Source organism: Bos indicus, chromosome 3 (genome assembly GCF_029378745.1).
Source record: "Bos indicus isolate NIAB-ARS_2022 breed Sahiwal x Tharparkar chromosome 3, NIAB-ARS_B.indTharparkar_mat_pri_1.0, whole genome shotgun sequence".
Classification (NCBI taxonomy): Eukaryota; Metazoa; Chordata; class Mammalia; order Artiodactyla; family Bovidae; genus Bos; species Bos indicus.
The window spans coordinates 74,235,441-74,812,156 of NC_091762.1; the positions used below are offsets into that span (position 1 = coordinate 74,235,441).

Genomic DNA, 576,716 nt, shown 5'->3' on the forward strand with positions numbered 1-576,716 from the left:
ATGTCTCAATAAATTATTTTGCCTCACTAGCGTAATTTTTTTTTTCTTTCAAACAACAATAGTAACACTTACCTAGTGGACACGTGAGGCAGTCTTCTGAAAGTTTACACTGTTTATACAGTTTACTACTTGGGCTTAGAATCCACAGTCCCCTCTCTCTCGCCATTCCCTCTACTCTGACAGGGGCTGGTGTTCCGGGTGATAGATCGTTTGGCCTGTCTAGATGTTTTAGTATAGTACTCAGCTAATTTATTCACCTATTTTCCCCTTTTGGCTATTGGACCTGACTAAATCAAACTACTGCTGACTCTTCTTCCCAAATAGTTTAGACTTTGGCTAAGCACCATTTCAAAAAATAGAAATACATGAGCCATACAAAATCAAGAACTTAAACCACTGAAGAGTTAAAAAGATGAAACACTATAAAAGAAAAGCTATTCTAATTTAGAAATATATCCCCAATGAAATATGCTGTATTCTTTCAGGAATCTTAAATCAGTCTTCATGCAGAGTTTACAGAAGACATATTCTCCCGACAGTCCTGATGTGGGAAAAGCTTTTATTTTGAGGCTAAAAAAGATGAATTTTCTAAATTGTCATAGGCTGTGGTTGAGCAGCTGCATTCTGCATGGTCCCTACGCAGCTTATTCTTCTAATTATGCTGTGACAGCTTCCCCAGTGGATTAAAATCCCATACAGAGTTCTCTTATCTTTAACCTTTCATCCCCATGACTCCTTACTCCTCAGACGCCTCTCCTAATGTCTAGTTCTAAGTCTAGGGACTTCTTAAATGGAGACTTCCACAATAAAAGAAAAAGATGATTGTAGTCTTTCTCTGATCTTCAATGTCTAATTTTTACATACATATTACACACAGAAAAAAGGAAAAGGTAATCTGTTTTATAATACAAATGTTATCTGGTCCTCCATTCAGCTTTTAGAAAGTGATAAACCTTTGATGAATCTACGTGGGGCAACTTATTTTTAAAAAAGAAAAGAAAAAAAAGCAGGCTTTGCTATGCAGTAAACCTCATTTGAATGGCATAAAAGAAGGCCAGATTAGCCTAATGTAGATAATTAGTCACACAGCTGAGACTTACTTCTTAATAAGTCAAATCATTAACCATTTTTTGGGTTCAAAATCTTAAAGGAGTTATATGCCCACCTTAACCAGAAGGTGCCAGAAACTATTTAATAGTCCTTTATTCAAAATAAACATTCACAACATCCAGACCATTGGGGAATACAGTTTGGTTCATTTTGGCACTTCAAAATGATGTTTAATGTTTCTTCACTCAATCCAGGCTTGCCTGTAAGGATATGTGTATTTTTGTCTTGTTCCCATTTTCCTCATCCCCCTACAATGCTCCCAGTTTTGATAACTTGCTGAGGGTATGGAAATTAGATATACAAGCCCATTAAGAATTCTATAATAAATGTTGGGGGGATGGGCACCTGTGCACACTTAGTCGTGTCTGAATCTTTGCAATCCTATGGGTTGTGGCCCACCATGCTCCTCTGACCATGGAATTTTCCAGGCAAGTTCTGGAGTGGGTTTGCCATTTCCTACTCCAGAGGGTCTTCCAACCTGGGATTGAACCCGTGTCTCTTGTGTCTCCTGGCAAGTAGATTTTTTACTACTCTGCCCCTTGAGAAGCCCAATAAATATAGCCAGGGGTCAAGAATAACATTTCTTGATTTTTCAGCAACTACTTAAGAATTAGTCTTTTGTCCAGTCATAGGCATTGTTGGGAAGAGTTACATTCATCAATATTATGGTAGGGTTTTCTAGCGCCTAATATGATGTTTGGATGTATGCTTTTAAAGTAAATCAGGTCCCCTGGATTTAGGATGACGAATTGGAAAGCTGGAAGGTTCCCCTGAAGAGAATGAAGTGAGAGATATTAAGAAAATTCTCTGCATTCATCTAAAGGATAAATTATTTTCTCTCAGGGGAAAAAAAAAATGGGCAGAAAAGAGATGGATTCCAAGAAGTCCATAGCATAGGAAGGAAGAAGCATTAGAGAGAATGAAGGCCCTGTGCTGAGGCTGAAGTCTCTTTTCTGACCTCTACCAGGTTTCAGGGGACCTTTAAAAGGTCAGAGTAGGGAAATGAGGGAGGAGAAAGAGAACTGAAAGACTCCTGGACCCCAGGGGAAAAAGACACGGATCTACTGACATCTCAATTAAGTACCAATGTATCATGCCATGGGTACCAGTCCTAGGACTATTACTATCTGAGCCATTCTTTGACCTTTTTCTAGTCTCTCTGGATGTTATGGAAGTTGTGTCCAACAGGCTAATGGATTTCTTAGGCTGGCTTCCATGTCTAGTGGCTTCTGGCTTAGTTCAACTGATGGGAGAAAAAGGGTGGGGACTGAGGGTGGGACTTGGGAGAAGTAGAACGTTTCTCTTCTGTTTCAGAGCATCAGTGTTAGTGTGTCCCCATGAAGATGTACTGGCTACAGTTCAGTTCTGGCTTGCCAAGACCAACATGGTCCTTGAGTTGTAGTAATGCTGTCCCCTCTCCCTGTGCCCTCAGTAGAGGAGTGGAATTTGCTTCCTGATGCTATTAATACTAATCACCAAGTTGCCTAACCACTCCTTGCTTGGCTTTTCAGCTATTCCATAACATTTGTATCACGTTCTCTGTATTTCAGTTCACTATATAATACATTTGTGGTGTTTATACACTAGATGATAGGTTCATTTTTCCAGTCAGAATTTAATGAAACCAAAGACATTTTACATTCTATTTAGTCCTTACAAGTTCCCTGGAAGGTAGTAATCATTACTTCCATTTTACAGATGAGAAAAAGCAAAAGTCTATGAATTTAAGGTCTTTACTCAAAGTCACAACACTGGTACATGTTCTAGCCATGATTCCAATCCAGTTCTGAACTTAGCCTTAAATTGCTCTTCCTACAGAGGGAAATGTCAACAGCAGAGGGGAAAAAAAGCAAAACAAACAAAAAAAAAACCAGGCCTAAAAACAGCCATATAACTGCAGCATAGTTGTCCCAGGCCAGAACAGTGCATTATAGGGAGCTCCACCCACACTGAGTGCTGAGAGCCTGAGGGGAGACCTGTCCCTGCTTCAGAGCAAAGTGCCCTGCTCCAAAGAAGCAATGCCTTCTCCAGCCTTGGACACCTGCGAAGACAGCAGATCAGAGCTGCTATTAGACAAGATGTATGTCTAAGCTTAACTCTCCTGACAACCTAATTTTTACTTTTGCCATTTAAAAATAGTTCCTATCTTTTGTCATGCTGTCTCAGACTTACAGACATATTTATGAAAGGGACATTAAATTATCTTAATGGTAATAATTAACCCCTTGTATTCACTCTTTATACTGCCTATAAAACATTACATCAGAGACAGTCCTGTTTAGTTATTGGCTTCTAAGTGCTGATTTTTCACAAAATGACATGTTAGGACAGTAAAAGAGAGCTGAAAAATCTGTTAAGGGATACCTTCGTAATACCTTTCACACCACTAGAGATATTCTGAGACCTCATTATTCCAATATAGCATAAATAAGAGAAGGTTTGGTTGTTGTGAAACAAACAGTTGCTCATAACAATTCAGACTGGTTGGTTTCCATTCTATTATTAATCCTTGACTTTCTAAATGCCAATAAACTTTCTATCTAATAAATGCTCCATGTAGATTGTTACCATAAACTCAATTACAAGGATAAATGTATGTGTACACCCAGCACTGAAATTCTTCATGAGTGCACAGACTAGAAGGGACACTAGTTCTTTCAAAACAAATAAAACAAAACACCAGCACATATCCTTGGTCCAGTTTTCTACCCAATAAAACAAGAAAGATTATGCAAAAAAAAAAAAAAAATAGACATAATTTTAAAGATTTAAAAGTCCTCTGGGTTTTTTTGTGTGTGTTCTGTTCCCTACCCCCCATCCCCCCCACCCTCATCCCCATTTCTCTGAACAAAACAGCCTCTGTTGCTCTGCCAGTCTCTTCTTTTATGTGCTGCAGAACACCTGGTGGCCAATTGCTAGGTAGAGGATAATTAGCCCCTCAATTATCACCAGTTTATTTTCACCTGTTCCACAGGCAGTTCCCTAGAACTTGAAGCTTGTCTAATTAGTCTTTTCTGACCCATTCCCCACCATCAGACTCAAGAAATAGCCCTTCCACTAATTAATTAACCCGTGGTAGGCCAATCCTCCAGCTTTGGTTTCCACTCCTGTTGGAATCATTAGAATCAAATGAACAAAGAAACATCATGGGATAGGGTAATAAGAAACTAAAAAGTTCTGCCTGCCTTCTCTCTCTGCCAACCTTCAAATCCAAATTATAGAAACCTTAAGCATAGTGACATTTAGTCAGACACATATGTGCTTGCTGTTGAATGTCTTGAAAGAGCAAAATAGCACTGCCAGAATTATCAAGTTCAGTTCTCCGAAATGCCGAAGGAAATATGGTGTTTATTTTATACCCAAAAGGTGAAAGAGATCAAAAAGAATCCAAATTTTAAAATAGAGGCCAAAATCTCAACTTGTAAAGATCTTTTCATGATATTGTAATTGAATCTAACAAATTCTTCTTTAATTTGGTAGCAAATGAATACTTTTTTCCAAACTATTTTATACATATGTATAGAAATTCTTATTTTGCTCTATCACACAAGTCAATAGAGAAGTCCTGCAATGATTTCTGTAAGGTTAAGGGATGGCTCATGTTTACTCACTCATTCAAAAAGTATTATTGAATATCTACTTTATATAAGGCACACTGTTAAGCCACAAGGACACAAAAACAACAGATGGTCCTTGTATTTATAAAGCTGAAAGTCTAATATACCTCAAAATATAATCTATTTTTAAAGAATGTATTGAATCCATACACATGCTTAAAATTTGACAGAAAACATTCCTCTATGTGCTAGACATTTGTTATATTTTAGCCTGCCATTTTCTCTTCTTTCTTCCCAATAGTATTCCAAATTCCCTTGAAGAACAACTTCTCTTATGCCACATAGCTTGGTTCAGAGCTGGGCACATGATCCAGATTTAAACCAGTGAGAGCCAGGCTTAAGACATTTGTTCCACTGGTAGCTCTCTCTCCCTGTTAAAATTAGAGTATGTGAGGTCTTGAGTTAATGCTGCCATCTTTTAACCATAAGAGAATAAAGCTAAAGCTACAGTAAAGAGTATAGCTATAAAATAAGGGGAAGGAACCCTGGTAACATCCTTTAAATCCTGTTTAAGCCATTTCAAGCTTCAAAACCATTTGGATTTGGGCTTAGGTCAACTTATCCAAAAGTGTTCTAATTGATAGAAATGTATCTTTAATATCACAAACAAAAGTTTAAGAATTAAGGTAGTTATATTTTCTCTTAAGCAATTAAAGAGGACCTGCGTCTTATCTATGTGTGAACTTTTAAGCATTCAGATAGGAAGATATTTATGATCTATTCATAAGTATTTTTATACTTGTTTTTCACCTGTAAACATGCCAGTTCATTTCTAGACTGTGCACTTGCTTGTGTGAATCTGGTAAATCATATCATTCTATAAAGTGTGTTGCCAAAATGCTGTATCCTTTGTTCTTATGCCATAAAATGGACCTATAAATGGTTTTTAACACAGCAGCTATTATTCTGTCAAATCGAATAATGTTAGATGTACCTCCATGACTTCCATTCATTCCACAACTACTTACTGAACAATATAAATGTAATGGTATTGGTGATCCAAAGTTAAACGAGAAGGGTTGCTATTTTCAAGGAGCTTTTCTAGGCTCTTTAAGAGAGCATAAAGTGATATAAAGGGATGACTAAATACTGTGTGACAACTGCTATGTAGGTTTAAATCTCTCAAGTGCTACATCTAATAAGGTGCTACTCTTTTCATCACTTCTCACATCCAACCTATCAGCAAGTCCTTTCAGTATAGCCCTCCAAATCTCTCCCAGATTGGACCATTTCTCCTAGCACCATCTTGAAAACCCTAATCGAAGTCATCATTATTTCTTACCTCTACTACTGCTCAATCCCTGGGTTGGGAAGATCCCCTGGAGAAGGGAAAGACTACCCACTCGAGTATTCTGGCCTGGAGAATTCCATGTATAGTCCATGGGGTCACAAAGAGTCAGACACAAACTGAGGAGCTTTCACTTCGCTTCACTACTGCAACAATGTCCTAACTAGTCTCCTTGTCTCAACTCTTGTAACCTCACAATTCCCAGGCTATTCTCCATACAATAGCTCAAATGATCTTTCAGAGATCAGATCAGTCGCTCAGTCATGTCCGACTCTTTGCGACCCCATGAATTGCAGCACGCCAGGCCTCCCTGTCCATCACCAACCCCCAGAGTTCACTCAGACTCAGGTCCATCAAGTCAGTGATGCCATCCAGCCATCTCATCCTCTGTCGTCCCCTTCTCCTCCTGCCTCCAATCCCTCCCAGCATCAGAGTCTTTTCCAATGAGTCAACTCTTCGCATCAGGTGGCCAAAGTACTGGAGTTTCAGCTTTAGCATCACTCCTTCCAAAGAAATCCCAGGGCTGATCTCCTTCAGAATGGACTGGTTGGATCTCCTTGCAGTCCAAGGGACTCTCAAGAGTCTTCTCCAACACCACAGTTCAAAAGCATCAATTCTTTGGTGCTCAACCTTCTTCACAGTCCAACTCTAACATCCATAAATGATCTTTACACAAGCATAAATCAGGTCATACACTCTGCTGTTTAAAACACTTGAATGTCTTTTCACTGCCTATAGAGGAAAAAAAATCTAAATACCTTTCCACTCCCAACCAGGCCTTGCATGACCTGACCCTTACCTACCTTTTCAACATCAGTTCCTACCTTGTTCTCCCTGTCCACCTCATCCAGCCACACTTTCACTTTATACCTCAGAAGCACCCAAACCATTCTCATCTCAGGGTCTTTTAACTTGCTTTTCTGCCTGTAATATTCTTCTTTTATCATTAATTTGGTCTCACCTCCTCTGACAAGTCTTTCCTGACCATCTTAGCTGAAGTAACTGCCCCTGTACCACCACTCCACCAACTTCCTACACCATTGCCACATTTTATTTTCTCCACAGTGCTCATCATTATGTCAAATCAGATTCTTCATTTAATTCCTTACACAATGATTATTGGCCTTTCTCTGCCCTCCACAGGATATAACTTTCCTCTTTGCTTTTAGTCAGTGCCAAGAATGCCTGACTCAAGGTAGCATTCGGTATACATTTACTGAATGAATACAAGATTACAAATGAGACTGAGCTCAAACTTGAAAATTCAGGAAATAGGTTAGAAAGTTAGGGAAGATAAAGTTTTGGATAAATGAAACTACTAACTGAATAGAATATAGAATATATGAGTTAGAGGGGAAATTTGAAGAAAGTACAATAACTTGAGGGATTAGTTAAATATGTTTCCTGCAATATCATTCTTCAAAGCAAACTGACCACTAGACCACAGAGTAAAGTAACAATGAATAGGAATAAATTAGACTGTAGGAATGTTCTAACTAGTGACGTTGTGAGATTCTTATTTAACACTATTATCAGTTGGAAAAGAAAATAGGTATCACATTAAGGAATTGTGCACGCATGCCCAGTTGCTAAGTCATGTCCAACTCTGAGATCCCATGGACTACAGCCTGCCAGGCTCCTCTGTCCATGGGATTTCCCAGGCAAGAATATTGGAATGGGTTGCCATGTCCTTCTTCAAGGGATCTTCCTGATCCAGGGATCGAACCTCTATCTCCTGCATTGCAGGCAAATTCTTTACCCTGAAAGGCTCAGGGGAACTGTAGATAATGCTAAATTGAGTTTTGCCTTAAATATCAGTAAGGATCCAATTAGCAGGTAATAGCAATTACATCAAAAACCTAAGTTGACTAAAACTTGAGAACTGATTTGAATTCTTTTTAAAATATAAATATTAGCATAGAATTCACCTGAATTCTCATCAAGAATCACTCATCAAGCAGGAGAAAGCTAAGGAGTTAAAAGAACCAGTGGTAGATACTGGGCATAAAATTAGATACCATTTGATAATCCAAAAGAATATATATATTTTTAAATTTTCTGAATACATGAGACATTTATTGAGTGTCTACTATATGTAAGGAACTATGAAAGTGAAAGTGAAGTCGCTCAGTCATGTCCGACTCTTTGCGACCCCATGGACTGTAGCCCACCAGGCTCCTCTGTCCATGGGATTCTCCAGGCAAGAATACTGGAGTGGGTTGCCATTTCCTTCTCCAGGGGATCTTCCCAACCCAGGGATTGAACTCAGGTCTCCTGCATTGCAGAGAGAGGCTTTAACCTCTGAGCCACCAGGGAAGTAAGGAACTACATGTATGTTTATTTTAAGTCTAACTCCTCAAAGGTTCATCTCCATTTCACATATAAGAAAACTGGTGGAACTGAGATTCAACTCTTCATCAACTTATTCCCAAAGTTCTTTTTCATCATTAACATTTTCCTATTGCAAGCTCTAGCATATACAGCATTGTACAGGGATAATCAGAAAATACCATTTCAGTTCACTTAAGACGGGGACACATTCAGTAGTAAATAACAGAACTTCAAAAAGGATTTCTGAATGAAAAACAAAACAAACAAAAATAAGTGAACATTTTTTCTAGGTCACAGCTAAGAAAGCTGGAGAAGGCAGTGGCACCCCACTCCAATACTCTTGCCTGGAAAATCCTGTGGATGGAGGAGCCTGGTAGGCTACAGTCCATGGGGTCGCTAAGAGTCGGACACGACTGAGAGACTTCACTTTCACTTTTTACTTTCATGCATTGGAGAAGGCAATGGCAACCCACTCAAGTGTTCTTGCCTGGAGAATCCCAGGGACGGGGGAGCCTGATGGGCTGCCATCTATGGGGTCGCACAGAGTCAGACATGACTGAAGTGACTTAGCAGCAGCAGCTAAGAAAGCAATAGTATGAAAAAATCAAAAAATATTGACCTACAACAAGAAGGAAATATTGATAAACTAAAATTAATATCAGATTAATTTATACCAGAGAGCAAAGAAAAACACTACCTGCCAACAAACTTGTAAAAAGTAGCTTCCCTTTACTGTGACATTTAGAAGCAGATTGATGAATGAATGAGTGATTGGATAAATGAATGAACAAAGATACTTTAGCCTGTATTGTTGAAAATATCTTGAAGTGGCAGAATAAGGGCTAGAAGGAAAAAGAGATGAATTTAGAATCATTACTTTTTTCTTCCTCTGCCAAGAATTTTATGTTTCTCAAGTGATTCTGTGTTACCTTTTCAACAAAGTAAATGAGGTTTTAATTGGTTCCTTTCCTTGAACTAGAAGATAGGCTCAGGTATCACTATCACTGGGAACTTCTTCACCGGTATTTTAATATGAACTTGGACGCTATGTCTATAGTATTTTCAGCCTTCACATTTTTAATTTTTGTCAGGCAATACTGTAACAAGATCCCCTAAGTCAATGTGTTACCTGAAGGGAAAAAAAAAAAAAAAAAAAACTGAAATAAAAGAAGCATCCATATAAAGTAAACAAGTTAGAAAGGCTCATTTTTCATGTGTTAACTAGCCTCCACACAACTGTTGGCTGTGACAACAAATGATTTAATGAGTCCAATTTAAAATGGCCTTGTCTGTGTGAGATAGATGTCTTGGAAAATACTTTTTAAAAATCTCACAGCTACAGCAAAGGGTGCTTCGATATGCCCTGAGAAAATATCTGCACAGCAGTTCTACTTTTTTTCCCCTAAATTTTGTATAGGCCAGATATCAAACCAGTAACAAGAAGAAGCATAATATTTCCATTGTATATGTGAACATTTCCTAATAGCAACTATTAATATGATGTTTCAGGAATATCCACTCAAGAAACCATAAAGATTTAACAACTGTGTAGAAAAGTGATTAGTCAACAAGAGTCTTTCTGAACTACATGTTCATCTTCTCTTCAATCATTTAAACAGCCCATCAGAGTGATGCTTTGTTAGAAAAGAAGGGTAATAACGCATGTGATGAGTATACTGGGCAATGACAGGAAAGAGACTCATCCCCAGGGGTGGGCACTATCTATACGATGGCATTTGATTTTAGAAAGCTTGCAAATGTATTTGATTGAAGAGATGAAACCTTCCCAAATCTGTTTCCTGAGTTCAGAAATACATATCTTCCTCCTCATGTACATTTCTTAAGTATTTTAAGATTTATGAGCAGGTTAAAAGTGTTATCTCTGAATTCACATGATGCTTCCTTTCATATAAAAAAATACCTCAGCTTTGGCAATAGATAAAACACATTATACAGCACATGAGAGGGTCAGGTAAATTCAACTTTGTTGAATGACCTGCCTCAGCTCAAACCTCAGTGTCTTATTTTGTTCTTGGAACAGGAATAAATCTAAATTTGATTAGTTTAAATGTGTACCTTTATATTTTAAATGTCTGGATAGGGTGTTATCTAGAATTAAGCATCAAAAATAATATTGATTAGGACTTCCCCGGTAGTCCAGAGGTTAAGACTCTGCACTTCCACTGCAGGGGGCGCAGATTTGATCCCTGGTCCGAGAAGTTCCACATGCCCCATGGTTTGGTCAAAAGAAAAAAAAGAAATTATAAAGATAATAGTAATATTGACTAAAGTTTACTTAAAATGTTTTAAGAGTCCAGGAATAAGAGACATGAACATCAATACTGAAAGATTTATATGCTGAGAGCAGATGTGATTCAGAGACAGTCACATGATAAAATTATTCAAGAAGTCAAAGAAAGAAGAAGCAGTGTCAAAATATTTTCACATGAAAAAAGTAATTAACATATGCTGCATAAATTAAAGCAATATAGACAAACAGATGTAGCCATAATACAAATACCTTTTCAAACCAAGTTTTAGTTTAAATAAATACAGTTTATGCAAGGAGAAAATTTTAAACTACCCATTTACCAAAGCTATACATATGTGTCTTTCCTGACTTCTGTAACAACCACTAGGAAACCAACAGGAAAGCGAAAGGTGGAACAAATTCTACCAGGAAGACTAAGCAAATGGCCAACGGTCTAGTCTGTACAGGGCATTAACTTCACCATGCTGAGCTCTTGTGGTCCAAATCTCAGACCAGCATTGCAGCAGGCTATTCTTTGCATGGAATTGGTAGAAAACAAATTTCAAAATGTCAAATGCTGCATGCTATTTTTTCACTCCATATTTGTCTCTTCAGACTGGAATATTTTTTGTTTGTTTAAGAAAAAGAAATTTAATCTACAGGAAAAAAACAAATGTTTTTGTTTGGATAACTATGAAAATATCCTCAATTCTCAATAATATCCTCAATACTATCCTCAATAATATATATGATGCATAAGCCGCAAAATAGTTTTGTCATATTTGAAATGGAAATAGAATTCTAACCCTCAATTATGTGTATTCATTTATCATGATAAAATAAATCATTAATAACTGATATTTTCTAAGTTTTAGTCCAGCATCTTTGACAGTATCAAATAATATATGTTGACCCATCCTTTGTTCTCTTTAGCATGCAACCTGCCCCTTCTACTTTCATTCTCTCTTCTGTCATCTTCTCTGATTTCTCATTTTAATAATATTACATAAATTGCCTCATAGCATGAATCTCTTGTAGAGAATCTCATTTTTTCCTTGAGTTTTTGTTTCATCTAAGTTTTGTTTTGTCTTATGCATTGTACATTTTTTTAAAAAAGGTTTTTTTAAGTTGCTTAGATAGCAGTGCCAAGCCACTTCTTTCATCTGTTCATCTTCAGTGGTTTTATTCCAATTCTCTAATTTATCTTTTCTCTTCTATACTAAGTGAATTTTTGATTGATTCTTTTAATATCAGAAATCAGTTTGTCTCTTCTAAACTACCTATAGTTTGAAGTGTTACGGTTTTATGTTCCATGTGCATTTTCTATTACCTAAGGACACGATAGTATGGATGAGGTGAAAAGATCAAAGTTGGCATGAACTAAGCTGCAGTCTCTTCTGTAATCCCTCACTTCTCCTCTTCCAGAATTTGTTAAGTGTACTGTACTGGAGCTAAATTACTCTAATTGTAGAAAACTTGCCATTCCCCTAGAGAATAGTCTCAGACTTCCTGTTCATCTTTAAAATCAATATTAGAATTGCTTTTATCCAATATCCATTCTCTTTTAATAGTAATAAAACTCCTGATATTAAGGTGTGCTCTTGCTGATCAGAATAAAAATTACATTTCTGTACCTGTCTTGCTGTTGAGTGTAGTTACTAATCTCTGGCTGATGGGATGCAAGGAAAGTATATGAAAGCTTTCAAGAACCTTCCTTCAGAGACAGCTTGTTCTTTCCTCCATCCCACTGCTTAGAATGAGAATGTCATCTTCTCTTATAAGAAGTCAAGCCAGCAAACAGTGGTGCATCAAGAGGAAAGAAGCCTCAGTTCACCCATACACAATGGCATAACCAGGGCTACCTACTGCAATATTTAAGTGTGAAAGTAATACAAAAACACCTGAAATAGCTATTAGTTCACATTTTCTGTCATTTACATCCTTTGACCTTAACAATACAACTTCTTTCAGGGGGGAAAAAAAAGAAATCAACACTTGTTCATTTCCATGGTTTCATATAGTGAATCAACCAGTTTGAGAAAGGAAGACATAAGTATATGCTACTAAGTTTTACTTTCTCAAGATGTGAAAGAAAGAATTAATGGGAATTCTCAGGACTTTGTTAACATTCTCAAATGTATTCTCAGTACTAAAGACAGGACTGCTCCACTCTAGAATCTTCTGGATTCTATGGAAATCTTCATTTCCATGGCTGCTGCCTTTCTGAAATGTCTATTACTGTACTATTTCCATTTTTTCTTCATGGTAGTTAATGACTAGAATTTTTGGTTGAGTTTTTGTTCATGTTTTTCTTTTTCCCTTTCTATTTTTGGTTTGTAATATTAGAGATCCTGTGATATAGCTCAATTCTACATCTCCCCAAAGCCCAAGGTTCCATTTTTGTAGCTTTTGGGGAACTTGCTTACCTTTTATCTAGGCCTAGAGGTATGCAATGGCAGCCCACTCTAGGACTCTTGCCTGGAAAATCCCATGGACAGAGCAGCCTGGTGGGCTGCAGTCCATGGGGTCGCTGAGGGTCAGACACGACTGAGCGACTTCACTTTCACACATTGGAGAAGGAAATGGCAACCCACTCCAGTGTTATTGCCTGGAGACTCCCAGGGACAGGGGAGCCTGGTGGGCTGCCATCTATGGGGTCGCACAGAGTCGGACACAACTGAAGTGACTTAGCAGCAGAGGTATGTAGTAGGGAAACACAATTTTTGAGAATGGGAATCAGGGCATGTGACCTCTTGGATGGTTCACTTTAGGTATCAGTGTAACTGGACCACCTGGGGGTGCCCAGATTTGGGTATGTCTGAGAGGGCACTTCTGAGTGGTATAAACATTTGTAGACTGGGTTAAGTAGATTTCCCTCCCTAATGTGGGTGGGCTTCATCCAATAAGTTGAAGGCCTGACTAAAATGAAAAGACTGACTCTCCTTTGAATGGGAAGGAACTCTTCCTGACTGACTGCTTTCAAGGTGGGACATCAGTTTCTTCCTAAATTCAAACTGAAACATTTGCTTTTCCTGTGTCCTGAGGTTGCTGACATTTGGTCTGGAACTATACCATTGGTTCCCCTGGGTCCCCAGCTTACTAACTTCGGATCTTGGGAGTTCTCAGGCTCCATATTGCAAGATTCAATTCCTTATAATAAATACATATATTTGGAATATATATATATATACACACACACACACATATATATATATATATATATTCCCTATTGATTTTGTTTCTCTGGAAAACCCTAATACAGTTTCAGCACTTCTCTTCACTCTTAACAAAACAGTAATTCCAATGAATAAGTGAGTATAACCTCCAAGGAAAGCCTGGCTATGGACAGACATATCGTGGGACCTAGAAACAAAACCTATTACAGTATTTTACATGATGAAGCCACAGCCAGGCCAGGGCTTAGAGTCATACATATGGAGTTAGATGACATCCTACACATTATTTGTTTCACTGATTTACATGGGGGTTGATTCACAACATGATGAGAGGAATTCAGATTTACAGACATAGACAGTTTTTCTGGACTAGATTGGAAACGGAGAAAGTAAGATTGCCAGATGGCACAGAAAGCTGGCAAAGATCTTGAGAAAGAATTCATACCAAGAGAAGAAGGAATTTGGAATGGCAATTTCACAACAGGGTTTGAGGATCAGATGACAGCAAAGATATAGTGAGGCAGCTGATAAAGAAATCTCATCCCAATCTGGCTACCTTTTTGTCAATATACACTCCACACAGACAAAGGATCAGGATCATGAGTTTGAGAATAGAAAGTGAATCTCTCCCTAAGTAGCTTAACATTTCAGGATTCAAACCACCCCCAAACTACCCAACTGAGCATTAGGTATGCTCAGCCACTCAGTCGTGTCCAAACCTTTACAACCTCCTGGACAGTAGCCCGCCAGGCTCCTCTGTCCATGGGATTTCCAGCAATTTCTAGTATTCCAACAAGAATACTAGAGTGGGTTGTCATTCCCCCCTCCAGGGGATCTTCCCAACCCAGGGACTGAGCCTGTGTCTCCTCCATTAGTAGAAGGATTCTTTACCACTGAGCTACCTGGGGAGCTTCAACTGAGTATGCTATATGTGTTTTTTTGCTCTCACACTGCTGCTGCTAAGTCGCTTCAGTCGTGTCCGACTCTGTTCGACCCCGTGGACGGCAGCCCATCAGGCTCCCCCGTCCCTGGGATTCTCCAGGCAGGAACACTGGAGTGGGTTGCCATTTCCTTCTCCAATGCGTGAAAGTGAAAAGTGAAAGAGAAGTCAGTCAGTCGTGTCTGACTCTTCGCGACCCCATGGACTGCAGCCTCCCAGGCTCCTCCATCCATGGGATTTTCCAGGCAAGAGTACTGGAGTGGGGTGCCATCACCTCCTCCGTTGCTCTCACAGGAGACTGCCAAATTTTACAGCACCATGAAGATTAAAAGCATCAGAACTGAGGTGAATCAGCAGGGGCCTGAGTGAATGCAGAAGTACAAATGAAATGACATGATAGAAGCCTGTATTAATTCATGAACTTATGTAAGAAACTCTTCTGGATTTCCAAAGGTAGTTTCAGAATGGTGGGACGGTGAAAGTATTGGAACTCTTGAATGAGATTTAGAAGTGAAAATCTTCAGTTCAGTCACTCAGTTGTGCCCAACTCCTTGCGACCCCATGGACTAAAGCATGCCAGGCTTTCCTGTCCATCACCAAACTCCTGGACCTTACTCAAACTCATATCCATAGAGTTGGTGATGCCATCCAACTATCTCATCCTCTGTCATCCCCTTCTCCTCCTACCTTCAATCTTTCCCATCATCAGGGTCTTTTCAAATCAGTAAGTTCCTTCTCATCAGGTGGCCAAAGTATTGGAGTTTCAGCTTCAGCATCAGTCCTTCCAATGAATATTCAGGACTGATTTCCTTGAGGATTGACTAGTTGGATCTCCTTGCAGTCCAAGGAACTCTCAAGAGTCTTCTCCAACACCACAGTTCAAAAGCATCAGTTCTTCAGTGCTCAGCTTTCTTTATAGTCCAACTCTCACATCCATACATGACTACAGGAAAAACCATAGCTTTGATTATATGGACCTTTGTTGGCAAAGTAATGTCTCTGTTTTTTAATATGCTCTCTAGGTTGTCATAACTTTTCTTCCAAGGAGTAAGCATCTTTTAATCTTACGGCTGCAGGCACCATCTGCTGTGATTTTGGAGCCCCCCAAAATAAAGTCTGTCACTATTGCCATTGTTTCCCCATCTATTTGCCATGAAGTGATGGGACCAGATGCCATGATCTTAGTTTTCTGAATGTTGAGCTTTAAGCCAACTTTTTCACTCTCCTCTTTCACTTTCATCAAGAGGCTCTTGAGTTGTTCTTCACTTTCTGCCATAAGGGTGGTGTCATCTGCATATTTGAGGTTATTGATATTTCTCCCAGCAATCTTGATTCCAGCTTGTGCTTCTTCAAGCCCAGCATTTCTCATGATGTACTCTGCATATAAAAGTTAAATAAGCAGGATGACAATATACAGGGTGAAAATCTTGGGTACTGCTAAATTGACTGCATTCATACCCAAAGATTAGTGAGATTTTGGAATGTTTGGGGGATAATATGTGTCTTCTGGACCTCCCACAGTACTGTCTTAGACACTAAAATCAACCTGCATTGTTCTACTTTCTCTTTCAGAGAAGAGTGTGGGGATCTAAGAGTCAAAAGAATTTCATATACTTCATATCTTATTCTACTTGATACTTTTATGATTAACATTCTAATTAAGATGGAGACTTTTTTAAGATTCAGGGAGTGTTTTCTCAGATTTAACTTCTGCCACGCGTAGTTCTATCCCAAGCCTTTAAAGAAACTTGATGGGCATTATAGTAAGATTTTGAGAAAATTTTTCTCTCCTTTTTCTCATCTCAGTCTACCACCTTCCGCTTGCCATTGGAAATGTCCTTGTCGATCTTGCTTTCTTGCATTTTGGCACACGATAGTAGACAATGATGGAGAAGGCAATGGCACCCCACTCCAGTATTCTTGCCTGGAAAACCCCATGGACGGAGGAGCCTGGTGGGCTGTAGTCCATGGGGTCGAGAAGAGTCGGACACGACTGAGCGACTTCAGTTTCACTTTTCACTTTCACGCATTGGAGAAGGAAATGGCAACCCACTCCAGTGTTCTTGCCTGGAGAATCCCAAGGATGAGGGAGCTGGTGGGTTGCTGTCCATGGGGTCGCACAGAGTCGGACACAACTGAAGAGACTTAGCAGCAGTGGACAATGAAGGAGATTTTAGGTTCTCAAAGGAAAGATGCACAGTGGTGTTAAACCCCTTTCCTCCTTCAGCATTTAAAGCCAGAAGTGCCTAATTTGTTTCAGTTTTGCTTGTTGAAACTGATCAATCAATAAATGTCTTTTAGACACCAATGTGACTAGCACTGGGCTTCTGGGAACTTAGTGGTAAACTAGGCAGACCCAGTCCCTTCTCTTGTGGAGCTTGCAAACTGGTAAAGGATAAACACACAGAAGTACAGGTTCACAGAAATCTATAATACAATATGCAAAAGAAATAATAAAAATACTATATTTACAGTGTAGTATAGTGTAGTAATATATAATATAGGAGTTAAAAGCATGAGCCCTAGAGTCAGACTGCTTTTGCTTCAAACTTTAACTTTGCTACTCGTATATTATCTTTTTAATCTGTCATGTGAATAAAATATAAGCATAAGAACATACACTAGGTGCTAAATAATTCTTGGCTACCATCATTAGCTCTACATTTTCTCTGGAGTTGTCTGTTTTTATATTGCTATTATGTGTGTACTGTCTCTCCCATGTATTGTTCTAATTGTTATTATTCTTATTGTTTATTTAAATGATCACTATCACCTGAAATCTCTTCTTCTAGCAGCATGCATTAATTTTTCTGGGATTTTATTTCAATCTTCTTTTTAAAGTCCTAGGGCAGAGATTCCCTGAACATGTTACTCACCAGCAATCTATTGCCTGATAATCTGAAGAGGTAAAGTGTTGTTGTTGATCTTGTTCCTTCTAAAAGTGAGTCCATTGCAATCATTATCCATTCACCCAGGCCCAGTGCCTCCCTTCCCTGTTTTCCTATCAGAGTCCTGTTATGCCCTCAGAAAGACTCATGGCAGACTCTCTGCTACTTTTAGCAAGTTCAGTGATAGTATCACCAGAAGGGCAACTGTCATTAGTGTCTCAAACTTGATGGGCATTACTTGATCTTTGAACTTGTGCGTCTACAGAATCAACAAACTGAAAGTACTTATCGATGACTCACCAGATCCATTCCTAACAGTAATATATTTTCTACATAACACGAAGACCTTGTTTGTGTATTTCCTTGTTTTAAAATAAAATTAATGTTCTTATTGAAACCCCTGTTAATGCATATCCCTGATGTGGGAAATCAACCAACGAGAAAAAATGATCTTATCTCTCTCTTACTGTTTGGCAGTTTTAACATGCCCAAACAGAAATCCTGGTGGGAAAAGAAACTGTCTTGCTGTATCTATAATTTATCAACATGGAAACATTATGGTTCTAGTCATAAAATTTGAGAGGTCAGTCTTATCTCCACAACTGTGCTCTCAAGATTTTCTAATAGAAGGAGATGTATTTCATAAGAGTAAATCTAATTACCAAAAGTTGGTAAGAGGAGAGGAGATGCAGATACAGAACATTTTGTGAAGATGCAAGTATAAACTTTAAATTGGGGAGAGTGATTACAGGGCATAGGCAGAGGAAGTAATAAAGACAGAAGTGGCAGCCTCAAAATGTTTACATGAGAGAATGAGGAGCAGCAAACAGGTTAGAAGAGGGGGGGTAGAGGTCTGGTTCTGAAGCTACAAGGATGCTCCTTCATTTAGAATAGATTTAATTTGGGGTCAAAGAGACCTTGGGAAGGGCTGCACCTTACAAATACCTCTTTGATTTATGTACTAGGGAGGAGAGAAAAAGGTCATGAAAGCATAAATATGATCTGCACCAAGATATGTATTATGACAGAGCAGATCATAAAGTTACCAAACATAACACAGCCCTTCCCTATACTGGAATACCCTGTCTGGGAAAGTATATTATTACTACTGAAGGTAACAAAATGTTCAATCATTTACAAGGATTGGCATGGGCTCCAGCCTCCATTCTCATCCTGTGCTCATTCTTAGGCCATTTTTAAAGACCATTCAAATGACAACCAACAATTCAGCAAATATTTCATAAGCATATCTACATTTTCCCAGATTACAAAAGCCCAATTCATGCAGCACTATTACTATAATTGGCTTGTTACACACCTATATCTTCCTCTCTAGACTGAACTGTACAAAATTGGAGAGACTTTCTTGGTATCACTAGGAATGATAATAATAGCTAACATTAATTTATCACCTACTTTTTGCCAGACACTGTACATTTAACATTCTTAACAACCTGTAGAGTATTTGTTCTTTCACTTATGCATACGGTTCTATTTTGGGAGTACCTGATTGGGTTGAGTACTGTGCCAGACTTTGTAACTAGATTAGCAAATAGCACACAAGCAGGCTCAAACTTGATGACGCTTACCTTCTGGTAGGGGAAATAGGCGATCAATAAGAAACAATCAGACCCCCAAAAAAGTGAAAAAGATATTGGCAAAGAATATCTATTAAGGTAAATGAGGTCAGAGAGTAACTGGATGATGAGGGAGATGGTAAGCAGAGGGCTACTTTAGATAAAGTGGTTCATAAAGTCTTCTGAGAGAAAGTGTTGTTGAGGTCAACAAGGAAATGAGACTATCATGTGACAGTGTGAAAGACTAATATGGAAAGTTACTCATCTTGCTTGAAAGACAGAAAATAGTCCCCTCAAAGCAAGCAACTAAGTGGTCAGAATGTTATGGATGGGTAGGGAGGAGTCAGATCTTGTAGGTCTTGGCTTTAGGCCATTGTAGGTAAACTGAATTTCATTCTATGAGCAATAGAAAACACCAGCACATTTATCTCCATTTAATCAATTTATAGTTGAAGTTTGATGTCAAAGACATTAGTTCTTGATCTTGATTCCGGCCCAGTACACAGAACATTAGCCATCATCATCCCCACCCCCTCAATAATCATATTGTCACCATTATTTTACAGATAAGGAACTCAAGGTCTTTAAATTCTGAGAAACTTGCCCAATGTCACAGCCAGTGAGTAGAAGGGATAGCATTTGAATTCAGGTTCTCTAACTCCAGAACTAAGGTGCTTTACCTCAGCACCTATAGTTTCTAGCAGGTGGTAGACATTTAACAATTATTTCCTGAAAAATAAATAGAACAATAAGTATACGACATTGTATTCGACTCTGAAGCAAACTGATAAATGAGTAAAATAGAGACCCAACTGTTAAAATGCTTAAAATGGAGATAAAGTAGGGATTACAGATTAATCAAATGTACAGATAACCATACTACAAGGCAGATTTTTGTTTCTTATTTTTAGCAAATATTTTTTGGACTCCTGATATCTGTCTCTATGTCAAGCTCAAAACCAAGAGAAGAGAATATTGTCAACAGTATTAACATAACTGCAACTGAAGGCCACACACCGCAACTAGGAAGTAGCCCCCACTCTCTGCAACTGGAGAAGGCTCGTATGGAGCAATGAAGACTTAGTGCAGCCATAAATAAATAAATATAGATAAATCTTTTTAAAAAAAGGCTTCATGGAAGGACCTTGAAAGACCCTGAAAGATGAAGACAATTTTGGGGGGAGACTGCACCAACTGCCAGGTAGAACTTCCCTGACCAGGGATCAAATCTGTATCCCCTATAGTTAATGCATGGAGACTTAACCCTTGGACCTCCAGGGAAGTCTGAGGAAGACAATTTTGACACATGAAACTGTGAGGACAGTGGGGAGCATTCTAGACAATGACAGTGTAAAGGGAGGCACAGAAGTAAAAGAATTTAAGACCTATTCACCAAAGAGTCAATGGTTCAATTTAATCTGAAAAGAAAATGCATGTGTCAAGAAACAGGAGAAAATCTTGAAAAGGAAGTTTGTGGCTATATTTTGAAAAAAATTATATAGTAGACAGGTCTGTTCTCCATAGAACATTCCCTAATAAACTTCAAATGCACTTCAGACAAGGAGTTAAAGAATAGAGGATTCAGGTAACTGATAAGTTCTACGTACTTAAAAGACTTGTCTTGGTACAAAGAAAGGAAGAGTATGAAATGGTCAATATCCATTCTTAATATCCCTTCTGTTGTTTATATTAGTTCCCTGAGAGAAGGTGAGATATTGTCTTGTTCACTGCATCGCAAGATAGCACCTAAACACTTTCCACAGGTAGGTGCTCAGTAAGAATTTGTTGAGTGAGTATGAGGATGACTAGTACAGTGTTTTGATGACTTTCTGCCACAAAACTTACATTTGTTAGGAATTAGGAATGATATTTTAAGTCCCTCATCTAGTGACTTGCAATAGGGCAATATCACCCATAAAAGGTGTTTTAAAAAATATGAAGGTGTTTCTGGTAATAATAAGGAATAGGAGACATCAATGATATTTAATATGTGAAGGCCAAAAATGCATAGGAATATTTTACATAACATAGCATTGTTCTTGCAGGTATAGCACTTGGGCTTCCCTGATGGCTCTGATGGTAAAAATCTGCCTGCAATGTAGGAGATCCAGGTTTGAGCCCTAGGTCAAGAAGATACCCTGGAGAAGGGAATGACAACCCATTCCAGTATTCTTGCCTGGAAAATTCCATGGACAGAGGAGCCTGGAGGGTTATAGTCCATGGAATTGCAAAGAGTCAGACACACAAGAGCTACTAACCCTTATAATCATCCGAGTTTTATACCTAATCCCATTTTACATGTAAATACAAGTAAGTTGTATACAGTTTTATGGGAGCTTGGAAACAGATACTTCAGTTGAGCATCTGATAAGAACTTAGCCCTTGTTGAAACCTTGATTACAGCCTTAAGAGACACCCTAACCAGAGTATCCAACTATGGTATGCCCTGATGCCTGACCCACAAAAGTGTTAGTCACTCAGTCGTGTCTGACCCTTTGCAACCCCATGGACTGTAGTTTACCAGACTCCTCTGTCCATGAAATTCCCCGGCGAGAACACTGGAGTGGGTTTCCATTTGCTTCTCCAGAGGAACTTCCCGACCCAGGAACTGAAACCAGGACTCCTGCATTACAGGCACATTCTTTACTGTCTGAGCCACCAGGGAAGCCCACAAAAGTTAAGTGATATTATATAAGTTGTTTGAAGCCACTGAGTTTGTGGTAATTTGTTATGAAACAATAGAAAACTAATACAGATAGGATAAAAAAAATTTGCCCTAATTTGTATAACTAGTAGGTGATGAATGTTTAAAAAAAAAAAAAAAATCAAGCACAGCTCTGTGTCCAGTGCCAGTGCTTTTTTCAATTATCAGAAACTTTAAGACTGAGGGGAGAAGGGAGGTTAAGATATTTCATGCCAAATACTTTCAAGATACTAATTAAAGTGAGAAGAGGCAATACACCAAGAGTGGGATGTAACATACTGTTAGGATGCCCAGGAAAGTGGTCTAGACTGAAGATACAGATTTGAGAGTCATCATATTATAAATAGTATGTAGCCAAGAACATGAATGAAAACATCCAGAGAGTGGTAAAGTTGTGAAGAACTAGAATGAATATTTAAGGGATGAACAGGCATGAACTTAGAGAAGAAAGAGGAAAACTCAAGAGTTGAGTAGGAAACTAGAAAAATGATACCTTAGAAGTTGAAGATACATTTTCTAAAAACAGAAGTCAGTGCCACATGCCAGCGAGGCAGCAGATACAAGAAGGCTGAAAAAGACTTGTGAGGTTTAACTATGAGGAAGCACAGGGGTCAACAAATTGGGCTTGGAAATCTTCACACATCTTTGATCAGCATACTGAACAGGACAAGGTTTAGAATGACACAAGGTACACTACTTTGGCACTCTGTATAGATGAACACAGATCGGTTCACTTCAATTTAGCTCCACAACCATCACTGAACATCTATAAGTCAAATAAACTACCTCAGTACAATTGGGCAGATTCATTCAACTATACCTCATTCCACTCACACTTTTCCAGCTTAGTGAAAATAATATCAAAACTTTATCAAACTTTTGCTGAATTTAAGACAAGATATATGTACATATTTCTCCTGATCAATAGCTCTGCAGCCAGTCTCCCATGTGGATTCTAAGAGTCTGCAGAAGTCCTCTCATATGAAATTCTAATTACTTTTTATACCTACGGGAAATAGATGGGGAAACAGTGGAAACAGTGTCAAACTTTATTTTTCTGGGCTCCAAAATCACTGCAGATGATGACTGCAGCCATGAAATTAAAAGACACTTACTCCTTGGAAGGAAAGTTATGACCAACATAGATAGCATATTCAAAAGCAGAGACATTACTTTGCCAACAAAGGTCGGTCTAGTCAAGGCTATGCTTTTTCCTGTGGTCATGTATGGACGTGAGAGTTGAACTGTGAAGAAGGCTGAGAGCCGAAGAATTGATGCTTTTGAACTGTGGTGTTGGAGAAGACTCTTGAGAGTCCCTTGGACTGCAAGGAGATCCAACCAGTCCATTCTGAAGGAGATCAGCCCTGGGATTTCTTTGGAAGGAATGATGCTAAAGCTGAAACTCCAGTACTTTGGCCACCTGATGCGAAGAGTTGACTCATTGGAAAAGACTCTGATGCTGGGAGGGATTGGGGGCAGGAGGAGAAGGGGACGACAGAGGATGAGATGGCTGGATGGCATCACTGACTCAATGGACGTGAGTCTCAGTGAACTCCAGGAGTTGGTGGTGGACAGGGAGGCCTGGCGTGCTGCGATTCATGGGGTCACCAAGAGTCAGACACAACTGAGCGACTGAACTGAACTGACAGCTGCAATACAAGGAATTTAGCAAGATTATCTTAACTGCAAAATTATGCCCATCTTATTAATTTCACTGTAGCCCCCAATTTTTTCCTTCCTTTTAGATATATGTTCTGGTTTCTCAAAATCAGAATAAAACTTTTAACAGTAATATGAATTTACAATTAACCATAACCATGTTATGCCTGCTTATATATATATTTTCAATCCAATTAAGAAAATTGCTATTTTCCAGACATTTCTGGTATCAGCCTGGAGCAATGTACAAACCAACAGGGTTGTTTTTGTTTGTTTTTTAAGTTTTGCCTGAAGGCTGAGAATCCACTAACCTAAAAGTGATGGCCACTGATATGGAGCAGGGAATGAGATAAAATAAAATATCCAGAATAATTGAATGCTTTCAAGTAGCATTAATTGATCATTAAGTAGAACAAATCTCCAGTGGTTCTGGAGAATGACATATCTGTGTAACGTGATTATGAAATTTAAAAATGTAAAGCATATCCATGCCTAAAAGCTAATCTCTTATACAGAAAAATTAGTGATGACTATGACTACATTAAATGTAGATCATACATTCAGATTAGAAATGTTATGTATGGTTTAATATGAAGGTAGTAAGAATGTGAATGTGGAAAATTACAAATTTGGCAAAGATTTAAAATTAACAACAAATCTACAAAAAAAAAAAAAAAAAAACCTTAGAAAGCAACTACCAAATGTACCCCAGTCAAAATTCCATTTTCAATGTTCTGTTTCATTTGTTAATATGCTATGAACACCTAGAACACCATCCGGCATATAATAAGTGTTCAAAAATGGTGCTGGCAGAAGTGGAAGTTTTGAGAGGAACACACACTGCTGGGGAGAACAATTCCAAAATGATCAATTCAGGAAGGCATCAAAATCAACTTTCCTCCTCCATGACAGAGACGGCCACCTCAAGGAAGACATAGTATGTGTGGGTTGACATGACACATCTAAACAGTTAACCTTGGAACTGGCACATGATTGTCTCAATCATATTGGTTGTCACTTTTATTGTGGGTTTTTTTTTTTTTTTTTGGTGGAATTGTCTTAAATACAGGTCATTTCTTGACAGAGGCTGCTCTCCTCTCCAAGCAAAAGAGCTATAAAAAGCTTAATATATACCCTGGCTACAAAAATGGCCCAAGTTCAAGCTGCTATAATATCATACTTTAGAGAGAATGGCTTAAACAATATGGATCCTAAAGGAAATCAATCCTGAATATTCATTGGAAGGACTGATACTGAAGCTCCCAATAATTTGGCCACCTGATGCAAAGAGCCAACTCATTGGAAAAGACCCTGATGCTGAGAAAGATTGAGGGCAGGAAGAAAAGGGGTCAACAGAGGATGAGACGGTTGGATGGCATCATCAACACAATGGACATGAGTCTGAGCAAACTCTGGGAGACAGTGAAGGACAGGGAAGCCTGGTGTGCTATAGTCCATGGAGTCACAAAGAGTCAAACAATTAGCAACTGAACAACAACAATTTGGCTTAGAATGACTGATTGCATTGTTTTAGTGTTGGAAAAAATTATTTCAGCTTTACACATTAAAGACTTCTCTAGATTATCAATAAAATCATTTGTGTTATATACGTTTCTAGGATTACTGTAAAATTTGGATATACTCTATTCAGTTTCTTTTCTATGTGGGCTGTAGATTTCAAAGCATTTCCACTTTTCCTTGAATCAACAGTATTATTTCCCAGTTTTCTATCCATATAAAGAATTGTGATTGCTGTGTTATCTTCATGTAAGCAAATATTTATTCTTAAACATCTTTCAAATTATGTTCCCAGAGTTCACGTCTTCATTAAGTAGATTATAAAAAGAACCTGTGTGCATGCTCTGTCACGTCAGTTGTGTCCGACTCTCTGTGACCCCATGGACCATGGACCACCAGGCTCCTCTGTCCATGGGATTCTCCAGGCAAGAATACTGGAGGGGGTTGCCATTTCCTTCACAAATCAAAGAACCTATTCAGTACTTTTACTTGAACTTTATCTCTTTCTCTTAATGAATTTTTGTATCTCCTGAAAAACTTCTGCTGTTATTTGCTTCTCACCATCAGAATAAATTTTTACTAACATCACTAAACTCTGTCATTTTCAAATCAGATTCTATTAACTTTTATTTGAATTTTCTCCCAATTCATAAAGAAAATACCAACACAATACTGTAAAGCAATTATTCTTCAGTAAAAAGATGATAAAATATGGTTTTTATATTCTTCCAAATAGAAAGGCTGCAATTTCCCACTTGTTTTAGTGAAACATTCCAAATGTTTTCAGAAGACAATTAATGGCACACTCAAGCTTCAATTATTTCAATAAACTTTTTGCATATTATAACTCTTGGAAAAAAATATAAGTTGCACGTGTTTAAAATACTCTTATGAGGTGAATCTGGAAAGAAAACATAGCTGTTGAAAAATAGTAAAGTAGTCAAAAAATTTCATTTACTGTCACAGTAGCTTTTTCTCTGACAAGACTAAGGAAATGAGCTGGCATGGCACATCTTCTGCTTACTTATTAAAGTTTTTAAAGAGTGTTTGCAGCCCTTTGTCCTCACCTTTCATAACAGCTGCCTAGACAGAAAATGTATTGCTAATATTTTTCAGCAGCTGGTTTTTGCATTCCAGAACTTGTTTCATTTTTTAAAATTCAAAGTCAAACATCAAGATGGCTTCCAATGGACAAAAAAATATTAAAAACTATTCATTGGGTCTTTGTTGTTGTTAATTACTAATCAATGTTTCATATTCAGTTTAGAATATTTAAAAAGAATATTTGGTGTCTTTTCCCCTTAATATTGTTTATCTTCTCATTTTGTACACATTTTCCCATTATTAAAGTTAATTCTCCTTAAACTGTTTCAGATATGTCACATTTACTTTTTTCATTTTGACATTTCCCAACTACTTATGTAAAAATGGTCAAGTTTAACAATTTAGAGAAAGACAGTCTTTATTGTGAAAGCTGAAGGGCAAATGTCCTTCACTTAAAAATTTAATAATCCTAATTAATTTTGTTAAGCTCTTCAAAATAATACTTAATGTTCTTTCTTATCTTTTATTCAAGACATTAGTGTAGTGGCATTTGTAATTGATTTAATTTTTGGTAATCCAAGTAAATATAGATTTCCTGTGCTCTGTGGAGTCTTCATGACTTTCAAGGGTTCTCATTATATACATCTGGTCTGGAAACTCATCTGTTGTAAGTAATGACTGTCTTGTTAAAAACAGCTTAAACAAGAGACATAAGCTTTTAGTCTTGCTATATACAAGCCAGGATCTACAGTAGTTTAATCATTTACTTTTCATAATATCTCCTTGAGTTTTTTTTTTTATGATTTTATGTTCTATTTACTTCTCTGTGAAGTTATTAATTTTAAGCAAATAATCTTTTTTACTAAACAATGTTGAGTGGAATTATTTCTTAATAAAGAAGATTACAATGTTTAAAGATCATAATTACTGAACGCAGTGACTTCATCAGTATATAAAGCTGTTCCTGACCTTTGTGTTCCTAAAACTCAGTTCTCAGTCTTGTTCCCTATCCTCAGATTTACGCCTGTCTCCTAAATCACCCACTTCCTTTCTAAGGTAACCTGTGTAAGTATCCCCCCAGACTGTGTAAGTATTGTGTAAGTATCCCACCAAATGGGAAAAAGTATCACCATTTTCCCACAGAATCTATAGAGGAGGAACCAAGAAGGAGGCTTTGGCCTACACAACTCACAAAACACTACAGGGCATGGGCCAACTCTCCAAGAAATACAATTTTCTTTGCAATCTTACTACTAAAGGCAGAAGGAATGACTTTTGTAACCAAACTACTCACAATCCAAGGAAAAATATTCATTCGTGATGGCAGTATAGTCTGAATTCTTAAAGAAGCCTGCCTATCTTCCCTTGAATTATGCAAATTGCATCATTATGTAGAGTCGAGCACATTCCTCTTAATGGCTTTCTCTTTTAGTTCAGAAAAAAAAAAAAAAAAAAAAAACCTTTGTGATCACAGTTCTAATAAGGACCTTATGAAATCTTTAGCTGCTGCTGCTGCTGCTAAGTCACTTCAGTTGTGTCCGACTCTATGCGACCCCATAGACGCCCTCCTACCAGGCTCCTCTGTCCCTGGGATTCTCCAGGCAAGAACACTGGAGTGGGTTGCCATTTCCTTCTCCAATGCATGAAAGTGAAAAGTGAAAGGGAAATCGCTCAGTCATGTCCGACTCTTAGCGACCACATGGACTGCACCCTACCAGGCTCCTCCATCCATGGGATTTTCCAGGCAAGAGTACTGGAATGGAGTGCCATTGCCTTCTCCGAATCTTTAGCTATAGGTCTCTTACTCTCCAGAGGAGGGGAAGTCCCATTTTATTTAATCCTGACAATAGCTAATTGAGTGCTTCCCTGGTAGCTCAGATGGTAAAGAATCTGCCTGCAATGTAGGAGATCCAGCTTCTATCCCTGGGTTGGAAAAACCCCCTGGAGAAGGGAATAGCTACCTATTCCAGTATTCTTGCCTGGAGAATTGCATGGAGTGAGGAGCCTGGAGGGCTACAGTCGATGGGTCACAAAGAGTTGGACACTATTGAGTGACTAACACACATACACAGCTAATCAAAGTAGATATAACTTTTACCCTTACCTTTTGTCTCACTGTATCTTACTGTTCACACTGTTTGTTGAACCCATGGTAGGCAAGGCGTGAGCAGGAAAGCTGGAAGAAAACTCCAAGGAGTGGTAGGAACTGCAGACACATTTATACTCTCCTGACTGGCACAGCAGCCATAGCAGCAGACACGCTGTAGTCTCTCCTCTCGTGGCTGACCCAGCAGACACAGCCATAAGGCAGCCATAACGCAGCCTCAAAGGTTTTTCAGGTGGAGCTTATATATGTTTATAGGACAAAAGGGCCCTGTGGCCAATCAGGTACATTGTGACCACTTGTGCAGTGCTATAAGTAATCTCAGCTGTCACATAACCATGTATTTACAAAACGTGGGGCGAGAATGAGAGGCCGTGGGGCAAGAGCCTGATCACTGCCATCCTGGCTAATTTGCTCTTTCCTACACCTTGAAAACTAAAACTTTAAAAAGAAATATAAACTTCACATGGCCAGTTTTTAAATGACAGAGCAAGGAATGAAATTCAGAACTATGTAATGATAAACTTCACGCTCTTATCTGTGTTGTATGGGAGACACCTTGTACTAGCTTAGGAAGTCAATTGTTAAATATTCAAACTTTTTTGAGTTGGTTGTTAAACAAAACCATTAGTGAAAATCAAATTACTCAGGGGTTAATAGCTGCCTGTCACTCTGGCTAAGCCATGAGAAGAACACCATGGGAAAAGAATAAAAGTGAAATACAGCAACTAAGTATAATCTAAACAAAAAGTACATCAGGCTGATTAGTTAGGATTGTCATGCCTTGCTGAGCTCAGGAGGAACATAGCATGAACCGTGGAACACCAGGTCGTGCAAATTCAGAATGCTGCTTGAGCACGCTCTGATTGTTCTTTCGATGGTCATGTGAGGACTGCTGCCCCTGGCTGTGTAATACCCTTGGTACTAGGAGATAACATAAAAGTACAAAGAACATCAATTCTGGGATGTGACTGGGGCATGGGAACCTTATGTTATCTAAAAACCAGATACTTTCTGCATACCAAGAGCTCAATAAAAGTGATGTGTCAGCGGGGCTCTTGATCCTAGAGGTCTTAAGTCCCCCAATCCCATCTTGAAAACTTTAATTCTGTCTCTAGTTTCCTGCTTCCAAACTGTGCGTCGACCATTTTCGATCCCTACAAGCTGCGCTGGGCGCAGCAAAATTATACAAGCTAATTAATTACAAAGGTAATAAGTAGCCAAAAATACATTGCTTCCTCACTAATTAACTACACTACTATCGCTGTTCCTGAATTTATGTTTTTTTTTAATATCTTTAAGGTAGAACAGCCTATAAAATGGTGGGCTACTGCACATCTGTTCCCAACTCAAGTTCAATGATTTCAAGTTTATAACTTGAAAGGGGCCAGGATGGCATTATTTATATCATAGGAATTAGCAGTACTCCGCTTCCCTACCAGAGGTGATTATTAAATATTTATCATTACACTATTTCTCTCAATGATTACACTATCCAACCCTTGAAGAGTGATTATTTCTCTCTATGAAAATGCTTCACTACAACCAAATGTATCAGAGAATTGATCTTATCACTGCCATGTAAGAGAGTTCCAGAAAAACATCTATTTCTGCTTTATTGACTATGCCAAAGCCTTTGACTGTGTGGATCACAATAAACTGTGGAAAATTCTGAAAGAGATGGGAATACCAGGCCACCTGACCTGCCTCTTGAGAAACCTATATGCAGGTCAGGAAGCAACAATTAGAACTGGACATGGAACAACAAACTGGTTCCAAATAGGAAAAGGAATCCGTCAAGGCTGTATATTGTCACCTTGCTTATTTAACTTATATGCAGAGTACATCATGAGAAACACTGGGCTGAAAGAAGCACAAGCTGGAATCAAGATTGCCAGGAGAAATATCAATAACCTCAGATATGCAGATGACACCACCCTTATGGCAGAAAGTGAAGAGGAACTAAAGAGCCTCTTGATGAAAGTGAAAGAGGAGAGTGAAAAAATTGGCTTAAAGCTCAACATTCAGAAAACGAAGATCATGGCATCTGGTCCCATCACTTCATGGGAAATAGATGGGGAAACAGTGGAAACAGTGTCAGACTTTATTTTTGGGGGCTCCAAAATCACTGCAGATGGTGATTGCAGCCATGAAATTAAAAGACACTTACTCCTTGGAAGAAAAGTTATGACCAACCTAGATAGCATGTTCAAAAGCAGAGATATTACTTTGCCAACAAAGGTCCATCTAGTCAAGGCTATGGTTTTTCCAGTGGTCATGTATGGATGTGAGAGTTGGACTGTAAAGAAAGCTGAGCACCAAAGAATTGATGCTTTTGAACTGTGGTGCTGGAGAACACTCTTGAGAGTCCCTTGAACTGCAAGGAGATCCAACCAGTCCATCCTAAAGAAGATCAGTCCTGGGTGTTCATTGGAAGGACTGATGCTGAAGCTGAAACTCCAATACTTTGGCCACCTCATGAGAAGAGTTGACTCATTGGAAAAGACTCTGATGCTGGGAGGGATTGGGGGCAGGAGGAGAAGGGGACGACAGAGGATGAGATGGCTGGATGGCATCACCGACTTGATGGACGTGAGTTTGAGTGAACTGCGGGAGTTGGTGATGGACAGGGAGGCCTGGCATGCTACGATTCATGAAGTGGCAAAGAGTTGGACACGACTTAGCAACTGAACTGAACTAAACTACCATGTAATCTGGCACCCCTGTGGTCTAAAGAGTTAACAGAATCTTAGATATTTCACATACTGTGGACTAGGGTAGGTAAATAAATGTTCTACTTTCTATAGTAATAGAAAAGAACAAAATCCATTCTCCTCAAACTGACAGATGCCCATGACAGTAAATGTATTACTTACATGACAAGTATCAGTGAAGTGATATATTGCTGTCCCTCTTAAATGACCTTTCTGAGCAAAGGAGTAATTTAATATCTAGAAAATGAAATGAAAAATACAAAATATAAAACTTGTTTAGACTACAGACAGTAAAAGAAACATACTGAAAGATCTTAAATCAACTCTCTGTGTGCAGAAAATTCATATATTAAGGAAGAAGTAACTGGCGGAATTTTTGCCCAAAGAGCCTCTGATCCCCTAACACACACCTCCATTGATTACCCACCTTATTTCAAATCTAGTCACAAAAGTCAGAAGAGCCAAAATCTTTATCCTCAATTCCCACTTGAACTTAACAATTTATTTTGCATAAAGTCATGTGCTGACATATGCCCTGTGAAATCAAAATGAATTATTCTTCTCTATTAATACTACACAGTACTGTTGTTCAAAGATATTTATGAAATTGTTATATATTTTCAGAACTTGATATATATGAAGCACTGCAACAGCCAAGTGTTTAGTAATATGTTCTAAATTTTCCTCTAAGCCATGTTTCTAGCAAACCATAGGTAAATATGAAAAGCAGAAGATAACATGAAATTAGAAAATTGCTTCATTAAGACTAATTCTGTGCCACAGTTCCTTACTTTCCAATAAAGAGCAGCTACAAAGCACAGAATAACAACTCCGAAAATTAAAGTTTAGCAAAGGCTGTTTTTTAATTGAACTTATTGGATGACAGGTTCAATTCTGAAAATTTCGTAGAACCAAAAATTAGGAATATTGTCAGGAAAAGTCATTTAGTTTACCTTATTAGGCAGGAATACATCTATACCAGTATTTTCCAAAGTTCCACAAAATGATAACAGATGTTACATGAGAAAAAAGATTAGTCAAATAAGCTTGAAAAAGACTGGATTTCTTTTTTTTTAATAATCCCTCCTTTCTAGGTTTTGGGAGCCACTCTGTCTCCTTGACCCATCAGCCCCTACAAAGATAAAGCCCTACTGTAACTAGCCATAGGGTTTAGTACTATGTTTGTTGGTGCTCCTAAATCTGTCCAAACCTTTATAATTAAACTCTTCTTAAAATATCTAATTAAGTGTCTCAACTATTTCCTGCCAGGTTCCTGACTGATAGACACATCTCAACCATTTCCTCACCTGGTGTATAGAACAACACCACTTTTTGAGTAAAAAATATGGTAGGCCACGAAAGTGAGGCCATTCACATTGTCTACGTCATTTAAAGTCTAAAAAAGATCAAGGATTCAGCCTTGCTGGAAGACAAGCAAGCACCCTGATGACAGCTGTCAATGGGTGATCCTCATCAATGGGGACAAAAGGAAATCCTAATAGCTGTTCAGTCTAAGCAACGCATGCCACTCATTGGAATGGAGACTAGATGATGTGCAGAAGTAACACAAGTCTGGGCATCTCCCAAGAAATAGTCACAGAGATGTCTGGCATGGACAGAGCTTGGTGATCTCTTGAGGCTAACATCATACCAGTCCACATAGCTCCTCTAATCTTCTCTTTCCCATTGCATGGAGTCCTACCCAATCTACGGACAAGAAAATAATATATTTGCCCAAATGTTTTTTGTTTTCCACTATGGATTTTTGAACTTAAAATGAAGAATTGCTTCTTGGAGTCTTATTTTCATTATTCCAGGACTGATGGGAAGTCTCCCAAAATATAGGAGGAGAACTGTAATAAAACATGAAGTGGAAGGAAACCTATCAGTATATCCCCCAGTGCATTTTCTTGCCACATAAATTTTGAAAGGTTCTAGTTCAAAATGATGGAGCCTATACATATGTTTACTTCTCCTCTCCTCCCCAAAGTCCTCTTGAAATAACACTATAAATCTATAAATGGAATAAATTTATAAAGGCACTGAATGTATAATGACAGGTAAAGATTTTAACAGATACCTGAAAAACCAAAGGCATTAAAACTAAATCAACAAAGAAATAATAATTGAGGAGGCCAGAACTTAGATTATGCATAGGAGAAAATTGGAATAGAGATAGAAACTCTTTTCATAACAAATCAAAAGCTCTTCCTGAATTTATAGGTAGAGAAACCAAGAGTAAGAGAAGAAAAGCTACCAGAAAGAATAGCAAAGTGGCTATTGCAGGAATATGCTTCAGGCAGGCCTGAAGCCTAAAACCTGCCAATGGGGGTGGCAAGCCTAGAATTTACCTTTAATCTCTCCATTCCTACAATAGCACTGAGGGATGCTTTGGGAGTGCTAACAATTACAATATTTTCAAATGCTGAGCAGAGAGGCACATAGCACAAATCTCTAGAGAAAGCAGTCATAAGGGACCAACTATATATAAAACAAGTATAAGGTTGTCAAGACGAGTGTCCTGAAGAGTCATCACCCAGACTAAGTAGTAGTATTAGTAGGCAGCCAATTTCATGGGCATTTGAGAGTGAGAGGGTCTTACTCATCCAGCTGAAGTGCTGCTGTGTACAGCCAATTTGTGAGCAGTAGCTTTGCCCTTTACATGCTTAAGGAAACTTGTATAGTCTGTCCTATGTTTAAACAGTGTTCTGCCAATCACATAACCATCCTATTTTGACTAATTGCAGACTGGTGTCAAGAGAAGGATTCACACACACATACACATGCATACCACCCCCCAAAACAACCACATGAGACAGATCAGATTCTCAGGCCATATAGTATAGTGGTTATAAGTATAGTCTCTAGTCCATAACTGCCTTTAGTTTTCTTCAAAATGAGGATGATACTTTAACTCTCAATACATTTAAGCTTTATCTGAGACTGCAATGAGTTAATACACACAAAATTTCCTGTACCCGTCACATAGAAAACATTATCTATGTGATTTATGATTAAAAAAATCATTTTATTACAGCTACTTGAAGGCTTATAGATTTTTCTATAAAAGGCCAGAGAGTAAATATTTTAGGTTTTGTAGGCCAAATATGATCCTTGTTGCATAGTATTGTGTGTGTGTGTATGCGTGTATTTACAAGTCTAAATATGTAAAAACCATGCTTAACTCACAGGCCATACAAAAGCAGCCTGCAGGCAAAATTTGGCCTACGGTCTGCAATTTGCCAACCCCTGTTTTAAAACATCATTTCACTTTCTATTGTAGGGATAAACATCCAACCATTTTCATTAAGAAGTGGCAATCTCACACTGAGACTCTAAATCACCTATTAAGAACATGTATGAAAAGATAAAGGAAAATTATTGCCCAAGATTTGTAGACTTAGAGAAAACAAGTACATTGTCAGTACCCTCCTTATCTCACTTGGGCCTGTCCAAGAGAATCATCTCTTCTAAATAAAATTATGCCCATGAGAATAAATTGCTTATCCTCTTTAGATGAATTATTTTGACAACATTACAATTCAGTACTCTTCGGAGACATGTATCATCCTGGAAATGAACTTACAGATGTCAATTTCTCAGACATATCTATCTAAACATTTTTCTATTTAGACTGAATAGGAGGGGTTATCAAATGGATAATAGTTAGCAGAGATAAAACATATTACACAAGGCAGTTAAAAATGAGTTATAGTTAATAAAACATCAGGAATTCTAGCATCAGGAATATAGAAAAGGAAGGAGTAGGGGGAACAGTTATATGCTGAAAACTGGTACAAAAGAACATAGCAAGTTGCCCCAGAAGACTGAAAATAAGGCCAGCAGTCTTTCGTGGACGTGACATATGAATGAACCTGGACATATCCATGCAGGACCTCACAAGGCCCTGAAATGGCAGCATCTCTCCTAAACAAGTTCTGATGCTAACTGGACATGCAAAACAAGAGATTATAATTTTACAAGGTCAACCTGAAAGCATTTAATTTCTTGGGAATCTCTTTGGTGCTGAAGCATTTAAAATAAACCACAAGGGATGGTACGGGGAGGGAGGAAGGAGGAGGGTTCAGGATGGGAAACACGTGTATACCTGTGGCGGATTCATGTTGATATATGGCAAAACCAATACAATATTGTAAAGTTAAAAAATAAAATAAACCACAAAATCTTAAGAACAAATTTCTGATCGTGGCCAAAAACAGAAAGCTCAATGCCTGGTCAACCTCATCAAGATTTTGGCAAAACTATATTCTACATTTGTGTATCTTTTTGAGCTAAATTTACTAAGTCTCAAGCATAAGGTAATTGGAGCTTTATATTGGGAGAATCATTCAATTAATACAAATTAACAATTTGGGAGTATAGGCATACTATGCATTGATATATGATATATACGTAAATACACACAAATAATATATTCCTTTTATATATTCATATTCTGTATATAAAAGAACAGATATTTGAATTGAAATTTCCTGTTGCTAAAAAATGATGACCTCTCTGCTTTAATCTTATGTGAAGATGAAAACTATTAGAAATGGGCCAAACATTTCTGCAATTATTAGTAAAGGAATTACAGAATATTTAAATAAAATTTTAAACATAATATTAAATATGTTGTAATGCAATGTGCTCTTGTCTATTTCAGTTGAGTCTTGTGGAACTAGGGAGTGTTACTTGCATAAATTGTTCCACTTGAAACTCTCGGGTTTGAAAACATTCTGATGATTCTTGGCATTTACTGAGATGTACTATCTGACATTCTCTAACTGAAATCTTAGACTGATACAATAACATTGAGCTAATAATTATTTGTATATATCATTTGTAACTCAAAAGCAAAACTATCTGACACAAAAGATGTGTACTGACTGAAGTTTCCATAGAAATAAAAAGTTAAAAGTTACTTTTAGGCAAAATCTCAAAGACATCCTTTATTGTGGGTGTCTTCTGTTTACAATTCCACTTAAATTAGATGTCATCTGCCTTTGTTGTTGTTCAGTTGCTCAGTTGTGTCTGACTTTGTGACCCCATGGACTGTAGCACACCAGGCTCTTCTGTCCTCCACTGTTGCCTGGAGTTTGCTCAAATTCATGTCCATTAGGTCAGTGATGCTATCTAACCCTCTCATCCTCTGCCACCTCCTTATCCTTTTACCTTCAATCTTTCCCAGCATTAGGATCTGCCTATATCTTCTTTACATCATGAGAAACGCTGGGCTGGAAGAAGCACAAGCTGGAATCAAGATTGCCAGGAGAAATACCAATAACCTCAGGTATGCAGGTGACACCGCCCTTATGGCAGAAAGTGAAGAGGGACTAAAAAGCCTCTTGATGAAAGTGAAAGAGGAGAGTGAAAAAGTTGGCTTAAAGCTCAACATTCAGGAAACAAAGATCATGGCATCCAGTCCCATCACTTCATGGGAAATAGATGGGGAAACAGTGGAAACAGTGTCAAACTTTATTTTTCTGGGCTCCAAAATCACTGCAGTTGGTGACTGCAGCCATGAAATTAAAAGACGCTTACTCCTTGGAAGAAAAGTTATGACCAACCTAGACAGCCTATTGAAAAGCAGAGACATGACTTTGCCAACAAAGGTCCGTCTAGTCAAGGCTATGGTTTTTCCAGTAGTCGTGTATGGATGTGAGAGTTGGACTGTGAAGAAAGCTGAGCACCGAAGAATTGATGCTTTTGAACTGTGGTGTTGGAGAAGACTCTTGAGAGTCCCTTGGACTGCAAGGAGATCCAACCAGTCCATCCTAAAGGAGATCAGCCCTGGGATTTCTTTGGAAAGAATGATGCTAAAGCTGAAACTCCAGTACTTTGGCCACCTGATGTGAAGAGTTGACACATTGGAAAAGACTCTGATGCTGGGAGGGATTGGGGACAGGAGGAGAAGGGGACGACAGAGGATGAGATGGGTGGATGGCATCACCGATTTGATGGACGTGAGTTTGAGTGAACTCCGGGAGTTGGTGATGGACAGGGAGGCCTGGCGTGCTGCAATTCATGGGGTCGCAAAGAGTCGGACACGACTGAGCGACTTAACTGAACTGAACTGATACCTTCTTTATAATTTCTTAGGAGAAAAGGTAGAATATTTTTTACTTCTCATAGAGTCCGTCCTCTAAAATGCTAACGAGGGGAATGGTTTAGGGTAATACATTCTAAGGTACTTGAGGAAGGGAATAAAAATAGAATAAGAAAGGACTTATAAAAATAAGACAAAATGTTGCTTGGTATGACAATATGCTACATCAAAACTGCTAGAAAAAGAAGAAATTATATTTTTAAAATCTCATATTAGGGCTTATATAGAAACTTTGTTTAAAAATATCATAAAATTATCTTATCTTTAAAAAGAAAAAATATATATATTTTCTGCTCTGTACCTCAGGTGGCTTCATTGACATGCTGTATCCCCAACTCTTATACAAAATACTAAAATTTCTATGTTGAGCCCCTGATTTGATCTTTATTGTTATTTCTGAACAAAAACAACTAAAGTCTTGTGGAGAGTGTGGCACATTAAAAGTAGATATGGTGATAGAGTCAATAGTCTCAGGATGAGCCTGAAACATCCCACTGAAGTTAGAAAACAAGGACTCTTATTTTTGTTTTTGTGCCTTCCTGTACCATTTACATGATTATTACTGTGCCTGCATACCGTGCAAGTGTATAGATATAAATAAGTAAATAAAACATAGTGAAAGAAAGTGTTAATTGCTCAGTTGTGTCTGACTGTTTGTGACCCCATGGACTGTAGCCTGCCAGGCTCCTCTGTCCATGGGATTTTCCAGGTAAGAATACTGGAGTAGATAGACATTCCCTTCTCCAGGGTATCTCCTGACCAGGAATCAAAGCCAGGTATCCTGCACTGCAGGCAGATTCTTTACTGTCTGAGCTAATGTAGATACTATTATATAAGTCAAGTCCACATTATAAAATAATAGGGTGAAAACACTGCTACCTTTATATACCATGCCTTCTCACAGAATGGCAGTATGAAATTTATTTAACAGAAAACACCATGGAAAATGTTATCAATGGCTAACATAAGGATTGAAAATTTCTCCTTCCCCAAATGACTATTATCCACTTATCTAATGGTCTTTGGCTTATTCCTGATGATCAAAAAATATGGTGGGTGGGCTACATGGGCTTCATCAGTATGTCCTCCTTCTATATTCTTTTCAGGTCTATAAGTTTCCTGCTACTCTGGTACCCATGGATAGTTCTGCAGTTTCTGGTATATCCTCAACTATCATATTGCCTCCTTTAAACGTTCACATACAGAATACTCATAATTTTGCCCACTAGGAAAGTGAAAGAATCTTGGAGTTGTCATTTATACTGGTAGGCTGGTAGAGAAATTCACTGTTTTTTGTTTAAGTTGTGATTTGTAGCATTTGCTTCTTGCTATGATGTAAATATCAATAACCTCAGATATGCAGATGACACCACTCTTATGGCAGAAAGTGAAGAAGAACTAAAGAGCCTCTTGATGAAGGTGAAAGAGGAGAGTGAAAAAGTTGGCTTAAAGCTCAACATTCAGAAAATGAAGATCATGGCATCCGGTCCCATCACTTCATGGGAAATAGATGGGGAAACAGTGGAAACAGTGGCAGACTTTATTTTGGGGGGCTCCAAAATCACTGCAGATGGTGATGGCAGCCATGAAAAGACGCTTACTCTTTGGAAGGAAAATTATGACCAACCTAGACATTATATTAAAAAGCAGAGACATTACTTTGTCAACAAAGGTCCATCTAGCCAAGGCTATGGTTTTTCTAGTAGTTATGTGTAGATGTGAGAGTTGGACTATAAAGAAAGCTGAGCACCAAAGAATTGATGCTTTTGAACTGTGGTGTTGGAGAAGACTCTTGAGAGTCCCTGGGACTGCAAGGAGATCCAACCAGTCCATCCTAAAGGAGATCAGTCCTGGGTGTTCATTGGAAGGACTGATGCTTAAGCTGAAACTCCAGTACTTTGGCCACCTCATGGGAAGAGTTGACTCATTGGAAAAGACCCTGATGCTTGGAAAGATTGAGGGCAGGAAAAGAAGGGGATGACAGAGTATGAGATGGTTGGATGTCATCACCGACTCGATGGACATGGGTTTGAGTGGACTCCAGGAGTTGGTGATGGACAGGGAGGCCTGGCATGCTGCAGTTCATGGGGTCACAAAGAGTAGGACATGACTGAGCGACTGAACTGAACTGATGATGTAAATACTTCCATCATGGCTAATTTCAAGCTACCAACAGTTTAACAACTGTCTCACAAAATTCCTAAGTAACTGACAAGTGTATTTCATAAATGTGAAGAATCACCAACACACCACTGGCACTGCTTTCTTTAATTTTCCTTATCTCAGCCTTTTTCAGTGGCTTTTTACATGCAAAAAAAGTTACATCTGGCTGTCTTGGCAAATATTGCTGTTGTTTAGTTGCTAAGTTGTGTCTGACTCTGTGTGACACCATGGACTGCAGCATCTCAGACTTCCCTGTCCTTTACCATCTCCTGGAGTTTGCTCAAATTTATGGGAAACACTACTCCCCATAAATTCACAGATCCCACTTTCTTTGCCCTAAATTTTTTCCTCAGTGTCCACACCCAGTGTTGGCAGCAGAGGCTGACATTGTCAACCTAGTATTTCCTACTTGTTTATAAAACTTTTACACATTACATATGCAAGTATTGATTTTTAAAAAGAAAATGAAAGTAAAGGGAAGAGAAGGGAAAAGAGGAGAACAGAGTAAAGGAAGTATTGTTGTCCCCTGTCTTTTTCAAACTTATTACTTGCCTTGTGTCACAATCATTCTTGCACATGTACTATCACTTTCTGAAGTTAATTTATGTGTCTCCAAAGCCTAGCCCACAGTGAAACCTTCAATAAATATTGAAAAAATGGAATGAATGATAATTCACAAACAAAAATGAATCTTGTTTCAATACCAAAGCACAAAATAAGTAGCCAACATTCTGATTTCCAAATTTCACTTTGTTTGCCATCAGTTCTCCACCCAAGCTGGTATTGCCAGCCCAAAATCAAGATCCTCTTACAGTAGACCTATTGCCTTTGCATTTTCTTCCTAAAATGGGAAACACATACTGTACCTGCCTTACTCTATTTAAGGTAATACGTGCTTCACTGAGATAATCACTCTTTGCTGAAAATAGATCAACTCTGTTGTTTGGTGCTCAGTGTTACTTTTTTCCTTCCAGATAAAGAGGGATGCCCCCACAGACAAGTGCAGCACAATGTGACTATCAGAATAGGTGAGATTTTGGTTTTATTTCTTAGTCTTAATTGTCAAGGTACCATTAAGAGCTGTCTGCTGCTGATGAGATCAGTTAGTTCAGTAGATAGTTAATGCTGAGCTCTTTGAAATACCTTGCACATTTCACTCAGAACTTTTAAAATTTTTAAATAAAAATGAACCATCCCCTCACAATAGGAAGAAAAGACTAACGTAGCTTTTGTTGTTGTTATTGTTGTTCATTTGCTTCATGCAGCAAGTATGAATCTTAATCAGATAAATTAGTAAAACCACAGTCCATTATTGTTTGTAAATCATCTAATTTCTATTCTGAGAAGCAAGTCACACTGAGTTTGTGAGAAATTCAACTTCAGGTAATTCCAGACTTTCTCCCACCCCCAGGTTTGTATTGAGGTTCTAATGTCTTACTCCAGGTCTGGGCTTTAGAACACTGATCATAAGGTATCTGTTCACATTTGTTAACAGCTACATTCTGCTGCAGCCACACGATCCCATCAAGTCCACCAGTGTGTCATTTCCATGCCACGTGTAGAGCAGGGGCTCTTTAACAAAGCTGGGACCCTAAGCTTGGCATCTAACCCACCTGATTTATTGCCTGGAGATTTCCCCTGAAGCCCTGCTACAGCCTTGGGTACTTCCAGGGTGGACATAAGCATCCCCTCTGTTCAAGAATCAGCAGACTTGTTTCATCCCTGAGACCTGGAGAAAGCTCTTTTCCCTTTGGCAAACCTTCTGTCTCTCTTGGTTTCACATAGAGATACCAATTTCCTCTCTCTTCAAGTTTTATTATCCTCAGTGGGCAAACAGAAGCCAGGAAACCCTGCCAAAGACTTTTCATGTATCAAGGATACATGAAATGTGTTGTCTGCTTGAATGGAGGACAGAAAAGACAAAATTTCAAGGAGAAAAAAATGAACACCTCAACTTTCAATTAATAACTCAAAAAAAAAAAAAAAAAAAAGAATCCATGTTAGCAAAATATCTACCAATCATCTTCCTTCTGCTTGCTGCTAAGTCACTTCAGTCTTGTCCGACTCTGTGCGACCCCATAGACGGCAGCCCATCAGGCTCCCCCGTCCCTGGGATTCTCCAGGCAGGAACACTGGAGTGGGTTGCTATTTCCTTCTCCAATGCATGAAAGTGAAAAGTGAAAGGGAAATCGCTCAGTCATGTCCGACTCTTAGCAACCCCCTGGACTGCAGCCTACCAGGCTCCTCTGTCCATGGGATTTTCCAGGCAAGAGTACTGGAGTGGGGTGCCATCGCCTTCTCCGTCCTTCTGCTTAGGAATATCTATATTTAGGGATTTCAGAGAGGTTTCAACAGAGGTGACCTAGCTTTTCTACGCTCCATCCTTCTCCCTCAAAACACCAGCTGAGGTACGTTTCTGTCCTTTCTATCTTATTCTTTGCCCAATTAAAGAAACATTCTGCTATAAAGTAGGAAAATGCCTAAACAGTATAATGTAAGGGATGGGAGGAAGGTATATCCCTACTCAATGATACTTGTTTCTGTTCCTGATGACTTCAGCACTATCACAATGTCTCAGTTAACTCAAACAGGGGCTCTGTATAAACCTAGAGGAGTGGGATGGGGAGGGAGGTTCAAGAGGGAGGATGCATATGTACACCTATGGCTGATTCTTGTTGATGTTTGACAGAGAAACAACAAAATTCTCAATTTTCTCAAAATTTTCGAAAAAGGAATTATCCTTAAATTAAAAAATAATAAATTTTTAAAAATGCTTTGAATTAAGGCATAGCTACGGGGTACTTGAGGCTTTCCTGGTGCCTCAGTGATGAAGAATCCACCTGCCAATGCAGGATACATGAGAGATGTGGGTTCTATCACTGGGTGAGGAAGATCCCCTGGAGGAGGAGATGGCAACCCACTCCAGTATTCTTGTCTGGGAAATCCCACAGACAGAAGAGCCTGGTGGGCTACAGTCCATGAGATTGCAAAAGAGTGGACACAACTTAATGACTAAACAACAGCTACACCAGGGTACTTAAAAATAACCCAAGGATTCAACTATTCATTCAACGAATATTTACTGATGATTTATATATGTCAGACACTCTGCTGGCACAAGATATACTACAATAAATAAGCAAGCACGGTTCCCTTTGCATGGAGTCTACAGTCTACTCATGAAGAAAGACATGGTAAAACATTTCTAAAATAATTATGTGATTACAATCATAAGGGGTATGAAAGGAAAATGGAGAAAGCTGTGAGACTGTACAATAGGGGGCTTTTGTAATAGGGACTCTCTGATGAAGCAGCTTTTAGACCAGAACTTAAAAAGTAAATGAGAAGAGGAGGGTTTTAAAGCATTGCACACAGCAAGTCTGGAGGCTTGAAATAAATAGAATGTCATTTAGAATTTTAAAAAATAAAAACCTCTAGTAGTTGAATCCTAAGGGTGAGAGAGCATGCCTCAAATTGAGACCAGAAGTTGAACAAGGGCTAGGAGTAGTCAAGAGTCAGACACAACTGAGCGACTGAACTGAACTGAACTGAGAAGTCAGGGCTGTGTAAACCATAAGAAAGACCTTGGTGTTTATCCAAAAAGGCACTGAAGTGTGTTTTAAGTAGAGCAATGAATGATCAGGTTTGTTTAAGAATTCCAGCTGCTGTGCAGAAAATGAATTGGAGAGAGGCAAAGACTGAATATGTAAAACATTATGCCATTATCAGCTATTAGCATCCTAGTCTCTCAAATTCTTTCTAAGTAGCTGTTGATACACAAGTATGACAATTAAGGCCCTCAGACTGAGAGTCCTCACAATTCCATATCCTCACTGAACTGCTCCTCTCTATGTATATCTCTCTTCTTTTTCTCACATCCCTTTTCTTATAATAATGTCTGGAAAAACATAAATACAGTATACTAACGCATATATATGGAATTTAGAAAGATGGTAACAATAACCTGGTGTACGAGACAGCAAAAGAGACACTGATGTATAGAACAGTCTTATGGACTCTGTGGGAGAGGGAGAGGGTGGGAAGATTTGGTAGAATGGCATTGAAACATGTAAAATATCATGTAAGAAACGAGTTGCCAGTCCAGGTTCGATGCACGATACTGGATGCTTGGGGCTAGTGCACTGGGACGACCCAGAGGGATGGTATGGGGAGGGAGGAGGGAGGAGGGTTCAGGATGGGGAACACATGTATACCTGTGGTGGATTCATTTTGATATTTGGCAAAACTAATACAATTATGTAAAGTTTAAAAATAAAATAAAATTAGAAAAAAAAATAAAAATAATGTCTCTTCTTGGCATAACAGGTCCATTGCCAGGACCCCTGTCTTAATCAGGGAGGTCCACAAACCCTTGCCAATTAAGCCTCGTCTCACTTTTACCACTGGTGCCCTATGACCATGGACTGGAGTCCTGCCCCTGAACTCTAGTCTAGGACATAATGCTTTGTTATTTGCCAAGAGTTCAGCTGATAATGCCTCTTCTAAGACTTCATGTAACTATGCTTCATGTTTTGAGACACTCCCTACACTCTACTAACACCTCCTGCTGCTGCTGCTAAGTCGCTTCAGTCATGTCCGACCCCATAGACAGCAACCCACCAGGCTCCCCCGTCCCTGGGATTCTCCAGGCAAGAACACTGGAGTGGGTTGCCATTTACTTCTCCAATGCATGAAAGTGAAAAGTGAAAGTGAAGACGTTCAGTTCAAGGTAATATCGTTTCTCGCCTCAGTTATCCAAACTGTCTACTGACGCATCTTCCTTTATCAAGTCTTACTTCCCTCCAATGCTTTGACTCACACTGACACAAAAATCTCTAAACCAAAAATTTTGCTGTGTCAACCTGCTTCAATGGTTTCACATTTCTTATATACAAAATGCAAACTCCTCACATGACATACGGGGCTCTTTATAACAGGACCCCACTTACCTTTTCAGTCTTGTCTCACACTCTCCTTTACACTCGTGTTTCAGTCATCCTTAACTTATTTAAGAATTTAAGTAGTGTTTGTTGCTCAGTCATGTTTGACTCTTTGCAACCCCATGGACTGTAGCCTGCCAGACTCCTCTGTCCATGGAATTCTCCAGACAAGAAAACTGGAGTGGATTGCCATTTCCACTTCCAGAGGATCTTCCTGACCCAGGGCTCAAACCCAGGTCTCCTGCATTGCACACAGATTCTTTACAATCTGAGCCACCAAGAGTTTAAGTTGAGGCTGGACCTACTGGGGTACTCACCTCACTGGAGTACCATGAAATACTGGTTTGCTAACTTGGGTCTTTAACTCTTTGTTTATGTTGGTGTTGCTCCTATAAAGAGTGAGCTCCCACAAATGTAAATAAAAATATTCTCCTTGTTCCCCAGATACACTAAGTTAATAAGTATTTCTGCAAAACATATTTCTGCAAAATAACTAGAAGTCGGCAGTAAGTTGAATTTCCAAAACCAAATAATATGTGGCATAGTGCTGTTTATCTGGGATGAGTAGCTTATTTTATTATCTAAATTTTGCATTTTTAACACACCTCCCAAGAAACTCTGTGATTCAAAACACACACAAACTGAAGAGAGAGATGAAAATGGGGAACATTTCACTGAATAATTCCACAATATCGACTCTGCTTTGACCCTGCTGAAGTGAATTACTAAGTGAATGTGTTTTGCATATAATTTTTTGTAATAGAAAAATCAATTTCTCCCTGGCCCCAAGAAATAAATATTGAGTGAATAGTTTTTAAATATCCATTTTAAGGGGTGACAAAATGCTAGCCTGCCTAACAGGCCCTGATTCTCAGCACACTCTTGCAAGCCCCCTGTGCTTTTTCATGCCTATTTTCTCTCCCCAAAACAAACTTCGTTGCCTCATGCTATTGCCTATTCAGCTTAACTAATATTCCCTTTAAGGGCACCTGCATGACCCCCAGACTAAGGCAGATCCCTCTGAATACTCATCTATCTTCTTATACTTTGCTTAGGATTTCACTGTGTCCCCATTCTCCCAGACCTTAAGCAAGATGTTCTATCTTCATTTTGTTGACTTATATATCCCAAGGGCCTTCCTGGTGGCTCAAGTGGTAAAAAACAAAAATCCACCTGCAATACAGGAGTTGCAGGAGACTCGGGTTTGACTTAGGTTTGATCCCTGAGTAGGGAAGATCCCCTGGAGGAAGGCATGGCAATCCACTGCAGTATTTTTTCTGGAGAATTACACAGACAGAGGAGCCTGGTGGGCTATAGTTCATGAAGTCATAAAGAGTTGGACATGACTGATGTGACTGAGCATGCGTGCATGCATACTCCAAGGACTTAGACCAGTGCCCAGAAGTTCCTCAGTGATTATTGGATGAATAAATAAATACATGAATAAAAGATTACTCCATGTTAGACCTCCTGATTCTTTGGCTGAACTGCCCCTGTCATTTATCTGTATAACTTACAGTTACCAGCTTCTGCTTAAAGCTGTGTCTATGAACTGAATGAATGAAAATTTAGAATTAACTGTACCTGCACCCAGGCACATGGACATTTTCAACCATGAACACAGAACAAGTAAACGAGAAGACACTACACAGCATGAATTGTCTCTTGCATAATCTTATTTATGGCTAAACCTGCACACATTTCTGCCCAGTTTTCATAGGGAACCCCAACTCCAGGTGTTGGGAAAACAGTTGAAGTCCCAACCCTGTAACTTCCAAAGAACTATAGCTAATGTGGCTCCAATGAATTCAAAGCTACAGAGAATGGCAAGGCAAAACAATTGCCTAGGAAATTATTGATGAACTAAGAAATAAGCAGTTTTCTTCTAGCTGATGCAATCACTCCAAGGTTGCAGTAAGTGCTTACTATATTCCAGGGCATTGCGCTATCTTTTGCAAACATTATTTGATTTAAAAAAACATAAAAACCTTACAAGGTAGGTTGCACTCATGTTATACCCATTCTATATATGAGAAAACTGAGGCCCAGGGAAGTTAAATTGTTTAAGATCACCTAGTTAGGGAATGGGTGGGCTTCCCAGGTGGCACTAGTGGTTAAAAAAAAAAAAAAAAAAAAACAACCAAAAAAAAACCCTTCTGCCAATGCAGGAGACATAAGAGATGTGAGTTCGATCCCTTGGTCAGAAATATCTCCCAGAGGAGGGCATGGCAACCCACGCCAGTATTCTTGCCTGGAGAATCCCATGGACAGAAGAGCCTGGTGGGCTACAGTCCATGGGGTCGCAAAGAGTTGGACACGACTGAAGCAACTTAGCATGCACACAGAGCCAAAATTCCAAATGGATCTGACTCCAGTATTCAGACACCCTTAACAGAGCTTAGTCCTTCTACCTCCCACCCTCCAATTAACTGCAAGAGAAAATGCAAACTAGTTTCAAGAACCAAAACAAGTTAATGAAAAAAAAATTTAATCTTTCTGTTTATAATGTCATAATTCTTCCTTTTGGGTTCTTTTCAACCAGCTGTTGCATGCACTACTTTTGTGGTAAATAACATTTCTTTTAACAGAAAAGATTCCTCACTGTTTACATCTAAAATTAATTAAGAATGATTAGGAAGCATACAGGAAAAAATACCTAACCAAATTATTTTGAATGCACTCTATAAAGTACATGAAACAGAACCATTGAAAGATCTTGCCATTATTTCAAAAAGAAATACATTAAAATTGCTTATTATTAATCATCAGATCAGATCAGATCAGATAATAGGGTTTTTAATAAATTTGTAATACTATTAAGTGTAAACAACCCATTAATTGTGGAATATTTATGGAGAGAGAGGTTAGTGTATTGATTAAAGGGAAAAATATATTTAGAAAATGCTAAAAATAATACTATCAAAAAGAAGTATTACACTGGGGAGTGGGAGGGGGAGATAGTAACCCTGAAGATATTGAAGCAGGGCCACCCTTTCTCCTTGAGACCTTGGAGAAGGATGTGTGGGCCTGTGTGTATGTTTAGAGGGGACTGACTCAATGGACGTGAGTCTGAGTGAACTCCGGGAGTTGGTGATGGACAGGGAGGCCTGGACTGCTGTGATTCATGGGGTTGCAAAGAGTCAGACACGTCTGAGCAACTGAACTGAACTGAACTGAACTGAAGCAGGAAACACATTCTATGTTGACATAAACTGAGCCATTGGAAACAAAGCCTGTGAAGGTGACTATGATAAAGCTAAACATATGCCAGGGTCTGTACTAGGCTCTTTACATGGATCTTCACAGATTTTCAACAGAGAGAGTTCAAAATCAATGAAAGACACAGCTTTGGGAGATCAAAGATGCTTTCATTTGAATTAAAGATTTAAAAAAAAAAAACAATTGTTAAAAATCATTTAGACCTTGGCAAGCAATAAATAAGAAAATTTGTTTGAACTTACTATATTTCTAACGTTTCATTAGAAGTCGTGACAAGTTTTTTCAAAAGTATGTTCTGATATCAGAGGGTCATATAATCTATGAAGGAGTTAAATCTAACAAGTGAAGTTAAAATACAGTAACAGTTCAGAAAAAGGAAATTTATATGAGGTCAAATGAGGCAGGCAGCATTGGATCTGTGCCTTAAGAGAAGTACAGGAATTAGATAAATGAGGGCAGAAGAGAGAGACTGCTATAGACCAAAGGAATTACATGAGCAAAGCAACACAGAAGAAATTCAATGTGCCTTATTAAAGGCTATAAGGTTTGACTGGTTGGAACTAAGAACAGGTTCTGGGGAGAAATGAGAAAGAGTTAGACCTATAAATTGGAATGAGATTATGGCAAGCCTTAATTAATTAAAATATGAAGTACCTGAATTCTAATTGGTCTTTGCAGTTTCTTCATCACTCCATCCATCTCACTGAAATCTAAGTGAGTAACATCCAGACACCAACTGAGTAGCTTCCATCTATATTCATTGCTAATTCAATAGCCTCGTGTCCAATTGCTGTTCAGTAACTTCAACTAGGGGACTTCCCTGGTGGTCCAGTGGTTAAGAAGGTTGCCAATGCAGGGGATATGCTGCCACTGCAGGGAATATGATTTGATCCCTTGTCCAGAAACTAGGATCCCACGTGCCATGCACCACAACTACTGAAGCCCATGTGCCCTAAAACCCATGCTCTGTAAGAGAAGCCATCGCAGTGATAAGTCCAGGCACCACTGGAGAGAAGCCCACACTCATGGCAACTAGAGAAAGCCCATATGCCCCACCAGAAAGAACTAGTGCAGCCAAAAAAACAAAACAAAACTCCAACTAGGATTTGAAACAGGTTTAGAGGTCGTACCATATCCCTTATGTGGAATAAGAAGTTGATGCCCAAGGAAGGTTTCCCTTCCTAATACCAGCATCCTCTGCATGGTATCAAGCCTCTCAGTGCATTGCAGCAGCTTCCCTGGCCCTCAGTGCCTGCCTCCTGGAGGAAAGCATGGGTATCACTGTGCAGAGAGTCCAGACGTGTTAACACGAAACATGGGATTCATCAGCCTAAGATGCCACCTGGTAAGCACAGCTCACCCATAAATCCAGCCCACGCCTGTCATGATCTCCTCAGAGTCTCTGAAAATAGAATGTTCTACACAGCAAAGCAGTTTTCTTTCTCACATTTGGTGGGGAGTGGAAGGCACGTTTTCCAAAGACAGAATAATGTGAGTGTGAAAGCTGGACTCCTGTATAACTCAGCACCCTTTCTGCCATCGTAGCAAGCCACCTCTGTCAAATGTGCTGAGTCTCATGTCAACAGTAGTAACTATGTGGGAAAAGGTGCTCCTTGTAGCCACTGCAGGCTGTCGTAGTGAAAAATACTGAAAACGCGAGCACTGTTACATGGTGAACTTGTCACTCTAAGTAGGATAATGCCTAATGTGGTAAAGAAAATGACGCAAACACCTGACAGTAAATCTCTTTTATGATATTTTCCTAGAAATTGAAGAAACACCTACATAATCCCTAACCTTAGGAAGGAATATGAAAAGAAATATAGTCCTTAGTGACATGGACTTCATGCTGGATGGGATGTTCAAGATCATTAATAACAGCTCTTTTGCCAGTGGAAGAAATTGAGACCTAGAAAAGGAAAAAGATTTGACCCAAATCCATATCACTTTTATAGGCAGAGCACAACTATTTGGCTAAATGTCTTGCTTTTTCTAATGATGCCATGCTAGTAACAAACATTTGCAGTCCATAACAATAGGGCATGTATTATTATAGTTGATTTTTACTGCAACTTTGTGAGGTTTATTATCGTCCCCTTCACACAGATCCAAAACCCAAGGCTCAGAAAAATCAATTGACATGTCAAACAGCTCATGGAAAAGGTAGGGCTCACACGTGCCTCTTCAGCCCAACATTCTGAGTCAGTTCGCAGTACCATGTTTTCCAGTGTCTTGCAGACAGAACTCAATAGAAACTGCTCCACTTCCCCAGTGTACCTATACAGGTGACTGTAGCTATTAAAAGGAGGCAGCTGTTCATCAACCACTTCATTCAGGAAGTGGTGCTCTGGTATGAGCACCTACTGCATACCAGAAAATTATCTAGGTCATGGTGATAGAGCAGTAAGAACCATAGATGCAGTCACTGGTCTCATGGAGACAGACAATAAACAAAAATATAACATATTTAAGTACAAGCAGAAATGAGTGCGAGAGATGGTTAGACAGCATCACTGACTCAATGGACACGAATCTGAGTAAACTCCAGGAGACAGTGAAGGACAGAGGAGCTTTAAGTGCTGCAGTCCATGGGGTCACGAAGAGTTGGACACAACTTAGTGACTGAACAACAACAAATATAGTTAGCTCAGATTATAGAGATGGTGAGGGACAGGGAAGCCTGGCGTGTTGTAGTCCCTAGAGTCACAAAGAGCTGGACAGGACTGCATGATGAACAACAGCAACAAGAGTTTAAAGAGTGTTGGGAATAGCAATTCCTACTCACAAGGGCTCTGTCTCAACCTGAGCAAATCAGCATGCATAGATCTTATATACAATGACTGTAAACAAAAGTAACAAACTCAAGTTCACTGATCTTTCAATTCAGTTCAGTTGCTCAATCATGTCTGACTCTTTGCAACCCCATGAATCACAGCACATCAGGCCTCCCTGTCCATCACCAACTCCCGGAGTCCACCCAAACCCATGTCCATTGTGTCAGTGATGCCATCCAACCATCTCATCCTCTGTCATCCCCTTCTTCTCCTGTCCTCAATCTTTTGCAGCATCAGGGTCTTTTCAAATGAGTCAGCTCTTTGCATCGGGTGGCCAAAGTATTGGAGTTTCAGCTTCAACATCAGTCCCTCCAATGAACACCCAGGACTGATCTCCTTTAGGATGGACTGGTTGGATCTCCTTGCAGTCCAAGGGACTCTCAAGAGTCTTCTCCAACACCACAGTTCAAAAGCATCAATTCTTTGGCGCTCAGCTTTCTTTATAGTCCAACTCTCATATCCATACATGACCACTGGAAAAACTATAGCCTTGACTAGATGGAACTTTGTTGAAAAAGTAATGTCTCTGCTTTTGAACATGCTATCTAGGTTGGTCATAACTTTCCTTCCAAGGAGCAAGCATCTTTTAATTTCATGGCTGCAATCACCATCTGCAGTGATTTTGGAGCCCAAAAAAATAAAGTCTGCCACTGTTTCTACTGTTTCCCCATCTATTTGTCATGAAGTGATGGATCAGATGGATGATCTTAGTTTTCTGAATGTTGAGCTTTAAGCCAACTTTTTCAATCTCCTCTTTCACTTTCATCAAGAGGCTCTTTAGTTCCTCTTCACTTTCTGCCATAAGGGTGGTGTCATCTGCGTATCTAAGGTATTGATATTTCTCCCACAATCTTGATTCCAGCTTGTGCTTCCTCCAGCCCAGCGTTTCTCATGAGATACTCTGCATATAAGTTAAATAAGCAGGGTGACAATATATAGCCTTGACATACTCCTTTTCCTATTTGGAACCAGTCTGTTGCTCCATGTCCAGTTCTAACTGTTGCTTCCTGACCTGCATACAAATTTCTCAAGAGGCAGGTCAGGTGGTCTGGTATTCCCATCTCTTTCAGAATTTTCCAGTTTATTGTGATCCACACACTCAAAGGCTTTGGCATAGTCAATAAAGCAGAAATAGTTCTTCTGTAACTCTCTTGCTTTTTCAATGATCCAGCAGATGTTGCCAATTTGATCTCTGGTTCCTCTGCCTTTTCTAAAGCCAGTTTGAACATCTGGAAGTTCACGGTTCACATATTGCTAAAACCTGGCTTGGAGAATTTTGAGCATTACTTTTCTAGCATGTGAGATAAGTGCAATTGTGTGTAGTTTGAGCATTCTTTGGCATTACATTTCTTTGGGATTAGATGAAAACTGACCTTTTCCAGTCATGTGGCCACTGCTGAGTTTTCTAAATTTGCTGACTTATTGAGTGCAACACTTACACAGCATCATCTTTTACAATTTGAAATAGCTCAACTGGAATTCCATCACCTCCACTAGCTTTGTTCGTAGTGATGCTTCCTAAGGCCCACATGACTTCACATTCCAGGATGTCCGACTCTAGGTGAGTGGGAGTGATCACACCTTCATGATTATCTGGGTCATGAAGATCTTTTTTGTATAGTTCTTCTGTGTATTCTTGCCACTTCTTCTTAATATCTTCTGCTTCTTTTAGGTCCATACCATTTCTGTCCTTTATTGTGCCCATCTTTGCATGAAATGTTCCCTTGGTATCTCTAAATTTCTTGAAGAGATCTCATCTTTCCCATTCTATTGTTTTCCTCTATTTCTTTGCATTGATCACTGAGGAAGGCTTTCTTATCTCTCCTTGTTATTCTTTGTAACTCTGCATTCAAATGGGTGTATCTTTCCTTTTCTCCTTTGCTTTTTGCTTGTCTTCCTTTCACAGCTATTTGTAAGGCTTCCTCAGACAGCCATTTTGCTGTTTTGCATTTCTTTTTCTTGGGGATGGTCTTGCTCCCTGTTTCCTGTACAGTGTCACGAACCTCCGTCCATAGTTCATCAGGCACTCTATCAGATTTAGTCCATTAAATCTATTTCTCACCTCCACTGTATAGTCATAAGGGATTTGATTTTAGGTCATACCTGAATGGTCTAGTGGTTTTCCCTACTTTCTTCAATTTAAATCTGAATCTGACATTAATCTTTAGGGATCCACAAACTACAGTCAGTGTTTCCAATAGATAAATAAATGGACAAACAAACAGTGATAGCATAAGTTGAATATATTTTAAGAGAAAACTCTAGAAGTTACTTTTAACTTTTAAGATAGATTCTGTCAACTTTGCAAAAGCACAGACTATCTAGACTTCATAAAAATTCCTGAGTAACAGATATCCATGTCATAAAAAATGGAACCACAGTCATTATTTAATAAATGCAATTTGCATAGAATCATTCCAAAAATTAGGGATTCTACAAAGTAGTCCTTGCCTACAATAAGGTTGTAATTCACCAACTGTCCTAGATCAAAATAGAAAGAATTCCTGCCCTGGTATCTCTTGCTGATAACTCTACCCTTTCACAGTCAGGCAGACTACTCTGAAAAGAACCTAGGTATGCTCTTTCAAGAAATATCAATAACCTCAGATATGCAGATGACACCACCCTAATGGCAGAAAGTGAAGAGAAACCAGAGACTCTTGATGAAGGTGAAAGAGGAGAATGGTTTAAAAAAAAACTAGCTTAAAATTCAACATTCCAAAGCTAAGATCATGGCATTTGGCATCATTTCATGGCAAATAGATGGGGAAAAAAATGGAAACAGTGACAGACTTTAATTTCTTGGGCTCCGAAATCACTGTGGGCAGTGACTGCAGCCATAAAATTAAAAGACACTTGCTCCTTGGAATAAAAGCTATGACAAACCTAGATAGTATTAAAAAGCAGAGATATCACTTTGCCAACAAAGGTCCATCTAGTCAAAGCCATGGTTTTTCCAGGAGTCATGTATGGATGTGAGAGTTGGGCCATAAAGAAGGCTGAGTGCCAAAGAATTGATGCTTTCGAACTGTGGTGTTGGAGAAGACTCTTCAGAGTTCCTTGGACAGAAAGGAGATCAAATCAGTCAATCCTAAAGGAAATAAACCCTGAATATTCATTAGAAGAACTGATGCTAAAGCTGAAACTCCAATACTCTGGCCACGTGATGAGAAGAGCCAACTCATTGTAAAAAACCCTGATGTTGGGAAAGACTGAGGGCAGGAGGAGAAGGGGACAACAGAGCATAAGATGGTTGAATGGCATCACTGACTCAATGGACATGAGTTTGAGCAAACTCCAGGAGACAGTGAAGGACAGGGAGGCCTGGTGTGCTGCAGTGCATAGGGTCACAAAGAGTCAGATGCTACTGAGTGACTGAACAACAATTGCTCTTATTGCAGCTGGCAATGCAGGCCCCAGGCAAACCTGAATAATCAATAAAATAGATATCCTTTACCATCTAGAGCTGTCCTTATTCATATGAGTACTTATTGTTCCTATACCAATATTTCCTTAGGAGCCAAAGTACATTGTGTGGTATTGATATCTACCACCTGCAATCATTTTAAGGCTAATCGCTCCATCCTCAAGACATTGCTGAGAGAAAAATACAATTATTAACCACCACAGTAGGTGCTTTATACACATTGCATGTTATTTGCTCCTCAAAACAACCTGACAGAGTATACATGCCATTTTCATTTTGCAGATGGAGAAATTGATTTTTATGGAGATTAGGTATCATGTATGTGGTCACATGTATAGTCTTTTTCTCTTTCCAATGTAACATGCTAAATGATCATCTAGTTAATCTACTAAATAAATGGGTAAGATCTACATTTTTTGTAATATTTCAATATATTTAATATAGTAACAGAATGTATGTATAAGCATTACTAAGAATTTCATCATTTACAGATTCCTCACACATTCAAAATCACAGTGACATGTCAACAAGGGAAAGAAAATATGAGTCCTTACCGTTCTTAGCAAATAAATGTAGGTTCCTGTGCAGATGTATATTCTTTAAAAGCTTAGAGTTTATATTTTTAACTTTCATTAACATGAATTCTAAAGGAAATAGCAGTTTGTGTATTTGGGATTCTTTTCCTGACAGTGTTGTTAGATTTATCCTTCCCCTTAAATTAGAAGTGGGCTTCCCTGGTGGCTCAGAGAGTAAAGCATCTGCCTGCAATGTGGGAGACCTGGGTTCAAACCCTGGGTGGGGAAGATTCCCTTGGAGAAGGAAATGGCAACCCACTCCAGTATTCTTGCCTGGAAAACCCCATGGATGGAGAAGCCTGGTGGGCTACAGTCCATGGAGTCGCAAAGACTCGGACACGATGGAGCAACTTCACTTTCACTTTTAAATTAGAAGCTAGGTTAAGATAGATATATTTTTGGTTAAATGGTGAAAAAGTAAAGTTAGTATGTAGAATACAAAATAGGTTAGAGATAACTAAAATCTAGTCAAGATGATCTGACTAGGGAAATGTGCTGATTTCTAGTATTGTCAAGTTTTCTCTCCCTAAATAGGTTGATAATAGCTCAGCTAATGTAATTTTAGATATTATTTAATCCTCACAACAAGATGAGAAATGTGATCCTCATTTTACAAATGAGGAAACTTGGGCTCAGAGAAGTAAAATAAATGCCCAGGTGACAGAGTCATCGTTTGGGCTTTGGTATATCTTTCCCCAAGGTTTGTGCTCTTAAACACTCTAATGTATTTTATGTAACTCACTACCATAGCCCAGGCTTCCCTGTTGGCTCATCTGGTAAAGAATCTGCCTGCAATGTGGGAGACCTGGGTTCGATCCCTGGGTTGGGAAGATCCCCTGGAGAAGGGAACAGTTACCCACTCCAGTATTTCAGCCTGGAGAATTCCACAGACAGTCCATGGGGTCACAAGAGTCAGACAACACTGAGTGACTTTCATTCACACCACACCCCAAGCCTTACACAAGATCTGACGTTATACATCTCCAAGCAGTGCCCAGGAGATCTCTAAAGCTAGACACATATCCGTGTCTGTTACAAATTAACAATAACATTGGAATTCAACAAAGGGCACTTTCAGAAGAGATACATACGCCATCACTCTGACAATCCAAAAACATTTTTAAGTGTTAAGTGCATTTTGCCAATCATAAAATGAAGATGAATCATATTCTTGACTTCATATTAAAAGTAAGTATCCTTTTTTGCATGATTTTTTCTAAAATTATTAATAATATGCTGATGATTCACAACCCCTTGTAATATCACCTTTGGCCTACCATTTATCATCACTGTATTATGATAAAAACTGTCTCTGAGTTAAAGCATGTTCATCTGGAGGAATGTTATTATGGTCTGCAAAAATAGCATTCAGTTATTTTTTAAGAATTATTTTCTCCATCTGTTCAAATCTACTCTATATTTGTTATCCTGAAACAGGTTAACATTACCTTACCAGAATTCCTGGCTTTAAGGGACTTAGTCCCTTCCTTGATCCTTTATTAAATGACCTGGATCTGTTTTACTTCTTTAACAAGTTTTGCCTGGCTGTTGTTTTAGTCACGCAGAAAATGATAACCCAAGAGTTTTAAAAATACTATACAGATTGCACACGGGGAGGCTGGCAGTCTTTCCCGCAGTGTTCATTCTCGGCAGCACAAATCGTCACCACAATAGAGAGCCTAAAACAAAAGCCAAATGCCGCATAAGGAGTACTTTTGCTACTAAAAAATTCCAACATTGGGGAGCATACTTTCCTCTGGATGCACACGCATAATTTCCATTATTGTTAATGGGAGCTATACATGCATAACACCCATTACCGCTAATGGGAGCTAAGTGCACACACAGGGGTAGAATACAGTGAAATCTGTCTTAGAAAATCACCCAAGAGACTAGCAAAAATCAGTTGCCTGGTAGAGAATGGTTTTAAATTAAAAGCAGAACAGAACTGAACTTGAAACCACCGGGGAACTATTTAAACTTCAGGGAGCAGTGGGAATTGGCTTCTTTCTTTCTTGCTCTATTCTGAAATCTTGTTTTCCTCATCCATGTTCTTGATGAGAGCCAATGACCTTGTGATCTCCTAAAGAGATGATCTGGAAATGAATTTTACACCTCCACTGATTCAAATAGTCAGCTTGGGGATCCTTTGGTGAGGGAAGGAATACAACCTCTGGATGATTACATCACAGCATATGTAAGATATGTCACATGGTATCTTTAATAACAGTTAATGAACCAGGAATGAAAACAGTACAGCAATGTTATTATGGCAATTTATATCAATCATTCACTAAACATCAAAAACATCTGTTCTATTATAATGTTATTGTAAAAGTCAATGAAAGATAAACCAGAAAGTGATTTCCATCTAGCCAGTGGCCTCTAGATTTTCCCTGGGCATCTCAGGGCTTTGGAAACACAGACTATTCCTAAAATATCTTAAAATCATAGAATTTTGTCCTAATTCAGTTTCTTCATTTTGCAGACAAGGAAACTACAGAGAAATCAAGTGTTTTTTCCCCAAAGTCACAGAGTACCAAAGGCAGATCTTGGACCCAGAATCCAGAATTTTCCTGACTCCAGATCCAGTGGTTCTAATCTTCAAAAGCCCAAAACTCTGAAAGACTTTCCTTTTTGGCTTTGATTGGTCTCTGAGGACCAAATGCACAGATGGGTGGTTGAATTTCAGACTCCAAAAGGGACAAATCTGGAGCTCTAGAGAAATGGGGACTTACTGTTCTGCATGTTACTCAAGTGACTGCATGCTCCAGTTATTTCCAAAAATAGTTTCAAATAAAATTTCAACAAGTACTTTAAAGAAACAGAAACAAAATATACAGGGGAAATGGAAAGTTCATTACCTCATGCTTAGAAATGAAGAATGGAAATGTTGTGCTTGGAATGATTTTTCTGTTTAGTATCCCATTTCCTAGGAAATCTTTCTAAGACTGATTACAGAACACAAGCCATAAAGTTATTCTTGGTCACCTGTGTCACACATATGTGACATTAGTTTGGTTATGATTAGTACACAGATGTCCCTAGTCAGCCTTGTTTTGACCTGGCTCTCCCAGAAATGGACAGGAGCAGACAGAAGACAACATTGGGAACTGTTTTGCAAGAACTGTCAGTTTACAAAAACCCATGTGAGTTCTTTCTTGCTCTTCTCCTGTGGAAGGTGTCTTAGCTGTCACCCTCTTTCCCTCAAAGGCAAAAAATATACCTACAGGAGAACAGCAGCTCAGTGAAACAGTCAGAAATGACTGACGTTCCATTCCAACCCAGATATTCTACATATACTGGGTTATGATTTTACAATAATGATAATCCTTTCTATATACTTATTTGGAATCGACGGCCCTGCTGATTCAAATCACCAAAGTGGGGCAGTTTGATGAAAGAAGTCTGCCCTCAGCTAGCTACTGTCAGTCTAGTTATAAATTTCAAGCCTAAGAATAAAAAGGATGGCAGGAGTGGGAGGGAGAGGAATGAAAAAAAAGAAAGACAATGAGAAATAAAGACTGGAATGACAAAAGAAGCAGCAGGAAAAAGAGGATACAGATGAAGGGAGTAGAAAAGATAGAGGAAAGCAGAGAACAGGGCACGATAATATTTTGGGTGCCACAGCATGAAACAGATATATTGGATTGCAAAGAATAAAGACTTTTGGAGCCTAAGTAGCTAGGTTTTACTCTCATTTTGGTTTATTCTATATGTGGTGTTGGACAAACTAAGTAAATCTGCTGTTCTCTCAGCCTCACATTCTGTCATAGAAGGATAAAATCTACCCATCTTATATCACAGGGATGTCGTATGATGAGTAATGCATTCAGTTCAGTTCAGTTCAGTCACTCAGTCTTTGCGAACCCATGGACTGCAGCACACCAAGCCTACCTGTTCATCACCAGCTCTCAGACCTTACTCAAACGCATGTCCATCGAGTCGGTGATGCCATCCAACCATCTCATCCTCGGTCATTCCCTTCTCCTCCCACCTTCAACCTTTCCCAGTATCAGGGTCTTTTCAAAGGAGTCATCTCTTCACATCAGGTGGCCAAAGTATTGGAGTTTCAGCTTCAACATCAGTCATTCCAATGAATACTGAGGACTGATTTCCTTTAGGATGGACTGATTTGGTCTCTTTGCAGTCCAAGGGACTCTCAAGAGTCTTCTCCAACACCACAGTTCAAAAGCATCAGTTCTTCAGCACTCAGCTTTCTTTATAGTCCAACTCTCACATCCATACATGACTACTGGAAAAATCACAGCCTTGACTAGACAGACCTTTCTTGGCAAAGTAATGTCTCTGCTTTTTAATATGCTGTCCAGGTTGGTCATAACTTTTCTTCCAAGGAGCAAGTGTCTTTTAATTTCATGGCTGCAGTCACAACCTGCAGTGATTTTGGAGCCCCAAAACATAGTCTGCCACTGTTTCCACTGTTTCCCCATCTATTTGCCATGATGTGATGGGACTGGGTGCCATAATCTTAGTTTTTTGAGTGTTGAGCTTTAAGCCAACTTTTTCACTCTCCTTTTTCACTTTCATCAAGAGGCTCTTTAGTTCCTCTTCACTTTCTGCCATAAGAGTGGTGTCATCTGAATATCTGAGGTGATTGATATTTCTCCTGGCATTCTTGATTCTAGCCTGTGCTTCCTCCAACCCAGCATTTCTCATGATGTATTCTGCATATAAGTTAAATAAGCAGGGTGACAATATGCAGCTTGTCATACTCCTTTTCCTATTTGGAACCAGTCTGTTGTTCCATGTCCAGTTCTAACTGTTGCTTCCTGACCTACATACAGATTTCTCAAGAGTAATGCATTAAGACACTTCATAAACTATAAACAGCTGTGATACAGAGTCCTAGGATTTTGACTATTTAACAAAGCAGATGATCAGAGAAAGAGTCACACTGATGAGATAATCATTGCCCAGGTATCAGAAGACATCTTGATAGCCTCTGACTATCAGTCTAACTTTCTAGGTGTACCTTTACCCCTACTCTATTCTATGAGAAAAGCAAACCAATGGAGACCCAAAATTTGGTGCCAGTCAATCAATTAGTCTATTCTACTGTGTCCACACCAGGGGACAAGTCTCTGGATGAAGGGCAAAGACCTTGGATTGAAGACATTTCTGCTGACTCTACAAAACACCAACTGCAACTTCACCAAGACACAACTACAGGCAGGGAGAGATCCAAAGGGCCATAGCTCAGCCCAGTGGTGATCCAGAGAGTCAAAAAACCTGTTCTGAAGGTGCGTAAGTCTCACCGACTTTCCCAGTCTTTGGAAAAAAGCAAGCAGGGTCCTAATTCATTCTCTAGAATCTGGAAATAATGGATTGTTATTTTTGTGACCTATAATACACACTAGCTTTTGTTGAGCCTCTTTTATACATTACATGATATGTTTTCATTATTAATTTTTTTCCTCTATCAAACAGAAACCACTTTGAGTGCAATATCACTGTGTCTTCCTGCTGCTGTTAATCTCTATGGCCTAGCACAGTACAGAGCCTATAGAAGGAGCTCAGTAAATATTTATTTGATTTATTTACATATATATTTATTCACCTGTCTTCCAATAGATAAAAGATCATATAGACATAAGCCATCTTATATAGGCATAGACCAGCACATATTTATATTTTAAAATAGTTATATTTGATCATCTGCATAGTAAATTAACCTATCTGAATATAAACAAGTGTCCACAAAGCCAACTAGAAAGAATAACTTGTTCTATAATAAGCATGAATTCCTGCCAAACAGTGCTAGAACATATAATAATCATGCTCCTAAACCCTTCTTGTAGCTCTTAAAAAAGACAAAGGAATAATGATTTGATTTTCAACACAAATTCATGTATAAATATCTTCTATGAGGAAATATTGAGATTCTTGTTTTGTTTCTAAGAAAGAGTATTTCTTGCAATTCTGTTTAATGGTTTATTTGCTTTGATTTGGAGCTGACACTTTTCCTTTCATTAATATTAGCTTTGCATAAACTATGCAACTGCTATTTATTCATCTGTTTTAGAGACTTTAAGAACACTGCTAAGGAATTCCTTGACAGTCCAGTGGTTTGGACTCTGTGCTTCCACTCCCAGGGCCCAGGTTCGATCCCTGGTGGGGGAACTTACATCTCGCAAGCCATGAGGCATGGCAAAAAAAAAAAAGGCTATATTTAAAACAGATAGCCAATATTGTATAGCACAGGGAATGCTGCTCATTCTGTAATAACCTAAATGGGAAAAGAATATGAAAAAGAATAGATACATTTATATGTATAACTGGTTCATTTTTCCTGTACACCTGAGACTAATACAACATTGTAAATCAACTATGCTCTCCAATATAAAATTTAAAAAATTTTTAATGTTTCCTTTGTACAGGAAGATAGCACTATTCCTTCCCTCTTATTTTATTACATAGTGAAAGAAATACACTCCCATATCGAAAGATGTGGGTGTGTATTCCAGCTTTAATGTTCTGTCAACATGTGACTTGGCAAGTTGCTAATTTTGCTAATCTTGCTGACCCTCCACTTCTTATCTTAATTTTTTTCTTCCAAAAATTGAATGAGAGAACATCTGATGTAAATGTTGTCTGTGCCCTACAAAGGACCATAAAAAGATTCATTAGTAATAGTTATTATAGATACCTTTTGTTTAATATCTACTGGAAATTAGAAATGGAGCATCCAATGTTTCTAACTCATTAAATTATGCAACAGGGGTATTATTATCTCCATTTAATAGATGAGAAAATGAGGTTTAGGAAGTTTAATTAAGTAACATGTCCAGAATCAAGAAGTGATTAAGAGGGAGGAGCCAGAATTTTAAACCCAAATTGACTGATTCAAACGTCAAAAGAAAAATATTCCACTGGAATTCGGATGAACTATTCACAATTTGTAGTCAAATTGCTTGCACTGTGTTCTCTTTTTTTTTTAATTTTCTTTTCCTTTATCAATATGATTTCCAATATCCTTTATTTTTCTAACTTTGGATCTGGGGATAATCTGCAATACATTTTGTCACCTTTTAAGGTTTATTTTACTCTCCTTCCATTTGATATATAGGATTCATGTAATGTTAATGTTCATGTGATCAACTTTAGTTTTAGTGAACATTGGAAAGAACACATACAGATACAAGCAATATCTTATGTGACCAGAGATTAAGAATGGTCAGATCCATGAGGGAAATTTTCCAGGTGTTTTTGAGTAGACACTGCATGCCATAAAATGGCAAAAGGTCACAATATGATGACAAGGTTACTGAATGGTACTTCTAAGGACAAATTTCTGAGATGAGAATGAATGTTAAATTCACAAGTTGACTTTCCCCAGATCTTTTGAATGTCCTCATTGTTTGTCATGAGATGTGGGTTAATATGGTTTAGGGAAATAAGCTAAAGTATAAGCTAAGTAAAAGCCTTTACAATGAAGAAATCTGGTGGATATTAACATGATCAATGGGATAAAGTAACATAATATAGTTCCCTAAATAATATATGATAAAGGATATTATATCATACTATCTATGTAATATTAACTAATTATGAAGAAACATTCAGGCAAATTGAAGGTCACTCTACAGAACTGGCCTGAACTCTTCAAAAATAGTAATGCTATAAATTATCCAAAAAAAGAAAAAAAAAAAAGGCAGAGGAAATAATTTAAAAACAAAATAAAAGAGACACACAGCCAAATTCAGTGCATAATTTCTGGTTGGATCCTGGATCAAAAAAAAAGAACATTTTGAGACAACTAGGAAAATCTGAAGATGGATAATATATTTGAAATATGGTAACAATGTTAAATATTTACAGTATGATAATTATATTGTGCTTTGTTGCTATTAAATGAAAATTCTTGTGCTTAAAATTACATCCTGAAGTATTTATGGGAGAACTATCTTGAGGTCTACAACCAGATTTCAAACAACTGAGTTTTAAAAATGTGTATTTTTATAAATATGATCATATATATTTATACAATGAAAGAGAGGAGATAAAATATGGCAAACTACAATTGATTAATCTAGATAAAGTATATTCTCACACTTTTTGTGAAGGGTTGAAATTTTTTAATTTGAAAATTTTCAAATTAAAGAGTAGGGGGTCATAAAGGCTGTATGTATTATGAAACTGTTTATATACTGACATGAAGAAAACCATGATTTAGTCAAAAAACATAAAAACAAATGGTTGTATATTAAAAATGAGTACATATGCATACATATATAATGATCAAATTTTATAAAAATCATATACACATATATTTTCATATTAAAAAACAAACACTGTGGACACTGACTGCAGCCATGAACTTAAAAGATGCTTTCTCCTTGGAAGAAAAGCAATGACAAACCTAGACAGTGTATTAAAAAGCAGAGACATTACTTTGCCTACAAAGGCCCATATAGTCAAAGCTATGGTTTTTCCAGTAGTCATGTATGAATCTGAGAGCTGGACAATAAAAAAAGCTGAGCACCAAAGAATTTATGCCTTTGAACTGTGATGCTGGAGAAGACTCTTGAGAGTCCCTTGTACAGAAAGGAGATCAAAACAGTCAATCCTAAAGGAAATCAACACTGAATATCCATTGGAAGGACTAATGTTGAAACTGAAGCTCCAATATTTTGGCCATCTGATGTGAAGAGCTGACTCATTGGAAAAGACCCTGATGCTGAGAAAGATTGAAAGCAGGAGGAAAAGGGGTCAAAAGAGGATGAGATGGTTGGATGGCATCACCTACTCAATGGACATGAGTTTGAGCAAACTCCAGGAGATAGTAAAGGACAGGAAGCCCAGCGTACTACAGTCCATGGGATTGCAAAGAGTCAGACACGACTGAGTGACTGAACAACAACAACATATGCTTTGGTGGGGAGAAAAAAATCCAACCATTCTCATTTTTGCTTTTTTTGACCACAATTGAAAAAGGGCTAGTCAAATTGTGGATAATGGCAAGCCTTCTCTTTCATGTTTTGTTCAGTGAATACCAACCATCTTTTATGGGATCAAATTCATAGTTTGGGGTTTATTATCATTGGGCCTTGAGAAGTAGAACTAACCAGCCCAAGAGAATAATTTGGGAGATGTCATTAATTGAAGGGTGTGAAGCAAAAGCATGTCCAAACATAAGTTAATGTATTACATCCCTGGGCAGAAATCGAAATATGTGTTTTTTCAGATGTAACATTTTAATTGGGCTACCTGATGGAAGGTTAAATAAAATGTACACTAAACCTCATTACTACTCAGTTGTCAAATACCCTCCCTGAAACATGACTCAAAGTAACAGTAAGGAGTGCAACCCAGAATTATGAGACTTAAAGGTTCTCTTTTGCAACACTATTTGCAACATAGAATTTTAAGTGGTTCCATTAGAACAACTACACTCTTACTATAATCCAAGAGTTTTAAGTACATAGCTGGGTTTTAAAAATTCTTTTTCCATAGAATAATCCATTTCAAATGACCTTCTGGAAATTATCTGTGACAATACATTTCTGATAAAATGCCACTATTGAATGAAGCCTAACCACGTGGCACAAAAACAAATTCTATATCTTAGCATGAGGTTTGAAATTTTTCTGGCATGAAATGGTTCCTAAAGTGAAGATTACTTTCCCCTACCCATCCTCCAACCTTCTCCCAAATCCCTGTAAAAGATCACTTTGCTGATAACAAAGATACATGCATAAAGATGAATGCCATGGAATACCAGAAGCCACTAAAACTCTCCAAAATAAAGATGATACTTAAATGAAGATCAATTAAAATTTGCCATGACTATATCTTCCATCCTTCAGTGAATGAGCTGCCCACACTTTCTTTTTTTCTGCAAGTCAGCTACCTGGTTACTGGTGGTTCTAATCATCTATGCTACTCTACAACCAGTAAAGAGAAATACAATGGCACATATCACTATGATGCTGGAATTCCTTCCATCAGCAAATGTTGATAGAGCCTCTACTTTGTGCCAGGTCCATGGGGGATTAACCTAGTGAAAAAGACAAACCCTGTATTTCAGGTATTTATTGTCTAGTATGGAAGAGCACAGAAAAAGAAACAATTGCAATATAGTGTGATAAGGATGAAAAATGGTAAAAATACAATGTGCAATGGAAAAACTGAAGAGAGATATCTGGGCTTCCCAGGTGACGCTAGTAGTAAAGAACCTGCCTGTCAATGAAGGAGACACAAGAGACATGGGTTTGATTCCTGGGTTGGCAACATCCCTAGAGAAGGAAATGGCAACCCATTCCAGTATTTTTGGCTGGAAAATTGCATGGACAGAGGAGGCTGGTGGGCTACAGTCCATGAGGTAGCAAAGAGTCAGGCATGACTGAGCTCACATACACACACACACATATACACACAAAGGATATCTAACTCAGTCTTGCAGGATGAGTCAAGTTAAAAATCTATAAAGGAAATACTAAATTGAGACCTCAAGTGGGATAAAGAATAGCATTAAAGAAAAACAAAACTACCCCAAGGGCAATGCCCATGGGGTAAGACCAAGAGTGTCAAATTTGTAGAAATTCCGCTGATTCACAGTTTAGTTTTCAAGATGAGGTGGGAGGCCTTAGTGAGAAATAAAACAAGACATGTATATTTACAAGGTAATAGAAGACTTGCAAACTGCCTTACAGACTTTGAACTTTATTTTAAAGGCATGTGGAGCACAGAAAGATTTTAAGCTGGTAAGTCACAGGATCATGTTGGCATTTGGAAAATCACTCTGGCTGAGATACGAAGAACAGATTGGACTGAGATACAATGGGACGCCAAATGGCTGGTTATAAAAAGGCTACTGCAGCAACTCAGAAGCAATAGAATGAAGAAAAGGAGATGAATTTGAAAAATATTTAGGAAGTAATTTTGACAGGTGTTAGTGATTGCCCAATGTGAAAAATGAGGACCAAAGAAGAGTCAAAGAGTAGAATCAAGTCTCTGGCATAAGAAATTGAATATGTTGGATAAGCAAACAAGGATGAAAGAGAAGGGGTATGGAATCATGGAGGACTATCTTTAAAATAAGATTCATAGTTCCAATTTCACTGAGAGATGTGAAAACAAGGAACAAATGGTTTAATGCAATAAGTTTGTAGGTGAGTTGGCAGAACTTTGAAGTAGTTCTAATATAAAGAGTTATTTTTATTAAGTCAGAAACAAAGTCATCTACTGAGAGGAAGAGAGACAGAAAGTATGAATGTTTGAATGGAGTGGATAAAAAGTGATGCAGGATCCGTAGAAGGAATTTTAGATTGATTGATCCATTTGAGGTTTAGAGGTCATGAAATTAATTGGCATTAATACCAATCAAATGGCATTGAAACAATATGGATGGACCTAGAGATTCTCGTACTGAGTGAAGTATGTCAGAGAATGACAAATACAATATGATATTTCTCACATATGGAATCTAAAAAAAAGGCTATAAATGAACTTATCTACAAAACAGAAACAGAGTTATAGATGTAAAAAATAAACTATGGTTACCAGGTGGTAAGGGGGAGAGGCATAAATTGGAAGATTGGGATTAACACATACATGTGACTATATATTTGCTATTGCTAAGTCACTTCAGTCGTGTCCAACTCTGTGCGACCCCATAGACGGCAGCCCACCAGGCTCCCCTGTCCCTGGGATCCTCCAGGCAAGAACACTGGAGTGGGTTGCCGTTTCCTTCTCCAATGCATGCAAGTGAAAAGTGAAAGTGAAGTCACTCAGTTGTGTCTGACTCTTTGCAACCCCATGGACTGTAGCCTACCAGGCTCCTCCATCCATGGGATTTTCTAGGCAAGAGTACTGGAGTGGGGTGCCATTGCCTTCTCCGGACTATATATAGAATAGGTAACTAATAAAGACCTACTGCATAGCACAGGGAGCTCTACTCAGTACTCTGTAATGGCCTATATGGGAAAAGAAGCTAAAAAAAGAGTGGATATGTGTATAACAATTCACTTCGCTGTACACCTGAAACTAACATTGTAACCAACTATACCTCAATAAAATTTTTTAAAAAATAATAATCAAATGGCATTAATTTTTAAGTTTTGTGTTTTTTTTTTTTCTTTAAGTAATGTTCAGCATTCTGGATAAAGAGAATAATCAAAAACACAATAGACTGATCTAAAGTTGGGGCTTTTCCATGTGGGTGAGACTTAAGAAAATAGGACAAGAGATCTGAAAATAAGAGCAAACAAAAATTCTTTGAAGTGACAAACAAGTGTTTAGGCTGCATAAAGAAGTGACAATGAGAGGGAGCTGACAGAGGAATAATAAAGGTTCAGGGGATTAGAGGTCCTAAGCACTCAAAGGACAGATCTAGTGAAACTATAAGAGGAAGATGCTAAAAGAAGTAAAGAAAAGTTAGGAAGATGTGGTCAAAGATTAGGATGTTTTAAATTAATATTTTCAGAATTGAGCCAGTGTCAGATGACAACATGTTCTAGGGAGTAAGTTAACAAAGGTAAAGATCCCTGAACCTGAGGAGGTAAAAGAGAGACTGGAAAAGGTGTACTATCCTTGTGAATACTGAAGTTACTCAGGAGAGAAATAGGGTGAAGAAAACGATTATAAAGCCAGGCCAAATTTTTCAAGGAATGAGGGGAAGTATTTGGGGTGGAGGATAGAGTGAGCCTTAATGAACCAAGATTTTGTATGGATGTGAAAGAGTAATGATCTGGAATTAAAACTAAGGATATTCAGCATTAAACTACCAATACACCACTAACTCAGGAGGCATGCTGGGGACAGGATGTAGAGGATAGTGGTCTTTTCTTCTGTGAATATATCTTAATCCCCTTCTCAGCAGTTCTGAAGAAGACTGCTCTGTGGGTTTATTCAAATTTAATCACCATTTTGAATTAGACTTACTGTATCTATATTCATAGATAATAAATCCTTTTCTCTCTCTCTTTTCAAAACTAGCTAGATTTTCATGGCATAAATATCAGGGATTCCACACTACAGCTGCCGCACATCAATCTTACATGAACCCTAACAAAAAAAATGTGTGTGCTAGCAGAAGGTAAGGACCACACTGGGTTTTCCCACCCAGGGATGGTCACCCTGATGTGTAATCAATCAACAGGAAAGGTGTGCCTTTTGCAAAGAACCTCCAAGAGGTCACTTTCCTAGGTGTGATCAATCTCCCCCATGCTGATCATGTTACAGCGATTACCACTCTACTCTAACAGCTTCTTCTCCAGGGAGAAACAAAACTGTGTCTGTGAATGTTTAGTATGGTGTGTCTTGTCAGGTTAAATTACCTTGTAACATAACTCACTGTAAATTCACCTCATAAGTAAAAAGCAATTGGAGATTTTAAAACACCATCAGAAAACATTCTATTTGGGGGTGGAATGATATTGTGCAATTACAAATGAACCATGCCAGTGACCCTCATCATTAGTAAGAGAATCAGCATTTCTTTAGTTCAGCACATAAAAGAAAAAAAAAGTTCACATATGCTTTATGACTTGAAATGTTCTTGCTGGGCCAAACAAAAAAAAAAAAATGTTCTTATGGTCTTTGAAGAAGATGGAAAGAAAATTAGCATTTAATGAGCATCTAATGTATGTTAGGCAAATACTTTATACATATTCTCTTACACAAGGTTCATAAGCACCACCTCCTTTGGGAAGCTTTTCTTAACAACCTCTCAAATCAGGGTATGATGGTTAACTTCTGTGAGTCAATTTGACTAGTCTAATGGGTACTTGGTTAAGCATTATTTTAGGTGTGTCTGTGAGGGTGTTTCCAGATGAGATTAATTTTGAATCATACTGATTGAGGCAGATTGCCACCTCCCAGTGTGGGTGGACCTCATCTGAACTGTTAAAGGCATGGATAGAACAAAAGGGCTGAATAAGGGAGAATTTAGTCACTCCACCTATCTTTGAGCTGGAATGTCAGTTTTCTCCTGTCTTCTGACTCAGACTGAAACTTAGACTATTTGCTCTCCTGCTTCTCAGGCCTTTGGACTCCACATTGAAAGTAAATTATCACTTCTCCTGTGTTCACAGTTTATTAACTGCAGATCTCGGACTCGTCAGCCTCCGTAATCATGGAGTCAGTTCCTTGTAGTACATGTGTACATGCGTGCTAAGTTACTTCAGCTGTGTCCAACTCTGTGACACTACGGGCCATAGCCCGCCTGGTTCCTCTTTCCATGGAATTCTCCAGGCAAGAATACTGGAATGGGTTGCGATGCCCTCCTGAAGGGTATCTTCCTGACCCAGGGATCAAACCTGAGTCTCCTGCATCTCCAGCATTGGCAGGCAGGTTCTTTATCACTAGTGCCCCCTGGGAAGCCCCCATGTGGTACATCTTATAATAAATTATACAATACATATCCTATTGGTTCTGTTTTTCTGGACAACCCTCACTAATATGCAGGGTTAGTACCCCATTGTCTCTACTCCTCACCTGCTCTATGCCACACAATTATTCCTCCTTTATGTTGCTGTGCACTGATTTTGCTTCTAGATTACAGCTGAGCTGTCTGAGTGAACCTTACTCATTGCAATATTGTCAGTGCCTAGAACAGGATCTAGCACATAAGAGGGCTCAGTGAATGGTAATGAATATTCGTATTACAGCCAATAACTATTACCATTCTTCTAAGGAAACTAAAATTCAGAGTCATCAGATAATTTACACAAACCAACATAGCTAGTAAGCAGAGTTAATAACTGAACCTAGGAAAATTTGACTTCAAAATCCTTGCAGATTTTTCTATACCATCCTGCCATTTTTCTTGCATTTTTAAAACATAATTCCTGAAAATTTAAATTTACTTTGAATATTAATTCCATTAGACTATTAGAGGCAGGATAGGGAATTAAAGTACTTTGGCTGTAGAGACAGCCTCCTGAGTTAGAATCCTAAATCCTCTGCTTACTGAACAACTCTAAGCTAATTACCAGCCTCTCTGTGCCTCAATTTCCTCGTCCACAAAATAGAAATAACAGGCAATCTTACCTATACATACCCGTGGCTCACTGCCACAATAATGCTGTCTAACAAACCACTCTTCAACTTATCAGCATTCAGTTCAGTTCAGTCGCTCAGTCACGTCCAACTCTTTGTGACCCCATGGACTGCAGCACGCCAGGCTTCCCTGTCCATCACCAACAATCATTGTTGTAGATCTGCAAAAAGGCTGGGGTCCAGCTGATCTATACTGGGCTTGGCTTCAGGTGGGAGTGGTTCTCTGCCTCTGGTGGCAGCAGCCAGGGTAGCTTTACTTCTTACTGCAGGTCTGTGGTCAACTGAGGCAGCTCGGTGTGGAGCACCCTTCCTCCTTACCAGGCTGGTTTCACTTAGGACAACAGCACAGTGCAGGAGGAAGAGTAAAAGTACACAAGGCCATTAAGGCCTATGCTTTGGGCTGGCATGCTGGCCCATATATAAGTGAGCCCACGTGTAAACAGGTCACCTAACCAAGTCAAAGGGTAGAGAAATAAAGTCCTCCCACAGTGAGGCTATGGGAAGGATGTGGTGAAGAACCAGACAGGAAGGAGTTAAGAATCAGGCCAAAGTTAGCTACCACCTTACCTCTGAGGCCTGTTGTGTGGATGTAACATAGCAATACATGTGTCACACATGGATCAGAGCCTGGCACACATTAAGAGCTGAAGAAATGATCTTAATGTTCTGTTTGTATGTTAAAAACGAAGTGGTCTCATAGAATGGCCGTGGTTCTGTCACTAACCAGCTATAAGATTATGATAAGTCACAGGGCTTCCCTGTTTTTTTCTGTTTTTTCTTTTTTGCTTTTATCTACCACTTGAGTTTATAATAGCTGCCTCACTTTATTCATTGTGTTGCTAAAAGGAACAAATAACATATGGTGGCTGATTGCATTTCAAAAAGAATAAAATATCCTAGGAATGCAAAGCATAGTACATGGCTAATTCTAGACAACTATTTAGTTAAGGTCAGTAAATCCCTCCAATTTTAAGTGATAGGAAGCAATAGTTCTTATTTTATAGATGTGGTAAATGCTTCAAGGAACTAAAGTACTTCTTTTCTGGCCATAAATTCAAATGTTGGCTGAGAAGGGATGGAATTAATGTTTCCTATCTTCTGGATGGCAGCTCGGTCAGAAACTGCCACTAAGGTTGAGGTCTTCAGCATGAAGTGGTTCCCATTCAAATTCCCAAGGTTCAGGGTAGTAAGGAAATCTGCAAGCAACTACCTAGTCTCATCCATGTATTCAGCTAACAAACCCCTAGGAACCAGGAATACTAAGATGAAATGCCCACTGACTGTCCTCATGGACTCACAGCTATGGAGTTAGAGGCTGTGAAAGCCACATGTATCTCTGAGCACAGATTAATGATTATAGCTTCACTGGATTCTAGGTGCCCATGTGCCATCTTCTACCTACTATCTAGCCCCACTGATAAGACAGAAATAGAGAAGAAAATAAAAATGAGACTTAGGAAAACCATGTCTGGGGAGAATGAGGTGGGTTGAAGGTGGCAGGAACAGGAGTTTCTAAGCAAGGAAAGGGGGCAATTTCTGAGACTGCATAAACACTACACACTAAACCTAAGACCAAGGCTCTGTGGTTTGGGGAGCATGCTCTCCTCCATGCAAACTATTGTAACACACAGCTAACTGATTGTTCAGGTACTTTCTAGGTAGTTCTGTTTAAATAAGCCTTGGAGACAAAGGAAAATCTGCAGAAATGATGGAGACCACTGAGGCAGGGATAGAAAATCTCCCATCAACAGCCTAGAGGGTGAAAAGGCACCAAACACAGTGTTGCAACACAACATAGTAAGTGGTGGGCAGTGTGAACACAGGAAGAAGAGACCCCTAACCAGAGTCTTCAGAGAGGACACAGCATGTCTGCTGAGATTCAAAGGTGAGTAGAAGTTGGCCAAGCAGACTAACAGATCTAAGGCATCTCAAGTAAAGATAGCAGGTACAAAGGCATAGTACATGAGAAAACAGAATTTGTTGCAGAAAGGACTGTCATAGCATGTTCATGAGTGATGTTTATATACAATCTAGAAAGCAATGGAAGGCTCCTGTTGTCTCTCTCCCTGCAGCCTAGGATCTGGAGCAGTTATCTTAAAACCTAAACATAAGCCTACAAAAAACAATGACAATACAATGTGATACATGTTAAAATGGAAATATATACATAAGGTGGGCGCATAAAGAAAAGATGTCTTGAGGTACACTGGGGAATGAGGAATGGCTCTGAGTATTGTCTCATGCTCTCCCATAACTGCTGCTCTTTTCCTCACTCAGCACTCTTGCCTGAATCTGGCCCATCATGCCACCTTCCTTCTCAGTCATGGAGACTCTTCTCTCCACCACCCTGCATCTAGCTTCCACTAGGCTTTCCCTCTTCCTGGAATCCAACCCTCTTAAATATCTCTGAACCCCATTTCCTATGCATGGGTTTCAGTCTTTCACATGGGTCTCCTAGAACTTGGAACTCAGAGGATCTAGCTAGATACTAGGAAGGAAATCACCTTAAAACATCCACCATTCATTCTTCCAATTTTTATTTATTAATCACATGCTATGTGTCAGGCATTGTTCTAAGGATTGAAGATGCAACAGGAGGCAGAACCAACTTCTCAGCCTCTATGCAGTACACATTCCAATATCTCTGTACCTGTCATATTCTTTAATCCAACTAGGAGCTCAGATAAAAGTGGTATAATAGAAACCCAGGGTGAGGAACAGTGGGAGTTACTCGGAGGTTAGGGGACAAGACTCCACCTCCTGGAGAAGCAGGATTTATTTCTAAAGAATAGTGCCAACGAGGTGTTATCATGTGGATCAGTGTATTTGCATTTTTCTCTCCTCATTTTTTGTGTTTCTATCTTTCAACTCAAGATTTGCTTTTCCCTGATTTCTGTTCAAAAAAAAAGCAAGATTTGGATTAAAATCTGCAATTTCTCCCACATTTCACTGTAACGCAACATTGTTTTCTCCTACTGTTTTATCTTGGAGAATCTGCAGTTTGCCTTTTAGCAGATAATTCTTTATATCTGTTTAGTTCCTGAACTTACCATATCGCTCATTTTAAATGTTTTAATTGATTTTTAGAAAAGGTAGCTGTATTCCATTCCATTTCCCAAGCATACCACACTCCCCAATTATACCCAAAGAGTGGACCCATTTATGATTCCATTAAGTCTGGTCTTTATATATAAATGAAGTCACATCATAAGCATATTTAAGTTGCACTTAATTAACTTAAATCCCAAGGCCAGAGAGAGAGAGAAGTTAAACAGTGCAAGTAATTCCACTCACCATCCCACTCAAGGAGCAGATGCTGTAAATTAATTGTGAACAAGAGTTATATTTTCTCAGTATCAGGTCTCATGTGCCTCTCAAAGAATGAATATGATTTTGATATTTAAGATAGTATTTTTTGTGCAACATTGTCTCCAAATGTAAGTCAACCACCTCATCTACTCAACTGCAGAAACAATGCTCTGTTGCAATGCTTACCATAAACTTAAAAGTTGTATCTATTAAGAAACTGTATGCCAATGTCCAAATGACATCACCCTAATGTATTTCCAAAGGTAATTTTGCATTTTGTAACATTTGTTTTAACCTCAACCTAAAATATTACTTTATTCTACTTCTAGAGTGACGATGGCCTAAGATCTTTGCACTTTGTATCTCTGACCTAATATAGCAGATGCTGTCAGTGTCTTCCCACATGCTCTCTGCATTCGCTATTTCCGCACACACCCTTCAAACAGCAACTGCCAGCATCTGCAACTACCTGAAGGCTTTCTCTGGCTACCAAGGCCTGCTCTGTATATGCATGGGACAGGCCAGGAGTGTAAGGAAGTTAATGAACCCTAGAAGCAGTCCAAAACCAATGACCAACAAGAGATGGCAAGGGAGAGCTAACTCTGAGTGCATATTTCAGTGTCCCCCCAAAACCCCCAACTGGATTAAGGCAGAGCTTAATCAGAGTGGCAACTTACTTAATGGAGCCATTTACCTGGCTTTTCCTTCCTTCTCTGTCCCTCTTTCCTACTCTCCTACAAGTATTTCCTAGAATCCCTCCTTAGAAACTAATTGCCCTTGAATCCTTCCCTCAGGGTCTACTTCTAAAAGAACCCAAACCATGACACTGAGAATTCTTAACCACAGCATTAGACTCTAAAAAGTCATCCAAATGAACACTGGGAGAGATGTGTTCACCCCCTCAAGATACACTTCATGCCATCTCATGCAAGCAGCTTGAGTTGGGCTTTGTTCCACTGAATGTTGACTTCCAAGTTTCCAGGGTGTGGATCTTATCTCTAAACATCCTCAACCATCAACTCTTTGAGAATAAGCCCCTGATGTTATATAATCTTTGCAACATTTCCCAATCCCTATGCCTAGAAAAATTCTAATCGAGGCAGTGGTAAAATGTTTGACATGAAGCAAATGAAACCAATTCTAATTCGATACCTGATCCCATTTATCCATAAAAAGGAAAAAGTCTAGAACTTATTTGATTATGTTTTCTATGCTAAGGGAGATATTTGAACCTTTAAGCAAGAGTGTTGCTATCTATCCCATGCCCTCAGATAGGAGTTCACATTTCAAGTGGGTTGGTCCTTGGGTACTGAGTTGAGTAACTGCTGATAAAATTCACTTATGTGAACTAAATTCTTTTTAAATTTTATACTTAGTGCTTTCCTTGGAGTTAGGAACCTTTAAATGTGGTGCATATACTCAACATAAACAAGATAGATAAATTAGTAAAACCATATTAAATGAGAAAATTTTTCTGTTATTCCTAGCTAGGAGAAATGCTGCTGCTGCTGCTAAGTCAGTTCACTCATGTCCGACTCTGTGCGACCCCATAGACGGCAGCCCACCAGGCTCTGCTGTCCCTGGGATTCTTCAGGCAAGAACACTTGAGTGGGTTGCCATTTCCTTCTCCAATGCATGAAAGTGAAAAGGGAAAGTGAAGTTGAGAAATGCAGGATTCCATAAAACTTCACTCTCAAAAAGACAGGTATGTTCAGAGTTTTCTTCCTAGAATAAAGCTTCAGGCTAAAAGGTTGAGCAAAAATACACAGGAAATACATTATGTTTTTAGGGCAAACAAAAATATAATACTCTACTATAATGTTGTTAAATGTGTCTGAGTGACTGTGGATTTTTATTGCAAAGGAAAATGATGCAGAAGTGTATTTCTCAATAGTGCTTTTGGCCATGCTCCTTCTTAAGTGATATTTTGAGGTAAATTTTCCTGTGGAAGTTTAAGATTTTTAGGATGTGTAGATTTTTACCTCAAAGGGTTATAATAATGATTTGATGTGAAGCAGGATTAGTTACCTCTCATTGTGCTTCTTAACAAATATCTCATTAGCTGGACACCCCAGTTCTAGTCTCTAAAATCCGTACATTGTATTTTAATAAGAGCCATCTCCTTTTGTTCCCAGTGGGGTATGAGTGTTCTTTCCTTATCCCTCCTCTGTGCTGAAATGTTCTGTACGCCAACTGACATGGAGCGTTCTTGGCAGCCTCAGGACCCCAAATGACTGATCTGGAATATATTGTATTTTTCCAGCAGTGACATTTGGGCCTCTGGCTTGTTCCCTGACTGGGGTCTGAGAGCAATCCACACCCAGGACTGCCTGAGGCTTGAAGCAGAGTCGGCCTGTTGAGTTTCTACCTCTAGATATTATTTATCACTGATCTGATTCCCTTTGGATGACCAACAACTTTTAATTTTCTATTTAAAAAATAAAACAAAATCTGTGTATTTCAGGAGAATTTTAAAAAAGCACAGAATCTAATCACATTATTTTATGTAGACTCTAAAATCTTTTTTTAGGGAATAATTATTTCGTGTTCCAATTAATACGATGCAAAAATAGCAATATTCGTACTCAGGGGAGACAATCTGTCTCAAATTACAGAAAATAATTTCTAAATCACTGTAAACCACAAAAATATATGCATAGAAGACACTGAAAAAGCCTTTTTCTTTTCTCTAATGTTTCACTCATGCAGGACTGTGTCTCATTTCTTTGAGAACAACCCTTTGGTGCTTATTACTGTGCTGTCTTTGAGAGCCAAATCTCCTGACTTCTGTTATAATGAGCCCTAAAGAAAGAGAGACACACACACAAAAGGATTTTAATGGGAGGCTATCTTGTTGTTTGAACCAATAAAACTAAAGCAGTTCTAGAATGACAAATTATTTTAAGTTTCATCATTTTCATAGCAACATTTGAAGGATATGCTAAGATCTTAAAATGCTGATCTTCCTGCTTATAATCCCAAGCAGAAGTTTCAGATATCATGAAAGCACATTCACATTTCATTACCACAGCTTAGGCAGCTGTATAGAAATCTATCAGTTGTTGATGTTTTTGAAGCACTGACATGCAGTCTGCCGGGAAAATCAAGTAAAAAAGCTAACCCTGAATTAAAAGGTATGCAGATCACTCTCATGATTATGATGAGTAAAATTCAAATAAAACACACACACATTTATTAGCTAATATTAGCAAGAGTACACCAAAATCCTCTGCGACTGAAAAAATTAGACTGACCCTAGAGATTACACAACAGCAGAAGGGCACCAAGATTTTGTTTCTCTGAATGGGAAATTGTCAACTGAACCTTAAATCTGCATTCACCTCATGAATTATGGTCTATTAGAAATAATCATTTTAATCAACTTCATAATCAATATCCATCAGTGAGATGGCATTTCTGTACAGTGATCAAAGTCTAGTGACTAAAACCAAAATACATGGCCTCAAGTGAGAAAGATTAGATGTCTAGGATATTCATGGGAAAGAAATATTCCTCCAATATCTCATCACATTTCTTGGGTTTCCAACCCAAAAGAAAATGTCCTACTTCCATGGCAGAAAGGAGTGTGGACAAATGGCAACTAATTGATTAAACAAGCTAAAGGATCAAGACTAATGAAATGAGATTTATGAACATACCAAAATAGTTCATCTTGGAAAGGGATAAATGAAAGTCTTGATAAAGAAAATCCATGCTTTAAATGTTTAAAAACCATGAATTCAGTCTGAAAAAAACTAATCTACTTAAGATGCAAACTGGATTTTTATCTCTAAAAACCATTATACAAACAAGGAGTAACAACTACTATGCCCAACCTCTGAAGAACTACACCTCCATAGCCATCTCCATATCTCTTACCACTCCATTCTCTTTTTTCCTCTGCATATGGAAATGAGGAGTATTAAATATACACCAATGGTAATATTTGGAATGTTTTTTTCTTAATCCAAATGAAAAACTACTTGAGTATTAAGTCACATTCTCCCCCCAATGGTGTGAATAAGCCCAGCTCACAAAAATCCAGGGGAATGCATAATAATTTTTGTCATTATGACACCAAGTAATCTATGAATTGAGAAATTGGGTAACTGTATTCCCTGGAAGCTGTCCATATTTCTTGAGCTACACTTGTTATATGCAGAGGACTATCACCCCCAATGATTTGGATTAAGTGTGTGATAGACTTTTATGTTATGGTGCACAGAACTGAAATATGATCTTCCATCTCACACAGAGCAATTGCATATGGCAGATTAATGTCAAAGAGGCTTTGAACAGGCTAGGTTCATCATCAGAATTTTCCTCTAGGACTGAGTTATAACCTAATGTATTTCTCTGATGTATCCCAAAGAGAGGAAAAAAGATGGTTGGAAATATTATATAGTGCTCATAAAAGAGGTATTCTTTCCCATCATTCAGAAAAAAAGCAAGGAAGAGATTTGCTAAACCATCATTTCCAGACAGCAGTCCATTGTGTGACCATTGAAACTCACTGAAATTATTTTGAAGTAGATCATACTTTGAATGTCATTTTAACATATTGCTATGATTAGATACATACATTATCAAAGCCTCAAACTACATGCTCACTTTGGATATTGTCATCACACATAGCAACCTAAGATTTTTTTTGAGTGACTATAGAGGATAAATGAGGCCTCAGTTATGGTTTTGATTTCTGTATAAGCCATCTAACTTGGTTCTGTTATATGACCACAAATTATACTCCTTATAGTGGTAAATTTCATGCTACTGGTCTGAAAATGAACGAATGTGAGTAGCTCAGTGTAAGCTAGATCAGTGGTACCTTCACTTTGCTGTGCCTCAAAATTGTTGTTATTTTTGTTTTTGTTTTTCTGATCTTTAAGTCACCAATCTTCTGAATCCTAATCTCTGAGATGATTCTAATGCAGGCATTTATGAGCACTTGGGAAATATTGGGCTAGGCTGATCCTCAATTGAAGGGAAAAACCCCAAACGCCAAAAAGTAGAGGGTCAGTCAAACCATTTTCAGACAGCATGTACTACCCTATCATTTAATGATGTGCTCTGTTCCTAGTTTGCTAACACAGATCCTTGAAGAGTTTTCAAGCAAAGAGTAACTCATTATCTAGAAATCATGAAGACCCTCCCTAACTAAGCAAAGTGGACCTCATCTGCACCTTAAAAGCATAATTGACATTCAAGTTGCTAAAATGTATTTTGATGTTCTACTCATGTTTCTGATCTTTCAATTATCTTATCTTCCAAAATCCTTGAGAGTAAGCACAAGTTTTAATTCCTCTTGGAATCTACTATAGAATTTTGCACATATCCTCAATATGTTTTTTTGTTCTGAAATGAACTAGACTATAGAAAGAAGACTCAGGCTCACACAGTATCTCTTACATCTCAACCAAGACCTCTTTGGTCTTCAATTTCCTCATGAAGGTGCTATACTAAATGATTTCTCTAGCTTTTTCCAGCTTTCATCTCTCAGCTACTATATTCACATATCATGAACTCACAAAGGCAGGATGAATAAGACTCCACTCTTAAGAAAACAATCTTAAATCAATCTTCCTAAATCAATTTCTCTTTGAAACAAATCCTGATCTGTTTAACAGCCACAGAGCTGAGCAATTTCTGAGGAAACTTGTGTTCTTTATAGCAAGAATCTAAACTATTCATGTCAACTTTAGAATCTTGCAGAGACATGAATTATACATATTATCTTCCACTTAACGTTGATCAGCCATCCATTTGACTTCTTTGGGGTGCATATTACCAGAAGTGGTTTTAATGTGCTCCAAAAAGAGCTGGAATCTTAATATTGAAGAGAAAAGAGAGTAACTCAAAAACCACTTTGCCAAAACTTTATGGTTGAAATTATATCCTAATGAGATTTTTATAAAACCCTTCAGTGTCCCTCTCTGATTTTAAGCAGATGCAACCTAAAATTACTCAAATATTTACATTTATGTCAATGACTTTAATCCATTTTGTCACTTAATTGTATAAAGCTATCTTCTACAAAATAGTATACTGGTATTTTGGAATAAATTGATTTTTTTTAATGGACATGGATAAAAAAGCTACAGATGGGGTTTTATATACAGTGTTTGCTTGGTAGATGGAATATTGAATCCCTCACCCATTAAATGTATCCTCACCACAGATTTGCTGCACCTGCTATTTTACATTTCAGTATATTTCATACTGAATATTTATGGTCCTTTCAAACTAATATGGAGACGGACTAAATGGTCAGAAACGGCCCAATGCTGACATCTACTGGATACACAAATGGATGCATTTGACTATCAAAAGACTCATAGTCCACTTAAAAGCATAAAGATATAAATAAGAAACATTAAATAAAACTTATCTTGCTTTACTTAATAAATATATATACTTGTTCTCTATAAATTCATGATCATCCCTAAACAAAGAATATCATTATATTCCAAAATGCCTAGTGTTCGGAAGTTAGATACTATAAGACTCAGAAACCTAAGAGGCAGCAGGAAGAAATCACAATGTTCTCAATGGGGATGAGCTCAAGAATAATGCATTTCATCCACTGATAATGTCCTTCAACTACTAATCCAAACTCTTTAGTAATTGGTGCTTTCCATGTTTATAAATAAGAAGGGTTGCTCCAACCCGATCCTCTTTGTGTCTTGGGAAATTATGTGAATTCTGCTCTAACTGTTCTTCTTCCACACCAACATGGTTTCTTTGGCAGATTTTGGGGGCCTTCTATGAGCCCATTATGAATTATATCTTTCTTTTGTCAAGGCATATTCAATTTATAGGAAAAAAGTTGTTACACTGGAAAGTCAGCCAGCCAAGGGTTCAATTTCTGGTTCAGTCTCTTATATACGTATCTGAATGAATTAGGGAATTCTTTAAATTAAAATGCAAATAAACTGCATTTTACTTCACTGTTATCAAAATTAATGGCAATATATGTGAAATAGATAACATGTCTAAAACGTAGGTGCTAACTAAATGCTGGTTATTGTTATTATAATCACCATCATTATTTTCAACTAATCCTATGGAATACCTAAAACTCAAGATTCCACGACTGGGTGAAGTCCTCAAAGACAGGTTGTTGTTATTCACTTGCTAAGTCCTGTCCAACTCTTTGTGACCCCATGGACTGCAGCACGCCAGGTTTCAAAGAGAGAGGCCATGGCTTATTTGTGTTTGTCATCATAGAGCCTGATGTGGTTACCAGACTCAAATGGGTGGTCCATAAATATTAATAGAATCTTATTTCTGAAGTGAGTATCAGGAATTCACTTGGCATTTTACAGAGATTACACAATGATAAAACATATGGCTACATGTGGGTGCGTGCTCAGTCGTGTCCGACTCTTTGGGACCCCATGGACTACAGCCCACCAGGCTCATCTGTCCATGAAATTTTCCAGGCAAGAATACTGGAGTGAGTTGTCATTTCCTCCTCCAGGGGATCTTCCTAACCCAGGGATGAACCTGTGTCCCCTGTGTCTGCTGCATTAGCAGGTTTTACCACTGAGCCACCTGGGAAGCCCAGACCATATAACTATATTCTTGGTTAAAAATATCACAAACAGAGAACAGTAATAAAAGGGCTAAGAAGATGACCAGCTTACTACTGCCAATTTTCAAAGCTAATACTGTGAAAATACACTCTCCTTATTACACCTCAGGAGGGCTTGAACTCATAATATTCTGATGTATCATTTCCCTGGGCAATAGCATAGCAGAAAAGTGGTGCAGGGAAAGAAGATTCTACGGTTCTGGAACAGAGAAACTGACCCAGATACAGAACTGCTCCCTAGCTCACATAGCACATTTACAGTTCTATTAATATGATCTTTGCCCTCCATCAGTTCTTATTCAAGGTTGTTCCTGCCACTAACCACAGACTCCCTCTTATTTCAGATCTAATACATGTTCAAGCTGGTAAAGGTAACAACTGACAAAAATTGTAAAACTGAGCTTTACAAATACAGTTGAGAACCACATAATCAGGGATATTTCCTCAGATCACATAACTGAAACCTATATATCAAGACCCAAGGATACACTGTGGAATTCGATGGAGGGGGGATCTTTAAGAGGCATTTGGTTACATGTCATGTATTACATGTTCTCTGTTTAACTGCCATTGTAGGAGTGAATAATTTAACATATTACAAACACAGTTGCATGAAAAATATGGGCTCTTTATTTTCTATCTCTGAGCTTATCATACTCCCAAATCCCCTATTTTATAGAGTAGTGGGAAAATTTAAGCTTACCAAGTCAAGTAACTCAGTCATGTTTACTTTATAGTGATATTAACACAGTATCTTCTGGTACTTGCAGAGTCTGTCAATGTTTATGCCACATCCCCTTCTCTAAGACAACATAGCCCCTGGATATAAATATTATCTTAAGTGTGCTCATGGCAGAAGGAAGACAGATTCCTAAATCAAAGAGTTGTCCTTTGTTCTTTCCTCCAGAAACTTCTTGGCTTCCTTAAAAATATTCCTTGCTCTTTATGAGTATTCACTTCCCTGTAGTATATGCTATTGAAATTTGTGACTGGTAAAACTTGGTTGTTTTCTTATCATGACTGGTAATCTCCATGCCCGCTCTGATGACTTGGCTCATTCTGGCATCATTCATACCATAAATTATTTAAAATCTTAGCTACGTTCTCCATATGGCCCCTGCCCAAAGCAGGCTTTCTGGCTTTCTACTCTTAGCTATCTCTGCGTCATCTCCTCTAATTATACAAGGACATTCTGCATCCTTTCTATAGCACAAAGGAGCCAAAGGAGATGTCTGGTACCAAGACTTCTCTCAACATAAATGTACCATACTATCACTGTCCTCAGCTCAGCACCCATACACACAACAAAGGTGTTGCTGCTGACTCTATTACGTAATACCTTCCCAGAAGCCCAAAGAAAAAAATTGGGACGCAAATTCTTCTTACTTTAACTTCCACCATAAAGTGTACATTTTCCATTTACATATTTTGTTCCCACCTTTCAAGGATGACCAGGGTGGGACTGGGCAGGGCACACAGATAGAAATGATTAACATCTTATCTTTATGAATATTGTATAGGCAACAAAATAAAAAACAGACAAATAGGATGGCATCAAACTAAAAAGCTTCTACACTGCAAAGGAAAGCATCAACAAAGTGAAGAGACAGCCTATGGAACAGGAGAAAATACTTGTAAATGATATATCAGATAAGGGGTTCATGTCCAAAATATATAAGGAACTCTAACATATCAATGAACCTGAACATGAAAGTCGCTTAGTCGTATCCGACTCTTTGCGAACCCATGGACTATACAGTCCATGGAATTCTCCAGGCCAGAATACTGCAGTGGGTAGCCTTTCCCTTTTCCAGGGGATCTTCCCAACCCAGGGATCAAACCCAGGTCTCCCATATTGCAGGTGGATTCTTTACCAGCTGAGCCACAAATAGCAAGAAACAAATAAACCAATTTAAAAATTGCAAAAGACTTGAATAGACACTTCTCAAAAGAATACATACAAATGGTCAACAAATATATAAAAATATACTCAACATCATTAAGCATTAGGGAAATGAAAAATTAAAACCACATGAGATAACAGAATGGCTATTAACAAAAAAACAAGACAGAGAAGTGTTGATGATGATATGGAAAAAAGAGAATCCTTGTACACTGTTGGTGGGAACGTAAAGTATAGCCACTCTGGAAAAGAGTATGGAGGTTTCTCAAAAAACTAAAAATAGACCTACTATATGACCCAACGAACCTCATTCCATATTTCATCAGGCACTCTATCTATCAGATCTAGGCCCTTAAATCTACTTCTCACTTCCACTGTATAATCATAAGGGATTTGATTTAGGTCATACCTAAATGGTCTAGTGGTTTTCCCTACTTTCTTCAATTTAAGTCTGAATTTGGCAAGAAGGAGTTCATGGTCTGAGCCACAGTCAGCTCCTGGTCTTCTTTTTGATGACTGTATAGAGCTTCTCCATCTTTGGCTGCAAAGAATATAATCAATCTGATTTCAGTGTTGACCATCTGGTGATGTCCATGTGTAGAGTCTTCTCTTGTGTTGTTGGAAGAGGGTGTTTGTTATGACCAGTACATTTTCTTGGCAAAACTCTATCAGTCTTTGCCCTGCTTCATTCCGTATTCCAAGGCCAAATTTGCCTGTTACTTCAGGTGTTTCTTGACTTCCTACTTTTGCATTCCAGTCCCCTATAATGAAAAGGACATATTTTTGGGGTGTTAGTTCTAAAAGGTCTTGTGGGTCTTCATAGAACTGTTCAACTTCAGCTTCTTCAGCATTACTGGTTGGGGCATAGACTTGGATTACTGTGGTATTGAATGGTTTGCCTTGGAAACGAACAGAGATCATTCTGTCGTTTTTGAGATTGCATCCAAGTACTGCATTTCGGGCTCTTTTGTTGACCATGATGGCTACTCCATTTCTTCTGAGGGATTCCTGCCCGCAGTAGTAGATATAATGGTCATCTGAGTTAAATTCACCCATTCCAGTCCATTTCAGTTTGCTGATTCCTAGAATGTCGACATTCACTCTTGCCATCTCTTATTTGACCACTTCCAATTTGCCTTGCTTCATGGACCTGACATTCCAGGTTCCTATGCAATATTGCTCTTTACAGCATCGGACCTTGCTTCTATCACCAGTCACATCCACAGCTAGGTATTCTTTTTGCTTTGGCTCCATCCCTTCATTCTTTCTGGAGTTATTTCTCCACTGATCTCCAGTAGCATATCGGGCACCTACTGACCTGGGGAGTTTCTCTTTCAGTATCCTATCATTTTGCCTTTTCATGCTGTTCATGGGGTTCTCAAGGCAAGAATACTGAAGTGGTTTGCCATTCCCTTCTCCAGTGGACCACATTCTGTCAGATCTCTCCACCATGACCCGCCCATCTTGGGTTGCCCCACGGGCATGGCTTAGTTTCATTAAGTTAGACAAGGCTGTGGTCTTAGTGTGATTAGATTGACTAGTTTTCTGTGAGTATGGTTTCAGTGTGTTTGCCCTCTGATGCCCTCTTGCAACACCTACCGTCTTACTTGGGTTTCTCTTACCTTGGGCGTGGGGTATCTCTTCACGGCTGCTTCAGCAAAGCACAGCCATTGCTCCTTACCTTGGACAAAGGGTATCTCCTCACCGCCGCCCTTCCTGACCTTCAACGTGGGATAGCTCCTCTAGGCCCTTCTGCACCCGCGCAGCCAGGGCTCCTTGGATGTGGGGTTGGTCCTCCCGGCCACCTCCCCTGGCCTCAGGCGTGGGGCTGCTCCTCCCGGCCGCCGCCCTTGGCCTCGGGCTTGGGGCGTGGGGTATCTCCTCCCGACTGCCGCCCCTGACCTCGTCGCGGGGTGACTCCTCTCCTCGCCGCCCCTGACCTCAGACACTGGGTATCTCCTCTCGGCCATCCCGCCCTGACCTCGGACGCGGGGTAACTCTTCTCCGCCGTTCCTGCGCGGTCGCACTCTGGTACTCTCCGCTGCTGCCCCTGACCTCGGACTTGAGGTAACTCCTCTTGGCTGCCGCCCTTTGGGCATGGGGTCCTCCCGGCTTCTGCCCCTGACCTCAGACGTGGGATGGCTCCTCTCGGCCACGCTGCGCTTTAGCGCGCCGGTTGCAGCCGCCTGCGCTTTAGCGCGCCCCTGGCGCCTGCGCTTAGATCTGATAGAGTGCCTGATGAGCTATGGAATGAGGTTCGTGACACTGTACAGGAGACAGGGATCAAGCCCATCCCCATGGAAAAGAAATGCAAAAAAGCAAAATGGCTGTCTGGGGAGGCCTTACAAATAGCTGTGAAAAGAAGAGAAGCGAAAAGCAAAGGAAAAAAGGAAAGATATAAACATCTGAATGCAGAGTTCCAAAGAATAACAAGAAGAGATAAGAAAGCCTTCTTCAGCGATCAATGCAAAGAAATAGAGGAAAACAACAGAATGGGAAAGACTAGAGATCTCTTCAAGAAAATCAGAGATACCAAAGGAACATGTCATGCAAAGATGGGCTCGATAAAGGACAGAAATGGTATGGACCTAACAGAAGCAGAAAATATTAAGAAGAGATGGCAAGAATACACAGAAAATTGTACAAAAAAGATCTTCACGACCCAGATAATCATGATGGTGTGATCACTGACCTAGAGCCAGACATCCTGGAATGTGAAGTCAAGTGGGCCTTAGAAAGCATCACTACAAACAAAGCTAGTGGAGGTGATGGAATTCCAGTTGAGCTATTCCAAATCCTGAAAGATGATGCTGTAAAAGTGCTGCACTCAATATGCCAGCAAATTTGGAAAATTTAGCAGTGGCCACAGGACTGGAAAAGGTCAGTTTTCATTCCAATCCCAAAAAAAGGCAATGCCAAAGAACGCTCAAACTACCGCACAATTGCACTCATCTCACACGCTGTAAAGTAATGCTCAAAATTCCCCAAGCCAGGCTTCAGCAATATGTGAACCGTGAACTTCCTGATGTTCAAGCTGGTTTTAGAAAAGGCAGAGGAACCAGAGATCAAATTGCCAACGTCCGCTGGATCATGGAAAAAGCAAGAGAGTTCCAGAAAAGCATATATTTCTGCTTTATTGACTATGCCAAAGCCTTTGACTGTGTGGATCACAATAAACTGTGGAAAATTCTGAAAGAGATGGGAATACCAGACCACCTGATCTGCCTCTTGAGAAAATTGTATGCAGGTCAGGAAGCAACAGTTAGAACTGGACATGGAACAACAGACTGGTTCCAAATAGGAAAAAGAGTTCGTCAAGGCTGTATATTGTCACCCTGTTTATTTAACTTATATGCAGAATACATCATGAGAAACGCTGGACTGGAAGAAACACAAGCTGGAATCAAGATTGCCGGGAGAAATATCAATCACCTCATATATGCAGATGACACCACCCTTATGGCAGAAAGTGAAGAGGAACTAAAAAGCCTCTTGATGAAAGTGAAAGTAGAGAGTGAAAAAGTTGGCTTAAAGCTCAACATTCAGAAAATGAAGATGATGGCATCCAGTCCCACCACTTCATGGGAAATAGATGGGGAAACAGTGGAAACAGTGTCAGACTTTATTTTTCTGGGCTCCAAAATCACTACAGATGGTGACTGCAGCCATGAAATTAAAAGACGCTTACTCCTTGGAAGGAAAGTTATGACCAACCTAGATAGCATGTTCAAAAGCAGAGACATTACTTTGCCAACAAAAGTTCGTCTAGTCAAGGCTATGGTTTTTCCTGTGGTCATGTATGGATGTGAGAGTTGGACTGTGAAGAAGGCTGAGCACTGAAGAATTGATGCTTTTGAACTGTGGTGTTGGAGAAGACTCTTGAGAGTCCCTTGGACTGCAAGGAGATCCAACCAGTCCATTCTGAAGGAGATCAGCCCTGGGATTTCTTTGGAAGGAATGATGCTAAAGCTGAAACTCTAGTACTTTGGCCACCTCATGCGAAGAGTTGACTCACTGGAAAAGACTCTGATGCTGGGAGGGATTGGGGGCAAGAGGAGAAGGGGACGACAGAGAATGAGATGGCTGGATGGCATCACTGACTCGATGGACGTGAGTATGGGTGAACTCTGGGAGTTGGTGATGGACAGGGAGGCCTGGCGTGCTGCAATTCATGAGGTCGCAAAGAGTCGGACACGACTGAGCGACTGATCTGATCTGATATGACCCAACAGTTTCATTCTTGGTATATAACTTAAAAAAATAAAAACACTAATTTAAAAAGATACATTCATCCCAATGTTCAGGGCAGCATTATTTACAATTGCCAAGATATAGAAGTAACCTAAACATCCATCAAGAGATGATTGGATAAAGAAGATGTAGTGCATACACACACACACACAGTGAAATACTACCTAGTCATAAAAGGGACAAAATTTTGCCATTTGCAGCAACATGCATAGACTTAGAGGACATTATGCTAAGAGAAATAAGTAAGACAGAGAAAGACAAATGCTGTATATCACTTATATGTGGAATCTAACAAATACAAAAAACTAGTAAGTATAACAAAAAAGCAGCAGAATCTGAGGAGAGGGGAAGGACAATAAGGGAGGGCAGAGGTACAAATTACTGAGTATAAGACAAACTATAAGGATGCATTGTACAGCATGGCAAACATCAATATTTGGTAATAACTGTAAATGGATTGCAATCTTTAAAACTGTTTAAAATTTTTAAAAAATACATGAAGTAAGAAGTGCTGACAAGAATGTAGAAAAAAGAGAATCCTTGTACACCATTGATGGAAATGCAAATTGGTGATAACATTATAAAAAACAATAGGGAGCTTCCTCAAAAAGTTAAAAATAGAGATAACCCACATTCTTACTTTTGGATATATATCTAAATGAAATGAAATTACTGACTCGAAAAGATAGCACTTCTACCTTCATAGCAGCATTATTCATCACAGCCAAAAGATGGGAATAAAGTAAGTGTATGTCATGGTATATATATATATACAGAGAGAGAGAGAGAAAGAGAGAGAGAGTGAGAGAGAGAACCTCTTGATGAAAGTAAGAGAGGAGAGTGAAAAAGCTAGTCTAAAACTAAACATTCAAAAAACTAAGGTCATGGCATCTGGTCCCATCACTTCATGGCAAATAGATGGGGAAACAATGGAAAAATGATAGACTTTATTTTCTTGGGCTTCAAAATCACTGCAGATGGTGACTGCAGCCACAGAATTAAAAGACAGTTGTTCTTTGGAAGAAAAGGTATGACCAACATAGACAGCATATTAGAAAGCAGAGTTATCACTTTGCCAACAAAGGTCTGTCTAGTCAAAGCCATGGTTTTTCCAGTAGTCATGTATGGATGTGAGAGTTCGACTATAAAGAGAGCTGAGCCCCAAAGAATTGATGCTTTTGAGCTGTGGTATTAGAGAAGATTCTTGAGAGTTCTTGGACTGTAAGGAGATCAAACCAGTCAATTCTAAAGGAAATCAACTCTGAGTATTCATTAGAAGGACTGATGCTGAAGCTGAAGCTCCAATACTTTGGCCACTTGATGCAAAGAGCCAACTCATTAGAAAAGACCCAGATGCTGGGAAAGATTGAGGGCAGGAAGACAAGGGGCTAACAGAGGATGAGATGGTTGGATGGAATCACTGACTCAATGGACATGAGTTTGAGCAAGCTCCAGGAGATAGTGAAGGACAGGGAAGCCTGACATGCTGCAATTTATGGGGTCACAAAAAGTCAGACACAACTGAGCAACTGAACAACAACAACAAATTATATATATATATATATATATATATATATATATATGTGTGTGTGTGTGTGTGTGTGTGTGTGTGAATATACATATACATATATATATAGATGTTGTGTGTGTGTGTGAAAGTCACTCAGTCATTGGGTTGGGAAGATCCCCTGGAGATGGGAAAGGCTACCCACTCCAGTATTTTGGCCTGGAGAATTCCATGGACTCTATAGTCCATGGGGTAGCAAAGGGTCGGACACGACTGAGACCCCAGTTCAATTCCTGAGTCGGGGAATCAATTATACATATATCAATGGAATATTATTCAGCCATGAGACAGAAGGAAATCCTGTCATTTGTGACAATATGGATGAAACTTGAGGACATTATGCTAAGTGAAATGCATCAGAAAGAGACAAATATTGTGTGACCTCACTTATATGTGGAATCTAAAATAAAATCAAACTCGTATAAGTAGAGTAAAACAGGTTCCTGGGAACTGGAGAGGTTGGGGCTGGGGTGGCAGGGGAGGATGGTGGAATAGGGAGAGGTTGTTCAAAGGATACAAAGTTGCAGTTGTACAGGATGAATCAATTAGAGATCTAAGTAACAAACAGGCATGGTGACTGTACTTAATAAAACTGTATAACACTGGAAATACCCTAAAAATATATAGCTTTCAGAATCACTTACCACATCACACCAAAAAGAAAACAAAAGGTAGCTCTCCAAAAGAAAAGTTAATTAGCTTGACTGTAATCATCATTTTATTATGTATATGCATATCAAATTATCACATTGTATGCTTTAAATATATTTTTATTAAATTATGTAAGTTTTTTAAAATTTAATATATAAATTTTAAGAATTTTGTTAAAAAGAGCATGAGATGGAATGCATACAAGAAGGATGTGTCTTTATTCAATGGAACACTATAGAACAATACCAATAACAATTTTAAACCACATGAAATAATATGGAAGAACCTCAAAAACAAAATGTTGAAGAAGCTAGACACAAAAGAGACTATAGCTTAGCATATCTCTCTAAACAGAGAAAGAAAAAGAGCAGGCAAGGCTTTTGTACTAGAATAAGTTAGTGGTTATCCTTGGTGGAGAGAGGGATAACCACTAGAAAGGAGACAAGGGGGCTTCTGAGGTACTAATACTTAAAGTTTTTTGGTTGAGGTACATCTGATTATATTATGGTGTAGTTTGTGAAAATTCATTGAGCTGTGCACTTAATGATACATGCACTTCTATGTATATATTGTATGTCAGTAAATGTTTAAAATAATTCTTCTACTCCTAGAAGGGGGCCTTTAAGCAAGCTGCATTCTCTTTTTAAGAAAAATTTCTCAATGCAAAAATAGGTGTACTAATGTCTACACTCAAAATTTCTTGTGAGGATAAAATGAAATTAAATTATACAAATTGCCAAATACCTAGCAAGTGTACAATAGAACCCTCCCTATAATTTTGAAAAATAAATATCTCTAGGAATGGTGATTCTTAAAGCTATTATCGTAACCTGGGACATTAATTAACATCTTAATCCAAATAAATTGACAACCATTCACTCAGTATAGTGAGCACTGGTAAAAACCAAAAGCTATGGCCAGATATGGTTAAAATACAGTTCTTACCTTCAAGAAACGTTCAGCATACTCATCAGCTTAAACCTACTATGTGGGAAAGTGACATGTGAGCAAGAAAAAAATGGTAGTATAAAAGAAGAAAGTGCTGTTTGGGAAGATTTCAATCACAAATAGATGAAAACAACTTAAAATAATAATAAATTATGTAATAAATCCCTGTGTTAACTCAGCAGCTTAATGACTTCTTTGGGGACCCACCAAAGTCCTTTTTTATATTTTAGTGTACAATTATCCATGTGTCTGTTTTGTTTTTGAGCCAGTCCTCTGCATTGCTATAAGAAAGCTGACATGGTTCAAGGTATTGCATCTAGGCATGGTAAAGTCCAGGATATCTTCCAAGAAGGAATAAGAAAGAAATATGACTATTGGGTAGCAACCAGTCATCTTAGCTATAGGGTTCTACAATGCTGAGGGCAAGGAGGAAAGTCACAATTAAAATTTATCCCTTTCAATCATTGGAATAATTAGTAATGTTGTTCTTGTGAGGTGCTTCTAGTTGTAGGGTAACTTATCCTGAAAAAAAGTCGTTATTAAAAAGACTGGCCTGTTACTGCCATCACTACCTGTTGCTTAGGAAAGGTTAGAGAAAGCCTAAGTCAAGTTTACTGGTCAGTTTTGTCTTTATAGCCCTGGTCTATGAAGGTAGATATGCTTCAGATTGTTGGTCACTTCTCACAACCTGAGTCCATACACATAGTAATAAATAGCAAGAAACCATCTTTGAATATAGTCAAACAGAGAGATGAAATTTCAGCCAAATACAACACTACAAAATATGCCTATGCTGCCTCAAGGCAAAGCTAAGCAATGGGATTTCCTTATTAACATTAGGCCTACAAAGTGATTTATTAAAATTACTGAATCAAGTTAAGAACTAGGAGGCAGAAACATAGTTAAATGGATGCCAAGTACATCTCAAATACTCATGCCAGTCAGTCACTCAAACTTCCTGCCTCCTTCACCTCATCTTAGCTGCCAACAATATCTCCAACAGCCATATGCATATACACCCAGTCATACTGCACAATACGAAGGGATTCCTTTTTGTTAGTAGTGGTTTTTTGTTGTGTTCTCTGACTCCCTCACTTAAACTTAGGAAAAATAATTTGGAATCACCAGGTCTGAATTTCTGGATTTCTTCACCTCCACAACTGCATTAATCATATGGATGTAAATTTCTTTTGCCCAGCCCACCTTCCAAGGGAGAAGAGAATGGGTTAGAAGCCACAACTCAGTTAGGAAACAAAAAATAAATATATAATAATGTATAAATTCTGTACTTAGTTGAAAATCTTATTCAAAATCAAGACAATGCCATTAGTGAATGGATGCTTTTGAACTGTGGTGTTGAAGACTCCTGAGAGTCCCTTGGATTTCAAGGAGATCAAACCAGTTAATCCTAAAGGAAATCGGTCCTGAACATTCATTGGAAGGACTGATGCTAAAGCTGAAACTCCAATACTTTGGCCACCTAACGCAAAGAACTGACTCCTTGGAAAAGACCCTAATGCTGGGAAAGATTGAAGGCAAGAGGAGAAGAGGCTGACAGAGGATGAGATGGTTCAATAGCATCACTGACTTGATGGACACGAGTTTGAGCAAGATCTGGGAGTTGGTAATGGACAGGGAAGCCTAGTGTGCTGCAGTCCATAAGGTTGCAGAGTCAGACGTTACTGAGCAACTAAACTGAAAGGCAAATTCTGTTGATTTCTTTCCCTCTTTCTGGAGAAAGTTAGCAGCAGGCAGAGAAAATAGAAGATGGGGAAAATAAGAAGCTATCTCTTATATGTAGAAACACTGGGGTACTTTCCTAGTGGCTCAGTGGTAAAGAATTCATCTGTTATTCGCCTGCGGAAGTTGCAGGTTCAATCCCTGATGGGGGAGATCCCTTGGAGAAGGGAATGGTTACCTACTCTAGTATTCTTGCCTGAAGAATCCAATGGACAGAGAAGCCTGGCGGGCTACAGTCCATGGGGTTGCAAAGAGTCAGACATGACTTAATAGACTGGGCATGTACACATACACAGGAACACTGGGACACCTGGATCTAAAGCCATATTTCTATGTTGCTCACATTGTTCTTTGAATAAGTGTTTCCATCTATTCTAACCAGATCATCTCCTACCTTACTTAACATTTTCTACCAAGCTCTTGTGTCTGTGATAAATGTGGGGAAGCCAATTTTTCATGGTACATATTAGGCTATTTCAGGGGAGGAATATTCTAGGTAGATCAGTCATTGCCTGTGAAATCCAAATCTTCTTCTAAGTTAAACTATTCCACAACTAGATCATACTCTTTAGACATTCATGTTTTGAACTACAGAACTTTTTTCCAGTTATGGATGACTGACCTATTGGTAGAAAAAAAATGACCCTAAGACAGCCAGTATAAAACTGGCCACTGACATTTATGGCCCAACTGGAAAAGATGGACAAATCAGACAAATTATTTTTTCAGTAACTTAAACAGAGCCAATAGAATCTGCTGGTTGAAATAGAAAGGAAAAAACATATGAGGTGTAACTAGTCACATTAACGTAAAAATACTAGAGTAAAGCTACATGAGCTGTTCTTACTGAAGTCCTTAAAACTACACAAATAGAGAATCACCCTCCTGCTCCATTCTGTATGTGGCATGACTTTCTTTCCTAGTTCATTCATTCATGCAAAAAGCATATTTTGACAACTGCTAGTACTAAGTATAATGGTAAGCTCTGAAGATGTAATACTGACCATGACAAATGTGATCACTGCTCTTACAGAACTTGCAATGCAGTGGTGAAAATACACACTGAATAGGAAGATGAACAGGAAGCTGTGAGTATTTAACAGGGACATTTAACCTAGCTTTTTTAATAGTGAGGGATCATCTATCCCCATGTTTCAAAATTCTTCGCATCATTCAAGCCTTCACTGATAACCCAGTTAGAAATAAACACACTCTTCTGAACCTATTGATCCTACTTCTATCATAGCACTTGCTTCGTCCCATCCTAGCTTTTACTGTATTGTTTTCAGGTCTCATCCTTTACTGATCTCTAAACTCTTTGAGGAAAGTAACAATGTGTCATTCATCTTTGTATTCCTCCAGCACCTAGAACAGTACTTTATATTCAGCAGGTTTTCAGAAATGAAGTTCAGAAAGCCCTCCAGTGTAATGGTCTCTAAAGAAGTCATGAAACAAGGTAAATTTCTCTAATGATAAAATTTTTTCATTATTATAGTGTATCTTTCTGTGGGAGTCATTTCCAAATCCATAGGCATTCAAGTAAAAAACAAACTGTTTGCCTTGAGTCCCAAGAGATAAATCAGTGATGCTTCAAACTATTGCTAGTTGAAACAAGGAGATCAAACCAGTCAATCCTAAAGGAAATCAACCCCAAATATTCTTTGGAAGGACTGTTGCTAAAGCTGAAGCTAAAATACTCTGGCCACCTGATGCGAAGAACTGACTCATTAGAAAAGATCCTGATGCTAGGAAAGATGGAAGACAAAAGGAGAAGGGGGCAGCAGAGGATGACATTGTTAGATAGCATCACTGACTCAATGGACATGAACAAACTGGTAAATAGTGAAGGACAGGGAAACCTGGCCTGCTGCAGTACATGCTTCAAAGAGTCAGACGAAACTTAAGTGACCGAACAGTAACAACAATTGAAAGAGTAAGGAAGAGTTATGTTTCTAAATACATGAAGTCCGGAAGGAAAAGCTGATCCACAAAAGAAGGGCCTCTGGTGGAAAAATGAATTGATTAGTATTATTGTGGTTGCAAGTAACAGAAACTAACTAAAACTGATCTGTAAATTTATTGTAAATAAGCTTGGAAATACTGCTGGTGCTCAGTATGGGCTCAAGGGAAACTGGAATCAAAAATTCAAATGCTATTAGGATTTATTCTCTGGCTTCTCTCAGCATACCAGTATCATTCTTTCTTATAAACTTGCCTTTGCTCCTCAGACCCCATTTTAACTTGGGTTACATCTGCAAAGACCCTATTTCCAAATAAAGTCACATCCCCAGGGTTATCAGGGATATCTGGGATTGGGAAGGGGTTAGGACTTGAACATATATTTGAGGAAGGCACAATTCAATCCAGTACATGTATTCATGGAGATACAGGTTCATGTCTCAGTCTTAAGTCCAAATTCTATTGAAATAAACTCACTGATTGTGGTATAGATGCTTACCACTTAGTCAACCACATTTTAAGGGAATATGGCCACACTTAATCAAAATAGTAATTCCTGCTACAGTCAGGTGGACAGTGGTTAGGAAAATCCCTAGAGATAGAAAAACAGGTAATAAATTCCATAGATATCCACTTTCCAGAAGAAAGAACAATCAAAGTACAAATCTATGTTAGAAAGTTTTATGGGAATACGGATCCAATATCTCAGCCAAAGAGCCCCTCTCAAAATATTTGCTGGACCAGTTTCCTGTTTCTCATGAAAGTCTCACAAAATTGATCAGGTTCCTAACTTTTTTTTTTTAATCTCTGATATCCTTGGGTAAAAAATAGTAAGTAGCTCTAGCTAGACTTTTGAGAACAAACTATGGTAAAGGAGAAACAAAAAAGGAAAATAGTTTATCTTATTGAAATAATCAAGACAAGAAATAACCAGAATGGTAATGGTAGACTTAATGAGAAGTTATCAAACTCTGTATAATTTTAAAAGCAGAGATGACAAGATTTGCTAAAGTGAAATGTGAAAGAGAATAAAGGATGAGTCCAAGGTTTTTGACCTATGCAACTGGAAGTTTGGCATTGCCATTTATTAAGATGAGTCAGTGGAGAAGGCAATGGCAACCCACTCCAGTACTCTTGCCTGGAAACTCCCATGGACAGAGGAGCCTGGTAGGCTGCAGTCCATGGGGTTGCTAAGAGTCAGACACGACTGAGCGACTTCACTTTCACTTTTCACTTTCATGCATTGGAGAAGGAAAGGGCAACCCACTCCAGTGTTCTTCCCTGGAGAATCCCAGGGATGGTGGAGCCTGGTGGGCTGCCGTCTATGGGGTTGCACAGATTCGGACACAATTGAAGTGACTTAGCAGCAGCAGCAGCAAGATGAGTCAGATTACTGTTGAAACTGATTTTGGAAACTGATTAGGGAGTGATGTTTTAGGCATGTTATATTTGAGAAGTTAATCATATATTCAAGTAAAAATATGCTTAAAGCAGTTAGTCACAGATGGTCCAGGTTAAAGAAAGAGGGCAAGTTAGTTGGAAAGTTATCAGCTTAAAATCTCATCAAGTCATCAGACCAAATGAGATCACAGAATGATCAAACGTAACGAGAACAAAGACGTGAGCCCCAAGGCACTAACAATAGCCTTATTAATTGATTATTATTCCCATTTTATTCATAAGGAAACAAAGGGTCAAACATGGTAAATAACTCAACAAGATCACACAGTTAGTAAGCTAAAGAGCCAAATATCAAACAAGGACTGCCTAAGGCCATTATACCACATTCTATATGGTGGCAAAACAGCTCTTAAATCTGGCAGTGAGAGTAGTAATCTTAGTTATACATTCCCAAAGACTCTCTAGGTCACTACAACCCAACTACTTTTCCTCTAGGTCACTACAACCCAACTACTTTTCCGACACCAAGTGATCCCTGGGGAGTTTGTAAAAATAATCATTTGAGGCCCCACTCCCTAAGTTTCTGATGTGGTAAACCTGGAGAGGGGTTCATGAAAGTTTTTCTTTTCTTTTTTTTTTTTTTTTTTTTTACTGTCAACAAGAAGGATCTCATAGCCAAGTTTGGGACAACTCATTTGAAAGACATCAGAAAAAAATGTGTGAATCAAATGGGCAAACGAAATATGCACACTTTCTTGAAGCTTGGTGCAGAGACACCATCAACTCTCCACTGAACAAGTAGACAGAACTGACGGGGAGGGAGGACCACTCTAGACATCACACCAGTCCAAGAGAAAGGATGCAGTTTCTCAAGAAATACTTAACTTGCAGATCATCCACATAGAGAACTATTCTTCTGCTGATGCTACCTAAAATTAAATGACCTTTATGATCATCACAGGGGCCTCCTATTCTGTGGATTGTCAGTAGTTCCCAGCCTTGCACACACCTAGGTATAATCAGAGTTCTTTTATAAAATACACATTTCTAAGCTCTACCCAAATCCAATGATTTGAAATCTCAAAGATCCAGGAATCTGTCTTTTGCAAGCTTCCTAGAAGATTCTTATGAACTCAGTCCAGAATCAGTTTATGAACCCATATATTAGAACCATTGCTATTGAGAATTAAAGCCCCTATGTCTTTTTTGTCTGTCCTCCTATTAAGCTAGGAATCCCTCATTGACTGGTGCACAAATGCTTTAAGTCTTTTTGGACATAGATGCAGACTAATCTTACATTGTTAAAGATGGTAACCACTAGCCACATGTGGCCACTAGGCACTTGAAATGTGGCTAGTCCAGATTTAAATGTGCTGTGTGACTGTATGTCACATTGAATTTCAAAGACTTAGTAAAAAAAAAAAAAAAAAAAAGAGTTAAAAAAAGGATGTAAACTTATCTCATTAACAACTTTATGTCTACTATATGTTGAAATAGTACTTTGGATTAAATAAAATATGTGATTAAAGTTAATATCTGTTTCATTTTACTCTTTTCAATGTATTGATACTTCCTAAAATGTGTTATTTTAATTATTGCTTACATGTACCCTTCTTGATTTTCTCATTTTTAATCACAGCCCTATATTCTGAATGCCCATAGTCCATTGCCCATAACCCTATGAAAGACTTGTCATAAGATATTCCGATTATCTTTCTACATGTCGGTCTCCACCACCAGACTGTGAGCAGCTGGAGGACATGGCACCAGCCTTATTTACCTGTCTCCTTTGGACCTAGCACAATGCATGGCGCCCGACAGATGTTCATGAACAGCTAATTTCTTTGCCTGCCTTGCCCAGAGCCTCACAGATTGTTAATTGCAGAGTGCAGCCTCTAACTCAGGTTGCTTGACTTCTGCTCTAATATGCTATCTACGACATCCCACTGCCTTACACCCTTTCTCTAAAGATTTGCACAAGAAGCAAATTGAAGTAAAACTCAAATCAGTCTAATTTACTACTCATTAGCAGTTTTTATGAAGACTGGTTATAGAAGAGATTGAAACCCAAAGCTAATGTGACATTTTGAATTATCTCAAGTTGTCACTTTTCCATGCTGTGCTTCACTCTCATTAGGAAAAGTAATCAAGATCTGGGCCTATTATTATACTGTGTCCCTCCCTGTTATTAAAGCTTAGCACTCAGAGGTGTCTAATGCTCATGTTGATGCTATACTTTTCTTACTGGCACAAAAAGTTGTCTATTTATTTTTCCCCTGATTAATGTTTTGGAATTTACCCCTTTTGCAGACTACTTCCTCAGCTTGCCAATTAGAACACATTAATTTTCTCCTGCTTGATAACATGCTTCATAACATGATAGATACATTCAGATTCTTTATAGTGGAGAAACAGGCAAGAGCAGGTAAATGAGCATACATACACAGTGCAATGTCAAGGGTCAAAGTTCAGTTATCTGTAGCCAGAAACCTGCATTCATCCTATGTCCTATGTAAGTGAGAATCATCCAAAATTGCATATGATCCTGCAAAAGAAGGACCATGCTAGTCAGTAGGAATAATCATTTCACCATGCCACCCCAGTGGTACTGCCAGCCCTGGCCAGCGCCAACCATGTGAGAGAGAAAATTAAATGTTTCAAGGGACACACCTAAAGAAGGAGGGTGTCCCTGAGGGACTTAGATGGCACTGGCTACAACAGACTGAATTTAGGGATAAAGGATTTTAACATGTCCCTCAAGCATAGACTAGAGAGGAAATAATATTCTTAAGGAAAACTATAACACAGTAGAAAGGAACTGCACAGCCCATTCCAGGTGATGGCACTTGTGTAGCTGTGTCCTAACTTAACACCTTGTGGGTGCATTTTAGGCGATGTTTCTTTCAATATTCAGATAAACATGACTCTGAACCCAACTTTCCATCAGAAGGATGTCCTAAAAGGCTCCCTGGGTTATCCCTCCAGGGTTTACTTATGTATTTCAGGTTTGGTCCCTCTTGTTTTACCTGTGTAATAAATATACTGGCATACCTACTTGAGTGCTGAAAGCTGGTTTGGAGACTTATAAGGTTTTTTCTCCTAAAAAACACTTTAGGCCCTCATGAAATTTGAACACTCCCACTCCAGTGACCTCCAGAGTCCTAAAGGTAGGGCTGTCCTTATCAAATAAAAAATACACCTTATTTTACATTATATTCCATTATTATTCCATATACTCAACTTGATTAAAGTACATGTGTATGTTAATTCGGAGAAGGCAATGGCACCCCACTCCAGTACTCTTGCCTGGAAAATCCTATGGGCAGAGGAGCCTGGTGGGCTGCAGTCCATGGGGTTGCTAAGAGTAGGACACGACTGAGTGACTTCACTTTCACTTTTCACTTTTCACTTTCATGCATTGGAGAAGGAAATGGCAACCCACTCCAGTGTTCTTGCCTGGAGAAGCCCAGGGACGGGGGAGCCTGGTGGGCTGCCGTCTCTGGGGTCGCACAGAGTCGGACACGACTGAAGCGACTTAGTAGCAGCAGCAGTAGCAGTATGTTTATTGCTCAGTCATGTCTAGCTCTTTGCAATCCCATGGGCTGTAGCCTGCCAGGCTCCTCTATCCATGGAATTGTCCAGACAAAAATACTGGAGTGGGTTACCATTTCCTTCTCCAACGATCTCCTCAACCCAGGGATCAAACCTGGGTCTCCTGCATAGCAGGCAGATTCTTTACCATCTGAAAGTACACAGCATTAGGCAAGTATTAATAACACAGAGTAATGGTGCCTAAGTTTGTCTGTATCACCATTTTTTTCACTTTTAGTGATACGGTATAGCACAAAAAGCATGAATTTTGAGCCTTTTAGAACAGGGCTCAAACCCTGCCTTCATGATTTATTAACTGGGAAACATTAGTAAGTTATTTCATCTCTTGGGTTTTAGATTTTCTTTTCTGTAAAATAGGGTTAATAACATCTGCCTAGTAGGATAATTGTGAAGGCTAACTAGGATGATGTATGTGAAAGTGAAAGTGAAGTAGCTCAGTAGTGTCCGACTCTTTTCAAACCCGTGGACTATAGCCTACCAGGCTCCTCCCTCCATGGGATTCTCCAGGCAAGAATACTGGAGTGGGTTGCCATTTCCTTCCATGTGAGGTCCTTGCCAAATAACAGGCAGCAGTATTCATTAGTAAACTGCCCTCCTACTTTCCTCATTCAGTGGCTTCTGGGCCTCTGATCCTAGTACAGGGTGCTTCTGATTAATGTGGTGTCCTGGCTCCAGAAAAGTCCATGCTCACATTTCCAAATTCATAGTCTTCCTTTCCCAAGGAATTTAAAGCTTTACAATTCCAAAAGAATTCTCTGTTAATGGCAATGGCAGGAATAAAAGGTTAATTCAGAGAATAACCAGATTCTAACCTAGACTAGGAGCAAGGTCTGGCTTCACCACTAACAGGTAGACAGGCAGGCATAGAAAAAAGGCACCACATTCTACAATCACCACATCCTGCTTTAACACAGCTTTCTCTACTGTCTTTGCGTCATAGTCTTACGCATAAGTGAAAGTGAAAGTATTAGTTGCTCAGTCGTGTTTGACTCTTTCGGACCCCATGGACTGTAGCCCACCAGGCTCCTCTGTCCATGGAATTCTCCAGGCAAAAATATTTCCTTCTCCAGGGGATCTTTCTGACCCAGGGATCAAACCAAGGTCTCCCGCATTGCAGGTAGATTCTTTACCATCTGAGTCACCAAGAAGTCTTATACATAAAGCTATCTCAAAAATAGTGTCAAGCTTTTTCTGAAAGTTTACAGAGTAAACATTCCTATTCAATGGGAAATTGTTGCTATACTTTAAAAATATAGACACTGACCTGCCAATATTGGCTAAATCTTACTGCAGATTGACACTGTGTGTATATAATCAAATATTTTAACCAGAACTAAGACTTTGTGCATATAGCTTGGTTCACTTAGAGAATTTCAAGATAAATAAACATCTCCGTGGTTAAAAAAAAAAAAAAGTCAAAAAGATAATAAATACAGTGTTTGCATATAGAAATAACTTCAAAAAGAAAGCTAAGGTTTTGAAATGTAATTCTTTCCTCTAAACTGGGTAAATATTTAATATCTTAATTTGCTTGTCATTGGCTAAACACCTGTGTGATTGTGTATCTGTATATGTGTGTAACCTCTAATTAAAAGCAGGCCTTTAGTCTGTATAAGAGTTCTAAACAAAATTAATCATCATGGAAGATGATGAAACAAAGAATTTTAGGTTTCTTTCCAAATATATCAATTCTCCTTATAATCTTGCATTTCTCATTTCCACAGCATGTATTCATTCATTAATTCAATAAATATTGTGCACTTACTATCTCAGAAACTTAAACAGTTCTCATGATGTTTACACCTTATGAGGAGGGAGAGTTTTTTTTTTAAGATGTCTAATATGATGTCAAGTAGTAAAATGTGTTAGAAAAAAAAAATGAACTATATAAAGTAAGGGTATAAAGAGGTCATGGAAGGTCTATTTTAGATAGGGTAACAAGGGAAGATCTTCCTGAGGATGGGACATCTAACCAGACTTGAGACAAGTGAGAGAGTTCAGTTGGTTATTTGGAGGAAGCCATTACAGTATGCAGGCCAAGAAGCAACAGTTAGAACCAGACATGAAACAATAGACTGGTTCAAAATTGGGAAAGGGGTACGTGAAAGCTGTACATTGTCACCCCACTTATTTAACTTATTTACAAAGTATATCATGTGAAATGCCAGGCTGGATGAATCATAAACTGGAATCAAGATTGCCAGGAGAAATATCAACAACCTCAGATATGCAGATGATACCACTCTAATGGCAGAATGGGAAGAGGAATTAAAGAGCCTTTGAGGAGTGTGAAGGAAGAGAGTGAAAAAGCTGGCTTAAAACTCAATGTTCAAAAAACTAAGTCCATGGCTTCCAGTCCCATCACTTAATGGCAAATAGATGGGGAAAAAGTAGAAGCAGTGACAGATTTTATTTTCTTGGGCTCCAAAAACACTATGGATGGTGACTGCAGCCATGAAATGAAAAGATGCTTACTCCTTGAAAGGAAAGCTATGATAAACCTAGACAGCATATTAAAAAGCAGAGACATCACTTTGCTGACAAAGGTCCATCTAGCCAAAGGTATAGTTTTTCCAGTAGTCACATATGGATGTGAGAGTTGGACCACAAAGAAGGCTGAGCACCAAAGAATTTGATGCTTTCTAATTGTGGTGAAGGAGATGATTCTTGAGAGTACCTTGAACTGCAAGGAAATCAAATCAGTCAATCCTAGAAGAAATCAGTCCTGAATATTCACTGGAAGGACTGAGGCTGAAGCTGAAAACTCCAATACTTTGGCCACCTGATGCAAAGAGCTGACTCATTTGAAAAGACCCTGACACTGGTAAAGACTGAGGTCAGAAGGAGAACAGGACCACAGAGGATGAGACGGTTATATGGCATCACTGACTAAATGGACGAGTTTGAGCAAACTGAAGAATATAGTGAAGGACAGGGAAGCCTGGAGTACTGCCATCCAAAGGGTCGCAAAGAGTGGGATACTACTTAGCAACTGAATGGCAACAAATCATCCTCAGAGGTAACTGAAGTCCTGAAGCTGGAGCATGGTGCTGAGGATCATTCAGGAGCTGTCATTGTTAAGGATGAAACAAGGATATCCTAGCTATCAGCCCCTCCTAGACTCTAGTGGTAAGGAGTCCTCAGCTCTTTCAGAAGGAGTCACCATGGCTTTTGATGCAGAAGAGACCCATACTCCAGGAGGCACAGAGGTATATGTAAAGGAAGGAAGGTAAAAGGTCATCCTGTGGACAGTGGATACTAGAAGGAGGGGACATACACTTAGGAAGTTTTTTAGCTGAGGTCAAATTTTATTAAACTTAAAATTTTTACTGGAAGGCAGTCCTGAACATACAAATTATTTTTTAGCTTTTTAATATATTTCCTAATATAGACATCTTTTCATTCCCAATATATCTCTAGGAATTAAAAAAGCCCCTAAATTACTATTCAAGGTTTTAAGTGAAAAAGATGAAAATACCATAAATGTATAAGCTGGAGAGAGTACTATGCCAATTTTTGCATGAAATTTATTTGCAAAAAGCAAATGTCAACTTTAAGATCTCAAAATGGAATATAAGATGATACTACTGTATTTAATTCATAATGGCATTTAAGAATGCTACAATGACACACATTACAAAATTGCAAATAATTTCAGGCTCTGTACATATGGATGGATCTTCCTAAGGTGTGTAAGTGCTGAGAGTCAATAGGTTAAAACAAATACACTCTACATGACATTAATTCAAGTTAAAAGTTTTAAAACGGAAAGTGCTCTTCCACTAAATGTAATGTTGTTCCCTAACAAACTGCCAAATCATGCCCTTGTCAGGAAAAATAAGCAGAATAACAAAAGATGTGCCCCCAAGTGCCTGAGAGCAAAGTGTAGCGTATTAACTAAATCACATCTTTCAAACTGCACTGTTCCTCCCTCCTGCTAGGCAGAATATGTGAGCAGCATCGCTCCACGCCATTTCTGTAGTCACACAACTCAGCAAAGGTACGATGCTACAGTAGGAGGGCTCAGAAACCTGCACACATGCATAACAAGAGGTCATGCCATCTCTGCTCCTCTGAAGGCACCAGAGATGCCTTCTAAATCTTACAAGATACAACCTGATCTAAGGCCCTAAACTCCTGAGAGTGAGAATTGATGGGATTAAGAAAGAATACAGTGCTAAGACTTCTTGTTCACTCTAATGTCAATCATTCAAAAGCATTGTCCTTACATCAAAAGCTCCTGGAGTACATTTCTTCCATTGTCATCATAGGATAGTTCCCTTACTATTTGGTCTTCTTTTTGATTCAAGCTACAAACACACACCTTCCCTAAAGACCCACTACTTCCCCTCCAGTGTGGCAAGACCTCTTCCCCTCCCCCCATAGAAGGCAGATAAAAATGATATCAAAACTGATGCTTGATCTTATTACAGGCATGTTTCCAATGGAAGTTTCAAACTGCAGAGAGTTTCTCTAAGGAGGAGAGAAAGGAGTTGATTAATATTCATATTTAAGAAGGAAGCCCAGGAAAGAACATTCTGGGTTTTATTTCCAGTAGTGACAAAGCCTTTAGAATGACTTTAGTCCCTTCTAACAGGTCTACAGGAAGATTCGTTTTTCTGGTGGCTGAGATCAGCATAAGCATGACCTTCCCTTGAGCCCCAAGCATAGAGAAACAGCTATGAGACCTGGTGAGGAGGGAGGCAGGCATGGGTAATGTGGAAGAATTTATATTAAGTCAGAACACCTATACTCTGGTTCTATGCTGTGCTTAGTCACTCAGTCATGTCTGACTCTTTGAGACCTCATAGATTGTAGCCTGCCAGGCTCCTCCGTCCATAGGGATTCTCCAGGCAAGAATACTAAAGTGGGTCACTATGCCCTCCTCTAGGTGATCTTCCCAACCCAGGGGTTGAACCCAGCTCTCCCATATTGCAGGCAGATTCTTTACCAACTGAGCCACCAGGGAAGCCCAAGAATACTGGAGTGGGTAGCCTATCCCTTCTTCAGGGGATCTTCCCAACCCAGGGACTGAACCAGGGTCTCCTGCATTGCAGGTGGATTCTTTACCAGCTGAGCTACGAGGGAAGCCCCACTCTGGTTCTACTATTAATCAACTATCTTCATTTGCTTTAATTATTTAATATCTGTTAGTCTTATTTACATTACCGGTAAGGCTAGGATGATAATGCCCAGTTTACAAAGGTGTTATATTGTTATTATTTCCACTCAACAGTTAGTGTCTCTGTTTTAAGTATAAGAATTAAAAAAAAAAAAAAAAAAAGACAGGGAACTAGCACTGTAAAGCTTGTACTGTAGCCATAGCAAACATGGAAACAGATAATGGAGTAGCAAGATAATATATCACTTTGATAGATTCTGACAACTGAGTCCAGCTGGACACCATCCTTTATTATCCTATTAAAAAAAAAAATCACCTCCAGCATGACTACTCAACCAGAACTCATGAAGAAAAGAGATCTGATAAAAATTCTGAGTTTGTTGAGATGAAATCTGAAATGATGAAGTTTATTCATAATTCATTTAGATAATTTTTTCTGTAATCAAACAAAATGGATTTAAAAGGGAGATTAAGTGGAGTCTTAAGTCAAGATTCCCAGGAGTCAATTGTGAGGCAGGGAGTCCTGTGTGAGTGAATTACTGGGGAAATATTCCGAAGAGAAACCAATGAGGGAAAAGGGGAAGCAGAGTGTAGAGGAGAAAGAAGTCGAGTAACAGTTTAGACAAAGTCCCACAGAAAGGGCTACAGCCTACACCTCAGGGTAGAGAGTCCTCTTGTCCCTTGACTGGGACTCCCTCACCATCCAATCACTGGCTAATAGTCACCCTGGAGGGAAGTAATTCCTAGGCACCTCCAGTTCTCTGAGCTTTTCTGGGAGAAGCAGTCCAAGCAGTCTGAAGGTAGTCCTCTGCAGAATTACAGGTGCAGGCTGAGGAAAATGAAGGCACATTGATGTGTGGGAAAGGCCAAACAGAAGTGATAAAGGGATATGAGGGTCTCTGGGAGCAACAAGGACAGGGTCCAATAGAAGTTTCAACAGAAGTGGATTACTTTTCACACCTGAGTATATGGTCTGAAGTATTACAGTAGTTGTAACTTCAAAGGGACTTCCCAAGTAGTGCTAGTGGTAAAGAATCCACCTGCCAATGTAGGAGACAAAAGGGACTCAGGTTCAATCCCTGGGTTGGGAAGATCCCCTGGAGGAGGACATGGCAACCCACTCCAGTATTCTTGCCTGGAGAATCCCATGGACAGAGGAGCCGAACCTGGGGCTACAGTCCATGGGGTTGTAAAGAATTGAACACAACTGAAGTGACTTTACATGAATACACATATAACTGCAATACATAAATATTATAATAGAGGTGTGATTAGAGGATGACCCTGGAAGTTCCAAGTGATTAATTCTGTCTGAGAAGAATGGAAAGATTTTTAACAGACTGCATGATATCTGTGAGAGGTCATCGGATTTATAGGAGTTTCCTGAAAGCTGACTGAGTCTGAGGGTCAAGGTTTCATCTTGTGGGATAGTTGCTTCAGATGGGGAAAAAAAGTCAGAAGCAAAATCATATCTAAAAATTAATGAGAATCAAGTCATAGAATCTAAATGAAATTTTATAAACAAAAGAGTGGATCTAAGACAACTATAAGAAGTGTTGGTAGCCAGGAGCCAAATGAAAATCAGACACAAGAGTCCTAGCCTAGCCTGGCTGTTGTGGATAACATGATGGGTAAGTGGTTAGAGAAGCTTGGTAAGAGCATCCGGAGGTCATGTCAGGGTCAGCTCTTGATGGATATGAAAAGAGCAAATGGCATTAGAGAAAGGGGAAAAGCTTGTGCAAAGTCATAAAGGCCAGAAGTTGCTGTGACTTGAATTTAGAGGACGTGGCTGGAAAGAGAGATGAGGCTGGAGATGTCATATCCAACTAACTTGTAAAAGATCCAAAAGCCATTCTGAAAAAATTTTCACTTTATTCAGGGACCAATTAATTTTTTTTTTTTCATTTTAGAAAGATTATTATATATAGGATGAGATGGTTAGATGGCATCACTAACATGATGGACATGAGTTTGAGTAGGCTCCGGGAGTTGGTGACAGAGAGGGAAGCCTGACATGCTGCAGTCCATGGGGTCACAAAGAGTTGGACACGACTGAGTGACTGAACTGAACTAATTATATAGAGAATAAATTAGAGTGAACACAGAGATAAACAAATTTGAAAGTTGTTGCAAAAGTCTAGGTGAGATAATATCTTGTAATTAATATCATCCCCAAAGAGATTTTGTAAATCAGGGAAGGAGCCCAAAAGAAGCATGCCAGGTGTTTCTTAAAATATTTTTATCTCTTTGCATTCTATTTGTGCATTAGTAACTGCTAAGGGAGAAAGCAGAAAAGCTCATCTTTTTTTTTCAAGACTCTGAAAAAGGCTTGACCCTAAAAGTATCTTTTTCCTGAAGGAGAACATTACTAAGACAAACTAGGAACTGGGTTCTTTCTTAGCAAATACAAGGCAGGAATCTAGCTCAAGAACAGGCTCAGGCTGGGGATATTAGAGGAATAACAGTACTGAAATAATTAAAACATCTCAAGCTGCACAGAATGCTAGCATGAGCTAATTGTACAATATTCAATAAATAACTTTTAGCAACTGCAAATTATTAGTGAGCTTAAAGAGAGTAGAAAATTAACACCTACCTACAGTTGCTAAACTAATGCAATAATAGTGAGATTAGAAATTGGGGCAAGAGTAGAGCACTCTGTAAGGCTAAAATCAAGAGAATTTGGTGCCAGATTGTACATGTGAAATGAGGGAGGCTGTAGAGTCCACCAATAGGTGTAGATATTGGAACTGAAGAACAATTTGGGGAAATTGAGGCAAATGCAAAGTTCAAGATTGTTCAAAGTTCAAGTTCAAATGCAAAGTTCAGCTTCCAAGTTGGAGGTGACTTGTTGGTGGTTGAAACACGCATACAACTTGGGGGAAAGGTGTCTCTGGAGGTACAGATGTAACATCCACCTCATTTTTAGATTTATGCAAAGGTCCGTCTAGTCAAGGCTATGGTTTTTCCAGTAGTCATGTATGGATGTGAGAGTTGGACTGTGAAGAAGGCTGAGTGCCAAAGAATTGATGCTTTTGAACTGTGGTGTTGGAACACTCTTGGGAGTCCCTTGGACTGCAAGGAGGACCAACCAGTCCATCCTAAAGGAGATCAGTCCTGGGTGTGCATTGGAAGGACTGATGCTGAAGCTGAAACTCCAATACTTTGGCCACCTCATGTGAAGAGTTGACTCATTGGAAAATACCCTGATGCTGGGAGGGATTGGGGGCAGGAGGAGAAGGAGATGACAGAGGATGAGATGGCTGGATGGCATCACCGACTCGATGGATGTGAGTCTGAGTGAACTCTGGGAGTTGGTGATGGACAGGGAGGCCTGGCGTGCTGCGATTCATGGTGTCACAAAGAGTCGAACAATACTGAGTGACTGAACTGAACTGAACTGAATAGATGAGCTCTGGGAATGAGTAAAAGAGAGTTCCAAGGGATAACACCAACATTACAAGAATAGAATGCTGGGAAACTTCAGGGTACCATCCCAATGAAAGAGGAAGATCTAATAAAGGAAATTAAAAAGTGTCCAGAAAGATAGGAAATGAGTAGTATGCTTTAAACCAAAAGAGGAAAGAATGCCCAGAATGAAAATCCAACCATGACTACCTAGGCCTGATGATGGCTCCATTGCTTACTCACTATGTGATGGGCGAGTAATTTAATCTCTTTGTACCTCAGTTTCCTCGTCCTTCAAGGGGATAAGAGCGTCTACTTTATAAAGCTGAGGGGAGGACTAAATGATTTAATATAAGAAAAGTGCAGAGCAGGGCCAAGGACAAAACAAATGTTTTAAATATATAAATGTTAATAAAAAGAACAAAGTGCTACAGAGAAACTACTTTAGATAGTTGATGAATGCCAGAAGAGAGTTAACTGGATTCAACTATTGGAAAGTCAGTTATTGGTAGAAAGTGCTGTTTAAGAAAACACAGTACGTGGTGACCATGATTTTAACAATATTTTCCTACTTGCTCAGAGTTTGTGAACACAAAAGAGAAAATGATGGTAATGACTTTATAAAGAAAAAATAAAAATACCAAAAACTAGATGAAGGGTGAATTTAGCACAGTAAACTAAAGTATGGAATTAACACCCCCATAAATGAAAAAGACACATGGAGCTTTTATTATTAACAATATTAGGTGTCTGAAATCTCACTGGAGTTATTTTAGAAACTCAGATGATCAGATAAATTTATGCTGTGTGTGAATACTAAGTGACAGAAATTGAAGTGGCGATAAGTCATCTTGAACTTACACATATTTCTTTCTGATTATACATGATGAAGAATACAGCTCCAAAGAATACAAATATTTATTTATGAGCACTAATATGTATAAGTATCATATTGTACAATTTTATGGCCAGGAATTATTCTGTTCATTTCAGTTGCTCAGTCGTGTTCAACTCTTTGTAACCTCATGGACTGTAGCACTCCAGGCCTCCCTGTCCATCACCAAATCCCAGAGATTAGTCAAACTCAAGTCCATTGAGTCAGTGATGCCATCCAACCATTTCATCCGCTGTCATCCCCTTCTCCTCCCACATTCAATCTTTTCCAGCAACAGGGTCTTTTCAAATGAGTCAGTTTTGGGCATCAAGTGGCAAATCTATTGGAGTTTCAGCTTAAGCATCAGTCCTTCCAATGAATATTCAGGACTAATTTCCTTTAGGATGGACTGGTTGGATCTCCTTGCAGCCCAAGGGATTCTCGAGAGTCTTCTCCAACACCACAGTTCAAAAGCATCAATTCTTTGGCACTCAGCTTTCTTTATAGTCCAACTCTCACATCCATACATGACTATTGGAAAAACCATAGCTTCGACTACACGGATTTTTGTAGGCAAAGTAATGCCTCTGCTTTTTAATATACTGTCTAGGTTGGTCATAAATTTTCTTCCAAGGAGCAAGCGTCTTTTAATTTCATGGCTGCAGTTAACCATCTGCAGTGATTTTGGACCCCCAAAAATTGTCTGTCACTGTTTCCATTGCTTCCCCTTCTATTTGCCATGAACTGATAGGACCAAATGCCATGATAGTAGTTTTCTGAATGTTGAGTTTTAAGCCAATTTTTTCACTCTCATCTTTCACTTTCATCAAGAGGCTGTTTAGTTTCGCTTTCTGCCATAAGCGTGGTGTCATCTGCATATCTGAGGTTATTGATATTTCTCCTGGCAATCTTGATTCCAGTTTGTGCTTCATACAGCCTGGCATTTCTCATAATGTACTCTGCATTTAAGTTAAATAAACAGGGTGACAATATACAACCTTGACCTATTCCTTTCCCGATTTGGAACCAGTCTATTGTTCCATGTGCAGTTCTACCGTTGCTTCCTGACCTGCATGAAGATTTCTCAGGAGGGAGGTCAGGTGGTCCAGTATTCCCATCTCTTTAAGAATTTTCCACTCTTTGTTGTGATCCACACAGTCAAAGGCTTTGGCATAGTCAATAAAGCAGAAGCAGATATTTTTCTGGAACTCTCTTGCTTTTTCCATGATCCAACAGATGTTGGCAATTTGATATCTGGTTCCTCTGCCTTTTCTAAATCCAGCTTGAACATCTGGAAGTTCATGGTTCACATAATGCTGAAGCCTTGCTTGGAGAATTTTGAGCATTTCTTTACTAGCATGTGAAATGACTGCAATTGTGTGGTAGTTAGAACATTCTTTGGCATTGCCTTTCTTTGGGATTGGAATGAAAACTGGCCTTTTCCAGTCCTGTGGCCACTGCTGAGTTTTCCAAATTTGCTGGCATATTGAGTGCAGCACTTTAACAGCATCATCTTTCAGGATTTGAAATAGCTCAACTGGAATTCCATCACCTCCACTAGCTTTGTTCGTAGTGATGCTTTCTAAGGCCCACTTGACTTCACATTCCAGGATGTCTGGCTCTAGGTCAGTGATCACACCATCATGATTATCTTGGTCGTGAAGATCTTTTTTGTATAGTTTTTCTGTGTATTCTTGCCACCTCTTCTTAATATCTTCTGCTTCTGTTAGGTCCATACAATTTCTGTCCTTTGTTGTGCCCATCTTTGCATGAAATGCTCCCTTGGTATCTCTAATTTTCTTGAAGAGATCTGTAGTTTTTCCCATTCTATTGTTTTCCTCTATTTCTTTGCATTCATCACTGAGGAAGGCTTTCTTATCTCTCCTTGCTGGGAATTATTGCTGTCTTTTATATGGGCTTCGCAGATGGCTCAGTGGTCAATATTTTATAATTATTGAGTGTTTATTACATGCCAGACACTACTAAATACAATACATGTATTCATCCATTTAAACTTCACAGAAATCCAATGAGGTTATTATTAAAACCTCCATTTCACATGCAAGAGAGCATGATACAGAGAAATCAAGCAATTTATTTCCAGTTACACATCCAGTAAGTGGCACAGCAAAGACTGAACTTAAGCAGGCTGGCTACAGAGCTCATGCTTTTAATCACTTCTCAAATAAGAAGAAGTAAATAAATAATATGGAAAGGAAAAGCCTATGCTGCCTTTTGGAAAACTGTAACATTTTACTCTAGATTGAGTTGTATTCCCTGCAATAACATGTTGTTGTTCAGTCGCTAAGTCGTGTCCGATCCTTTGTGACTCCATGAACTGCAGCACCCTAGGCTTCGCTGTCTTTCACTACCTCCCTGAGTTTGCTCAAACCCATGTCCATTCAGTCAGAAATGCTATCTAAACATCTCATCCTCTGTCGCCCCTTCTCCTCTTACCTTCAGTCTTTCCCAGCATCAGGGTCTCTTCTAATGAGTCAGTCCCTTGCATCAGGTAGCCAAAGTATTGGAGTTTCAGCTTCAGCATCAGTCCTTCCAATGGATATTCAGGGTTGATTTCCTTTGGGATTGCCTGGTTTGATCTCCTTGCTGTCCAAGGGACTCTCAAGAGTCTTATCCAGCACCACAGTTTGAAAGCACCTAATTCTTAGATGCTCAGCCTTGGTCCCTCTCTCACATCTGTGCATGACTACTGGAAAAACCATAGTTATTACTATATGGACCTTTGTCAGCAAAGTGATGTCTCTGCTTTTTAAAAAAATACGCTGTCTAGGTTTGTGACAGTTTTTCTTCCAAGGAGCAAGTGTTTTTTAATTTCATGGTTGCAGTCATCATCTGCAATGATTTTGGAATCCAATAAAATAAAATATGTCACTGCTTCCACTTTTTCCCCATCTATTTGCCATGAACTGATGGGGCCAGATGCTACGATCTTAGATTTTTGAATGTTGAGTTTCAAGCCAGTTTTTCACTCTCCTCTTTCACCTTCATGAAAGGGTCTTTAGTTCCTCTTGACTTTCTGCCATTAAAGTGGTATCATCTGCATATCTGAGGTTGGTATTTCTCCTGGCAATCTTGATTCCAGCCTGTGATTCATCCAGCCCAGCATTTCACATGATGTACTCTCCATGGAGTTGCAAGAGTTGAATACAACTGAGTAAAACTCAGTATGTTTTAAGAATACTCCTACTTCCATATCTTATGAAATTAAATATATATATGCATATTATTTTACAGTGTGTTTGTCATACTCTGAAAATGCTGCAGGTATGAACTACAGATATGATATTAGCACATAGGGTAGACTTCCACCAACTAAGAAGGAAATGATGTCAGTACCTTATTGATGGCAGAGCATATCCGTGCACAGAGCATGGGCTTGCCTGAGAATCAAGACTTGCACTGTATCTCAGCCAGGCTATTGGTTCATAGTGACCTTGAGCAAGTCAGTTAGCCTCAGTCCCAAGTTTCTCACCTGTAGCACTGAGATAAGGATATTCTCAAATCATAGGAATGTGTCAGAATTAATGGTTTCTTATGATGGGAAATAGTAGAATAAGGAATTGGCCAGAAAGAAGCCGACAATGAACCGCCCCCAAAGTTTGCCTGTCTTCTGATTTAATCTTTCAGGAGAACCCAGTTTTAAGTATTACAGTGGAATCTAATCAATATATTTGCCATAGAAACTCTAATACTACAAGAAACCTAAGGCCATTAGAATTACTTAGAGATTGAGCAACATTAAGTTGAATAAAACTACTATTGTAAGAGACAAAATAACTTTATGAGTCTTAATAGCTTTCAGAAGGGAAGGTCAGAAGAGAACATAGAGAAAGAGATATATAGATGCATAATTTGGGGGTCTAGGTTCTAACAGAGAAGACTTTCAAAGTGAGAAACTGATTATGATTGGGCAACTTAATTAATAAGAATACATGACTGATAGACACAGAAAGACAAGAGTTCTGAAGCAAGTCTTCCTAAGTAGGCTCTTGCATAAGCAAGCCCTTTGCCCAGGTGAGACAACAGTTTTTCTGATGAAGTTAGAAATTTCCTGAACCAAACAGAAAAGTTACTTACTAGTTTATGAGCCATATAATCCTTAAGAACTTTGGCCACCTGATGCAAAGAACTGGCTCCTTGGAAAAGACCCTAATGCTGGGAAATATTGAAGGCAGGAGGAGAAGGGGACAACAGAGTATGAGATGGTTGGATGGCATCACTGACTCGATGGACATGAGTTTGAGCAAGCTCCGGGAGTTGGTGATGGACAGGGAAGCCTGGCGTGCTATAGTTCATGATGTCGCAAAGAGTCAGACATGCCTGAGTGACTGAACTGAATTGAGCACAAATAGATAAGTAAAGACAGGCATTTTCAAGTCTTGGTCTTGATGGTTAAGCTGTGTGGTTACAGAGGGCAGTAATTGCCACAGAAATTGGCACTAAAAAGTGGGAGTTCTACTGTAGCCAATACCTAAAAATGTGGAGGTGGCTTTGGAACTGCATTAAGGGCAGAGGCTGGATGAGTTTTGAGGTATATACTACAAAAACCCTACATTACATGAATGGATCATTAATAGCGATTATTGTGTGAACTCAGAAAGAAAAGAGGAGAGCTATAGAGAAAGCCTTAATCTTAGTGAGTTCCTAAGTCACCATGAACAAACTGTTCATAGAAATGTGAACAGTAAAGGCCATTCTGAAATCAGAGAGAAATGAAGCATATGTTATTGGACCATGGAGGTAAGGTGATCCGTGTTATAAAGTATCAAAAGAACTTGGCTGAATTGTGTTCAGGTTCTAGGGTTTTATGGAAGGTACAACTTAAGAGCAATAAAATTGGGTATTTAACTGAAAAAATTTCGAAACAAAGTGTTGAAGATGTGGCTTTGTTCCTTCTGACTGCTTACACTAAAATGTGAAAAGAGAGAAATGATTTGAAGATGAACTTATTAACCAAAAAGGAGCTAGAAATTAAAGATTTGGAAAATTCGCAGGCTTTTTCTATTGCAAAAAATGAGAGACCATGTTGGGAAGAGAATACTAAGTGTGTGGCCAAGTAACCATAGATATTTTAATAAGGCAATTGGTACTGGTGTGAACCACAAACTTAATAAGCCACCCCAGTTGGAAAACCACCAATTTAAACTGAAGGAGAATGAGACAAGAAGGAATAAAGGAGGGCATCGGACTTAGATTTTGTAAGGCAAGACCATGGAGCTATTCCGTTGCGAACATGAACTATTCTTAAAGATATGGGACGAATGACCCTGAAGGTGATTCAGAGATCATCAAGGCTGCCTCCTTGGTTCCAAAAGGAAGAACCATCACCCTCCTTTTAACAGGGCGGATAGCACCCTGCCAGGCAAAGCTGTGGGGATAGGACCCTCTCTCTTCCCTCCCTTCACAGTGGGTCTAGGAGATGAGACATGGAGCCCTGGAGGGCAGTGCACTGAGCCAAAGAGGGTTATTCTCAAGCCCTAAGATCTTGTGGAGTTCGTCTTACAGCCTGGATTATTTGGGGCCAGTTACCCCTTTCTTCTTTTATATCTTTGCTTTTAAAATAAAAAGGTCTATTCTATGCAAGTCGCACCACTGTATTTTTTAAAATTATTATTTACTTTTTGGCGGTGCTGGGTCCTCGTTGCTGCGCAGGTTTTTCTCTAGTTGTGGTGAGTGGGGCTTACTCTCTAGTTGCAACGTGTGGGCTTCTCATTGCAGTGGCTTCTCTTATTGTGGAGCATAGACTCTAGGCACATGGACTGATTTCAGTAGTTGTAGCACATGGGCTCAGTAGTTGCAGTTCCTGGGCTCTAGAGCACAGGCTCAAAAGCTATGGCACACTAGCTTAGTTGCCTGGCAGTATGTGGGATATTCCTGGGCCAGGGATTGAACCCAAGTCTCCCTGTTGACAGAAGGATTCTTTTACCACCGAGCCACCAGGAAAGCCTCCATCATTGTATTTTGAAAGTATGTTACAGGTTTACAGCTCAGAATATGCTCTACCCTGAGTTTCATCTGCATCTATCTTAGATGATATTTAGAAGAAACTTTGAATTTTAGATTTTGGTGATGGTTGGTGGTTTAGTTGCTAAATCATGTCCAACTCTTATGACCACACAGAATGTAGCCTCAGATGGGATATAATAATTAGTAGTTTTTATGTGAGAAAAACATGAATTTTGGGACGTCAAGGGCAGAATGCTACAGACTGCATGTTTTTATCCCCCCAAATATGCTGAACCTTAATCCCCAAAGTTTTGGTATTTGGAGATGAGGCTTTGGGAAGTGATTTGGACATGAGAGCAGAGCTGTTATGAATGGAGTTAGTCTCCTTATAAAAGAGACCACAGAGAGCTCCCTTGGCCCTTCCATCAAACTGAGAACACAGTGAGAAATAGTCATCTATGACTTAGAAAGTGGGCCCTCACCAGACATTGAATCTGTCAGAACTTGATCTTAGATAGACTTCCCAGCCTACAGAAATGTGAGGAATAAGTTTCTGTTGTTTACAAACCACCCAGACTATGGGATTCTGTTATAGCAGCCCCAACATACTAAGACAATCATGTTAAGATGGGCATTCTCAAATCTTGAAACACAGTTAAGCTATGTGGCCACATAGGATCTTAATTGTCACAGTAGAACATATTCTGTTACCTCAATAGGAGTCTCTATGGGAAAAAAAAATGAACACAACTGCTGAAAAAGGAGAGACACTACAGAAAGAAAGAAAGGGAAAAGTAGTACTCTGTTTTCCAGTAACAAACCTGGATGGGTCAGGAGCAAAATACAACTGGCCTTTGTCAAAGAAGTATATAATTATTCCCAAGATTGTTATAACATAGATTACAATATGATTTGCAACCATACTGAGAAACATTTAAAACTGAAAGGAACTAAAATAAGTTACAGGCTTTAACTTATTTATAACTAATATAGGTTGAAAGTCATTCCCATCCATGCAAGAAAAAAAAGGTGAACAAATTTAAAATCAACAACTTTTCTTGGATGTTTTATAAAAGAACTGAGGTCTCAGGGAAAGCCACCACTGTGAAACTGAGGGAAGTTGAAAACCCGCAGTTTCGTGGATTTTTTCCCACACTGTTTAGAACACAAATTACTAATATCAGAAATGAAATGAGACATGTAGTGGGATTAAAAAGATAATAATAGAATACCATGAACAACTCTATGCCCACAAATATGATAACTTAGATGAATTGGACTAATTCCTTGATGGACACAAACTATCAAAACTCAGATGAGAAGAATTAGATAATCTGAATAGATGGATCTATATCCATTTAAGGAAACTGAGTGAGTAATTAATCCTTCCAAAAATGAAATTACTAGGACTAGATGGTTTCACTGGTGAATCTACCAAACATTTAATGAAAAAATAATATCAATTCTTTTCAATCCCTTCCAAAAAAACCAGAATCAAATGGAATATCTCTACCCTTCTACAAATCCACCACTAAATACTAAAATCAAATAAGGACATTACAAGAGAAGAAAATTATAGATCAGTATCTTTCAGAGATGCAAAAATTCTGGACAAAATACTAGGAAATCCAATCCAACAATAAATTTCAAAAATTATAAATCATAATCAAGTGAAATTTTTCCAAGTATGCAAAGGTTGGGTCAGCATATGAAAACCAGTTTATGTAACCCATTACATCAATCAGCTACAGAAGAAAGAAAAATATGATCATGTTAATTAATGCAGAAAAAGTATTTGACACAATACAACACAAATTTATTTTAAAAATTCTCAGCATAGTAGGAATAAGGGAGAATTTCCTGAACTTGATGAAGAATACGTGTAAAAAAGCGATAGCTAACACCGCATTTAATGCTGAGAAACTAGACGTTTCCCTCCCTAAGACTGGAACAAAGACAAGTATGCCCCTTCTTACCATTCATATCAACAATGTTCTTGAAGACCCAGACAGTACAGTAAGACGAGAAGAAGGAATAAAAGATGTACAGACTGGGAAAGAAGAAATAAAATTGTCTTTGTTCACAAATGACATGATTGTCTATATTTAAAAAGTTACAAAAGATTAACAACAACAAAAAAAGCCTCCTGGAACTAATTCAAGGTGGTCATAGCAAGGTTGCAGGATATAAGCTTAATACACAAAAACCAGTTGCTCTCCTACAGACCAGTAACAATTGGAATTTGAAATTAAAACACAATACATTTACAATACCTCCAAAAATGATAAACTTAAGTAAAAATCCAACTATAAAACTAGAATGAAAGAAATTAAAGATCTACCTATTATATTTGAATTATTCTCCTCCATTAGCAAAGATGAATACAGTAATGGAAGGGGGAAAGAACTATTAGGTTGAACATCTATTATATGCCAGATATATAAAGCACTCTTTAGATTATTACTTTTCACAATTATAAAAATCCTATGACATGGATATGACAATTACTGTCATATAGAACAACAATATTCTCTGAGGCCCAGAGAATAGCTTCAGGGGATGGAAAAACCTTATGATAAAGCATCATGCAGCTTTAACAATCATGTTTCTGAAAAATATTTAATGATATAGTCATGTTATAATGCTAAGTAAAAAGAAATTCAAAGATTAGTACTCAAGCCTCTGTATATAATATGAGACGAATTTATTAAAATCACAAATTCTTAAAATAAACAGGAGATTTTGCTCTGTAAAACTGTGAAAAATACATCAAAACAATATGTGGATTAACTGGTATGTTCATACACTGCTGGTGAGAGTTTAGTCACTTGGTAAACTATTTTTAAAGATCTACTAAATTTATCCATATGCATATTCTAAAGCACCAGCAATCCCATTCTATTTTTTTTTAACTTTACAATATTGTATTGGTTTTGCCGTATATCAACATGAATCCACCACAGGTATACACGTGTTCCCCATTCTGAACCCTCCTTCCTCCTCCCTCCCCATATCATCCCTCTGGGTCATCCCAGTGCACCAACCCCAAGCATCCAGTATCATGCATCGAACCTGGACTGGTGACTCGTTTCATATATGATATTATACATGTTTTAATGCCATTCTCCCAAATCATCCCACCCTCTCCCTCTCCCACAGAGTCCAAAAGACTGTTCTATACATCAGTGTCTCTTCTGCTGTCTCGTATACAGGGTTATTGTTACCATCTTTCTAAATTCCATATATATGCGTTAGTATACTCTATTGGTGTTTTTCTTTCTGGCTTACTTCACTCTGTATAATAGGCTCCAGTTTCATCCACCTCATTAGAACTGATGCAAATGTATTCTTTTTAATGGCTGAGTAATACTCCATTGTGTATATGTACCACTGCTTTCTTATCCATTCATATGCTGATGGACATCTAGGTTGCTTCCATGTCCTGGCTATTATAAACAGTGCTGTGATGAACACTGGGGTACACGTGTCTCTTTCCCTTCTGGTTTCCTCAGTGTGTATGCCCAGCAGTGGGATTGCTGGATCATAAGGCAGTTCTATTTCCAGTTTTTTAAGGAATCTCCACACTGTTCTCCATAGTGTACTAGTTTGCATTCCCACCAACAGTGTAAGAGGGTTCCCTTTTCTCCACACCCTCTCCAGCATTTATTGCTTGTAGACTTTTGTTTCACAGCCATTCTGACTGGCGTGAAATGGTATCTCATTGTGGTTTTGATTTGCATTTCTCTGATAATGAGTGATGTTGAGCATCTTTTCATGTGTTTGTTAGCCATCTGTATGTCTTCTTTGGAGAAATGTCTATTTAGTTCTTTGGTCCATTTTTTGATTGGGTCATTTATTTTTCTGGAATTGAGCTGTAGGAGTTGCTTGTATATTTTTGAGATTAGTTGTTTGTCAGTTGCTTCATTTGCTATTATTTTCTCCCATTCTGAAGGCTGTCTTTTCACCTTGCTTATAGTTTCCTTTGTTGTGCAGAAGCTTTTAAGTTTAATTAGGTCCCATTTGTTTATTTTTGCTTTTATTTCCAATATTCTGGGAGGTGGGTCATAGAGGATCCTGCTGTGATGTATGTCGGAGAGTGTTTTGCCTGTGTTCTCCTCTAGGAGTTTTATAGTTTCTGGTGTTACATTTATATCTTTAATCCATTTTTAGTTTATTTTTGTGTATGGTGTTAGAAAGTGTTCTAGTTTCATTCTTTTACAAGTGGTTGACCAGTTTTCCAAGCACCACTTGTTAAAGAGATTGTCTTTTCTCCACTGTATATTCTTGCCTCCTTTGTCAAAGATAAGGTGTCCATATGTGCATGGATTTATCTCTGGGCTTTCTATTTTGTTCCATTGATCTATTTTTCTGTCTTTGTGCCAGTACCGTACTGTCTTGATGACTGTGGCTTTGTAGTAGAGCCTGAAGTCAGGCAGGTTAATTCCTCCAGTTCCATTCTTCTTTCTCAAGATCAACAATCCCATTCTTAGGTATTCAGTGTATACCCTACAGATATACATTCTGTTCATCAAATAATACATATAAGAATTTTAATAGCAACCTTATCGCTAATAACTCAATTCTGGAAATAATTCAACAATAATATACAGTATAATGGATAAATAAATTATGGCATTTCGTATAATTTAAAACTATAAAATAATAGCAATGAGTGAACAACAGCTATGTGAAACATGGATGAATTTTGCAAAGACATTTTTGAGCTAAAGGAACTAGATATAATGTAAATAACTCCATACACATAAATTTCAAAAATAGACAATTTAAGCTGTGGTGTTACTCAGTAGAGGGGTTACTACTCAGGGGAGAGCAAGAGACATATTTCTGGAGTGCTAACTAATGTTCTCTTTCATTATCTCAGTCATAGTTACATGGGTATATTCACTTTGTGGAAATTCACTGAGTTGTACAACCATGATTCTGCATTTTCTGCAATATTCAATTATTCAAGTAAAAGTTTACTAAAATATTAATTGCAGCTATATTACATAATGAGAAATACATTTTTCATGTGTTTTTATGGCTTTCTGTATTTTCCAAATTATTTATGATAAGTATTTTCTGAACAGTTTTATTGAAGCATAACTTACATGGATAGAATCAACTTAGTACAGTTCAATGAAGTTTGGCAAACGTATAAATATATATAACCACCACCAAACTGAAGATATAGAACACCTTCATCTCCTGAAAAGGTCTCTAATATCTTTTTGAAATAAATCCCCTTACCATCCTAGCCTGGTCTGCTTTCTATTGCTATTGTTTTGCCTTTTCTAAAAATTGCATATAAATGAGATCATACAGTATGAAATTTTTTGTGTCTGGCTTTTTCACTTTATGTGATATTTTCAAGATGGTTCCATGTTATTGTATATATCAGCAGTTCTTTCTCTACTGAGTAGGATTCCATTGTATGGACATAGCACAATTTATTTATCTATCCAGCAGCTAAAGGACACTTGGGTTGTTTTCTTTTTTGCTATTATGGAATCAAGTGACTAAGAGCATTCGAATATATTTCTCTTTCTCTTGGATACCTAACTAGGAACAGAATTTCTCAGCTTTATATGTTTCATTTTATAAGAAATTGCCAAACTGTTTTCCAAAACAGCTGTACCACTCTGTATGTCCACCAGCAACATAAGAGAGCTCAAGCTGTTCCACCTCCTCACTAACACTTAGTATTACTGCCTATTGTCGTTTTATGCGGTAGCATCTCATCATGACTTTAATTTGCATTATCCTTATGACTAGCGATGCCATTTGTATATATTTCAGTGAAGGTATCTGATTGAATATTTTGCTCATTTTTAACTGTATTGTTTGTCCTATTGAGATGTAACACCTCTTTATGTATTCTGGATATGAGTCTTTTGTCAGATACATGTCATTTGTGTTTTCATCTCCCTAATGATGTCTTTCAATGAGCAAAAGGTTTTCATTTTTATAAAGTTCAATTTATCAATTTTTTAATGGTCTGTGCTCTTTGGGCAATGTTTGCATTATAGAGAAAAACATGTCTTTTTAAAAAGAGCTGACAATGACTAAAAGGTTAAAGAGACAGAATTGATCAATCTAACTTGCGGTGATTCAAATCCAAACATTAAAACTATTTGCTTGAACAAAATGGACAGTTTGGAGAAAGAATGGTGTAAATACAAAAAAGGTTGAACAACACTGCTCATAAGGTTGTTAATTATAATGCTCACAATCAAATACTAAAAAGGTATTTGATTTAAGGTACAGGGAAAAGATTATGGCATCTGGTCCCATCACTTCATAGCAAACAGATGGAGAAAAAGTGGAAACAGTGACAAATTTTATTTTCTTGGGCTTCAAAATCACTACAGACAGTGACTGGAGCCATGAAATTACATCCATACACCTATGGCTGATTCATGTTGATGTCTGACAGAAAACAACAAAATTCTGTAAAGCAATTATCATTCAATTAAAAAATACATAAATTTTTAAAAAGTGCTTGCTCCTCAGAAGAAAAGCCATGATGAACCTAGACAGCATATTAAAAAAAGCAGACATCACTGTGGCAACAAAAGTCTATACAGTCAAAGCTATTACGGTTTTTCCATTAGTCATGTATGGATGTGAGAGCTGGACTATAAAGAAGCCTGAGCACTGAAGAATTGGTGCTTTCGAAATGTGGTGCTAGAGAAGACTCTTGAGAGTCCCTTGGACAGCAAGGAGATCAAACCAGTCAATCCTAAAGGAAATCAACCCTGCATATTCATTGGAAGGGAAGGACTGACACTGAAGCTGAAACTCCAATATTTTGGCCACCTAATGTGAAGAGCTGACTCATTGGAAAAGACCCTGAGGCTGGGAAAGATTGAGGGCAGGAGCAGTAGCGGGTAACAGAGGATGAAATACTTGGATGGCATCATCGACTCAATGGACATGAGTCTGAGCAGTCTGGGAGATAGTGAAGGACAGGGAAGCCTGGCATGCTGCAATCCACGGGGTCACAAAGAGTTGGACACGACTTGGCAACTGAGCAACTAGGGGAAAAAATGGATCAATTTTATAGTAGAAGTTACTATTTTAAGAGAGCTTAGTCTCAGAAATGAAGTGAAATGAAAACAAATATGGTTATCTCTTTTCAAATACTCCTTCAAAACAGAGTGAAATTAAAGAGAGAACCAGCTCTTAATGAATTAAGAATAGTAAAGGGAGAAAAACTCTTTTTCTTAAAGAAAACAGTAGGAAATATAATACAAAAGAGAATCTGGGGAATGGTGTAGCTGAATCATTAAGCCATATTCTGGATAGGAAAGATAGAAAAAGACACGCTTTTAAAATGAAAACACATATTTAATTCTATTATATAATTAGTTTGGACTATATGTGCTAAGTCGCTTCAGTCGTGTCCGACTCTGTGTGACCCCATAGACGGCAGCCCACCAGGCTCCCCCGTCCCTGGGTTTCTCCAGGCAAGAACACTGGTGTGGGTTGCCATTTCCTTCTCCAATGCAGGAAAGTGAAAAAGTGAAAGTTAAGTCACTTAGTCGTGTCTGACTCTTTGCGACCCCATGGACTGCAGCCTACCAGGCTCCTCTGTCCATGGGAGTTTCCAGGCAAGAGTACTGGAGTGGGGTGCCATTGCCTTCTCCATTGGACTATATGTGAAATAAGCAAAAGTAACTAATTACTATTAGAGGAACATATTTTTTGAGACAAATATGAATCCTGCCCCATAGAGATTTTATTTTTTATTTTTTTATCAAATTTTTATTGAAGTATAGTTGATATGCTCTTATGTTAATTTCTGCTGTACAGCAAAGTGATTCCATTATACATATACACATATTCTTTTTATATATATATTTTCTCCATTATGGTTTGTCATAGGATATTGAATATAGTTCTTTGTGTAGTATAGTAGGACCTTGTTGTTTATCCATTCTATATATAAAAGCTTATATCTGCTAACCTCAACCTCCTATTCCATCCTTCCCACCACCTCCTACCCGCTTGGCAACCACCAATCTGTTCTCTGTGTCTGTGATTCCGCTTGTTTCATAGATAGATTCATTTGTGTCATATTTTAGATTCCATAGACAAGTGATATCATATGGTTTTGGTCTTTCTCCTTCTGAGTTACTTCATTTAGTATGATGATCTCTAGTCGCATCCGTGTTGCTGCAAATGGTATTATTTCATTATTTTTTATAACTGAGTAGTATTCCATAGTACATATATACCACATCTCATTTATCCATTCATCCGTTGATGGATATTTAAGTTGTTTCCATGTCTTGGCTATTGTGACTAGTGCTGCAATGAACACAGGGGTGCATGTATCTTTTTGAGTCATAGTTATGCCTAGGAGTAGGATTTCTGGATCATATGGTAATTCTATTTTTTTGTTTTCTGAGGAATCTTCATATTGTTTTCCACAGAGGCTGCACCAATTTATTAATACATTCTTACCAACACTCTAGGAAAGTTCCCTTTGCTCCACAATCTCTCCAGCATTTGTTATTTGTAGACTTTTTAATGATGGTCATTCTGACCATCATTACGAAGTGGTAATTCATTGTAGTTTTGATTTGCATTTCTCTAATAACTAGCAATGTCAAGCATCTTTTCATTTGAAGAATGAAGTTTAGTTCTTTTGCCTATTTTTTGACTGGGTTATTTTTTGTTGTTGTTGTTGAGTCAGTCACATCAGCTGTATGTATATTTTGGAAATTAAGTCCTTGTTGGTTTGCAAATATTTCCTTCCATTCTATAAGTTTCTTATTTATTTTTTTTCAATATATTTTCTTTATGGTTTCCTTTGCTGTGCAAAAGTAAATTTGATTAGGTCTATTTGTTTATTTTTGTTTTTATTTCTATTTCCTTGAAGACTGATCTAAGAAAACATTGATACAATTTATGTCAGAGAATGTTTTTCCTATGATCTCTTCTAGGAGTTTTATGGTGTTTAAGTTTTTAAGCCATTTTGAGTTTTTTTGTGTGTATGGTGAGAGGGTGTGTTCTGACTTCATTGATTTATATGCAGCTGCAGAACACACCTTTTGTTAATGGGTTTCTCTAATTATACATTGTATTTTTAACATTTATCAGTCAATAAGTTAACATTCCATGTCCTCCAAGACATGTGTAGACAAAGTCACTGGGCCCATCATGACTTTTAATTCCTGTTATAAAATCCAAGAAAATATAATTTTTAAAACCTCTGAAGAAAAAAAAAATTAAAAAATAAAAATAAAACCTCTGAAGATTGATAGGCTTTACAGCTAAATTAAAAACAAAATAAGAGGTTGATCTCTTTCCCTAGTATTTCTAGTGTTTTCAGAAGCACTATATTTAATCACAAGCACTAAACTAATTCTCAAAGTTAAAAGATAGACAAGATTTAAAATGAGCTCTCCATTGAAATTGTAACTTCAATATAAAATTAAGGTTGAGGAGGTTTCCCCCCTTCTCAACCAGGCAACTTCATGGGGATAATTTATTCATCTCTAGGAGAAAAATAGATTAATAAGCTTAATGCATATTGCAATGTTACTACTATAGAATGAGTAAATGATAAAAGAAAATGTTTACAAGCTCAATATTTGGTATTTTCAACATAACTGTGATTCAGATAGGGAATGCATTTTTAATGTTGCCTTTTCAATGTACTGAGGTGTTTTTTTTTTTAAGATAGAAAAGCTTTCCTAAATTAGATTTTCTTTTAATTCTCCAGAATACTAAGGAAACAGGAGAACAACTTGCTTTTGATAAGATCTGTCTTTTAAATGTGACAGAGACCCAATTTGCCCAGCTAACTGGATTAGAGTAATCCTAAATAATTTAGCCTCCATTTACAGTTTGGGCAAGTTCATTATATGTGAACTCCCAGAAACTCCTCTCCTTAAACTCCTTTTGATCAATTAAAGTGCACTTTTAAGTAGGAAATGTACAAAATCTCCATAGACTGTGGCTCCAACTATTTTTCCTCATATTTTTATTCATGTCTTCATGCTAAGAAAGGGAACTAAAATGTGCTGAGTTCTAAAATATACACTCTTCAGAAGTAAGTCAGTTTCTTACTAGAAATAAGCATCTCACTAAGATAGAACTGTCTTAAAGGAATTTTGTGAATTTTGTCTTACTCACCACTATATCCCCAGTTCCTGGAACAGAACCTGGGACACAGGCAAGCTCAATAAAAATGTATCTCTATCTGCCTAGTATATATCAGAAAATTATTAAATACTTTAAAATATTATTTAATATCCATAAAATGTAAAAAAAAAGCTCTAGACCAGGTAAATGAAATATATATATGTATATATATATACATATATATGTATGTAAAGAAGCTGATACTGCACCTGATGCCAGGTTTTCACCACCTTCAAAATAACAACTTGGTTTACTACATTTAAAAAAAAAAAAATTGGTTTTTTACAATAAGCCAATCACAAGTCATTCTTTTATACAAGTAAATTATTCTCTTCAGCAGGAAATTACTATCATCATTTCAATCAGATGAAAAACTGCTTCTCAAAGAAAGAAAAGGTAACTTTCCCAAAATCTCTTCAACTGTTAAGCAATGTTAACTTATTCAAACCAAGGCCTTATAAGCTCCCCAGAACAGAACTGACATCTGGGTCATATAAACCAAATGTGAATTCAACTGGATCTCAAAGACACCTTTCACTGATCCTTCTCTTCATGCCCATTTTTGACTCCCTACTCTTTGATTGCCTCTTCATGAGACAATAAATCTCTAATATCATTTTATAAAGGGAGAACGGAATGGTAATTCAGCACAGTAGAGTTAATTTTTTAATTATTAATAGTTTAGTCATTTATTTTAGTTACAGCTTAGTATTGTTCTATAAATGTACAAATTTTTTGTCAAACTGGGAAATGCTATACGGTGGAGCACAAAAAAAGTGACCGTTAATTCTCGGCACCAATACCCACAATGAGATGGTGTCTATTTTCCCACTCCTTGAACCTAGGCTGGACTGTGACTTTTTTTATTAAGCTCAACGACTTCACATGGTAATGTTAACTGTATCACTCTCTAAAAACGTATTGGTACATCTCCAGTCAATAACGTTTGGGTAATAAAAGTCATACATCTCCAGTCAATAATTCTCTGAGTTATGAGCCCAGTCCTCAAGAGACCTTGCTTATGCTCACTCTGTAAATGTGAACATATCTTGGTGCTTTATAGAGGATGCAATGTCTTGCAGGGAGAAGAAAAAGCATTGGCCACACAGGTGAGATCTTGGACTTACGTTCACTCCCAGAAAACACCATAAATAGTAAGATGAGCCATCTTAGAAAGGCCCAAGCTAAGGTGCCAACCACAGAACAAATATCTTTGTTTTAAGGCAAAAAGTTTTGGGAGGTTTGTTATACAATATTAAATAATTTATTCACTCTCTTCTAAAGTTTCTTTTGTCTATGGTTACTGCAGATATAATCAGTATTTGTACAACCATTACAGATTTGCCCTACAGAAGTTCTCTTTCACACAATTTCCAACAGAAGAAAATCAAAATACATCTGATTAATTTATATACAGTATTGTTAACTATATTTCTGACAGTTGAGAATACTGATAGAAACCAAATCCCCCAATTACAGTTTTACAGATCTGATGATTAGAAAAATTTTCTATAGACTGGCTTCTGGCTGCCTATATCTTAAACCTTGTTTTGTTCCACTGCACACATACTTTAGATGCTGGGCACCTTAAGCATATTCATTTCACTTTGGCCACACACCTATGAATCGTAGCATCAATCAAGTTGGCAGAGTGGGCAACAGGAGTATTTCTAGAAGCTATTCTTATGCCAGAGTGAGGAAACAGTAACTTAAATATATGGGAAGTAATGATGTGGATCACATAAATATATTTCATTACATGAAAACAAAACATATTCTCCACTCATATTTCCTTAGGCCTCAAACAATGTCTAGGGTCATTCCAAAACCACTCAAAAGAAGGAGAAATGTAACGGAAGAGAAGTCAGAGTAGAAAAAGGCAGCAGACTTAATTGATTGCTGTTACATGTCTTGCACAAATTTTACAAAAGTATACAGCTGTTGGGATGAATTGCATTCACTGGAATGATCTTCATCATGGAAGTGACACTAAAGATTAAGTTTCCTTAGCTTTCTGCTCGATCCACCTCTGATCTTCTCCCTCTTCCTAGCTTCCTTCCTCTGCTCAGTCTCAGAAGCAGCAGTAAATCTTCCTCCCTATGTTTAAGCCCCTTTGCAGTATCAGTTTTCTAACCTAAGCACTTCCAATTTATGGTCACATTCATATTTTTTCCTTCTATTTGCTTCACACCCCAGAACTTGCATTTCATGGCAGTGTAAGCCACCAGAAAAGATAATTGCTTGAGTGTGATAATGGTGACTGACAATTTCATCTCCAAACTATTTATCAGTTCACACTCCATGTATCAGGATTCAAGGGAACATGACACCTCTTGTCAAGAAAACAAAAGGATCTTGTGACAGCATTTCAATTGAATTTCTCACCTGGCACTCACCACATTAGCACTCAGTTAAAATAACTCTATTTATTATTCCAAAAAACAGACAAAAATGGATGCTCCAGACAAGGTAAATGAAATTATATACATATACAAAAAAGGTAATACTGCACCTGATCCCAGGTTTTCACCACCTTCAAAATAACCTGTCATGTTTATTATAACTTTTTTTATTTGTTTCTGACAATAAGCCAATCACAGGTCATTCTTTTATACAAGTAAATCATTCTTTTCAGCAGAAAATGACTATCGTGCAGAATGGTAAGCAAAACATGTCAATCTCAAAATTCAAACTAAAGTGTCTCTTAGTTACTTGTAAACCTCAGTGAAAGTGTCAGTGCAAAATTCTAAGTAAACCTTCAATTATCTTGACTCTTAGTCTTCAGGAGACAGTGGAGCATAGTTGTCAAGGTCATGGGCCAGACTAGGGTATGTTTTCCTCAAAGTTCTGCTATGACTAGTGGTAAGATTTAACCAAATTGCTCAAAGTTTCTAAGCCTCAGTTTTCCAGTTTATTAATTACAGACAATAACACTACTTTTTTTATAGAGTAGTTCGTGTGGATTAAACGAGCTGATATACATAACTTAGCACATTACATAACTTAGCTCACAAGAAAGAATGATCACTTCTCATTATTTTTCCCATTTATATTTTCTCATTAGAATCATCCTTTTGATCTGAGGAAGAGCACTGGGGAAGGGAACAACAAAAATGAAAAAACAACTCAACCTGTCCTTCTAGGACTGATTCCAGCTTCCTATTTCAACAACCTGCCTAAGTCACTCCAAAGCAAGAGTTTTCTATTGTTCTTCCCTTGGGTGCCACTTTAGTTCTAAAGACATGGCTTCTGTCTCTGCAGTTCCTCACATATATCTTCTGCCAAATATATTTTCTTCATATATATGTTCTTCTAAAAGAATAAGTGCAAAGGCAAAAAATAAATTTAGTCTATCAAGCTGTATTGAAAATGCTAAATCAATTTTTGGGAAAGGGAAATACTGAGAAAAAGTACCAAAATAGAGATTTGAAAATAGCTTTCATTTTTTAAAAAGTGCTGGTAAAGCCCTAACGAAATCTGAATAACGTCCTCCAAACACTAGGCAACTTCATCATCACCAAACATTTACTTTGTGCCTACACAATTCCAAACACTTTGCTGGGACTTCCCTGGTGGTCCAGTGATTAAGACTCCATGCTTCTGCCGTGGAGAGCACAGGTTTGATCCCTGGTTGGGTAACAAAGATCCTGTATGCCATGTGGAGTGGCAAAAAAAAATTAAAAAAAAAAGAAAAGAAAAGAAAACCCTGCTGTGTTGGATACAAAGAGATAAATGACAAGGCACCTGCCCCAAGTAAGCACATTATCCAGTTGAGAACGTGGAGCCAAATCTGAAAAGACACACTATAAAGACTAGAATGAACTTTATATTTTCAACAAAAAAGAATGAATAAGACAGACATAAAGTGTTTCAACTGATGAGAAGATAAAGCAATTCCAGGGCCATCAGTAAAATTTTCACCCAGCAGGTTTGATAAAGGCTTGCTCTTCACTAAAGCATGAGGACCTGAGACCTTGAACTTCTGAATCATCCACAGTGGCCATTTCAAAGGCTGGCATCAGCAAAATGGTCTTGTTGGGCTCTCTGGGGAATTCTAGGCCTTGTTCACTTCTCCTGTACCCCAAAGCCCACTAAACCCATTGTTGATCAGGATGATCAGGCTCTGGTCTCTAAACTGGATCACAGAAGACTGTTCCTCTGTGATCTGGACTGACCTCAACACTTGACCTTAGAGGTCAAGGTTCCACACTGTGTGAAGTCTTACCCTGCCAGTTCTCTTCCTCCTAAGATGTTATGATGGTAATAAAGGAAGAAAACGATGGCTAACTCTTCCTTCCATTTTTGCCTTTCTGCACTCTCTTACTTGATGAAGTAAGGCTAAGCTTAGGACCTGTTCTCTTCAAGGAAAGCCTGCTCCTCTCTTTCTCTTTTCTCCCTGCTCTTTCTTTTTCTCCTCATTTGCTCTTTCTGTTCCACAAAGCAACTGAATCAGTAGGCTTATTGACAACCCAAGAGGGCCCAGGGAGGGCACATTAAGACACTGGGACAGACTCTGTCTTCAGCTGTCCTTATGTCTTGCGCCTTGGCACACTTGGATCTTACTATCTTACCACATGAGAAAGTAATATCCAAAGGTAAACTGGACATTGTTATAGAAACGGTCAGAACGAGACTTTCAACCTTCTCTACTTCCATGCTACTGAAGCCATTTCAGTATATATAGATGAAGGAACTATTATGGAGTTCTGGTTAGTTCTCACTTGCTTGGCTTTGAGTTTGGGAGTGAAGTTACAGAAGTTGTTGCAAATTGACGTCACTGTGCTCTGCTGGTCAATATATCCTGTACACACACTTTCTCTGAGGATTTTTCAGGGAAGAATGACCAAGACTGAGAAGGATTTAGACACTCATGACTCCTCTTGCCAAATGCCATCCAAGTATTATATTGACATCAACTGTTAATAGCATTCATTCCTTTATTCTGAATAGCTCTGCCTACAAGGCATAAGAACAAGCAAATATTGTATTCTATGATGATTATGTCCTCCACTTGACTTTTCAAAACATGAGTGAATATTTGGAGAGCAGAATTGAACTCCTCATATCTCTGACAAGAGGACCACAGGAACCTGAGAGACAGACATCCTTCTATTTTCCACAATTACATGTTGACAAGTTGAATGGAAGTTTCTTCATCTTCAATTTCAGCAACAAAAATAGCCAGATCCACCTGAAAGATCATATTCACTTTACTAGACAAGCTAAAGCCAGGGTTGGGAAGCAGGGAATAGCTAGTTGTTTTTTCTAGTCAGGTGCATCAGAAGTAGAAGAAAAGTGGGAGGAAAGGCATAGTCTGGTGGAAATAGTCCTGCTCTGCCTTAGCTGGCCCTGGGAATCATTTCTGAACTTAATTTTGGCTGTTTTTGCAGCAGTCTTTAGACTATGAGGAATTTAACATCTCTTGTTCTCAGTTTTTGGCCTTAACTGAAAATCTGAGACAACAGGAAAAATCTCACTTAACAACCTATTAAATTTGTATATGAGCTCCAAATTCTTTAAAATGTCAGCGAAAATAGCAATATACAAGATAAACTCTGAAAATGCCAAAATAATCAATGAAATATCATAATCATTAAAGTTTTCTTCACAGTTGGAAAATTATCAAATCTCTTTGCTACAAGCAGTTCTGATTGTATTCTCAAAGGCCCCTATTAAAAATATGTATATACAATATATTTATAGATGTATATCACACTGAGAGGATGTGCCAGATAGATATGCCTACTCAGAGAAATGATAATATTCACAAGTCAGTTACTGAGTTTCCCTTTAAGCCCTTTGGGCTGGCTATTCATCATTTGGCTCTCAGCATTATTTCTAGGCTTCTAGAATCTCCTCTATCACAGGATGGCTGGGAGCCTTTATGCTATATCTCACAGACTTCCTTGCCAGATGCTTTCCAGTGAGATTCTGCCAATGAAAGGCACTGTTGGGGGACTGAAAGGCAAAAGGGAGAGAAAAATCTGTTTTGTTTTTTTTTTCCCCTGCATTAGCGAGTAGGGCAGGGTATGTGCAGGCCCTGGGATCCTGCTTAGGCAGTAGATTTCCACAGCAGTGGCAGAGGTGGTGCCCCATCAACCTCAGCAGTATGATGCTTCTAGCTCCAGTTCCAGCAACTGCAGCCTCTGAAGCAGGAGGCTGTGGCTCCCAGATTCCTGAAACATCAGTGGGGTATGGGCTCCTTGTTGAGTTCAGTCACTAAGTTGTATCCGACTCTGTGACCCCATGGACACTATGCATGCCAGGCTTCTGTGTCCTTCACTCAGTTCAGTTCGGTTCAGTCACTCATTCTTGTCTGATTCTTTGCAACCCCATGGACTGCAGCACGCCAGGACTCCCTGTCCATCACCAACTTCTGGAGTTTACTCAAACTCATGTCCATTGAGTTGGTGATGCCATCCAGCCATCTCATCCTCTGTCATCCCCTTCTCCTTCCACCTTCAATCTTTCCCAGCATCACAGTCTTCACATCAGATGGTTAAAATATTGGAGCTTCAGCTTCAGTCATTCCAGTGAATATTCAGGGTTGATTTCCTTTAGGATTGACTGATTTGATCTTCCTGCTGTGCAAGGGACTCTCAAGAGTCTTCTCCAGCATCACAAATTTGAAAGCATCAATACTTTGGCACTCAGTCTTCTTTATAGACTCCTACTGCTGCTACTGCTAAGTCACTTCAGTCATGTCCGACTCTGTGTGACCCCATAGATGGCAGCCCACCAGGCTCCCCCATCCCTGGGATTCTCCAGGGCAAGAACACTGCAGTGGGTTGCCATTTCCTTCTCCAATCCATGAAAGTGAAAAGTGAAAGTCTAGCTGCCTGCAAAGGTTGGTGATAGTTATGGCTGCAGCAAAGCAACAGTAGAACCTCAACAGTCTCCTCAGCATGAAAATCTTGGGCTCTGGGTAACCCCATTTCCTCTGCTATCCCTCCAGCAGGTAAGTGATAGGTTGGTAACCTCACTTTCCCCTCTTTACTCCTTCAGTCTTTCCAATTTCATTGCCAGTTCCTTACATATTTCCCTAGTTTTCCCAGATAAACACTTAATCTCTTTTAGCACTAATGACTCAAGGGAAAACAGCAAAGATATGTACACAGACACACACACACAAACACACACATGCACACATATATGCATGCATGCTAAGTCACTTCAGTCATCCACCTCTTTGAGGCCAAACAGACTACAGACCACCAGACTTCTCTGTTCATGGGATTCTCTGGCAAGAATACTGGAGTGGATTGCCATGCCCTCCTCAAGGGGATCTTTCCGAACCAGGGATCGAACCCACATCTCTTTCACCTCCCACATTGGCAGGCAGGTTCTTTTACCACTAGCACCTGGAATTCCCATATGTACATATGCATACAGTTAATTTTCATATGTAGGTATATGCATATTTGATAAATGATGTAAAATTGTACAATTTAAAAATAACTTACAGAGGGCAAAATTAGTAAATCTCTGAAGTGAAAATGTTAATAATTACAGAATTAAGGTTAAACTTGATGGATTAAATATATACATTCAATCCCAAAATACCACTAGAATAAGAGTAAATTAAAAAACCAATGTATAAAATCACAAGAACAAATAATATTGAAGAGGGAATGAGACAGGAGGGACAGTAGACAAGACAACTTTGTCTACTAAATTTTGTCTACAATTTTGTCTACAAAAATACAATTTTGTAAGATGGAAAGGCTAGAGAAATCTGATTAGCAGAACTCAAAAAGGTGAAGCAAAAGATTTAAACAGCAAATCATCTAAAAGGGTCAGGAATGTATTTTTAAAAATCAGAAATCCAAGTAGCTTCAGACTTAAAAATTATAACAAATCAATAGAAATCAACAAAGCAATGTTTTCTAAAATTTTTAGGGAAAGTTATCTGTAACCTAAACCTCTATCCTCAGCTATACTTCAATCAAATGCAAAGATAGCATTAAAATATTCTTGGCATGCAATATCTTTAAAACTTTATCTTATATGCAGTCTTAGTTTTAAAAAAATCCAAAAAATGTGCTTCGTCAAGACTAAGAAATAGAGAACAAGATGGCAGAGGAGTAGGTGGACGTGGAGTACATCTCTTTGCACGGATACATTAGGAATATACCTTCAGACACAGAAGTGCATGCAGAACATCAGCTGAGAGCAGACAGAAGTACCTGACCAGTGGAAAATAATATATAGAACCATGCAAAACTCAGGAGGATGAAGGAACTAGGGGGAAAAAACAGGAGTGTTAATAGGACTGGATCTTCTCTTGGTGGGTTTGGGAACTGAAGCATGGCTCCGATGCCCACATCGCAGCAAGTATCTGAGTCAGAGAAGAAACATTTAAGGCTTAGAGTGAAACAGTTGATCTGTGGCGGCCTAAATAGAATGAGAATCAGACAGTTTGCCACAGACATACATACCCCAGACAGGAATGCTGGTCCCCTGGAAGGTGCAGCAGCTGGAAGCTGGAGTTTAGGGATTGTGGAGTAATCCCAGGGTGAGGGCTGCTGTTGACATTGGAGGGACGGATTGAGGGGATGTGAGGGTGGGGATCGTGGTGGGAAATGCTGGTAAAGGAAAGCCAGGCAGCCATGGAAGCAAGGCAATACTGCTGACTGAAGGAAAAATCTACAATCATGATTACTGTACCTAGCAAAGATCTCATTCAAAATTGATGGAGAAGTTAAAAGCTTTTCAGACAAGCAAAAGTTAAGAGAATTCAGTACCACCAAACTAGCTTTACAACAAATGTTAATGGGACTTATAGAGTTAAGAAATACAAGAGAAGAAAAAAGATCTACAAAATCAACCCCAAACAATTAAGAAAATGGCAATAGGAACATACATGTCAGTAATTACTTTAAATGTAAATAGATTAAATGCTCCAACCAAAAGACACAGACAGGCAGAATGGATACAAAAACAAGACCCATATATATGCTGTCTACAAGAAACCACTGCAGACCTAAAGACACATATAGACTGAAAGTGAGAGGATGGAAAAAATATATTCCATGCAAATGAGAATCAAAATAAAACCTGGAGTAGCCATCCTCATATCAGACAAAATAGACCTTAAAATAAAGAATATTACAAGAGATAAGGAAGGACACTACATAATGATCAAGGGATCAATCCAAGAGGAAGACATAACAATTGTAAATATCTATACACCCAACACAGGAGCACCTCAATACATAAGACAAACACTGACAGACATAAAAGGAGAAATTGACAATAACACAATAATAGGAGACTTTAACACCCCACTCACACCAATGTACAGATCATCAAAACAGAAAATTAATAAGGAAACACAAGTCTTAAATGATACATTAACTGAGATGGATCTAATTGATATCTTCAGGAGATTCCATCCAAATGCAGAAGAATACACCTTTTTTTCAGGTGTACATGGAACATTCTCCAGGATAGACCATGTCTTGGGTCACAAATCAAACCACAGTAAATTTAATAAAATTGAAATCATATCAAGCATCTTCTCTGACCACAATGCTATGAGACTAGATATCAGTTACAAGAAAAAAACTATAAGAAAAACAAAGGCATGGAGATTAAACAACACATTTCTAAATAACCAACAGGTTACTGAAGAAATAAAAAGGGAAATCAAAAAATTTCTAAAAACAAATGACAATGAAAACATGACAACTCGAAACTTAGGGGATACAGCAAAAGCAGTTCTAAGAGGAAAGTTTATAGCAATACAATCCTGCCTCATAAAACAAGAAAAACATCAAACAGACAACATAACTTTAAACCTAAAACAACTGGAAAAAGAAGAACAAAAAAACCCCCAAAATTACTGGAAGGAAAAATATCATAAAGATCCAAGCAGAAATAAATGACAAAAGATGTGAAAGAAACAATAGTAAAGATTAATAAAACTAAAGGCTGGTTCTTTGAGAGATAAAATTGACAAACCTTTAGCCAGACTCATCAATCAATAAAATTAGAAATGAAAAAGAGGAAGTTACAATAGACAATGTCAAAATACAAAGGATTATAAGAGACTATTATGAAAGACTAGGTGGCAAAAATACACAGAACTGTACAAAAAAGACCTTAAGACCAAGATAATCACAATACTGTGATCACTCACTTAGAGCCTGACACCCTGGAATATGAAGTCAAGTGGGCCTTAGGAAGCATCACTACGAACAAAGCTAGTGGAGGTGATGGAATTCCAGTTAAGCTATTTCAAATCCTGAAAGATGATGCTGTGAAAGCGCTGCTCTCAATATGTCAGCAAATTTGGAAAACTCAGCAGTGGCCACAGGACTGGAAAAGGTCACTTTTGATTCTGATCCCAAAGAAAGGCAATGCCAAAGAATGCTCAAACTACTGCACAATTGCACTCATCTCACATGCTAGTAAAGTAATGCTCAAAATTCTGCAAGCCAGGCTTCAGCAGCACGTGAACCTTGAACTTCTAGATGTTCAAGCTGGATTTAGAAAAGGCAGAGGAACCAGAGATCAAATTGCCAACATCCGCTGGATCATCAAAAAAGCAAGAGAGTTCCAGAAACACATCTATTTCTGCTTTATTGACTATGCCAAAGCCTTTGACTGTGTGGATCACAATAAACTGCAAAAATTCTGAAAGAGATGGGACTACCAGACCACCTGATCTGCCTCTTGAGAAGCCTACATGCAGGTCAGGAAGCAACAGTTAGAACTGGACATGGAACAACAGACTGGTTCCAAATAGGAAAAGGAACACACCAAGGCTGTATATTGTCACCCTGCTTATTTAACTTATATGCAGAGCACATCATGAGAAATGCTGGACTGGAAGAAACACAAGCTGGAATCAAGATTGCTGGGAGAAACATCAGTAACCTCATATATGCAGATGACACCACCCTTACGGCAGGAAGTGAAGAGGAACTAAACAGCCTCTTGATGGAAGTGAAAGAGGAGAGTGAAAAAGTTGGCTTAAAGCTCAACATTCAGAAAACTAAAATCATGGCATCTGGTCCCATCACTTCATGACAAATAGATGGGAAAAAGAGTGGAAATGGTGTCAGACTTTATTTTTTTGGGCTCCAAAATCACTGCAGATGGTAATTGCAGCCATGAAATTAAGACGCTTACTCCTTGGAAGGAAAGTTATGACCAACTAGACAGCATATTAAAAAGCAGAGACATTACTTTGCCAACAAAGGTCTGTCTAGTCAACGCTATGGTTTTTCCAGTGGTCATGTATGAATGTGAGAGTTGGACTATTAAGAAAGCTGAGCATTGAAGAATTGATGCTTTTGAACTGTGGTGTTGGAGAAGACTCTTGAGAGTCCCCTGGACTGCAAGGAGATCCAACCAGTCCATCCTAAAGGAGATCAGTCCTGGGTGTTCATTGGAAGGACTGATGCTGAAGCTGACACTCCAATACTTTGGCCACCTCATTCTAAGAGTTGACTCATTGGAAGGGACCCTGATGCTGGGAGGGATTGGGGGCAGGAGGAGAAGGGGATGACAGAGGATGAGATGGCTGGATGGCATCACTGACTGGATGGACATGAGTTTGGGTAGACTCCGGGAGTTGGTGATGGACAGGGAGGCCTGGCGTGCTGCAATTCATGGGGTCGCAAAGAGTTGGACATGATTGAGCGACTGAACTGAACTGACTGATATGACAATAAAATAGATAACCTGGAAGAAATGGACAGATTCTTAGAAAAGTTCAATCTTCCAAGACTGAACCAGGAAGAAATAGAAATTATGAACAACCCAATTACAAGCACTGAAATTGAAGTTGTGATCAAAAATCTCCCCAAAAATAAAAGCCCAGGCCAGATGACTTCACAGGAGAATTCTATCAAACATTTAGAGAAGAGCTAATGCCTATCCTTCTAAAACTCTTACAAAAAGTTTCAGAGGAAGGAACACTTCCAAACTCATTCTATGAAGCCACCATCACCCTGATACCAAAATCAGACAAAGACAACACAAGAAAAGAAAACTACACACCAATATCACTGATGAACATAGATGCAAAAATCCTCAGCAAAATTCTAAAGAACAGAATTCAGCAACACATCAAAAGCTCATACACCATGATCAAGTTGGGTTTATCCCAGGGGTGCAAGGATTCTTCAATATATGCAGAGTGATCAATGTGGTATACATTATTAACAAATTGAAAGATAAAACCATAGGATCATCTCAATAGATGCAGAAAAAGCCTTTGACAAAATTCAGCACCCATTTATGATTAAAACTCTTCAAAAATTGGCATAGAAGGAACCTACCTCAACAGAGTAAGGGCCATATATGAGAAGCCTACAGCAAACATTATTCTCAAAGGTGTAAAACTGAAAGCATTCCCTCTAAGATCAGGAACAAGACAAGGGTGTCCACATTTGCCACTGTTATTCAACATAGTTCTGCAAGTCCTAGCTACAGCAATCAGAAAAGAAAAGAAATAAAAGGAATCCAGATGGGAAAGAAGAAGTAAACATCTCACTGTTTGCAGATGACATGACACTGTACATAGAAAACCCTGAAGATAGTATCAGAAAATTACTAGGGCTAATCAGTGAATTTAGCAAAGTTTCAGGATACAAAATCAATACACAGAAATCACTTGCGTTTCTATATACTAACAATGAAAAATCAGAAAGAGAAATTAGGGGATCAATCCCATTCACCATTGTAACAAAAAAGAATAAAATATCTAGAAATAAACTTACCTAAGGAGACAAGAGAATTGTACACAGAAAATTATAAGGCACTGATGAAAGAAATCAAAGACAACATAAACAGATGGAGAGATAGTCCATGTTCCTGGGTAGGAAGAATCAATATTGTGAAAATGACTATACTACCAAACATAATCTACGGATTCAATGTAATCCCTATCAAATTACCAAAGGCATTTTTCACAGAACTAGAATAAAAAATTTCACAATTCATATGGAAACAATAAAAGACCCCAAATAGCCAAAGCAGTCTTAAGAAAGAAGAATGGAGCTGGAGGAATCAACCTTCCTGACTTCAGATTATACTACAAAGCTACAGTTATCAAGACAGTATGGTACTGGCCCAAAACCAGAAATACAGACCAACAGAACAAGACAGAAAGCCCATAATAAACCCATGCACCTAGGGTACCTTATTTTTTTACAAAGAAGGCAAAAATATACAATGGGGCAAAGACAGCCTCTTCAATAAATGGTGCTGGGAAAGCTGGATAGCTACATGTAAAAGAATGAAATTAGAACACTTCCTAATACCATACACAAAGATAAACTCAAAATGGACTAAAGACCTAACTGTAAGACCAGAAACTATAAAACCCTTAAGAGGAAAACACAGGCAGAACACTCAATAACATAAATCAAAGCAAGATCCTCTATGACCTACCTCCTAGAGTAATGGAAATAAAAACAAGTTAAAAAGTGGGACCTGATTAAACTTAAAAGCTTTTGCACAGCAAAGGAAACTATAAGCAAGGTGAAAAGACAAACCTCAGAATGGTAGAAAATAATAGCTAATGAAACAACTGACAAAGGATTAATTTCCAAAATATACAAGCAGCTCATACAACTCAATACCAGGAAAACAAATAACCCAATCAAAAAGTGGGAAAAAGACCTAAACAGACATTTCTTCAAAGACATACAGATTGCTAACAAATACAGGAAAAGATGTTCAACATCGCTTACTATTAGAGAAATGCAAATCAAAAATACAATGAGATATCACCTCACACCAGTCAGAATAGCCATCATCAAAAAGTCTACAAACAATAAGTGCTGGAAAGGGTGTAGAGAAAAGGGAACGCTCTTGCACTGTTGGTGGGAATGTAAATTGATGAAGTAACTATGGAAGATAATATTGAGATTCCTTAAAAAACTAGGAATAAAACCATCATATGACCCAGCAATCCCACTCCTTGGCATATAACCTGAGGAAACCAAAATTGAAAGAGACACATGTATCTCATTGTTCATTGCAGTACTATTTACAATAGCTAGAACATGGAAGCACCCTAGATGCCCATCACCAGATGAGTGGATAAAGAAGTTGTGGTATATATTCACAATGGAATATTACTCAGCCATAAAACGGAACACATTTGAGTCAGTTCTGATGAGGTGGGTGAATCTAGAACCTATTATACAGAGTGAAGTGAGTCAGAAAGAGAAAGATAAATGTTGTATTCTAACACATATATATGGAATCTAGAAAAATGGTTCTGAAGAATTTATTTACAGGGCAGCAATGGAGAAACAGACATGGAGAATAGACTTACAGACATGGGGAGAGGGGAGGAGAGGCTGAGATGTATGGAAAGAGTAACATGGAAACTTATATTACCATATGTAAAATAGATAGCCAATGGGAATTTGCTGTAAGGCTCAGGAAACTCAGAGGCTCTGTATCAACCTAGAGGGGTGGGATGGGGAGGGAGATGTGAGGGAGGTTCAAAAGGGAGGGGTATATGTATTAGTTCAGTTCAGTTCAATTGCTCAGTCGTGTCCGACTCTTTGCAACCCATTAACTGCAGCATGCCAGGCCTCCCTGTCTATCACCAACTCCCGGAGTTTACCCAAACTCATGCCCATTGAGTTGGTGATGCCATCCAACCATCTTATCCCCTGTCGTCCCCTTCTCCTCCTGCCCTCAATCTTTCCCAGCATCAGGGTCTTTTCAAATGAGTCAGCTCTTCGCATCAGGTGGCCAAAGTATTGGAATTTCTGCTTCAACATCAGTCCATCCAACGAACACCCAGGACTGATCTTCTTTAGAATGGACTGGTTGGATCTCCTTGCAGTCCAACAGACTCTCAAGAGTCTTCTCCAACACCACAGTTCAAAAGCATCAATTCTTCAGCACTCAGCTTTCTTTATAGTCCAAATCTCACATCCATACATGACCTCTGGAAAAACCATAGCCTTGACTAGACGGACCTTTGATGGCAAAGTAATGTCTCTGCTTTCTAATATGCTGTCTAGTTGGTCATAACTTTCCTTCCAAGGAGTAATGTCTTTTAATTTCATGGCTGCAAGCACCAACTGCAGTGATTTCAGAGCCCAAAGAAAATAAAGTCAGCCACTGTTTCCACTGGTTCCCCATCTATTTGCCATGAAGTAATGGGACTGGACGCCATGATCTTTGTTTTCTGAATGTTGAGCTTTAAGCCAAATTTTTCACTGTCCTCTTTCACTTTAATCAAGAGGCTCTTTAGTTCTTCACTTTCTGCCATAAGGGTGGTGTCATCTGCGTATCTGAGGTTATTGATATATGTATACCTATGGCTGATTCATGTTGAGGTTTGACAGAAAACAACTAAATTCTGTAAAGCAATTATCCTTCAATAAAAAATAAATTAATTAAAAGATAAAAAAGACAGAAATATACCAAGTAACCAGAAGATACAAAACTCAAGAAACAAGGAATTCAATTTAGGGGAAAGAAAAATGAAAGAAAAGAAAGAAAATTCCCAGGAGTGATAGCCTAGAATGTCAGTTAAGATGTCTGGCCTAGAGAGCAATGAATCCAGATTTGTATAGGAGGGTAGTGGGCTCCAGGAAGAGGGGGCAAGGCATGAGCTTCACTAAAAGCTGTTTTATAGTTCTGTGAGAAAGTTTGGGTCTAACGTAGTCATAGTGATCTAGGTAACAGACCAAATGACATTAAAAAAAAAAACTTGTGAAAAGGCAAGAAGAAATGTAATCATAATATAACACAAATTTAAACTGTAAGTATGAATGTATCAGAAAACCATGAAATAACTATAGTGGGAGAATAGGAGGAAAATAGGTACATGCATCAAAATTAGGGTTGAAGAAGCAGTGTAAAAGATATAATGCTAAACTTTTATAGAAGGAAGCTAACAGATACTGTCAAAAATTTAAAACAAAAATACACAGAACTAGCAATAAAGTACAGAATAAGAAATTGAGAGGTAAATACCAGATCAAACAGCCAAAAGAAATTGAAAGTGTCTGCTTGAAGAAAATGAGAAGGGGTTTGCTTATATTTATTTGTTTGCTTTTAGACTTGTAGTACTATTTGGCTTTTAAATGTAAGGGTAAGTATTACTTTGAGAATAATAATTAAATTTCTAAAGAGTAAATAAAATAAACTATAAAGATTTGGGGTAATTTCATATATATGCAGTACTCTAATCAATAATAAATTGGAACACATGAAAATCAAGCTATATTTCCTTTAATGAAATTAAACATTACCCATTTAATATATTCCTTGCAATCTTTATGCACTACTAATGTACTTTATGATTTTCATAACATGCAAAGATATTAGCCCAAATCAAGTAAAAGTAAACATTCTGATTTGAGTGGATGTCAATTTATTTTAGTTACTAAGGTATTCTGTTAGGTCTTGTTCTGATTTTTATTACTACATAATTAATTTTCTTAACACACAGAGACTTAAAGCAATAATTTTAAGATTCTCTCTCTGAGTTCTGGGGTTCCTGCTCAGTGTCTCTCCTGCAGTCACATGCAGGTGACTAGGGTGGCTGAAGCTAGAATAATTCAAAGGCTTCCTCACAAAACACAGTGGCAGCTGATTCTGGCCATTGTCTGGGACCTCAAATGAGGCTGTCAGCTGAAACACCTATTCACAGCCGTTCCATGTGTTCTGGCCTCCCCACAACATAAAAGTAGGGTATTAAGAGTTAGCATCCTGAGTGGACAGGCAGAAGCATTATCACCTTTTATGACCCAGCCTCAGAAATCACATAGCATTATTCCCCCATAGTCACAATTCTCCTAAAATCCAGAAGAAGAGAAAATAGATCGCCACTTTTCAAAGGCAGGGGTGTCAATGTCACAACGTAAGAAGAACATGAGCGACAGGGGATCTTTTTGTAGCTATTCTGGAATACACAATCCAGCCAAGGTCTCTTTGATCCAGCATAGACAAATCTACATTCACATCATGTTAAATAACCAGCAACTGTCTTTAAAAGGAGACATGCTTAGACCAGCAGATTTCAAATTGGGATATGTGTGCTTTCGGGAAAATAATTTTAAGGAAATAATTTCTAGATCCTATGCTTCACATGTACTCTTTCCAAAATTCGATTGCCTGAGAATATTCATGCCAGTTGTTTCAAAAAAGAGAGGCTGAAGCTATCGTTCATTTTACCATCTTACAATGGTACCTCGATCCTGAGTGCAAAAATCTCCAGATTTCAAAACAATAGGACAATTCAAAATATTAGTGTTAGTGTTCAAAAAATAAATGACTAATAACTGAATCATAAAATCTGAAACTGGTTTTAAATCTTTGCCTTTAAAAAAACTGAAGGGAGACCTAATTAAAATGACATCTGGAGGATCATTAAAGATAATTTTTGATGATAGATAACTATATGATTTTGGCATATAACTTGGAGTTCAAACGTTTGAGTGACATTGCTAAAACAAAATTCCACTCTTACCTACTTATTCATGGGTATATGATTTCTCAGATCTTATACCCTTAAAAAAACAAAAATAAAGGAGATAGATACTGAGCTTTGTCTCATCCTAACATAATTTGAATTCACTCACATATATTTATTTAGAACAAAAAATAACCCTTCCATCTGAATAATGGACACACTTCTAATAAACTTCATTTTTATGTTTATTACCTAAAGGAACATTTATTTATGCTGTTTAGGTTAATTTTATATTAAAAAGTGTGATGAAAATCCAATTCAGAAGAAATTTTAACATGGTCACATGGTTACAAATTTTTAATTACTTTTCAAGAAAAAAATGATCACTAAAAGACATTCATATGGAAAGAATTTATGAAAATAGGATTGTGATACGGAAATAGAATTTCAAAGAAAAATAAATGAAGAATTTCTAACTGTTAAAATTAGTTTGTTCAAGTATCTTTATATGGATTGTAGTGGGAATCAAAATCAAAATGGATACATTTCAAAGAATGATGAAATTTTTACATCAATGTTCACACTTTTTGGTAAGCTATATATTTTACAACTATTTATACTTATGATGAGAAATTTTAGAGGTCAGGAGAAGTTTCTGAGAAGGGATATAAGTTTTCAAAATTTACTTAAGACTGCGAATTTAGAATCATCCAAAATAATATGAAATCTGGTCCTAATTTAAAAGCAAGTATTTTACATAAGAGTTATTTTTGTTTTTAGCTAAAAGAAGGAGCTTCTGAACATTTTCATATCCTGTTTAACTACAGTTGTTTTTAATTGTACATTGTGTACGTAACTGTGAGGTACTTCAGTAGGACAGTAAAAAAGGAAAATCTTGTTTCATAAAACCTGGCAAAAAGTGGATAAGATTTAATTTTATTTTTATGTCTAAGACTAATTATTTAGAGTTGAGATTTCTGGTTTTACTTAGATTTTTGTACCTACATGAAGGAACATATCTAGAATTAAAAATCTACAGTTACATGTTCAAGGAATATGAATCAGGTAGAAATACAGAAAAAAATGCTGTCCATTTCTTTTGAAGATTATTGGTGATACATACTGCACATAGGATTTAGAAATTCAGATATTCTCCTGGCTCCCTTTACAGTGCCTCAGTGCCCACAAACAGTAAGTTTCATGTAATCTTAATGATATTATATCTCCCAATGCTCATCATGATACCTGATACAGTACATTGCTCAGTGTCTGTTTGTTGAATTATTGAAAGAATTAAAAAAAAAAACTGGGATTCATACACTTAGTGAGTTGGTCAGAAAGCCTTTTCCACTTTCAGAAATTTCCTATTAAAATGAAAATATATGCTAACTGACATGTTAGACATTGAAATAGAAATATCCTATGATGTCACTTATATGTGGAATCTAAAAAAAAATACAAATGAGCATATTTTAAAAAAGAAACAGACTCACAGATTTAGAAAACAAACTTACGGTTACATGGGGGGAAGGGGGAGGAACAGTTAGGGAGCATGGGATTGACGTGTTAGTTCAGATAGTTCAGTTGCTCAGTCGTGTCCAACTCTTGGCGACACAATAAATTGCTGCACACAGGCCTGTCCATCACCAACTCCAGGAGTTCACTCAAACCCATGTCCACAGAGGCGGTGATGCCATCCAGCCATCTCATACTCTGTCATCTCCTTCTCCTCCTGCCCCAATCCCTCCCAGCATCAGGGTCCCTTCCAGTGAGTCAACTCATTGCATGGGGTGGCCAAAGTATTGGAGTGTCAGCTTCAGCATCAGTCCTTCCAATGAACACCCAGGACTGATTTCCTTCAGAATGGACTGGTTGGATCTCCTTACAGTCCAAGGGACTCTCAAGAGTCTTCTCCAACACCACAGTTCAAAAGCATCTATTCTTCGGCGCTCAGCTTTCTTCACAGTCCAACTCTCACATTCATACATGACCACTGGAAAAACAATAGCCTTGACTAGATGGACCTTTGTTGGCAAAGTAATATCTCTGCTTTTCAATATGTTATCTAGGTTGGTCATAACTTTCCTTCCAAGGAGTAAGTGTCTTAATTTCATGGCTGCAATCACCATCTGCAGTGATTCTGGAGCCCCCCAAAATAAAGTCTGACACTGTTTCCACTGTTTCCCCGTCTATTTGCCATGAAGTAATGGGACCAGATGCCATGATCTTAGTTTTCTGAATGTTGAGCTTTAACTTTTTCACTCTCCTCTTTCACTTTCATCAACACACTTTTTACTTTCTCTTCTGCCATAAGGGTGGTGTCATCTGCATATCTGAGGTTATTGATATTTCTCCCGGCAATCTTGATTCCAGCTTGTGCTTCTTCCAGCCCAATGTTTCTCATGATGTACTCTGCATATAAGTTAAATAAGCAGGGTGACAATATACAACCTTGACGTACTCCTTTTCCTATTTGGAACCAGTCTGTTGTTCCGTGTCCAGTTGTAACTGTTGCTTCCTGATCTGCATATAGGTTTCTCAAGGGGCAGGTCAGGTGGTCTGGTAGTCCCATCTCATGAAGAATTTTCCACAGTTTATTGTGGTCCACACAGTCAAAGGCTTTGGCATAGTCAATAAAGCAGAAATAGATGTTTTTCTGGAACTCTCTTGCTTTTTCGATGATCCAGTGGATGTTGGCAATTTGATCTCTGGTTCCTCTGCCTTTTCTAAAACCAGTTCAAACATCTGGAAGTTCACAGTTCATGTACTGCTAAAGCCTGGCTTGCAGAATTTTGAGCATTACTTTACTAGTGTGAGATGAGTGCATTGTGCGGTAGTTTAAGCATTCTTTGGCATTGTCTTTCATTGGGATTGGAATGGAAACTGACCTTTTCCAGTCCTGTGGCCACTGCTGGTTTTCCAAATTTGCTGGCATATTTGCTGGGATTGACGTGTACACACTGCTATATTTGAAATGGACAAGCAACAAAGAGAGCAACAGTGAGAGATTTTATTTTGGGGGGAGCTCCAAAATCACTGCAGATGGTGACTGCAGCCATGAAATTAAGACGCTTGCTCCTTGGAAGAAAAGCTATAACCAACCTAGATAGCATATTAAAAAGCAGACATTACTTTGCCGACAAAGGTCCATCTAGTCAAAGCTATGGTTTTTCCAGTGGTCATGTATGGATGTGAGAGTTGGACTATAAAGAAAGCTTAGCACTGAAGAATTGATGCTTTTGAACTATGTTGTTGGAGAAGACTCTTGAGAGTTCCTTGGACTGCAAAGAGATCAAACCAGTCCATTCTAAAGGAAATCAGTCCTGAATACTCATTGGAAGGACTAATGCTGAAGCTGAAACTCCAATACTTTGGCCACCTAATGCAAAGAGCTGACTCATTGGAAAAGACTCTGATGCTGGGAGGGATTGGGGGCAGGAGGAGAAGGGGATGACAGAGGATGAGATGGTTGGATGGCATCACTGACTCAATGGACATGGGTTTGGGTGGACTCTGGTAGTTGGTGATGGACAAAGAGACCTGGCGTGCTGCGGTTCATGGGGTCGCAAAGAGTTGGACACCACTGAACGACTGAACTGAACTGAACTGTCAACAGAGCATCAGAGTAGAGTGTCATTCAACCTGCACACTACAGAAAGGATCTCCGTATGAAGAGCAGTGAAATAACCTTGATATTTTTTTCCTCTCATTCTGAGTCTGTAACTTTGTATTACTAACTGAATTTCAAAATTCTCTAGTTATGTTTTTTGTTTGTTTGTTACTGGGGTATTGTTTCACAATATTGTGCTAGCTTCTGAGGTACAATGAAGTTCAGTTTTTGAAAATTAGACAAACATTGTTTAGAATCCTTTGGAAAATCTAGACAATTGACAACATTTGTAACGTTTTTGCTGTTACATATTTTAAATCGTGGCTAAAACAGAATACTTGGTAAAGTCCATTGTAAGGAGAAATAATCTATAATAATCTGTTCAGCTCTGTGTCCTTTTAGCTAGCTTGACCCTTTTCACTCATCATGTATCCACTGTTCCATAAAGAAAAGCCTCAGTCATCTTATCTCCTAGCAAGGCCAAATGAGGAAATTGTCAAGGAACCACCTGTTCACTCTGAGAGAGTTAACTTGGGCAGGTTGATAAGGAGTCCAAGCCTAAGGCCCCTTTGAGGAGGATGTGAACATTCTCTTTTTCACATTCTTTTGCTTTAGACACATAGGCCTCATAGGCAGCAGTATCTCCTGTTCAAGGACATGCTTCTTTTGAGCTCAGAATGTATGTTATGATAGAAGGTCTGGGTAAAACTTCCCACAGCCTTGAGCTCTGGGTTAACCTGTTCCTTCTGGATAATCTTGTGCTGATGTCATCCCAGGATGTATGTTATGGAAAGCATCTGGGAAAAATCTTCACAGCTTTGAATAATTTTTTCTATTCTCAACAGCTAGCAGAAAAGAATATAATGCCCTACTTAAAACTAGCAAGGTAGGTAGTCATTCTATCCCTTTCTGATGTCTATGTCAGAAGTTTTTTTCTGTCACTCTCACTTTAATAAAATCTCTATTACACAAAGCTCTGAGTGACTGAGACTATCTTTGGTCCCGGAGTTAAATCTTCTCCTTCAGAGACCACAGATCTGGTGGAACACTATAAGTTTTCATCTATCAATCCTCAAATGGCTTTTGTTCTTATCCTATATGATTTTTTTAGCTAAAAATTTTTTGGCTCTGCAAATCAAAAGTCCTTTCTTTCCTCTGACTTCTACAGAATTAAAGTTCATATTTGCCAATCCCTTTGGCTCAGAGCATTCTCATAGTCCTGAGTAAGTATTGACCACTCTTTGTCATCCTGGAACCTGGTTAATAAATCCCTTTCTTGAACTTTGTTCATGTTTTCTGGGTCATTCTCTAATCCCCATATAGGCTGGGAAGTTTAGCTATGTTCATAAATCTGCTTGGATATGGAGATACTCACTGATTAGCATCCAAATAATTAAATAACTGTATACCCCCATCATTTTTCAGGAATTTAAATGTATATGTGTTGAGCTTTTCTAACTCATGTCATTATTCTTTCAGTGATAGAATGGACATGGTACACTGCTCTGTGAAGAATACCTCATTGCCTTTCACAGTTCTCTGAGTTTCATAGTGTTGACTAAAAATACCTTTTCACTAGAAGAGCCTAGAAGAACAGCACTCAAGAGAGTTGTGTTTTCCGTCACATTGATTTCAGTCAGTAGACTCCACTGCATGGTCGAGTTGCATGCTGCTAATAAATCAACAAACATTACATCTGTTTTCACCTGCATTCAGTCTTTTATCTGTGCCCAGTGATGTTTCACGTTAAATTTTAGAAGAGTTGCCTTTTCTTTCTTTGCTTTGTTTTGGATTATTTTATTTAATACATTTACCAATGACCAATCTCTTGAAAATCTACTGATTTTCTGATGATCTATGTAACATATACTGATGATCTATGTAACATATATAGGAAAATAATTTTATTTCTTGCAAGAAAAGTATTATATTTGCATTGACTCCATTCTTAGACTGTGAAAACCAACTTTTTAACAATATGATCAGGCTGAAGTTCATAGCTTTCACTAGTGCCACAAAGAAGTCAAATGTAAAACACTCCTATTATAAAAGTTCACTGGCTGGTCACTGAATTCTGTTCACCCAGGCTGGTGATAGTGCTTAAACCAAACAAACAAAATAAGTAAATAAAAGTAAATCTTATGCCATAACATTAACTCCTGAATATAGGTTGGCTCCAAGTATTAAATTAACCTGGTAATTATGAGAATTGCTGATGGTGTCTAATGCTAAAGCACATGTTACAGGCAGTTCTCACTTGGCAAGAATATAGTTCCAGATTAACAGTTGAGGAATAACAGGAAATTTTATAGCTAGATGCAAAAAGTGATAAGAGCAGAGGCAATGCATAAAGGATATTGTACTAGTCAGGGCTTTCCAACCAAAGCAATAGTCTACTGAAAAAAAAAAAATAGTCGACTGAAAAAAAGTACACAGTGTGAGAGTTGTGAGTTGAGTTTTATTTGGGGCAAAATGAGGAATAAAGTCTAGGAGAGAGTGTTTCAGATAGCTCGGAGGAACTAATCCAAAGAAGTAGGGGGGAAAGGTCAGTATGTACATGATTTTGGTGAAGGGGAATATATGCAATCAAGCACACATTTTTGCAGAAAGTTGTTGCTAGTCTTGGGAAGGTTTAGTGCTTTTCTAGATGTGAAGAGATACAAGAATTTGGGCTCATAAAATCTGCTGAAAATATCTAACTATCTGTCAGCACCCAGAGAACAGAGTGCCTCATTCCTTATTTCCACCCTAAACTCCATTCAGGATGTGTTGAAAGTCAGCAGCTGCTGCAGCTAATGATTTAATTCTTGTAGAGGAAGATGGCAGGTGCCAATTTTTAGTTGGCACAGTAAAACAGTGAGATAAGGAATAGGCTCATGTGATTAGAGAGGTTGAAAAGTCATACCATTTGCAGTTCACACACTGGGGACCCAAGAAGTCTATTGGTATAAATTCCAACCTGAGTCTAAAGGCCTATGAACCAGGAGTGATGATGATCTAAGTTTCAGAGGGCAGGAGAAGATTGATGGCTCAGCTTTAACAGTCAGGCAGAGAGACAGAATTTGCCATTGCTCCATTTTCTTCTACTCAGACCCTTGATGGGTTGCATAATGTCCACCCACATTAAGGGAGGGCACTCTGTTTTATTCAGTCCTTCAGTTTAAATGCTAATCTCTTCCAGAAACACTCTCACAGACACAGCCAAAAACAATGTTTAACCAGATATCTGGCCATCCTGTGGTTCAGTCAAGTTGACACATAAAATTAACCATCACAGGCGCCGAATCTAGCTTTAGAAGATCTGATTTGAAGTCCTGACTGTATCACTACTTATGTCCTTAAGCTTACATTGCTTCATCTGAAAAATGAAAGTAATAACTAGCCACTCACTGGGTGATAAAGTAAGTGGTTAGAAATACATGCAAACGTGCCTTGTAAATTTTCAAACACTCTAGAAATATAAGGTACTGTTACTTCTGTTTTTTATTAGTGCTATCCAGGAAGCTATCAAGGCCAGAAAAGTATAAATTTAAGACAAAGTTTAAATTTGTCTTAAATTTATAATTTGTCAGGAATTCCCTGGCAGTTCAGTGGTAAGAACTCCTTGCTTTCACTGCTGAGGGCCTGGGTTCAGTGCCTGGTCACAGAACTAAGATCCTAGAAACCAAATGGTGTGGCCAAAAAAAAAAAAAAAACAAAAGGCAAAACCTTTGTCAAAGTGATTTCACTGCAGGGAACAACATAAACAAGCTTAAAGAGCTATCTATGCTTTTGGATATATTTCTAGATAAAATATTACCAAAAAATATTAAAAGAAAGCCTGTACTAAAGAGGTTATGCAAAACAGGATCCATTCAATAAGGATTCATACAGATAGGCAAACCCAGCAATGCCTGAACTGTTATCCAAGCAAACTGTCTCAAAAATTAAAATAAGCAGTTGGAGTTACTACCTCAATACCAGGACAAGTAAATGTCGTAGGAGTACTAATCCTGGAGCACCTATATGTTCTTTTTTTTTTTTTTAATTTTATTTTATTTTTAAACTTTACAATATTGTATTGGTTTTGCCAAATATCAAAATGAATCCGCCACAGATATACATGTGTTCCCCATCCTGAACCCTCCTCCCTCCTCTCTCCCCATACCATCCCTGTGGGTCGTCCCAGTGCACCAGCCCCAAGCATCCAGTGTCGTGCACCGAATCTGGACTAGTGACTCCTTTCATATATGATATTATACGTATTTCAATGCCATTCTCCCAAATCAACCCACCCTCTCCCTCTCCCACAGAGTCCAAAAGACTGTTCTATACATCAGTGTCTCTTTTGCTATCTCGTATACAGGGTTATTGTTACCATCTTTCTAAATTCCATATATATGTGTTAGTATACTGTATTGGTGTTTTTCTTTCTGGCTTACTTCACTCTGTCTAATAGGCTCCAGTTTCATCCACCTCATTAGAACTGATTCAAATGTATTCTTTTTAATGGCTGAGTAATACTCCATTGTGTATATGTACCACAGCTTTCTTATCCATTCATCTGCTGATGGACATCTAGGTTGCTTCCATGTCCTGGCTATTATAAACAGTGCTGCGATGAACATTGGGATACACGTGTCTCTTTCAATTCTGGTTTCCTCAGTGTGTATGCCCAGCAGTGGGATTGCTGGATCATAAGGCAGTTCTATTTCCAGTTCTTTGCTATATACCTGTGAATACTCAGTTAAACAAATAATTTATTGAGAAAATGGAATAAGCCATTGCTTATGTCAGTGACAGAAAAGACATCCACAGAAAAAGAAAGAATAGTGATGGAAATGAGCACACAGAATAGTTCCTCCTTTAAAAGCTGTGTGGACTTAGGCTTCCCAAATCCCAGACCTGTCATTCTCCTAGCTACTATCATTCCTTACACCAAAGCTGTCAGGTTTCTGAAGAACAGAAAATCTTCCATTGTGCTCTCTGGATACTGAGTGCACTGAGAGAGACACAACTTAACTATTCTACCTGAGTCTTGATTCTTTCTTCCCTAACAGAGCTAGCTTCTACTGGGAATGCTCTTACACAGCAATGATGAGAAAGGAGAGTTGGAGAAAAAGATTATCACAAATTTGAACTAAGGGTAAAATAGTGAAAATAAATAACAAAATCTAGGTTAGAAACAATTTCCCTGGGTGAGAATTTTTTCTCCCAAATCTTAAGTTGGTTAAGACTCTACCAGTTTATCAGTCATTTAGGCTCAAGAATATGATCATCTTTGATCATCTTTGCTTCCTTTATCCCCAAAAGTTACTAACTGCCAAATCTTATTATTTATAAGCACCTCTTTTCTCTTTCTTTTTAGCCCCTCTTTTAACATTCTAGTTTGTTTCCAAATTATTTTTATGAAATCATTACAATAGCATCCCAGCTGAGCTAGGCCCCCATATCAAAGCTTTCTCATACTCTAATTTGTGCAGCACTAGATCCAACCAGTCCATCTTAAAGGAGATCAGTCCTGGGTGTTCATTGGAAGGACTAATGTTGAAGCTGAAACTCCAATACTTTGGCCACCTGATGCAAAGAGCTGACTCATTTGAAAAGCCCCTGCTGCTGGGAAAGATTGAGGGCAGGAGAAGGGGACGACAGAGGATGAGATGGTTGGATGGCATCACTGACTCAATGGACATGGATTTGGGTGGACTCTGGGAGTTGGTGATGGACAGGGAGCCCTGGTGTGCTGTGGTTCATGGGGTTGCAAAGAGTCGGACACAACTGAGCAACTGAAGTGAGTGAGTGAGTGACCCAATGTATCTCCCCTGTTCACATCACTTTCCAAAGCAAAATCCTTCAGTGGCTCAACAACACATACAAAATCAAGTCCAAACTTCCTAGGTTAAAAATTAAAAGTCTGAAAATTCCAAGTGTTTGAGAGTTGTGATGCAATAGGAATACACAGATACTGCTGGTGGAAGTAAATAGGTAGGCTCTTTTAGAAAGCTGATTCTCAGAATCTAGTAAAATAGTATATGCACATGCTGTAACCCCCAAATTCTACACAAACAACAGTCATTATGATAAATAAATTGTGGTGTGAATATCCATATACTGGAATACTTATTTAAAAAAACACAAACTACAAATACATTCAACTGTGTGTATAATCTCATCAATAATACTGAATAAAAGGACTTAGACACAAAATAATATATACTATCAAATGACATTTCTATAGAATTCAAAAGCATGTAGCATTAGCCTGTGGTGTTAGAAGTCAGTAATGTCTCCTTTAGGGAGAAAGAAAGGCACAGCATTTGAGAAGGGGCATAAATGGGTCTTTTCGTGTGTTGATAATGTTCTATTTTTGAGATCTGGTTTCTCTGGTGTGTTAACTTTGTAATAATCCACTAAGATGTATATTTATGTTTTATTCATTCCTCTGTACTTTTTAAAAAAAATATACATTCCTAGCTTTGCTCTCAAGGTTGGCCACAATCTTCTCCCCATCTGTTTCTCTAATCTCACTGTGTCTCAAACTGCCTCGCTAAATGGTATGCTTCAAATATATCTTAGTCATTTCAGGCCACTATATAAATTATCATAGACTGGATGGCTTAAATAACATTTATTTCTCACAGTATGGAGGCTGGAAAGTACCTGCAGTTTTGATGTCTGGTAAGGGCTCGCTTCCCGGTTTGCAGATGGCCGTCTTTTTACTGTGTCTTCACATGATGGAAAGCAAAGAAAGGAGGAAACCACTTTTATATCTCTTTTTTAAAAGAACACTAATCCCTTAAAAAGACTTCACCCAAGGAGGGGACATATGTACACCTATGGCTGATTCATGTTGATGTTTGACAGAAAACAACAAAATTCTGTAGAACAATTATTCTTCAATTAAAAAATAAATAAATTTTCTAAAAAATACTTTACCCACATAATATAACTACGTCCCAAAGGTCCCATCTCTTGATGCGCTCTCATTAAGGATCAGGGTTTCAACATATAATTTTAAGATAAGGCCAGTAAAAAAAAAAATCTAATCCATAACAAACTACACAAATGTATTCACTCATCCCAGAAGAGGTTCTATTATTATTCTTTTTTTTTTTGAATTTAAATTTATTTATTTTAATTGGAGGCTAATTACTTTACAATACTGTATTGGTTTTGCCATACATCAACATGAATCCGCCACGGGTGTACACGTGCTCCCCATCCTGATCCCCCCTCCCACCTCCTTCCCTGTACCATCCCTCTGGGTCATCCCAGTGCACCAGCCCCAAGCATCCTGTATCCTGCTTCTAACCTGGACTGGAGATTCGTTTCTTATATGATATTACACATGTTTCAATGCCATTCTCCCAAAGCATCCCACCTTCTCCCTCTCCCACAGAGTCCAAAAGACTGTTCTATACATCTGGGTCTCTTTTGATGTCTCGCATACAGGGTTATCGTTACTATCTTTCTAAATTCCTTGTTATTTTGCCAATGCTGTTTCTCACCAGGAATTATCTTTTATATCTCTTCATATCAAAATCCTATCTGCATTGGCATAAAAACAGATGTGCACGCATGCTCAGTCATGTCCAATTCTTTGCTACCCCTTGGACCGTAGCCCTACAGTCTCTGCTGTCCATGGAATTTTCCAGGCAAGAATTCTGGAATGGGTTGCCATTTCCTACTTCAGGGTAAAAACAGACACACAGACCAGATGGAAAAGAATAGAAACCCAGAAATAAACCCACACTTATACAGTCAATTTATAACGAAGGAGCCAAGAATATACAATGGGAAAAGGACAGTCTCTTCAATAAATAGTGTTGGGGAAACTTCATAGCCATATTCAAAAGAATGAGACTATACCACTATTTTACACCATACATAAAAATCAATTCAAAATATATTATCAACTTGAGACCATAAAATTTTACTTACTTACTTTAAAACTTCAGCTTCTTTCAGTAGGACTTCAAACCATAAAACACCTAGAACATAGGGGACATGATTTTTGCACCGGTCTTGGCAAAGATTTTTTTTAAATTTAGTATCAAAAGAAAAGGCAACAAAAGCAAAAATAAGTGGGACTACATTAAGCTAAAAGGCTTCTGCACAGCAAAGGAAACCATAAACAAAATTTAAAGACTATATATGAAGTAGAAAAAAATAACTGCAAATCATTATGTTTGATAAGAGGTTAACATTCTAAATATACGAAGAATAAATATACCTCAACAGCAATAAAACCAAACCATCTGATTAGAAGAACTAAACAGACATTTTTCCAAAGATGATATACAACCGGCCAACGGGTATATGAAAAGGTGCTCAACGTTACTAATCATCAGGGAAACACAGATCAAAGCCACAGTGAGGCATCACCTTATACCTGTTAGAATGGCTACTTTCAAAACATCAAGGGATGACAAATCACAGACGTGGAGAAAAGGAAATCCTTGTATACTGTTGGTGAAAATGTAAAGTGGTGCAGCCCCTATAGAAAAAAGTATAGAGATACCTTGAAAATCAAAAATAGAACTATCTTATAAACCAGCAATTCCACTTATATGTCTGAAGGGAAAAAAAATCACTATCTTAGAAATCGCAAAACAGTGGAATATTATTCAGCCATGAAAAGAAGGAAATTCTTCCATTTGCAACATGAATGGACATTCAGGGCGTTATGCTAAGTGAAATAAGTCAGAGAAAGACTGAATGATCTAACTTATATGTGGAATCTAATATATGGGGGTTTTGCTCAGACTCCAAGCAATTCTCAGACGCAGGCTAGGTGTTTTATAATTTAACTTAATTCTGACACTTTCTACCCAAATATAATTTTAGATTCCACGAGTTAAGGGATCAATCCCAGAAGACTGTCCTCCACTCCAGGAGCCAATCACAAATCCAGGTTTGTACCTATGCTTCTGATTAACTGGCTATAAATCAGAGGTTTCCATAGTCCCCTCTTTGGGTTCTATTAATTTGCTAAAACAGATCACAGAACTCAGGGAACTAGTTTACTTGCTAGATTGTAGTTTATTACAAAAGATATTAAAGGATATAAATCATAGCCTCACGAAGGGACACGTAGGGTGAAGCCCTTAAAATTTCTATTGGGGTTTGAAGCCTGAAATGATGGTATGTAGAAGCATTTTGGTTCACTAACTGGAAGTTCTCCAAATGTCCTCCTTTGGGGTTTAAAAGAGGCTTCATTATATAGGCATGGTTAATTGAATCATTGGCCACTGGTGATTGATTCAACCTCCAGCCCTTCCTCAGAAATCAGGGGATGGGATTGAAAGTTCCAATCCTTCATTTAGGTTGGTACCCCTAGTAACTATCCCCATCCACATTTTTAGGAGACTTCCAAAAGTCACCTCATTAACACAAACTCAGCTATGGTTGAAAAAGACTTGTTATGGATAATAAGACACTCATTTCCCCTTTATGGCTCTTAAGTGTTTTCAGGAACTGAGGATAAGACACCAGATATTATAACAAGAGATGTTCCCGTTGCTCTTACCACTGAAGAAATTCCAAGGGTTTTGAGAACTGTTAGCCAGGATCATAGACAAAAGCCAAATATGTATGAGAAATACATCTGAATGACCAGTTTTGTATTTCCTACAAATCACCTCCAACTCCAAAAGAGGACCTAAAATAATCTAGATAGTCTATCCATTTGACCACAGTGCTTGGTACAGAGAAAGACAAGAATTAATAGAGCTGATGGAATAATAACAATTATTAAAATAACAAATATTACCCCATTTAACCCCCAAACACCCCCACTGGGACATCTGCTCTCAAAACGAAGCAGCAGCTTTGAGAGAAAAGAGAAGCTTTGATTGGATTCAGTATGTAAAAATCCGATAACTGTAACTGCCCTATCCATTAGGCTCACAAAGTCAGCCTGAGGATCGAAGCAACCCAGAGGGGGCTCTTGATAATGTAACATGAACTCTGAATCAAGTTACACATGAAGCCAGGCTTACTTGTGAACTTTTCAGTTGCATGAAAACTCACCTGGGGACTTTTCCCTGTTTTGACTTAAGCCAGTTTGAGTTATTGTCACTTGGAACAACAAAATTTATAACTGATGTAGAAATTGATACCAAAAGTAGGGTGTTGTCAGAGACAAACACTAGAATGTGGAAGAGACTGAATCCACATTAAGTACTTGGTAGGAAACAGATCCTTAGTGGACTACGTAAATAGGATCAGAGAAGTGCATGCAATGCAAGTCTAGCTTTTGACATGTTAGGAAATATTAGCTGGGGCTTCTGGGAAAAAGGAGCATTGATGCTTCACATATATTTGATGGTATTGAAATATGTAAGCCACACTATTACCTATAATACAGTCAGAATTTTTCAGTATTTCAAATCTGTCTAGTCCTTCTAGAATTCTTTAGTGGCAACAAAACATGACCAACAAGGTATGATTTACGTTCAGTATGAAAAAAGGAAATCTAAGTAAGTAACCATATGGTCATAGATTATTTAAGTAAAACAACAACTGGTTTTGGTGCTTTCATTCAAAAAAAAAAAAAAAAGTAAACAGACATTCCAGGGAGAAGAATTAAGGAAGCAAAAATTTTACTCAATACTTTTAGTGATTAAAATAATTATTTTAAGGAGTAGACTCCAGGGAATTTATAAAAGTCCTTAATTAAACAACACTTCCCCTTTGAAAAGTTGGATTTCAAAATTTAGGCATGGACTTCCCTGGTGGTATGGTGGATAAGAATCTGCCTGCCAATGTAGAATACACCAGTTTGATCCCTGGTCCAGGAAGATTCCACATGCCACGGAGCAACTAAACCTATGTGCCACAACTACTGAGCTGTCGCACCTTGAGCCTAAGCTCTGCGATAAGACAAACCACTCCAATGAAAAGCCTGCACACTGCAACCAAGAGTCCTCCCACTTGCTACAACTAGAGAAAGCCAGTGTACAGTAGTGAAGACACAGAACAGCTAAAAAAATAAAATTAATTAATTTTAAAAATAAAATAAAATTCAGGCACACACACATATATATATGTGTGTGTATATACATACACATGTATGTGTGTATGGGTGTTCACCCATACATATGTATGTGTGTGTGTGTGCGTATATATATGTATATGTATATATGTGTGTGTATATATGTACATATATATACACACACATATATGTGTGTGTGTATATATATATATAGCAAGCAACAGTGATTTTTCCTAAACTCCTCAGTAGTCCTGTATGTATAGTGATAAAGCTGGTCATTTTTATTTGGTGATAAGTGTTTCTTAGTCCTAGGGCATTATAATCACATGCATACATGCTGTCACTTCAGTTGTGTCCAACTCTTTGTGATGCTATGTACTGTAACCCTCCAGACTCCTCTGTCCATAGGATTCTCCAGGCAAGAATACTGGAGTGGGTTACCATGCCCTCCTCCAGGGGATCTTCCTGATCCAGGAATCAAACCTGTGTTTCCTGTGCCTCCTGCATTGCAGGCGGATTCTTTTACCCCTGAGCCACCAGGGAAGCCCACTTAAAATCACAAACTTTATTATTAAAAAGTTTCAGCTCACCTCAAATACTTTCTGTGCTATTTGGGGAAATTGTCTAGGGGAAAATTCACATAAGAGTAAACCCAATTTAACAGAAAACACGACGAATTGTTGATGAAGTGCTTTATAAGTGCATGCGTTTGGCCCAGAGGAAGCATCGGACTGACTCTGGGAGTGGGAGGCAGAGAGAAAGATGCAGTATCTCCTTCTCTGCCTGCTTGTGTTGGATAAATGGATCATTTTATTGTCAGGTTGGCTGAGACTGAATGTCAACATTACACAGGAAGGTCCCAAAGGTATGCAGTACAGGGGAGTCTATTCCAGCTTCCTTCACTTGATGCTATTAAATGAGCTCACAGTCTCTGAGATAAAAGTTAGATAAACTGAAGGCCAATAAGTGCCTAGTTTTATAGCAGTAGTTTAAGTTCAAACTCTTAATTTTTTTAAGAGTTTATATATACTTCTACGGAAAAACCTTATCTAAAACAACACTCTAACAGATGAAATTTACCAGAGAAAATAAACAATATTTACTTGTGAATTTCTGGATTGATTGGTAAAGTTCTTTTCCCTTTCAATAAGGATAGCAACAAGTCACTTAGAATGTATGAAAAGTCTAAGCCCTAATAACAAATGGCAATTTAATTTGAAATATCAGAAATACATTCTGTGTTCATTTAGAAAATTTTGACTAGGGTTACATATAAAGAACATTCATCTACTCACTCCACAAAAATTTATTATCTATATTATATGCTAGAAAACCATGGTTCCTGCCTCTGCAAAAATCTGTTTAGCATAGGAGAAATTTTTGTTGCTCTAAATACCTGTGATTATCATGTGTTCAATAGGTACCACACTTTAAGAAGAACATGATTAAATAATAAACATTCTTATTTAGTAATATTTAGTAATATAATATAATTTTGGGCTTCCCTGGTGGCTCAGAGGTTAAAGCGTCTGCCTCCAATGCGGGAGACCCAGGTTCGATCCCTGGGTCGGGAAGACCCCCTGGAGAAGGAAATGGTAACCCACTCCAGTATTCTTGCCTGGAGAATCCCATGGATGGAGAAGCCTGGTAGGCTACAGTCCACAGGGTCGCAAAGAGTCAGACACAACTGAGTGACTTCACCTTCACCTTCAATATAATTTCAAAAAAGTTCATATATGTAATCAATGATCGTATCCAGTATGTTTACCGACTGGTACAGCGAGGTCCCAACAAACCAAAATGTAGGTAGAACAGGATTGATTTTGGAAGAAATCTGTGGTATACACAATCCTAGCCATTATGTTCACTTGTATGTGTGGTTTGCAAGTTTCCACAGAACCAGGGGCAAGATCTTAAAATGCAATGATTCCTCCTACCATAACAAAGATGAGGATGAGGGCTAAAAAGAAATCATAATATTGGCAAATATAAGTTTATCATTAATTCATATTTACTACACATGTACCATGTGTCAGAAAGTGTGATTGGCACTTGATCAAGAAGTTGCAGGCTGCTAAGGAGTAAATATGAAATAAAGAAGATTAAGTGGCAACACTGATTGTGGTAAAAGAAAAACTGAAGAAAATGTTTACATGATAGAGAATTTTTTTCATACTTTAGACTGAGCAGAAAGTTGTGGAAAGAGACTGAAAAAAGCAATTAAGAAAGGGCTTAATTATTAGAGCAAAAACTTACAAGAGATAGAAGGCATGAGATCACGAGCTTAGGTGAAAGAAAGGAGGAAGAATAACTGAAAGGATGGATGAGAAGTACAAATTAATTTGAAGATGTAGAAGAAGCTAAATATGTCCTAGGATGATGGCAGGAATTGGAAGGAAAGGAACAGGATGATCCAGAAGAAAAAGAATAAATGAACTTCAAGGAGATGTGAAGAAATTTTTCACAGCTATCATAGCTATTTCCTCTGTGAAGTATTCAAAGAAATCTACTAACAGAAAATAGTGCAGCATTAAGCATAAATGTTATTAACAGTAATAAAAATTACCAGCATAGGGACTGGGTAAGGATATGTCACAATTTGCTAGATAATATTGAAAATCAGTATTTGGAAGTCATAAATGTATAAGGCTGTTGATTTTTTTCCTTATGGTTATATATTTTGATTCAGTATTATTCAATGTCTGTTTCCAGGATCAGAACAAATAGATGGTTAGATTATTCTAGAATTGAGGATTAGAATAATGGAATAACAAGGTCATAAGAGTGTTGATAATTGAGAGTACTGGTGACAGAGTGATTCAGCTGAAGCACTATGGGTGTATCAGTTGGATTGAATAAGGAAATGAAGCCAAAGGAGCTTATTGATCAACAATATATGAAGCCAACATAGTTGAAGAACCAGTGAGAAGGAAAAGCAGCTGCTTCCCTGCATAAAACCTGCAGATGGGCATTCTTCAGCCTGGAACATAGAGTTTAATTTACTGCCTATAACAAGGCTTTCTATAATCATGCCTGCCTAGTCAGTTCGTTTCTCATTCCTTCCCCAAATACTCCAAGGAATCCATGTGTCCTGGCCTACCCAATGATTATGGTGCTTTCTGTTTTCAAGTCACTGCCATCCTTCTTGAAGAGCTCCTCTTCTTCTCTTAAATCCTCACTCACCTGATGAACTGCCCAGACTTCGAGACTCATCTCGACAATCTTTTCCTTTTTAAAGTTTCCTGTGTTAATCTGTCCCAGAGAAGGCAATGGCACCCCACTCCAGTACTCTTGCCTGGAAAATCCCATGGATGGAGGCGCCTGGTAGGCTGTAGTCCATGGAGTCGATAAGAGTCGGACACGACTGAGCGACTTCACTTTCACTTTTCACTTTCCTGCATTGGATAAGGAAATGGCAACCCACCCAGTGTTCTTGCCTGGAGAATCCCAGGGACGGGGGAGCCTGGTGGGCTGCTGTCTATGGGATCGCACAGAGTCGGACACGACTGAAGTGACTTAGCAGTATTAATCTGTGTGCAAAAGATAGGTACCAATTATCATCCCATCCCAGTATACTCATGCTATTGCTCCAACAAAAAGCCCTTGATTATGAGCAGGCCAATAGAATGCTAAGGAATTGGCACTGTGTCAGTTCTAGCTTGGGCTTCCCAGGTGACACTAGAAGTAAAGAACCCACCTGCCAGTTCGGGAGACACAAGGGATGGGGATTCAATCCCTGGATCGGGAAGATCCGCTGGAGGAGGGCATGGCAGCCCACTCCAGTATTCTTGCCTGGAGAATCCCATGGACAGAGGAGCCTTGTGGGCTACAGTCCACAGGGTCACAAAGAGTCGGACACAACTGAAGGACTCAGCATGCACACACAGTTCCAGCTTAACCCAACTACCATACTATAAATGTCAGGCTCTCCTACATGAAGTATAAGATACCATGCAGAGAAAAAGGCCAATGGAGGAGAGTTGGCATATAGCAACTATACCCCCAGACATGTAAATAATACATTCCTGACCCTTCCTGCCCATTCTAGCAACCAGTTGAATGTAGGTGGAGCCCAGTCAACCCACAGAATTGTGAAAAATAAATCAGTGCTATTTTAAGCCACTAAATTTGAGGGTTTGATTATGAAATTATAGACTAATTATACATCTTCCATTTTCAAGTTAAGTGCAACTGCTCAAACTTGCCACTGTATCATACTATGGTACCTAAAATATACCCCTATTATTTTACTTATCACACTAGGATTGCAAGAAATGTTTTCATATCCACTCCCTTCCTATTCTGTGAAATGTGCCAGTGCAAGTGTGTATATAACACACAACATATAACAGATACTCAATAAATGATGTGAACTATATTGAACCTAAATTGAGTTAGTGGGAGGGAGCGAGGGAGAAATGAAAACGCTATGCTTAATGCTGACAAGTTGGTGCTTTTGAACTGTGGTGTTGGAGAAGACTCTCGAGAATCTCTTGGACTGCAAGGAAATCCAGCCAGTCCATCCTAAAGGAAATCAGTCCTGAGTATTCATTGGAAGGACTGATGTTGAAGCTGAAACTCCAATACTTTGGCCACCTGATGAGAAGAGCTGACTAACTGGAAAAGACCTTGGTGCTGAGAGAAATAGAGGGCAGAAGGAAAGGGGGACGACAGAGGATGAGATGGTTGGATGGCATCACTGACTCAATGTAGATGAGTTTGAGCAAACTCCAGGAGTTGGTGATGGACAGGGAGGCCTGGCAAGCTGTGATCCATGGGATCACGAAGAGCTGGACATGACTGAGCGACTGAACTGAACTAGTCATTGGAATTTTATGGTTAAACATTTCACAAGTGGACCTGTTTCTGGAAAAATATGGAAACATGTTGGAAGTGAAGTTGGCTCAAATACAATCTAGGAATTGAGGAGAGAGTGGGTGCATCATTGAGGATGTGGACTTGTGACCTAGGATGATGATGGAATTTGTGTGGTGCAAAAGATGGTGATCCTGAATGGGGAGAGATTGTCAATCTCAGAAAAAACAAAATCTGTGAGTGACAGTTTTTCACTACTATAACAATATTCTTAAAGCTGATGGACAATTAATATGATGAGGGGCCAATCTTCTGCCCAACGTACACTCAAAGGAGAAAAAGTAAATCTCTACTTCGTAGACTTATATATATTATTCTGGTTTTCCAATAATCTATTTGAGTGTGCCTTCTCAGTCTCCTCCCTCTGAATCCTTTTGCTCCATAGCCACTGAAAGTTTTCTGCTCAATTCTCTCCCCCACACCTATTCTCTTGGCCATCTGAGTCATTCTTATGACTTCAACCATCACTAAATCTGAACTTTTTCACCCCAAATCTTTCATGAGCTTCAGCATGGGTATTTCAAATTCTCTCTTGAATATCTCCACTTTCTGGCCTTTTTGATGTATCAAAGTCAAGACGTTAAATGGCAAAACTGATTACCTTCTATATTCAAGCCATGATTTTCCTCCTGTATTTCCCAGTCCTGTAAAGGGTTTCACTGCCCATTTGGCCAGTATAGAAAGAAATAGCACAATGTTTAAGAGCTTGGGTTCTGGGATTAACTTGAATCTGTCCTTCATAAATTTACTACCCACACAACTTTGGCAAATTACTTATCTTTTCAAAGCTTCAGTTTCTGTCATCTGTTATAATCCTCAAAAGCTTGTGAAAAGGATTAAATAAATACCTATCCAAACCCTCAAAACTAATTATGCAAACTAGACTCCTGAAGTCATCCTTAACTTTTTCCTTTCCCCTAGCACCTGACTCTCCCAAGCAACTGACCACAAAGCCCTATTAATTCCACTTCTAAAATGTATCTTAATATATGCCTCTGTCCACTGTCACTGCCACTGCCCAAGCATACTAAAGCATACTCCAAATGCTCATGACCGATCTAAACTGTCTTTCAGACCAGTGTTAGAGACAGCATTTCAAGAATACAAAGCAGATCACATTATTGCCTTCACTTCAAAATTTATTTGTCCACTTCCTACAAAAGTAGGAAGAAAAAAAAAAACTAATTACAAACACTTTAGAATCTGATGTTTGCCTTCTTTCCCTGAATTACTTTTACGGTCTAACTGTACATCATTTTTCACCATTCCTAGATTCTACACTATCATTCTCCAAACATATTCTTCTGCCTTCCCAACATACTCTATTTCCTTCCCAACATCCTCAGTCCCCACCTCTCCTCTGAGGATTCTTGCTCCAACTCAAATGTGATTTCCTCTGTGTTGTCCTCTCAGAACCCCCAAGGACAGAGGTCACTCCCTCATCTGTTTTTCCATAAGACTGCAGACAAACCTGTCACAGCCTTGACTGCACTGCTGCTGCTGCTGCTGCTAAGTCACTTCAGTCGTGTCCAACTCTATGCGACCCCATAGACGGCAGCCCACCAGGCTCCCCCGACCCTGGGATTCTCCAGGCAAGAACACTGGACTGGGTTGCCATTTCCTTCTCCAGTGCATGAAAGTGAAAAGTGAAAGTGAAGTCGCTCAGTCGTGTCCGACTCTTAGCGACCCCATGGACTGCAGCCTACCAGGCTCCTTCGCCCATGGGATTTTCCAGGCAAGAGTACCGGAGTGGGGTGCCATTGCCTTCTCCGTTGACTGCACCACAATATAGCTATTAATTTATTTGTCTGCCTAGCTATACTCTGAGTTCCTCCTCAGAGACAGGAATAGTGAAATATTTATTCTTACATTACCAATGTCTAACATAATTCCTGGAATATACCAGTACATGTGAAATGCTTGATAAATTGTTGAGAATGAATGAGTGAACAAAGAAACTATGTAGCCTGAATGGTGCTGGATATACATTATTTAAATATGAATTAAATCCAAATAGTTCTGATATACAAAAAGAGAAAATCCTCAAATGTAGGCACTAATTTGAAATACATGCTATGTATTTTTCCCAAATCCAAAATTCTATGATATTAACTGTGAACTGAACTAAGCTTTTCTCAGGCATTTAGGATTAGAATTTTTCTGGGACACACAAGTTTGTAGAATGAGATCTAATGAGTTGTTTAGAATGTGTTTCTAATTAATTCTATCATATTACCTTTAACAATTTATATTTTGTGAAGTTTATACTTTGCAATTAAGCAAAATTGAATTATGTGCAATAGCTGATCTTTAAAAATGAGAACACAGTGAAGAAAGTGTTTTTTTTCCTAAAATCTTGTCAGTTTGAGTGACATGTGAGTACCCAGCACCAAGCAGCTGTTAGGGAAATCTTATTACTCTGTGTCTGTCACTAGAAAATTGGAATAAACGTTGCAAGACCTACACACTTAAAATGTTATGATGTGTTTTTAAAACTGCTTTCCACAGAAGGTCCTTTATTTTATTAGAAAATTATAAGCAAACAAGTCTTGTTTAATGGCTTTCAAAGTATAAGCACATTTCATGTCAAAATTGTATCACTCTCGACTGCTTACTTGTGTGAGAAATCTGTCAAGCACTGGTGCCCAAGAAAATAGGGTACCATGGCAGAAGACTCTTTGCTGAAGGAAATAAGGTATGCTCAATTAAACCAATACAGCATGTGTAATGGTCTGATTCCATCTTAGGAAGAACTGTCAGCTTTCTGTTCTGGGATCAGAATTTTCCTAATGCCTGAACTTGTTGGTGAATTCTGTGTAACTGGAGGAGGGCATGGCAACCTACTCCAGTATTCTCGCCTGGAGAATCTCCATAGACAGAGAAGCATGGCAGGCTACAGGCCATGGGGTCCCAAAGAGTCAGACACGACTGAGCGACTAAGCACGACACAGCGCCTTAACGAGATACAATCTTGAGCTTGTATCTCAGGGAAAGGTGAGCTCTTATTTTTTTTTCTCCTTTTAATACTCAAGTAGTCTTGGGAATTTTGTCTTTTCTTCCTGATATCCTCTCTGTCTCTACTCCCTTTCCACACTGCTCTTAACTTGTTAAATATTTTAACAATTCAACATGCATGAAGTCATGCTAAGTCATTGCTAAAATTATAGCCACTTTTTCAGGGGAATCAAAGGTTGGTTGTGGTATTATTTGAGAGTCATTCTGGTGTGCTTCAGTTTCAAATATCAAAAAATGTGTGCATCAAAATGAACTGGATGCAAATAAAATATGGTGAAACATCCCTGGTGTACTCCAATGTCCCCTTTACAGTCTACTCTATTTGACAAGTTTATACTAATCTGTTTCTATAAGCAGAGATCACAAACAGAACTTTCCCCCAAAAAAAGATGACAATAAATACTAATATATAACCCTTAAGGATATTTTTCTAGATAGTCTTTAACAAAGATGACTCCTAAACATAAAATAATATTGTATGTTACTAAACTGCCATCTACTGTGCTTGTTCACCCAGTACACAATATCATCTTTTACAGGCTTGCCTTTTTCAATGATTATGTGAATTTATCCCCCAGCTGTTTCTTGACATTCTTTTTTTCCCCTTGTTCTAGCCATGTGTACTTCTTAAAGACCAGGGAAAAAAAATTCAACTAATTATAGTCCTACCAAAGCCTTTCACATCATTTAAAACTTAGATTGATTACTCACACTACCAGGAAGACATGTCAGTTTGAGACAAGAAGAGGTTTAGAGAGGTTTACACTTTGCAGAGTGCCACCTGTCTCCAAAGGGCACAGTCATTAAAAAGCTCCAGGTGCAAGTTGTGGGAGCAAAACAGCATAATGAAGTCCTTTGCCTCCTTGTGCACCTTTTGATTAATAACATTCTCCCCCAGTTCCAGCAGATTGTGCACCAATGCTCGCTGCAAGAAACCTGAGATACCAGTCCACTGTTCTCTCCTTCTCTGAATAGAATAAATTGCCATTTATCTGTGACATAAATCAAAAGAATATACAAAATTAAGTATTTCTGATACAATCTACCTTTATAAGAAAAGACCAATAAGCAAACAGAATGATATTGATTCAATAAACAGCATTAAATAAGTGTCACTAATCAAATTCTACCTAATCCTTTCTGTCCTATAACCACACACACAGAAATCTAAATGATATTTATACTGATAACCTGAACGCATTGTAAAATTCCAAGTTGTTTCATGAAAGTGGGAAAGAAAACTGGCATTTATCAAATACCTACTATTTACCAGGCATTTTCACTAGCACTATCACATATTATCCATATAACAGCCTGGTCAGGTAAACATTGTTATCGTCATTTTCACACTGAGTAGGACTGAGGCTCAGAGAGACAATAAGAACCAACATTTACTTGCAGCTTACGATCTTCCTGGCATTGTGTTTATTAATTTAGAGGTATTGCCTCAATTAATCCTCAGAACCACATTGTGGAGTAGGTGGTATCATTATTCTCCTTTTATTAAGGATGACTCAGTGAAGTTAAAATAACTTGCCCAAGATCACACAAATAATATGTAGTAACACCAACATCTGAACCTCGGCAAACTGTTTCCCATGCTTGTACTGTCAATCCCAACATTAACCTACTTACGAGTGTGGGACTATATTAATACTTTAATGTTAAGTGAGTTATATTATTGTTTTGTTTTTGAAAATTAGGAATTATGTTTGGTACACATGGTAACTTTCAAGTAATCAAACTCACCTACTAATAGCTATCAATACGTATTCCTTATTATGCATTTACCATCGAGTACTTTACATGCATCACCTTATTTGAAATTCATGTACATACGTAATATCATTCCCATTTGGCTCTGATAAAACAGATTTGGAGAATAACAATAATGAGAATAATCACAGCAAACATGTGGCATTACTATATGCTAGACACTCTTCTCTCAAAGAGTTTAGAATATAGTACTTATTTAACACTCACAACAACAAAATGATGTATTATTATTCCTATTATACAAATGAGGAAAATAAGCAGCAGCATTTTGACCTTTTCTGGGAAAGTGAAGAATTGGTCCCCCTGTGTTTGTTTTTAAACTACCTTTCCCTTGTCCATCCTGGGGCCCTATCAGGTGAAGGAGGAGCAGTCACTGCACCCATCAGTGCAGGGCCTAGTTGTGTCAGCAGAGCAGGAATTCCAATTCCAAAAGCCCATGATTTTAACTACTAACTACTCTAAATGGTGGAACAATTTAAAGTAGTCATTCCTTGTTTATTGCAGCAAATGTTAGAAACATGCCTTAACTATAATAGCATTCATCATAATCAAACATTTTGTTGCATACCATGTAATATAATTCTGCACATTTGGTAGGGAGTGGGAGGGAATCAAGCCTGTACAATTTCACACTGATCAGCCTTGCACATAATTTCAAAGACGGCAGAAGTAAAATTGTGTTCTACAAATACTGAGCACTAACTATGTCCCAGGTGCTGACATTAAGGAAATAAATAAGATTTAGTCACTATCTGTAGGGAATTTGGGAGAAATAAGATTACAACATAAAGGGAAAATTGCTAAAATAAAGTTTTGCCTTCTAAGCAAAAGCCAAAGCTACAAACCACTGTATGTGACCTTGTCACACAGGCCAAAAGAAATTATACACAGGGTTCATCTGGCGAAAGAGCATCCTCCATACTGCATAGGGTAAGATGGTTAAAATATTATTATAACATTGCAATCTTATTTAAAATTTCAATAATATGTATGTATAAACTAGAGGTAGAAATTTGAAATAACTTTATGATATGTATTTTCCTTGTTTCTCATCTGATTTTCACCTCTGAGAACTATTTTCCTAGCAGACTTGTTTGTTCTGGAGCTCCCAGTCCTCCTCCCAATCTAGCCCATACCAAATTCTAGCTATAATACTAGTCAGAATTCCTGTGTTGCAAGTGACAGAGACCCAGTGTAATTTAGCTTAAGCAAAAAGAGAATGTGTTGACTTGGCTTGTGTAACTGGGAAGTCAAGGAAATAGACATGGCTTTAGACAGAACAAAATTCATGGACTCAAATACTTAATCCACAGGTCACCTTCTCTCTCCATCCTTTACCCCTCCTACCCCCATCCTGACTCCTCATCCTCTACCCCTGCTTTAATTCTCTACATCTATCACTTCTCATCGTTTCTCCTTGACTTGTTTTTATGAGTGTGTTCTCTCTATATATTGGCTGTCACACTCCCATTACCAGCTTGGGAACTCAAATGGAGAGAGAATTTCTATCTATCTCCCAATATTCCTAATCAAATCCTAGGTAATAGTTCTGACTGGTCTATACTGATTCATATATTCATTCTTGAACCAATCATCATGATCAGGCCAGCTAACTCAGGACTGGATTATCAAATCAGCCTCACACAGATCAGAGATTTTACCTAGCATCAAGCTTTACTAAAAATTCCAAGAGTACAGGCAATCAAGAGACAAAGACAAAGCAGAGAAAGGTCTGGGACATCCTTGCCAGGTCCTTTCTATCCACCAGCCCAGAATAACAGACAGGACCTGTGTGAATATTTGCAGATTTTTATTTCACAGAATGAAGCATGTAATTTCTAAGATATCTCCATTTTATACCTCAAAGGTACATATAACCAAAGCTATGGTTTTTTCCCAGTAGTCATCTATGGATGTGAGTGCTGAAGAATTTTTGAATTGTGGTGCTGGAGGACTCTTGAGAGTCCCTTGGACAGCAAGGAGATCAAACCAATCAATCCTAAAAGAAATCAGTCCTGCAAACTCATTGGAAGGACTGATGCTGAAGCTCCACCTGATGCCCACCTGATGCGAAGAGCCAACTCATTGGAAAAGACCCTGATGCTGGGAGAGATTAAAGGCGGGAGGAGAAGGGGATGACAGAGGATAAGATGGTTGGATGGCATCACTGACTCAATGGACATGAGTCTGAGCAAGCTCCGGGAGTTGGTGATGGACCAGGAGGCCTGGTGTGCTGCAGTCCAAGGGGGTGCAAAGAGTCAGACACAACTGAGTAACTGAACTGAATTCCCCTTCAGGGGACTGGGCGTCCATCCTGATTGGATGGCCTGGGATGAGAATCCCAAACTATGCTTGGGGTTAAGGGGAGCACCATGATAGACCTTCCCCAAAGAAGCACCTAGAGTATAAGATCACAAAAGGAAAGCACATTAAGCAGATATAAACTGTGACTGCTTTGGTCCACTCTACTATTTGTCCAGATAAGAGACTTTTAAGATTTCTAGCGATGCTACTAACTTTCCTGTTCCTAAACTTTACTTTTCTCTAGTTTCTAGCTGTGAAAAATTCCCCAGTTTTATATTATGGCTCACTGAATAAAGACAAAAGAACAAGCAGTGACAGTGAAGAATGGGAACAAGAAAAGCCAATCTCATGGTCTGCGGGAAAGTCAAAGAAATGTCTAATAAGGCCTCATAGGAATCTCACAAAGATTATCTCAGGTAGGTATTTTCCATCCAATTCTCTTAATATCTTCACATCTATTTGCCTACAGAAATTCTAACATAACAATTGAATTTCTTTAACCTTAGGCAAGGGAAACAAATGCCTGTCCTACTGACCTAATACTCCAGCAAGCATTTTTGTTTGGCTAAAACAGTATTGAATGTCTTTGACTAGTTTGTCACAATCTCTTTCCATTACCTAATGTCTTACCCTGGCCTGCTCTATTCATTTATGCTACTGCCTGGTCTCTGTAAACATTTGAGTTTTTTGAGTCATAGTTTAAGGTCTTGACTTCTACTAAACTGAAAATTCCTTTTAAAAGAATGTCAACATAATTGTTTTCAGTTATTTATGTCAGTGTAAATGAGTTTCTCGACTGTTTTTATCAAGGAAAAAGAAAAAAACTAGGAGAATAGGGTTGTGACCAAAGTTAAGACTGAAGGAATAAGGACTGGGCCAGGACTAGGGTTACCCAGACAACTAGTGCACAAAATTTAAGGAGGCACTCTCAGGTGACACATCTAGGCTCAGCACCTAAGAAAGAGGGTCTCCTTAAATTTCATGTACCATGTGACATGCTTGCCTCATTCTTGACCCAGTCCTGAAGGGAGGCCCTTTAACCATTTTTGGTTTCTGTTACTTATATTGAAATAACCTTGATGCATTTCCCTTTTTCACCTATGAACTCAAAGAGTTGTTCCACCTAGGAACACTCTTGTATTAGTCACTTAGTAGTGTCTGACTCTTTGCAACCCCATGGACTGTCGCCCACCAGGCTCCTCTGTCCATGAAATTATCCAGGCAAGAATACTGGAGTGGGTTGCCATTCCCTTCTCCAGGGGATCTTCCCCTCCCAGGGATAGAAACTTGGTCTCTTGCACTGCAGGCAGATTCTTTACCATCTGAGCTACCAGGGAAGCCCCTAGGAACACTCTTGCTGCTGCTACTGCTGCTAAGTCGCCTCAGTCATGTCCGACTCTGTGAAACCCCATAGACGGCAGCCTACCAGGCTTCCTCGTCCCTGGGATTCTCCAAGCAAGAACACTGGAGTGGGTTGCCATTTCCTTCTCGAAGAATACTCTTAATACCCTCTAATTATCCCTATATTACACTTACAATACTATTTTCTATCTCTTATACATCTGTATTCACCAGCATTCTCCTTAAAGAAAGAAGCTGTCATATTGTCTTCTTTGCAGCAAAAATAGCTTGCCTTGCTAAATGAGTGTATAAGTGAATGAATGAATATGTTGTTAACATCAAGCATCCCATTCCTCCGGTGACATAGAACACCCATAAAGTCCTGTGTCAGCTAAAATATCTTATTTTTGTCATAGACCTATGACAGATTTTAACAAATTTTTTATTCTAATTATGATATGATTGTCCCATAAATTTGCCTGTAATCTCAGTATTATCCACTATTTTTTTTTCAAAACATGTGGTCTACAAAGTACTGCATTAAATTTGCAACTGACACCTTATACTTGCTTTGCCTTTCAGCCTCAAGCAGGGTTAGCCTCCTTGACCTAATTAGACTTCTCCACTCCCACATGGCTAGTAAATACTATAATTAATTTATAAAGGACTCTGAAACACCAGCTGGCAATAACTTCCTATTAATGGTTTGTAAAGAACAAAAAGAGCATTTAAGTTGCAGGATATTTGTGAAGTGTTTAGAGATGGATACTCACATCTTTTAATCCACTAAATTTTCTAGGAATGTCAATTTGTAAAGTGTACTCAGTAAACAATGTTTAATAACTTCTTGTCATTTCAGCACATTATATTATAGAAAGAAATCTGTGTGACAAAAAATTCTTAGACATGCACACTTGGGGTATGTGAAACTTGAATGTCTATGAATAGTCTTACATCTCAAGCACTATAGTAAACTATATTGTTCTTCAAAGACTATGAAAGAGAAAAAGGTGGACAGTCAGTTTAAGGATTTCTCAATGCCTTGAGGTAGTGAGTAGTGTAAGTATCATCTGTGGGAATATTTACCTATTCAAGAGCCCAGAATGAGACCAAGGCAGAATTTTTAAGATGGCCCCCAAGATTCTTGCCCTCTGGTACACATACATGACCTATGTTATACCCTCCCCTTGAGTCTGGGCAGGACCTGTTAACATGATGAGATGTCACTCCTTCAATTAGTTTATACTATAGAACATAACCTTCCCAGGTGGCACTAGTGGAAAAGAACCCGCCTGCCAATGCAGGAGACATAAAAGGCATGGGTTTGATCCCTCGGTTGGGAAGATCCCATGGAGGAGGGCATGACAACCCACCACAATATTCTTGTCTGAAGAATCCCATGAACAGAGGATGTGAGCTACAGTCCATGCGGTCACAGAGTCAGACAGGACTGAAGCGACTTGCTGCTGCCAAGTCGCTTCAGTCATGTCTGATTCTGTGCGACCAAGCAGACGGCAGCCCACCAGGCTCCTCTGTCCATGGGATTCTCCAGGCAAGAATACTGGAGTGGGTTGCCATTTCCTCCTCCAATGCATGAAAGTGAAAAGTGAAAGTGAAGTCACTCAGTCATGTCCAACTCTTAGCGACCCCATGGACTGCAGCCTACCAGGCTCCTTGGTCCATGGGATTTTCCAGGCAAGAGTACTGGAGTGGGGTGCCATTGCCTTCTCCAAGCGACTTAGTACATATAAAGCAAAGGTGATTGGATCATTTCTGCTATGATTACTTTGTTAGGTAACACTGCAGTTATAGTGGTGGTGTTGGTAATAGTAATACTAGCAGCAGCAGGAAGGAATTGTAGAGAAATTCTCTGCAGGTTTTGGAGAAGTAATGTTCCACATTGCTGGAGGGCTGTGTGATTAGGACCTGAGGGCAGTCTCTGAGGGAAAACCTGCAGCTGATATCTGGCAAGAAGATAGGGGCCCCAGCCCTCTAGCTTCAAGGAACTGAATTTTATCAACAACTTTTTTTCTTGTATTTATTTTTTTTTAATTTTATTTTATTTTTAAACTTTACAATATTGTATTGGTTTTGCCAAATCAACAACTTGAATGACTACGGAAGATGACCCTGAGCCTCAGATGAAACTACACTCCTAGTCAATACTTTGATTGTGATCGGTGAGATCCTAAGCAAAGAATAATCCATTCCCAGACTTCCTATCTACAGAAACTGACATAATAAAATGTTGCTATAAGCTGCTAAATTTGTAGTAATTTGTTACACAGCATTAGAAAACTAATAGAAGAGCCAAGAGCCACCAACCAAGTGCAAGACCTAGAGCTCCTCAGGGACCTAGCAAACCCCATGCACAGTGAGGGGGGTATTGCAGGGACCTAGAAGACCCCATGCACGGTGAGGGGGGTATTGTTGAGAGACTACTAAAAAGAACCAGGGACTGAGGCTAATAAAGTGCTGGTACAGATTTAGGGTGTCCTGCCCAGAAAGGCCTGCTAACCTGGCCAGTCTCCAGCAGACAACAGAACATTTCAGGGCTTTCATTTCCAGGACCCACGCAGGACTGGGTTCTGTCTCTCAGACTCTGCCCAATGGTCCCAGACACCACAGAGGACTTGGAACATTTGGAGGCTCTCCAAAGTGTCTCACACACCTGTCCCCCATTGGAGCAGGGCTGGATTAAAAGTCCTTATTGCTCAGGTCTAATGATAGTAACTGCTTCTGTCTGTCCTGTGAACTAAATAGCAGGGGAAAGAGGTTTGCAAGAGGTAAGCAGAGTCAGCAGCAAGAGAGGAGAAAGCATGCTGCTTAGATGTGAGGTGACTTTCTTTAGTTTCTTTCTGAATCTGTGCTGTATTCTTGCCTTCCTATCCCATCAAATACCTTCTCTTTATCACATTAACTCCCTCCCTTTTTTTATTTAAGCCATTTTATTTTTATTTTTGTTACTTGCAAGCATACAGAGCTCTAATTCAAAGCCAGATTTTTAGTTTTGTAGGTTTGGAGGCTCAAGTTTATCATTTCTTCCAGAACAAATTAGGGCTTCCCTTGTGGCTCAGCTGGTAAAGAATCCACCTGCAATGTGGAAGACCTGGGTTCGATCCTTGGGTTGAGAAGATCCCCTGGAGAAGGGAGAGACTACCCACTCCAGTATTCTGGCCTGGAGAATTCTATGGACTATATACTCCTTGGGGTCACAAAGAGCTGGACACGACTGAGTGACTTTCACTTACTTAGACCAAATCAATCTTTCAGGGATCAACATGTTAAGACGACTCATAAGAAATTAATATGCCCCTCAGAATGTCAATTTATCAATATATAAAAAGCTAAATCTAGAAAGAAGAACTTGTATGGACAACTCACTCTGGGTATTTCACCACGGTAGGTTAAATGCACTCATGAGAGGAAATTACCAATTAGAGGGTTGTTTGATGAGCATATACAGATGTTCCTTGGTTTCCTTGGGGTATTGGTTTCTGAACTCTATGCAGATACTAAAATTAGTGGATGCTAAGGTTCAACAGTTGGCCTTCCCAATCTGCAGTTACACATTCGCAGGTTCAGTCAACCTGGGTTACGTATTATTGTGTATATTTATTGAAAAAAAGTACGTATATAAGTAGATCCCTGCAGTCCAAACCCTTGTTCAAGGGTCTATGACAATTAGAGGAAAGAGAATAGGTCCTATCGATGGACTTTTCTTTCAAAATAGGATAATGGAAATTGCTTCTCTATTCTAGGAATGTTTCTCTTTGAAAAATTAGTTACAGTCCTTGAACTAATGAACCTGGTCATTGCCAGATTTATCCTTATATTTTGTGTACTGTTATCCTAGACTTATCTCAAGCCATCTTTCTGTTGACATGTGATTCTCCCAGAAAAATTTTACTAACTACAGTTGGTTAATTTTTTGGTACCTTAACTACATGTTATTCACCACCCCTAGCATCCATTACCTGAAACGGGAAGGTGTTAGTCTCTTAGTCATGTCCTACTCTTTGCAGCCCTATGGACCATTGCCCACCAGGATCTTCTGTCCATGGAATTCTCCAGGCAAAAATACTGGCGAGGAAATGGGTAGTCATTCCCTTCTCCAGAGGATCTTCCTAACCCAGGGATCTATCTGCATTGCAAGTAGATTCTTTAGCATCTATTACCTATGAGCCTTTAATTGAACAATAATAACCATTGGCGCCTAAAGTGAGCTTTCTCACTTAATCCTTTTAGCAATTCTAAAATACTATTAGCTTCATCTCTAGATAAAGAAACAAAATACAGCTAGTTTAAGTGATTTGCCTAATGAGTAGTAGAGCTGAGATCTGAACCCAAGAAATCTGACTCCAGAGTCACCATATATTACATTTCAAAACCTTTCACAAGGTCCTTATACTTTCTAAATCTTGATTTCTCATCTGTAAACAAAGCTAATAATATCTTTCCTAAAGACTGTTGGGAGTCTAAATGTGATAATTAATGTAAAGCTCTTAGCTCTACATATACCAAATATATAGTAAATAGCTATTATTAAAATAATTCCCTCAGGAATGTAGATTAGATTTGTGTTCACCTTAAATCATAAACACAAACCAGGTTTTAGAGTGAGTTAATTCTATTTCCAGGTGGCTGATATAACAATCACATGCTAATATTTCTAACCTCAAATCCAAATGATGATATTTTATTACTCAATTTCCAATTATGAGTGCCTTTTTGGAGGTTACAACTACCCACCACTCCATCTTGAAGACTACACAAAACTCAGCCACAACTTTGCCTAGGGTCACTGCTGCTTCCTGTGACCAAAGAAGTGGCTTCCACTTTTCACACATCCCCAGATTAAAATTATGGAATTATTTAGATATGAGTATTAAGTTCATAGATTTACTCATTTGTTTAATAAAATCCTTATTCTTCTAAGGAAGACCTACTTGTTTCAAGAGCAAACATTCTATGGCAGCTTGTTAAGTTATAATTCCAGGTATTTTATAACACAGGGATTTATATATTATAAATTTTTAAAATTTTGGTCAGTTGAAAAAAAAACATTGTTTTAATATATTTCAACTGTGACTCATGCAGGGAATTTTAAGATTTGAAACTTCAAAAAGTTATTTTTCATTGTCTCTGAATAGCAATTTTTTTTCCCTGCATGTATCTGAACATGTATGAACAAAATCTGCTTGATTTATCTATATTTTAAGAAAATTCTGAGTTTAAAAATGTAAATATCAGAAGTTAACTACTACCACTTCAAACTCTCAGTTAACTGTAGAACTGAGAATATATCTTAACAGCTTTGTAATACTACTTGATATGACTTACTGCAGATTCAACATCTCAACTGTAAGAAACTTTAATTACCATTAAGGCCAAAAGGCATCCACGTACCAGTCATATTCAGAAACTCACAAGGGGGTCTGTGATCATCCCCTTTGTCTCTAAAGCTAGTATAATATTTTGCAAGGATCTACTGAATGTGAGATAGGTGTGATGAAATGGGTAAATTTAAGTATTTATTTTTTTATACTTCATTGAAGTTTAAAAACAAAATGCCTAAATCATAAGGGCACACAGCTTTATAAAAACTTTTGAGTTTTTATAAAATGAAGATACTTGTATAACCAGAACCCAACCATGACAAAGAATATGATCAGGACTAACAAAAAGCTCATGTCCCCTTCCAGACACTATCTTCTCCCCAATCCCTAGGGTAACCATAATCCTAGATTAGTTTGGCCTGATTTGAAGTCCATGTAAATGGAATTATATAGCATGTGCTAGTTTGTATCTGGCTTTTCCAATTCAATACTGTATTTGTGAGTGACAGTTATACTCTTCAAAGTAATGGCAATTTGTTTATTGTCACTGTGGTGTATAGAATTCCACAGTGTAAACCTGTAACAATTTATTACCCAGGCTACCATTCACAAGCAAATGGGAACTTCTGGTCTGGGGCTATTACAGTACAGCGATGAACACTATTATATACCTCTTTAGTGAACATACGGGCATTTCTATTGGAAATATACTTGGGAGTGGAATCTTAAGGTCATAGGGTATGAATATGCTAAGATTTAATAGACTCTAACAAACACTTTTCAAAGTAAATGTATCCATAAACACTTTCCAAAGTAAATGTATCCATTGACACTTCCACTAGCAGTGTATAAGAATTCCAGTTGTTTTTCAACACCTTCTCCAACACTTGATATTGTCTAAATTTTTCATTGTAATAATTCTAATGGAAGTGTAGTGGTAATTTCTATTTCCTTGACTTGCAGTGCCAGCCAAAATGGAGTAAGATCATGACAGCCTATCTTTCCTACTAATCACAACTAAAAGTTCAAGGCAAAATACAAAAAGCAACTACCTGAGGACTCTAAAAAAAAGTAAGCAAAAACAGGCAGATTGGGGAGGAAAGTCAAAACTTGGGAAAAATGCCTTCTGTGTTTGTTTTTCCTACTTTCTCTTACAGATTTGACTGGAGGTCTGACACCCAGTGATACCTTGGTGGTAGCACAGGAAACAAAAACAGAGAGAAATCCCATATTTCTAGCTAGATGAATGGGGAAAGAGGGCTTCCATGAGTTAAAGTTTGTGGGGGATTATTTGGCTTTTTTTTTTTTTCCTTTTTTCCCTCTGGTCTTGACTGAGAGTTAGGGCCAGGCTTGGGCAGTTAGGACACCAAGAAAAAACTCGTCTTTCTAGACAAGGAAATTGGGAAAGGGCACCTCTGGGAGGGAATTCATCTTTTGTTTTGCTTTTTTCTCTCACCTCTTTGCTCCAGTGTGTGCCCTAGTCAGATGCTGTAGCTGTGGCACCAAGCTAAAACTCCAAGAGAAACCTTATATTTCTAGCAAGAAAATGAAACTCTGCAAAACAGAGGAGAGGAACATCAAAACCAGGAAGAGCTGGAGAAGCAAACTCCCTAATTCTTTGTATGAATCTGACTAAGTTCTCTGCTCACACCTTGAACTAAGCACCTGCAGAATAGAAAAAAGCTGCATAGCAAAAGATATGTGAACTACAACTTAAATTACTTGCCAAGTTCCAAAATAATTCCTGAGTGTTTTATGTATAGAACAGATTCAATGTAACACAATAAAGCCTCTGAAAACCAAACTGACATGGAACCAGCACCCACAGGTGAGACTCAACTTAAGATATGAACCAAACTGGATTGATGGCCTCCTAAAAGAAAACAAACAAACAAAAAATCAACATTCCCCAAAGGCTTTAATCAGAACCCAGAGTCTATGCAACAAAATATTCAAAATGTCTTGGATAAAAATCACAATTACTCAATAAACAAAGAACTGGAAAAATAGGACCAGTTATTAAGGAAAAATAAACAGCTGCCAATAAAGCAATAATTAGAATGTAGCTGAAAATGTTCTCTGAGATACAAGCTGTACTCTAGAAAAATTCTTGCATTTTTGTATCCAAATTTATGACAAAAGTTGAGAAACAGAGGGATAAACTGTCACACGAAGCAACATTACCAATAAAGAACAGCAAAATTAAACAAATACAAATACACGCAACAATCTAGGACTTTTTAAAAGCATATTGTTGACGAAAAGAAAGCTGCAGACGATTATATAACAATAAACTATCCTTGTAAAGTTCAACCGTTTATTAGCCATAAACTACATTTTTAAAAGCAAAGGAATAAACCCCAAATACAAGTGAGTATTGGAGAAGGCAATGGCACCCCACTCCAGTACTCTTGCCTGGAAAATCCCATGGACTGAGGAGCCTGGCTGCAGTCCATGGGGTCGCTAAGAGTCGGACACGACTGAGCGACTTCACTTTCACTTTTCACTTTCATGCATTGGAGAAGGAAATGGCAACCCAGTCCAGTGTTCCTGCCTGGAGAATCCCAGGACGGGGGAGCCTGGTGGGCTGCCGTCTATAGGGTCGCACAGAGTCGGACACGACTGAAGCGACTTAGCAGCAGCAGCAGCAGTAGCGGCAGCAACAAGTGAGTATAACCTCTGGAGGAAACCAAGGGAATGGAATGGGGAAAAGACAGGTCTTTTAACCATTGTGGCAACCTCCTAGTTCCAAAATAACTGCTCACTTCCCAAGTGTATATTACTTATCTGTTACATCTATTTACGTACCCCAAAACAATATGTTTTAAACGATATCCTATGTGCATGGTGAAAGAACAGAGTTCTCGAGACTTTATTAAAAATCACTTTTCCAAAAACAGGAGAAGTCCACTTCACCCCTACCGATTAGCGAAATTCGCCTTTGCCAGCCCCGGAGGGTCATAGTCACTTCCGCCCCACCTCCCTAGTCCCGCCCATCTGAGCGGAAGTACTTTCCTTTCAGGTCCTCCTGCCTGTAGGGGGCTCTCCGAGCCATCTAGTGCCACGAATGCCTCCCGCCTGGGCTGTCCTGGCGGCGCCTGTTAGTTTAGTCCTAGAGAATATATTTTCATTGTAACTCTTTCGGCCAGAAAAAAAAATCTCACAGGCATATTTTTCTGGACAATAACGTTCAAACCCAATATAGGCCGAGTGTTCGCACTATCAAACCCTGTCGCAGTGTTGGAAAGGAGTCAGGCGGTGTGAGGACAGCCCCGGAGCGCCAAAAGTCCCCGGCCCGCTCCCTCCTGTGAAGACGTAGCTGCGGGTGGTTGTGGTGGCGGCGTCAAGATGTCGACCAAGAATTTCAGAGTCAGTGACGGTGACTGGATTTGCCCAGACAAAAAGTGAGTTCGTGAAGGATCCCGAGTTTGAAGCGGGGTTTGTCGTTGGAGGCTTTCTCGAGTCGATTGAGCATTTTCCGTTTTTACGGTCGCTGATGCCGTCAGCCGAGTGGTGGAGGAGAACTGCCGGATCCCGGGCGGGAAGGAGGCTCTTAGTCTCCTCACGATGGGGTCTTTCAAGAACCTTTCTTTTGATTAAGTCTTCAGCGTCTCCTCGATTATCTCTCTCCGAGGCAGCCAGCTGTTTGGGGAGGGAGATGGCCGCCCGTTTTCCTCACTCCCCACCCCACCCCCGGCCAGGTTTCTGCGATAAGGAAACCTCCCCGGTGGAGGCCAGCTCGGTGTCGGATCTCCCCCACGTGACTTTTCCCTGCAGAACCTGACTCTTGTTCCGAAAACGTTGCTGTCTTGAACTCATTTGTTTGCTTCACCTAGTTCATTTTGCTGTTTGTTTTTTGTTTAATTTAATTCAAACTTTCTTTCCGTATTGTTTTTACTTTTTCCTGCCGAACGCTAACCTCCTTTGGTTGCAGGAATTCTGGCTTTTTTTTTTTTTTTTTCTTTATTGGTCTTTAATTTCCCCACAAGAATTGAGCCTTTCGCCTCCTTAGAACCGAAACATACGAGGTCTGTGTTTTTGCCTGCTCAGCCCTGGAGAATGCCTGCTTCAAAGAAGCACGTGTTTTAGTGGCTCTGCTGAAACCAGTGTCCTTTATTAAATTGTTTAGGAAGATTTTTTATTGGCGGGTGTTTAAGTAGGTGTATTTATTTGGAGATATACAAAAATTATTATGGAAAGTAATTGTCAAAGAATCCGCATCTCGTGTTCCAATAAAAACTTTTGAATACTTGTCTCTAAGCAAGCCACAGATGGCATATGGAGTGTCTGGTAGTAAAGAGTGAAAACTTTGAAAATTAATTCCAATCCTATTGCTTATGTAACTTTACCTAGGCTATTTTACTTTGCTTAAAAAAACAGAAGATCTCCCTTAAAATGGTACAGCATAGATTGTGTAGAGCAATAAGATGTAGCAAATACTCATCAATCAATAACTATAAATATTAGTTTTAGAATCAAATGTCAAAGAAGATTAAGGGCTTATTTCCGCAGCATATGTCTTCCATTCATATTTTGAGCAATTTAAATGAAGCCTGGCGGGCTGCAGTCCGTGGGGTCACAAAGAGACAGGATTGAGCAACTGAACTGAAATGAAGCATCGTGCTTCTTTACATAAAAAGTTGATGTTTCTCGATTACATAAAGATTAAGATTACTTGAAGGGTATCAAGTCAATTTTGAGTAGAACAAACAACTGACTTTTTGTGTTGTTGGTCACTTGTTAGAATAATTTGCTTTTGACAGTGTCATTAATGACAGTGTACTCAGATATTTGAAGGTTTTTCTAAGAGTTTCAATTTATTTATTGCATTTCAATTTAGAAATGCAATTCTAAGCATTTCAGTTCAGTTACAAATATATGAACAGACTAACTTCTACAATGTATATAAATCCAGAAGACATTTTCAGAATGTATTTCCAATGCTTATTGGAGTCCTAAAGGATATTCTTTATTTTGGGGGGGGGGGTGTGAGGGGAATGACCTAGTTAGTGGTGTGCTTCAGTTGGGTGTCTCTTCCATACGTCGCATCTTTATTCCATTCTAGTATAATACCTAAAAAAAAAAAAGAAAAGAAAGAAATCAACTTTGTGAAGTTTAAGCTTTACATGATATTTAGAGCATTTAGCATGCTTTTATGATTTGCAGATGCAGTATAAAAACCATGTTCATGAACCCATATTTTTGGTTGTTTAGTATCAGCATAAAGTTACAATATGTTACTTGATGTGTTGACATTATTGGTTGTAGTTTTCCAACTAGGTTTCAGAGGTTTAATAGATACCCCCAAAACTGAGTTTTCTTTTAGTTATTGAACCTATTTCTATTCTGTCATAATTTTCCTTTGTCTTTTTACCATCCCACCTTCTGTTTCTAACAAGAGGATAGTATTAAGATCCATGAAGCCATTTCTGACTTACCCATTTTCTCCCCCTTGGTTCACCTTTAGGATTTTGTATTATAATTCTTAACAAAATTTTGTATAATCTTATTTTCTATATGAGAGTTACTTTAAATCTTTTTGAACTCCCTGGTGCTTCATCAGTAATTGTTCAAGTGGACTCACATCTCACTTAAACTTTGTAAGGGTATCTTGTTGTACTTAATGATGTGTGCCAATATGAGGACACTGAGGCATAGAGATCCTTAAGTGACTTACCAGAATCACATAATTGGTAACTGAGAGATTGAAGTTTCTTATCCATGACTCGTAACTTCAAATCTTGTATTTTTTCCACCTAAATTGTGAGGGTTTTTTTTGTTTGTTCTTTTGTAGTTAACATTGACGTTAACATAAAAAGAGAAGTAGAAGTTCTGGACCCAGGTATATAGGGAGGACACATTAAAAAAAACTGTGTAATAGAATCTTTAAAATTACGTAAGTTTAATACGTGTCTCTCTAAGTATTTTTTACTTTATTTTCAGATGTGGAAATGTAAACTTTGCTAGAAGAACTAGCTGTAATAGATGTGGTCGAGGTAAGCACTTAAGGAACCTTCTGTTAAGACTGTTTATACAGACCATTTATTTATTTCCCCAGATTCATACTGCATTTTTCTATTTTCAGAGAAAACAACTGAGGCTAAGATGATGAAAGCAGGGGGCACTGAAATAGGAAAGACACTCGCAGAAAAGAGCCGAGGCTTATTTAGTGCTAATGACTGGCAGTGTAAAACGTATGTGTTTTAAATGATCATCCTGACTTTTTTCCCATAATGTATGTAGCCACTACTTGTTAATACTACCTACTCTTTTTAGTCACATTGGCAAGCCACAGTAGACTTTAAATCAAAGATCTGTTGATTGTTATTCATTCTGTATCTGATATTTAAGTATAAAGAACTTTAAAATTTTATTTTTAATGGTAATGTTAGTTGTTAGTAAGATGAATTATGTATACCAGTAAATCGATGCTCAAGATGAGCTAACATTCAAAAAGAGAAGGGTATTTAAAAGAACTAAAAACCTATTTTGTCCTATTTTTGAAAAATCTCAAAAACTTTTAGCCTGTATCATTAGTGTGAAATATATCATGAAATCTCTTTTGTCTGTTTGCACAGTAATTTTAGAATCATAAGTTGCATCCTGTAGATAATTATTCCTAATTAGGTTTCTTAATATTTCTGATTTTCACGTGCTATATTGATTTTTCCAATATCCATCTTTTCTCTTAAGCAGATGAATCAAATATGCATGAAAGGACTGAATCAGAAGAGGGTCTTACACAAATTTCTGATCTTAAAAATACTAAATTAGTATTGAATAATTTTCCAGCAACAGATTAAGTCACTGAATTTGGGATCCAGTGCATGAACTGATTCTGCAGGAGAAAAAAAATTTTTTTTGACTTTTATTTGCAGAGTATAACCTTACTCTTTGAGGTGAATTTGGAGACTGGGAAATTAATAGAACATTTCATTTAAAGTGGTATTGCCCCCCTTCCCCCTGCAAGACAGCAAAATCTCTGTAAATATAATTTCTCATTGATTTATCATAAAAAGACAGAAGCATTCTTCATACTATATACAGCTTTTGCTTCTCTGCTTAAGTAGTTCAGTCTGTTCTAACCATACTCTCTCCTCAGAAAAGTTACATTGGTACATTTCCTTTGTAGCATCCTTTTAGTAAACATTTCTTTATGGTAGTGAGTTCACTCTACTTTTTAGTTTAAAATTCTTAAATATTTTGAAATTTACTATTTGTCTTATGTTATAATCTACTAATTTGACATTTTTCACTTTTAAAGTTGCAGTAATGTGAATTGGGCCAGAAGATCAGAGTGTAACATGTGTAATACTCCAAAGTATGCTAAACTGGAAGAAAGAACAGGTAAGAGTCAAACTGATTCCAATTAAATGGTTTTAAAACCACTAAACATTGAAGCTGATAATTATATCACTTCATAAGAACACAGTAAATTAGGATTGTTTATTCTGCTCTTATATTTTTTATCTTGATTTTTTTTTTTCTTTCATCCACAGAGTCATCTTTTGTATGGTAATTTCACAGTTTACAAAGTACAGCATGAGGAGACTGTATCCTAACAATTACTCGACATTAGGATAGTTTTAGAAATGCTTTATTCCTCTCTGTCCTTTGATAGTCTAAATGTTTGTTATTAATAATGGTAGGATAATCCCATTTTTTTCATTCATTTGATTTCCTAGTATGACAAAAACAAACATGGGGCACCTTTTAAAGTATTTGTCTAAAGTTTAGGCAATAATTCTAAAAGTTAGCCATGCATTAGAATCATTTGAGAAACTGAAAATCCAGATTCCTAAACAGCTGATAAAGCTCCTTGGTGGTGGGTCCCAAAAATTTGCAGGTGTTTTAGATGGTATTTGGTCACCATTGGTCTAAATAATAACTCATCATTGACTCTGTGGGTTGTCAGTTATTGCATTGTCAGCATTATTAGTCTCAGTCATGTCCAACTCTTTGCGACCCCATGGACTATAGCTGGCCAGGCTCCTCTGTCCATGGAATCCTCCAGGCAAGAATTCTGCAGTGGATTGCCGTTCCTTTCTCCAATGGGTCTTTCTCATCTAGGGACTAAACCCAGGTCTCTTGGATTGCAGGCAGATTCTTTACTGTCTGAGCCACCAGGGAAGCCTCTGTGTGTTGTCAGTAGTTGGGTGAAAATACTTACCTGATAGAATGTAGTTTCCCATTATCATCAGTTAGAGCAAACACATTATCAGTATACTTCACATCTGATTTTGTCATTCAACAACTTGTACAGTCAAAGGCTTCCTTCTGTTGATACGTTAGTCACCTTATCAGACCTAGACTTAATAAACTACTTCCCTGTTTCCTTCTCCTCCCTGACTTTAGACAGTTGCACTGTCTGTAGATTAAGGCCTTTTAATAAGACCTTTTTTTCCTTCTCTTACCTCTTTAACGTTTATATTCCCCCCCCCCTTTTTCCCCCCCCTTTTTTTTCCCCCCCTTTTTTTTCCCCCCTTTTTTTAAATTAACACACATACACTCCTCTAGTTGGTTATTCTGTTTCCTTTTTCATTGTATTTTCATGGTCACAGAATGTTGGGTTTCTTCTAGGTCCAATTCCTAAGCTCTCTCTTATGCTCTGTTTTCTGGGCATTTTCTTGAAGACCTAAGTTTAAGTAAGCATTGGCACACCATGATAACCAAATTTATGTCTCTAGCTCAGACTTCTTTGACCTGTATATTCAGCTGCCTATTCATCATCACTATGTAAATGTCAAACTCATTATATCTAAACTGAATTCGCGATTTTCCCCGAGGACCTGGCCCTCTTCTAGCGATCTCTTTCTCATGATTGGTACCACCCGCCGTATGCTTGTTACATAAACCAGAAACTTAGACATCCTTCTTAATAACTCCTTCATCTCTCTTGTTTCCCCACAAGTCTTCTCCATCATTTCCCTAGGCAGAGATGCAACTTTATCTTGTTTCTTGGGAAAAAAACAGCCACCTTGTTGTTGTACATATATCCCACACAGCCAGGAGTTCTTTGTTCTAAACTAAAACTCCATTTGTTTAAAACATTTTGTTTTGATTGCTTTTAGGAAAAAGTCCAGAATCTTAACAGTTATAAGAATTGTAATCCCTGGAAGCCTTTTATTTATTCACATTCTCTTTGACCTGTTTTGTGATTCCTCCTTTAAAAGTTTCACTAATGCAAGAGCTAAAATCTTAACAACTGAAGTTGTTGAAGTTTAATAACCTCACTTTCCTTTACCCATTATCTTTTTTGTGTCCTGACCCTTTACCATTTCCCTTGATACAAGTAGTTGTCTTACAAGCCTGTCATTGTTGAAGATGTGAACTAATAATACTGTTACTGTCTAGTTTGTCTTTATTATTTGTTCTCTGCTGATTAATCAAAATATAGATTCTCAGAATTTTCAAAGTAGTGTCTCAGTTCTTCCTTTGAAGCACATGTTACATTCATCCCCTTTTCTCTCTTCACTTCCATTGTCACAACCCTAATTCAGGCCTATTTTAAATGTTTGATCCTTTACTGATCTTTGCTCACATTTTACATTTTTTGAGACAAATCTTAAGATATTATTTTTATTTTAACACTTGATAAAAATCTATAGAGGTTGCTTGTTTCATATAAACTGTATCATAAATGATGCCAGGACTGTGCTGTTTCTTATACTCAAATATTGAGTATAGAATTGAGGAAATATTTATTGGCCATTGGCCACGATGCAGGGGAATACTTGGTTAAGCAAACTAGAAGTGTAAAGGCAAAAATTAATGAAGTCTTCAAGAGAGCAATGTTTAGGCTAAGAAGTGAAAGTTAGTAGCAAGTTGAGAGATCATTCCAAGCAAAAGCAAACAGCTTATATGAATCAGGCCCTGACACTTGAAAGAATTTAGCATATGGGTGAATTCCTAGCAGCTCCAGAAGACACTTCAGAAATAGGCAAAGGCCATGTAAATCATAGTAAGAAGTTTTATTTCATTCTAAATATAATGGGAAATAACAATTTTTAACAAGGGATTGACATTTCTAATTTTTAAACATTACTGGTTTATAGAAAAATAATTAGGGGGTGGGAGTGGCAAGCATCGAAGCAAGAAGACCAATTTTACAACATTCCCTGAAAGTGTCAAACCAGTAGAGTGAGGGAAACACACATAAATAAGCCAGTTATTCCTCTCCCTTGTTATTCAGTGGAGATGATGCTGAAGGCTTTCTTTTTTTTTTTTTTTTATGCTGTAGCTACTGATTTCCCACATAAAAGACTTCATGAGGTGTATTTGTTGTATGAACTCATACAACATACCTTAATAATATATTGCTAGCAGATTATTTAGGTTCTTCTATGACTGTGTGAGAGAACATGAGAATAGCTTTGTGTTTGCTATCACGCTTCCTATGCAAAACTGCCTACCTGTTTGCTTCTTAAATCTTGGTATAATTAATTCTTTGGCTCCCCATGTTTGCCTTACCATTATTTTACTTTCAGATTACTGATTGGACAAAGAACTCTACTGAAAGCCTATTGATTTTAAATAGCAGTGCTTTAATATGTTTACATTTCCACATATAAGTAGTCAAGTTTTTCTGTACTGTTGGCTTACAGTCATCCTATTATATAATTTTTTTTCCTCTTTTCTTATGTGAATCATTTTGCATTAATTTTTTATCTACTTCAAAGTATTGTGAGGTTTAAGTCTTTACATCTCTTACGTCTCGGGACATACTGCCATGATATTAAATATATATCTAGAGTCAAGAAACTATATAGTTGAATTACAATTTTCTACAGCGTATATCTCTCAAATTATCATTGAATATGAGCCTTTTTCTTTTTTTAAATTACTAGTCTTAGTCGCAGCATACAGGATCTTTGATCTTCATTTCAGCATGTGGGATGCTTTTTAGCTTTTAGTTGCATGGAGGCTTTTAGTTGCAGCATGTAGGATCTAGTTCCCCGACCAGGGACTGAATCTGGGCCCCTGCTTTGGGAACATGGAATCTTAGTCACTAGACCACCAAGAAAATCCCTGAGGTATTTTCTTGAGGTGAGCATATACCTAATTTTACTTGATTTTTTTTTCTTTTAATATTTGATACTCTGAAAAACCAGAGCCAGGATTTTACTAAGGAAAAGTTATTGATAATTTAAAACACTTCACTGTTTTGTCATATGCATAGAAATGAGGAAATTCTTGTATATTACAGTTGGAGTCTATTTTGTCTCTGGAACAAGGTAGGAAGAGGAAAAAAGGGATGATATCAAATATTCTGAGGATAGACACTGATATATTGTGGTTTTCACCGGTACAGAGTATAGTGAGGAAAAGAAAGGACACTGCATTAATGTGGGATTTTTTTTTTAAGTGAGTTAATTTTATTGCCTTATTTTACTGGAACACTTACATCCTTTCTATTGTTAGTTTGTGGCTCTTATAAAATGATGAGAGAGTAAGTGATGAGTTTTTTAATGCCTGTGACTGACAGATTTAAAGTTGCAAATCTTAAATTTTTAAAAAATGCTTTTTTTGTCTGTAAATTTAACATTTTGCTGATTCATTAAATCCTTAAAACTGGGAAGTACTCTTTGTGTGCTCGTACTGTTCTGAAATATGTGAGATCGTTAGGTTATGTTACTCTTAACCACTTCTTTATTTTTTTCAGTGGGAGATATTTTTCAGAAGTTCTCATCTCATTTTCTCTAAAACTCACTCACTTTCTTCTTCCTATCTTTGTTAAGCCTGTCAGAGATCTGTAAGTCTAAATTGTAGATAGTAACTGTGGCAGTAAATAATAATGGTGTATTGATCATGATTGGTCTTTATTAGAATATTTTCAGTTGAAAAGTTTACTGGCTTTCTCAGAAAAACTGAGTGACTTTTAACTGTGTATTTAAAACCGATTTTTATGTTTTTTGTTGTGTCATTATATTTGCCTATATATTTTCCAAGCTCTAACTGTATTTTAGCCCAGCAAAATTTCAGTATATCAAAAGATTTCAAGCTATTTTTAACTAGTAAACAGTGAAATTTGATTTTTAGTTCTTACTGAGCCCACTTCTCCCAAAAGAATTACGATTAAAACCAGAGGAAAGTCGTTTTAAAACTTGGTTATAGCAGACATTTAAGGAGATGTTTTCCATCCATATATTCCATGTATTAACTGAAATCATACAGGCAGGACATTTTAAAATTGAGAAGAGCTAAAATTGTAGCCATGAGACTTTTCCAGCTATATCCAACTTTGAGGCTGTTCTCTGTAATGATACTTTTTTTTTTTTTTTTTTGAGACCAGTAATTTATTAAAGGGATAAACAGATGTCTTTGATAAGATTTCATTTTTTTTCCTGTTACTTGTAGGTGATTTTGGTGAATTATCATAACAATTTCTGCTCCCCCTTCCTTAGGATATGGTGGTGGTTTTAATGAAAGAGAAAATGTTGAATACATAGAAAGAGAAGAATCTGATGGTGAATATGATGAGGTAAGATATACATTAGTGTGTAGGTTGAATGCAACTTAGAGAAACATGCTAGAAAATATAAGTGAAAAAAAATACTAAATGTATCTCATTTTTGTAAGTACACATTAAGTCTTTTACAGGAGCTTATCATTTTGTTGGAAATCATAATTGACTTAAAAATACATATTGACGCCTAAATATATAAAAGTAATTTCTTGGGAAAAAATATTTTAATACTTTAGCTAACAGAAATATTTTGAAACTTTTTCTCTAGTTTGGACGTAAGAAAAAAAAATACAGAGGGAAGGCAGTTGGTCCTGCATCTATTTTAAAGGAAGTTGAAGATAAAGAATCTGAGGGAGAAGAAGAGGATGAGGATGAAGATCTTTCTAAATATAAATTAGATGAGGTAACTTATTTCCTTACCATATTTCCCCTTTGTCTTGTTTAAGCTATGGCATATGAATGTCTTTGATAACCTTTGGCTTATGGTGAAGATGTGTTCTACAGTGTCATCATTTGTTTCCACAAAAATTTTGATCTGTTTTACCAAGCATTATTCTGACTTGAGATATACAGTAGTGACCGAGACAGAACATGCTTCTCTTAACTTAAATTGCACAGAGGAAAAGACATAAACAATATAATTTAAATAGCAATAATATTATGAAGATGCATGATGTGATAGCAGATCATTAGAAGAACTACTTTGGTTTCAGTGAATGGGGGATTTCTGAGACCATGAAATTTGTGTTGAGACTTGAGTGATAAGAGTGATACGAAGGAGCCCGCGGTAAGGGCTGGGATCAGAGCATTTTTAGGACAGTGAGAACAGCAAATAAAGTTTCCCATAGTAGGAAACAAGCCAGCAACATCCAAAAAATCATATATGGGGTAGTGTGGTCAGAGCAGAGGGGAGAAGGTAATATGGGGGTCAACAAACGCATCACGTCTGGTGATGTTTATTCTGTGGGGCCTGTGTGTAAAATTTTATGGATGAGTAGATACAGATTAAGGGTGCTTTGAGGTCTGAGCACAGGAGGCCCTCAAATGCACATAAAACAATATGGAACAAGTTTGAAAAATAAATGAGATAAAACAATATGAAAGAAGTTTGAAAAAGAAACTAATGAGATATATTTATCTGATCTGTGTTTTAGAGATTACTGTCAACATACTGAGATATTGGGGAGGCAGAATGAATTCCCACAGTTAGACTTCCTAAAAGGGTGTCCTAGAGAAAGGAATGAAGTTCTGAACTAAGTCTTAAAGGAGATGCATTTAAGAACTTTTAAGGGAATAAAACTGAAAATTCTTGACAGTTTATATGGTAATACATTGTGTGAAAAAGAAAATGAGTATGACTTCTACATTTACATCTTTGAAATGTCTGAGACAGTCATTCAGTCTCTTTAGCTGAGATCAGGAATGTAGTAGTCAGATTTCAGGATTGAGAGTGAATTTGTTGAGATGATAGTGATAAAATGTGTTCATATGAAGATGTCCATTACATAGAACTATTCATCATTCCTAGTAGACAGCATTGATATCTCAAGGTCTAAATATAATTAATTGTGGATTTTTGTTAGGATGAGGATGAAGATGATGCTGATCTCTCAAAATATAATCTTGATGCCAGTGAAGAAGAAGATAGTAGTAAAAAGAAATCTAACAGACGAAGTCGCTCAAAGTCTCGGTCTTCACATTCACGATCTTCATCACGCTCATCCTCCCCCTCCAGTTCAAGGTCTAGGTCCAGGTAAACGGGTACAGGTCAAGGGTAACACCAGTCAAAATGTCAGTATCTAACTTCTTTACTTATAAATTTTGTTTTTCTTAACTAAACTTTCCTTTTATTTTAGAGTTTTCATTCAAGTTATCATTTAAAAGATCATTTTTTTCTATCTTAGTGCCGTGAAGTTATTGTCGAATATTTCAGAAATACAAAATTTTAATATGAAACTTCCTTAGTCCAGTTTAGCACCATGCCTTTTATTAAAATAGACTCTAAAAATTCAATTAAATCATTATTTATAGATACTTAGTTATCAAAAGAGATAGTTTTACATTCAGAAAACTCAAAGTAAATAAAGTGAAGATTTATATTTCCACTGATGATTTTAAACACTAGTACAGAAATTTTCTAGGCATTAATTGAACTGCTGCTCTTTACAGTGTTTTATTTGGCATAGGTATTCTGAATACAGGAGAAATTTGGCTGTATTCTGTTATCCTAATGCTCATACTTTAGAGCTGTCCAGGAATAAATTAGAGGATTTAATTTGTGTTATACTTGCATATTATTTTGTTAGTAATGTAAAGTTTTAATAAAAAGTCACTGATTGTGTAGTCAACAATAAAAATGAAGTTTTAGTTGAGAAAAAGCAACACTTTATGTAAGCAGATTTCCCTTGAAGAACTCCTATTTAGTTAAGTGAAACTGTGTGCAATGAATTTCAGCTGTATTTAGGAATAAAATATTAGCTAAGTACTTATGTAATTTTTGAGTTACTGTAAAGCCTGAAAACTTAAAACAGTGATTATAAAGATACTTTTAAGATAAAAATTAACGTTTTTCTGCAAATTGTTATTTTCAGGAACAAATTAAGTATAAATTAAATTACTAAATGAAATTTGTTTAATTTGTTGACTTTTTAAATGCAAGTGGACCGTATTTCCTGTCATTTTCAATAATTTCCTAAAACAGTGACAGGATTATAAGTGTAGTTTCCCTTTAATTCTCACATCTTTGAGTAGACAGAAAACATACAGGTTAAAAATATACCCATGTCAGTATTAAAGCTTTATGCTAACTAATGACGAAGAAAATAGAAACATTTCAAGTTAAATATAAACTGCTATATTCCTGAATATGTCAGTCCCTCTCAGGTTACTTTTAAGTATTTGTGAACAAAAAGTATTCAATATTAATAAAGTGATAATGCTGGGCATTTTTATCTGTACAATCTTAAAAGCGTTTTTAAAGAAATCTTGTCAGACTTGGAAAGTTGTTCAGTCTCGCTAAGTCGTGTCCAACTCTTTGCAGCCCCATGAACTTGAAAAGTAGTTGATTGTTTTCAAAAATTATTAATTTAAGTTTTGGCATAATTGTTAATACAGAATAAAAGTTTTAAATGAACCTTAAAATACTGTGTTTTGAAAATATCCCAAATAATTATTAAATGAAAATGAATCCTAATGCATAGTTTTCTTTCAGTGTTCATATCACAAAGCTTAATTAAATGGTCCTGGAAAAAAATATCCTTCCATGTTGTTCCAGGTCGCGTTCAAGAAGTTCTTCCAGTTCGCAGTCAAGATCTCGTTCCAGTTCCAGAGAACGTTCGAGATCTCGTGGGTCGAAATCAAGGTGAATGAGGTAGCATCTCTCTGTAAAGCAGAGAGAGAAAATATTTAAAGGCTGCAGAAGGCGTTGCTTTTTTTCCCTTATTTTGCTTCTATTTGTCAATTTTATTTTAGCATTAGAAAACTAATGCACTTGCCTCAGCTTAATTTTCTCACCATGAGATGTCTCCATTGCCAGCAGTGTGCCAAGACATTCCCATGATTGAATTAAGGTGGTTATTTTGCATTGTGCAAGGTTTGCTATTTTTATGCTAAAATGTGATGAAATGGGAAGATGCAGCCAAGCTTTATCACCAAATGCCTACTCATTAAAGTTATTTTGCAGTAGTAGTTATAGTAAGTATGCAGATGAAAAAGCTTAATTCATGTTTAAAAGGAAGAAAAATAACTGCCTCAACACAGTTTTGCAAGGCAATTATTTCAGTATTTACAGAAATAATTCTGTAATTTACATCAGATAAGTGGGTTTTATTTTCACTTCTCTGTAATATAACACAGAATATTATACACAGTGTGTGTAGTATGTAAGAAGTATAGATACTTCTTAAATTCCACAAACTAAGAAGTTGGTTGGTGGTTTAGGTAGGATGTGATCTTGAAGCATTTTTGTTAACTTCAGGTTAACTTCAGGTTGCATTTAGTTAGCACTGCAGAGGGAAAAATAATTTGTAAAGAACCAAGTGAGAAACTAGCTTTTAGTCTCTTAAAGTTTTTTCTAGACTTCGTCAAAATATGCTGCCATTCTTTTTAATCTAATTTGTTGATCTATTAAAGACATCTAACAAGAATAAGAAAACAACTAAAATTCCACTTAAGTGGAATTACACTGAAGTGTAGTGTTAGCTAGTTGATAAAAATAATTGCTTAATAGCTTATTTTAGAGCCAAATCTGTAGCATTAGAGGGCAACTACAATTTGATAACATTAAGAAGAAAAGAATGATATACACACTTGTATTAAGTTAATATGATAGAGAGCAAGTTAGATTATTGTTATTATGTATTATCAATGTTTCAGTTGTTTTATTTGAGTGCTTCTTAGGTGAAGATCCTTAGGTCCTAGTTCCTTTGGGAAGCACTTTAAGGTTTACAGAACAGCCTTCATATTCTTTTCAAACATTTTTTCATTGCTTATAACTTTCCAAAGAATTCTCCTTTTGGGCTTTCTGATTTTATTTTAAGCCCAAAGGTGAATTTTTTGGGAAGTTTGAGCTAAATTACTTCAACCAAAATATGTAAATGAAGAAATACTGTATTTAAACATTTGCACATTTACCTCTACCTGAAACATGTGAATGTCAACACTTCATACTTCATGGATAGTAGTCCTTCATAAAAACAAATATTGTTAATCAAGTTTTAAAGTTACTTTATTTTTCTTTGAATGTTTAATGATTTAATAGCTACTGTTTTATGTCATTTTGTCCTCGTATCCTGCTTTTACTAAAGCAACTTAACTAATAAGTTGCTTAATTCCACAACAAACTGTTATTATTTTCTTCAGGAAGTTGTATGATACATATTTTTTCCCCAAATGGAAGGATGTAGTTTCTAGACATTAAGTTAGTTATACAAATGCTTACCTGTTAGTTTTGCTACTTATACTTTAAAATGAAAGCCTTTAAATTTTAGAAAACGAATTTAAGATTCTACTTTAATGCATTAGACTAGTTTTTAATTAAAGTAGTGAGCACTTATCTAGTGGTGAAGTTAAATTAAATAGAATTGATTTCATGGTTGAACCAGAAGTCTTCTGTTGAGTAAGCAGTAAGTATTCTTTCTTATAAAATTTTTATAGCTATAAATTGTTTATTTTTGGAGCTAGAAACTAAACCATCTGCCTCATTTCTTCTTTTAATGAAATGTTTGATTTGTTTCTCAATCAATGAAGATCCAGCTCCAGGTCCCACAGGGGTTCTTCTTCCCCACGAAAAAGATCTTACTCAAGTTCATCATCATCTCCTGAGAGGAACAGAAAGAGAAGTCGTTCTAGATCTTCTTCATCTGGTGATCGAAAAAAAAGACGAACAAGATCACGGTCACCTGAAAGGTTTGGGTTTCTGTAGAAATAAGAATGGGTGTTCTTAAGTGTGTTTAGTAGATTAACTGAACTTCTTAGTCAAGGATTAGATTTTCATTATCTCCTTTGTTACCCACTTTAAAATCTTCAACTGTGAACTTCAAAAAACAGATTAATTACTTTGTTTACTCTGTGTTTTAATCAGGTTGTTTAGAAAAGTGGATCAAACTACTCTCTTTCACTCTCTGATTATTGTTTAAATTTTTATTTTCATATATAATTATTATAGCCAACTCTCGGTTATTTCTGTCTCTTAAGTTTCTAATTCAGAAGCTGTGTGTTGATGTAATTTAGAGATTGATTTGTATAAGTATTAATTTATGTTATCTATTTTACATTAAATATTAGAAACTGTAGGATTCTAGGGCATCTAATAAGAAAATTAACTATTATAGATAATTGGAAGTCTGTCCTTATTTAAATATGTATAAATACATTTCCACAACAAATTGTTGTTTTTGTTCCCTTTATAAAGAAATTGTTCTTATAGCTAATATATTTTTTTATCTTTCAGTCCGAATTTCTTTTTTGTAGAAAGAGATCTTGACTAGATTACTTTACCTGTGTTGATATTTTTAAAATTTGGAGAGTGTGTCATCTGTCAGCCTTTCCTGCAGCAGACTAGTTAATTATTCAGTTTCATTATTTTTCTCTTTTTTTCCTCAGTGTCTAATTATATAGTCATTTTAATGGCTTCCTTAATAATCTTTGCAAATTTTTATATCCCTTCAGCTTGTGAAAAGTAAGGATTAGATAAAATCTGATTTTTGCTATGTTCAGTGCCAGAGTTACCTCTTCTTGTACATAATGATTGGTTTTGCGTCTTCCCATTTTGAAGTGTAGATATTAAGGTTACACACAGCTAGTTTCATTTCTGCGCATTTATTCCTTTGTTAAAAAAAAAAAATTACTCCGTACTTTATGAAATTCATTCTGTTGCTTTTTTACCACTTCTTCAAATTTTTATCTTAGCCACATATAATCCCCCTAGTTTGTTGTCATCTAAACTTAATGAACATGTTCTCTATTCCATAAGCCAGGTGATTGGTGAAAATACTAAACAACCCTGAGCCCAGGGCCAACCCCTCGGAACACCACTACTTTACCCAGGTTGATATATTGACTTATTCATACTAGCTGCATGAATATAATCCTGTAACTTAATTGTACAGTCATCTTGTGCGACCTAGATTTCCAAAACATAATTATTTATGGATATATATTTGCATACACAGTCAGAAGCCTTGCTATATCTGTTTTACGTATAGCCTTACCACACAATGTACAGTATATCAGAAAGAACGATTTAGTCACACTGCCATTACCCAGTTTATATGCCTTTGTTGTATTAATCTGTAGTTGTATACAACTTTGCAAGGCTTTCCTTCATTGCCTTAAATAATTGAGAGGTGGCTATATCTTAAAGAGATTTTTAAATTATGGTTGCACTGCTACTGGGCTCATATCCAAAGTTAAATACTAGTTAATTTTATGTGTATAAGTTTATATCTTAGATTTTAATTATTCCTTTTACCAGTTTAATGAGGTTTAATTTTTCGTATTCTCAAAGTCATACAAAGGAAGTTGATATTCAGCTCCAGCTTACCAGATTACCTGTTTTCCCCATTATGTCTTACAGGCACCACAGGTCACCTTCTGGATCATCCCATTCTGGTTCCCGTTCAAGTTCAAAAAAGAAATAATGTATTAAAATTTACATCTTAAAAAAAAAGTCCAATATAATGCATGAAGCATATTTTTTAAGAAGTTGGTGTCTTACTTGGTCAGAAGTGCTAAATCTGCTAGTAGAGGTGCATGCCTTTCATTGCTTTTCAGAAAAATACAGCTGTGTTTATTTGTGATATTAAAAGTAAATAGTATTTTAAGCCATGATGTCCCAAAATAGATGCTTTGTTTGTCATTCATTATTTACATCCATTTGCTTTTTTAAGCTATAACATCTCAGCTATAACAAAGTACTTTGTTTTCTAATTTAAACTCTTGTTTTTCTCATCTCCAAATATGAGCATTATCTAGGCTTATCTGGACTTTGGGCATGGAGGCAAGACTGTGGTAAAGTAGTTGGAAACAATCTGTTTATATTAATCTGGGGAAAGGACTCAGCCTGTTTGTTAACCTGTGTCAAAGTGATTCTTACTAGAAAAAGTTTAACAGATTGTTAAACTTCTTTATTTTGAAATTCCCTATGTTAAGGGTGCCTTAGAATCATTGTCTCTATCTAGTTTTACTTTTTGCACCACCAAGTTTAATACAGAAAAGTTTTGTGAATTGCAGAGAAGAAAGGTGTTAGTTTCTGCCTTTTTGACACAGTGATTTTGAACAAGAATGCCTAGCAGTTCATCTCTACTAATGTGGTTGATGAGAAAAACATACGAAAGTGTTTAATATTTTTAGAAGCTTTGTGTGATACCTTTTACAAATTCAGTTATCACACAATAGGGTAGACAGAATTAAATCCTAGTTAACGAATAAATTGAAGAAAGCTTTTGAAATATATTTCTCTTTGGGTATAAGACCAACAGAGACAAGACATTGTGAATTTAATTGAGCATTTGCTTTGAGGTGTTTAAACACTGCATAAAATTTTCTTCTGAGTAACAAATGCTTATTTCCTCATGACATAAGCAGAAATAATTGCTTCTATTCACTTGAAATTATTTATGGCTTAAAATACTTTCAAGATTTGTTTTATTTCTCAAAACCTGGTCATTTGAGCTCTATTTTGTCTTCTGGTTTTTAAAAAAAGGTTTCTCTTAACAGTATCTTCAGTGACAATGCAAGGTAAGTATTTTAAGGGAAATTGACAGATGTGCTTGGGAACTTTTTGTGCATGGGAATCAATACCCACATTTTTTGGTTTTGTTTTTTGTTTGTTTTTCCTTAACATTAATGTCTACTGCAACTGAAAATTAAATGTTTTAAGGTACTTAGTAGACAGATAAAATTTTCATTTGTTCTTTGTTTTAAAATGAGTGATTTTTCTCTTCAGTTTATCTAAAGATGAAAGCAAAATAGCTTATGTAGAAATATTTTGGTAATATTTTTACAGTGAACTTCCCCTGCTTTTTTTATGTCTTAATTTTTTTTTGCTACATTTACTGTAGGTTGCACAAGAACTTTTACTCTCTTGTAATTGTGCCTCAGACTTCTTGAAAGTCCACCTTCTAAATTGCCCAGATGATCTTCTAGATTCTACATGCTATTGTTGGTTTATTCTTGTGCTTTCTGTATTTAAAACTTTGACTGTACTAATAAGCAAATGCAAGGTTATAAATTTAGCTAATAGTAGTTTACAGACAATTCGAATGATTATGATTTTATTTGGTTTAAGCTGTACTAGTATATTTCGTAAGGAAATGATGCTGTAGACAAATGTAAATAAAGCTTGTGAGTCAAGCATCAAGTGATGTTTGTTAGAAATAAATTAGAATTTTTAAGCTCTGATTTAATGTTCATTTTTAAACTATTTGCAGTCTGGTTTATTACTTTTGATTGTGCATTTTAGACTTCCTCTGTTCACTTACCTTTTATGTAAAGTCACCTTATTTTTATATATGAATGTTTGGTTTAAAACATACCAAAGCCATGATCACTATAACCTTTGTCACTCAGCAATTTTTGAATTTTTTTAAACAGAGAGTACCCAAACTAGTTGAACATTGCACCAGAACGTAGCTTATTCCATGTGGCAAATAACATGTCATTGTGCTTCTTAGCACTTAACAAGGATCTTTTTTAACTGCCAAGTGTTCTTAAATTTGTATTTAGAATCCTTTTATCTAAACAATATTGAATAGTTGGTATTGGCAACAGATTCCAAGTCCAGAGCAAGCTATAAGCATAAGACTGTCTAGGCACATGTACCAAGGTAAAACTGATTTTTTTTCCTCACATCTCCTCGATATTTGGCTTCCACAGCCAGTGCTGTTTCAATAGATGCTGGTAAGATGGTATGAAATTTCTCTTTTCTTCCCTAACAATTTTGACATAATTGTTAGATGTTTTGTTTTTTAATAGAAATAACTTGATAGCTTTCCTAAACTGGAAATAATTTTATTTCTGGAAAACAATGGAGTTTTGTTTAAAGGCAGTTGAAGGTATGTAATACTGATTTCCTGGCTAATTCTTCCTGTCATCTTTACATACTATTGTATATAATCCCATGTTTTACAAACCGAAAGATTACAGTTTAAGAAAATTAAAATTTGCCCAAGGGAATCACAGAGGAGTGGCTTAATGGGTATTCATCCCCAAGTCTCATGGCAGATAATCAGTATTACCTCTAGTAACAACCAAATAACCTGTTTGAGGAGATAAATGTTAAGTCAAAATAGATTTTTTTTAACATCTGATTTAGTAAGAAGGTGTTAATTTTAGTCTTTTATAAGTAGGTGGATAAGTAGACATACTATTTTGAAATAACTTAAAATTTACAGAAAAGTTGCAAAGGCTGAACAGAACGTTCCCACGTACTCCCACCCAGTCTCTACCATCATTAGCATATCACCCTGTGATTTTGTCAAAACTAAGAAACCAACATTGATATGTTACTGTTACTTACAGTCCAGGTTTTGCTTGAATTTCAGTATTTTTCCATTAATCCAGGGTGCTACGTTACACTTCCACTTGTTTCTCATAAATCTCCAGTCTCCTCTGGTCTGACAGGTTGTCATTCTTGCCTTGCCTTTGATGACTTAAGAGGAGTACTGACTGGGTATCCTTTAAAATGTCCCTCTAAAGTTTGTCTGGTTTTTCTTGTGATTAGACTGAGTATGAGTTTCAGAGCAAATACCACAGAAGAAAAGTGCCCTTTTCACAGAAATTGCCTGAAATCACCATTGTAGTTCAGTTTTTTTCCCCTTAATCTACTCCATTCTTTGTCAGCAAGTCACTAAGTGTAGCTCACCTTCAGAGTTGGGACGGGGAGAGTTAAATTCCAGCACCCTGTGGGAAAAGGCTGTCTACACAGATTTGAATTCACTTGTAGATTTATCTCCTATTTATTTACACTTGTATGGACTTCTGCATATTTATTCTTTAAGTCATAGTTGAATGCTATGTTATTTTCTGCTCAAACTTCCAACTTTGGCCATTGAGCGTCCTTTTCAGATTGACTCTTAACCTTTGACTTGCCTCCATTCTCTGGTAGATGATGGAGAAAGGAAAGGAAGGAAGAATTGTTGGAGGTTTATCATCAGGTAGGTGAGGGAATAAAATCTAGACCTTGGTGATGGTGATAGCTTTGACTTTAAATAGGAGCCTAGACAGTTAAATATAATATCAGTAAGAATTAATTCAGGTGGCATTAGAGCCAACACAGTTTTGTTTTTTCCCAGCCACATTGAAGCACACGGATGCTTACGAGAGGGTGTTGTAGCATTGCACATGGTTAAAAGATGAACATGTGATACTAATAGTTTGCAAATGCCTGTATTTAGCAAAGTAAACATACTAGCATAAGAAAATAACGATAATTGGTAACTTATACATAAATGAATAATTAAAATATACATAAGAAGAAGAAAGCTATATACATTATTCAGTTGAATAAGACCTGGATTTGAAGGCAAAATGTATGTAGGACAGCCCCTTTCACATAATCTCAATCTAGTGGGGAAATGGTCTTATTTATAGAAGCAATAAAGTCTCTGCTAAAGTGGGAAGAAAATCAGTCTTGTATGAGTGAAGAGGCAAACTCTAAGGAATTGACTTGAGCAGTCTTGAAGGACAGGTTTACTGATGAATAAGGTGAGCTAGTTTGTGAAGCCTCGAGATTTGGTTGTGTTTTAGGAGATCCAAAACACTCTCGTGGTTTAAAACCTTAGAAAAAGAAGGAACCAAGTAATAATGCTGTCAGAAATAAACTGCACCACATTGAAAAGTGCTTGAAAACAGTGATAATTAAAGACCTTAATCGGGCAGTCAGAACAAAGAGTTTTGTACCTACCCACAAACTGAAACATCTGTGACCTGCCTGTTCTCTGTGGCATTATCAGAGACTGAGTACCTCCAGCCTGAATGTAATATGAAGTGAATGGGTATGATCCCAGTGGTGGATTTGGCAATGATACTTCATTTCTATCTGTACTCTTCTCCTGGAGTCAGAGCCAGATTTGAATTTTTACTTCATGGAACCTGTATGACATTGGACATTTTTATGACTAGCGTATGAGTATACAGCAAATAACTGAATATTACTCCCTATTCGTGGCCTCAGATATTTCGTATGGTAATACTAAAGTATTCCTACTCACCCCTTTCTATAGCACCAGATCCATTAAACTGCCTACTGTGTGTCTTCTTTTTAAATGTCAAACTGTTTGAACATATCTAAATTCTACCCATGCAATCTGTCCATCAAAACTAGTATGTTTCACATTGATAAACAACATTATCAGTGATGTAGGATGGAGGGTCCTCTTAGATTTCTCTTTTGCCTTCCCACCTCAAATAAATCTGACTTAACTTTGAATCAGAGAAGGCAATGGCAGCCCACTCCAGAACTCTTTACTGGAAAATCCCATGGACGGAGAAGCCTGGTAAGCTGCAGTCCATGGGGTCACTAAGCGTCAGACACGAGTCAGCGACTTCACTTTGATTTTTCACTTTCATGCATTGGAGAAGGAAATGGCAACCCACTCCAGTGTTCTTGTCTGGAGAATCCCAGGGACGGCGGAGCCTGGTGGGCTGCTGTCTATAGGGTCACACAGAGTTGGACAACTACAGCGACTTAGCAGCAGCAGCAGCAACCTTAAATCAAGGGTTCTCAAGCCCACAGTGCTCCACTACTGCTACCAGTGTCTTGGTTTATGGACTAAGATATTAAAGTTGGCTCTTAATGATTATTGGGCCTCCAGGCTGGCATATGGCATATGCAGATGGTAAAGAATCCACCTGCAGTGCAGGAGACCTGGGTTCGATCCCTGGGTCAGTTGCTTGGAGAATCCCATGGACAGAGGAGCCTAGCAGGCTACAGCCCTTGGGGTTGCAAAGAGTTGGATACAACTGAGTGACCAACACTCACTCACTCCCCCTCTGACATTTAGTAGAGGTCTTCCACAGTGTTTGCTAAATGATACTTAACCAAGTAGTTATTCTTTCAGTACTCAGTTATTCTTTCAGTACTCATATAAGCTGTTTATGTTCATGTAATTTCCTTGTTTAAAAATTTTCCTATGGTTTTCAGGATTAAACTAAAATCTTTTCTGACTACCACACCTTCCCTTCCCCCTGCCAGTTCCAGCAGACTTGAGCACAAAGCCTATATAGCTATCCCCGTGAGCCATGCTGACTGCTTGTGATAAATTTCCATCTGTGCAAGTTTCCTGTGCCCTGTACACATCTCATTACCATCCCTTTTTCACTTGATCTTCATGACTTGATTCAAAACACTCAGATGCACACCCTGATTCCTGAGTTTCCATAGTTCAGGTGAATTTCTTGAAAGTCTTTTACCCAGTATTTCTAGCTCTTTCAGCATTCTATAGCTAGCACCATGTTTGACAAAGGAATAAATATAAATATGTTTCTTAGAGTTTAGTCAGTTTTTTCCTCCAATACTAATAAATGCTTATTCTTTACTGGAAAACATTTGGTTGCAGGAGTTTTCTTTCTGAAGTTATGATAGCCAGTTAGCAAACTGGACACTTTTGATTTTTTTTTCCAGTTGAATAGTTCCATTTCATCACAAGCTAATAAGGTTTGCATTTACTCATCCAGCTATGCTTCAGTGTAGTATAGAATCTGTAGAAATTGCATGTAAACACTGTTTATTGCCCTTGATGTATGCCAACATAAAAGGGTTAAGTCACTCAGACACCTCCAACTCTTTGCGACCCCATGGATTGTAGCCTGCCAGGCTCCTTTGTCCTTGAAATTCTCCAGGCAAGAATACTGGAGTGGGTTGCTTTTTCTTTCTCCAGAGGAACTTCCGAACCCAGGGTTTGAACCCAGGTCTCCTGCATTACAGGCAGATTCTTTACATCTGAGCCAGCAGGGAAGCCCGGTAAAACACCAACTTAGGTTTATGCAAACAGCTAAGAGAAGATTTCCATGGGGTCACAAAGAGTTGGACACGACTGAGCAACTGAACTGAACTGAAGATTGGAAATCAAGCCTTACTGGTATATGTTTTGAAATTTGTTTAGTTTCTTTTTATATTCCCGAAGATGGAAGCACAGAATTATTCTGATCCCAGGGATGGGGGAGCCTGGTGGGCTGCTGTCTATGGTGTCGCAGAGTCGGACATGACTGAAGCGACTTAGCAGCAGCAGCAAGAGAATTTTAGTAAGCTATTGGTTTATACCTAACGTCTGCAAAAATACCAACCTAAGCAAGTTTGCTTATGAATTGGTAAATTGAATTCCTTTAGAATGTATAACTCTTGGAACTAAGTTAAAAATTAGCCTTTGCATTCTTGTGTAGGAACACAGGTCAAAATGGTTTTGTGTTTATTAAAATATTGTCATATGTTTACTTAAAATTTAGAACAGTAAACATAGACTAGTTACAATCGTATTTAATAGGTTTTGAGGCCCTAAAAGCTTTTAATAGAAAATAGCATAAAATACTATCGATTGATAACTACACCAGTGAAGTTCATTTTATTGGCAAAGATGATTTGGACATTTATTATAAGAAATGTAAATTAGGAGTTATTTGCTCTTTAGTGAACTAAAGACCTGAAAAAACATGAAAGTGATGTGGATGACACAAATCTGATGAATTAGTAATTACATTAATCCTCTTAATGACATTATTACCTCTAATTATTCAAATCTGCTGAAAATGTTGCCTTTTCAGTGTTTAAATACTTCAAATCAGAATTCTGAGCAGAAAAGATAAATCATCTTATTGTAATTTGGATTATGTGGCTATTAGAGCTTAAGAATTTTAATGTGATACTAGTGACCATGATCAGAGAAGGTTAAATATTTGCACCTTTGTAAATGGTGTGGTTGGAATTAGAGAATTGCATTGCTGTGTATCACACTGTTCTTAATACATAAGAAGCATCGAAAAGGAAAGGTCGCAAAGTGTTCTCGTTAATTCTCTACCAGAAATGAAGACCATGTAAGTACTTCTCAGGCTGCATAACCCGGTGCTGCGGCACCTGCATTACTAAAACCCTGCAATAGAAAAAATGCCAAGAGGATATTGGGACAATTCACTTGTAATATTTTCCCCAAATTATGGAAATGAATCTAAAACAGTTGATGTAAAATCCTTGAGCTTAAATGCTGCTCACAAAGCATTCCATATCAAGGTCTAAGCCTAGACATGGAAATTTAAGCAGATCTATTCATAATCAAGTTGTTGAAAGCCTGTGACGAAGATGAAAAGCAGCCAGAGAAAAAGTCGTTTATATAGAAATAATAAGGATGACAGCCAGTACTGTCGAAACAGTGAAAAACAAGATCATGCAGTATCTTTAAAGGTATTTTAAAAAATCAGCCTATTCTATATATACCCGTTCAAATGTATAAACTTTGTAACTTCTCCAAAGCTGAATCTCTAATACAAAAATTAGATTTTTTTTTTTTTGGCAAAAGAAAATTGATATCAGATGGAAATTAGATCTATACAGTAATAGCACAGGAAGTGTTATGTGGTTAAATACAGGTTTGTTTTTTAAGTCACTAAAAGATAATTGTTTAAAGCAAATAGACTGTGAGACTTAGGTGCAAGTAAACAGCAGAAGTTGCTCAGGTCAAAATGGGGGAAATGGAAGTGAGCTATTTGTAGGGTTATAAACAAAGTTGTACATATCTTGAAGGTACTTTGAGAATATGTATGCTATAAAGGCAGCCACCGAACATAACCAGGAGTTACACATAATACACTTGAAAAAAATGGAATCACAAATAATGCAAAAGGAGGCAGAAAAAAGAAACGTGATGGAAAATAGTAGGTTTGAGCCCAACCACTTTTCAAACACTCCCCATAATAAAAGAGACTGTCAAACTAGATAAATGGAGCAAGACCCATATGCTCTTAAAAGAAATCTATTGTGAACATAAAGATACAAATAGGTTAGAAGTGAAAGGGTGGAAATAATGTAGTAAAAACTGATGAAAGAATAGGAATAAATCATGTATGTCAAAAGCATAATCAATCATAAGCATTTATGTGTGTAATAGTTGAAAACATGAAACAAAACTTGATAGAACTGTATGGCAAAAATGGGGAGATAAGTCAACTTGACCTAATTGACACAGAACTCACTAGCAACAAAAAACACTCTTTCAAATACACTTGGGAAGTTGATGTGTGCTCTATTTGATTCTGTTTACATGAAGCTTAGTTCAGTTTGGTCACTCAGTCGTGTCCGACTCCTTGCAACCCCATGGACTGCAGCACTCCAGGCTTCGATGTCCATCACAAACTCCCTGAGCTTGCTCAAAATTCTCTGTCAAGTCCGTGATGCCATTCAACCATATCTTTCGTTGTCCCTTCTGCTTTCAGTCTTGCCCAGCATCAGGGTCTTTTCCCAATGAGTCAGTTCTTTGCATCAGGTGGCCAAAGTACTGGAGTTTCAGCCTCAGTCTTTCCAATGAATATTCAGGACTGATTTCCACTAGGATTGACTGGTTTGATCTTGCAGTCCAAGGGACTCGCAAGAGTCTTCAACACCACAGTTCAAGAGCATCAGTTCTTCAGCACTCAGCTTTATAGTCCAACTCACATCCATACATTACTACTGGAAAAACCATAGCTTTGGCAGGCCTTTGTTTGCCAAATAATGTCTCTGCTTTTTAATATGCTGTTTAGATTTGTCATATTTTTCTTCCAAGGAGCAAGCATCTTTAAATGGCTGCAGTCACCATCTGTAGTGATTTTGGAGCCCAAGAAAAGAAAGTCTGTCACAGTTTCCATTGTTTCCCCTCCTATTTGCCATGAACTGATGGAACCAGATGCCATGATCTTTTTTGACTGTTGAGTTTTAAGCCAGCTTTTTCACTCTCACTTTCATCAAAAGGCTCTTTAGTCCCTCTTTTTCTGCCATAAGGGTGGTGTCTGCATATCTGAGGTTATTGATAGTTCTGGCAATCTTGATTCCAGCTTGTGCTTCATCTAGCCTGGCATTCACATGATGTACTTTGCATATAAGTTAAATAAGCAAGGTGACTATACAGCCTTAATGTACTCTTTTCCCAATTTGAAACCAGTCTGTTTTTCCATGTCTGGTTCTTACTTGCTTTTTGACCTGCATACAAATTTCTCAGAAGGCAGGTAAGGTGGTCTGGTATTCCCATCTCATCAGAATTTTCCACAGTTTGTTGTGATCCACACAGTCAAAGGCTTTGGAGTAGTCAGTAAAGCATAAGTAGAAATTTTTTTGGAACTCTTGCTTTTTCTATGATCCAACAGATCTTGGCAATTTGATCTCTAGTTCCTCTGCCTTTTCTAAATCCAGCTTGAAAATCCAACAGTTTTCGGTTCACGTATTGCTGAAGGCTAGCTTAGAGAATTTTGAGCATTAGTTTGCTAGCATGTGGGATGAGTGCAATTGTGGGGCAGTTTGAACATTCTTTGGGATTGGAATGAAAACTGACCTTTTCCAGTCCGGTGGCCACTGCTGAGTTTTCCAAATTTGCTGCCATATTGAATGCAGCATTTTCACACCATCATCTTAGGATTTGAAATAGCTCAACTGGAATTCCATCACCTCCACTGGTTTTGTTCATGGTGATGCTTCCTACGGCCCACTTGACTTCACATTCCAGGATGTCTGGCTCTAGGTGAGTGATCATCTTGGTTGTGAAGCTCTTTTTTGTACAGTTCTATGTATTCTTGCCACCTCTTTTTAATATCTTCTGCTTCTGTTAGATCCACACCATTTCTGTCATCTACTGTGCCCATCTTTGCGTGAAATGTTTCCTTGGTATGTCTAATTTTCTTGAAGAGATCTCTAGTCTTTCCCAATCTATTGGTTTCCTCTATTTCTTTGCACTGATTGCTGAGGAAGGCTTTCTTATCTCTCCTTGCTATTTGGAACTCTGCATTTAGATGGGTAGATCTTTCCTTTTCTCCTTTGCCTTTACTTCTCTTTTCTCAGCTATTTGTAAGGCCTCTTCACGCAACCATTTTGCCTTTTTGCATTTCTTTTTCTTGGGGATTGTTTTGATCACGGCCTCCTATACAGTGTTACAAACCCCATCCATAGTTCTTCAGGCACTCTGTCAGATCTAATCCCTTCACTTCCACTGTATAATCATAATGGATTTGATTCAGGTCGTTTAATGGTTTAATGGTTTTCCCTACTTTCTTCAATTTAAGTCTGAATTTTGCAATAAGGAGTTAGTGATCTGAGCCAGTCAAAACTATTCACCTAGAAATATAAGTAACTTAGTGGAATAAAGTAAGAGATTACAGAAAAGAATACACCCTTAATATCTTTGGGGGGAATAATTTTATATATATAGAAAACTTGCCAAGATAATAAGAGTTCCTATACCCTTAATATTTGGCATAATTTGCAAGAATACAAGAAACCAATATTCACACATTACTGTTAACTCCAGATTTCCTTTAATTTCTACCAGTTTACCAGGTATTCTACAGAATACCTGACCACCAGAGTACTTTTCCAGTATTCTGTAGCTGCTAAGTCGCTTCAGTTGTGTCCGACTCTGTGCGACCCCATAGACGGCAGCTCACCAGGCTCCCCTGTCCCTCGGATTCTCCAGGCAAGAACACTGGAGTGGGTTGCCATTTCCTTCTCCAATGCAGGAAAGTGAAAAGTGAAAGTGAAGTCACTCAGTCGTGTCTGACTCTTAGCGACCCCATGGACTGCAGCCTAGCAGGCTCCTCCATCCATGGGATTTTCCAGGCAAGAGTACTGGAGTGGGGTGCCATTGCCTTCTCCGGGTATCCTGTAGAATGACCTTCATTTGGGGTTTATCTGTTACTTTCTTTTCATGATTAGACTGGGGTTATGGGTTTTAGAAAGGTTACTGTAGGAATGAAGTGCCTTCCTCATCACATATCAAGAGATATATCCACATGACATTACTGGAAATGTTAACCATCACTTTGTTAAGACAGGGTTTGCCAGATTTCTCCATTATAAAGGTACTACTATTTTCTTTTTAATACTATATTCTTTGGAAGCACAGGCATACGTTGGAGATACTGCTGGTTCAGTTCCAGACCACCACAGTAAACCAGGTATCACAGTAAAGCGACTCACATAAACCTACTGGCTTGCTAGTGCATATAAATTATGTTTACCCTATACCAAAGTCTGTTAAGTGTGTGATATTATGTCTAAAAGGACAATATACATACCTTAAGTCTAAAATACTCTTATTTTTAAAAATACCATTTTCTGATGGTGCAGGATTGCCACCAATCATCTATCTAAAAATGCAGTATCTGAAACTCAAAGCACAATAAATGCCTGAAAGTCATGAAGTCAAGCATACTCTCAATAAGGGGGACTATGTTTCAGTTCCTGGAGAGGGGAGTATCTACATATATTAAGCAGGCTTGCCTCTTTTTTACTCATTTATTTACTCATTTATATCAGTATGGGCCTGTGTATATTTACATTTGAATTATATTCAGGATTCCATTATTTTATTGGTCCGATTGTTCCAATTAGCCATTGGGAACTGTTTTACGTTGACTCCTGTGTTTTTGACATATCACCATCCTTTTGTCTTTTGAGCAGTCTAATTTTTGATAATACAGATGTTGTAGGCTCATATCTTCCCTGTCTCAGCCATCAATCAGTCATTTCTCCAAGGAGTTCTGGTGGTTCTTATTGAAGAATGATATTTAGAAAGTAAGATCTAGATTCTAGGCTATATAGAAATTTAGTATATGATAAATGGTATTTAAGAGAAGAATTATGATTTACTTAATAAATAGTGCTAGTTAGCTTAATAAGGTGGAAGTTTAACTTTTTTAATAAAAATTAAATCTATTTGATTAAACATTATTAAAGCAGTATTTTCCAAAATGTAATGAGTATAGAAATTAAGGAGAAACACTAACTTTCTTAAGCAATAATCCTAAAATCATAAAGGGAAAGATGAACATTTTACTGAACAAATTTTCTACATATGGTAGTAAACATGACACACAAAAAAGAAAAATGATAGGGTAGGAAAATAAGAAACAGGTGATGGGTATCTAAATATCCAAAGAGCTCCTGCGAATTAATAGTATAATGATAATCCAATGGGCAGTGCACAAAAATCAACGAGGAAGTTAATAGACATGTGAAAATGGATTTAACTTTACTAGTTAGGGAGATCCAAACTAACAGTAAAATATATTTTACTCAGATTGTAATTCAGAGCCTGCAAACAAAGCAGCAGGAATCCATGTATTGTAAGTGAATGTATCTTTGTATGAGCATAAAGAAAAATCTGAAGTCATACACCACAACCTGTTCATATTGGTTAGTTTGGAAGTAAAATTAAGGACAGGTGTAGAAAATATCACTAACTTTTAAAAATATATGGGCTTCCCTGGTGGCCCAATGGTAACGAATCCGCCAATGCAGGAGACAGGTTCAATCTGTGATCCAGGAAGATCCCACATGCCTCGGGGCAGCTAAGCCCGTGTACCACAACTACTGTGCCTGTGCTCTAGAGCCTGGGGCCCATGCACTGCAACTCCCGAAGCTCGCATGCTCTAGAGCCTGAACACCGCAACAAGAGAAGCCACCACAGGGAGAAGCCTGCACACGGCAAGACTCAGCACAGCCATAGCAATTTTTTAAAATAAAATCTACATGCTATTTAAGCTTTGCTTAGCTTATTTTGTCACAATAAAATTTAAAATGATAAAACCAAGACAATTAAAAACAGTAGCAGTAGATTAGGTAAATGATGGCAGTGACCTGAACCAAGATAGTAGCTGTGGAGATGGAGACAGTGAATGTGTATTTTGGAAATAGAATTAATATTACTGGATAATGGATTGGAAAAGAGAAACAATGGAAAATGAAGAGTCAAGGATGGCCATTTGATTTCTGGCTTGAGTTTGTGGATGGCATTATTATACATTGCAATGGGGAAGACTCAGGTATAACCAGGAGTGGGGAAGAAAATTTGAAGTTCCATTTGAACATACTGTGGTGTTACTGGGTTATCCAAGTGGGATGACAGTCACTTGGATAAATGAGGCTAGAATTCCAGGGGAAGTATAGGCTGTGGATACAAATTTGGGATCTATCAATCCTCTCCTAAGGATTTATCATGATAAAAATAAGCCCCACAAATGTACATACCAATAAATATAAAAATGTTATTGTAATTGCTGCTAATAACAAAAAATTATAACCTAAACATTCAGAAAAATTATGCCCCAAACATTCAAGAAAAAAAAGATTGTTCCTGGTATTTAAGACTATAAAGAATTTCTATATATAATGACCAAAAGTAATAATCACATTTGTTAAATGATCAAAAGACAAGAAAAAGCTGTAGGAGTACTTCTAGTAACAATGAGAGGGTAAAGAAATCAGAATTTTTCTCCTATTTTAATTTAGAAGGTTTATAGTCTTAAGATTAAATAAATTTGTTTAATGTATGAAACTCTGTGTGTGGTGTGAGATAAGGATTGTGTTCATTTTTATTTGCATATAGGTATCCAGTTTTCCCAGCACCATTTGTGAAGACTTTACTGAATTACCTTAACACTTTGTTGAAAATTAACTGAATTTGCATTTATGTATGTATGTGTGTATACATATCTTTATATTTCTGTGTATGTATATATACACACACACACACACACACACACACACACATATATATATATATATATATATATATATATATATATATATATACACACACACATACATATCTATATAAAGTGGGCTTCCCAGGTGGAACTAGTGGTAAAGAATCCACCTACCAGTGCAGGAGACACAAGAGCCGAGGGTTCCATCCCTGGGTTGGGAAGATTCCCTGGAAAAGGAAATAGCAACCCGTTCTAGTGTTCTTGCCTAGAAAATTCCATGGACAGAGGAGCCTGGTGAGTTATCATGGGGTTGCACAGAGTCAGACATGACTGAGCACACACACACACATCTATATAAAGTTCAATGGAATAACATAAGCATATTATTCCATTGAACTGCATGTATATCATTATGCCAATATCACTGTCCTGCAAATAACAATTATAAAGTCTGGTTAAAAGATTTAAAACAACAACTATTTAAATTTATTGGAAAGCATTCAAAAGCACACAGAGCTAGGAGAAAAAAATAATCTCAAAAAAACTGCAACTGACAGGAGTAAGAATTAAGACTTCTGGTCTTTTGGACTGAGGTGATATCCAATCCTCATGACTATCTCATAGGAAATAGTAGTAGAGAAACTGCCCTCATTGGCAAAAAGTGCAAGAGATGGGAGTTCACGTTTAGAAAAACCACTGAGATTTAAATAGGAAATTCAAATAATGAGAACCACAGAAAGTGAACTAGAACTTCTGCCCAAATCTACATTTGACAGCCAAACTATATGTGAATGACAGAATCGCCCTGGAACCTAATTTTAAAAAGCAAGCTGAAGCTTCACAGGCTTGAAATACCAGGGCACAGCCCCAAACTGACAAAACAGCTAGAAATCAGAAGACACCCCCGCTATAAGCAAATAAACCAGACAGAATGATCCCCATCACTGAACAATCAACAAATCATATAGGTATGTTGTTGTTCAGTTGGTAAATCATGTCTAACTCTTTGTGACTCCATGGATTGTAGCATGCTAGGCTCCTCTGTCCTTTGCTGTCTCCCAAAGTTTGCTCAATTCATGTCCATTGAGGCAGTGATGCCATCTAACCATCTCATCCTCTGCTACCCCCTTTTTCTTTTGCCTTCAGTCTTTCCCAGCATCAGGGTCTTTTCCAATGAGTTGGCTCTTTGCATTAGATAGGATAGATCAATTCACAAGAAACCAGGCTTAAAGAGCAGTCATGTGTGCGTGGATTTATCTCTGGGCTTTCTATTTTATTCCATTGATCAATATTTCTGTCTTTGTGCCAGTACCATACTGTCTTGATAACTGTGGCTTTGTAGTAGAGCCTGAAGTCAGGTAGGTTGATTCCTCCAGTTCCATTTTTCTTTCTCAAGATCGCTTTGGCTATTCGAGGTTTTTTGTATTTCCATACAAATTGTGAAATTATTTGTTCTAGCTCTGTGAAGAATACTGTTGGTAGCTTGATAGGGATTGCGTTGAATCTATAAATTGCTTTGGGTAGTATACTCATTTTCACTATATTGATTCTTCCAATCCATGAACATGGTATATTTCTCCATCTATTAGTGTCCTCTTTGATTTCTTTCACCAGTGTTTTATAGTTTTCTATATATAGGTCTTTAGTTTCTTTAGGTAGATATATTCCTAAGTATTTTATTCTTTCTGTTGCAATGGTGAATGGAATTGTTTCCTTAATTTCTCTTTCTGTTTTCTCATTATTAGTGTATAGGAATGCAAGGGATTTCTGTGTGTTGATTTTATATCCTGCAACTTTACTGTAGTCATTGATTATTTCTAGTAATTTTCTGGTGGACTCTTTAGGGTTTTCTATGTAGAGGATCATGTCATCTGCAAATAGTGAGAGTTTTACTTCTTCTTTTCCAATTTGGATTCCTTTGATTTCTTTTTCTGCTCTGATTGCTGTGGCCAAAACTTCCAAAACTATGTTGAATAGTAATGGTGAAAGTGGGCACCCTTGTCTTGTTCCTGACTTTAGAGGAAATGCTTTCAATTTTTCACCATTGAGGATAATGTTTGCAGTGGGTTTGTCATATATAGCTTTTATTATGTTGAGGTATGTTCCTTCTATTCCTGCTTTCTGGAGAGTTTTTATCATAAATGGATGTTGAATTTTGTCAAAGGCTTTCTCTGCATCTATTGAGATAATCATATGGTTTTTATTTTTCAATTTGTTAATGTGGTGTATTACATTGACTGATTTGCGGATATTGAAGAATCCTTGCATCCCTGGGATAAAGCCCACTTGATCATGGTGTATGATCTTTTTAATGTGTTGTTGGATTCTGATTGCTAGAATTTTGTTAAGGATTTTTGCATCTATGTTCATCAGTGATATTGGCCTGTAGTTTTCTTTTTTTGTGGGATCTTTTTCAGGTTTTGGTATTAGGGTGATGGTGGCCTCATAGAATGAGTTTGGAAGTTTACCTTCCTCTGCAATTTTCTGGAAGAGTTTGAGCAGGATAGGTGTTAGCTCTTCTCTAAATTTTTGGTAGAATTCAGCTGTGAAGCCGTCTGGACCGGGGCTTTTGTTTGCTGGAAGATTTTTGATTACAGTTTCAATTTCCATGCTTGTGATGGGTCTGTTAAGATTTTCTATTTCTTCCTGGTCCAGTTTTGGAAAGTTGTACTTTTCTAAGAATTTGTCCATTTCTTCCACGTTGTCCATTTTATTGGCATATAATTGTTGATAGTAGTCTCTTATGATCCTTTGTATTTCTGTGTTGTCTGTTGTGATCTCTCCATTTTCGTTTCTAATTTTGTTGATTTGATTTTTCTCCCTTTGTTTCTTGATGAGTCTGGCTAATGGTTTGTCAATTTTATTTATCCTTTCAAAGAACCAGCTTTTGGTTTTGTTGATTTTTGCTATGGTCTCTTTTGTTTCTTTTGCATTTATTTCTGCTCTAATTTTTAAGATTTCTTTCCTTCTACTAACCCTGGGGTTCTTCATTTAAACTCCTAGAGGAGAACATAGGCAAAACACTCTCCGACATACATCACAGCAGGATCCTCTATGACCCACCTCCCAGAATATTGGAAATAAAAACAAAAATAAACAAATGGGACCTAATTAACCTTAAAAGCTTCTGCACATCAAAGGAAACTATTAGCAAGGTGAAAAGACAGCCTTCAGAATGGGAGAAAATAATAGCAAATGAAGCAACCGACAAACAACTAATCTCAAAAATATACAAGCAACTCCTACAGCTCAACTACAGAAAAATAAACGACCCAATCAAAAAATGGGCCAAAGAACTAAATAGACATTTCTCCAAAAAAGACATACAGATGGCTAACAAACACATGAAAAGATGCTCAACATCACTCATTATCAGAGAAATGCAAATCAAAACCACTATGAGGTACCATTTCACACCAGTCAGAATGGCTGCGATCCAAAAGTCTACAAATAATAAATGCTGGAGAGGGTGTGGAGAAAAGGGAACCCTCTTACACTGTTGGTGGGAATGCAAACTAGGACAGCCACTATGGAGAACAGTGTGGAGATTCCTTAAAAAACTGGAAATAGAACTGCCTTATGATCCAGCAATCCCACTGCTGGGCATACACACTGAGGAAACCAGAAGGGAAAGAGACACGTGTACCCCAATGTTCATCGCAGCACTGTTTATAATAGCCAAGACATGGAAGCAACCTAGATGTCCATCAGCAGATGAATGGATAAGAAAGCTGTGGTACATATACACAATGGAGTATTACTCAGCCATTAAAAAGAATACATTTGAATCAGTTCTAATGAGGTGGATGAAACTGGAGCCTATTATACAGAGTGAAGTAAGCCAGAAGGAAAAACATAACTACAGTATTCTAACGCATATATATGGAATTTAGAAAGATGGTAACAATAACCCTGTGTATGAGACAGCAAAAGAGACACTGATGTATAGAACAGTCTTATGGACTCTGTGGGAGAGGGAGAGGGTGGGAAGATTTGGGAGAATGACATTGTAACATGTAAAATATCATGTAAGAAACGAGTTGCCAGTCCAGGTTCGATCCACGATACTGGATGCTTGGGGCTAGTGCACTGGGACGACCCAGAGGGATGGTATGGGGAGGGAGGAGGGAGGAGGGTTCAGGATGGGGAACACATGTATACCTGGGGTGGATTCATTTTGATATTTGTCAAAACTAATACAATTATGTAAAGTTTAAAAATAAAATAAAATTTAAAAAAAAAAAAAAAAGAGCAGTCATGAAGAGACGAGATAACAGTAGCTGCCTATCAGTGGAGAGAAAATGTTAGCGTTTTGAATCCAGGCACATTAACTGCCAAAAGGACCACCCCATCACCACCAAATCAGTAATCTTCAGAAGAAATGAAATCCACAGTCACTACAGTATATGAATGGTAATGTCCAGTTTTCAGTTAAAAATTACTAGGCATATAATGAAACAAAAGTTTGGAAAAGAGGCAGTCAATAAAAAGGACTTAGGGTATCAAGATAATTGATTTAGAAAAGACTTAAAGTGTCTATTTTGTTGAACTCTTAATTATATTGATTAATGTTTGAGAGCTACATCTACCTTGTGTTCCTGAGATAAATCTTACTTGATCCTGAATACTATATACATTTTTCTACTTTTTCTTCAAAACTGTACATTGTTTCTAAAATTGGGTTTCTTGATTTGCATGACATCACAAAAGCCACTGAGTTTAGCATTCTTTCTTCTGTTATTTTGGGTAAAATATCAAGAGTTTCCATTAAAATACAAACTCCATAAATGTAGAAACTTTTGTTTTTCTTGTGTCCTTGACGACTGTATGGTGTCTGACATAGTGTGGGTGCTCACTATTTATTTATTTTTGGCTGCACCATGCAGCATGTGGGATCTTAGTTCCCCCACCAAAAATTGAACCTGCATCCCCTGCATTGGAAGCAAGGAGTCTTAACTACTAGACTGGTAGACAAGTCTCAATACTTATTGAATAAATGACTTGAAAACATTCTGAAATTAGTAGTTGGCTCTATAGAGTAAGAACTGCAGATATTTTCAGATAATCAAGGGCTTGATTGTGTGAAACTATTAATTTTTCCAGTTCAGTTAGTCATGTCTGACTCTTTGCTATCCCATGGACTGCAGCACACCAGGCTTCCTTGTCCATCACCAACTCCCAGAGTTTGCTCAAACTCATGCCCATTGAGTTGGTGATGCCATCCAACCATCTCATCCTCTGTTGTTCCCTTTTCCTCCTGCCTTCAATCTTTCCCAGCATCAGGGTCTTTTCCAATGAGTCAGTTCTTGCATCAGATGGACAAAGTATTGGAGCTTCAGCTTCAGCATCAGTCCTTCCAGTGACTATTCAGGACTGATTTTTTTTTTTTTTTAATTTATGTCTATTTTAAGATTTCCTGATAGAAGTTCAGTAGAAGTATATACAATAAATTCATCAGCACTTGCTAAGTACTGACATATGTCAGAAATTTTAAGATGTAAGATACAATAGGGGATTTAAATTTATGGACTAAAATCACTTCTAGGCATAATATCAGTTAAAAATACATAACGGGTGAATGCATGCTTTAATATCTTTTCAAAAGTTTTTGAATATGTGGTCTTTCAGTTACCTTACTCTATAATTTTAATCCTCACTGAAATATTGGTTAGACAGACATTCAAAGAAAGACAGAATGACAATAGTTATGTTAGGCCCCTATGAAAAGTATCAGAGGTCCTTAAGCAAAGCATGTATTGTTCAGAAATTATATAGCATGTTATTAACCTTTGGGTCACTAGAGGGCGGTGATGTTCCAGACCAACACAATTCAGACTATTGCTGTTCTGACACCAAGAAGCGTGGATCCGGGGACATTCTGTGCCAGCATTCTATAGTGACACCTCAGATCCTCCAAATTACTTGTTTTCAAGGTGAATAACTACAAAACAAACAACTGAGGATAAGATGAAGCAATCAATACACAGAAAGGAGGAAAGTGTTATACAAAAATTCTGAAATGTAGTACATTTAAGGCATTGGTGGAGGTGAGTTAAGAGAGGGTAACATTAATTGATACTATATGCCCTTATACTTTTAACTCTTATGTAGTCTAACTGGTGTGTACTGCAGTGAGGGTAAGAAAAGTTTCAAAGAGGTCAAACATTCATAAATAAAACAATAACTTTTGATGTCACTGTATATTGGCTTTGGGGTTTTTTTTTTTTTTGATGTATAAATCATGAAAAGGTCTTAAATTTTAAAATAAATATACAGTTACACTAAAGTTTTATTGCTATAACATTAAATTTTGATATCTACAGTTACACTAGAGTTTTATTGCTATAACATTAAATTTTGATATGTACTTTCAATCCAATGCTTTGGATAAAACTTGTATCAGAATACCATCAAATATTATTTTACTTTTAAAATGACACTTCAGAAAAACATTTTCACAAATATGAGTTTGAGACTAATTAAAACTAATAAAAGCTTGGGGGAAGATTTTAAAAATGAACCAGTTCTCTATTTCTTCTTAGTTGTTCTCATTAGACACATGGCATTACAAATAAATTTCAAAAAAGTAAAAGAAAAAAGCTAAAACACGAAATTAGTGATGTGATTAATGCATGTTGTGAAAATAGAGTTTACGTTTTCTTTTTGCTTTTTCTCCTTTAAAAACTATATAGGCCTATAATGATTTTTTTTTTCAGACTCTCATACAGAGACAAAACAACAGCATAGAAAGAATGCAAGGGAATATATTCCATTCTCATATCCTACCACTATTTTACATCCAATAAGGAGATCAACTAAGCTGGAAAAGACAAACAACTGAACTGACCCAGTCTTGCTCTGAAAGTCTGAGTAATGGTCTTCATAGGGCTGAGTAAATGGGCTTCCCAACTGGCTCAGTGGGAAAGAATCCGCCTGTGATACAGAAAACGTAGGAGATGCCGCGGAGTCCATCCCTGGAACAGGAAGCTCCCCTGGAGGAGGGCATGGCAACCTGCTACAGTATTCGTGCCTGGAGAATCCCATGGATAGAGGAGCCTCACAGGTTACAGCCCATAGGGTCGCACAGAGTCGGACATGGGAAACGACTGAGTTGAATGATTAGATCTAATTTCTTAAATATGAGGAAAAATGAAGTTCGAAAATAATTTTTAAAATCTTTCCATTCCCCGACAAGATGAAAAGGCAGAAAAACTAGTCTCTCCCTAGATTTGAGAACTGCTGGTCTTATCACCTGTTTAGAGTGGTTACGGTATCTATGTAAAGAATACTGTGCTTCAGATAAGAAGTTGGAGACTGGAGAATTGCTGAAAGACTTGGGCACATCCTTTAACTTCGGGAGCCTCAGTTACCTCACCTTAAAGGGGGAGTAATAACAATACTTGGAGGATGTCTGGGGAAAAAATAGGGAAATGGTTGTGAAACATAAAATATTGGCTTAGTAAAAGATGTTACTAGGCGATTATGCCCATTTTCACTAAATGTGAAGACCTTCATAACATCTAAATGCAATTTCTAGTCCTAATTGCATAAGAATGGTCCAAGGTGGAGAAAGATGGCTTTGTAAGAGTTTGCCTTGTTTCTCTGCCCCACCTCCCCTCACTCAAACAGGCTAGCAGCCTTTGATTTCAATATTTCAGATGTGCTGAGACAATGAAATAGTGAATGCCAGCCACCTGCCTCTAGCCCCTTTTGCCCTAACTTTTTAAATATTTTTAATTAATTAATATATATATGTATATTTAATGTTAAGGAAGGAGAATTTAGGCGGGTGATGGAAGGGGTTGGTAGTTGGGATTTCTTTATTTTTGAATCTGACAGTCTGATTTTGTCTTCCTGTACCCTATTCCCTTAAATCTTATGGCACTATTGGTTTTTCAGTTTCAGTGCGCCCCTGGGGACAGAGCAACCTGGCCTGCTTAAGATCATGCGAGAGTCCCAAAGCAGAAAGGGAAAAATGTTCACGCTCATCTACGTATCAGGAGTGTGGTTTGCCTAGATTGCTCAGGGTCAGGTAGGTAAGATAACACTTGCCAGGGTTACAAAAGAGCGTCGGGAGGAAGATCCGGTCCTTGAGCGAGCCTCTGTGGATGGAGAAGGAGGAAGGCAAACACCTTGGCAACTTGCCTGAGGTGGGGTAGCCGAGGGAGACCTTTTATCCCCAGCCTCTCCACGAACTCTCCTCTGGCAGAGAACCTGAAGAGGCGCGGGGCCGCGCGGGGCAGCCTAGCTGGGCTGCCACTCCCGGCAGGAGCTGGGCCATTTCTAGAGGAGTCCTCCCGGGGCGGAAGGATGTTCGGAGCCCAGGCAGCCAAAGCAGTGATCAAGCCGCAGCGAGAAAGAGAGAGGGGGAGAGAGAGAAAGAGAGAGAGAGGGAGAGAGAGAGAGAGAGGGAGAGAGAGAGAGAGAGAGAGAGGGAGAGAGAGAGAGGAGAGAGAGAGGAGAGAGAGAGAGAGAGAGGGAGGGAGGGAGGGAGGGAGGCTCTCTGCTGCCTCTGCATCCTCCTCCCACTGCACTTTGGCCCACGCCCACGGGCGCCCCGCCCCCCTCGGGCTTATAGCAGGCGCCCGGGCACCTCCGGACGCCTGGGAGCCGACGGCACGGCTGCCTGCTTGGCCTGGGAGCCCGGGCGCCGCCGCCTTAGTGGCGAAGTGAGGCGGCGGCTGCGCCCCGCATCATGGAGGGCAGCCTAGCTGCGACCCCAGCCCCAGCCCCGGTCACCACCGACAGCCGCCGCCTCCTGCGCCGGGTCTGCCGGCTCTCGTCGCAGTTCTCAAGGTGCCGTCCCTTCCTCACCTCCAAGGCAATATGAAGGCGACCCGAGACCACGCGAGCGCTCCTTTCTGTACGCGCTTCAACCACTCCGACCCGGGCATCTGGGCGGCCGAGCGCGCCGTTGAGGCGCCAAACAACCTCACGCTGCCCCCGGAACCCAGCGAGGACTGCGGCTCGGTGTCCGTAGCCTTTTCGATGACCATGATGATCACCGGGTTCGTGGGCAACGCGCTGGCCATAACGCTCGTGTCGAAGAGCTACAGGCGCCGGGAGGGCAAGCGCAAGAAGTCGTTCCTGCTGTGCATCGGCTGGCTGGCGCTCACCGACATGGTCGGGCAGCTGCTCACCAGCCCGGTGGTCATCGTCCTCTACCTGTCCCACCAGCGCTGGGAGCAGCTCGACCCGTCGGGGAGGTTATGCACCTTCTTCGGCCTGACCATGACTGTCTTTGGGCTCTCCTCGCTCTTCATTGCCAGCGCCATGGCCGTCGAGCGGGCTCTGGCCACCCGGGCGCCGCACTGGTACTCAAGCCACATGAAGACCAGCGTCACCCGCGCCGTGCTGCTAGGCGTATGGCTGGCCGTGCTCGCCTTCGCCCTGTTGCCGGTGCTGGGCGTAGGTCAGTATACTATCCAGTGGCCCGGGACTTGGTGCTTCATTAGCACCGGGCCTGGGGGCAACGGGACTAACTCCCGGCAAAACTGGGGCAACGTTTTCTTCGCTTCTGCCTTTGCCATACTGGGGCTCTCGGCGCTGGTGGTCACCTTCGCCTGCAACTTGGCCACCATTAAGGCCCTAGTGTCCCGCTGCAGGGCCAAGGCCACGGCGTCGCAGTCCAGCGCCCAGTGGGGCCGAATCACGACAGAGACGGCCATCCAGCTCATGGGGATCATGTGCGTGCTCTCGGTCTGCTGGTCGCCGTTGCTGGTAGGTAGTTCCAGGGCTTGGGGAGTTCGGGGTGGGCGCGTGCGCGCCGGCGGGCAGTGAAGACTTTGAGAAGTGACAGCACCTGCAGGGGCGTGTCTGCAAGCAGAGAACTTTGGAGAGGGCTCTACCTGCGCTGTCTTGGTCTCGGCTTCAGACAGAGCGTAGCTCCTCATTTACTTGCTGAGCACCTTCCAAGGGCAAGGCATCGCATTAGGCTCTGGCTGTGCACGCCTGGAGACCCCAGGGGTGCTCACATTCTAATCTGAGAGAGTAAGAAGATACCCACGTGTTCACTGCTGGTGCAGAAACTGGTTTCTCCCGGGAGTACTAGGAGCAGAATAGAATGGCGATGACAACTCTAGCCCGGTACTCTGGGTTTTCTCCTTATTTCAAATACCTCTCGCAAGTTGAGTCGATTTTCACTCTGCAGAAGTACTTTACCGGCGGCCCCCTACCCCGCAGACAGGCACAGCCTCTGAGCTAGTGCGCGTCCTCCCGCAGCAGCCGCCGCTCGCTTTGCTAGCAGGCAGACGCGAGGCAGGAGAGTGAAGGGGCTTCTCGCCCTCGGCCAGCCTCCGTCCTTTGAAATTGCGCTGCGCCCTCTAGGAAGTGCTAGAACCCACGGTCATCCCGTGGGCCCCGAGGCCTACTAACTCCCTCGTACCAGCTTTTGCTTGTCCTTGTGATCACTGCACGGGGCTGATGGCAAGGCTCTTTCTGGGATAGGACGTAGAGGTTTCTGCACTTACCAGCTCCTCACGGGGCCCACAGCCCGGGAGCAAGTGACGTTTCCACATTCTCCTTGTCTAACACCCGTTCTTACATCTTAGTTTCCAGGTTTTCTTCCGCAGTCCGTTTAGCTCGACATTTGGTGTAAGTGCTATTTACTAATTCCTGATGAATGGTTGCTTTTTTAGGCCCCCAGCAACCTGGCTCAGTAAATATTCCTGCAAGAGCGATCTGGTCATTGTGACAAGGTTACAACAGATGACATATCAGACCTAGAAACTTATTAGACAGTTGTGAAAACTCCTTGAATCTATGGCACAGTTTTCAGAAACCACCCACGTGTAGGGTTTTTGTTTTGTTTTGTTTTGTTTTTTCCTTTTTTCTTGTTTTCGTTTTTATCTGTATCTTGCAGCTTACGGAATCTTAGTTCCCCCACTAGGGATCCAACCGGTGTCTCCTGCATTGGAATTTTCATGGCAGGACCATAGAAGTCCGGAGCTTTTCTTTTTTTAATTGTGATAGAATACACATGAAAATTCCTATTAGTTTACATTAACATTGTCGTACACCATGTACAATTTTAAAATCTTTGTACTTTTTAACAAAACTGTAGTTCCTTTTCTCCTCTCACCCAACCCCACCCCACCCCCACCACTCCTGCATTTGACAACACCGATATTCCAGAATACTCTTGTTTAATTGTGTAGTAAATATATTTAGAGCAGGAGTCTTGGCTTAGAATCGATCATAGGTGGTGACAAGGAGAGTTATGTTGGGACCTCATAGCCCACAAATCTCTGTAAGGTTTCAGTTCTGCATTCCAGAAGCTAGAAGTCAGGCTGATGTCATCACCGTGGCTTATCAAAGCCAGCACCAATTTTAGACATATTTACTTCTACTGTGTGTAGGTAGCCAAATAGAAGAAAAAAAGAATTCTAAATAATAAGCACTTTACGATAATTGATAGTTAATGTAGCTTTAAAGGCAAATAGAGTATTTGAATTTTTCACAACAGTCATTTGAGTCCCACATATTTGAGTTCTATCACACTTTTTATATGTGTGCTCTATGTATCCAAGGAAAAAGGTAAATCATATGAATAAAATGCTTACTCATACAGTTAACCAGACTTATAGTTGTTGCTTTCTTTTTAAGTAGAAGAGAAAATAAGCAGTGTGTTTTTTATTTCAAAACTGTGCTTCTAATATGATGGGCACAGTGGCCTTATGAAGACTTTAGATCAGTTCTGAAAACTGAAACCTGGGATGACCAAACTCACTCTTAAGAAACCCTGTATTTGGAATTCATCTTAATTTCAATTAATATTTGCATATAAACTTCATTGGTTTGCAGCATTTTATCAAAGTTTATTGGGTCAGTTCTCATAAAAACATTAAACAAATTCAACATGTGATCATATCAAAGACAAGAAATTCGTGGTTTTCAAAATAGGTATTTTTTTAACTAAAGGAATTATTCTGTCTTCTGTTTTGTGTACCACTGAAGTTAAATCTCCAAATATCTTCAGAAAGATCTGCAATACAAAGTTGGAATTATTTCAAAGGAAATAAAATGGCAAAACTGCTCTCTTAAAAGCTTAGGGAATTGTAAGAATGAAAACACTAGAATTTAGTGAACTGAATTTTTAGTGTATTAATGCTGAAATGAGAGGGTTTTTTAAAAAATATGTTTTTCCTAATTATAAAATATAGATTCTCTGTTAGCTTTAAAAAAAAAAAATGGGCAAAGGGTACTAATCTAATTATTCAAAATTCTTACTTAAAAGGATTCGGAGTGTATCTTATCTTGGAGGACTAACGTGATGATAATAATGTTCAGTTGTCACTGCTGAAAACCTTAGCAGAGAATAGATACCATAATAAGAAAACATCCCAACTGCTGCAAATTCCTGCTGTGTAAATAGGAGCTGTTGCTCAGTTTATCTGGTTTAAATAGAGGTTTATCTATGGTGCAAACAAAAGCTTTTAAACTTTTTCCTCCAGAAGCTATACAATAGAAAATCTGAAATTAAGTGAGAATACAGTGGGAAGTGATGTCACCATTGATAGATGACCTACACTTCTTAGTCAATATAAAGCATCAAATTCTGTTGAAATCAGTCAATTGGCTCAGCAGTGCAATCTGTTTGACTTATTATCATTAGATGTTTTTATGAACTACGATCACCAAATAGTCCAGTTTTTTGACATGATAGCCAGGTTTCCAGAAGCAGGAATAACCCAAGGCTGTTGTTCAGAGGAAGCCATGACGACAGTTTGTACTTTTGTACACCTGGTGCTCCTCAAACAGGTACAACAGCTACAATACTAATACTGTAAGGGACTAATACTGTAGCCATCTTAAAAATAGTAGACGAAAAGCTATCTACACTATGAAAAGAGATAATGAGGAACAGAGTTTCTCATCCACAACTTGGGAACTGTATAAAAGCAGCCTTAGGCACTTTGCCTTTAATCTTGAACCAGCAAATTCCCTGCTCAATAGCCACAGATGTGGGCAGAGATGCTTTAACTCAAGGAGATATTTTTGCAACATAGATGTAGTGTTTTTTAAGGTTAAGGAATCACTGACATTTTTTGACATAGAAAATTTGCCTTAAATGCACTACATGTGATAAATAGATGCAATAGGTTATTTTACAGAAGTAATGGTGTTTTATAGTGTTATAAAAATAACAATATTAGAATATTGTTAAGAATATTAGAACCAGATTTCTAATTCAAGATATTTGACTCTAAGTTTATTTTTAATCTTTTTTCTGTTGTATTGATTTGTTTGTTTGACTTAGCTAAAAGCCAGCAATTCTAGTGCTAATCATAGTACTGGGGAAATTATATATCCTTTTAAAATGCAAAAGTAGAGCTAATAGTTATCTAAGGTCTTTTTCCATGTGTTATGCTCAGTTTCTCTTATTTGGGAGAATCATGGTTTAAAGACACAGAATGAAAAATTTGAGAAGGAGACTTCTTGGTCAATTGTACTTTTGTAAGAATGGGGTTTCCAGTAGTCATGAATGGATGTGAGAGTTGGACTGTAAAGAAAGGGGGCAGTGCCAAAGAATTGATGCTTTTGAACTGTGGTGTTGGAGAAGACTCTTGAGAGTCCCTTGGACTGCAAGGAGATCCAACCAGTCAATCCTAAAGGAAATCAGTCCTGAATATTCATTGGAAGGACTGAGGCTGAAGCTGAAACTCCAGTACTTTGGCTACCTGATGAGAACTGACTCATTGGAAAAGACCCTGATGCTGGGAAAGATTGAAGGCAGGAAGAGAAGGGGATGATAGAGGATGAGATGGGTGGCATCACCGACTCGATGGACATGAGTTTGAACTAGCTCCAGGAGTTGGTGAAGGACAGGGAAGCCTGGTGTGCTGCAGTCCATGGGGTCACTAAAAATCAGACATGACTGAGTAACTGATCTGAACTAAAGAGTGGGGGCTTCTGAGTGACTTGGGCTTTTGGACACTTATACGTAAGGAGATAGCAGATTATCTAAGTGATATATCCAGAAGCAAATATAACTTGAAGATTAATGAGATAAATCAGGGCTTAAAATGTAGGTTTTTGTACCTTGAGTTTATTAAAGAGAGCCAAGAATTAAACAAATTCTTAAGCCATCTTATTTGAAGACATTCAGATGGTCTAGAGTTGTAGCATACATGTGACTCATTGGACTTTCTCCTTTGAAAAATCTGTAAAGGTCAATAACTCAATTATGAAAGTTTCCATAGGATCATTTTTCTGGGAATTACACTCAGGAATATCCACTATAGGCATTTGTAACAGAGGATGATTGATGATTTGTCTAGGGGAGCTGAGAGGTGGTAGTGAGAGGTACTGGGTGTCATGTTCAATTTTCAGTCCTTGCCTTGCAGAGCTAGAAAGCAGGGAGAGAAGTTCTCCTTCAAACTCCTCACATATGGGTAGCACTTTTATAGTCCACCAGTGTGGCAATGGCACCCCACTCCAGTACTCTTGCCTGGAAAATCCCATGGACAGAGGAGCCTGGTGGGCTGCAGTCCATGGGGTCGCTGAGAGTCGGACATGACTGAGCGGCTTCACTTTCGCTTTCCACTTTCATGCATTGGAGAAGGAAATGGCAACCCACTCCAGTGTTCTTGCCTGGAGAATCCCAGGGATGGGGGAGCCTGGTGGGCTGCCGTCTATGGGGTCGCACAGAGTCGGACACGACTGAAGCGACTTAGCAGCAGCAGCAGCAGTGTTCTACATGCATCTCTTTCACACTTGGAAACTCTTGGAATCTACAACTGTAGCATGTCATATTCTGAATCCCTCTTTTCCCTCAATTCCTTATCATAGAAGTAAATAAGTGGTTTGTATTTCAATTCCTGCCTTGCTTCTTGAGAATGATTAGATGGCCTCTTAAGTCCTTCTTTTCCCTAGAAAAATTCTAATTTTCAGAGATTAATGAGGGTAACCCAAGAAGGGACCTTATTTTTCTTGGGGTTCCTCTTATATCTTGTCTCCTTGTTTATTTTATGGTAAACATAGTAATTCATCCTTACACAGAAATGACAATTGGACAGTGTGTGACTTTTTTAAATGAGAGGGATGCACACTCACGCATGTGTGCACACATATGCACACATATACACACATGCGGAAATAACACTGTGGAGTAGTGACTCTGCTCCCTTTATTCGGAACACTTTGGTCTCCATTTTCCAACTTTACACCTCACCCCTCAGCCATTCAGGACAGCTGCCAAGCAGTCACTGTCTTGGATTGGCTAAGGTCCCAAGTTAGCAGTGACTTTGTTAGAGGAACCTTCCTTGAGCCTCTTTAGGCTTGGTTGGGTGCTCTAGCTGTTTGGTCCCACAACACTTACCTTGCAGATCCGGTGTCTTGATCTGAGTCACACTTTACTGAACATTCTGGTTAACTGACCTCCTGAGGGCAGATATAGTAACTACCAGTAAATTGTTCTTTTCCTAGGAACTATCATGATGACCAGCCATACACAATATGTCCAGTACAAGCCTATTGAGTGAATATCTGAGCACATAAATTAGAAGACAGGTTCTTGTCCCAGTGACATAACACAATCCTCTGTGTGACCTTAAACGGCTTGCTTGATATCTTTGTGAACACTTTTCTTTTTTTCCTGTAAAATAGGAATAAAAACACCAACTCAACTTATTTCACAAGATTGTAATAAAAAGCAAAATAAATGTATGTGAAAATAGTTGAGACTATTTCTTCCATATTAAGAATACTACTGTGATGTTTTATAGATGACAATGTTGACTTCTTGTCTTCAGATAGACCTTTCTCCCAGGAAACTGGAGAAAAGAGAGACGTGATGTTTCACAGCTTGATTAGTTATAATTAATTGGTGGGGAAATGTGGTGGAGAATGTAACTTTTCAGAAAAAAATTAAGAAAACGGGCAAATAAATATTGTAAGATAAATATTTGTAAATCTTTGCAAGGTATAGTAATTCATCCCTGCTCCCTGCCTCCGTCACCATCACCATTCTCTCAGCTCTGGGATGCTTTCCCCCTCACAACTGCCAGTTAACTCTCTAAACCTAAAACATGCTGGATTCCACCTCCCCTTCCTTTGAACTTGGAGGAGTACCCACCACCTCATGCTCTGAAGACCTCTGTCTAGAATATGTCCCTTATCTTTCCAGTCAGGGACTCCATGTGCTCAGACCTGTCCTCATGTAAATGAGTTGAATTAACTGTGCATTTAGTTGCTATCCTAGGTCAAATCATTCTGCAGACCTCTTAAGGCTAGAGCCTGTGCCTTGGTTGTCCTCATCTCTTCACAGGTGATCCAGTGTTGGGGCTGCACAGATTCTCCACCACTGACCCATAGTCCAGAACTGAGTTTACATGAGCCTTAAATCAGACCAAAGCATGAGAAACACACAGTTGTAAACTGCCTCACAGTTAGTCTAGGTCCTGACAAGGCATTAATATTATTTGTAGTCTGCAAATAACACAAAGTGTAATTTTCCCATCCAGTAACCCTCCTAGAATTCTCTTGGGCATCATTTATAAGGAGAACATTTCAGCATCTGGTCTAGTCACCTATTCAAAATCAGTATTTTATTTTACCCTTGCTGATTTTTATGATAGGTGTTTGAGGACTATAAACCTAAACATGAAAGATGGTGGCAGAGATAGAAGAGGAAGCTTGATTTTTCTCACTTTAATTCTGTTGAAAAGAAATTAGGTACTAATTTAGGTAAGAGTCATATCATATAGTGAAGTGAAAGTCGCTCAGTCATGTCCAACTCTTTGTGACCCCATGGACTATACAGTCCATAGAATTCTCTAGGCCAGAATACTGTAGTGGGTAGTCTTTCCCTTCTCCAGGGGATGTTCTCAACCCAGGGATCAAACCCAGGTCTCATGCACTGCAGGCAGATTCTTTACCAGCTGAGCCACAAGGGAACCCCAAGAGTCATATCATGTAAGTACAGGATAAATTTTACACCGAACAAGATTTTTACAAATATTGGTAATACAAAGACAGAAGGTCAAGTTGGAGCTGGAAGTATACTTATTTTAAGCAACTTTTTTAGTTAAAAAAAAAAAAAAATATATATATATATATATATATATATATATATTTGACTGTGGTAGATCTTAGTTGTGGCATGTGGGATCTAGTTCCCTAAACAGGAATGGAACCTGGACCCCCTGGATAGGGAGCACAGAGTCTTAGCCACAGGGTCACCAGGGAAGTTTCCTATTTTAAGCAATTATTGATCTAATAAAAATCAAATATAATTTTAAGAACGTACTTTTCACTAATCCTTTATTTCCTTTAAGTAGATTTGATCTTTTTGTTCCTCTTTCTGAATATTCAGTATGTTATTTTCTGTGCTTGAGAACATGCTGCTGTTGGTATGACTCATGAGCATTTGGAAAAAGAAGTATGCTGTTAATGCTGAAAATACTGAAAGAGAGATTCTAAAAAATACGGTGTGTTTTGAAGAATTCACCAGTCCAATAAAATGGAGCTTTCATTGTGGTCTTGATATACGAAATTTCCCTGATAACGTTCTACCACTTTGGGTCAAGTAGAGCACACACATCCACATTTCCCTAATTAATCCAGTGCCTTGGCAGTCAATGGCACAAACAGCAGTCAGTGATTAAGTGACCTCTGCCTCTGTTTCATAAGAACAAGAGAAAGCTATTGAAAAGCAGATGGAAGGTAGAGAGAGCAAAAGGCACAGAGCCCGCGGTTCTCGTCTTGGCTTTTCTACCAAAGGATAAAAGTCATCCTATCTTTCTGGTTTTCCCTTTCCTCGTGAGTAAAATAAAAACACTTATCACTCTAACCTTGTTTTCCGTTCTGACTTCCTGTGGCTCAAAATAGATAAAATCATCCCTTTTAGACATACCATATTAGGTATGTGGGGGGAAATACCCAAAAACGTCTTAAGAATCATAGAAATGTATACAAATGAACAGAATAGATCATGCATTCTGTTATATAATTATTCTGTAAACATGTATTGAGTGCTTGCTTCATGTCTGCCTCTCTGGTGATACAGTGATGATAGGGTAAGGTTGAAGATATTGAGCAGTTACCTGGCTCTAAGGGGCAGTCTTCATGTCATGTTCCACGTGAAGGACAGTCCTTGTGGAGCCGGGTGCCATCTGTGCTGTACTTGGTAGCCCTGAGTGTAAGCCAAACAGACATGCTAGCTTCTTCCATGAAACTTTCAATCTACTAAGGTAGACCCACAGAGAATAAACCATTGATCCAGTAAACAGATGTAACCAGTCTGGTGGGTCATCACCCTGGTTGCCTTTCTGCCACATGGTGCAGCTGCTGCAGGTTGATCTTGTCTGGGCTGAAGGGCAGTGCTGGTCCACTGGCACCGTGAAGCCCTCATGGAGCATGTCCCTGCCCAGGCTGCAGTGGGTCTGTGCTTGGGCGCCATTGTTAGGAATCACATTCATTCACACCCTCTAACTTCAGCCATGAAGCTCAGCAGCAATTTTCTGAAGCACAACCACTGTACTAGAATTAAGGACACAGAGAGCGGCTGGCCCCTGGCCACATACTGCCTGGAACCTCCTTCTGGGGTCCTTAGAGTCTGGGTTGTACTCAGATGACTTTCTCACAAGTTTGTCTTTCTCTTCCAGTAAATTTTCTTTTAAGACATTCCATGTCTTCTCCCTCTACTGAATGCAGCCAAAGTTGCTCTCTACTAAGTTTCTTGGCTTCAGATAGTGGGAGAGGAGGTTAGATTTCTCTGCTTTTTTTTTTTTCTCCCAGAAAATATGATAAATATGATGGTCTACTTCTTCCCAGGTAACCAGCAATTTATACCGGGGGTGTTGTATGGATTTCCTTTGTTGTACCACACAACTCTCTGCTATGAAAACCAACTCAGTCAACATTTACCAAAGTGAATGTTTCTTATTTCTGTAATACCTGCTCCAATGTGACTTGCTCTGCCCACCTGAACAGGGAAGAGCAGGGCAGCTTCTGGCATCCCCCTACATACATCATGAAAACAATGCATGTGTGTATGGAGTCACTTCAGTTGTGTCTAGCTCTTTGCGACTCTGTGGACTATAGTCCTCTAGGCTCTTCTGCCCGTGGAATTTTCTAGGCAAGAATACTGGAGTAGGTTGCCATTTCCTTCTCCAGGGAATCTTCCCAAACCAGGGATCAAACTGGTATCTCTTCTGTCACCTGCATTTGCAGGCAGGTTCTTCACCACTGCGCCACCTGGGAAGCCCACATTAAAACAATGGACGTGTTATAAAGGCAAGAAAAAGGTGCTTTGGCAAAGTGTCAAGGAGGACCTTCTTTTGATGCATTGGTGAATGTGTGGGTGGTTAAAGAGGATCTCCCTAAGAAGACATCATTTATGGGGAATCTTGAAAGTTGGTACATTGAGGAAGAAAGAGCAACTTGTGAAACTCTCAGTGTAGCAAAGAGCTGGAAGCATTTGAGGAACTTAAAGAGTGCCAGAGTGGTACATTAGCATGAATAAAAGGAACAGTAGCTTTAAGGTAAAGCTAGGAAGGGAGGCAGGGCCAGACCATGCAGAACCTTGTCATTTTTGTTTGGGAGTTTATAGATTTTTTCTTAAGTATCTTGGAAAACAACTAGCTTTGAGTGAGGGAGTGATTTGATCTGCTTTGTGTATTAAGAAGATTCAGGCTGCCTTATGAATTAGAAAAGATATCAGAGCCCTTGAGTTCTGAGCTCAGATGGAGATGTAGAGACATTAATTTAAAAAAAATTTTTTTCCTTAAGTGTTGCTTTAAAAGGAGAGACAAAGCTTGGCATAGAATTGACAGTGGGAGTGGAAGTCTGTGCAGAAGCACAGGGAAAAATTGAGCCAGGTGTGCTAGGATTGGTAAGCAAATATGTTTTGGTTGAAGTGTTTGAGAATGTCAAGAAATATTATGAGTCAAGTAAGGACTGAGGAGTAAAGAAGGAAGGAGTGCATTGGTAGATTGCCTTGAAGATTAGAAATAGGAATTTGCATTTCATCTTGGGCAAGTTGTATTGCTTGTCTGTACTTCTGTTCCATATTTGTAAAAGAAGAGGGTTGACCTTATAAAATTTCTTGATTTATAAAGGGTCATTTAGTAAAATAACTCATCTAATGTTTGATCTATTTCTAGAATATTCTTGGTGAAATTTCTGTTTTGTTTGAATACCTTTACTTATTGGAAATTTATTGCTTTTTAAGGGGCACAAAGAATTTTCTTAGAGTTTCTTTCTCTCTCTCTCTTTCTCTCCCTTCCTGCCTCCTTCCCTCTCTTTCTTCCTTTCTCTTTTATGGTCAAACATAGTACTAATAATATATGTAAAACACTTAAACACCATATCACACTTAATAAGCACTTAATAACTGGGCTTCCCCAGTAGCTTAACAGTAAAAGAATCTGCCTGTGATGTAGGAGCTGCAGGACACACAGGTTCATTCCCTGGGTGGGGAAGATCCCCTGGAGGAGGGCATGGCAAACCACTCCAGTATGCTTGCCTGGAGAATCCCATGGACATAGAAGCCTGGCAGGCTATAGCATATAGGGTTGCCAAGAGTCAAATACGACTGAAGCAACAAAACATGTGTGTACACATGCATATTGGTTGAACTTAAGTGTTGCTAATTCTAGTTCTTGGTTTATGTGGAACAATACTAAATTTAATTAGAGATATCTTTTATGTTTCATGGAGAAGGAAATGTTAACCCACTCCAGTATCCTTGCCTGGAAAACCCCATGGACAGAAGAGCCTGGCAGGCTACAGTCCATGGGGTCACAAAGAGTCAGATACAGCTGAGCAACTTCACTTTCACTTTCGCTTCACTTTATTTTTAAAGTTATATGACACTATACTTCTCAATTAAGTATCAAGGAGTTCTACTAAATCACTGTAAATAAACAGTAAAATAACGTGAAATTATCTTGACAACGTCAGGGACAGGAGCCATGATGTATTAATTCATTTAAGTGACACTTACTATCAGTTGTGTGCAAGACACTGTACTATGACCTGATAGAGCAATGGCACAGTCCTTGTCCTTAAGGAATATGTTGTTTACTGAATGATTTCCTGGAGAAACTTGAGGTTGTGACTCAAAGAAGCAATATTATTTTTCTTTATCAATTATGAATATAGGAAAAAAAGTTGGGACCATTCAGAATTTATTTACCTATTCATGTGTTCAGTGATTGTTTACTGAGTACCTACTATGTGTCAGACACAGTTCTAGGTGCTGGAAATATAGCAATGAAATAAGCAGACTAGCTTCCTGCTCTCAGCAAACATGCATTCTAGGGGAAGGAGAAAGTCAATAAATTAGATGAGAAGTCAGATTGTGGTAAATACTGTTAAGAAAATAAAGCATGTGATGTGATAGAGGAAGACTGGGAAACTTTTGTAGATGGAAACATCAGAGAAAGGTGCCTCTTAAATGAGAGGTAATATTTAAGCTGATATCTGAGGGAAAGGAAAGAACCAGGTACGAGTGATCTCCAGGAAGAATATTCTAGGTCGAGGAAACAGCAAAGGCCCTCACTTGGTAAGCTCAAGGGGTAGAAAGAAGTCCTGTGTGGCTGAAGTGAGATGGGTGTGGAGAAAGTAAGAGTCGGTGAATTGAGGTAGAGACAGTGTTGAGGGCCAGATTGTGTGAGGCCCTGTGGATGAGTTTTGATACTATTTTAAGAAAACGCTAGAAGATTTGAAGCAAGGGGAGTGACATTATTGGATTTATGTCTTTAAAAGATTCTTCTTGAAGCTGTGTGAAGACTGAGTTGCAGAAGGGCCAGAGTGGGCGTAGGGAGACCAAGTAGAAGGTATTGAAACTGTCCTGATGGGGAACGATGACAGCTGAGGTTGGAGTGGAGAAGTGAATATATTCATACAGAGTGTTTTGGAGATAGACTTTACAAGACTTTCTGCAATTTCTCTAATCCTTGTTCTGTGTCTCTGACAGGAAATAAGGTCCCATCTTCCTCTCTGGGCCTCTGATAAGGAAATGGCTATCTGTCTACAAATGACTTTCCATCTAGTTCCTTAAGGTGGAAGTGACTACTCCAAGCTAGTAATGGGCAGATTTAGAATTAAGTTCTATCTAATGGGAGCTATTTTTTTATTCTGAGATGCAAATTGGAATAGTCAGAGAGAAAGGGAAATAAGCAAAGTTTGCTTGTGAAATAGTAGGATGTTATAAGACTCATCATCCCTGAAGAAGATCCAGACCAAGCTAAAGCAAGCTAGTTTAAGGGGGAAAAAGGGAAGGGGGAGGTGGATTTCTTGGTTCATATAAATTGCTGGTGGTGCCAAGAGTGGAGGTGACCCTGTGGAAGACAAAGCCAGGACTCTCTGTATCTTTCACTTTGACTTCTTGCCTGTGTCAGAATCTCCAATTCAGGCTCTGTTTCTAAGGAACTAACCTTGGACATACTCTTGCAGCTCACTGGCCAGGTTCCATGTACTTTTGGTACATAGGTTTATATTTACAGTCTGCATGAAAGGGTTTGATTTTGCTATTTAAAATAATTTTTAAATTAGCTTTATTTCTGGTTGTCCTGGGTCTGTGTAGTTGCACGGGCTTTTCTCTAGTTGTGGTGAGCAGAGACTGCTCTCTAGTTGCCGTGCGCAGGCCTCTCATTGTGATGGCTTCTCTTGTTGCAGAACACAGGCTCTGGGGCACATGGGCTCAGAAGTTGCAGCTCTCGGGCTGTAGAGCTCAGACTTAATAGTTGTGGCGCACAGGCTTAGCCACTCCACGTCATGTGGGATCTTCTCTTCCCTGATCAGGCATTGAACCCATGTCTCCCGCATTGGCAGGTTGTTTCTCCACCACTGAGCCACCAGGGAAGCCTTAATTTTGCTTTTATAGCAATACAGTATTTCAGTGACTATGAAGCACTGTTTCAACAAAATTTTTCCTCCCTCCCTCCTTTTTCTTTGCTATTTATTTATTTAGCAAATATAAGAAAGAGTTATATGCCACATAAAGTTTCAGGACTCCACTTCATCTTCAAAGACATTGTGAGTTTTGTTAAATTACAATTAAGGATTTAGACTTAGAGAATTGTCCAGAAGTGAGTTGGGTATAGCTTGAGGTTTCCAGTGGGACAGAAGTAGGTATATAAGTTTCTGAAAGCTCACAAGTACGCCATCAACACTACAGAGAGGCAACAAGAAAAGGAAAAAAGAAATTTTTCTTGATTTTCCCATAAAGGATGAATTGCAGTCTGGGTTTGATGCTAACCTGTCAACTTTCGGTATAAACTATTGGATATACTAATGACCAACATTCTGGGTGGCATATTTTTGAATTCATTTAATGGTAATAATTTTCTCAAGTATAGATTAAGGATTTTCCTGGATCCACAAGATAAATTTCTTAACTTCTTCAATTTTGTTCTATAAAAAATATTAGGGGATGTCTTGATTTTTTTTCCTCTTGCATCTATTTCTTATTAAATCGTGTTGTAGGTCAATTTCAGGAAGCATGAGAATACCCTCTGACTTCAGAGCTCTAGTCTTCTCCTTCAACTTAATATTTGGTCACAAACAATAGAGTCTAACACTAAACACAAAGGGCATATGTGAAAAAGGATACTGGGGGCTCACAGTGTCCATAGAAAGCTGGCAGCTTTGGAAGATAGGCAGGACACAGGCTGTTCTAAATGCTGAGCCATCAGGCCAAGATCCTACTGCAAAACAGTTTCTGTTGCTCTTTGTGTCCTGGGAGCAAACCTGACTGCTTTAGCTTGGGTTTTTTGCCTCCTGGCCAAATAAAGATGTTACTAGAAGAAGGATCAGGCAACTGCAGCAACTTGTTTTGAAGTAGGACCTGTTAGTGAGAGGTAAGTGCTAGGATTTCTCTCCCACCTAGAATACATCGGAGAAGGCAATGGCAACCCACTCCAGTACTCTTGCCTGGAAAGTCCCATGGATGGAGGAGCCTGGTGGGCTGCAGTCCATGGGGTCTCGAAGAGTCGGACATGACTGAACGACTTTGCTTTCACTTTTCTCTTTCATGCATTGGAGAAGGAAATGGCAACCCACTCCAGTGTTCTTGCCTGGAGAATCCCAGGGATGGGGGAGCCTGGTGGGCTGCCATCTATGGGGTCGCACAGAGTCAGACACGACTGAAACCACTTAGCAGCAGAATACATAGAAAAAGTTTTTCAAAATTGGGGTATTCATAACAAAAATGAGGGTTCGTTTTAACATCTAAATCATCCTTAGAAACATTTTGATAGTAAAGTTGTATTTTTTAAGTCCTGTGTGTGTGTGTTCATGTCACTTATTGAGGAGTTAGAATGGCAGTGAAACTAATGGAGAGGAAGTTGAAAAGATCCACAAAACAAAGGACATACTTATTGAAAGCCTACTACATGCAAGCACCTGCTGCTGCTGCTGCTGCATCGCTTCAGTCGTGTCTGACTCTGTGCGACCACATAGACGGTAGCCCACCAGGCTCCCCCGTCCCTGGGATTCTCCAGGCAAGAAGACTGGAGTGGGTTGCCATTTCCTTCTCCAATGCATGAAAGTGAAAAGTGAAAGTGAAGTCGTGTCCAACTCCTAGCGACCCCATGGACTGCAGCCCACTAGGCTCCTCCATCCATGGGATTTTCCAGGCAAGAGTACTGGAGTGGGGTGCCATTGCCTTCTCCTGCAAGCACTTGAGAATTACTTTATTATCTAATTTAATTTGCACAAGTTTATCAGTTTGGTATTTTTTTATCCCCATCTTTCAGTTGTACAAACTATACTTTAAACAATCAGAAACCTTTCCCCAGTCCTACCCCTAGAAATTAGTAGAAGTTAAATTTTTTTATGCTGTTATAATCTCTTTCACATTCATTGTCTCTTCTTATTAGCCTACTGGTGGCTCAAATGGTAAAGAATCTGCCTGCAGTGGAGCAGACCTGTATTCAGTCCCTGGGTCAGAAAGATCTCCTAGAGAAGGAAATGGCTACCCACTCCAGTAGTCTTGCCTGGAAATTTCCATGGACAGAGGAGCCTGTCAGGGTACAGTCCATGGGATCGCAAAGAGTCAGACACGACAGGACTGAACAACTAACACACAAAATATTTTCAGGTTACTTCACTGAAAATGTCACACACAAAAAGAACAGATTGATTGAGAATGGTCAATGATCATGGAAACTGTCTGGGTCACATAATTATAGTGATTAAAGGTTTCCTGCAATATCTTTGTTGATTCATTAATTGATTGCCCTTCTTAAGAGCTTGGGTTTCTAGAGAACATACTGTGAAAATCCCCGTGGAAGTGACAAGAATTTTGATCTATAGCAAACTGTTAAAGGATTCCATTCAACACAGCGCCTACAATTTAGGAGGCTTTTTCTGTAAAGGGGCAGCATCAATTTCATCTGGTTCCTTCTGTCTCTTCAGATTTAGAAAACTCACATACATTGGTAAAGTTTTACTAGGCAAACATTTTTCAGCTAGTACAATTCACAAATATTATTCTTTTTACTAAACTATTTATAAAACAAATAAAACTGTTTATTGAGTTCTCTTTGCTTAGCGGGAAAGTGTTTGACTACAGTCAAAATTAGAAAATTTGTTTTGACAGTTTCAAAACTTCTAGCATAATACAATGCAATTGGGATTCTTGCAAACCTGCTTTTATCTGTTCCCTGCCTCCCCCCCCTTATAATTATAGAGAAGAAAAAGAGGCCTACTGAACCTCAGTGTGTTCACAGTGATTCTATAATATGGAATTCAGGCATTTTTCCATCTAGCACTCTCTCACCCAGATTCAAAGGCTTCAGATTCCTTAGTTTAATCCTAAAAATCTTGGATTTGGCCATGTTTACCACGCATTTTCCATTCCTCCCCCAGCGTCCCTACTGTTAGTTGTAGAAATCAATCTGTAGTTCCTAGAATAACTCGCAGAATTACACATTTAGAAGTGTGACCTCCATATTGCAAACCTCTCCAGAAACTTCTGCTATTTTGGGGGAAAGTGAAAGTGAAAGTCACTCAGTCGTGTCCAATTCTTTGTGACACCATGGACTATATACACTCCATGAAATTCTCCAGGCCAGAATACTGGAGTAGGTAGCCTTTCCCTCTCCAGAGGATCTTCCCAACCCAGGTCTCCTGCATTGGTGGGGGGATTCTTTACCAGCTGAGCCACAAGGGAAACCCCTATTTTAGAGGAGGTGTGTGCTAAGTCACTTCAGTCATGTCAGACTCTTTTTGACCCCATGGACTGTAGCCTGCCAGGCTCCTCTGTCCATGGGGTTCTCCAGGCAAGAATACTGAAGTGGGTTGCCATGCCCTTCTCCAGGGGATCTTCCCAACCTAGGGATGGAACCCTTGTCTCATGTCTCCTGCACTGACAGGCAGTTTTTGTTTTTGTTTTTCCATCACATCCTAGATTTATTACAACTGGCCTGCAGGCAAGAGGAGAGAACTATTACATTGACACTTAAGTTCTATGGATACATCTTAAATAGAGGGAGAATTCAACCAAGAATACAGGATAAGCTATTCCCAAGCTCCAGGAAGCAGTCATGTGACTGAGCTGCATTTTTTACAGACAAATAAGGCAGTAGCCCTTCACATCAATTTTCGGACAGTTTTTATACAATATGCTTCTGTGGTACAGGAGAGAAATAATCAGAGCTCACAATGTAGTTTTTACACTATTGTCACAGTGTGTGAACACTGTACACCCTTTTGTTTTCAAAAGATACATTGTAATAAACTTCTTGCCCTTGAGTTTATAGTTTGTAATAATCTATGATTAATACACTATAATTGCCTTTTTTATGTGGTCCTCCACATGAGAGAATGGTCAGATCAGCTCCTGGACAGTCAGCACTGTGTTCCTCTCCATCTGCATATGGCAAAGTGACCCCACGAGGAGCCAGACAGAAGGGTGACTGTGGAGATCCGGAGCCCTCCTGCGTCCCCGGGAGCCGTGGGGGCCTGGGTGAGTGGGGGTGGGAGGGTGATAGCTTGGCTGGTCGGGGCTTCCCCTCCAAGGCTGGGAAGTCTGGGGTTTCGATACCACCGGGGAGAAAACAGGAAGACCAGGTGAGTGGACCAACGCGAGAAACCACTGGTGAATTCTGAAATTGACGGGATGTAACTGTGAACAGCACCATTCTCCCTTAACAGTGTCTGTGACTGTCACCTGGGAGGAGACACAGCGACACTCACCGCTGATGGTTCGTCGCGGCATCTGCTGCGTCTCAGACCTCACCCGCTTTATGGTCGGGTGGGCATGAGCCGCTCACGGTGCTGCTGGACACACTTGACCGTCACACGGTCGCTGAACTCCAGGGTGGCCAGTGGGAGACCATGGAGACCCAGCTCACAGGGAAGGGAGGAAGAATACTAAAGTGGGTTGCCATGCCCTTCTCCAGGCAATCTTCCTGACCTAGGGATCAAACCCTTGTCTCATGTCTCCAGCACAGACAGGCAGGTTTATTTTTTACCACTGTGCCACCTGGGAAGCCCATTTTAGAAGACAGAGCTTTTCTGATCCTTGAGACTGGTTCTATACTCCATATGCCCTGCTTCTATACTCCATAGGCATGCACATACCCTTTTCATTTAATTCTGTACAGTTATGTTTACAGTTGTCATAATATTTATTATGACAATAAGGATGATTGCCCACAGTAGACAAATGCTTACTTCACAATAGGCACTGAGCTAAGCATTTTGTAGACATAATCTCATTTTCTTCTGTCAACAACTCTACAAGGGTATAGTGTTATCTCTTTTTTCAGATGTTATCTCTTTTTTGAGATGTGAAGTAACTTTACTAGGGTCACAAAGTTAATGAACAGTGGAGATGACCCTCAAATCCAGATTTGTCTAGCTTTATAGCCTGTGTAATGAACTGCTAAATTAAATGGCCTCCCTCTTGTTAATATCCATGTATTTGTCTGATTCACTGTAAACTGCTAAAGAGCAAAGACCTTACCATATTTGTCTATGAATCTTCCTGGCCCGTAACAGCCACTCAATGAATGATTGTGGAATGAGTGAATGAAGAAACGAAATTGTAGTAAACTGGAGGGGACATGAGATTTAGGATCAGAAAATTAATTTAGAATCAGAAAATCATAAGTTTAGCCCTAAGTTTTACATATATTACATGGTTTATAAAGTTCACATAAACTGTTCAAGGCAGGAGACATTTATCTTTTTATTTTTTTTCTTTGCTGGGTAAGCAACTTGCTTTAAGATCCACAGTTGGTAAATGGTATTGAGCAAATCAAGCCCAAATGTTTTTTATTCCAAAACCACCAAGGAGCTTTGGAATGCAGCTTGAGTCTAATGAATGATGGTACTAATTTAAACAGTAAAACTGTGAGCATTATATTAAAAAAAAATTACGCCTTTCCCTTTATTTTTAGCTTTTATTGTTTCTACGTTGTTGTTAATAATAAAAATTCTTATAAAGACTGAAAACAGTAAGAATGGGAGACACAGCATTGTTTGTGTAAAACAAGAGAGAAATTAATTAGAAGCTGTGGGTATATGCAGTGGAAAACAGCTGCTCTAATGCCTAGTATCCAAAGAAGAGAAAAACAAAAAGGATGTTTCGGAAGGTGCCCTGCGGATAACAATTAAACAGTGAGGAATTTTAGCAACAATAGGGAAACAGTAAAACTAACAAAGGCAGGGAGAAACAATGCTTCAAAAGATGCCAAAAAATTTCAGTCCATCAGTGTTGCCCTCAGTTGTTATTAGAGATGGTATAAGGTGGTATTATTAGAGATGATATAATATTCTTCAGAATAAAGAACGTAATTACAAATCTAGGGTTGGGACAGCCTTCAGAGTTGATTAATCCAGAAGCTCAGCACTGTAATCAAGAGAGCTTGCCTCTTCTTACACAGTCTACAGTTTTGGCCTCATCCTGTGTGTGGCTTGTTCCCCTCGGGTAGTAGGCTGGTTGCTAGTACATGCTTCTTTGTTCATCTCTTGCAGGACAAAGAAGCTTTGTTTTGCTATGGCTCTCTCCTAAAAATGAAGAAACTTTTCCTGGGATGTCCCTGGGGAGCTTCTTCTTAGAACTTATTGCCTAGTATGGGGTCATACCATCATCTTTGATCCAGACATTTCCAGCAGCTAGGGATGAGTCAGCCTTGAAGCACTTAGGCGCCAATGAAAATAGGTGTTCTGGTGAGAAGGGGAGATGGGAGAATGGAGAAAGGCAAAAATGGACACTGTGGTGATGATATTTCTGCCATTTAATTGAGAGAATACAGGTGGAAGCCCATCAAAATGTATAAGGCACTGGACCTGCACTGTCCAATATGGTAGCACTAGCCACTTGGTTATTAGACAGTTGAAATGTGATCACTCCAAATTGAGATACAATGAAAATGGAAAGCAGAATCTTTTCATTATTTTGAAAAATAAAACATCATTTACAATATAAATATCACATGATACTTGATGGTGTTCATCTGCCATCTGTACAGTGCCTGAAAGGAAAGAATGATTGTTAAGATGTATTTCAAAGCTGCTACATAAACCTTATTGGATTATGGGATTAAAAAGGGACTTGTGCCTCTACTGGATATAGCAAGTTACCATTCTGTTGTGTGTGACAGCCACATTCTTCCTCACTGGAATTTATGTACTAGTTAGGAGGTGACAGTGAAGGGCTCTTTTATGCTTCATTGTATTGTTCTTAACATCAAAATAAGAATAATACCCAAAACAATAACAACAAATACTTACATAGTACTTATTATAAGCCAGATTACAATACTGTCTATCTCTATGTCTGTTAACTCAACAACCTGGAAGGTGAGTGGGTTGTAGAAACCAATGTCTTCAGTTCTGCTACTTTGAAACCCAAAAGGATAGTCAGTCACCAGAAATATTTTGGTTGCCACTTTTCCCCTTCACAAAAGCCAAGCAGTAAAAGTGCAAGTTAAACCCAGTTAACACAGTTCTCTTTTAAAAGGTTGAGGCATTGGCAGCCAAACTTCTTGTCATAATGAGGAATCATAGAAAGTTCTCCTTAATATCAAGGAAAAAACGATGCTGCTATATGATACTTTACTCCCCTCAAGCTGTGGATCTGGCACTGCACTATTGCTTAGCCCCTATTTATAGTCAACAGAACAAGAGTTAACTGTAAAGAAAGCTGGCAAATTTTCAGAGGGAGTGTTTTGTGTTGGGGAAAAGAAAATAATATAGTGTCAGGAAGTTCCTATACTAACATAACTAGAAACCTAACATTGGCAGGAAAGTTTGCAAGTAAATTATAAACTGTTATTGATGCATTATCTGTTAGACTCTGAGGGGCATTTTACATATTTATTATAATATAGGCATAAGATATGGCTTCTCAGGTGGCACTAGTGGTAAAAAACCTGCCTGCCAATGTAGGAGAAGTGTGAGACGCGAGTTCAATCCCTAGGTTGGGAAGATTCCCCTGGAGGAGGGTATGGCAACCCACTCCAGTATTGCTGCCTGGAGAATCCCATGGACAGAGGAGCCTGGGGCTACAGTCTATGGGGTTGTAAAGAGTCTGACACAACTGAAGCGATTTGGCCTGCATACATATTCTTTTGTGTGTGTATACATATACCACATTTTCTTTATCTATTCATCTGTTGACAGACATAGGTTGCTTTTATGTCTTGGCTATTAAAAATAGTGCTGCAGTGAGTAGGGGCATTCATGTATCTTTTTGAATTGTACTTTTCTCCAGATAAATGCTCAGGAGTAGACTGCAGAATCATATGATAACTCTGTTTTTAATTTTTCTAAGGAAAATCCGTACTGTTCTCCATAGTGGCTATCCTAATTTACATTCCCACCAGCAGTGTAGGAGGGGTCCTTTTTATCCACAACCTGTCTAGCATTTATTATTTGTAGGTTGAAAAAAAAATATTTTCTTATTGAAATATAGTTGACATATAATATTATGTTCAATATTATGTTAGTTTTAGATGTACTAAAAAATGATTCGACATTTGCATACATCAGTACCATCTGTCCCACACAAAGTTATTACAATATTATTGACCATATTCCTTGTGCTGTATTTTACATCTGCATTACTATTTATTATATAAGTGGAGGTTTGTAACTCTTAATCTCTTTGAAGTGTTCTGTGCTCCCACCTCCCTCTCTTCTGGCAACTAATTGTTCTCTGTATCTATTAATCTGTTTTCTATTGTTTTTTAGTCTCTATTTCATTTATTTCTGCTCTAATCTTTATTATTTCTTCCCTTCTAATAACTTTGGGTTTTGTTTGTTCTTCTTTTTTAGTTCCTTTAAGTGTAAGGTTAGATTGTTTATTTTAGATTTTTTGTTTGTTTGCTTCCAAAGATAGATTTACATCAGTATAAACCTCCTTCCTAGAATTATTGTTATTGTGTCCCACAGCTTTTAGATTATTATTTTTCCATTTTCATTTGTCTCCGGGTATTTAATTTCCTGTTTTATGCTTCAGTCACTCATTGGCTTTTTAGTAGCATTGTTTAGCCTCCATATGTTTGTGGGTTTTTGCAACTTTTTCCTGTTAGTTGATTTCTAGTCTCATTCTGTGGTCAGCAAAGGTGCTTGATATGATTTCAATTTTCCTAAATTTATTGAGACTTGTTTTTTGGCCAGCATGGAATCTATCTTGGAAAATTTTCTGAATGCACTTGAAAAAAAAAGATGTATTTTGCTACTTTTCTCTTGTTACTTTTAAGATTCTCTCCTTATCTTGATTTTTTTTTTTTTTTTTACCATTTAATTATAATGTTTCTTGATGTGGATCTCTTTGGATTCATCTTGTTTGGGACTGTCTGTGCATCTTGGACCTGAATATCTGTTTCTTTACCCCATTTAGAAATGCTTTCAGCTATTATTTCTTTAAATAAGTTCTCTTTATTTTTCTCTCTCACATCCTTTTTGGACCTTTATAATGTGAACACTCCTCTGACCATGGAATTCGCCAGGCAAGAATACTGGGGTGAGTTGCCATTCCCTTCTCCAGGGGATCTTCCCAACCCAGGGATAGAACCCAGATCTCCTGTACTGCAGGCAGATTCTTTACCATCTGAGCCACCAGGGAAGTCCAGTGTGAACAATCAGATGCTTGAGTTGTCCCATAGATCTCTTTAATTATTCTCATTTTTAAAATTCTTTTTTATGTTCAGCTTGAGTGATTTCCACTTCTCTGCTTTCCAGTCCACTGATCTGTTCCTCTGTATCATCTAATCTGCTACCGATGCTTTCTAGTATATTTTTTTTTAATTTCAGTTATTATATTCTTCAGCTCTATTTGATTTTTCTCTGTATTTTCTAACTCTTTGTTAAAATTCTCACTGTGTTTATCCATTCTTCTCCTGAGTTGTGTTGAACATCTTTATGATCATTACTTCAAACTCTTTATTGGGTAGCTTGCTTATCTTTACTTCATTCTTTTGTTTATTTTCCTGAGGTTTTGTCTTGTTCCTTTATTTGAAATATATTCCCCCATCTCCTCATTTGGACAGTTCTCTGTGTTTGCTTGTAAGTATTGAGCAGGTCAGTTACATTCCCTGATCTTGGAGAAGTGGCCTTATGTAGGAGACGTCTTAGAGCATCGCAGCACACACCCCTCTGCTCACCAGAGCCATATGCTCTAGGGGCACCCTCTCTGTGGGCTCTGTAGGCTCTTCTGTTGTGCTAGGGTTCACTGCCATGGGTGCACTGGTAAGCAGGTCTGGCTCTGACCCAGGTGGCTACTAGTCTGCTGGTGGCAGGACCAGGTCCTGGGGCAGCTGGCTGCACGGGTCTGAGGTTTGTGGGGAGGGGGTCAGTCGGGGCTAGTGCCAACCCACTGGTGGGGTCAGGTAAGCCCCTGGATTCCAAAATGGCACTTTCAATACCTGTTTCCTTGAGGTAGAATGAGCTCCTCAGAATGACTGTCACCAGAATCTGTCTCCCCAAAAGGTGTCCCAGTTGACTATTCCCTTCTCCAGGAAGCTCTCCAAGATCAGCAAGTGGGCCTGACCCAGGCTTCTTTCAAATTCCTGCCTCTGAGCTGGGTCTTGGGGAGTATGAGATTTTGCTTGCAGTCTTTAAGAGTAGAGTCTCTGTTTTCTACGGCCCCATAGTTCTCCCATATGCAAGCCCTGCTGGCCTTCAAAGCCAAACATCTGGATGCTCATCTTCCCATTGCAGGACTGATGGGCTGAAGAGCCCTTTGTGGAGCTTGGACCCCTGAATCCTTGGGGAGAACATCTGCCATTGTCATCCTTCTGTTTATGGATAACCTACTTAGAGGTATGGGTCTTGACTATCCTGCATCTCCATCCCTCCAACTCATCTTGTTGTGGTTCCTTCTTTATATCTTCAGTTGTGAAAAATCTTTTCTGCTAGTCTTCAGGTAGTTCTCATAGACAGTGTCTCTGCAAAAGCTGTAATTTTGGTGTGCCTATTGGAGGATTTAAGCTCAGAATCTTTCTGCTCCACCATCTTGGTCACACCTCTGTTTTATTATGAATATTTACTTCTCCTGTTGATTTTATAGCCCAGATTTCTAGCCTTTTCCAGGTTACTGCTGTAACTATGAATATTCTACTTAAAATCATGAATGATAAGATGTTCTTGTGAAGTGAAAGTTGCTCAGTCGTGTCCAACTCTTTGCGACCCCATGGACTACATAGTCCATGGAATTCTCTAGGCCAGAATACTGGAGTGGGTAGCCTTCCTCTGGGGGATCTTCCCAACCCAGGGGTCAAACCTAGGCCTCCCTCATTGCAGGCAGATTCTTTACCAGTTGAACCACAAGGAAAGATGTGCTTAAAGTCCATTAATAGCTAAATTGAAGCTGTCATCTTGGTTAATCATAACAGAAAGAAAAAAAGACCAGAGTCTTGAATAAAGAATAAATATTAATGAATTTGTGCCTTAGGTGAAAATTCTAGAATCTCTTACCCACGGATGGGTAGGATGAACTCTACTATTATTATTTATTCATTTGCTAATTCAAAACTATTTATAAATCTACAGTGTAATATATTCTGGTCTAGGCTTGTCCTGAGATATACCTAAAAATATAGGAATGAGTCCTACTCTTGTAACAATTTTCATCTACTAGGAGAGGCTGACCGTTAAGAAATAATTTAAAACGTGCAGGACAGATAAAGGTAGTCAAGAATTTGGGGAGTCCATATTATGAATTATCTACCAGGCTTTTCAACAGTACATGAACCGTGAACTTCCAGATGTTCAAGCTGGATTTAGAAAAGGCAGAGGAACTAGAGATCAAATTGCCAACATCTATTGGATCATCAAAAAAGCAAGAGAATTCCAGAAAAACATCTACTTCTGCTTTATTGGCTATGCCAAAACCTTTGACTTTGTGGATCACAACAAACTGTGGAAAATTCTAAAAGAGATGGGAATACCAGACCACCTGACCATGCAGGTCAAGAAGCAATAGTTAGAACTGGACATGGAACAGACTTGTTCCAAATAGGGAAAGGAGTATGTCAAGGTTGTATATTGTCACTGTACTTATTTAACTTATATGTAGAGTACATCATGCGAAATGCTGGGCTGGATGAAGCACAAGCTGGAATCAAGATTGCTGGGAGAAATATCAATAACCTCAGATATGCAGATGACAACACACTTATGGCAGAAAGTGAAGAAGAATTAAAGAGCCTTTTAATGAAAGTGAAAGAGGAGAGTGAAAAAGCTGGCTTAAAACTCAACATTCAGAAAACCAAGATCATGGCATCTGGTCCCATCACTTCATGGGAAATAGATGGGGAAACAGTGGAAACAGTGTCAGACTTTATTTTTGGGGGCTCCAAAATCACTGCAGATGGTGATTGCAGCCATGAAATTAAAAGATGCTGACTCATTTGAAAAGACCCTGATGCTGGGAAAGATTGAAGGCAGGAGGAAAAGAGGACAACAGAGGATGAGATGGTTGGATGGCATCACCAACTCAAAGGACATGAGTTTGAGTAAGTGCCAAGAGTTAGTGATGGACAGAGAAGCCTGGGGTGTTGCAGCCCATGGGGTTACAAAGAGTCAGACACAACTGAGTGACTGAATTAAACTGACCGGGCTTTTGGCAGAGGAAATAGCAGATAAACTGACGTTTCAAATATATACAAAAAATAAGTTGAAATTAGTTAAGAGAGGGGAGTGAGAGTTATAAGACCCAGGATCTGCAGTTATAAAAGTTTAGAAGAAAGAAAACTGGCACTTTTGAAGAACTCAAAGAAGTTCAAAGTAATTGAAATATAGATGTGGGAGTAAAAATGGTGAGCATTTAGTCTACAGGGTCCAAGTGATGATGAGCCTTCAATGTCTACCTTAAAAGGTTTAGACTTTATACTCAGGGCAATGAAAAGCCATTGAAAAGCTTTTTAAAGTGGAATAACAGTCAAATTTTTATTTCAGGAGCAACCTTGTAAACAGCACAAAGGGGCCCAGAATGGAGTCTAACAAATCATATAATAGACAACTGTAGTAGGTTAGACAGATATGATGGTTGTCTGACTTTAGGGTCAATGGGAATGAAAATGAAATAAGTGATAGATTAAAAAATATTAGTTACTTATTGGACAATTTGTGATTGAGTGTGAATAATATTACTAATGAGGTGGAATGGGAGAGAAACAGCTAGAGATGAGAAACATAGACAGAGCAGTAAATCAAGATGAACAAAGAATAATTCTTGAGTTTCTGTCTTAGGGAACTGGGTTTACTGAGATAGGGAAGATTGGTGGAGAAGCAGCTTTGAAGAAGATAATGATTTCAGTTTGAACTTGCTGAATTTAACATAAGACATCTAGGCAGAATTGTGCTTTAGGCACCTAAATCAATCAATCTGGAGATTAGAGAAGAGGTACAGCCTATAGTTCATAGATGTGTTTTGAAGTCTTTGGGGTAGAAAAGTTTTCCCATTGAGTTTGTACATAGAGGCTCCTTCCCATATATACGAGATAGAACTAAAAAAATGCTAACATTTTCAGGATTGATAAAGAAATAGGGGCCATAAAGGAGACTGCAAATGAGCATTCAGAGAGATAAAATTAGGAAGAAAATCAGAACAAATGGCAGTTGGAATGTTTGAAAAATAGAATCCTAAATGTTAGGCAACCTGAATTTTAGAGAAGAATGTTTCAAGAAAGGCTGGTGAGTGTCCAGGGCATTTCAAAACCTTGCTGGCTGGCTTGGAAACAGCCTTTCCTGAGGATTTATGGGCACTGAGGTCACATTATAGCAGGTTTAGGAATAAACTTGAAGATGAACAGGATAGACAACTTTTTGGAGAATTCAGCTGTAACTTCTGGAACAGTATTTGTAAAGAGATGAGAATTCCACAGAAGGTAAAATGATAATGGGGAAAAGCCAAAAGTTAAAGATAAAAGAGGAAGGAGGTAACTGAGAAAATAAGACCTCTGACATTCATGAAGGATAGGATCCAAGGCACAAATAGAGGGTTAGTCTTAGCTAGGAGATAGAAACTTTTCTGTTTGAGCAAGAGGAAAGGAGGAATGGATAGCTGCTGATGCTGATCTTGGTCCTAAGAAGGTGAAAGGCACCGAAAGAGCTTATTTTTTCTGTGATGTGAATTAGGATAGAAGAAGACGTGTAGAAAAGTGAGAGACAGAGAGAGGGAGAAAAAGAAAGAGAGAGAGAAATGAGTTAACTAGGGAATGAGATAAGGAGATTGGGGACCAAAAATTCAAAAAGAGAGCCCAATGTGCCCGTATTTACCCAGTGCCCATCCCAAGTACATGATTGTCTATTTGAATCCCTCTGTGAGATAATGTTGTCTCACAGCATAGGTCTTAAAAAAGAGTGACATTTTGACATGAAACAAAGGAAGAAGTTGTCAGGTTAGAATCTCAGTCATTAGCTTGTGTTGTATACTTAACTATGCACAGGAAAGAACTCTTGTATGCCATGGCTGTACTATCCATGAGTCACAGAGGCCAGTAATGTACAGCCAGACATCATATTCTCTTTAACAAACCAAAATACATTTGTCTATTAAATGTTTTGACCCATTATAGAGTCTCAGACTGTACCTATTAGTTGTTAAATTATTCTCACATCAACTACCTAAGAATTCAAGCTAAAATGACCACATGATGGTTCTAGGTTCTAAAATTTTGCCAGCAAATTATATAATAGGCCATTGTTTATACCTAAGCTTTCAACTTTTTGAATATGAATGCTTATTTTCTAAGTATGAAAATAATACATATGTTGTGGAGAATCTGGAAAACAGAGAAAAATATAGAGAAGAAAATAGAAATGACCCTAATTTCCTACTCCAAGTTAACTATTTCTAATATTTTTCTATATATACACACAGAGTAGTTTTGTCCTTTTGGATTATGTTATGTAATAAACATTTGTTTCACTTTTAAATCTTGAACATTTCTTTGTATTATTAATTATTCTTCAAAAACATGATTTTAAATGTTAGCATTGAGATGCACACTGATATATATTATGCACACTGATAGATGTTCCATAATTTGAACAATGTCTTTTTATTGGTCACTTGTTTTTAATTTTCTGTTATATTTATACTGAGGAAAATATCCCTGCCCACAAAACCTAGCCCACACCTCTGATTCCTTCCTTAACCACTTAGCTGCTCTTGTCACTAACACTGTGGTTTTCTGAGTGTAAGACAGTATTAAGATAGAGTATTTGGGGTTTAAAGGAAACTATACTTTGGCACAAAAAAAACCCTGTCTTAACTCTAAATATTTTTAGATTAATGTTCCTTACACTTTGACAAAGACATATTGTCTAGACTTTCTCTTGACACCTGGGATACATAAGTTTGAAATACAATAAAGTACCCTTCTGACATGTATTACAAAGCTAATCCATCATCTATAATCCAAGGAATGAATATTTTTATAGAGTAGATTTTTGCCTTCCTCTTTTTAGCCAGAGTTTGTATTCTTGATACTGACATTTTTGGACTATTCTAATAGAAAGATAAAAATTTATCTAGACATAACACATGTACCCAGTTATACTGAGCCACACTGATTTTACAATTCATACTAGCTGAGAGGAGAGAGTAATTCCTCGGTACCAAATAATGTGGTGGCAGACTTCAAGCTTCTTTATAATTTTGAGGTCCCTCCTGTGTATTGATTGAATAATAATTATGCATTTTCAAATATTTTTAAGGTGCAAATTTGGAAGTTTGGGGGGTTTTTTTTGAAATGGCTGTATTAGGTAGAATTTTAAGGAAAGCAGACCTATAGATCATGCATTCATTTCCTTGCACTTTTCCCCATAAGCATTCCTGTTCTTTCTCTGAACATCAAAGCATTCTGTTCTAGAAGCCTATGCAATAGTACAATAGCCTAGGGCTGGGGAGAGGTATGCTGTGTAGATTGAAAGTATCAATTATCCTTATCTCATTTTAATTTTCACAACTGCACTACTAGGTGAGAAGATGCTCAGTAAGCATGGATGAATGATGTTTTAGAGAAGAGGAGAAATCAAGATCCAAAGTTAGGTAACTGGACCCCAAACTAGAAACAGATTTGAGTCAGATTCATGGCAAGTCTTTATCTCTGATCTGTGTGTTTGCATAAGTCTGCAACTTCTGTAATATCTCCCCTTAGAGCTTCATAAATCTTGTCTCTTGTCTTCTTATACTGTCTACTTTCTAACTTTGTATTTTTCCTCTCTCCTCCATTTCCCAAAAATCACATGTGAAGTTTTTCTACAGAAAAGTTTTGTCTTTTGTTCTACACCTTTTACCTTTTGGTTGCTTTTTCTTTTTTTTTTTCCTCCAAATTAAACCCTTATTCATTTTCCAGCTTTGCCCCAGAATTCATCAGAAAAAATATAGCCATAGAAGAGTATATGAGAGACCATCCAGTCCAGCCCCAGGGTTTAATATTAAATTTAATAAAGCACAGAGAGTAAGTGACTTGCCTAAAGTCATAAATGCTGGCAGAGCCAGGGTAAGATTTGCTTTTTCTGATTCTTGTCCCGTTGTTGTTTTGAAACATTTAATAAAACTGTATAATAGTGAAGATGAAATAATGCCATTCTAGTAACTTTTCTTAATGCGTGTGAACTGTTTATTTCCAAAGTTTTCAGATTAGATAAGGCTTCTGAAACAGAGTCTAGAATGCTGAGATGATTTGGCAACCTGAGAACAGAGTTGTAATCAGACCAGAAAGACTACAGTTATTTCTTAAATCTACAGTGAAGCTTCCTTCCATGAAAGTCCTTCAAATTATGTAATTAAGTGGTTCAAAGGGCCCAGGCTGGTTTGAGTGTGTTATAACAGCACATTTATCACACTGTACAGGGAGTTTCCAGTAAAGCAGGTTTATTCTTCTGTAGCCTGACAACAGAGAATTACAGAAAACAAAGCAGCATAGATAAAACTGGCTGTAAGGAAAGTTCTTTTACGCACTTATGTTAGGAATAATCTGGAAATCATAAAAACCACATAATAGAGCATAAGGGAAAAATAAAAGTTTTATTCCCTCCCCACAAGTTAATTGTTCTGTATTTTCTTATGTATCATCTTCAGTAGATACATGTAGTCTGTAACCCAAGGCATTTTTGAACCAGGAAATAAAGTACTGAAGGTTTTTAAATGTGTGTTTAAAAATCCTACCAATACAATATTGTAAAGTAATTAACCTCCAATTAAAATAAATAAATTTATATTAAAAAAAATCCTACTGCAGTAAAATAAAATCCAAAAGAATATTAAAAACGGTCTTCCAAAGGACCCTCTGGAGGTTCAGTGGTTAGGATTCTGTGCTTTCCCTGCTGGGGCTGGTTCAATCTCTGGTGGGGAGCTAAGATACTACAAACCATGCGGTGTGATAAAAATAAACCAAAAAACCCAAAGAACAGTTTTTCTTTTAGTGTTGGTGTTTGGTACATTTTGAAGATCATTCTTATTGGGGAAGGGACAAATATTGTTTTTTTCTTTAGGATGAAGAAGAGTAATTGCCTTTGACACTAAGCAGGGATGGAGAATTTAGGGGTTACTGATGTGGTTGTGTTCATTCTTATCATGATACAAAAAGAACTCTCTCTTCCTGCTGATAACCAGAGGAGAGGCAAGAGGCCTGCCTGGGAGAGTCATATGAAGCCTGGGGAAGATTCAGGCAGAAAAGTAACTGCTCTCTTCAACCAGAGTTGGTCTCACAGCTCTCTTGATCAGATTGTTATATGAGGCCATTTTGAAGGTGCGATTGTGCGGTGTGTTTCTTAAAAAAATAGCTTCTGTGGTGGCCAAGCATGCTGTTTTTGGTTTGTCCCTTGCCCCTGGTAGAATGGGACTAATAGGAATCATTAATCTACCAGAAATCTACATATTGATGTCAGAGTTTTTCTCCTGAAGTCTGATCATCTAAAAAATATTTGCAAAAATTGTAATCTCTGTTTAGCTCCCTAAATAGAAGGAAGTCTAATATAGGACACTTATAGGACACCAAGGTGTTGACAGGGCTGGATTCCCTGATGGAAGCTCTGAAGGAGCATCGAAGACTCATTTCCTTGCTATTTTCATGGATGCTAACTTGCATTTGGGCTTCCCTGGTAGCTCAGTGGTAAAGAAGCCACCTGCCAGTGCAGGAGATGTGGGTTCGATCCCTGGGTCGGGAAGATCCCATGGAGAAGGAAATAGCAACCCACTCCAGTATTCTTGCCTGGGAAATCCAATGGACAGAGGAGCCTGGAGAGCTATAGTCCATGGGGTCACAAAGAATCAGACACAACTGAGTGACTAAATAACAACTTGCATTTATGTTCACAATTACACAAGAAATTAGTTCTATTTTCCATCCCTGCTGCCATTTGGAAATGGTAATATCACACTCACTGCCTCTAATTCCAATTATCTTCATTCTGCACATGTCATGAATTCTGGGAAAAGCTCGAGTGTCTCTCCCCATGTGCCAGCTATTGCTTCCAGGGCTTGGTTTCATAATTTTATAATCGCTGCATTGTCAATAGGAAATTACAGTAGATCAACCAATGTTAGGCATATGAAACCTGTATTAGCCTAATGAAATAATTTTAAATTATTAGCTTCATAAAAATTAATTTTAGAATAATCAAGGAAGACTATAAAATGACTGAAATTCCATCTTAATAAGTAATTTTGTGAATTTTCCTGATTATACAAAGTGGGAGAAATTCAATATTTTATTTTGTAAAAGAAAATGAAGATGTAACTTATGTGAATTCTTAAATCATTTTAGATGAGGTTCAGAATACTTCCTGAAAAGTGGTAAATGGCCAAACACATTTTATTATTAGATCCATCTCCCTCTGACCACAGCTGGAAAGGTTCTCAGATTTTAAGGACCCATGTGGTTACATTGAACCTACCCAGATAATTCAGGATAATCTCCCCATCTTGAGGTCCTAAACATTAATCATATGTGGGAGGTAGTATTCAGTTCACAGGGCTATGAGCCAGCATCAGAAGATACTAATTAGAGTATTCAATTTTAAATAAATTTGGTTATAATAATTCATATTTATTAATGAAGAGAATAATCCATTTCCTTTAAACAAAAGACTTTCCTAAATTGTTTGAAATGTTTTTATGCACATAAAAATTTTTAAATAATTGAATAATTATTTAATAGTAATAATTCCATTGCCTTCCACAAATCAAAATACATATTTTACATTTAATTGTAATAATAATATAACTTATATACATGATACTATCTTACATTCTGTTCTTTTCATTTAATTCATATGCATGTATATAATTATGCAACCACCTGTATTTCATTAAGCTTTATTCCTGATACTAGATATTTATATGTTTGCAGTTTCTTACTAGATTATTCTTCATTGGCCATTCACTTATTTGTCCAATTGATTTTTCCTTTTTTGAATAAATCCCTTGGGAAAAGTTTCTTTGAAAGAAATGACAGACTATATGTCTACATATTTTTCTCTTCTTTTTGTTTATAGAGCCATAATTTTGTTCAGATAGTAGGTATAAATTGGTCAAGGACTGAAGTAACCACAGAGAATGGTTTTGTCTTATAAGCTAGTGGACCCCAGCCTTTTTGGCACCAGGGGCCAGTTTTGTGGAAGACAGTTTTTCCACAGCTGGGGGCGGGGGTAAGGAGCGTGGCGTGGGGCGGTAAGAGACGTGGTGGGGGGGTTGGGGAAATGAAATGGTGCAGATGATAATGAGAGTGTGGGGAACTGTGAGTGTGGAGAGCCCAGGGGAGCGGCTGGTGAAGCTTGGCTCCCTTATCCACCGCCCACCTCCTGCTATGCAGGGTTCCTAAAAGGCCATGGACTGGTACCCGTCTATGGTCTGGGGGTTGAAAAGTGAAAGTTAGTCGCACAGTCATGTCCAACTCTTTGTGATCTCATGGACTATAGCCTGCCAGGCTCCTCTGTCCATGGAATTCTCCAGGCAAGAGTACTGGAGTGGGTTGCCAGTTAGGGACCCATAATATAAGCAAAACCTGGACATTTCCATTCCCTTTGCCAGTGATTGTTTTAAGAATTAAGCTGTGACTCAACTCTGTCCCTGGTAGGACTTCCCTGGTAGCTCAGATGATAAAGAATCTGCCTGCAATGCAGGAGACCTGGGTTCAATCCCTGGGTCAGGAAGATCCCCTGGAGAAGGGAATGGTTACCTATGCCAGTATTCTTGCCTGGAGAATTCCACAGAGGAGCCTGGCGGGCTACAGTCTTTGGGATCGCCAAGAGTCAGACACGACTGAGCGACTACCACGCACACAACTCTGTCCAGTAAGACCAAGTTGACATTTGTATAGCTGATGAGGATTTGATCAGAGCTGGGATTTAGGGTGCCGAATTTGTGTCATGCTGACATCTGTTTGCTCTATCGGGGTGTCTGTTATTACTATAAATCAGATGAGAGGAAGTGCTAAACTAAGATGAGACTGGAAAAAGAGCAAACTGCATTGCAGAGGATGAGGTAAAAGAAGGTTTCACAGGTGACCCTGATGTGTTGAGTCAGGGTGACTGTAAGAAAGTAAGTGCTGTTGCTGTGGATAGTAGGTTTGTGGGTGTTTAGGATGCTCAGGGATGTTTCGAACCCTTCAGTTTGGGATATACGACCTAAGGACAGACCATCCAAATAAATGTGGGTCTTAAGCGATACTTTGAGTTCAGTCGAAATATAATGTGAACGACAAATGCATGCCACATATATAATTTTAAATTTTCTACTAGTGTAATATTTTACAAAATGGTTTTAAAAAGTAACAAGAAACAAATGATGCCAAGTTTAATTATGTATTTTAACACTATATAAAAATATTATCATTTCATTATATAATCATTACATATCCCAACGTCCCAATTTTCTTCAGTCACATTTGAAGTGCTTAATACCTGTGCATGTCTAGAAAGACCAATTTAGGAGCTGGTAATAAAGTCAGCACCTTTCTTTGCTTGCAAGTGTGAACCTGTTTTGGGGTTGTTCCTGCTTTTTTATTGCTGTTATGAACAATGCTGTAATGAACAGTCATACACACAACCTCAGGTGCAGGAATTCAAGGCAGTGCATTCTTGGGAGTGGGACTTCTGCAAGGTAACAAGTGAGACAGTTTGATTGTTTTCTGAGGTGGCTGCTCCAGCTCATAGTCCTGGTAGTACTGTGTGCAAGAGTCTATATTGCTGCCCATCCTCGCTAACATTTGGAAAAGTCATGCTTCATTTTTCTCAAACTAGTGAATATAAAATGGTTTCTTTGTCATAACATTCATTTCTCTGATAGACTAATGAGCTTGAATATCTTTTTCTGATGTGTATGAATCTTCACTTTTTTTCTCTCCTGTGGAAATCACAAATATTTATTCATTCAAATACATTATGTATATTATAGATGTCATATATTAATATATTCATATATGTGTCACATCTTCATTCACAGGTGTTTATTGAACACAACCTGCTAATTATTAGTCTAGGTACTGGGAATGAACTAGTGGGGAAAAAGGTATTGGCCCAGATCCTACCTTCATGGAATTTACATTCTGGTGTATGTGCAGTGACTGGGTAGAGACCCAGAAGGGTAAAATGCTATCTGTAATATGTTAGTGAACCTGGGTTTAAGTCTGACTCAGCTATTTTATGTCATTAAAGCTTGGTTTCCGCAATTATAAAAATGAGATGGCAGTAGTATTTATCTTCTATTATTTATTAAAAGCATATGAAGAACTTGACACAGTGTCAGGCAAATTGTAAGGATTCAGAAAATGCTACTGGCCATAATGATAATACTAATAATATGTAACTGCTGTTTTCCCCTTTCTTGCATCTATCTTTTCTTTTCTTTTTTTTTTTTAATTTTATTTTATTTTTAAACTTTACATAATTGTATTAGTTTTGCCAAATATCGAAATGAATCCACCACAGGTATACATGTGTTCCCCATCCTGAACCCTCCTCCCTCCTCCCTCCCCATACCATCCCTCTGGGTCGTCCCAGTGCACTAGCCCCAAGCATCCAGTATCGTGCATCGAACCTGGACTGGCAACTCGTTTCTTACATGATATTTTACATGTTTCAATGTCATTCTCCCAAATCTTCCCACCCTCTCTCTCTCCCACAGAGTCCATAAGACTGTTCTATACATCAGTGTCTCTTTTGCTGTCTCGTATACAGGGTTATTGTTACCATCTTTCTAAATTCCATATATATGCGTTAGTATACTGTATTTATGTTTTTCCTTCTGGCTTACTTCACTCTGTATAATAGGTACCATTTCACACCAGTCAGAATGGCTGCGATCCAAAAGTCTACAAATAATAAATGCTGGAGAGGGTGTGGAGAAAAGGGAACCCTCTTACACTGTTGGTGGGAATGCAAACTAGTACAGCCACTATGGAGAACAGTGTGGAGATTCCTTAAAAAACTGGAAATAGAACTGCCTTATGATCCAGCAATCCCACTGCTGGGCATACACACTGAGGAAACCAGAAGGGAAAGAGACACGTGTACCCCAATGTTCATCGCAGCACTGTTTATAATAGCCAGGACATGGAAGCAACCTAGATGTCCATCAGCAGATGAATGGATAAGAAAGCTGTGGTACATCTATCTTTTCTTAAGTAGTCTTTTTTTTTTAGTTACAACTGCCAAAGTTTAAGATTACATATGTTTTGCCTGACAAGGACCAAGAGCCAGAGAATATGTGTTTTTAAAAAATCTGCCTCATGTTGAATAGGCAAAAATGTGGGAAAATCCAGAGGAATATCTTATATAATTCAGGGCTGTGTTCTGTGAGTATAAATGTTGCTTGAATTATTCATTTTAATCCAACAACCAACTTATTGTAAACTAACCATGTGCAAAGAACCATGTGGGGAGATGCATATGACTTTATTAATCTTTGGAATAATAATATGTCCCTTTTTCTTAGATAATGATGTTGAAAATGATCTTCAATCACACGTCAGTTGAGCACTGCAAGACATACACAGAAAATCAGGATGAGTGCAACTTCTTCTTAATAGCTGTTCGCCTGGCTTCACTGAACCAGATCTTGGATCCCTGGGTTTATCTGCTGCTAAGAAAGATCCTTCTTCAAAAGTTTTGCCAGGTAGCAAATGCTGTCTCCAGCTACTTTAATGATGGACCTAAAGTGCCGACTATCTCACTATCCAATGAAATAACACAGACAGGAGCATGAAAGAGAACACTTAATCAACTTGCATGTTCACAGCTTTTGGCAAAAAATAGCCCTAAATCTTACTGTGAATTTAGGCATCTCTGGCATGCCGCTATTTATGCATTGAAGTAGAATTTTTGATATAAGGCCTAAATGGTCTCAGAAGCATAAATATTAATAATCCCCTATGTGCCAAAAGTATTGAAACACAAACAAAGGAAAATAGATTAATAACAGTCTAGTGTTTTGGGGTCTGTCCCATATGTAGCTGAATGTGTGATTATTTATTAGGTGAAAGCACTTCTTTGTTTTTATAAATGATCTTGGTCTGTGGTGGGGGCCGTGTAGGGATAGTCAATATTCTAATATACTGAGTACGTGGGGAATTCAACACACAGATATTTGAAGACAAGGCAACAGTTTGTTTTTGCTCAAAGGCCTTGGTCTTCTGCTTTCTCTTTTACTCTCTCTTTCTCTCTGTGTCACTTTTATTCCCCTTAAATTTTTTTAAAATGTTGATTTAGGATGAAAAAATACATAACATATTCACAGTATTCATTAATACTGATGTTACTTAAATGTCATTCAATATGCAAATTAGCTGCTAACCTTACAGAGTCTGTTTTGGTTGGGTTGGTAATTAGGTTTATTCATTATCTGAATGAGTCAGTTAATTCCATTTATTTCAAACATGACAATTTGTGAACATCCAAATTGTTCAATGTTCTTCCTTTAGATTACAGTTTTAATTCCTACAAGCCTGGAGAAGATTCATGAAACTGTACTTGGGAGTCAGTGAAGTGATTTTTTTTCAAAATTCTATTTAAGGACTGATTTGAGCCCTAAATATAGGTACTTTGGCTAATTATTTTCCCTGATTTTTCCATCCAAAGTATTCTCTTCAGTCTTTTGTGTATTTAAATACTAACTCCTATTCTAAGACCAGTAAATATTTTAAAGCTTCCATAAAGACTTTCCATAGTTTAGCCTATTTATAGGATAAGGAAATTATAATATTGATACCTCACAGCACTTTCTCTGCCCTCTCTTCAAAGTTTCTATCTAAATATTTATTATTAAAATGTATCTCTTATTATGTGCACAAACCTTGACAGCTAAGCTTGATATCTTTTTGGCACAAGTAGGTCACTACATTAAATTTTGAGAATTACACTTAAAAAAATAAAAACAACTCCCCAACAAACACAACAATCTTTCAAATCAGACCTACATAAAATGTTCTTTGTTCTTTAGAGCATTTGTTTTGCAAACTTACTGTTTCTCATTCAGAGTTTAACTTGCTTTTTCCTTTATTGTTTTCCCAGTTTTAAGAAACTTGAAATTTATTTATACTCCTTTATAGTAACTACCTTTTTTTGTGTGTATTCAGTAGGCATCTGGGGAAGAATTAATTTAAAAGGTGCAAAATATCTATTAGATTAATATGTTTACTAGGCTAAGTCAATTAGGAGGAATCAATTTAAATGCTCATGTCAAATTGAGTGAGAAGGCAAAATCTGCTGAGAATGCTTATGTAACTCATGGTGGTTCCACTAGTCTAGGTTTTGGGGAAAAAATGATGACAAATAACCTATACTAAAAGGACATTTAAAAATTTCTCTATACCATAGAATTGAATAATTCCACAAGTCACCTCATGGAGGATGAGACAAAACTATATACTTAAAAAAAAAAGTGTACTTAAATGACCTTATAATTAAGAGGCTTTAGGTCCTAGGTTTAGACACATACACAGCATAGATTCGAGTAGTGCGAGCTTGAATGGGTTATTTCTTCCAGCACCTTCCACTTGGGATATAGAAAGTGTTTAGTGACTATTTGTTCAGTGAATGAATGAATAATTATCTGCCAAAATCAAATGCACATCAGTGGAGTCCCACTATATGGTTGAAGTGCTTCGTGACTACAGACCATCGAGCTGATAAAGTGAATGAACTCTGCTTGTTTAATTACAGAAATACAAATTTATCTTCAAATGTTCAGCATCATATTGCTTCATAACAAAGTACATCATTTGTATTAATAATTTGAGAAACTACTACTCCCAAGTGGTAATTGAGATTACAGTCAAAGAAACATCACTTTTCATCCAACCACAGAAATTCATAAAGACAAAACAACCTAAAACTCATGCTTAACTATGGAATAGTTTCCTGCCCAAGGATATGTGGTAGCTGTGATTGATGGCAGTTTTTGAACAAGCTTGAAAAGGAAGTGGAAAGAAAGAATTACATAAACAGCATATGACGTGTTAGTACATGAAAAACCTGGTAAGAAATGTTAGTCCTAAATGATATTGGCCTTTGGATGATAGTTGAGGTTAGATTTCAGGCTGTTCAGAAGCCCTAAATGTGGTAAGGAAGAAAACATCTAAAGTCACTGCAGAAGAGTATATCAGTTTCCAAGTTTAAGTTCCTTAGTCTTTAAGTTCACTTGAGTATACTTAGTCTTGAGCAGGAAAAAAATGCATGCATAAATTATGACAATCCCCAAACTTCTCAATGCTGGTTTAAAAAAACGGAGGCCTAGGAAACCAAATAAAAAGACGTGAATGCAATGTAAAATTAGATGTAATATCGACTATTGTAGATTTTACAAAGCTATTCTGATTTTCCATACAGTGAATTTATTCAGCTATGTTGTATCACAGAAGAGAATGATGACATGTCAACCAATAAGAACAGTTTACTTTTCAAATGAAATAAGTATGGTAGATATCTTTAAAATATTTTAAATTGAAGAAATTAAATATGTTATCCCAGGATTTAGCAAATCTGCCTAAGCTATATACCAAGTCATTTTAAGTAAACATAAGCATTTAATCATGCCAGATTCAAATGATTGACAATTTAAAGCCACACATATATACTGAACACTTATTTATTATATAAAAGACCTCTTGACCATGTTATGGAATAAAATTTTAGAAACTTATGTAAAAGTCAACTGTAAAAGACCCTGAGAACACACTGGCATTGAGTAATAGACAAACTAAAAACTCTGACCAAACAGTATATTAATAAGGTGGACAGTCTGTGGCAGTATTCTTAGATTTTCAAGAATTAGGCCTTTTATTTAATACTTTGTATGTTTTTGTTGGTTTTGACCCCAGATTAGTGATCTGTTTTCAGTCTTCCCCATGTCGGTAATCATAGCCCTTTTGTACTGGGATTAAGTCAGCTAAGAAAATAGAAAAATCGTATTCTTTGAAATGTTAAACACATATATTGCCCATTTATTTTCATACTTTATTCCCAAAGCTTCTTTTGAAATATGCAGATTACTAGAAAGTGAGTGTGGAGAAGGCAGTGGCACCCCACTCCAGTACTCTTGCCTGGAAAATCCCACGGATGGAGGAGCCTGGTAGGTTGCAGTCCATGGGGTCGCTAAGAGTCAGACACGACTGAGCGATCTCACTTTCACTTTTCACTTTCATGCATTGGAGAAAGAAATGGCAACCCACTCCAGTATTCTTGCCTGGAGAATCCCAGGGACGGGCGAGCCTGGTGAGCTGACGTCTATGGGGTCGCACAGAGTCGGGCACGACTGAAGCGACTTAGCAGCAGCAGCAGAAAGTGAGTGACACAGAGAGACTGTAGAGTATTTATTACCACAAACATATTAAAAGTTTATTGTGGAATAACTGAAGTTTCCATGATTTACCTCTGTAAAAAGTTTAGGTCATCAAGCATACCATATCTTCACAGCTGCTTGTTTATTTCTGTCATTGTGATTGTGTATGTCTCAAATCTACTAAAGCTGAGGTCTAAATAAGTGAACAGAATTGTTCAATGAATAAGATTATATCATTTTTTAAATAAAGAGTATTTAATACTGTGGATATATTGATAGAACTGTTTTCTGAGTTGCAATACAATGTTAATAAGAGGTGACATACATCTATGATGTTTCATAATGGAGGTTATGATATAGTCTATTTACAAAATTTGAAAATCAAACTAAAACTCACATGCACATTTGTTAAGAATGTGCTATCAGTTCAAAACTCTAAGACAACTAACAGGTAGTGATTACATATGAATCTTGAAACAGAGAATTATAGCAAATTTAAAAATTAGAACTTCATTATACTGGTATCATGTATATGGATACAAATTTACATGTGAAAGTTCATTACCCCTGGATTACTCTCACCCAAAAGGTTTCAATTTTATAATGATTCGTGTTGTAGCCATTAAGTAAAATCTTTCACATGCCTTCCCTGAATGCCTTTTTTGGACTGAGTCCACCTTGAATAAAACTAAAGAAAGTAAAAAGAGCAGTACAGGGTGACTTTGTTCTCACAGTGACAGATGGAAAACTGAAACTATGCACATCTATAAAAGACTTCAGCACTTCTAGAAGTAAGGTGTTTTTTTCCCCCAAAGGAGGTCAACAATTAGTTTTTAAATCAAATGGAATTATATCTTCAAAACATGCTGCTTTACATTTTCTTTCTCACTCTTCCCACTCTCTACTCTTTTAAATAATGAAAGAGCACAGAATTTTAATTTTATGGAGTCTCTATTTTATAAATCTTAAGTGAGGATTCTACCTAAAGGCTTGCCATTTATACAAGTTGGGTTGTAAACCATTACATTATGATACCACAAGCCTACTACGTTTTGATTCTCTAGAAATGCAGTTCAATCAGGTATATACCATATTTGCTCATATATAGATTACACATTTTTTATTGAGAATGAAAATTATTCTATTTTCAGAAATTTTACATCAATTTGTTTTAAATCGTAAACAACTCATATCTACTGAAATGTTAATTTCTTCATTAGAAAGAAGACTGTTTCCCTGGCTCCCTTGCCTCCAGCCTGTTTATCCATTTTCTCATGGAGAGAAAGTAACAAATATTTACTATTGGTGAAGCTGGGATTGTTTTTAAGAGAGAGAATGGTTTCACATTTCTAATGTGCTAATGGACTAATCTATGAAACAGATCTGAGTCTGTTTTTTAATATCTGCTTTAATGAAATAATTTTATTATGGGAGTAAAGATAAGAGGGAAAGAGATTAACATCAGGTATAATTAGGTTTTCAGGCTTATCAAGCATTTAGATGCTTATCAAGCATTAGAGATGATAGCACTTCTAAAATTTTTTGATCAGCTCTTAAATTCCTTTGTCAGTTGCTTTACTTTTTTTTTTCTTCTTTTTTTTTTTTTTTTTGGCCTCACCCCGCAGCATGTGGGATCCTAGTTCCCCGACCAGGGATCGAACCCGGGTCCCCTGCATTGGAAGCACGGAGTCTTAACTACTGGACCACCAGGGAAGTCCCTGTCAGTTGCTTTAGAATTAGAATAGTTTGGCCTTTTAATTAAAGTGAATCAGATATCTAGCCAAAAGCTTGCCAATCACCAGAATTTAATATGAAAATAGTTTCTTTCTATGGTTTTCAATTTCTGTAGAAACCAAAGCTGAAATGTTTAGCAGGAGAAAATGCGTATGACTTACTGATGGACTTCAACGTTCTTTCAGCTTTTGAAAGGACACTCCTATGGACTAGACATGGAGGGTGGGACAGAGAACAAAGACAAAGAGATGAAGGAAAACCTATATATTTCCAACTTGTCAAGATTCTTCATCCTTTTAGGCCATTTCACAGAAGCAAGGAGAGGAAGGGGCCACATTTATCTTCATACACTTGAGCATCAGTAGGACAAAGTGAGGAGTGGCCAGTGTTCTTTTCTGTAAAAGCAAATGTTTAATTCACTCAAGTCATCATTGACTGCCAAACTCTTTTTCTTCCCAAGCCTCCTGTATATAGATAGAATATCTTACTTTCTCCATCTTCTTTAAGAAAACAATCTTTTACAGATAGCATAAAGTTGAACATTTCTGTAAGCAAGCAAATTAAAAATAGGCACTGATTATCTTAATCTGTTTACAACAAATGAATATATTATTTTCAATATGTATCTAAGTGAGAATTGAAATCATTGACACTGTAATAAATGATGTAAAGCTCAGTATAGAAATTGTATGTTCCTCCACCTTTCCTACTTAGCATTCCATTCCAGTGGGTTAAATGGGAAGGTATACTTTTGTCATCTTTATGTAAAATGTTTCTAGGAGTTATGTTCAGTATATCTAAACATATCTTCCACTATGTTTGAAAGGATAGTCTTCAATATTGTGGAGACAAAGAATAAAAGACTGAAAAGTACATCAGAATTTTGATGGCATTCAAGTCATAGCTAGTCTGTGTATTTAACAAATAAATGTATGTTATTTATGTTGTGTTTGTCAATGGAAAATAAAGTTGAATGTTCTGAAATGGCCCTGTCTTTCTTTCCTGATGCCAACTCATGTCAGGAATGTTTTACTGATAATTGCACTAAGTATTTTGCTGAAATCTTATTAGATTTGCTTTATCAAAATAATAGCACAATATAATGCAATCAGTTCAGTTCAGTCACTCAGTCGTATCCAACTCTTTGCAATCCCAGGACTGCAGCACATCAGGCTTCCCTGTCCATCACTAACTCCTGGAGTTTACTCAAACTCATGTCCATTGAGTCTGTGATGCCATCCAAACCTCTCATCCTCTGTCGTCCTCTACTCTTCCTGCCTTCAATCTTTCCCAGCATCAGGGTCTTTTCAAATGAGTAAATTCTTCGCATCAGGTGGCCAAAGGATTGGAGTTTCAGCTTCAACATCAGTCCTTCCAGTGAATATTCAGGACTGATCTCCTTTAGGACGGACTGGTTGGATCTCCTTGCAGTCCAAGGGACTCTCAAGAGTCTTCTCCAACACCACAGTTCAAAAGCATCATTTCTTTGGCACTCAGCTTTCTTAGAGTCTAACTCTTACATGCATACATGACTGCTGGAAAAACCATAGGTTTGACTAGATGGACCTTTGTCAGCAAAGTAATGTCTCTGCTTTTTATGTGCTATCTAGGTTGGTCATAGCTTTTCTTCCAAGGAGCAAGCATCTTTTAATTTCATGGCTTCAGTCATCATCTGCAGTGATTTTGGAGCCCAAGAAAAGAAAGTCTGTCACTGTTTCCATTGTTTCCCCATCTATTTGCCATGAAGAGATGGGACCGGATGCCATGATCTTAGTTTTCTGAATGTTGAATTTTTAAGACAGGTTTTTCACTCTCCTCTTTCGCTTTCATCAAGAGGCTGTTTAGTTCTTCTTCACTTTCTGCCATAAGGGTGGTGTCATCTGCATATCTGAGGTTATTGATATTTCTCCCGGCATTCTTGATTCCCGCTTGTGCTTCATCCAGCCTGGCATTTCACATGATGTACTCTGCATATAAGTTAAATAAGCAGGGTGACAATATACAGCCTTGACATACTCCTTTTCCTATTTGGAACCAGTCTGTTTTTCCATGTCTGGTTCTAACTATTGCTTCTTGACCTGGATACAGATTTCTCAGGAGGCAGGTCAGGTGGTCTGGTATTTCCATCTCTTGAAGAATTTTCCACAGTTTGTTGTGATCCACACAGTCAAAGGCTCTGGAGTAGACAATAAAGTAGAAGTAGATGTTTTTCTGGAAGTCTCTTGCTTTTTCTATGACCCAACAGTTGTTGGAAATTTGATCTCTGCTTCCTCTGCCTTTTCTGAATCCAGCTTGAACATATGGAAGTTCTCGGTTCACATACTATTTAAGCCTTGCTTGGAGAATTTGGAGCAATACTTTACTAGCATGTGAGATGAATGCAATTGTGTGGTAGTTTGAACATTCTTTGGCATTGCCTTTCTTTGGGATTGGAATGAAAACTGACCTTTTCCAGTCCTGTGGTCAGCTTTCCAAATTTGTTGACATATTGAGTGCAGCACTTTCACAGCATCATCTTTTAGGATTTGAAAGAGCTCAACTGGAATTCCATCACCTCCAATAGGTTTGTTTGTAGTGATGCTTCCTAAGGCCAACTTGACTTCACAATTCAGGATGTCTGGCTCTAGATGAGTGGTCACACCATCGCAGTTATGTGGGTCATGAAGATCTTTTTTGTATAGTTCTGTGTATTCTTGCCACCTCTTCTTAATATCTTCTGTTTCTTTTAGCTCCATACTGTTTCTGTCCTTTATTGTGCCCACCTTTGCATCAAATGTTCCCTTGGTATCTCTAATTTGATGCCTATTCATGTTGTAATCCAATTTTTTTGCTTTTAGTACAAAAGCACATTTATAAATTATCCTAAATTTAATTCTCCCACTGTACATTTGCATATAATCTATAGGCAGCCAACAAAAGAACTGTCTTTGTTAGTAGTCAGCTCCTTTAGTAGATTTGTGCATGGGTATTGGTGTGAGCTGACTACTAGTTGAGATGAGTGTTGGACTACCTCACTACCCTGTTCATGTGTTCATTAAGTTCACTCTACTTTTTCCTCCTTTGGTGAAGGAAGAAGTTCTGTAGAACACAGGCTGCAAAGCCAGGCTTATTAAAAGTAACATGTCAACCTTGCTCTCTTTCCTCTAAGAAAAGGCATTTAGGGAGAGCTCTGACGTAACCCCCCAACTAGATCTTATGATCTCTACAGTCTTTGTCTTGTGGCATTTCAGGTAAACATCATGATGGCTATCTTCTGGTAGGCCAAGAATTTCCACTAAAATGCTGATGATCTTACGTGCCAGAAATAAGACGTTGCTCAGTTTCATGTCCTTGGAGGACAGGCAGTCAGACATCCTTAGGTATTTGGCTGCACTGGGTCTATAGTTGCAGCATGCAAAATCTTTAGCTGTGGCACGTAAGCTCTTAGTTGTGGATGTGAGATCTAGTTTCCCAACCAGGGATTGAACCCAGGGTCCATGCATTGGGACTGGAGAGTCTTAGTCACTGGATCATGAGGGCAGTTCCCTAAAACAGTCTTGAGTAAACCTATTTTGGAGGTAGGTACTCAGAATCCAAGCCAGTCCTCCAGCCTTGTTCTTTTCTTTCACATATATTTGCTGTGTACCTATAATGTGCTAAGCATTCTAGTAAGTGCAAAGACAGACACAAGGATTTTAAAATAAACAAACACTGCTTTCAGTGAATTTATACTCTAGTAGGGGAACGGGAAGTAATTTGAACAGAGCTGCTATTGGGGTAGACCTATAAGTACTATGTGGGGAAGGTGATGATGAAATAGGAAATAGTTTTGTGTAGGAGGTGACATTTAATTTGCATTTGGGTTCCTGTGTAGATTAGTCGGTAAAGCATCTGCCTGCAATGCAAGAGACTGGGTTCAATTCTTGGGGTCAGGAAGTTCCCTTGGAGAAGGAAATGGCAACCCACTCCAGTATTCTTGCCTGGAGAATCCCATGGACAGAGGAGCCTGGCATGCTACAGTTCAAGTGGTCGCAAGAGTCAGACAGAACTTAGTGCTATGTTTTTTTTTTTTGAGAAAGGAGTTGGTGTTAACCAGGAAGGCGGAGGCACATTTTAGAATATTTTTTCATTCCACTCTGCCCAAAGCAGTACAATTTGCAAGGCATTCAAACTGATTAAATTCTAGTGGCCCACTAAAAAATGTGGTTCTGAATAGTGCATGCCTCTGTAATCTTGCAGAGTAGGGAAGAGGTCTTGGGATAGGATTTCTGAATCTTGGAACTATTGGCCCACTGGGGCAGAGAATTCTTTGTTGGGGGTACAGTATCCTGTACACTGTAAGCTATTTAGCAGCTACTTATTGGATGCCAGTAATATTGCCCTAGTTGTGGCAATCAAAAATGTCCCCAGATATGGCCAAATGCACCATAGAGGACATATTGGCTCATAGTTTAGAGTCTCTGCCTTAGGGCAAGGGCCATGGTCACCAAGAGGAGGCTATGTGTGTGAGGGTTTGCAGGACAAGGTCATCTGTGGGATCTTGGTCCAGACAGGCACCATTCTGGCTTTTCCCAAGGAAGCAAGCACTAGAATGTCAGTTTGTGTATGAATGCACAAAAATGTGGTGCTACCAGTACAGCAATGCCTGGATCACCATGGGCCCTGATCCACTTCCGTAATCACATAAACCTATTCACAAAGGAAGAGGTACAATTTCTTAGAAAGTATCATTTTTCCATTGATGCTCCAATCCTTATTTTGTTCTTGATAAGAGGGCCTAGGGTAATATGTCTCTCAAAGTGATATCTAAAGACAGTCCATTTCTCCCAGGACCTTAAAAAATATGTTAAGATTCCTCTTAATTCAGTTTACATTTCTAGGTAAGGTACCTTAGCAAGAGAGACTAATTTACCAAATTTTGTCTTTAATGGAATTTTTTCATGTCTGGTCTATCTTACAGAGTTGTAAGAGCTTTATTTAATCTGAGATATAATTTTTTATTAAAGAGCAATCAAATTTGGGGCAAATGTCTCCTTACCAGCCTATGCCTTTCTGAGTTTGTGCCAGTCTGCAATATTTGTATGAAGCTATTACCATACATTTTGCTGACAGAGTTCAAGTCCTGTGCTCTATATCTAAAATTTAAGCTCTCAGTTCAGTTCAGTCGCTCAGTCATGTCTGACTCTTTGTGACCCCATGAACCACAGCACACCAGGCCTCCCTGTCCCTCCTCAATTCCCAGAGTTCACCCAAACTCATGTGCATTGAGTCAGTGATGCCATCCAACCCTCTCATCCTCTGTCGTCCCCTTCTCCTCCTGCCCTCAATCCCTCCCAGCATCAGGGCCTTTTCCAATGAGTCAGCTCTTCGCATCAGGTGGCCAAGGTATTGGAGTTTCAGCTTCAACATCACTCCTTCCAATGAACACCCAGAACTGATCTCCTTTAGGATGGACTGGTTGGATCTCCTTGCAGTCCAAGGGACTCTCAAGAATCTTTTCCAACACCACAGTTCAAAAGGATCAATTCTTTGTTGTTCAGCTTTCTTTATAGTCCAACTCTCACATCCATACATGACTACTGGAAAAACCATAGCCTGACTAGGCATACCTTTGTTGACAAAGTAATGTCTTTGCTTTTTAATATACTGTCTAGGTTGGCCATAACTTTACTTCCAAGGGGTGTCTTTTAATTTCACAGCTATAGTCACCATCTGCAGTGATCGTGAAGCCCCCCAGAATAAAGTCAGCCACTGTTCCCCCATCTATTTGGCATGATATGATGGGACCAGATGCCATGATCTTAGTTTTCTGAATGTTGTGCTTTAAGCCAACTTTTTCACTCTCCTCTTTCACTTTCATCAAGAGGCTCTTTAGTTCTTCTTCACTTTCTGCCATAAGGGTGGTATCATCTGCATATCTGAGGTTATTGATATTTGTCCCAGCAATCTTGATTCCAGCTTGTGCTTCTTCCAGTCCAGCGTTTCTCATGATGTACTCTGCATATAAGTTAAATAAGCAGGGTGACAATATATAGCCTTGACGTACTCCTTTTCCTATTTGAAACCAGTCTGTTGTTCCATGTCCAGTTCTAACTGTTGCTTCCTGACCTTCATACAAATTTCTCAGGAGGCAGGTCAGGTGGTCTGGTATTCCCATCTCTTTCAGAATTTTCCACAGTTTATTGTGATCCACACAGTCAAAGGCTTTGGCATAGTCAATAAAGCAGAAATAGGTGTTTTTCTGGAACTCTCTTGCTTTTTCCATGATCCAGAGAATGTTGGCAATTTGATCTCTGGTTCCTCTGTCTTTTCTAAAACCAGCTTGAACATCTGGAAGTTCACAGTTCACGTATTGCTGAAGCCTGGCTTGAGAACTTGAGCATTACTTTACTAGTGTGTGAGATGAATTCTATTGTGTGGTAGCTTGAGCATTCTTTGGCATTGCCTTTCTTTGGGATTGGAATGAAAACTGTCCTTTTCCAGTCCTGTGGCCACTGCTGAGTTTTCCAAATTTGTTGACATATTGAGTGCAGCACTTTCATAGCATCATCTTTTAGGATTTGAAATAGCTCAACTGGAATTCCATCACCTCCACTAGCTTTATTCATAGTGATGCTTCCTAAGGCCCCCTTGACGTCAAATTCCAGGATGTCTGGCTTTAGGTGAGTGATCACACCATCATGGTTATCTGAGTCATGAAGATCTTTTTTGTACAGTTCTTCTGTGTATTCTTGCCACCTCTTCTTAATATCTTCTGCTTCTGTTAAGTCCATACCATTTCTGTCGTTTATTGAGCCTATCTTTGCCTGAAATGTTCCCTTGGTAGCTCTAAGTTTCTTGAAGAGATCACTAGTCTTTCCCATTCTATTGTTTTCCTCTATTTCTTTACATTGTTCTCTGAGGAAGGCTTTCTTATCTCTCCTTGCTATTCTTTGGAACTCTGCATTCAGATGCTTATATCTTTTCTTGTCTCCTTTACTTTTCACTTCTCTTCTTTTCACAGCTATTTGTAAGGCCTCTTCAGACAGCCATCTTGCCTTTTTGCATTTCTTTTTCTTGGGGATGGTCTTGATCCCTGTCTCCTGTACAATGTCACTATCCTCGTCCATAGTTCATCAGGCACTCTATTCAGATCTAGTCCCTTAAATCTATTTCTCACTTCCACTGTATGATCATAAGGGATTTGATTTGGGTCATTCCTGGATGGTCTAGTGGTTTTCCCCAGTTTCTTCAATTTAAGTCTGAATTTGGCAATAAGCAGTTCATGATCTGAGGCACAGTCAGCTCCTGGTCTTGTTTTTGCTGACTGTATAGAACATCTCCATCTTTGGCTGCAAAGAATATAATCAGTCTGATTTTGGTATCGACTATCTGGTGATGTCCCTGTGTAGAGTCTTCTCTTATGTTGTTGGAAGAGGGTGTTTGCTATGACCAGTGTGTTTTCTTGGCAAAACTCTATTAGCCTTTGCTCTGCTTCATTCTGTACTCCAGGGCCAAATTTGCCTGTTACTCCAGGTGTTTCTTGACTTCCTACTTTTGTATTCCAGTCCCCTATAATGAAAAGGACATCTTTTTTGGGTATTAGTTCTAAAAGGTCTTGTAGGTCTTCATAGAACCGTTCAACTTCAGCTTCTTCCATGTTACTAGTTGGGGCATAGACTTGGATTACCGTGATATTGAATGGTTTGCCTTGGAAATGAACAGAGATCCTTCTGTCGTTCTTGAGATTGCATCCAAATACTGCTTTTTGGACTCTTTTGTTGACTATGATGGCTATTCCATTTCTTCTAAGGGATTCCTGCCCACAGTAGTAGATATGAGGGTCATCTGAGTTAAATTCACCCATAGGTTGCATGAAATAAAAAGTTGAAAAACTTAAACCCTAACTCTGGTCAAAATTAAAATTAACATGAAGGTACTCATTAATCTACTGTAAATTTCTGAGGTAAATTAAGAAAGGACTATGGATAATCAGTGCTTATGCCTAAGATTCTTATGCAATCTTTTTTAAAGAAGGCTTTGAATATTACATATCAGGTTGTTGGAATTCGATTTTGAAAAGAGCATTGGAAGAAAATAATTCTGAAACCATTACCACCACTGAGGCCTTGTAAAATTAGATTTAACTAGAAGTACCCAGTAGAACAGGATTCCCAGGGACACTAGTGATAAAGCACCCACCTGCCAATGCAGAGGTAGTAACTGAGACGTGGGTTCAATCCCTGGGTTGGAAACATCCCATGGAGGAGATCATGGCAACCCACTGTAGTCTTCTTGCCTGGAGAATCCCATGGACAGAGGAACCTGGCAGACTACAGTCCACAGGGTCGCACAGAGTTGGACATTACTGAAGTGACTTAGCATAGCATGCACGCCAAATAGAACACTAGTTCTTAAACACTGTGGGTCAGAGACACCTCTAAGAGTCTGGTGAAAGGTTTGGATCTCTTTCTCACAGAAAGTACACAGAATTTCTTTTTTTTTATCATGTCAGAGATTATGCAGTCCTCCTAAATTCTGTCTACAGATGTCCTGGAAATTTATAGACACAGGTTAAGAATTCTTGCTGTGAGAGAATTTTTGTGATTTAAGGAACCTCACAAGTTTCCATGTTTGGTTAGAAAGCTAAAATCCAAAACTGGAGCTAGATCAACATAATTACTTCCCTGTGAATGCCAAAATTCCTTGACATCTCATTGTATGCCCATAACAGTAAATCAACATAATGGGGGGGGGGGGGGTAGAATTATTAAAAAGAATTGCAATCATTTTAAAAAATTGGCATCATGTGGGGCAAAAAAAATAATAATAAAATAACATAATCCTAACCAGAAGAGGAACATTATAGGTTATTTGCCAAAAACAGGTTGAAAAATGAAAGAACCATTATTTAAATAAAGAATTACATCTCTTCCAATGACACATTTGCCTTCCACAGAGCTTATTTTCATTCTGCCTTGTGTTGATCCCACAAGAGAGATTTAAAACCAAGCTATTTTAAAAAAATCAATTAAAAAAATAACATCCCACCTGAAAAATGAAACCTTGAAAATGGTTAGAATATAATTTCTTATTATTTTCTGTTATATAACTTTATGTTATGATACCTATATGAATAAAAATATATTTACACTTATGCAAGTACTACATTTTTGTGTTGCTATTTAGAATGAAAGCAACAAGGAGGACTTATCGATTGAACCTTTCAGTAAAATGTAAGGTATATACTTTCAGACCTTTTTACAAATGTAAAATTAATGATGCTTTAAGCCAATGCTTGAAGCTATTAGTGGAATGCGGTATTGATGTTTATAGTTTGTATTTCACTAAAGGGAAATGTCTGGAACAATTAATGACATTTATCTTTGCATTTTTCTTGCCTTAGTGAGGAAAAAGAAAATGCCACCTTTCGGCACTGAAATATTTATATTTTGGAAACAGCAATTTGATACCAGTGCATCCTACATTCTGGATGTGGTTCCATGAATTGGACAGCTGTAGATAGTGTGCATGAAACTGTAAGCTGATTTTCAAAAGTCAGTGGTTTGGAGTCTTAGAAGATCCATGAAAAGCCATTTCAAGAGGCAAAGCAATTGTGCTTTGTTACTTACTTTCAACATTCCTTGACTGTTATTTATTTATTCTTTTGCCTAGCGTCTTTAAGAATTGCAGTGACAGAATTTACTGTACTTGAAAAATTTTGAAGAAATAATATTGATTTCTTGCCAAGTTCTAAAGGGGAGCTACTGCCTCAAAAGTTTTGCAATCATAGTTAGATGTGCATGATTCCTCTCCTTATCATAGACTTTCTCCCACCATGGCCATTTTGAATATTCTTGTTACTATCCCTTCAGCAGAATTATCATTGAAACCTGAAATAATTCAGTTACTAATTTAATTAATATTTGATCACTACTAGGAGATTGTGTGTTTAAAATACTTTAAAGCAGTTTTAGTGGTAAAGAATCTGCCTGCCAATGCAGGAGACAGTAAGAGTTGTGGGTTCTACCCCTGGGTCAGAAAGATCCCCTGGAGGAGGAAATGTCAACCCACTCCAGCATTCTTGCCTAGAGAATCCCATGGACAGAGGTGCTGGATGGGTTATAGTCCATGGGGTTGCAAAAGAGTTGGATACAACTGAGTGACTGAACACACACACACTTCATCCAGACTACTAGATCCTGTATCAGTTATTAGATGATATATCTCATTTACTTCTTTGAGTGGTTACCAAACCAATGGTTACCAGCAGGAAGAGGGAAAGGGGGAGGAGGGAAAGGGCAATATAGGAATAGGGAATAAATAAAAGGATTGTGATTATATGAAACAACATACATGAAACTTTTGAAAATTATAAAGTACTATAGAATTTAAAGGGTTTCCTAGGTGTTGCAGTGGTAAATGGTCCGCCTGTCAATGCATGAGATGCAGGAGGTGTGAGTTCTATTCCTGGGTCAGGAAGATGCCCTGAAGCAGGAAATGGCAACCCACTCCAGTATTCGTGCCTGGAAAATCCCATGGACAGAGGAGCCTGGTGGGCCACAGTCCATGGGGTTGCAAAGAGTTGGACATGACTGAGCAGACAAGCATAGAATTTAAAGAATCTTTCACTCAATAAAAAAGTTTATTATAATACCCACACTCCTTATTCTAACCCTCTCCCCCCCACCCTGCTCTCCAAACAACTCCAATACTTTCTGCTTTTTTTCAACATTTCTTCTGGCATATACTATTATATTTTTAAATAATGTATTTATGTTGCTGTGTCCTGATTCACCAACTTTGGACCTTATAGGTTGATTTTTCTATTTTACTGGATTTAACTCTCTCCTCACTAATTGTCCCATTATGGTTATAATGCAATTTTATTAACACATTTCAGTGTTTTCATTTTTATGGCAATGTAAATAACCTTAACTGCAGAATCAGTAGAACCATCATCATGTTTCCTCTCTTGGACATGTTTTTTATTTTCTAGAGTTAAGAACTTACCAAGTTAAATTTGCCTAACTTTCTTTGTGCTAATAACCAAATCTTAACAGCTTTCCAGGTGTTCAAACCTATCAGATAATCTTTACCTCTTTTAGAGTAAAATTTTTTAAAAGTTGCTCCTCAGTTCAGCATATTGCCTCTTTTTTATGAGGTACCCCATTTCCTGGGGGCTTCCCTTGTGGCTCAGCTGGTAAAGAATTCACCTGCAATGCAGGAGACCTGGGTTTGATCCCTGGGTTGGGATGGTTCCCTGGAAATGGGAAAGGCTACCCACTCCTGTATTCTGGCCTGGGGAATTCCATGGACTGTTTAGTCCATTGGGTCACAAAGAGTTGAATATGCCTGAGCAACTTTCACTTTATTTCCTAGGCACTTCCAAGGTGGCACCAGTGGTAAAGAATCTGCCTGCCGATGCAGGAGATCCAGGTTTGATCCCTGGGTTGGGAAGATCCTGGAGGGGGTCATGGCAACCCACTCCAGTATTCTTGCCTGGAGAATCCCATGGACTGAGGAACCTGGCAGGCTACAGTCCACAGGGTCACACAGAGTTGGACATGATTGAAGCAACCTGGCATGCACACAAGCTGTTTTATAGATCTCATGTCTTGGTATTTCTGAAAAATTCACTCATGTGATCACATGTGCTTTTCAAAGGGCTTTTTAATAGAAAAAAAAAAATATATATATATATAAGGAACCAAACTCCTAGAAAAGAAAATGGTCATAAATAAACATGAACACTAATAATAATAATAGTGATAATAATAGTAGTGATAATAATAGTAGAGGCAGATATCATTTTATGAGCACATATATTGTACATGTGGCTTCCCTGGTGGCTCAGCGGTAAAAGAATCCACCTGCAATGCAGGAGATGTAGGTTAGATCCGTGGGTTGGGAAGATCTCCTGGAGGAGGGTATGGGAACCCACTACAGTATTCTTGCCTGGATAATCCAATGGATGGAGGAGCCTGGTGGGCTACAGTCTATAGGGTTGCAGAGTCAGACACAACTGAAGTGACATGTTATCAAATGCTCAAGCCAATGCCACAAAGTAGGTGCTATTATCACCACCTTCCAGATGAGAAGTCTGAGGCTCTGGGAGGGTAAATCACAAGGCCAAGTCCACAGAGTTAATGAAAAGTGTGGCTAGGATTCTTATCTTATTTCAGGTTAGAATACAATTGCCAAAAATTCCCTTTGTGAAAAATTTCTACTATAGTTATTTTCTGAAGCATGAAGTTTATCATGGAGAGATGCTCTAAGGCCCCATGAAAGAAAGGCTTTCACTCTGTTTCAAGGCCTGGGCATTTTCAAGCTGCCAGAAACAATCATGCAAGGTGTTTTTTTTCAACAGGACAGATTAGATACAGCAAACAAGATTTTCAGCAAAAATATAGTCTTTATGTCAAATCTGGGCATGTGCACACTGCTGCAAACACTCACACCCTTCCTGGTTAGATGCGGGCTGCTTCTTTAGTAGATGGTTGCAGAAAAAGAGGGCACTTCCTCCTGCTGCCTTTTTAGCTTTCCCTTTTGCTAAAAGCTAAGGGAAATTATTGATGCTTTTGAACTGTGGTGTTGGACAAGACTCTTGAGAGTCGCTTGGACTGTGAAGTGATCAAACCAGTCAATTCTGAAGGAAATCAGTCCTGAATATTCATTGGAAGGACTGATGCTGAAGATGAAGCTCCAATACTTTGGCCACCTGATGAGAAGAACTGACTCATTGGAAAAGACCCTGATGCTGGGAAAGATTGAAGGCAGGAGGAGAAGGGGACAACAGAGGATGAGATGGTTGGATGGCATCACTGTATTTATGGACATGAATTTGAGCAAGCTCTGGGAGTTGGTGATGGACAGGGAAGCCTGGCGTCCTGCAGTCCATGGGGTCACAAAGAGTCAGACATAATTGAGCGACTGAACTGAACTGAAGAGATTATAATGATCTGGGCTATTAAGTATACATCTCTTTCAGTCCTTTTGTTTTTCATTTCTTGTTTGTTTGTTTTTCCTTTCACACTTCCTCTCCTACTTGTAAGGTAACTTAAGATCAGGCTTATTGAAAAGTGTTTTACTTCCTAATGACAGGATCTCCTTTGAGAATTTGTAAAACTCAGGACAGGCAAGAGGGAGAGCAGACCATTGTCAGCAGTGAAATGATTCCGTTTATCACCTGTTTAATTTTGAAATTTGCTCTACCTTCTTTCTGCAAAATCCAATGCTCTTTCAGAATGGAGCATATTTTAGAAAGAGAAATGCTGTCCCCAGTTTCTGAGTCTTTCTTCCCTTGCTGCTGGCAAGCCAAATCTATTTGGTGTATCTGACATTTTATTCCTTCGCCAGTTTTCTGTTCAACTGGCTGCTCTGTTTTCCACAGAACTAGTTAGGCTGATTAAAACAGTGCAGAACATTTTGCTCAAGGGAATAATATCTCGGCAAGATCTTCAAAACTCGAATTCTATGTTAACAAGTGAATTCAAATGGTAACCCATCAATAGCAGTTTAACTTGGGACAACGAAAAAAGATCATTGTATCTTGGAATTTATCTTTGGTCTAGTTTTGCAACAATAGTCAAAAATTCTCAGGCATCTCAGGGGTCAATTAACAATTATTCAGGACAGACTGACATGTCAACCCAATGACATGTATATCTTTATTTAATTTTTTTTAAAATTTTTACTAACCCAGGAGTTAACTAAACCAGATCAAATGAGTCACTGCTTAGGGCAAATATTTGAAGGATAAATTCCCTTCTGGCTGCCAACTTTTATGTAATTTGCTTGAGAAATAGAGCCTGAAGATCTTCTTAATAGTTTGTGGTTAATAATAACATAACTTTTAAAATAATGTAGTAATTTATGAACCTCATTTCAGAAAAGTAAGTTTTCTTAAGAGAATGGGTTCGGGGGGAAAAAATGTAATAACAATGAAATAATAATGATGACATTACTTGAAATTTCTTAATGGGAAACACCATTTTCCATTTCATTGGACAGAGAATGATCTACTCCAACTTAGAGTATTTTTCTCAGTTGTGAGAGACAACCATCTGGAAGGGAGAGTGATATCCTTGGAGAAAGTCAAGAGGCAACTAGGATGCCAAATAAATGAGTAGGAACTTCATTTGGATGAGAAGTGTCATGGTCAGATTACCTTCAGAGGTATGAAAGGATAGGTTTTGGAGTCAGACCTGGATCAAACATTGGGTTAATAGCTATGGAACCTGAAAGTGATTCCTTAAACTCTGTAAGATTTTTGAATCCTATTATGAAGACTGGGATTTTTTGCACTTACTTTATAAGATAGCTGTAAAGATTAAATTTGTAAATATTCCAGACGTGTGGTGGGTATGATAAATATCCATAAATATGCAGGGGTCATTGTTATTGATGTTTTATTAATAGTGGCAATAGTGTTGTAAGAAGGGGGACCCCTTCCAGGGCCCGAAACTGGGCTCTTGTCTAACACTCGGAAATGAATTGTCTGAGGAGACACATGTGCTGACAAAGCAAGAGATTTTATTGGGAAAGGGCACCCGGGTGGAGAGCAGTAAGGTAAGGGAACCCAGGAGAACTGCTCTGCCTTGTGGCTCGCAGTCTCGGGTTTTATGGTAATGGGATTAGTTTCTGGGTGGTCTTTGGCCAATCCTTCTAATTCAGAGTCTTTCCTGGTGGCGCACACATCGCTCAGCCAAGGTGGATGCTAGCGAGAGGGATTCTGGGAAGTGGACGGACACGCGGTGTCTCCTTTAGACCTTTCCTGAACTCTTCTGGTTGGTGGTGGCTTATTAGTTCTGTATTCCTTATCAGGATCTCCTGTTATAAAACAACTCATGCAAATGGTTACTACGGTGCCTGGCCAGGGTGGGCGGTTTCAATCAGTGTGCTTCCCCTAACAATAATAGCCACAGTAACAATATTAATTGCTTGAGGAATTCATAAACCATATTGGGAATGTAGAGAAAGACATCTCAACCTCTGTAGTAATTCCTTAATATTACTGTGGGAGACTTAAACATATAGCATTGTGTTTGAAAGGATGGGCACTGATATTAGACTAAATATGGTGCCACATCCTAGTTCTGTTAATTTCTTAGGCTGACTTTAATCAAGCTAATTAACCTAATCTTTCTAAACCTCAGTTTCTTTTAACTATAAATGAGGATAATAATTTTATTTAAAATTTAACAGATTTATTGCAAACATTCAATGAAACAGTGCATGCAAGTGTTTACCTACTGCCTGGCATATAATAAACACTCAATAAATGGTTATTATTATGCTACTATAAATTATCATCACCAATATTAAAATCAAGCTCAGAAGACTTTAAGTTGGCTCAGTTTCCATCTTAGGCTGAACGTCTTCACAGGAATACACATTTTACTCAAACTTCTTAAGACTTGGGGTAAAAAAAAAAAAGAATGTGGATCAACTCTATGGGAAGTAGGACTAAAAAGAAAAATAAAGAAATTTAACTAAGTTTTCTTTGTGACTTCTAAGTGTATATCTTTGCGAGATAAGGAAATGATTCCAGGGGCACAGAAGAGGTATTTTGTTTGTTTATTTATTTATCTTCCAGTTTTATCGAGATATAATTGACATAGAGCATTGTATTAGTTTGTGCTGTACAATATAATGATTTGATACATGAATATATTGTAAAAGGATGACCACAAATAGTCTGGTTAATATTTATCACTTCAAACCATTATAATTTTTTTCTTGTGATAAAAATTTTCAAGATTTACTCCCAGGAACTTTCAAATATAAACATAGTACTGTATAGTCACCAGGCTGTACATTATATCCTCAGAATTTATTTTCTTATAACTAGAGATTTTTACTTTTTGACCAACTTCATGTACTTCCCCAACTCCCCACCCCTACCTCTGGTGGCCATCCATCTGTTTTCTGTTTTCTAAGTTTGGTTTTTTAGATTCTGAATATAATTGAGGTCCTAGAGTATTAGTCTTTCTCCATCTGGTTTTCCTTACTTAGCATAATTCCCTCAAGGTCCATCTGTGTTGTTGTAAACGGCAAGATTTCCTTTTTTATTAGAGTTGAGTGATGTATATATATATGTGTGTGTGTGTGTGCACGTGTGTATGTGTATGTATGTATGTATATATGTATGTATGTATATATATGTGTATATACATACACATATATAGAAGAAAGTTAATATACTCATCTCTTAATAGACAGATTGTTTCCATTCCTTCAGTTCAGTTCAGTCACTCAGTTGTGCCTGACTCTTGTGACTCCATGGACTGCAACACGCTAGGCTTCCCTGCCCATCACCAACTCCTGGAGCTTACTCAAACTCATGTCCATCAATTCAGTGATGCCATCCAACCATCTCATACTCTGTTGACCACTTCTCCTCCAACCTTCAATCTTTCCCAGTATTAAGGTCTTTTCCAATAAGTCAGTTCTTCACATCAGGTGGCCAAAGGATTGGAGTTTCAGGTTTAGCATCATTCCTTCCAAAGAAATCCCAGGGCTGATCTCCTTCAGAATGGACTGGTTGGATCTCCTTGCAGTCCAAGGGACTCTCAAGAGTCTTCTCCAACACCACAGTTCAAAAGCATCAATTCTTTGGTGCTCAGCTTTCTTTATAGTCCAACTCTCACATCCATACGTGACTACTGGAAAAACCATAGCTTTGACTAGATGGACCTTTGTTGGCAAAGTAATGTCTCTGCTTTTTAATATGCTGTCTAGGTTGGTCATAGCTTTTCTTCCAAAGAGCAAGCATCTTTTAATTTCATGGCTGCAGTCATCATCTGCAGTGATTTTGGAGCCCAAGAAAAGAAAGTCTGTCACTGTTTCCATTGTTTCCCCATCTATTTGCTATGAACTGATGGAACCAGATGCCATGATCTTAGTTTTCTGAATGTTGAGCTTTAAGCCAACTTTTTCTGTCTCCTCTTTCACTTTCATCAAGAGGCTCTTTTGTTCTTCTTCACTTTCTGCCATAAGGGTGGTGTCATCTGCATATCTGAGGTTACTGATATTTCTCCCGGTAATCTTGATTCCAGTTTGTGCTTCTTCCAGTCCAGCATTTCGCATGATGTACTCTGCATATAAGTTAAATAAGTAGCCTTAATGTACTCCTTTCTCAATTTGGAACCAGTCTGTTGTTCCATGTCCAGTTCTAACTGTTGCTTCTTGACCTGGATACAGATTTATCAAGAGGCAGGGCAGGTGGTCTGATATTCCCATCTCTTTTAGAATTTTCCAGTTTGTTGTGATCAACATAGTCAAAGGCTTTGGTGTAGCCAATAAAGCAGAAGTAGATGTTTTTCTGGAACTCTCTTGCTTTTTCTAGGATCCAATGGATATTGGCAATTGGATCTTTGGTTCCTCTACCTTTTCTAAATCCAGCCTGAACATCTGGAGGTTCATGGTTCATGTACTGTTGAAGCCTGGCTTGGAGGATTTTGAGCATTACTTTGCTAGTGTGTGAGATGAGTGTAATTGTGTAGTATTTTGAACATTCTTTGGCATTGCCTTTCTTTGGGATTGGAATGAAAACTGACTTTTTCCAGTCCTGTGGCCACTGCTGAGTTTTCCAAATTTGTTGACATATTGAGTGCAGCACTTTCACAGCATCATCTTTCAGGATTTGAAATAGCTCAGCTGAAATTCATTCACCTCCACTAGCTTTATTCATAGTGATACTTCCTAAGGCCCACTTGACCTCAAATTCCAGGATGTCTGGCTCTAGGTGAGTGATCACACCATCATGGTTACCTGAATCGTGAAGATGTTTTTTGTACAGTTCTTATGTGTATTCTTGCCACCTCTTCTTAATATCTTCTGCTTCTGTTAGGTCCATACTATTTCTGTCCTTTATTGTGGCCATCTTTGCATGAAAAGTTCCCTTGGTAGCTCTAATTTTCTAGAAGAGATCTCTAGTCTTTCCCATTCTATTGTTTTCCTCTATTTCTTTGCATTGTTCACTGAGAAAGGCTTTCTTATCTCTCCTTGCTATTCTTTGGAGCTCTGCATTCAAATGGGTATATCTTTCCTTTTCTTCTTGCCTTCAGCTTCCATGCCTTAGGTTTTGTAAATAATGCTGCCATGAACATGGGAGTGCAGATATCTCTTTGGGATATTGATTTTGTTTCCCTCAGATATATATCTAAAAGTGGAATTACTAGATCACACGGCAATTCTAGCTTTAATTTTTGAGGGATACAAGAAAGTTAATCTGAAAAGTCTTTGTAACAATTGCAAGTGGAACCCAGGAAAAAATAACAAGGCATATAGGCAGAGAGGTTTGTCTCAGGATAGCAACTTTTGTCTAAAAAACAACAAATAGGGTCTGGTGGAATTGTTAATGTTGTCTTGCCACTATCTAATATAGACAAGTATAATACATACCTCTCTCCTCAACTTTCTAATCTGTGAAAGACAATGGGGACAATAATTTCTAGTTTATAGGCTGACTGTAAATCCTAGAAGAGATAATGCACGCAAACTACCTGGTATACATGTCAGATTAAATCATTATCAACATCACACTCATCATTTCATGTGCAAAATCCTCATAGATTCACCACAACCAAGTAGAACAATATTTTTGGGTGACTTAAGATCATTTATTTTTCTTCACTTGTAAATTTTTGGACTGTGATGCATTTGGAATAAAATGCAAATAAAAGAGATTAAATTATTTTAAATTAGAGTAAAATTAATCTTTTTCCTTTTAGTACTTGGAATGAAGGAATAACAAATTGGTCCTTAGTGCAACTGTTACTTCCCTGCAATGAATACATCTACAAAGAAAGAAATGAGAAGATGACTATTTGTGTTGGACTTTGATAGATTTTCCCTGGAAAACGAAATGGCAACCCACTCCAGTACTCTTGCCTGAAAAATTCCATGAATGGAGGAGCCTGGTGGGATACAGTTCATGGGGTCACAAAGAGTCGGACACGACTGAGCGACTTCACTTCACTTGATAGATTTTGATCATTGATTAACTGAATGATTGCTTGGTTTATTTAACATTCACACATCTTCGTGTGCTGTGTGTGTTTAGTTGCTTAGTCATGGCCGACTCTTTGTGACCCCATGGACTGTAGCCCTCCAGGTTCCTCTGTCCATGGGGATTCTCCAGGCAATAGTACTGGAGTGGGTTGCCATGACGTCCTCCAAGGGATCTTCCCAACCGAGGGATCAAACCCAGGTCTCCCTCATTGCAGGCAGACTCTTTACCATGTGATCCATCAGGAAAGGCCATACATCTTTACTGAGACACTATATGGGTCAGTGTCTTGGAAGACTAAGGCTTGTCATTTGGACATATCACATTTAAATTCTCTGTTTATTCGAAGTGAAGTACCAGTTTTCATCCATTACACTTAAGACTTAAAAATGTTTTCTCAAAGTGTAAATAGGTTTACTTTTTCTTTTCATTCTAATTAGAATATATATTCATATAGGATTCAAGCAATGAAGAAGAACAAAGACGAAGGACAAATGTCCAATACTACTTCAGCACTCAAAGTAAACCACTGTAAATGTGTGTGTGTGTGTGTTAATCAGTATCCTTTCAAATACTTGTCTTTACAAGTTTCTTCTCAAATCTGGCTGCCCCTAAGAACAGTGGTGAGATTCTCTCACATGTTTGAAGGAGTGTGACACAAAATAGAGTCTTATTTAATATTCCCTGTAGGTTGGACTGATATTTACAGAAAGAAACTATAGAAAAAGATTTCGACCTAATCTAAAGAGATGCCAAAGCCATGTGTTCAAAGGTGGAAAGGTCTACCTTAGTAAGTAGTGAGTTTCTATTGCTGGAAATCTTCAAGCAAATACCAGGAAACACTAATGACTTCACTGTAGAAAGAGAGGATATGAAAAGTTTAAGTCTGCTTCCAACTCAGGAGTCTATAATTTTATGCATGAAACCGTCACAAAATGACCAAAATGTTTGAAAAGATGAGAAAGAAATTTGTCTGAATTTAGCTGTTGAGCCTGGTGCCCTGCTTCTAAGCCCATTTGCATGTACTTTATATCCTGCCTCATTCAACACCAAGTGACGCTTTTGTGACACTAACTGAGTCCCACTGAGACCCAATCTCAGAGCCAGCCTTTCAAGGTCTCTGTATTCACTTATAAGTTTACAACACTTTTTGAAAACAAGAATGTTACATTAAAAACCAAGAAAATGAGAATGTTATATTAAAAACAAGAATGTTATATTAAAAAAAGAACAACAGCAATTATTTTCCAATTAAATCAGAATATCTGGTGGCCTTATTATTAATGACTTTATTACCTGGAGTATCTCATTATCCTCATTAAATATGAAAACTGCCAAGATTATGAATTTGGTAAAAGTCAGCTTGTTATCTGATAATTTACTACATGTAATATACATATTTTAGGAGAATAATCTGAGCATGAATAATATTCATCAAATTTCTGGACATTATCAATACTATTTAGTGGGTTTTCTTTTAAGATTAATGATGAAGAAAAAAGAAATATACTTTAAAATTATTCAGTTGGTGTTAAAGAATCTTTTAAAATTTAAACTAACTATAAGAAATCAATACAATTACATATTGAGTTTTGTTTTGTTTCTTAAATCAGAGGAATTATTTCTAAAGAAAACATTTCATTTTCAGAGGGTGGGACAGAATAAGTCATGTTTCTAGTTAAGCCTAAAAGAAACACATTATTTATTTATTTATCATAATTCTTAACAAAGTTAGAAATCATTACAACTTTCTGGAAACACAGAATCAGACACTGCCATTCTGGCTGAAAGTGTTGAAATTGCTGGCATCATTAATTGCTCCCTGAAGACATCAGGCAGGTTTGTAACATCATCAATGGGAAAGTAGTGGAGAGTCTATGGAAAGAATTTGGGGATTCAAAGATATTAGGTTTGCTCCCTGGTTCTTGACTTATTGGCTACGTGACTGGACAAATTTTTTTTTTTTATCTCGTGCCTGAACAATTTTTTTTGTCTTTTTGCCTCTGTTTACTTAAATGTAAATTGGAGATAATGACTCACAGCATGGTGAAAGGAAATAGATAATACATCTACAAAGCAGAGTAGAACTCAATCACTTATAGCCAGTATTAACAATAACACTACTTGCATTTGCAAAAATGCATTTATGCTGCCTTCAGGAATAATATTAGTTGTAACTGTGATAACAATATGATACTACTAAATATTAATACTTACAGAATTCTTCTGTAATTTCTAAAACATTTAGCATATGTATTGGAGTTGACAAAAAAGTTTGTTAGGGTTTTTCATAAGCTGTTATGGAAAAACCTGAATGAACTTTTTGACCAACCCAAATAATTTTATTTGATCAAACTACTAGGTAGATAAAGAAATATTATTATTATTAATACTTTACAGGTAAAAACTAAGACTAGATGGATATAAGCTTGGGGAAGATCCCCTGGAGGAGGAAATGGCACCCCATTCCAGTACTCTTGCCTGGAAAAATCCCATTAGCAGAGGAGTCTGGGGGTTACAGTTCATAGGGTTGCAAAAAGTCAGACATGACTGAGCGTGCATGCATGCATAAAGTAAATAAGTCATGGGCAGGTAATGTACAGCTTGTTGGCTTTCATTAATAATATGGAATTGTAAATTTGAAAGTTTGCTAAGAGAATATATCTTAAAAGTTATCATTGGAACTTCCCTGGCAGTCCAGTGTTTAAGACTCTGTGCTTCCAGTGCAGAGGATGCGAGTTCAATCCCTAGTTGGAGTAACTAAGATCCCACATGCCGTGGGGCAACTGAGGCCACACACCACATCTAGAGAAAGCCTAAGTGCTGCAACAAAAGAAGAAAAGCTCTCATCACAAGAAAAAAAAATCGCTTAACTACATGTGGTGGTGGATGCTAAGTAGACTTATTGTAGTGATTATTTTACAGTATATACAAATATCAAATAATGTTGTACACCTGAAACTAATGTGATCCATTATATCCTAAAAAGAAAGAAGAAAAAAACAGGTGTAGTGTTTAAAGACTTTGGAGTTAAGCTTTAGTTCAACTGTCATCTCCACACTTGCCTCAGATTGAGTTTCTTGCTCTTTCTAAGCCTCAGGTTTCTTATTTGGAGGGGGAAATAGTAGCAATGCCCTCAGAAATCTTTAATGTTTTCCCAGTATCCACTGTACAAAGTATGACTGTTTTCACTTATTCAAAGCTCTCACTAAGCTAGTCCCAGTTCACCTTTCTGGGTTTATCTGGCAACACAGATCCCAGCCTTCTAGGGAATCCTTTCCTCAAATACACTATGCACTTAGACACGATTCTGTTCCTACTATTTTCTTTGCTTGACTGTTATTCTTCTTAAGGGAAAAATTTCTACTCATTCATTAGGGTCCAGCTTAAATGACACCCATTCTAAGAATTCTTTCCCAATGCCTGATTTGAAATCACCAGCTCTTCCTTTGCAGAATCATACCTTGTTTGGGCTTCCCTGGTTGTTCAGGGGTAAAGAATCTGCCTGCCAGTGCAGGAGACATGAGTTCAATCCCTGGGGCAGGAAGATTCCCCGGAGAAGGAAATGGCAACTAACTCCAGTATTCTTGCCTGGAAAGCCCATCACAGAGGAGTCTGGCAGGCTACAGTCCATGGAGTTGCCAAACAGTCAGACCCAACTTAGCAACTAGACAACAGCAATAATACCTTGTTTATGCCTCTATGATCATTTCTCTCTGCTTGGCTTGTATTATAGTCAGCTGTGCATGTTTGTAGCTCCCTGACTGGACTGTTAGGTCCTTGAACAAGAGACTACATTTTTTTTAATCTTAGTGTCTCAGGCCTTTCCATTTCCTTTCCTCACTATCACCCCACCCTCCAAGCCAGTGAAGGCTTTGAAGTGTAGACACATAGTAGACATAGAAATATCTTTTAGATCAATTTTAATGACCAAAGTGGAAATAGTACAAATCAGAAATGCAAGGATGTTCAAGGAAGGGATTGAAAGTTCTTACCACAGTGCTAGATATACAGTACACGGTAGTGGCTATACCGGGTATTCATTGCGGCATGCAGGATCTTTAGCTTTGGACTACCAACTCATAGCTGTGGCATGTGGGTTCTAGTTTTCTGAACAGGGATCAAACCCCAGTCCACTGCGTTGGGAGTATGGAATCTTAGCCAGGGAATTTTCTACAGTACATGTTTCAGCAAATATTTGTTAACTACATTAGGGACTGAAATTGGAAATGATAGTGTTCAAAATTTTGGCATACATGTACTCAGAATGTCCCATACTCCTTCCCAGTAAAAAGTCCCCTGATGCCATTACTGGACACAATATTAAATTGGAGGGGCTATTAGCTTCAGTGGGTACAATACTTCTACTTGTGATAAGTTTGTAAGGTGGCATGAAGGCTTCCCTGCTGGCTCAGATGGTAAAGAATCTGCCTGCAGTGCAGGAGACCTAGGTTCCATCTCTGAGTTGGGACAATCCCTTGGAGAGGAGAATGGGTACTCACTCCAGTATTCTTGCCTGGACAATTCCATGGATAGAGGAGCCTGGTGGGCTACAGCCCATGGGGTCACAAAGAGTCAGACACAACTGAGTGACTAACACTTTCAATTTCAAGAAGGAAAAACCTTGCCTGTGTTGATTCATTTGTAGAATAACCTTAGCTAGGGATTGGGCTGGCTAAGATGCAATCATCCAGGCTGGCAGAGAGAAGACACCTGTGGTTAACAGGATAGTGTGAGGAACAGAGCAGCCTTTGGCTGCATGGTCTGATTCCTAGCTCTTTCAGTAATACAGCTGTGGAGTCAGAGGCTGATAAAGATGGAAAAAAAAACACTTCCTTTCCAAGAACGGGTAGCTTTTTCAAGAGAAACAAGTTCTGACCACCTCCTTTTGACTTGCAAGGAAGCTGAACTAGGAGTTATCAGCCCAGCTTCAAGGCATTAAGGCTTGGAAATGCTTTTCTACTTCCTCTCAGGAACACATATCACTAAGACCACAGTTTCCCCATCAATTCTATTTCTCACTCACTCCATCTTTCATTCACCCACTCACCTCTCCTGTCTGCCTGTTATTATGCTGGGCCGCACAGGGATACCGATTGACCTCAAGGAGTGATGCATGCATGTCTCACACCTCAAAGGCTGAAAAACCCCAAAGCACACCTGAGCAGCCTCCCTAGGTCATTCCTGAAAATCTGCCCTGAGCCTTTCAGACAGAGTACAGATCTTCCACTAACGCGCCTCAACCGTACTTAGGCTTATTAAAGCACTGCCGCAAAAGGAGAGTTGTGTTGGACGTTTTAGCCTAACTATGCAAAATGTAGTTTGCTGCCTAAGACTGGCTCATTTGGCAATACATAGTGAACTTTGGGGGCTTCCCTGGTGGCTCAGATGGTAAAGGACCTGCCTGCAGTGCAGAGACCTGGATTCAATCCCTGGGTCGGGAAGATACTCTGGAGAAGGGAATGGCAACCCACTCCAGTATTCTTGCTTGGAAAACTCCATGGACAGAGTAGCCTGACAGGCTACAGTTCATGGTGTTGCAAAGAGACAGATATGACTGAGCGACTATTACTTGTAGACTACTTGCAGTGAATTTCTGAGAAAGTCAGGAGTCTTCTCGCTCACCAGAGGTGTGTTCACCAGTGTCCCACGTGTAAGCAGGCACTTGACAAAGCAAACAAAAAACTGAGGGATCTTTTTTGGTCTCTAGAAGAACTTTCCTTTTAAAAGAGACATCATCTGTTATATCTTCTGCTATTTTCAGAAAGAATGCATACCCAAGGTAGGATAATGATACTGAAAAGTAAATTATTTAAAGACAAATGTGTTCCACTGTGTAGAGAGGAAGGATGAGGTTCTTAAGAGACTACCTGAATATCCAGCTCTCAAATCTATGTTTGGAGTTAAAAGAGGAAGAAGTTCAACACTGAGTGGCTAAATATGTTCTTATATTGAAGTAAGAGGAAAAATAAGGTCAATGAAATTGATTTTCAAGTATCTAATGGAATTAATCACAAAGAGTTCTGCCCAGTGATGTTGGAGCCATTTATGTTGTGAGTCTTGGATATATTTTGCTATAATATTCAATTCAGTTAAAATGATCATTCATCAAGCACAAGCACAAGATGCCAGTCACTGTGCTAAGTTCTAAGTGCTTAGAAACTGCGTTTCTCATTCCTGTTTCCCTGAGAGAAATTTATAGCATATGGTGAGGCTTTAAATTAATATTTCTTTATTTGCTTGAGCCCTAAAGGAAATCAAATGAAATGATGAAATGCTTACTTGCCCTCTTTTCTAACTTGTGTTGTTTCCACTTGAGAACACTGTAGAGAGGAGAGCATGTTTTAAGATTTTACTACTAGATGTGTCTACACAATTGTACATAGAATCCAACAACTGGAAGAGGCAGAAGAGATCAGGGAGTCAAGAGGATTTCAACTGGGTTCAACAGAGCCCTATCTACAGGAATGACTGTGTGTGTGTGTGTGTGTGTGAGTGTGTGTGTGTAAGACAGAATTAGGAGCAAGGGGTAGTGAGCTGGGTTTTAAACAGTACAAGACCAGCTACTAGTACAGCCTGAGCTCAAGATCTCTCTTTTGTCTGTCATGCCTATTAGGCTTCTAATTGGAATTTCATTAAAAAATTGTTCTGCTTCTTTAAAAAAAAAAACAATAAACTGCTTCTTCTACACTCTCAAAAGTTATGACACCAAATATGAGGATTTTTCGCCCCACTAATTTTTCAATACCAGCTGGGTGTCCTACAATTCAATGACTCTAAAGATTTTATTTTATTTATTTAAATTTTATTTTATTTTTAAACTTTACAATATTGTATTAGTTTTGCCAAATATCGAAATGAATCCACCACAGGTATACCTGTGTTCCCCATCCTGAACCCTCCTCCCTCCTCCCTCCCCATACCCTCCCTTTGGGTCATCCCAGTGCACCAGCCCCAAGCATCCAGTATCGTGCATCGAACCTGGACTGGCGACTTGTTTCATACATGATATTATACATGTTTCAATGCCATTCTCCAAAATCTCCCCACCCTCTCCCTCTCCCACAGAGTCCATAAGACTGATCTATATATCAGTGTCTCTTTTGCTGTCTCGTACACAGGGTTATTGTTACCATCTTTCTAAATTCCATATATATGCGTTAGTATACTGTATTGGTGTTTTTCTTTCTGGCTTACTTCACTCTGTATAATAGGTTCCAGTTTCATCCATCTCATTAGAACTGATTCAAATGTATTCTTTTTAATGGCTGAGTAATACTCCATTGTGTATATGTACCACAGCTTTCTTATCCATTCATCTGCTGATGGGCATCTAGGTTGCTTCCATGTCCTGGCTATTATAAACAGTGCTGAGATGAACATTGGGGTACACGTGTCTCTTTCCCTTCTGGTTTCCTCAGTGTGTATGCCCAGCAGTGGGATTGCTGGATCATAAGGCTCTAAAGATTTTAAAAAGCTCTCATAATCCTAAAGGACCCATACAGGATCTAAAATACCAGAATTATTATCTGGGTGCAGAATTATTTCTCTTCACTACTTCAGATTTTCTCTTGACATTTTTATTGGCTGATGGGAGGGGTTTGTCATTATGTTAGATTTTGATTGGCTGCAAAGAAAAATCTAAAATAACAGTGGTTTAAAAAAATCATAAGTATTTCTCTTCTACTCATATAAACTCTGTATGTAGTCAGTCCAGGCATCCTGATCTGGCCACTTCTTGATCATCAGTGATTGATGCTATTTTTAGCTGTCATTCTTGGCATACTAAATTCATGGCTCAATATGGTTGCTTGAGTTCTAGCCACTGATGTGCATGCCCTTTCCTGCTTTCATATAATTGGCCAGAGTTGAGTCTCACATGGCCACACCTAACTGGACAGAGCTGGAAATGCAGTATTCAAATTTTCTCAGCTAATCATCAGGATTCTATTATAAAGAAGAGGAGAGTAGAAATTAGAAAACAACTGGCAATCTCTGCCACAAAGAATGGTTCCTTATTTTATCTACCTTTAAAATTATTTTTTAATTTAATTTAATTTTTTGATATAAAATTATTTTAAAATTTGATATTTACTGAAACTTATTTGACATGTAACAAGGTAAAATTTAAGGTGTACATGTTAATTTGCTCCATTTATATATAATGATATGAGTGCCATTGAAGCACTCATTAACACCTCTATCACATTACATAACTATCAAATTTTTTTAGTGGTTGTAATAACTCAGTTCTAGTATCCTGGCAAGTTTGATGATTATGATACAATATGGTTGTCTATATTCACTATACTGTGTATTAGATCTCTAGAGCTTATTTACTACCTGTTGCAAGTTTGTATCCTTAGACATCTCTCCCTCCTCCCCACCATCCCTTGGTAAACCACCATTTTACTCTCTGTTTCCATGAGTTTATCTACTTTAGATTTCACATATAAGTGGTATCATACCATATCTTTCTCTGTCTTATATCTCATTTAACACAATGTCCATAGGGTCTATCCAAGTTGCAACAAATGGCAGGATGTCTTTCTTTCTCGTGGCTATACTACATAATTTTCTAACTGTCTTTTATATGTATTGATTATTTTATATCAAAGAATCTATCAAGTGTCGACCTGAGTATCATACTTATTATATTATTTCACTATATACTGTATTATTATTACATTACTAAGAATAAGAGAAGATGGATATTAAATGATTAACTATATTATGTTGTACTTAAAATTAAGTACCTTGCTTTTAAACTACTTTTATATAAGACCCAGATTCCAAATGGCCAAATTGTGACTAATGGGACTTTAGCCATTTTTCTTTGCTGTCATCACTTAGAGAAATAGGAATGTGTTGAGAATTTAGACTTATCATAGCTATTAAATATGTATAACTTATACCACATAATGAATACTGTTTAATTATATACAGCCTATAACATTTTTATTGATGAGTCAAGATTTCCCTTTAATGCCTCTTAGAGTGTCTTACATGTATATGATACATAATCAAAGAGTGCTGAATTGAATTCACTTTCACTGCTCTGTGGAATTTATTTGCCTGATAAAGACTCAACTTATGTTGGTGTCCAATTAGTCTCAAGACATTGTTACTCTCAGATCAGATCAGTCGTTCAGTCGTGTCCGACTCTTTGTGACCCCATGAATCGCAGCACGCCAGGCCTCCCTGTCCCTCACCAACTCCCGGAGTTCACTCAGACTCACGTCCATCGAGTCAGTGATGCCATCCAGCCATCTCATCCTCTGTCGTCCCCTTCTCCTCCTGCCCCCAATCCCTCCCAGCATCAGAGTCTTTTCCAATGAGTCAACCCTTCGCATGAGGTGGCCAAAGTACTAGAGTTTCAGCTTTAGCATCATTCCTTCCAAAGAAATCGCAGGGCTGATCTCCTTCAGAATGGATTGGTTGGATCTCCTTGCAGTCCAAGGGACTCTCAAGAGTCTTCTCCAACACCACAGTTCAAAAGCATCAATTCTTCGGTGCTCAGCCTTCTTCACAGTCCAACTCTCACATCCATACATGACCACAGGAAAAACCATAGCCTTGACTAGATGGACATTTGTTGGCAAAGTAATGTCTCTGCTTTTGAATATTGTTACTCTAGCTCTTATTTAATTTGATTGTATTGGATGGTTGTGGTTGCTGTGATGCATAGAAGGTACTGAAGGGAATCGGGTAAATTCCTAAATATGCAAGTGTTTTGCCTCAGACAGTGGCCATACCTGCACCTTCAGGGACTGGGAAATCCTCCATAATATGCCAGTGCATAGAGATCATGCAAATTACCTCTAAAGTGGATGATAAGAATTAATTTATCATGAAATCCATTCAGTTCAGTTCAGTTCAGTTCAGTCGCTCAGTCGTGTCCGACTCTTTGCCACCCCATGGATTGCAGGACACCAGGCCTCCCTGTCCATGACCAACTCCTGGAGTTCACTCAAACTCATGTCCATCAAGTCAGTGATGCCATCTAGCCATCTTATACTCTGTCATCCCCTTCTCCTCCTGCCCCCAATCCCTCCCAGCATCAGAGTCTTTTCCAATGAGTCAACTCTTTGCATGAGGTGGCCAAAGTACTGGAGTTTCAGCTTTAGCATCATTCCTTCCAAAGAACACCCAGGACTGATCTCTTTTAGAATGGACTGGTTGGATCTCCTTGCAGTCCAAGGGACTCTCAAGAGTCTTCTCCAACACCACAGTGAAAAAGCATCGGTGAAAAAATGCTTCGGTGAAAAGCATCAGTGAAAAAATTCTTTGGTGCTCAGCTTTCTTCACAGTCCAACTCTCACATCCATACATGACCACTGGAAAAACCATAGCCTTGACTAGACGGACCTTTGTTGGCAAAGTAATGTCTCTACTTTTTAATATACCATCTAGGCTGGTCATAACTTTCCTTCCAAGGAGTAAGTGTCTTTTAATTTAATGGCTGCAATCACCATCTGCAGTGATTTTGGAGCCCCCAAAAAATAAAGTCGGACACTGTTTCCACTGTTTCCCCATCTATTTGCCATGAAGTGATGGGACCAGATGCCATGATCTTCGTTTTCTGAATGTTGAGCTTTAAGCCAACTTTTTCACTCTCCACTTTCACTTTCATCAAGAGGCTTTTCAGTTCCTCTTCACTTTCTGCCATAAGGGTGGTGTCATCTGCATATCTGAGGTGATTGATATTTCTCCCCGCAATCTTGATTCCAGCTTGTGCTTCTTCCAGCCCAGCGTTTCTCATTATGTACTCCACATAGAAGTTAAATAAGCAGGTGACAATATACAGCCTTGACATACTCCTTTTCCTATTTGGAACCAGTCTGTTGTTCCATGTCCAGTTCTAACTGTTGCTTCCTGACCTACATACAGGTTTCTCAAGAGGCAGGTCAGGTCGTCTGGTATTTCCATCTCTTTCAGAATTTTCCACAGTTTATTGTGATCCACACAGTCAAAGGCTTTGGCATAGTCAATAAAGCAGAAATAGATGTTTTTTCTGGAACTCTCTTGCTTTTTCCATGATCCAGCAGATGTTGGCAATTTGATTTCTGGTTCCTCTGCCTTTTCTAAAACCAGCTTGAACATCTGGAAGTTCATGGTTCACGTATTGCTGAAGCCTGCCTTGGAGAATTTTGAGCATTAGTAGTGTGTGAGATAAGTGCAATTGTGCAGTAGTTTGAGCATTCTTTGGCATTGCCTTTCTTTGGGATTGGAATGAAAACTGACCTTTTCCAGTCCTGTGGCCACTGCTGAGTTTTCCAAATTTGCTGGCATATTGAGTGCAGCACTTTCATAGCATCATCTTTCAGGATTTGAAACAGCTCAACTGGAATTCCATCACCTCCACTAGCTTTGTTCGTAGTGATGCTTTCTAAGGCCCACTTGACTTCACATTCCAGGATGTCTGGCTCTAGGTGAGTGATCACACCATCGTGATTATCTTGGTCATGAAGATATTTTTTGTACAGTTCTTCTGTGTATTCTTGCCACCTCTTCTTAATATCTTCTGCTTCTGTTAGGTCCCAACCATTTCTGTCCTTTATTGAGCCCATCTTTGCATGAAATTTTCCCTTGATATCTCTAATTTTCTTGAGGTCCATTACTCAGTGCAATTACCATATTTATGATAGTTTTTAATGTTATTTAATCCTTCCCAGCTGTCATTATGATAATATATGATAAGAATGTGTTTGACTATTTTCTTATTATCTGAGCTGTTGCTTAGCTTTGCTGTTATTTACCTTTTAAAAACTGGACATAAAATTGCAATGAGACTCTCCACTGACTATGTGTGATTAGAAGTAATACTACAGAACAACACTTACAATCAATATTAGATTTAATTTGGCTTTTAGATGTATATTCTTAGATGTATATTCTTGACTTGTTCTGGATTATGATGGGCTTCTTTTATGAGTCAGCTTGGGCACTGTTTCAGCTTCCTCTTGATCTTTGCAATGCATTAAACTGGAAAACACTGTATTTATTTAATGCTATCAGCATGTGTTTGGCTCTTAGTCTCTACTTTTATTAAAGGCTAGGGTGATAATTAAACAGGCTACAACTTAGGTATTTATTTTAGAACCAGGACCTGTGTGTGAACAAGCTGCCTCTTTTTATGACCTCATGACCATGAGGGAAAATAAGCTTTCTCCTTCACACAGATGCCATGTCAGCTAAGGGAAGAAGGAGCTGGGAGAAGCCAGTAACTGAGCTATCAGGGAAGCCAATAGGTATTTTTTTAATGTCTTAAAAAATATTCTATACAGAACAGAACTTCCTCACAAGTCAACATTCTCTGCTGGCTGGGGCTGGGAGGTGGGACAGTAGAGAATGGGTTCTTAAACTTACAGTTGAAGGTATGCTGTCCGTCTGCTTTCTCAGTTGGCATTAAATCTCAGTCTCTTTGAGAGACATGTTCTTTCTTCATGGCTTCTCCCATCTCCTTCTTCCATTAGCTGACATGGCATCTGTGTGAAGGAGAAAGCTTATATTCCCTCATGGTCATGAGGGCAGAAAAGAGGCAGCTTGTTCACACACAGGTCGTGGTTCTGTCCACTGGGTCCTCTCTACCCTCCTTAGAGTTGACTTTGGTCTTTCCAGTTGCTGAATAGTTGTTGGCATCCCCCATTGATTCAGGGCTGGTGAAGTCTGTGAACTGTTTCCTCAGCACACTTGAACCCTGTGGTCCTACTTTGCTGACTTGGCCCTATTGTTGTCTCACTGTCACAGCAGACCTTCAAGACTCTGCCACATCCTTCCTCCAGAAACTGTTCAATCCAAAGAACTGCTGTGATGCCAGGGAGTCACTCTGACCCTAAATGTAGCAGCTCCCTGGCAGCCACCTCTGGAGTTCAGCTTTCCTCTCCCTTCCGTGCACCTCAGAGAGATTCTGGGGAGACTTCTTTATCATGTGGGGGCTGAGGGACACTCAGAGAATCATCATGACCTCTTTCTGCCATTCCCTTTCTCCAGAAGTGTCCCTACATGTGTGCCAAGACACGCTCTGAGGCTGTGTCCTCAAAGATTTGTAACCATCCCTTCTTTCTATTTGAGGCTTCTACTCTTTGGTCGGGCTTCCCTGGTGGCTCAGTGGTAAAGAACTTGCCTGCCAGTGCAGGAGACGTGTGTTCAATCCCTGGGTTGGCAAGATCCCCTGGAGAAGGAAATGGCAACCCACTCCAGTATTCTTGCTTGGGAAATCCCATGGACAGAGGAGCTTGGCAGGCTATAGTCAATGGGGTCCCAAAAGAGTCAGACATGACTTAGTGACTAAAACAACACCACAACTCTTCGGTCACCCTCCCAGTTCTCGGGGTTGATGGTGAGACAGTTGCGGTAGAAAAGTAAAGATATCTCTCTTCCTTCTTTTCTGTATCATCCCCTCTTCTTAGCACTGAAAGGACTTTTGTCTTCCTCTAAGCCATTTTCTCCTTCTTAAATTGGTCCCATTTGCCTGGAGCTATGATGATGGCTTCCCCATTGATGCTGTAGGTAAGGAATCTACCTGCCAATACAGGAGACACAACAGACATGGGTTAAATCCCTTGGTTGGGAAGATCCCCTGGAGAAGGAAATGGCAACTCACTCCAGTATTCTTGACCAGAGAATTCCAAGGACAGGGAAGCCTGGTGGCCTCAGTCCATGGGGTCACAAGGAGTGGGACACCACTGAGTGTGCACACACACATGAATGATGGAATGTTTTCCGTGGCTGTGGGGAGGAGATGGGAAGCAGTACTTTCACTGAGCAAAAAAGAAAAATTAAGAGGTATTTGACACTTCAAAGAATATTGTTGTTTCATCAAAATACCTTCCCTATTTTTCTGAACTTCACAGCTTCATTTTTTCCCATCCTTGAAATAGCAAGTTTAAAAAATATTTTCCCTTTAAACTGATGAGTAGGTTGTGAGTTTCTAGGCTACCTTTATTCTTTTCTTAGTAATTTTGAATAGTTAAAATAATTTTGTTATTTTGATCAATCTAAATAGTGTTATTATTTAAATGAATTAGCAACATAACAGATAGCTACAATAGCTAAGCCATACAGTAGTGTATATCCAGCAACAACAAGTTTTCATTATTCAACCCAACAATTATGTGCATTAATAGGCCTCTGGCCAGTTCATGGTCTCCATGACAATAAAACCCAGAAGCCCAGAAATTTTTAGGAACCAGGCTCAGATTTAAGTCTGTGTCCATCCAGACTTTATGTCTATGTGTACATCCTCCTAGTTCTGAGACCCAGGAAACTCCAGATGTGGAATGAACCAACCAAATTCAATAAATTAGAAAGCAGCAAGGAAGGTATAGAGAAGGGTTAGTGTACTGTCTTGCTTATGCCCATCAGTTGTTCTTCATTTTTCACAGTTTACCTTAACAGACCTGGGGAGTATATACAAGATAAGGCAGGATGTGAATTTGACCAGGTGTGCTTGGTTATCACGAAGCTTAAAGAAAAAAATCTCCCTATCTATGATACATAGTGCATCATAAATCAGCCAGCAAATGATAACTAGTGTCACTCTGTGCCATACATCATTATGGGCTCTTTGGCATTAATATTTAGAGCATAGTCCCTGTTTTAAAGAGCCATGGTCTTTTTGAAAAAACCATGCATTCATTCATTCATTCAGCAAATATTTATTGAGTTCATCCTTTGTGCCAAGCACTGTGATATCTAGGCCTGAGGCAGAAACAAAATAGATATGAACCCTGCTTCCACAGAGCTTATAACCAGATGATATTGACACTTCTAAGTGAATTTGACTATGTTCAAATATCCCTGTGTATGTGTGTATGAGTTAGTCACTCAGTCACGTCTGACTCTTTGCGAACCCATGGACTGTAGCCTGCCAGGCTCCTCTGTTCATAGGGTTCTCTAAGCAAGAATACGGGAGTGGGCTGTCATGCCCTCCTCCAGGGGATCTTCCTGATTCAAGGACGGAACTTGTGTCTCCTGCATTGCAGGCAGATTCTTTACTCTTTGTGCTATTGGGAAGCCCCCAAATATCCCTAATTCTAGCCAAAAGGAAGACTCTTGCAGTCCAGTCACAAATGATGTTCTCAAAGTGGGAGGCAAGGTGTAAGACTGTAATAATTTTTCTAGCAAGTCTGTATGATTATACACATTGCCGTAAATGTACCTGGTAGAATAACTTGATGGAGGGAAAGTTTCTCCTAAGTTCGCACCAGAGACAGATGTATAGTTAAGCTAGTGAAGCTCAGGCCTCAAAACCTTTCAAATCACAGGTCTTTTCCTAGGTCCTGGGCCTAGTTTTACATGTATTTAACTAAAGAAAGCTGTATGTTCTTCAGATTCTGCAAGCCTGGATCTAGTTCTATCTGGTGTGGGTCCCAGGTATTCATGAAGAAAGTGGGGTTTGACATAGTTCTTGAAAGAAAATTAAGCTGTGCATATGCACCAAAAGAATGGGAGTCCATTCAGAGTGAGGAGAACTGTAGGGAAAGTGTATAGGGTGAACTGGAGGGCAGTGAGTTGATTAATTAATGGGCAGTATAATTGCTAAATATAGGGATCCGATTACCAAGTCAACTAAGGTGTCTTCAGGGACCAATGCTGTCCTTTAGTTTCTTTGGGATGTAAGCAATGGAGTGCCACTCAGGTTAACTCAAGCAACGGGAGGTTTATTTTAATGGGATATCATGGCCTGGAGTAAGTAGGCTGAAGTTGGAGGGTGGATCACTATCCAGAGAATCAACTGTTGAAATAAATGAAAGCCTTGCTAGTCTTCTACCATCTCTGGATCTAGCTATTTTCTACCTGTTTGATTGTGTTTCCATTTCCAACTGCCGAGTCTTTCTCTCTCCTGTCAATATAACTTCTTAACTTTATAATTTTTGCTTACTTACCATATCTGCTTCCTCCTGGTGCTGGTCTTGCTGCTAACTTCCTTATTTTCTCAACATTTCCAAATTCAGATTCTCAAGAGAATTCTCAAGAGAGCAAATATCTGCTCTGTCAATTCATTGTTCCTTGACTGGCAAGGCAATGTCTTAGGTTTTATGCCTTGTCCAACTGAGTATGCCTGGGATAAATATAATCCCTGTACAAAATATGGTGTCCTGTGGATGCCCCTTCCATGGTATTGTGTGCTGAAGAACTTCCCTTACAAGGGTCTGTAGGTGCAGCTGGTATAAAGAATCACATGTCTAATGTAGCTGAAATATTGGGTTGGCCAAAAAGTTTGTTCAGGCTTTTCCATAACATCTTATGGAAGAAGCCAATAGATTTTTTGGTTGATCCAATAGTAATAGCTAATACTACCTGAGAGCTTACCTTGTGTCATTGTGTTAGGCTCTGTTCTAAGGACTTCCCATACATTCTCCCTTTTAATCCTACTGATAATATTATGGGCTAGAACTACTAATGTTCCCATTTAACTGAGGAAACTCAGTTCAGTTCAGTTCAGTTCATTTGCTTAGTCGGGTCCAGCTATTTGTGACCCCATGAATCGCAGCACGCCAGGCCTCCCTGTCCATCACCATCTCCCGGAGTTTACCCAAACTCATGTCCATCGAGTCAGTGATGCCATCCAGCCACCTCATCCTCTGTTGTCCCCTTCTTCTCCCGCCCCCAATCCCTCCCAGCATCAGGGTCTTTAACAATAAGTCAACTCTTAGCATGAGGTGGCCAAAGTATTGGAGTTTCAGCTTCAGCATCAGTCCTTTCAACTGAGGAAACTAATGCCCTGCAAATTCAAGTAATTTGCTCAAGATCACACAGCTGATAACTAGTGGAACCAGGATTCTAACCAGGTATATATATATTTTTTTCGATAATGAATTTTTTTTTTATTGAGGTGTAGTTGATTTACAATGTTGTGCCAATCTCTGCTGTACAGCAAAGTGACTCAGCTATTTTAAAGCTTTTTTAAGCTATTTTTTCCATTGTGGAAAGCTATTTTTTCCATTATGGTTTATTACAGGATATTGAATAAATCCTCTGTGCTATATATATTAAGACCTTGTCGTTTAACCGTTCTAAATGTAATAGCTTGCATCTACCAACCCCAAACTCCCTGTCCACCCCTCTACCTCTCTCTCTCTCTACTTTGGCAACCACAAGTCTGTTTTCTATGTCTATGAGTCTGTTTCTGTTTTAGAATTCACTTTTTTTCTATACCATAGGCTGAATGTGGGATTTTATGAGGGTCGAGTTATAGCAGAGACTAGAGACACGGAAATCAGTTAGGAGATGAAAGAAGGTTACAGTGACCCTGTGGGTAGGTAAGTGAAGAGGAGCTAAGAAAGATGCAGTATGGTTAGGGAAGAAAGGATTTCTCAAATACATTAAAAATAAAAAACAAAAATCACTTACATTTGGTGATAAGTTTGAATTGGAATTTTGAAATAAGAATTTGAGTAAAATGTCCTCCTAGTGAAAAACAACTATTTATTTTTGTTTGTTTTGTTTGGAAAAGAGATTTAAATTTTCCTAGCAGTGGAAAACTGACTAATTGGCTATTTGAAAGTATAGTATCCAAAGATTTTATCAACTGCTATGGGAGAAACTATTACACTCTTCTCACAGAGAAGTAGTATGCAGTTAAAATTTCTCTGCCCTGAAATATTCCCCATAAAAGGCTCGCCAGGCTTTTAGGGTATTGAGAAATTCCTGTAATTCATTTATATAATGCAGGCCAGATTTCTGAAGGGACAACTTTCCCCCTTAATTTTTCCCTTTGTTGGTAGCATGAAGTAAAATTTCTGGGATGAGGTACAACTTCAGTGTATTTCAACTTCTCAGAGTCTCCTGAGGGGCCAGCTGTGAAAGCAGATGAGCCAGGCACTGTAACAGGAGTGGGAGGGAGTAGATAGTATTCCAAGAGCCAGAGACTGGAGCAACTATTGCTAGGTGTAGTCTGGAATGCTCCTCTCAGAAGGGATTTTTAACATTTAGCCTTCCTTCCTATACGAGGTTTTTGACTACCAATTATCAGTTTGTAACCCCCCCAAATTGTGGCAAGGTCTTAGACTTCTTTGAGGTGGGTAGCTGTTCTGTCTCTCCCACTGCTGCTCAGCTCTAACTCAATCTTAGTCCCCAGACAAAATACCCATAATTGCAAACTGTACTTGTGCTTTTCTGCTTCTTGTACAGAAAGCCTCTTTTTTCAAGCTTTTCTCCTCCTCCTCTACCAGTTCTTCTTTTTACACCCTATACCTCTTAATGAAACCTCAGTCTCTCCTCCCAAAAAATCACTTTTAATTCTCCCCCCTCTGAATTCTTCCATGGTGGCTCAGCTGGTAAAGAATGTTCCTGCAATGTGGGAGATCTGGGTTCAATCCCTGGGTTGGGAAGATTCTCTGGAGAAGGGAATGGGCATCTACTCCAGTATTCTGGCCTGGAGAATTCCACGGACTTTTGGACATGGACATGACTGAGCGACTTTCACTTTCACTTCTGAATTTTTGGGGTTTCTACAATCTGTACTATTTTAAGGAAAACAGTGTGAACTATAAGATCTATTTTTTTAAAACATTTAGTTTTAGAAGGGGAAATAGGCAGAACGCATTTTAAAGATTAGGTTAAAATAGAAGCATTGAAGAGTCACGTAGGCAAGTTTCAGTGTCATAGTTTTGGACTGAAAGGCTATGAAAACCCAGAAGATGAAGTTCTCCTAAAGAGAAGATGGTCAGACAGTAGAGTCTTCAGTGTATTCCTAGTTGCACCAAGTCTCATGGAGAACGTGAGGACCTTTATTAGAAAGAGAGGCACTGGGACACCTCTTTCATTTCTTTGAGAAGAAGGCAATGAAAAGAAAGAAAGCTTTGAAGAGTAAGAAGCAAAACTGTTTCTTCTTCTTGATAGCATGGAATCACAGGACCTGTAATAGAAACGATGCCTCTCACAGGGACCAGAAAGTATGTAATGACAGTAGATAATGCAGCAGTGGTGTGCATTTTCTCAGAATGTTGCCGAAGTTTCCCTATCTTTATCTCTTATACAGAATAATTAATTGATTCCTGGGAGCAAAGTCCCAGTTTCTAGTCCTGGATATAGCTAGCTCTAGACTTGAGCAAGTTACTTAACTTGTTGAGCTTCCATTTTTTTGTCTATAAAATGGAAATAATATCCACCCATTTTCAGGCACTATGTGTAAAAACACATAGAAGTCATCCATTTAAACATTCAATAGTAATTAAGTTGCATTGTGGCAGGCTCTGATCTAGTCACTGAAAGTGCATCAGTGAACAAAAACAGAGAGAAATCTCTGTCCTTGTGGAACTACTGACTAGTATAACCAGCAAGATCATATTTTAGTTTTTCACTCTGCTCAGTTATCCACAAGGCAGGGCTTCCCTGGTGGCTCAGTGGTAAAGAATCTGCCTGGATTATGGGAGAATGGGGTTTGATCCTTGGGTCAGGACGATTCCCTAGAGAAGGAAATGGCAAGCTGCTCCAGTGTTCTCACCTTGGAAATCCTGTGGACAGAGGAGCCTGGCGAGATACAGTCCATGGGGTTGCAAAGAGTCAGACACAACTGAGTACCTGAGCAATCTGTTATTCACATCTTTCTTTTTTGATAAAACAAGTGTTTGCTGAATAACTGCTATACTCTAGGAGTGTTTACAAGTGAATCAAATATTTAGATTGATTATTGAGGCTTATGATGGAACAGAAATAAGGAAGCTGGATTCCAGATAGGACTTTGCTGCAAACTAGCTCTGTGTTCTTGCCTGGAGAATCCCCATGGACAGAGGAACCTGGTGGCTACAGTCCATGGGGTTGCAAAGAGTCAGACACAACTCAGCAACTAAGCACAGCAGAGCTCTGTGGCTATAAAAAATAACTTTGACATGTATTTGCTTTGCAGCATTCTAAAAGTAGGAAGTCAAGAAACACCTGGGGTAACAGGCAAATTTGGCCTTGGAATATGGAATGAAGCAGGGCAAAGGCTAATAGAGTTTTGCCAAGAGAACACACTAGTCATAGCAAACACCCTCTTCCAACAACACAAGAGAAGACTCTACACATGGACATCACCAGATGGTCAACATTGAAATCAGATTGATTATATTCTTTGCAGCCAAAGATGGAGAAGCTCTATACAGTCAGCAAAAACAAGACCAGGAGCTGACTGTGGCTCAGATCATGAACTCCTTATTGCCAAATTCAGACTTAAATTGAAGAAAGTAGGGAAAACCACTAGACCATTCAGGTATGACCTAAATCAAATCCCTTATGATTATACAGTGGAAGTGAGAAATAGATTTAAGGGCCTAGATCTGATAGATAGAGTGCCTGATGAGCTATGGACAGAGGTTCATGACATTGTACAGGAGACAAGGATAAAGACCATCCCCATGGAAAAGAAATGCAAAAAGGCAAAATGGCTGTCTGGGGAGGGCTTACACATAGCTGTGAAAAGAAGAGAAGAGAAAGCAAAGGAGAAAAGGAAAGATATAAGCATCTGAATGCAGAGTTCCAAAGAACAGCAAGGAGAGATAAGAAAGCCTTCTTCAGCGATCAATGCAAAGAAACAGAGGAAAACAACAGAATGGGAAAGATGAGAGATCTCTTCAAGAAAATTAGAGATGATACTGGAGCCTATTATACAGAGTGAAGTAAGCCAGGAAGAAAAATACCAACAGAGTATATTAACACATATGTATGGAATTTAGGAAGATGGTAACAACAGCCCTGTATGAGAGACAACAAAAGAGACACAGATGTATAGAACAGTCTTTTGGACTCTGTGGGAAAGGGAGAGGGTGGGATGATTTGGGAGAATGGCATTGAAACATGTATAATTTCAAATATGAAACGAATCACCAGTCCAGGCTCGATGCATGATACAGGATGCTTACGGCTGGTGCACTGGGATGACCCAGAGGGATGGTATGGGGAGGGAGGAAGGTGGGGGGTTCAGGATGGGGAACATGTGTGCACCCGTGGCGGATTCATGTTGATGTATGGCAAAACCAATACAATATTGTAAAGTAATTAGCCTCCAATTAAAATTAATAAGTTTATATTTAAAAAAAGAAAATTACAGATACCAAGGGAATATTTCAGGCAAAGACGGGCTCGAGAAAGGACCGAAATGGTATGGACCTAACAGAAGCAGAAGATATTAAGAATAGGTGGTAAGAATACACAGAAGATTGTACAAAAAAGAGCTTCATGACCTAGATAATCACGGTAGTGTGATCACTCACCTAGAGCCAGACATCCTGGAATGTGAAGTCAAGTGGGCCTTAGAAAGCATCACTAGGAACAAAGCTAGTGGAGGTGATAGAATTCCAGTTGAGCTATTTAAAATCCTGAAAGATGATGCTGGGAAAGTGCTGCACTCAATATGCCAGCAAATTTGGAAAACTCAGCAGTGGCCACAGGATTGGAAAAGGTCAGTTTTCATTCCAATCCCAAAGAAAGGCAATGCCAAAGAATGCTCAAACTATTGCACAATTGCACTCATCTCACATGCTAGTAAAGTAATGCTCAAAATTCTCCAAGCCAGGCTTCAGCAATACGTGAACCATGAACTTCCAGATGTTCATACTGGTTTTAGCAAAGGCAGAGGAACCACAGATCAAATTGCCACCATCTGCTGGATCATGGAAAAAGCAAGAGAGTTCCAGAAAAGCATCTATTTCTGCTTTATTGACTATGGCGAAGCCTTTGACTGTGTGGATCACAATAAACTGTGGGAAATTCTGAAAGAGATGGGAATTCCAGACCACCTGACCTGCCTCCTGAGAAACTTGTATGCAGGTCAGGAAGCAGCAGTTAGAACTGGACATGGAACAACAGACTGGTTCCAAATAGGAAAAAGAGTACGTCAAGGCTGTATATTGTTACCCTGATTATTTCACTTCTATGCAGAGTACATCATGAGAAATGCTGGGCTAGAAGAAGCACAAACTGGAATCAAGATTGCTGGGAGATATATCAATCACCTCAGATATGCAGATGACAGCACCCTTATGGCAGAAAGTGAAGAGGAACTAAATGCCTCTTGATGAAAGTGAAAGAGGAAAGTGAAAAAGTTGGCCTAAAGCTCAGCATTCAGAAAACTAAGATTATGGCATCTGGTCCCATCACTTCATGGAAAATAGATGGGGAAACAGTATCAGACTTTATTTTTGGGGGCTCCAAAAGCACTGCAGATGGTGACTGCAGCCATGAAATTAAAAGACGCTTACTCCTTGGAAGGAAAGTTATGACCAACCTAGATAGCATATTCAAAAGCAGAGACATTACCTTGTCAACAAAGGTCCGTCTAGTCAAGGCTATGTTTTTTCCAGTGGTCACATATGGATGTGAGAGATGGACTGTGAAGAAAGCTGAGCACCAAAGAATTGATGCTTTTTCACTGTGGTGTTGGAGAAGACTCTTGAGAGTCCCTTGGACTGCAAGGAGATCCAACCAGTCCATTCTGAAGGAGATCAGCCCTGGGATTTCTTTGGAAGGAATGATGCTAAAGCTGAAACTCCAGTACTTTGGCCACCTCATGCGAAGAGTTGACTCATTGGAAAAGACTCTGATGCTGGGAGGGATTGGGGCAGGAGGAGAAAGATATGACAGAGTATGAGATGGCTGGATGGCATCACTGACTCGATGGACGTGAGTCTGAGTGAACTCCAGGAGTTGGTGATGGACAGGGAGGCCTGGCGTGCTGCAATTCATTGGGTCGCAAAGAGTCAGACATGACTGAACAACTGAAGTGAACTGAAGTGAACTGAAATATATATATATTTTTTTCTCCTGGAGTAGGTCAAATTCTGCCCTTACTGACATATGTTTTACTTATTTTTTGACCAGTTAATCCCTTTTTAAACATCATGAAAATACATGCTTTAGATCAGCCCTCATCAGAATGATTTGTTCATTCCAAATTAGTGAAGTTTCATTATACTGTATAAAAAGAGGTACAATCCTGTAATTATTATATTTTAGCATGTAGCATAGGTGTATCTAGCTCAAGTATTACAATACAGAGATGATATGTGTGTAAGTTGCTAAGTGTCTCTTTGTGACGTCATGCAGTGTAGCCCACCAGGCTCCTCTGTCCATGGTATTCAGGCAAGAATACTTGAGTGGGTTGCCATTCTCTTTGCCAAGGGTTCATCCCAACCCAGAAATTAAATCCAGAACTCCTGGTTGCAGGCAGAGTCTTTACTGTCTGAGCCACCAGGAAGTCCAGCAGAGATGACAGTCAATACAAAAGTTTCCTAGAGACTAGTTTTACTGTCATATGATTGAAATCCAATGGATCAGAAACAGTGTGGGACTGTAGAGTGTGGCTACCATGTATTCTGGAACCAGACTGTCTGCATTGGAATCTAAGCTTTGCCTCTTAATTATGAGTGATCCTGGATAAGTTATGTAATGTCTCTGTGGCTAAGTTTCCTCATCTGTCAAGTGGAGATGATAGTAGTGTCAACTTCAAAGAGTAAAATGAATGAGCACTTGTCAGATGTTCAGAATAGTGCCTGACAAAGCAAGATAACTTAATGATTTGGGGTTGTCATTGAGGAGGGAGTTGAAAGGAGAGGAAGTAAGTGGCAGATATATCATGTAGAGAAGCTGGTCATAAAGGGAGCGAAAAATTGGGCCACACTTAGAGAAAGGGGAAGGGGCAAACAATCAAGAACAGGCGTTTGTGTGAATTTTATTTCCCAAGATAAGGGGAGCCTATGCATATTCAAAGCAGTGGATTAGAGCCAACGAGCAGAAGGATGGAAGATAAAGGGTTAGCCACAGGGACAGTGTGATCTATAACAAGGTCACAGAGGTGTATGCTTGCTAAGTTGCTTCAGTCACATCCAACTCTTTGCAGCCCTATGAACTGTAGCCTGCCAGGATCCTCTCCCAATGGGATTCTCCAGACAAGAATACTGGAATGGGTTGCATGTTCTCCTCCAGGGGATCTTCCCAATCCAGAGATCAAACCCTCATTTCTTACGTCTACCTGCATTGACTGGCCAGGTTCTTTACCACTAGTGCCACCTGGGAAACTCAGTTAGAGGTGATGGGAGGTAAATAACTATCAAATAGATTTCTCTGTGTTCCTCTGGAATTCAGTTAGCCTTTCAGTTCAGTTCAGTTCAGTTCAGTCGCTCAGTCATGTCCAATTCTTTGCAACCCGATGAATTACAGCATGCCAGGCCTCCCTGTCCATCACCAACTCCCGGAGTTCACCCAAACTCATGTCCATCGAGTTGGTGATGCCATCCAGCCATCTCATCCTCTGTTGTCCCCTTCTCCTCCTGCCCCCAATCCCTCCCAGCATTAGGGTCTTTTCCAATGAGTCAACTCTTTGCATAAGGTGGCCAAAGTATTGGAGTTTCAGCTTTAGCATCAGTCCTTCCAAAGAACACCCAGGACTGATCTCCTTTAGAATGGACTGGTTGGATATCCTTGAACACAGGCATCAGGCATTCTTAGGCAAAACATAAACAGCCAAGGGCCACCAACAAGCCATGGCAGCAGACCCAACAACTGGACTGTGTTCATGTGTCTGGATTGACCACTTATAAATCAATCTTTTTACCACAGTTGCCACAAGAAATTAATTTGGTCCAAGAGTCAAATTCAAAATGAAGGTCAAGCTCTCTCTCTCTCTCACACACACACAGAGTCTTCTCTACTTTAACTGGAATCTTTTAAAAGCCTTGTAATAAGGCTGAGTAAAAGAACTGCTTTAACTGAAATCTTGTGTTTTATATTCAGAGAGAGCACCAGCTTTACTAGCAACTTCATATTGTATATATTTTTCAATTTGGGAAGAACACACAGAGCTATAAGCTTAGCTGAAACAAGCAGAAAAGGACTTATTTTGAGCTGGTATGTCTTTGGCAGCATTAAGGACAGCACCTTCATGGCAGTAAGAACTAAGATGTCTTAAAGAGGCCCATTAGCACTTTTACATTCTACAGTATCCCGAAAGACTCTTGTATTGATGTGAATGAAAGTCAATGTGTTAAAGGAGTAAAGCATTAAGTGGAATTAAACATAAAAGAGTTTGGCATTGCCTGACATTGGCATTAAATAGAATTAAATGTAAAAGTTAGTTAGGCATTGCCTGACATTAAGTGTTTCTATCTTTTCTCCCTCCCAGCCAAGGTAATTTCCTTTTAAGTATTGGTTCTCAATATAGATTAAGAAGTTTTATCCCTAGCTAAGGGGATTCCAATAGGAAAAGGAGTACATCAAGGCTGTATACTGTCATCCTGCTTATTTAACTTATATGCAGAGTACATCATAAGAAATGCTGGGCTGGAAGAGGAAAAGCTGGAATCAAGATTGCTGAGAGAAATATCAATCACCTCAGATATGCAGATGACACCACCCTTATGGCAGAAAGTGAAGAGGAACTAAAAAGCCTCTTGATCAAAGTGAAAGTGGAGAGTGAAAAAGTTGGCTTAAAGCTCAACATTCAGAAAACGAAGATCCTGGCATCTGGTCCCATCACTTCATGGCAAATAGATGGGGAAACAGTGGAAACAGTGTCAGACTTTATTTTTTTGAGCTCCAAAATCACTGCAGATGGTAACTGCAGCCATGAAATTAAAAGACGCTTGCTCCTTGGAAGGAAAGTTATGACCAACCTAAATAGCATATTGAAAAGCAGAGACATTACTTTGCCAACAAAGGTCCGTCTAGTCAAGGCTATGGTTTTTCCTGTGGTCATGTATGGATGTGAGAGTTGGACTGTGAAGAAAGCTGAGTGCTGAAGAATTGATGCTTTTTCACTGTGGTGTTGGAGAAGGCTCTTGAGAGTCCCTTGGACTGCAAGGAGATCCAACCAGTCCATTCTGAAGGAGATCAGCCCTGGGATTTCTTTGGAAGGAATGATGCTAAAGCTGAAACTCCAGTACTTTGGCCACCTCATGCGAAGAGTTGACTCATTGGAAAAGACTCTGATGCTGGGAGGGATTGGGGGCAGGAGGAGAAGGGGACGACAGAAGATGAGATGGCTGGATGACATCACTGACTCGATGGATGTGAGTCTGAGTGAACTCCTGGAGTTGGTGATGGACAGGGAGGCCTGGCGTGCTGTGATTCATGGGGTCACAAAGAGTCGGACATGACTGAGCGACTGAATTGAAGCTACTGGAGTAGCTCAGTCATTAAAGAATCTGCCTGCAGTGCAGGAGACCCAGGGTCAATCCCTGGGTTGCGAAGGTCCCCTGGAGAAGGGAATGGCAACCCATTCCAGTATTCTTGCCTGGAAAAACCTATGGACAGAGGAACCTGGTGGGCTACAGTCCATAGGGTTGCAAGAGTCAGACATGACTTAGCAACTAAACCATCAAAGGGATTCCAGACATCCGTAACAGTAATGAAGAAGATTATTTTCTACAGGACACTCTGCTGAACAGAGCTCCCCAATCTACACATATGGGCAGCCTCCTTCACTACCAGCTAAACTTAAAGAAGTGAAAATGAAAGTCATTCAGTCATGTCTGACTCTTTGCAACCCAGGCAAGAATACTGGAGTGGGTAGCCTTTCCCTTCTCTAGGGGATCTTCCCAACCCAGGGGATCGAACCCAGATCTCCCACATTGCAGGCGGATTCTTTACCAGCTGAGCCACAAGGAAAGCCCAAGAACACTGGAGTGGGTAGCCTATCACTTCTCCAGCAGATCTTCCCAACACAGGAGTCGAACTGGGGTCTCCTGCATCGCAGGTGGATTCTTTACTAACTGAGCTGTCAAACTTAACTTGCTGTCAAACTTATTTCAAATCCTGAAAGATGATGCTGTGAAAGTGCTACACTCAATATGCCAGCAAATTTGGAAAACTCAGCAGTGGCCACAGGACTGGAAAAGGTCAGTTTTTATTCCAATCCCAAAGAAAGGCAATGCCAAAGAATGCTCAAACTATTGCACAATTGCACTCATCTCACATGCTAGTAAAGTAATGCTCAAAATTCTCCAAGCCAGGCTTCAGCAATACGTGAACCATGAACTTCCAGATGTTCAAGCTGATTTTAGAAAAGGCAGAGGAACCAGAGATCAAATTGCCAACATCCGCTGGATCATGGAAAAAGCAAGAGAGTTCCAGAAAAGCATCTATTTCTGCTTTATTGACTATGGTGAAGCCTTTGACTGTCTGGATCACAATAAACTGTGGAAAATTCTGAAAGAGATGGGAATACCAGACCACCTGACCTGCCTCTTGAGAAATCTGTATGCAGGTCAGGAAGCAACAGTTAGAACTGGACATGGAACAACAGACTGGTTCCAAATAGGAAAAGGAGTACGTCAAGGCTGTATACTGTCATCCTGCTTATTTAACTTCTATGCAGAATACATCATGAGAAATACTGGACTGGAAGAAACACAAGCTGGAATCAAGATTGCAGGGAGAAATATCAATAACCTCAGATATGCAGATGACAGCACCCTTATGGCAGAAAGTGAAGAGGAACTAAAAAGCCTCTTGATCAAAGTGAAAGAGAAGAGTGAAAAAGTTGGCTTAAAGCTCAACATTCAGAAAACTAAGATCATGGCATCTGGTCCCATCACTTCATGGCAAATAGATGGGGAAACAGTGGAAACAGTGTCAGACTTTATTTTTTTGAGCTCCAAAATCACTGCAGATGGTGATTTCAGCCATGAAATTAAAAGACGCTTACTCCTTGGAAGGAAAGTTATGACCAACCTAGATAGCATATTCAAAAGCAGAGACATTACTTTGCCAACAAAGGTTCATCTAGTCAAGGCTATGGTTTTTCCAGTGGTCATGTATGGCTGTTAGAGTTGGACTGTGAAGAAGGCTGAGCACCGAAGAATTGATGCTTTTTCACTGTAGTGTTGGAGAAGACTCTTGAGAGTCCCTTGGACTGCAAAGGGATCCAACCAGTCCGTTCTGAAGGAGATCAGCCCTGGGATTTCTTTGGAAGGAATGATGCTAACTCTGAAACTCCAGTACTTTGGCCACCTCATGCGAAGAGTTGACTCATTGGAAAAGACTCTGATGCTGGGAGGGATTGAGGGCAGGAGGAGAAGGGGATAACATGGCTGAATGGCATCACTGACTCGATGGACGTGAGTCTGAGTGAGCTCTGGGAGTTGGTGATCTACAGGGAGGCCTGGGGTGCTGCGATTCATGTGGTCACAAAGAGTCGGACAGGACTGAGAGACAGAACTGAACTGAACTGAATATATGCTTGGTAGAGTATCCCACATGATTACAGCCCTACCCAGAAACTGTCAGATCCCATACACCAGTTCTATACCCATTCACAGCTTCTGCTTGTTTAGCTGCTAACTGTTCATACCTTTACCTCCAGAGGCTCACCCAAAGGCAGAGCCAAAGCAGTGATGAATTATGGTTATGGAGTAGGAAAGCCCAAACCCCTTGTCGAGAGACGGGATAAGCTGTGAAGTGTAATTTATACTCCAGAATTTCCCAAAGGCTCATATGGAGACTGGAATTACTTAAAATCTCATCACATCATGGCTTCTTCTTCTCTGCCCTACTTCTCCACTCCTTTACTATTTCTCCTGCAGGTACATCCTTAGTAAGTCACATGCATACACGTCCTTGGCTCAGGGTCTGCTTCTTAGGAGTACTCAGCCCAAGACAGTCCTTAATACTCATTCATTCAGTCATTCAAAGAAGTGCACAGTCTAAGTGCTTTCATCCCAGTCCAATGAGTTAGAATGATATAGAGTTTGGTGAAACGTAACCATGGATATTCAGAACTATTATATGGGATATGTAGAGACTACACATTTATACACCAAAAGAAACTTAAAATATGAAAATAGCATCATACCTGATAAAGTGATTTCTACCTAGTAGGTTCTTAAGTGTGCTAAAGATTTGCTTAGTCCTTATAAAGTTGTCCATTGAGGAGAGCCAATTATTTGCTTATGTTCATTCACAAACAATTTTGGAGACCCTCCTATGAATCAGAGAGTGATAAACTGACACACTCATAAGTACAATATAATGAGATAATTATAATCTCAAATAATGTATAATCTCAAATTATACAATATATATAATTATATAATATATAATGTATAATTTCAAATAATGTGTACAAGGCTATGGAAAAATGGTGGAAGAAATGATAATTTTCCAAGAAAATGAAAGACTGGATCTTGGAGGGAAAATAGAATTGATTCTGGGCAGAAGTAGAAGCATTTTAGAAAGAGAATAACAAACTTCATACTAATTAGGTGTGAAAAAGCATTGTCAGATCTCTACAAGAGTGAGTGGTTTACAAAATTGAATCAAAGGTCACATGAAGAGGAAAGGCAGGAGATAAACCCAGAGATGCAGGTTGGAACCATTCAGTGGTACACCTTAGGTACTTTAGAACTTTATCCTATAGCTATGGGGAACCTTCAAAAATATTTAGAATTTGCCAAGGTTTGCCTTAGAAACAATATGAAGAATGTGTTAGAGAAAACAAAAACTCTAGTCAGAAATACTAGTTAGTTAAAAGCCTTTTACTAGGTTAAAGAAGATATAATTTCCAATGTCCAACTTTTTTATTTTTTAATTGGAAGATAATTGCTTTACAATGTTGTGTTGGTTTCTTCCATACAACAATGCAAATCAGTCATAATTATATTTATTTCCCTCCATCTTGAGCCTCTCTCACCCCTCCCATCCCACCCTTCTAGGTCTTCATAGGACACCAGGCTGGGCTCCCTGTGTTATATAGCAGCTTCCCACTAGGTTACAATGGAATATTACTCAGCCATAAAAAGGAATGAATTTGAGTCAGTTGTAGTGAGGTGGATGAACCTAGAGCCTAATTATAAAGAGTAAAGTAAGTCATAAAGAGAAAATCAAATATCCAACAATTTTTAACCCAATGAAAATGTGAATTTCATATATTTCAAGCTGATACACTAACCAAGAAGAATGAGGATGAGAATCTGAACAATGACACAAAGACTGGAAAGAAAGGGTGAAATAAAAGAGATGCATAGGAGAGAAAATTGGCATGAAAGGCAAGGGCAGAGTAAGCCACAGAATTAGGTGTGAGAGTGAAGCAAAATTTTCTAATGCAAATGATAGAGTGAATTGTCAAAAATATCTGTAAGAGAGATAGGGTCCACCAGAGGAGTAGTTTAGTAGTAGTTTTAGTAGTAGCACAGGGAACCATACCATGCTTCGGAATTCTTGGACCTTCACATATTTACTTTGCAGTAAACAGTTTCTTCTTTTCCTGCTACTTGACATTAGACAGGCATGTTGTACCCATATTCCTAAAGTTGTTATTATTTTCAGTCACTCAGTCATGTCTGACCCCATGGACTGCAGCACGCCAGGCCTCCCTGTCCTTCACCAACTCCTACAGCTTGGTCAAATTCATGTCCATCGAGTTGGTGATGCCATCTAACCGTCTTATCCTCTATGATGATCTCCTTCTCCTCCTGCCCTTAATCTTGCCCAGCATCAGGTTATTTTCTAATGATTCAGTTCTCCACATCAGGTGAAGTACTGGAGCTTCAGCTTTAGCATCAGTCCTTCCAATGAATATTCAGGGTTGATTTCCTTTAGGATTGATTGGTTGGATCTCCTTGCAGTCCAGGGGACTCTCGAGAGTCTTCTCCAACACCACAGTTAAAAAGCATCAATTCTTCGATGCTCAGCCTTCTTTATGGTTCAACTCTTCACATCCATACATGACTACTACATAGCTTTGACTAGGCAGACCTTTGTTGGCAAAGTAATGTCTCTGCTTTTTAATATGCTGTCTATGTTGGTCATAGCTTTTCTTCCAAGGAGCAAACATCATTTAATTTCATTACTTCAGTCACTGTCTGCAATGATTTTGGAGCCAACCGATAACACAACTCCAAGTGTATTTATTTAGTTAAAACAGGCCTTGAAAAGAGAACCTAAGCAACATGGCAGCAGGAAAAGAAACCTAGTTGTCCTCTAGAGAAGGGACCCCATCTAACCAGATGGCTGTTTACCATATAAAGGGTCTTCTCATACAGGGGCTCACAGGGGATTCTGAAAGTCTCAGAGAATGAATAGGAAAGCCTATTTTGTTTTTCTTTGCTGCTCTGACCTTAACTCTAATCACTCTTTCAGAACCACAATGTTTCTATAAAAAGTGCCAACTAAACTTTTCCTGTTTGCACTGAAATAGATATTGGCCAACCCAACATAATTTTCTGTTGCAAGGAAGACGTGACATTTTATTGTCCTTCAAATAACATTGCCTTCCTAAAACAGAAATTATCTATTTGCTTAACGCAATCAAGAACTGGAGAATTACATGTCTGTCTGGACATCTTCTGTAATGTCACGCCACTTGGGATGGGCACGCTATTTAAGATAATCTTAACTATACTTTTGAGAGAAAAAGGACTCTAGGAATCTGATAAAAAAAAGACTAAGGATACACTGAATTAAATTTCTTTAACAATTTCTTATAGGAATTTCATTTCATTCTGCTAGTTCTTGTAAGAGAATTGCTAAGAAATATATAAAAAGGAAATACTTTTTAAGTATATTTTTTTATGTATTTCAACTTGGTTGAAATATGTATAGTTCAAAATTTTATTGTATCAAATGAATTTAAGCTATTATTTGGAGATGCTGTGGAGGGATGGGCCGCAGGGCAAATTATACAGCATTGTTCTTTCAGGCCCCAAATATATTTATTGACCATCACCTATGTGGCAAGCTGTATGGTAGCTGCTGGAGACACAGTGATATGCAAAACACAGGCATGGTTCCTGATTTCATAAAACATGTGGCCTAGAGATAACACACATTAAACAAATAATCACACATATTACAATTATACATATTACAGACACACTTATTACAAACTACAATGAATTCTTGAAAAGAAAATAGTGGGTATCACATAGTGGGGAACCAGTGCTGGTAAACAGGTTATTCTCTGAGGAAGTAATTTTCAGAGTTGAGACCTGAAGAACAAGAAGTTGTCAGCCAGGTGATGAAGGAATGAAAGAGCACTCTGGGTAGGGAAAGCTTCAAGCACAAATGCCCTGAGGTAGCAGGAGGATGACCCTGTTTGTGGTGTTTGTAGATAGCTAGTGTGACCTGCAATGGCACCCCACTCCAGTACTCTTGCCTGGAAAATCCCATGGATGGAGGAGCCTGGTGGGCTGCAGTCCATGGGGTCGCTACGAGTCGGACACGACTGAGCAACTTCACTTTCACTTTTCACTTTCATGCATTGGAGAAGGAAACGGCAACCCACTCCAGTGTTCTTTCCTGGAGAATCCCAGGGATAGGGGAGCCTGGTGGGCTGACGACTATGGGGTCTCAGAGTTGGACACAACTGAAGCGACTTAGCAGCAGCAGCAGCAGTGTGACCTGAGCACAGAGCAGCAAGAAAGTTCAAAAGACAGCTATAGTTGCAGCTAGAGGCCAGATCAGACAGACAAGGTTAGGAACTTCGGTCTTTACCCTGAGAGCAACAGGAGGTCACTGAAAGCTGGAGATGGGCAGAATTAGATTTACCTACAAAGATCATTTGAAGTCAACGACCTTTTATTCAGCATGTAACAAATGCTCCAATAACTGCCCTAGGGCTCCTGAAGTAATATTAGCCCTGGTTTCTGATCTCAAGTAATGTCTGATGTGGATGTGTGGGAAGAAAGAGAGGGTGGGTCAAAGCACAAGAGGCAGCAATGAGACAATTGGGGAGATAATATCTAAAACATCTTCATTTATGGAGTCAGAGCTGATGTGAGTTGATGTATGGATTGTGGTTCTGCTCTTCTTTGAAAACGTTCAGGGAAGTGTCATCTGACAAAAGGAATCATAATCAATAATTCTGTCCACTGAAACCCTCTGTCTGTTCACAGATAAGGCACCACACAAACAACTCTGCATCCAGTTCCATCTCTTTACCCCACCAGTGCTCCTCAGCCTTGATGTGGAGTGACCACCTGGAAAGGTGAGATGTAGAACTGTCTGAATTGACAGCATAGCTCTCCCCCATTGCTCTGCTCTGACCTGAGTTCATGTTACGAAGGCAGAAGGTCTCTAAGAATTAAAATGCAAACTAAGCACACATGTCTGATGAAAAAGGACTCGATTCCCCAGAGGAGCTGTTGTTGTTTTTACAACTTCATTTACATTTCCTCTGAGAACTTTCTGAGACTGGCTCCAGGCTACTTTGGAACTGACTAACTCTGCGTGGTGAAGAGTCTGCACGTCTGCTCTTTTCTTAGTAAGAGCAGTCTCCCAGGAGAACTTTCAATTTTTAAAAAAAATTGAAGTATAGTTGATTTACATTGTCATATTATTTTCAGGTGTACAGTGCAGTGATTCAGTTATATGTATATATGTATATTTATTCTTTTTCAGATTCTTTTCCCCTATAGGTTATTATAAAATACTGAATATGACAGTAGATCCTTATGCTTAGTTGCTCAGTAGTGTCTAACTCTGAGACCATTGGACCGTAGCCTGCCAGGTTCCTCTGCCCATGGTATTTTTCAGGCACAAATACTGGAGTGGGTTCCCATTTCCTTCTCCAGGGAATCTTCCTGACCCAAGGAATCGAACCCATATATCCTGTCTCTTGCCACTGTAGGTGGATTCGTTATCCGCTGAGTCATCAGGGAAGCCTAGGTTATCTCTTTTGTATATAGTAGTATGTATATGTTAATCCCGTCCTTCCAGAAATATTTTAAAGCTAAGTGACCTCCGTTTTATTTAGACACCAGAACTTGGCATGTTCACCATATGATTAACACACTCTTACTTGCTCTTTCGATTAGATCTTTGTATAACACATATATTTCAATGAATGAACATTGTAGAAAGCAGAACATTATGCCAAATGTGATGCATGTTTAGTCAGATTAAATTTCAAGCATTAGTTTCCTCCCTCAAACATTTCCTTTCAATACTCCTGCTAGTGGCTATAGGGTTAATTGAATGGTCTTATGTGTATTATCGCATTGTGTGATCGTTTTTGTTTTAATGAGAGAACATAAAAAGTTTTAATTTATTTTCAAAGACTATTCAAATAAGTTGAACTCTTCATTTTTAATGGAAAATCTGCATGTTCACCTTATTTCATTCCCTGGGTACGGCTAGGTACCATAACTCCAGTATAAGTTATAACAAATGTGGACATTCAAGCAGCTCAATTTCTTTAAATATTTTTTCTCCCATGCTTGAGGTAACTGAGAAATAATCACTTCTACTCTTCAGGGCAAGATTTAAATGTGTTTTGAATAACTACTTTGCAACAATATCCAAAGGATAAGAAAAAGCAGGCTGCTTCTGGAACACACCTCAAAAATCACAAAGCCCATAAAGTTTTTACTTGACTCACCTTTATGGTCCTCCGTCCTTGCCTTAGATATCTGCATGTAATACACATATTCTGGGCAGTTTTACTATAAACACAGATCCCTTGGAAAATAAACAAAGGGAAAAGAATCGAGATACGCAATTTCCATTTGATAGGTTTATACTAATCCCATTTTCAATTTTTTAAAGTAAATCTTATTGTACTTACCCTCCTTAATATAAATAAGCCAAGCTCTCTATAGAAACTTTGGAAAATATAGAAAATTTAAAAAGAAAGGCAGCTTACTAAAATTTACTTTCACTACTCAAGAAAAGCCCACCATCATTTTAGTGGATTTCTTTCTCATTATTTCCCTTTGCACTTTCCTTACTTGTACATACATATGATAATATATATTCATTATTGTATCTTGTTTACTTCATTTAACATGAAATAAACATTCCACAGATTATTTACAAATTATTTTAAAGTAATTTTAATATTTATATAATAGTATATTAAAAGGATACACCATAGTTTATTTAATCATAATCTGTGATCAGATCTGGCACCATGATAAACAGAATTGCATCATTACCCAAAGACTAAAGTTTTTTTAAATATTTGTGATTGTTTTTATTAGAAGTATGCTTTAAGGAATAAATAATATCTAAATTTTTAATAATCTTGAAAGATGCCTATAGTCTGACTGCTTTCCAAAGTATTAGTAATTGAAAATTTCATCAGCAATGTGTGAGTTTTTACTTTGCTTTACTCTAACTAGCACTGTATGTTATCTTAAAACACACACACACAATATTTTGTTGGTTTGATAGGAAAAAAAATTGTACCTCATGGCTCTTTTAATTGGTACTCTTCCTTATATGTTTTTAGAGTATAGTTATATACTGATTAGGGTTTGTTTTTAAGGCAAGATTATTTGACCATTTGATGTATGTACAATTGATATAGCTTTTCAATTTGATTATTCTTCTGGATTACAATCTTGGAAACCAGAAAAATTACTCAGAATAAAGGCATTCATTTAGTATAATTAGATAATTTGGAGACTTTTAGGTGATCCAAAATCCAAAATTATTTACATTGCTTTTATTTATAAAACACAGAAGTAATTACTTCAAACAAGAATGTTTTGATGTCTAAGACATTATATTTCTTACTTATACCTTAATCCATGCACCATACGAAATGTATCCCTATCCATGCTTATTATATTTTTTCTTTCTATTCTAACAGATAATCAAAGAATGAAGTTGGACTTTTTATTGAAATTGCTGTCCTTGAGTTTGTGTGTTTCTTCCCACCTGCGAAGGAGAATTTTATGTTTTGATTTGGATTATTTCTTCTTTTTCATCTTTAAAAAATTTTTTACTGTTTTTTTCTTGTCAGTAATATTCACTGAGACCAAGTTTATTACTGTAATCTATGTCTTTAAGTATTCAGTCAGCTTCTTGGACTGGATATTGAATATTACATTTAAGAAGTTGGGCAAGATTGCACAGATGGTGACTGTGAAAAAATGAGAAAAAGAAAACCCCATCTCCCCAGAGTTTCTCCCAGTTTTAAACCTTTATGTGAATCTCAACTGATGTGGCTGTCTTTACATTTTATGGTAGTTTTGATTTTACAATGAATTTGAAAAATCAGTACAAGCTTTTGTCAGTGAAAAGTCAACTTATTGAGAGCGAGAATTCAGTTAACAAGACATAAACTCCACAAGATAGAAAAGGATGCCAAATGAAGACAGGAAGATGTCATGACCAAAGATATTTATGTAAAATGTGTAATTAATGTTTTGGAGATGTTGTATTCTTCTGTGCTGAGCTGGGAACTAAAAGTCCTAAATCTGTATTCTGGTTATGTATCATTCAGTTACGCAGTAACCAGCTTAATTATCATTTTTCTGTCTTTGAAGAGTGAAAGCTATGATACAGCTAAAGGTGCTCTTGAAATGTCATAGAAAATAATAATGAAGCTAAATGATTAACTACTGAGTTGGAGCATTAAAAAAAAAATCCAGGTATAGCTTCTGATTCACTCCTGCTGCTGCTGCTGCTAAGTCGCTTCAGTCGTGTCCGACTCTGTGTGACCCCAGAGACGGCAGCCCACCAGGCTCCCCCGTCCCTGGGATTCTCCAGGCAAGAACACTGGAGTGGGTTGCCATTTCCTTCTCCAATGCATGAAAGTGAAAAGAGAAAGTCAAGTCACTCAGTCGTGTCCGACTCCTAGCTACTCCATGAACTGCAGCCTACCAGGCTCCTCCATCCATGGGATTTTCCAGGCAAGACTACTGGAGTGGGGTGCCATTGCCTTCTCCAATTCACTCTTAGCAATTCAATATTTCTTACAATTTCTGCTTGGGTGGCATACAAAAGGCAAAATTAATAAGTGATATAGTTATAAACTACCAAGTTTTGTTACTTTTTAATGGGATAAAAGAATCTGGTTTGTGTGAAATAAGAAATTCTGTGGACTTCAAAAAAATACTTTGAATCATTTACTATTTCTTACCTGATGTGCCCTTGTGTGTGCATGCTCAGTTACTAAATTTTGTCTGACTCTTTGTGACCCCATAGATTGTAGCCAACCAGGCTTCTCCATCCACAGAATTTCCCAAGCAATAATTGCCTTTGTGCTGTGCTTAGTTGCTCAGTCATGTCCAACTGTTTGCAACCCCATGAACTGCAGTCCACCAGGCTCCTCTGTCCTTGGGGATTCTCCAGGCAATAATACTGGAATGAGTTGCCATGCCCTCTTCCAACCCAGGGATTGATCTTCCCAACCCAGGGATCGAATCCAGGTCTCCTGCATTGCGGGCAGATTGTTTACTGACTGAGCCACCAGGAAAGCCCAAAAATACTCCAGTAGGTAGCCTATCCCTTCTCCAGAGGCTCTTCCTGACCCAGGAATTGAATCAGGGTCTTCTGCATTGCAGGCGGATTCTTTACCAGCTGAGCTACCAAGGAAGCCCTATAATTGCCTTTTTCTACCCATAAATTCCATGAATATTTCTTTCCCTTATCTTTCTGTCCCCTTTCTTCCTCCTTCTTTTCCCTCTCCCAATTCACCTAATTCAACACCTATTTATTGTAGTGTGCTATGCCAAGGGCCATGCTGCCATCTACAAGGATATCCTGGAAAGAGATGATACTGTAGTATCAGCAGTTTGGCAATAGAATCCAACACTGTGACTGTCATTTCTGTCAGTGAAATGAAACCAAAATAGTTGAATCATCCCTTTGGTATGGTTGAACCAGTTGTGAATTATCTCTAAACTATAATTATTTTCACTCAAACTTGTATTGAAATGGCCTTAGGTAACTAGCACAAAACATGCTGTACACATCCCTTTATTCAGGTTTAAATTCAACATGTTTTAGACCATCATAGGGCTATTATACTCCTGTTCCCTCTGTCTGTCCATCATCTAGCTATGTTTGTCTGTAATCTATTTACTATTTTATTATTACAAAAGAGGATAAGGTTTACAGAGGCTTGCCCAATGTCACTTAGCTAATGTAAGTAAGATTTCAGATCCAAGTTTAAGCTTTTTGATTCCAGGTTTATTGTTTTCCCTATAGCACAGTACAATGTGAGAATTGTTGTAATGATATTTCATTTGTAAGACAGTGTGATCTAGTAATAAAATCATGGGTTCTGGAATCAAATTTGGATTTAAATCTGGCTGTGCCATTCATTAACTCTATGAACTTGAGAGAGTTAATTTCATGGAGTCTCAATGAATTAATGGTTATTGTGATAAGGTATGTAAAATGAATGCAACACAATAGGTAATCAGTAAGTATTAACTGTGATTAATTCTTTATCTAGACTTACCTCCAATTGTATAATACAAGTTCTCAGTTTCAACTATAAACTGGCTCCCTGACCATGTGGGTTGAAATACCATGGGCAGAACCAACTTCAAATCCCTGGATGTTATTCTTTTTGATTCTAATACCTCATGGTTATTATTTTTGCCCACACAAAACCTACTCATCTCCCGCATGTTTGAATCACATCTTGTCCTTAGCTTTTGGACAATTTAAGTACAGAAGCCCCTCATTACTCACAATTTTAGTTACCAGTGGTCAAACACAGACTGGAAATATTAAATGGAAGATTTCAGAAATAAACAATTCATAAGTGTTAAAATTACATGCCATTCTGAGTAGCCTGATAAAATCTCTTAGGGTCCCACTCTGTTTTACCTGGAATGTGAATCGTCCCTTTGTCCAGCATATCCTATTCATTAGTCATGTGGTAGCCTACTTAGTTATCAAATCCACCACTGAGGTTTTGCAAGGCTGGTTCTTCAAGCATTTAATATGCTTCATACTTAACAAAGGCTCCAAAGCCCAAGAGTACTGATGCTGGTCATTTGGATATGCCAAAGAGAAGCTGTAAAGTACTTCCTTTAAGTGAAAGTTCTCTGTTTAATAAGAAAAGGAAAAAAAAAAAAAAAAATGCTGAAGTTGCTAAAAATCTATGTAAAAAGAAGTCTATCTTTAAAATTGTGAAGGAGAAAGAAATTTGTGCTAGTTTTGCTGACACACCTCAAACTGCAAAAGTTACAGCCGCAGTGTGACATCAGTGCTTAGTTAAGGTGGAAAAGGCATTAAATTTGTAAATGAGTTATTTAGAGAGAGCAAGAGAGACCACATTCACCAACTTTTATTATAGCATAGTGTTATAATTGTTTTATTTTATTATTGGTTATCATTATTAATCTCTTACTGTACCTAATCAGTCCTGGGTGTTCTTTGGAAGGAAATGATGCTAAAGCTGAAACTCCAGTACTTTGGCCACCTCATGTGAAGAGTTGACTCATTGGAAAAGACTCTGATGCTGGGAGGGATTGGGGGCAAGAGGAGAAGGGGACGACAGAGGATGAGATGGCTGGATGGCATCACTGACTCGATGGACGTGAGTCTGAGTGAACTCCGGCAGTTGATGATGGACAGGGAGGCCTGGCGTGCTGCGATTTCATGGGGTCAAAAAGAGTCAGACACGACTGAGCGATGGAACTGAACTGAATTGAACTGTATCTAATTTATATATTAAAAATTTTAAACAGGTACATATGTACAGAAAAAAGCATAGTATATACATAAGTATTTGTGGGGTTCAATACTATCTGTGGTTTCAAGCATCCACTAGGGTCTTGGACCATATTCTCTAAGAATAAGGGAGGACTATTGTGCCCTCGTTATTTTCTTACCTCTCTCTCCACCTCTGAACCTGTAGTGCTCATTTTGATAATTACTATATTATTCCTTAAATATTTTCATTATACATGTCTTTTTCCCTTGACAAAATTCTATTTCATGGTGGACAGGACACTTTTATTGTATTTCCTTCATGGGTCTCATACCACTAGTACAGTATTTGACACCACAAAAAATGCTTATATGGTAAACTCTCAGCAAAAGTAACATTCATGGGTGATACTAGCTGTTGTAAATTTAAATGAATGTGATAGGAAGCCTTTTGTTTCCATGTTATGGTTCACCTTAGGAAATTTCATGTTAAACGTTCTGATTTAAAAATGCTACATCTAGGCAGAATAATCGCATGCAGTTTAACATGATAATGTTTATTAAAAATCTATATGTGAAAGTTTGAAGTAATAGGAAAAACTTGAAAAACAATGATTATTTGGTAAAGATATTGGTCATATAATTAAGAATATCTTAGTCCCGTTAGTCTGAAATCTGATGTAGAGACAATATGTATCAGTATAAAGTACTTTTGATACTTCTATCTTTAATCCACAGAAATGTATACATTGCATGCTAAATTCACCTGAGATGATAACCTCTGTAACATATGTTCTCAGATACTCTGGATCATGATTCAGTAACACATACTGATTTTTAACAAGTGTCTTCATCTACATTTTCTTTATTATCTTCAATAAACAAGAGTTCTCATAATCGTGTAATTGAAGACAGAACTAAACCTCAAAATAAAATAAGTCTCATTGGAAATCTGCCAAAAGAATGTTACATGTAGAAAATAGTGCTTGATCTACAATTTTATCACAATTATAGTAACTATTGTAAAGCTCAATGAAATACATATACAAAAATGTAACAATATTAATATGCTTTAAAAGACCTGATTCTTGACTATGGATCTTCCCAACCCAAGGATCAAGCCCACGTCTCTTAAGGTCTCCTGCATTGGCAGGCAGGGTGTTATCACTAGCGCCACCTGGGAAGCCTGTAAATTTGTATATGTGTTTTACAAGTGGACTATGGTCAATGAAATATATGAAAATTCAAACAGTGTTGAATTGATCTACATTTTTAGTGTCTACATGAATGACTTTCAAAAATTCAATAAATAATGAAAACCAGGTTATAAGAAAACCATATAAGCTACTTAAGAGAACAAAAATGTTTTCAGTCCCTTCAGTACTTGGAAGCACTTTTAAAAGTCTATTGCTAAGATAATCGTAATTATTCAGGCACCTTAAAGATCTGAATAAAATATTCTTAGCTTGATATGCTTTTAATTAATCATTATGAATACTTAAATGTTTAATGGTTGTCTTAAAAATATTTGTGCTTATGTTTTTCATGAATCCAGGCTTTTACTAAATATTTTAATTCAAAATATGTCTAGGCTTACCCCATAGATTAAAGTGTTTCTGTTTCATTCACGTTCTAAGATTTCATTTTATTTTCATTATCTGAAGTACTTTATGTAAAAATAATTGAACAATATGCATTTTAAGAGTTTTTGTACCTTTTATTTTTTAAATTCTCAACCATAATGTAAACCCTCTGTGGGAAGGACCTCTGTTTTATATTTCTCCTGTACCTACAGAGCCCAGCACTGTGCTGAACACAAAGAAATTGTTCAATAAAAGCTTAATGGAGAGTCTAAGTGGCCTGACTGCAATCTATATTAGTAATGCCTGAGACACTTGGTGTGCTTGGTGTGAGAAAGGGTGGCATTTAGTTGACAGTTGATTTTGACAGTTGATTCTTTATTTACTTTTCCTCTTTGACATTGTGCTCTTTTGGTCAGTCTTTAAATCTGAGCAGTGCAAAGAGTCTTCTTTAGACTTTTTGAAGAAAACAACTGTAAATATTTGTAAAGAATGGGGCAATTGCTGTTAGAAAAAAAAAGGAACTAGATAGAAATCTACATATAAAACTAACCTGCCTTTAGTTAGCTAAGTTACTTCTTACCTTGGTATAGGAGCTGAGTTTTACCACACTTAGAATTAAATGAAAGTGCTGCTGAAGATATATACCTTGTGGAATAAGACGAACATAATTTTCACATATGAGGGCAGTAGAAAATTTTCATTTTATGATTTTTTTTGAGCAAAGTATAGTGTTCTCTTTTTTGAAATAAGTATACCAGCGCTGTAGTAAATGAATAACCATCATTAGTTGATTTCTGAAAGAAAGTTAGTGGCTGCTGATTATGGTTTTTATCAGTTTAGTTAACTTATAATTGAAATACAGGTATACATAGAAAACATGAGAATTAAGTAATAAGCACTAAAATACTATGGCATAGGAAGGGCAGAAGAGATTCCACACTAAAAAGCCACAGTGCCCTTTAAAATACAGAGTTAAACCAAAAGTAGACTACCAATAGAAATGCAGGATTTAAACAAAAGGATGTAAATTTGTTACAAGACTAGACAAAGTGTGATTTAGTAATGCGTACTCCATAAATATTAATACTTGCTGATTGTTGTGGTGGTGGTGAGAGAGACTACTGCTTCTGCTGGTAAAGAATAGAAATAGATATTCAAGCAAAATTAAGTAAGTGTAAAACTAAGAAGATTAAGAGAGAGTAGGGAAAATGTGGTAATATATGTTTAATAAGACTGAAAAAATGGAAAAAAAGATTGAATTAACCTTCTTTTTATATAGCTAACCTTCTTTCATGTTCTGTTAATTCTACTAGTATTTCTCAATTCTGTCTTTTCATCATCAATACCATGTTTTAAATCTATGCCTCCATCATTTCCCATCTGAATTACCCCAGTAGCCTCTGTCCTGATTCTGGTCTTAGGCCCATTAGTCACCCTCCACATCTGCTATCAGAGTATGATTGGTGTTAATAAAGATTGTCTCTCAGGGCAATCCTGTTCATGAACAGGAGTGCAGTTCGATGGTTGGCCCATAGGTCTAGTAGATTAGGATTACAGAACCCAGTGATTGTGCTACTCTTAATTTATCTTGCAACTACTGCCATATTTCAAACCCTACCCATTTGTACCATGTGGGAAAATGACAGACCCTAAAAGGGAATTCAAGGAGATTTGGTGCAGTGTTTCTCAAACTTACCCAATCATACTAACCACTCTAAGTTTATTTTATTAAAATAAAAATATCAGTCCCTTCCCTGGAGGTTGAGTCTGAAATTCTAGCATGAGACCTAGGATTTTGTATTTTTAAAATAAACTTCTTCTGGATGATTCTTCTCATTAGGCACATGTGACAACATTGATGAAATCTAGTGTTTCTCAGAGTATATCCCCAGACCAATACATAAGTGTTATTAGGGAATTTATTAGAAATGCAAATTATATGGACCCATCTGGCCCTGAATCAGAAACCTCAAGCCTGGAGCCCAGTAATCTGTGTTTTAGAAGCCCTCTGGGTGATTCTCATGCGTGCTAAAGTTTGAGAACTCTGTATGTCAAATGTGGCCCAGAGAGCTGGAAGTAGGGAGTGTATGTAGTTTAGGAAACTCACCTAACCCAGATTCTCCTATGACTAGGTAAGTCATGACTTCAGTCCTGGTGCTGATTGCTGCTTTTCCCTTGACATCACTCCTTTCATATTTTCTAAAGAGCAGTTTGATTTTGTGGATTCCTTTTTGGTTTCCCAATTGATCAGGGTCATGCCCTTCTCTTTCCTGATCACAAATATACTTCATTATTTATTTTCCTATGTGAAATCCTTCTGTTGCTTAACTTTCCCCATAAAAACATTGGCTGACTGCCCATTTGGCTCTAATCATTTATGACTGAGGCTCACACTTTTATCAAAATGTTTTTCAGTGTTAGTATGTACCAGCCAGTTGCTATATTTTTTTTTTAAGAAAGGTATAATCAGATAACAAACTGTCTTATTCTCTCTTCTAAGTCTCATCTCTTTTCACCTTTTGGAAGGCCAAGGCAATGCTGAAAGATTTTGTCTTCAAAAAAAAAAAAAAACACGTTATTTTGAAGGCTAATAGGAACACTGCTAATGTGCAAATATTCTCATTGAACATGTAAGAACATAGATAAAAAGAGAATCACCAAGGAAACTATTTGCTACCACAACAGTGAAGAAGTTGTATTAGTTTGCTAGTGCTACCATACCAAAGTACCACAGACTGAGCAGCTTAAACATTAGAATTTCTCTCATGGTTTTGGAAGATGGAAGCCCAACATCAAGGAGTTGGAAGGCTTGGTTTCCCCCATGGACAGTGAGGGAGATTCTGATCCATGCTACGCTCCTAATTTCTGGTGGTTTGCTGGCAATCTTTGATATCATTTGACTTATAGACACTTCACCCCACATAGCATTCTCCTTGTGTGTATGTCTCATGTCTAAATTTCTCTGTTTTTAAAAATAAGAATATGAGTCCTATTGGATTAGAGACCCATTCTATTCCAGCAAGACCTCATCTTAACTAATGGCATCTGAAAATGACCCTATTTTCAAATAATATCACATTGTGAGGCACTAGGGTTTAGGACTTCACCATATGGATTTGACTGGGGCAAGAGGAACAGTTCAACCATAACGGAATGGTGGGTTGATATAGAGAGGAAGTTGTATCTAAAGTCCAAGATCACAAGACCTAAATGATGTTGCTTTGGGAATTTAATGGGTTTAGGAATGGAATAAAAATCTCAATGACACATGCCAGCCCTGGCTCCAATTAGGAAAGACAAATCAAAAGTGATCATATTTCTGATTCTGAAATATCTGGAAGTTGTCCCCATAAATAAACAGTAAAAAGGTCATAAAACCTGTGGTGGGAAAGACTTTGTGTTTGTACCAGGTTTTAAATGATCAACTTAAAATCAAATTGCTCTATTTATTTCAGAAAGAGTGGGAAGTTGTAAGAATTCTTGCACTTATGTTACCAGCTCAGATTGGTTTCACTGCTTTAAATAGTCACATTTTTACTCTGGTAATTTCCAAATCAGAGCAATAAACTCATCAAGATGTTGAAGACTGAAGGGAAACCAGATGTTACTCATTTAAAAGAGGATAATTAAGGATTTACAAAGTCATTTGAATACGTGGGCATTCAAACAGGTATGAACCCAGAAGGTAAGGTTATGTCCAGTGATTGCCTTCTTGAGTCAGGTTGCTTATTTGGGGATTTTTATTTATGATTTCATGCCTGTACACAAACCTTCAAAAGAACATGACAAGCAGTTGTATTTCTGCTTTATCTGCTGATTGAAGTCTCATCTTGGGTTGAGTGCCAATTGTTTACACCACGTCATGTGGGTGCTCTGGACACCTCTGAAAGCTATTCATGATCACATGGAACATTGTTCAGTGTTAATCTAATGGGTTAGATTGACTTAAAGTTGTGCCAGTAATACTCCACTGGCAGTACTTTTTCATTTCATCATTGTATTTATGTACACGCCCACATAGTTTCAAAAGAAGAAAAAACAGTGGTTGAAAAGATATGTACTTATGTTTCTGGGAAGTGATGCAATTGTTTTCGGAAAAATAATGAAACTTTCAGCATATTTCTAGAGTTCTTTTTGTATCAACACTTCTTGCTATGTTTTCGTAGTCATGGTGGGAGATTTTGCCAACACCCGGCTATTACTAATCTGGTACAGAGCTGAACAAATCATTTTCTTGAAATGGTTCCTCAGTAAAACCTAATTATAAATGCCCGTAATTACGCAGGGTATCTGTCTATATACTGATTGTTGGAAATAGAGGGACTGCGTGATAGGATTCATTTGACAACACTCATTGTGTGCTTAACAATTTCACATTTCACACCCTGAAACTGTACGAGCAACTAAGCCCTCTTTATGGTGGAGATAATTACCCAAACCTGTAGAGGTTCTCCTGTTAGGTGAATGTGGCAATAGCCACCTGAAGTGGCATAATAGCAAAAATTCAGCTAAGACCAGTCCTAGACTGGGTACTGGAAAATTCCTCTGTCTCATAGCCTTGCATTAGATGTCTGGTCAGTTGTCTAAAAGATAAATGTAAAATTGGGTATAATGATGAGATTAGTGCTCCTGAAATGAATTTCTGTAACGATTTCACCCAAGAATAAGTAAAAAAATTAAACGGCAAAAGTCTTACAAGCAGAAGTTTCTTCTTTAGGAACAAATGACCAATTTCTAGTGATATTATCAAAAGTGTTATTAAAAGGTTTTACAACACTTATGTCTCTACTGGGGAAAGAGGTGAAGGACAGAATAATTCTCAGTTCAGTTCAGTCGCTCAGTCGTGTCCGACTCTTTGCGACCCCATGAATCGCAGCACGCCAGGCCTCCCTGTCCATCACCAACTCCCGGAGTTTACCCAAACTCATGTCTATCGAGTAGGAAATGCCATCCAGCCATCTCATCTCTGTCATCCCCTTCTCCTCCTGCCCCCAATCCCTCCCAGCATCAGGGTCTTTTCCAATGAGTCAACTCTTCACACGAGGTGGCCAAAGTACTGGAGTTTCAGCTTCAATATCAGTCCTTCCAATGAACACCCAGGACTGATTTCCTTTAGGATGGACTGGTTGGATCTCCTTGTAGTCCAAGGGACTCTCAAGAGTCTTCTCCAATGCCACAGTTCAAAGCATCAATTCTTTGACACTCAGCCTTCTTCACAGTCCAACTCTCACATCCATACGTGACCACTGGAAAAACCATAGCCTTGACTAGGTGGACCTTTGTTGGCAAAGTAATGTCTCTGCTTTTTAATGTGCTATCTAGGTCGGTCATAACTTTCCTTCCAAGGAGTAAACATCTTTTAATGTCATGGCTGCAATCACCATCTGCAGTGATTTTAGAGCCCCCCAAAATAAAGTCTGACACTATTTCCACTGTTTCCCCATCTATTTGCCATGAAGTGATTGGACTGGATGCCATGATTTTAGTTTTCTGAATGTTGAGCTTTAAGTCAACTGTTTCACTCTTCTCTTTCACTTTCATCAAGAGGCTTTTTGTTCCTCTTCACTTTCTGCCATAAGGGTGGTGTCATCTGCATATCTGAGGTTACTGATATTTCTCCTGGCAATCTTGATTCCAGCTTGTGCTTCTTCCATCCCAGCGTTTCTCATGATGTACTCTGCATACAAGTTAAATAAGCAGGGTGACAATATACAGCCTTGACGTACTCCTTTTCCTATTTGGAACCAGTCTGTTGTTCCATGTCCAGTTCTAACTGTTGCTTCCTGACCTGCATACAGATTTCTCAAGAGGCAGGTCAGGGGGTCTGGTATTCCCACCTCTTTCAGAATTTTCCACAGGGCCTTCCAATCTCTGCTGATAGAACAGTATCAGATCATTAAGAGAAAGAAAAGTATCTCCACATAATTTTTGAATTGTTTTTCTTATTAGGGATTTTTCTTTCATTCCTTCCCTTGCTCCCTCCCTTCTCTCCTTCCTCCCTTTCTCACTACCTCCCTACTTCCCTCCCTTCCTGCCTTCCATCTAATACTTCTTAAGTTAATAAAATCTTGACTATGTGTTTCTTGGGAATAGGAATCAGAGAATAATATGAAACTATATGATACAAAGAGAAAACAAAAATAACATTTCCTAAAAATTACAAGTATATAAATGCCTTCTATTCACTATATCATGTAATACTAACATTCTATGAGATTGTTAATTCAAACTTCCATTTTGGAGATGAAAAACTTCCATTTTAGGCCCATCTCACATTATGACTTAATTACCTTACTTTCCCAACATCTATAACTTCAGATGATCAAACCAGTGTTGAAATCCAGATTTGTCTGGCTACAAATCCTGTGTTTTCATTGTATCTTCCAAGATGTTTCCAGTGTTTAAAATTGAGAAGAGATAGAATATTATAAATTATATTAGCCACTGCTGCTCTGTTGCTAAGTTGCTTCAGTCATGTCCGACTCTGTGCAAGCCCATAGACGGCAGCCCACCAGGCTCCCCCGTCCCTGGGATTCTCCAGGCAAGAACACTGGAGTGGGTTGCCATTTCCTTCTCCAATGCATGAAAGTGAAAAGTGAAATTGAGGTTGCTCAGTCGTGTCTGACTCTTTGCGACCCCATGGACTGAAGCCCACCAGACTCCTCCATCCATGGGATTTTCCAGGCAAGAATACTGAAGTGGGGTGCCATCGCCTTCTCCTATTAGCCACTAGGAAATAGCTATAGTTTCTTAAAGAAATGATGGGACTAAAAAATTTAACATTTTTCTTCATTTCCTTCTCTTTTCATTCACATAGGAAGAAATGGATTTCTCTGAAACCATGAGTATTATTCTTAGCCAGAATACATGGCCATACAGGATACATCACCTTAACTTTATTTGCTAGAGCATATTTATAGTTTTTTTTTAACCCTCATGTGTCTTCTTTCTGTTTTTCAGTTATTTTATAAATGTAGAAAGCATAATTTCACATTCCCAATTATATGACTAGTGAGTGAAGTGAAAGTGAAGTTGCTCAGTCGTGTCCGACTCTTTGCGACCCCATGGACTGTAGCCTATCAGGCTCCTCCGTCCATGGGATTTTCCAGGCAAGAGTGCTGGAGTGGATTGCCATTTCCTTCTCTGACTAGTGAGAGATACCTGCATTTCATGATGCTGTGCTATTAAAGTCAAGAAATGTTATCAAATTTGTTCCTCCCAGACAGGAAAAAAAACTATGATAGTGAAAAGGAGAAAGTATATCACACTTGAAATCAGAGCTAATGGTTTTGGATATATATTCTTTTGCTTCCCATCTATGTGAATTTGGTAAATGATTTAAAAGCTTTACACTTTAGTTCTATCATCTGCCATGATAATCTTAATGCCTTTTTTCAGGATTGCACTGAGCCTTAACGTGGAGATAACACATAAAGGCATTGTACATTTTCAAGTCATGCAGGCACACAAACGCACAGCCCTAATACTGCCAGTCCCTACTTCTGAGCCCGTGGGAGATTCTGCCAAACTATCATGGTAATTTCCCAGCAGATTCTGGACAGTCTCATAAATGGAAGCCTTATCAAAGTCTTCTTTAAAGACTACAGAGGAGACCTACCCAGCTTAGTGGATCTAACAAGCCTGAGGAATCCTCTTTGACATACTGGGTTTGGGTGAAAGGTACCCCACTTCCCTTCACCTGAATGCCACGAGATGAATACCATGTTAGAGCTTAGGTCCATTAACTCAACTTATTTCCTATTAAAATGCAGCTATTTTAATGCATGGTTTAACGAGTGATACAAACTTTTCTGGGAGCAGTTTGTAGTGGAGGGGTTGGAAGAAGGCAAAGAAAGCATTAAGTTACACAGAGAAGAGGGAAGGGCATACTCATGACTAGAGAGAAGTTTGCATGGGGGAGAAAAAAGGGGAAGTGAAGGGGTAAGTGACAATTCCCCTCAACCCCTAATTTTTGCATCCCCTTCAGATTCAGTCTTACCTGCATAGATATTTCCTTTTTGACTGCGAGTCAATTTACCATTGTGCTGTGCTTAGTCGTTCAGTCGTGTCCGACACCATGGACTGTAGCCCACCAGGCTCTTCTGTCCGTGGAGATTCTCCAGGCAAGAATACTGGAGTGAGTTGCCATGCCTTCTTCCAGGGGATCTTCCCAACCCAGGGATTGAACCCAGGTCTCCCACGTTGCAGGTGGATTCTTTACCATCTGAGCCACTAGGAAAGCCCTATCCCTCACAAAACAGCTATTTATATTGAATATCATCTATGGTTTGACATCCTTATAGGCACTTGACATGTTAAATTGTCATAGAACAACTATGCTACTATCTCTCTTTAACAGCTGAGTAAAAGAAGGCTCAAAGAGTGAGTAAGGTACAGAGACTGGATTAAAACCACGTCCATTTCAACCCAAACCTTCTCATTTTCTGCCAACTCTACCATCTGTCATGCTTCTCTGATTTGGAATTTTGTATTTTCCTTTACGTCAAGAACATGGAGGAACTTATGTCAAGGAGATGAGGTTGTGTAGCAGCAGCAACAACAACAATAAACCTGTAAATCTTAGTGTCTTAAAAAATCAAGTTCTTTTGACCTCATACCACATGTCTGCTGAGGGTCAGGTGGGGAGACTTGGCTGCAGGTCCTCCTGCTCAGACACCTGGGCTAACAAAGGCTTCAAACATCACCAGACCCTGTAGTGGGGGAGGGGAGAATTGGATAGTGGCTCCTAACTACTTCCAGAGCAAGGAGTATGCCAAGTCAACCCAAGAGGGTGAAGAAATACAAGCCTATTATATACCAAAAACGAAGAGATGAAAGTACCGGTGAGCAAAATCTCAGTAAATATAGAATAAAAATGAAAAAAATTAAAAAAAACTGCTGAAGTACTGAGTTTATTAAGAGCAAGGTCCTTTTGAGTTTAGCTTTTGAACCCAAGCCTGATTGTTTCAAGCCTTATCAATGTGTTGACTTGGTGAGGCGGGAGATATCAGCATTTTGGTTAGTCATTTTAAATACAGGCAGAGATGTGTATTTTTAGCTAAGTTGAAAAAACAGGTTGATCACTCAAATTACCCAATTTAGACTTATGGTAAGAACAGTATATGATTCAGAATTGCTACAGATCTGGAAGAAATATGGGTATTTTAACATTTTGTGCTGGTGGAATTTGATGCCCCTTTCAGATGAAATGAAGTTATGGATTTGTGAACTGGAAATCTGTAAACTGTCCAGGTTATCAAAGCATAGTCTAATTCAAAATCATTTGACTAGCAAAGTCTTCTGCTCTCAGGACTCTATAAAACCTACATTGACCCTGCAGTAACAAAGTGAAAAGTGAGATGCAGTGGAAAGGGTTTTAGAGAAGGCAATGTATTTAACTTCATCCTGAAATTGCTGTAAGAGTTTGATTTCCTATTCTTTAAGGCTATTTTATCATCTGTTGTGTGGGGGATATTAATAAATAAATGTAGCAAGTACTAACACAAAATATATCTCTACCTCTAAAATACATCTTGAAACTGTCTACTTCCTTCCATCTTTAATACTCCTAATGTAGGAGAAACATCTCTCAGCTGGATTGCCACCGATAACCTCCTAATGATTTTTCTATTTCTCCTCTTGCCTCCAACTCAGTAGTAAGATCTTTCTTATTCCAGGGCCTTTGCACATGCTACCCACCTCTTTCTGCTGTCCCACTCTTTTTTTTTTTCTATTTCCTACATTGACAGCTCTATTTATTCCTTTGATTAACAATAAAATCCTTTCTTAAAGCAGTCTTTCTTGATCTTTCTATCTGTTGTTGTTTCCTCTTATTATTTGCTATTTCTGCTCATTCGTATCATTCATGGTGCTGATCCTAACTTGTCTTTGTTTTTGTTTGTTTACTTCCTTGTTTTCTGTACTGAAATGTAACTTTCACCAGTGCAGAGACTGGCTTATTTTTGTTCAGCCTTGTCGCTGCCAAGTGTAATGCCTACCACACTGTAGGTATCAAAGAAATATGCATATAGGGAAAGAAGGGGTTGTTGTGAAGAGTGAGATAAAGTCCATCCTTAAGCACCTAGGTGGTGCTCAGTAGATATGGTATTCCTTCCTTTTTCTTTACCAAGTGAGTGTGAAAGTCACTCAGTTGTGTCCAACTCTGCGATCCCAGTGGAATTCTCCAGGCCTGAATACTGGAGTGGGCAGCCTTTCCTTTCTCCAGGGGATCTTCCCAACCCACGAATTGAATCCAGGTCTCCCACATTGCAGGTGGATTCTTTACCAGCTGAGGCACAAGGGAAGCATGAGAATACTGCAGTGGGTAGCTTATCCCTTCTCCAGAGGATCTTCCCAATCCAGGAATCGAACTGGGGTCTCCTGCATTGCAGGCAGATTATTTACCAACTGAGCTATCAGGAGCCTCCCACCCCTCAGTGTTACCCAGTCAATCTTCACCTCTTCTAACCTATATGTATCCCTGCTGAAGGGACACTGGCATGTCTCCCCATCACCTATGAATGTCCTAGAACTCTAACTAAATGCTAATGATACTGAAGTACAGAGAACAGATGAGATTACTCTTGGCTTTAATACATTTGTCTTTAAACACATCTGTTGTTTTTGTGAATTATGCACTGACACCCTTCTATGACTTCTATACCAAACTGGTAGATTAGTAATTAGCTAGCAAACATATATTTCTTACTATCTCTTCCTATAGGTGCTATAGTATCTCTCAATTTGTCTTGAGCAGTGGTATCACAAAATTATTTGAATTTTTATTGCCATTTTTCTCTTATTTAAAACTGATTAGAAATGAAAATATAAATATGCATAAAGTAGTGATTAAAAATTCAGGGTAAGAATACAATTAAGACAAAGGTGAAAATAATTAAGCATGTAATGGATAGTTAACATTTAGATTTTATGAACACATTGAAAGTAAAATGATTAATGTATTTATAAAGGAAAAGAGTAAATTTAAAGACCAGCATGACGTGCTAGAATTTATTATCAGATATTATATCTGAAAGGTGAGGCATAATTATGAAATTTACATCAGTTCAGTTCCCTGTGGGACAGAATTTCATTCTAAAATACATCTCTTGGGACTTCCCTGGAGGTCCAGTGGTTAAGACTTTGCCTTTCAATGCATGGGGTGCTGGTTCAATCCCTGGTTGGAGAACTAAGATCCCACGTGCCTCATAGCCAAAAAAACAGATTGTAACAAATTGTAAGAAGCAATATTTAACAAAGTAAATAAAGACTTTTTAAAAAGTAACCCACATCAAAAAAAAATCTAAAAACCAAAATACATTTCTTGCATCTTTGGCTTTATTTTATGTTTTCAGTCTGATTTTGTCTGAAAGCACTGATTTGCTAATGAAGCATGCTCCTTTTTCTCTCTCAAAGATGGACCAACTCACTCCCTCCGTTTACTTTTTAGGAACTTATGACTCAGTGAAATGAAGGAATTAGTCCTACAGGCCCATCTCAATTCTTCTTGATCAGTTGCCTGAATTATTTTAGAGTTGAGTTCTGCAGGCAGAGACACAAGTGTTTATTTGCAAGAAACCCTGCATGGTTCTAAACTGATATTCATTTATAAATGGTATCTATTTTGAAGTGGGAAATATTTACCAGTGGACAGCCAACAATTCTAGAGGCACAAGAAGAAAGACCCTCAGGTGTCTTTTACTTTGTTTTCTTCTTGGTTAATCACTTCCTAAGCAATAAAATGTTTACATCAGTCTGTTTCTCCTTTAAGATCCATGAAGGTCAACCCATGGGGACTGCACCTTGTGTTTCTAAAACAACTCTGCTTCAGTTAATCAGGCCTAGAAGAATGTTCCTGACTTACTACAAGCTGTCTGTGCTTCTTAACTTTTGCCAGTTTCTGCTGGAATCTGCCTCTGAACCATGACACATTCACTCTTCAGATTTGGTGTGTCCTGCAGTCACTGACATTGGCCATGTTCTTAATATTGCTCTGAATTTGCAGAAAGGATTTTGGAATTAAGTCCATATTTCCTAGCATTTAATCCAGAATGAGCCTGTATCTATTTTTCCTTCATTGAAATTACACTCCTGATTGCACTAGCCTCATTTTAAGTTTTCAATGGATTTGTGAACTGAAAATCTGCAAACAGCTAGAATTTATTACCAGGTATTATGTCTAAAAGGTACAGAAAGCTGTATTGATCAGCATTGCTCTGGAGTACCCAAAGCATCACTTGTCTGTGGTATGTGCTTTTCTTAACGTATGACAACCTGACCAAAATGCAAGCAGCCCCAACTGGAATACGTCAGGGACCACGCAGCAACTCTTTAGCAAGCTAAATCTCAGTACAGATGTTCCTGACATTTTCCTCTTTTCGATTAATGATGCATATCACTGCTTTCCAAACTCTTTCACAATGCTTACAAAATCCATCATGACCTTTACCATTTGTCTAAATTCATCATCCTTCTCTCCCTTGGAATGTACTCTTCTGAACTACTTTACATTTCTTGACTGCAATTTTAAACATGCCATTCCTTTTGTCTGGAATGTTCTCTTCCCACTCAGTCTCTCAAGTGTGCTCTGGTGTTGTGGGACACAGAAGAGGAGGTCCCTTGGACTCTTTGGACAATTTAGAGAAGTGGGGTTAATTTAATGTTGCTTGACTATTCACATCATTCAATACCAGAAAGCAATATAGGACTTAGGGAGAAAGTTGAACTGTATTTTGCACATAGACAATGATAAAATACTTAACTTCTTAAGGGAAGGGATCTTAACTCTAGGGACTTAAACTATTCCAAGTCAATTGTATAGAAACAAACCTTTTGTATCTTTGTCTGTAGGCATGTCCATGCATGTCCACATATGTGTGTGTGTGTGTGTGACTCCCTCCTCATCACTAAAACTTTTCTCTCAAATCCTTTACCCCACTTATGAGGAGATACATGGAGCTCTGTGAATAAGGCATACATTATATCTGAATCTATTCAGATCATGAACTCCCTATTGCCAAATTCGGACTTAAATTGAAGCCACTAGGGGAAACCACCAGACCATTCAGGTATGAACTAAATCAAATCCCTTATGATTATACAAACTGAAAGTGACAAACATATTCAAGGGATAGATCTGATAGACAGAGTGCCTGATGAACTATGGACGGAGGTTCATGACATTGTACAGGAGACAGGGATCAAGACCATTCCCAAGAAAAAGAAAGGCAAAAATGCAAAACAGTTCTCTGAGGAGGTCTTACAAATAGCTGTGAAAAGAAGAGAAGCTAAAGGCAAAGGAGAAAAGAAAAGATATACCCAAATGAATGCAGAGCTCCAAAGAATAGCAAGGAGAGATAAGAAAACTGTCCTCAGTGATCAATGCAAGGAAATAGAGGAAAACAATAGAATGGAAAAGACTAGAGATCTCTCCAAGAAAATCAGAGATACCAAGGGAACATTTCATACAAAGATAGGCACAAAAAAGGAGAGAAATGGTATGGACCTAACAGAAACAGAAGATATTAAGAAGAGGTGGCAAGAATACATAGACAAACTATACAAAAAAGATCCTCTTGACCCAGTTAATCATGATGGCATGATCACTCACCTAAAGCCAGACATCCTGGAATGTGAAGTCAAGTGGGCCTTAGGAAGCATCGCTACGAACAAAGCTAATGGAGACGTAATTCAAGTTGAGCTATTTCAAATCCTAAAAGACGATGCTGTGAAGGTGCTGTACTCAACATGCCAGCAAATTTGGAAAACTCAGCAGTGGCCACAGGACTGGAAAAAGTCACTTTTCATTCCATTCCCAAAGAAAAGCAATGCCAAAGAATGTTCAAATTGCCACACAATTGCACTCATCTCACATGCTAGAAAAAAAATGCTCAAAATTCTCCAAGCCAGGCTTCAGCAATATGTGAACCATGAACTTCCAGATGTTCAAGCTGGATTTAGAAAAGGCAGAAGAACCAGAGATCAAATTGCCAATATCCACTGGATCATTGAAAAAGCAAGAGAATTCCAGGAAAACATCTACTTCTGCTTTATTGACCATGCCAAAGCCTTTGACTGTGTGGATCACAACAAACTGGAAAATTATGAAAAAGATGGGAATAACCAGATCACCTTACCTGCCTCCTGAAAAATCTGTATGCAGGTCAAGAAGCAAAGGTTAGAACTGGACATGGAACAACAGACTGGTTCCAAATTGAGAAAAGAGTACTATTGTCGCCCTGCTTATTTAACTTACATGCAGAGTACATCATGTGAAATGCCAGTCTGGAGGAAAAACAAGCTGGAATCAAGATTGCAGGAGAAATATCAAAAACCTCAGATATACAAATGACACCACCCTTATGGCAGAAAGTGAAGAGGATCTAAAGAGCCTCTTGATGAAAGTGAAAGAGGAGAGTGGAAAAGTTGACTTAAAACTCAACATTCGGAAAACTAAGATCATGGCATCCAGTCCCATCACTTCACGGCAAATAGATTGGGAAGCAAAAAAAACAGTGACAGACTTCATTTTCTTGGGCTCCAAAATCACTTCAGATGGTGACTTCAGCCATGAAATTAAAAGATACTTGCTTCTTGGAAGAAAAGCTATGACCAACTTAGCATATTAAAAAGAAGAGATGTTACTTTGACGACAAAGTTTCATCTAGTCAAAGCTATGGTTTTTCCAGTAGTTTCATATGGATGTGAGAGTTGGATTACAAAGAAAGCTGAGTGCAGAAGAATTGATGCTTTTGAACTGTGGTGTTGGAGAAGACTGTTGAGAGTTCCTTGTACTGCAAGGAGATCCAACCAGTCAATCATAAAGGAAATCAGTCCTGAATATTCATTGGAAGGATTGATGCTGAAGCTGAAACTCCAATACTTTGGTCACCTGATGCGAAGAACTGACTGATCAGAAAAGATCCTGCTGCTGGGAAAGATTAAGGTGGGAGGAGAAGGGGACGACAGAGGACAAGATGGTTGGGTGGCATCACCGACTCAATGGACCTGAGTTTGAGTAAACTCCAGAAGTTGGTGATGGACAGAGAATCCTGACATGCTGCAGTCCATGTGGTTGCAAAGAGTCAGACACGACTGAGTGACTGAACTGAATTGAACTATTCCAAAATTTAACTCTACCAACACATATTAATACTGGCAGAGCCTTTGAGAAACAGTCTAATTTATCTTTTTTTTTTTTATGATAGTTTTCAATGGAGGAAACATTTTTGAAGGAGAATTATCCACAACAAGAGGAGAATTGTCAGCAGTAGCTCAGCTCCCATCTAGCTCTTGAACATCCTTTAATTAACACCTAACCTTTATCCTGGAAGATGATGCTGTGAAAGTGCTACACTGAATATGCCAGAAAATTTGGAAAACTCAGAAGTGGCCACAGGACTGGAAAAGAACAGTTTTCATTCCAATCCCAAAGAAAGGCAATGCCAAAGAATGCTCAAACTATTGCACAATTGCACTCATCTCACACACTAGTAAAGGAATGCTCAAAATTCTCCAAGCCCAGCTTCAGCAACACGTGAACCATGAACTTCCAGATGTTCAAGCTGGTTTTAGCAAAGGCAGAGGAACCAGAGATCCAATTGCCAACATCCACTGGATCATTGAAAAAGCAAGAGAGTTCCAGAAAAACATCTATTTCTGCTTTATTGACTATGCCAAAGCCTTTGACTGTGTGGATCACAATAAACTGTGGAAAATTCTGAAAGAGATGGGAATATCAGACCACCTGACCTGCCTCTTGAGAAATCTGTATGCAGGTCAGGAAGCAACAGTTAGAACTGGACATGGAACAACAGACTGGTTCCAAATAGGAAAAGGAGTACGTCAAGGCTGTATATTGTCACCCTGCTTATTTAACTTATATGCAGAGTACATCATGAGAAACGCTGGACTGGAAGAAACACAAGCTGGAATCAAGATTGCAGGGATAAATATCAATAACCCCAGATATGCTGATGACAGCACCCTTATGGCAGAAAGTGAAGAGGAACTAAAAAGCCTCTTGATCAAAGTGAAAGAGAAGAGTGAAAAAGTTGGCCTAAAGCTCAACATTCAGAAAACTAAGATCATGGCATCTGGTCCTATCACTTCATGGCAAATAGATGGGGAAACAGTGGAAACAGTATCAGACTGTATTTTTTTGGGCTCCAAAATCACTCCAGATGGTGATTGTAGCCATGAAATTAAAAGACGCTTACTCCTTGGAAGGAAAGTTATGACCAACCGAGATAGCATATTCAAAAGCAGAGACATTACTTTGCCAACAAAGGTCCGTCTAGTCAAGGCTATGGTTTTTCCAGTGGTCATGTATGGTTGTGAGAGTTGGACTGTGAAGAAAGCTGAGCGCTGAAGTATTGATGCTTTTGAACTGTGGTGTTGGAGAAGACTCTTGAGAGTCTTCCAACGAGTCCTTTCTAAAGGAGATCAGTCCTGGGTGTTCACTGGAAGGACTGATGCTAAAGCTGAAACTCCAATACTTTGGCCACCTCATGCAAAGAGTTGACTCATTGGAAAAGACTCTGATGCTGGGAGGGATTTGGGGCAGGAGGAGAAGGGGATGACAGAGATGAGATGGCTGGATGGCATCTCCGACTTGATGGACATGAGTTTGGGTAAACTCCGGGAGTTGGTGATGGACAGCGAGGCCTGGCTTGCTGCAATTTATGGGGTCACAAAGAATCTGATATGACTGAGCAACTGAACTGAACGGAACCTCTATCTGGTTAGCAGCATTTAAAAATGAAGTTGAATTATAGCAAAGAATGCAGAGCACTGTAATACCCCCACTGAAGATACTTCCTATGTTGAAATATACTAGTACTAATATATTTGAGTGGATATAAATCATGAGCTGGCATCTCATCCACACTGCTTCTTCATTGGCTTTCCCTGGTCTTCCTGTCTCCATCTTTGAGGTAGAGAGACCAGGGGGAAAGGTCCCTACAGGAAATGTCTTTACTTTGTGACAAACATACTAGACATTTTTACTCAAGAGGAGAATTGAATCTAATATGCGTGTTTCAGACTGGTAAGAAAATGTAGAAAAAACTTAGATTTTATAACATAACTGTAGTTGATATACCATCCTGAACATGTACTTAACTATTCACAAAAATCTCACAAATCCCATTCCCAAGATCAGAATATTCACCCTAGTTTTCTGGCACTTGAACCAAGAATGCATAATCTTGATTAAGCCAAGAATGTGGAACAACTTGAGAAATTACTTACAATTCAAATTAAATGCTGCTGATCATTTTTCTTTCTTTGTTCATGCAAGGCCTATTTCAGAAACAGTATGCTCATCTGTTTCTATATAATTAAAAAATATCCTGTTCAAAAAATGAAGTACATAAAAGAATAATCAGACACACTTGCTAAACTAACTGCAAATGGAACTGTGCCAGTCTCCAGTCTCAGTGATTAGATTATGTCTCTCTTCTTTAAATATCACAAAAATGAGTGTAAATGAGCAGGCAGCTATTTTCAGGTTAACAGAGAAGGCAATGGTACCCCACTCCAGTACTCTTACCTGGAAAATCCCATGAATGGAGGAGACTGGTAGGCTGCAGTCCACGAGGTCGCTAGGAGTCGGACACGACTGAGCGACTTCACTTTCACTTTTCACTTTCAGGTTAAAGCCAACATATAAAGCTCAAAAATTCATGTTCAGTGTTGCAGGGATTGTTGGTTATATGTGACAGCGGTTACTTGGTCCTCCAAGCAGTGAATTGTGATTAGGCTCTTTCTTAAGCATTACAGGAAGTTTTACTGTTCCATTACATTATGTCTTCAGCAGTGATGAAACCCATGATTGTGTTCTCTGGTACTCAGCGTATGTTTTAATTACTATGGACGTTTAAAAACATATTTTGTTTATTAGGATTCCCAAGCACAAACAATCCTGCATCCTACAAAAACAAGACAAACTATAGCATGTAAAAGTAAACATTTTTAAAACAAATACACATAGATTAATGAACAAAAGTGTATGGAATGCAACTCCTTCTAAATGATATCATGCTGCTTATTTGAGCTGCAAGTACTCAACACTGATGAAGCCATGCATGATTCCATCAGGTTTGGTGAGTTCCAGCAATGTCACCTGAATCTCAGTCCACAGTAGTGTGAGAACCTGAGCTTGTGTGTTGTCTGATGCAAAAGTTAACTTGGGTTATTTTTCTAGATATATGGAGCCCCTCTTTACTTTTCGAAGGTGATAGAAAGTAAATTTGTTGAGCATCTACTTTAGCTTAAACATGGTGCTAGACATATCCACATAGGATATCAACTTTAATTCTAATGATCACCCTAAAAGCTCATATACCTATTTTACCAGTGAAGAAACTTAAGTCATACAGCAGATAACTGACTTCCCAATAACATGTCACTAAGGCTAAGATTTAAACACAGGTCTGGATCTCTCAAATTTATTGCTGTTCTAATTTACCATGCTATTTCAGGTCACCAAAGACCTTCTTACATAGTTATCCCTGGAATGACATAAACCTGCCCAAGGACATGCAGGGACAAATCAACAAGGGAAAGTAAAGTGTAGCAGGTCATGAAACATAAGAGCTGTGAGCACCTGATTATGAGTTCCACCTGATTCTGGGAACAAAAACAGTCAGGACCTCAGCCAAATGAGCCAGGGGTCAGATCTGGGCCCCAGTCCCATGGGAAAGAAGAATGTCAAACAACAAAACTGCAGCAGAAGTCCAGATATGCAGACTGTGCCAGGAGGGTGGACTGTTGGGGAAAATTCACAAATGCTCAGGGCCCACCAGATGCACAAGTTTTACAGCAGCAGACTACTTTCAACACCCACAGACTGACTGTGAGTCCATGCCTGCGATTGTTCAATGGTTTTGTGTGGATTATCTGAATTAAACCTCACCATGGCCATGGAGAGGACTTCCCCAGTGGCTCAGTGGTAAAGAATCCACCTACAAAGCAGGAGGCATAGGATATTCGGGTTCAATCCCTGGGTTGGGAAGATCCCTTGGAAGAAGGCATGGCAAACCACTCTAGTATTCCTGCCTGGAGAATCCCATGGATAGAAGAGCCTGGCAGGCTGCAGTCCATGGGGTTACAAAGAGTCAGACATGACTGAAGTGACTTAGCATGTATACACATTGCTATGAAGAGACAAAATCATTTGCCACAGTTTAGCCTGGTCAGCTGAGTAGTGGTAACAAGCATGGACTCTGGAATCAAAGTGCCTGGGCCTGATTTCTGGCTCTCACTGGCTTTGTACTCTCATACTGGGGAAATTTACTTTTTCTGTATACCTAGTTGCTTCATTTGTAAACCAGGAGTGATAATGATGCTCACCTTTTTGCACTGACTCTAAAAAGCCTCAAACAGTGCCAGGCTTAGTGTGATTGCTAGACAAGTGTTTGTTAAGTAAAGGAGAAGACTGAGTAACTTGTATAAATTCATAAATGTAATTTGTGGTGCATCTGGGACTCAAGTGCAGATGGCATGAGCCCAGAGCCGAGGACATAGTCAGTGGTATTAACATATACAGGATGGGCACCCTAATACCAAAACCAGACAAAAATTCCACAGAAAAAGAAAAGTACAGGCCAATATCACTGATGGACAGAGATGCAAAAATCCTCAACAAAATTCTAGCAAACATATCCAACAGCATATTAAAAAAAACCATACATCATGACCAAGTGGGCTTTATCCCAGGAATGCAAGGATTCTTCAATATTTGCAAATCAATCAATGTGATACACCATATTAACAAATTGAAAGATGAAAACCATATGATCGTCTCAATAGATGCAAAGAAAGCCTTTGACAAAATTTAACACCCATTTATGATAAAAACTCTCCAGAAAGCAGGAATAGAAGGAACATACCTCAACATAATGAAAGCCATATATGATAAACCCACAGCAAACATTATCCTCAATGGTGAAAAACTGAAAGCATTTCCCCTAAAGTCAGAAACAAGACAAGGGTGCCCACTCTCACCATTACTATTCAACATAGTTTTGGAAGTTTTGGCCACAGCAATCAGAGCAGAAAAAGAAAAAAAAAGGAATACAGATTGGAAAAGAAGAAGTAAAACTCTCACTGTATGCAGATGACATGATCCTCTACATAGAAAACCCTAAAGACACCACCAGAAAATTACTAGAGTTAATCAATGAATATAGTAAAGTTTCAAGATATAAAATTAATACACAGAAATCCCTTGCATTCCTATGCACTAACAATGAGAAAACAGAAAGAGAAATTAAGGAAACAATTCCATTCACCATTGTGATGAAAAGAATAAAATAGTTAGGAAAAAATCTACCTAAAGAAACAAAAGACCTATATATAGAAAGCTATAAAACACTGATGAAAGAAATCAAAGATGACACAAATAGATGGAGAAATATACCTTGTTCATGGATTGGAAGAATCAATATAGTGAAAATGAGTATACTACCCAAAGCAATCTATAGATTTAATGTAATCCCTATCAAGCTACCAATGGTATTTTTCACAGAACTAGAACAAATAATTTCGCAATTTGTATGGAAATGCAAAAAAACTCAAATAGGCAAAGCAATCTTGAGAAAGAAGAATGGAACTGGAGGAATCAACCTGCCTGACTTCAGGCTCTACTACAAAGCCACAGTCATCAAGACTGTATGGCATGGGCACAAAGACAGAAATAGATCCATGGAACAAAATAGAAAGCCCAGAGTTAAATCCGTGCACCTATGGACACCTTATCTTTGACAAAGGAGGCAAGAATATACAGTAGAGAAAAGGCAATCTCTTTAACAAGTGGTGCTGGAAAAATTGATCAACCACCTGTAAGAGAATGAAACTAGAACACTTTCTAACACCATACACAAAAATAAACTCAGGATGGATTAAAGATCTAAACATAACACCAGAAACTATAAAACTCCAAGAGGAAAACATAGGCAAAACACTCTCTGACATAAACCACAGCAAGATCCTCTATGACCTACCTCCCAGAGTAGTGGAAGTAAAAGCAAAAATAAACAAATGGGACCTAATTAAACTTAAAAGCTTTTGCACAACGAAGGAAACTATAAGCAAGGTGAAAAGACAGCCTTCAGAATGGGAGAAAATAATAGCAAATGAAGCAACTGATAAAGAATTAATCTCAAAAATACATGAGCAGTTCATGAAGCTCAGTACCAGAAAAATAAATGACCCAATCAAAAAATGGGCCAAAGAACTAAACAGACATTTCTCCAAAGAAGACATACAGATGGCTAACAAACACATGGAAAGATGCTCAACATCACTCATTATCAGAGAAATGCAAACCAAAACCACAATGAGATACCATCTCACACTGGCCAGAATAGCCGCTACCTAAAAGTCTACAAACAATAAATGCTGGAGAGGGTGTGGAGAAAAGGGAACCCTCTAACACTGCTGGGAATGCAAACTAGTACAGCAACGATGGAGAACAATGTGGAGATTTCTTAAAAAACTGGAAATAGAACTGCCATACGACCCAGCAATCCCACTACTGGGCATACACACCAAGAAAACCAGAATTGAAAGACACATGTACCCCAATGTTCATTGCAGCACAGTTTACAATAGCCAGGACATGGAAGCAACTAGATGTCCATCAGCAGATGAATGGTTGAGAAAGCTGTGATCAGATCAGATCAGATCAGTTGCTCAGTCGTGTCCGACTCTTTGCGACCCCATGAATCGCAGCACGCCAGGCCTCCCTGTCCATCACCAACTCCCGGAGTTCACTCAGACTCACGTCCATCAAGTCAGTGATGCCATCCAGCCATCTCATCCTCTGTCGTCCCCTTCTCCTCCTGCCACCAATCCCTCCCAGAATCAGAGTCTTTCCCAATGAGTCAACTCTTCGCATGAGGTGGCCAAAGTACTGGAGTTTCAGCTTTAGCATCATTCCTTCCAAAGAAATCGCAGGGCTGATCTCCTTCAGAATGGACTGGTTGGATCTCCTTGCAGTCCAAGGGACTCTCAAGAGTCTTCTCCAACACCACAGTTCAAAAGCATCAATTCTTCGGTGCTCAGCTTTCTTCACAGTCCAACTCTCACATCCATACATGACCACAGGAAAAACCATAGCCTTCACTAGACGAACCTTTGTTGGCAAAGTAATGTCTCAAATTCCATATATATGCATTAATATACTATATTGGTGTTTTTCTTTCTGACTTACTTCACTCTGTATAATAGGCTCCAGTTTCATCCACCTCATTAGAACTGACTCAAATGTTTCATTTGTTCGATCAAATGAGATCAAACCTGAGTCTCCTGCATTGGCAAGTGGATTCTTTACCACTGAGCTGCCCAGGATGCCTATCCAAATTACATACTAGGCAACATTTGACTTCTTCACTCAGTACCAGCAGTAGAAAATCATGGAATCCAAGAACAAGGAAAGCAAGAGGACCTTACAAGGAACTGAAATGAGGAAATGAAAATTAATTGGGATTACTGCTGCCTTTCTCTCTCTAACATTCTATCTTTGTAGCTACACAAAATCTTTTTCTCTGCAAATCTTTTGTATTTGTGATATATCCTGCTCTTTAGTCAGATGTCTCTGTTTCTCCAGGAACAAGACTGTTCCACAATTATGGAGTTTATAATCTCCTTGGTTTGAGTCACTCAAAAGAGACAAAGATTAACTTCTCTCACTCTTAATTCAAAATTGAGAGGATAGCATCTTACTAGTCAAATGTGGGTCTAGTAACAACTTTAGTCCAACCAAACATAGCATGTAGACTATGTTAAACCTACTCCTGCATAAAGGGGTATTTCTTGGGAAAAGGAGGCTATTATAATGTGGATAAAAACAAAAAACAATCCACTTACAACAACCTCACTGACTTACTGAAAGATCTTATCCTTGTTGTAAAACACATCTTCATCTTCTGCACTTTAGAAAATATGTAAAGGTACAGAAAATTGATCTTTAAGTAGTACTCACACAACAATATAAAAAAATTCAAGGAAAAGCCTCTAATAATGAAATCCAATATCAAAATCAATACTTCCTGTTTAGCACCCTGGGCAGAAATGTCAGGAGGCTAGACAACAAGGAAAACCTCATTGCTTATTTATCAGCAAGCTGCACATTGTGAACAAGAAATTAACTCATTCTAAAGGCCTTTATATTATTTCTTACAAATTTCCAAACAAACTGCAAGAGGTTAATGAAACAGATGAATATATAGAATCATTCCATCAAAAGTTTGCAAACTAGTTAGGGAGATGCACAAGTAAACTGATGACTGTAAAATATTAATAGCTGTGATAAGTGCTAAAATGGCACATGCTCAGAATGCTGCTGGATTTCAGAGGAGCAAATGTCTTGCCTTAAAGAGCGTATCAGTCTGCTAGGTCTGCCATAACAAAATACCACAGACTGGGTGACTCTACAGAAATTTATTTTCTCACAGTTCTGGAGGCTAGAAGTCCAAGATCAAGGTGTTGGAAAGTTTGGTTTCTTCTGGCTTCTCTCCTTGGTTTGAGGATGGCCACCTTCTTGCTTTGTCCCCAAGTGTTTTTTTTTTCCTCTTATTTTTCCTCTGGACTCCAATCCTGGTGCCTCTCTGGGTGAGATTTTTATTTTTATTTTTTTCATTTTAACATTTTATTATTTTTAATATATATATATTTTTACTTTACAATATTGTATTGGTTTTGCCATATATCAACATGAATCCACCACGGGTGTACACGTGTTCTCCATCCTGAACCCCCCTCCCACCTCCCTCCCCATACCATCCTTCTGGGTCATCCCAGTGCACCAGTCCCAAGCTTCCTGTATCCTGCATTGAACCTGGTCTGGTGATTCATTTCTTATATGATATTATACATGTTTTAATGCCATTCTCCCAAATCATCCCCCCACCCTCCCTCTCCCACAAAGTCCAAAAGACTGTTCTATACATCTGTGTCTCTTTTGCTGTCTCGCATACAGGATTGTCGTTACCATCTTTTTAAATTCCATATATATATGCGTTAGTATACTGTATTGGTGTTTTTCTTTCTGGTTTACTTCACTCTGTAAAACAGGCTCCAGTTTCATCCACCTCATTAGAACTGATTCAAATGTATTCTTTCTAATGGCTGAGTAATACTCCATTGTGTATATGTACCACAGCTTTCTTATCTAGTCATCTGCTGATGGACATCTAGGTTGCTTCCATGTCCTGGCTATTATAAACAGTGCTGCGATGAACATTGGGGTACAAGTGTCTCTTTCAATTCTGGTTTCCTCAGTGTGTATGCCCAGCAGTGGGATTGCTGGGTCGTATGGCAGTTCTATTTCCAGTTTTTTAAGGAATCTCCACACTGTTCTCCATAGTGGCTGTACTAGTTTGCATTCCCACCAACAGTGTAAGAGAGTTCCCTTTTCTCCACACCCTCTCCAGCATTTATTGCTTGTAGACTTTTGGATTGCAGCCATTCTGACTGGCATGAAATGGTACCTAATTGCGGTTTTGATTTGCATTTCTCTGATAATGAGTGATGTTGAGCATCTTTTCATGTGTTTGTTAGCCATCTGTATGTCTTCTTTGGAGAAATGTCTATTTAGTTCTTTGGCCCATTTTTTGATTGGGTCATTTATTTTTCTGGAATTGAGCTGCAGGAGTTGCTTGTATATTTTTGAGATTAGTTGTTTGTCAGTTGCTTCATTTGCTATTATTTTCTCCCATTCTTAAGGCTGCCTTTTCACCTTGCTTATAGTTTCTTTTGTTGTGCAAAAGCTTTTAATTTTAATTAGGTCCCATTTGTTTATTTTTGCTTTTATTTCCAATATTCTGGGAGGTGGGTCATAGAGGATCCTGCTGTGATGTATGTCGGAGAGTGTTTTGCCTATGTTTTCCTCTAAGATTTTTATAGTTTCTGGTCTTATGTTTAGATTTTTAATCCATTTTGAGTTTATTTTTGTGTATGGTGTTAGAAAGTGTTCTAGTTTCATTCTTTTACTAGTAGTTGACCAGTTTTCCCAGCACCACTTGTTAAAGAGATTGTCTTTTCTCTACTGTATATTCTTGCCTCCTTTGTCAAAGACAAGGTGTCCATAGGTGTGTGGATTTATCTCTGGGCTTTCTATTTTGTTCCATTGATCTATATTTCTGTCTTTGTGCCAGTACCATACTGTCTTGATGACTGTGGCTTTGTAGTAGAGCCTGAAGTCAGGCAGGTTGATTCCTCCAGTTCCATTCTTCTTTCTCAAGATTGCTTTGGCTATTCCAGGTTTTTTGTGGGTGAGATTAGATTAAGGTCAGATTGGATTAAGGCCCACTCTAAAGACCTCCTTTATCCTTAATCATCTCTTTAAAGTCTCTATCTCCATGTGAAGGGTAGGGAGGGGGGATAGTTAGGGAGTTTGCGATGGACATGTGTACACCACTGTATTTAAAATGGCTAACCAACAAGGACTATAGATAACCAGTGCTATGTGGCAGCCTGGATGAGAAGGGAGTTTAGGGGAAAATGGATATATGTATGCATATGTATATGGATATATATACGGATATATGTAATGGATATGTACGGCTGATCCCTTTGTTGTTCACCTGAAACTATCACATTATTTGTCAATTAGCTATTGTTGTTCAGTCGCTCAGTCATGTCCGACTCTTTGTGACCCCATGGACTGCAGTACACCAGGCTTTCCTGTTCTTCACAATCTCCCATAACTTGCTCAAACTCATGTTCACTGAGTTGGTGATGCTATCCAATAATTTCATCTTCTGTTGGCCCTTTATTCTTCTGCCTTCAATCTTTCCCAGCATCAGGGTCTTTTCCAATGAGTCAGCTCCTTGAATCAGGTGACCAAAGTATTGGAGCTTCAGCTTCAACATCAGTCCTTCCAATGAATGTTCAGGACTGATTTCCTTTCAGATGGACTGGTTGGATCTCCTTGCAGTCCAAGGAACTCTCAAGAGTCTTCTCCAACACCACAGTTCAAAAGCATCAATTCTTTGGCCCTCAGCCTTCCTTTTGGTCCAACTTTTACATCCATACATGACTACGCGAAAAACCATAGCTTTGACTATGGTTGGCAAAGTATTATCTCTGGTTTTTATTACACTGTCTAGATTTGTCATAGCTTTTTTTCCCAAGGAGCAAGTGTATTTTAACATCATAGCTGCAATCACCATCTGAAGTGATTTTGAAGCCCAAGAAAATAAAGTCTCTCACTGTTTCCATTGTTTCCCTATCTATTCATCATGAAGTGATGGGACCAGATGCCATGATCTTTGTTTTTTAATTGTTGAGTTTTAAGCCAGCTTTTTCACTCTCCTCTTTTTCCTTCATTAAGAGGCTCTTTAGTTCTTCTTCTCTTTCTGCCCCTAGGGTGGTGTCATCTGCATATCTGAGGTTGTTGATATTTCTCCGACCAACCTTGAATCTGGTAGTGCTTCATCCAGCATGGCATTTTTGCATGCTGTTCTCCGCATATAAGTTAAGTAAGCAGGGTGACAGTATACAGCCTTGAACTACTCCTTTCCTAATTTGGAACCAGTCTGTTGTTCCATGTCTGGTTCTGTTTCTTCTTGATCTGCATACAGGTTTCTCAGGAGGCAGGTAAGGCGGTCTGGCATTCCCGTCTCTTTAAAAATTTTCCAGTTTGCTGTCAACCACACAGTCAAGGGCTTTAGCATAGTCAATGAAGCAAAAGTAGATGTTTTTCTGGAATTCTTTTGCTTTTTCTGTGATCCAACAGTTCAGTTCAGTCTCTCAGTTGTGTCCCACTCTTTACAGCCCCGTGGACTGCAGCACACCAGGCCTCCCTCTCCATCACCAACTCCCAGAGTTCACTCAAATTCATGTCCATTGAGTCAGTGATGCCATCCAACCATCTCATCCTCTGTCATCCCCTTCTCCTCCTGCTCCCAATCTTTCCCAGCATCAGGGTCTCTTCCAATGAGTCAGCTCTTCACATCAGGTGGCCAAAGTATTGGAGTTTTGGCTTCAACATCAGTCCTTCCAGTGAACACCCAGGACTGATCTCCTTTAGGATGGACTGGTTGGATCTCCTTGCAGTCCAAGGAACTCTCAAGAGTCTTCTCCAACACCACAGTTCAAAAGCATCAATTCTTCAGCACTCAGCTTTCTTTACAGTCCAACTCTTACATCCGTACATGACTACTGGAAAAACCATAGCTTTGACTAGATGGACCTTTGTTGGCAAAGTAATGTCTCTGCTTTTTAATATGCTGTCTAGGTTGGTCATAACTTTCCTTCTGAGGAGTAAGTGTCTTTTAATTTCATGGCTGCAGTCACCATCTGCAGTGATTTTGGAGCCCCAAAAAATAAAGTCTGACACTGTTTCCACTGTTTCCCCATCTATTTCCCATGAAGTGATGGGACCAGATGCCATGATCTTAGTTTTCTGAATGTTGAGCTTTAAGCCAACTATTTCACTCTCTGCTTTCACTTTCATCAAGAGGCTTTTTAGTTCTTCTTCACTTTCTGCTATAAGGGTGGTGTCATCTGCATATCTGAGGTTATTGATATTTCTCCCGGGAATCTTGATTCCAGCTTGTACTTCATCCAGCCCAGTGTTTCTCATTATGTACTCTGCATATAAGTTAAATAAACAGAGTGACAATATATAGACTTGACATACTCTTTTTCCTATTTGGAACCAGCCTGTTGTTCCATGTCCAGTTCTAACTGTTGCTTCCTGACCTCCATACAAGTTTCTCAAGAGGCAGGTCAGGTGGTCTGGTATTCCCATCTCTTTCAGAATTTTCCACAGTTTATTGTGATCAACATAGTCAAAGGCTTTGGCATAGTCAATAAAGTAGAAATAGATATTTTCCTGGAACTCTCTTGCTTTTTCCAAGATCCAGTGGATGTTGGCAATTGGATCTCTGGTTCCTCTGCCTTTTCTAAACCCAGCTTGAACATCTGGAAATTCACAGTTCACATATTGTTAATGACTGGGTTGGAGAATTTTGACCATTCCTTTGCTAGCGTGTGAGATGAGTGCAATTGCATGGTAGTTTGAACATTCTTTGGCATTGCCTTTCTTTGGTATTGGAATGAAAACTGACCTTTTCCAGTCCTGTGGCCACTGCTGAGTTTTCCAAATTTGCTGGCATATTGAGTGCAGCACTTTCACAGCATCATCTTTTAGGATTTGAAATAGCTCAACTGGAATTCCATCACCTCTCCTAGCTTTGTTTGTAGTGATGCTTCCTAAGGCCCACTTGACTTCACATTCCAGGATGTCTGGTCTAGGTGAGTGATCACACAATTGTGATTTTCTGGGTCATGAAAATCTTTTTGTATAGTTCTTCTGTGTATTCTTGCCACCTCTTCTTAATATTTTCTGCTTCTATTAGGTCCCTACCATTTCTGTCCTTTCTTGAGCCCATCTTTGCATGAAATGTTCCCTTGGTACCTCTATTTTCTTGAAGAGATCTCTAGTCTTTCCCATTCTATTATTTTCCTCTATTTCTTTGCACTGATCACCGAGGATGGCTTTCTTGTCTATCCTTGCAGAATTCTTTGGAATTCTGCATTCAAATGGTTATATCTTTCCTTTTCTCCTTTACTTTTTGCTTCTCTTCTTTTCACAGCTATTTGTAAGGCCTCCTCAGACAGCTATTTTGTTTTTTTGCATTTCTTTTTCTTGGGGATGGTCTTGATCCCTGTCTCCTATACAGTGTCATGAACCTCCGTCCATAGTTCATCAGGCACTCTGTCTATCAGATCTAATCCCTTAAATCTATTTTGTCATTTCCACTGTATAATCATAAGGGATTTGATTTAGTTCATACCTGAATGGTCTGGTGGTTTTCCCCAGTTTCTTCAATTTAAGTCTGAATTTGGCAATAGGAGTTCATAATCTGAGCCACAGTTGGCTCCCAGTCTTGTTTTGATCCAACAGATGATGGCAATTTCATCTTTGGTTCCTCTTCCTTTCCTAAATCCAGCTTGAACATCTGGAAGTTTTTGGTTTAGGTACTGTTGAAGTCTGGCTTGGAGAATTTTGATCATTTCTTTCCTATAGTGTGAAATGAGTGAAGTTGTGTGGTAGTTTGAGCATTCTTTGGCATTGCCTTTCTTTGGGATTGGAATGAAAAGTAACATTTTCCAGTCCTGTGCCACTGCTTAGTTTTTTCAAATTTGCTGGTATAATCGTCTATACTCCAATACAAAATAAAATGTTTAAAAAGAATAAATTCCCTATCTCCAAATACAGTTACTTTCAGAAGTACTAGCAGGGATGGCTTCAATATACTAATTTCGGGGAGAGGGGCACAGTTTTCTAGAAGAGTGACGCCTGACTCAGCCTTACAGGATAAGGCAGGAGCAGGTCTAACTTTGCAGGAACACAGGCATAAAAACAAGAGTGAGCATGGCTTATCTATGGAATTTTAAGTGGTTTGGTGTTGCTGAAGTGTGGGATATGTATGAGAGGATGGAAACTGATAAAGGATAAATAAAGTTGGAGAGGTAATTAGAGATTAAATTATAAAAGGTTTTGAATTGGAGTGGCCTAAACTATGGTAACAAATATGCTTCAAAATGTAACATTAATAGCTCAAACACAACAGTTTCTTTCTCACTCAAATAACGGTCCAGGGTGAGTGTTACTGACTCACCAGAAGCTCTTTTCCGTACAGTGAGTCAGGGGCCAGAATCCCTCCATGTTAAGGCTTTCACCTCTGTGATCAAGTTTGGGTTACTAAGTCAAGCACTTCCTCTTTAGAGCCTGAACCAGTAAGGGGCACACTTCATTCCTGCTGTCGAGCCATTGGTAAGAACTAGCTATATAATCTCCCCTGGTTGCTGGGTTATGGAGCTTATAATATCATATGAGGAGTTGGCTGGATAAGACTTTCAAAAATGTGACTCTATTATGGAAACCATTTTGTTCATAGAAATTGTTGCCATTGGTCTTATAAATTATACAAAGGAACTCAGGCCTTTATATTGAGAAACAGAGCATAATAATTCTGGGGATTTTTAAGCAAAGATGACAGGATTAAATTTTATTTTTAAAATGGAATTCTGGTAGCATCGTGTAGAAAGAATTTCTGGGACAATATTAGAAATAAAGATATTTACATTACAGTGGCTGTTCTGGTGACTCTGGCAGGTGATTCCGAATTCAGGCAGTGCTAGTAGGTGAGGAGAAAATGAAACATTTTAGTGATGTTTCAGAAACAGATGCATCATGACTCCTGGCATTTCTTATAAGATGAGAGGGAGAGGAAATTCTAGGTGTCTTGTGACTGAATGTTATGTTCCTCTTGTGTATTTCTTCTGTACCTGTTCTCACTCCAGCATTCCACTCTCATATCAAATTTTAATAAAGTTAGTTAAGCTCTCTTTCCTCATGGATTGCTGGCATGTTGCAGTCCATGGGATCGCAGAGTCAGACATAACTAAGAGACTGAAATGAACTGAACTTTGTGGATTGTAAGCTTCTTGAAGTCCTCCTTGGTGGCAGGGACTATTTTTTTAATCCATGTCTTCTCAGCGTCTAGTACAGTCCCTGAAATAAAGCAGGCACTCAGTTAACATTGGTTGATTAAATAAATGGATACCAGTTCCTCCTTATATAGATGTGATAGGTGTTTGAGTTCAGTTCAGTTCAGTCGCTCAGTTATGTCCAACTCTTTGTGACCCCATGAACCGCAGCACTGCAGGCCTCCCTGTCCATCACCAACTCCCAGAGTCCACCCAAACCCATGTTCATTGAGTCAGTGATGCCATCCAACCATCTCATCCTCTGTCATCCCCTCTCCTCCTGCCCTCAATCTTTCCCAGCATCAGGGTCTTTTCCAATGAGTCAGCTCTTCGCATCAGGTGGCCAAAGTATTGGAGTTTCAGCTTCAACATCAGTCCTTCCAATGAACACCCAGGACTGATCTCCTTTAGTATGGACTGGTTGGGTCTCCTTGCAGTCCAAGGGACTCTCAAGAGTCTTCTCCAACACCATAATTCAAAAGCATCAATTCTTCAGTGCTCAGCTTTCTTTATAGTCCAACTGTCACATCCATACATGACTACTGGAAAAACCATAGCCTTGACTAGATGGACCTTTGTTGACAAAGTAATGTCTTTGTTTTCAATATGCTGTTTAAATTTAATGATTATCAGCAAACATCACCTTACCTCAGATAGAATTTTTTTTATTCTATAATTTGTAATTAGTACTTAAAATCTTGCCATTATAGAGACATTCATTTTGGTAAAAATGAATAAGTATATAGGTAAACAAAGAAACTGGAGAAGGCGATGGCACCCCACTCCAGTACTCTTGCCTGGAAAATCCCATGGACGGAGGAGCCTGGTAGGCTGCAGTCCATGGGGTCGTGAAGAGTTGGACACAACTGAGCGACTTCACTTTCACTTTTCACTTTCATGCACTGGAGAAGGAAATGGCCCAGTGTTCTTGCCTGGAGAATCCCAGGGACGGGGGAGCCTAGTGGGCTGCCATCTCTGGGGTCACACAGAGTCGGACACGACTGAAGAGATTTAGCAGTAGTAGCAAACCAAGAAACAAATAAATATACTTTTAGTAGGAAGTGAGGAAATACACACTTATCTCTGGAAGGAGGAGAGGAAACTGGTTCTTAAAGCCATTTATTTAAGATTGGTATGAAAGAATAAATACCTGGACTCCTTAAAAACTCAGTTTCTTCACTTCTGCTTTCTTCCAATCTGAGTTATCACCTTTAAATACATGAAGCCTAAATGGACTTTAAATAGGAACAATAACTGGAACATACTAAGATGGTGATCAATACATTTAGTTTTTTGCTTTTACCTTTGTATTAATAGCCAATAGTATGACTTTAGAAAATTACTAGAAGGATGAAGCAACTGACAAATCTGACACCTTGGAAGTCTGAGGAAACAGAGAAAAAAAAGAAAGGGTTCCTTAGGTTCTTTTCTTTGCCAGCATCTGGGAAAACACCAGCAATGTTCTCCCAAGTACCAAGAGTAAAATGTGCAATGATGCACAGAAAACAGCTCTTGCCTCAGAAAGAGATGTTGGTTTTTCTTCAGGTTTTCAGTGTGCATTTGAAAATATCTGGAAGTAAAGCATGTCCTGTTCTTTCTTTACTCTGATGGACTAGTCTGAGCTTATCTGAAATGTAACAGCACAAATAACACTGTCCTAAACCCATGAGCAATAAAGAACTCGGGGTATGGCCATTACGCACAGAACATTTATTAGCTGTGCTCTATTGCCTAAAAACTCAATTATGCTGAGAGAATATATGTGTTGCATTATAAATACCAACTTAAGTTGTTGGAGTCAGGGAACTTACAATATATTTCACACCATATAAGTAATGTTCTTTTAATAGTTTATTGAGAAACATTACATATTTGATCAAAAGCACAGAATTATAGGCATCTTGGGTGGCAATAAAACTATAAGGATGGCACAAAAAAATTACAGTTTTGCATTGTTGAAATTTGCCATTTGATATTGGAATACATTCTTAAATGTGGTTATGTTATACATCATTTTAATGCACATTTCTCGCTTTATGCTTTTTTGCTAATGACTTATTACTTACTGTTATTTTATATACTATGGAAATGATAATAGACAAAAAATAAATTCAAACAGTTTTCTTATTCAAGTTCAAAACAGGTTGTAGAGCAGTGGAGACAACTCGCATTTGGCCCAGGAACTGCTAACGAATGTACAGTGCAGTGGTGGTTCAGTTCAGTACAGTGCAGCCACTCAGTCGTGTCCAACTCTTTGTGACCCCATGAACCACAGCACACCAGGCCTCCCTGTCCATCACTAACTCCAGAAGTCCACCCAAACCCATGTCCATTGAGTCAGTGATGCCATCCAACCCTCTCATCCTCTGTTGTCCCCTTCTTCTCCTGCCCTCAATCTTTCCCAGCATCAGGGTCTTTTCCAATGAGTCAGCTCTTCTCATCAGGTGGCCAAAGTACTGGAGTTTCAGCTTCAACATAAGTCCTTCCAATGAACACCCAGGACTGATCTCTTTTAGGATGGACTGGTTGGATCTCCTTGCAGTCCAAGGGACTCTCAAGAGTCTTCCCCAACACCACAGTTCAAAAGCATCAATTCTTCAGTGCTCAGCTTTCTTTATAGTCCAACTCTCACATCCATACATGACCTCTGGAAAAACCATAGCCTTGACTAGACGAACCTTTGTTGACAAAGTAATGTCTCTGCTTTTCAGTATGCTGTCTAGGTTCATTATAACTTTCCTTCCAAGGAGTAAGCTTTTATAATGTCATGGCTGCAATCACCATCTGCAGTGATTTTGGAGCCCAGAAAAATAAAGTCATCCACTGTTTCCCCATCTATTTGTTATGAAGTGATTGGACTGGATGCCATGATTTTAGTTTTCTGAATGTTGAGCTTTAAGCCAACTTTTTCACTCCCTGCTTTCACTTTCATCAAGAGGCTCTTTAGTTCCTCTTCACTTTCTGCCATAAGGGTGGTGTCATCTGCATATCTGAGGTTATTGGTATTTCTCCTGGCAATCTTGATTCCAGCTTGTGCTTCTTCCAGCCCAGCGTTTTTCATGATGTACTCTGCATATAAGTTAAATAAGCAGGTGACAATATACAGCCTTGACATACTCCTTTTCCTATTTGGAACCAGTCTGTTGTTCCATGTCCAGTTCTAACTGTTGCTTCCTGGCCTGCATACAGGTTTCTCAAGAGGCAGGTCAGGTAGTCTGTTATTCCCATCTCTTTCAGAATTTTCCACAGTGGTGGTTCAATAAGTTGCAAATTTATAGAAGCAGACAAAAGCCTTGAAGATGAGGAGCACAGTGGCCAGCTGTTGGAAGTTGAGAACGACCAATTGAGAATTATCATCAAAGATGATCCTCTTACAACTACACGCTGCTGCTGCTGCTGCTGCTGCTGCTGCTAAGTTGCTTCAGTCATGTCCGACTCTGCAACCCCATAGACAGCAGCCCACCATGCTCCTCTGTCCCTGGGATTCTCCAGGCAAGAACACTAAGTTGCCAAATAACTCAACATCAACCATTCTATGGTCATTCAGAATTTGAAGCAAATTGGAAAGGTCAAAAAACTCATTAAGTAGGTGTTTCATGAGCTAACCTCAAATAAAAAAATCCTTGTTTTGAAGTGTCATCTTCTTTTATTCTACACAACAATGAACCATTTCTAAATCAGATTGTAATGTGTGACAAAAAGTGACTTTTATATGACAATTGGTGAAGACCAGCTCAATGGTTGGACCAAGAAGCTCCAGAACACTTCCCAAAGGCAAACTTGCACCAAAAAAGGGTCATGGTCACTATTTGATGGTTTGCTGCCAGACTGATCCACTACAGCTTTCTGAATCCTGGTGAAACCATTACGTCTGAGAAGTATGTTTAGCAAGTTGATGAGATACAACAAAAACTGCAATGCCTGAAGCCAAAATTGGTCAACAGAAATGGCCCAATTCTTCTCCACAACAATGCCTAATTGCACATTGCACAACAAATGCTCAAAAGCTGAACAAATTGGGCTACAAAGTTTTGCTTCATCCACCCTATTCACTTGACCTCTCACCAACTGACTACTACTCTTCAGGCATCTTGACAACTTTTTGCAGGGAAAATGCTTTCACAACTAGCCGGAGGCAGAAAATTCTTTCCAAGAGTTCATTGAATCCTGAAGCACAGATTTTTATGCTGTGGGAATAAACTTATTTCTCATTGGCATAAATGTGTTGATTGTAATAGTTCCTATTTTGATTAATAAATATGTGTTTGAGCCTAGTTATAATGATTTAAAATGTGTGATCTGAAACTGCATTTACATTTACACCAACCTAAGACGATTGAGAGGAGAAGGCATTGGCACCCCACTCCAGTACTTTTGCCTGGAAAATCCCATGGACGGAGGAGCCTGATAGGCTGCAGTCCTTGGGGTCGCTAGAGTCGGACACAACTGAGCTACTTCCTTTTCACTTTTCACTTTCATGCATTGGAGAAGGAAATGGCAACCCACTCCAGTGTTCTTGCTTGGAGAATCCCAGGGATGGGGACACCTGGTGGGCTGCCATCTATGGGGTCGCACAGAGTCAGACACCACTGAAGTGACTTAGCAGCAGCAAGACTCTTGAGAGTCCCTTGGACTGCAAAGAGATCCAACCAGTCCATCCTAAAGGAGATCAGTCCTAGGTGTTCATTGGAAGGACTGATGTTGAAGCTGAAACTCCAATACTTTGGCCATCTGATGAGAAGAGCTGACTCATTGGAAAAGACCCTGATGCTGGGAAAGATTGAGGGCAGGAGGAGAAGAGGACGACAGAGGATGAGATGGTTGGATGGCATCACTGACTCAATGGACATGGGTTTGGGTGGACTCTGGGAGTTGGTGATAGACAGGGAGGCCTGGCATGCTGTGGTTCAAGGGGTCACAAAGAGTCGGACATGACTGAGCTGCTGAACTGAACTGAACTGAATGCAACAGCTTACATCAAGTCCTGTCCTGAATTTCCAATGGCCACAAGTGAGTTTCATCTGCTGTCCTTCTTCGCCTCAAACTTAGTAAATTTATATTCATAATATTCTTATCCTACCCTGAGGCCAATTATAGTTTCTAATCCTAATTTTTTTATGGTTTTAAATGGCATCCATCTTGTTTTGGGCCAAAGGAGTTCTCTTAAATGTGCAAAATGGGGAAAAGTATGTCTTGCCCAGGAACTTCTCCCTTTTGGGGTATTTTTGTTGCTATTTCTCCTCCTGTGACTAAACATTGCTTTCAACCAGCTGTCCATTTCCTCCTTTTCTAAGTTTTAATTGATGAAGTATTTATTCTCCCAGAGGACTGATGAGCAAAACTCAGGCATAAAGTAGATATATTTGTGAGGTGAGATCTTTTCTGACATTTTTAAATAATGCAGGTCTTGCCACAACAAGCATATCTTTCCAGTGAAGAACACCTAAAAAGAATCTAAACAACCTCTGTTCTCTTTTATTACTTCAACAAAAGAGGAATCCTGTTTTATCTATGTTGCTATCCAACTAAAGAACCTATAAAGGCTCTTCCATTGTACAGACCATTAAAATTAAATATTTCTCTGTTAGATCTTCAATCTGATTCTACCTTCACAGTCAGTTTTTCTTCCAGATTTTAGATGTCTTGAATTCTGGTATTAGATTACAAAATAAAATTCCTAGTGTAACTATACCTTCTGATTTCATAACCTTCCATATTTGTTAAAGTTTCTGATTAAATAATGAATCAATAAATGAAATAATTGTTGTGCCTTTTCTCTAGACTCCACTCCTCATACTTCAACCTCCACACCTTTGCCTGTGCTAGTCTTGTACTTGGCATGTACACTTTCTCCTTCAATATCAATGGATGTTGTGTGCACTAGAATCTCCTGAAGATCAGATCAGATCAGTCACTCAGTCATGTCCAAGTCTTTGTGTTCCCATGAATCGCAGCATGCCAGGCCTCCCTGTCCATCACCAACTCCCGGAGTTCACTCAAACTCATGTCCATCGAGTCAGTGATGCCATCCAGCCATCTCATACTCTGTTGTCCCCTTCTCCTCTTGCCCCCAATCCTTCCCAGCATCAGAGTCTTTTCCAATGAGTCAACTCTTTGCATGAGGTGGCCAAAGTATTAGACTTTCAGCTTTAGCATCATTCCTTCCAAAGAAATCCCAGGGCTGATCTCCTTTAGAATGGACTGGTTGGATCTCCTTGCAGTCCAAGGGACTCTCAAGAGTCTTGTCCAACACCACAGTTCAAAAGCATCAATTCTTTGGCGCTCAGCCTTCTTCACAGTCCAACTCTCACATCCATACATGACCACAGGAAAAACCATAGCCTTGACTAGATGAACCTTTGTTGGCAAAGTAATGTCTCTGCTTTTGAATATGCTATCTAGGTTGGTCATAACTTTCCTTCCAAGGAGTAAGTGTCTTTTAATTTCATGGCTGCAGTTACCATCTGCAGTGATTTTGGAGCCCCCCAAAATAGTCTGACACTGTTTCCACTGTTTCCCCATCTATTTGCCATGAAGTGATGGGACCAGACGCCATGATCTTCGTTTTCTGAATGTTGAGCTTTAAGCCAACTTTTTCACCTTCTCTTTCACCTCGTTCACCTTCATCAAGAGGCTTTTTAGTTCCTCTTCACTTTCTGCCATAAGGGTGGTGTCATCTGCATATCTGAGGTGATTGATATTTCTCCCGGCAATCTTGATTCCAGCTTGTGTTTCTTCCAGTCCAGCGTTTCTCATGATGTACTCTGCATATAAGTTAAATAACTGTATGCAAAAAAAATCATCTCTAACATCATCCACAGTGAGAAATTGAAACTAGCTCCCACAGTCTCTTATTAACCATTTCTGCTTTTGATGAACTTGCTCCCAAAGATTTGATTCTTTTCCTCAAGTCTCTTGGATGCTTTATTACACATTACTTTACTGTCAAACCATCTTGGTGGGCTCACTTTGGACATTAACATCTCCCTTTATTTTTGGTTTAAAATATAAACCACCTGTAACCTCAGTGATATTTTGTTTAAAATGGTTATGTTTAGGTCTGGTGGCCAAAATGTAGCTTAAAGAGCTAAGAGAAGAAAGCTCAGAGCTGCTAGGTTAGAGGAGGTCAATTTGATGAATGAATCTTTTTGACAGCTGACATTATGACTTGTAATAAACTTGACCAATTGTTTCTTGTGGATAGAAGTTTTATTTCTACTGTTAAAGCTGTTTCTGTCAGAAAAGAGGATCTGGGGAGTATTTTATAAAGCATGCTTGTCATAATTCAAGTGATAAATTATCCTATGTAACTGTCACATTTATATGTTCACATTGATAAAGGCAAATTCTCTGAAATTTGTAATATTCTGTGTATTGCCTTTATTCACATATCAATGGAGACATCTAATTTTCTTTACAGTTGATTCATGAGTGTTTTTGTAGTTCAATATTTTTAAAGCAGCTGCTAGGTTAGAGGAGGTCAATTTGATGAACGAATCTTTTTGACAGCTGACATTATGACTTGTAATAAACTTGACCAATTGGTTCTTGTGGAAGGAAGTTTTATTTCTACTGTTAAAGCTGTTTCTGTCAGAAAAGAGGATCTGGGGAGTATTTTATAAAGCATGCTTGTCATAATTCAAGTGATAAATTATCCTATGTAACTGTCACATTTATATGTTCACATTGATAAAGGCAAATTCTCTGAAATTTGTAATATTCTGTGTATTGCCTTTATTCACATATCAATGGAGATATCTAATTTTCCTTACAGTTAATTCATGAGCATTTTTGTAGTTCAATATTTTTAAAGCTATGCTGGTAACAGTCAGACCACTTTTGCTGATATGAAAACAAACCAGGGAGAGACTGAGTTTCCCAAACACAAATAGAATTAGTGTGAAGCTACAGAGCTAAAAAATGTAGAAGGTTAAAAGAAGGTCAGCATTGGCAAACTAAATTTACTCAGCAGAAGTAGCTGAATTCCTGAAGTGAAACCATTCACTTTGAGAGAAGTGTTATATGTGTGGTATGTCTTCACAATGATGTATATTACTCTTGTTTATACTCAGAGACACATGACTGTGAAAGGAAAAAAAAGAATGGAATTGAATAGGTCAATTTATTGGTTAACTTTGGTAAAAGTCTCAGCTGAAGTTGCTGGTTGAGATCCTTTTGCCTTGTGGATGGGTTCATGTGTGGTTCATGTGCTCCCCTTTTCAGATAATGAAGGATTCAATTTTCTAATTTTTAGCTCTCCTTCTAGATGAACTAGGGTAATAAGATTCTGTTCTTAAGTCACAAAGAAAAGTATGGGTTACTTACTAGACATAATAAGACCCTGAAAGAGAGCCAATAAACATTTTCCCACCCGGGTTCTTAGTCAGAATTGAATTATATCCTGTGATAGAGCAATATAGCTATCTAAAATTTGGTAAATTTATAAAGATTTCTGAGCATCAGTTTTCTTCTCTGTGGTAAGGTTGTATTGCTACTTGGTCTGTAGGATTGTCAGGACAATTACATGAGAATATATGCAAAGAGATTAGCATGGGATGGCAGGTCAGATTTTCAATAAATTGAACTATTATTATCATTGTATGAAAAATGAGACCTTTGAAGATTTCATTCTCAATAACCAGAGCCATTCTCTTCTTCCATGTGGTTATTGATTTCAACGCTTAGAGATTCCATTAACTTCTCAGTCAGCTACCATGAAAGAGGCTGTCTCAGGGCTTTCCTGGTGGTCCATTGCCTAAGACTTCATGTTCCCAACACAGGGAACCTGTGACCAGGGTTTGATCCTTGGTCAGGGAACTAGATCCCACATACTGCAATTTAGACCCAATTTAGCTAAATAAATGGATTTTTTTTTTTTTTTTTTAAAGCAAGAATGTCTCAAGACTGCTTGCAGTGTGGTCACCATTTGGGAGATATGGCAACAGATTAAAAAGTTAATGCTTCCCTAACTTCTGTTACTGTTATCCCTTCCAAAATCATTATTTCCAGGGACACCTAAGCCCTGGAAGAAAAAGAATACAGTTAATTTAGCTATTAAAACTGGATGATTGTAACAGTTTTCACTCCCAGTGTTTGCTCAAGGACCAGATCATTGCCCACAGATGAACCAAGTGAAGGGCCTTTGCTTCTCCAGTAGTCATTCTCTTCTTTTATGCTCCCAGAACGTGTTTATTTGTCACCTACTATGTGCTACACTGCTGTGCTTAATCGTTCAGTTGTGTCTGACACTTTGCAACCCCATGGACTGTAGCCCGCCATGCTCTTTGGTCCATGGGGATTGTTCAGGCAGGAATACTGAAGTGGGTAGCCTATCCCTTCTCCAGGGGACCTTCTGGTCCCAGGAATCAAACTGGGGGTCTCCTGCATTGCAGGCAGATTCTTTACCAGCTGAGCTATCAAGGAAGTCCCCAGTTACCAGGGGAGCTATGTGTTGGGTCCAGGCAAGTAAAAATGAGTCTGAAATCATGTTTGCCTGAAAAAAAAACCCACATTGCATTACTTAATAATGTATATTTGGGGAAAAAACTATAAATATATATTAGCAAACATCAGGGAGAACCTTTTTTCAGAACACAGCCCTATGTGGGGAAAAAGATAATAGAAGAAGGAATGACTTTTTTCTTACAGGCTGGATGATAGGGTAGATGCAATTAAAATCTAACAAAGTTAATGATACCAGCCACAAATAAAGAAGTAATAAAGTGTGAAGAGAACACAGAGAAGACAGAATTTATTCCTATCTTAAATGAATCTGCAAGGCTTCATAGTTCCTTCAAAACTGTTGTGGGTCTAAATAGATGAGAATAAATTTGTTTACTCATCAAGCAAGCATTTATCAGGCATTCAGTTTATTTAGCAAACCATCTCTAAGCATCAAGCACTATAGCAAGTATCTGAGATACAGTGAAGCTATAGCTCTGCCCTTATAGCTCTGCCTTACAGGAGCTAACAGTCTGGTCATGGAAGAGACAGACATATAAAAATAATCAAGCTATAATAGATTTATTATATTAAAATACAATTAATATATTATTTCATACTGATATAAGATACAATATAATTACTGAAGGAGTTCCTGAGTCTACATTAGATCTACAATTGTGCATGTGTGTCTGTGTATCTGTGGGTCTGTGAATTTGTACATGGAAGGGGAATCAAAGAACTCTTCCTAGAGAAGACATCTGAGTGTTGAAGAAGAGAACTTCAGAAAGCTGTCCAGAGAGGTTGGAGACACAGGAACACTCCAGGTGAAAAAGGAAGAAAACTGAATTTTCTTTATTGTTTAGTGGCTAAGTCATATCCGACTCTTTGCAACCACATGGACTGTAATCCTCTAGGCTCCTCTGTCTATGGCATTTCCCAGACAAGAATACTGGAGTGGATTGCCATTTTCTTCTCCAGGAGATCTTCCTGACCCAGGGATTGAACCTGCGTCTCCTGCATCGGTGGGCGGATTCTTTACCACTGAGCCACCTGAGCCTAGTTTATGAGGAAACTTAAAAAAAAAAAAAAAGGAATGTCAAGAATATAGTGTAAGGAGGAGAGTGAGATCTGGCAGTGGGAATGAGCATTTTCATTATGATTTAGCCATGACAGAGAAGAAGCTAAAGCTCAGGTAAGGGCCAGATCATAAAAGGCTTTGTACTAAGCCACCGGGAATAACAGTGGCTGCTGAGAGGCTGAGCCTGCCATGAAGGAGTCTGGGTCAACCTGGTGTATCTAGTTCATTTCTGTCACCACTCACTCAGCTAGCTAAGTTGGAATATATATCCTCAATTTCCGGAACCATGAAACCAAAACCTATTGGTATTATTTGAAAAAAAACTTTGGAAACGTGAAATAACACAGTCTGTAATCATTAGTTTCATCTTTGGATATAGAGGTTGTAATTTATGTCTTAAAATCAAGAGACATATAACAGTCCTGTGTAGGTGTACACACTTTTTAAAATGATAAGAGATGCTATATTTTTTGAGTAATATCTTGGGAGTAGTTTCTTCCATCTTGAATCACTTAGAATCTTTATTTGCCTTGTTCTTGGGACATTTAACATCACGGTCATAGTCAATCAGCCATGTTCGACTCTTTGTGACCCTATGGACTGTAGCCTGCCAAGCTCCTCTGTCCATGGGGTTTTCCCAGCAAGAGTACTGGAATGGGTAGCCATTCATTTACTCATTTAGTTCACTAATATCCATTACTGGTTGAAGCATTATTGCAAATACTTTTTATCCTTCTTTTCTCTGGAGTTTTTGAAGATCAAATAAAGCACTGGAGATAAAACTGCAAGTTAAAAGTATTATTTATTTCTCCATTTAGTTATCAATAACCTGAGCAGTGGAGATAAAAGCCTTTCCTAGTGAACTTGCTGGGAATTTAGTAAAGGATTATCTTTCCACCTGTTTCCCAGTTCACCACTCTGATATAAACACCACTTAGAGAAACCTAGTTTAGGGTGAAAGCAATGTCATTTTGTACAGAGTGATGTGTGTCACAAAGTATTTGATTAACTAGGGTGGCCAAAGACAAAGTTCATTATTTGGTCAATATTTTACTAGGTTTTTCAGTTATTACCCATTTTATTTTTAATTACTTTTCCCCATTCTCCTTCTGATGTTATGTAAACATCTACACATCTGATTAAAGATTAATATTTTATCAGAAACTATACCTGACATCATTCCATAAAAACATATCATTTTCAGTAAGAAAGAAAATCTTCAGAAAAAGAATCACACTTTTTTAAAAACCTACATTGAGATGTGACAGCCGGGTGATAGACAAGAACTATTCAGCTTTTACAGTTTGAAGATATGTGGGGAAAATGCCTCTGAGAGTGGATTTCATGAAAAGTACAGAATCAAAGCACAGCTGTGTCTGTTAGTCTTTATTGTTACTTTCTTTCATAACTTTGGATTAGTCATTAAAAATGTCAAAGCAGTCATATGTTTTCTGCAACAGAACAGAACACTTATATGCAAGGCCAATTTGCAAAGCTCCAGTCTGCAACTTTCCTGAAGATTGGAACTCTGAAAAATCTGCCCTCTGGGGACTTTCTCATTTCAAAGCCACTAGCAGGAATTTTGGCTTAAATCAAATCTTAGAACTGAACGCTCTAGTGTCTAGGTTGTCACTACACGTGTTAAAAAAATACTGCATCTGTAAATTCCTAGGATGAAACAACAGGCCAATGAAGTAAACTGAACTTCTAAACTCTTCTACTGAGTATCTGTCTTCTCATTATAATTAATACTAGCTCATTCTAATATTAACAAGTCAAGTAATACAGAGACATATGAAGGTAAATATTATAGTTTCTCCTGCTTCCCATTCCTTCCTTCCTTTGTACCACAAATATCTTTCATATATATTCCTCCACATCTTTTAAAACATGTCCTATATATTAAGAACCAAAGTTGGATATTTTTAACATGGTCAACATGATCTAAAATTTGGAATTTCTATAAAATGCAGTGGTTTTCAATCATTTTTACAACAAAATAGTTCTTTTTTTTCCCAATTAAATCTCTCATGAAAATTATGGTACTTCTGTGATTAAAGGTTGTTCTCAGCTTAAATGTCACTTAAATGTCTAGTTTTATCCCATCAACTAGATTCATAATAAATACAACACTGTAAGTCAACTGTACTTGAATAAAATTTTTAAAAAGTTAAAAAAAATTTTTGAGGGATTTTTGAAGGGGTTTAAAGCTGTAGGTTCCTTGGGACAAAGTGAATTAACTACCATTTTATTAACAATTTTCTCTTGATATAATAGGGACTATTTATAGTCTCTTTTATGTAAAAAAAAAAAAAAAAGAGAGAGAGGGAGGTGGGGGGTGCTCCTCTGGTGGCTCAGGTGGTAAAGAATTTGCCAGCGATCTTGGAGACCCGAGTTCGATCTCTGGGTCAGAAAGTTCCCCTGAAGAAGGGATTGGCAACCCATTCCAGTATTCTTGTCTGGAGAACTTCATGGACAGAGGAGCCTGGCAGCTACAGTCCATGGGGTCACAAAGAGTTGGACACAACTGAGCAACCAACTCTTTGTATAAAAAAGATATAGATGAGTTTCTTTACTATCAACAAAAAATATTATCAAGCACTGTAACAGCAGAAACTGATATAGTGCCTGGGAGATACAAAATTGCCCAGTATTTGTGGAATGAATAATATGCCTCCGAACATCACAAGTAGCTATAGCATTCTCTGGTGCACAATTTCAAAACCATTAGCTTAGTGGACAGGGTTTCCACAAAGGAGTAAGATATCTGGTTTACAGCCTTGAGTTTCACATAACCTCTCTGTATTTCAGTAACAATTTTTATTTCACTTGACTTACCTGGAAACACTTGACATCATTGGCCACTTAGCTTTCCCATTCTTTCCCAGTTCTCCTCTACACTCCAGAAAATTTCTCTAGTGTCCTGCATGGGGGACAATCTCCAGAAATCCAGTATAATCCAGTATAACTCTCTTCACCTTGTTATTTGACATGATTTTTTTTTTTTTTGCTTCTGTGGTCTTAATAGTTACAGGTGTGTCCGTGGACTCTGGATCCTTGCTCCAGAGTTTACCATTCACCTGACCTCCAGAAAGCATTTCTAACTGCTGCCAGACCTCACTGTTATATTATTAGATTTTTCAATCTCAGGTATATATCACTATCCTTTCTATCATCATTCTCCATAATCATGGGTGTATGTGTCTGTGTGTTTACTGTATTCTCCATCTTGGCTTATGACATTGATTGTTGAATCTAGGAAGCTAGCTCATTTTAAATAATCGTTGTATCCTTTTACATATCACCAATTCTTGTTAGTTCTACCTGTTCAATAGCTCTCAAACCTATAATTTTTCCCAAAGCCAGTGTATTGAGTCAGGACCTCAAGATCTCTCACATAAAATTGTCTATCCACTACGATGTTGATAAAATATTTTTTATTAAAAAAATCAGGAATATGAACATATCATTCCTCTACTTGAAAAAATGTCAGTGACTTCCATCGCCTAATTTAGTAGCCTTTGTATAATCCCAGGGAATACACTTAGCTTCAGGAAGAAAACATTGGGACTTCTCTTTATATTCATTTTTTCTCCTTTGGCAATGTATGATATTTACTAAAGAACGTGAGATATATACAAGTAACAGAGTAAAATAATAAAATGGATGCCTATGACTTCATTACTAACTTATGTCCTAGAACATCACCAGAACTGTCTCTGATTCCCTAGCTTTCACTTCCCTTCTCCTCCTACTTCCACTGACCCATCTCCATCCAGGCTGAATTTTATTATTTTTTAAATTTCCTGACTTCTTTGTAAGTTTGTGACATATGTATTTATTTAGAAGTAATACATTATTTAGTTTGTTCTGTCCTTGAACTTTAAAGAAAGTGGAATCATACTTACTTAGCCTTTGTAGCTTGCCTTTAAACTTATTATTATGTTCTAAAGATTAATTCACGAGGCTGTATTTTATTATTTTTACTGAGGAAGAGTATTCCATTATGAAAACATATTAAAAGTAGTTATTTGTTCATTCTCCTGCTGATGGATATTTGGATTCTTCCAAGTTTAGCTAGTATGGAAAAGTCTACTATGGATAATATTATATATTCTCTGGGAGCACATGTAAAACTTTCAAGGATATACTTTGCAGTGGAATTATGGTATCATAGAAATAGGCAAACGTCTAAAATGTAAACTAGTAACAGTTATACAGGTATATATTTTATTTTTAAATGTATTAAAGATATATTAAGAGTGAGTGCCCAAAACACTTTTTTCTTAATAGGAGTATGTGATAAAAAATGCCTGGAGACCACTAATTTATAGAATAAAATATCACTCCCAGACCTAGTTCCAAATTCCCTCTTTCATCTCCATTTTTCCAAAACAAACCTCTTCTGCTCTTGCTGCTATAAACTCCCATGTATGTATCACTATAATATTACTTATTAAGTTGAATAGTAGTTTATTTCATGTCAGTCTCCTCACTGTGACTTAATAATAGTCAAGGGCAGAATTATGGTCTCACTCATTTTTGTATCTCTAGTACTTGGCAGTGGTAGCATGAAGTAAGTAAAAAGTTACAGATTTATCAAATAAATGAACTGATGTAAAATGGTAGGAATACCATTTTATATAGCTGAGAAATGAAGTATCATGAGAAAATCCTGTATACTATAGGCAAAAAGCCTTATATAAATTTAGGTATTAGTATTTTATGATACTATTTGATCTATGGTGTTTTACAGCCTGAATATCAAAATATGTGTTTTAGTTTAGAATTAATCAGGAAAGCCAACACTCTATTTGTTCCTTATCTTCACCTTAGATGCGTTAGAACCATAGCAGAGCAATGGAAAATTCTCTTCAGTCTCTAACTTAGGTTCTCTTTTTCACTATTGCTAGAAGAATAAGATTATATTAGAGCAGAAAGATAACTGGGCTAGGAATCACAGAGACCAAGATTTATCTCAGGTCTGTATTTGTGATTCTACATAAATTGCTCATTTTATTTGATAATCTGCATAGTAATTTAAAAGAGTTATTGCTTATTAGCATGTGTCAGGCAGAGTGATACACACTTTACACAGACTATCTTTTTTAATAATAGTTATAAATGTTACCCCATTTTACAGAAGAAGCAAATGAGAAACAGAGGGATTATATAACTTGCTTGAGGTCCTAAGACACAAGTCACAAGTCACTTACCATCTGGAATCTGTTTTCTTTTTAATGATAGTGCTATTCTGTTTTGCTCTGATTTCTTTCCAGGAATTTTAAAAGGATCAAATGAGATCATCTATGTGAGAACATTTTATACTCTTTGACACTTTGCCTATTCAACAAATATTTCTTTAGTACTTAGCACAGTACTTATATAAGTACTGTTCTGCAGTAGACACACATACACACATGCATACACACGCACATGCCCAAAGATGACGAATTATACAGTAAGCAGTTGTTGGAGGGTACTGAAATCTTGGAGAGGAGATACAGAAATCTATAAATGAGAGTAACATAATAGTTCCTAGTTTTATGTAGGAGAGATGCCTTCTAAGCCTAATATGTTAAAAGATAGCTGAGTTTTCTAGGTAGATACTGCGTTAAGGGGCATACAAAGAAGTGAAAATCAAGACCAAAGACAAAGGAGGTAAAGCACATGATACCTGGGAAATAATGTTAGTCATTGTGTCAGAAACACAGGATGTGGGGCAGCACGTAGCAGGAGAAAAAGCCAGAAAGAAGGGTAAGGTGGAACTGGCATATACAGGATTGGGGGTTTGAATTATTACAGTGAGCTAATGGGTATTTTGTGTGTGTGTGTGTGTGTGTGCACACGTGCTCACACACGTGCACGCACATTCACACACATGCTCAGTCCTGTCTGACTCTTTGTGACCCCCATGGGCTGTAGCCTGCCAGGTTCCTCTGTCCATGGGATTTCCCAGGCGAGAATACTGTAGTGGGTTGCCATGCCCTCCTCCAGAGGATCTTCCCCATCCAGGAACTGGACCCGCATCTCCTGCATCTTCCTGCATTGGCAGGAAGATTCTTTAACACTGAGTTACCTGGGAAGCCTAATGGGTATCATAGAAACATAACATTTAACTAGGCAAGTATTGGATTGACTGAAAAGTTTGTACAGGTTTTTCATACCATCTTATGGAACTACTTGAACAAAACTTTTGGCCAACCCAATACTATGTTGTTAACAATAAGAATATCAATAATATAATACTTTTATAACAATAATAATAGATAATATTTATTGAACACTTAATATGTGCCAGTAACTACATTAATATGTGACTGACTCAACTTTTAGTTTCCCTATGACACAGGTATAGTTTTTCACTCCATTCACTATGCTCTTAGCCTCATTCCCATACTGTCAAAATAGTGGTGACTCCAGAAAGTCAACACAGTAAGAAATGAGGTGAGACAATCCTACAAATAAGTCTGAGGGGCTAGGAGACCAGCTGGGTTGTTTGTTTTCTGTTTGGGCAGTTGTGGGGTTTTTTGCATTGTTTTGTTTTCTGAAATTACATTTATACAGCAAACACATTACTACTTCTTAATTTGTTTAGGATGGCTTGAAGGGAGTCTGGTAGAGATCAGGCGGTCATAGCTTTGCCTTCTAAAGCTTTATCAAGGTGTCAGCACTGGAGAGTGATTTGGAAGAAGATGGTAGATTTACAAGGACATCATTACCAATTGTTAGTACCTGCAGCAGCTAAGCAAAGCTCATGGAGGACACCAAGGGCATTGAAATGGTCATAATAACATGGCTGGCCCTAACGCAGCAAGCTTTCAGGCACGGACAAGCTTATTTACATATGTGCTCTCCTGTCTTGGAATTACTGCTTTGCATGAGAGCAGACACAGGACGCAGTTAGTCATGCCTTTCTCACATGCACCAGGTGTCAGCTGGTAGTTTTAACTCCTGACATTTTACTGCTATGCCAAAGTAAACTGCACCTTATGGGCAAATAAGTCCTTGTTTCAGGTAGAAAAATATTCTGCCAGCGAGAAGCTATGCGTTACACATGCACTACAGGGACGTGGGTGTGGGTTTTTTTCTGTTGGAATTTCTAGCCTTACTGCCCTCCTTCTTTCTCCACACTTGGAAATAAAGTGTACTGGGTCCTATATTTTATGAATGTCCTTTCTGAAAGGCATGGGGTATTCATCAGAGACCCAGAAACTGCCTCCAGGAACAGCCTTCTATGTTCAAATACTTACCTGGTTGGGGAAGAACCTAGAAATTTAGACTATAACTTGAACTTAAAAAGTAGGCAGGGAGACTTTTCTGCTGGTCCAGTGGTTAAGATTCTAGGCTCCCAACGCAGGGGCCTAGGTTTGATCCCTTGTCAGAGAACTAACCCATATGCCACAACTAAGACCCGGCACAGTCAAATAAAAAGAAAAACAACTAGGTAGAGTCTACTGCTTGACCTGCACAGATACTGGATGGAATAAATGGTGACCCAGGGGCGTTCCCCTGTGGCACTAGTGGTAAAGAACTCTACTGCCACTGCAGGAAAAGTGAGAGACAAAGGTCCAGTCCCTAGGTCAGGAAGATTCCCTGGAGGAGGGCATGGCAACCCACTCCAGTATTCTTGCCTGGAGAATCCCATGGACAGAGGATCCTGGCAGGCCACAGCCCATAGGGTCACAAAGAGTTGGATACGACTGAAACAATTTAGCACACACAGATTTGTTAGCAAGCAAATGATACTTTGGTAATGGACAGCATACTGAGTGCTTGTATAAACACATAACACCTCTTCCTTTGTACATTCAGAGATGAGCACAAGTTTTGGGGGGTATATTCCTGACTCTGTTATGAGACCATAAGCTCCTTGAGGGCAAAGGTTATCTATTTTGTTAATTGCTACTACTTAAACCCTGCCTCTTGAGAAATCTGTATGCAAGTCAAGAAGCAACAGTTAGAACCAGACATGAAACAACAGACTGGTTCAAGATTGGGAAAGGAGTACTTCAGGGTTATATATTGTGATCCTGCTTATTTAATTTATATGCAGAGTACATTATGTGAAATGCCCAACTGGATGAAGCACAAACTGGAATCAAGATTTCTGGGAGACATATCAATAACCTCTGATATGCAGATGATACCACCCTTATGGCAGAAACTGAAGAGGAACTAAAGAGCCTCTTGAAGAAAGTTAAAGAGGAGAGTGAAAAGGCTGGCTTAAAATGAAACATTCAAAAAACAAAGATCATAGCATCTGGTCCCGTCACTTCATGGCAAATAGATGGGGAAGCAGCGGAAACAGTGATAGACTTCATTTTCTTGGGCTCCAAAATCACTGCAGATGGTGACTACAGCCATGAAATTAAAACACACTTACTCTTTGAAAGAAAAGCTATGACCAACCTAGACAGCATATTAAAAAGCAGAGACATTATTTTGCCAACAAAAGTCCATCTAGTCAAAGCTATGGTTTTTCCAGTAGTTATGTATGGATATGAGAGCTGGACTATAAAGAAAGCTGAGTGCTGAAGAATTGATGCTTTTGAACTGTGGTGTTGGAGAAAACTCTTCAGAGTCCCTTGAACTGCAAGGAAATCAAACCAGTCAATCCTAAAGGAAATCAGTCCTGAATATTCATTAGAAGGACTGATGATAAAGCTGAAACTCCAATCCTTTGGCCACCTGATGCAAAGAACTGACTCATTAGGAAAGACTTGGATACTGGGAAAGATTGATGGCAACAGGAGAAGGGGCTGACAGAGATGAGATGGCTTGATGGCATCACTGACTCAAAGCACATAAGTTTGAGCAAGCTCCGGGAGTTGGTGATGAACAGGGAAGCCTGGCATGCTGCAGGCCATGGGGTCACAAAGAGTCGGACTCAACTGAGTGACTAAACTGACTGACTACTTAGAATAGTACTTAGGACATAAAAAAACTGTTAGTAAATCTTTTTTACTCATTATTAAAAAAAGTCATATGTATACTAATGGCTGATTCACATTATTGCTTGGCTGAAACCAACACAGAATTTTAAAGCAATTATCCTCCAGTTGAATACATTTGAATCAGTTCTAATGAGGTGGATGAAACTGGAGCCTATTATACAGAGTGAAGTAAGCCAGAAGGAAAAACACCAATACAGTATACTAACGCATATATATGGAATTTAGAAAGATGGTAACAATAACCCTGTGTATGAGACAGCAAAAGAGACACTGATGTATAGAACAGTCTTATGGACTCTGTGGGAGAGGGAGAGGGTGGGAAGATTTGGGAGAATGGCATTGAAACATGTAAAATATCATGTATGAAACGAGATGCCAGTCCAGGTTCGATGCACGATACTGGATGCTTGGGGCTAGTGCACTGGGACGACCCAGAGGGATGGTATGGGGAGGGAGGAGGGAGGAGGGTTCAGGAGGGGGAACACATGTATACCTGTGGCGGATTCATTTTGATATTTGGCAAAACTAATACAATTATGTAAAGTTTAAAAATAAAATAAAATTAAAAAAAATTAAAAATAAAAATGTAGTTTGGGATATAAAAATACATATATCGTGTATTTATCATGTTTATTTACAGTTTAAATGAATAAATTAATGACTGTGTGTATGAATAAAAACCAAATTAAGGACTTTAACCACCACAGGTACGTGTGCAGCTAAGTTTTACCAGCTTTGTGGATAATATTATCTACAGCCAGTTTATTTGTAAGAGTCAGCCTTGTATAGAATATGTGTATCATCAACAATACGCAAAAGTTGGCAAGATTCTTGATTTTTCCTTTACTGCTTCTTGCCCTTTGACATGTAACCACATTTAATGGTCAGTAATAAAATACACAATGGCTGCCAAATTCAGTGTTCCTGCTTCAGAAGGGAGAACAGAAGCTGACATTTACTTTGCTTCTAGGATGTGCTATGTTCCTTCACAAGTCATTTAATTTAATTCTTAAAATAACTATCTGAAGTGGTGATGGTATTATCCTTATTTTATATCTATGAAAAAAATCAATGCTGCTTTTCAGACAAAAAAAAACAGTATTTTTTTCTTTTCCTAGATAATGATTTTTTCATATATTTGTCTTTCCCTCTTGACTAGTGTTGTTAGATAAAACTTTCTTAACCAAGAACAATCTCAATCCTTGGCTTTGTACCTATATCTAAAATCCCCATATTACTTATATTTTGGATGTGGACATCGATATTATAAGTCCACATGCAAACATAATCTGAGAGAAATAAAGTAAACCATAATTAACTACTAACACCTTTGTTTCATTTGGTTTCTGAGATTTCTTTAGCATGGAGACCCTAAAAAATAAAAGCCTGGTCAGAATTACTTTGAAGCTCTGCCCAGTCTCAATGAGACTTTGAAATAAGTCCTGAGCAGCTAAATTTCAGAAAGGATAGGAATCTGCTGGGCTTCCCTGGTGGCTCCGATGGTAAAGAATCTGTCTGCAAAGCAGGAGACCCAAGTTCGGTCCCTGGGTTGGAAGATCCCCTGGAGAAGGGAATGGCAACCCACTCCAGTATTCTTGCCTGGAAAAACCTATGGACAGAAGAGCCTGGTGGGCTACTAACCATGGGTTTGCAAAGAGTCAGACATGACTGAGTGACTAACACTTTTGAGTAATCTGCCAACCCTCCATTTTTTTTTTTTTCAGCCCATTAAGAAGACTGTCACTCAAAACATTAAGTTGACTAAAAGGTTGGAAAGGCAGGGATGATGAGCTTGGATTTGAGTAGAAAAATGGATGCCCTACCACCTTAGTTTCTCCAGAGATTCTTAGTCTGTTTCCTGACTATCCACTTTGCATTATGACTTTTTTTTTTTAACTCATGGCACTTTCTATTACTATAAATAACAGAGAAATAAAAAAAATAATTGTCAGAATTAATCAGGCCCCCAACTCTTAGCCCCAGAGTTTGCCACAAATGATAGAGCCGCTGTAAAGAGAAAGATGGTCCCTGTGAGCCAAGCCTGCTCCAGTAAGACTATGATTCTCTTTCATGAAGACACTCTTACTACCTTAGACTTTGTTGTTCAGTCAGTCAGTCATGTCTGACACTTTGCAACCCCATGGATTGCAACACCCCAAGCTTCCCTGTTCTTCACCATCTCCCAGAGTTTGCTCAAACTCACGTGCATTGAGTCGGTGATGCCATCCAACCCTTCTCCTGCCTTCAATCTTTCCCAGCATCAGGGTCTTTTCTAATGAGTCAGTTCTTCACATCAGGTGGCCAAAGGATTGGAGCTTCAGCTTCATCATCAGTCCCTCCAATGAATATTCGGGGTTGATTTCCTTTAGGATTGACTGGTTTGATTTCTTTGCAGTCCAAGGGACTCCAAGAGACCTTAGGCTGGTGGGACATAAAACTTTTGTTGAGGTATTTAATGGTGACTTCTCACCTGTGATCACTGGACGTTCACCCTAATCCTCTACAATTCTTTTTATTAAAAAAGACTTGGACTCTGTAAATGGAACTTTCCCTGACTTCTAATTATTTTCCTCTCTACTGAACAGAGTATAAAATAGCATTTCCAATAAATGCAGATCAGTAGGCAATAACCATATCCTAGGTTCATTTTCTTTTATACCCCAGAAAAAGTAAAACTCAAAATGAAAAACAAATTTTTCTTCAATAGAAAAAGAAATTTAAAATGCCTAACAGCCTGAATTTTAGTTCCTGTGAATGATATGGTAGCTGAATTGTTTGCTGCCTTAATTGAAATGATATCTAGCCATTTAAAAACATTGTACAAGCAGACATACCAGACAGGTGCTTGAAATCTAAATGCATTCTCCCTGGGTAAATATGCTCTGAAAGATATGTTTTCCGCTCTCTGTGTTTACTGACCAACTGTGTTCCCAGATTTCTCGGCTCCTCTCAGTTTACTGGAAGCAAAATGTATTTCTTGATGGGTTCTGAGAATTGGGGAAAAAAAATCAAGGAAAAGACTCTTGATTGTATGAGCCAAAAGACCATCACGCGAATGTACTGACTAGTGACATTTCCTTTTAAGAAAGGGAAAAACTGGCAAAATTACTCCTTTGTCACCATTTAAGAATTCAAAATCTCTTTGGTTTGGGTTAGTTCCCTGCAGACTAATTATAGGGCAGAGTTGAGGCTGTGGTTCAAATTATCGAAGAAATAAATTTTCATGGTCCTTAGGGGAGTTGGGGAATGGGAAGAAGGATTTAGAAGCCAGGTTTTACAGACGGTCTGCTTGAACAGAATGAAGTGTCATTCCAAATAAGCCCAGGACATAATCCCCAGGTCTGAGCTGTTTGCGATTCTACTTTTTACTGAAAACCAGAACTTGTGTTTGTATTTCTGAGTAAGTGTCTAAGAAACTATGCTTGTTTCATCAATATGGAAATTTTAGGCTTAAATGTAATTGTGAATTGTTTTAATTCTTTGCTTCATTTTGCTTGGGCGTTTGTATCCCATGTATCTGGTATGTATGGAGGTCTACCTACGTATTAGCTATCATCATTTGCTTCAGGCACTTCAATATGAAGTGTACCACAAATTGGAAACCTATTTGCTAATGTTCAAAACCTAAGCATAAAGTCAGCATGCTAGTGCTGTCAGAAGCCACAGGATCATTTATTCTAATGTTTTCCTGTTCTTGATGAGAAAAGAGAGGCCCAGAGTTTTGAAGGGCCTTGCTCAAAACTATACCACGAGTTTAAGAACAACCAGCACTGGGGTTGAGACTTCTGATCCCTGGTTCCTATGACCTCAGGTATAAATCATTTGCTTAATCAAAGCATCTGAGATGCCCTAGAGAAAAAGTAAGTCTTTGGGAACAAAGTGAACATCTAATTTGAATTTTGACATAAATTGGCAAGAGGAAAAATTGCATTAGAGGCTCTTAACTGCTAGAACATTTGGGGACTCTTAGAACTGTTAAAGTCTGTTCTGACTTTTAGTGATTCGGAGAAGGCAATGGCACCCCACTTCAGTACTTTTGCCTGGAAAATCCCATGGGTGGAGGAGCCTGGTAGGCTGTAGTCCATGGGGTCGCTAGAGTCGGACACAACTGAGCGACTTCACTTTCACTTTTCACTTTCATGCATTGGAGAAGGAAATGGCAACCCACTCCAGTGTTCTTGCTTGGAGAATCCCAGGGATGAGGAAGCCTGGTGGGCTGCCATCTATGGGGTCGCACAGAGTCGGACACGACTGAAGCGACTTAGCAGCCCCAGCAGCAACAAGTGGGCAGAAGCTAATCAGGCTCTGCAAACTATCTAAATGGCTAGTTTGTTTTTAACCACATTCTGTTTTTAATCAGTACACTAGATTTGTATCTTCATCACTTCCTTCTTGGTTATTTTTTAAGAATAATCATCCAAGTTTTATGTAATTCTTAACCAGTTTACTTCCTTTCCAAACTCTCCATTCATTCATTTGCTCATTAACAAATTTATCCAACCTGCACTTAGAAATTATCACATGCCAGTACACAAAGATGTATAAGACAGTTTCTCTTCTCAGAGTTCATAGCCCAGGGAGGGGAACATAGACTGTAACAGAAAATGACAATTCAAAAATCTGATTGAAGTTCATATACCCATGAGAATCATATGCATAATTCTGTGATTTTCTCTAGTAAGGCAACTTACAATATGATTTTATGTAAATGCTTCTTACGCTAAGCTTGTGAAGTAGGCAGAATAAACAGAGGTCCCAAGATGGTTAAAATGTTATCAATAAATCACAGAGACCCTATCTGTCCTGTTCCCACTGTGATCTGTGCGCAAGTTCCGGGCATACACTGAGAGTTCAATAAATATTTTTTTACTGAAATACTGAACATAGCTAGTTAATGTGAAACTGATCATTAAACTCAGGTGTCCAAATCTTGAGACCAGTGTTTATTCTGCTGGATCCATATGCAGCGTCAGCTGTGATCATTCCCTCTCTTTGCTCCTCAGAGCAATGGCTTTCATCTGCATTGAATTCCAACTGCTTGAGAAAAAGCATTCCAATTAATTAATGATTCTGAAACTACTACCTAATATATTAACAAACTTGACAATGGTCTGGTTGAGGCAAAAGATGACTGGTTCTCTAGGTATTGCACCTGAGTAGCTAATTTTGATCAGAGGAGCCATCAGATCACATAAGAGAGATGACCACATTGCTCTCTTGCAGAATGCCAGCCTTGGGAGCCCTGTGGCAAGCTTATGAGAACAGTGCAGAGCCAGAGATGTGACATTTTCTAATGATAAATAACTGGATTTGTTTTTGAAATGCTCATATTCTTTATCATTAAAAGATGGACATTATAAAACTAGTGGTTATTATGATGCCAATGATGACAGTAATGAAGTTAATAAAAAGGAAAAGAGCTACTATTTATTTAGACCAAACTACAACCCAGCAATGTGCCAAATGATTTGGACATGTTATCTCAAACAAGTCCTAACAATTCCATGTTAGTGATAATATCATCCATTGCAATTCACAGGTAACAGAGGCCTTCATTAAATTCAAATACTCAATAAGTGCAATTCATTCTTAAAAGGATGTGCTGCTCTCTTTTGCTTACAGCCACTTTAATCTATTTCTCTTTACGCACACACACACACACACACACACATAATATTAGAGAAAATACAAGTGTATCAGCTGTAGCAAAGGGAAAACCATCAACTGATTAAACAAAATACTGCTGCTACTACCGGATGGAGGAACCTGGTGGGCTGCAGTCCATGGGGTCACTAGGAGTCAGACTCAACTGAGCGACTTCACTTTCACTTTTCACTTTCATGCACTGGGGAAGGCAATGGCAACCCACTCCAGTGTTCTTGCCTGGAGAATCCCAGGGATGGGGGAGCCTGCTGGGCTGCCGTCTCTGGGGTCACACAGAGTCGGACACGACTGAAGCGACTTAGCAGCAGCAGCAGCAGCAAAGATAAATATAGATCAATGGAACAGAACAGGAATTCAGAACTAGTCCTACACGTATATAATCAATTTACTTTTTTTTTTTTCTTACAAAGGTGTTAAAGCAATTCAATGATGAAATTAATCTTTTCAACAATGATGCTGGAACAATTAAATGTGTGTGTGTGTGCTCAATCACTTAGTTATGTCTGACCCTTTGTGAGCCTGTGAATTGTAGCATACCAGGCTTCCCTGTCCTTCACCATTTCCCAGAGCTTGCTCAAACTCACGTCCACTCAATTAGTGATGCCATCCAGCCATCTCGCCCTCTGCCACTCCTTTCTCCTCCTGCCTTCAATCTTTTCCAGCATCGGGTCTTTTCCATTGATTTAGCTCTTCACATTAGGTGGCCGAAGTATTGGAGCTTCAGCTTCAGCATCAATCCTTCCAATGAATATTCAGGGTTGATTTCCTTTAGGATGGACTGGTGTGATCTCCTTGCTGTCAAAGGGACTCTCGAGAGTCTTCTCCAGCACCACAATTCACAAGCATTGATTCTTCAGCACTCAGCCTTTTTTATTGTCTAGCTCTCCCATCCATACATGGCTACTGGAAAATTCATAGCTTTGGACCTTTGTTGGAAAAGTAATGTCTCTGCTTTTTAATATGCTGTCTAAGTTGGTCATAGCTTTTCTTCCAAGGAGCAAGTGTCTTTTAATTTCATGCCTGCAGTCACCATCAGAAGTGATTTTGGAGCCCAAGAAAAGAAGGTCTGTCACTGTTTCCATTGTTTCCCCATCTATTTGCCATGAAGTGATGGGACCAGATGCCATGACCTTAGTTTTCTGAATGTTCTGTTTTAAGCCAGCTTTTTCACTCGCCTCTTTCTCTCTCATTAAGAGGCTCTTTAGTTCCTCTCTGTTTTCTGCCATAAGGGTGGTGTCATCTGCATATCAGAAGTTATTGATATTTCTCCCCACAGTCTTGATTCCAGCTTGTGCTTCATCCAGTTGGGCATTTTGCATGATGTACTCTACATAGAAGTTAAATAAGCAGGATGACAATATATGGCCCTGAAGTACTGCTTTCCCAATTTTGAACCAATCTGTTGTTCCACATCCGGTTCTAAGTGTTGCTTCTTGACCTGCATACAGGTTTCTCAGGAGGCAAGTAAGGTGGTCTGATATTCCTATCTCATTAAGAATTTTCCAGTTCATTGTGATCTACACAGTCAAAGGCTTTAGTGTAGTTAATGAAGCAAAACACACTCACTAGAATGGCTGAAGTAAACACTGATCATACCATATGTTGCTGAGGTTGTAAAACAAGTAGAACTCTCTCTTTCACTATTGATGGGAATGGAAATTAGGACAACAGTTTAACAGTATTTTAAAAGGTTAAACCTAACACATACTATATGTGTTCTACAGTTATTCTGTTGCTGCTGCTGCTGCTGCTGCTAAGTCGCTTCAGTCATGTCTGACTCTGTGCGACCCCATAGACGGCAGCCCACCAGGCTCCCCCGTCCCTGGGATTCTCCAGGCAAGAACACCAGAGTGAGTTGCCAGTTATTCTACTTCTAGCTGTTTACCCAAAATAAATAAAAGTTTTTCTGTACCCAAGACTTGTACACAAATATTCATAGCAGCTCTGTAATACTCCAAAGCTAGACTAGAAACAACTCACAAGTGCATAATAGATAAGCAAACTGTGGAATACATTTATAAATATAGTAGAATACTACTAATAAAAAGAAAAACTTGATATATGCTAAAACATGAGTAAGTCTCAAAATAATTATAAATGAAACAGGCAAAAGGTACATAGTACATAATAAAGTTTGTATAAAATACAAGAAAATGCAATGGCAGGACGCAGATTGCTGGTTGATTGAGGATGGTGGTGGTCATAGAGAGATGTGTTGTGAAAGGGCACAAAGAAAATTTTGAGAGGGAAGTGTGTGTTCTGTTTCTTGATGGTATGGTTTCATGGGTGTATACATATGCTCCTAGTGATCAAATTGCATACATAAATATGTGCAATTTGTTTTATGTTGATCGGAGAAGGCAATGGCACCCCACTCCAGTACTCTTGCCTGGAAAATCCCATGGATGGAGGAGCCTGGTGGGCTGCAGTCCATGGGGTCGCTAAGGGTCGGACACAACTGAGTGACTTCACTTTCACTTTTCACTTTCATGCATTGGAGAAGGAAATGGCAACCCACTCCAGTGTTCTTGCCTGGAGAGTCCCAGGGACGGGAGAACCTGGTGGGCTGCTGTCTATGGGGTCACACAGAGTCGGACACGACTGAAGTGACTTAGCAGTAGCAGTAGCATACCTCAATGCAACTATAAAAACAAAAAAGAAAAAGAAGTTAAAATAGAAGCCTTCTTCTCTCCTTTATTTCAAATTGAGTGTAACTATTACATGACTGACATGGAGGCTCAATGGTATCTGGAACTCAGCCTCCTACAGTCTTCTTGCTCTAAAATCCACAACATGCAGCTTTCATCTTATGGTTTTAAAAATAGCTGTTCCATCTCATTCTGTTATATCCGTATGATAGCCAGTAGGAGAGAGGGGAAAGAAGAGGAAGTAAATCCTTTCTTTTAAGTGCATAAACTAGACTTTGAACACATAGCTTCTGCTAACATCCCGTTGAATTGTGCTGCTGCTGCTAAGTCGCCTCAGTTGTGCTACATGACCACAATTTACCAAGGGAGACCAGGACATTAGTCTTTTAACTGTGTTATCATGTACCTAGCTAAAAATCAGTTACCATTACTAAGAGGTAAGATTCTAGAAATCTCTGTCCACCCCAAATATAAACATTTTATATGAGATTTCCCTTGAACCAATTCAGTAAATAGGCTATTGATTATGTTACAGTTTGTAAAGGTCACAGATCAGAGACATTCTCTGTTTTTTCTTGTTTTACTGTTATTAGAAGGAAAGAGCTAGATACTATATTGAGGAAGAAAGGGATGGTCTCCTGGATTCTATAATCAGAGTTCAAAGCTGTGTGGATGTTGAGAAGATGTGACAATTGCCTATCATTTTGTAGCATCTTGTAATTATGTTATCGTCTCAAAAACACCCAAAGTCACTAAAACTTCGAGTTCTTTGATCTATGACCAGCCAGGTCCGCCAATATTTCTTTGAGTCTGCATAATGTACTTATATCTCCATGCACATTAGAGCAATGTTTGATGTTATTATCATCTAATTTCTGAGAAATGACTTTATCCCATCATTACTGAGGACTTTAGAATTATGAAAGTACTAAGAAATTGTATAGCTCTGCTACAAAAGGTAGGAGTCTCTTTTTCTTCCTGAATATTCATTAATAGAAGATGAAGGCAATCTGTCAAAAGTGAATAATAATGATAAACATTATTCATCTGGGGCCCTTTTATTCACTGTGGAATCAAAAACAAACAAATACAATTTTTATTTCCACTTAAGCTATAATTCTATTTACCCTCTGAGTTTCACAGAGTTTTATTTGATCTAACCTCATTTTAAACTTTAGATAAAATGGTTTTTAAAATTCCATTGTATGAGATGCTATCTCCCTCTTTTCCATCCTCTTTACAGTGAGGTCTATTTCTGCCATTCTATATTTTTTGTCTTCCCCAGTTTATTTTTTCTTCTCCTTTCATAGAACACACACTTTCTATTCGAACTTTCATTTGAACATACTTCTAATTTAAAGCTTAATACTAACCATTTTAAGGGAGAGAAGATTAGAATGAAGAGAAGAAAAATGTATCTATAACTGTCACAAGGGTACTACCAGATTTGCAGAATTTAGGGAGAAGACATTCTTTTAAAATAAACATTTCCCTTAGTCCCATGAAGCATATGATGTTATCAAAACATGCACTCTAAATTTTTATTCGGAAAACAAGAATCATCACTGTAACTTATGGAGAGGGAAATTTATGGGTGAATATAACTGAGTATAAAAGCCAGAAAATAAGTATTAAAAAGGAAAAAAATGCCAGTAGAAAAAGATACAGGTGTTTCTAATCTAGGTTGTCCGACTGTCTCTCTATATTTCTAACAGCCTGATATTTTGTTCAAGTTATGTACATTTGAGTTTCAATCTATAATGGTAAATTTTACACCTTTGACATCCTTATTTTGATGACTTTTGTGATACTAATTGGGACCCTACTGCCAGTACACTGTTTATGACATTTTTAAAAACCCATGCTTGTTTATTTCTTCTATTTTGTAAATGTCACTTCTTTGTGGACATTCTCAGCAGAAAGGAAAGTTGAGGGTTTTTTTAAGAGAAAAAAATTAGATCTAATGGTTTCTAGATACTTGATTTTTCTCTAGGCAAAATGAAAATTCTGATTTTTTAAGGTATTCATTTAAAGTCACAGTCAAACACTTCCAGCCACCTTCAGCATCCTGGATGTAACTGGTTGGACAGGAGAACATGGGACCTGTATTGGGGATGAGCTGACAGATCCCACAACTGTGACCTTATCATCTATCCGTGTGGCTTTAGGTAGAACATGTGTCATTTAGAGTTTGGCAGCAGAAAAGGCAAATGAGTTCGTTTTGAACATGGAGATATTCTTTTGGATTAAAATTGCAAACTTTTAATTTCCTAGAAAAGTGCTTTCCTTTCACTGCTTTCAGTTCCTTGCAATTTTGATCATGTGGAAATTGTTATTTATTAGTACTTATTGACAATAATAATAGGTAACAATTACTGAGTGCCTGCTAAAGTGCCAAACAATATACTAATTTCTTTGTGTGAAATATCTTAAATGATCTTCATGTTAATTCTATGATGCTTGTACTATAATGTGTGCTTATAGATGGGGACATCAAGCCCATAGTTAAGTGATAAGTGGTGATGTGCACAACTCAATTCAATCCTCTGATTCTTAATGGATACATTTCCTTGTAAATGCCCTGCAATAAGATAGAATGAAGAAAATTAATGCTTCTTATAGGCACCCTTCATTAACTTGAGATATATTCCTTTTTCTTCCTTGTAATACCCTACACTACATACATTCAAAGACATTTTTTTAAAAACTACAGTAAAAACGTCCTTGTCAAGTTGACTGTTGATAAGCCTGAATATTTTATTTCACTTGTGTATTAATGTATCTTCAGGCCATCTGATCTCTTCCTAGCTTCATTTCCTGCCACCTCCACACATCAAACTGTGTGCAATTACGCCACATCCTGTGAGCTCTCACATTCCTGGACCTTCAATGCTTCCACCAGGAGTGACTTTCTTCTGCATTTAGCCATCCATTAGGGTCTTTTGTGGGCCCCTCTGAGACTCCTCCAGACAGAGTGAATTTCTGCTGTAATCCCATGTCAATTTATATATATATCAACTGTACAGTATTTTCAGTATCACTTACGTTAAATAATGAAAACAGTAAAAAAAATAATGATTTACAATGTAAGGTATGTCTCCCTCTCACGCTTGAATTGCAGGCCTCTCCTAGGCCAGCAACTATTCCCATGATAGTTACACACTGAAATATACATGCACACATAGCTTTGGGTTTTACACAATTAAAAGCCTAAGAAGCACAGTATTCTGAATCTTGCTTTCCTCACTTGACAATATGCTAAACTTCTTTCTATATTAGCATATAAGCCTTTTTATTTTTAATGGCTCTAAATATTTTAATATGGCACACCATAATTTATTTACCCATCCTCTTATGATGGACATTTGAACTGTTTCTAGGTCTTCCAAACAATGCTGCAATAAGTACACTTGCTTGTATAATTCTAAAGAAACAAAATGGATACAAGAATGATACTTGAAATCAGATTTCCTGGGTTTGAACCCTGGCTCTAAACTAATAGCTCTTACAGTTTTGTTTGTTTTGTTTTTTAATTTTTGGTTGTTCTAGGTTTTTGTTGCTATGTGTGGGCTTTCTCTAATGTGGCGAGCAGGGGCTACTGTTCTCTGCAGTGCACAGACTTCTCGTTGAAGTGGCTTCTTTTGTAGAGCAAGGACTCTAGGCGAATGGACTTCAATAGTTGCAGCATATGGGCTCACTAGTTGTGGCACACTGCCTTTGTTGCTTAGCGGCATGTGGAATCTTCCCAGACCAGGGATTGAACCTTTGTCCCCCCTGCACTGGCAGGCAGATTCTTATCCACTATATCGCCAAGGAAGTCTAGCTCTTACAGACTTAGTCAAATTTTTTAACCTCTGTATGCTCCAATTTCCTTGTGTAAAATGGGGGTTTAACAGTAATTTCATAAGATTTTTCTGAGGATTAAGTGAGTTGTGACACAGAAAGAGCTTTAATGTGAAGTATATGGTAAGCACTTGATGATACTTACTGCTGTTAACATAAAATCATATGTCTTTGGGCACTTGTGTGAGTACATCACTAAGATAAATTCCTGTGGGTGGAATTACTAATACTTGACTTTTATATTTTTATAGCTATCCATCTTAATTGGGTTCCTTTAGAAGCAGACCCTACAACCGAGATCTAAATACAATACACCACTTTGACAGTGAAGAAAAATCCAAATGGAGTGGGAAAATGAAACAGGAAGAAAAGGTAGTTAATAAAACGTACCTGGAGCTCAGTCCTGCTGAGGAAACGCAGAGGCAGTATTTACACAAGCTTCAGAGTTATCTTAAGGGAACCGGGTGCTTGGAGCACTAACTCTTGTCTTGCCCAGTCCATCACTGTCTGAGGGCCCTTGTATGATCCCTCGAACAGTAGCTTCTAAAAGCAGAGTGGTGCGAAGGCTCTGCCTTGGTTCTGCCAATAATGAGATTGTCTGGAGATAATTTTAAAAGAGTAACAAAACTTGCCTAAAAATAATTCTGATTTTTATCATCATAATGTGCTGGGAATTCTCTACAACCTTAGTTATAAATAACTCCTCCCCTCAGGGGGACTCCCCACCTTGCTGCCCTGTATTCCACTGCCTGGGAAGTATTAATTCCTCAACAATCCTAGCCTATTTCACAGGAACGTAAAGTGGGTTTTATTGGCCAGTGAAAGAAAGAAATGCAGGTGCTGGCAGTTGGAGGCCTGACCAGTATGAACCAAAGGGCAGGGGAGAGATGATATGGTCACAATACCAACAGCATCCACTGCAGTCAAACCTGCCCCACTCTGACCATCTACACAAGTTCATGACCATTTGTAGTACTTGAAGTTTTGCCCAGAGTGGTGATAATTTTTCTCACTACTGTCTTTCATGACCACCCCTTAGTAGAACTGTGCTGCATAAGCGGTCGGTCTATTTTCAGCTCACATGATTTACTGAGCCAACCTCCCCATGACTCAGACCTGGGTTTTATTGTCCTCTGACAACTAGTTTATAAGAACTCTCTGTGAAGTCATAGGTGTGACCTGAGAGAGAGACATTCATTTAACAAGTTAAGAAACATGGAGGACTAGGCTGCCAGCTTATGTGATTTAGTTGTTTCCTCTGCACATGCTCATGCCTGATTGGAAGTGAACTAGTATGAGGGGTTACTGCTGCGCCCGTCCAACCCAGTGACTTGGAGGATCTGACAGTAAACATCTCCTGTCAGTCACTTGAGGTCCCATAATCAGCCCAGTTTCTGCTAGGTCCATTAGCAAACCAAGAGCTATTTTCTGAGTGTTACTGGCTTTCACACTGTATCCTGATTGATAGTTGAGCCTCTCATTTCTTTTACTCAGCATACCTATGACACTAATAGTGAAGTGAAGTGAAGTGAAGTGAAGTGAAGTCGCTCAGTTGTGTCCGACTCTTAGCAACCCCATGGACTGTAGCCCACCAGGCTCTTCCATCCATGGGATTTTCCAGGCAAGAGCACTAGAGTGGGGTGCCATTGCCCAGCCAAATCCACTCTCCTTACAATTCCCATTATCCCCTTACCTCTTGTAGTCTAGAAAAATTGTACCAGTCCCATATCCCAACCAATGTCAGCAGGCAATGATGGCATTTGGAAATCAGGCCAGCAAATGCTGAAATTTAGGGTCATGGAGATACAGGCAGGGAGCCAACAGCTTCCCATATAATATTACTAAATTATCGTCCAGAGAAGGCACTTCATTTTACATTTCCACTAACAAAATGCAAGGCAACTGTTTTTATCTGCAGTGACTCGGATGCTTTAGAATCTGCCAGCAATGCAGGAGATCTGAGTTTGATCTCTGGGTCAGGAAGATCCCCTGGAGAAGGGAATGGCTACCCACTCCAGTATTCTTGCCTGGAGAAACCCATGGACAGAGGAGCCTGGTGGGCTACAGTCCATGGGGTCACAAAGTGTCGGACACGACTGGGTGACTAACACACACCTTTTCAATGTATTATCAAATATCAAAGCCTAATCTGATAGGCTTTTTAAAACAGTTTTATTTTAAAATTTTCTTTAAAGTTTTTAAATTTTAAAATAGTTTTCTTCCCTTTTTTATTAAACTTTTTGTTTTATATTGTAGTATACTTGATTAACAATGTTGTGTTAGTTTCAGGTTTATAGCTAAATGATTCACTTATACATAGATATGTATCTATTCTTTTTTTCAAGTTTGAGCAAACTGCAGGAGATGGTAAAGGACAGGGAAGCCTGGAGTGCTGCAGTCCATGGGGCTGCAAATAGCTGGACACGACTTGGCAACTGAATAGCAAATTCTTTTTCCATTTAGGTTGTTAGGTAATATTGAGCAGAGTTCCCTGTGCAATATAGCAGGTCTTTGTTGGTTATCTATTTTAACTATAACAATGTGTACCTGTGAGCCCCAAACTCCCTACCTATTTATTCCCTGTAACCCTTCCTTCTGTCTGTAAATCTGTGTTTGTTTTGTAAATGATTTCATTTGCATCATTTTTTTAGATTCCATATATAAGCAATATCACATGATATTTCTCTTTCTCTGACTTACGTCACTCAGTTTGACAATCTCTAGGTCTATCCATATTGCTGCAAAGGGCATTATTTCATTCTTTTTAACGGCTGAGTAATATTCCATTGTACGTATGCACCACATCTTCTTCATCCATTCATTTGTCAACACAACAGACATTTAGGTTATTTCCATGTTCTGGCTATTGTAAATAGTGCTACAAATAACACTAGAGTGCATATATCCTTTCAGACCAGGTTTTTCTCCAGGTATATGCCCGGGAGTTGGGTTGCAGGGTCACATGGTAGCTCTATTTTCAGTTTTTTAAGGAATCTCCAATACTTCATTGTTTTATGTGCATTTCTTTCTTGTGAAGTTACATCTGTTTTCACACATATGAAAACCAGTGATATGTCTTTCACTATGAAAAAAATCCACCAGGGGTCCCTTTTTTACATGCTTTGCCATTTTTTCTATCTTGTTGATCTTTTTCCTAATGATTTATCAATTCTGTCTGCACTAAGGAAATTAGCCTCTATCAAATGCTAGTAAATTCTTTCTCATTTTTATATTTATACTCTTTTGTTATTTATAGTATTTTTTGTTTTCTTGAAAAAGTTTTTATATAGCTATGTGTTTTAATCTTTTCTTTAATGCTTCTAGCTTCTTGCTTATAAAGATTTCCCTGTTACTAAAATTATAAATCAACTCTCCTCTGTTATTCTCTACTTATTTTAATTTTTGTATTTTAATTATTTATGTTCTTATCTCCTTTGCTAGACTTTAACATCCTGAAAAGCACATTTCCAGGACATAGAAAACATTAAATTAACAATGACTTTCTCCCTTCCTTCCTATCTTCTTTTCTTTCTATCTTACATATTTTTCTAACCTCAATATCTATCAAAGTACCTGGTCTATAGTAAGTGCTCAATCAATTCTTTTCTAAATTTATTTTCAATTGGAGGATAACTGCTTTACAATAGTTGTGGGCCTTTGCTCTACAACAGAATATGAATCAGTCATAAGTATACATGTGTCTCTCCCTCTTGAATCTTCAGGCCCTCCACCCCATCCCACTGCTCCAGGTTGTCATAGAGCACCAGGTTGACCTCCCTGTATTATAGAGCAACTTCCCATTACCTATTTTACATATGGTAATGTGTATGTTTCAGTGCTACCTTCTCAATCCATCCCACCCTCTCCTTCTCCCACTGTGTCCAAAGTCTGATCTCTATGTCTGCATCTCTATTCCTACCTGTAAATAGGTTCATCAGTACCATTTTTCTAGATTCTATATATACATGTTAATATACGAAATTTGTTTTTCTCTTTCTGACTTACTTCCCTCTGTGTAACAGGCTCTAGGTTCAACCACCTCATAGAACTGAATCAATGCATTCCTTTTTATGGCTGAGTAATATTCCGTTGTATATATTTACCACAACTTTTTCATCCATTCATCTGTCGATGGACATCTAGGTTGCTTCCATGTCCTAGCTATTGTAAATAGTACTGCTATGAATATAAGTCTTTTTCAGCTATGGTTTTCTTAGGGTATATGCCCAGTAGTGGGACTGATGGGTCATATGGTAGTTTTATTCCTAATTTTCAGAATGAGAGAAAATAATTGCAGATTAAACAAAGGATTTGTCTTCAAAATGTACAAGCAACTCATTCATGCAGCTCAATTCAAGAAAAACAACCTCTTTCTGAGATTCAACTGCTCTAACTTTTCCTACTAGAGGATGAAAATGAAAATGCACTTTGGACCCTGAAATGCCTTGCAGTGTGAAGATTTTCTGTAACTACAATAACAACAAAAGCCATGACTATCACCCTATGGTTACAAATTTCTGAACAGCCTTTCTATTGGTAAGCAGAGTGACATTAGGTCATTACAGGTGACCTAACATTCAGTGACCATAAATGTCCTTGACAGTAAAAGTGCTGTCTGGTGACTCTAATCTAATCCAACTTGCTAATCACAGAAAACACCTGGTACTTTTCTAGGTCATTGATTAATGAGGAAACACTTGGTTTACAGTTAATGTGAACTCTTATAGTTCCTCAGAATCCATTTTTTTATAAGAAGCCTGCTCTGTATGCTGTTTGCTTTTATTGCTGTGCAGACATAAGATAAGGGACTTCCCTGGTGGCTCAGATGGTAAAGAATCTGCCTGCAATACAGGCAACCTAGGTTCAGTCTCTGGGTTAGGAAGATTCTCTGGAGAAGGGAATAACAACTCACTTTAGTATTCCTGCCTGGAGAATCCCATGGACAGAGGAGCCTGGTGGGCTACAGTCCATGGGGTCACCCATTGCAAACAGTAGGACACATCTGAGTAACTAACATTTTCACTTTCAGACATAACATAACACAAAAACCACATCTTTAAATGACTTCTCTTCAAATTGAGAAAGTGCAACTTGGGAGTAATTTTTGGAAATTCATGTCATATGTTCAATGCAACCCCCTCCTTCCTTCTCTTGGTTTTCCATAAATTTTATTGATACAAAAGGAAAGGGAGAAATCAAACTAGGCTAAACTGACCGTACATATTAAAAGCATTTGTACACACCTTTCATTCAATTCTTTAAGAGATAAGTATTATTATACCTATTTTTAAATTGCAGAAACAGAAATTTGGAGAGATTAAAAAATTTATAAAATAGCAACTTAGAAAACAATTATACAAAATTTAAGCTCCAGAACCATATGACCACAAAGCTCACATTTCCCCACTCCAACAGGCAGCACCCTGTATACGAGACAGCAAAAGAGACACTGATGTATAGAACAGTCTTATGGACTCTGTGGGAGAGGGAGAGGGTGGGAAGATTTGGGAGAATGGCATTGAAACATGTGAAACGTCATGTATGAAACGAGATGCCAGTCCAGGTTCAATGCACGATGCTGGATGCTTGGGGCTGGTGCACTGGGACGACCCAGAGGGATGGTGTGGGGAGAGAGGAGGGAAGAGGGTTCAGGATGGGGAACACATGTATACTAATTAATAAAAAAAAAAAAAAAAAGAAAGAAATAAAGGGACTACAGAGGCAAAAAAAAAAAAAAAAGAATAATTTAAGACAATTTTAAAAAATAATGATCCTTGAGGCCCACTTTAAGAGATTCTAATTTTAAAATTCTGTGGAAGAATCTAGACATCAGCAAGTTTTAAAAGTTCCCCAGGAGATGCTAATGTGCAATCTGGTCTGGACCAGAGCACTATTCTGCTTTCACTTTCATAAATATCCCAGACATTTATACAGTGGTCTTATAGTTCTCAAAGTTTGTTTGTTTTAATCCATAGTTCATTTCATCATTAAACCAACTCAGGGATTATCATGCCCATGAACTAGGAGAAAAGATGCAAAAAATTTTAATCTTAATATGATAATCAGGAACAGAAATCCAATAAAATTTGAAGAGGGTCACCCTAATGTTTTTCTCTTACTTAGAATCTCCTTATCTTGGGACTTCCCTGGAGGTTTGGTGGTTAAGACTCCATGCTTCCAGTGCAGAGGGTGCAGGTTCCATCCCTCATTAGGGAACTAAGACCCTACATGTCTATATGCCATGTAGTATGGGGGGAAAATTGAGAGTCTCTTAATCTTGCTCCCCTTTGGATCCTTCCTTTCTTTCCCTCCTCCAACAGTCTAGTCCTCAGCCCAGGACTCCAAGAGCTATTAATACTTGGGTACTATTTGAAGCTCTCAGCTCTGTGTGCATGGGAGGGAGAGGTCACTGTGGAGGATGGTGACTTATTACTGAAGAAACATAGGTTAGTAGTAAAAAGAGTTGAGGGTAGAAGTCTGACACCTTAAGAAAGTGATTTTATTTTTTTTGAAGCTCAGGCTCAACTACGAAATAGGGAAAATAATAGTAATTATTTAGAACGAAAATAAGATAGGGCTTCCCGGGTGGCTCAGTGGTAAAGAATCCACCCGCCAAAGCAGGAGTTGTGGATTTGACCTGTGGGCCAGGAAGATCTTTTAGAGAAGGAAACGGAAACCTGCTCCAGTAATTCTTGCCTGGGAAATCCAATGGACAGAAAAGCCAGGAGGGGGCGGCTACAGTTCATGGGGTCACAAAAAGAGTCAGCCACAACTTGGCAACTAAATAGCAACAACAAAATAAGATAATTATACAAAAGGGATTTGTAGAGTGAAAGGAATAATTCTTATTCTTCATTACCATTTTATTTGTCATGATTGATTGGTTTTGAAGTGTTGTATTAGGGTCCCAGGGTTACTATAACAAATTATTACAATCTTGGTAATTCAAGACTGCAGAAAATTCTTCTCTCTCAGTTCTGGAGACTAGAGTCTGAAGTTAAGGTGTCAGGGGGGCCAACTCCTCTCTGAAGGCTCTAGGAAAGAATCCTCTCTCAGTTGCTAGTGGCTGTTGACCTTGCTTGATGTTCTCTGGCTTGTAGCCACATTACTCCAGCCTCTGCTGTGTCTTCCCATCACCATCTCCTCTGTGTCTGTCTCAAATATCCCTCTCCTCTCCTCTTATGAGGATATCTGGCATTGGATTTAGGACCCACACTGACAATACACGATAATCTCTTCATCTCAAAATCCTTAACTTAATGATATATGCAAATAACCTTTTCCTACATAAGGTAGCCTATACAGGTTTCAGAAATTAGGACATGGACATATTTTGAGGGTAGAGGGGCACCATTCAAATCATTTTTAAACAAGATATTAAAAGTACTTCATTTTCCTTTAACTCAATATGTCACCCTCTGATTCATTAGCTGTCATTACCAAAATGTGAATTCCAAATTCTTTTCATGGTGTATTAATTCCACAAGTCAGCCCTGCCTCATTTCCCAAATAACTACACAGAACTTTCTGCCGCTTCCCAGATATCCTCACATTTTGCTACCTCTGTGCCTTTCTGTGTGCCATTTCTGCTGCATACCTTCCATTTCTGGACTTCATCACTTTTTTTCATCCTCTTTTGTTAAATCTTTTTTTTTTTTTTAATTCTTTTTTAAAAGTTTATTTATAAATGGAGGATAATTACTTTACAATATTGTTCTGATTTCTGGCATTTATCAACCTGTCAGCCACAGGTATACATATATCCCTCCCTCTCAAACCTCCCTCCCACCCTAACCACCCCCTAGGTTGTCATCAAAGAAGACTTCTCCTCTTTCCAAAGCTGCTAGATTCTTGGCTTCCTACTTTTGATTCTAGCACATACTGCAGGCTGACCTTTGCTGTTGTAGTTGAGCACTTATTGGCTTTCCCACTAGACAGAGCTTCAGTTTTATTACATCCTCGGGGTACAGATGGTGACTCATTCATCTTTGTACTACCCCTGCGTGAAGCCCAGAACCAGGCACCTGGTAGGTCCTCTACAGAGCTTGGTGACCACAGGGAATGACTGACGGCTCTTCTCCTAGGTTCCCCCAGTCCAGCCCCTATGGAGCAGCTGCAATAAGAGCCCTGAAGTCTCATTCTCTTTTCAGTGGAACAAATTCTACTGACACATTTGTCTTATTCTCTATATTTGGACATTTAAAAATTATTATTTAGAAAGGTTGACCTGTGGGCCTTCTTTTTTTCTCACTCGGTAGTTTATTTTGTGGTGATTAACTTCTATCTCTTCTAGGGTTTTATTCTATGGAAGTATTTTTTGTTTGACGAAAAGTCTATAGCTTTACTATTAATGATGACTGATATCTTACATCATGCTACTTTAGTAAACGCTTTGCACGATGAAGGGGAAAGCCCAAATAGAGACTGTGTGAGTCTTGCATCTCTCCTCAGTTCTTAACCCTGTGCTTTGATTTAGGTTTTGTCTTTTTGAAGTTCAACATATTTTGAAGTTCAACATGTTTTTCTGTTTACTTTTCCTCATTCCTTCATTCCTCCCTTTTCAGTCTTAGATTCATACTTCAAAATTAAGCTTGGGAAAAAATAAACAGAAGATTGAATGTTATCCATGCTGTATGCTGTGGGTGTATGCTTCCCTGCATGATTTCTTAAAAGATTTTTTAAGTGAACACTTCTCAGATCCTCCTAGACAGGATAGCCATACTCACTTAAGTACTGGACTGGAAACCCTAAATCCTTTGAAGGAAAGAAACTGTCTGTTGTTCATCTCTATAACCTAGATGCCAATACAGTGTCTGGCACATAATAAATGGTCAAAGAAAGTTTGATAAATCAATGAATGTGAGTGCCTGTCTTGGGAACTGGCCAAACATCGGAAGACAGTGGATGCTTCTGATTTCACCTCCCTACTAAAATACCCACTCAATTTTGTGATGGTATTTAATTGAAATCATCTGTCCTTTTTTCAACAAAATATCTGGAGCAGCCCAAGCAAACGCTTAGTTGAAACCAATGCATTTCACAATTCTTGTTTTGCGTGAAATGCTTCCCATATGATAGCAATACTGATGATCCACGCATTTTCTTAAGCTCTCCCAATCCTACTTTGGGAATTTAAAGTCTGTATAAATCTATGGGGATTTGAATAACAAAATAGAAGGCTACCTACCACACTGTAAAAGCAATCTTCGAAAGTCATCATCTGCCAGTGTCCCAAGTTTCAATTCCAGTACTTAAGCCTCTAAAGCCCAGAGTGAGATGTCCAGGTATTGCCCAGGAGATTATAGGACCTCTTCTCTCAGTTTTGTTTTGTAACTCTTTTCCCAGAGACCTGGGCATCAGTCTCATCACGTGTCAGTGCTTTTCTCAAGAGGAGTCCATTTGAGTTTCACTAAACTATTAATTCCTAGTATATACCCTTACACTCTGTCTTAGCTCACTTCCCTGTTTCCTCCTATTAGTCTAACATATATACTTCCAATAGTCACATATCAACACAATCAAGTTCAGAACATCACCACATTATCTTTTGGGCTTGGAGAAGTTTAAGATAAGTGGATTCATGCATTATGATCACTTCCCAGTACAAACTTGACGTTCTTCATAGAGTATACACAGTTTCATGAGGCAATGGTCCACTGTAGAAGGCTGTGCTTCCATCTCTCACTTCTCCTTTACGGCCTGAAAATTGAAGTACAGAGCTGAAAGACAATTATCATGTTAATGTATGCACCAAACGGAATGCATTACATTTCCTGTCTCACTTCAGACAGGAAACAAATAGGATCTTAAAAGAAATGCTTAGCACATTGTGTTCACAGTCTCTTTCCTCCCTCAATTCATCACTTATCTACAATTATAATATAAAATTATCAACAAAAAGATACAAAAGCATATTCAAGCAGTCTCTGATAATTCAATCCACATTTTCCATCACTCTGGGCTGTCAGTTAGAATAATTGGCTCCCAGTAAACAGGGCTGACACGAAGAATAGGAATGCAAAGCAGCCATTCTTCAAGGTCAAGCTTGTTGTATACATAGCAGAGAACAATGCCATTCCCCCTCCACTTCAGCAATTTGTTTGCCCACAGAGAAGGAAATATTTACTGTCCATGATAGAAGCTTGGGCTTTGGCAGTGATCTAGCAGAGAAATAGAGACAGAAGTCTGTAGAATAAGAAATAAAATTAAAGTTAACCTGAAACAAAGTTTGTATCTAAAGAAACATGCTAAAGAAAATTAAGGAGAAAACTGGTAGCTTTAGGGGTCGTTTTGAAACCTCCACGGTTAAGGCTGCAGCCACTGAGATGTGTCCTCAAAGTCCTTACTTCTCAAAGATCACTCGGATATACTCAAAATTCCTCCCGTCACAGTCACGGTATCTAGAAAGTCTGCTGAAATGTTAGATAGAGTCTAATAATGAATCACTAAAAGACATAGTACAATTACAGTCCCCAGATATCTGGTGGGAACTTTATGTATTTTCTCTCCTCGGTTATTTTTTCACCTTTGTCTTCTCTTTTCTTGTCTTTTCATTTTCATCTCTTAGTGGTTCAGGTTTTCAGCATTTTTTTTTACAGCAGTTATTGTAATAACCCTGTATAATGCTGTTTCTACTGCAGTCCAACTGATCCTTCACACTATTGCTAGTATAAACCCAGATCTCACTATGTTCATTTCCTGCCTAAAGTTCGTAAAGAGCTCCTCATTGCCTGCAGGGTAATTTCCAGGCAGGAACATAAAATCCCTTCATAATCTGGCCTGTGCTCATCTCCTCCTACCCCTCAACCTCTCAGAATTTGCAGTTGCTCTACGTACAGTGCTCCAGGTCTCTGCCCATGTGATTAGCCTGGGAAACTCTTCTCCTGAGGCTCAGCCTGGGTGCCATTTCCTTTAGGAAACCTTCTCCAATTCCTGGAGTGAGTTATATGCACTGTATGTTACCATAGCAACTGGTTCCCTCCCTTTATTGCAACTACTCACATTGCATCCCAATTGTAGGTATACTTGTCTGTATCCGTCACTAAACAGTAAACATGTGAAGGCGAGGACTATGTTCCCAGCATTGGGCAGCACGTGTTAGTTATAGAGCCGGTGTTTAACAAATATTCCTTGAATGAATTCACATACTCTTACTGGGCCAAATTCTTCTTAGTGAATTTTCACATATTTCATGTTTTTTACTTTTTCCAGTGACAAATTTACCCTGTCCTTTTATACAGGATTGGTCCAATTCTTGAAACATTCATCAAATGTCAGGCTGAGGTATAGGAGAACATTATTACTTCTGTCATTTCAAGGAGAGAGAGTAAGCTTGGATGGAAAGTGAATGAAGAAAGGGGAGATAGGAGACAGAAAAAAAAGAGAGCTCTTAAGACTTTGCTCTGATGTAACAGCATAGTTCTCTCCTTATTTGAAATCCCAGAGGAAAAAATATATACCATCCCAGAGATGGTATTATTATATAGTGTTAACTCTATAATATGTTCACTATTCTATGTGCCTCCATGCATTCCATCCTCAAAAACACTCAAGAAGATCAGTATTATGACTATCCTCATTTGATAGATACGGGAACAGAGGCACAGAGAAATAATTTGTCTAAGGCATATAGCTAGTAAATGGCATATAAGTCTGACTCTTTGCAGCCCCAGGGACTATAGCCTGCCAGGCTCCTCTGTCCATGGGGTTTTCCAGGCAAAAATACTGGAGTGGTTTGCCATTTCCTCTTCCAAGGGATCTTCAGCACCCAGGATTCAAAACCATGTCTTTTGCATGTCCTGCTCTGGCAAGCAGTTTGTTTACCACTAGCCCCACCTGGGAAGCCCAGTAAATGGCACAGTGATGATTATAAACCCAGGCAGTCTGAAACCAAGACACTACACTCATAACCACTATACTAGGTTCTTTTTACATGATGCAGTTCATAAGCAGAGAGGAAAATATCTGAGCAAGCTATAGCAGTTGTACAGATTCCAGTGGCAAACTAGTCATCAGGAAAGGCTTCACCAGGGAGGTGAGGAATGACCAAGTCTTAGAAGAGTAGGAATTGACCAAGGTGGCTGGAAGTACAAAAGTGTTTTATGAAGAGAGAATGATAATTGTAAAAGTGAAGAGGATGTGGAGAAGAATCTTCACCTTGGATTGGCCCAGGTTGCCTAGCAGGGATGTGGGGGAGTCTGCTTTGATAAGACCAGAGTAGCCCTCACATGAAGAAGCCTCACCACAAGCCTCACCTAGGCACTTCTCAGAGCTTGAGATGCTTGCTGCTGCTAAGTCACTTCAGTCGTGTCCGACTCTGTGCGACCCCAGAGACGGCAGCCCACCAGGCTCCCCCATCCCTGGGATTCTCCAGGCAAGAATACCGGAGTGGGTTGCCATTTCCTCCTCCAATGCATGAAAGTGGAAAGTGAAAGTGAAGTCGCTCAGTCGTGTCCGACTCTTAGCAACCCCATGGACTGCAGCCCACCAGGCTCCTCCGTCCATGGGATTTTCCAGGCAAGAGTATTGGAGTGGGGTGCCATTGCCTTCTCCTGAGATGCTTGGGAAACACTAAATATATACTATTAGGTAGGGTAAGATAGGAGAAGGCAATGGCACCCCACTCCAATACTCTTGCCTGGAAAATCCCATGGACGGAGGAGCCTGGTGGGCTGCAGTCCATGGGGTTGCTAAGAGTCGGACACGACTGAGCGACTTCACTTTCACTTTCCACTTTCATGCATTGGAGGAGGAAATGGCAACCCACTCCGGTATTCTTGCCTGGAGAATCCCAGGGATGGGGGAGCCTGGTGGGCTGCCGTCTCTGGGGTTGCACAGAGTCGGACACGACTGAAGTGACTTAGCAGGGTAAGATATGTGCATACACAGCTTTCCCATTGCCCCCTTTTTATATAAGTGAGGACATGGAGATCCAAATAGGTTAAATGGCATAACTAAGATCGTACAACTCCTTAGCAGCAAGATTAAGACTAGAAACTAGGAGATACAGTATCTTTATTTGAAGAGCTGATCATCTTTCAGGAAGATAAAAATAAAATACATAAACACACTGATATCAAAAAAACACAAACAGAAGTTATACCATTTAAAATCTAAGTGTTAAAGAGTTGACTAGTAAAGACAGGAACTAGGACATCTGGACATCTTCTTGGACCAAGTTAGTTTTTAAGCAGGTTTTGGTGAGGTGATGGACTTTGACTGGAGGCATAGAAGGCCTGGGAGGAATGAGTTTCTGAATGGGGGAATGTCTTACAATACTATGCTGTGTATATACCCATTTGATGGGTTTTATGGACAGGCAGGTTTAACATGGAGGAGACATGAGACAGAGACATGGGAGTCATACAGAAGGTTAAGCAGGTGGATTTATCAGCTATGGAAATGGACAAGTTCAATTATCTGAATTCAAAGGTCCTCTAGTAGTCATGTATGGATGTGAGAGTTGGGCCATAAAGAAGACTGAGGGTCGAAGAATTGGTGCTTTGGAACTGTGGTGTTGGAGAAGATTCTTGAGAGTCCCTTGGACTACAAGGAGATCAAACCAGTCAATCCTAAAGGAAATCAATCCTGAATATGCATTGGAAGGACTGATGCTGAAGCTGAAGTTCCAATATTGTGGCCACCTGATGTGAAGAGTTCACTCATTAGAAAAGACCCTGATGATGGGAAAGATTGAAGGCAGGAGGAGAAGGAGACAACAGAGGACAAGATGCTTGGTTGGCATCACTGACTCAATAGACATGAGGTTGAGCAAGCTCCAGGACTTGGCGAAGGAAGCCTGGCATGATGCAGTCCATGAGGTCGCACAGAGTCAGACATGAATGCGCGACTGGACAAAAACAACACCAAAGTGTTCTCATCTATAAAATGAGGTTTAAGCTTCTTGACACATATAATTTATAAAGTCATTTTGTGACAATGGGTCCCTGGGTCTCCTTTTTTTTTTTTTTTTTTTACTATTCATTGAATAAATATGTGAATAAATAAGTGGGTTAATTTCAGGTGAGATTTTTTTTTTTTCAAGTCCATCTAGAACCAATGGAAATGTGGCACTCACCAGTGGATTTAAGCATGATCTGGTAAAAGATAACTCACTATCCATAATCTCTTCTTGTGTACCTTTCCTAGGAGGAGAAAGGAAAAGAGAAAGAGTTCCCAAGACACATGAGGGATGAGGACTCTGTGATGAATCAAACAGAAAAAGGAAGAGGTGTTCCATAGTCTTTGGGCACCTATCCTTAATCTTCTGAGAATCACCAGCTCCATGGATAGAAAAGCATTTGATCCTTATATTCTATACTAGGAGCACCTAGAGTTTTACTTCTATTCAAACCACATGGAAAGAAATCCTGAATCCATGTTTGGAATTTCAAGTAAAAGTGAGATGCTTTCTAGGTTTGGCTCTGAAACACCTAAATATTGCTTCTGTTTATTCTCTACCTTCGAGGAGAATCTGGAAGGCTCCAATCCTATAGGGACCCTGATGACTTACCAGAAAACTTGGAAAATATATTTTACAGTATAAAATAGGACATAATTTCATCTAGTTTAAGGATTCTAAAACTGGGCACTTTTAAGACCTAGTAAAATTTCATACAGCAAAACAAAATAGAAACAAAAATGTAGAATTGGCCTAGGGTGGCTGTATTAATTTGCCAGGGCTACTCTAACAAATTACCACAAACTAGGAGGCTTAAATAACAAGAATTTATTGTCTCTCAGTTCTGGAAGCTAAAGTCTGAGTTCAAGATGTCAGCACATTGAGTTCCTTATGAGGTTTGTGAGACAGAATCTGTCCCACATTTGTCTCTTAGCTTCTGGTGGTTTGATGGCAATCTTTGGCATTCACTGGCTTAGAGACGGCATTCTCTTGTCTCTTCACCTCTTCTTCCCTTTGTATGTGTCTATCTCTGTGTCCAAAATTCCCCCTTTTATAAGGATGCTGCCATATAAACACCACTCCTCCCCCATGCTTTCATTTTAACTCCATCACCTGCAAAGTCATTGTTGTTTAGTCATTAAGTTGTGTCTGACTCTTTGTGACCCCACGGAGTACAGCATGCCAGGCTTCCTTGTCCTCCACTATCTCCCAGAATCTGCCCAAACTCATGTCCATAGTCAATGATGCCATCCAACCATCTCATCCTCTATCATCCTCTTCTCTTCCTGCCGTCAATCTTTCTTAGCATCAGGGTCTTTCCCAATGAGTCAGCTCTTCGCATCAGGTGGCCAAAGTATTGGAGCTTCAGCTTCAGCATCAGTCCTTCCAATGAGTATTCAGTATTGATCTGCAAAGTCTCTGTTGCCAAATAAGATCCAATTCACAGGTGCTAGGGATTAGGGCTTCAACATCTTTTGGAGGGCAACTGATAACAATGGCCAATTTGTAATTTAGTTAAGTAAAGACATTCAGAAAAAAAATCCTGAAGTCTGTTATCATCACTATTTCAGAATGAAGATAATTTAACACCAAAATTTTTAGGAGTCTTATTAACTCACTGCAAAGGGCAGCCTTTCCCAGAAAGGGTAGCTGCAACCTTACATCAACCAACAAGAGTACATGGACTGTGTGGCTCCTACTTCCTATTGTTCCCTGGGTTGATGGAGACTTTGACACAGGTGGGCAGGGATCTGTGGAAAGGGTTTCTTTGATGCATTTTGTTGAGTACAACTGCTTGACTACTGCTGAGACCTGCTTTGCAACCACCTCAAACTGAGCTTTGAAACTACAGTTCTTATATGCAAATGAAACAAACTCTCAAGTGGTACACTGTTCACACTTCACCTGAGATGATATGAGACCCAGTTGATTTCCTGTTTGTATTTTCTTCCTCAAATATGCTATGGGCTGTTTCTGTGAAGCAGAGATTTGCTTTTGTAAACTCTCACTGCCTCTGCAGAGAGTTCTAACACATCTTTGTAGCATCTGAAATCCAAATTACAGCTTTGCATCTCCTTGCTTGGTTTAACAAAGTGATCTTTATCACCCCTTTCATTAGATGTTGAATGAACAACTTTGAAGTTTTATAGGAGAACTAACTACTATTCAAAGGCAATGATTGATCATAAGCAACCACTTGAATTCTGAGACCCCTCCCCCTTTCTCTTATTTGCAAGCTTGCTGGAACCTACAGAATCCCAACCACATTAACTGTGGATTGTTAGAGTTGATATTCATGACCAGTAATTGACCTGCTCAGAAAGCCCTACACATAAACAGAGGGTAGACTGTAGACTGTCAAGTAGTTTTAAGAAAAAAAGAAAAGGATGGGTAAAGATCGTGGCTTACTTTTTATATATATATAATTTCTCCTATTTGTCATTTCTTTTTCAGAATTCTATCCCTTCACTCTTAGTGCTGTGCAAAATTCAGAGTTGAAATGTGAAGAGAAAATCTTTAAAGAAAGAAAAAATAAAGAAATGTTAAGAGAGTCACACTGCAGGTGAAAAGATTGGACTAGGTGGTTTGACCTCATCTATGTCACTTTTTAGTTGCATAATTGAGGTCACAATATTTACTCTCCTTAAGTCTCAGTTTCATCATTTATAAAATGAAATTAATAACATCTACTGAATACTCTTGTAAAGATTAAAGTATCTCTGGTAAGGAGGGGAGTGGGATACAGAGAGGGCTTTCAAGAAGCAGACAGTAAATTTATTGATAATGTACTTTTGCCGAAAGATGAAGCTTGACCCAAATACCAAAGAAATTGTGGTTCATGATAGCACTCCAAAAAAATCAAATTTTTTTCTGAGTTGAGCAATTATGGAACACATTTTTTGAAAGAAATGATGTTTGCCTTCAACAAGAGTAAAAAATAACCAAATATTCTTCATATCAAACAACCAGAAGGATACTGCAACATGTCATGTTATTCAAGGTCATCTAGGAGACTAGGAGTTGAATGTAATTTTCTGGCAGACTTGTAGGCTCAAAATGCTATTTGGTATTTAACATGGTTAAACTGGTGATTATCACAAAACTACATAAGAAATAAAATTTATCAGGTCCTTCAAAAGGTTACTTTCCATTCTAACCAGAAGCAAAATGTGCTTCTCGGCATTTGTAATTTCATTTTAGAATAGGGCAAAAGATGTGCTTTGATTTTACTGTTACAAGTGAATTAAAATTTTTTATTTGAAGAATAATTGTTGAACTGAATAAAATGTTAAATAGGATTTGGAGAATGTAGAAGATGTGATTAAAATATCAGGGGAGCTACCCACAAAATCACTCTCTGGGTGGCCTTTCTTCCTAGCACTAAATGCACTTCTGACTGGAACATTTGGGGGATTTCACCTTGGCAGCGGTTTTCAAAGGCATTTTTCCTGACTTATTTGTACAAGTTGTATAACAAAATCTCCTTAATGGAAAAGTCCCGATTCTTCAAGGAAGACTTCTTAGTCATATATAAGGCATCTCACATTCCTCCATGAACACTGACATATGAACTCACATCAGATCAGTCGCTCAGTTGTGTCCGACTCTTTGCGACCCCATGAATCGCAGCACGCCAGGTCACCCTGTCCATCACCAACTCCCAGAGTTCACTCAGACTCACATCCATCGAGTCAGTGATGCCATCCAGCCATCTCATACATGACCACAGGAAAAACCATAGCCTTGACTAGACAGATCTTTGTTGGCAAAGTAATGTCTCTGCTTTTGAACATGCTATCTAGGTTGGTCATAACTTTCCTTCCAAGGAGTAAGCATCTTTTAATTTCATGGCTACAGTCACCATCTGCAGTGATTTTGGAGCCCAGAAAAATAAAGTCTGACACTGTTTCCACTGTTTCCCCATCTATTTCCCATGAAGTGATGGGACCAGATGCCATGATCTTCGTTTTCTGAATGCTGAGCTTTAAGCCAACTTTTTCACTCTCCACTTTCACTTTCATCAAGAGGCTTTTTAGTTCCTCTTCACTTTCTGTCATAAGGGTGGTGTCATCTGCATATCTGAGGTGATTGATATTTCTCCCGGCAATCTTGATTCCAGCTTGTATTTCTTCCAGTTCAGCGTTTCTCATGATGTACTCTGCATATAAGTTAAATAAACAGGGTGACAATATACAGCCTTGACGAACTCCTTTTCCTATTTGGAACCAGCCTGTTGTTCCATGTCCAGTTCTAACTGTTGCTTCCTGACCTGCATACAAATTTCTCAAGAGGCAGATCAGGTGGTCTGGTATTCCCGTCTCTTTCAGAATTTTCCACAGTTTCTTGTGATCCACACAGTCAAAGGCTTTGGCATAGTCAATAAAGCAGAAATAGATGTTTTTCTGGAACTCTCTTGCTTTTTCTATGATCCAGCAGATGTTGGCAATTTGATCACTGGTTCCTCTGCCTTTTCTAAAACCAGCTTGAACATCAGGAAGTTCACGGTTCACATATTGCTGAAGCCTGGCTTGGAAAATTTTGAGCATTACTTTACTAGTAATGAACTCAGGGACCTTGATTCTATATAATATAATGATTTCTCTCTAAGATCTTGTCGCCTAACTGGGTAAGCCAGATGTTGGTGAAAGACCTGATGAGGTTGCCTCATCAGGAAGTCACAGTATTTCAGGGAAATCTGTATACTTAGCAGAGTAAAAAGGGCTTCCCAGGTGGCGCAGAGGTAAAGAATCCGCCTGCCAATGTGGGACATGCAAGAGACCTGGATTGGATCCCTGGGTCAGGAAGTTCCCCTGCAGTAGGAAATAGCAATCCACTCCAGTTTTCTTGCCTGGAAAATTCCACAGACAGAGGAGCCTGTCAGGCTACAGTCCATGAAATCTCAAACAGTCAGACATGATTGAGAAACTGAGCACAGCAGAGTTAACAAGACCCTCCAGTACAATTCCTGGCACATTCCCAGACCCTCCACTACAATTCCCAGATATCTCTGTTCCCATATCCTTCTCTACATCATAGTCCTAGAGCTGAAACAAGAGGCAGTGGTCCCAGGAGAAGGCATCAGCCTGTTTTAGATTAAATCACAGCACTGGCACTTACTCAGGTGCATGACTTTAGAAAGGCCTGCATGGCTCTGAGCTTCAGTCTCCTCCATCAGAGAAACCAATATCTACTTCATGGGGATTATTCTAAAATTAAGTTTGGCAACACATATAAGGTGCCTGGCACATAAAAGTACCTCTCATACTACCTGAAGAAGACAATGATCTTGGAGCTAATAACTGCTAACTGCTAAGTCACTTCAGTCGTGTCCGACTCTGTGCGACCCCATAGACCGCAGCCCACCAGGCTCCGCCGTCCCTGGGATTCTCCAGGCAAGAACACTGGAGTAGGTTGCCATTTCCTTCTCCGATGCATGAAAGTGAAAAGTGAAAGTGAAGTCGTTCAGTTGTGTCCGACCTTCAGCGATCCCATGGACTGCAGCCTACGAGGCTCCTTCATCCATGGGGTTTTCCAGGCAAGAGTACTGGAGTGGGGTGCCATTGCCTTCTCCGGGAGCTAATAAACTAGATTCAATTTGAGCTATTTTGTTTTATCCTTAGTTTAATTCAAAGTTGTACTCAGTAGTCATCAAGCATTAAAAAAAAAAAAGGTAGACCTCATTTTTGCTTTCTAGGAGCCAATCACCTAACCACAGAAAGCACATAGATGAAATATTATTTAATATATATTTTAAGATCTGCTGTGGGTTTGATATTATCTGAAGGTTCTTGCTTCAGTGAAGGTTGCAATTAGTGGTGGAGGAAGACAGAAGGCAGGGTTGTGATTATCCTTGGAGGGCCTGGTGTAATTTGTATGAGTACACAGAATATTAGAGATGTACTTTCTCTTGTTGCAGTTTTTTGCAGTGTACGTCTCATTTGAGATGAATGGTACTTGATGCTAAAGCTCGTTAAATAGATGTCAGCAGGTGACAGCCACTTGCTAAGCCCTTACTCTGAGCCAGGCAGTGTGCTGAGCACTGTGAATATGTTGTTTAAATCCCAGAACAAACCTGTGAGGTAGAGTTATTATCACCATTGTACAGATGAGGAAACACAGTCTTAGAGCAGTTCACTGCTACGCCTCAAGGCTACAGCTAATAAGTGACAGATTGGGACTGAAATGCAGGTCTGTCTGCTTCCAGTCTTTTTTCCGCTGAACCTCCATGTTCTACTTTCTCAACTCTACGTACTTCACACTAGAGGTCATATAGTTAGTGCTCCAAAATCCTTAGTCATAGATTGATTATACAGAAATAAGTTGCTGGCCTATTCAACATTGCTCAGGCTTATTTTGGATTTGCTTTACCCACTATGTGAGATTTCATAGCAAAGATTTTGTTGATTTGTTGCAATCCCACTTTTAAATGCAACTTCAAATTCTCTTATCTAAGACTCACAGAACATGCCTCTTTTACTCAGGTCTCCAAATTATGTAAAGCATTTGCTAAGCATTGTTAGGACCTTTTGGGATCTCCCTTGATGATCTTACATTGGAATAATTTTGCAATCTTCCCTTCTGTAGGCTATGAGTAAGATTGCAAGAAAGACTATGCTATTTTTATGATTGTTGTTGTTAGAGAAAAAGAATGTTATGCAAGTCTGAAAGCTCTAAAACAAGCAAAATGGATCAAGAACACAGTTCCAGCCTTGGAAAGCGCCTGATCTAAAACCACAAATGGATATAACATGGCACTGACTTGCGTTCCTCTAGCAGTCACAGACATCATTTGATGTCAACAAACTGAAAGGCTTTTTTTCTTTTTTTAATGTATTTTTATTTTATTTTATTTTTTTATGGTCATACCACTAGGCATGCAGGATTGAACCTGGATACCCTGCAGTGAAAGCACGAATCCTATAGCCACTGGACTGCCAGGGATGATTCAGTTTTTTTAGTTAGAGTGAGAGAGAAAGAAGAAATCTCTACAAAAGGTAGCAATGAAGGAGGGAGAAAAGGAGCAGGGCTAGTTAAGCCTTTAAAATTTACTGAAATGTTTCTGGCTATTTTATCAATATTTATTAATAACTGTCAGTCTAAGATTGACATCTCTAGTAACAGGTCAGAGTTAGTCATTCAGTTGTGTCTGACTCTTCCAACCCCATGGACTGTAGCCCACTAGGCTCCACTATCCATGGGATTCTCTAGGCAAGAATACTGGAGTGGGTAGCCATTCCCTTCTCCAAGAGATCTTCCTGACCCAGGAATCAAACCCAGGTCTTCTGCATTGCAGGCAGATTCTTTATCATCTGAGCCCCCAGGGAAGCCCAGTGAATATGTTTATATCAAATGGGAATACATGAAATGCATAGCAAAATCAAATAGAAATAATTTTGGATTATTGTTCCTTCAGTCTTTCATTAAATGATTGTTAGTTGAGTGCCTGTGTGATGAATGATAGTCCACGCCTGCTAGAAACTCATGGTCTAAGGTCAGAAATATAAAAAAATGGAGTGAACTAAGTGGGGTACCACAGTGGCACTGCCAGCTATACAAGAATTCTCGAGTGTCACCTAATCCAACCTGGTAAAAAGTGAGTTGCGGAAGCCCATCCTGGAGAAAATAAAGAGGAGCTTTGCAAGATGAGTAGAACTCATTGCCTCAAAAAAGCAGGTTCCAGAGAGGATAGCTTGTATTTGAAGAAAGTAACAGGGCTTGAATTTGAACTCTGCCTTAAGATGAGTGATTGAAAGATTACGACTAGGAACACAATAAAGCCATTTTCTTTTGTAGCAACATGGAGATCAGGTCAGGGATGGCCATGTGTGAGAAGGAGAGCTGGCTGTTACAGTAAGAAAACAGAGGATGGATATTTAAGTGATAAAATTGGTAAAATGGCATAAATGGCTAGGAAATGATGAGCTGGACTCTGGCAGATAATTAGATGAGAGCGTCGTTTAGCAAGATAATGAGGAGTTTGCAAAGGATGGCACTCAAGGTGAACGGTAACATGAAATAATGGGCCAATATTTGTGTCACAGTTGTTTTTGTCCACTTCTTTCATCTTCAACTATTTTGTAGAGGTTAGAAGATTGATCAGGGGATCATTTCAAATCTCAAGTCTACAACTTATTGGCTTTCTGATCATAAGAAACCTGTGTATCCTCTATGAGCCTCAGTGTTCTCATTGGTAAGATGATAATAAGAATGCCCATGTCAAGGGTTGTCACTGGTAAGGGTTAAAAGAGAAAATGCACCCAGAGTGCCTTCAAGTGAGTGTTGAAGAAGAACAATGCCAGTTATCATCACCACTCCTGCCATTGTCCACTGAATGCTCACTGAATTCAGGGTCTACGATTGTTTCCTTCGACTTTGTGCCCCCAAGGGCCTTCCCTCGTGGTCTATATGTAATTTTCCATCAGGAAATAATTGTTGAGTTGAGCTGAAATGGTAGATGAAGCAACCAACAAGGGATTAATCTCCAAAACATACAAACAGTTCATGCAGCTCAATATCAAAATAAGAAAGAAAGAAAAAAAAAAAAAAAAAAACCCAATCAAAAAAATGGGCAGAAGATCTAAACAGACATTTCTTCAAAGAAGACATACAAATGGCCAAAAAGCACATGAAAAGCTGTTCAACATCACTAATTATTAAAGAAATGCAGATCAAAACTACAATAAGGTATTACCTCACATAGGTCAGAATCGCCATCATCAAAAAATCTATAACACTAAATGCTGACGTGGGTGTAGAGAAAAGGGACCCCTCCTACACTGTACATGGGAATATAAATTGATATGGCCACTATGGAAAACAGTATGGAGCTTCCTTAAGAAACTAAAAATAGAACTATCATATGACCCAGCAATCCCACTCCTGGGCATATACCCAGAGAAAACCATAAGGTGAAAAGAAGCATGCACCCCAGTGTTCACTGCAGCACTATTTACAGCAGCCAGAACATGGAAGCAACTTAAAAGTCCAACAACAGAGAAATGGATAAAGAAAATGTGGCACATATATACAGTGGAATATTAGTCAGCCATAAAAAGAATGAAATAACCCCCTCTGCTGCAATACAGATGGACCTAGAGATTGTCATATTGAATGAAGTAAGTCAGACAGAAAGACAAATATCATATGATATTGCTTAAATGTGGAATCTTCAAAAAAGATACAAATCTTAAAAAAAAAAAAAAAGGTATGAACTTATTTACAAAACTGAAGTAGAGTCATGGATGTAGAAAACTTTATGGTTACCAGGGGCTTAGAGGGGAAGGGATAAATTGGGAGATTGGGATTGACATATACACACTACTATATGTAAAACAGATAACTAATAAGAACCTGCTGTATAGCACAGGGAGCTCTACTCAATACTCTGCGATGGCCTAGAAGGGAAAAGAATCTTAGAAAAAAAGAGAGTGAATATATGTAAGTATAACTGACTGACTCAGCAGCACACCTGAAACTACACAACATTATACGTCAACTATACTCCAGTAAAGTTATAAACAAATAAAATAAAGAAAAAATAAACAAACAAAAAGAAACGGTGGAACATGAAAACACCAAATGAAGCTTCTTAAAGAGATGGAGAAGGATTCCTGATTGCCTGATGTATAACAACTTCAGGTAAGTAAGTCCCACAGTGAAGGTCAAGAGTGACCTTGGGGATGAAGGACAGGAAAACAGAAATGGTATTAATGAAGTAAAATGGAAGGTGGATCCTAGCAGTAAAGAAAGCAAACTGACCCAAGGGAAGGGACCTCAGCAGGAGTCCTTGCAGACACATGGGGCTTTCAAGAGGAGTTAATGATCTCACATTTTCCTTCTTAGCTCAAGTTTCTACCAAGATATCATATCAGAAATCATTTAACATATTGCTTCAAGAAGAAAACCATAGGGAAAAAAAAAACAAGCAAAGGGCATAAAACTTATGCAAAGACTTCGCTACTAGCCAAGAATAGAAACCTATTCTGAACACTGATACATTGTTCAGCTGGCATCATAATTCTTGTTTTATTTTTCTTCCAGTAATTTAATTTTTCTGAACATATGCCATGTTAATCTTTATGTATAAATAAAAAATTAAAATAATTGCTTTTGCATCATCAAACTAAACTTGTCCAGCAGAGGAATAAAATAACTATATTCATTATTAACTGAACACAAAGTATAAATCAACAAGATGGAGCACAACCTTAAGTGGAAATTCTCTTGGTGAACTGGATTTAGATTTTGGGGAGGTTAAGATGCAAAAGGGCGATTTAGCATAGATCTAGCTAGAATAGGTCAGCAGCATGTAAATTACACTAAGGTGACATGAAAAGAAGGGAAGGCTTCTTTAACACCAGATAAAGCAGCAGCTCTCAAGCTTTGTATCTTCTAACAAACCTTCCAAACTCTTGCAGTGCATGGCGACCTCCTCTAACCCAGGGCAGCTGCAAATTGTATGCACGTTGTTCACAGCACAAGGGTGCCAGGGAGAAGTGAAGGGAGGGTCCCTAGTGAACTGAAGGAAGATTTTTTTTTTCCTCCTTTGCACAAGTGCATGGATAACTAACAGCCCTGCTATATCTCATGTTCCACATTGTCTTTCCATTAAAAAAAAAAAAGTTCCCAAATACACAAGTCAAGGTCTAGTTTCTCATTATAGAATAGCTCACATCTCTTTCCCAGCCTCTCAGATGAATTTAAAAGCCTGGGAGGATGAATGCAATATGAGGATTGATGTAGGTACATTTGCCATTCCTGAGCTTCCCTACCCCTCCCTGTGGTTCTCTCTAGCATCTATTATTCATCCTTTAAATCGTGGATTTTCAGAGGCTTTGGATCTGCCGGAGACTGGAAAAGATCATCTCAGGGTACCTTTCATGCCCACCAGATGTCTCAGGCAATACAATCACGCCTGCTGCTTTTTTCTGCTCCATCAGCGGGCTTGTTGAGGATGTTCTCTGGCTCACAAAAAAATCAGCTTGGAGAAAGGCCAGGGTACTGCTAGCCAGAGTACATGGTACAGCTCTGCTGATTTTCAAAGTGTCAACACCTGCAACTTTGCATGCTTGATTACCACCAAAAGGAAAGAGAGATGGAGACAGTGTTGCTGCTTCATTGCTTTCCAGGCAGGATTAAACTCCCCATGAAACTGTCTTTTCCCATCCTTTATTTTTTTTAGTTCCTCAGAGAGTTCTAAATAGAATCTTATATCCAAACATAATGGAAGAAAGAAAATATTTCTCTGCTCTTATACATACTCGTCTATAGTTTGTGTTTGAATGCGAGTGTTGGCATATTAGGAAACATAGCATAACCACCTAGCTAGAAAGTGATAGCTGATGAAAATCAGTCAGCTCACATGTAAAACTGATTTTTTAAATCTGCTTTACTTTCTCTAAAGCATTGTAGAGAAGGCATCAGGAGTTGGAAAATTTAAAACAGAGAGAAATTATTTAGGGGTTTCACTGGAAAATGGGTTTCCCTTGTGGCTTAGCTGGTAAAGAATCCATCTGCAATACAGGAGACCTGGGTTCGATCCCTGGGTTGGGAAGATCCCCTGGAGAAGGGAAAGGCTACCTACTCCAGTATTCAGGCCTGGAGAATTCCATGGACTGTATAGTCCATGGGGTCGCAAATGACTGAGCAACTTTCACTTTCACTGGAAAATAAGTATCAAGAGCAATAAACAAATCTCACATAGAGGACCTAAAACTGAACTGAAAGAAAGCCATCTGTAGCTACTTCCCCAGCATAAGAAATATCAGCAAGCATGGATTTAGAAATGTGAGACTCCTCTTCCCCTCATCTATCCCACCAGCAAAGAAAAACAAAAGATGCTTCTTAGCAAGGACAAAATATCCATTTGGTTTGAAAGAATTATAATAATTATGACCCACTATATGCGGAATGATCAGCAAAAGGGCTTGGAGGTCAAAGCCAGCCATCACCTGAAGCTTTAGCAAATAAACATCTATACCAAGTCATATGTGAAAAACTAGGAAGAAATATATTTACTAAATTTTCCACTTTTAGATTGCACTGCTCTGTAGAATTCTAAGGGAAAGAAAGAAAAATATGAAGTGTTGTTAGGGTTTATATAAATGCCCTTTCCTCATCCCAGGTAGTCTTAAGCTCTTACCACTAGCATTTCAGGGAGCACTTAACACCATGCTGCAAGCCTTCTGTTTGCACCCACTGGCAAAATTGTAAGCTACTTTCCTAAGACTTTTGGATTCTTCATTATCTGTCCCAAACTATCTTCTTAGTCTCATCTGCAGGATCCTCATTCTCACACCCCTATGCTCCAGCTTTCTCCAGTGTTAAAGTATGCTTCCTCTTCCTCCTCAGTAGTAAGAGGTGTTTAAGAACTTGGACTCTGGGGTTAGACAAAGCAGGATCCAAGGGCCATCTCTCCCATACACCCAGAGTGTGACCTTGTGAAGTCATTTCAGTCATTAATGAATTAATAAATTCAGCAATATTTGTTGAACCTGTAATGTGTGCCAGGCTTTGTTCTGCACATTGGGAATAGAGTTTAAAAAAAAAAGTGCAAAAATTCTTGCCCTCATGAGGCATTTATTCTAGTTGGGGGAGACTAGTTGGGAGAAAACGTGTGATACACGTCATGATGAAAAACAAAGCTAGGTTAAGACACAGAGGGCCACAGGCATGGAGAGGAGAGAGGATTATGTTTTCCACAGGCTGGTCAAGGAAGGCTTTTCTGATAAGATGGCATTGAGCAAAAACCTGAATGAAGAAGGGAGTGATGCTTGCAGATATCTGGGAGATGGCATTCCAGGCAAAGGGATGAGCAAAGAGCATTCCTGTTGTATTTGACAAACAGCCAAGAAGGGGAAAGATGGTGTTGGGTGTTGGATCCAAGAATGGTAGGAAATGGTATCACAGAAGAGTGAGGGCAAAATTATGTAGGATCTTGAATGTATGCTAAGAACCTTGGGTTTTAACCCAAGTGAGATGGGAATCTGTTGGAAAGTTTGTTCACAATGCTGACATTATCTGATTTGTGTTTTTAAAAGCTCACAGAGAGACTGGGTATGAAGCAATGGCAGAAGCAGAGAGATCAGTTAAAAAGCTTCTGCAGAAGTTTGAGAGAGGGATGAGAAGAGCTTTGACTGGAATGGTAGTGGAGGAGGTGATGCTCTCTGGTAGGATGATTCCAGTGTCCTCTTTAGATATTACTCACCACTGTTATATCAAACGAAGTTGCTGTTATGATTATATGAGGTTCAGTAGTGTAAAGTGCTTAGGGTAGTTTTGGCATCTAGGAAACGGTTAACAAAAAGACAATGTTATCTTTACTATCAACCTCAGCAGAAATGTCACCTCTTTGAAGTCTCCCTCATCACTTACTTCCACCCACCCTCATCACCAGCACAATCTTTCTCTTGTCTTGCATTGCATGTTGTACATACCGTTGCAAGAGAATTATTATAGCATGCATCCTCATGTTTATGCTTTGCTTTCTCAGCTAGAATGTAAATATGAAGAAGAGGGTTGTTGTTTAGTTGCTAAGTCGTGTCTTACTCTTTTGTGACCCCCATGGACTGTAAGCCACCAGGCTCCACCGTCCATGGGATTTCCCTGGCAAGAATACTGGAGTGGGTTGCCATTTCCTTCTCTAGGGTAATCATCCTCACCCAGGGATCGAACCCACGTCTCCTGCAGTGCAGGTGGATTCTTTACCACTGAGCCACCAGGGAAGCCCCACCCTCACCTGTACCTCCACTTAATTATGTGGACCAGTCATATCACTTACTGTGTATTACTTAGCCTATATTACTTTGCATACAAAGTTATTAAATTTTTTGCATTTATATCTTGATTCCAACTAGATCATAAAGTCTCATCAAACAGGAATTGTATCTTTTATTCTTCATATGTCTCAGAGTACTATGTACATTCGTGGGTCAATTATTATTTTGTTTCATTAAAAGAAAAGCTTAGAAAGTAAAGACACAGAATAACAAGAATGATTTGATAGAAAGTGTATGACATTTTTTTGATGTCCTGAGTGAGTGGTGATGTTAGAATATAATTATTATTGCTTCAGAGAAGCACAAGCCAGAGAAAATTTAGAATGCTTTCAGAGTCACAGGGACAATAGCAGGACATTTCAGCACTCAAGACTCATCATAAAAACTAAGCTGTTTCCTTGTTAAAGGCACTAATAGAAAGTCTGACTCTAGAACCAGAAAGATTTGGACTCTGGTGTTTTCAGGAAAATGACATTGAAAAAGTTAGACAAAATTATGAAAGATATATAGAATTCAATGGGATGTCTTTGGACTATCTAGAAGATTTGTAGTCAAATACAGTAAAAATATAACAAATAGAGAAGATCTCCCTCAAGTTTCTATCAACATGAAGTTAGATATTTGATGGCACTTTTGTAGGTAGTAAGGCATATAAATATCTCACCTAGCAAACTGTAAGCAAAATTCTAAACAGAGATATAGCAGCTGGGGGGAGAGGGAGCCAGATCTCTGTAAGGAGACAGAAGCATTAGATATATATAACTTGAATTTGAAGGACACGGTGATGAGACCATTTCCAGTTGGGGAGTATATTAGCTTTTTATCACTAGAATCTTAGCAATTTACAACCACACAGATTTATTACCTCACCATTCCTGTGGAGGACGCTGGGTGTGGGTTAGCTGGATCTTCTGCTTAGGGTCTCCTCAGACTGAAATCAAGATATCATCCAGGACTACAATCTCATCTGAGGCTCGAGCAGCACTGATGCATGGCCTCTTCCAAAGCCAGCAGGAGGGGCCCTCATTGCTTCTTATCTCTCTCTCTTTTTTTAAATTTATTTGTTTATTTTAATTGGAGCCTAATTACTTTACAATATTGTAGTGGTTTTTGCCATACATTGACATGAATCAGCCATGGGATGGGTGTACATGTGTTCCCTATCCTGAACCCCCCTCCCACCTCTCTCCCCATCTGATCCCTCAGGGTCATCTCAGTGCACTAGCCCTGAGTGCCCTGTCTCATGCATTGAACCTGGACTGGCAATCTATTTCACATATGGGAGTATACATTCTTATTTCTTTTTAAGGCCCACCTGATTAGATTAGGCCCACTCAGAAAACTTTTTCCCATTTGATTAACTCAAATTCGTCACCACTGGAAATGTATTACATCTGGGAAATTCCTTTTGCCATATAACACAGCACTCACAGAAGTGATGGACCATGTTATTCACAAAGTTCTACCTACACTCAAGGAGAGAGGATTATACAAGTCACAAATACCAGGGAGAGCAAAAATCTTGGAGGTTATTTCAGAAGGTTGTTTACCTACAGGAGTGGGGACAAAGGAAATAGGGCTCACTGTGTCCCAAAGGCATTGCTGATAAAGGTCCAGTCATGTCTGGTTGGTAATTTTTGTTTTGCATGTGTGTGTGTGTGTAACTGGAATATAATTGCATTACCATATTGTGTTAGTTTCTGGTGTACAATGAAATGAATCAGTCATTAGTATATATATATTCCCTCCCTTATGAATCTCCTCTCCTCGCCTCATCCCCCCCCTCTAGGTCATCACAGAGCAATGAGCTCAGCTTCCTGTGCTTTATAGCAGGTTCCCACCAGCTATTGTTCACGTAGCAGTTCTGATTTTTAAGAAACCTTCACACACTAGAAGGCAACTCCAAGAATTACTTAGGAAAGTAACATCAAAATTATATGGAATATGTAATAGTGCCTTTATCTTTTAATGATGGTATAACTTAGGATTATGTATAAAAAATCAAAATATAAAAATCAATGTTAAAATATTTGCATTTAAGAATCTGTGCTTACTTTGAATTTTAATTATTTGTGTTAATTATAAAAATTAGGCTTATTAGAATAATCAAGTCAACTTTCAAGTTTCAAGTTAAAATGAGTATTAGGTCATTGCTTTAGACCTGTAATTTTCCTTGGAACATTTAGGAGAATTTAATGTTCACCAGATCTGTAAATTTAATTTATTTGATTTATAAGAATTACTTAAGTTCTTAGGAAGTGTGTTAAGTCGTGTGATTAAGGTACTTAAAAAAGGAAATAAAAATATATGACATTAATAATTGTGGCTAAATGTTCAAGGAATTTAATTAGGTTGTAAAGTCTTTCTTCAAAATAATTATAAACTTATTAGATTTATGGATAGATTAATAAAGTTTATAAACATATAAGCTTAAGAAAAACAAGGGTTTCAAGTGAGTTGAATATTAATTTTACACCACAATAATCTTCAGTATTTCTTTTCTAGGCATAAAAATTGCCCTCGAGAACATAAAAATATTCATTTCTATTAAGTTTCAACTCTACTATTTTGTATGACCTTTGTCAAGTCACTTGACTCATCTTAGCTTCAGTTTCTCATTAGCAACATGGGGTCATCATGTTAACATGCAGGGTGGTCCTAAGGAGTAAATGAGATACTTTGCACAAAGTGCTTGACACATTTAGAATCTCAATAATAAAAGCTTAAAAGAAAAAAAAAAATCAGTTCTTTTACTAAACATAATGGCAGAAGCTTTGTTTATATTCCATCTGGCCACCAACAGTTTAAACTTCAATCCTCCATATACTTTCTCCAGTTCAGTTCTGTTGTTCAGTTGTTCAGTTGTGTCTGATTCTTTGTGACCCCATGGACAGCAGCACCACGCTTCCCTGTCCATCACCAGCTCCCAGAGCTTGCTCAAACCAATGTCCATTGAGTTGGTGATGGCCTCCAACAAGCATATCCTGTCATCCTCTTCTCCTCCTGCCTTCAATATTGTCCAGCATCAGAGTCTTTTTCAATGAGTCGGTTCTTCACGTCAGGTGGCCAAAGTATTGGAGTTTCAGCTTCAGCAACTGTCCTTCCAATGAATGTGCAGGACTGACTTCCTTTAGGATGGACTGGTTGGATCTCCTTGCAGTCCAAGGGACTCTCAAGGGTCTTTTCCAATACCACAGTTCAAATGCATCAATTCTTTGGCACTCAGTTTTCTTTATGGTCCAACTCTCACACCCATACATGACTACTGAAGAAACCATAGCTTTGACCATACGGACCTTTGTTGGCAAAGTAATGTTTCTGCTTTTTAATATGCTGTCTAGGTTGGTCATAGTTTTTCTTCCAAGGAGCAAGCGTCTTTTAATTTCATGGCTGCAGTCACCATCTGCAGTGATTTTGCAGCCCAAGAAAATAAAGTCTCACTGTTTCCATTGTTTCCCCATCTATTTGTCATGAAGTTATGGGACCAGATGCCATGATCTTAGTTTTCTGAATGTTGAGTTTTTAGCCAGTTTTTTTACTCTCCTCTTTTGCTTTCATCAAGAGGCTCTTGAGTTCCTCTTTGCTTTCTGCCATAATGGTGGTGTCATCTGCATATCTGAGGTTGTTGATATTTCTCCCAGAAATCTTGATTTCAGCTTGTGCTTCATCCAGCCTGGCATTTTGCATGATGTACTCTGCATATAAGTTAAATAAGCAGGGTGGCAATATACAGCCTTGATGTACTCCTTTCTCAATTTGGAACCAATCTGTTGTTCCATGTTCAGTTCTAACTGTTGCTTCTTGACCTGCATACAGATTTCTCAGGAGGCAGGTAAGGTGGTTTGGTATTCCCATCTTTTTAAGAATTTTCCACAGCTTGTTGTGATCTACACAGTCAAAGGCTTTGGCATAGTCAGTGAAGCAGAAGTAGATGTTTTTCTGAAATTCTCTTGGTTTTTCTATGACCCAACAGTTGTTGGCAATTTGATCTTTGGTTCCTCTGCCTTTTCTAAATCCAGCTTGAACGTCTAGAAGTTCTCAGTTCATGTACTGTTGAAGCCTAGCTGGAGAATTTTGAGCATTACTTTGCTAGCATGTGAGATGAGTGCAACTGTGTGGTAGTTTGAATATTCTTTGGCATTGCCTTTCTTTGGGATTGAAATGAAAACTAACCTTTTCCAGTCCTGTGGCCACTGCTGAGTTTTCCAAATTTGCTGGCATACTGAGTGCAGCACTTTCACAGCATCATCTTTTAAGATTTGAAATAGCTCAACTGGAATTCTATCACCTCCCCTAGCTTTGTTTTTGGTGATGTTTCCTTCCTAAGGCCCACTTGACTTTGCAGTCCAGGATGTGTGACTCTAGGTGAGTGATCACACTATCATGGTTTTCTGGGTCATTAAGATCTTTTCTGTATAGTTCTTCTGTGTACTCTTGCCATCTTTTCTTAATATCTTCTGCTTCTGTTAGATCCATACCATTTCTGTCCTTTATTGTGCCCACCTTTGCATGACATGTTCCCTTGGTACCTCTAATTTTCTTGAAGAGATCTCTAGTCTTTCCCTTTCTACTGTTTTCCTCTATTTCTTTGCATTGATCACTGAGGAAGGCTTTCTTATCTCTCCTTGATAGTCTTTGGAACTCCGCATTCAAATGGGTATATCTTTCCTTTTCTCCTTTGCCTTTAGCTCCTCTTCTTTTCTCAGCTTTTTGTAAGCCCTCCTCAGATGACCATTTTGCCTTTTTGCATTTCTTTTTCTTGGGGATGGTCTTGATCCCTGCCTCCTGTACAGTGTCACAAATCTCATCCATAGTTCTTCAGGCACTCTGTGTATTATATCTAATCACTTGAATCTATTTGTTACTTCCATATAATTGTATGGAAGTTCAATTCCATATAATTGTATTTATACAATTATACAGATGTATTTAATTGTATAAAATTATACAAATATATGTACGTACAATATATACAATTATACACAATATATACAATTATACAGTTATATATATACAATATATATAATGCATATACAATTCCATATAATTGTATTTATACTTCCATAAATACTTACAATTCCATATAATTGTAAGGGATTTGATTTAGGTCATACCTGAATGGTCTAGTGGTTTTCCCTACTTTCATCAATTTAAGTCTGAATTTTGCAATAGGAGTTCATGATCTGAGCCACAGTCAGCTCCCGGTCTTGCTTTTGCTGACTATGTAGAGCTTCTCCCTCTTTGGCTGCAAAGAATATAATCAATCTGATTTTGGTATTGACTATCTGGTGATGTCCATGAGTAGAGTCATCTCTTGTGTTGTTGGAAGAGGGTGTTTGCTATGACAAGTTTGTCCTCTTGCCAAAACTCTGTTAGCTTTTTCCCTGCTTTCAATTTGTACTCCAAGGCCAAACTTGCTTGGTAATCCAAGTATCTCGTAACTTCCTACTTTTGCATTCTAGTCCCCTATGATGAAAAGGACATCTTTTTTTTTTTTTTTTTTTTTGGTGTTAATTCTAGAAGGTCTTGTATGTCTACATAGAACCATTCAACTACAGCTTCTTCAACTTTAGTGGTTGGGGCATAGACTTGGATTACTGTGATATTGAATGGTTTGCCTTGGAAACAGAGATCATTGTCATTTTTGAGATGTACTTTCTTAGCTAGCAATTAGTTTGTTACCTTTCAAGGCACAAAGGATGCTTAAAGAGTTAATTTTAATGCCCAGAGGAGGTTGACCACACCCATTAGATCTTCCCCAGAAAGTAGCTGCAGGGCATACATGTTCAGTGGACTCTTTTTGATCCCGCAGACTGTAGTCCACCAGGCTTCTCAGTCCATGGGATTCTCCAGCAAGAATAGTTTAGTGGGTTGCCATTGCCCTCCTCCAGGAAATCTTCCCAACCTAAGGATCAAACTTGCATGTCTTAGGTCTCCTGCATTGGTTGGCATATTCTTTACCACTAGCACCACCTGGGCTTTCCTGGGTGCTCAGCGGTAAAGAATCCATTTGCAATGCAAGAGTTACAGGAGAGGTGAGTTTGCGGACAGAGGAGCCTAGCAGGCTACAGTCCATAGCCTTGCAAAGAGTCAGACATGACTGAAGTGACTTAGCACGCACACGTGCCACCTGGGAAGCCCAGCTGCAGGGACGTATTAGCAAATCAATGTCCCATTTCAGGCTCCAAGGACTTTATGTAGCCAGCGTTTCTGTGCCAATATCCAGGGCCAAATGACTGGAATGAGATTTAAAACACTAGGGTAAGGGAGACGTTATTATTCCCTCTAGACCAGTAGTCGCCCGGTGAAATGTCACTATATTTGTGTCAGAAGGAACATAGGAATGCAGTCCTGTCTGGGCAAAGTGCACACAGAAAACCCAGAGGAGAGCAGACCCAATCCTCCACATGACTTGAGTGTACTATGGTTAGTACAGACAATCCACTTTTCCTGAGTGCTTATATTAATATTGAAAAATGAAAACATGATTTTGAAGAAAAAAGTGTAAAGTGAATTCTTTTGAGCCCTTATAAAAATTTTTAAATGTGTCTAACCTCTGGAAAAGCTGCAATGATTTTTGATGGTAATTCTGAAGGGATGCAAACATAAATATAAAACAGTATGTGAGAAAGTAGAGACAGAGAGACAGAGATGGAAAGGAGAAATAGAAGAGAGTGTGTGTATCTCAGAGAAAACAGAGGGACAGAGTCCCAGAGAAGCTGTGAAACAAGACCTAGATACAAAGACAAACAAGAAGACATGATATTGAAACACGAAGAGACCTAACGCTGAAAGCTAATGGGACAAAAAGTAAGGGAAGACTCTGAGGAAAAGATATTTTGTGGATGAAAAATTAATCAATCAACCTATGGAAAAAAGATGGAAAATTTTGTTCAAGCCAAATTGAGTGTTATAACCCAAGAACAGAGTCTCAGAAATCTCCAGGAACTGATCTGCCCATTAGATATCAGAGCAGAGTCATACAGTGTTTTGAAACAGAGAACTGGACATATTACATGACGTATTACTGACAGCTGATACAGTCCAGGTCTCCATGTACAAAAGGAGTAGTAGGTCACGGGTCATTGTGGCCCCTTCCAAAATTAAGCAGGAAGGTTATCACCTCAGGAGTCATCTTGTGATGCTGGGAGAATGTTGATGTTGGTGGTTGAGCCGGTATTTCCGCCAATGGGGTTGCATAAGGCACAGTAGAGGGGAGAGAGGACGCCAAAGGGCAGAGAAAATTTTTTACGTTCAAATTTTCCTTGACTTGCCTTAGAATTTCATCAATATGTAATTTCCAAGGATCTGAAGAAGCCGCTGGAGGACCAGGGGGCAAAAAAAAAAAAAAAAAAGGAAAGGAAGACACCACCGGGCAACATTCAATTAAGTCAATATTTATTTTGTGCCCACCAGGAACATAGCAACCTTCTGGAACTAAAGTGGAAATGAATTTAATTCTCTCCTGTTCTGAGGGGTGGGTAAGTTCAAGTCTGTGAGCCGCCTGGGGCTGAGGCGTGAGTACGTGCAGATCCACAGTGCACTCTGCTTCTGTCTGGCTGGCCTGCAATTCTCTGCCTCCAGGGCTGCCCTACAACCCTCTCTTCCACCAACTTCGTGCTGGAAAAACAAATATCTAAAGAGAGACAAAGATGAAACCATTATAAAAATTTATTTTTGAACTTGTAGTATCAGGTCTAAAGTGTTACTTAATAGTGACACCATATTTCTTAATTAAACATAAAAAATTGAAATCTAGATATTGAAAAATAAAGAATGTTTAAAATTTTTTAAACACTGAATCAGAGGCAGTTTTCATTAGGCGCCCCTCTAAACACACACAATATGTTGACATATATGATAATGTGCAGTATTTTTAAAACAAATCTCTCTTTCCTTCAAAAAAAATTCAGCCAAGAAATATTTCTTAGGAATGTCAGAGTACACAAACACATATCTGATCAAAATGTCTCTGAAGGCCCTACAGAAAGGAAAATGTAGTTTTGTTACATGACTCATGGTGTCCATAAGACAAAAATAAAGCAGAAGTTTAGAAGAAACACAACTATTCTGGGCAGTCTGGCAGTGGGATCTGCAAAACAGACTTGCAAGGGAAGGACACCACCCTCAAAACTCATTACACCTTACCCAGGGAATCCTCACACCCATTCAAACCAACTCGATAAACAAACATCAAAGAAAGAATATGCGTGGCAAATTAAGGGAATACTAACTTGCCTTTATTCTTCTTACATTTTCCTACATCACAGCCAGACCCCTGAGATTGTTGCAAAGTGAAAAATAGAAGATGCTTAAAATAAAGGGTTATTGATGTTGTGTAAAAGAGAGAACTTTTGAAGTTGAAGAAACTATGCTACTGGAGGATGAGGGTAGAGAGAGCAACTCTGAGGAATTTGGGAAGAGGGCGCTAGGTCTCCCAGACTACAAAGAAAGAAAGGTCAAAGTGAGGACACATCATGCAGAACTAGGGTTGAGTAATCCTTGGGCACCTTAATTTATTCTTGCCATTTATAAAAAAATGAGATAAAAATAGAACTTAATTCATAAGGTACTGTAAGTTGTGAGGATTAAGTGGATATAAAGCTCAGTGCCTGCAATAAACATTGGTGCACATGTGTCTTTTTTGAATTATGGTCTTCTCATGGTATATGGCCAGTAGTGGGACTGTTAATCCATATGATAATTCTATTTTTAGGTTTTTAATGAACCTTCATGCTGTTCTCCATAGTGACTATACCAATTTACATTCCCACCAACAGTGCAAGAAGGTTCCATTTTCTCTGCACCCTTTCGGCATTTATTTTTTGTAGATTTTTTGATGATGGCCATTCTGACCAGTGTTTTGTTTTGCATTTTTCTAATAACTAATGATGCTGAGCATCTTTTCATGTGCCTCTCGGTCATCTGCACGTCTTCTCTGAAGAGATGGAATCTAGAAAAAATGGTCAGATGAACCTATTTCCAGGGCAGGAATAGAGACACAGACATAGGATGGGAATGGACATGAGGAAGGGAGGGTGGGGTGAACTGGGAGAGTAGCACTGACATATATACACTGTCGTGTGTGAAACAGATAGCTAGTGGGAAGCCGCTGCACAGCACAGGGAGCTCAGCTTGGCACTCTGTGATGATGTAGAAGGGTGAGAGTGGGGGGTTGTTGGAGGGAGGCTTAAGAGGGAGGGGATACATGTATACATACAACCGATTTACTTAATTGTACAGCAGAAACTAACACAACATTGTAAAGGAATTATACTCCAATTTTTAAAAATTCAAAAAGAAAAATAAATTTCAATGCCTGGAACATAAATGTTCAATAATGGTTGTTACTTTCATTCAGTTTGAAAAATAAATCTATGAGAGTGATACACAAAGCTTCTAGCCATTGCACAAACACAACCATTGCAAAGAGGGAAATATCATTGGTTATGCACATTATTTACCTGATAAATTATTTATAGTTCTTCAAGAGATTTACACTACCCTTTGCAGGAAACATATGAACATATGCTCAAGAAAAACACCAACCATCTCCCACAACCTTGCCAACATGGAGCCACTCAGATCAACATGTCTAATATACCTCCAATGCATGGGGAAGAATAATAGAAAAAAATTCAAAGCACTTAATACACCAATGGCTTTTACAAAGTCAACTGCCACCCTTATCCTCTTTTAGTCCTCCCTTCCTTCAATACAGTCACATCTGAGGCTAAAGATATTTCTAATTCTCTGGTGACTAACCATAACTAACTTTTGACAAGCAGGCTGGTAAACTTGATAAAAGTATCTTAATATGACAGATATACTTCTCAAATGGAATGTGGGAGGGGAGAGGACACTTTAATTTTTGATAAGCTAAAATAGCACCTTAAAAATGGAATGACCCTACATAGGGATTTAACAAGAGAGCTAATTTCAGGTCAGATATGCCTCCAGCTATGAGGCAAGCGGGTTTGTATTTGCATTAGATTTCTCATTAGAAATCTTAGCATGATCTTCAGGTCTCCTCATTCTTGCACTCCTCTATCCTGCCCAAATCATTTGGAACTAATCACTGGTCTCAGATGAGTTGCCCAGTAGTCCATGATGGGAGGAAAAAAAATAATCATGACTTAACAATTCAGCAAACATTTCCTGAGCCTTTGCTATAAACCCAGTAGCAAGGACACTGAGATGGACAGAGTCCTTGCTATCAGCCCCATCTCAAAACCACAGCACAGCCTTCCCCAGCCGCTAACAGGTCACTTAGTCCTGCCCACCTTCTGAGCCACTTTCTGTGGCTCCAGCCACCTCCAAGTATGGCTTGGCATTTTTGCCTTCCTGTGTGGCTACAGAGCAGCTATGACTCAAGATTTCTGAACTTGTGAGGGTTAGCCTTCTCCAGAAAAGAGAAGCTCAAACACGAGTTTCTTCCAATGATTCTATTTTGCAAAATAAGGCTTTACTTTTTCACTCCCATTTCAGTTCTTTTTCTAGAAGTCCTCATGTTTCCCTAGACCATTCTTAGGAGGAGTTTGCCTAATGGACAATCCTGTTTCCCTGGGGATGGAAGCTATTATTCAGAGTGCAATCTTAGGGGCTGCTTTTCTGTGACCTACAGACAGACTTCCCTGTGGACACCCTTAGGGATTTCTAAAGTCCACTTATCTGTTACCTTGTGCCCAACTCCAGGGAACTGAGCTGCAAAAAGTTAAACCATCTAAACCCTAAGGACAGATCTTTGGCAGCTAGTACTCACTGAATAAAGGAACAAAACATTCATTCATTCATTCAACTGAGTACTTAATAAGGGCATGCTGTGTCAGACAAAATGTTAAATCCTGAAGCTGTGGAGATAGGAGGAAGTAAACCATATTATCAAGGAGCACATAGTCTCAAAAGGAAAACAAAGAGGAAGCAAATAATTACAAGTGATATAGTAGAAATATTCAAAAACCTAATGGGAACACTGAGAGAGACAGACAAGGTTTGGCTATGAAAGCTAGGACGGGTGTCACAGAGGAGGTGATATTGGAGAGGAGTTGAAAAATGAGATGGGGGGATACTAGATGGACAAAATGGCCAGTCGGTGAAGGGCAGTGAGTGCAGGTACAGAAAGTTCCCTACATACCAATCTTCAAGTTGCAAACTTTCAAAGATGTGAACGCACATCTAATTCCAGCAAGGAATCAGAAGCGGTGTCATTAACGTCAGGGTTGAGTGAAATTGCAGCTGACCCTCTGTCTCCTCTTGCTGATGATCCTTCAGCTCTATCATCTCCCATCTCTTCTTCCTCTTCCAGTCAGTAACTCTTCTTGTCCTTTGATTCGATGTCAGCCCCTGTATGCCAGCTGTTATACTGTATTACTGTACTTTTCAAGGTACAGTACTGTAAGATTAAAAATGTCTATTTTTTGTTTTTATGTACTATTTGTGTGAAAAGTGTTAAAAACCTGTTACAGTACAGTAATACATAGCCAATCGTGTTAGTTGGGTACCTAGACTAACTTTGTTGGCTGTGCTGTGCTGTGCTCAGTTGCTGTCATATACAAGCAATTAAACTTACAAATGCACTCCTTCATTTGTAGGGGACCTACTGTACATACATTTCAGGCAGAGGGAACAGCATATGCAAAGGCCCAAGATATAAAATAGCATGGTGTATCCATGGCACAGTAACCTTATAATATTTTGCTTAGGAGTTTGTCCATTTTTTTAGAGGCCCAAAACAGCAAATGGAATTAATCTTGAAGGTTGCCTATTGCCGTCTTGGTATTCAGTATGTGCTCAGTCACCCAGTCATGTCCAACTCTTTGTGACCCCAAGGACAGTAGCCTGCCAGGCTCCTCTATCCATGGAATTTTTCAGACAAGAATACTGGAGCAGGTTGCCTTTTCCTACTCCAGGGGAATCTTCTCAACCTAGGGATGGAACCTGTGTCTCTTGTGTCTCCTGAATTGGCAGGCAGACTCTTTACCATGGAGCCACCTGGGAAGCTCCAGTATTCAAACAGTCTATAACAAAGGTCTGTCTAGTCAAGGCTATGGTTTTTCTAGTGGTCAGGTATGGATGTGAGAGTTGGACTGTGAAGAAAGCTGAGCACCAAAGAATTGATGCTTTTGAACTGTGGTGTTGGAGAAAGCTCTTGAGAGTCCCTTGGACTGCAAGGAGATCCAACCAGGCCATTCTGAAGGAGATCAGCCCTGGGATTTCTTTGGAAGGAATGATGCTAAAGCTGAAACTCCAGTACTTTGGCCACCTCATGTGAAGAGTTGACTCATTGGAAAAGACTCTGATGCTGGGAGGGATTGGGGGTAGGAGGAGGGGACGACAGAGGATGAGATGGCTGGATGGCATCACTGACTCGATGGTCGTGAGTTTGAGTGAACTCTGGGAGATGGTGATTGACAGGGAGGCCTGGTGTGCTGCGATTCATGGGGTCGCAAAGAGTCAGACACGACTGAGCGACTGAACTGAACTGAACTGATTACACATGAGAAAGACAAGACTGACACACATGGTGCCTATTTGCAGTCTAAGCACAGACCAGCTTGAGCCACTGAAGAGTTTTGTTACTCTGGAGATTAATGTGTCTAAATGTATCCTTCTTGCCAACCCAGTTGGGAAAGCTTCTTTAGGATCTAGCCTGGCCTGGCCTCATGAGCATATCCTGGTACCATGAGAGATGTTCTATCTTTCCAGCCACTTACATCATTACAAATAAGTAGTCCATAGGTTCTGAATTATGATACCTGCCCTTGAGGAGAAAGTATAAACTGAAGGGGAGGGAATGAAAACAAAGAAGTATGGAGAGTGTAATAAATGCCATTGATGGTACACTCTTAAAACATAAAGAAGAAAGAACAGCAAGATCTCCCTGATGGTAAGAAAACTTCGTTAAGTAGATTATAAAAGATACTTTGTGGAGAAGTGTATTTGCAGATGAAGAACCATCTGAGCTCATAGCATGTGATGTGTGAGAGTCAGCAGCCTATTCAGTGAACAGCAAAATGGTTTGGTATTTCCAGAGTTGTGAAGGACCAGGGCCGGGGCAGACATACAGCCACAAGGGCAGTCTGGGTAACTGTGCAGTGCCTTCTATAACATGATAAGAAGAGGTGACAAAAGAGCTGTCTCTTAGACACACCTGAGGAGGTAAGGGGGAAAACTTTCTAAGTCGGAGAAACTAGGTAGAAAGCCAGTGAGACATTCAGAGCAAAGAAATCAAGCCAGAAATAAGGGCTAATAAGAGCATCGACTCTCTGACCTCCTGCCTGGGTGAAATACAGAAGTCCAGGCTTGAGTCCAGGTGCTTTCACAAACAGTTCTGACCCTGTGTCTGTGGGAACACCTCCAGCGCCTCCAATCTGACCGAACTGCCAGTGCCCTCTAGTGGTGGCTCACTTGATGGCCAGATGACACAAACCATCCAGTTCTTCACCCAAGTACCTGTCATGTGCTGGCTTCCATGACAGCTGCTGCAGCCACAGGCTTTTAAGACACTGATTTCTCTCTCAGGCTCACATTTTAGGGTGTGAGACACTGAAATGAACACATCCAAATAACAGTATGTGAAAGTGAAAGTGTCAGTCACTCAATCAGGTCCAACTCTTTGTAACCCCATGGACTGTAGCCTGCCAGGCTTCTCTCTCCATAAAATTTTCCAGGCAAGAATACTGCAGTGGCTTGCCATTCCCTTCTCCAGGGGATCTTCCTGACCCAAGGATCGAACACAAGTCTCCCACACTGCAGGCAGATTCTTAATTGTCTGAGTGTTCAATGCAAAAAAAAAAAATATATATATATATATATATATATGCAATCAGAAATAATCATAAGACAAAGAGTTTGTATAGAAAAGGGGAGCTAATGATGCAGAGTCAATTCTTCCTGAGGATAGTTGGCAATGAATCTTAATTTGTAGGAGATGTCACACTTTGCTGCTTCAATTCTGGCAATGTTCTGAAGTCGCTAATTATATTGAGCTGTTCCAGATCACATATTGCACAAAGATGAACGTGGGAAAGTACTTGTTTCATCTATAACTGATGCGGAAAAAAACCCTCCAAAGAAATAAATCCATGGCAATCAAATGTAACTGTAGCTCAAAATAGGTAATAAGTGTACCTTTGCAGATAGATATGCTTTATAACTGCCCAAGGAGAATACTTGAATCTTTTTTAATAACCATTCCCCAAAGCATCTGTTTTTCAAAGTATTTTTACATCTTGAGTTAATGTTCAGTGGAACACTTCAGTATTTTTTCCATTTTATGTTTTATAATGTCAACACGTGAATCAACTTTGCACCTTGTCAACATTCTTCAAAACTTTATCTCCAACCCAGATGACATTCCTATGTTCATTTTTCTGTATCACTTAAGGCCACACATCTCTCCACTTACACCAGCATCAGGTTTGACTTCACTTTTCTTCAACTAAGTTTCTATTAATTTCTCTTGATATTACATCTTACATGCTTCTCAAATCTGTCTACTTCTCTGACCTCCCTGCCTCTACTGATGTTCAAGTCTCCCAAATGGTCCTCTGGACATCTTTTTTTTTTTAGTGCATTTTATAAAGGGGTCAATCTAACACATATTATTCTCCCACTGGAAGTCATTCAATTAACTACCATTCCCTTTAAGTGAAAGTTCAGTAAAAAGTGCCTAAAATTGCTTGCAAAGTCCTTCCTGATCTGTCCTCCTCTAAGCTCTCCTGCCTCAATTTCATTCTTTCCTTTTCCTTTCCTTTATATCTTACCTTCCAATTATTAAAAAATGTTTTTTATGCCTCAAACACTCCATTCCTCTTCTAGAACATTCTCTTTTTAACTGGAGAGCTTTTATTATTACTTCAAGCTACATCTTGGATATTGTATTAGAATCATTCCTAGACCTTCTAAGTCCAGCTTTGGGTTCCTCCCCTGTTCCCTTTGTGCCTTGGAGTTCACAATTACACTGTATGGAAATCATCTATTTACTTTAGTCCAACAGTGTGAACACAGGAATTATTTAATGTCATGTCTGTATTGCCTAGCATATAATGAGTATATGATTCACATTTCTAGAATGAACTAATAACATCTGATCTGCTCTCTGCCAAATGGTATGGAGACTCCCCTCTGGGAGGACCCTAGGTGCCCAGCTATGCTGATGACCTGGGAGATAGGTCTATCCAACACTGAATGAAGTATCAGAAAACTTATTTGACTGTAGATTTAAGTCATGATCTCCAAACAGCTTATCAGTAATCCAACTTCCTTTAAAAGAATCTCCAACTGTTTTATGTGTCTTACTTCACAAACTTAGGAAAAGGTAAAAAGGGGGGCTATTTTTGGCTCCTGAAAGTCCCAATATTTCAGATAACCTCTTTTCTTAGAAGATTCAATTTTACTTCTTACCAAACTCACCCTGGCCAATATCTAGATTCTCAGATCAGTGGGGCTTTCACCAATTTCATTCATTTATTCTCCTTCATCTATTTCTCACTGGTTAAGCACCTATTAAGTGCCGGATGCTGGAAATACTAATTGAGTACGATGTCATTCCCCATACCACCCCCACATTCAATCTATTCAAGGCTAAGAGGAATGAAGAAAACAAGCATGTAATCTTGTGATACAGACTCCCTCCAAGCTCACTGAAAATTTTAACTTAGGAAAAGAATTCCAGAAGGTATAAAAAATGTTAAGAAATGAAAATTTTTTTCTTTATATTTGAAATAAAATAAGCTTTAAGAGCAATAAATATAAAATGAACAGCAGATACCACCAGAGGAAATTTTTTTGCTTATAGAACTGTAAAGATTCTTATTGCATTAGTTCATTAGTCAGTACATTAGTCAGTGCTATTTGCATTAGTTACCTTTTAACTGAATTCTATCCATAACTGAGAAGCAAATAGTCTGGCAAAGTCCACACAATTTTTTCAAAGACATATAGCAAAAATATGGCCAAAGCTATAAAAGACTGGTTATTCACAGGTTGTTACATGTATGTGCTTAGTTGCTCAGTTGTGTCTGACTCTTTGCAACCTCATAGACTGTAGCCCCCAGGCTCCTCTGTCCATGGAATTTTCCAGGCAGGAATACTAGAGTGGATTAGCATTTCCTACTCCAGGGGATCTTCCCAACCCAGGGACTGAAGCCTTATCTTACATCTCCTGCATTGGCAGGCATATTCTTTACCACTGTGCCACCCTGGGAAGCCCGGTCAACATGTATAGCTTGTGACAATTACTCAAATAAGCATGCCGTTGGTGGGCCTGGTGATGCTGTTACCAGAGGAGTAGAAATGTATTCTAAAGGATTTTTGACTTGAGCAAGATTTGAAATGAGTAAGAAGTTTTTTGAACAAAATGATTCTGCAGTTTTCATAAGCCAAGAACTCTTCAAAATACATCTCTGAGGCACTTGCATAAATATTTAGAGCCTGGTTGAATTCCTTGCTATTTCCTTTAACGCACTTCACTGTATGTACGATATCTGATACCTTTGTTGTTCTTTCTGAATGAAATAGCCTCCAGCCACAGGTGCCTGTCAAACTCAAATATCATCGCTTTTGTGAAGCATCACACAGGGATCAACTGAAATCTCTCAGGCTGAATTAATTCCTCCCCACTCCGAGTGCTCACAGCATTTTGTGACTTGCCATTCAAATTGCACTTATTGTGCTATATTATCCTTACTGGTAGATATATCTCTGTTCCCTAAAAGACTGTGACCACAGGACCCAACAGTACCTGATACATCTTAAAGCCTCCATATAGACAGGTTTTGATGTTTGAATCATCCTATTTTTTCTCCACTTCTCTGTGTCACGATAATACCAAGTTTATCCAATTTTGGCTAACTTCATGATGTACAGTATTAAAAAGTTCTGATCTGACAATTTAGATATAGATTATTCTCAATTAGTCACAAATCTATCTTGGAAAAAGCATGGAGTTGTAGTTTTAAGAGATTCTGTGGTTTGGAGCAATCGACTTAGCTGCATGGCTTCAGTTTCTTCATCGAGAAAATGAGGACTAAATAATCTGTACATTCCCATCTTCTCCTAGTCTATGAACCAATGTCCTTTCCTGAATTCATGTACAATTAATGGTCTAGATTTTATTTTTTAGTGCTGAGTCTTTGTTGCTTTCTCCAGTTGTGGTGAGCAGAGCCCAGGCCTCTCATTCTGGTGGCTTCTCTTGCTGCGGAGCACAGGCTCTAGGCATACGAGCTTCAATAGTTGCAGCATGCGGGTCCCACGGCATGCAGTCTTCAGTAGTTGCTCCATGGCATGTGGGATCTTCCCAGACCAGGGATCGAACTGGCAGACCCTGCATTGGCAGGCAGATTCTTATTCACTCTGCCACCAGGGAAATCCTAGGTTTCGTTTTGTTTTGTTTTAATTTTGTTTCCTGTTCCTCTGCTCTGTTTTTTCTTAAAAAAAAAAAAATCAACCTGAAATTCTTTACAGTTTACTATGATGTCATTAGAGCTCTGAAAGTCACAGATACAGATTCAATCCCTTACTCTGACACTTACTAAACTAACCTGATAATCTTGTCAATTTCAGCTTGGCTAAGCCTCAGCTTCCTCATGTGTGAAATGAGAATAGTGATGGTGGTTTCATAGAGTTGTGCGTAATCTCCTTCTGTATTTCTTATGACTCTCTGCAGTTGCAAGTTGTGTAGGGATGCAGAGGTCTTAGTAACACAAATATGTTCACTCACAAATTAATCAGGGGAAAAAGTGGAAGCAGTGACAGATTTTATTTTCTTGGGCTCCGAAATCACTTTGGACAGTGACTACAACCACTAAATGAAAAGATGCTTGCTCCCTGGAAAAGAAGCTATGACCAACCTAGACAGTGTACTAGAAAGCAGAGACATCATTTTGTCAACAAAAGTCCACATAGTCAAATCTATGGTTTTTCCTGTAGTCATGTATGGATATGAGAGTTGGACTATAAAGAAAGTTGAGTGCCAAAGAACTGATGCTTCCAAATTGTGGTGCTGGAGAAGACTTGAGAGTCCCTTGGACTGCAAGGAGATCAAACCAATCAATCCTAAAGGAAATCAGCCCTTAATAATAACCGAAAGGACTGATGGTTGGGCTGAAGCTCCAATACTTTGGCTACCTGATGCCAAGAGCCGACTCATTGGAAAAGACTCTGATGCTGGGGAAGTTTGAAGGCAAAAGGACATGGGAGTGGCAAAGGATAAGATGGTTAGATAGCATCATCAACTCAATGGATATGAATTGGAACAAACTCCCGGAGACAGAGGAGCCTGGCATGCTGCAGTCCATGAGGTTGCAAAGAGTTGGATATGACTTAGAAACTGAACAACAACAACTGTTTTCTCCCATTCTGTAAAATGTAATCTATTTCTTGCTGACTGCCAGATGTGATAAACATCTGATAATACAGTGCAAATATAGTACCAAGTACTGTGCCAGTACCATTTGCAGTACAGCCATGAAAAATAACCTGAAGAAGAAAAAACTGATAAAAATATAGCAGACTAGGTACATTAAAATTACCGGATAGAGTATGGGAATAAATAGATAAATCTCTACAATATCACAAAAAGCAACTATATTTATGATCATATGGCTATTTATTACAATTTCAACCTAAGCTGTACTGTGCTTAGCCACTCAGTTGTATACGACTCTTTGCAACCCCATGGACTACAGCCCACCAGGCTCCTCTGTCCTTGGGGATTCTCCAGGCAAGAATACTGGAGTGGGTTGCCATGCCCTTCTCCAGGGGATCTTCTCAACCCAGGCATCAAACCCAAGTCTCCCATATTGCAGGCGAATTCTTTTCCAACTGAGCCAAAACCTAAGCATCTCTCTTCAAATATGAAAAACAAACTGATAATTTCAAAACTTCAGTAGAACTTTGGTAAATATTCATTTCATTTATTTCTCTTGCATTTTGTAATAAAGGTAAATTCATTAACTTTCTATGCTAATAATACTACAAATTTTTACGCTGATAAAGCAAAAGTTGGCCAAGTCTGCTCAGGTAGTCAGAGATCAGACACTGGCTCCCTTACCCTAAGACATAATAGTAAGGATGTTTACTGTCACTTTTTTTATCACCAGTAATATTAAATACTTTACATCTTCATTCTAATTCTCATTATAATCTTTTCGGGATAGATTTTGTTGCCCCTAGTTTACAGATAAGAAATTTGAGGTGAAAGAAATTAAAGAAATGTCACCAGAGTCACTGGTTGTCTTCCTAACTCCACAGCCTCTTTCACTATGTTCGACTCCTTTCTTTGCCAAAATTCAGGTTTGAATGTATTTGCTAATAATAGAAGAACTACACCTACAAAGAAGAATCTTTAGAGTATAAGTTTTTCTTTGAAAAAAAGTGGTAATTGTAAACATTTTTTTTCATTTTGCATCTCAATTATTATTACTGGTAAATTTAAGAAATCAAGTTTAAAAGTTATGCATTTATTTCACTGTTGTTCTCTTTTTCTATAGACTTTCTGGAGGTAATACTAAAGAACAATGACAAAAAACCATGTCACACCAAAAACAAAATAGAAAAAATAAAAGAAAAAAGTCTGCAATTTATATAAATCCCTAAACTCAGTAGGGATTGAGTTTCCCACTCAATCCCTCTCCCAAACCATTTTAACAACTGAATGTGAACTACAAAGAGATTCAGTGAACTTTCTAGGGTCATTGAGTTCAAAGTCTGCTGAGAAAACACACCAACTGTTCTTGCCCTGTCTGTGGATTTTGATAGCTATCTTTGATCCAAGCATATTGTAGTGAAAATATGAAATTTATTTTTTAAGAAAACAATAAAAACAACCGAATTTGTGTGTTATGAGCAACCATTTCCTTCCACTTACAGCAGCTTTGGTCATGGATTACTTGTGAAGGCATTTTCATATGGCAATATAAATTATGTAAACAAAGACTATAAATATTTAAATATTTTATGTTATATTAAAGTTGCAGCAAAACAAATATTTCCTGTTAGTTGAAGACTGAGAATAACCTATGTGGAAATTTCAGAATTGAATCTATTGGCTCTATAAAGGGACCATGATTGTCTTTTTTTATATTTTTAAATTAAAAGATAGAAAAACTAATACTGTCAGCTTTTTAGCAAGGGAGTAGAAAGCATAGTTACATTTCACACTATATTCTTTGAAGGATTTTTTTTTAACTTACTAAAACTGCTTCAGAATACAAAGGTTAAAAAGGACCTTACAATTTTTAAGTTGGTTTTCAGGACCAAAGTTTCTCTTTAGGAGGTGATACATTTCTTCATTAAAATTGTAAAGCTAAAAGGCATCTATCTAAAAGAGTTGCTGAACTGCCATCTAAACTAAATAGAAAGAGGAGGGTGAAAAAGTTGTCTTAAAACTCAACATTCAGAAAACTAAGATCATGGCATCCAGTCCCATCAATTTATGGCAAATAGATGGGGAAATAATGGAAACAGCAACTGACTTTATTTGGGGGGGGGGGGGGCGGCGCTCCAAAATCATTTCAGATGATGACTGCAGCCATGAAATTAAAAGACACTTGCTCCTTGGAAGAAAAGCTATGACCAACCCAGACAGCATATTAAAAAGCAAAGATATTACTTTGCTGACAAAGGTCCATCTAGTCAAAGCTACAGTTTTTCCAGTAGTTATATATGGATGTGAGAGTTGGACTATAAAGAAAGCTGAGCACTGAAGAACTGATGCTTTTGAACTGTGTTGTTGGAGAAGACTCTTGAGAGTCCCTTGAACTGCAAAGAGATCCAATCAGTCCATCCTAAAGGAAATCAGTCCTGAATATTCATTGGAGGGACTGATGCTGAAGCTGAAACTCCAGTATTTTGGTCACCTGATGCAAAGAGTCAACTCATTGGAAAAGACCCTGATGTTGGGTAAGATTGAAGGCAGGAGGAGAAGGGAACAACAGAGGATGAGATGGTTGGATGGCATCACCAACTTAATGGACATGAGTTTGAGCAAGCTCTGGGAGTTGATGAAGGACAGGGAAGCCTGGCATGCTGCAGTCCATGGGGTCTCAAAGAGTCGGACACAACTAAACAACTGAACTGAACTGGACAGAACAACAATCAAACAAGTTTTGTGTTCTTTCTTTTATTTTTCACTGTTAGATTCAGCAGATGTGAGAAGCAGTTTAAAAATGCATACACCCTATGAGTGGCCTCAAGAAAGAAAGCATTTCCCAAGAGAAAGAAACCTTTAGGATTATCCCAAATATAATAAATTCTCAATATATTTCATACAATGAGCATCTATTGTGTCAGTAAATATGCTGACACACAGATATGACAGTCCATACGAAAATGTCCTTTACTATCTTTCAACCCCATGCATGCATGCGTGCATGCTAAGTCGCTTCGGTCATGCCTAACTCTGCAACTTTGTGGACTATAGCCTGCCAGGCGCCTCTGTCCATGGGATTCTCCAGACAAGAATGCTGGAGTGGGTTGTCATGTCCTCTTCCAGGGGATCTTCCTGACCCAGGGATCAAAGTTGCATCTCCTGTGGCTCCTGCATTGAAGGATTCTTTATGCTGAGCCACCAGAGGAAGCCCATCCTCTGACAACAAATGGTTCCTGACAACAAATAGGTTCCACCAGAGGAACCCCATATGAATCTCAAATTCACTGATTCTATATCCTTTCCAATATCTTTCCCCTTCTTTCCCCACAACCAATGTTCTTACTTCCCTCCTTGCCTCACTAAAATTTTCTGAACAATCTTTATTATCATCTCCTTGCATATAACTTTGACTTCTTTGCCCTGACAGGTTAGCAGAATTAGAGGAGTTACAGGTTAAAAAAGTGTATGTGTTTGTCAAAAAATCATCAAATTGTACACAATTGTTATGTGTTTCTTTGCATGTAATTTACCTTTATAAAACTTTAGACAAATATTGAACTCTAGTTAACAGATTTACTTTTTGAAATGGTGTGGATTAGCAATGTTTTTTTTTTTTAATTTAATTTAATTTTTTAACTTTACCATATTGTATTGGTTTTGCCATATATCAACATGAATCCACCACAGGTATACACGTGTTCCCCATCCTGAACCCTCCTCCCTCCTCTCTCCCCATACCATCCCTCTGGGTCATCCCAGTGCACCAGCCCCAAGCATCCAGTATCGTGCATCAAACCTGGACTGGCGACTCGTTTCATATGTGATATTATACATGTTGCAATGTCATTCTCCCAAATTATCCCACCCTCTCCCTCTCCCACAGAGTCCAAAAGACTGTTCTATACATCAGTGTCTCTTTTGCTGTCTCGTATACAGGGTTATTGTTACCATCTTTCTAAATTCCATATATATGTGTTAGTATACTGTATTGGTGTTTTTCTTTCTGGTTTACTTCACTCTGTATAATGGGCTCCAGTTTCATCCACCTCATTAGAACTGATTCAAATGTATTCTTTTTAATGGCTGAGTAATACTCCATTGTGTATATGTACCACTGCTTTCTTATCCATTCGTCTGCTGATGGACATCTAGGTTGCTTCCATGTCCTGGCTATTATAAACAGTGCTGTGATGAACACTGGGGTACACGTGTCTCTTTCAATTCCGGTTTCCTCAGTGTGTATGCCCAGCAGTGGGATTGCTGGGTCATAAGGCAGTTTTATTTCCAGTTTTTTAAGGAATTGCCACACTGTTCTCCATAGTGGCTGTACTAGTTTGCATTCCCACCAACAGTGTAAGAGGGTTCCCTTTTCTCCACACCCTCTCCAATATTTATTGCTTGTAGACTTTTGGATCACAGCCATTCTGACTGGTGTGAAATGGTACCTCATAGTGGTTTTGATTTGCATTTCTCTGATAATGAGTAATGTTGAGCATCTTTTCATGTGTTTGTTAGCCATCTGTATGTCTTCTTTGGAGAAATGCTTATTTAGTTCTTTGGCCCATTTTTTGATTGAGTCATTTATTTTTCTGGAATTGAGCTGTAGGAGTTGCTTGTATATTTTTGAGATTAGTTGTCAGTTGCTTCATTTGCTATTATTTTCTCCCATTCTGAAGGCTGTCTTTTCACCTTGCTGATAGTTTCCTTTGATGTGCAGAAGCTTTTAAGGTTAATTAGGTCCCATTTGTTTATCTTTGCTTTTATTTCCAATATTCTGGGAGGTGGGTCATAGAGGATCCTGCTGTGATGTATGTCAGAGGGTGTTTTGCCTATGTTCTCCTCTAGGAGTTTTATAGTTTCTGGTCTTACGTTTAGATCTTTAATCCATTTTGAGTTTATTTTTGTGTATGGTGTTAGAAAGTGTTCTAGTTTCATTCTTTTACAAGTGGTTGACCAGTTTTCCCAGCACCACTTGTTAAAGAGATTGTCTTTAATCCATTGTATATTCTTGCCTCCTTTGTCAAAGATAAGGTGTCCATAGGTGTGTGGATTTATCTCTGGGCTTTCTATTTTGTTCCATTGATCTATATTTCTGTCTTTGTGCCAGTACCATACTGTCTTGATGACTGTGGCTTTGTAGTAGAGCCTGAAGTCAGGCAGGTTGATTCCTCCAGTTCCATTCTTCTTTCTCAAGATTGCTTTGGCTATTCGAGGTTTTTTGGATTAGCAATGTTAAACCTCGTTTACATAAATGAGTAAATAAAGGTAATGGGGCAGTATCTTAAAAGGGAGTTATAAATATGGAAAGAAGGCACATTAGTATTGGATTGAGATGGAAAGCATTACTATAAACTCATGGATTTTAATATCTACCATTCTCACTAGATAAATCTACAAATGATAATATATATAGGCATATGTGTGTATATGTGCACATATACATATATGAGATGTGTTCACTGAGAATGTCTAAAGTTACCACATAGCATTACATGAGCACACCTAATACCTGGAGCTTGATTACTATTTACATTTTATATTAAAAGGAACTTAGAGTTCTTAAAGAAAAAAATGATTCCAGGGCTGTATCAGAGGGGAAAGTATAACTATAAAGGATATTACTCAGAAAATTGACAAAAGTCAAATATGGATGGTAGAGTTAATAACAATGCTTATCAATATCAATTTTCCTAATTTTATTAACTGTACCATGGTTATATAAGAGAATGCCCCTTTTCTGAGACTATATTCACTGAACTATTCAGTGGTATATAGTTATCAGTTTCTTCAATTTACTGTCAAATGATTTAGAAAAAAAAAGCATCTATTTAAAGGGAAGGAGAAACAGAGAGGAAAAGAGAACGGGAATGAGAGAGAGAGAAAGAATGATAGATGTCAATGGGAGAAAATATAAACAACCAATTAATATAAGTAAAAGTTATTTCCTTTACTTTTCTTGTTGCTGTCAATTTGAAGTTACATCAAAGAAAAAGGTTACATTCATGAATATCCTCTTTGGCTTCTCGTGTCAGTCAGTATAAGACCCAACATTCTTATAAAGTCTCCACATCCTTATGTGTACTCTCTTTACCTCTCTGAGTGCATCTTCTCCATTGCTCTCTCCCTTTTTCAATGCTTTGTTGTCAGATGTCCTTGTTACATGCAGATATCTATCTCCTTTAAATTTGTGTAGGATCTCATCTCCTCAATTGTACCATCCTACTCTCCATTACACCCTTCCCTTCCACTCCCACATTCTTGGTCCCCTTCGCCCATATTACATTTTTTCCCCATGGCATGTGTTACAAACATGTCTTACATGTTACTTACATGTAAGAAATTGACATGTTACTTACATGTAAGAAATTGACATGTTGCTTACATGTCTTATTTCTGTCTTGTCTCCACTCTCTAGAATGTAACTTCCACAGTATAGAAGTTTGCTGCCTTTCCTGACCTATCTTAAGAACATGGACTGTACAAGACACTCTGTAAATATTTCTTGAATAGAAGAATGGCTGTTATCAGATTGTCAGATTACCTTCTACTGCTGCTAAGTCACTTCAGTCATGTCCGACTCTGTGTGACCCCATAGACAGCAGCCCACCAGTCTCCCCCGTCCCTGGGATTCTCCAAGCAAGAACACTGGAGTGGGTTGCCATTTCCTTCTCCAATACATGAAAGTGAAAAGTGAAAGCGAAGTCACTCAGTCGTGTCTGACCCTCAGTGACCCCATGGATTGCAGCCTACCAGGCTCCTCCATCCATGGGATTTTCCAGGCAGGAGTACTAGAGTGGGGTGCCATTGCCTTCTCCGAGATTACCTTCAGGAAACATTTACTCTTTGGGATATGAATCCTTAAGAATATATTTTTTTCTTTATGATGCTTAGATCACTGTAGCTAAGTGCCTATTAGGCATTAATATGGTCACGTTAAAAAGTATAGTTCCTAAGTACTTGTTTTTGAAGCATGTAAACAATTGGAATAATTTGAGGAGTTTAAAGATATTGCTTAGGAACGCCATCTGGCTCTCCCAGGAAGGCAGGAATTTGCTCTGGGTCCCTCTTTTCATTATCTGTTCCTCCACTCTGAAGGTGTGGAAATGAGGAGTTGACTCACACAGATCAAACTCATGAGAAAACGGTGACAAGGCCAACTTAAAGAGTTGCCGCAGGTATCAGAAAGTTGAATCTTCTGTGCGGCTTATTCTCCATCTATAAGAAATTGACATGAAATCCAACAGATATGTACAGTCACCTCTTTTTGTGGAATCAGAACAAAAGGAAGGAGTTAGTCAAATTATGCCAGGTCAATGCTTATATTTTTCTGTCTGAAGACAGAATGTCTAAGGATAAAGTGTTGGAAAATCCACTTCCCTGCAGAGGGCATTTTCTCACTTTGTGTTGTTGAAATGAAAAGTATTACATGTGGGTTTGAAGGACTTCCTCTTTCAAGTTTTCACATTAATAATCAGTTCGCATATTTCTTTCTTTAGCTATGTTAATACATTATCTGAGCCACAGTCAAGCCCTATTGTTGCTGGTTTCCAGAGAAAATCATGTTCTTTGAAAGACGACTTCCCAGGTTACTGATCTTACCTGCTGCTGCTGCTAAATCACTTCAGTCGTGTCCGACTCTGTTCGACCCCATAGACGGCAGCCCAACTGGCTCCTCCATCCCTGGGATTCTCCAGGCAAGAACACTGGAGTGGGTTGCCATTTCCTTCTCCAGTGCATGAAAGTGAAAAGTGAAAGTGAAGTCGCTCAGTCATGTCCGACTCTGTGCGACCCCATGGACTGCAGCCTACCAGGCTCTTCCGTCCATGGGATTTTCCAGGCAAGAGTACTGGAGTGGGGTGCCATTGCCTTCTCCGACCTTATCTACTCTGTGCTAAATTTATTAAACTAGCTGTTAAGAGTTGGAATGAGGTGGTTGCTCCACTGTAACTCATGGGCATTTTTACTACAATTAAATGATTTTTTTTTAATTAATAAAAGTTGTTTAATCAAATCAAAAATTGTCTGAATAAAGTTAAACTTTATAAAGTTCTAAAATCTCAGTGTCTGGTTACAGACTAAATGAAGTAGATATAATTTCTTCTACTAAGTGCAAGTAAAAGTCCTTGACATTATATATGAAACAAATATCAGGACACTGTGAAGGTAGTGAGAAAAGGAAAGACTGGCTATGGATCTTGAAACCCTCAAAAGACCATGTGGCAAATTCCCTGAGTCTTCTTTTTGACTTGTATATCCTCACTGAGTGGTGCTAGAGAAGCCATAACCCAGAAAAGTCAGTAAGAATTGGTTTAAAAGAAAATAAATAAATAAATAAAAGCCCATTCTCTCTAGCAAAGGGCAAAGAAAGGGATAGCATGAAAAGAGAAAAATTTTTTGACAATAACTACCCTAACACAGAAATTCATCATGGAACAAAATGAAGCTCTAGCTCCATTGTTCAGTAACTAAAGTCATGTCTGACTCTTTGCGACCCCATGGACTGCAGCATGCCAGGCTTTCTTGTCCCTCACTATCTCCTAGAGTTTGCTCAAACGCACGTGCATTGAGTTGATGATGCCATCCAAACATCTCGTCTTCTGTTCTCCCATTCAGAGTTCCATTACTATCAGCAAAAGCTGAGATGGGAGCCTAGGCTTCCACTCTTGCCAGGATGTAATAAGGCACTGCCAACATGGCGTCTGAGAAGCCAGGTAGAGAAGTAGAACTCTCATCCTCACTTAGCAGTCAGAAGCCTCTCCCTACAGTGTCAGTGGAGGCCACTGAGGGATTCCCACCTGGCAGCAATGAGGTGATACTGGAGAAGGCTGATTGGGGAACTTCCCCTCCCAGCCAGCACTGAAACAGCTTCCCTCCTGTAGTGTCAGTGGAGGTCAAAACCAAGTGAAAGTCAAATGGGAAGCAATGGCACCCCTTCCATACCCAGAGAAAACTGTCATGGAGACTGAGTTGGGAGCCTGAAATCTCACCTCCATTTAGCAGTAACGAGGCAGCCCTAAGGCATCAACAGAGGACAAATGGGAACCTGAACCTTTATCCCCCACTGGCAGTAGTGAGGAAGTATCCCTGCCCCCCATGACACAGTATCAGGGAGGGCAGATAAAAGAGATATAGATATGACCTAGAGTCTCACAACATAACACCCAAAATGTCCAGGATAGATTAAAAAATCACAGATTATACTAAGAACCAGAGAAATCTCAATATGAGTGAGCAAAGACATTCAACAAATGCCAGCACTAATATGACCCAGATGTTGAAATTATGTCACGAGGATTTTAAAAGAGCCATTATGAAAATGTCTCAATGAGCAACTATAAATACACTTGAAACAAATGAAAAAATGGAAAACATCAGCTCAGAAATGGAAAATATAAAGAAGAGCCAAGTAAAATTTTAAAAACTGAAAAAATAATTGAAGTAAAAAGCTTAGTGGATGTCTCAGAAGCAGAATGGAGAGGACAACTCTAGAAAACGACAAACAAAGAAAACAACTTGAAAGCAACAAGAGAGAGATGACACTTTACCTACCAGGTGAAAGACCACTTTGAATGATAATGGATTTCTCATCCTCATGGAAGTGAGAAAGAAATGTTACATTTTCAGATAATGAAAGAAAAGAAACATCAACCCCAAATGCTGTATCTGGTTTCTGCAAGTAAATCCTGTATATTCTTCTTAACGAATGTTGAGGAAAAAGACATGTTCAGATGAATGAAACCTGAGAGAATTTGTCAACAGCAGAAGATAAGCTAAAATAGTGACTAAAGGAAGTCTTTGAATAAGAAAGGAAATTATGAAGAAGAAATTGTAGAACATAAGATGAGACAACTGTCTGTAAATACAAAAGAGCTGCCTTCTCCTCTTAAACATTCTAAATTTTGTTTAAACAGCTGACACAAAAAATACAATATTCTATTATGTGAATCTCGTTGCCTGTAAAATAAAATAAAAGGACTTATACAGAGTCATGTGTTCTATATCTGATTTCAGTATCAGTAAATCTTTGTGCTTAAGGAAGAATTCTGTATCTTGATTGTAGTTGTGGCTACAGGAAACTACACATATAGTAAAATAAGACCTATACACAACATTGTATTAATGTAAATTTCCTGGTTTTGCAACTTTTGTAAATCTTCATTTAAAATAAACAACAAATAATAAGCTTCAAAATAGACCATATTCAGAAACATCTTCTGTGAGAAAACATAAAACACACACACTAGAGTAGGTGTAAAATCACAGAGCAGATTTCTTGAGTAACTAATCGAAGTTTTCTTGTCTTTTTTTTATAGTTATTCATGGCCTGTTTAATTTGGAGAATGCAATTCTGTTTTGATGCTAATGTTATTATCAATTTCTTCTCTTTTATGTCTTCAATAATTAACCTGTGTAAAAGCTCATGGGTCCAGACTTGTGAGCACAGTGGGGGAAGGAGAGGCAGGGACAAATTGAGAGAGTAGCATTGAAAAATGTATATTATCATATGTAGAACAGATAGCTAGTGGGAATTTTCTGTATAACACAGGGAGCTCACCAACAACAAAGAAGAGTGGGATGGGGGAGGCGTGGGAGGGAGGCTCATGAGAGAGGGAATATATGTATACTTATGGCTGATTCACGCTGTTGTATGGCAGAAACCAACACATTTTAAAGCAACTATCCTTCAATTAAAAATGAATTTAAAAAAAAAGATTTTAAAAAAGCTCATGAATCATTTTGACTGGGTCATGACTATAACTGACACCTTTTTAGCATTCCCTGAAGAAAAAGAAAGGGAATCTCAAGCATTACCTTCAGCTATCAGAGTATAGCAGCAAATACCTTGGAATTCTGAAAGCACCATTTTTCATTTTCAGCAAAGTGAAAAAGAACTACCGCAGGAGTCTCAGGATCTATTATTGGCACAAAAAGACAGTGGCATTTAACTGTGACAGCCAAATACATCCAGGCCTTATACCTTAACTGTGTCTAATTTTCTTTTCTACAGTGAAAATCCATCCTGCTCTTTTGACCTATAGTATATATTTTCAGAGTTTCTACAAAGTACCGATCACTCCCTTGGATATGACCCTATCTTCCCCATGAAGTCTTTTTCGAATTATGTGATCTTCTCTACTGGTACAATTGATTTAACTAGTATAGGATTCTCTTTCTTATACTAATTTGAAATCGAGATCCATAGATTCAAACTGGATGAACTTAAGGTCTAATGTTGCCAATTTTCTATATCTATTACTTTTTTCAATTATGAAACATTCCAAACATACAAAAACACCCAATTACTCCTGTCCTGAGTGAATGTGTTAACATTTTCTATATTTTTTCAATTTTTTTCTAAAATAATTACTAAAAATTTGATTAGATATAAAATTAGAGGCTAGTACAAGAGACATCTGGTTTCCCTGGTGGCTCAGCTGGTAAAGAACCCAGCTGTCAAGGAAAGAGATGCAAGAGACACCAGTTCAATCCCTGGGTCTGGAAGATGCCCTGGAGAAGAAAAGGCAACCCACTCCAGTATTGCTGCTGCCTGGAAAATTCCATGGACAGAGGAGCCTGGACTCTAGGTAGAGTCCATGGGGTGGCAAAGAGTCAGATACAATTGAGCACACATGCCTCAGTTTGACCACAAGAGATATCAGTCATAAAGGGATTACCAAAACTTTGTCATATTCACTGAATCTGTTCTTTATTTATTTTTTAAAATTGTGGTAAAAACATAACATAAAATTTACCATCATATCCATTCTTAAGTGCACAATTTAGTAGTATTAGCCATATTCCTACTGTTATACAATGAATCTCTAGAAGTTTTTCATCTGGTAAAACTGAAACTCTGTGCTCTTTGAACAATTTATTTTTTCCTTCCGCCAACCCCTGGAAACCACAATTCAACTTTCTGTTTCTATGAATTTTTCTATTATAAATGCCACATGTAGGTGGAACTATACAGTATTTGTATTTTTATATCTGGCTAATTTCATTTAGTATAATGTCCTAAAGGTTCATCTGTGTTGTAGCACATGACAGAATTTCCTTCATGAATAACAGTCCAATATATGTATGATCACATTTCCTTTATATATTCATTGGTTGATGGACATCTGGGTTACTTCTGTTTCTTAGCTATTATAAGTACTGCTTCAATGAACACGAGTGTGTGAATATCTCTTTGAAATTGAGTTTTCAATTCTTTTGAATGTACACACAGAAGTGGAACTGTTGGATCATATAGTAATTATGTTTTTATTTTTTTGAGGCTCCTCCATACTGTTTTCCAAAGTGGCTGCATCATTTTACATTCCCATTAACTGTACAAAACTTCTACGATCTCCAACATTTGTTATTTTTTGCTATAGTGGCCATCTTAATGGACGAGGTAATATTTTATTGAAGTTTTCACTTTTCTAATGATTAGTCATGTGGAAGCATTTTTTCATCTATTTGTGAGCCATCTTTTTTTGAAACAGTGTCCATTCGAATCTTTTGCCCATTTTTTAATTTTGTTATTGTTGTCGTCGTCATTGTTAGAGTTCTTTATACATTCTGGATGTAACACCTTATCATATATATGACTTGCAAATATTTTCTCCCACCTGAAGGTTGCCTTTCACTCTGTTGGCTATTTCTTTGATGCACAGATGTTTTTAAATTTGATATAGTTTCAATTGTCTAATTTGCTCCTGTGTTCTTGGTGTCCTACCAAGAAATCATTGCCAAATCCAATGTCATGAAGCTTTCCCCTGTGTTTTCTTCTAGTAATTTTATGGTTTCAGGTCCTAGAGTTAGAACTTTAATCCATATTGAGTTAGTTTTTGGTAAATAATGTAAGGTAAGGGTCTAAACTAATTCTTTTGCAGGTAGATATTCAGTTTTCTCAACATCATTTGTTGAAAAAACTGTTCTTTCTCTCATTGTGTCATCTTGTCACTTTTGTTGAAGATTATTTGACTATATGTGCAAGGGTATGTTTCTGGGTTCTCTATTCTATCCCATTAACTTAATATGCCTGTTTGTATGCCAGCACCACGCTGTTTTGATGACTGGCTTTGTATGGAAGTAAAAGTATCAGTCACTAGTCCTGTCCAACTCTTTTCCGACCCAGGATCGAATCTGGGTCTCCTGCATTGAAGGCAAATTCTTTACTGTCTGAACCACCAACTTGACCCATTTTTTAAACAGCTTTTCTGTTTTTCTTCTTGGTGCATTTTACAGCAAATATCACACAGCATAATTTTACCCCTACATGACTCAGTATGGTTTTCTAAAATTTATGGGCATTTTCTAACAAAATCACAATATTATTCTCATTCATAATAAAATTGGCACTATTTCTTTGGTATCATCTCATACCTAGTCCAACGTCAAGTGTACAAATTGCCTCCAAAATGTGTTTATTTGTTTTCACCTCAGCTGGTCTCATCCTATAGTGAATTGAAGCAGGATTTCGATGCCTACCAGAGACTGAGGTTGGGCAGTGGCAGGGAAAGGTGCTGAATCCTAACCACTAGACCACCAGGGGCAGTGGCCAGGGGCAAGAGGCTGGCCTGTCAGCTGTGTAGAAATTAATTTCCATATAGAGACAGAAAGCAGTGAAACAAGTGTTTATTGGGAGGAGAAAGAATACAGTAAGTGTGGATAGACACACAGGCGGGTTCAGACACAGTCGCACCCTCTTGGTAGTTTGAATTACTTTTATGGGGCATTTTTTCCGAGTTTCCTCTGACCAAGGAAATCTTGCTTTGCCTGGTTCTGAGTTCATATTTGGTATATCTCAGGGTCTTCCTGTGTGTTTGTGTGCATGTCTTAACCAAGATGGATTCTATCTTGGTTTATGAGGCTTATGAGTAGCCGCATCACTTACTATTAGGTGACACGCCCCTCTCTTTTGACCTCCAAGGAAACTTTCTGTGCATGTGTAGTCAGGGAGATCTCCTTAACTGAAAATGAGGAATATGCAGATTTTCATCTCTCATCTAAGCAGGACCCACCCTTCTTTCATCCTGCTTTTATGGAGTTTCTGCTATTATGGAGCTTCTGTCCACAGGGATAGACTGTTCAGCCTGGGTCCCATCTATCTATCTTCTGCCTCAGTTTGTTTAATCAAGATGTAAACAAGGTTCCCACTTTAATTTGATTATGTCTCTAAGTTCCTTTACACTCAGAGAAGTGTCTCACCTCTCTTTTCCCCCTCCAGACACTGCCTTGTACAAACTGGATTCTTTGTCCTATAAAATGTCTCACATTTTGGATTTCTCTCTTTACTTCCTTGTTCTGTCATTTAACTTATAAATGGAAATTAACTGGCAACAGACTTTATTTTCTTGGGCTCCAAAATCACCATGGACAGAGACTGCAGCCATGAAATTAAAAGATGCTTGCTGCTTGGGAGAAAAGCAATGACAAACCTAGGCAGCATATTAAAAAGCAGAGACATTGCTTTGCCACAAAGGTCCATGTAGTCAAAGTTATGGTTTTTCCATGGCTGAAATCAATTTGTGCAGTCACTCAGTCATGTCTGATTCTTTGTGACTCCATGGACTGCAGCATGCCAGGCTTCCCTGTCCTTCACCATCTCCCACAGCTTGCTTAAACTCATGTCCATACAGTCAGTGATGTCATCCACCATCTCGTCCTCTGTCGTTCCCTTCTCCTACTGCCTTCAATCTTCCCCACCATCAAGATCTCTTTTAATGAATTGGCTCTTTGCATCAGGTGACCAAATATTGGAGCTTCAGCTTCAGCATCAGTCCTTCCAATGAATATTCAGGACTGATTTCCTTTAGATTTGACTTGTTTGATTTCCTTGCAGTCCAAGGGACTCTTGAGAGTCTTCTCCAACACCACACACACAGTTGAAAAGCATCAATTCTTCATTGCTCAGCTTACTTTATAGTCCAGCTCTCACATGCATATGTGACTACTAGAAAAACCATAGCTTTGACTATATGGAACTTCAGTCCCAAAGAATGTTCAAACTACCGCACAATTGCACTCATTTCACACGCTAGTAAAGTAATGCTCAAAATTCTCCAAGTGAGGCTTCAGCAATACGTGAACCATGAACTTCCAGATGTTCAAGCGGGTTTTAGAAAAGGCAGAGGAACCAGAGATCAAATTGCCAACATCTGCTGGATCATGGAAAAAACAAGAGAGTTCCAGAAAAACAGTTATTTCTGCTTTATTGACTATGCCATAGCCTTTGACTGTGTGGATCACAATAAACTGTGGAAAATTCTGAAAGAGATCTGACCTGCCTCTTGAGAAACCTGTATGCAGGTCAGGAAGCAACAGTTAGAACTGGACATGGAACAACAGACTGGTTCTAAATATGAAAAGGAGTACGTTAAGGCTGTATATTGTCACCCTGCTTATATAACTTCTATGCAGAGTACATCGTGAGAAACGCTGGGCTGGAAGAAGCACAAGCTGAAATCAAGATTGCTGGGAGAAATATCAATCACTTCAGATATGCAGATGACACCACCTTTATGGCAGAAAGTGAAGAAGAACTAAAGAGCCTCATGATGAAAGTGAAAGCGGAGAGTGAAAAAGTTGGCTTAAAGCTCAACATTCAGAAAACGAAGATCATGGCATCTGGTCCCATCACTTCATGGCAAATAGATGGGGAAACAGTGTCAGACTGTATTTTTCTGGGCTCCAAAATCACTGCAGATGGTGATTGCGCCATGAAATTAAAAGACGCTTACTCCTTGGAAGGAAAGTTATGACCAACCTAGACAGCATATTAAAAACCAGAGACATTATTTTGTCAACAAAGGTCCATCTAATCAAGGCTATGGTTTTTCCAGTGGTCATGTATGGATGTGAGAGTTGGACTGTGAAGAAAGCTGAGCTCCTAAGAATTGATGCTTTTGAACTGTGGTGTTGGAGAAGACTCTTGAGAGTCCCTTAGACTACACGGAGGTCCAACCAGTCCATCCTAAAGGAGATCAGTCCCAACTGTTCATTGGAAGACCTGATGCTAAAGCTGAAACTCCAAAACTTTGGCCACCTCATGCGAAGAGTTGACTCATTGGAAAAGACCCTGATGCTGGGAGGGATTGGGGGCAGGAGGAGAAGGGGACGACAGAGGATGAGATGGCTGGATGGCATCACCGGCTCGTTGGACATGAGTTTGAGTAAACTCTGGGAGTTGGTGATGGACAGGGAGGCCTGGCCTGCTGCGATTCATGGGGTTGAAAAGAGTCGGACACAACTGAGCTACTGAACTGAACTGAACTGAACTGAACTGTAAGCAAAGTAATGTTTCTGCTTTTTAATATCCTGTCTAGGTTGGTTATAGCTTTTCTTACAAGGGGCAAGTGTCTTTTAATTTCAGTGCTGCAGTCACCATCTGCATTGATTTTGGAGTCCAAGAAAATAAAGTCTGTCACCAGTTAACTTCCATTTATAAGTTTAATGACAGAGCAAGGAAGTAAAGAGAGAAATCCAGAATGTGAAAGCTGGACAATCAAAAAGCCTGAGTGCCAAAGAGTTGATGCCTTCAAACTGTGGTGCTGGAGAAGACTCTTGAGAGTCCCTTGGACTGCAAGGAGATCCAACCAGTCAATCCTAAAGAAGATCAATCCTGAATATTCCTTGAAAGGACTGATACTGAAGCTGAAGCTCCAATACTTCGGCCACCTAATGGGGAAAACTGACTCACTGGAAAAGACCCTGATGCTCGGAAAGACTGAAGGCAGTAGGAGAAGGGAATGATAGGTGATGAAATGGTTGAATGGCATCACTAGCTCAATGGACATGATTTTGAGCAAACTCTGAGAGGTGGTGAAGGACATCTGGGATCATGCTGCAGTCCATGTGGTCGCAAAGAGTCGGACACAACAGCAACTGAACAACAACTGGCGACTTAATCATACGGTCCTTTAATTACAAATTGAAACGAGCTCAGAACTTTGATTTTGTAATGCTTGCGTGCCATTGTTTAGGTTCATTTGCAAATTGCAGACCCTGGGGTTTTTCCGTTTCACTGCTCATTCTCAAATCTGCTTCCAAGTTTTCTGTATTCCCAGAATACAGAGTGTTCTCTTCTCAGAAGTGGATATTTACTAACAAAGTATTTGAACCTGGAGCTTGTGGAGTACTGAGGTTGTCCTCATTCATTTCTCACTATTCCTGCCACTGAACTTTGATCATGTTATTGTTCTACTGCTGTAGGTGATTTATCATTTGGGTTCATAATCTGAAGTTTATGGAAATGTCTTACTTTCTAGTTTTATTTTGATACTGTCAACAGGTATCAAGTGGGTTTGGTGTATCAACGGGTATCATTTTCTATCCTAATTGATTCGTTTATTTTTCAGGAGGAATTTTTGGGAGGTTAAAAACCAATCTTGCTGTCAAGATCACATTATTGGAAGTTCTTCAACTTTCTTTTCGTTGAAGAGAGAAAATACTGCAAAAACACCCCACATCCCAACCCATTCCATTTTCTCTCCTATACCCATTTCCAGAGGTTAACCCCATCCGGAGGTTGCTACGTCCTATTACCACGCATGCTTTGTACTTTTACTACATGTATATGCATCCATTAAATATGTATACTTTTCTGTGACTTTACAATATCTACATATCTGTTTTCATATTATATGTATGATTTGCTACTTGGTTTTCTTTACTCAAAGTTGTATTTCTTGATATTTATCCATGTTGAAACATGAAGCTCTAAATTGTACTTTTAACTGCTGTAGTGCATACTATAGTTTGAAGAAAATATAATTTGTCAGTCCCCTGCCAAGGGAAAATTATTTCATTTCACTGTAAAAAAAAATCATCTGTATACATGTTTACTTGTGCACATCTGCATGATAGATGCGGATCTTTCTCTAAGATAGATACCTAGGTGTGAAGGTGCTGGATTAAAGGGCACGTGCATCTTCTACGCGCAATTTATGAGGGTTTCCCTCATGTGTGTCCATACTGATGTTTGTGATGCTTTAATTTTTCACATCCTTGTAGGTATGAAATGGTGTCTCATTGCTAATTTATTTTACATTTTCCTGATCAAGATGTGAGGTTGAGAATCTTTCCAAATCTTACTGATACTTTAGTTTTCTTCCATGATGTCCGGCAATAAAATTGACAATTTCTCCTGAGTTATGTCTCAGTTTCATAATGGCTTGTGAGAGTTTTTAAAATATGTTCTGGATAATAATGCTTTTTTAGTGTTTTTATTGAGTACAGCAGATTATTCTAAGGTCTTCTGTGTATCCTCTCTCTTTGTAACTCTACCTGTGCTGCTATCTCTGTCTTTATCTCAATAACCCCTTCTCTCCCAACAGCTCAGACTCTGCCCATGGAAACATCTTTGGAAACAGGGAGCATACTAACTTTTTCATTTTCCCAGATCTCCATCTCTAACCTCCTGTCACTTCCATGACCATCACTTAAATTTCTTCATGAAACACCCTTTCTTTCTGAAGCATTGACTCTCATGCCAACAGATGTTAAGAGCAGAAGTATTCTGCCTTTATGACAACCTAACTGTCAGGATCATATTCTTTATTAATGACAAATAGTGTTTTTCCTTTTTCCTGCATGTCTCTTATGCTTTTCCTCTTTCTGGACCTTTCCTGTTCCATGTCTTTATCAGGATCTTGCAAGTTTGGTAAATGCAGTAAACAAAATGTTAGGCGTGTGATAAATTATGATAAGGATGATATGAAAAAGAAATTCTAATTATTTTATATACATAGACCATGTAATGATATGAGAATTTGATATTATTGCAAAATAAAACAGTTGAGGTGACAATGTCAATTTATTGAAATGGGTAGATGTCATAATGAGTCTGGAAAAAAATAAGTTTCTAAGATATACCAGATCATATTACCATATTGCCTCCATACACAATACTGATAATAATGCATAAATTCCTCCAGAAGATTCTATAAGCTTGTAAGTCTGAGCAAGGCTGTTTTAAATACTGACATGTAGTTAAAATATGCAGATCAGAGACTTTCTTTGTTGTCTTTCACTTTTCTATCTTTTTTTTTGGCTCTTCTCTTAAATAAACTAGAGAAATAAAGGCACCTGAGACATTACTTTGCCAACAAAGGTTCGTCTAGTCAAGGCTATGGTTTTTCCTGTGGTCATGTATGGATGTGAGAGTTGGACTGTGAAGAAGGCTGAGCACCGAAGAATTGATGCTTTTGAACTGTGGTGCTGGGGATGACTCTTGAGAGTCCCTTGGACTGCAAGGAGATCCAACCAGTCCATTCTGAAGGAGATCAGTCCTGGGATTTCTTTGGAAGCAATGATGCTAAAGCTGAAACTCCAGTACTTTGGCCACCTCGTGCGAAGAGTTGACTCATTGGAAAAGACCCTGATGCTGGGAGGGATTGGGGGCAGGAGGAGAAGGGGACGACAGAGGATGAGATGTCTGGATGGCATCACTGACTCGATGGACGTGAGTCTGAGTGAACTCCGGGAGTTGGTGATGGACAGGGAGGCCTGGCCGTGCTGCGATTCATGGGGTCGCAAAGAGTCGGACACGACTGAGCGACTGATCTGATCTGATCTGAAATGCTTAGAGTTAATAATTTGGATCACAATTTAAACGTTTCATTATTTTTCATTTTATTTTTAAACATAGACATCTTTTTGGTTTCATGAATAAAGCCTCCAATTTTGTTTTCTTCTTACTGAAGTTCTTAAAGAAGTAATATTTTAACATTTGACAATAAAAGACCAAAGATGATGATAACATTCAACTGTATTTCACAATCTAGAACAATTTTCTTTTTATAGGCAAATGCATGGAACAATCATGAGGGTTAATTACAATAATATTTGTGGAAGAAACAAGCAACTTGAGATAATGTATCCAGTCCAAGTTTGAATCCAACATGATTTTTTAATCTAAAGCAGAGCTATAATCTAAAAGCAATGTTTAGATTCTGAATGACTCAGATTTAAACAGAAAAAATACTAGCATGTGATGTTTAAGATTGTCAAAAATGTGTGATTTTATTTGAAAGATGACAAACATTTTTCAGAATTCCAGGCCTCCTAGTTATTTTAATAGAAATATGTTGGAGGAAGGCTTAAAAACTCTCTTGATTTCATTAGTTTATACTTGCACCATGAGGGAATTTGCTTAGGAAATTGATAGATTCTTATTTAGCTCAAAAAGTGAAGCCCTAGATTAGGGTTTTTCTCAATGCACAGTGCAAGAGGCTAATAATTATATTTGAAAAAATTCGTTATTATTATTTAATAATAATATCAACAATATTAAATTATTAAAATAATAATCACTAGTATTAAAAATTCATTATTATTATTTTTCATTCTGTTCAGCCTATATCACACTGAAAAAAAAAGAAGTTAATTACCTTGGTGGCTTTGTGCCTCATCTGTCCCAAAGTTTTTCGTTCATTTTAATGATAAATGTAATATTAATACTAGCTTCAGGTTGTAACTTTTACCCCAAATTCTCAATCCCTGATATACAATTGAAACCATTCTCATGAATGGTCAATATAAGAAGCGGCAGGCAAGTTTCATACTCTGTAACATTTTCCAAAAGTTTTTATTTCCAAGTAAATTTGGTCTACTTTTATCTGCTATTAATTTAGCACCATGAGCTTAATATCATTTATTTAACCAACCAGTTCATAAATATTTGTATTAAGTCCTTGTATACACTAGGCAATAATTTACTTATGACTAAAGTTTTGAATTCTTTCTTCCTTAAATTAACAAAATTTAGAACTTGTGTTTTTATCCTCAAATATTCTAATAATTTATCTGTTAAAGAAACAAGCCTATATTAATGAGACAACTAAAATTCCTAACTGTCATTTTTGTCTCACCATACTTCTTAGAACTATAAAAAGTGGCAGTTTTTATAGTTGTGGCCCTTCACACATATCAATTATCCTTGTGAAAATCCTATAGGCTCTTACTGAGAAATAATAGTGCCTCCTCCAATATTGCTGAAGGAGTACAGTCTGTGACTTTGCAGTAGACTCTAGGACAGACAGCAGTGCCAAAACACCAGTGCCTGCCACTAGGCAGGAGGGCCCACGTTCTGGAAGGTTCTGGGAGATAGAAGCCATTGAGTAGAAAATAAGATGATCTACATTTCCTCCCAATCCAGCCAAGACTGCTCAATAGGTCCACAAACAGAAAAGAAACCAAAATCAATATTTATTTAGCTCCTCCAATGTGTTAGTATCAACTTGGACCCATACTGAAAAGTTTTATTGCTTAACAGCCACGTGACCTGGGACAAGAATGTCTCAGCACTGTAGTTTTCTCATCTATAAATTGAAGACAATAACACATATTTTTCAGAATTTTCTACCATAATTCAATACATTTGTTCTTACAAAGTGCTTAGAATAGTGTCTGGCCCAAAGTGAGCATCCCATAAATATTTGCTACTATTATTGTATTATCATTGCTGCAGTCATTAATAAAAGGGGTCACATACCAAAAGGACGTGCTACAGCAGAACTTCAGCAAACATTCTGTTGATTTAGCTATTCTGATCATTGGGGACATCGACTCTTCATCAGAATTATGTGCAAGATCTTATTAAGCTCAGGTATTTCTCTGGAACAACACCAGTAGATTTTATTGTTTTTCCCTGTAGGGTAAGTCTTCCTATTAAATCTAATCATGACTCATTAGGAGCCAGAGGTTTATAAACAGTGCTTTTTAGATGCCCAGGAGTTTCAAAGGGGGCCTTGATCTGTAGTCATCTTGAGGTGTCAAAATGGGCATACTTTCCTCCCCAAATGACTCATATCTTCTACCTGGAGGCAGAGTTGCTTATGACCTTGACAACTTTAGCCCAGCTGACTGCTCCTGGTAGTTCCATGCTGGGAAGAGGAAGTCAGTGTTATCAGATGACTGCTCAGGAATGTGACCCAAAGGGGACCTTAACTGGGACAAAGAGACTGATCATATAGCTCTGTTTGGCTGGTTGTTTTACACAGTGACTACAACTCTTGATATCTATGAGCAATACTGAGGTCACCTTCAACAGTTTCTCTTGCTGTAAACAGGCAAAGAGAGCTGGGAAATAAGCAAATGAGAAACAACAAGTGGGAGTCACCATCACTTCTGACCCCAGTAGCCAATATGACACTATGTGCTAGCCCTGGACCTGGGTTTTAGTAACCCTTAGATAGTTTTGGCTGCTTTGTTTGAAAACTGAACTTGAAAGCCATGAATACTAGTGAGGTTGGATGGTGTAGCTGAGAGAGTTCAGGATTTGAAGGGATTAAATCTCAGCCCCATTATTTAATAGCTTTGTAGCCTTGGTCTTGTAACCTATCTATGTGTTATCACCCTAATTTGTAAAATGGTGATTGTAATAAGGACCTCAATAGATTTATGAAAGTGAAGTGAAGTCACTCAGTTGTGTCCAACTCTTTGAGACCCCATGGACTATAAACAGTCCATGAAATTCTCCAGGCCAGAATAATGGAGTGGGTAGCTGTTCCCTTCTCCAGGGAATCTTCCCAATCCAGGGATCAAACCCATGTCTCCCGCATTGTAGGCAGATTCTTTACCAGCTGAGCCACAAGGGAAGCCCAGATTTATGCAAAGATGAAATTAAAAAGCATAAGGTCGGTGCTCAGTAGTTATTGGTTCCTTTTTCATTATGTTGTGAGATAACTGTATCCAATCCTTCCATCCACAGGATTGTGTCGAGCGTTAGAAGACATTCACATATTCACGTTGGGGTCTATCACTCCATCCACTCTAACCATCCCTGTTGCTCAAACATGGTAGACATTCTCCTGACTTAGGGCAACGAATCCAGCTGTTCTCCCTCCCTGAATGTCTTTTCTCCCAATTATGTGTATGGACTGACTTTTTATATCTATTTCAACTGTGCTCAAATGTCTTCTCACTGTGGCTTATCTTGACCACCTCATTTAAAACTGCAACCTCTACATTTTTCCTCACTGCCCCGTAGTGACTCTATTACCGATTCTCCATACCAGGCTCCTTTCATTTTTTAAGTACATTTATCACAGTATTCTTGCCTGGAGAACCCCATAGAGCCTGGCATACTACAATCCATGGGGTCACAAAGAGTCAGACACAACTTAGCTACTGAACAGCAGCAGCAGCACTCTATAAAATCTACTTTTTATTATGCTTATTGTTTATTCTCTGCCTTCCCCTGCTAGAATGCATAACCTACAAAAGCTAAAATCTTTATTTAAATCACTGATGTATCCCAGTGTTTGATCTATACAAATGTTTCCATTTGTATAGTTAGGGCATAGTATAAGTATTTTTGGATGAAGACACACAAGCATTTCAGACTAATCAAACCATAGAACTTACTCAGGGATAAGCTGGGCCCTGAATTACCATGCTTTTTTCACCAAATTCCAAGAGCCTGGAGTGTAAGAAGGATGAAATGTATAATGGAATGAAAAAGTCAGTTCAAATATAATGCAGCACCCCAAGAGGGCTGGGAATTACTCAGGCTTAAGCAAAATCCATTGTCATTATTCTCTTCTTTCTGAACCTGACAACCAAACCAAACATACTGGCTTAGGACTTTTTCCTATATTTGACTTATGTCATATAACCAGAAGGTCAAGAAAATGTGGAGAATATTAACTACAGACCCTAAATTTTGATATAATCATGGTGAATATTTGTGTTCACTGGGTCATTAAGTTTGCATGTTGACATTTAAATTAACACTCAGTTCAGTTCAGTTGAGTCACTCAGTCATGTCCGACTCTTTGCCACCCCAAGAACCACAGCACGCCAGGCCTCCCTGTCCATCACCAACTCTCAGAATCCACCCAAACCCATGCCCATTGAGTCGGTGATGCCATCCAACCATCTCATCCTCTGTCATCCCCTTCTCCTCCTGCCTTCAATCTTTCCCAGCATCAGGGTCTTTTCAAATGAGTCAGCTCTTCGCATCAGGTGGCCAAAGTATTGGAGTTTCAGCTTCAACATCCGTCCTTCCAATGAACACCCAGGACTGATCTCCTTTAGGATGGACTGGTTGGATCTCCTTGCAGTCCAAGGGACTCTCAAGGCTCTTCAATACCAGAGTTCAAAAGCATCAATTCTTCAGCACTCAGCTTTCTTTATAGTCCAACTGTCACATCCATACATGACTACTGGAAAAATCATAGCCTTGACTAGACGGACCTTTGTTGGCAAAGTTATGTCTCTGCTTTTTAATACCTTATCTAGGTTGGTCATAACTTTCCTTCCAAGGAGTAAACACTAGAATAATGTAAATCATTTTTTAATAAAAGAGTAATACAATGAGATAATCAGTGGTTAGTTCCATATTGCTAACCATGTCATTTGAGCTTGGTTGAGCAGAACATTGGTATCTGTTCTAATGGAATAATCTACCTACCTCACCCCAGGGAAGAGACACAATTGATTAAGGCCCTCTTAAGAATCTATCCTTTGTTCTTAGACTTTTCTGCCCTATAATAGTATTAAGAACCCATCACCTAATACAACTTTAAGAAAGTGTAACACCCTTTTAAAATTTAACAGGTGACAGCACCCTCAGAGAATTTCTATAGAGTCAAATTCAAAATGAAGAATAACGATACTTGAGTTACTGGGAAGAATGCAGATCATTAGACATAAGATAAAGAGAAATGCATGCTATAAATAAAAGAAAAGAATGTTTATAGAAATCATAGAAAATTTTTGTCAAGAAAGATGAAATTCAGATGTGCTCTATTACCACCTGACCTTTCCCTCCCTCTACTTTTAGCAATTAAAATGACGGTCTTCCCCGTGAGCTCTCTCTATAACGGATAGCTTAAGATATATTAATCTTATTGTATACAACTGCTATACTCAATCATCTGTACTTAAAGTATTAATCACACAAAGGTTTTATGTGATGCTAGCATCTGGTCTTGCCTCATAACAATGCATTTAGCAATTAAGTAAGCCTTTTTGTTATTTCTGGATATTAACACATTTAAGGATTTCACAGGCTGAACTGAAGATCCCCTAGAGAAGCACTGAATCTGCCTATATTCTACCTCATCACTAGCATAGTTATTCACTTATCTGACCACATAGGGTTAAAGAAATATGCAATAATTCTCTGGAACAATGTGAGGACAAAGGTTTAAGTCCGTCATTACAGTAAATAATGTATGTCCTCAAAAATGTGTTTTAATGTGTGCAACAGCCATTATGTGCTCAAAACTCAAAAACTGTATTTTCAAGTTATGGCTCCCAGGTGGCAGATAAAGCCACCAGCTTATTCATGATTCATTCTAACCTCTTTCCATAAGACTGCAACTGGGAACATGAACAGGGAATAAGGAAACTGACCCAGACTGTATCACTGTAGATTATTCGGCTGAAAATATTTCATAAAAGCCTCTAGAGATCAAGAAGAAATCAAAATATAAGACCATGAGCCCAGTAGTATATTGTGAAAGCATGGCTAAGCAAAGATGGGGTGACCTTATATAGAGGTTTTATGTCAATCAAAAGAGATGAAAAGCTATCTGCTTCCAAGACTCTGATGAGGTGAACATCACAGAATGAGAAATGTATTGAATGGTTAGTGCTAGCTTTTGAGGACAAGTAAGACAACCCCAGCAATTTTATAGAAGATATAAATGGGTTCAGGAAAGTCATATAATGTGTTTTTAATCCACAATTAGTTGATACCAAAGAATATGCCAGAAAAACAGAATATACTATCTTTGCCATTAAATTCTATTTGTCTTATTAGGTTCAACTAATAAGTTAGGTGGTATGATGCCAAGTAATTAATAGGTGAATTTTTATGATACTTTGTCATTGTCTTTGCTTGGAATAGTAATAATTATGATGTCATTTTTATTTCAATCAGAGCATTACTGTTTCCAGGCATATATTCTTCTACATAGGCTCAAGTCATTTGTACAGAGTCAGGTTACAAAACAGAGTCCCCAGGGCCTCTTCCTGTTCAGCTACCTTGATTTCTACCCTCAATTAAGCACAGGGAGGTAAATACATATAGCACTGAGAAAGAAGCCAACTAAGGGCCCACCATTACCAGTGTGATTTTAGACTTTGAACATTGGCACAGAATTAAATTCAGTCACTTGGAGAAGCAATAAAAATATGGATCCAGATTACTAGTCACCTATTCAAATGCATGGTTCTGGTCACACAGTGAAAACTCACAAACTGTAAAGCCACAGTGGAGACTGCTGCAGCCAATTAGTCAGCAACACCCAGACAGTCACAGCAAAGAGTCATCCGGTAGTCAACTCTTGCCCAAGGCCTTAGAGGTCATTAACGGCTGACCCAGACAAGAACCAAGCTTACCTCACGTAAGTACAGGACCCTTCCCAGCCATTCTTTAATTATGAGAATTGTGGTGCTCTGAAAGAGATTTTTTGTACATATTTTATATATTTATATGAAAATATATAATATTACTTGTTTAAAAATATTGTATATATTTTTCTGAGTTCTAGGTAGCCCACCAGGCTCCTTTGTCCATGGAATTCTCCAAGCAAGAATACTGGAGTGGTTAACCATTCCTTTCTCAAGGAGACTTTCCCTACCCAGGGATCGAATCCACATCTCTTGCGTCTCCTGCATTGCCGATTCTTCAACATCTGAGCCACCATGAAAGCTCCAAAATTGGTTTAAACTAGATCATTTTTGTGTGCTCAGTCATGCCCAATTCTTTGCAACCCCATAAACTGTAGCCCACCAGCCTCCTCTTACATGGGATTTCCTTGACAAGAATACTGAAGTGGGTTGCCATTTTCTTCTCCAGGGGAACTTTCCTGTGTCCCTTGCATCTCTTGCACTGGCAGGCAGATTTTTTACCACTTGTGCCACCTGGGACACTACTCATATTTAAATAACCTTGCACTATGAACTCTGGTTGATATTTCGAAGACCTTGGTTTACTTTGAACTTGTAAGCTATTTACAAAGCTTAGAAGTCCTGAGCTAGACTAACATTCTTTGGTTTGTTTACTTAAGAGGACAAATAGCCCTAAACCTCAAGCTGTTAATGCTGAGGATATAAATCAAGGTCATAGAAAATACCAAATGACCACAACTTCAGCCAGTAGCAAATTTTATATGCTGGAGTGGCTGGAAAGCTTAAAAGTAAGTATAAGGCAAGAAAGAGAGAGGATAAGAAAGAAGAAAAGTTGAGGAGATAAATTTTTCCTGTAAATCTCCTCTAAATTACCCTTTTTTTAAATGACAGATGCTGACTTATATAGATAAGCCAGAATGACTAAGTTAATCTTTAAAAAAAACTGTTTATGTATCCAGATGCTATTTTTTACCCTCAGAAGAGCAGTTTGAAGCACTTGGCACTCAACCAGGAGGTGAGTGCATACTCCTGAGAAAGGTACGTACTTTCTTCACATTTGCATACATACTGGATTGTGGTCCCAGCTACTGTTCCAGAGTGCCTTTCACTCAGGATATTTCTACCCTTCTGTACTGTTAATGCATCATAGAAAGATTTACAAGATGTACTCTCCTGGCTGTGTCAAGACTTATTGGAAGACCCAACTCAGCAGATTGTAAACGGTAGCTTCTTTTTTTGTTGTTGTTTTTATTTTCTGTTGCATAACCACAGGCAACTCAGACAAAATGAACTTGCTGGTTGTTCCTATAGGACTTTCAGTATCCCCATTTAAAACAGAACATATTTAAGAGTAAGACTGCTTCAAAATGGTTGTAATCTAGCTGGTTGAATAGAAGACCTTTAATCCACCTAAATCAATGCACATCAGTGGTTTCTGAGCTCAAATTCCAAGCAACTGGAAAATGTATACATGACAAGTCAGTGACCAGAAACTATTCTGGGAGAACTGATTACTGCGGTGATAGCTGTGATAAATACAAGAGCTCTTAGGAAAATGTTTCAAAGTCTTATAAAACCAACTAATGATATAATGATATTTTGTTTTGTTTAATTACCAGTCATAATGCAATGTAATTAAACCCAGTGGCAGGAGGATAACAGTAACAAGATACACACAATTAGGTTAATCACAACACATGTAAGATATATTTAGGCACCACATAAATCTTCTGACAGGAAGGATCTAAGCATTTTTATTACATTTATCAGAATACAAAGTTTAAACTTTCTATATTTTCAGCAATAGGATAAACTGCCAATGACAGTCTTTCTAAACATTGGATACTAACGTTAACTGACCTTTACAGAATTGGATTTGAAAGTCTAAGCATTATTTCCTCTAGTTCAGATGCTTAAGAGAAACTCTGGGTGAGAAATAAGAAAAATATTAAAGAGTAAACATTTTCTTTTAAAAATTGACTTGTAGCTCATTATATATTCAGGATAATAATAATTTTTTAGATATATAAAGCAACTATTTACTCCCAGGTCTGCAGCTTTACTTTTTTTCCTTGTTTATAACTCTTTTTGACATGCAAATTTTAAAATTTTAATTGCAACATATTTATCAATTTTCTCATATGGTTCACATTTTGTATCATATTTAAGAATACTTAGCCCACCATGTTGCAACCATATTTTCTTCTAATAGATTTATTTTTTCATACTGAAGTCTTCAGTCTCTTTTAGGTTCATTTTTATGTTTTGGGTGAAGTTGGGACTAAATTTACATTATGTGAACCGTAACTTCTGGATGTTCAAGCTAAATTTAGAAAAAGCAGAGGAACCAGACATCAAAATGCCAACATCCATTGGACCATCAAAAAAGCAATAGAGTTCCAGAAAAATGTCTACTTCTGCTTTATTGACTATGCCAAAGCCTTTGACTGTGTGGACCACAACAAACTCTGGAAAATTCTTCAAGAGATGGGAATACCAGACCACCTGATCTGCCTCTTGAGAAGTCTGTATGCAGATGAGGAAGCAACAGTTAGAACTGGACATGGAACAACAGACTGGTTCCAAATAGGAAAAGGAGTACATCAAGGCTGTATACTGTCACCCTGCTTATTTAACTTATATGTAAAGCACATTATGAGAAACTCTGGGCTGAATGAAGCACAAGCTGGGATTGCCGGGAGAAATATAATAACCTCAGATATGCAGATGACACCACCCTTATGGCAGAAGGTGAAGAGGAACTAAAAAGCCTCTTGATGAAAGTGAAAGAGGAGAGTGAAAAAGTTGGTTTAAAGCTCAACATTCAGAAAACGAAGATCATGGCATCCGGTCCAATCACTTCATGGCAAATAGATGGAGAAACAGTGGAAACAGTACCAGACTTTATTTTTTGGGGCTCCAAAATCACTGCAGATGGTGATTGCAGCCATGAAATTAAAAGGGGTTTGCTCCTTGGAAGAAAAGCTATGACCAACCTAGACAGCATATTAAAAAGCAGAGATATTACTTTGCCAACAAAGGTCTGTCTAGTCAAGGTTATGGTTTCTCCAGTAGTCATGTATGGATGTGAGAGTTGGACTACAAAGAAAGCTGAGCACCAAAGAATTGATGCTTTTGAACTGTGGTGTTGGACAAGACTCTTGAGAGTCCCTTGGACTGCAAGGAGTTCCAACCAGTCCATCCTAGAGGAAATCAGTCCTGAATATTCATTGGAAGGGCTGAAACTGGAAGGAAGCTGAAACTCCAACACTTTGGCTACCTGATATGAAGAACCGACTCATCGGAAAAGACCCTGAGGCTGGGGAAGATTGAAGGCAGGAGGAGAAGGGGATGATAGAGGATGAGATGATTGGATGGCATCACCAACTCAATGGACATTAGTTTGAGTAAACTCAGGGAGTTGGTGATGGACAGGGAAGCCTGGTGTGCTGCAGTCCATGGGGTTGCAGAGTCAGACAAGACTGACTGAACTGAACTGAACTGGAACCTAAATTTACTTTTCCAAGGAAACCCACTGACTCAACACTACTTTTTTGAACAGACCGTATTTTCTTACTGTTTTGAGACACCACGTTTATCATTTATATATCCTTTATCTATTTAACGGCATTTACATAATTAGATGTTACAAGTTTATATTTATATGTCATTTATATATCTTCTATGTCATTGATATCAAGTCTTTATACATTCACATATGTACTTTACAATTTTTTCATCCATTACATAAGTCTATATTTTTCTTTACTATATAACTGCTTTAATTTCTATAATTGTAAAAAAAAAATCTTGATATACGGTAGCCAGCCATTCTTCAAATGTGTCTTGACTTTTCTTACTCTTTTGGTCTTCTGTATTATTTTAGAACTTGGTTTTCTCCAACTTCCTACTGTTTTCCAGTCTTTCCTGAGGGGCTGTTTTGAATGTTAGGATCTTCCTTCAACACTCCTGTAGTTTACAATGGTGTTTTAGTCTTGATTTCCAGCTTATGCAGAATCTCAAGATCAACCAGAGAGGCAATTAGAACATTCTCAGGCCCTTCCTGGGGATGCACAAAACATTGCCAAGTGTGTATGGCCTTCTAGATCCCTAGAAATATGTCAGAGCTTTTCAAATCCCACGGTGGGCTTCTCATTTCCCATAGTTTATTTTTAAATATTTTAGCCAACTTTTTGCCTGCCCCTACTGGAACAAATGCCTATGGCATCTATGACAGGTGCTGCTGATTGTGGTAAGGATAGGCATCTCCTTACTGAGGGAGGCTGTTACTGAATCAGAAGTTGGTCATCTCACAGCACAACAAGCCAATACTTGGGAGATGAGGTGTGGAGGCAAGAAATAGTAGCTTTATTTAGAAAACCAGGCATTTGAGAAGATAGTGGGCTAGTCCTCTAGAGTATCATCTTATGGTGGTCTGGATGCCAGTCTAACAGAGAGAGGAAGGTGAGGAAATAAAGTAAAAAGGCCATAAATCTTGTAAAATATCTCCTGGATTGGCCTGCTCCAGCAAGAGGATGTGTTAATTTCTTCTTTCTGCAGCCATTCACAAGTGGACAGGTCAGAATATCTCCTTGTGTGCTGAACAAAAGCACTTTAGTTTAACATTCAGGCAGAGGGACAGGGTTCCCCGAGGCAGGCCATTATGTATGTTTACATAATGTTTACACTATAGACAGCGTCCTTCCAGTGATTATAGTAACAAAAGCAACAGATAGCAAATGTTAAAGTAAAAGATCCAACATAGAGTCAGATTCTGCTCTTCCCTGATACAAGACTTGACTCAGGTCAAGCAACAGGAAACTTTCTCAGGGAGCTACCATGCAGGTCATCTAATGAAAATTCTCTGGAGATAAAGCTTTTGGGGGAGTTCCAATCTCTTTCCCTTCCTTCCAGTAGCTGCTAGGCTTAACGTTTAACAGTTACCTTGTTTCTGAGATTGCTGGTTTTTAAACTACTGAGAAGCTAAGAAGAGAGGAGTGGAAAAGAACAAGTTAAAACGCCATAAAGCTTGCTGTTCTTATCCAAAGTCAGTTGCTTTTCTTTTTTTTTTTTTTTGTCTTTTTTTTTTTTCTTTTAAAATTTTTTATTCCTTTATAGTTGCTTTTCTTGAATGAATTCTCTCACACTGCTGCCAGGCCTTGGTTTATTATGAGTTTTTAAAAAGCTGATTTTGATAATTTTTGCCAAAATTCTTGCTGTTTTATGGAAGGATGGATTTTCAGCTGTCTTAACTCTGTGTTATGATGTTAGTGTTTCCGCATTCATATGTTAAACTCCTGGCCACTCCCCCACCACACACACACACACATACACACACCATGTAATGGTATTAAAAGCTAGGGACTTTGGGAGGTAATTAGGTTTAGATGAGATCTTGATGATGGAGCCTCCACTATGAGATCAGTGTCCTCATAAGACATATCAGAGAACTTGCTTCCTTATATATGAGGACACAGCAAGAGAATGGACACTAACAAGACTTCCCATCAGAACCTGAGCATGCTGGCATCTTGATCTTGGACTTCACAGCCTTCAGAAGTGTGATTAAATAGATGTCTATTGCTTAAGCCACCCAGTCTATGATATTTTATTACAGTAGTCAATCATTCTATAAGTTCTTCCCTATTTTTCCATTTTAACTGTCATAAGGGCTTCCCTGATAGCTCAGTTGGTAAAGAATCTGCCTTCAATGCAGAAGACCTGGGTTCGATACCTGGGTTAGGACAGAGATAGCCTGGAGAAGGGAAACGCTACCCACTCCAGTATTCTGGCCTGGAGAATTCCATGGATGTATAGTCCATGGGGTCGCAAAAAGTCAGGCAAGACTGAGTGACTTTCACTTCACTTCACTTCAAGAGCTTCATTTAGGCAGAAATTTCTTCTCATGCTCTTTGCCCATTTTATTGTAATATTAGATCTTCTTATTGGACTGGAACTGACTTTTTTGTATTAAGTAAACTATGCAACATTTTTTTGGCTAAAATTTTCCCAGTTTGCCAAAATATAATTTTGGTACACAGTTTTTTATGAAGTCCAATAGAGCAATACCTACCATTATATTTTTCATCATATTCAGTTCAGTTCAGTCACTCAGTCGTGTCCGACTCTTTATGACCCCATGAACCGCAGCACGCCAGGCCTCCCTGTCCATCACCAACTCCCAGAGTCCACCCAAATCCATGTTCATTGTGTCGGTGATGCCATCCAACCATCTCATCCTCTGTCGTCCCCTTCTTCTCCTGCCCTCAATCTTTCCCAGCCTCACAGTCTTTTCAAATGAGTCAGCTCTTCGCATCAAGTAGCCAAAATATTGGAGTTTCAGCTACAAAATCAGTCCTACCAATGAACACCCAGGAATGATCTCCTTTAGGATGGACTGGTTGGATCTCCTTGTAGCCCAAGGGACTCTCAAGAGTCTTCTCCAACACTACAGTTCAAAAGCATCAATTCTTTGGCGCTCAGTTTTCTTTTTAGTCTAACTCTCAATCCATACATGACTACTGGAAAAACCATAACCTTGACTAGACAGACCTTTGTTGGCAAAGTAATGTTTCTGGTTTTTTATATGCTGTCTAGGTTGGTCATAACTTTCCTTCCAAGGAGTAAGCGTCTTTTAATTTCATGGCTGCAATCACCATCTGCAGTGATTTTGGAGCCCAGAAAAATAAAGTCTGCCACTGTTTCCACTCTTTCCTCATCTATTTGCCATGAAGTGATGGACAAGATGCCACGATCTTAGTTTTCTGAATGTGAGCTTTAAGCCAACTTTTTCACTCTCCTCTTTCACTTTCATCAAGAGGCTTTTTAGTTCCTCTTCACCTTCTGCCATAAGGGTGGTGTCATCTGCATATCTGAGGTGATTGATATTTCTCCCAGCAATCTTGATTCCAGCTTGTGCTTCCTCCAGCCCAGCGTTTCTCATGATGTACTTTGCATATAACTTAAATAAGCAGGGTGACAGTATACAGCCTTGATGTACTCCTTTTCCTATTTGGAGCCAGTCTGTTGCTTCATGTCCAGTTCTAACTGTTTGGTCCTGACCTGCATACAGGTTTCTCAAGAGGCAGGTCAGATCTCTTTCAGAATTTCCCACAGTTTATTGTGATCCACACAGTCAAAGGCTTTGGCATAGTCAATAAAGCAGAAATAGATGTTTTTCTAGAACTCTCTTGTTTTTTCCATGATTCAGCAGATGTTGGCAATTTGATCTCTGGTTCCTCTGCCTTTCCTAACACCAGCTTGAACATCTGGAATTTCACAGTTCATGTATTGCAGAAGCCTGGCTTGGAGAATTTTGAGCACTACTTTACTAGCGTGTGAGATGAGTGCAATTGTGCGGTAGTTTGAGCATTCTTTGGCATTGCCTTTCTTTGGGATTAGAATGAAAACTGATCTTTTCCAGTCCTGTGGCCACTGCTGAGTTTTCCAAATTTGCTGGCATACTGAGTGCATCATATTAGGAAAAGCTAAAATTCATTCACATTTTTCTGTTCCTTTTAATGATTTCATTTTTTTATATAAACTTTGCCATTCACCTGGAATTAATTTTGGCATATGTTATAGTGGGAAATGTTTTTAATTTATTTTGGGGGGCTCCAAAATCACTCCAGATGGTGACTGCAGCCATGAAATTAAAAGACACTTGCTCCTTGGAATAAAAGTTATGACCAACCTAGACAACAAAGACATTACTTTGCTGATAAAGGCCTGTATAGTCAAAGCTATGGTTTTTCCAACAGTTATATACGGATGTGAGAGTTGGACTATAAAGAAAGCTGAGTGCTGAAGAATTGATGCTTTTGAATTGTGGTGTTGAAGAAGACTCTTGGGAGTCCCTTGGACTACAAAGAGATCCAGCCAGTGAATCCTAAAGGAAATCAGTCCTGAATATTCACTGGAAGGACTGATGTTGAAGCTGAAGCTCCAATTCTTTGGCCACCTGATGTGAAGAACTGTCTCATTTTAAAAGACCCTGATGCTGGGAAAGATTGAAGGCAGGAAAAGAAGGGAATGACAGAGGATGAGATCGTTGGATGGCATCACCCACTAGATGGACATGAGTTTGAGTGAACTCTCCCAGTTGGTGATGGACAGGGAAGCCTGGCATGCTGCAGTCCTTAGGGTCGCAAAGAGTCGGACACAACTGAATGACTGAACTGAACTGATAGTGGGAAAATCAACTTGATTTTTTCTCCCCAAACATCAATTTTCCTAACATAATTTATATAATAACCTATTTCATCCCCCATTGTTTTGTGATACTTCATTTATAATATATTAATCTCTCAATATCATTCTTATATATAATAAAAAGAATTTCTGGGTTATCTCTTCTTAACTCTGGTCATATTCTTACTCCTGATTCAACATTATATTATCTTGATATTTTGTTGCTTTTTAGTATATTTTCATATTTGGTTATTAGCTTTAAATTTATATACAATGTAAAAAGCTAATACTGGATGAAAAATAGTGTTTGGAGCTTTGCCTTTCTCTCTTTGTACCTGTATTCTTAAGTTCTTAGTCAACTTTCAACAGAGATACTGCCCCCTCTTAGGAGACTTTTCTAAGTCCCTATCTTCCTCCTTCTGGGATGGGTTAGGTATCTTCCTCTATGCTGTTTCTTTATATTCTCATAATGTCCATGCACATCTTTGTTATGGCATTTATGAGATACACACTAACTCCAGTATTCTTGCCTGGGAAATTCCATGGACAGAGGAGCCTGGAGGACTAGTCCATAGGGTTGCAAAATAGTCAGACATGACTTAGCGACTAAACAACAAGAATTTAGGATACACTGTACTGTAAGGGTTAAGTTTTCCACTATTTATACCACTGGCCTGTGGTAAACTCTTGCGAGCATAGACTGTGTTCTGTATCCATGATATCCCAAATAGTTTTTGGCAAAATCAACAGATTTTCCTTGAAAAAAATCAATAAATAAATGGTATTCTTGGAAGAAAAGTTATGACCAACCTAGACAGCATATTGAAAAGCAGACACATTACTTTGCCAACAAAGGTCCGTCTAGTCAAGGCTATGGTTTTTCCTGTGGTCATGTACGGATGCGAGAGTTGGACTGTGAAGAAAGCTGAGCACCGAAGAATTGATGCTTTTGAACTGTGGTGCTGGGGATGACTCTTGAGAGTCCCTTGGACTGCAAGGAGATCCAACCAGTCCATTCTGAAGGAGACCAGTCCTGGGATTTCTTTGGAAGGAATGATGCTAAAGCTGAAACTCCATTGGCCACCTCATGCAAAGAGTTGACTCATTGGAAAAGACCCTGATGCTGGGAGGGATTGGGGGCAGGAGGAGAAGGGGACGACAGAGGATGAGATGGCTGGATGGCATCACTGACTCGATGGACATGAGTTTGAGTGAACTCCGGCAGATGGTGATAGACAGGGTGGCCTGGTGTGCTGCGATTCATGGGGTCGCAAACAGTCAGACACGACTGAGCAACTGAACTGAACTGAACTGATCAATTGAAATTTCACCTGATTTGGACAACAGGGAGAAGGAAATCAGGCAAAAAATTTAAGCATCATTGCCATTCTGGGACTTATTAAAAATAAATACTCTTTAATGATTTTAAATAGAAACACCTAGATATAATTCAATAATTTTTTAAAAATAATGACTTGATTTTGAATATTCTTATTCTGTTTTAATATTAAATTTGACTATCATCATAGAATTCAAAAGCTTTGCCTTGTATGTAGTTCTCAGTCATTAGAGGACTCTTATTTGCTTTTTCCATCAAAGCAATTTATACAAAACCTAAAAAACATCTGCTAATCTCAGGAGGTTCTGAAAGTATCAACCTTGTTTTTTGCCCTTGAAAAAAATTACTTTCTGTTGCATGCACCTGGCCTCAGCTGTCACAAGAGAAGTTATGACCACTGGATACACATTAACAACCTCAACAGACCTAGGACAAGGAGTCTCCAATTAAAGATTTCTCAGGAAGCTAAATTGTACCCCAATAGATAGCTAATAAATGAAACAGTTTCTTTGGTAACAGCTATAGAGTTTTGCATTTTGAATCAGACTCACATCTCAGCATCAGATGTATTAAGCTTATTTAAATAGGCCATATCTTTCTAAAGAATTCAAAAACTCGTTTTTCATGGTAAATAATCCTTTTTCGTTTTTCATGGTAAATAATCCTTTTTTTTTAAATTTTTTATTTTGTATTGGAGAAGGAAATGGCAACCCACTCCAGTGTTCTTGCCTGGAGAATCCCGGGGACCGGGGAGCCTGGTGGGCTGCCGTCTATGGGGTCGCACAGAGTCGGACACGACTGAAGCGACTTAGCAGCAGCAGCATAGCCTATTAGAGCTTCCCAGGTGGTGCTTCAGTCGTGTCCGACTTTGTGCGGCCCAGGTGGTGCTAGTGGCAAAGAACCTGCCTGCCAATGCAGGAGACCTGGGTTTGATCCCTGGGTTGGGAAGATCCCCAGGAGGAGGGCATGACAACCCACTCTAGTGTTCTTGCCTGGAGAATCCCACGAACAGAGGAGCCTGACAGTCCATGGAGTCAGAGAGTCAGATACGCCTGAAATGACTTAGCATGCATGCACGTAGCTGATTAACAATGTCGTGATAGTTTCAAGTGAACAGTAAATCGACTCAGCCGTATATATAAAAGTATTAAAATATTTTTTTAATATCCAGAGGGAATCTTTACATTTTTCCAATAAAAATATTGTGAGTTTTAAAATAACCTCTGAGAAACCAAAAACGATCACAAAGTCTAGTACTGAACCTCTCCAATCTGCTAAACTGTGTCAAAATCATTTTGGAATAAGCCAAGATATGAATATACATACGAATACATAGACTATAAGAAAGGCATGCAATTGTGGTAGAGCAGAAACAACTGGATATACTGGCATGAATAAGAAGTGCTAATCGATGCCTGGCATGGAGCTAGAATATCTATAAAAATTTACCAGTAAACTACACATGCAAAGAAGGCAATCATTTTAAGACTCAAATTTGCAAAGTCAATAGAACTAGAGCACTTATGAATCTTTTATTAATCCAGTCTAAGACAACATGTATAATATTGACAAATGCTTTTGCAGTCCATGTTAATTTAATGAGCTCATCTTGAAGAATCCTCATTGATTACTTAGAGTACTCAAGCCTCCCTTTAACTTTTTGATCCTTAGCAATGTGGCTTTTGCACTGCCTATTTATGGTTAGACATGACATTGAAGTATTTCAAACTTGTCATTTCATTCTCCCTCAGGGCCAGAAAGAAATCACTGTAAGCATCAGAACTACCTGAACTCACCAGCCCCATGGAGCTCACACCTAAGAGGACAGGGCACCACAGCTGAGAAAGCAATTGCTTTGGCTGGAAGATCTGACTGCTGTTTCCTGGTGGCTCAGATGGTGAAGAATCTGCCTGCAATGCAGGAGACCTAGGTTCAATTCCTGGGTCAGGAAGACCTCCCAGAGAAGGGAATGGCAACCCACTCAAGTATTCTTGCCTGGAGAATCCCATGGACAGAGGAGCCTGGCAGTCTACAGTCCATGGGGTCACAAAGAATTGGACATGATTGAGCGATTAACACTGCTACAGACTACTACCATAGGTTATAGCACAGCTCAACAACGATGAAAAGAATACAAAATCTGCTTTTGTACTCAATGTACTCAGTTGCCACAGATTAAAATCTCTATTTATTCTCACCTTCCAGGGGGCATTTCAAAGTTTTAATTTTCATAAAAAGGAAATGCTGTAAATGTTTAATTATGTTAATAAATAGGAATGATTATATTTCTAGTTAATGCTAAATTATGAAGTTTGACATCTCGTTACTGGTGTCAACATGTGTGAGATAATCACAAGCTTGCCTTCAGATAATATGATCTTTATTGAGCATGAGTAATCTTGGCTCATTCCCCAACTCCCCAAAGCAAATGAAATTCCTGTTCAAAGAACTAAAATACCCCTTTATGGAGAAGTCACTCTTTATCAAGTAAGCACTGTTGCACCCAGAAGCTTCTTGTTCAAATACAAATGATCCTGAAAATGTTGCAGGAATGGGGACATCTTCCAGGGCCCCAAAGTGGGCCCTTGTCTATTACTCTGAAGAGGAGAGTAGATAAGCTTGCTGACAAAGCAAGAGACTTCATTAGAAAGAGTTGCCTGGGTGGGGAGCAGGAGGGTAGGGAAACCCAGGAGAAGGGCTCTGCCAAATGGTTCGCAGTCTCGGGTTTTAGGACAATGAGATTAGCTTCCTGGTTGTCTCTGGTCAATCATCCTGACTCAGGGTCCTTCTTGGTGGAGCACGCATTGTTCAGTCAAGATAAATTCCAGTGAGGGGAATTCTGGGGGGTAGTAGGACACGTGGCATCTCCTTTCAATCTTTCCTGTACTGTTCTGGTTGGTGGTGGCTTATTAGTTCTATGTTCCATAATAGGACCTTCTGTCGCAAAATAACTCACACAAATGACTACTATGGTGTCTGGCCAGGGAGGGTTGTTTTAGTCAGTGTGTTTCCCCTAACAAAAACAGAGTATATGAAGGCTTGGAGATCTTTAACACTGGTGTAGATTAGTTTGTTGGTGTTTGTTTGTTTGTTTTTTAGCTTCGGGGGAATTGGGAAAGAAAATTCTGAGGTTTGTGGATGGCTAGGCAGTTTAGGTTTCACCAGATAAATACCTGTAGACTTAGAATCCTGGGATTGGTGCAGGGAGAGTGGGACATACTGGCCAAGTATACTTTGATGAGACAAAAAAGAGAGACACCAGCTTGCAGCTTCTCCAACAACCCTGATCTTTCCTGGAGGGCTCTGCACTTGCTATTCCCTTGAAACCTTCTATGCCCCTGTCCCAACTCCATCCCTACCTCTCTATCTGCCTAATGCTTATTCAACCTTTGGGTCTTAGCATAAATGCTACTTTTTCAGACAACTCTTTTCTGGCTTCTAAGATTAGGATGCTCTTATGGAACACTGAAATTTTCCATTTTTGCATATATCAAATGCCAATTAATTATTTGTTTAATTATATTTTGATGTCATCTTCCCAAAACGGATTATAAGTATCATCATGGCAGGGCCATGGCTGCCTTACTTACCATCATTTCCCAGCCCCTAAAACTCTATAAATACTTCAAAAACACATGTAGACTGATTGGTACAATGCATATAAACACTTCAAAAATATATGTAGATTGTGTGGTGCAATGTGCATGCCTGCAGTCATTTTGGAAGTGGTGTATTATAGCAGCAAGTTCTCATGGCACTAGGCTGCTGGATATTCAGGTGGTAGTGTAAGCCTGGGAAGGATCTGGACAGGGATGAAAAGGGAAAAAAGGGAGACAGTTTTTCAATTTCACAATCCGCAGCAAAATACACAGCCTTCTTGAGTTTTAGCTTAAAAATGTGGACAATGACCCTTACTTTGCCAGGTTGCTATGGGAAAGTGAAAGGATACAGTGCAGCTCTGGCCATACAGCAGACAGTCAGTAGCTCTTAATGTTAATTTTGCTAATACTTTTTCCACTGCTGTTTCTCAGTTCATATTCTCTCTCTTCCTAGACTAGTAACTTCCCAACAGGGGGTCACTGGAGGCTCTGCAGACATAGTGAATGATGGGCAGGAAGTGAAAGGTGGTGGTGGGGGTCAATCAAAAAGCTGAGCTGAGCCATAGTGCCCACGTCAGGGAACTGAATCTGAAGAATTCACATGTGCTTCTAAGAACAGGGTCAGAGGAAGAATGACAATCAACAGAGGATTGTTCATATATCCAGTGAGGCAAAGTGACTTCAGAGGGACCCAGAGAAGTTCTTATATAATCTGATAAAGGAAGAGGAGAAGTAAAAGCACAGACCACACTCTTCTGCCCTACACAGTCAGCTTCTCAAGCTAAAGATCTATCAGCACTCTGAGGAAAGGAAAATATGAGATCCATATGGGTCTCAGACTGAAGGTTGATTCATTTTTTAATTTTTGTTTGTTTATTTTTTAGTTGCATTGGGTCTTAGATGCAGCACTTGGATCCTCATTGTATCATTCAGGATCTTTAATTGCGCTGCACAGTCTCTAGATGTGGCAGTGGGCTCAAAAGTTGTGGTGTGTGGGCTCAGTTGCTCTGCGGCATGTGGTATCTTAGTTCCCCAGTCAGGTATTGAACCTGTGTTCCCTGCATTGCAAGACGGATTCTTAACCACTGGCCCACCAGGGAAGCCCCAGATTGGAGTTTTATATTGAATGAGATTGGGTTTTGCAAACAACCAAAAGGTATAGAATCATCCTAAAATGGTCTTAAGAGGTAGGAAAGGGAGGTTAATTTAGTACTGCTAGAGGCAGAGATTTTGGGAAAAAAGCTAAAAACATTTAGGTTTGTGGCCTTTCAAGTTTGAACTGTTCAAGAATTTGGTAAGAGGGATGATGCTGTCAAACATGACATTCAGGTCTCTGGCCTGGGAAGTAAGCAATGCTGTTACCCAAAATGGGAATACAGCAGCTGAGGTATGGACATGGAGGTCTGGGGGTGCACTCTCTGAAAACAAGGGTTGAAGTTTTGTCAGAGGATGTGACGACTTGGGGAGAGTAGAATGGAAGGGAGACAAGGGCAGTTAAAAAAAGAAAAGTTAAGAGTCAACAAGAGAAAAGAATGAGCAAGTAACTGTATTTCTGAAGGAGAGGATCGAATACACAAAAGGGACTACTGTGGCTCCTGATTGCAATTTCACTTCCATCACAATTGCCCAAGGCAGACCAGTTGAGCAAGCTGTGCTTTTCTCAGCCCCTCCAGAGAGACACAGGATGTTTTTGTTTTTCAAGGAAGTTCTGCAGCTCTGCAGCATGTACTATAGGCAGGCAAAGTATACTTCAAAAAGTATTTTTTTTTTTTTTTTGGCTTAGAGCTTCAGAAGAGCCCACTGATCAGTAAGCCAAATGTCCAGGAAAGAAAATCCATCACGTATTGCTCCCGTGATGTTTCTTTGGATGTCCCATGGTACTTAGGAGCATCAAGCACTAAATACAATAATACGCTGCCTCTTCATAAACTGCACTGACGCTGCTGCTGCTAAGTCACTTCAGTCGTGTCCAACTCTGTGTGACCCCATAGACGGCAGCCCACCAGGCTCCCCCATCCCTGGGATTCTCCAGGCAAGAACACTGGAGTGGGTTGCCATTCCCTTCTCCAGTGCATGAAAGTGAGAAGTGAAAGTGAAGTCGCTCAGTCGTGTCGGACTCCCAGCGACCCCATGGACTGCAGCCCACCAGGCTCTTCCGTCCATGGGATTTTCCAGGCACAAGTACTGGAGTGGGTTGCCATTGCCTTCTCCACGCTAGAGTAATATTAATAATTTCACAAGCCAAGAAAAATGACAGCTAGTCTAAATAAAATGCATTTTCCAAAAGCTCTAAAATATTTTTTCTCAACTTGACAACTCCCAAATGGGAGCTGGTAGATGGATTTGTTGCTGTCTTCCAGGCCACATGCCCCTCTATCCAACTCATAAGGAAACCTAAATAAAATATCTTCACTATGTACTTATTGTGAATGCAGAGTTAGTTAGAGCTGACTCCCTGCATGAAGATGAGTGTCCAGGTGCCCCCACAGCAAGTGCCCTACAAGGTAGGTCCTGGCCATGATGGCAGTGGGTATGTGGTGGTAACCGTACTTGCCAGATGATTCTTGGGTCTGGAAATTGGCTGTAGAGGTCTCATTTCATTCTTGTCTATCCTAGTTCTCCAGGCTTGCTATGCCTCTTTGAGCTATGAATTCTTTTTCTGCCTAAGTTAACACATCTGATTGTTGTGTAAGAACACAGACTAGTACAACAGTGGTCTGGCTTTATCTCCCTGGCTGTTGTCCTTGGGGAGTTAGTTCTATATAATGCTTCAATGTAAAATATGAGACTGAATGGAGACCATATTGATATGGTGCTCAGGAAACATGCATAATATCCGTTTGACTAGAATCCCCTTTCCTTTGCCTCTAGTGATATACAGTCTCATTCTGGTTTGCAGCCAGACATATGGCCTAAACTGCACCAAACATAATATTTCACCATCACTGCAGGTCACAGTGATAGAAAGAAAGAGTGGATGTTTTACCACCCTTCAATCAAACTTGAATCTGTGATTTAACAGAAACTGTTGAGGAGAGAGGAGGGTAAGAAAGGGTTGTTGGGAAGGAAGTGAAGACAGAGCAGATATGTTAATGCCCCATTCACATGCTTACTGATCTTGTCACCATTTTCACATACCTGCTTCTCTCTGTTGAAGGATTGTCCTCAGGATGCTAAATTCCCACATGCACACATATAGCTGAAAGTGCCTAGAAACTTAACATTTCTCTAGCGGCACATGTTAATTGGGATAAGGCTGAGAGATCAACTCCATCTCCAGGGTCCCACTGGGAGTGAAGCCATAGCTACCTTCTGTGGGGCTTTGCTTGGTTTCACAACTTTGTTTAACTTCCTTCCCTTTCCTGTCTCCAGTCTCCATCCCTCGATCAGATTTTTAAAGGCACACTTCCTAATAAATCACTTTCAGGATCTGCTTCTGAAGAATCTAATCTAAGACACCTGAAGAGCCAGCATTCTCTCTTATTCCTCATGGATAATGCACGTGAGATATAAAGTAAACAAGTAGGAAGATGGATCAAATCTCTGCTTCCAACCACTCCAGCCCCTTCAATAAATGAACTGATATACTCCCATTCCTGCTGAAGTTAGGCCAACTTTGATTTCTGTCACCTGCAACTAAAAGACACAATTCATCAACAACTCCTTTACTTGCTCCGTTTAACAGCAGACGTTGCAGACAAGTGACGTCTATGATATCATCAGTCAGCAGTATTTTCTAAACAAAGTTATCAGAAGACCGCTGTCATAGTCACTGTTTGTTGGATGCCATGCAACTAATTTACGATTTATATCTCCCACTAGAGTTTACCAGATTGTTTCCAGACTCTTCCACAGCGTGCGTGCCTGCTCAGTCATGTTCAATGCTTTCTGACCCCGTGAACTATATAGCCCACCAGGCTCCGTCTGTCCATGGAATTTTTCAGGCAAGAGCACTGAAGTGGGTTACCATTTCCTTCTCCAAAGGATCGTCCCAACCCGAGGATCAAACCCACATCTCTTGTATCTCCTGCATTGATAGGTGGGTTCTTTACCAGCTCAGCTATGGGCGGGGGAGCCTTTTCCACAGTGCAAACACCTGAAAAAGTTCAATCTACCTTATATTTCATAATATATACCATATGTATATTAAGAAAGAAAAAGAGAGGAGAGAACAAAATGTTTCTAAAATGCAAATTCATCCATGTCAGGCCAAATTTAAAGGCCTTCAATACCTCTTCGTTGCTCCCAAGATAAGGTTCATCCTCCTTAAAAAGGTTTCAGAAAGTATAATTATGTGATGTCACGTGCAACTTCCCAGTGCACTCCCACAATCCAGACACGGTGGAAACTTTCAGTCCCTTGAAAGACGTGTTCTTTCCTGGCCTTGGACCTTTTTGTCCCTCCTTTCTTCCACATGCTCTACCCCAGCTTCTTACTTCACGTGGCTTACTCCTTTTTAGGTTTTAGGACTTGGCCAAGACATTAGTTCTTCCAGGAAGCTCCATTTCCAAGTTCTCCTAATTACTCTCATTGTTCCCTTTACTTTCCTAAAATTTTACATATTACTTTCTAGTGTGATTAAACGTGTTTATTTGGAATAAGAATATATGACCCTTGAGGTAAAATTATGTCCGTTTGTTCAATCTATTTTGTTGGAGCCTAACAGTATCTGGCTTGTAATAGGTTTATAATATTTTTAATGAATGAATAAAAAAGAAAATAGAGAGAGAGAGATGTTGAGAGAGGAGAAATGATGTCTTTTTGAACACCAGTGTAGCCAGAATACTAAAGCACCAATCAGGAAACATCTCCTTAGGAGAAATGCCTTGATGAGTAAAAGATGTTTTCATCCCAGCATACATCTCCCTTGGTGTCAAGTCTTTACGATAGCTAACATAATCATAAAGTATGTGCTCAGCAACAAGACAATGCCTGTGATTTAACAACAGGATCCAGAGTAATTTAGTTATGATACCTGGCTTTTCTCCCATGGGAAGATACCTAAGTTGCCTTTGAAAAAAGACAGCTGAGATGAATGTATACACTGCTCAAAGACTTGGGTCGATCACTTAACCTCTTTATCTTTATATTAAATTATGGATTAATATTCAGGGCCAGCTAGCTGTAAATACCACTCTTTAAGACAATTTCATTTCCAACCTTGTCTCATTTAATAACCAGGTAGATTAAGGAATAAGGAGACACTGACTTACAGAACAAAGGGCATCACTGAAAATCAGAAGTTCATGCACCATGAAAGAAAAAATGCACTAATCCACGTATGCTGTCCAAGCAGGAGACATGGGTTCGATCCTCGGTCCGGGAAGATCTACTGCAGAAGGAAATGGCAACTCACTCCAGTATTTTTGCCTGGGAAATACCATGCACAGAGGAACCTGGTGGGCTACAGTCAGTCCACGGGGTCGCAAACATTCGGGCATGACTTAACAACTAAACGACAACAGCAAATGTATGTTGTCTTACCCAAGTGCAGTGAGAAATTTATTGTCAGCTCACTGTCAAGTTTCACCCTGAGTAGGATCACTATGCTGGATGTGACATCCTCAAACCATCTTCAGAGACAGAAGACAGGACCACTACTCCCCTTGTGTCTGCAGCTTCCTTGCCTGGCCTCACTAACTCATTAAGATGTTCACTTCCATGAGACAGAGTCACTCAGAATACTCCTCAATGAATTTCTCACTATTTTCCAATAAATTTCCCACTATAGAAGATAAAACTGTTGAGTCACTCTGACTATTCTGCTTAACTAGTGATAAAAAACTCATCACCTTTGGGGATTTCACTGATCTCTCTACCATTACTGATCTCCCTCTGTCCATACTCACAGAACTACTCACCATATGCCAACGTCTTAGAGTGGACAGGGTGACATCTACAGAACCAATGAAAATATCTCCTCATTATGTGGATTTTAAGCAGCATTTTCTTTTTGGATATTACTCTTTGTCCTCTCTGCTATAGCATTATGGATGATCTCAATGCTCAAAGATGGAGATAGTGCCTGAAGTGCTGTTTCATGGTAACTCAATCCAATCCATCTCTACAGAGAGGAAGGTTGGTCATCCACCAAGGCAAGAATAACATTGAGGCTTCTTCATTTACACAAAAGAATGTCAATCATACCACATATTTCATTCATTTTTAACTATCTTAATCCAAGCACATTAACAAAGAATATGATCTTTGTCCTTAAATTCTTTGTTTTACATCTTATCATTTATATTCAGTCAGTTCAGGTCAGTCGCTCAGTCATGTCCGACTTTTTGAAATCCCATGGACTGCAGAATGCTGCACTTCCCTGTCCATCACCAACTTCCGGAGCTTACTCAAACTCATGTCCATTGAGTCAGTGATGCCATCTAACCATCTCATCCTCTGTCATCCCCTTCGCCTCCTGCCTTCAATCTTTCCCAGCATCAGGGTCTTCTTAAATGAGTCAGCTCTTCACATCAGGTGGCCAAAGTACTGGAGTTTCAGCTTCAACATCAGTCCTTCCAATGAATATTCAGGATTGATTTCCTTCAGGATGGACTGGCTGGATCTCCTTGCAGTCCAAGGACCTCTCAAGAGTCTTCTCCAACACCACAGTTCAAAAGCATCAATTCTTCGGTGCTCAGCTTTATTTATGGTCCAACTCTCACATCCATATGTGACTACTGGAAAAACCATAGCTTTGACTATATGGACCTTTGTTGGCAAAGTAATGTCTCTGCTTTTTAATATACTGTCTAGGTTGGTCATAACTTTCCTTCCAATGAGAAAGTGTCTTTTAATCTCATGGCTGGAGTCACCATCTACAGTGATTTTGTGCCGGGAGCCGGCGAGAGACATTCCGTTCGTGACAAAGGTCATGAGGAAGGAGGCTCGGCATACGCAAAGGCGGGATCGAGCCTCGGGAGTCCCCCCGGATATTCTCGAGTATCTTCCCCCAAAAAACCAGAGTCTGCCTATTTTATTTCTTTGTGCTCTCACCTCTGACTTTACTGGGGGCTGTCCCCTACCACCATCTCGCTCTCTCTGTCAAAGAGTTAACTTACAGCTCCAATTAATAAAATTCCTGGGCAATTAGGACTGTTTAAATCCAAACCCCTCAGATGGCTCTCTAACTCACCTGACAAGTTTACCCGGACTCCTACAGCTATGCATATGATTGTTTACAGTCTCCCAGCCTCGAGAGGCACGGGAAGCTTAAGATATTCAAATAGCTTAGAGCCTCTCAGAGAATTAGAAACTGTCAGAATAAGACTAGTAAAGGATTTCATTGATGAGTCAATGCTTGTTGCCAAGTTTTCACATCCCCTGAATTGTATCCTTGAATGTGTATTAATTAATATAGTTGGTATATAGAAAAAAATAAGTAGTGGCCTTGGTGTTAGTAACTTTAGACCCTTAAGGTAATAAATTCTTTCCTTTGTTGTAAACCCATTACACATCCACCCTATAGGAATGCAATTTTACCTTCGGAAGATGGCGCCAAACCTTAAAATAATTACTCTTAGAGAAAATAAGTCTTTGTTGATAAGTCCTTGTCAAGGGTCATAAAATGTTAGTAGGCCTTCTGGCCAGAAGATGATGTAAATCACCTAAACCATTTGTATACGATAAATTTGCAGGAAAGAAACCCTGGTTTTTGATAAGAATCAAAGACTGCTGACTTTGCATCCCCTATTATCCTCTATGTGTAACTTAGGGTATAAAAGCCCCTGTTGAAAATAAAGCTACGGGCCTTGCTCACCAGCGCTTGGTCTCCCCATGTCATTCTTTTCACATTCTGGCTGAAGTCTCCATCTGGAGCGCGGAACCCACCACGCTTACTAATTATGCCTGGGCTTCTAAGACCCACTCGAGAAGGTGTCTAGGGTGAGGCACCTTCCGCTATTCGAGAGGGCGCCTGCGGCCTACGTAAGTGGTGCAAACTTCTTGTCTTGAAGTTTTATTGGTCTCCCGCGTAAACCAAGCTACTCAGCCTCTTTTCTCCACTGAATTTTCCTACTGAGCTATCCTCATTCTATTATTCTTTATATCTCTAATTAGCATATAAATAGTCGCCTAGGCCGTCTCTCCTTCGAATACCTTGGATCAGCTGGGGCTGGTCCCCGGCAATTTTGGAGCCCTCAAAAATTAAGTCAGCCACTGTTACCACTGTTTCCCCATCTATTTGCCATGAAGCAATGGGACCACATGCCATGATCTTTGTTTTCTGAATGTTGAGCTTTAAGCCAACTTTTTCACTCTCCTCTTTCACTTTCATCAAGAGGCTCTTTAGTTCCTCTTCACTTTCTGCCGTAAGGGTGGTGTCACATGCATATCTAAGGTTATTGATATTTCTCCTGGCAATCTTGATTCCAGCTTGTGCTTCTTCCATCCCAGTGTTTCTCATGATGTACTCTGCATAGAAGTTAAATAAGCACAGTGACAATATACAACCTTGACGTACTCCTTTTCCTATTTGGAACCAGTCTGTTGTTCCATGTCCAGTTCTAACTGTTGCTTCTTGAACTGCATATAGATTTCTCAAAAGGCAGGTCAGGTGGCCTGGTATTCCCATCTCTTTCAGAATTTTCCTCAGTTTATTGTAATCCACACAGTCAAAGGCTTTGGCATAGTCTATAAAGCAGAAATATGTTTTTCTCAAACTCTCTTGCTTTTCCCATGATCCAGTGAATGTTTGATCTCTAGTTCTACTGCCTTTTCTAAAACCAGCTTGAACATCTCGAAGTTCACAGTTCACGTATTATTGAAACCTTGCTTGGAGAATTTTGAGCATTTCTTTACTAGCGTGTGAGATGGATGCAATTATGCGGTAGTTTGAGCATTCTTTGGTATTGCCTTTCTTTGGGATTGGAATGAAAAATGAACTTTTCCAGTCCCATGGCCACTGATGAGTTTTCCAAATTTGCTGGCATATTGAGTGCAGCACTTTCACAGCATCATCTTTTAGGATTTGAAATAGTTCAACTGGAATTCCATCACCTCAACTAGCTTTGTTCAGAGTGATGCTTTCTAAGGCCCACTTGACTTAAACATTCCAGGATATCTGGCTCTAGGTGAGTGATCACACCATTGTGATTATTTGGGTCGTGAAGATCTTTTTTGTACAGTTCTTCTGTGTATTCTTGCCATCTCTTCTTAATATCTTCTGCTTTGTTTAGGTCCATACGATTTCTATCCTTTATTGAGCCCATCTTTACATGAAATGTCCCCTTGGTATCTCTAATTTTCTTGAAGAGATCCCTAGTCTTTCGCATTCTATTGTTTTCCTCTATTTCTTTGCATTGATCACTGAGGAAGGCTTTCTTGTCTCTCCTTGCTATTCTTTGGAATCTGCATTCAAATGGGTATATCTTTCCTTTGCTCCTTTGCTTTTTGCTTCTCTTCTTTTCACAGCTATTTGTAAGGCCACCTCAGACAGCCATTTTGCTTCTTTGCATTTTTTTTTTCCTTGGGGATGTCTTGATCCCTGTCTCCTGAAATTGTCAAAAACCTCCATCCATAGCTCATCAGGCACTCTATCTGTCAGATCTAGTCCCTTAAATCTATTTCTCACTACCACTGTATAATCATAAGGGATTTGATTTAGGTCATACCTGAATAGTCTAGTGGTTTTCCCCACTTTTTTAATTTAAGTGTGAATTTGGCAGTAAGGAGTTCATGATCTGAGCCACAGTCAGCTCCCAGTCTTATTTTTGCTGACTGTATAGAGTTTCTCCATCTTTGGCTGCAAAGAATATAATCAATCTGATTTCGGTGTTGACCATCTGGTGCTGTCCATGTGTAGAGTCTTCTCTTGTGTTGTTGGAAGAGAGTGTTTGCCATGATCAGTGCATTTTCTTGGCAAAACTCTATTAGCCTTTTCCTTGCTTCATTCTGTACTCCAAGTCCAAATTTGCCTGTTACTCCAGGTGGTTTTTGACTTCCTACTTTTGCATTCCAGTACCCTATAATGAAAAGGAAATCTTTTTTGGGTGTTAGTTCTAAAAGCAGGAAACAAAGTCCCTTTTGTCTCCCAAATTCCTTGGTCTTTCTTATTTCCTTTCTTATCTCAAAATTTGGCCCAGATTTTATAAAATTCAATCATTTGTATTTTACCTTCACAACTTTGCCAACTGAACTCTTACAGAAATGATGGATAGATAGTTAAATAGATAAGCAACATACAGATAAATAGATTTGGAAAGATATATATATATATATATATATATATATATATATCAGTAGCTAGATAGATATAGATATTGATAAATACATATGTAGGTAGATAATCTGTTTGTGAACTAACCCACTTTTCATAACCTTTTACTTGTCCTAATCAATAATAGTGATGGGCTACTTACATATTTTTTCTGGTATATATTAAAAAATCACTAAACTGCTATGTATAAAACATATTAGATACAAGGGTATACTGTATAGCACAGCGAATATAGCCAATATTTTATAACTTAGAGTATAAAAATATTGAATCACTATATTGTACATCTGAAACTAATATAATATTATAAATCAACTATAATTTTAAAAAATGAAAATAGTTTATATTTCTTGATATTAATATTTTTAATTTTTTAAGTTCTCCATGTTTGAATATTTATCAGGGATTCTTCTCTTTTGATAGTATGCTGACATTCATTTATCACAGATGTATATGTTGGATAATATATGATATAGTTTATCTGTTCCTCTATCACAAACATTCAGGTTATTACTGGATTATTGTAATTAAGATGAAACTTTAAAAAGCAACTAGTTCCATTAAAAAAAATAACCTTGAAAACTGAAAATGATCTAGAACCATTCAAAATGATCTTAACTATAACTTTTTAAGAAACAGTGACTTATAACAGTGGTTCTCAATACTGGAATATCAGATCACCTGAGAAGACTTTTTTTTTAATTCTAATGTCCAAATCTCACTCAGACCTATTAAATATGAATGAGGCTCTGAGAACAATAATATATTTAAAATATAAAAAAATAATTATGCAGAAGCTTCTCATTCTAATATGTGAAGTATGTATGAAAACCTCAAGGTAGACATTTACAATAAAAATGTCTAACTACCTTGAGGCTTCTTCCTTTTCATCAGGAATTTATGAACTAGCATTCAAATTCTACTATAATTAATAGTTCTAACAAAACTTTTAATTTAAAAAAGATCAGGTTTTTTGCTATAAATTTAATTTTTCAAAATTCTGCATGAAAAAATATTTATAGAGAAATATACAGCTATTAATGTTCCTTCCCTGGTGGCTCAGACGGTAAGTGTCTGCCTACAATGCGGGAGACCCAGGTTCAATCCCTGGGTTGGGAAGATCTCCTGGAGAAGGAAATGGCACCCCACTCCAGTACTCTTGCCTGGAAAATCCCATAGACAGAGAAGCCTGGTAGGCTACAGTCCATGAAGTCGCAAAGAGTCGGACACAACTGAGTGACTTCACTTCAATGTTCCTCCACTATAAGTCTGTAAGTCATATTATGGACATGACTACAAGTCCTCTAAGAACAAGAACTTGATCTTTCTCACATCGATGCATCCATGTATCCAAGGTTTCAAACAGTGTCTGGCATATAGCAAACACTCAAATGGTCATCACATAAATAAATGAATAAGTAAATACACACAGCACTAATAATACATAGAATACAAATTATGTCAAAAACATTTTATCATTTCTTCCTCTCTCAGTTGAACCTCATCATCTCTACTGTATTTGCTTTGAGGCTTTCTGATACAATTTGAAAGCTAAATACTGACATTTTCTAATACTTCATGTGTGCTTGCTCAGTTGTGCCTGACCCTTTGTGACCTCATAAACTGTAGCCCTCCAGGCTCCTCTGTCCATGGAATTTTCTAGGCAAGGATACTGGAGTGGGTTGCCATTTCCTACTCCATAAGATATTCCCGACCCAGAGATCAACCCAAGTCTCCTGATTCTCCTGCTTTGGCAGGCAGATTCCTTACCACTGAGCCACCTGCTGCTGCTGCTGCTAAGTCACTTCAGTCGTGTCCAACTCTGTGTGACCCCATAGAGAGCAGCCCACCAGGCTCCACCATCCCTGGGCTTCTCCAGGCAAGAACCACTGGAGTGGGTTGCCATTTCCTTCTCCAATGCATGAAAGTGAAAAGTAACAGTGAAGTTGCTCAGTCGTGTCCAACTCGTAGCGACCCCATGGACTGCAGCCTACCAGGCTCCTCCGTCCATGGGATTGTCCAGGCAAGCGTATTGGAATGGCTTGCCATTGCCTTCTCCGGAGCCACCTGAGAAGCCCTCTAATATTTCATCCCTTACTAAAAAGTAAAGTAATAGTGAGAGATTAAATGCCTCCTTAATAATCTGTTTTAACTGTGCATGCACTGGTGTTTGCAAGGTGAGGAACTGCCATCAATTTTAGAAGAGGTAATTGCTTCTAACCATTTTAGCTGAACTGGCAGCATTTCACTCATATCCAAGCCACTGTCCAGTGCCCAGTACATAGTTAAGTGCCCAATAAATCTTTCACTCATATTTGAACAAACATGACTTAAGACATAATCAAAACACTTTAGTGGGTGTTACCCCCACCACCAGAGGAAAGCTTGGGAAGGTTCCATCAACATCTTCTGCAGTCTTTCAGTCTTCCCAGTTGCATTAACATCCATAGGATTCATTCTCTTAATCCGTAAAATAAAAGGCTGGTGCTACATAATAGTGTCCCCTTTCTACTTCTAACATCCTCTTTCTCCAAGTGTACAATTTAGTGGTATTAAGTATATTCGTATTACTTCTCTATTACTAACATTCTAATTGTATGATTAAAAATTTTCTGTGTCTGACCTGGATATGTCTTAGCTTTGTTTTCTCATTCATAATTTCAGGAAATGGGTTGACACTTTGCATTTTCATAGAGATCCTGCTATGAGTATAAATACTGACCTCACCCAACTTATCCAGCAAGGACAGGGTCTGTGCACGCAGTAGATCTTGATAGAACTGAAATTATTTATCTTTTAACTTTTTTGGCCGTACCATGTAGCATGCAGGATCTTAATTCCTGATCAGGGATCAAACCTATGCTCCCTGCATTGGGATCACTGAACCACCAGGGAAGTCTGACAAAGCTGAACTTATTAACTTACAGACACTAACATACATACAAGCTGCCTGATTATTTTAATGTTCTCTTGTCAGACACTAGCCTCCTTCCTTTCATTTGAGAAAGTTTTAGCTTCCATTTCATTAACATATGTGTGGAACATGATTTCTTCCTCTCCATCAAGCTTTTGCATAGATGCCACCAAACTAGCAAATACGACTATCTTTTATACAACTGACAGAGAGAGATATATCGGAACCTTCCCTCGTGACCATTACAAATTTGTCATGTAAAGAGCTGGTGCTCACATTTTCTGAGGTTCATAAGTGAGTGACTACAAAATACTGGCAGCTTAAACTATGGTGATGTCTCTAATTGAGGCATCATGGACTGCTACAATTACAGTGTCTCTGATGCTCTTTTCTTCAGAATTAAACCAGAGTCAGTTCCTGCCATACTTTGCAGACAGAGGACAAAACAAATGTTAGTCTTCTCCACTTGGCTTCATATATGAAGTCCAAACTTTAGATTTTTTTTATCTTGAAAAACAAGGTCAGACAGAAGTCTTTTTGGTTCCATATTGCTGAGCCAGTAATGAAAAATACAAACTAAAAATCCATTCTATTTCCCAAATGAAAGGAAAACACAACTCTGGTGAATAACAGCCAAGAAATGGAACCATATCCTGCGGGGACAGGAAGGATAAACATGGCACCGTACTGTTTGGAGAAGTACTGTTATGGGATACAGATGTCACTGGCACCCATTCCTTTCAGAGAGTACATATTAGCCTAGAAATAGGGATGCGTGGGTGGTAACAAATCATCCTCATGTGAAACCAGGATAAAACCCATTGCCCTTTGTTTCTATTCCAGGGAAAACTAGCCAAGAGGTTAATGAGGAACTAAGGACATTAGATCACATCCTTTTTATCCATATTTGTTTATTTACTCTTTATTTTGTATCATAGATTGTTAACAGGCAGATGCATGTCAGCATTGTGCTAGCCTCTGGCAAAACAGTGTAGCCACCAATAAGCTGAAATCAAGTTGGGAAATAGCCGCCCATATGGTTTAGTATAATATAAAGTTTCCTGGAGATCATGATCTCTGGATTAATTTTGCTTTACTTTAATACTGAACAGAAATTTAATTCCCTAGATCATATTGCATCACCCTTGTAAAATTTGTTCTTTGCTAACACATACATATGCATCCATACTAATTACTAAATGATGAGTGTAAATTAAACTTTGAGGGAAGGGGAGGTTAAGATGGTATGAAAGTGGGAATGGTGTCAAGCCAAACAGAAGAACTTGCATGAGCGAAGACTCAGAGAAACAGTTCAGTGAACTGAGCAGATTACCAGTGGTTTTGAGTGGTTGGAATGCAGAAGAAATTAAGTAAGAGGATCATAGAATTTATTGTCCAAAGTGGGACACTTTTAAAAGTGAAGGAGGATGTTAAAATAATTAAAATTATATAATTTAAAATATTTATAAATTGTCATAAAATTATTTTTTAATATTGGTGAACCTACAACACGTTTTCAACAACTAATTTAAAAAATAAAATTCTTTCAAAAATTGAAATAAGATAATCTTTGTACATTAAAACAAAAAAATCTACCATTGGCTATCTGGATGTTACCAAGTATAACATTAAGCATAATTATTCTTTTTTAATTATTCATTTTAATAGGAGAATAATTGCTTAATAGTATTGCGTTGGTTTTTGCCATACATCAACATGAATCAACCATAGGCATATATATGTCCCCTACCTCCTGAACCTCCCTCCCAAACCTCCTTCCCATCTCCCACCCCATCTCACCCCTCTAGGTTGTCACAGAGCATCAGGTTTGAGCTCCCTGCATCATACAGCAAATTCCCATTGGCTATCTATTTTACATATGGTAATGAATATATTTCAATGTTACTCTATTTGTCCTACCCGCTCCCTCCTTCACTGTGTCGACAAGTCTGTTCTTCATGTCTGCATCTCCATGGCTGCCTGACAAATGGGTTCATCAGTTCCATCTTTCCAGATTCCATGTATATGTATTAATACACAATATTTGTTTTTCTCTTTCTGACTTACCTCATTCTGTATAAAAGACTCTAGGTTCATCCACCTCACTAAAACTGACTCAAATGTATTCCTGTTTATGACAGAGTAATATTCCATTGTATACATGTATCATATATTTGCATATATGATACATACAAATGTTTGAGTTTAATTAGCTGGCAACATTAAATACTTCTTCTTTACTCCCTGAGACCAAAAGGTTGAATAATACCTACTCATCTTTTTTTCTAATTAGCAAATACTCGGCATTGTGTCTTTGAAAGGGAGATAATAATTAAATGGTAGGTGATAGTTGTACACATGCAACACTAGTTATAATTATATTATGCCTGGAAAGGCCTGAATGAAGGAAGATTATTATTGATTGTCTTTCAGATTTAGCTACATATTATAAACAGAACTCTCTTTAATAATATATATGCCACTCATCATTACTAGAAAAGCTGAAAGTATAAAGTAGAGTAAATCTATCTGACCTTATTCAACTGCAACTATTAATAATATTTTATTTAATAAAATGAAAAATCCTGCACAAATACTAAACCAGGAAGGGCTTTCTGATAACCTTCATAATTCTGAATTGTTCTAGGCAAAGTGGATATGAGAGTAGCTGACAATTGAGGAACATACAAAGCTGGACAAGGAAGCAAAGGCCAGATTCAGATCCTAGAGGACCTCATACACTTTGTAAGGAAACTTGGAATTAATAAAGGGGAAGCCACTGCAGAACTGCAGAGAGAACGGCATTTAGATAGAACACTCTGGCTGCTTTTGGAAGATGAATTTTGAGGAAGCACAGATATTATATTTTTAATATAGAGATAGCAAACTGGAAACCCATGATAGCACACTAGAACCTGCATCCAATCTATATCAGTTCAGTTTAGTTTAGTCTCTCAGTCGTGTCCGACTCTGCAACCCCATGAACCGTAGCACCCCAGCCCTCCCTGTCCATCACCGACTCCAGAAGTCTATGCAAACCCATGTCCATCAAGTCGGTGATGCCACCCAACTATCTCATCCTCTGTAATCCCCTTCTCTTCCTGCCCTCAATCTTTCCCAGCATCAGGGTCTTTTCAAATGAGTCAGCTCTTTGCATCAGGTGACCAAAATACTGGAGTTTCAGCTTCAACATCAGTCCTTCCAATGAACACCCAGGACTGATCTCCTTTAGAATGGACTGGTTGGATCTCCTTGCAGTCCAAGGGACTCTCAAGAATCTTCTCCAACACCATAGTTCAAAGCATCAGTTCTTCGGTGCTCAGCTTTCTTTATAGTCCAACTCTCACATCCATACATGACCACTGGAAAAACCATAGCCTTGACTAGACTGACCTTTGTCAGCAAAGTAATGCCTCTGCTTTTGAATATGCTGTCTAGGTTGGTCATAACTTTCCTTCCAAGGAGTAAGTGTCTTTTAATTTCATGGCTGCAATCACCATCTGCAGTGATTTTGGAGCCCAAAAAAATAAAATCAACCATTGTTCCCACTGTTTCCCCATCTATTTCCCATGAAGTGATGGGACCAGATGCCATGATCTTCGTTTTCTGAATGTTGAGCGTTAAGCCAACTTTTTCACTCTCCTCTTTCACTTTCATCAAGAGGCTCTTTAGTTCTTCTTCACTTTCTGCCATAAGGGTGGTGTCATCTGCATATCTGAGGTGATTGATATTTTTCCCGGCGATCTTGATTCCAGCCTGTACTTCGTCCAGCACAGGGCGTCTCATGATGTACTCTGCATATAAGTTAAATAAGCACGGTGACAATATACAGCCTTGATGTACTCCTTTTCGTATTTGGAACCAGTCTGTTCCATGTCCAGTTCTAACTGTTGCTTCCTGACCTGCATACAGGTTTCTCAAGAGGTAGGTCAGGTGGTCTTGTATTCCCATCTCTTTCAGAATTTCCCACAGTTTATTGTGATCCACACAGTCAAAGGCTTTGGCATAGTCAATAAAGTAGAAATAGATGTTTTTCTGGAACTCTCTTGCTTTTTCCATGATCCAGGGGATGTTGGCAATTTGATCTCTGGTTCCTCTGCCTTTTCTAAAACCAGCTTGAACATCAGGAATTTCATGGTTCACATATTGCTGAAGCCTGGCTTGGAGAATTTTGAACACTACTTGACTAGCATGTGAGATGAGTGCAATTGTGCAGTAGTTTGAGCATTCTTTGGTATTGCCTTTCTTTGGGATTGGAATGAAAACACCTTTTCCAGTCTTGTGGCCATTGCTGTTTTCCAAATTTGCTGGCATATTGAGTGCAGAATTTCACAGTGTCATCTTTCAGGATTTGAAATAGCTCAACTGGAATTCCAGCGTCTTGCTATATATTTTTTTGTTTAGATTTGTTTTGTTTTGTTCTTTGCTTGCTCAGTGCTAATATGCATTGCATTTAACAAACAGAATTCACAATCTAAGCAATTAAAAAGTAAGAAAAAAAATCCAAAAAGTAGGAAATTTCAAATACAATTTGGATTGTTGACTTTTATTGGTAAATTGGAAGGTCTGGTATTATAAATTTGCTTTTCTGGATGAGAAACAATAGTTGGGAGAAACTGAGTGGCGGCTGCCCTTCAGAGTATGGAATACTCTCCAACTTGATGTTCTGTCTGACTTTCATGAACATATACTAAATCTCTGGGCCTGTGGCATATGAGTTGAGAACTTTCAGTATACATAACTTTTGACATGAGCAACACTTGATAAAAATGGTCATAAGAAAGCATCTATCTGAGCCAGGAATGGAATTCTCATCAAATGTGCCAACTTAATGGCACAAAAATGCAGACTAGACAAGCTTTAGGTATAGGCAGGGGTAATACCCATTCATACAATCATTTTAAACATTATTTTGACCTTGTTACAAAACCACACAATTTAACTTTGCCAGTAAAAGACCAAAATGTAGAACAATTTCTCCCTGAAATTGCAAGGTATAACTTTCCAGAAAGAAATATCATTTCAGTTACAGTTCACAGGCAACTCCAAGGTAACTAGAATGGAGTAAATCCATTCACCTCCTCCTTTGTTTGGCCCAGTGCTTCACTGAGATATGAAATATGTAGAGTTTCAAGAGGAATTTCTCAAATGAAGCCACCAGCCATTACCCTTCCTACCCCTGTCAGAAGATCTATGTGCTAGACTGGTCATTAACTCCTCTTTTCCAGGACCCATATAATCTGTGACTTCTACTTTTCTGAGTACTTATGTAATAGCTATTCACTTTATTAAGACTTTTAGCCAAAGAGAAATTATGCTATTATTGAAGGTGAAAGAGTATAATAAAAAGGGCATATGCTTTATGTCAACTATACCGTACCCTTGGGGCACCCTTGTGGAATTGTTACAGGCTACAGGAAGAATGTTTAACTCCTTTTAATGCTTTATGAAGCTTCTCATGATCTGCTTATAACACTACAGACCCTTCTCCAGACCTTTCTGCCCCTAACTCAGTCCCCAGTTATACTTAACTGCTTTCCTCTTCTCAAATACATCATGTTCTCCCTTTCTGTGTTCTGCGCACATTCTCGCCCCAACTTAGAACACTTTCACAACTACCGCTCCCATTTGCTGTGTATTATCTATTATTGTTTAATGACTAAAACCTGTCTGACTCTTTTTCAACCCCATGGACTGTAGCCCACCAGGCTCCTCTGTCCATGGGATTTCCCAGGCAAGAATACTAGAGTGAGTGGGTTGCCATTTCCCTCTCCAGGGGATCTTCCCAACCCAGGGATCAAACTCAAGTCTCCTGCATTGGCAGGCAGATTCTTTACCACCAAGCCACCAGGGAAGCCCATATTATCTGTTTGCTATATAACAATTATGCAAACTTAGCAGCTTTACACAAGTCATACTTATTATCTCATAGTTTTTGTGGGTCAGGAATCTAGAAACAGCTCAGCTAGGAGGTTCTGGCTCAGGGCTTCTTGTGAGGTTACAGTCAAGCTGTTGGCCAGGACTGCTGCACTGTGGGATAGAAAATCCACTTCCCAGATGGCACACTCATATGGCTATAGGAAGCAAAGCTCAGTTCCTTGCTAGCTACTGGCAAAGGCCTCAGCTCCCTGTCATGTGAGCCTCCTACATGATAGACTGAGTGTCCTAACAGCATGCTAGCTGACTTCTCCCAAAACAAGAGACCTTAGAGAGAGCAAGGCAAAAGCTTTGTGTCTTTTACAACCTCATCTCTGAAGTGAAACCCCACTTTGGCCATATTCTTTTACTGAAAATAAATCAATAAGCCTAAGCTACACTCAAAGGAGGAAAATTAATCTCCACCTCTCAAATTTCACCCAGAATGATTATTTCCTGGGTTAGTTTTTTTAATTCTCTTATGGGCTGGTCTCTCCCTGAGCTCTCAGGAGGTACCTCTCCTAAGAGGTACTACATTTTTGGAATCACTCCCTATTTGATGGTCTGTCTTTTGCAGCAGAAAGTAAACAACTTGAAGGCAAGGACCGTGTCTTGTCCACAGTTGTTCCTCCAAGCCTGGCACAGTGTGTGGCCTTTGGTAGGCAGTCAACCAAAGCCTGCTGAAAAATAAATCAAGCCATTCAAAGAGGCACTTTTCCTACCTTCCCACATAATAAGTAGGGGAAGAAATAAGTTTTAGCATGCACCTCCTGCTGTGCACTGCACTTTGTATACATATTTCGCATTTAGTGATTGATGGAACCTTTGGTAGAAGCATAATTATTTGGTAGAAAAGAATGAAGAATTGTACTTTTACACTCTCCTGACTTTTTTATTACTGCAGAATCTTGGACAGCTTATTTAGACTCTTGGAACTTCAGCTTCCGCTGGAAAAAATTAAAGGATACAATAAGAATTGCCTTGCCAACTAACATGGGTTTCAGTTCAGTTCAGTCACTCAGTCGTGTCCGACTCTTTGTGACCCCATGAATCGCAGCACACCAGGCCTCCCTGTCCATCACCAACTCCCGGAGTTCACCCAAACCCATGTCCACTGAGTCGGGGATGCCATCCAACCATTTCATCCTCTGTCGTCCCCTTCTCCTCCTGCCCCCAATCCCTCCCAGCATCAGGGTCTTTTCCAATGAATCAACTCTTCGCATGAAGTGGCCAAAATATTGGAGTTTCAGCCTCAGCATCAGTCCTTCCAATGAACACCCAGGGCTGATCTCCTTTAGGATGGACTGGTTGGATCTCCTTGTAGTCCAAGGGACTCACAAGAGTCTTCTCCAGCACCACAGTTCAAAAGCATCATTTCTTCAGTGCTCAGCTTTCTTCACAGTCCAACTCTCACATGGTGAAGATCAAATAAGACAATGTAAATTAAAAGGTAAAAACCATAAAACATCTACAAATATAATACATAAATATTATTATTTCTCAAATTCCATAGAGTATGGATGACCCTGCCAAACATGAAGAAGGTGCTTCCACCTTTGGAAACTTAAACAAAGGTAAAACTCCTACCCCAGTGACAACTAATATTTTAAATCATTTAATATTGATGAGTTTATACCATGCGTGTGTTCAAGGCATAGCCCAGGTGCTCAGATACCTTCGTGTCTTCAATTAATCCAAGGCTGCTACAGAGTTTTCAAAATATTTTAGTATAGAGTTATTATAAGTTCACATGTAAAAATGACTGAGGAAGGTTGCCCAAACAACAGTGCAAACAGTGGACTCAAGGCTTTGGTCATTTATTGAGTCAGATGTCTACTAATGCCTGCTTTTACTGTGATCTTAGCTCTCCTCTAAGGGCAGAAAATGTTGTTGCCTGGCATTCAGCAAGTGCTTAATGTTGGTTGAACAGAATTAAATAAATGTCCTTTGTACAAGAATCACTGTTGCTATATCTCAATTACTATAGAGATGGAATGTCTGAGGTTTCCAATCCGGCTGCCTCATTTTGCAGAGAAAGAAATAGAAACTCAATAGGTTAGGTCCCAAGATCATACAGGCAGGCAAGAGCAGGGTTTAGACTCCAAATAAATCTTCTGATTCCCAGTTCTGTGCTGTTTCACCATGGTGTGCATTACCTTCAGCCAATACTGTGCTCTATTCTGGAGCCTATTAATAGAAATAGCCTTGCCACTGTCTCTGCACTTATAAAATGATGAAAATAACACTGACTTACCTAAGAGGTTTGCACAAAGGACTGTAAAATAATGATGTCAATAAAGTAATTAACAAATTTCACAAATTATTCCAATTATAGAGATTGTGGCCAAAATTTATAAACAAGAAGCAGAGGTACATTAAATTTTTCAACAACTGGAAAACTTCAGCTTTAATGCAACAATTGAAACTGTCCATGAAAGGAACTCTGAAAAAGGGGAATGTTACAGTCCCCTTCTTGGTATAACAAGACCTAGGGTGGGCAAAGTGTCCTAAGAACCACAGGAGGGAATTAGCACAGACTGTGCCTTCATTTTGGTTTTCCTGATCATTATTTTCCTGATCTTTAGTGTCTTTATTTTCCTGATCATTAAAGGACAACAGTATTCCACTAAAGAAAATACGTGCTTTATATCACATAGTCACTATGCTGTGGGTCAGTTCTCCAAACTCCACTATTCTGATGACTTTGAAGGAAAATTATTCACAATCCGCCTTAGTTTCCTTGAAAAGACACAATACTCTGGAAACTAATCTGGAAATATTTCAACCACTTCCCAATATCTTCTTCCAGCTATACTGTCATTACTTCTCTTGAACTCCTGATCTTGAACTTGCAACTCGTATTTAAAATGGTAATATTCTTTATGGAGCATGATTAAGAGTAAATCATCCATGGTACCTCTGGCAAATAGTTAGCCATGCTGGGGGTACATCAGCTCTTTTAAAAGAGTCTGGCCCTGAGGTGGAAACTATTAAAAGACAGAAGTTTGGTTACCAGGAGAGTTACACTGCTCATCAGTCGACATAAAATGTGATTCATTTTATTAGGTAGAAAAACATTCACTGATTCCATTTTCTCAGCTCTTTGGAGAAACGCATTCTAATCTGTTTTTCTGAGTTTCAAGTGATTAAACCTTCAATATGCCTGACATTTTAGGAAAGAAGCTATAACCTGAACTGAAGGTAAATGGATTTATTATGAGGGCTTTGCATGTCATGCATTAAAGCAAAATCAATACACAAAGTGGTGACAAAACAGTGTGGAGGTTAAGACAAAATTTTTAACATAAGAACTTGGTTTAAAAGCAAGCTTTTCACTTGGCAATGCGTGAACCAGGGATGAAAGCTTAAAACTTCCTTATAAAATGCAGATAAAACACCCAACCCGATGGCAACATTGAAAAGATAAGGGAAATAACTTGAGATCATTAATCCAGTGGCCACAACATACTAAGTGCTGAATAAATTAGTTCTTTTGTTGCTGTTGTTGCACTGGGTCTTTATGGCTGGACATGGGCTTCCTCTAGTCGTGAAGAGTGGGGGCCACTCTTCTTTGTGGTGCACAGGTTTCTCATTATGTTGGTTTCTCTTGTTGTGGAGCACAGGCTCTAGGCACTTCAGCTTCAGTAGCTGTGACACACAGGCTCAGTAGTTGTGGCTTGAGGGTCAGAGAGGTGGGCTCAGAAGTTGTGATGCAAGGGCTCTAAATGCCCCAAGGCATGTGGAATCATCCCAGGTCAGGGACTGAACCCACGTTGCCTGCATTAGCAGGCATTCTTATCCACTGCATCACCAAGGAAGTCCAAATTGTGGCTTTTATTATTACATTTAATAAAACTAAAGACCACTTTTTCTTTAAATAGTGTTCCCTGCTCTTTAAGATTTCAAAAGGCTTTGCAATGTATACTTAACTTTCACCATAAATATGTGATGGGTCAATCACAAAACTGATCTAAACTCCCTAAGCCTATTAATGAACTGAGAACATTTATTCCTGTCCCTAAGTTTGGGTCTTTGCTATTGTTCAGACACAAAGCTCTGACCTTCCAGCATATACATGGAAATAAATGTAAGCTCTGTCTCCTCTTTCACTGGGCACATTCAAGCATTAGTCTGAAAAGTTCTGTGATGATAAGAGTGGGGCTTTGAGGGTGCTGGGAATTTCTTCCGATATGATCCATTTACAAAATCCAGAGCCATACAGCCCCAAAATTACTTCACAACAAATCTTCTTCCTCAGTCAATACAAATTTCAGCATTATGCAGAGAAAAATGCCAACAGAGTAAAAATCCCGGGTAATCTCATTCAATAATATTTTGTTAGCCAATTTAATTTGCTTTCCTCCCTTATGAATAAGCCTAATGACATAAGTATAATGCAGAATGAAAAATTACAATAGTACTTTTAGTGTCATGGCAAACAGCCGATTCCTCCAAATTAGGGTTGCCAGATAAAATACAGGATGCCCAGTTAAATGTGAATTTATGATAAACAACAAATGCATTTTTTTAGTATAAATATGTTCTAAGTAAGCCTTGGCCTCTGGAGGTGGACTTAGAAAAATCATCAAGGGTATCCTTTCAAATATACATTTGGGACATACAGATTTAACCGTGTGCCCTATATTTTTATTTGTTAAATCAAGCAGTCTTATTGCAACTGAACTGAATCATACTAATCTTTATAGTTACTTATCATATAATTCCTTGTTTATGCTCAGTTGCTTAGTCTTGTCTGAGTCTTTGCAACCCTTTGGACTATAGCTCGCCAGGCTCCTCTGTCCATGGGATTCTCCAGGCAAGAATTCTGGAGTGAGTTGCCATTTCCTCCTCCAGGGGGATCTTCCTGACTCAGAAATTGAACCTGGGTCTCCTACATCTCTTGCATTGTAGCCAAATTCTTTACTATTGAGCCACTGGAGAAGCTCATAACTCCTTGATCACCCTTCAAAAAATCACATTCTGAGACCTCTTCAGACATTTTCCAGTACTTGATTATTTTAGAGAGATGATAAAAATTATAGATTGGAAATTTATTAATGCAATCACTTTTGTAACTTGATTTTATATAATTACCATTTGTATTAATGATAACTTCATAAAAGGAAAGTATAAAAATACAGCTTAAGCATGCAAAGATAATCAAGAAGTAAATAGGCCAGTGTAGGCTTCTGGGAACCAGAGAGAGAGATGCTTTACCCTTATGATTGGAACCAGTTGGATTTTTTTGTTTTTAATTAAGGTCCTTGACCATTTAGACATGAAGAAACTTTCCATTTCAAATCCTGGACTGTTTTCATCAATGATGTCAAGGCAGAGAACTGAATATTTTAGACCTGAAATGAAATCAATATCATGTCATCATAGATTGAAAGGTCAAACTTCACCCATGTTGATTTTGGACATGATCAGATTCATTCCATCAAGGTTTTAAGGCTTCTGTTCTGCCTTCTGTTGGATGATAAAGAGATGAGATGAAAAGGGGAAGTTGCTCAGTTGTGTCCGACTCTCTGCAACCCCAAAGACTATATAGTCCATGGAATTCTCCAAGCCAGAATACTGGAGTGGGTAGCCTATCCCTTCTCCAGGGGATCTTACCAATTCAGGGATCAAACCCAGGTCTCCCACATTACAGGCAGAGTCTTTACCAGCTGAGCCAGCAGGGAAGCTCAAGAATACAGGAGTGGGTAGCCTATCCCTTCTCCAGGGGATCTTCCCAACCCAGGAATCAAAGTGGGGTCTCCTGCATTGCAGGCAGATTTTTTACCAGCTGAGCTACCTGGGAAGCCTGATAAAAGATGAATTCTGAGAAATTCATTCCAAACCCCAGTGAACAGTCACAATGTAGTTTTAAGGGCCGTTCCAACAGAGAATTTTATAGAATCTCCCTCTTGCAGGGAGGCCTCCTTGTGCATCTGAATTGTTCAGTGCGTGAGAGGAGACTTACTCAGATGCAGCAGTGAGCCTCACGTGTGACCTTTGTTTGCTGAGGTTCCTCAAGCCTCAGGTAGGCAATCATCTTCATGACCTCTGGCCTCTGAACTCTTTACCGGAGGATTCCAAGTCCTGCATTTCCTGTACAGTCCCTAGTGGATTTTGATCCCAAATGAGTAAGACCCGATCCTTGATCTCAAAATTGCTGTGGGGTCAGCAGAGCTACTGTCTTAGTCATCAACACTTCTCTATCCATGACTGGTGTGATCTTTACCCATCTCCTTGACACTTAACCTGGGAAAGTACCTCCTAGCTAGCCCCAGTTGATCTATCTCAGGAGGGGGACATCTTTGTGGACCCCTCCCCAGTCGAACCACTTTTTCTTTCCCCACAAAACAAATAAAAACAGACACACAGATCATTGAAACAAAACAGACATCCCAGAAATCAACCCACACACATACTGACAATTAATTTACAACAAAGGAACCAAGAACACACAATAGGAAAATGACCCAGAAATCAACCCACACACATATTGACAATTAATTTACAACAAAGAAACCCAGAACATACAATAGGGAAATGACATTCTCATTAATAAATGGTGTGGGGAACACTAGACAGTCACATGAAAAAAAAAAAATGAAACTGGACCACCATGTTAGAAACTACCAATAGATGTCATCAATTATTTATGCTGTGCCACACAGGAGCATATATTTTTTTGCCCTGACACTGTTTACAAAGTGAAGGAACATCCCTAGAGAAATGTCTAAGTTCCAATCCACTATGATTAATATTGCACACAGTACAGAGACTGTCTCTGATACTCCAATATGAGGAAGTCAAAACAGTGTCTGAAGAAAACCTTTCTAGAGGTTTCTTGAAGCTGCAGGGGTTGCTACAAAGACAAGAAAATCAATCCTGAACTCAATCTTTTAATTTCTTTTCATGATTACTTTTCTCAAAAGGAGGAAGCAATTAAAACTAATGCCTGTATTAGTTCCCTTTCCTCAAAATGAACATTGATCAGATTCTATGTGAAAGGTCTGTAACATCTCTTCTGTAATTATTTTAAAATATATTAACAGGGATCTGTGTGTTGTAGAACAAAGAGTTCTGTTTCTGCAGGACAAGAGTTCTGAGTTCTGGCACCAGCTTCACCATATACAACTATGTGACTTGTTGAAATCATTTCTTCTAGCTGATTCTTTGTCTCCTTTGCAAAATGGACCCATTACTACCTCGCAGAATTGATGGATTACTCAGATCATGCATGCTTAAGGCAAAACTTAATATACTTATACTTAATATACTTATATACCTAATACTAATATATACTTAATACTAGTATATACTTAATACTGCTGCTGCTGCTGCTAAGTCGCTTCAGTCGTGTCCGACTCTGTGCAACCCCATAGACGGCAGCCCAGCAGGCTCCCTCATCCCTGGGATTCTCCAGGCAAGAACACTGGAGTGGGTTGCCATTTCCTTCTCCAATGCATGAAAGTGAAAAGTGAAAGTGAAGTCGCTCAGTCATGTCCGACTCTTAGCGACCCCATGGACTGCAGCCTACCAGGCTCCTCCATCCATGGCATTTTCCAGGCAAGAGTACTGGAGTGGGGTGCCATTGCCTTCTCCCATACTTAATACTAGTATATACTTATACTAATATACTTATATACTTAATATACTTACAATAAACTATTATAATTCCTATTCAAGTTTTTACAAAATATAATTGACACAAGCCACAAAGATATCAGAATCACTGAGACTCAACATGAATATGTTATAATGCTTATTGTCTTTATGATATGAAATAAACGGAGTATTCAATGGGATAAGTAGCTTACATTATAAGCAAGGTTATTTCTTTCATTTTTAGATGACAGCCAAAAAAGAGAAATAGAAACATCTTAGACTCACTACTCGGAGAAGGCAATGGCACCCCACTCCAGTACTCTTGCCTGGAAAATCCCATGGACGGAGGAGCCTGGTGGACTACAGTCCATGGGGTCGCTAAGAGTCGGACACGGCTGAGCAACTTCACTTTCACTTTTCACTTTCCTGCACCGGAGAAGGAAATGGCAACCCACTCCAGTGTTCTTGCCTGGAGAATCCCAGGGACGGGGGAGCCTGGTGGGCTGCCGTCTTATGGGGTTGCACAGAGTTGGACACGACTGAAGCGACTTAGCAGACTTAGCAGCAGACTCACTACTTAACACTAAACTTATTAAATAATCATACTTCCAAATGATCAAAAATGATCAGAAATTGAGATATGATATACATAATTTTGCCTTCCTTTTAAAAGCAGTTTAATTTGCTATGTAGAATGTCAATCCAGTTTCACTATTTGTCATAAGTATTCTCTAGTTCACTTTTTTCCTCAACAATTTCTCTGATGTCTCAACAAACTGTTTCATAGGAAATGTTCAATGTGGCAAATATTAATTTAGCCCTTGTCAAAAGTTGTTATCCATGAACTCTGACATTTTTTTGGAACTTCTAAATTTCAGTTCAGATGGAAATTTAAAAATTCTATTGCCATAGTATAAATTTACCTTCAATAACCCAAGTATTGAGTGAATTGAGGCTATCCAATAAGGCATGTGTTGTGCATAGGGAATAAATAATACTTAAGCAGACAAATAACGATATCAGGCTTCATTTTTATTAGCCACAATAGTGTCATGAATTTCACAACACTATAAAACTTGGTTCTTCTTCCAGCTCTGATTGGGCTAAACAACATGCTCACCTTTTATTTCAGATCATGAAACTGACAACATTTATATCCAGACCGATGCCAGAGGATATAAAATTTTCCTTAAGGGGGAGAAAAAGCCATCTGCTACCCTGTTAGAAGGGCTGGGCCAGCTGCATGTTCATAATTGTCATCTGTAATTGCTATATGGAAGGGAAATGAGAAATTACCTTTTTGAGAGAGGCATGAAGCATCAACAATCTTTTGTTGGCTCAGAGAGCTATTACTTCAGAGTTTTGTTTTGTTTTTAACTTCCCAGGGTTACCTAGAACAAAAAGGAAAATATAATCAAGGATGAAGAGATATCTTTATGAAAATAAGCCCAAGTTTCTTCTGACAAACATTTCTTTGCCCTCTTCTTTCTCTATATAGCTAAGATAAATGCTGCTCATTCCACATTCAACAAATATTTATTGATCAACTAGTAAGCTTCTTTCATTCTTCAAGGCACAGGAAAAAGTAGATGAGGCTCACTCTCTACAATCAAGGAGCACAGTGTCTTTGGGAAAGAAAAATGTGTAACCAAACAATCAGAAAACAATAGGATCCTATAGAAAAGGCTTTCTGAATGCTATTGGAACACAGATGCCTAAGTGATTTATGTTGCTAGAGTTTCAATAAGGATTTCAGAGGAAGCAACATTTAGTCTAAGTCTTGAAAGTTAAATAAAAGACAAGAAGATGGTATTCTAGAAAAAAGAAACTGATATGTAAAAACACAGACTATGAGAAAGCACAATACCCTTAAGTAATAACAAGTAATACAGCTGACCCTTGAACAACACAGGCCTGAACTGTGCGGGTTCATATAGATGCTGATTTCTTTTCCATAGTAAATACTACAGTACTACAAAATCCACAGTTAATTGAATCTGAGGATATGGATCCATGGGTAGGGAGGAACTGGATATGTACAGAGGGCCGACTGTAACTTACTTACTGATTTTTGACTGCAGAGAAGGTGGACTTCTCTAACGCCCGCCTTGTTCAAGGGTCAAATGTAATTACATTTGTCTGGATGGTAGTTTTCATGGAAGAGATTATTGACTTTCACCTGTCTCTGAAGAGACCAGCAAAATAACCTGTTTGATCAAACAAAGACAAGTTTATTGTTTACTGCAGGAACAGGGGCCACTTAAGACTTTGACAGAATTCAAAATATTTTGTAAAGGGGGAGTCAAAGCAGCATCTGTAAGGTTTTAAGGTGTAGTTTAAGTAATGTATTTTATTTTTTTAAGCCTCTCCCTTTTATTTGACGTATCAGAAGCATGTACTCAGCTGTAGGGCATGTCTTTTAATAAGGGAGTCTGGTTGGTAATGAACAAAGTTTGTAATGTAATAGTATAAGATGAATGGATAAGGTAAGGGATACTTTGAAGAAAGTCTTTGAAGAGTAAATAAACATTTGATGAGCCCAGCTGAGTGATGTATTATTTTGAGAACAGGCTATATACCTAATGATGATAAATCTACTGCTCCAATCAGTAAATTCAAAATGCTGAAGCTGAACTCCAATACTTTGACCACCTGATGTGAAGAACTGACTCATTGGAAAAGACCCTGATGCTGGGAAAGACTGAAGCCAGGAGGGGAAGGGAATGACAGAGGATGAGATGACAGGATGCCTCTGGGAGTTGGAGATGGACAGTAAAGCTTTGTGTGCTGCAGTCCATGGGGTCACAAAGAGTTAGACATGACTGAGGGACTGAACTGAACTGAGCTCATATCAGGTGGCCAAAGAATTGGAGCTTCAGCTTCAGCATCAGTCATTCCAATGATTATTCAGGACTGATTCCCTTTAGGATTGACTGGTTGGATCTCTTTGCAATCCAAGGGACTCTCAAGAGTCTTCTCCAACACCACAGTTCAAAAACATCAATTCTTTGGTGCTCAACTTTCTTTATGGTCCAACTCTCACATCCATACATGACTACTGGAAAAACCATAGCTTTGACTAGACAGACTTTGTAAGTAAAGTAATGTCTCTGCTTTTTAGTATGCTGTCTAGGTTGGTTATAGCCTTTCTTCCAAGGAGCAAGTGTCTTTAATTTCATGGCTGCAGTCACTATCTGCAGTGATTCTGGAGCCCAAGAAAAAAATGTCTGTCACTGTTTCCATTGTTTCCCCATCTATTTTCCATGAAATGATGGGACTGGATGCCATTATCTTAGGTTTTTGAATGTTGACTTTTAAGTCAGCTTTTCACTCTCCTCTTTCACTTTCATGAAGAAGCTCTTTAGTTCCTCTTCGCTTTCTGCCGTAAGGGTGGTGTCATCTGCATATCTGAGGTTATTGATATTTCTCCCAGCAATCTTGATTCCAGCTTGTGCTTCATCCAGCCCAGCATTTCACATGATATGCTCTGCATATAAGTTAAATAAGCAGAGTGACAATATACAGCCTTGACATACTCGTTTCCCAATTTGGAACCAGTCCGTTGTTCTATGTTAGGTTCTAAGTGTTGCTTCTTGACCTGCATACAGATTTCTCAGGAGGCAGGTAAGGTGATCTGGTATCCCCATCTCTTGAAGAATTTTCCACAGTTTGTTGTGATCCACACAGTCAAAGGCTTTGATGTAGTCAATAAAGCAGAAGTAGATGTTTTTCTGGAACTTTCTTGCTTTTTCTATGATCCAATAGATGTTGGCAACTTGATCTCTGGTTCCTCTGCCTTTTCTAAATTCAACTTGAACATCTGGAAGTTCTCAGTTCACATACTATTGAAGCCTCACTTGGAGAATGTTGTTATCATGTGAAATGGGTGCAATTGTGAGGTGGTTTGAACATTCTTTGGTATTGCCTTTCTTTGAGACTGGAATGAACACTGACCTTTTCCAGTCCTGTGGCCACCACTGAGTTTTCCAAATTCTCTGGCATATTGAGTGCAGAATTTTAACAGCATCATCTTTGAGGATTTGAAATATCTCAGCTGGAATTCCATCAATAAATAGATGGAGTTTGAAATAGAACTTGGGGCTGAATTGTGACAATCCTTACATGCCATCTTAAAGAATTTATAATGGGCAAGGAAAATAGAGGGAGTAGTCTAGACCCCATGTAAAAATGGTTTGAAAAACAGAAATATTTAATTCTTATAGTAATCTTGTAAGAGATATTAGCTCCATATTACAAATGATAATGAGATGTAGATTACTTATACCTAAAAAGTAATCCTTGTCCAATGTCTTCTAAGGAATTAAGGAAACCAGATTTCAAATCCAGTTATAGCTGATACCAAAATCATTTTGTTCTTTCCTTTACCCAATTCTGTTTGTAGTAGACTATAAGGCAGGGATGAGAAATGAAAAGATTTATCTAGAGAGCCTAATTAAAGTGTGGATGTGTGGTCTACCTGATTGCTTATTAGAAATGCAAACTGTTCAGGTTCACCGCTGAATCAAAATCTGCTACTGGGTGACCACTATGCACTTGGGCATTTGAAACCACTTTTTGAAGACTCTGCAGAGTCTTAAGTTGCCATCACCATGACAGTAACTTACATTGCATAATGGAATTTTCTGTAGCCCTCTAGCTTCTAGTCCTGTCCTTTTATCCCCCCTTATATTCCTCAAATGTGATAAGAAACAAAAGAAACAGAAATCCTGTTATCATAATATCTTATAATGGAGAAGGCAATGGCACCCCACTCCAGTACTCTTGCCTGGAAAATCCCATGGATGGAGGAACCTGGTAGGCTGCAGTCCATGGGGTCGCTAAGAGTTGAACACAACTGAGCGACTTCACTTTCATTTTTCACTTTCATGCATTGGAGAAGGAAATGGCAACCCACTCCAGTGCTCTTGCCTGGAGAATCCCAGGGATGGGGGAGCCTGGTGGGCTGCCATCTATGGGGTTGCACAGAGTCGGACACGACTGAAGTGACTTAGCAGTAATATCCTATAAAAACCACTATGGAAGTGCAGCCAACAGGGGAAGAGAAATACTGTTCTATTGCACGTGTTCCGTAAGACTAAAAAACATGAGCTTATTCCTGGTTGGACAGTAAGGACCTGGAGCTCCTCTCCAGGACAGAACTGACAGTGGATTAAGTGATGAGGGAAGGGACAGAAGGGTAGAAAAGGCCAAAGATGAGAGGAAGAGGCGAAAGGGGAAAAACAAAGATGGAGAATTCAGATTACTAGCTACCCCAAAAATGACATTACCATGGATTTTTTTTTTCTTTTGGAAAACAAATGTTTTATCATCTGAACCCATGCATGCTGGCAATCATAAGGTCATATCATTTCCTTTCTGATAACCATCTGAATCTGCACCGTAAGAAAATCTTTTGCCACTTTCTTCATTTACTCACTCATCAATATTGATTTTTTAATGCCCAGTAATTTGTCAGACACTGTTCTAGGCAAGGAGATACTTTAATTAACAAGATAAGTGTCTAGCTTCTTGGTGTTTATGTTCTAGTGCAAAGGAGAAACAGACATTAAAGAGAAAAAGAAAAGGTCAGCCATTTAAAGAATTTCTCTAAGTTTAATTATAAAAGATATCTAGACTATGAGGACAAATGACATTTGAAGTCAGTACTTTGGTGGGTAAGAAGGGAAAAGCCTGGAAAGCTGCACATCTGACGGAATGCTGTAGCACCGTGCCTTCCATCAAGGCAGTGCACAGTAGTGGAGTGGTCATCTTGGAGCTGATGGCAGGTGAGAAAGCAGTGTTCCCTGCACTATTCAAGCATTTTGTAATGTTTCTCAGTTTCTTACTATAGGTTTTCTATGGGGCTCTGCATACAAGGGAGAGAGAAACACTTTTGCTCTGAATTCCCCTGCTTTCAGATCCTATTGTCCAAATCCCTCTTGTAGATTTTCTTTCTCAGTGTGAACCATACAAGAAAGTATGCCATTGTTAAGGAGGTAGAGATTTCTGCATCCACTACTCTTGAGTTCTTGTGGATGGACTAATAACAAATTGACATAAGACAGATTAACAGAACAATAAGAAACAAATTTCAATTTATGCATGTGGAGGTCTCATAGGTTTTGACCTAAAAAGTGGTCAAAACAGAGGTTTTTCACCCTGCTTTCTCTGGGAGTCTTATTAATGATAATTGACATTTGTATAGTGTGTGACAGTTCACAAAGCCTTTTCTTACACTGTATTGCATTGCTTTTATATCTTACAGCTAAGAAATTGGATATTCAAAGGCAATAGCACATTCCCAATCTTTCTTTGCCCAAGAATTAAATGCCAAGTCTTCAAACTTCAGACCTCCTGTTTTATCCACTACTCCAATGCTAATATTCCATCATCGCTAGTTTCTGTCTCCCTTCACTTCTCCTTCTTAGGCTTCCCCATCTCCTCCCCTCTCTGTCTCTTCTCCTAATGGCTTGGATATTTTTAAGGCTGAAGGAAGATAAATATGAAGTAGCCATTTCTAAACAACCATTACATTAGTGTACCTTCCATTTTAATTGTCTTCTTTATGACAACAAAGCGCTTATTTTTCCTCCATCACCAATTTTTATAAATATAACAATCTTAGTAACTCTCATCACAAATTATAGATACTGTTGTTAGTCCTACTGACACTAAATAAAACTGATTAACTGTGACTTCAGGTTTCAAAATAAACTAGGTTTTATTCTTTTACTTTTTATTATTGTCATGTACCAGCATCATTTATAAGTCATAATCAAGAGCTAATTTTGGCATGGAAAGAAAAAATATCCACACACATCTCCCTGAGCATTTTGAAATATATTGTCAATGATAACAACAAAAAAAAGTCATTCAAGAAAAAATGTTTGCCTTCTTAGGAAACTTTTCTTTGATATATGATAGGTATTGACTATTTGAGGCAAACTTCTCACTGAAATAGACACAATAAAGTAATCCATAGAATTAATTTTGGCAATGATGAAAAAAATAAAATATTAACAATTATCTACATATAAATTTTAAAGAAAACCCCTGTGGGATTGTCATTATCACTCATCTTTTTAGTACAAATATGCTACTGAAAAGAGAAAACACTTGACTTCCTAGAGAAAGCTGTTTTAGTTAATACAGAAGTCTCAAAACTCTTATTTTCTTTTATGGTCTCTACCATATTCTGTCTTGTGTTTATGATTTCTTGTCATAGTTCTCCAGTTGTATTGTAAGTTTCATTAGGCCAGGGACATTGTTCTAGACCAGTGCTTCTCAAATCATTTGTGAAGAAAAACCATTTATATGTATATACAAAGACCAGTATTTTTGTGAAATATAATAAAAATGAGTTACCAGAAATTTAAAAACAGGGATATATAAAGCATGAGTCCCAATTTTGTTATTATATACAGTAAACAAAAAAACACTTTTTCAAAATGCTTCAAAAGTTTCTGAATGCTTACTTTCATTTTCTGTGCCTAACCCATTGCTGACCGGTAACCAACAATTCACTGCCTAGCTCTGGTTTAGGGACTGTACCTTGATTGCTCCTCAGAATGAGGCCCCAGCATCTGCATTTTCAGCCTCACCTCTGAGCTTGGTAGAAATACAATCACAGGCTTTATCTCGTATCTGTTGAATTGGAACTTGTACATAGAGGTTTGAGAAACTCTCCTGGATCACTAAGACTCCCTTGCATTATTGAACTCCAAGTTTTCCAGAAAGCAAGTATTCAATCTAAAATCTATTAAAACTGTCTGAGAGTGGAGACTCCCCAGAGAGACTCAGTATGTGACTCTTAGTGCATCTGCCAGGGGATTTTCATTTTATTGGGATCCTGTAACCTTGTTGATTAACTACTGAACAGTTTTATAGGTCCACTCCCACTACCAAAACCATGCATTTTTATAGAAATAGATGATTTCATACTTTTAAAGTAAAGTAGTATTATCATTTATATTCTTAATGTATGTGTATAGGAGTGTGTCTATGTGCATGTATGTTTATCAGTGTGAAGTACATAAAGAAGGAACATAATTCTAACAATGAACAGTTTGCTGTTTCTGTTTCATTAAGTCAAGAATAAAATTAATAGAGACAGATTTCAAAACTGCAGTACATATTACAGTGAAAGAGGATCAGCTTTGAAGTCCAAAATGCTGGGTCTTTGTCTATTCTGTACTCCTTTCTTTAGTCAAGATTCTCTCTTTGTAAAATGGAATTTTTTAATATTTTTTAAATTTATATTTATTTATTTTAATTAGAGGCTAATTTACTTTACAATATTGTATTGGTTTTGCCATACATCAACATGAATCTGCCACGGGTGTAGAATTCTGGTTCTGTAGGATTATTGTAAGTTTCAAATAATTCATATTAGGCACCATTATGATGCTTCTTACAATGTCATTAGCCAATAAACTTCGTTCTTCTGGAAAGAAAGAAATTAGCTTAAAGTTTTTATTCATTTTTTAATAAGGCTGCTCAAAGAACTGAAATGCATATACTCAAATTTATGACCATAAAGTGTATAAAACAACTTCAGTATGGAAAAAAAATTCAATTTGGTAGAGAAACACATAGTTGTTTCTCGAATACTCATAAGTTTACAATGTCTGTTGCTATGTTATCACGAGGTGTAGATGCTCAACAATTTTCTCTCCATGGTAAAACTCAATCCTCTGCCTAATATGAATGTGTCATGTGCCCATGGGATCTGTTGCAGCACCTCACTTGTAAAAGATGCCCTAGAAATGCTTCCAGAAGAAACTGTGAACTCCTTGCTGTCAGGGACCATGTTTTAATCTTCTATGGTCTTCTCATCAGTTTTACATGGCAGAGTGTCCACCCAGTGTGCAGCTGTGCTCTGTTGAGCCACAAGTGGTCTGTAAGTGTACAGAAATCTTGGCCCCCTAACCCACAGGACAGTCAGGCGGGCCCAGGAAGCTACAAAAGCCTCTTTCCGTTTATTCCAAAATCACAGTGTCCAGATACGAAAAAGTTTGGAATGTGGGTCTATCCTATCTTCTTTCCTAATTAGAATCATTGACACATGTTTTTCCCCTATACAGAAAACCCTTTTAAATGGGATCTGAATTTTACCCATCACTGTGTTACCTCCACTTTGAAGTGAAAGGTGCTCAGTCGTGTTTGACTCTTTTTGACCCCATGGACTATACAATCCATGGAATTCTCCAGGCCAGAATACTGGACTGGGTAGCATTTCCCTTCTCCAGGGGATCTTCCCAATACAGGGATCAAACCCAGGTCTCCTGCATTGCAGGCGGATTCCTTACCAGCTGAACCACAAGGGAAGCCCAAGAATACTAGAGTGGGTAGCCTATCGCTTCTCCAGTGGATCTTCACAACACAGGAATGGAAGCGGGATCTCCTGCACTGCAGGCAGACTCTTTACCAACTGAGGTCTCAGGGAAGCCCTTCCCTTCCTCCCAGACAAGTACAAAGCATCTTTCAATGAATTTGGGTAAATTCTCCTCAGTTACTTTTATTATAAACTTTAACCTTTTCTCTAGTTAAATGCCTTTTCTTCCACTACTTTTTCAGATACATCATACTACAACTTTAGTACACATGCTGTACTAAAATTATCACACATAGCAAAAAGTTAAAGTTTTCCTTGTTCAATTTAATCTTTAAGAGAGGAAGCCTCAGTTTGGAATTGTGTGATGTTAACATCTTCTCAGTCTCAAGATATTTTCCCTATTTAACAGCAGAAATATAGGACCTCAAGTGTTTTAGCAGGCAATAGTCTCTAACTAGAATTTGATAACTTTGTTTTATTTTCATTGTATTTGTTTTCTTTTTTTAAGCAAAATATTAGTTTTTTCATTTACAGTAAATCAAGCTACTTTTAATACATGCTCATTTAAGTAGTAAGCTTGGAGAAGGCAATGGCACCCCACTCCAGTACTCTTGCCTGGAAAATCCCATGGGCAGAAGAGCCTGGTGGGCTGCAATCCATGGGGTCGCTAAGAGTCAGACACGACTGAGCATCTTCACTTTAACTTTTCACTTTCATGCATTGGGGAAGGAAATGGCAACCCACTCTTGCCTTGCCTGGAGAATCCCAGGAATGGAGGAGCCTGGTGGGCTGCCGTTTATGGGGTCGCACAGAGTCAGACACGACTGAAGCAACTTAGCAGCAGCAGCAGCAGCAGCAGCAGCAAGTAGTAAGATTAAAAATTTTAATTCATGCATATAGCACATTTGAGTGTATGGATATGGTAGATACATTTACTTTGTATGAAAATAAATGATTTTACAGAACACCAGTGTAGTAGAAAGGGTATTGACTTTCCAATCTGAAGACCTATCATTAGGCAACAGCTTTGTCAGTTACTCAGGCAAAGTCCTTAAACTTCCTTGCTGCTGCTGCTGCTAAGTCACTTCAGTCGTGTTCGACTCTGTGCGACCCCATAGATGGCAGCCCACCAGCCTCCCCTGTCCCTGGGATTTTCCAGGCAAGAGTACTGGAGTGGGGTGCCATTGCCTTCTCTATTAAACTTCCTTAGACAAAAGTTATCCTCTTCATATATAGAACAGAAATTATAGCTACTGCCTGAAATAGCATTTCTTGTGGATTAAATAAAAATTTCTGTGAAAGAACTTAGTAAACTAAAAAGAGTTATATGACTGTTACTATATTCTTTTTATGAACACATCATAATTGACATTTCATGTGATAATTAATATAATGCCATACAAATTAGAACTTTGGTCTACAATTTAGAACACTGTATATCATTCATATAATGTTTTACAATTTATACATGTTGCAAGATGCATGAGCTTATTAAATTTTAAGGATTTGGACACAACATCAAAAATAACAATGGTTTTAAAGATGTTGTTCAGTTCAGTTCAGTTCAGTCGCTCAGTCATGTCCAGCTCTTTCGCAGCACATCAGGCCGCCCTGTCCATCACCAACTCCTGGAGTTTACCCAAACTCATGTCCATCAAGTTGGCGACGCCATCCAACCATCTCATCCTCTGTCGTCCCCTTCTCCTCCTGCCCCCAATCCCTCCCAGCATCAGGGTCTTTTCCAATGAGTCAACTCTTTGCATGATGTGGTCAAAGTATTGGAGTTTCAGCTTCAGCATCAGTCCTTCCAATGAACACCCAGGACTGAACTCCTTTAGGATGGACTGGTTGGATCTCCTTGTAGTCCAAGGGACTCTCAAGAGTCTTCTCCAACAACCACAGTTCAAAAGCATCAAATCTTCAGCACTCAGCTTTATTCACAGTCCAACTCTCACATCCATTTATGACCACTGGAAAAACCATAGCCTTGACTAGATGGACCTTTGTTGGCAAAGTAATATCTCTGCTCTTTAATATGCTATCTAGGTTGGTCATAACTTTCCTTCCAAGGAGTAAGTGTCTCTTAATTTCATGACTGCAATCGCCATCTGCAGTGATTTAGGAGCCAAAAAAAATAAAGTCTGACACTGTTTCCACTGTTTCCCCATCTATTTCCCATGAAGTGATGGGATTGGATGCCATGATCTTAGTTTTCTGAATGTTGAGCTTTAAGCCAACTTTTTCACTCTCCTCTTTCACTTTCAACAAGAGGATTTTTAGTTCCTCTTCACTTTCTACCATAAGGGTGGTGTCATCTGCATATCTGAGTATACCCTTGCAAATCTTAATAACATCAGTATCAGGTTTATTTCAAGATTTCTTATATTTTAGAGTTATCTAAATACAACTAACAGACGATTGGAAACAAGCTATATAAATAAGTGAGGCTCCAAGAAACTGCAGGCAATTGAGTAATTCCTTCCAGTGGCTGGAGAAAAGCAGGCAGTACTCTGAAGAGAGGTGATTAGGGGAATGTGTTCAGGGGCAGGCTGACCTGCTTTGAGCCCCAGAAATGTAACTATGGTACCTTAAGAACAATGTTGGGAAGCAGGAAAAGAAGAGAATCTATGGGACTGTAACTGGTGGGGAGCCAGGCTGTGTGCTCCCAAGCAGCCTGCCAAAGTACACAGTCTACTGTAAACTGAGGCTTCACGGAGCTTGGAGGACACTGGTCTCTTAATGGTTCCAGTTCACATAGTTTAAATAGCAAGTAGGAAAAGTGGGGAGAGTTGGACTTTCTGGGAACCCTACAAGAGAAAGCCATCTAGATTCCCACAGGCTTGATTTCACAGTGGGCGCCTGATGGATTTGTGGCACCTGGGCACCAGAAAGGAGTATATATTTGAATTTCACAGCAAACACTCTCTGTTAAATGGCATATAGAATGTCAGATAGGGCTCTAAACAAACAAAAATCATAGAAATAAATACTATTTTTCACCTTTGCAAATCAATAGTGACAAAGTTCCCTGACCTTCCTGACATTTGTGTAAAAGTTTTAGAACTTACAAATCCAAGCATGTGTCAATACATTATGCTACTAAATAGTCTATATTTTAAGCTTGAATGATTTCAGCCATGAATATTATTGTACTATCAATTAGACTAGCAGTATCAAAAGACATTCCTCATGCTTCAAGTTTATTGGCCAAGGGAGTACTTCTCAAAATGTGGTTCAGGAATCCCAGAAAGTCCTCAAGACCCATTCAGGGGATCTGTAATGACAAAACTATTTTAATAACTCTAAAATGCTATGTTCCTTTCTCTCTCATTCTCTCACGAGTGATCAGTACTGTTTTGCAGAATCAACGTGAAGTGTGATGACATAACAAATTAAATGCAAAAGCAGATAGGAGAATTCAACTATCTTCTATTAAGCCATCAGAAAGATTTGCACAAACATTAACTTTCCAGGTTAATTTTTTAATGAAAAATACAGTCACTTTTCATTTGAAAAATGTTATTTATGCTGTCAGTTTACATCTACTCAAAACATAATGGGTTTATTATTATTTTCAAATGAAAATTTTCTCAATTTAAATTTTTAACATGGACTCCAGAAATAGATATGTAACACACAAACCATAGATGTTTAACACACATAGCACACACTTGGGGATCATCATAAAGGGGTCCTGAGGTCAAATGGTTAAGATCTACTGGAATAAGCTCCTGAGCTATCCGTTCCTACATGACTAATTTTATCTATGGTTTGGATTTTTGAGTACTGGCTTAAGGAAAGGCAATTCTATTTGTGATTTCAATTAGGAGGCAGCTGAGTTAACATTTGTGAATGTAAGCATAATTGCAGAACACCCAAAGAAAAGTCTTTTTCTACCAGTTTCTGATTCGCTCTGCCCATCCTGAGCTCCAGGACTTCCACTGCAACATACCCTTTGGGACTTATCTGTTAGCTATCAAGCTATAGAAACACTTGAGAAGTTTTCAGATCTGGGACTTTAAAATAATAACCAAAGTTTTGATTAGAAATGGTTCAGCCAGTCGTATGGTATGAAAACTGGAAACAGCTTTCTCTACAATTGTAATAGGCCAAATTACACATATCAAAAATACAGATAATATGCAGTGGAGTTCTGCCAATGACTGGAATCCTTTCTCACTAGAAACTAGTGAATGCTTACAAGGGAGGATCATGCGATGGTGAACAGTTCAGGCCTTAGAGTCAAGCAGAGCCCGGTTTGACTATCATGTCCCATACTTGTCAACATCATGGCCTGGGGAATGTTAGTTAATTTTAATTATTTCTGTAAGGCTTTGTTTCCTCATCCATAGGGTGAGAAATATTTGTAATAAGAATTTCATTTCACAGAGTGATTTGGAAATTAATTGAGACACATTCATGTACATGATTTCTTTTAACCCTCACAGCAACTTGAGGATATAGATGCTCTCATTTTTTCATTTGACAGTCAGGGAAACTGATATTTAGAAAAGTCAAATAATTTTCCAGAGATGGTAATTATCAGTGGCAAAGCAGGGATTTGCTTTTGCCTGCCCTAACTATAGTCATATCACTGTGTTTTCTTAACCACAAAAATTAGAAAATTGCAAGCTTCTCTTTCCCTTGTCCACAGTCTTTAGCCCAATAGCTAGCTTTGTGTGAAATACACATGAGCCAGAGTTTTTTGTAAGACAGGGCAAGAACACTTGAGTGAAGTCAGTATAGGAGAGGAAGGGAAGAGGTACTTTACAATTGCCCAAAATATGGGAACCGACAGCCTTTCTTTGGTACACACATATTCTACACATTCCCTTTAATATGTTCTGGAATAAGTTTGAGTCTTTGTGACAGATTCAAGTAAATATTGGTTTGTATACTAAGTGATAAATGATCTTAAGAAAGAAAAAAATGACCTCCCCATAAAAAGTTCTCACTGAAACATTCTATCTGAAAGGGCTTGAAGCAGTGCAGGCTCACTCTTGATACACTGCCAGGTCAACAGGCTGAGGACCGGATACCCTAGAGCTGAAATTTTCTGGGCCTTACTATTGTAACGCTGATACAGAGTAGCTGTGAGTGTTTCCCAGGTCTTGCTATTTCAGAAGCAATTCTATTTGGAGGAACGTAGCTCCATTTATATTCCAGACAAGTTTTAAAAAAAAATTGATGCCTTTAAAAAAAAAAGTTTATGGTAAATTCAGAATAATAGACGAGGTGTTACACAGTTAACAGCTAATGAATCTATTTACATTTGGGGCTGTATACAGCCAGGGACCTTTTCCATTTCCATACTGGCAATCTAAAATTATAATAAATTTTTTACATTCAATCTCTGTGGTTCCCGCTTTTCTCTTAGCTGGATAACAGGAATTGCTTACAACTCAAATCATCTATTTCCTGGAGGTGTCTTCCCCTGTCTCTCTCCCCCAGTATTTCAGTTATAAATGTGACAGCTGCATGAATTAGTGTTGAACCTGACTAGGTCATGCTTTAGACTTGAAGAAAGAACTCAGAAATTAATTGAGGCCATAACCCATGAGTCAGACTCTTCTTCAGCTCAGTAAACCATAATTTTGATTTTATTCTTCCACTGAGATAGAGATAAGAAATCACAGCTGTCCATGAAAAGTTGGTAGTTGATGTTCCCCTTGATATTACTGCCTAGATCGATATTAGGAGCTGCCTCTTTCTTACTTGGGTTACTTCTGCTATTTAAATTACACTGAAGTTAATCATGGGTCACAAGAGGCCAACTGCAATAAGCTGCAACTTCAGTTTTCCATCTTGCATTCAGAGGACAGCATAGTTCAGGGCTGTGGAAATGATAGGCTTATGCTCTGTATTTCTTCAACACCTTTCAACCATCAGTGGAAAACGACCCTCTATTTCTCTTTGATTTCACCTTTTAGAGGAAAGAGAAATGAGACATCATGGTTTTCCTAAGATTAGATTTTAGCTTATGACTTCACACTTCCTAGTTCATTTGCACAAAATTTCTCCAGAGGAGAAATAATTATCAAGATGTGTTATTTATTTGAAGTCAAATGTTCCCTGAGAACAAAACAACAACAAAAGGTGCACAATGTTGTAAGTAGAATTCACTCATGTGAAGCCTTTTGGTACCCAGGCTATTTGACACAATGAAAAAGCTTGATCCTGTCGGATTCCTTTGAATAATCACTTCCACTGCATACTAAATGCCACATAAAAACGAGAGTGTCAGCATGCTCATTCCCACTTTACATGTCCCAGTCCATTCTTCTGACATTGTCTTACCCTTGACATCGCATAGTTTCTAACCCTCCTATTTTCATTCACACCTCACTTTTCGGAATTGACCCTCAACACCATCTTCCCAGGTTCAAGCTTCCTACCCCCATGAAGATGTTTTTAATTTTTATTCTTCCTCTAGCAATGCTTGTCATCTTGAATAAATCTGAATAAATATGTGTCCTCCTTTCAACATTCCATTTTTTCAAAATTAATTTTATTGCAGCCAAAACAGTAGAATTAACAATACATAATAAACTATAATACATACACACACTTCAAGTTATAAGAAATAAAATTTATTTTGGCAGATAGTGTTAAACAAAACTGAACTTACATGTATTAGTAACATAGCTCAACATTGTTAATTTGGTATGTGTGACACATTTTCTTATTTTCCTGTGTTTTACTAAATCACCGTAACCTAAACTCCCTTATAAGACACATGCTGAAATTTAACTTTACTTCTTAGAAGAAGGAAAGAGAAAGAAAAGGAAATAAATACCAAACATAAACTTATATCAAATAAGTGTCTTCTGAGCTAAAATTCCTTTCGGGTCCCCAAATAGTCAAAAAAAAATCAAAGGTTTAGTTTACACATTCAGAGGTATCAGGGTAACTGCTGTCTGGTTTTGTTACTGAAATTTTAACTCTACCATCACCATTAGTATTTATTTCTAATCCACATTTTGTCAGGCACTGTTTTCTGACAAACAAACGTAGAGCCAATTGGGAAATTTTCCCGACTTCTTTCACCTCCTATCAGATCTTGGAAACTCACAGCAGCAACTTTGGGTCTTATTCTAAGCCTCATTATTCTGCTAAGAGCCATGGTTCTTTTCACTTCAAGCAAAGGCAGTTCTTTCTCAGGACTGACAGCTAACAGTTGGTAGAGCCCACACTCTCAAAAATCAAGCTCTATCACCTCTTATTAATAGAAAAGATTTTAGAAAAGTACAAACATGGATTCAAATTTCAGACCTGATCTTTATTATATGATATGGGAACCATTTCTTCTTCTATAAAAACATTTTCATGTGCCTATCAAAATGCCTGACATTTACTATGTGCCAAAAATAAAATACTCTAAGTGACTAAAGGAAGGCCCAAGCACACTATCATAATGCTTTCAATGTCTTCTGCATCTAGATTTTTTAGGCCAGTACATCATCCTTCTATAGGAATAGAAAAAGCACTTCATTTTACAGACAAGTGAGCACTTTCTACCACAATAAAACCCAGAATTCAAGTGTATTAGAGTTTTCATCAGAACATTCTAAATGGACCAACGTAAATGGGAGTGTTTGTCCCTTTCATCAACAGATCCCTCACTTATCTTGCATTTTTATTAAATTAGAGAAGCACCACTTTTATCTTCTCTACAGCCAGGATGGAAAGTTTAGTAATCCCATCAAAATTACTCCAGGACGTGTTTCCCGCACTTCCAACTCATTCTTCATGGGTTTAACTGATCCAAGATCAAAGGCTCAATACAAATTATCATTTTTTTCAATGCTAAGTAATCCAAGGAAGGTTTTTTCCTAAACACATGATAAATCTGATCGTAATGCTGTCTCCCTGGAATCAATCTGACAGTAACCAAAAACAGACCGAGAGGGAACTAGATTGCACAAGGGAAAGAAACATGAGCAAACCTTCATACGTCTTGGTTTCTATCTTCCCTTTTGAAAAGCTGCCACGAAGCAAGATGAATGAGTCAGAGTCTTAATAATCTAGCTCACATTTCCATCGATAATGACTTGACTATATCTGACAATCTCTTTTATTAGAAAAGAGAAGCTATTTGTGTAAGATGCCTTATTTTTTTCTCCAAGTCATTAAATATAAATAGAACAATGACAGCAAATGCTTCTGGAATTAGGTTTTCATGTGTGTTTGGGTTAAATAAACAATTCACTGCAGAAAGCGTGTCATCCCCTTTCCTTTATTATCTTTAATATTTTGCACCTAAATTCCATAGCTATCCATAGAGGAGGTCATGTTACAAAGAAAAAACTTTTTTTCTTCCAGTTTTATTGAGATATAATTTATATCCAGAACTGTATAAAGTGTATGGCATAATGATTTGATTCACATGAATCATGAGGTAATTACCACAATAAGTTTAGTGAACATCCACCATGTCAGATAGATAAAAAATTAAAGAAATATTCAGTGTTCTTGCTGTATGGAGAAGAGGAATACAACACAAAGTAACAAACTGGGTCCTGGTGGGAACTGGTGCTCCTCAAAGTCCTTCAGAGTATCTAACACAGATCCTTATGGTGAGTAGCTGCTCCATAAATATATGTAAGTGGCATTAGAAAATGATCTGGCCCCCAGTACTGTATGCCCACATTGAGAATTTTTATTTAGAAAACTCTGGAACTTTTTAACATTACTTTGACACCTTTTAAGAGGAAACAGAAGAGCCAGTTTTGTATTTATATTAGCAGGGGCACTTAACCTCACTCAAACAACATTTAAAAAAAGGAATTCAGTTTTTACACTGTGTTCAGATTTAAAAGCCTGCTACACATAGATTCTTCCGATTTTCATATTCAAATAACATTTTGGGGAGAAAAAAGCAACTCTAAGTAAATGTAAAACAAAGAATACTCCTTATGTAACACAATTTTTCTATAAAAATTACAGGACTTTAAGGCTGGAATTTTAATTAGGCTAAATAACACGAAATAGCTTAAAATAATGGAGATCAAGGAAAGATGTAAAAAGCATTATAAAGACATAAGAACTTTTCCATCAAGGTATTTGCAATCTTAGTAAGAAAATAAGATGTGACAAACACATATCCCAGAGATAAAATGTAAACTGCACATCCTAGACAATTTCACCTATTTCTGGTGACATCAATAAGGCTACATGGGCCCTCCCTAAAGTTTATTTACACATATAATAGAAAAACCTGCTAAGAAGTGAAAATGATTCATCACTTTAAGATTGCCAACCATGGAACTTCTGTATAAACATGGAGGATTAAGCACATTAATTGCAATTAAGCACATTCATAAGTGCATTCTTTGGGATCCCTCCCACTAATGTAAAAGTAATAGGATTTTGTTTAAAGATATGAACCCCAAAATTTAGGGAAAACAGAAGGCAAACCTACAATAATAAAATTATGGAAGATGAAAACAGATCTGAAAAAAACAAAACCCTGAATCCTAAAATAACAATGAGGAATGCTACAATATAACCTAACTTACAATTCAAAACGTCCCCCAAATTTTAGGAACTGTGGGCAAAGCAAAGTGGAGAGAAAATTACTAAAATGAGAGGATTTTTGAAAATCTGCTTGGAGAAGTTAGAGCCACAAATTCTTTCTCCACTCTGATCAGCCATATGACTATACCACCATCATGTTCATGAACACCTAGAGGGATTTTTCTTTCCTTCTCTTCTTTCTTTCTTTTCTCCTAAGGAGTTAGAAAATAGGATCTCTGAATTACAGACAATAACAGAGAAAATGACCAAATGGATGTAAAGTGGATTTTGAGCTTCCTGGCCTCTTACCCCAAATTGGCTGCAGATGTTGGCAACAAGATCTTTACCTTCCAAGCATAAACTGGAAACGACCTAAGACAAAATAACAGAGAATTCCTCTCAAGTGGTGCTAGAGTTAAAAGAACCCACTTGCCAGTGCAGGAGACATGAGAGACATAGATTGATCCCTGGGTCCAGAAGACCTCCTGGAGGAGAGCACAGCAACTCACTCAGGTATTCTTGCCTGAAGAATCCCATGGTCAGAGAAGCCTAGCAGGCTGCAGTTCATAGGGTCAAAAAGAGTTAGACATAACTGAAGCAACTTAGCATACACCTCTGTATTACATCTCAGGTTAAAAACAAGCACCAAAAAAATAACAGTCAATAGCAGCCTACCTCTTGGGGAGGGCCAAGAGTATGGAGACAGACCCAGGAAAACCTAAAACAGGATAAAACAAAAAAGTTGAGAAACAGCAAATCCATAATAAGATAATCATAGAGAAATTCAGGCTACACACAAGAGAGACCACTGTAACAGTACAACCCAAACAATTAAATCTTATCTGAACTAAATATCCCACAGGAATGGCCACTGCCCATTATGAGAATTACTATCTCAGACTGCTCCTCTATATACCATGTCAACATTCAATGAGACATTATGAGACACACTAAAGCCAAGGAAAAGCAACCCACTGGAAAAAGCCAAATCAATCAACCAAGACTCAGTGATAAACTAGATTATGTATCTATCTACTTTTGTTGTTGTTCAGTCACCAAGTAATGTCTGACAATTTGAAACTCCGTGGACTGCAGCATGACAGGCTTCCTCGTCCCTCACCAACTCTCAGAGTTTACTCAAACTCATGTCCATTCAATCGGTGATGCCAGCCAACCATCTCATCCTCTGTCTTTCCTTTCTCCTTCTGCCTTCAATCTTTCCCTGCACCAGGGTCTTTTCAAATGAGTCAATTCTTCACATCAGGTGGCCAAAGTATTGGAGTTTCAGCTTCAGCATCAGTCCTTGCAATGAATATTCAGGACTGATCTCCTTTAGGAGGGACTGGTTGGATCTCCTTGCAGTCCAAGGGACTCTGAAGAGTCTTCTCCAACACCACAGTTCAAAAGCATCAATTCTTTGGCACTCAGCTTTCTTTATAGTCTAACTCTCACATCCATACATGACTATTGGAAAAACCATAGCTTTGAATAGATGGACCTTGGTTGGCAAAGTAATGTCTCTGCTTTTTAATATGCTATATAGGTTGGTCATAACTTTCTTTCCAAGGAGTAAGTGTCTTTTAATTTTACGGCTTCAATCACCATCTGCAGTGATTTTTGAGCCCAAGAAAATAAAGTCTGTTACTATATCCACTGTTTCCCCATCTATTTGCCATGAAGTGATGGGACCGGATCTCATGATTTTGGTTTTCTGAATGTTGAGCTTTAAGCCAACTTTTTCACTCTCCACTTGCACTTTCATCAAGAGGCTCTTTAGTTCCTCTTCACTTTCTGCCATAAGAGTGGTGTCATCTGCATATCTGAGGTTATTCATATTTCTCCCAGCAATCTTGATCCCAGCTTGTGTTTCTTCCAGCCCAGCATTTCTCATGATGTACTCTACATATAAGTTAAATAAGCAGGGTGACAATACACAGCCTTGACGTACTCCTTTTCCTATTTGGAACCAGTCTGTTGTTCCATGTCCAGTTCTAACTGTTGCTTCCTGACCTACATATGGGTTTCTCAAGAGGCAGGTCAAGTGTTCTGGTATTCTCATCTCTTTCAGAATTTTCCAGAGTTTGTTGTGGTCCACACAGTCAAAGGCTTTGGAATAGTTGATAAAGCAGAAATAGATATTTTCTGGAACTCTCTTGCTTTTTTTTACAATCCAATGGATGTTGGTAATTTGATCTCTGGTTCCTCTGTCTTTTCTAAATCCAGCCTGAACATCTGGAAGTTCACGGTTCACATACTGTTGAAACCTTGTTTGGAGAATTTTGAGCATTACTTTTCTAGTTTGTGAGATGAGTGCAATTAGTTTGAGCATTCTTTGGCATTGCCTTTCTTTGGGATTGGAATTAAAACTGACCTTTTCCAGTCCTGTGGCCGCTGCCGAGTTTTGCAAATGTGCTGGCATATTGAGTGCAGCATTCTCACAGCATCTTCTTCCAGGATTTGAAATAGCTCAACTGGAATTCCATCACCTCCATCAGCTTTGTTCATAGTGATGCTTCCTAAGGCCCACTTGACTTCACATTCCAGGATGTCTGGCTCTGGGTGAATGATCACACCATCATGATTATCTTGGTTGTGAAGATCTTTTTTGTACAGTTCCGTGTATTCTTGCCACCTCTTCTTAATATCTTCTGCTTCTGTTAGGTCCATACCATTTCTGTCCTTTATCAAGCCCATCTTTGCATGAAATGTTCCCTTGGTATCTCTAATTTTCTTGAAGAGATCTCTAGTCTTTCCCATTCTGTTGTTTTCCTCTATTTCTTTGCACTGATCGCTGAGGAAGGCTTTCTTATGTCTCCTTGCTATTCTCTGGCACTCTGCATTCAGATGCTTATATCTTTCCTTTTCTCCTTTGCTTTTTTGCTTCTCTTCTTTTCACAGCTATTTGTAAGGCCTCCCCAGACAGCCATTTTGCTTTTTTGCATTTCTTTTCCATGGGGATGGTCTTGATCCCTATCTCCTGTACAATGTCACAGGAGATGGGGATGACAGAGGATGAGATGGTTGGATGGCATCACCGATTCAATGGGCATGAGTTTGGGTAAACTCTGGGAGTTGGTGATGGACAGGGAGGCAGTCCATGAGATCACAAAGTGTTGGACACAACTGAGTGACTGAACTGAACTGAATCAGACTGACTAGAAAAAGTATAAAACACAAATTCTATTTGCATTTGGTGATATTACATTTTTGTTTAATCTTACTTGAGTGATATTCTGTTCCATACAACCTCATATCCTTAATCAGAAAAGGAGTAGACACATAATACAACCAACTCTGGAAAGATATAAGCTCACAGGAATGTTAGACCTCATGTTTAATTGAAACAATTTAGGAAAAATATATATTCAGTTAACTTTATTTCCTTTAAAGCAGCATTCAGTCTTCACTGGATGCTATATGACTATATTTCTAAATATGACTATATTTAGAAATAAAATTAGTTTTAAGTTTTTAAAAACTTGTTTTCTAGCATACTTTTAATTATTCTTCCTTAAGAATATGACTATATTTCTAAATATGACTATATGACTATATTTCTAAATAAAATTAGTTTTAAGTTTTTAAAAACTTGTTTTCTAACACACTTTTAATTATTCTTCCTTAAGATAATGCTCCTAAGGGATTTAATTCTCTTAATGTCACTGAGGATTTGTGTTCATTTTCACTGAAGGGTTGCACTCCTCTCATCATACTTTCTGGTTATAACTAAGACAGAAAAAGCCATTATCTTTATTTCATAAACTTTGCAGACAATTAATTTTATACAAAAATATATATTTCCTTTTTTGCTTAATTTAAATCAAATGTGTTCTTTTCAAGATTTTCTCATTGTAATTCTATCAACATTGAGAAATTTCTATGGTACCTGAAATAGAAGTTGATTCCCAAACTAATGTAACATAAAAAGAAAGAGGTAATAAGTTATGACCAACCTAGATAGCATATTAAAAAGCAGAGACATTACTTTGCCAACAAAGGTCCGTCTAATCAAGGCTATGGTTTTTCCAGTGGTCATGTTTGGATGTGAGAGTTGGACTGTGAAGAAAGCTGAGTGCCGAAGAATTGATGATTTTGAACTCTGGTGTTGGAGAAGACTCTTGCGAGTCCCTTGGACTGTAAGGAGATCCAGTCAGTCCATTCTAAAGGAGATCAGTCCTGGGTGTTCATTGGAAGGACTGATGCTAAAGCTGAAACTCCAATACTTTGGCCACCTCATGCGAAGAGTTGACTCATTGGAAAAGACTGATGCTGGGAAGGATTGGGGGCAGGAGGAGAAGGGGACGACAGAAGATGAGATGGCTGGATGGCATCACCAACTCGATGGGCATGAGTTTGAGTAAACTCTGGGATATGGTGATGGATAGGGAGGCCTGCGTGCTGTGATTCATGGGGTCACGAAGAGTCAGACATGACTGAGCGACTGAACTTAACTGAACTAAACTGAATGTATAACCCACCATCTTGAGAGTGCAGCATAGAATTAGTAAATGCATAAATTGAACTTTAAAGTACAATTTCCATTCTAAAGATGATTACTACTTTAAGGAAAGCTTCATGTCTGTGGATAGGCCTCAGGCAATTAAAGTATTGACTGATATTTGTCTCTAATGTCAAAACTAAGGATAGTTCAATGCAGATGCAGTTGTGATAGGCAAACACATTTTAACTTAATAAAATGAAAACTACTGAAACTGTTATTTAAAATATCTAAATAAGCATACCACTTGCTGAAAGGGCAGAAGGTAATGATATCCTATGAAAAGCTATTAATGGACCAAATAAAATTTATAATTATTCTAAAGGCTTTTGATTTTCATGAACATCTGAAATAAACAATTTAAAAATAATGGAAATAGTAAGAATCAACATAACATTAAAGTCTGGAAATCTCACTTCTGTAATATGTAAAGTGATAAGCTTCTCAGCAGTTTTAAGTTTCAAAGATCATGACTACTAGGAAGTATAACCAGAAAGAAATTTTGAGATCATCTAAAAGCCCTTAAATTGCAAAAATGCACTGTAATAGTAAAAAAAAAAAAAGTATTTTATCCAAATATACACAGTTTAACCTCAACAAATACCCCCTTCTCAAATATTATAAACTATGTAATGTATATGTTTAATTTGGAGAATTACAGTTTGTAAACTTAACTGCTCTAGAAGAAGAAATACTAAATAAAGAAAAAGAAAATCATCTGGTGTTTGGAAATGAGAGAGGAAGCTAAAATAATACTAATACTAATCACATATCATGATGTGACAAACATTATACCATGTTTTATCAAGGAATATTAACAATTTTTTTTAAGTTTCTTCAATCTAGAGGAGTCAATCCAATTAACAAGACAAGAATGCTTCATGTAGACAAAATTAACGTGAAAGGTGGGGAAAGCTTTGTTTAGAGAATAGAGATAATTTCAGTAATTTTGGAGCAAGGAAACAAGTTGCATGAAGAGATAAAACTGGAAGAGTAGCTTATGATCTTTAAGTCCTGACAAAGAATTTGAACAATATTCTGTAATAAGTACAGCTAACATTTATTAATTCATTTTCTTTGTGTCAGACATTGTAATTAATCATGTCAATAATCCATGAAGTAAAAACCATTTACTTTAATATGAATAAAGTCAATCTTAGAGAGGTAGTGTAACTTATCAAAGATACACGTAGTATTGCTGCTGCTGCTCCTGCTAAGTCACTTCAGTCTGTGTCTGACTCTGTATGACCCGATAGCCGGCAGCCCACCAGGCTCCCCCATCCCTGGGATTCTCTAGGCAAGAACACTGGAGTGGGCTGCCATTTCCTTCTCCAATGCATGAAAGTGAAAAGTGAAAGGGAAGTTGCTCAGTCGTGTCTGACTCTTAGTGACCCCATGGACGGCAGCCTACCAGGCTCCTCCATCCATGGGATTTTCCAGGCAAGAGTACTGGAGTGGGGTGCCATCGCCTTCTCCAACAGATAATATTACCACCCCAAAATTTCTGACCCTAAATTGCATGTTCTTATCCATTCTACCACACCTCCAAATACCCACTAAAGCACCCAGTTAGGCAGAATAAGAAAATTGGTGAATCATACCTCTGTAGGTATTGACATCTTGATTTTGTTGTCGTTCTGTTGCTAAGTCAAGTCCTATTCTTTGCGACACCTGCATGGACTACAGCATGCCAGGTTTCCCCGCCCTTCACTATCTCCTGGAGTTTGATCAAACTCATGTCCATTGAGTTGGTGAGGCTATCTAACCATCCCATCCTCTACTGCCCCCTTCTTCTTTTTCCCTCAATCTTTCCCAGAATCAAGGTCTTTTCCAATGAGTTGGCTCTTCACATTAGGTGGCCAAAGTATTGGAGCTTCAGCATCACCATCAGTCCTTTTAATGAATACTCAGGGTTTATTTCCTTTAGGATTGACTGGTTTGATCTCCTCATTGTCCAAGGGACTCTCAAGAGTCTTCTTGAAAGCATCAGTTTTTTGGTGCTCAGCCTTCTTTATGGTCCAACTCTCACATCTGTACATGCCTATTGGAAAAATCATAGCTTTCACTCCATGGACCTTTGTCGGCAAAGTGATGCCTCTGCTTTTTAATATGCTGTCTAGGTTTATCATAGCTTTCCCTCCAAGGAGAAAGCATCCTTTAATTTTATGGCTGTGATCACTGTCCACAGTGGTTTTGGAGCCCAAGAAAATAAAATCTGTCACTCATCACTTTTTCCCAACTATTTGCCAAGAAGTTATGGCGCTGGATGCCATGATTTTAGTTTTTTTCATGTTGAGTTTCAAGCCAACTTTTTCACTCTCCTCTTTCACCCTCATCAAGACACTCTTTAATTCCTTTTCTCTTTCTGCCTTTAGAGTGGTATCATCTGCATATCTGAGGTTCTTGGTTTTACAAATACTTTAGACAATACTGGCAAAATAAATTTAACACAAGACTCCCTCCTAAAATAAATGCTGAGAAATCCTAAATAAATACACAAGAAAAAAAAAAAAAAACTTACAGTCAAGTACAATGAAAAAAATTAACAAGGCGCTTATGCCAGAACAAGAAAATTGAGTATATATGAAAATACCCAAACATCTGAATATATGGAGATATGCTCAGTCATGTCTGACTCTTTGTGACCCCATGGACTGTAGTCCATCAGGCTCCATTGTCCATGGAATTCTCCAGGCAAGAATGCTGGTTTGGGTTGGCCATGCCCTCCTCCAGGGGATCTTCCTGACACAGGGATTGAACTCAGGTCTCCTGCATCACATGCAGGTTCTTTACCATCTGAGCCACCAGGGAATCCCTGAAAGACAGATTTTCCATACCCTAAATAATATTTGATGTAGGAAACAAAGTAGGATTCCTACAATTACACTTCTCATTTTGAAAGGAAGAATTGACACCAAGAGTTCACAATACACATTAAATCTCAATGTGCTGTATTATGATTCCTTATTCAGGCAGTACAAGTATTTTCTTAATCGATTTGGTATAAGCCACGAGAAAAAATCTGCCTTCCCACTTCTCTCCAGTTTTGCAGCTGTGGGAGGTTCTTCCTTGTCTATTTGACCATAGAGGAGATGAGTATTAAAAAGGATGTTCTTCCTGGATGCTGCATGGTTTTCCAATCTGCTTCCTATTAGTGCGAGTTTGGGAGTCTGGTGGACGATTTGTTTCAGGGCTTAAAACAGTCACAGGCCATTACTAAACAGGCTTAATACCTACAGAGTTTTCTCAAAATAGTGTAGCTTTCCCATCTATTAGGTTCCAGTCAAGCCAATGAATGAATAACTACAGTCAGAGATTTTATCTAGAGGTCTTGCAAATCCTCAGACCAGTGCTGCTCAGAGTGTGGTTCAAGGACCAGTGCCAGTCAGTTTGTTATTGCTTCCTGATGAGATAAGTGCAAAAACTGAGAACAAAATTTAGCAACTGTTGTAACAATTTTAAATGGTCATTTTTATCTGTTAAATACAGATAAACAAAAAATGGGCCTGTGTGTTATGTTTTTCTTTTTCATGTCACTCTCCTAGTAATTTCATTTTTATGGTATTTTATAAATAAAATATTCTGGTCTGCAATGAAAGGAGGAGGGGACTGGTCCTTCACCACAGATGGTTTGAGAAGTACTAATTTAGAATGAAAATTCTAACTAGTTACCTGTGGGCCTATGTGTGATCAATTTTCTGTCAACTTGATTGTCTCTTAGACCAGATTAAACATTATTTCTCTCCTCCTTGGACTGGAATTTTCACTATCAGTGTCCATGATTCTCAGCCTTGAATTTGGACTGAAATTACACTACTGGCTATCCTGGGTGTCCAGATGGCAGATGGTAAACTGTAGGACTAACTTCCTCCATAATCATGTGAGCCAATTCCTCATAATAATTTTTCCTCTGTGTATGTCTAACTGACTCTGCTTTGTTGGAGAATAATGATTAAAAAAGTCCCTTTATCCATTTCCCCTATCTGAATGGTTGCTTTTTTTTAAAATAAAATTTAAAACAATAACCTCAAAAGGAAAGGTTAAAACCCCTAATCAGGTTTTTTCTGAGACTCAGTCCTCTTGATGAGGAGAGAAAACTAAATTTTTGAGAAAGACCTAGCATGTCACTATTCTTTTCTTCAAGGCTTAGGTTAAATTTTCTAGCTTTAGCTTGGGTATAGCATGTGCCTACTCAGGGGCTAAGTGTGTCGAACTCTTTGCAACTCCATGGACTGTAGCCCACTAGGCTCCTATGTCCGGGCAAGAATACTGTAATGGGTTTCTATTTTCTTCTCCAGGAGATATTCCAGAACCAGGGATGGAACCAGCATCTCCTGCACTGGCAGGTGGATTCTTTACCACTGGGTTAAAATAACATTTCCATTTCTGCAAGGTTCCAGATTATATGATTCAGTCAATTTAAATTTCAAGCCACTGATAGAATCTCTTCTAGCAAAACTACATGTGCAACAGTCACAGGACTGGAAAATGTCCACTTTCATTTCAGTTTTAAAAAAGGGAAATGCCAAAGAATGTTCAAACTACCATACAATTGCACTCATTTTACATGCCAGCAAAGTTACGCTCAAAATCCTTCAAGCCAGGCTTCAGCAACACATAAACCTAGAACTTCCAGATGTACAAACTGGATTTTGAAAAGGTAGAGGAACCAGAGATTAAACTGCCAACATTTGTTGGATCATGGAGAAAGCAAGGGAGTTCCAGAAAAACATCTACTTATGTTTCACTGACTGTGCTACAGCCTTTGACCGTATGGATCATAAAAAATTGTGAAAAATCCTTAAAGAGATGGGAATACCATACCACCCTATTTGTCTCCAAAGAAGTGGAGAGATGTATGCAGATCAGTATGCAACAGGTAGAACCAGACATGGAACAACTGATTGGTTCCAAATTGGGAAAGGAGTATGACAAGGTTGTATATTTTCACCCTGTTTATTTAACTTTTACTCAGAGTATATCATGAGGAATTCCAGGCTGAAGGCATCACAAGCTGGAATCAAGACTGCTGGGAGAAATATCAACAACCTCAGATTACAGATGATACCACCTTAATGGCAGAAAGCAAAGAGGAACTAAAGAGCCTCTTGATGATGGTGAAGGAGGAGAGTGAAAAACCTGGTTTAAAAATCAACATTCAGAAATCTAAGATCATAGCATCTGGTTCCATCACTTCATGGCAAGTAGAAGAGTAAAAATGAAAGCAGTGACAAGTTTTATTTTCTTGGGCTCCAAAATCAGTGCAAACAGTGACCGAAGACATGAAAATAAAGATGCTTGTTTCTTGGAGGGAAAGCTATGACAAATGTAGACAGAGTATTAAAAAGCAAAACATCATTTTGCCAACAAAGGTCTGTATAGTTAAAGCTATGGTTTTTCCAGTAGTCAAGTATGGATGTGAAAGTTGGACCATAAAGAAGGATGAACACCAAAGAATTGATGCTTTCAAATTGTGCTGCTGGACTCTTGAGAATCCCTTGGACTGCAGGGAAATCAAACCAGTCAATCCTAAAGGAAATCTATCCTGAGTATTCATCAGAAGGACTGATGCTGAAGCTGCAATACTCCAGCCACCTGATGCAAAGAGCTGACTCACTGAAAAAGACCCTGATCCTGGGGAAGATTGAAGGCAAAAAGAGAAGGGGGCGGCAGAGGATGGAGTAGTCAGATAGCATCACTGACTCAATGGACATGCATTTGAGCAAACTCTGGGAAATAGTGGAGGACAGAGGAGCCTGGCATGCCGCAGTACCTGGGGTCACAGAGAGTCAGATACAACTGGGTAACTGAACAACAACAACAATAGTGTGCAGAAAAAAGTCTCATAAATTGGTAAATTTCCTTATTATAAGATAGTGAAATGATCTGCAGAGTCAACTAGCTGAGATTTCCAAGGGTCCAGCCTCATGGGATGAGTCTTGTCTCAATCCTCAAAATAGTTTGGTACCATGTGGTCATCAGCTGTGACTAAGGCAACAGCACCAGCAACATGGTAATATTAAGCCTGGAGGATGCTGAGAGACAGCGATCCACCTTCCACCTACCTCCCTGCTTCCCAAAGAGAACTGCTTGCTAATAATACACTTTCCTCACCCTCCCCTCTAATACCACTCATTCTTCTAAGAAAACAAATACTTTATTCCATCCCTGTTTGAGAACAACATTTATGAAAGACAAGGATCAAAAGCAATATTTTGGAATTCATATTATGAGAAATATAAATCATAACATATATCACAAGCAAGGTGAGTTTAATCCAGTAAAGAAGATTTACTATTGAGGAAAAAGCTCTTAATATACTCATCACCTTAACAGATTAAAAAATGCACAAGGCAAAATGATAAAAAAGAAACTTTGATTAAAATTTAATACTTACTCATGATAAGAACTCTCAAGAAACAAGGACCTGAAGTATCTTTTTTCAATCTGATAAAAATACCTTACAAAAATATGTAACAAGTATTATATTTTATGATAAGCAATGGCAACCCACTCCAGTACTCTTGCCTGGAAAATCCCATGGGCAGAGGAGCCTGGTGGGCTGCAGTCCATGGAGTCGCTAAGAGTCGGGCACGAATGAGCAACTTCCCTTCCACTTTTCACTTTCATGCATTGGAGAAGGAAATGGCAACCCACTCCAGTGTTCTTGCCTGGAGAATTCCCAGGGACAGGGGAGCCTGGTGGGCTGCCGTCTATGGGGTCGCAGAGAGTCGGACACGACTGAAGTGACTTAGCAGCAGCCTTGGAAATAAAATTCTCAGTAACATTAACAAGATAAGAATTCTGTTCAAACCACCACTGCTAAACATTGAACTGGAAGCCTTAGCTAAATAATGAGACAAAGTGAAAAACATAGAAGCTTGGAAAGCAAAGAAACTAACCTTTGCAGATGATATTATCTACAAAGAGCATTCAAGAAGCTCTACAGAGAATCTGTGAAAACTAACAAGAGAGTTCAGAAAGCTCCTGGGTTCCAGCTTAATATACATAAAATCCATAAATAAATGGTGAGATACCATATGCATAGTTAAGAAAAATTAATACATTAAAAAATTCAGGTCTTTCTAAATCCTAAAACTATTTTTAGCAAAATTACCAAGCTAATAATAAAAATTCATATATGGAAAGGAGGCAAAGAATAAACAAAGCATTTTAAATAAGAGCAGGGAAGAGATGTGGGGAAAGCTTATGAGGTCAAATATCAAGAATTAGAATTACTACAGTAATTAGAACAAAGTAATCCTGGTGTAAGAATACAAATAGAGACTACAAATCTCAGAATAGAACCCAGCATCTATGAAACATGTAAGAGAGATATGGTATTACATTTCACAGGAAGAAAAGATGCACATATGTTGGGGGGCGGAATTATATAAATGAAAAAAACAGTTAAATCTTTACCTCATAACCTACATGAAAACAAAAGTCAGGTTGAGTAGTAAATAACTGTTCAGAAAGGCGAACCTTCTGAAACCATTATAAGGACATTCGGGAAGAAGTTCAAGGGAAGATTGAAGAGGTACAGCATAGTTGTCGATTTTTCCATATTACTCTACAAAACAGGCAAAACAACCAGAATTACAAAAGTGAAAGCATTTAGTCACTCAGTCATGCCCAACTCTTTGTAACCCCATGAACTGTAGCCTGCCAGGCTCCTTTGTCTATTGAATTCTCCAGGCAAGAATACTGGAGTGGGTTGCCATTCCCTTCTGAAGGAGATCTTCCCAACCCAAGAATCAAATTCAGGTCTTCTGCACTGCAGGCAGATTCTTAACCATCTGGGCCATGAGGGAAGCCCTAGAATTAAAAAAAAACATGCAGCCAAAACACACAACAGAAGTAAACAACAAGATATCTCCACGAACTCCCAAATTTGAGGAATTGAGGCCAAACTATAACAAGCCTGCCATAGTATTCTCAACTCTGAGGGAGGAAGCAGGGAGGAAGCAAAGGGGTTTCTGACAGCTGGATGAGCTGGAAGACTCAGAAACTGAACTGCTCAAGGACCCCAAACTGAGGGATCCATTAGGAAGAGTTCAGAGGGTCATTCTTGGAATAACATCAAAACTGAGAACTGGTTTCATGGGCTCCAATTTGTGGGTGAGTGCAAAGAGACAGCAAAAGGTCAGGTGGTATACATCAGTTTGTACCCTGAGTATATTTGAAATAAAACAACTGCAGTGTTCATGTATGACAAAGACTAGCCTTCAGGAGAATCTTCTGCAGTAGAAAGGAAACTGAGTAGTTGAGAGACACTGGGACCAAAGGAAAGAAAAGATTCAGATAAAAGTAGGGGAGGTGTCAGAGAAGATAGGCCACAGAAAGTATCAGATCATGTATTTGAACACAGCAATAATGAGAGGGAGTTCTACACTGTGAAGCTAGGAAAACTCTGCTGGCCAATGCTCTTTTACTGGGTGTGGAAAAAAAGCTATCTCACTTAAACATGAAGAGAAAAGATCATGGTCAAAGGGTATACAAAGTCATTGTAAGATTAAAGAAAATAATGCATAGAAGCAAATAGTAAGACATATTATGAAGCATGTATAATTAAAAAGCATTGTATTCACATAGGAATAGACAGGCAGACTAATATAAAAATACAAAACACATTCAATTTCACATGAAAACTTAAAGCATGCTAAAGTATTAGTCACTCGACCATGTCCGACTCTTTGAGATCCCATGGACAGTAACTCACCAGGTCCCTCTGTCCATGGGATTCTCCAGGAGAGAATACTGGAGTGGGTAGGCATTCCGTTCTCCAGTGGATCTTCTTGACACAGGGATCAAATCCAGGTCTCCTGCATTGCAGGCAGATTCTTTACCATCTGAGGCACCAGGGAAGTCCCTAAAGCAGTATCTCAAATCAGTGGGAAAGGTAGACTTTTTAATAAACATTAGAATAAATAGAGATTCACATGGAGGAAAAAAAGATAAAAGTTGGTCCATTTTTCACACATACCCAAGGATAAATTTCAAACAAAGTAGAGATTTAAATGTTTAAAAATGAAATCACACGAATACTACAAGAAATTCTGGGAGGAGAAAGTACAGTTACAGAATGAAAATGTCTGGTAACTAAGTCATATTAAGCTATCTACATTATATTCAAGTTTATTATAAAAACTATATAGAATTTACTTTGAACTTTACAATTACAGAATGCTTCATGTTTGTTAACGAACGACACTTTCCCATTAATCATTTGAAGTGAGTAGAGATACAATATCACCCCTTGAAAAACGTAAGAAGTGACATTCAGGAATATCAAGGAAGCTGTCACTAATCATACAGCCAAGAAGTGAAGGAGCTGCAAAAGAAAGTATATTCTGAATCCAGTTACAGTGTTTCTCTCATTTCATCATGCTGTTCCTCTCTTCTTTCTTCCTGCTTTATAAGCCTTTCTTGAAAATACATTTTCTTCCCTTTTGTTTTTTTCCTCTCACTTATCATCTTATTTTTTTCTAATTAGAGAGAAAGGTATTGGAAAAAGTACATGGATGGATGGATGGATGAATGGATGGATAGGTGGGTTAATGGAGAGATGCATAAATTACTGGATACATAGATAGAGATAAAGGGCTCAGTAGATGAGTATGCAGTATGTAAGTGATGTGTCATGGAGACAAAACAACAAACCCATCTTTACTGAACCTGCTATAAAGTGTCAAGGAGAACCATGTTTTACTACTGACGTATCTGTGAAAATCATGAAAAATGCATTTGGTGCATTCTGCATTACCGTCACACTTCCATCATCTGTCTAAAAAAACTGGTCAGTGAAGAAAAGGGCATTTCCAAACAAAATCAAGTCATGGCTGCTGGTTTTATAGGAGAACAGAAAATAACAATGGTTATTATTGGGACTTCCCTCGTGGTCCAGTGGTTAAGAATCTAACTTGCAATGCAAAGGACATAGGTTTGATCCCTAGTCAGAGAACTAAGATCCCACATGCCATGAAGCAACTAAACCCATGTACCACAACTATTAAGCCTTCATGCTGCAACTGCTGAAGCCTAAGGGCCACAAGGAAAGATACCACATGATGCAATGAATATCTCACATGTTGCAACTAAGTCCCAACGTAGCCAAAGAAATGAATAAATAAAAACATGATTATTATTACTATTATTATTTTATTTCTGCCATTAAATTTTATGGCCAAACCATTGCAGCTGGTAAAGCATGTCTGAAGTCCCCATTTGTTGAAATGTTGGGGATGATTTGCTATCTTGGGTATGAACTGTAGATTGTTATTGCTGGCAATGACATGTTATGGATCATTTGTTGCCAAGAGTGGTTTGCCAAGTATTGGAGTTGGCAGTGAGGTAGGAGATAGATGGGCCCCTTGGCTGGACAGCTGGTGTTTGTCAAATGAAGTAAAACTAGAACTTTGTTCTCACGCAGACACTCCAAGGACAAAACAGCTAGTGGCAAAAGCTGAACTCTGCTAAAGTCCAGAGATAAGGTGCCCACTCCCAAGGTCAAGGAAGACTTGCCTATCTGCACATGCCCAGGAAGGCTGCTTGGGGGGTCAAAAAGGGAGGGAACCCTACCCTATAATAAGTGTGGACATGCACCCACAGGCCTTTGGGGTCGGATCCATTTTAGTAAGAAGTTGTGCACATATCCTGGGGAGAGTCCTAAGACCAGTCAGGTGTGAAGAAACAAACAAGATAATTGACCAAACAGAAACAAAGACCCAGAAACACTGTCCTATAAAGGTGATTTACATCACCTCTTTATTTAAATGCTCCTTTCTCAAGATGTCTGCACTCCTCTCCTAGTGTGTTGTTTCTGCCTTGCTTCTGTCTTAAGTAAACAAACTGCTTTTCTGCACTGTATCTCTAACAATAAACTTTGTATCTATTTTTACAGTTTTTGCCTCTTTGAAACATTCTTGCTTTCAAAGGGGGGCGGTGTGGGGGATGGGGGGAGAGCAAGAGTCAGAGCCACTTTGCCTTTAGCCTCTAGCCCCTGGTGGTCTCGCAGCTAGGATTCCTGGTTTTCATCCAGGCTACCTAGGATCAATTCTTAGGCAGGGAACTAAGAAATAATTTTATTTTTACTAATGATTTTTTGGAAACTTTGTAATTCTTTGATCTTAGCTTCTTCAATTAAACCATGTCACCTATTGTTGTTCCCAGAATCCTCTTGAAAACTCACTGAGCAGTCCATAAACAATTTCGGTCACCATCAGGCCTGGCAGCATGATTGCATTTGCCAGTCTGACAATCAGGAACTGATTTTTTATGTCCTGCTGAGGAAGAAAAAAAAAAATTTTGATTTGTTCAAACTATCAAATGCTGTCTCTGTCAATTGCGTTGAGTCATTAACAGACATTGGCAAACTATTTCAGAGCAGTCACTTAGCGGCATAATTACCAAATTACTGTTTCTGTAATACTGAGTACGGAACATAACCTCCAGCTAGAATTGTGAAACCCCTGGCTGTGCCACACAGAGGTTGTGGCAATTCCTTCATGACCAGATTTCCTGTGTCTGTGGAAACCTGCTCTGATTAGAGTCACTGAGTTATACTTTTTTTCTCCTACCTTTTAGATATACCTAGTGGGAAAACCAGGGACAGGGGAGCCTGGTGGGCTGTCGTCTCTGGGGTCACACAGAGTCGGACACGACTGAAGCAACTTGGCAGTGGGAAAACCACTAGACCATTCAGGTATGACGTAAATCAAATCCCTCATGATTATACAGTGGAAGTGAGAAATAGATTTAAGGGACTAGATCTGATAGAGTACCTGATGAGCTATGGACAGAGGTTCATGACATTGTACAAGAGACAGGGATCAAGACCATCTCCAAGAGAAAGAAATGCAAAAAAGCAAAATGGCTGTCTGAGGAGCCGTTACAAATAGCTGTGAAAAGAAGAGAAGCAAAAAGCAAAGGAGAAAAGGAAAGATACACCCATTTGAATGCAGAGTTCCAAAGAATAGCAAGGAGAGATTAGAAGGCCTTCCTTAGTGATCAATACAAAGAAATAGAGGAAAACAAAAGAATGGGAAAGACTAGGTATCTCTTCAAGAAAATTAGAGACACCAAGGGAATATTTCATGCATAGATGGGCTCAATAAAGGTATTGAGAAATGGTATGGACCTAACAGAAACAGAAGATATTAAGAAGACATGGCAAGAATACACAGAACTGTACAAAAAATATCTTCATGACCCAGATAACCACGATGCTGTGATCACTCACCTAGAGCCAGACATCCTGGAATGTGAAGTCAAGTGGGCCTTAGGAGATATCACTATGAACAAAGCTAGGGGAGGTGATCAAATTCCAGTTCAGTTCAGTTCAGTAGCTCAGTCGTGTCCGACTCTTTGCGACCCCATGAATTGCAGCACGTCAGGCCTCCCTGTCCATCACCAACTCCCGGAGTTCACCCAGACTCACGTCCATTGAGTCAGTGATGCCATCCAGCCATCTCATCCTCTGTCATCCCCTTCTCCTCCTGCCCCCAATCCCTCCCAGCATCAGAGTATTTTCCAATGAGTCAACTCTTCGCATGAGATGGCCAAAGTATTGGAGTTTCAGCTTTAGCATCATTCCTTCCAAAGAAATCCCAGGGCTGATCTCCTTCAGAATGGACTGGTTGCATCTCCTTGCAGTCCCAGGGACTCTCAAGAGTCTTCTCCAACACCACAGTTCAAAAGCATCAATTCTTCAGCGCTCAGCCTTCTTCACAGTCCAACTCTCACATCCATACATGACCACAGGAAAAACCATAGCCTTGAATAGACGAACCTTTGTTGGCAAAGTAATGTCTCTGCTTTTGAATATGCTATCTAGGTTGGTCATAACTTTCCTTCCAAGGAGTAAGCGTCTTTTAATTTCATGGCTGCAGTCACCATCTGAAGTGATTTTGGATCCCAAAAACCCAAAGTCTGACACTGTTTCCACTGTTTCCCCATCTATTTCCCATGAAGTGATGGGACCGGATGCCATGATCTTTGTTTTCTGAATGTTGAGCTTTAAGCCAACTTTTTCACTCTCCACTTTCACTTTCATCAAGAGGCTTTTTAGTTCCTCTCACTTTCTGCCATAAGGGTGGTGTCATCTGCATATCTGAGGTTATTGATATTTCTCGCGGCAATCTTGATTCCAGCTTGTGTTTCTTCCAGTCCAGTGTTTCTCATGATGTACTCTGCATATAAGTTAAGTAAGCAGGGTGACAATATACAGCCTTGACGTACTCCTTTTCCTATTTGGAACCAGTCTGTTGTTCCATGTCCAGTTCTAACTGTTGCTTCCTGACCTGCATACAAATTTCTCAAGAGGCAGATCAGGTGGTCTCTTTCTTTCCCATCTCTTTCAGAATTTTCCAGTTTATTGTAATCCACAGTCAAAGGCTTTGGCATAGTCAATAAAGCAGAAATAGATGTTTTTCTGGAACTCTCTTGCTTTTTCAATGACCCAGCGGATGTTAGCAATTTGATCTCTGGTTCCTCTGCCTTTTCAAAAACCAACTTGAACATCTGGAAGTTCACGGTTCACATATTGCTGAAGCCTGGCTTGGAGAATTTTGAGCATTACTTTACTAGCGTGTGAGATGAGTGCAACTGTGTGGTAGTTTGAGCATTCTTTGGCATTGCCTTTCTTTGGGATTGGAATAAAAACTGACCTTTTCCAGTCCTATGGCCACTGCCGAGTTTTCCAAATTTGCTGGCATATTGAGTGCAGCACTTTCACAGCATTATCTTTCAGGATTTTAAATAGCTCAACTGGAATTCCATCACCTCCACTAGCTTTGTTCATAGTGATATCTCCTAAGGCCCACTTGACTTCACATTCCAGGATGTCTGGCTCTAGGTCAGTGATCACACCATCGTGATTATCTGGATCATGAAGATCTTTTTTGTACAGTTCTTCTGTGTATTCTTGCCATCTCTTCTTAATATCTTCTGCTTCTGTTAGGTCCATACCATTTCTGTCCTTTATCAAGCCCATCTTTGCATGAAACGTTCCCTTGGTATCTCTAATTTTCTTGAAGAGATCTCTAGTCTTTCCCATTCTGTTGTTTTCCTCTATTTCTTTGCATTGATCACTGAAGAAGGCTTTCTTAGCTCTTCTTTCTATTCTTTGGAATTCTGCATTCAGATGCTTATATCTTTCCTTTTCTCCTTTGCTTTTTACTTCTCTTCTTTTCACAGTTGAGATACTTCAAATCCTAAAAGATGATCCTGTGAAAGTGCTGCACTCAGTATGCCAGCACATTTGGAAAACTCAGCAATGGCCACAGGACTGGAAAAGGTCAGTTTTTCAGTTTTCATTCCAATCCCAATGAAAGGCAATGCCAAAGAATGCTCAAACTACTGCACAATTGCACTCATCTCACACGCTAGTAAAGCAATGCTCAAAATTCTCCAAGCCAGGCTTCAGCAATATGTGAACTATGAACTTCCAGATGTTCAAGTTGGTTTTAGAAAAAGCAGACGAACCAGAGATCAAATTGCCAACATCCACTGGATCACTGAAAAAGCAAGAGAGTTCCAGAAAAACATCTATTTCTGCTTTATTGACTATGCCAAAGCCTTTGATTGTGTGGATCACAATAAACTGTGGAAAATTCTGAAAGAAATAGGAATACCAGACCACCTGACCTGCCTTCTGAGAAACCTGTATGCAGGTCAGGAAGCAACAGTTAGAACTGGACATGGAACAACAGACTGGTTCCAAATAGGAAAAGGAGTACGTCAAGGCTGTTTATTGTCACCCTGCTTATTTAACTTCTGTGCAGAGTACATCATGAGAAACGCTGGGCTGGAGGAAGGACAAGCTGGAATCAAGATTTCTGGGAGAAATATCAATCACCTTAGATATGCAGATGACACCACCCTTATGGGGAAAAGTGAAGAAGAACTAAAAAGCCTCTTGATTAAAGTGAAAGTGGAGAGTGAAAATGTTGGCTTAAAGCTCAACATTCAGAAAATGAAGATCATGGCATCTAGTCCCATCACTTCATGGGAAATAGATGGGGAAACAGTGGAAACAGTGGCTGACTTTATTTTTGTGGGCTCCAAAATCACTGCAGATGGTGATTGCAATGATGAAATTAAAAGACGCTTACTTCTTGGAAGGAAAGTTATGACCAACCAGACAGCATATTCAAAAGCAGAGACATTACTTTGTCAACAAAGGTCCATCTAGTCAAGGCTATGGTTTTCTAGTAGTCACATATGGATGTGAGAGTTGGACTGTCAAGAAGACTGAGCGCCGAAGAATTGAAGCTTTTGAACTGTGGTGTTGGAGAAGACTCTTGAAAGTCGCTTTGACTGCAAGGAGTTCCAACCAGTCCATCCTAAAGGAAATCAGTCCTGGGTGTTCATTGGGAGGACTTATGTTGAAGTTGAAACTCCAATACTTTGGCCACCTCATTGGAAATGTTGACAAGACCCTGATGCTGGGAAAGACTGAGGGTGGGAGAAGAAGGGGACAACAGAAGATGAGATGGCTGGATAGCATCACCAACTCAATGGACATGAGTTTGGGCAAACTCTGGGAGTTGGTGATGGACAGCGCAGTCTGGCGTGCTGCGTTTCATGGGGTCGCAAAGAGTCGGACATGACTGAGCAACTGAACTGAACTGAACTAAAAACTACAAAGTTGGGTCTTTTCAGATGAGTCAGTGGTAAAGAATCTGCCTGTCAATATAGGAGACACAAGAGACACAAATGTGTTTCCTGGGTCAGGAAGATCCCCTAGAGTAGGAAATGGCAATCACTCCAGTAGACTTGCCTGGAAAATTCCATGGACGGAGGAGCCTGATGGGCTCCATGGGGTCACAAAGAGTCAGACATGACCGAGTAACTGAGTGCACGTGCGTGTGCGTGCACAAACACACACACACAAGTAAACATAAATATCCAAATAATTTATCTGGGTAGATGAATGCTTCACTTATCTGGGTAGATGATTGAAGAACCATCAGTTTTCATTTCCCCTGTAAAGAAAAGTTGGGCTGGAAAATAAATACAGCAATGCTCTCAAAACTTTTTCCTAAATCTCCTGAATCTCACTGGGAGAACTTAAAGTAAATTCATAGGATGAAATTCCTAGAATATCTATCTTTTTTGTTAGATAAAGCAAAACCAAGATTTTAATATAAGATATAAAATGTATATAATATTTACATATTTAGCATCAATCATGAATGTCAACTCTCTCCCTTGTATCTAGACATGTATCATTCCGTGTATTGATAAGATGGTTGTACTGAAGATGTATTGAAGATGGTTTATTATCAGTCAGTCACTTGGTCAGCAGTGTCATTTGGGAACTCTTTCCATTTTCCCCTAAATCATGGGATGGCTGGCTGAAACTTTAAAAACTTATACCTATTTCATAAATGTGTTTGTATTACCAAAGAACCTTTCTAAGTACTATATTTCCTGAAACTTCTGCTTCTGGGAAAATGGAATAGATAAACTTTTCTTATTCCTCCTACCAAGTTCAATAATGTAGAAAATAAACTTAAGAAGACACTGAAAAATACACAAAGCAGAGTGGTTAAGGGCCTTGAGACCCAAGGAATAACCACAGGTGAGTTTTCTATATTTTCTTTTTGCCTATTATATATCATACATAGAGCTAAAGAAGCCAGGAACCTGGAAATGCTAATGGGAAGACACGGGGAAAAAAAGGTCCTTCCTTTGCGTTTATGTGTGTGTATGTGTGTGAAAGAGACATCAGGCCACTCAAGATGGTGGTTCTCTTGCTCTTTGTACATCTGCTGTTCCATCAGTCCCTGCCTTACCTACACCCTACTCGCATGACTGACCTTCCTTATTAATCATGGAGCCTAAGCAGTAACTGCCTACATGCTTGCTCCCTGGCCCCAACTAGTGATTGTTCTAATTTTTAGATAAGAATGTCTCCATCAGGATAGTTTATCAAAGAAGCAGTGAGGGATGTTGAGCATCTTTTCATGTGTTTGTTAGCCATCTGTATGTCTTCTTTGGAGAAATGTCTATTTAGATCTTTGGCCCATTTTTTGATTGGGTCATTTATTTTTCTGGAGTTGAGCTTGTAGGAGTTGCTTGTATATTTTTGAGATTAGTTGTTTGTCAGTTGCTTCATTTGCTATTATTTTCTCCCATTCTGAAGGCTGTCTTTTCACCTTGCTAATAGTTTCCTTTGATGTGCAGAAGCTTTTAAGTTTAATTAGGTCACATTTGTTTATTTTTACTTTTATTTCCAATATTCTGGGAGGTGGATCATAGAGGATCCTGCTGTGATGTATGTCAGAGAGTGTTTTGCCTATGTTCTCCTCTAGGAGTTTTATAGTTTCTGGTCTTACGTTGAGATCTTTAATCCATTTTGAGTTTATTTTTGTATATGGTGTTAGAAAGTGTTCTAGTTTCATTCTTTTACAAGTGGTTGACCAGATTTCCCAGCACCACTTGTTAAAGAGATTGTCTTTAATCCATTGTATATTCTTGCCTCCTTTGTCAAAGATAAGGTGTCCATATGTGCGTGGATTTATCTCTGGGCTTTCTATTTTGTTCCATTGATCTATATTTCTGTCTTTGTGCCAGTACCATACTGTCTTGATAACTGTGGCTTTGTAGTAGAGCCTGAAGTCAGGTAGGTTGATTCCTCCAGTTCCATTTTTCTTTCTCAAGATCGCTTTGGCTATTCGAGGTTTTTTGTATTTCCATACAAATTGTGAAATTATTTGTTCTAGCTCTGTGAAGAATACCGTTGGTAGCTTGATAGGGATTGCATTGAATCTATAAATTGCTTTGGGTAGTATACTCATTTTCACTATATTGATTCTTCCAATCCATGAACATGGTATATTTCTCCATCTATTAGTGTCCTCTTTGATTTCTTTCACCAGTGTTTTATAGTTTTCTATATATAGGTCTTTAGTTTCTTTAGGTAGATATATTCCTAAGTATTTTATTCTTTTCGTTGCAATGGTGAATGGAATTGTTTCCTTAATTTCTCTTTCTGTTTTCTCATTATTAGTGTATAGGAATGCAAGGGATTTCTGTGTGTTGATTTTATATCCTGCAACTTTACTATAATCATTGATTAGTTCTAGTAATTTTCTGGTGGAGTCTTTAGGGTTTTCTATGTAGAGGATCATGTCATCTGCAAATAGTGAGAGTTTTACTTCTTCTTTTCCAATTTGGATTCCTTTTATTTCTTTTTCTGCTCTGATTGCTGTAGCCAAAACTTCCAAAACTATGTTGAATAGTAATGGTGAAAGTGGGCACCCTTGTCTTGTTCCTGACTTTAGAGGAAATTCTTTCAATTTTTCACCATTGAGGATAATGTTTGCTGTGGGTTTGTCATATATAGCTTTTATTATGTTGAGGTATGTTCCTTCTATTCCTGCTTTCTGGAGAGTTTTTATCATAAATGGGTGTTGAATTTTGTCAAAGGCTTTCTCTGCATCTATTGAGATAATCATATGGTTTTTGTTTTTCAATTTGTTAATGTGGTGTATTACGTTGATTGATTTGCGGATATTGAAGAATCCTTGCATCCCTGGGATAAAGCCCACTTGGTCATGGTGTATGATCTTTTTAATGTGTTGTTGGGTTCTGATTGCTAGAATTTTGTTTAGGATTTTTGCATCTATGTTCATCAGTGATATTGGCCTGTAGTTTTCTTTTTTTGTGGGATCTTTGTCAGGTTTTGGTATTAGGGTGATGGTGGCCTCATAGAATGAGTTTGGAAGTTTACCTTCCTCTGCAATTTTCTGGAAGAGTTTGAGCAGGATAGGTGTTAGCTCTTCTCTAAATTTTTGGTAGAATTCAGCTGTGAAGCCGTCTGGACCTGGGCTTTTGTTTGCTGGAAGATTTTTGATTACAGTTTCAATTTCCGTGCTTGTGATGGGTCTGTTAAGGTTTTCTATTTCTTCCTGGTCGAGTTTTGGAAAGTTGTACTTTTCTAAGAATTTGTCCATTTCTTCCTCGTTGTCCATTTTATTGGCATATAATTGTTGATAATAGTCTCTTATGATCCTTTGTATTTCTGTGTTGTCTGTTGTGATCTCTCCATTTTCGTTTCTAATTTTATTGATTTGATTTTTCTCCCTTTGTTTCCTGATGAGTCTGGCTAATGGTTTGTCAATTTTATTTATCCTTTCAAAGAACCAGCTTTTGGCTTTGTTGATTTTTGCTATGGTCTCTTTTGTTTCTTTTGCATTTATTTCTGCTCTAATTTTTAAGATTTCTTTCCTTCTAGTAACCCTGGGGTTCTTCATTTCTTCCTTTTCTAGTTGCTTTAGGTGTAGAGTTAGGTTATTTATTTGACTTTTTTCTTGTTTCTTGAGGTGTGCCTGTATTGCTATGAACTTTCCCCTTAGGACTGCTTTTACCGTGTCCCACAGGTTTTGGGTTGTTGTGTTTTCATTTTCATTCATTTCTATGCAAATTTTGATTTCTTTTTTGATTTCTTCTGTGATTTGTTGGTTATTCAGCAGCGTGTTGTTCAGCCTCCATATGTTGGAATTTTTAATAGTTTTTCTCCTGTAATTGAGATCTAATCTTACTGCATTGTGGTCAGAAAAAATGCTTGGAATGATTTCTATTTTTTTGAATTTACCAAGGCTAGCTTTATGGCCCAGGATGTGATCTATCCTGGAGAAGGTTCCATGTGCGCTTGAGAAAAAGGTGAAATTCATTGTTTTGGGATGAAATGTCCTATAGATATCAATTAGGTCTAACTGGTCTATTGTATCATTTAAAGTTTGTGTTTCCTTGTTAATTTTCTGTTTAGTTGATCTATCCATAGGTGTGAGTGGGGTATTAAAGTCTCCACTATTATTGTGTTATTGTTAATTTCTCCTTTCATACTTGTTAGCATTTGTCTTACATACTGCGGTGCTCCCATGTTGGGTGCATATATATTTATAATTGTTATATCTTCTTCTTGGATTGATCCTTTGATCATTATGTAGTGACCTTCTTTGTCTCTTTTCACAGCCTTTGTTTTAAAGTCTATTTTATCTGATATGAGTATTGCTACTCCTGCTTTCTTTTGGTCCCTATTTGCATGGAAAATCTTTTTCCAGCCCTTCACTTTCAGTCTGTATGTGTCCCCTGTTTTGAGGTGGGTCTCCTGTAGACAACATAGGTAGGGGTCTTGTTTTTGTATCCATTCAGCCAGTCTTTGTCTTTTGGTTGGGGCATTCAACCCATTTACGTTTAAGGTAATTACTGATAAGTATGATCCTGTTGCCATTTACTTTATTGTTTGGGGTTCGAATTTATACACCATTTTTGTGTTTCCTGTCTAGAGAATATCCTTTAGTATTTGTTGGAGAGCTGGTTTGGTGGTGCAGAATTCTCTCAGCTTTTGCTTGTCTGAGAAGCTTTTGATTTCTCCTTCATACTTGAATGAAATCCTTGCTGGGTACAATAATCTGGGCTGTAGGTTATTTTCTTTCATCATTTTAAGTATGTCTTGCCATTCCCTCCTGGCTTGAAGAGTTTCTATGGAAAGATCAGCTGTTATCCTTATGGGAATTCCCTTGTGTGTTATTTGTTGTTTTTCCCTTGCTGCTTTTAATATTTGTTCTTTGTGTTTGATCTTTGTTAATTTGATTAATATGTGTCTTGGGGTGTTTCGCCTTGGGTTTATCCTGTTTGGGACTCTCTGGGTTTCTTGGACTTGGGTGATTATTTCCTTCCCCAGTTTAGGGAAGTTTTCAACTATTATCTCCTCAAGTATTTTCTCATGGTCTTTCTTTTTGTCTTCTTCTTCTGGAACCCCTATGATTCGAATGTTGTAGCGTTTAATATTGTCCTGGAGGTCTCTGAGATTGTCCTCATTTCTTTTAATTCGTTTTTCTTTTATTTTCTCTGATTCATTTGTTTCTACCATTCTATCTTCTAATTCACTAATCCTATCTTCTGCCTCTGTTATTCTACTATTTGTTGCCTCCAGAGTGTTTTTAATTTCATTTATTGCATTATTCATTATATATTGACTCTTTTTTATTTCTTCTAGGTCCTTGTTAAACCTTTCTTGCATCTTCTCAATCCTTGTCTCCAAGCTATTTATCTGTGATTCCATTTTAATTTCAAGATTTTGGATCAATTTCACTGTCATTATTCGGAATTCTTTATCAGGTAGATTCCCTATCTCTTCCTCTTTTGTTTGGTTTGGTGGGCATTTATCCTGTTCCTTTATCTGCTGGCTATTCCTCTGTCTCTTCATCTTGTTTAAATTGCTGAGTTTGGGGTGTCCTTTCTGTATTCTGGCAGTTTGTGGAGTTCTCTTTATTGTGGCTTTTCCTCGCTGTGTGTGGGTTTGTACAGGTGGCTTGTCAAGATTTCCTGGTTAGGGAAGCTTGTGTCGGTGTTCTGATGGGTGGAGCTGTATTTCTTCTCTTTGTTCAGTCGTGCTGTGGGGAGGGAGGGAGGGATGCTGCAAACAAATGACACTGGCGTGCGCTCGCAGTGCCTCAGCCACACTGGGTCTGCCCCCGCTCACGGCGCGTGTAGCCTCCCTGCCCACACTGCTCGGGCTCTAGGTTGTTCCGCCGGGAACAATCCGAGGCTGGCCCTGGGTTGCATGTACCTCCCAGGTCCAAGCCGCTCAGGTTCAGGCACTCGGGTAGTCCTCAGAGGCGCAGACTCAGTTGGGCCTGAGTTTTGTGCTCTTCCCAGGTCCGAGCAGCTCAAGTGATGAGGTGTTTGGCGAGCGCCAATGCTGTGACTTATCACCTCCCCGCCACTCGGTTATCTGGGTGTAAAACCGGCGCACCTTCTCAGGCAGATGTTAACCGTCCAGACCCCCAAGAAGTTTTAGTTAGCAAAGAAGCCTGCTTACAGTTTTATAGATAATGTCTCTCTGAGGCTGCGATTGCCCCCTTCCGGCTCTGGCTGCCTGTCACCGGAGGGGGAAGGTCTGCAGCCGGCTATCTCTGTTCAGTCCTTTGTTCTGTGCGCGGGCCTGGCGGTCTTAGGTTAGGGCTGGCTTTTCGCGTGGTAGATATCCCACAGTCTGGTTTGCTAGCCCAAATTATTTCGCTCAGATAGTGCTCAGGGTATTCAGGCCAGATTCTTACTTTAAGCGATGCAGCCCGCACTGCGCCTCCCTGCCCAGCCGCCGCTTGCTAATGGCGCGTGCAGGCGTCTGCGCTGCTTCTCCGCTGAGGGAGTTACCGTAGGACTCGCAATCTTCGAGTTTTAATTGTTTTATTATTTTTTCTTCCTGTTATGTTGCCCTCTGTGCTTCCAAAGCTCAGCACAGATTCGGCAGTGAAAAGGTTTCCTGGTGTTTGGAAACTTCTCTCTTTTTAAGACTCCCTTCCCGGGACAGAACTCCGTCCCTCCCTCTTTTGTTCTTTTTTTGTCTTTTATATTTTTTCCTACCTCCTTTCGAAGAGTTGGATTGCTTTTCTGGGTGCCTGATGTCCTCTGCCGGCATTCAGAAGTTGTTTTGTGGAATTTACTCGACGTTTAAATGCTCTTTTGATGAATTTGTGGGGGAGAAAGTGTTCTCCCCGTCCTACTCCTCCGCCATCTTGGCTCCTCCTATTTGGTACCTTTCAAGACTGCATTGGATATCAGTTCTGGGTGTTCATTGGAAGGACTGATGTTGAAGCTGAAACTCCAATACTTTGGCCACCTGATGCAAAGAGCTGACTCATTTGAAAAGACCCTGATGTGGGAAAGATAGAGGGCAGGAGGAGAAGGGGATGCCAAAGGATGAGATGGTTGGATAGCATCACAGACTCAATGGACATGAGTTTGGGTAAACTCTGGGAGTTGGTGATGGACAAGGAGGTCTGGCATTCTGTGGTCCATAGGATCACAAAGAGTTGGACACGACTGAGCAACTGAACTGAACTGGTAGCTCAGCTGGAAAAGAATCCACCTGCAATGAAGGAGACCCTGGTTCAACTCCTGGGTTGGGAAGTTCCCTTGGAGAAGAGATATCCACTCCAGTATTCTTGGGCTTCCCTGGTGGATTAGATGGTAAAGAATTCACCTTCAATGCAGGAGACCTGGGTTCGATCCATGGGTTGGGAAGATCCCCATGGAGAAGGGCATGGCAACCCACTCCATTATTCTTGCCTAGAGAACCCCCATGGATAGAGGAGCCTGGCAGACTACAGTCCACTGTATCACAAAGAGTCAAACAGGACTGATGAAGCACAGCACAGTACAGCATGAGATTATAAGAAAAGATCTAACATTCACAATATTGGATTCCTAAAAGGAGAAGAGGAAAAAGGTAATGCTGAAAAGTGCTTGAAGAAATAATGGGACTTCCCTGGTGGTCTGCCTGCCAATGCAGGGGACTCAAGTTCAATCTCTGGTCTGGGAATATTCCATATGCAATGGAGTAACTGAACCTACCCACCACAAACACTGAGCCCATGCTCTAGAGTCCATGGACTGCAACTACTGAAGCCCATACACTCTGGAGCCTGATTCTGCAACAAGAGAAGCCACTGCAACAGGAGGCCTGTGCATCGCAACAAATAGTAGGCCCCAGTCACTGCAACTACAGAAAGCCCATGTACAGCAACAAAGACCCAGTGCAAGCAAAAATAAAAAATAAATTACACACACAAAAAAAGAAATAATGGCTCTTGTTGTTCAGTTGCTAAGTCATATGCAACTCTGCAACCCCAGGGACTGCAGCACACCAAGCTTCCCTGTCCTTCACTCTCTCCTGGAGTTTGCTCAAAATTCTTGTCCATTGAGTCAGTGATGCTATCTAACCATCTCATCCTCTGCCAGCTCCTTCTCCTTTTGCCGTCAATCTTTCCCAGCATCAGGGTCATTTCCAAGAATGGCTGAAAATATGTCAAATTTGGAAAGAAATATAAACCTAGACATTAAGAAATCTGAATGAACCCCAAATAGTAGAATTCTAAATAAATTCAAGCCAAGACACATCATAATTAAATTTCTGAGCAATAAGTAAAAATAAAAACCTTGAAAGCAACCAGAGAAAAAAGCTATCTTCCCTACAGGAGAGATACAATTAGAACTATAAGCAATTTCTCACTAGAAACCAGGATGATGAGAGAAAAGAAGTATCAACCCAGAATCTTATACTTATGAAAAATATCCTTGAGGAATTAAGGACAAATTAAGATATTGTCTGATGAAGGAAAAAGAATCAGTCACCAGCACATATATTATAAAAGAAGTTTTCTAAACAGAAAGGAAATGATAAAAAAAAAAAAATACCTTTGGGATTTTAGGGAAAAAGAACACAGTAAACAAAAATATGAGTAAATACAGCTTTCTTTCTCCTCCCGAGTTTTCTAAATTATGGTTAACAGTTGGAGCAAAAATTAAAACATCGTCTGTTATGGTTCTAAATACACGGAGAGAAGTAATATGTCAGATAATTATAAATGTGGGGAAAGTAAAAGTAGATAAGGTTTCTATACTTCACTCAAACTCATAAAATGATGATATTAGTAGACTGTGATGTTTTATATATATATATATATAGTGTAATACATAAGCTACACTAAAGAAGCTTTACTATAAGGTAGATTCAAAGACAATATCAAGAATTCAAAGTAGAATTCTAAATGATGTTCAAGTAACCTACAATAGATAGGAAAAAGAAAACAGAGAAGTGAAAAACAGAAGCCAGACAAATAAAATTTCAAATGGTATATTTAAACCTGGTATAACAATATTTACAACATATATAAGTAGTCTAAATACATTAAAAGACAAAAACTGACATAGTGGATTAAAAAACACCCAAGTATATACTGTCTACAGGAAATTCTTCAAATACAGCAATATTGTCCGGTTGAAAGTAAAAGAATAGAAAAATATATCATGCAAACATTAATCAAAGGAAAAGAAGAACAACTTTATAACATCAGATAAAGTAGACACTGGAGCAAAGAAAATTATCAGAAAAAAAGGACATTATATAATGGCAAAAGGGTCAATTCATCAAGACATAGAACTCTTAAATGTGTATTCTCTGCATTAAATATCAGAGCTACAAAATAGGTAAAGAGTAAATTGACAGAACTTAAAGAAGAAACACGTAAATCCACAAGTATAATTATATACTTCAATACCTCAACAATTGGTAGAATAAGTAGTCAAAAAATCAGCAAAGAGCTTCGACAACTCCATAAACCAAGCAGCAATTATAGGAAACCTCACCCAACACCAGAAGAGTATATGTTGTTTTAAAACACCCATAGAACAAATACCAAGATAGAAATTCCAAGATAGACCACATCCTGGGCCATAAATGAAATCTTAACAAATTTTTAAAAATTGAAATTATACTGTGTGTTCTCTGATAAAAATGTGTTCAAACTTGAAATTGGTGACAAAAAATAGAAAAAAATTTGTAAACTAAACATACTTCTAAATAGTTCATGGATCAAATAGGAAGCCTCGCCTCAAAGAAAATTAAAAAATACATTGAACTGAACAAAAATGAAAAAGCAACATATTAAAGCCTCAAAGACTTTAATAAGATAGCAGTTGCTGCTGCTGCTAAGTCGCTTCAGTCATGTCCGACTCTGTGTGACCCCATAGACGGCAGCCCACCAGGCTCTGCCATCCCTGGGATTCTCCAGGCAAGACCACTGGAGTGGGTACTGAGGGAGAAATTTATGTCACTAAATGCAAGAAAGTCTCAAAAAAATCATCTAACCTCTGCCACAAGAATCTAAAAATCAAAGATAAAATGAATTCAAAGAGGACAGAAGAAAGAAAATAACAAAGATAAGTGCGGAAATCAATAAATTGAAAACAGAAAAACATTAGCGAAAATCAGTGAAACAAAGTGTTGGTTTTTAGCAAAGATCAATTAAACTGACAAACTGTTAGTAAATCTGACAAAGAAAGAGAGAGAAGACATAAATTATGAATACCAGACAAAAAAACAGGAAAAATCGCCACAGGCCTTGCAAAATCCAAAGGATAAAATGGTATACTACAAACAGCTCTAAACCCAAATTTGATAACTTTGAATAATTGGGCCAATTCCTCAAAAAATACGACTTACCCAGTATCAGATCGATCACTAGAACAGGCCTCCAACTATTTAAAAAATTGAACTCATAGTTTAAAAATTCCCTTCTAAATCTCCAGGCTCAGATGGTTTCATTTGGGAATCTGACTAAAACTTTAAAGAATTAACACTAAATCTATACAAGCTCTTCCAGAAAATAAAATAGGAGAAAATATCTCTCAATTCATTTTACAATGTTATATTACGCTGACACCAAATCAAACAAAGCACAAATAAGGAAACTACAGGCCAGTATCCAAGTCCTGGCACAACTGTTGAGGTTGTCCTATATCACATGGTGTTTCTCTTGTGGGAGACTGCGTAATATGTAGAGATAATTCCACATTATTCTTACAACTGCCTGTGAATCTAAATTACTTCAAAATGAAAAAATTCACTTACAAAAACTTGTTTCCTTTACATCTCATATTTGAAATATTTTTACTGGATACAATTTTAAATAATCATTCTTTTTCCAATTTTAATTAATCAAATTTCTAAGTTGTATTAATAATCAATAGTATATTTCAGTATCAATATCAAAGAGATGAAGAAACTGAGATCCAAAGAAGGTGCATGGCTTGATCAAGTTTAACAACACCTCATTACTAAATTATGACAAGAGGCCATGATGCCCAACTCATACTTTCCACCAAATTTCTAGATTGAACTATATAAAAGTTACCAATATTGAGCCACTGTTACCTATAGAAAATAGATTTAACCCAGTATACAATCTCCATTGTGGAAAGGATTTTGAATGCTGAGGTGTTTTCTAATAAGCATTTATTTAGTATCTATTGCATACTTTGGAGAAGGCAATGGCACCCCACTCCAGTGTTCTTGCCTGGAGAATCCCAGGGACAGGGGAGACTGGTGGGCTGCCGTCTATGGGGTCACACAGAGTCGGACACGACTGAAGTGACTTAGCAGCAGCATAGTATTGCATACTTAACTGGGCTTCTCAGATGGCTCAGTGGTAAAGAATCTGCCTGCAATGCAAGAGACTCTGGTTTGATCCATGGTCGGGAAGATCCCCTGGAGGAGGGAATGGCTGCTCACTCCCGTATTCTTGCCTGGAGAATCCCATGGACAGAGGAGCCAAGTGGGCTGTAGTCCATGTGGTCACAAAGAGTCAACACAGAACTGAAGTGACACACACACATACTTAATTAAATATGAGGTGTTTAAAGGAATATGTTATTTAATTCTCCTTTGATATATGATGACTAGCCTTGTGGCCAGGATTTGGAATCCCTCAGGAACTACTTGAAATTTCATTCTCCCATCCTAATCTGAAGTCACCCCATATCTCTGTGTCCTGTCATGTTAGGATTTATGTCACTAGATTAGATTCTCAAAGCACCATGGGAAAAAAGCTTGAGGACCAGCATTTGACCTATGCTAGCCCAGAGGTATAGCTCCATGGTCTAATCCCAAAGGTTCCTCTCTCAAAACCACCACTTAAGATTCTTTAGGTTTCAGTTCAGTTCAGTCGCTCAGTCGTGTCTGACTCTTTGCAACCCCATGAATCGCAGCACGCCAGGCCTCCTGTCCATCACCAACTCCCGGAGTTCACTCAGATTCATGTCCATCGAGTCAGTGATGCCATCCAGCCATCTCATCCTCTGTCGTCCCCTTCTCCTCCTGCCCCCAATACCTCCCAGCATCAGGGTCTTTTCCAATGAGTCAACTCTTTGCATGAGGTGGCCAATGGAGTTTCAGCTTTAGCATCATTCCTTCCAAAGAACACCTAGGACTGATCTCCTTTAGAATGGACTGGTTGGATCTCCTTGCAGTCCAAGGGACTCTCAAGAGTCTTCTCCAACACCACAGTTCAAAAGCATCAATTCTTCGGTGCTCAGCTTTCTTCACAGTCTGACTCTCACATCCATACATGACTATTGGAAAAACCATGGCCTTGACTAGACGGACCTTTGTTGGCAAAGTAATGTCTCTGCTTTTGAATATGCTATCTAGGTTGGTCATAACTTTCCTTCCAAGGAGTTTCAGACTAGAATTGAATCTAAGTGGCTAGGGATGGGTAGATGAAAGGATGAAGACCCCAGTATCAACCTGTCCTTCCAAGAGTCTTTCAAACTGAGTTTAAATAGGCAGAGCCTCTCCATCTGGCCAGAATGCACTGGGAAGTGCCACCACAGTGCATTGCTTCCTGGGAGCACACATATGCACAATGGCTTTAGGTTCTTCCTTTTCAGTGCCTTCCCTAACAGTTGTCTCCTTATAGTCCATAACCAATACAAACTAGACCAAGGAACCTGGATACTCATTCCAGCTCTGCTTGTGAGCAACAGTATGAATTTAACCACCAAATTAATTTCTCTTAGCCTTGCTGGCTTGGCCAATAAAGTAGTGAAAATACTGGTATAATAATGTATTAATGAGGTAATACAATGTTTTCCAAATCACAATATGTTTATTATTCATGATAGAATGATTTTAGATGGTTTATACCAAATATTTATCTTGACCTTACAAGAGAAGATAAATGATTTTTTATATTAATTCCTCTTAAAAATAAATGTGTGTACAGTTTTCAAAATATACAGTCATTTAAAGAAAAATATTTAGTACATAGTGTGACAACTTGTGAAGAAATCTGATGTATTGGAAACACCAACTTAAATGTGTTTTGCTTGTTAATTTAAGACATCTTGTCTAGTCCCTCCAACACTGTAATAGAAAGGGTGGTGCATGCTTGAATTATCCATTTGTCCATTCATATCAACAAAATGTACTAGTTAATTGCTTCACTTTTTTCTTTGGCAGCATACACAGTCCAAATAAAATGGAAACAGTGGCAGATTTTATTTTCTTGGGATCTAAAATTACTGAGGATGGTGACTGCAGCCATGAAATTAAAAGATGTTTGCTCCTTGGAAGGAAAGCTATGACAAATCTAGACAGCATATTAAAAAGCAGAGACATCACTTTGCCAACAAAGGTCCACATAGTCAAAGCTATGGTTTTTCCAGTGAAAGTGAAAGTGAAGTCACTCAGTCGTGTCTGACTCTTTGTGACCCCATGGACTAAATCATGTCTGACTCTTTTGATACCATGGACTGTAGCCCACCAGGCTCCTCTGTCCATAGGCTCTTCCAGGCAAGAGTACTGGAGTGGGTTGCCATTTCCTTCTCCAGGAGGTCTTCCCGACCCAGGGATTGAACCCAGGTTTCCCACAATGTAGGCAGATGCTTTACTGTCTGAGCCACTGGGGAAGTTTATGGTTTTTCCAGTAGTCATGTACAAATGTGAGAATTGGCCCATAAAGAAGGCTGAGCACTGAAGAATTGATGCTTTTGAATTATGCTGGAGAAGACTCTTGAGAGTCTCCTGGACTGCAAGATCAATCCAGTCAATCCCAAAGGAAATCAACCCTAAATACTCACCAGAAAGACTGATGCTGAAACTGAAGCTCCAATACTTTGGCCACCCAAAGTGAAGAGCCAACTCATTAAAAAAAAACCTTGATGCTGGGAAAGATTGAGGGAAGGAGGAGAACGGAGTGACAGAGGATGAGATGGTTGGATGGCATCGCCCACTCAATGGACATGTATTTGAGCAAACTCTAGGAGATAATGGGAGAAGGCAATGGCAGCCCACTCCAGTATTCTTGCCTGGAAAATCCCATGGACAGAGGAGCCTGGCAGGCTGCAGTCCATGGGATTGCTAAGAGTGGGACACGACTGAGTGACTTCACTATCACTTTTCACTTTCATGCATTGAAGAAGGAAATGGCAACCCACTCCAGTGTTCTTGCCTGGAGAACCCCAGGGACAGGGGAGCCTGGTGGGCTGCCATCTATGGGGTCGCACAGAGTCAGACATGACTGAAGCAACTTAGCAGCAGCAGCAGGAGATAATGAAGGACAGGGAAGCTTTGGCATGCTGCAGTCCATGGGATCATAAAGAGTCGGACATGACTTAGTGATTAAACAACAACAGTCCCAAAGCATGCAATCAATCACTGTTACCATAAACTACCCTAGACTTCATGTCACATTTCAGTTTCCAGTATAAGCTCCTCATCTCATGTTTTTAACCACTCAGAATTCATGTCATCCACTTTGCTCATAAAACTGTGCCTACCCTGTTGCTGCTACTCCACAACCAATTTGTCCTGCAAGATTTATTTCAAAACTCACCTGTATCTGGATATCTAGATAACTATATGGCTTTCAGATGATTTATATACTTTGGAAGTCCCCAGCGCTGATGACTTTACTGGTCTTATAATAGCAAGACAAAATAAATAAACAGAAAATTACATTTGGACTTCCCTGGTAGTCCAGTTACCACTGAATCTGCCTGCCAACACAGGGAACACACTCAATTCCCTGGTCCAGAAAGATTCCACATGCCATGGGGCAACCAAGCCCATGCTCCACAACTGGGCTCTGGAGTGCACATGCCCACAACTACTGAAGCTCGTGTGCCTAGAGCCTGTGCCCCACAGCAAGAGAAGCCACCACAATGAAAAGCCTGTGCACCGAAGCTAGAGAAAAGCCCCTGCTCACTGCAACTAAAGAAAAGCCCATGTGCAGCAATGAAGACCAAGTGCAGCCAAAAGTAAATAAATAAAAAGAAAAAAAAAAGAAAATTATAATGATGGACAATGAGTTAGATGACAAAGATATTATGCATTGTAGTGGAGTATATAGATTGTATATAAAGGTCTTAAGAATACAGACTTTGGAGTCAGACCATCTGGATTTAAATTCTGGCACACCACTTGCCACGTGAAGAAATCATTCAGCCTAGGGCTCAAAATCTCATCTGAAATTGGGGGTAATAACAATTGCTACTTACTGTGAGGATTAATTGATTCAGCACAGGGAAGTGTTTAGACAATACTTGAAATACTAGTTACTGTTATTTGAAGAAGGCACCCATGGAAACATATTAGAGGTGCTCCTAACTGAGAATCTTAATTAAGAGGCTGTCTGGAGGAGGATGGAGTCTCATTCTGTATTGCAGGACAGGTGGGAGTGAGGCAACATGTACGCATGTTGGAGGAGGGAGTGGACAGAGTGAGGATGAACTAGTCAGCACATATACCAGCTGCAAAGTCATATGGAAGTGGGTACGGGAACGAGGAGTAAAATGCACGGTATGTTACACAACTGCATGTGGCATCTCTAGTGCAAGGGGACTGAGGTACAAAGTGATGGAAAATGAGGCCACACAAGCAAGGCTTGGCATGTTCTCATCAAATTCTTGAGGAAAAAAGTATTTGAGTGTCTGCTACATTCCCGATGCTATTTTATTTTAGGGATTGGACACTAGAGTAAAATGGTAAAACATACACAGCCTAATTAGGAAAAGAAATACATAATTAAATGACAACAGATAAATACTTAATGGAAGAATGTAGCAAGTGCTAAGAAAGAATAATGCCTACAATTATTTTTTTCAAAGACATGAACAAAGTCTTAACAGATGAGTAAATGTTCACCAAACAACAAAGAGAAAATCAGAGAGGTTAACATTATTTACCAAAACTCAATTATATGGCATTATGTACCAAATTCTTTCTATATAGTTTTAAGAACATTGTATTACTATTCCTTATAACAAGCAGTTTTTGTTAAGCCCATCTGAGAGATGAGGATCCCCAAGATCACATAGCAAAACCAGTTTTCTTAACTAGCTACATTTAGTTTTCTTTAGAATACAGTAATCTTCATACAGTAGATACTTTATCACTACTATATGTGGCAATTACACTAAAGAAAGTATTATTATTTGCACATAAAATTTCAAGCATATGGCAAATAGTCCATGTTCACTACAAGAAAATTCATGACAGTTCACGACAAAAAAATATTATTTTCATTTTAAAAGCCCTGAATTCCATAGACTATAATAGATGCCTACAATGGCAACCCACTCCAGTACTCTTGCCTAGAAAATCCCATGGATGGAGGAGCCTGGTGGGCTGCAGTCCATGGGATTGCTAAGAGTGGATCACGACAGAGCGACTTCACTTTCACTTTTCACTTTCATGCATTGGAGAAGGAAATGGCAACCCACTCCAGTGTTCTTGCTTGGAGAATCCCAAGGATGGGGGAGCCTGGTGGGCTACCACCTATGGGGTCGCACAGAGTCGGACACGACTGAAGCGACTTAGCAGCAGCAGCAGCAGCAGCATGACACACTAGCATTTCAATATACATACATTTCAATATACATACATTTAAGGCATTTCAATATACATATATTTAAGGCATTTCAATATACATATATTTTAAGGCTGTACATACATTGTGCATTTCATATTTAGTAGCTATTTCTTCCTAACAGCAGGAGTCACACCATTCATTACATTGCTTGCCCTGACAGTAAGGAAAATAAACTATATTTAATCAGAGGTTAACTGAAGACCACACTGATCAAGACGGTCTCTCACATTCTGTTGCCGGCAGGTGAGGAATGAAGTTGAAGGTCATGGTAGAAAGATAAAGATGAACATCAACCCTTTTTTGTGTCTCCTTCCTGTTACAACCTAAGTTACTCCAAACACCTTGCCAGACAGAGATGAAGCAGCAACACCCAGGACACCCAAAGGGGCAAAACCCACATTCACACTGAACAGGATCAAACGAATATTTATTGACTGTCTGACAGCAATTACTCAAAATGTCCAACTTAAGATTGCTTTCACATATCTAATCTCCCTCAGTCTTCATGAAAACCCTGAGAAACAGCTAGTATCATCCTTATTTCATAGAAAAGGGGAAAGAACCTTAAAGAAGGCAAAGGGAAAATGAAAGTGTTAGTCGCTCAGTGGTGTCTTAGCCTACCAGGCTCCTCTGTCCATGGAATTCTCCAGGCAAGAATAGTGGAATGGGTAGCCATTCCCTTCTCCAGGGGATCTTCCTGACCCTGGGATCAAACCTGGGTCTCTTGCATTGCAGCCAGATACTTTACCATCAAGGAAGCCCAAAGAAGGCACGTGATGTAGCAAATTATAGCAGGACTTGCATTTGAGTAGTTGCCTCCAGGTCCACTGAATTTTACACTTCTTGCCTATCTTTATTTAAAAGGTCTCTGACAGTAGCCATGGCCATAAAGGAGATATTGGTTAGACTCACCACTTTATAAGCCTCTTGAAAAGTTAGTGTAAAGGTGCTGATTCATAGATCAGACAATTAAGAGTCAACTGGCTTCTCTTGCGCCTCATCCTCTGGCTTTGCTCCTTCATCCCCTGCTCTTGGCACTGGCCTCCTTGCTATTCCTCAAACAGATCAAGCCCAACCACTTCCCCATTTGCTGTTACTCCATCTGCAATTCTCTTTGTGGCACTCTTCCTAAGGGTCTTATTGAAATAGTTTCGCTCTATCCTCTTCCCTTGGGTTTCCCTGATTGCTCTGTGATAAAGAACCTGCCTGCCAATGCAGGAGATGTGAGTTTGACCCCTGGGTTGAGAAGATCCCCTGGAGAAGGAAATGGCAATCCATTCCAATATTCTTTCCTGGGAAATCCCATAGACAGAGGAGCCTGGTGGACTACAGTTCATGGGGTCGCAAAAGAGTTGGTCACAACTTAGCAACTAAACAACAACAAATCTTCTTACCTTATCCCTCTTTCCTGCTATCTTTTTTCTATAGCTCTTATCATCATCTGAATTGGTAAGCATTTTATGGTTTATTTCTTTTTTAATCGAAGTACTGCTGATGTACAGTAAACTACAGGTGTACAATATAGTGATTCACAATTATAAATGTTATACTCCATTTCTAGTTTTTAAAAAATATTGGCTATATTCCCTGTATTGTATAATATATTCCTGTAGCTTAGTTTATACATAATAGTTTGTACTCTTAATCCCCTACCCCTATATTGTCCCTCATCCCTTCCCTTTCTCCACTGGTAACCACTAGTTTGTTCTCTGTATCTTTTTCTTTTTTTTAATATTCACTGGCATGGTATATTTTTTAGATTCTATATATAAGTGATATTATACAATATCTGTCTTTCTCTGTTTGATTTATTTCACTTAGCAAAATACCCTCCAAGTCCATCCATGTTGCTTCAAATGGCAAAATTTCATTCTTTTTTTATGACTAAGCCATATTCCATTGAGTATATATATATCACATCTTAATCCATTCAACTGTTGATGGACACTTAGGTTGCTTCCTATCTTTGCAATTGTAAATAATCCTGCTATGAACATTGGAATGCATGTATCTTTTCAAATTGGTGTTCTTTTCTTTTTTCAGATATATACCCAGCTCACAGTAGTTCTGTTTTTAGTTGTTTTGAGAAACCTCCATACTATTTTCCACAGTGGCTGCACCAATTTACATTCCCACCAACAGTGTACAAGGATTCCTTTTTCTATCATCATAAATGAAAACATTGCTTCTGCGTCTAGAGCACTCATATCTTCTGTATAAACTAGAGATCTTTTTCTTTGTGGACAAAATTTTCATTAAGTGATTACATCATATTTCAAAACTGGTAAAGTACCAATGAAAAAGAGTGAGAAGTAATCCAGAGAAATAGCTTGGCATCAAAAGTAAAAAGGATTCTAAATAAGTGGAAATTGAGGATCACTTGGACTTGATGTCTCCTTTTTAAGCCAGTTCCTGTTTTACTAAATATCTTGTAAGATTTTTTTAATGTATATTTTCTCAAACTTTTGCATCAGTCATCTGAAACTTGTAACACTGAATGTTAGACAACTTTAACTTCATTTGATGAGAAAAACTTAAAACTAAACCTTTAGAGAAATAGAAACAGAAAATGGCATACAGTGAATATGAAAAAATAAAAAAGCAGACTCACAGACAGAGAACAACTAGTGGTTGTTTGGTGAGGAGAAGGGTATCAAGAGATGGGGAAGTGGAAGGTGCAAATTCCCACTCAAAAATATGCTGTACAAAATGGGTACATAGCCAATATTTTATAATAACTGTAAATGGGGTTATAACCTTTCAATTTGTATTAAAACATTTTAATTAAAAATAGCATTGTCTTAAATGTATTATCACTTAATAAACTACATATTTATGATGTATTCTCCTCCCAAATAACACAGATTTGCATTAGTGCAGTGTCTGATTCACTGCTTGACTTTTGGAGAGTTTCAGTGGCTTTGAGGACTCTTTCTCTGTTCTAAAATAACTGTTCCAGAAAACTAATATATAAATGTCAGTCACACAGCACTTTATCATTGAGGGCCCACTGCTAAAGACAGACTTGGGCACGCTTTCCTCTCACGTCCCACTGCATCTGGGCATTGTCTGTGTGGTAGCACATTTAATATTGCTGATAAATGCCAGTTCTTGAGAATCAAGATTGCCAGGAGAAATATAAATAACCTCATATATGCAGATGACACCACCCTTATGGCAGAAAGTGAAGAAGAACTTGATGAAAGTGAAAGAGGAGAGTGAAAAGTTGGCTTAAAGCTCAACATTCAGAAAACTAAGATCATGGCATCCGGTCCCATCACTTCATAGCAAATAGATGGGGAAACAATGGAAACAGTGAGAGACTTTATTTTTGGAGGCTCCAAAATCACTGCAGATGGTGACTGCAGCTATGAAATTAAAAGACACTTGCTCCTTGAAAGAAAAACTATGACCAGCCTAGACAGCATATTAAAAAACAGAGACATTACTTTGCCAACAAAGGTCCATCTAGTCAAAGCTATAGTTTTTCCAGTAGTCATGTATGGATGTGAGAGTTGGACTATAAAGAAAGCTGAGCACTGAAGAATTGATGCTTTTGAACTGTGGTATTGGAGAAGACTCTTTAGAGTCCCTTGGACTGCAAGGAGATCCAACCAGTCCATCTTAAAGGAAATCAATCCTGAATATTCATTGGAAGGTCTGATGTTGAAGCTGAAACTCCAATACTTTGGCCATCTGATGTGAAGAACTGACTCATTGGAAAAGACCCTGATGCTGGGAAAGATTGAAGGCAGGAGGAGAAGGGGACAACAGAGGATGAGATGGTTGGATGGCATTACCAACTCAATGGACATGAGTTTGAGTAAGCTCCGGGAGTTGGTGATGGACAGGGAAGCTTGGCGTGCTGCAGTCCATGGGGTCACAAAGAGTCAGATACGACTGACTGAACTGAACTGAAAGTCTTAATTTCATGACTGTCTGGATGCCTAGCATATGTTAAGCACTGCAGTGAGTATATCTTAGATTAATGAATGAATAATGGATAAATCAGTCACCACTGGGAATGTGAACTTGCATAACTGACCTCACAAGTTCACTGGATAGATAAGATATACAAAATTAAATAACAAAGCAAAGGTTGAATTACCCCAGAGGCTTAACTTTCTCAGGGAAGAGTACTGGGGCAGTGGTTATCTTGAAATGAGGAGAAGCTGGACAGCATGTTGGGTGAGAGTTTAGGCTCTGAAATGAGATAGAATTTGTTGTTTGACACTATCATTTGCCAGTTTTGTAAACTTGGGTAAGTTACTGTCAAAGAACCATGAGATTTCCCTTGGTAACCACAAGTTTGTTTTCTACATCCGTTTTCCCATTTTTATTTTATAAATAGGTTTATTTGTACCATCTTTTTTAGGTTCCACATATAAGTGATATCAAGGAGGGGAGACAGAGGGATAAATTAGGAGATTGAGATTGACATATATACATTTATTGTTCAGTCGCTAACTGAACAATTATTGTGACTCCATGAACTCTAGCACGTCCATCTCCTCTGTCCTTCAAAATTATCTGCCAGGGTTTGCTCAAACTCAACCCCATTGAGTTGGTGATGCCATCCAATCATCTCATCTTCTGTCAATCCCTTCTCCTCCTGCCTTCAATCTTTCCCAGCATCAAGGTCTTTTCCAGTAAGTCAGCTCTTCACATCAGGTGACCAAAGTACTTCAGCATCAGTTCCTCCAGTGAATATTCAGGGTTCATTTCCTTTAGGATTGACTGGTTTGATCTCCTTGCAGTCCAACTGACTCTCAAGAGTCTTTTCTAGCACCACAGTTCAAAAGCATCAATTCTTCTGTGATCAGCCATCTTTATGGTCCAACTCCCACATCTGCACATGACTGCTGGAAAAACCATAGATTTGACTGTATGGACTTTTGACAGTAAAGTGATGTCTCTGCTTTTTAATAGGTTTGTCACTTCCAAGGAGAAAGTGCCTTTTAATTTCATGGCTGCAGTCACTGTCTGCAGTAATTTTAGAGCTCAAGAAAATAAAATCTGCCACTATTTCCACTTTTTCCCATCTATTTTCCATGAAGTGATGGGACCAGATGCCAACTACTATATATAAAAGAGATAGCTAATAAGAATCTACTGTATAGCACAAGGAACTCTAGTCAATACTCTGTAATAACCTACATGGGAATAAAATTTAAAAAAAGAATGGATATATGTATATATATAACTGACTCACTCTGCTGTACACCTGAAACTAACACACATTGTAATCAACTATACTCCAATAAAAACTAAAAAAAAAGACAAGACCATTACATATGATCTAATTTAAGGAGACAAAGCAGAATGTAATGTTTACACAGCAAGAGAGAGTGATACTAATCAGCCACGGGCTCAACAGGCTCAGGCTCTTCCAAAGGATTTAGGGGAAGCATGCTGTTCATGAAGACTTGCAGAAGCATCTGTAGAAGCCTGAGTAGGGGTGGGCGGTAAAGGCTGCTGTTAATTGGTTGAAACCCAGAAATGTGTTTGTTGGAGTGGGTTCTTATTGGCTGACTTTCAAAAGCAAAGGGCTGTCCCTGATTGGTTGGTTTATAAAGCACATTCACTACAGCAGTTGTTGATCAAGGGACTGGATTTAAAACCAGTTCTGTTGATTCCTTGTTGCCATGGCTACAGAACAATTAATCTTTTCTTACGTATGTGAAAACTTAACCTTTCAAGATTTCAGTTTTTTATCTATAAACTTCATAGAGGTTTATAAGAAGTTTAAAAGATAACACTCAAAGAATTCACACTGTGCTTACTGTGCAGCATTCAATAAAAATTATGTTTATGTTTTTAAGATATACATGAAGCATTTCATTTGTAAGATGAATAGGGTTCCTATGAACCATGGTCTGAATGTTTTTGTCAGCATACCATGAAACACTGTCACTTACTTCTCTTCCTTTTCCCCACTTTTGGTTGGAAAAAAAAAAAAAAAAAAAAACAACTAATATGGTATTTTGTTCACAAGGCCTAATATTGAGTTTAAATGGGCTTGTATTATTTATCTATGATTCCGTTTTGCTTCTATTCTACCTTAAATTCTGAAAGCATGAGATAAATAGAATGGAAGTGCTCCAGCACCCTAGGAGAATATGCAGAGTTCGGATAGACTGGATAATTGTCTCCAGTTTTTCTCTCCTACGTTGTTACAGAACTGTATGTGACTTTATAGTATCTCCCACCAAGTAAACAGAGTCTGTTCCCCACCCGCAGTGATATTGGTGTTGGCCATGCAAATTACTTTAGCCAATGAACTGTAGCAGATATCATTCAAGGAAAGGCTTTGGCCTTGCTTTTAGAATTTGGCTGTGTATTTTGCATCTCTGCCATATACCTTGAGATTCACATACTCCATCCAAGAAGAACAAGGAGGTATGTGGGACAGATCTGGACCCAATATACAGGCTGAAACCAAGCCCAGCTCACCATAGACCCATGATTGAGAAAAATAAGTACTTGTTGGTGTTAAGTCACTACTTTGAAATTCTTTGTTGTACAGCAAAAGCTGACTGATAGATAAAGGAAAGGCATGAGGCAGAACCTGGACAGTTATAGAATGAAAATGAGAAAGGAGCAGGGATGGGGAGTTAAGAACCAGACAAATTAACAACAACAACAACAACAAAATTGTTATCTTGTTTTGCCTCATCTGTAAAGAGAATGTTAATATATTAATACTTTCTTCCTAGGTACAAAATAACAAAAGGTAGGGATAGCACAGAGACTGAAATATAGACATTTCAGGGAGAGATACAGAGTAACACAGAAAGATGAATGTTTAATACCCAGCATTTCACAAGCTAAAGTACTAAAGACATAAGTACTTTAGGAAGACATAAGCTGAAAAACTAATGAGAAGACTGGGAAGTTTCTGAAAGAAAAAAGATTCTAGGTGCTGAGACAGTCTTCTTATAAAGGCTTTCTTTTAAAATCACACTACAGATTTGATGGCAACAAAGAAGTGGATATTAAGTAAAAGGGTAGAAGATCTCTGAGTCACAGCTAGAAAATATTGACAAGTAATAATTACACTGGATGCATTTGATAAGGGTGATTCTAACTTTTCTGATCCAGAAGGATGCTACAGATGTCAGAATCATCCATATCAGCATATACCATTTTTAACTAAAAAAACTAATGTACAATATTGAGAAAGCAGCATATCATATCATCTGAACCTTCGAGCTTAAATGTATTATATCATGAAGTTAAATATCATAATATTTAGAAAGTGTTACCTCTGACTGAACTAATGCTAAAACTTTGGCTAAAACTCCAGAAAAGCTTTGGTTATCTAGGTTGGACCCATTTCCATAAGAGTTCTGTTAATTAATGAGTGTCTAGTTAATTTCTTTCATGAAAAAGATTATAATTTCAGATCCCAAGGGTTTTACAATGACAGCCTAAACAAAGTTGTCTCTTTGAAACCAAACTATAAACTTAACAGTTTAAATTATATATGCCAGATAACATCTCATAAATTTAGAATGCTCTTCCCAAGATTAGAACGCAATGAAGTTAAACTGTTTATACTTGGAAATTCTGAACTTTCAGAAGAAAGGCCAATTTGTCTTCATCAGCTCTCACTATTTAAAACAGTTCATGTGTATTTGTGACTGTGAGGTTTTCATTTCTTCTCCCTGTTATGGTATTATAATAGTAACAACTTTGGGGAAAAAAGTGCACATTGTATTTGCTTCTGAATTTCATTTTTTAATAACATTCTCAACTTATCTACACAGTCAAAGGAAAAGAAAATTCAAGACCCTCCTTTTTTCCCCACTCAAATTGTTATTGCTGAAAGACTTTGAGCCCAAATTATTTAGATGTACTCTACATTATCTGAATCTGTTGGATAATAATTCAAACTTTCACTTTGGCTCAGCAAAATAGGCTTTGAGGGATAAGTAAATACGGCGGAGGAAATTCTCTGAACTAGTCATTATTTACCAACTAGAATGCTTCATGTACTACTTACGTAAAATAGACAATAAGGACCTACTATATAGCACACGGACATCTACTCAATACTTTGTAACGACTTATGTGAGAAAATCTAAAAATGAGTGTTTATATGTATATGTATATCCAATTTACTTTTTTGTACAGCAGACCTAACACAATATTGTAAATCAACTATACTCCAATAAAATTTTTTTAAAAAGAGAATGTTTCCAGTTACTGTTAACCAACAACACAAGTAATTGTTCTTAAACAACAAAGACCTTTGGATCACATCCTCACACCACAACCGTCACATGTCTCTGACTTCTGCCCTCTCCCCTTTCTCAAGTGTGCCTCAGACAGACTCCCTCAAGTCTCCTGGCCAGAACAGATTCATGTGCCTATTCTTAAACCTATTCCAGCCAAGAAGAATAGAACCAATTGCCTTAGGACAACTAAAGATTCATTCCTTGGACTGAGGACAGATCCAGCCACCCCTTAAGTCCATGGCCTTATTGGGTACAATTGGGTTCAGTACATAAATGGCATGAGGGGAGAATTACAGTTGAACAGACAATTGAGAGTATCTGCCACAGGATTTTAGCTATGGTCTTCTAGCTCTTAAACTTTTTCAAACTCTTTTAGGTATATATTTTAATTCTCAAAACATCTGAAAAGGTGGAAAATAACTGATTATTCTTATCTTACAAACTGAGGTCCAGAGAAATAAAGTGGTTGCCCAAGGCCACGAAACTAATAAAAAAAAAGACCTTAAATTTATGTTATATTCAATTTTTAAATAATCATATGATATTATATATTCTCCAGATAAAAATATACCTAATATTATAGTATAATAATTATATTTCCCAAATAATGGGAAATTGTATTCATTAATTTCCCTTTGGAAACATGCAGGCATGTTTATATGTTATTTTTTTAATGTAAGAAAAAACAAACAAACTAGGAATCTCCCTGACATGTTCTCCTTCTGACATGAATTTCTCCTTGGTAGGCAGTTTATGGTATTATGAATTTGTATAATACCCTCACTCAAAGAAAAGACTTAATAATTTGACATGGTAAAAATAGTCGAAAATTCTTTCAAAAGCAAGATGAACTACTCATGCCACAGTTGGCATAAGCCTGTCCTGTAGGTAGGAGATGACACTGAATGTTACTGATACAGAACGATAAAGAATGTCACTGGTCTTAAATTCACTTACTGCAATAAAATGCAGAGAGAGGACCATCCGGAGGAGTCAGCCCAACTTCTGCCTCTCAGATGGGCAAATAATGAGATCCTATCTCCCTTTAAATATTTGTAGAAAAAGATCATCTGGTACCTTGCTAAGGTGATTTAAAAAGCCCAATGTTAAATTAAATGTTAAATTAAAATTACTCTTTTGTGATTTTCAAAAGTATGTTATTACTTCCAGAAATTTGTTCCCTAGAAATATGTGCACAAGTACACCAGGATATATGCACCGAGTCCTTCACCATTACATTGCTATAATAATGAAAATTTAGGAACAGTACAAACTACCATTATTAAAAGCACAGTTAAATGAATTGTATTTAAATAAATGGAACTTCAGGCAATTCTTTTAAAAAATTGGTAAATTTATATGTGAAAGTGCTGCACTCAATATGCCAGCAAATTTGGAAAACTCAGCAGTGGCCACAGGCCTGAAAAAGGTCAGTTTTCATTCCAATTCCAAAGAAAGGCAATGCCAAAAAATGCTCAAACTACTGCACAACTGCATTTATCTCACACACTAGTAAAGTAATGCTCAAAACCCTCCAAGCCAGGCTTCAACAGTACATGAACCATGAACTTCCAGATGTACAAGATGGTATTAGAAAAGACAGAGGAACCACAGATCAAATTGCCAACATCTGTTGGATAATCAAAAAAGCAAGAGAGTTCCAGAAAAATATCTATTTCTGCTTTATTGACTATGCCAAAGCCTTTGACTATGTGGATGACCACAAACTCTGGAAAATTCTGAAAGAGATGGGAATACCAGACCACCTGACCTACCTCTTGACAAATCTGTATGCAGGTCAGGAAGCAACAGTTAGAACTGGAAGTGGAACAACAAACTGTTTCCAAATCGGGAAAGAAGTATGTCAAGGCTGTATATTCTCATCCGGCTTATTTAACGTCTATGCAGAGTACATCATGAGAAATGCTGGGCTGGATGAAGCCCAAGCTGGAATCAAGATTGCCAGGAGAAATATCAATAACCTTATGGCAGAAAGCAAAGAAGAACTAAAAACCTCTTGATGAAAGTGAAAGAGGAGAGTGAAAAACTTAGCTTAAAACTCAACATTCAGAAAACTAAGATCATGTCATCCGGTCCCATCACTGCATGGCAAATAGATGGAAGAACAGTGAAAATAGTGACAGATTTTATTTTTTAGGGCTCCAAAATCACTGCAATGGTGACTGCAGCTATGAAATTAAAAGACACTTGCTCCTTGGAAGAAAAGTTATGACCAACCTAGACAGCATATTAAAAAGCAGAGCCATTACTTTGCCAACAAAGGTCCATCTAGTTAAAGCTATGGTTTTTCCAGTAGTCACTTATGGACATGAGAGTTGGACTATAAAGAAAGCTTAGTGCCAAAGAACTGATGCTTTTGAACTGTGGTGTTGGAGAAGACTCTTGAGAGTCCCTTGGACTGCAAGGAGATCCAACCAGTCCATCTTAAAGGAAACTGGTCCTGAATATTCACTGGAAGGAGTTATGCTGAAGCTGAAACTCCAATATTTTGGCCACCTGATGTGACTCATTGGAAAAGACCCTGATGCTGGGAAAGATTGAAGGCAGGAGGAGAAGGGGACAACAGAGGATGAGATGGTTGGATGGCATCACTGACTCAGTAGACATGAGTTTGAGTAAGCTCCAGGAGTTGGTGATGGACAGGGAGGCCTGGCATGCTGCAGTCCATGGGGTAGCAAAGGGTTGGACACGACTGAGTGACTGAACTGAACTGAAATTTATATGTGCTGATGGAGAAGATGTATGTCATAAACTGTTTTGTTTTAATAGGAAACTGTGAGAAAATATTTCATTTTTGCTTTAAAAATATATGTTGTATGAGCATAGCAAATCTCTGAAAGTATACACAGCAAACTTTAACAGCCAAACTTGGAGGAGAATGGTATTAAACAATATTACATCATACTTTTAAGATAATTTTATATAGCTCTGTGTAGATAGCTAAATATTGTGTTTATAACTATAATAATTATAATTTATAATTATTGATATATAATAATTATTGTTTTTAATAACCTGAAAAGTAAAAAGTACAATTTTAGGTTGTTATAACTCATTATCTCATTGTGTTTTCATTGGAGTGATTTGATAGAAGGTATCATAAGGTCACAATAAAGAGTAGTGACAACAAGCTGACCAGGTTTGAATACCAGCTCTGCTACTTACTAACTGTGCATCCTTGGGCAAGATACTTAGTTTCTCTGTGCCTCAATTTCCTCATCTGTAAAGTAGATATGATCACAGTGCCAACTGCAATAATTGTAAGAAAAGAGGGAGACAGCACATGAAAAATTCTGATTTAAAACAGCATCTGGAACATGGTAAAGGTTCAATAAATGTTAGTAACTAATAGAGAAGAAGTACAGAAAAGATAGATGCCTTAATAAAAGTGGTTTAACTCATTGGTCCCAGGAGTTGGGATTAGAACTCAGACTGCCTGGTTCCTGTTACAATTGCCTTTAAATGATAGACTTTGTTCTTTCTTTCTCACATTATCACTTTTAAGTCTCTGAGATCAGTCCACTTTCCTCTGCTCTTTATTATGGAACTAACTGTCGCTGGCATTCAAAAGGCATACATACACTGGCAATTATGCATTTTATTTTATTTATAAAATAAATGCTTCAAGAAAATGCTCAAGAAATAAGGTCAGTATTTCACTCAGTAAGTCCTATAATTTCCTGGAAATGTGTTTTCTTAAATGTAATTTCCTGCAGTTGTCAGCAAGATGCATGTACAGTTAACTGTGAGGATAAAGGAATCCACTAGCAAAATTTAATTTGGAAAAAAAAGTTATGAAAAAGAATCCTTCAAAATATGACCAACGTATTGTGTTAATTTTACAGAGCCTAACAGCTCAAACAGTTGTTCATTAGAAGCTAAATATTAACACATATTTTGTTCTCAAAAAAAGATGGCTGCAAAAAGCCACCAAGTACAATCAGCACATGTGAATATCAAGCCCTTCTGTGAAAGACTTGAGTTCTGGGGAAATGTATAATTGCTTGTCACATGTCAGATGTTCAAGGAATATCTGTTGAATGATTAATGAATGCATACTTCAAATCTGATTACATAATTACATATCTGCTGGCTGTCCACTTCTGGTGTACTTAAAAATCCTTTCTCTACCATCACACAAAATAAAACAAATGAGATTTTTAATTTAATATCATCTGAGTCAACCATCAGTGTTTCCATTTTTCTATAGACAGAAACTATAAGCGTTGAGAAATATGGCTTTCTTATATAAATAAGCCACTATATTTTCTGATAAAATTTCATAGATATATCAAAAATAAAAATAGAGAGAGAAAGAGGAAGAAGAAAGTAGAAGGAGGAGGCAGAGGGAAAGGAGTGGGAGAGAAGGAGGATGGAGCAAGGAGGAAGAGAAAAAGAGATGAGAGGGAGGGCCAGAGAGAAAGACTGATCTATTTCTAGAGTGTGATTACCCTAACTCTGGCTCTCAGGTCTATGAAGTTTCATTTCTCCTTCATTTCCTCTAAGACACACAGGTAGTTTACTCTCCTGGGTGGACAGTTGAGTTCCCAAACATCACTTTTTTTCCTCCACCCAACCCATGCTGAAAGAGTGTACCTTCTTTGATCCAAACTAAAGACAGGAAGCAAAGGACAGGATTTGTTTTGAATAACTTGTCCTTGCACTCCAGTCCCCTATGAAGAAAAAGACATCTTTTTTTTTTTTTTTTTTTTTTGGTGTTAGTTCTAGAAGGTCTTGTAGGTCTTCATAGAATTGTTCAACTTCAGCTTCTTCAGCATTAGTGGTTGGTGCATAGACTTGGATTACTGTGATATTGAATGGTTTCAGTTCAATTCAGTTCAGCTCAGTTGCTCAGTCGTGTCTGACTCTTTGCGACCCCATGAAACGCAGAACACCAGGCCTTCCTGTCCATCACCAACTCCCAGAGTCCACCCAAACCCGTGTCCATCGAGTTGATGATGCCATCCAACCATCCTCTGTCATCCCCTTCTCCTCCTACCTTCAATCTTACCCAGCATCAGGATCTTTTCCAATGAGTCAGCTCTTCGCATGAGGTGACCGAAGTATTAGAGTTTCAGCTTCAACATCAGTCCTTCCAATAAACACCCAGGACTGATCTCCTTTAGATGGACTGGTTGGATGTCCTTGCAGTCCAAGGGACTCTCAAGAGTCTTCTCCAACACCACAGTGAAAAAGCGTCAATTCTTCGGTGCTCAGCTTTCTTTATAGTCCAACTTTCACATCCATACACGATCACTGGAAAAACCATAGACTTGACTAGATGGACCTTTGTTGTCAAGTAATGTCTCTGGTTTTTAATATGCTATCTAGGTTAGTCATAACTTTCCTTCCAAGGAGTAAGCATCTTTTAATTTCATGGCTGCAGTCACCATCTGCAGTGATTTTGGAGGCCTGAAAAATAAAGTCAGCCACTCTTTCCACTGTTTCCCAATCTATCTGCCATGAAGTGATGGGACCGGATGCCATGATTTTAGTTTTCTGAATGTTGAGCTTTAAGCCAACTTTTTCACTCTCCTCTTTCACTTTCATCAAGTTCTTCTTCACTTTCTGCCATAAGGGTGGTGTCATCTGCATATCTGAGATTATTGGTATTTCTCCCAGCAATCTTGATTCCAGCTTGTGCTTCTTCCAGCCCAGCATTTCTCATGATGTACTCTGCATATAAGTTAAATAAATAGGGTGATAACATACAGCCTTGATGTACTTCTTTCCCAACTTTCAACCAGTCTGTTATTCCATGTCCAGTTCTAACTGTTGCTTCCTGACCTGCGTATAGGTTTCTCAAGAGGCAGGTCAGGTGGTCTGGTATTCCCATCTCTTTGAGAATTATCCACAGTTTATTGCAATCCACACAGTCAAAGACTTTGGCATAGTCAATAAAGCAGAAATAGATGTTTTTCTGGAACTCTTTTGCTTTTTTGATGATCCAGTGGATGTTGACAATTTGATCTCTGGTTCCTCTGTCTTTTCTAAACCAGCTTGAACATCTGGAAGTTCACGGTTCATGTATTGCTGAAGCCTGGCTTGGAGAATTTTGAGCATTACTTGACTAGTGTGTGAGATGAGTGCAATTGTGCGATAGTTTGAGCATTCTTTGGCATTGCCTTTCTTAGGGACTGGAATGAAAACTGACCTTTTCCAGTCTCATGGCCACTGCTGAGTTTTCCATATTTGCTGGCATATTGAGTGCAGCACTTTCACAGCATCATCTTTCAGGATTTGAAATAGCTCAACTGAAATTCCATTACCTCCACTAGTTCTGTTCAGAGTGATTCTTCCTAAGGCCCACTTAAGTTCACATTCCAGGATGTCTGGCTCTGGGTGAGTGATCACACCATTGTGATTATCTGGGTCGTGAAGATCTTTTTTTGTACAGTTCTTCTGTGTATTCTTGCCACCTCTTCTTAATATCTTCTGCTTCTGTTAGGTCCCTACCATTTCTGTCCTTTATTGAATGGTTTGCATTCTGTCGTTTTTGAAATTGCCCACAAGTACTACATTCAGGACTCTTTTGTTGACTATGAGGGCTACTCCATTTCTTCTAAGGTATTCTTGCCCACAATAGTAGATATAATGGTCATCTGAATTAAATTCATCCATTTCCATCCATTTTAGTTTACTGATTCCTAAAATGTTGATTTTCACTCTTGCTATCTCCTGTTTGATCACTTCCTATTTATCTTCATTCATGGACCTAACATTCTAGGTTCTTATGCAATATTATTCTTTACAGCATCGGACTTTACTTTACTTTCACCATCAGATGCATCCAGAACTGGACAGCGTTTCAGCTTTGGTCCAGCTTCTTCATTCCTTTTGGAGTTATTTCTCTGCTCTTCTCCAATAGCATATTGGGCACCTATCAACCCGGGGAGTTCATCTCTCAGTGTCATAACCTGTCCTTTCATCTTTTCTTAGCCTGAAGCATGAAGCAGAGTGCAACTTTTTTTAAATTTTTATGTCAACCAAACTTTGCTGAAAACTGCATCCACTAGGAAAAGTTTATGGAGTATTTGCACAACTACAAAGGAGCTGAAAAATTCCACAGAACACATTCAATTCCATTTCTGGCACAGCTGAAATGGCACAGCTCCATTTCTGGCTGAGTATTGGGATTTGACATTAAGAAAAGGAAGAAAGTTGTAACTATAGCAAGATAGGAAGCCACTGTTTCTGAAATTAGCTGGTTTTCAACTGCATTAGTCAAGAGTATTCAATTACCTAAACTGAATGTGTTTGTTATTTGCTCTTTTTGTTCTGTCATCAGAAGATTATTTCAGACACAGCCATTATTGCCAGATTGTTATTCTGGTGTAAAGCTTTCATGTATGAAATCACCATTTCAATATTTTTTGTTTGTTTGTTTTTTGTCTGTTTTTTTTGTTTTTTAATTTTATTTTATTTTTAAACTTTACAATATTGTATTAGTTTTGCCAAATATCGAAATGAATCCGCCACAGGTATACCTGTGTTCCCCATCCTGAACCCTCCTCCCTCCTCCCTCCCCATACCCTCCCTCTGGGTTGTCCCAGTGCACCTGTCCCAAGCATCCAGTATCGTGCATCAAACCTGGTCTGGTGACTCGTTTCATATATGATATTATACATGTTTCAATGTCATTCTCCCAAATCTCCCCACCCTCTCCCTCTCCCACAGAGTCCATAAGACTGATCTATACATCAGTGTCTCTTTTGCTGTCTCGTACACAGGGTTATTGTTACCATCTTTCTAAATTCCATATATATGCATTAGTATACTGTATTGGTGTTTTTCTTTCTGGCTTACTTCACTCTGTATAATAGGTTCCAGTTTCATCCATCTCATTAGAACTGATTCAAATGTAATATTTTTTACATTTTTTTAATGTTACCAAATTCAGCTTTCTTTAATCTCTTTTATATTTTATATTTAAAGCCTGCACTATATTTTAGTTTTTTCTGAGTGCCTCACAACTATCTTTTGGGAAAAGGGATTAAGGATTTGACTAGCTTTTTATGAACTGTGTGTCCTGTCTTTCTGAATAGGAACAAAGGGGTCTTCCAAATCTCATGGGCTTTATCCACAGCTCCTGAGAGCCCCGACATGAACTCAGGGCCACAGCCTGCAGGTTTATCTGCTTCCTTCATATTGACCCAGAGCAGGTGATTTTGTTGCTGCACTGTTGTTTTATTTAAAACATAAAAACTCTGTTTACCATAAGCACCCTAGACCAATACTTAGTGAAAAATAGGAGTCTGTGGAACCAAAGAGATGATAAAGGAAACTCCTATTTTATTTACAAGTCACATATAGTTCAGTGGTGAAGAACATGAGCTCTGGAGTCAGACAGACCTGAATCCAAGTTTGTCTCTGCACATCTGACTATGTGAACTTGGGCAAGGAATTTAGCCTTTTTTATGCTCAGTTTTTCCATTGATTAAGTGGTGATACCATAATAAACACCTTATGGAGTTAATGGGAAGAGCAAATAAACTATATAAAAATAACTAACACACTGTCTAGCACTCAAAAATTAAATCCAATGATTTATTGTCCTTCATTTATTTATGCTTTCAATGAATAGTGCTTAAAATACAGAGTGATGACAAGGGATTTAAAAAGTCCTATTTTATGAGTTTTCAGTCTAAATAAAGGAGACAACAAACAAGATTGATAAATATCACACATGATGTGTTCATACACTGCCAGGGAGAAAAATAAACCTGGGAAAGAAAATCAAATGAGTATAACAGTGGTGGTGGTTGCCTTCTTCAATTAGGCAGTCAAGGAAGGCTTCATACTGAGGATGATAATTACATAAAATCATGACATCTCTTCAAGTGTCTAACTAGGATCATCGAGAAATAAAAATTTCAGAATGTAAGTTCCATGATGTCAAAAATTGTGTTTGATTCATTACCATATCCTTATAGGTAGGTAGGGTTTGACATGTGTCTAATAAATATTTTATGAATAAATATTAACACTATTGAGAGTATTAACTGGCCTACATGATAAGCATCTTGGTTTACAAAAAAATGTAAAACCTTTTTCAGCAAACAAATATACAAAAAAAAAAAAAAAGGTTAGGATGCAATCAGTGTTCATTGTTAACAGTAGGAAGCATGTGAATTAAAAACCCAGAAATAATAAAAGTACTTGCTCCTCAGCCTTCTCCCAATACTAGTCTCAGGAAATTTGCTTTATTCCTCACTCCTTTATGGTAAGCAGCAGACTACAAGGAGACCAGGTAATAAATGAGTGGAAAAGGACTGGTCCCTGGCTGGCCCACGCTAGGCAGGTCATCAGTTTTGGTGGTCTCATCCAAAGACAAGCCAAGCCAATTAGATTGTCTCCTTCAAGGATCTGAACTAAAAGGTCAAGGGAGAAAGTTACCTGACATGTGGGTGCTTGAACTAAAGTTTCATGTAGAATTTGGGCTAAAGTGACCATTTCAGAGCCAGTCTATGAAGAAATAGAGACACAGAGAAAGCTGGTTGGGAGTGAGAGATCAGAGTAGCCACCCAGGGAGGAAAGGGGAAGCCACACCACAGAAAGACAAAGATGGGAAAGTGGCTGGCACTTGAGACTGTCTCAGTTTCCACTGACTCTGCAGCCTGGTTGTTTAGTCTGTCCTTGATGATTCTGGGGCAACCTTAGGTCCTTGCGTGGGTGCTCAGTCACCTCAGTCATGTCCAACTCTTTGAAACCCCATGGACTATAGCCCACCAGGCTCCTCTGTCCATGGGACTCTCCAGGCAAGGATACTGGAGTGGGTTGCCATGCCCTCCACCAGAGGATCTACTTGATCCAGGGATCAAACCCAATTCTACTGCATTGCAGGCTGATTCTTTACCCACTGAGCCATCTGGGAAGCCCCCTTGGTGTCCTTCTGCTGCTGCTGCTGCTGCTGCTAAGTCACTTCAGTTGTGTCCGACTCTGTGCGACCCCATAGACAGCAGCCCACTAGGCTCCTCTGTTCCTGGGATTCTCCAGGCAAGAACACTGGAGTGGGTTGCCATTTCCTTCTCCAATGCATGAAAGTGAAAAGTGAAAGTGAAGTCGCTCAGTTATGCCCGACTCTTAGCGACCCCATGAACTGCAGCCTACCAGGCTCCTCTGTTGGTGTCCCTAGGATAACCTTGTTTTCACTTAAATTAGAGTAAGTTTTTTTCCCTTCTAACAAGAGAGAACAGACTCCTGGTCATCAACTATATACCATGTACTTAACGCAGACAATCTGATTTAGTTGTTAACACAATCCTATAACCCATTTACTTTAGCAAGAAATAAATGAAGTTTCAGAAAAATTAATCAAGTCATCCAAAGTTGAATGGCTATGGAATGAAAGATCTGAACTTTGAACCAAAGTCTGTCCAAGTCCATAGCTAATGATTTTCATCCTATTCTGAAAGAACAGAATATTATACTATAGGAACTCATGAAAAACAGACTTCTTTTGATTAGCATATACAGATAAAGCTTGATTAGGGGAGCAAGGACTTGAGCAGATTTTAAAAGGCGAGTAGAATTGAGAAGCACAGTATAATATTTTGAAGTAGTGATGGACTGTTATTCTAGGTATAGGTACAACATAACCAAAATCATGGTGAAGACAATGAGAACATGAGGCAAGATTAGAGAGATAAAAAAAATCTGGCATCAGTGAGAAGAGGCTTCATTTTGGAAGGATAGTATGAAATCAGATTAGTTTACACTTGGCAAACCTTAATTCTTGACCTTATCTATTTAATAATACTAAATGATTGCTAAATATTTTTGAGCCTTTAGTACAATGTGTAAATGGCCTTATTCCTGCAATTTAAGAGCTGGGATTCTAAGCAAATAAGTTATTTTAGAAGCAAAGACAAACCCTGAGAACTTTTATGTCTCTTGCCATGCTCATTTCCCAACCTCCCTCCCCCAAAAAAGAAATCTTACTGACTCTAGGGAAACCACAAGAATTTCCAAATTTGGAACCACTGATAACATTACTATAAAAGTAAATGCCCTGACTTGCCCTCTGGCCACAAGATACATACATTCAGCAGACTTTAAAAGGTGAGTAGAATTGAGAAGCACAGTATAATATTTTGAAGTAGTGTAGTTACACTCAAGTACAGGTAGATAGTTTATCCATATAACGGAAGTACATTTTTTAAATTGCTCTATTATTACTCTATTATAAAAGTAAATTTAAAAGAAAGTTTCTAAAATTCACTTAGAAGAAATTGTACCCACAGTAATAAAATCCCCTGGGGGAATACCATGGTACATTATTACTCTCCTAAAAGTTCATTGTTTTTTTAGTTGCTTCTCTTTCCTTGCCACCCACGCATCGTTAACCCATTCACTCTGGCTTATCTTCTCTCTTTGAATGTAACAGATTGGGTGCCCTAAACAACAGAAATTCATTTTCTTACAGAACTACAGACTAGACATCCAAGATCAAGGTGTCAGCAAGGTTGCTTTCCTCTGAGGCCTCTCTTTGGCTGGCAGATGGCTGTCTCCCCATGGTGTCCTCACGTGGTTTTGGTCTTTATTCTGTGTGCTCACATACCCGGTGTCACTTTTTGTGAGTCTAAATTTCCTTTTCCTATAAAGAATCCGGATAAATTGGATGAGGGCCCATCCTAATGACCTCATTGTAACTTAATCACCTCTTTAAAGGTCCTGTCTCCAAATGCAATCTCATCCTGAGGCACTGCGGGTTAGGACTTAGACATACGAACTTTGAGGTGACACAGGCAGCCCATAATACTGTGGCTTCCTAATCAATAAACCTAAATGCCTTTTTCTGTATTCATCATCCTTAAATTCTCTGTGGCATTCAATCATGCTATTGACTTCTTCAAGTATTTCCTTTCTTTGAGGAATACACCACAGCATCTCTCACCCTTGTGCCTTTCCACACGCTAATTTTTCTTCCCTCTTTACTTCCATTCCCAGTTGAACATCTTGAGATCCTTTCCATGACTTTCCTAGTCACCTTGTATGTACCCTCTACTCGCCTATCATAGCAATAAGAATAATAATAGAAAAAATGATTTAAAAAAAGAGGAGGAGCTAACATTTGTTGAGTAGTTTCTGTGTGCCAGCACTGTTCAAAGTCCCTGACATTTCTTAACTTTTAATAATAAACCCCATAGGCACAATGATTATTCCCATGGTATAGATAACAATATTGAGGCATACACAGTTGCAGTGAATCCCAGTTATAGCTGTTTGCTTCTCTACCAGATTTTAACCTCTGTGGAGGCTACTGTAGCAATCCCTGGTACTTAACATGTTGTTTTACTTGCAGCTCCCTACATAGAGTTCTGTGCTTAGTCACTCAGTCATGTCTGACTCTTTGAGACCCAGTGGACTGCAGCCCACTAGGCTCCTCTGTCCGTGGGGATTCTCCAGACAAGAATATTGGAGTGGATTGCCATGCCTTCCTCCAGGGGATCTTCCTAAACCAGGGATAGAACCCAGGTCTCCCTACAGGTGAATTCTTTACCATCGGAGCCACCGGCGAAGCCACAGTTTTAGTTCCACTAAATTGATGTGAGTTGAATTGTGACTCTGTGCTTCTAGTTCTCCTTCTCCTCCCTGTTTGGCAACTTCTCTTCTAAACGCTTTGTTGGCTCTTTTTCCTCTTCACACCCTGCAAATGCAGTTTTCCTTTTTAATTTTTTTAACCCTGAGAATTTTTATCCTTGTTTCTCTCTACATATACTCTTTCAAAAGGATTTCACCTTCTAGAAGTGTCAACTCTCACAGATGTTCAAATAACTCCTGGATGTTCATCTATGTTCTGACCACTCTCCTAAAGGCAGGTGCCTTTCCACCTGCCTCCATGCTAACTTTGGCAGGAAGTCCTACTGCTTTTCAGTGTCCAAAGTGAAATCATGATGCTAAGGCAGCTTCTTGCATTTACTCCCATTTATCTTCATGGCAGCAGGACTCTCTCACTCACCCAAGTTGATACCAAAAAATTAATCTCAATTCTTTTCAGTTGTCTCCTATAGGCAGGCAATTGCTAGTCGCATAGGTCCTTATGCTGCAATTCCCGTTCTTGGTTCTGCTAATTTCCATTTTTACTGTATCCACTCAAGACCTCATTACCTCAAGTCCAGACTTTCACATGGACTTCCTAACTGGACTTCCTTCTTACATTTTGCTCTTGAATATGCTGCCACATTCATCTTCCTATGGTGTCACTCTGATCGTATCACACCTACTCTCAAAGCCTTTAGAGACTCTTGACCCAAATGAATTATGGATCATTTCCTCAATCTGACATCTAAAGCCTTTCTCAGCAAATTGTCCTTTCCCTTGTTCCTGTTCATTTGAACATTTTTCATTCTCTATATTGCACAAAGACCCAATTTTTGCTCACAGAATCCTTCATACTTTCTCACTTCTGCCTCTCCTGCAGCCTAGAATAACCTCTACCTATCCCCACACACATCAATTTCACCAACCAAATTCTATTGAGGCTTCAAAGCTCAAATGCAAGTTCTTCAGTGATATGACCTGGATGTGCTTTCTCCTGATTTTGACATTTTGAACTGAAACACCTCTGGGTCACTGTCATGGCAAGAGATACTAAATTTTGCTCTACATTGTATTGTTTGCTTGTGAATTTATCTTGTCCTTCTATTTATTGTAGGCTCCTTAAGGGAAAGAGTTTGCTCAGCTATAGAGCTGAGCACAATACCTTGTATGTGCATGATACTCAAAATATTTGTTAAACTGAATCATCATAGAAGTAGTGGAGGAAGCAAGAACCATCATTTTTGGCAAAGGAGCTGTCTTACTTTCCTCACCCTTACTTACACTATTACTTGTTAAGGGATCATAAGCAATAAAGCTGTGATTCTTCTGTATCTTCCACTTACAGGAATGCTTTCATATAGTCTGTTATACTTGATGTATGTGAAGGAGCAAGAAAAGGGTCACAGCCATAAGTATTTTCTGAAGAGATTCTCTAGCATACAGAAGGTTTGTATTTTAATATCCTCCATAGATGGCAAGAATGAAACATCCAAAGTAGGACATCTCTCAGCCAGAAGTAGGCCATTTGCAAAAGACCATAACAACAGGTGTTCCTGGAATACCCTGGAGTTTTGATTCAGTTCTATTTCTGCAAGATTGCCAAAAGAAAAACCAAAACCTCTGATATGAGTGATTACACACAGCATAATGAGATTTAACATTTTTCTGCCTGGAAAAGATAGAACAGATTTAAGCCAAACTTCAACTGATTCTTTCCAAACAAACAAAAAAACAAAACAAAAAGGATTACTAAATATAAATGTTCTACCTGAAGACCCCTTTGAATAGCACATATGAAACACTGGCCTGAAGCAATTTCCTGACTCTCACACTCAAGACCTAACCTTAATCACATTTTGGACTTTTTCATCAAAATCATTAAAGGTTATGCAAGGAGTCTGACGCCTCTTTAATTCTCCAGTATAATATGATTCCATAAGATTTAAGGTTGACATCTAGGCCTCTTAGGGCCGTGTGAGAAGACCAGATAGGAGAAGTACACGCCACTCACGCTCACCACCCAGGACGCTCATAGCCCAAACCCACTGCTCTCATTCCATGTAACTGGGTGCTCAAGTGTGCACATCTATAAAATGCTTGCTATATTCACAGCCTTAGTTCTAAGCCATTTGTCATGGTCTAATTTCCCTGTGCTTTTCACTTCTACAAAATAAATAATGGATGTTAAGGCCTGGCTTAAATGCTGACTGGCTAATCATCTTCCTTTCCTTGATATCTAGATATCCAGAGTGCTTAGAGTCTTTGGAGGGTCTCACTCCCTCAGTATTGAGGGATCAGGACCAGGATTGGACAGAACTGCCTCAGAGGGACTGACTCCTCAAACTCAGACAGCTCTTGTAAGCACCCTTAAAATTTGATGAGTGTGTCTTTTGTTTGCCTTCAAAGATATTCCTTGCCCTTTCTCTTGCTAGGCTCTGTTTGACAGCCTCTCTTGTCTTCTGATTTCCTGGTAAATTCATCCAATGGGAAGAATTAACAGAGAACTGGAGAGATGCTATAGAGAAAATGTTATGGTATTTTAGATCCCTTTCTTTCCTTCCTGTGGGTCTCTGTAAGGATCCATGTTGCCATAACTCTGGCAGTCCTTCCCCTGATGGCCCAGTCCCTTCAAGGCACCCTCCTCATGGCTCTATTTCCAGCCAAGTATCTTGGGTTCTCCCACTGACATTCCAAACTCAGAGGCAGCAGTGACTTTCTGCTTTGTGAGTCTCTGACTGCCTCATTTTCCATTTGCTTTGTCATTTATCTATGACCTCTACAACTTTTCCCTTGTCTTAAATTTTCTTTGGTTTAAAAGATACAGGTGGTTTCTATTTTCTAAATGGACTATGACTAATAGGGAGTATTTCAGTGGTTTAAGATATAATTGATTTACTGTGGCTGATGGTCGTAGAGTTGAATGAGAGCATCTGGTACTCCCAGATCTAAGATCCGTAACCCAAGATGAACTTCCAAATAACCTGAAGAACTTTTTCAAAATCTAGATTCTGAGCTCCTGTTTAAGGTTTGTGGAGGAGGTACCTCAGATACAAGCAATATTTTAAACTGCCACAGGTGAATCTGAGGTACACTCCTGGTTAAGAACCACCGTTCCAAGGTAACAATTTTAAAAAATCTATTTTCAAATCTAATTTTTATCATGTTGACAGAATAAAAAAGAAAATCAAACTACTGAAATTGTCTACATTAGTTACATGTATTTGACACCTGGATCCACACTTTAATTTCCTGTCTGTCAATGTTCTGCTCTCTGGCCAGCTAGGATGGCTTCTATGAACTCATCATTTAGGCTTCTTTGCCCTCTGGCTTCTGATTTGGTTGATGGGAGGTAATTGCTAGAGATCATAAGGTGAGAAGACAGTAAAGCTGGGGTCTTTGTGCAGCCCATGGTCTCCGTGCTGCACTGGATTCTGGCCATAGTTGCACTCTAGAGTCAGACGTCCTGGAGTGCAAAGGCAAGTGGGCCTTAGGAAGCATCACTACAAAGTTAATGGAGGTGATGGAATTGCAGCTGAACTATTTCAAATCCTAAAAGATGATGCTGTTAAAATGCTTCATTCAATATGCCAGTAAATTTGTAAATTTCAGCAGTAGCCTCAGGACTGGAAAATGTCAGTTTTCATTCCAATCCCAAAGAAAGGCAACGACAAAGATTGTTCAAACTACTGCACAATTGTACTCATTTCACATGCTAGCAAGGTAATGCTCAAATCCTTCCAGCTAGGCTTCAGGAGTATGTGAACTGAGAACTTCCAGATGTACAAGCTGGATTTAGAGAAGGCAGAGGAACCAGAGTTCAAATTGCCAACATTTATTGGATCATAGAAAAAACAAGAGAATTCCAGAAAAACATCTACTTCTGCTTCACTGACAATGCTAAAACCTTTGACTGTATGGATCACAACAAACTGGGGAAAATTCTTAAAGAGATGGGAATACCAGACCACCTTACCTGCTTCATGCAAAACCTATATGCAGGTCAAGAAGTAACAGTCAGAACTGGGCATGGAACAACAGACTGGGTCCAAATTGGGAAAGGAGTATGTCAAGGCTGTATATTGTCACCCTGGTTATTTAACTTACATGTAGAGCACATCCTGCAAAATGCCAGGCTAGATGAAGCACAAGCTGGAATCAAGATTGCTGGGAGAAATATCAACAACCATAGATATACAAATGATACAATCCTTACGGCAGAAATTGAAGAGGAACTAAAGAGCCTCTTGATGAAGGTGAAAGAGGAGAGTGAAAAATCTGACTTAAAACTCAATACTCAAAAACTAAGATCACGGCCTCCAGACCTTCATGGCAAATAGAATGGGGAAACAATGAAAACAATGACAGACTTTATTTTCTTGGACTCCAAAATCACGGCAGATGGTGAGTGTACCCATGAAATTAAAATACACTTGATCCTTGGAAGAAAAGTTATGGCAAACCTGGATAGATCAGTTCAGTTCAGTCCCTGAGTCATGTCCGACTCTTTGTGACTCCATGAACTGCAGCACGCCAGGCCTCCCTGTCCATCAACAACTCCCGAAGTTTACCCAAACCCATGTCCACTGAGTCGGTGATGCCATCCAACTGTATCATCCTCTGTTGTCCCCTTCTACTCCTGCCCTCAGTCTTTCCCAGCATTAATGTCTTTTCGAATGAGTCAGCTCTTGCATCACGTGGCCAAAATACTGGAGTTTCATCTTCAATATCAATCCTTCCAATAAACACCTAGGACTGATCTCTTTTAGGATGGACTGGTTGGATCTCCTTGCAGTCCAAGGGACTCTTAAGACAAAAAGCAACGATTCTTCAGTGCTCAACTTTCTTTATAGTCCAGCTCTCATATCCATACATGACTACTGGAAAAACCTGAGCCTTGCCTAGACAGATCTTTGTTGACAAAGTAATGTCTCTGCTTTTTAATATGTTGTCTAGGTTGGTCATAACTTTCCTTCCAAGGAGCAAGCGTCTTTTAATTTTATGGCTGCAATTACCATCTGCAGTGATTTTGGAGCCCAGAAAAATAGTCAGCAACTGTTTCCACTATTTCCCCATCTATTTGCCATAAAGTGATGGGACCGGATGCCATGATCTTAGGTTTTTGAATGTTGACTTTTAAGTCAGCTTTTCACTCTCCTCTTTCACTTTCATCAAGAAGCTCTTTAGTTCTTCTTCACCTTCTGCCATAAGGGTGGTGTCATCTGCATATCTGAGGTTATTGATATTTCTCCCATCAGTCTTGATTCCAGCTTGTGCTTCATCCAGCCCAGCATTTCTCATGATGTACTCTGCATAGAAGTTAAATAAGCAGGGTGACAATATTCAGCCTTAGCGTACTCCTTTTCCTATTTGGAACCAGTTTATTTTTCCATGTCTACTTCTAACTGTTGCTTCTTGACCTGCATCCAGATTTCTCAAGAGGCAGGTCAAAAGGTCTGGGATTCCCATCTCTTTCAGAATTTTCCATAGTTTATGGTGATCCACACAGTCAAAAGCTTTGGCATAGTCAATAAAGCAGACATAGATGTTTTTCTGGAACTCTCTTGCTTTTTCCATGATCCAGCAGATTTTGGCAATTTGATCTCTGGTTCCTCTGCCTTTTCTAAAACCAGCTTGAACATCAGGAAGTTCATGGTTCACATATTGCTGAAGCCTGGCTTGGAGAATTTTGAGCATTACTTTACTAGCATGTGAGATGAGTGCAATTGTGTGGTAGTTTGAGCATTCTTTGGCATTGCCTTTCTTTGGGATTGGAATGAAAACTGACCTTTTCCAGTCCTGTGGCCACTGCTGAGTTTTCCAAATTTGCTGGCATATTGAGTGCAACACTTTCAAAGCATCATCTTTCAGGATTTGAAATAGCTCAACTGGAATTCCATCACCTCCACTAGCTTTGTTTGTAGTGATGCTCCCTAAGGCGTCTGAGGAGGGCTTACAAATAGCTGTGAAAAGAACAGAAGCAAAAAACAAAGGAGAAAAGGAAAGATATACCCATTTGAATTCAGAGTTCCAAATAATAGCAAGGAGAGATAAGAAAGCCTTCCTCAGTGATCAGTGCAAAGAAATAGAAGAAAATAATAGGATGGAAAAGACTAGAGATCTCTTCAAGAAAATTAGAGACACCAAGGGAACATTTCATGCAAAGATGGGCACAATAAAGGACAGAAATAGTATAGGCCTAACAGAAGCAGAAGATATTAAGAAAAGGTGACAAGAATACACAAAAGAACTGCACAAAAAAGATCTTCATGACCCAGATAATCACAACGGTGTGATCACTTACCTAGAGCCAGACATCCTGGAATGTGAAGTCAAGTGGGCCTTAAGAAGCATCACTACAAACAAACCTGGACAGTGTTATTAAAAAAGCAGATACATTACTTTGCCAACAAAGATCTGTATACACAAAGCTATGGTTTTTCCAGTAGTGATGTATGGATGTGAGAGTTGGACCATGAAGAAGGCTGAGTGCGGAAGAATTGATATTTTTAAACTGTGGGGTTGGAGTAGACTCTTGAGAGTCCCTGGACTGCAAGGAGATCCAGCCAGTCCATCCTAAAGGAAATCAGTCCTAAATATTCATTGGAAGGACTGATGCTGAGGCTGAAGCTCCAATACTTTGGCCACCTGATGCAAAGAGCTGACTCATTTGAAAAGACCCTGATGCTGGCAAAGATTGAGGCCGGGAGGAGAAGGGGACAACAGAGGATGAGATAGTTGGATGACATCATCTACTCAGTGGACATGAGTTTGAGCAATCTCTAGGAGATGGTGAAGGACAGGGAAGCCTGGCCTGCTGCAGTCCATGGGGTTGCAGAGTCGGACACAAATGAGCAACTAAACAAGAATGTTTATAGTTCCTTTCTTTCATGGCCCCAAACTGTCTTCTGGTTTTATAACACTATCAATTTCCCTCAACCTTTCAGGCCTACTATTTGGAACTGACTTCCACTAGATGCTGCACGTTTCACTACCCTTGTGGGTTCTCTTACCTTCATCCTCCTTTGTTAGCAGCTGCTTCATTAATCTCTGCTCTGTTAATCCCTCTAAGTACACATTCTTTCCTCATGGACTCTAGCAGAGATATTGCCTATCTAGAAATTTTAATGAACATAACTTTAGATTGTTTTTAAAAATCAGAAAAATGAAAGTGTTAGTTGTTCAGTCATGTCAGACTCTTTGTGACCCCATGGACTGTAGCCCACCAGGCTCCTCAGTCCATGGAATTCTCCAGGAAAGAATACTGGAGTGAGTATCCATTCCCTTCTCC

The 576,716-nt window shown here is 38.6% G+C and overlaps 2 protein-coding genes, 1 long non-coding RNA gene and 1 other non-coding gene across 14 annotated transcripts; 3 read left to right on the forward strand and 1 right to left on the reverse strand.

The window, feature by feature from the left end:
* Positions 1–607: 607 nt before the first annotated feature.
* LOC109557069 (uncharacterized) lies at positions 608–177,518 on the reverse strand. Of its 2 annotated transcripts, none has more exons than XR_011565838.1 (6): positions 177,115–177,518; positions 176,129–176,179; positions 153,053–153,157; positions 152,606–152,651; positions 151,321–151,385; positions 608–3,151 (listed from the first exon to the last, which is right to left on the reverse strand). It is a non-coding gene; the product is annotated as an uncharacterized lncRNA (long non-coding RNA). The 2 variants fall into 2 exon arrangements; XR_011565839.1 differs by lacking the exon at positions 608–3,151 and adding an exon at positions 31,087–31,158.
* Positions 157,159–157,230, forward strand: TRNAW-CCA (transfer RNA tryptophan (anticodon CCA)). The gene has a single exon. It is a non-coding gene; the product is annotated as a tRNA-Trp (tRNA).
* A 61-nt stretch (positions 177,519–177,579) lies between the features above and the next one.
* On the forward strand, positions 177,580–195,673 carry ZRANB2 (zinc finger RANBP2-type containing 2). Of its 2 annotated transcripts, XM_019957267.2 has the most exons (11): positions 177,580–177,710; positions 180,250–180,302; positions 180,392–180,500; positions 181,571–181,653; positions 186,711–186,787; positions 187,041–187,175; positions 188,356–188,525; positions 190,047–190,133; positions 192,020–192,178; positions 193,245–193,318; positions 193,848–195,673. In XM_019957267.2, the coding sequence occupies exons 1-10, from the start codon at positions 177,655–177,657 to the stop codon at positions 193,276–193,278; spliced, it is 963 nt and encodes a 320-aa protein (XP_019812826.1). In that variant the 5' UTR covers positions 177,580–177,654; the 3' UTR covers positions 193,279–193,318; positions 193,848–195,673. The 2 variants fall into 2 exon arrangements, with proteins under 2 accessions (XP_019812826.1, XP_019812825.1); XM_019957266.2 differs by lacking the exon at positions 193,245–193,318.
* A 20,840-nt stretch (positions 195,674–216,513) lies between these two features.
* Positions 216,514–445,060, forward strand: PTGER3 (prostaglandin E receptor 3). Of its 9 annotated transcripts, XM_019957269.2 has the most exons (4): positions 216,514–217,651; positions 253,284–253,463; positions 310,647–310,738; positions 313,346–319,003. In XM_019957269.2, exons 1-4 carry the CDS (start codon positions 216,758–216,760, stop codon positions 313,347–313,349), a joined length of 1,170 nt encoding a protein of 389 aa, XP_019812828.1. In that variant the 5' UTR covers positions 216,514–216,757; the 3' UTR covers positions 313,350–319,003. The 9 variants fall into 9 exon arrangements, 8 of the variants coding, with proteins under 8 accessions (XP_019812828.1, XP_070642422.1, XP_070642423.1 ...); XR_011565840.1 differs by lacking the exons at positions 310,647–310,738; positions 313,346–319,003 and adding an exon at positions 234,706–234,848 and having other exon boundaries at positions 253,284–253,421; XM_070786321.1 differs by lacking the exons at positions 310,647–310,738; positions 313,346–319,003 and adding an exon at positions 444,269–445,060.
* The last annotated feature ends 131,656 nt before the right edge of the window (positions 445,061–576,716 follow it).

What these genes read in the sequence shown, in the direction of transcription:
- ZRANB2 (XM_019957266.2), top strand. Translation starts at nt 177,655, where the DNA reads ATGTCGACCAAGAATTTCAGAGTCAGTGACGGTGACTGGATTTGCCCA. An exon ending in TAAACTGGAAGAAAGAACAG is followed by an intron (nt 181,654 to 186,710) that starts GTAAGAGTCAAA and finishes CCCCTTCCTTAG; the next exon opens with GATATGGTGGTGGTTTTAAT. An exon ending in AGATCACGGTCACCTGAAAG is followed by an intron (nt 192,179 to 193,847) that starts GTTTGGGTTTCT and finishes TATGTCTTACAG; the next exon opens with GCACCACAGGTCACCTTCTG.
- PTGER3 (XM_019957269.2), top strand. Translation starts at nt 216,758, where the DNA reads ATGAAGGCGACCCGAGACCACGCGAGCGCTCCTTTCTGTACGCGCTTC. An exon ending in TCTGCTGGTCGCCGTTGCTG is followed by an intron (nt 217,652 to 253,283) that starts GTAGGTAGTTCC and finishes CCTTTTTCTTAG; the next exon opens with ATAATGATGTTGAAAATGAT. An exon ending in TTCTTCAAAAGTTTTGCCAG is followed by an intron (nt 253,464 to 310,646) that starts GTAGCAAATGCT and finishes GTCTGTTCACAG; the next exon opens with ATAAGGCACCACACAAACAA.